This window comes from Rhinatrema bivittatum, chromosome 9, assembly GCF_901001135.1.
Source record: "Rhinatrema bivittatum chromosome 9, aRhiBiv1.1, whole genome shotgun sequence".
Taxonomy (NCBI): Eukaryota; Metazoa; Chordata; class Amphibia; order Gymnophiona; family Rhinatrematidae; genus Rhinatrema; species Rhinatrema bivittatum.
In genome coordinates, this window is record NC_042623.1 from 537,933 (window position 1) to 954,825 (window position 416,893).

A 416,893-nucleotide genomic window follows, 5' to 3' on the forward strand; every position below is an offset into this window, starting at 1 on the left:
ATCAGCAGAAAAAAGATACTGAGCCATCTTTCAAGTAGTGCGATGTAGGGATTATTCTACTAATCTCTATGAGTTAATCAGGATTAATTCTCAGACCTTCTTAATGTATCAAGAGCTATAGTTTATTTCTCACCAGACTGGTCAGTGAGGATGAATAGCAGAGTTTTCTGACAAGAAATTAGCAACAGTGTGCTAGTTGCCCAGAGCAGCTTCACTATTTGGATACAAAATAGCAGGCAAGGATGACGATGTTGATCCTGATTGTCTTGGCTGCTAGTAGTGGCTGACTCATGAGTACTTTCTCTGACTTACTTATAATAGCCGGAGGGAGCACTGGATGGCCGGCGCCATCTTTAAAAATGGCGCGGGCCATCCAGTGCTCCTACCATGTGACAGGGGCCGGCCAATGGCACGGATACCCTGTCACATGGTAAGGGCAAAGGGCCATCAGCGCCATTTTTATTAGTGGCAGCCGACAGCCCGAGAGCGGGAGATCGCTCCCAGGACCCCACTGGACCACCAGGTACCTGTAAAAAGTTTTTTGGGGGGTGGGGGGGGGGGGGGAAGCTAAGGGATTAGTTTTAAAGAGTCGGGGTGGGTTTTTTGTTTATCGGCTCAGGCGCAGCCGATAAACAAAACTGCAATCAGGCCGGACGAAAAAAAACCCACGATGTGAATCAGAACCGGAATCAGAACCGATTCTGGTTCCGATTCACATCTCTAGAATATAGATGGATGGAACAGCATTTCCTATATATGGGTATGCTTCATAGGTAGGTTTCAAATGGGAAATGCATGCGTATTTTTACTTTGAAAATGAGTGTAAGTCCGAGGGTAAACATAGCCATGGACTTTAGAGAATATGAGCTAACTCTGAAAATTAGCCCTGCCCTTATTGCCACAATGCCCTCAAGGTCCTTTTCTGAGTGGTAGGTCCTGATATGAACCCCAGCATTGTGTACCTATAGAGGCCTATTTACTAAAGCATATGAATGCATTTTAAGGCCTCCAAACCTCAAACTTGTGTTAACAGTAATGCGGACACATAGGGCCGGATTTTAAAAGGGTTACGCGCATAAGTTATGTGCATAACCCTTAAAAAAAAAAGCCCTGCGTGTATTTTGCATAGGCTCGGCGGCGCACGCAAGCCCCGGGACGCGCGTAAGTCCTGGGACTTGCAAAAAGGGGCGGTCAGGGGCGTGGCCAGGGGGGCGTGGTGTCGGCTTGGGGGCGTGTTCGGGGGCATGGAGGCGGTCTGGGGGCGTGACCGAGTGCCGCGGCAGCAGACAGCCGGTGCGCTTAAGTTACAACTGCCCGGAGGCAGGCGTAACTTCATGGATAAAGGTTAGTAGGGGGATTTAGGTAGGGATGGGGGAAGGGAGGGGAAGGTGGGGGGAGGTGGAAGAAAAGTTCCCTCCAAGGCTGCTCTGATTTCGGAGCGGCCTCGGAGGGAACGGGCAGCGCACGCAGGGCTCGGCGCGCGCAAGTTGCACAAACGTGCACCCCCTTGCGCGTGCTGACCCCGGATTTTATAAGATACACGCGGCTACGCGCGTATCTTATAAAATCTGGCATACTTTTGTTTGCGCCTGGTGCGCGCTGTTTTTTAAAATGTACCCCTTAATGTTACGGTTAATGCCAAAAAAGCATAACACACAAAATATTTTTATCAGCTGTGCCACATGTAAATGTTGCAAAACGTTTCCTTAATCTTAAAATGGGTTACTGCCAGTCACATTGAGCCATATGATGACCCAACATTGTTGACGATACCTCATTTTGGGTCGGAGAGTTTTTCATGGTGTGTTATTTATTTTTATTTATTTAATGTTTTTTATATACCGGTATTCGTTTGGGACATCATATCGGTTTACAATTAACTCATTAACAAGAGAGAAATTACATTGAAGGAGGGGCAGGTAACAGGGGAGGAAGTGAGCAGAGATTATAATAATTTTATATAGATCAGTCAAACATTGATGACAGCGATTAATTGGTTAAGAATAGATACATTATTATATACAATATGGAATGTTATTTACATATAGACGGTTTTAGGAATGTTCTTTGCAATTATTATTTACATGAGAAGAATTGCAAGGGTGGGAGATGAACGAGGGTAAGGAGAGGGGGGGGATTCTAGGGGTGAGGCATGGGGGAGGGGGGGGGCAAGGATATTATTCAGGGAACGCTTGCTTGAACAGCCAGGTTTTTAGCTTTTTCTTGAATTTTTGGGTGGATGTTATTACAACAAAATTATGAGCAGCTTGCTAGAGTGGGCTGAAACCAGGGCTGCACATGCACCAGGGGGAGTGGAGGAATAGCCTAGTGATTAGAGCAGGGGGCTACAAACCAAGTCCTGCTGTCGCTCCTTGTGACCTTGGGCAAGTCACTTTACCCTCCAGGTACAGATTGTGAGCCCTCTGGGGATAGGGAAATACTTACAGTACCTGAATGTAAACCCATGTGATAACTCAGATTGAAATTTTTTTTATAAATAAAAAAGAAACTGATTCCAAAATCTCAATTGTATTTAACATGAAGGAATCATCACCATTGAAATTACATTGCTGAAACCAGGGCTGGACATATCATTTTACTTCATTTAGGAAAACTTTTCTTCTTTGAATTTGAGATGACTCTGCTTTTTCCTTATTATATTAGAAGTTGATCTTTAAGACATGGGCAGGCTAATGTGATCCCCTAAGATTGCCAGAAGACAAATGCGATCTGAGCTCAGATGTAATTAATCTGCTGGAACAGAACCTCTGATTATGCACAATTCAAAGCCCTCTCTGCAGTTTTATCTTTATATTCTATCTCTAATTTCTTTCGGCATTTGGAGTTTGGCATTATCTGTACCACAGGTTCTTTCTCATTCTGCGTCTCTGGAAAATAAAGCTTAGCACATCTTCCCTGAGCAGAAATCCTAAATTCCATTCATTCATTTCTTCTTTTTACAGTATAACGGCACTGCTGATGGCACTTACACTGTCTATACTGGGAAAGGTGACCTCTCTAAAACGGCAATAATTAAGTACTACCAGGGCTCAGCGTAAGTATCACCTGATGGTGCGGCACACAGAGATTAAAGGTTTCAGTGCATGAGTAGAAGTTACACATGTATTTTCTAAAAGCCTGAACTATGCTTATACTAGCAGTGTCACTCATAAATGCAAATAGAAAAAATGGGCCGGATTGGGGAATTCTGGGTGGGATTTGGTATCGCGCACACAAGATAGGCATATCAAACCGGATTTTAAAAGCTGCCCAAGTACGCGTGTATCTCCTGCATTCAATGCACAAATGAAAAGGGGCGGGGCATGGGTGTTCCTGGATTTTAACTTCAAATTAGCACGTAAATACTTAGGCACATAGGCGTGCGCTGGGGTCTGCTCCTGCGTAACGTTTCTTCTGCTATGGAGGACGTGCAAGTAATAAAATACATCGGCCAGGTTTTAAGGGTCATGGCTAACAGGGGAGAAGGGAGGCTATTAAACTAGAGGGGTTTGGAAGTCCTATCCCTTAACTGGGTCAACTGGGAAAAATGGTAATCCCCCACTTATGCGATAGAAGCAGCATTTGTGTGCATTGGCGTGCATCCACTTAAAATTGCACACTCGTGTGTGAATTCAGGCTATTTTATAACATGCAGGCATATACGTGCTTATGTTATAAAATGAGTGCAGGCCTACATGCCTGTTTAATACTTACCATATTAATATCATTCTAAGCTGGTCTTCGATACAGTAACATGCATTCACACGTAAAAACTTACCGTATTAATATCATTCTAAGATGGTCCTCGACACAGTAACATGCATTCACACGTAAAAACTTACCGTATTAATATCATTCTAAGATGGTCCTCGACACAGTAACATGCATTCCCACGTAAAAACTTACCGTATTAATATCATTCTAAGATGGTCCTCGACACAGTAACATGCATTCACACGTAAAAACTTACCGTATTAATATCATTCTAGGATGGTCCTCGATACAGTAACATGCATTCACACGTAAAAACTTACCGTATTAATATCATTCTAAGATGGTCCTCGATACAGTAACATGCATTCACACGTAAAAACTTACCGTATTAATATCATTCTAGGATGGTCCTCGACACAGTAACATGCATTCACACGTAAAAACTTACCGTATTAATATCATTCTAAGATGGTCCTCGACACAGTAACATGCATTCACACGTAAAAACTTACCGTATTAATATCATTCTAAGATGGTCCTCGACACAGTAACATGCATTCACACGTAAAAACTTACCGTATTAATATCATTCTAAGATGGTCCTCGACACAGTAACATGCATTCACACGTAAAAACTTACCGTATTAATATCATTCTAAGATGGTCCTCGATACAGTAACATGCATTCACACACAAAAACTTACCATATTAATATCATTCTAAGATGGTCCTCAGTATAATAACATGCATTCACACATAAAAACTTAGCATATTAATATCATTCTAAGATGGTCCTCGATACAGTAACATGCATTCACACATAAAAACTTACCGTATTAATATCATTCTAAGATGGTCCTCAGTATAATAACATGCATTCATACATAAAAATTTACCATATTAATATCATTCTAAGATGGTCCTCAGTATAATAACATGCATTCACATATAAAAACTTACCATATTAATATCATTCTAAGATGGTCCTCAGTATAATAACATGCATTCACACATAAAAACTTACCGTATTAATATCATTCCAAGATGGTCCTCAATACAGTAACATGCATTCACACATAAAAACTTACCGTATTAATATCATTCCAAGATGGTCCTCGATACAGTAACATGCATTCACACATAAAAACTTACCGTATTAATATCATTCCAAGATGGTCCTCAATACAGTAACATGCATTCACACATAAAAACTTACCGTATTAATATTATTCTAAGATGGTCCTCGATACAGTAACATGCATTCACACATAAAAGCTTACCATATTAATATCATTCTAAGATGGTCCTCGATACTAGAGATGTGCAGACAAAAAGTTTATGTTCATAAGTCGAAAAGGGGGGTCAATTTCGGTCAATATGGACATATGGAGAATTCCATAAGTTGAGTCTATGTCCATACGTGCACCGGTTCCCTAAATAAAAATTTAAACCCCTCACCCTCCTTAATCCCCCCCAAGACTTACCAAAACTCCCAGGTGGTCCAGCGGGGAGTCAGGAAGCCATTCCTCTATTCCTTTGTGAGGAGCACGTGACGTGTGAGGAGCACGTGACGTCCGCGTCACGTCGGAGTGACGCGGCCGTCACGTGGTCCACCGCGGTTCCGCTTCTGGACCCCTCGTTGGGCACAAACGGAAGTTTTGGCCAGCTTGGGGGGGCCTCCTGACCCCCCCCAAGCTGGCCAAAAGTTCCGTTTGTGCCCAACGAGGGGTCGGGGAGCGGAACCGCGGTGGACCTCCTGACCCCCCCAAGCTGGCCAAAAGTTCCGTTTGTGCCCAACGAGGGTCCGGGAGCGGAACCGCGGTGGACCTCCTGACCCCCCCAAGCTGGCCAAAAGTTCCGTTTGTGCCCAACGAGGGGTCCGGGAGCGGAACCGCGGTGGACCACATGACGGCCGCGTCACGTCGGAGTGACGCGGCCGTCACGTGGTCCTCGCAAAGGAATAGAGGAATGGCTTCCTGACTCCCCGCTGGACCACCTGGGAGTTTTGGTAAGTCTTGGGGGGGATTAAGGAGGGTGAGGGGTTTAAATTTTTATTTAGGATCAATGATCGCGATTTCCAACATATTCAACATAGCTATGTTGAATAAGTTGGAAATCCGATCGTTTTCGCCTCATCACTTTTTTAAGTTAAAAAAAAAAAAAGTAGCGTTTTACATATAAGTTCAAAACGAATGCACACCCCTATTCGATACAGTAACATGCATTCACACATAAAAACTTACCATATTAATATCATTCTAAGATGGTCCTCGATACAGTAAGATGCATTCACACATAAAAACTTACCGTATTAATATCATTCGAAGATGGTCCTCGATACAGTAACATGCATTCACACATAAAAACTTACCGAATTAATATCATTCTAAGATGGTCCTCGATACAGTAACATGCATTCACACATAAAAACTTACCGAATTAATATCATTCTAAGATGGTCCTCAGTATAATAACATGCATTCACACATAAAAACTTACCATATTAATATCATTCTAAGATGGTCCTCAGTATAATAACATGCATTCACACATAAAAACTTACCATATTAATATCATTCTAAGATGGTCCTCGATACAGTAACATGCATTCACACATAAAAACTTACCGAATTAATATCATTCTAAGATGGTCCTCAGTATAATAACATGCATTCACACATAAAAACTTACCATATTAATATCATTCTAAGATGGTCCTCAGTATAATAACATGCATTCACACATAAAAACTTACCATATTAATATCATTCTAAGATGGTCCTCGATACAGTAACATGCATTCACACACAAAAACTTACCATGCATTCACACATAAAAACTTACCATATTAATATCATTCTAAGATGGTCCTCAGTATAATAACATGCATTCACACATAAAAACTTACCATATTAATATCATTCTAAGATGGTCCTCGATACAGTAACATGCATTCACACATAAAAACTTACCATATTAATATCATTCTAAGATGGTCCTCGATACAGTAACATGCATTCACACATAAAAACTTACCGTATTAATATCATTCTAAGACGGTCCTCGATACAGTAACATGCATTCACACATAAAAACTTACCGTATTAATATCATTCTAAGATGGTCCTCGATACAGTAACATGCATTCACACATAAAAACTTACCATGCATTCACACATAAAAACTTACCATATTAATATCATTCTAAGATGGTCCTCAGTATAATAACATGCATTCACATATAAAAACTTACCATATTAATATCATTCCAAGATGGTCCTTGATACAATAACATGCATTCACGCATAATAGCAGGTGGAATTGTGAGCAGGCAAATTTGGTGAGATAATATTCTGCATGTAAGTCCACTTTGAAAATTGGTGGAACTTATATGTAAATTTGCCAACTAATTTAGTCACACTTATAAAATTACCCCATATGTGCTTTATTTTATGTGTTAATTGATTTGTATGCACTGATTGCAACACACTTTGAGTGCTAATTTTGGTAAGGCATGAAACAAAAATAAGAAATTGAAGACACAGCTTGTCCATGATTGGGTTATTCATGATATCCCAAACAGATTCTCATTCCCTCCTCAGGAAATTCCTTGTGATGACCAGTCTGATCTGAAAGGACTGGTTAACAGGAGTATTATCTCTCTCCACTTGAGTGACAATACATCCTCCTGATTGCCAGAGCATAAGATCATAAGAATTGCCATACTTGGTCAGACTAAGGGTTTATTGAGCCCAGTATCCTGTATCCAACAGTGGTCAATCCAGATCATAAGTACCTGGTAAGATCCCAAACAGTAAATAGATCCCATGCTGCTGTTGTGCAGTGATAAGTAGTGACTAGTCCAGTGATGGCCAACCTTTTGAGCTCAGTGTGTCAAAATTCATTAAAAAAACGAGCATAACTCGGGTGGTGTGTCACTTCTACAAAAATCCATAATTTTGTGATATTTGTAGCTCTAATTAATAACAAAAAGTTATAATTTTAATATATATACTGCCGATAAAAAAAAAAAAAAGCTCGGCACAGCCGATAAAAAAAAAAAAAATTCCCGATAGTCCACGAAACGCTGCGCGTGTCAGCAAAAACGTCTCGGCGTGTAACCTCTGATACACGTGTCATAGGGACTAGCCCAGTGATGGCTAACCTACGTTGGTAACTTTTAAACAAACACACATATGCACTTTCGTCGGCCTATGCCCAGGGACGCAGCCATTTTATAAAATACTAGCGGTACCCGGTAGAGATGTGAATCGTGTCCTCGATCGTCTTAACGATCGATTTCGGCTGGGAAGGGGAGGGAATCGTATTGTTGCCGTTTGGGTGTGTAAACTATCGTGAAAAATCATTAAAATCGTGAGCCGGCACACTAAACCCCCCTAAAACCCACCCCGACCCTTTAAATTAAATCCCCCACCCTCCCGAACCCCCCCCCCCAAATGCTTTAAATTACCTGGGGATCCGGCGGTGGTCCAGAACGGCGGCGGTCCGGAACGGCCCCCTCAATAGAATCGTGTTGTCTTCAGCCGGCGCCATTTTTCAAAATGGCCGCCGCAAAATGGCGGCGGCCATAGACAAAAACAATTCGACGGAGGAGGTCGTTCCGGACCCCCGCTGGACTTTTGGCAAGTCTTGTGGGGGTCAAGAGGCCCCCCCAAGCTGGCCAAAAGTTTCCTGGGAGTCCAGCGGGGTTCCGGGAGCGATTTCTCGCCGCGAATCGTTTTCGTACGGAAAATGGCGCCGGCAGGAGATCGAGTGCAGGAGGTCGTTCAGCAGCGGTCCGGAACCCCCGCTGAACAACCTCCTGCAGTCGATCTCCTGCCGGCGCCATTTTCCGTACGAAAACGATTCGCGGCGAGAAATCGCTCCCGGAACCCCGCTGGACTCCCAGGAAACTTTTGGCCAGCTTGGGGGGGCCTCCTGACCCCCACAAGACTTGCCAAAAGTCCAGCGGGGGTCCGGAACGACCTCCTCCGTCGAATCGTTTTTGTCTATGGCCGCCGCCATTTTGCGGCGGCCATTTTGAAAAATGGCGCCGGCTGAAGACAACACGATTCTATTGAGGGGGCCGTTCCGGACCGCCGCCGTTCTGGACCACCGCCGGATCCCCAGGTAATTTAAAGCATTGGGGGGGGGGGGTTCGGGAGGGTGGGGGATTTAATTTAAAGGGTCGGGGGTGGGTTTTAGGGGGTTTTAGTGTGCCGGTTTTCCTGCCCTCCCCCTTCCCCCTTCCCCCGATTTACGATTTTTTAACGATAAATCGGGGGAATTGGTATTGTATCGTGGCCCTAACGATTTTTTCACGATTTAAAATATATCGGACGATATTTTAAATCGTCAAAAAACGATTCACATCCCTAGTACCCGGCCATGCGTTGCAGTGGCAGAGTCAGGTTCTTTTCCCTCCCTTCCCCTTGCTCATTTACCTCAGTCACTCATCCTCCTCCCCCTTGGTCACTAACCCCCCCCCCTTCCCTCCCCTGTCCCCACTCCAACTCTTTCCCCTCACACTCACCCCTCCCCTCATTCTCCCTCCCCTGCCACTCACCTCCCCCCTCATTCTCCCTCCCCTGACACTCACCTCCCCCCTCATTCTCCCTCCCCTCACTGTCACCTCCCCCCTCATTCTCCCTCCCCTGACACTCACCTCTCCCCTCATTCTCCCTCCCCTGACACTCATCTCCCCCCTCATTCTCCCTCCCCTGACACTCACCTCCTCCCTCATTCTCCCTCCCCTCACTGTCACTTCCCCCCGCCTACTGCCCACCCTTCAGATCAGAAAACCTTTGTCTTTCTATTTCTGTGGGAACCCCCCCCCCCAATCACAACCCTTTAAATCAAATAATAACCCCCCACCCTCCTGCCCCCTCCCAAGACCTGGGAAATTAAAATTGTTGGTGCTACATGTGGTCTGTCCCTGGGCATCTGTGCAAATTATGTAGCCAAATAGGGGAGTGCCTAACCAAATTTGCACTTCCAAATTTGTTTTGTGGTCTGGGGAGGGCTATTTTGGTGCGTTCCCGAGATCGTGCAAGTTTAGTGTATGTATTTGTGTGTGAACCTCCCCCTTCCCCCAAAAAACAACCCTATGAGAAAAGTTCTCTTAAACTAACCACCCCACACTCTCCTGCCCCCCCTCCCCCAGCCCCGCGAAAAACAGTAGCCCACCCCCTGCCCCCCCAAAGAGTTGCCGAATGAATGAAACCTGCCCCCCCTCGTGACCCCTCCCCAAGATGTTCGTAATAAATTCATTACCACCCCCCACCCTCCAGACCCCCGAGATCTGATAAAAATGTCAGTCGGTGTAGCGGGCGTTCAGGAGCGGTCCGGGAGCGATGTATTGGCGTTGGTCCGTCGGCTGCGAGCACTGAAACGGGTTCCGATGACCCTTTGCCCTTACTATGTCAGTGGGGTGGAGCAATGGCAGCGGTAGGTCCTCTGACATACAGACCGATACAGTAAGGAGCGGTAGGAAGAGCTGCGTTAGTGCCGGGCGCACCCGCATTTGCCGCACGCACAGTCCGGCTCACCTACCGCTCGATACTGTATTTAAATAGCTTGCAAATGCAAGCCACGTCCAAGAAGCATCCGTGAAGCGCAATCCATTTTACTGTATAGGCGCTTTATACAGCGCATATACAGTATCCTGGGTGCGCTGGTACCTGTCATTTCAAATGACATTTGAAATGACAGGTACCAGGAAGTGGATCCCAACTTTAACCAACTTTAACCTAAAAACCTAAAATCCCCTCCTCCCGAAGCGACTCGACATGTAAAATATGTAAAACCTAAAAACCTAAAACCCCCTCCTCCCGAAGCATGAAAAATAGGCTGGCCAAGGAAGCCAATGTTTCTTTTCTTAGAATTTGTTTCACCTTTTTTGTAAATAAATTCATATTCATCTTCTGAAATGTCTTATAGAAACATAGAAATGATATGGAAACATAGAAATGACGGCAGAAGAAGACCAAACGGTCCATTCAGTCTGCCCAGCAAGTTTTCACACTTTTTTTTCATACTTTTCTGTTACTCTTGTCCCTTTAAATAACTTTTTTGGTCCTGTTTCTCTTCCACCCCCACCATCGTAGATAGCAGTGCTGGAGCTGCATCTGAGTGAAATATCCAGCTAATTGGTTTGGGGTAGTAACCGCTGAAATAAGCAAGCTACTCCCATGCTTGTTTATCCAGCCTGGCAATTCAGTCTTTGTTGGTTGTTTGAATATAAATCCTCCTTTCTTCATTCCCCCTGCCTTTGAAGCAGTGAGCTGCGCTGGATATGTATTCTAAGTGAAGTATCAGGCTTGATTTGGGGTAGTAACCACCATAACAAGCAAGCTACACCCATGCTTATTTGTTTTACCCAGACTATATACTTCAATCCTTGTTGGTAGATGTCTGAATATAAATCATCTTTTCTTCATTCCCCCTGCTGCTGAAGCAGAGAGCTATGCTTGATATGCATTGAAAGTGAAGTATCAGGCATGTTTGGTTTGGGGTAGTAACCGCCGTAACAAGCAAGCTACTCCCCTGCTTTTATGTGGATGCAAATCCTTTTTTCCACATTTCCTCTTTATATCAGAGTGTTTCTTTTTTTTACAGCCTGCCTTTAACTCATGTGATGTAGCTTCTGCAATTGTGCCCGAGTCAGCTCCTCTTCCTCCTCCTCCTCCTCCTCTTCCTCCTCCTGAATCTCTTGCTGTCCCTCTGGAGAAGGCATGCATCTGGTTTTGGCAAGGTTATATAGCATTCAGCAGGCTAGAAAAATCTCACAGGCTTTAGGTGCACTGTAAGGAGGCACCCTCCTGATTTGTCCAGACAGTGGAAATGGTTTTTAAGTAAGCCAAACGTTCTCTCAATGTCAGCCTTGTCTTCCGATGTGCCCTGTTGTACTGACACTCAGCTGCAGTCCCTGGGGCAGCTATGGGGATCATGGGCCAGGTTTTGAGTGGATAGCCTCTATCACCTATAGGGGAGAAGCCACAGAAAAGCTGGGTTAGACATACATTTTGGGTGCGTCAGTTCACAGGACCAGTTTTTAGCAGGCCTGCAGTGCCAACACTCGGGCAACCTAAATATGAGTGAGACAATAGGAAGCAATGAACTTAGTATATAGTGGAAGTGATAGTTTAATTCCTACCTAGAAGTCATCCCAGAGTGATGTGTCCTTCCTGGAAGCCATCATGAATTCTGGATTGCGAGAGAATGTAGGCATCTTGAGTAGATCCTGGAAACCTGGGCACGATGTTCATGATGATGACGTTGCAGACCACTTGCATATTGAGGGCGTGGAAGTCTTGTGGTTGCGGTAGGCAGCCTTGTCTCTCCCTGGTGTCCTTATGGGGATATGAGTGCAATCAAAGCTCCTAAGACAGAGGGGAAATGCGCTATTTGATAAAACAGTCATTATTTTATGCTGTTGCTGTATTCTGCTCAGGAAGGCTGTAAAGTGTTGCGTCTTCCTGAGCAACACAGCCAGGACCTGCACTACACACATAGGGGCGGATTTTCAGAGCCCTGCTCGCCGGGAAGCCTATTTTACATAGGCCTCCCGGCGCGCGCAGAGCCCCGGGACTCGCGTAAGTCCCGGGGTTCTCGGAGGGGGGCGTGTCGGGGGGCGGGCCTGGTCGTCGCGGCGTTCCGGGGGCGTGTCGGCAGCGTTTTGGGGGCGGGTACGCCCCCGGGCTACGGCCCGGGGGCGTACCCGGAGGCGGGTACGGAGGGCGTGGCCGCGCCCTCCGTACCCGCCTCCAGGTCGCGGCCCGGCGCGCAGCAGGCCCGCTGGCGCGCGGGGATTTACGTCTCCCTCCGGGAGGCGTAAATCCCCCGACAAAGGTAAGGGGGGGGTGTAGACAGGGCCGGGTGGGTGGGTTAGGTAGGGGAAGGGAGGGTAAGGTGAGGGGAGGGCAAAGGAAAGTTCCCTCCGAGGCCGCTCCGATTTCGGAGCGGCCTTGGAGGGAACGGGGGGAGGCAGCGCGGCTCGGCGCGCGCAGGCTATACAAAATCGATAGCCTTGCGCGCGCCGATCCAGGATTTTAGTGGATACGCGCGGCTCCGCGCGTATCTACTAAAATCCAGCGTACTTTTGCTTGAGTCTGATGCGCAAGCAAAAGTAGGCTGATCGCGCTTCTTTTAAAATCTACCCCATAGAGGTGGCAGACTGAGTGATTCCCGATGTGACCCCTAGAGGTGTATTGGTAATGCATAGCCCCTTTGGGTGGTAGGTTGCAGGTCCAGATCTAACAGCTGGCTTAGGTACTGTATGGTTTTCTCTTTGAACCTGAACCTGCTCATGACTGTTCTTCTGACAGATCCAGAAACTGTGTCCTAATCCTGTAAACTATGTGTAAGGCTTACCTCCTCCTCCTCTCTCTTTCTCTTCTCAGCCATATTGATCTGACTACCCATGCAGCTATTTTAATCATAATCTTGAAAAGGGGCTCCTAAGAATGAGAAACACTCTCAATGCTTGGTACAACATACTCTCCTGGTCTCCCCACTCTCCCAGACTCCCCCAATAGGTCCCAGTCTGTCCCTGACACACTGCTTCCCACCCCTTGACCTGCTTCTCTGTCCAATCACCTAGAGAGACCATCCCAGCAAAGGAAAATACACGATTGAAAATGAAAGTTTGCACTGCCTCACGTAATTAGGCTGTAGCAAATGTGCACACTTATATGCACCTAAATGCATCATGTCGTAAGTGTGCATCCCTTATAAAATACGTCATACACATGTACGTGTGAAGCCTGCCCATGACACGCCCTTTTTTGTGCACACTTATATGCACCTAAATGCATCATGTCGTAAGTGTGCATCCCTTATAAAATACGTCATACACATGTACGTGTAAAGCCCGCCCATGACACGCCCTTTATTGTGCGCACTTATATGCACCTAAATGCATCATTCATAAGTGTGCATCCCTTATAAAATACGTCATACGCATGTACGTGTGAAGCCCGCCCATGACACGCCCTTTATTCTGCGCACTTATATGCACCTAAATGCATCATTCATAAGTGTGCATCCCTTATAAAATACGTCATACGCATGTACGTGTGAAGCCCGCCCATGACACGCCCTTTATTCTGCGCACTTTTCCTCCCTCCTTCATTCTCTCCAGGTCCCTGCAGGCCAAGGTTCCATCACTTCCCTTTCTTCACCCATTTAAATATGAAAACACTTCCTTCCAGACAGTGGGGACCCTTTTCTCTCCCTCCTGCCCTCCGTTACTAATATCATAACTTAAGCACTGACATCGGGGGGTTCCCTACCCTTTTTCCAAATAAGGAGAAGTCCTTTTTAGTACCTGCAGCCTCATTCCAGCAAAGATACATTTACAATTTTGCTGATTTGCATTTTCTGCTGGTTGAAGTTAATATTTTTGTTAAATAAAAATTAGTGTTTTTCAAACTGGCATAGTAGTATAAAATAAAAACTGACTATATCTTTTCAGAAATCTCTCTTACTGGAACGGATACTGTAGCATCATAAATGGAACAGGTACATTTAAACATTATTTCAATCTGAAGAATTATTGTTTTATTCTAAAATCCTGCATAGGAGGAAGTAAAAAAATATAGATTAGTTACAAATTATCCATGGATCCTTCCTTAGATTTCTAGCTGCTCAGAGGGTAATTTTCAAAGTCATTTTTTTGCATTGAATCTGGTTTTCTGTGTGTGAACAGCTCAGAGCTCACTCATGTGATGGTACATGCAGAGCCCGCTTACCTGTGTACTTTTACATGAACTCGCACAGGCATTTGGGAGTGAAGTTGGCATTGCACACATTTTTTTTAAATTAAAATGCATGTACATAATTGCATGCAGGAAATTTATGCCTCTGAAGAAGAGGTGCAATTTTACACTAGTGCATGGTTCCAAATACTAGACTAATTATCTGAGTATTTCCAAAGCTTGCTTTGAAAATAAAGTTTGCAAGTATTCAGGCTTTAATGCTGTGTGAGCTGTTTGGAAATTACCCTCCCCAGGGGCAATTATTAAAACTATTCAGATCGTTGCAAAGTCTGTGCACACTTTCCCTTTAAAGATTGCCCTAGGGAAAATGTACCCACAAAGAGTTGCACTTGTGTTTCCCATGGATATTCTTTCCCTAAAAACAACATGCTTAAAGGTGAATTTTAAAAGCCCAACATGCACATCAATCAGGGAATGCAGGAATATGTCGAGCTGGTGTGCGCGAGCGGATTTTAAAGGCCACCCGGATACCTGTGTAAATGCTACTGCGTGCACAAAAGAAAAGTATTTTAAAAGGGACGTGAGCGAGATTTGGGTGGGGCATGGGTGTTCCAATATTTTAACCAGAAATTTGTGTGTAAATACTTAAGCGCACTGGTGCATGCTGTGTCCACTGCCGCATAATTTTACTTCTGTTATGGATGACGTGTATGTGATAAAACAAAACAAAATAACCAGGCAGATCAGCAGGGTTTTAAAGGTTGGGGCTAACAGGAGGGAAGAAAGGCTATTAAAGTAGGGTGGCTTGGAAGACCAATTTAATGGGCAAACTGGAAAGGAACTCATGCCAACGGTGTTGGCATGAGTTCCTTTCCAGTTGCCCATTAAATTGGCATGCCTTTTAAAATACCCCCCTTACACGGTAGAAACGAGAATTGTACACACAGGTGCATGTCCACTTAAAATGAGCATACTTGTGTGCACAGCCAGGCTATTTTACAACAGACAAGGATATACCCGCGTATGTTATAAAATAGCCCTGTCCCTGGATACGGCCAATGAATGCATTCATATGTGCGCCAGTGTTTGGCTTGAAAGTTAGTTACTATCCCTGTTTTGAAAATACAAAATTTACCATGTTGTTGTCTTCCCTTCCTAAGCACATTTGGGAATATCTCAACAAAAATAAGAGAAAAAAAATAAGTGTTTTGATGGTAACTTTCAGTGTGTTATGAGGATGCACATGTGCGCACGTTCATCAGCCCACGCCTGGGGAGGGAAAACACTATTGTCAGGAGTGCACATGGCGAAAATAGGGGTTATTTCTTGGTCAGACCATCCCCTGTCTTTATCACTTGTTCTTTGCAACAGAACTGTTTGTTACATTGGAAATGGTTAATAGAGGATGCTCTTCTGAAGGATGACGAGAATGTTGAATCTATTGAGGGCTGACTCGGAATACTGTTCTTTAAATGAAACAGAGGATGTGTATAGAAATTTAGTTTGGGATGCATGCAAAGCAAGGTTCGGGGTCATATTGTTGCGTTAAAGAGCGCCATAAACAAGAGGAGGAAAATAGGTTGAGAAGGGAGGTTAGGGTATTAGGAGGAATGTGCAGTCCTCTTTGGATGAGTTGAGAATAACTTTGGTCCATAAGCCTGGTGCTTTGAATGCTCTCATTGATCGTAAAGTGGTTGCTCATATGAGGAGGGTTGGTCACAAATATTATGATCAGGGAAACAAACCTGGCTGGCTCCTTGCTCGTAAGCTCAACTCCATTTTAACAAATAGATTTGTCTCTGAAAGAGAGTTGGATGGCAGGGGATTGGTGAATGACCCAGCTGAAATTAGTGAATGCTTTGCCTCTTTTTTACCAAATTATGGGGCGGATTTTCTAAGTTCGCAGAACTTAGAAAATTAGGTGGTAACAGGGGGCGGTCCTGCGCTAGCTGACAGTGATTGCACAGCCGCGGTGCGATCGCTGCTGGCGACGCGCCGAATAACTACTCCATAAAAGGTGTAGTTATTCCCGCGAAATAGGCAGCCAATAGGCTGTGTTTGCACAGCCGCGGTGCGATTGCTGCCGGTGACGCGCCGAATAACTACTCCATAAAAGGTGTAGTTATTCCCGCGAAATAGGCAGCCAAAAGGCTCCTTACCTTTTCGCTGTCTGCGCTGTCTTCGCAGAGTCGGCCCCGGTGATGCCCAGACTCCTCCTCTTCCGGGGCCAACTCCACCCCGATGTCCCCTTCGTAGGTATGCGCTACAATTTCTAGCTATTGCATGCTTGTGCTGGTAGCGCAAACGTGCGATAACCTTAGAAAATAAGACCCTATATTCGCAAGAGGCCATTGATATAGATATAGAGGTGGAAGCATTTCTTGATAAAATTTCTTTACCTATTTGACTCCTGCAGAAACCTGAATTCTTGATAAAGAAGTCTCACACTTTGAAATAGAGGAGGTGATTAAATCATTGTGGGGGGGAGGGTGCTTAGGAGAAGATGTTTTTTCTTTAAATTATTATAAAACTTCTATGCACATTTTGGTACCAAAATTGGCAAACATATTTATTTATTTATTGGTTTTTTATACCGTTATTCGAATAAACATCACAACGGTTTACATAGAACTGAGGAGAAATACAATGAACAGGGGGAGGGATAAAGGGGAAAAGTGAGGAAGAGAAGAACAATGAGAGATAGGGGAGGAAAAGAAGGACAGTGCAGGACAAAGGAGACAATTGTCGAAGGGTTAGGGTTAGAATTACAATAAGCATAAAACAGTAAAAACATCGAGCGGTAAATAGATAGAAGAGCCTATATTACATTAAGCTTCAACAGTAGGTGTCAAGCAGTATAAACTATGATACAGTAAGCCTCAAACAGTAGGGATGTGAATCGTTTTTTGACGATTTAAAATATCGTCCGATATATTTTAAATCATCAAAAATCGTTAGAGCCACGATACAATAACAATTCCCCCGATTTATCATCAAAAAATCGTAAATCGGGGGAATGGGGAGGGGAAGGGGGAGGGCGGGGAAACCGGCACACTAAAACAACCCTAAAACCCACCCCGACCCTTTAAAATAAACCCCCCACCCTCCCGAACCCCCCCCCCCAAAATGCCTTAAATTACCTGGGGTCCAGCGGGGGTCCGGAACGACCTCCTGCGGTCGAATCGTGTTGTCTACGGCCGGCGCCATTTTGCAAAATGGCGGTGCAAAATGGCGCCGGCCGTAGACAACACGATTCGACCGCAGGAGGTCGTTCTGGACCCCTGCTGGACCCCAGGTAATTTAAGGCATTTGGGGGGGGGTTTCGGGAGGGTGGGGATTTATTTTAAAGGGTTGGGGTGGGTTTTAGGGATGTTTTAGTGTGCCGGTTTTCGATTTACACGATTTTCACGATTTTCACGATATTTTAAAACCCCAAACGGCAATGATCCGATTCCCTCCCCCTCCCAGCCGAAATCGATCGTTAAGACGATATATGACACGATTCACATCTCTATCAAACAGTGAGCAATAAGGAGTAGGAGTAAACAGCTGAATATGTGATCAACGAGGAGCATGGGCAACCGGGTGCAACTAAGCTTTCTGAAAAACGCCCCTTTCTATAATAAGTGCAATGTTAAAATCTTGTTACTGGGTTATTAAGAGTGCCCTGCCCTTTTGTGTGTGGAAGTATCTGCACTGCTTCACAGCTGTAAGTGGCTGGGAAACGGCAGTGCTAGCCAGCATTATACATTATACATCTCCGTGTGCGCTCCTTATGGCACTGACTTTGCACCTGTGCAGGCTTTTCATTTGTAAATCTCTGTGTGTGCTGTAAAGTAGAGGCAAAGCCCGTGGATACTTTTGCACTCATGGCTCTGGTCAGCTGCTAATCTTTCAATAGGGAACTGTGGAGTTTCCTTTAAAAGTTTAATATGTTTAATATGCACATTGTTATACTTTTGCACAATTGTTAAAAGAGTTACAATTTAAATTTTGTAAACCGTTATGATGGCTTTACTGAATGACGGTATATAAAACTCAAACAAACAAACAAATAAATAAACAAATAAATAAAAGTTTGCTTGTAATTCCATAGGTTCTTTCACATTCCCAGGGTTGCTTTGCAAATGAGACGGGGATTTAAAAATTGTCCTTCAAATTGGGAAAACGTTTAGTACATCTGACCCAGGAAGTACTTCAATGCGGAAGGAAGATGGAAATGTGACTTATTGTTCCAGTACTGGGCAGCCGTGCATGAGAAAAGCTAAAGGAAATTATGCAGTTTCTTTTCCTAGTAGCATGGTTTTCATATCATTACACTCAACATCCATCCACCACAAAGTCCTGTACTGCAGGTGCGTCATTGCTTTAAGTTGTTTGTAAGCAGTTTATCAGAAAAGGTTAAAATGTTTCTCTACATTTGGTAAATCAGTGGCTTTTCTATTCTGCCTAGGTTAGGGACCTGGGACTGCAGATCACTGCTTCTAGTTCCAGCCATTTTTAGTCCTCACTCAGCAGTGGGGGTATCTTCATTTATGCAGATCTAGGTGTCTGGGATGGGGGGGACGGCCCTCGCCCAGGGACTCAGCTATTTTATAACATGCGCATGTATTGGAGTGCACGTTATAAAATAGCCCTGCTGTGCTCACATGTGCACACGCTCATCAGCCCTCGCCCAGGGACTCGGCTATTTTATAACGTGCGCATGTATTGGAGTGCACGTTATAAAATAGCCCTGCTGTGCTCACATGTGCACACGCTCGTCGGCCCTCGCCCAGGGACTCAGCTATTTTATAACATGCGTATGTATTGGAGTGCACGTTATAAAATAGCCCTGCTGTGCTCACATGTGCACACGCTCATCGGCCCTCGCCCAGGGACTCGGCTATTTTATAACATGCGTATGTATTGGAGTGCACGTTATAAAATAGCCCTGCTGTGCTCACATGTGCACACGCTCGTCGGCCCTCGCCCAGGGACTCAGCTATTTTATAACATGTGTATGTATTGGAGTGCACGTTATAAAATAGCCCGGCTGTGCTCACACGTGCACTGAATTTTAAGTGCGCACAAGTTCCACATCCTGAGGTAGATCTTAAATAAGTACGCACAACCGGCGGGAACAAAAGTACGCCGGATTTGATAAGATACGTGCATAGCCGCACGTATCTTATAAAATCCGGGGTTGGCGCATGCAAGGCTGCCTCCATTCCCTCCGAGGCTGCTCTGAAATCGGAGCAGCCTCGGAGGGAACTTTCCTTCCGCGTCCACCCACCTTCCCCTTCCTTCCCCTCCCTTCCCCTATCTATCCCACTCCCCCCCCCCCCACCTTTTGTTGTGGAAGTTACGCCTGCTTGAAGCAGGCGTAACTTGCTCGCGCCGCCTCGGCATCCCCCGGCACAGGCCGCAGTGCCGGGGGACTCGGGACCACCCTCCTGGCCCGCCCCCGGGCCCGCCCCAGACCGCCCCCTGACCCCGGGCACGCCCCCAGGACACGCCCCCAGACTGCCGCTATGCCCTGGACATGCTCCCTTCCGCCCCTTTTACGAAGCCTCGGGACTTACATGCATCCTGGGGCTTTGCGCGTGCTGGCGGCCTATGGAAAATAGGTGCGCCAGCGCACATAAATCTGACAGGACTTACGTGCCCAGGACTTTTAAAATCTAGCCCATACTGTGTAAGGGGGGGGGGGGGTTTTAAAAGGGACGCACACCAACGCATTGCCTGTTTTACCAGTTCCTTTCCAGGTCACCCAGTTACCAGCTAGGTCCTCCAGTCCCCCTCCTGGTTTGATAGCCTGTACACCCCCAGTTACCCCAGACCCTTTAAACCCCTCTGAAATGGTTCATTACTTTTTTGTTTGGACTTACGTGCCATCCATTGTAGAAGTGAATGCACACGGCAGGGGGTCTCAGTGCACCCTACATCGTGTGAGAGTCCCAAAACTCCCAAATACTGCCTATGCCCAGACCATGCCCCGCCCCTTTTGAGAAATTCTCAGATGTGTGTGCAGCAGCATTTTTGGGAATGCTTTTTTTAAAAAATCCACTCAGCTTGCACAAGCCCAACATATTCGCACAGGCCCTAATCATTGTGAATGTCAGGCTTTTAAAAATCACCTTTAGGGTGGCCCGGTGCATTCCGAGTGGATTTTAAAAGCATAAATGCCGCTGCGTGCACAAAAGGAGCAGGGCATGGGTGTGGTCATTCCTGGATTTTAACCTAAAATTTGCACAAGAAATACTTTTGCACACTGGCACGTGTCGAGATCCCTGCCATGTAACTTTACTTGTGTTATGGATGACGTGTAACTTATAAAACAAAAAAATCTAGGCAGATCAATGGGGTTTTAAAGGTGCACAGGTGCGCACCATGCACGTGGCCATATGCACATATGTTATAAAATGACCGTGTCCCTGGGCACGGGCTGATGAACGCGCGCACATGTGCACCCACGCGCCCCTTTGAAAGTTACCGTCTTAGAGTTTGACTATGAATATAATCTGACATCATTCTACCACAGGAGAAAATTCAGAATAATAATACAGAGTGGCAATCTTCAGAGGGATTTACATGAGTAAATGAGTGTCTACTTGTACAAAGGGATGGTAACTTTCAAACAGGCGCGAGGGCACACACACGTGTGCATGCTGGCCCCGGCCCAGTTACACAAACATTTTATAAATATTTGCATCTTATAAAAGGGCCTTGCTGCGCACATGTGCACCAGATTTTAAGTGGATGCATGCATGGCCATGTAAATGGCGATTCTATAGCGTAAGCTGGGGAATTTTATAAGGGAAGCATGACTACACCATTACCAGTTTCCACTTCATACATCAACTCACCCAGGTATGAGCCGGGTCCTTTCAACTTCCCTTGTTTGATAGCCCGGACTCCCCCAAGTTACCCAAGACCTTGTAAACCTGGAAGAAATGGCTTGTTGTTATTATTTTTTAACTTAAACATCCTGCATAGCAGAAGTAAACTTAGGTGGCTCTGGATCTGGGTGTAAGCAGATACGTGCACGTCTCTTGGCCATGTCCCAAAATGCCATGCTCCACCAACACCATGCACATGCCCTGCACCTTTTAGAAAACCTTTGAGATGTGCGCTCTGCGGGAGATACCCGCCTGTCTGGGCGGCTTCTGCCCACATTCTCTAATTGATTCGCACACCGAGCTTTTGAAATTCACCTTTATGTGCATTTGAAAATGTTTTCCCTTCCTCCCTTATTTGTGACTACAGGTGTGCACTTTCCACAACACAGACACGTACTTTTACCTGTGCTGGGGGTGGGATGCAGATTCTAAAATATATTCATTTTGAAATACCTGTGAGTCGAGTATTTTACCCCAGGAACTTTCACCTTCAAAGTGCGCAGAAGGAAGGCTCCCAGGGGAATCCTAAATTGTTAAATGAAATGGATTACCTCTTTGTGCATTGTCTGAGAAAGTATTCAGTGTATTCCACATTGACACCATCTCCTTTTCTTATCTGCCAGATGCTGCATCGTTTCCTCCCTTTGTTGACAAGAATAAAGTTCTTCGCTTCTTCACCTCTGACATCTGCAGGTAAGAAAGATGTTCTCGCATCACTTCTCATTCTCTTCATCACCTGCAGGTAGGAGAGATGTTCTCGCATCACTTCACATTCTCTTCATCACCTGCAGGTAGGAGAGATGTTCTCGCATCACTTCACATTCTCTTCATCACCTGCAGGTAGGAGAGATGTTCTCGCATCACTTCACATTCTCTTCATCACCTGCAGGTAGAAGAGATGTTCTCGCATCACTTCACATTCTCTTCATCACCTGCAGGTAGAAGAGATGTTCTCACATCACTTCTCATTCTCTTCATCACCTGCAGGTAGAAGAGATGTTCTCGCATCACTTCACATTCTCTTCATCACCTGCAGGTAGAAGAGATGTTCTCGCATCACTTCACATTCTCTTCATCACCTGCAGGTAGAAGAGATGTTCTCGCATCACTTCACATTCTCTTCATCACCTGCAGGTAGAAGAGATGTTCTCGCATCACTTCACATTCTCTTCATCACCTGCAGGTAGGAGAGATGTTCTCGCATCACTTCACATTCTCTTCATCACCTGCAGGTAGAAGAGATGTTCTCGCATCACTTCACATTCTCTTCATCACCCGCAGGTAGAAGAGATGTTCTCGCATCACTTCACATTCTCTTCATCACCCGCAGGTAGGAGAGATGTTCTCGCATCACTTCTCATTCTCTTCATCACCCGCAGGTAGGAGAGATGTTCTCGCATCACTTCACATTCTCTTCATCACCTGCAGGTAGGAGAGATGTTCTCGCATCACTTCTCATTCTCTTCATCACCTGCAGGTAGGAGAGATGTTCTCGCATCACTTCTCATTCTCTTCATCACCTGCAGGTAGGAGAGATGTTCTCGCATCACTTCTCATGAAAGATGTGAATCGTGTCCTCGATCGTCTTAACGATCGATTTCGGCTGGGAGGGGGAGGGAATCGTATTGTTGCCGTTTGGGTGTTTGAAGTATCGTGAAAATCGTGAGCCGGCACACTAAAACCCCCTAAAACCCACCCCCGACCCTTTAAATTAAATCCCCCACCCTCCTGAACCCCCCCCAAATGCCTTAAATTACCTGGGGGTCCAGCGGCGGTCCAGAACGGCAGCGGTCCGGAACGGCCTCCTGCAATTGAATTGTGTTGTCTTCAGCCGGCGCCATTTTTCAAAATGGCGGCGCAAAATGGCGGCGGCCATAGACCAACACGATTCGACTGCAGGAGGTTGTTCCGGACCCCCGCTGGACTTTTGGCAAGTCTTGTGGGGGTCAGGAGGCCCCCCCAAGCTGGCCAAAAGTCCCTGGGGGTCCAGCGGGGGTCCGGAAAACGATCTCCTGCCACGAATCGTTTTCCGTACGGAAAATGGCGCCGGCAGGAGATCGACTGCAGGAGGTCGTTCAGCGGCTGTCCGGAACCCCCGCTGAATGACCTCCTGCAGTCGATCTCCTGCCGGCACCATTTTCCGTACGGAAAACGATTCGCGGCAGGAGATCGTTTTCCGGACCCCCGCTGGACCCCCAGGGACTTTTGGCCAGCTTGGGGGGGCCTCCTGACCCCCACAAGACTTGCCAAAAGTCCAGCGGGGGTCCGGAACGACCTCCTGCAGTGGAATCGTGTTGGTCTATGGCCGCCGCCATTTTGAAAAATGGCGCCGGCTGAAGACAACACAATTCAATTGCAGGAGGCTGTTCCAGACCGCTGCCGTTCCGGACCGCCGCTGGACCCCCAGGTAATTTAAGTCATTTGGGGGGGGGGTTCGGGAGGGTGGGGGATTTAATTTAAAGGGTCGGGGTGGGTTTTAGGGGGTTTTAGTGTGCCGGTTTTCCTGCCCTCCCCCTTCCCCTGATTTACGATTTTTTGACGATAAATCGGGGGAATTGGTATTGTATCGTGGCCCTAAAGATTTTTGACGATTTAAAATATATCGGACGATATTTTAAATCGTCAAAAAACGATTCACATCCCTACTTCTCATTCTCTTCATCACCTGCAGGTAGGAGAGATGTTCTCGCATCACTTCACATTCTCTCCATCATGCGCACAGCAGAATGAGACTTCGTTTTTCTCGTGAAATCCATGCAGTAAGTTACAAACTACTTTGGGTGCAATTTTCAAAACAGCCCGCCCAGGTGCAAAGTCCACAGCTACTTTCCACCCCAGAAACTTTCTATAAACTTTCAGAGGGAAATTCTGCAAGCACTCTTCCTTTGGAGTTTAGGTTAAATCTAATTACTTGCCCTTCCAAATCCAAGCTCATGGCAAGTTACTAATTTAGATATACCGCTATTTAGTAAGTCCTTGCCCCAAAGGGCTTACAGTCTAAGGGGCCGATGCAGTAATCATGCACAGAAAGCGAGCGCTGAACAGTCAGTGCCTATTTTCTTAACGCGCTCCCAGATATCCCTGCTGGGGGCGCAGTGCAATATTTAAATTAGGGGTCTCGTTATCGAGGAGGCGCTAGGGTCACTTGCACACCCCCAGTGCCTCCTTGCTAATGAGAACCTGATCGGTGTTGGCCGTCCACCGGTTAGGAAAACGGACGTTGAGTTTATCACCGAGTTTATCAGCATCGGTTTTTCTAAACGCCACACAGCCGGGGGGTTCAGGAAATGGACGCTGAGTTTATCACCGAGTTTATCAGCATCGGTTTTTCTAAACGCCGCACAGCCAGGGGGGTTCAGGAAACGAACGCTGAGTTTATCACCGAGTTTATCAGCATCGGTTTTTCTAAACGCCGCACAGCCAGGGGGTTTCAGGAAACGGACGCCGAGTTTATCACCGAGTTTATCAGCATTGGTTTTTCTAAACGCCGCACAGCCAGGGGGGTTCAGGAAACGGACGCCGAGTTTATCACCGAGTTTATCAGCATGGGTTTTTCTAAACGCCGCACAGCCAGGGGGTTTCAGGAAACGGACGCCGAGTTTATCACCGAGTTTATCAGCATGGGTTTTTCTAAACGCCGCACAGCCAGGGGGTTTCAGGAAACGGACGCTGAGTTTATCACCGAGTTTATCAGCATCGGTTTTTCTAAATGCTGCACAGCCAGGGGGGTTCAGGAAACGGACGCCGAGTTTATCACCGAGTTTATCAGCATCGGTTTTTCTAAACGCCGCACAGCCAGGGGGTTTCAGGAAACGGACGCTGAGTTTATCACCGAGTTTATCAGCATCGGTTTTTCTAAATGCTGCACAGCCAGGGGGGGTTCAGGAAACGGACACCGAGTTTATCATCGAGTTTATCAGCATCGGTTTTTCTAAACGCCGCATAGCCAGGGGGTTTCAGGAAACGGATGCCGAGTTTATTACCGAGTTTATCAGCATGTTATAAAATTCAGGGTCGGTGCGCACAAGGGGAGCCCGATGGCTTTCCATGTTCTCTTCAAGGCCGCTCCTAAATCAGAGCGGCCTTGGAGGGAACTTTTTTTTGGATCCTCCCCTTCCCCCCCTTCCCCTATCTAACCACCTCCCGGCCCTACGTAAATCCCCCCTTACCTTATTTGATGAAGTTACGCCTACAGGCATAACTCTGGCAGGCATAACTTGCGCGTGAACCTCCTAGAAGCATTATGACATTTTCCATTTTATTAACCATTCCCTTCCTAATAATTCCTAACATTCTGTTTGCTTTTTTGACTGCTGCAGCACACTGAGCAGACAGTTTCAATATATTATCCATTATGAGGCCTAGTAGGGATGTGAATCGGGTGCCTGATCGTTCCCGGTTTCGGGTTTGTCTGGATGTGGGAAAATCTCGTTTTCCCGCAGATTTCCGTTTTTTTTCATGAAAAACTGGATTTCGGGTTAGTGCGCGCTAACAAAAAATAGCAAAAAGTAACAAAAAATAACAAAAATAAACATTTTTTTGTTAGCGCGCACTAACCCGAAAAATAATTTTTACGAAAATTCGGGGGGGAAAGTGATTGTTTCTTTTTTTACCCAATATATAACGAATTTAGAAATATTGTACGATATTTCAATTCGTTATAAAAATGATTCACATTCCTAATGCCTAGATGTCTTTCCTAGGTGGTAACTCCTAAGACAGAACCTAACATTGTATAACTACAGCAAGGGATATTTTTTCCTTTATGCATTATTTTGCACTTGTCCACGTTAAATTTCATCTGCCATTTAGAAGCCCAATCTTCCAGTCTCACAAGATCCTCCTGCAATTCATCACAATCCGCTTGAAATTTAGCTACTCTGCATAATTTTGTGTCATCTGCAAATTTGATCACCTTACTCATTGTACTCCTTTCCAGATCATTTATAAATATATTAAAAAGCATTGGTCCAAGTACATATCCCTGAGGCACTCCGCTCTTTACCTTTTTCCACTGAGAAAACTGACTGTTTAATCCTACTCTCTGTTTCCTGTCTTTTAATCAACTTGCAATCCACAAAAAGACATCACCTCCTATCCCATGACTTTTTAGTTTTCTTAGAAGCTTCTCAGGTGGGACTTTGTCGAACACCTTTGTCGAACACCTTCTAAAAATATAGTATACTTGGATTTTCAGAAGGCGTTTGACAAAGTTCCTCATGAGAGGCTTCTAGGAAAAGTAAAAAGTCATGGGATAGGTGGCGATGTCCTTTCGTGGATTGCAAACTGGCTAAAAGACAGGAAACAGAGAGTAGGATTAAATGGGCAATTTTCTCAGTGGAAGGGAGTGGACAGTGGAGTGCCTCAGGGATCTGTATTGGGACCCTTACTTTTCAATATATTTATAAATGATCTGGAAAGAAATACGACGAGTGAGATAATCAAATTTGCAGATGACACAAAATTGTTCAGAGTAGTTAAATCACAAGCGGATTGTGATAAATTGCAGGAAGACCTTGTGAGACTGGAAAATTGGGCATCCAAATGGCAGATGAAATTTAATGTGGATAAGTGCAAGGTGATGCATATAGGGAAAAATAACCCATGCTATAATTAAACAATGTTGGGTTCCATATTAGGTGCTACAACCCAAGAAAGCGACCTAGGTGTCATAGTGGATAACACATTGAAATCGTCAGTACAGTGTGCTGCGGCAGTCAAAAAAGCAAACAGAATGTTGGGAATTATTAGAAAGGGAATGGTGAGAGACCCAAGATGGCCGCCACACGGTGAACATCGAGGCAATCTAGCTCCGCATTTTTTCCTCTATATCTTGCTAAGCTTGTTCCTTTACAGTTTCTACAACGTTTTTCAATGCCTCATACGAAGCGAAAAGCAAGAATTAGAGAGGTTACGGCCTCAACTCCATTACCTCTTCGTCAGATGCGGATTGAAGATGTGCTTCCTGGTTTGCAGCTAGAGCCGGTGAGGGGGGCCGCTGGCGTGGAAGGCGGTGAGCGGACGCCGCACGCCCTGGCCGAGGAGATCTCGCTTAGTCCCGGCGAGCCTACAACCCCCTCCCTTTCCTGCAATCCCTCGCTCTATGATGGGCGAGGAGAACAACAGCAGAGAATCTCAACGAACCAGCCTGTGGGAACATCGGAGGAGCCCCAGAGAAGCGGCATGGATGGAGTGCTGGCTTCGGTGAGCCCAGAAGGTCTGGGCTCTGGGGGAATAGAGTCTGGCTCGGGACGAGATGAACAAAGAGAGGTGGATTCCCAGGACAAAGGAGGTGAGGGAAACGAAATACATGTGGTATTGAAACACCCTTTGATTTCCCCTGAAAAAATAACTTCAGAAGAAATATGGAAGGCATTAACTGTGATGAATAAAGCTATTTTGGACTTAACAAATGCTGTGAAACAGAATTTAGAGAAGTCTAATATTTTGGAATTAAGAGTCCAGAAATGTGATTCATCTATGTTAAAAATGGAGAAAGATATTCAAGATATAAAAGCAGTTCAATGCAATTTGATAAAGTCGGATTCATATGTGAATGGAAAGATAGACTTTCTAGAAAATCAGTTACGAAGAAGTAACTTGAGAATTCTAAACTTCCCTAAAACAAAATGGTTGCCGCTAAAAGATTTAATTAAAAGTTACTATTAAAAGTAATATCCTGATGTACACAGAAGAGACTATTCCAACAGTAACTAGAGCTTATTACGTTCCAGGAGGGAAACTTAAAGAGAGAGACTCTCAGGAAGAACAAATGGAAAAAGAAGCTTCTCTCGATAATTTAACTGATTTTATTGAGAAATCTTACGAAGCAAAGATTCAAGAGCGAGCAACTGTTTCCCTCTCTTTCCTCCAGATCTCTGACAGAGATGAGGTATTAAGAAGATTTTTCAAAAAACAGGCTGAATTATTTTTTGGATATCAAGTCAGAATATTCCCAGATATCACCAAGAGAACCCAAGAGAAAAGGAAAGCCTTCCTTGCTTTGAAGAATGAAATTGTGACCCACGGGGCAAAATTTCATTTAAAATATCCATGTCGTTGTATTTTGGTTTACAATAATAATAAGTATATATTTACTGAATTGGAACAATTACGTGTATATCTGGACTCTCACTCTGATTAGTCCTGGGAAGTTAGGCAAAGAATGATAAATCTGCAAATAACCGTGTGATAGTAATTATGTTGAATACTTATAATTCCGCTTATTTTCATGTCAAGGGCCTCTCCCTTTGCTTATAATATGGAAAAAATATAATTTATTTTCTTCTTTCTTTTCCTTTCAAGTTGCAAGACTGAAAAGGAATGTACATCTTGTGATATTTCCAGTTTTTCTTATAAGTTTCAATATGTAATAATATTGTTGAAAAGTTATGAAAATAAAAAAAATTAAAAAGAAAAAAAAAGAAAGGGAATGGTGAATAAAACGGAAAATGTCATAATGCCTCTGTATCGCTCCATGGTGAGACCGCACCTTGAATACTGTGTACAATTCTGGTCGCCGCATCTAAAAAAAGATTTAATTGCGATGGAGAAGGTACAGAGAAAGGCTACCAAAATGATAAGGGGAATGGAACAACTCCCCTATGAGGAAAGACTAAAGAGGTTAGGACTTTTCAGCTTGGAGAAGAGACGGCTGAGGGGGGATATGATAGAGATGTTTAAGATCATGAGAGGTCTAGAACGGGTAGATGTGAATCGGTTATTTACTCTTTTGGATAGTAGAAAGACTAGGGGGCATTCCATGAAGTTAGCATGGGGCACATTTAAAACTAATCAGAGAAAGTTCTTTTTTACTCAACGCACATTTAAACTCTGGAATTTGTTGCCAGAGGATGTGGTTAGTGCAGTTAATATAGCTGTGTTTAAAAAAGGATTGGATAAGTTCTTGGAGGAGAAGTCCATTACCTGCTATTAAGTTCACTTACGGGTCTATCCAGTACCGAGCGGTAGGAAGAGCTGCGTTAGTGCCTACGGCACCCGCGGTTACCACACGCACAGTGCAGCTCACCTACCGCTCGATCCTGAACTCTAATTTCATGCAAATGTAAACCGCGGCTAAGAAGTGCCCGTGAAGCGTTAGGCCCGCGCAACCCATTTTACTGAATAGAGCGCCTATACAGTATCCTGGGTGCGCGGGCCTAAGGCTTCACGCCACGCTGGTATCTGTCATTTCAAATGTCATTTGAAATGACAGATACCAGGAAGTTGCTTCGCCGCTGTCAGTGTCTGTTCTCCCCTCCTCCCGGAGCAGGGCGCGAAAAGCAGCCTTGCTCCGGGAGGAGGGTAGAATAGACACTGACATCGGCGAAGCAAAAAAAAAATAAAACGAAAAAAGCCCCGGCCGTGATCATGGGTGCCGGTCTCCGTGGCAGCCCCAGTCCTCTCCCCTGCTCCCAAAGCCAAAAAAAAAAAAAAAGCGAAAAAACGTTGCAGCCCCCCTCCGATGTCCGGACTGGGGCTGCCACGGAGACTGCAATGGCGAAGAAAAAAAAAACCAAAAGCAATTTTGGTTTTTTTTTTTCAAAAGCGACAAGATCCCAAAAGTAAGTCGCTTTTGGACGCCTGCAAAACTTACTATTCTGAAGCCATCAGCAGGAAGACATTGCGATCGTAGCTCCTCCCGAGGAAGACAAAGATGGCCGCCTGCAAGGGGGGAAGCTACAATTGGCCGCTCAAGACGTGGCGTCACATCCCGTGACGCCAAACGTCGTGACGTCATGTCTTCAGCGGCCAATTGCACGCTTTCCCCGTGCAGGCGGCCATCTTCGTCGGGAGGAGCTACGATTGCAATGTCTTCCTGCTGATGGCTTCAGAATAGTAAGTTTTGCAGGCGTCCAAAAGCGACTTACTTTTGGGATCTTGACAGATCCCAAAAGTAAGTCGCTTTTGGAAAAAAAACAAAATTGTCGCTTTTGAAAAAAAAAACCCCAAAATTGCTTTTGGTTTTTTTTTTGCTTCGCCGCTGTGTCCCTCCTTCTCCCGGAGCAAGGCTGCTTTTCGCGCCCTGCTCCGAGAGGAGGGGGGACACAGCGGAGAAGCGAAAAAAAACCAAAATTGCTTTTGGTTTTTTTTTGCTTCGCCGTTTTTTTTGCTTTGCCGTTGCAGTCTCCGTGGCAGCCCCAGTCCGGACATCGGAGGGGGGCTGCAACGTTTTTTTCGCTTTTTTTTGGCTTCGGGAGCAGGGGAGAGGACTGGGGCTGCCACGGAGACCGGCACCCATGATCGCGGCGGGGGCAGGTGAGCGGGGGCTGGGGGAAAGCTTTCCACCTACCCTTACCCATGCCTCTACCGCCTGGGTCAGGGTAGGCGGTAAGTTTGCAGGTTAAACGCGCGACAAAACGGCAGGGAAAGATAGCGATAGTCGGGGCGCGGGTTACGGGATGCTAGGGAATAGCTAATTCGCTCGTTTGCATGCAATATCGAGCTAATTCGCTCGTTTGCATGCAATATACATGCCGCGGGCGGAAGGGGTTGCCCGGGGAATTTAGGACGCGGTAGGAGTAGGTTAAAGGGGATTCGGGATCGCAGGAAGGGCTAACGCGGCCGGAAACGAAGTAAAAAGCGGCTTAGGAGCAGGGTAAACACGGCCGCACTTTACAGGATAGATCTGTTAGAGAATAGCCACTGCCATTAGCAATGGTTACATGGAATAGACTTAGTTTTTGGGTACTTGCCAGGTTCTTATGGCCTGGATTGGCCACTGTTGGAAACAGGATGCTGGGCTTGATGGACCCTTGGTCTGACCCAGTATGGCATGTTCTTATGTTCTTATCCAAATACACCACATATACCTGTTCACCTTTGTCCACATCTTTATTCACCCCTTCAAAAAAATGTTGGAGATTTGTGATGCAAAACTTCCCTTGGGTAAATCTATGCTGGCTGTGTCACATCAAACCATGTCTATCTAAATATTTTGTGATTTTTTTCTTTATTATAGTTTCTATGATTTTTCCCAGCACAGAAGTCATGCTCACCAGTCTATAGTTTCCCAGATCACCCTTCGATCCCTTTTTAAATATAGGGGTTACATTTTAGCCATCTTCCGATCTTCAGGTACATTGGATGATTTTAATGATAGGATGCAAATTTTTACTAATAGGTCTGAAATTTCATTTTTCAGTTCTTTCAGATTGCTGGAGTCTATACCATCTGGTCCAGGTAATTTACTACTCTTCAGTTTGTCAATCAGGCATATCACATCTTCCAGGTTTACTGTGATTTGGTTCAGTTGATCTGAATCATCACCCATGAAAACCTTCTCCAGAATCAGTATCTCTCCAATATTCTCTTTAGTAAATACTGAAGCAAAGAAATTGTTTAATCTTTCCATGATGGCCTTATCTTCTCTAAGTGTCCCTTTAACCCCTTGATCATCCAACGGTCCAACTGACTCCCTTTCAGGCTTTCTGCTTCGGATATATTTTTAAAGTTTTTATTGGGAGTTTTTGCCTCTACAGCCAACTACTTTTCAAATTTTCTCTTAGCCTGTCTTATCAATGTCTTACATTTAACTTGCCAATGCTTAATCCTATTTTCTTCTGATGGATCCTTCTTCCAATTTTTGAATGAAGATCTTTTGGCCAAAATAGCCTCTTTCACCTCCCCTTGTAACCATGCCAGTAATCGTTTTCCCTTCTTTCCACCTTTCTTAATGCATGGAATACATCTGGTCTGTGCTTCTAGGATGGTATTTTTTTTTAACAATGTCCATGCCTGTTGCACACTTTTTACCTTTATAGCTGTACCTTTTCATTTTTTTCTATTTCTCTCATTTTGTCAAAGTTTCCCATTTGAAAGTTTAGCACTAGTGTTGTGGATTTACATACTGTCCCCCTTCAAATTTGATCATATTATGATCACTATTATCAAGCAACTCCACCACCATTACCTCTCTCACCAAATCCTGCGCTCCACTGAGAATTAGATGTAAAATTGCTCCCTCTCTCGTCGGCTCCTGAACCAATTGCTCCATAAAACTGTCTTTTAGTCCATCCAGGAACTTTGTCTCTCTAGGATGCCCTGATGTTTTACTTACCCAGTCAATATTGGGGTAATTGAAATCTCAAAATTATAATCAGAGAGAGTCAATACAGTAACCCATTTGGTAAACTGTAAACAATGAGGGAAACAAATTGAATTTTAAATATAGCCTAAGTGACGGTGTCAGCAAGCCTGACGTTGTGATTTCTCAACAAGAACCCAACCGGTCTTTTAATCATTCACCATCACCATCAAAAATCTTTTTATTAGTAAATCAAAAATGTTTTTTTGTCTTAATTTTTATCATTTTCATTAAAAGTCTCAATGGACCTTAAATTCCAATACAAATCCATGATGAAGGCAGCAATCTCTTTGTTGTAAATAATAAACACAGCCCTACACGGCCGGTGTTTCGTGGTAATGCTTCCTCAGGGGCATCTGAGAAGTATTGATGCAAGAGTATTTGCCATTTCAAGATGGACAGTAGAGGCGCCGAATCCATCTTGAAATGGCAAATACTCTTGCATCACGCGTATGGCCGGCGCCATTTTCCGTACAGAAAAACGATTCGCGGCAGGAGATCGCTCCCGGACCGCCGCTGGACCCCCAGGGACTTTTGGCCAGCTTGGGGGGGCCTCCTGACCCCCACAAGACTTGCCAAAAGTCCAGCGGGGGTCCGGAACGACCTCCTGCGGTCGAATCGTGTTGTCTACGGCCGGCGCCATTTTGCGCCGCCATTTTGCAAAATGGCGCCGGCTGTAGACAACACGATTCGACTGCAGGAGGTCGTTCCGGACCCCCGCTGGACCCCAGGTAATTTAAGGCATTTTGGGGGGGGGGGGGTTCGGGAGGGTGGGGGATTTATTTTAAAGGGTCGGGGTGGGTTTTAGGGTTGTTTTAGTGTGCCGGTTTTCCCGCCCTCCCCCTTCCCCTCCCCATTCCCCCGATTTACAATTTTTTGACGATAAATCGGGGGAATTGTTATTGTATCGTGGCTCTAACGATTTTTGACGATTTAAAATATATCGGACGATATTTTAAATCGTCAAAAAACGATTCACATCCCTATGCAACCCAGGCAGGCTCCCATTCACATACAAATACTCATCCCAGGCAGGCTCCCATTCACTCACTCACACATGCAGACCAGACAGTCAGGGTCCTTGGGTCATTCCTCCTCCATTGCTGTTGCCAGCCTGTTCTGACTTTGTGGAGAAAAGCCATTCTGAAGCTCCTCTTCATGTGGTGGCCCCAAGGAAATTCAACAAGTGCGGTGCTAGCATTTTCTTTATTCTCATCTCGCAAGAATGCAGGAAGTTCTAGCACCACAAGTTTTGAATACTGTGGGGCCAGCACTGAAGGAGGAGCTGTCAGATGGGCTTTGTCTGCTGTGGCCTCCTAGTTCTGCCGCTGGTAGGATCGGGTCCACCGGCTGCACCACGGACCTCCTCTTCTTCTGCCACGGGTAGAATTGGGTCCACTGACAGCATCACGGACCTCATTCATCCACCGCTGGTGGAATTGGGTCCTTCCTGTGCCGGTGGGATCGGGTCCACCAGCAGCAGCAGCACGGGCATCTCCCTGCTCTTGATGCCGCCCCACCAGGTGTGCCGCCCTGTTCAATTGCACAGTTTGAACACCCAGTAGTGCCAGACCTGGCCCTGCTAGCCTTCTTCCTAACCGTCCTAGCCAGGAAAGCACCAGGTTTGTCTCCATACTCATAGGATTTTCTTTGGTATATTTCTGAGTCTTCCCAATGGTAACTATTTGAAAGGATTTGAAACCTCTCCTGCACTTCCCTAGTTTCTGTGGGAGCTCCAAGTCCCGAATCTGTGATACGAGCTCATTGACTTTTTGTCTGCACAGCTTCTGCCGGTGACTAACATATGAGATTATTCTGCCATGAAGGAATACCTTAAAGGACTCCCAACATAGTATCAGTCGATTATCAGCTTCTGGATTAAAAGTATTAAACTCCTTCACCCATGCCTTCAGTGAACTGGAAAAGTATTAAGTCTCCATGTAGCTCTCCTGTGCTAAGTGTTAGTGACGTCTGTGGCTGAAATGGAATAAACAGGATTTCACTATTAGAGATCTTTGGAATTAAACCGGAAGTGAACAGAAAGTAATCTAGCCTGCTATACATGGAGGGATAGATATTCAAAAGCCATTTAGATGGATAACTTAGCCACAATATTTGGCAACTTATCCTGCTGAAACTTAGCCAGATAACGCTTTATCAGCTAGAATTTAGCTGGATATGCCAGGAGTATTCCTGGGGCGGACAGAAGGTGTTCCAGGTAGGGTTCCAGATTTTCAGGACAGGTTGATCCAGACCTGGTTTTACTCCCCTGCATGCAGGTACTTATAGTCTTGATTTTTTAGGGAATGCATTAGGAAAGTCAGAATAAGTCCCAGCATGCAATGGGTAAAACCAGGACTGGATCATCCTCCCCTTTAAATCTGGAGCCAATTGGCAACCATAGTTCCAGGGAAGAAAGCAAACCTGAAAATATGTTAAAGGTGTTACATTTGGAGACTTGCGGGATGTCCCTGCAAGCCACTGCACTTACCCCCAATGCCACCAGCAGCTGGGCCTCACCCCCACAGTGGGATGCCACTGAGCTTCACACTCATGGCAGGATGTCACCAAGACCACCGTCTCCAGCTCACACCCATAGGCATGCGCATGCCCGACGTCATCTCTTTTAAAGGGCCTGTAGTGGGAAAAGGATGTGGCATCCTTTGATGACATCAGTGGCCTTAGCCCTCTAGAAGGGCTCACCAGACTCCTTCTCCTCACCTCAGCAATGGGTCTCCTGACTTCCTGGTGCAGTGCGAGTTGCTTCTCCTCCCTTCATGGTTCCTGTGTCCTGCTTCCTGCTTTGCCATGACTGTCCAGCCCATCTTAAGAACATAAGAAATTGCCATGCTGAGTCAGACCAAGGGTCCATCAAGCCCAGCATCCTGTTTCCAACAGAGGCCAAAACCAGGCGACAAGAACCTGGCAATTACCCAAATACTAAGAAGATCCCATGCTACTGATGCAATTAATAGCAGTGGCTATTCCCTAAGTAAACTTGATTAATAGCCATTAATGGACTTCTCCTCCAAGAACTTATCCAAACCTTTTTTGAACCCAGCTACACTAACTGCACTAACCACATCCTCTGGCAACAAATTCCAGAGCTTTATTGTGCATTGAGTGAAAAAGAATTTTCTCCGATTAGTCTTAAATGTGCTACTTGCTAACTTCATGGAATGCCCCCTAGTCCTTCTATTATTCAAAAGTGTAAATAACCGATTCACATCCACTCGTTCAAGACCTCTCATGATCTTAAAGACCTCTAAGTTGAACAGCCCTAACCTCCTCAGCCTTTCCTCATAGGGGAGATGTTCCATCCCCTTTATCATTTTGGTTGCCCTTCTCTGTACCTTCTCCATCACAATTATATCTTTTTTGAGATGCGGCGACCAGAATTGTACACAGTATTCAAGGTGCGGTCTCACCATGGAGCGATATAGAGGCATTATGACATTTTCCATTTTATTAACCATTCCCTTCCTAATAATTCCTGACATTGTTTGCTTTTTTGACTGCTGCAGCACACTGAGCCAACAATTTTAAAGTATTATCCACTATGATGCCTTGATCTTTTTCCTGGGTGGTAGCTCCTAATATGGAACCTAACATCGTGTAACTACAGCAAGGGTTATTTTTCCCTATATGCAACACTTTGTACTTGTCCACATTAAATTTTATCTGGCATTTGAATGCCCAATCTTCCAGTCTTGCAAGGTCCTCCTGTAATGTATCACAATCCGCTTGTGATTTAACTACTCTGAATAATTTTGTATTATCCGCAAATTTGATAACCTCACTCGTCGTATTCCTTTCCAGATCATTTATAAGAACATAAGAACTTGCCATGTTGGGTCAGACCAAGGGTCCATCAAGCCCAGCATCCTGTTTCCAACAGAGGCCAAAACCAGGCGACAAGAACCTGGCAATTACCCAAATCAGCAAAACCAGGGGTCACGATTTGAAGCTCCAGGTGGGAAGACTCAAAACCAATGTCAGGAAGTATTTCTTCATGGAGAGGGTGGTGGATGCCTGGAATGCCCTTCCGGAGAAAATGGTGAAGACCAGAAGTGTGAAAGACTTCAAAGGGGCGTGGGATAAACACTGTGGATCCATAAAGTCTAGAGGATGTGAATGAATGTGGAAAAAAAGATTTGCATTCACAAAAAAGCGGGGAGTAGCTTGCTTTTTACGGCAGTTACTACCCCAAACCAAATAAGCCTGATACTTCACTTTCAATGCATATCCAGCATAGCTCTGTGCTTCAATGGCAGGGGAGAAAGACTGATACTTCTCACATATCCAGCATAGCTCTCTGCTTCAACGGCAGGGGAGAAAGTCTGATACTTCACGCATATCCAGGATAGCTCCCTGCTTCAACGGCAGGGGAGAAAGACTGATACTTCAATTTCAATGCATATCCAGCATAACTCTCTGCTTCAACAGCAGGGGGAATGAAGAAAAGGGGATCTATATACAGACAACCAACAAGGACTGAATTACATAGTCTGGGTAAACAAATAAGCATGGGTGTAGCTTGCTTATTGCGACGGTTACTACCCCTAACTAATTAAGCTAGATATTTCACATAGATGCAGCTCCAACACTGCTCTCTACATTAATGGTGGGGGTGGAAGGGAAATAGAACCAAAAGGTTACTAAGAGCCAAGAGTAACAGATAAGTATGATAAAAAAAAAAAGTGTGAAACTTGCTGGGCAGACTGGATGGGCCGTTTGGTCTTCTTCTGCCGTCATTTCAATGTTTCTATGTTAAGAACCCATGCTACTGATGCAATTAATAGCAGTGGCTATTCCCTAAGTAAAATTGATTAATAGCCATTAATGGACTTCTCCTCCAAGAACTTATCCAAACCTTTTTTGAACCCAGCTACACTAACTGCACTAACCACATCCTCTGGCAACAAATTCTAGAGCTCTACTGTGCGTTGAGTGAAAAAGAATTTTCTCCGATTAGTCTTAAATGTGCTACTTGCTAACTTCATGGAAGGCCCCCTAGTCCTTCTATTATTCGAAAGTATAAATAACCGAGTCACATCTACTCGTTCCAGACCTCTCATGATCTTAAAGACCTCTATCATATCCCCCCTCAGCTGTCTCTTCTCCATATATTGAAAAGCACTGGTCCAACTACAGATCCCTGAGGCACTCCACTGTTTACCCTTTTCAACTGAGAAAATTGACCATTTAATCCTACTCTCTGTTTCCTGCCTTTTAACCAGTTTGTAATCCATGAAAGGACATCGCCTCCTATCCACTCATGAGGGACTTTGTCAAATGCCTTCTGAAAATCCAAATACACTACATCTTGCCTCAGTTCTCCAGCCTGCCCTGACGTATCATATTCAGCTCCACTTGCCTCCCTGTCCAGCCTGCTATGTCATTCCTTCCTCATCCGTGTCTTTCCTGCAGACTGACTTTTGGATTTGACCTTTGCCTGGACACATCTCCACCTATTCTATTCTCATACAGATTATCACCTAAGTCTTGTTGGCCTCCAGAACCCAAGCGCTCAACCTGTAAGGAAAGCGGCTGATATAAGTGAAGCTATATTCCAGTCTCTCTCTACAGTAGTTTTGCCAGCTGATGGTGAGGGACTTTGGAGTTTGCCCTATAGGCTGTGTTAAACTTATCAGAGCAGCAAGGGTCCACACACATTATAAAAGGACATTTGGAGGATACTAAATAGAAATGAAAATTCTTTAGTGAATACTGTTAATGAATTGTTCTTCTTTTATGAGGGAACAGCTACTAAATTGTTAGCTTTTGATTCCAGAATGGAGCTTTAGAGTCTCAATTGTCCTCAGCTAAGGGGATTATAACATCATGTCAAACATTATTCACATCCTTGCAAAGTGCATTATCAGTTATGGTTAAGGATAATTGGAATATACATTACTAATCTAAATTATTGGAAATTGATTTAGACTTAAGAACTTAAGAATTTTGAATTTTGGTAGATTTAGACTACTTTCTGGAGCTGAATTTTTTTAAATGTTATGTCACAGAGGTACTTCAGTTTTTGTCTGATAGGGTTGGGGTAGGTTTGGGGGGGGGGGGCGCAGTTTTACATATACAGTATGAGGTATGAACAGCAAAGTTGACATCACTGAAGATTTTCTATCATTTGGGGCGATGAAAGCTAAAAGAGGAGTTGATTTGTGCAATGTACTCTCTACCTAGCTTGATGTACTCTCTACCTAGCTTCAATCATGCTAGGTAGAGAGTACATTGTACAAATCAACTCCTCTTTTAGCTTTCATCGCTCCAAATGATAGAAAATCTTCAGTGATGTCAACTTTGCTGTTCATACCTCATACTGTATATGTAAAACTGAGCCCCCCCAAACCTACCCCATCCCCCAAAGTCCACCCTCTTACAGTGGTATAAATAGTAAAGTTACATAGCTCTCTCTCTCTCTCATGATAAAATCCTTTTCAGTTGCAAACACAGGCACAACGCACAGAAAAAAGGTGTAGTTACATTAAGGCCCTAATGCAAAATGATGAGGGAGCTTTGGATGTGTTTGCCCCTGAGTTCTCTCACTTTCTTCAGGATGCTATCACCTCTAAGGCTAATCTGGTGGTATCTTTTTCCTCTGAGATTGATATTTTAAATTCAAAAAATTGTTATTTTGTGGTCAAAAAGTGCAGATCTTCCCAGGTGTCTCTAAGGAGACACAAGCAAAACGGAACTCTTTTTTTGCAATTAAAACAGCTCGTGATCTCCCTTTGAGCAACATTTTTCCCAAACTTCCCCTACAAATGTATTGTTTGGTTAAATTTCAGGGAAATACATTTATCTTTTTGGATCATATACATTTGCAAACATCTATTGCTGCTAAGTCCTATTGATCTATTACATGGGGAGGATTATTTGTTCTGTTTTTACATTATTTGTGTATTTTTGTTAGCTCCTCAATGTACTATGGACTTATTAAGTTTTACCTGATTGTTTTTTCATTCTGAAAATTTATGTTTTGTATTAAGTATTTGATGTAAAATTGAATAAAGTATAAATTATATATAAAAAAAGTGAGAAAACCTTTGGTAAATAACTCATAAAGTTAGATGAAGGCTGTGAAGAGTATCCTCTAAATGATCTCTTTAGTGTTAAACATGGAAACAGAAGGGAAGACTAGAAGGATGAATAGGAGAAATTTAAACACTAAAACAAGGAGACACTCTATGATGCTGTTTTTAGATAAAACATCTTAAAATTGCAATGTAAAATGTGATTGCTGCTAATTAAATTGATTCACACGCACCATTGTAAAGCTGCAAATGACTTTTGCTCATGGGCTGCTAATCAAACCTTCCACTGGTGGATTATTGTAACTTTGCACTATTAGGTTTACCTGCTGTCTCTATAAAACCATTGCAGTTATTGATTAATGCCTTGGCGTGATTGATTATTGGTACAAAGAAAGACTTTTCAGCTTGGAGAAGAGACGACTGAGGGGGGATATGATAGAGGTGTTTAAAATCATGAGAGGTCTAGAACGGGTAGATGTGAATTGGTTATTTACTCTTTCGGATAATAGAAAGACTAGGGGGCACTCCATGAAGTTAGCATGGGGCACACTTAAAACTAATTGGAGAAAGTTCTTTTTTACTCAACGCACAATTAAACTCTGGAATTTGTTGCCAGAGGATGTGGTTAGTGCAGTTAGTATATCTGTGTTTAAAAAAGGATTGGATAAGTTCTTGGAGGAGAAGTCCATTACCTGCTATTAATTAAGTTGACTTAGAAAATAGCCACTGCCATTAGCAACGGTAACATGGAATAGACTTAGTTTTTGGGTACTTGCCAGGTTCTTATGGCCTGGATTGGCCACTGTTGGAAACAGGATGCTGAGCTTGATGGACCCTTGGTCTGACCCAGTATGGCATGTTCTTATTTCCCCGGTTTTGTTTGAACTGCACTGGCTTCCAATCTCTGAGCGCATAAAGTATAAGGTTGTGCTGATTACTTATAAGTTAATTTCATCAACTACTTCCCTATGGGCTAATGCCCTCCTTTGCCTTTACTGTCCTAGTAGACTGTCCTAGTAGACAGCTGAGATCCTCTCAGTGTGCAACTTTAGATGTTCTATCACTTCAACAAGCTTGTCTTAGCACCACCAGAGACTCTGCCTTTTTTGTGGCTGCACTGATTCTCTGGAACTCACTTCCTATCGAACTAAGACAGGCAGATGGCTTAAAGTCAATTAAAAGATTTTTTAAAACATGGCTTTTTAGACAGGTGTTTTATTAGCATCCTTTCATGATTCATGGCTCGGTTATTCACCAAAATGTTTTACCATTGATTTTATGTTTGTTGTCTTTGCAAATGGTATTTTATTGTTTTAATCTGTTTTATGTACATGTGGTTTTACTGTTGTTATATTAAGTGATTTATACTTTATTTAGTTGTCTTGTTTCATTATTGTTGTTTTTGTATTTGATTTTATGTTTTATTATGCATATTTTAGACCTTTTATGGACCTTTTGTACATCGCCTAGGATGTAGGCAATTTATAAATTATAAATAAAGATAAAGATAAAAAGATCAAATGTAAACCACTTTGAATGAATCATTCATTCAAAAAAGCAGGTAACAAATCTAAAGAAATAAAGAAATTCAAAGCACTTTTTCACTCACCACACAAACAAATTGTGGAAAATGTTGCTAGAGGATGCTGAAAATCACCTTGATCTCCAGAATGGCAGTGAATGCATTCTCAATAAATACATAAATAACTAGAATAGTAGAATTTGGACAAGTTCCTGGAGGAAAAGTCCATTAAACCTTATTAGTTGGGTACACAAAAGAAAACTAACAGGAGATAGATCTACTTTATAGGACCTGTTGATTAATAATTTATTTATTTATTTATTTAAAGTTTTTTATATACCGACAATCGTTAAGAAAACATCACATCGGTTTCCATAGAACAACAAAACTGGCCAACAGGGCTTCACAGTGTAACTGATAAAAGAACTAGAACTAGGGGGGAGGTTTTACATAGAAACTGGGGAGATATTAAGGGAGGGGATGTGGAGGGGGGTGGAGGGGTAAGGGAAACTAATTTTTAAACTGTACAAATATTTACATACAAAATATCATGCTTAAATACAAGAAAAAGTATAATAGTACGGTATACTGGGAGGAGAGAATTGAGGGGGGAAATTCAGTAGGTGTGGCGAAAGAATAGGCATGGGAGAATAGCAGGGAAGGGAAGTGTGGCTCATGCATAGGCTCGTGTGAACAGCCAGGTCTTGAGATTCTGTCTGAATGTTTTAGGGCACTTCTCAAGGCATAGGTGGGTGGGCAGAGCGTTCCATAAAGAGGGACCAGCTAGGGATATTGCACGTTGTTTAGTGGCTGTAAGATGGAAGAGTTTGGGAGAAGGAGTGTGAATGTTTGCGGTGTAGGGCGTTCTGGTGGGTCTGGAAGAGGCACAGAGGTGTAAGCTGTCAGGGAACTAATGCATGTCAGGATTGTGTATGTATAGCTTTGTGGATAAGGGTAAGGGTTTTAAATTGGATTCTAGCAGTGATGGGGAGCCAGTGAAGTTGCTTCAGAATGGGTGTAATATGTTCTTTTCTACGGGTGCCTGTCAATACGCGTGCAGCTGCGTTTTGCAGCAACTGCAGGGGGGCAAGGCTGTTTTTCGGGAGACCTAGGAGTAGGGCATTAGAGTAGTCAATTTTAGATAATATAAGGGCTTGTAAGGCTGTTCTAAAGTCGTTGAAGTGCAGGATGGGTTTAAGTTTTTTGAGGGTGTGTAATTTATAGTAACAGTCTTTGAGGGTGGAGGAGATTAATTTCTGTAAGCTGAATTGAGGGTCAAGAATAACTCCTAGGTCTCTTACGGCTTGCGAGAGGACTGGGGGAGCAAGGGGGGAGTTGGCTGAGGAGGTGGGTAGAGGATTGATGTGTTGGGGTGAAATGATCATAAGTTCTGTTTTATTAGGATTTAGGGCTAGGTTGAGTTGTGTGAGTAGACAGTTGATGGATGAGAGGGCATTATCCCATCTTTTTAGTGCGTTGGCGATGGAGTCGGTGATGGGTATAAGAACTTGGACGTCATCTGCGTCCAATAATGAACTGGGATGGCCACTGTCAAGGACAGGGTGTTGAGCTCACTAGACATTTCTTATGTTCTTATATTCTTAAATGTTTTGTGAACTTGATTTGTGAAAAATAGGGTAAAAAACACTAGAGACTGCAGTTGAACATGGGTGCTGCTAGGAAGGGAACATAGCAGAAGAATTTGGCCAGCAGTATACATTCTATTCTTTTTTATCATCTGTGTTTTCTCTTATTTACTGGCGGCACTGCGTTACACTTAGGCCTGCTTTTAAAAAGTGTTTACATGCATAAAACTGGGTTTAACTCGAGTAAATGGCTTTTGAAAATTGCTACGATAGTATGGCACATTTACGCACGTAACTCCTTTGAAAATTCACCTGATAATCTCTTTCTTTTATGTATAGATCAATCTATGCAGAATTTGAGGGAGAGCAGAATCTGAAGGGAATTCCGGTTTATCGGTTTGTACTCCCTGCAAAAGCTTTTGCATCTCCTCAAGTGAATCCTGACAACCAATGCTTTTGCACAGAACCGGTTATATCAAGAAACTGCACTGAAGCTGGCATTCTAGACATCAGTGCCTGCAAAGAAGGTGAGAGGCATTTCAGCAAGCTTGAAAATAAAGAAAAAAAAGGCTGATATGAAAACTGGAAATGATAGGATTATTTGTAAAGGCTTAGTTGGCTCTTTGTATGTAATATAAGCACTTACAAGGTCAATATTCAAAGACTGATTGAGAGGGTAAGATAGTAATTGTAGCAATTAGGATCTGTAGAACAAAACATGGCAATGGAAGTCTCATTTTGCAAGGTTCATCAGTGCTGATAAGATAAAGAGATTTTCACTAGGGTTCTAAATGAATTACAGTAAATACAAATTGAAAGTCATCAGCCAGAGAAGTGACCTTTAGACTCAGGTCATTGCTGGTACTGTTCTGCCCCATTACGGTGCCAGTTTTGGTGTCACGTTGACTCTTTCCCCTTCTGATGATGTCTACCCACACGTTTCATTACCACTGATTAGAAAACCCCAATTATGGAGCCCAAAATAGGCTGCATTGCTTCCCCTATTGACTTTAATGGAAAATGGATGAATGAATAAAATGGATGAATGAAAACATTTTTTTGTCTAAACTAAACCAAAAGAATATTAGTGACCTACAAAATGAATAAACAGACTTAAATGGCAGTTTTGCCTCTGTACATCCCTACTGATTTTTCTTCAAAGCTGCAGAGATACTGCCTTAAGGACTATAAAGAGTGCTTATTTACTCCTATCCTTCCCATCTCTGCTAGTTTCTTTATTTTAGAACGAGCCTTACCATTACCAACTGATGTTTTATTTCAGAAAAGACTGATCAAGCTCTGCTTTTGAGCCTCTGTATGAATGAACTTGTTCTGTTGCTTGTAGTGAAATCAAATCACAACTCTCTGCATGAGAAGTTGCTAAAACAAGAAATCGTTTGATCCGTGCTGAATAAAATGGAGCCACTTGATAACCCTGTTTAAAATAATATATACTTTAGTCATCTTTATCTAATTTTCCCAGCTTACATAAACAATCCTTGGAAAACACAGTCCTTTGAGTCAGATGCTTGATGAAATCACACAAAGCTTTTTCTGCTCTATTGGGTCATTCTTTTATAATATTAAAAGGTGAGTTTCACGAATGACAATCAGGGCTAGAAAGTGAGATCTATAAATAGCAGCCTGAAGAGCGACATAAAATTCCCAGGTATATCATTGTGTCCCAAACACGTGAAAAATCTTCATGGACTCAGGTAATGGAAGATTCTGACCTTCCTTCGCTCTTTCTTAATGAGACTGAAAAATAAAGTCACTTAAAGGTGTAAAGTGACGTATGATTTCTTCTTGTATGAAATGAATCATTAGACACATTGAAGTTGATATTCAAAAACATTTGCTCAGCCCATTTTAAGGTTAGTTGTACAAACCCTGAGTTTTGAATTTCCATCCCTCTTAGCAGTTGAATTTTAACTGGGTTTGTCATTACTCGGGTAAGACTTAACGGACTCAAAGGAAGTAGCATTGGGGCATTCCAGGCACCAATATCAAATGCTATCCAGATAAGCATGGTTGAGGTCAAGGGTTGTCCTAAAGTGAGCGAAGCAAAATTACAAAGACAGTATCTGAATTCAGGCACAGGGGATCTCTGCCCGCGTGGTAGGGAAGGTAGAGCTGAGCAGTTGGGCCATATGGTCCTTTTCTGCTGTTTTGTAACTATGTTACGTGACTAACTTTAACCAGGTATATTCAGCAGCAGATACTGAATATCCCACTCACTGCGCCACCGAATATCCTACTCACTGCGCCACTGAATATCCCTCACTGCGCCACTGAATATCCCACTCACTGCGCCACTGAATATCCCTCACTGCGCCACTGAATATCCCACTCACTGCACCACTGAATATGAAACTCACTCTTATTACTGTAGAAACAGGAAAATATATGTAACAGCTAATCTAGCTGCTTTCTTTCAGGGAAGCCAATCTATATATCACTCCCTCACTTTCTTCATGCAAGTGAAAATAAGAAAAACCATGTGCATGGCCTGAAGCCCAATGAAGAGGAACACCAGACCTATTTAGATGTAGAACCTGTAAGCTAACTCACCCTTTGTATAAGTATCATATTTGTGACTATTTCATTGTATCATGACCATGGCAATACTTTCTTCCTTGATTTTTAAATGACTCATTGTTAGCCATTTGACTTGTCATTATTATGGTTAAATTTTCTGCTTCTGCTCTTCTGAAAAGCATCACCCTAAATCCTTTTTGGTTGGTTCTCATCAGGAAGCTATCTAGCTCATTTTGTAGTATTTTTCTTGTTTTCTGCTCATATAAATTTATATCAAGTAGTACCGTGAGCTGAAGAAGGGGATGCAATACAATCCTGTTTTATTTGAGTCATTGTGACAAATGTATGGAAACATTCAGGATGTAGGGAAATCACTGAAGCTGTACAGAAGATTTACTAGATTAAATAACAGCGGCTGCAATAGGAAATACCTAGAGACACCAATGACGTTTTGAAGGGGATACTGGATGATGCAGTGGCCGATGGGCAAAGCTGTCTAAAGCAGCATGGATGACGAGAAGGCAGTGCTATACTGAGTGGAACAGTATGAGAGCTGATTTGCTGCTCAGTTCTGTTTGAAGAAATCCAAATTAAAAGTGCTCTGCAATATATTACTAGGAAGGGAGATGGTTAGAACAAGGCCAGAGCTAAGCTTTTCAGCACCTGGGGCAGATGTTCAGAATTATGCCCCCCCGGTACAACGTACATAACCTTTCCTCCCTGAATCAATCTCTCATTCCCCCAAACCTTGCCCTTTCTCTCTCACACCCCTCTTTGCTTTCCCTATAGCAAATATTTTTCTCACTGTCTCCCTCGTAGCCCTCCACCCAGAAGCAGCTCCCTCTATTTCTCCCTTACCACTTACCCCTTCCCAGCAGCTGTCACCCTCATTTCCTCCACTCCCTGCCTATCAATAGCCCCCTCTTCCTCTCTCTCCTAGACATAGCCCCCTAATCTCTCCCCTGTGCCACCCTCTCACTCTTCCCACTCCTTACTCAACAACAGAGTCCTCTATCCCCCACCCCTACCATAGCAACATTTCCCTTCCTACCTCTCTCACAATCCAACTCTCTCTCAAGTCACCCCAGCCAACAAGAGCCTCTCTCTCTCTCTGCCCAGAAACAACTTCCCTGTCTCTTCTCTACCCAATATCCTCCCTGTGCACTCTCTTTCTCTTTTCACCTAAGCCCCCAGCCCTTGGATAATATCGAGTAGGGATGTGAATCATTTTTTGACGATTTAAAATATCATCCGATATATTTTAAATCGTCAAAAATCATTAGAGGCGATATTTAATAGGAATTCCCCCGATTTATCGTAAAAAATCGTAAATCGGGGGAAGGGGGAGGGGGGAGGGGAAGGGGGAGGGCGGGAAAACCGGCACACTAAAACATCCCTAAAACCCACCCGACCCTTTAAAATAAATCCCCCACCCTCCCGAACCCCCCCAAAATGTCTTAAATTACCTTAAATTACCTGGGGTCCAGTGGGGGGGGGGGGGGGGGTCCTTGGTGAGGCCTCACCTGGAGTACTGTGTTCAGTTCTGGAGACCGTATCTACAAAAAGACAAAGACAAGATGGAAGCGGTACAGAGAAGGGCGACCAAGAAGGTGGAGGATCTTCATCGCATGACGTACGAGGAGAGATTGAAGAATCTAAATATGTACACCCTGGAGGAAAGGAGGAGCAGATGTGATATGATACAGACTTTCAGATACTTGAAAGGTTTTAATGATCCAAAGACAACGACAAACCTGTTCCATAGGAAAAAAATCAGCAGAACCAGGGGTCACGATTTGAAGCTCCAGGGAGGAAGATTCAGAACCAATGTCAGGAAGTATTTCTTCACGGAGAGGGTGGTGGACGCCTGGAATGCCCTTCCGGAGGATGTGGTGAAGACCAGAACTGTGAAGGACTTCAAAGGGGCGTGGGATAAACACTGTGGATCCATAAAGTCAAGAGGCCGCCAATGAAGAGTGGGTGACTCGCCAGAATGACGGCTACTGCCTGGAGACAATACCCTTATTCAATAAACATACACATGCTTACTGTGACTCCAACATCGCTCTAAGCTTCAACAGCAAGAGGAAATGTGGAAAAATGGATTTACACTCACAAAGAGGGGAGTAGCTGGCTTGTTACGGCGGTTACTACCCCAAACCAATTGTGTCCGATACTTCACTTTCGATGCATATGCATATCCAGCATGGCTCTCTGCTTCAGCAGCATGGGAGAAGACTGATACATCATGCATTTCCAGCATAGCTCCCTGCTTCAACAGCAGGGGAGAAGAAAAACAACCAATAAGGACTGTATAACATAGTCTGGGTAAAACAAATAAGCATGGGTGTAGCTTGCTTATTGCGGCGGTTACTACCCCTACTACCCCTAACTAATCAAGCTAGATATTTCAATGGTGGGGGTGGAAGGGAAATAGAACCAAGAGCTAAGAGAAACAGATAAGTATGAGAGAAAAAAACGTGTGAAGCTTGCTGGGCAGACTGGATGGGCCGTTTGGTCTTCTTCTGCCGTCATTTCTATGTTTCTATGTTTCTATGTTTCTATGATCTTCCACTCTCGGGCGTCGGGCGCATTGATAGAAAATGGCGCCGGCGCCAGCTTTGCCCTGTCATATGACAGGGCAAAGGTAGTGCCGGCGCCATTTTGGTTCCTGTTCCCCGACGTCACGAGCGTAGGAGATCGCTCCCGGACCCCTGCTGGACCCCCAGGGACTTTTGGCCAGCTTGGGGGGCCTCCTGACCCCCACAAGACTTGCCAAAAGTCCAGCGGGGGTCCGGGAACGACCTCCTGCACTCGAATCGTGTTGCCGTACGGCCGGCGCCATTTTGCTGTACGGCAATATGGCCGGCGCCATTTTAAGCAAAATGGCGCCGGCCATATTGCCGTACAGGAAAATGGCGCCGGCCGTACGGCAACACGATTCGAGTGCAGGAGGTCGTTCCCGGACCCCCGCTGGACATTTTGGTTCCTGTTCCCCGACGTCACGAACATAGGAGATCGCTCCCGGACCCCCACTGGACCCCCAGGGACTTTTGGCCAGCTTGGGGGGGCCTCCTGACCCCCACAAGACTTGCCAAAAGTCCAGCGGGGGTCCGGGATCGTGTTGCCGTACGGCAACACGATTCGAGTGCAGGAGGTCGTTCCCGGACCCCTGCTGGACTTTTGGCAAGTCTTGTGGGGGTCAGGAGCCCCCCCCAAGATGGCCAAAAGTCCCTGGGGGTCCAGCGGGGGTCCAGGAGCGATCTTCTATGCTCGTGACGTCGGGGAACAGGAACCAAAATGGCGCCGGCGCCATTTTCTATCAACGCGCCCAACGCCCGAGAGTGGAAGATCACAACGGGACACCCCCCACTGGACCCCAGGTAATTTAAGACATTTTGGGGGGGGGTTCGGGAGGGTGGGAGATTTATTTTAAAGGGTCGGGGTGGGTTTTAGGGATGTTTTAGTGTGCCGATTTTCCCGCCCTCCCCCGATTTACGATTTACACGATATTTAAAAACACAAAACCGCGACGATCCGATTCCCTACCACCGCAGCCGAAATCGATCGTTAAGATGATCGATCACACGATACACATCTCTAATATTGAGTACTTTGTAGCCTGTGCAGCAGCAAAGCAGGAAAATGAGCACAGGCTTATTAGCAGTCGGGAGCTCACAGGCCCCATCTCGTCCATGCAAGGGCTGGAGATACAGCAGGGCTCTGTGAGGCAGGCTCACAGGCCCCACACTGCGCTGGCTCACGCTTTAAACCTAATTTGCCCATTAGAAAGCAATGCCCAGGACAGGCTATGCTGCTTGCCCCTCCTCCACAATCCTAGAACTGGGTTACAGAGGTACAAACCTCACTTTGTCAATGTCTTTACTTAAAAAATAAGATGATAAATGGGGAAAGAATTAACAGCAAAGAGTATCTTTTTGAGTACTGTTGCACTTTTCAGATAATAAAGGAAATGACCAGAGGTAAAGGAGTAATTAAGAATAACAATAATACAAATGGCGCCACTTTTACAAAAGTTTAAGACTTTCTGCCTTGAGTTTTAATTTCAGGTTATTTAATTTAAGAATGGAAAAGCATTTGGAACAGAAGCAATCTAGGAACAATTGAAAAAAATACAAAACAAAGATGCAATAACTATTTTTTTTTTAGACCACAGGTATTACATTGAGGTTTGCCAAAAGGCTGCAAATCAATTTAATGTTTCAACCAACAAATAAAATTGAGTAAGTTATCTCTGAATTTTTTTTAAACTTTACATAATCGCAAATTCTTCATGTCCGAATAAGAACTGTATTTTCCCTATTCAGCCACAAGGAGATAGCTAACAGGGGTCATTATTGTGCGATGTCCCTATTCAGCCACAAGGAGATAGCTAACAGGGGTCATTATTGTGCGATGTCCCTATTCAACCACAAGGAGATAGCTAACAGGGGTCATTATTGTGCGATGTCCCTATTCAGCCACAAGGAGATAGCTAACAGGGGTCGCTATTGTGCAATGTCCCTATTCAGCCACAAGGAGATAGCTAACAGGGGTCGTTATTGTGCGATGTCCCTATTCAGCCACAAGGAGATAGCTAACAGGGGTCGTTATTGTGCGATGTCCCTATTCAGCCACAAGGAGATTGCTAACAGGGGTCGTTATTGTGCGATGTCCCTATTCAGCCACAAGGAGATAGCTAACAGGGGTCGTTATTGTGCGATGTCCCTATTCAGCCACAAGAAGATAGCTAACATGGCTCATTATTGTGCGATGTCCCTATTCAGCCACAAGGAGATAGCTAACAGGGGTCATTATTGTGCGATGTCCCTATTCAGCCCCAAGGAGATAGCTAACAGGGGCCATTATTGTGCGATGTCCCTATTCAGCCACAAGGAGATAGCTAACAGGGCTCATTTATTTATTTATTTATTTATTTATTTAAAAGTCTTATATACCGCAACAATGGGTAGGTAAACTATCCGTCTAGGCGGTTCACATATTTGAACATGCATAATTTAGTCACATTTTAAACATAATTACATAATTACAATACTTGGTCCCTATTCAGCCACAAGGAGATAGCTAACAGGGCTCATTATTGTGCGATGTCCCTATTCAGCCACAAGGAGATAGCTAACAGGGGCCATTATTGTGCAATGTCCCTATTCAGCCACAAGGAGATAGCTAACAGGGGGTCATTATTGTGCGATGTCCCTATTCAGCCACAAGGAGATAGCTAACAGGGGTCATTATTGTGCGATGTCCCTATTCAGCCACAAGGAGATAGCTAACAGGGGTCATTATTGTGCGATGCCCTATTCAGCCACAAGGAGATAGCTAACAGGGGTCATTATTGTGCGATGTCCCTATTCAGTCACAAGGAGATAGCTAACAGGGGTCATTATTGTGCTATGTCCCTATTCAGCCACAAGGAGATAGCTAACAGGGGTCATTATTGTGCGATGTCCCTATTCAGCCACAAGGAGATAGCTAACAGGGGTCATTATTGTGCGATGTCCCTATTCAGCCACAAGGAGATAGCTAACAGGGGTCATTATTGTGCGATGTCCCTATTCAGCCACAAGGAGATAGCTAACAGGGGTCATTATTGTGCGATGTCCCTATTCAGCCACATGGAGATAGCTAACAGGGGTCATTATTGTGCGATGTCCCTATTCAGCCACAAGGAGATAGCTAACAGGGGTCATTATTGTGCGGTGTCCCTATTCAGCCACAAGGAGATAGCTAACAGGGGCCATTATTGTGCGATGTCCCTATTCAGCCACAAGGAGATAGCTAACAGGGCTCATTATTGTGCGATGTCCCTATTCAGCCACAAGGAGATAGCTAACAGGGCTCATTATTGTGCGATGTCCCTATTCAGCCACAAGGAGATAGCTAACAGGGGTCATTATTGTGCGATGTCCCTATTCAGCCACAAGGAGATAGCTAACAGGGGCCATTATTGTGCGATGTCCCTATTCAGCCACAAGGAGATAGCTAACAGGGGTCATTATTGTGCGGTGTCCCTATTCAGCCACAAGGAGATAGCTAACAGGGGCCATTATTGTGCGATGTCCCTATTCAGCCACAAGGAGATAGCTAACAGGGCTCATTATTGTGCGATGTCCCTATTCAGCCACAAGGAGATAGCTAACAGGGGTCATTATTGTGCGATGTCCCTATTCAGCCACATGGAGATAGCTAACAGGGCTCATTATTGTGCGATGTCCCTATTCAGCCACAAGGAGATAGCTAACAGGGGTCATTATTGTGAGATGTCCCTATTCAGCCACAAGGAGATAGCTAACAGGGGTCATTATTGTGCGATGTCCCTATTCAGCCACAAGGAGATAGCTAACAGGGGTCATTATTGTGAGATGTCCCTATTCAGCCACAAGGAGATAGCTAACAGGGCTCATTATTGTGCGATGTCCCTATTCAGCCACAAGGAGATAGCTAACAGGGGCCGTGTGTACTGAAACTTAACGTCCATATTTTTGGGGTGCTGATTCACGGTATTATATAAACTGTGCGGCTCCTGCTGTAGTTTATAAAATTAAGGCATAACTTCAGATGTCCATACTAAGCTTAACAAAAGGCATGAGGGTAACCTGCAGAGGGTGACAGTTACTACCCCTAACAAAACAAGGGGGTAACCTACAAAGAGCTGCAAATACTACCATAAGCAGCTTACTGGGAAAACTGGATGGACCATTTGGTCTTTATCTGCCATCATTACAATGTTACTTTTGCATGTATATGCTGAGTTATGCACACTATTGAAAATCACCCTTTTATTATATAAAAGCTACATGTATACTTGTAGATGCATTGTGTGGAGGCATTCCTGAGGGCACAGTTAGAGTTGGGGAAGTAAGCAACACGGGTAGTTTATAGTTTAAAAATTATGTGCATTATTTTACATGGAAAAAGCAGCAGCATGCTGTACATTCCCTTTCAAAACTGGTGCAACATCTATGGGCGAAAGTACCTGCACGCTTTGCACTTATGTGGGTGGTTCAAATATTCAAAGCCATTCCAATGGGTAAAATGGTACTTTATCTGAGTAAATTGGCCTTTATAAAATTATCCTCTGTATATTTGGGTAATAGTAGACACACAGAACCTCTGTGCTGCTCATTATACCTGCAATAGGGGAAGGCATTCCTGGAGATGGGTAGTTTTAGCTATGAAAGGTAACCACATCCATCAGCAGCTGCCAATGTGTGCAAGTATTAGGGATGTGAATCGTTTTTCAACGATTAAAATTATCGTCCGATAATGTTTATATCGTCTTAAATCGTTATAGAACACGATACAATAGAAATTCTAACGATTTATCGTTAAAAATCGTTAAATCGTGTTAGTGCGCACTAACTCGAGTTAGTGCGCACTAACTCCCCGTTAGTGCGCACTAACTCGATTTAGTGCGCACTAACTGAAAATGATACAAATAAACACTTTCCAGGTCACTGAAGGTCAGTTAGGAATGAATATGTGTTCCTATTGGCTGGCTGCCCTCTTATCTATTGATATTACCAAGGTTACCACTGAGGTGATGGTTGGGGGGGATGGGAAATGGAACTGGAAACTAACGAACACCAACAGAAAATGAAACAAAGTGTTCACACTTCCCAGGTCAGTAAAGGTCACTTAGGAATGAATATGTATGTATGTATTCCTATTGGCTGGCTGTGCTCTTATCTATTGATGTTACCAATATGGTTGGGGGGATGTGAAATGGAAACAGTTGGAAGCTTGACAAAAAAAGTAATGTAATGATCAGCACTCACCTGACTAGAACTTGTTTGTTTATTATTTTTGTTAGCAGGCACCTGAAATGCTAGTGCATGTTGAATTTGCCAATCACTGTGCATTTTAGAAAGGTGGTCCTGGCTGGAACTGTACACAGTTCAAATATATGTAATTGATTGTTGGTAAGTGTATTTTTTAAGTAGCCACACTGGCACCAGTATGTTTACTTTTCCTCCTACTTAACTCACTAGCTCAGCTTTGTAAGAAGGGCTTCTCTGCTTGTGTGTTGTTTTTGTTTGGTGTGAGGAGAGCAGAAACATCAGATCTTTATTCAATCTACTACAGTCATCTCTTACAGTGCCCTATCCCTATTAATACCAGGAGTGTTGTGATCTTCCTGCACACAGTGCCCTAACCCTGATACCAGTCTGAGACAGCTCCCTCCCTGCATTACTAGTGAGAGGCTGGCTTCACAGACAGGGGGGAGCTGCCTGACCCTCACTCCTGACTTCCCCCATGTCCCAGCTAGTGAATGGTGTGTGGGTGAGGGGGGGGGGGGAGGATGGTGAAGTCTGAGACAGCTCCCTCCCTGCATTACTAGTGAGAGGCTGGCTTCACAGACAGGGGGGAGCTGCCTGACCCTCACTCCTGACTTCCCCCATGTCCCAGCTAGTGAATGGTGTGTGGGTGAGGGGGGGGGGGGGAGGATGGTGAAGTCTGAGACAGCTCCCTCCCTGCATTACTAGTGAGAGGCTGGCTTCACAGACAGGGGGGAGCTGCCTGACCCTCACTCCTGACTTCCCCCATGTCCCAGCTAGTGAATGGTGTGTGGGTGAGGGGGGGGGGGGGGAGGATGGTGAAGTCTGAGACAGCTCCCTCCCTGCATTACTAGTGAGAGGCTGGCTTCACAGACAGGGGGGAGCTGTCTGACCCTCACTCCTGACTTCCCCCATGTCCCAGCTAGTGAATGGTGTGTGGGTGAGGGGGGGGGGGGGGGAGGATGGTGAAGTCTGAGACAGCTCCCTCCCTGCATTACTAGTGAGAGGCTGGCTTCACAGACAGGGGGGAGCTGCCTGACCCTCACTCCTGACTTCCCCCATGTCCCAGCTAGTGAATGGTGTGTGGGTGAGGGGGGGGGGGGAGGATGGTGAAGTCTGAGACAGCTCCCTCCCTGCATTACTAGTGAGAGGCTGGCTTCACAGACAGGGGGGAGCTGCCTGACCCTCACTCCTGACTTCCCCCATGTCCCAGCTAGTGAATGGTGTGTGGGTGAGGGGGGGGGGGGTGGATGGTGAAGTCTGAGACAGCTCCCTCCCTGCATTACTAGTGAGAGGCTGGCTTCACAGACAGGGGGGAGCTGCCTGACCCTCACTCCTGACTTCCCCCATGTCCCAGCTAGTGAATGGTGTGTGGGTGAGGGGGGGGGGGTGGATGGTGAAGTCTGAGACAGCTCCCTCCCTGCATTACTAGTGAGAGGCTGGCTTCACAGACAGGGGGGAGCTGCCTGTCCCTCACTCCTGACTTCCCCCATGTCCCAGCTAGTGAATGGTGGGGGGGGGAGGGGGGGGGGGGGTGGATGGTGAAGTCTGAGACAGCTCCCTCCCTGCATTACTAGTGAGAGGCTGGCTTCACAGACAGGGGGGAGCTGCCTGACCCTCACTCCTGACTTCCCCCATGTCCCAGCTAGTGAATGGTGTGTGGGTGAGGGGGGGGGGGAGGATGGTGAAGTCTGAGACAGCTCCCTCCCTGCATTACTAGTGAGAGGCTGGCTTCACAGACAGGGGGGAGCTGCCTGTCCCTCACTCCTGACTTCCCCCATGTCCCAGCTAGTGAATGGTGTGTGGGTGAGGGGGGGGGGGGTGGGAGGATGGTGAAGTCTGAGACAGCTCCCTCCCTGCATTACTAGTGAGAGGCTGGCTTCACAGACAGGGGGGAGCTGCCTGTCCCTCACTCCTGACTTCCCCCATGTCCCAGCTAGTGAATGGTGTGTGGGTGAGGGGGGGGGAGGATGGTGAAGTCTGAGACAGCTCCCTCCCTGCATTACTAGTGAGAGGCTGGCTTCACAGACAGGGGGGAGCTGCCTGACCCTCACTCCTGACTTCCCCCATGTCCCAGCTAGTGAATGGTGTGTGGGTGAGGGGGGGGGGGGAGGATGGTGAAGTCTGAGACAGCTCCCTCCCTGCATTACTAGTGAGAGGCTGGCTTCGCAGACAGGGGGGAGCTGCCTGACCCTCACTCCTGACTTCCCCCATGTCCCAGCTAGTGAATGGTGTGTGGGTGAGGGGGGGGGGGGGGGAGGATGGTGAAGTCTGAGACAGCTCCCTCCCTGCATTACTAGTGAGAGGCTGGCTTCACAGACAGGGGGGAGCTGCCTGTCCCTCACTCCTGACTTCCCCCATGTCCCAGCTAGTGAATGGTGTGTGGGTGAGGGGGGGGGGGGGTGGATGGTGAAGTCTGAGACAGCTCCCTCCCTGCATTACTAGTGAGAGGCTGGCTTCACAGACAGGGGGGAGCTGCCTGACCCTCACTCCTGACTTCCCCCATGTCCCAGCTAGTGAATGGTGTGTGGGTAAGGGGGGGGGGGGAGGATGGTGAAGTCTGAGACAGCTCCCTCCCTGCATTACTAGTGAGAGGCTGGCTTCACAGACAGGGGGGAGCTGCCTGACCCTCACTCCTCCGGGGTATTGTGATCTTCCTGCACACAGTGCCCTATCCCTGATACCAGGGGTGTTGTGATCTTCCTGCATGCAGTGCCCTATCCCTATTAATACCAGGAGTGTTGTGATCTTCCTGCATGCAGTGCCCTATCCCTGATATCGGGATGTGTGCAAGAAGATCACAACACCCCCGGTATCAGGAATAGGGCACTGTGTGCAGGAAGATCACAACACCCCCAGTATCAGGAATAGGGCACTGTGTGCAGGAAGATCACAACACCCCTGGTATTAGGGATAGGGCACTGTGTGCAGGAAGATCACAACACTCCTGGTATTAATAGGGATAGGGCACTGTGTGCAGGAAGATCACAATACCCCTGGTATCAGGGTTAGGGCACAAGTTCTAGTCACATTGACTGATCACATTACTTGTTTTGTCAAGCTACCAACTGTTTCCATTTCCCATCCCCCATATACTGTCAGTAGGAAACTTGGTAACATGAATAAATAAGAGGGCAGCCAATAGGAATACATATTCATTCCTAAACTGACCTTAACTGACCTGAAAAGTGTCAAATTGTATCATTTTCAGTTAGTGCGCACTAACTCCCAGTTAGTGCGCACTAATCGGAAAAAACGATTTTTAACGATTTTTTAACTAAAAAATCGTGCCTAAGACGATTTTCTTGCCCTGCCACACGATTTCTATCGTTAAGACGATATGGAAAACGATTCACATCCCTAGCAAGTATTTATCCTGGAGTAATATTCAAAGTAAAAGTATGCACATACTTCACCTTGAAAATAAGTGCAAAGCCCATGGGTAAAAAGTACCTGCAAATTTTGCACTTGTGTAAAGATTCTTAGATTTACCTTCCTGGGATAATTCTATAATAGCTCACGTAAGAAATTTGGCAAATATGGACATTTTGCACACATTTTCAAAGCAAACTTGTGCATCTGTGTTCACTTTGAATATTATCTCATTAAAACTACCTGCACACAATTAACCTGCTAATTTGTTAGCAGACATTTACACGCATACTTTTGAACACCTAAATGTATGCACATCTGTGCAAACCCCTCCCCAGCTCCACCCCAGGAATGCCTCTGCTCACATACAGGACATAGACATGAAGGTTTACCTGCATAGCAGTGGGCAATCTTATATATGACGTTTGCCCTAGTAAAGCATTGTTTTACCTGTGGAAATGTCTTTGAAAATTACTCTCTAAGAATGCAAAGGCCATAGGTAGTTTTTATCCCCAGATTTTACACACAAATTTTCAAAGTGAAAGTAATCATGTACTTTAGCTTTGAAAATTAAGGCAATAAAACTTCCTACATACATTTTCACCAGGTAATATATGTGGGTAGCTTCCCTGATGTAATTTATGTGCATACTTTTTAAAATGTTTAAAATATGTATGAGTTACAGGTTCCCTGTAGGGATGTGCAACAGGGATGGATTCGTCCCATTCGGTATTCGTATTCGTGGTGTGCCAAATCCCTTGCATCCGTTCTCGGGGGACGCCGATTCATTCATTAGTTACTTATGTATTCATTTCCCCAAAAAACCCCATCCCAACCCTTTAAATTTAATTAACTACAACCCTCCACCTTCTTGAACCCCCCAAGACTTACCAAAAGTCCCTGGTGGTCCAGCGGGGGTCCTGACGCGATCTCCTGCACTCGGGCTGTCGGCTGCCGGTATTCAAAATGGCACCAATAGCCTTTGCTCTCACTATGTCACAGGGGCTACTGGTGCCGTTGGTCGGCCCCTGTCACTTGGTAGGAGCACAAGATGGTGCCGGCCATCCATTGCTCCTACCATGTGACAGGGGCTGACCAACGGCACCGGTAGCCCCTGTGACATAGTGAGAGCAAAGGCTATTGGCGTCATTTTGAATACCGGCAGCCGACAGCCCGAGTGCAGGAGATCGCGCCAGGACCCCCCGCTGGACCACCAGGGACTTTTGGTAAGTCTTGGGGGGATCAGGAGGATGGGGGGTTTATTCGTTAGATACGTTGTATTCATGGGGGTTCACCATACGTTTCGTGACCCCACGAATACAACGAATAGGGACATATAAGTTGTGGATTGCCAATACATCGAAAACAAATGCACACCCCTAGTTCCCTGTGTAGCTGTGGCAAAGCACAAAGGTCCAAGAGATTCCCTACTCTTAACCTCAAACAGGTCCGGCATGCCCCAAGCTCATTTCCCCTTGGTGAGACCTGCCCTGAACAGAAATGAAGCCAGTATCCTACAGGTTCTGTTCCTGATAGGATCTGCTATTCAAGAAAACACAAAACCACATTTGCACAAAGAAAAGGGCAACTTGTGTTGACTAGTGTACCCTAATAATAAAAAAAGAAAAACAAGGCTTCCTGAACAGACTGGGTGGACCAGTTGAGTCATTTTCTGTCGACATTTACTATTTTACAATGTTACACTCTAAGTCAACACACACACTTAAGAACATAAGAAATTTCCATGCTGGGTCAGACCAAGGGTCCATCAAGCCCAGCATCCTGTTTCCAACAGAGGCCAAAACCAGGCCACAAGAACCTGGCAATTATCCAAACACTTGATTTTAGGATACCAGTATTTTATTATTAATGCTAAGCTGCACTCCAAACACCACTGCAGAATACACAGATATAGCAAAGATAATAGCGAAGTACAAACACTTTTCTTACAATTAGGGGAGCTGCGTTGCTTCTGTGAGTGAGGATTCTCTTTCTCTGACTGTCCCTCTGGCATAGACCTCCCCTGCTTCTCAGTTATACCCTTTTCATCTGTGTTTTATCTCAAAACATGGCCCAGAGAGGGAACTGCCTTCCTACAGTTTCTGCACATCTTGTATTTACTCCTTCTCTTCTCAGGGTTGTTGTATAGTCACGAGATGTAGGTTGGTATGAGAACGCTGAGTCTAAGGAAGCCTATCTTCTAAATAGCCAAACTTGTCACACTTAGGCCAATCAATTCCATTACAGCATAAAATCTCTTCCTAAGCCTTTCCCCAGGAATGCCTGTCTGATATACTGCAAAAAATACACACATTTAAGATGTACATGCATATTTGTACCTACCTATCGGGTGGGAAATTTTATAAATGCTCATTTCCACAAGTAAAACAGCTTTATCTGCAGAAATGGCTTTTAAGATTGCCCTTCCTATGTATGAAAATGTATCTATTATTTATTGTATTTATTTATTTAAAATATTTCTAAACTGCCTAGCAACATTCAGACACTTTACAAAATTAACATCCATAATTAAATTAATGAAAACTTCACTAACAATAATAGCATTAAACAGGCAAATAAAATCTAAAAACTTAAATAAATATACACTAAAAAGACCATAGACATACAAGCACACATCACAGTATATTAAAGCGTTCATTCTTTCTTTTTACATATTTTCTGCAGTTTCAGTGTTGTTTGGAAGTGAGTTCTTGATACTATTTCCATGAACACCCACATCTGCTCCCTCTAATTTCTGATTTTCTTGTTTTTATTGAACTTCTTGTCGTCTTTACCAATTTTTATACTGCGTGCTGTGGAAATAGGCCTTTTTCCTCTTAATTTGATTTGAACCGATTGCAATAAAAACATTTTCCTTACTTCATTTTCTAGTCTTAATCATTTGTAAGGAAGCGACATGAACAAGGAGCAGAGAATAAGTAAAACTCTGTGCTTCACACAAGGAGTCATTGCTTTTCAGTTATCTGAGAGGTTATGATGATACTAGACTAGGCACAGGAGAGGGTAGGAAACTGCTAATACTAGTTATTGAAGAATATAAAACTAACCTTATTATAATTATTTTAATTTTCTTCTGCAGTGTTTTATCCAAACTAAATAACACCTTCGTGTTCCCTGTCCTTTGGCTTAATGAGGTTAGTAGGCTTTGATTTTAATACTCAATATATTGCATACATACTAATATTCAGAGAAAGAAGGAGGATCAACAACAGAACCTTCATCTGCTGGTGGTAAGTTTGGATTTGCTGGGAAGAAGTGGTTAAATCTTTAAACTCACAAGCTATCCGACTAAATGGCATATCTAGCTACTTATCCAGCTAAATTATAGCTGGATAAGCAGTTAATTTAGGGAGATTAAAAGAGGGAGTTTCAGGGACATTCTGGGGAGGGGCCAAGATATCTGGCTAACCTATCCGAATATTTGGTATAATAAGCTAGGTTAGCCGGATAAATTTATACTGCTTTAGAGAAGGTATAAAGTTAACCAGTCCTGTGTGGCCAGATCACTATCTATTTACCCGGATATCATCTCACTCCCATACAAAAAAATCCCTCTGCCAGAAGCAAGGTCTCAACTGACCCACTCCCGGCAATTCAGAGCTGCGTTTGGAAGCATAAATTACCCATAGTGTACAATTTCAGTGCTAAGAGTCAGCTTAATTTTCTAGTGCTGGAAGCGTACACTATGGGTAGAGGCCACTTCCAGTTCTAGAAGACAGAAGCAGAGCTGGATTCCCCGGAGCAGGTGAGTTTAGACCTTACTCCCGGCAGCATTTTTTCTTTTTGTATAGGGGTGAGATGGAAGGGTCTAGAGGGATGAGGAGGTTGTGGACAGGACTACTCATACTGCAGGTGGGTGGGAGGGATTGGGGAAGAGAAGGACACCGCTATCTGATGAATGCTACAGGAAATGTGGAGGGGGGGGTGCCCAGCGACCTCTATAGGAGAGGTTTGGAATTAGGGATACACAGCCCAAGAGGTTCATATCTAAAATTTTGGGATTGGAAGGGACAGAGTATGCTGCATTTGGTGGTCTGTGGGATAACCCCTTGAACCACTGCCCTCACCTCCTGCCCAGAACCTCACCTCCGTCTTTCGCTGGTGATGATTCCATGCAGTGGAAGGCCGCAGGCCCGAAACTCACAGGCCTTCATCTGACTCTGCCACTGTCTTCTTTGTGACTGATGCTGCTGCCGACTCCTGCGTGGCACAGGCCCCCTTAGGCACACACGTGCACCTCAGCTCCAAATTTAAAGGGACCCGCAGCAGGACCTCCCCGTGGCCCCTGTCGATGACATTAGCCAGCAAGGCCCATGAAATGCCTCTAAACCTGGACTTCCTGGCCTCGGCAATAGGTCAACTACAAAGCGTAGTGCTAGTTGCCACTTCACATTCCTGGTCTTCATTCCTGTGTTCCCGATCTTTATTTTGGCAGTCCCGTGTCATCTTCTCTGAGTTCCATATCTTTAAAATCTATCTTGCTATATTCAAACATAGCTGGTTAGGTTTTAAAGTTAGCCGGATACATTTGGCTGAATAATTTAAACAAATATATTCAGTGAGACATTTATCCCTCTGAATATACAGGACAAGCTATCTAACTAACATTAGCTGGATAACTTTGTCTACTAAAGGTTAATATTTGCCAGTGTTAGAATTGTTTGTGCAGTGGGAAAAAGGTTTTGATTCTCTGAGCTAGTAAAAGACAGGGATGGTAACTTTCAAAGGGGCAAGCAGACGCACATTGACACATGTGCACTGGTGCATTCCCAGGGACGCGGTGATTATATAACATATGTGCACATTTGAGCATGTATGTGTGCACATCCATGCATGAACCTTGCAAGGAAGTTAATTTCAAAAGTGGCGTGACCAGTTTCATCAATGTGTCCACAAGTTCACCATTGTAGAGGTAGGTCCTCCAAGCTCCCCTGGTTTAATAGCCTGCATTGCCCCCTTTAAACCCCTCAGAAATGGCAGGTTTTTAAAAAAACTTACATCTCCTCCATAGCAGAAATAAAGTTACGTGGCACATGCCCAGGTGTATAAGTATTTGTATGCACATCTCTCCTATGCACTGGAGAAGGTACAGAGAAGGGCGACCAAAATGATAAAGGGGATGTAACAGCTCCCCTATGAGGAAAGACTAAAGAGGTTAGGACTGTTCAGCTTGGAGAAGAGACGGCTGAGGGGGGATATGATAGAGGTCTTTAAGATTATGAGAGGTCTACAATGGATAAGTGTGAATTGGTTATTTACTCCTTCGGATAATAGAAGAACTAGAGGGCACTCTATGAAGTTAGGAAGTAGCACACGTAAAACAAATTGGAGACAATTTTTCTTCCACCCAATGCACAATTAAACTCTGGAATTTGTTGCCGGAGGATGTGGTTAGTGCAGTTAGTATAGCTGGGTTTAAAAAAGGTTTAGATAAGTTCTTGGAGAAGTCCATTTGCTATTGAGATTGACTTAGAGAAAAGCCACTGCTATTAATTGCATCAGTAGCATGGGATCTTCTTGGTGTTTGGGTACTTGCCAGGTTCTTATGGCCTGGATTGGCCTCTGTTGGAAACAGGATGCTGGGCTTGATGGACCCTTGTCTGACCCAGTATGGCAATTTCTTATGCCTTAAGACTTATACCTCTTGCATAAAGTTACGCGGCACTAGACCTGGGTGCAGGCCAGGCACATAGGTACTTGCGTGCACTTCTCTTGGCCCCATCCTAGAGCACTTATTCCTCATCCCTTTTTTGTACGATGTGAGATATTTGTGCATTGGGATTTCTGCTCGCTTGTGGGCAGTTTTTAAAATCGGGTGGACACACGCATGTCCTACATATGAGCACATCTTCCAATTTTGGCACACACCCGGCTTTTAAAATTCACCTTTAAGTGATATCTCACTAATGTCCTGTACAGAGGCATAATCACCTCCTTTTTTCCAGAGGTGCAGAAAGAGGTTTACATCATTAAAATTCTTGTTCTACCATTTTTCTGCCTTGATAACATCACAAATTATCAAATTATCAGAAATGACTGTAGCATTGGTATTATCCTTCCAATTAGATATAACTTAATTTGATGCAGGCAACAGCTAGGTTTTCTGTAGACACAAGTACACGCCTGACATCTGTTGCAATAAATTCCTATTTGCAGTTCAAGGTGTTAATGTGTTGATATGCTACCTGCTTATCCTTCCAATTGACTGGACTCATTCTGTGAATGTATTTTCTTTCCTTTTTTCTGTTTGTCACTTAATGTATGTCTCTTATGTTCCAGTGCTTATAGCATCCATGATAGCTAGTGATAGGCAATGTTCCTGGAAACCTTTCGTCACCTACTGCTACTTATGGGTAGTTTCCAGGCTGGTGTCATCTCCAAGGTTTGCTAAATTTATGTAGTTTTGTCTGAAGGAGAACATTTAACAAAGTTTTTCACAATGTAGCAGTATACTGTAAGATGCATGTCCTACACTAAAGTTAAAAAGAATTCTGCTAATAATGTGGATTTCACAGGACATGGTCTGGATTAGGAATTGATTGAGGAGTAGAGCTCTCTGAACAGAGATGTACAATTAGTGGACTGCTTCAGGGTTTGACCCTTGGCCTGGTTCTATTCAATATTTTCATGAACGATATTGCAAAGGGATTAGAAGGAAATGTTTGTCTTTTTGACAGCAAGATCTGCAACACAGAGGACCTGTCTGAGGGAGTAGACATAAGGAGGAAAGCTAAAAAAAAAAAAAAAATCAAGGAATGTTTGAGTGGCTGACAGCTAAGCTTCAATGCAAAAAGTGCAGTCAATGCATTTGAGTGCAAAATTCCAAGGGAGCAATCTATGCTGAGGAATGAGGAACTGGTAATCACTAAGCAGGAGAAATACTTTCAGTTTGATAATTTGTGATGTTATCGAGGCAGAACAATGGTAGAACAAGGCAGCGGCCAGAGCCGTAACAATTCTAAGGGACATAGGGAAAGGCATAACCAGAATTTTAATGCGGTAAACCTCTTTCTGCACCTCTGGAAAAAAGGAGGTGATTATGCCTCTGTACAGGGCATTAGCGAGACCTCGCTTTAAGTGCCAACATTGGGAGACATGCACACATCTAGGACATGCAAGCACGAGTCCTGATGCACAAATATCTCACATCGAACAGAAGAGAACTGGGGCCAGGAGATGAGTGCTCAAGTACCTATGCCCAGGCCTTAATTAGGATGGGCGATTCATAAATGTTAATAAATGTAAAAGTAAATGCGCCTGGGTGTGCTCCCAGGCCAGTGCTACAAAACTTTATTTCTGCTATGGACAAGGTGTAAGTCCTCTTAAAACTATTTCTAGGCATTTGTGAGGGGTTTATGGGGCCTGGAGTAACTGCCGGGAGGTGCAGGCTAAAGAACCAAGGGGAATTGGAGTATCAACTCTAGACTGGGTGAACTGGTGGACAAACTGGTGAAACTAGTCATGGTTTGGACATGCACCTGTTATAAAATTCATTCACTCAAACCTGACTTATGCTGCTGGGCAGGCACAAATATGCACCTCGAGGCTACTTTATAATATGCATGTGCACATGTTATAGAATGGCCGCTCTCTGGGCGCGTGCTGATGCACAAGCATATATGTACATATATGTACATCCACATGCCCATGTGAATGATGCAGACCCTCAGTCTAGAGTTCAGTTTGGGATATGCATAGATAGGACATGCACCTTGCCAGAGCTGAGCTCCATATGGATATAGACAGTAAGAATGTTCATGGAAATGTTTTCATTTAATTTAATTTTTATTCATGATTGAATCATTTTTTATTCATGTTTTCATTTTCTGGGCTAAGTTTTGTTTTTTTTCATTTTGTTTCAGAAAATAGTGTGCACTATTTGCAAATAACATGCACTGTTCACAAACAGTGTGCACTATTTTCCCGAGATGAAAGAAGCTGAAAATTTTGGGGATTTTCAGGGGGATTTTGCATACATTTTGGGATAAAATCAACTGGAATAAAAATTCCTGATTTGGTTTGGAATACCATTTATGTTAAAATGAATTCACATCCCTAATATAAAGAGTAGATGCACTCAAGAGATGGGGCAAAGTGGTGTAGGATCTACACCAAAAGTCTTAAAAGGAGCGACCTAAATATATAACCCTAGAGGAGAGGAAAGATAGAGGAGGATATGATAAACACATTTAAATATCTGAAAGGTATAAATAATACTCAAGAAGCAAACCTTTTTCAGTGGAATGTTATTTATTTGATTTGATTTATATTCCCCTTTTCATGCACTTTCAAAGCCGATTACATTCAGGTAACTCTAAAACAAGAAGTCATGCATTATACGATGTTAAAAAGGGTTAGACTCAAGGAGGGTCCATATTCAGCAGGAATAACCAACTAACTTTAGGACAGCCCTAAGGCACAACCAGAGTTAGTCGGATAAGTTAACCGGCTAACTCCAAATATCAGAGTTAGCCACTTTACTTATCTGCCTAACTCTGCTCCTCCCTGGAACATCTCCCACCAATCCCCGGATTGACCCCAACTTATCCAGCTAAAATGTAGCCGAGTAAATAGTTATCCGGCTAGAATTTAGCTAGGTATAAGATGAATATGGATAACTATTACATTATCCATCTAAATGGCATTTGAATATGGACTTCAATATTTTCTCACCGAAAAGATGGTTGATGCATGAAATAGGCTCTTAATGGTGATGGTATAAAAAATACAGTAAGAGAATTCAAGAAGGCATGGGATGAGCATAGAGGAGCTTTAGTTACCAATGACTGAAGAGAAAGATAGAGATCAATTGGGTCCAAAAGCAATGCATTAAATCACCGACTTGATGGCTTTTAGGGTTCTTATCTGTCATTATATTTTATGATTCTATATCACTTGACCATACCTGTTTCCACTGGGTGGATGGTCTTGCAGCATACATTATGAACTTTGCATTGCATGAGAGTTTGCAAATGGAAAATTTGAAGCACTAAAGTTATTATCATTATCTGGTTACAGATGATGGAAGTGAGATACAGAGAGATACTTTAAAATAAATTACTCAGATTGGCACAAAGCGTTACTGGCACAGCAGATGTTGCAGTCAGGATCTGACTCATAATTCAGTGGTCTTCCTCCTTTCGACTTTATTGTATATGGAGTGATGCAGCTGTTGACTTTTATTACAGACTGCCACAATCGATGATGCCAATGCAGAGCTTTTCAAAGCCACAGTAACTACACCAATGAACATACTGATGATAGTACAGGTGGTCCTGCTCTGCCTGGGGCTTGTGGCCTTCCTAGCCTGCTCTATCACTCTTTGTATACGCGGCTCACGGAAATCAAAATAGGTAAGTATCCTGGTACAGTAGTACCACATGTTTCATGCATGCGTGTGGGGGAGTGAACAGTCATTTGGGGTGGGGGGATGTTGAGTGGGACCTGCACTCTAGGCATGGAGATCCTTTACTTGGTTCATGAAGGGGGCCTCCTGAAAGACCATTATTGCATATTAAAGAACCTCAAAATACCGCTACTGGAGCAGGGGCTACACTCAGCAATATTGATATACGCACGACAAGTGCAGAAAGTCTCTTGTTGGTCAAGTAATATATTTATTGTATTATTCCAATCTGGCAACTCCACTTGTATATAGACTGTCTTTTTTTAATATATTTATTTATTTATTATATATTTATGCATTTTGCATATTTTAGACAGTAATTTACATGTCAATGACAGGGCTTCCATAACAAACAAAACAACATTTTACCACGCAAATTTTTAGTACTTCCTATATTACCCTTTATAAAGAAACTAGAGAACCTACATATATTCAATTCTGGAGCTACTATAAGGAAACATTTTTCATTCAATTAGGTGGTTTAAATGCCATATACTAATATACCTATGACCAACCTGGAGTTTTTATTTTGGCAGTCTAGCATCTATACATTTCCTAAGTTCTGTGGGCTCAAAAAATACAAAGCGTTCATTTATATGTTTAACAACACATTTACAAGGGAAGTAAACTATCATCTGGGCTCCCAGATGTTTTACTTCAGGGCACATCTGAAGGAAACTTTTTCTTCTTATCTGGGTATTCCTAGTGATGTCTGGGTACATCCAAATTTTCTCAGAAAGATATAATTTTTCTCGATTTCTCAAAAATTGTTTCAAAATGTTATCCCTATCTTCAGTTTTTTGAAACCTTACACATAGGGTACCTCTTGACTCTATTTGTTCCTCCATCGTCTGTTGTAAGAAATTTATGAGATTATCTAATTGCTGCGATTGGTTCAAAGCATTTTCATTCTCTTTCTTTGTGACAATGTAAAAGATTTTTTCTATTAAAGGAATTTTTTCCGGGGTAATCAATAAATTTTCACCTAAAAATCTTCTAAATTGTTCCAAAGGAGAAATACATTTCACAGAAGGAAAATTTAAAATCCTAAGATTATTATTAGGGATGTGAATCGTTTTTTGACGATTTAAAACAATCGTCAGATATATTTTAATTCGTCAAAAATTGTTAGAGCCGCGATACATTAGCAATTGCCCCGATTTATCATCAAAAAATCATAAATCGGGGGAGGGGGGAGGGCGGGAAAACCGGCATACCAAAACAACCCTAAAACTCACCCCAACCCTTTAAAACAAATCCCCCACCCTCCCGAACCCCCCCAAAATGTTTTAAATTACCTGGGGTCCAGTGGGGGGGGGGGGGGTCCCGGCGCGATCTCCCGCTCTCGGGCCACGGCTGCATTAATAGAAATGGCGCCGGTGGCCCTTTGCCCTTACCATATGACAGGGCAAAGGTAGCGCCGGCGCCATTTTGGTTCCTGACACCCCGACGTCACGAGTGCAGGAGATCGCTGCTGGACCCCCAGGGACTTTTGGCCAGCTTGGCGGGGCCTCCTGACCCCCACAAGACTTGCCAAAAGTCCAGCGGGGATCCGGGAGCGACCTCCTGCACTCGCGCCGTATTGCCAATATTCAAAATGGTGCCGGCGCTACTTTTGCCTTCACTATGTCATACGGTCGTATGATGGCGCGAGTGCAGGAGGTCGCTCCCGGACCCCCGCTGGAATTTTGGCAAGTCTTGTGGGGGTCAGGAGGCCCCCCCAAGCTGGCCAAAAGTCCCTGGGGGTCCAGCGGGGGTCCGGGAGCTCTCTCCTGCACTCGTGACGTCGGGTGTCAGGAACCAAAATGGCGCCGGCGCTACCTTTGCCCTGTCATATGGTAAGGGCAAAGGGCCACCGGCGCCATTTCTATTAACGCAGCCGTGGCCCAAGAGTGGGAGATCACGGGAGATCGCGCCGGGACCCCCCCCCCCCCCCCCTGGACCCCAGGGAATTTTAAAACATTTTGGGGGGGTTTGGGAGGGTGGGGGATTTGTTTTAAAGGGTCGGGGTGGGTTTTAGGGTTGTTTTGGTGTCCCGGTTTTCCCGCCCTCCACCGATTTATGATTTTTAAACGATTTTAAAAAAAACAAACATGACGATCAGATTTCCCTCCCCCCCAGTCAAAATCGATTGTTAAGACGATCGATCACCCGATTCACATCCCTAATTATTATATAGTGAATTATTTTCAATTATCTCTATTCTTCTAGAGTTTGCTGTTTCTCCTTTTATTAATCCTACTTGAACCTCCTGTACCTGATTTAACTGTTTTTCTAACTCTCGCATTTCTCTGAATACTTCTTAACTTTTTCATCTGTTACTTTACCCTGTGTTTGCACATCAGACATTTCGTTTCAAGATTATTCATAGAAAACTTTTAATTCCATTAATACCCCCCATATCGTTTCCAGAGTGACCCCTTGAGTATTTTCCCGCTACAGAGCTCCCAAGTTTAACTACTCTATCACCAGGTTGCAGGTAGTTTCTGTCCTCAAAATTGGGGATACTACCCCTCCGTTAGCGCCATTTGGAGTTGATGTTAAAGGGTCCAAAGATGAATGACTTTCTCCGCTGTTCTTTTCTACAGATTCCAGCGGGGGTTTGTCTCGGTACTTTCTTTTCTACCCACATCAAGCCCGATTTCACCCCTGTGTTTAGCGGCAAAATCACATCTTTGGTAGAAATTGTCGCCTCTGAGCCCAGGCTATGTGTGGGGTTTGGCGGTTCTGGAGTCTTAGGTGCACCGGGACTTAACGAGGTCTGATATTGTTCCTGGGATGACAGAATTTGCTCCTGTTCTGCATCCAAGACGGAACCTCCCTATGCTGTCGCATTTAAGGTTTTGAGAAAGTTTTCAATCAATGGTTGAGATTGGGACAGGCCTGGAATGGTCGGACACTGTTCGGTTGCGCTCACACTTTTTCCTTGTCATCGTTTGTTCACCTGACTACAAAGAAAACATATTAATTAGTTGGGGAGTCTGATTGTACTTCAACGGGAGTGATATATATCATCAGCTGTCTCTGCCAGAAGTTGTATGTGGGGAAAACTTCCCGAATGATAAAGACTCGCATCATTGAGCACCGGTCTAAAATTAAAAATTGCCGGGAGAATGCACCATTGGTTGATCACTGGATACAATGTTCTCATCCTGTGTCTGATTTGAAATTTTTCATTCTCGATATAGTTATGCCCCCTGTGAGGGGTGGGAATTATTCGGAAATGTTGATTAAAAAAGAACAGAGATGGATCTATACTTTAGTTACTATAGCCCCTAAAGGCCTGAATTTGGAACTTGAGTGGAGTCACTTTATCTGAATGTAAAAGCTTAGTTTCCCGCATGTGTCACACTCTTATTGGCTGTTTGATCCGCTCTTCTGATTGGTGCAATTTGTTCACGCCAAAAAATGTGAGTGTTTAAATTCCTTCTGCATAGTTCTGCACTATTCACAAGCGAGCTCTTTCAACAGCAGGTCCACTTACATTGGAATTCACTTCCACAAGACTTACGCCAAGAACAATGCCATTCAACTTTCAGAAAGAAATTGAAACCTGGCTTTTCGCAGAAGCCTACCGCTGAAGGATCTCCTCAACCATCACTGACTCTCACTCCCCCACCCCTCCCCTATCCCTTCCCCCCACCCAACCTCACCCTTTCCTTCTCCCTCTGGACATACCAGGCTAATAACTGCCTAGGACAAACCTATGTTTTGTATCTTACAGTTTTTGTTGATTTATATATTTATCTCTCTCTAATTGTTTCTTAGTTTTAAACTCTGCACTGTCTTCCATTGCCAGGTTTTATGCTCCCTGTTTAATGTAACTTTACTTTCTACCTTGATGTTAATTGGTTCCCCTCAGTTACATTGTATAGTAAGTCCTGTGCGCTCCCCTATGAATGAACATAGTCTGGAACACCAGTAGGTTGATAATGATATTGCTCTGTTTAATTTAATGGCTGCCCTTTTGTGCTTTTGGTCGATATATGTATATTCTGTTGTTACAGGTTGGTGGCATTAAATTCTGTCCCTCCTGACGCAGCTGGACTGGCGAAACACGGGGTCCGTGTTGGGGGACTCTTTCTTTAAAGGACAGCCTATATAAAAGTGGGAGTTGCCGGATTTGAATATACAATAAATATATTACTTGACCAACAAGAGACTTTCTGCATTTGTCATGTGTATATCAATATTAAAGCAACCTCACCATACTTTAAAAGCATAACTATGCCACTGAAAATCTGCATTAATGTTGTTAAAAAGAATGTACTTTTCTTGATATGGGTAATTTTTTTCATGTTACACTCACAGAAAAGCATACTTAATGCTGAAACTGCAGTACTTTAAGAAAGCTTGAAAGAATGGTAGCTTATAGTGGATCTTTGTAACGATAAAACCTTTTGCAACTTATGTTACTAATTAATTTAAATTGAATGGACTCATTTCATAGTAGAAGGTCTGAAATGAAATAAAATGCATTTCTACAGGTTACATCTTGGCCTCTGAAGGCCAACATCGGATGCCATCATTATCCATCTTTCATCAGCTGTGATCAAATAGTGCAATTCAATGGTTCATTAGATTTCCAATAACATTCCAAATTATTAGTAAGTGACAAGTATGAGAAATCACAAGATTTTGAACTAGATTCCTTTCTTTCTGGTTTTCCAAACATGGGTCTGTTTTCTCTGTTTATTTAGTTTACATTCCACCTTACAATCAGGGAGGATAACTTTCAAACATCTGTGCGCAGCGGCATATACGGCTCTGCGTAGTTTTACCATAGTATTTTATAACCTGTGTGTATGATATAAATGCATTTTATAAAATAGGTGACGCTCTACTCTGCAACATATGGAAGCTTATGTGCGAATACATGCAATGCATTGATTCACGTACATCAATGCATTGAACGAGTGCCCTTTTCCTACCTATTTTAAATATCTGTGTGAAAGTAAAGTAAGGTTTACTTGTGTAAGTCGGCCAATTTTAAATCATTTGCGCATCAAGGAAATAATCAGTTTTACCAATTAGCCCACCAGTTCTCTCAGTCTTCTTCCTGGTTCTTCAGCTTGAATTGCTCCAGTTCACCCAGACCTCCACCCAGCCAGCGCTACACAAGAAACACGTTAATGTCACTTACAACCAGATAATTAACAGGTGTAAAATAAGCAAATTGGAAAATGTATGAACCTGTCTTAAAATAGCAACTTAGATGCGTAAGTATTGGCTCCGCCCTGGAATCCCCAGACCTGCCCCTTATTTACATGCATATCTGAGCACGTGAAAAGTGAAAATATGCACGTATTTTCACTTTTATAAAACACGAGTACGTGAGTAGAGGCTACTGATGCAGGTTCATGCAAGTAACATTTTCAAAATTCTCCTTTAAGGGTCTGATTTACTAAGCATTTTTCCCTTAGACACAGAGGGGTGGATTTTCAGAGCCCTGCTCGCGTAAATCCGCCCAAAACCGGGCGGATTTACGCGAGCAGGGCCCTGCGCGCCGGGAAGCCTATTTTACATAGGCCTCCCGGCGCGCGCAGAGCCCCGGGACTCGCGTAAGTCCCGGGGTTCTCGGAGGGGGGGCGTGTCGGGGGGCGGGCCCGGTCGTCGCGGCGTTTCGGGGGCGTGTCGGCAGCGTTTTGGGGGCGGGTATGGGGGCGTGGCTACGGCCCGGGGGCGTGGCCGGCGCCCTCCGTACCCGCCCCCAGGTCGCGGCCCGGCGCGCAAGGAGTCCCGCTGGCGCACGGGGATTTACGCCTCCCTTCGGGAGGCGTAAATCCCCCGACAAAGTAAGGGGGGGGGTTTAGACAGGGCCGGGCGGGTGGTTAGATAGGGGAAGGGAGGGGAAGGTGAGGGGAGGGCAAAGGAAAGTTTCCCTCCGAGGCCGCTCCGATTTCGGAGCGGCCTTGGAAGGGAACGGGGTAGGCTGCGCGCTCGGCGCGCGCCGGCTATACAAAATTCATAGCCTTGCGCGCGCCGATCCAGGATTTTAGTGGATACGCGCGGCTCCGCGTGTATCTACTAAAATCCAGCGTACTTTTGTTTGCGCCTGGAGCGCAAACAAAAGTAGGCTGTTCGCGCTCGTTTTAAAATCCGCCCCAGAATGTGAAAAAAGTCTTAATAAATCAGGCTCTAAGTTTGTATCTGAGGCAATGGAGGATGAGGTGGTTTACCCAAGGTCACAAGGAGCAGCAGGTCATAGCCTGCTGCTCCAATCACTAGGCAACTCCCCACTCATTTACAGTTGATGTCACTCATAGGCATTTTGAATATTTGGTGCTAGACCTTTCACACATATCATTCTGTGCTCTCCTGGATTTTATGTGGCTTACCTTAGCAATCTGCAGTTGATTTTCAAATCCTTGCATTTATTTTCAAGCTCACAGCCAACCGGCAAATATTACAGTTGTAAGGTGTGCATGCTCTTTTGTAGCCATGTACCTTGTAGCTAATTTCCAAAGTGAAATTATCTGCATTATTAAAATTAGCTACATGGCACCCGGGTAGAAAAGATTCCCCACAGCTTGTGCCTGCGATGGTTATTCACAAGGTATGTCTCCCTGAATAGCCAGCCCAGATACGGTAATTAGACTTACTCTAGATGAGTGCAGAGACAGTCTTTCAAATTCCCAGAGGTGTGTCTGCAAGAGGGAATCTGTTTTATATAAGTTCAGGTACAATATATAACCTCTATCTTCACCTATATTAGAAACAAGCATAGGATGTTCTGATGTACATTGGTAATGACATTTCTTTTGGTTTTGCTCTGGTATTTTTTAGATTCATACTGTGGAGGTAGGAGATGGTTGGCTTATGGGACATAGTGATAGTAATATGAGTTACCTGTATTTTATGCAGATCATTACTTGACAGTCACATCATTTTAAGTCCCATATTTTATACATAGCAAACTTACCTTTATTTTTAAATCTTTTTTCCTTTAACAGATAAACGAGGATGAACATAAATTGTACTCAAGCATATTTGGAAATAGTCAATTGAACTTTTGAAAAATGAATGTGTCCATATAACAACAATGAGCTTTCATGAAGAAAATATAGATTTCTATTGCATTATTATAATATCAACAGACACAATTTTAGATGACTATTTAAGAGGTAATTTTCAAAGGAGTTATGGATGTAAATATGATATACTATCATAATAGCTTTCAAAAGCCCATATATGCATTTAAAAGTAAATTTTCAAAGCTGGACGCACACCAGAATTGGAAAGTGGGAGCGCATCTGGCATTTGTACATGTCCACCGATTTTATAAGGCAGCTATAATCATGCACAATCCCAATGCATGAATGTCTCTCATTGGATAAGAAAGGGGTCGTGGTGTGGGCAGGGCATTGTCATTCAAACACCTAAGCACCTGGGCGCTTGTTCAGGTCCAGTGTCACGTAACTTAATTTCTGCTATGGAGGAGATGTAAACTAAAAAAAAAAAAAGTATAGGCATTGGAAGGTCTGGGGTAACTGGGGGGAGTGCAGGCTACAGACACATAGGGGTTAGGAGGACCTAGCAGAACACTGGGCAACCTGGTGCATGAACTGGTGAAACTGGTCCTTGACTGGATGTGCATCTGTGATAAAATACAGGCAGCCAACTTATGATGCAGGGCACGCTCAAGCTTAAAATTCGGTGCACAGATACACACGCAGAGGCTATTTTATAACATGCATGTATATGTGTGTGCATGTTATAAAATTGCCGCGTCTTTGGGTGCGCACCGATGTACACATGTGTATGGGTGCCCGCATGCCTGTTTGATAGATACCATGCGTAGCCAGATGCTCTTCAATTTTACACTGATTTACAAAATAAAACATACATAATAACTGCAGCTGCATACGGCAGTGATCCACAGCCCTGTCCTGGGGGCCCACCAGCCAGTCGGGTTTTCAGGATATCCACAATGAATATGCATGAGAGAAAATTTGGGAGGCAGTGCATGCAAATTTTCTCTCATGCATATTCATTGTGGATATCCTGAAAACCCGACTGGCTGGTGGGCCCCCAGGACAGGGTTGGGGACTACTTTGGATATGGCACAAAGGATGACTACGCAAATGCTAGACCCATCAGAAATGATTTTAGTGCTGTTTTAAATGTTTTAGTACACTCCATTAGTCTCAGCCCTGCAGGCATAGTGTTCCACATAGTAGGCGCAGCCACCGAAAAAGCATTTTCTCTTGTTGCCGATAGTCTCGCTGCTCGTACTGTAGGCTCCTCGAGGAGTCCCCTTTCTTGAGTTCTTAACTTTTTAGTAGCTTGCTAAAACTGTAAGAGGAAGTTTATTCAGGGCAGAGAGGAAATGCTGAGAAGATTGTGAGTTAGGAACAACATCTTAGACTGTATTCTAAAGCAGACAGGTAAACAATGAATGCTTTTTATCACTAATCAGCCGAGCTATTGAATTGAGAAGTAATTGAAGGGACTTTAGGGCAGAGTTCGGGAGCCCAAGATAGAAGGCATTGCAGGACTCCATGCTAGGCAACACTAGAACATAAGAACATGCCATACTGGGTCAGACCAAGGGTCCATCAAGCCCAGCATCCTGTTTCCAACAGAGGTCAATCCAAGTCACAAGTACCTGACAATTACCCAAACATTAGACAGATCACAAGCTACTATTGCTTATTAATTACCGTCATAGCAGTTTATGGATTTCTTCTCTAGGAACTTATCCAAACCTTTTTTAAACCCAGTTACACTAACTGCTGTAACCACTTTCTCTGGCAATGAATTCCAGACCTTAACTATGTGCTGAGTGAAAAAGAATTTTCTTCAATTTGTTTTAAATGAGCTACTTGCTAACTTCATGGATTGACCTCTGGTCCTTCTATTATCTGAGAGAGTAAATAACCGATTTACATTAACTTGTTCAAGTCCTTTCCTGATTTTGTAGACTTCTATCATATCCCCCCTCAGTCGTCTCTTCTCCAATCTGAACAGCCCTAACTTCTTTAGCCTTTCCTCATAGGGCAGCCATTTCATGCCCCTTATCATTTTGGTTGCCCTTCTCTGTACCTTCTCCATCACAATTATATCTTTTTGAGATACGGCGACCAGAATTGTACACAGTATTCAAGGTGCGGTCTCACCATGGAGTGATACAGAGGCATTATGACATCCTCCGTTTTATTTTCCATTCCCTTCCTAATAATTCCTAACATTCTGTTTGCTGTTTTGATTTTCACAGCACACTGAGCCGACGATTTCAATGTATTATCCACTATGACGCTTAGATCTCTTTTCCTGGATGGTAGCTCCTACGATAGAACCCAACATTGTGTAACTACAGCAAGGCTTATTTTTCCCAATATGCATCACTTTGGAAGCCCAATCTTGAACCACTAATCTGAAATCACCTGGTTCTAGTAAATTCTTTACACCATAAAGAACTGTGTGTTATGACTGGGGTAGTGGACCCTTGGGCCGGCCGTGCGGAGCGGTGGCAGAACGTGAAGGAGACTCCGCAGAGATGGAACGGCCGGGAGGCGGCACGGATATACACCCTGGAAGCCCAAGGTCCCCCCAGGAGGAGCCCATGAGGACCTGGACCGCTGGGACTTAGGAGAGGTCTCCCGGGACGACAGGTCAGCAGCGTGTAGGACGGTCCAAGTTCAGGACTGGCGGCAGACAAGGGAAACCAATAGACGAACCAGAAAGCCAGTCTGAGGGCAAGGCAAGGCTGGAACTGGAACAGAGGACTGGAGCAGGAGCAGAGACTGGATCAGGAGTGGAGGCTGGATCAGGAACAGAAGCTGGATCAAGGCTGGATCAGGAACAGAAGCTGGATCAAGGCTGGATCAGGAACAGAAGCTGGATCAAGGCTGGAGCAGGAACGGAAGCTGGATCAAGGCTGGATCAGGAACAGAAGCTGGATCAAGGCTGGATCAGGAACGGAAGCTGGATCAAGGCTGGATCAGGAACAGAAGCTGGATCAAGGCTGGATCAGGAACAGAAGCTGGATCAAGGCTGGATCAGGAACGGAAGCTGGATCAAGGCTGGAGCAGGAACGGATATCAACTAGATACTCACACTGAGTGAACCTCATTGCAAGGCAGTTTCCTGGTGCAGGGCCTGGGTATATACCCGGCTGGCGTCTGACGTCACTCTGGGGGCCGGCCGAGGTTTCCCGCGCCTGCAGTTTTAAAAGCTGCCTCTTCGCGCACGCGTGTATGCGTAGGCGGGGCCAGGTCTGGGAACTCGGTGGCGTCTCCCTCATGGAGGACGCCGCAGCGGTGAGAGGCCTGTGCCAGCCTAGACTCACGTCGGGGGACTGGCCAATCATCGGGACTGATGGAGCAGGTAAGGGCCCGGTCGTGGGAGTCGAGACCAGGATCGCAACACTGTGAGCTTGAATAAAAACATATTTGACCATGATCTTTATATGATAATTAAAAGACAACTTGTAATCAATCCATACACCAAGACTTTTAGCATGTGGCAAAATTGGAAACTGAAGGTTATCCAGCACGATGAAGGAAGGGACATTAAAGCTATTAGAGCGTTGAATAACAATGAACTCAGTTTTAACTACATTAAGTGATAGCTTGTTTTGCTGCAGCCTCTAATTAATAAACAAATACCGATTGAATTGTATCAGACCAAGTGGAACTCATTTTGAGGAAGAATTATAAAATAGGCCGGGCACATATGTGTCCCCCTAATTTTAAGTATGTATACACCCAACAGGGAAATGTCAGCTTTGAGACATGTAAATGAGGGAATTTTATAACATGTGACCAGTTTCAGCAGTTCATCCACCAGTTTTCCCATTGTACAGCTCTGGGTCTTTAGGCTGCATGCCCCCCAGTTAACCCAGACCCCTCAAGCATTTCATAGATGCCTGGAAATAGTTTTATGCAAACTTACACCTCCTCTACAGCAGAAGTCACTTAGCATATGTCTTGGCCCTGCTCTATAACGCTCATGCTCCACTCATACTCCACCCCTTTTATTCCCAATGCAAGATATTCACACAGCAATACTTGAGCGCGTATGAGGGTAGTTTATAAAATCAGGTGACACGCGCATGTGCTAGATATGTGCCCATCTCCTGGTTTTGACATGCTTATGGCTTTTAAAGTTCACCCTTAAAAGTGCACTTACAAATGTAAAATCTATTGATAATTCAATGGCATGTATTGTAGGGTTGTGCATTTGTTTTGAACGAATGCGCATTCTGCAACATATAGATCCCTATTCGTTGCATTTTGTGGGTCCGCAAACGCATGGCAAACCCCTACGAATGCAACGTATCATTACCAAATTTTTTCCTGTTTTAAGGAGTGAACTTAAATAAAACTAACTAAAACCCCCACCCTCCTGACCCCCCAAGACTTGCCAAAAGTCCCTGGTGGTCCAGCGGGGGTCCTGGAGCGATCTCCTGCACTCGCACCGCCGGCTGCTGGTATTCAAAATGATGCTAATAGCCTTTGCCCTTACTTTGTCACAGGGGCTACGGAGCTATTGGTTGGCCCCTGTCACATGGTAGGAGCAATGGACGGCTGGCACCATCTTGTGCTCCTACCATGTGACAGGGGCCGACCAATGGCACCGGTAGCCCCAGTGACATAGTAAGGGCAAAGGCTATCGGTGCCATTTTGAATACCGGCAGCCGATGGCCCTGAGTGCAGGAGATCGCTCCAGGACCCCTGCTGGCCACCCGGAACTTTTGGCAAGTCTTGGGGGGGTCAGGAGGATGGGGGGTTGTAGTTAATTAAATTTAAAGGGTTGGGTGGGGGTTTTTTTTTTGTTTGTTTTTACAACTTTAATGGGAAAGGAATACCGAATTCAACTAATGGACGGATCGGGTTTCCCCACCATTGACTGAATGTAAAGTATTTGGGTCCCAACGAATACGAATACCTGAATCCAACGAATACTTTCCATCTGCACATCCCTAATGTATTGTAGCAATTTTCAAAGACCCACTTTCATGTGTAAAGTGCATTTAAATGTGTAAAATTCAATTTTAAGCATATAAATACTTTTGAAAATTACCTTCTTATAGTGGAAGGTTTTTTATTAACCAAATAATATAAAACATGGTTTGGTTCATTTGAACAACATGCACTTTTTCACTCCTGATTGCTTGAAATTTTGAGATTGTATAATGCAGAAAATACAGCTCTGTTATTGCTGCAGGAAGGATGTACATATGAAACACTTTGTAAAATTATATGAATGTGCTTTTTACCTATCAATTTTTGTGTCTAGTCTAGAAAATAAAGCTAATTTTTAAGAAATAATTTGTAAAGATTCTTTGCATTTATAATAATGAAATGCAAAAACATATTCATATTAACATCTTTTCAGAAATCATCCTGTCTAATTGGTGTAACAAGTAGCATGCAAGTGGGAATATTAATCCTCATCAGTAAGCATGTCTCTGAGAGATGATATTTTGACTAAATGTCACATCTGTGTAGTAATGATTATGCTGACTGGATTTGACTACAAGAGTGATTCTCTTCTGACCCTCCCCATCCCCATATATTTTACCCTCCTATGTACTACACGTCATGCGTCTGATGAAGTGGTCTCTATCCTTGACAGCTCATGCCTCAATAACTTGCTTAGTCTATAAGGTGCCACCTGCCTCTGTCATTTTTACTACAAGATGCATCTGATGAAGTGGTCTCTGTCCTTGACAGCTCATGCCTCAATAACTTGCTTAGTCTATAAGGTGCCACCTGCCTCTGTCATTTTTACTACAAGATGCATCTGATGAAGTGGTCTCTGTCCTTGACAGCTCATGCCTCAAAAACTTGCTTAGTCTATAAGGTGCCACCTGCCTCTGTCATTTTTACTACAAGATGCATCTGATGAAGTGGACTCTGTCCTTGACAACTGATGCCTCAATAACTTGCTTAGTCTATAAGGTGCCACCCTCCTCTGTCATTTTTACTAAAAGATGTATCTGATGAAGTGGTCTCTGTCCTTGACAGCTCATGACTTAGAGAATAGCCACTGCCATTAGCAATGGTTACATGGAATAGACTTAGTTTTTGGGTACTTGCCAGGTTCTTATGGCCTGGATTGGCATCTGTTGGAAACAGGATGCTGGGCTTGATGGACCCTTGGTCTGACCCAGTATGGCATTTTCTTATGTTCTTATGACTCAATAACTTGATTAGTCTATAAGGTGCCACCTGCCTCTGTCATTTTTACTACAAGATGCATCTGATGAAGTGGACTCTGTCCTTGACAACTGATGCCTCAATAACTTGCTTAGTCTATAAGGTGCCACCCTCCTTTGTCATTTTACTACAAGATGCATCTGATGAAGTGGTCTCTGTCCTTGACAACTCATGCCTCAATAACTTGCTTAGTCTATAAGGTGCAACCTGCCTCTGTCATTTTTACTACAAGATGCATCTGATGAAGTGGACTCTGTCCTTGACAGCTCATGCCTCAATAACTTGCTTAGTCTAGAAGGTGCCACCTGCCTCTGTCATTTTTACTACAAGATGCATCTGATGAAGTGGTCTCTGTCCTTGACAACTCATGACTCAATAACTTGCTTAGTCTATAAGGTGCCACCTGCCTCTGTCATTTTTACTACAAGATGCTTCTGATGAAGTGGTCTCCGTCCTTGACAACTCATGACTCAATAACTTGCTTAGTCTATAAGGTGCTACCTGCCTCTGTCATTTTTACTACAGATGCATCTGATGAAGTGGTCCTCTGTCCTTGACAGCTCATGTTCAATAACTTGCTTAGTCTATAAGGTGCCACCCTCCTCTGTCATTTTTACTACAAGATGCATCTGATGAAGTGGACTCTGTCCTTGACAGCTCATGTTCAATAACTTGCTTAGTCTATAAGGTGCCACCCTCCTCTTTCATTTTTACTACAAGATGCATCTGATGAAGTGGACTCTGTCCTTGACAGCTCATGTTCAATAACTTGCTTAGTCTATAAGGTGCCACCCTCCTCTGTCATTTTTAATACAAGATGCATCTGTAGGATGTACGGCCGGCGCCATTTTGCGCAAAATGGCGCCGAAAATGGCGCCGGCCGTACTGCAACATGATTCGACTGCAGGAGGTCATTCCGGACCCCCGCTGGACTTTTGGCAAGTCTTGTGGGGGTCAGGAGGCCCCCCCAAGTTGGCCAAAAGTCCCTGGGGGTCCAGCGGGGGTCCGGGAGTGATCTCCTACTGCGAATCGTTTTTCCGTACGGAAAAATGATTTGATTGCAGGAAGTCGTTCCCGGACCCCTGCTGGACTTTTGGCAAGTCTTGTGGGGGTCAGGAGGCCCCCCCAAGCTGGCCAAAAGTCCCTGGGGGTCCAGCGGGGGTCCGGGAGCGATCTCCTACGCTCCTGATATCGGGGGACAAAAAACAAAATGGCGCCGGCGCTACCTTTGACCTGTCATATGAAAAGGCAAAGGTAGCGCCGGCGCCATTTCTACAACGCACTGGAGGTCCGAGAGTAAAAGATCACACCGGGACCCTTCCTCTGGACCCCAGGTAATTTAAGGCATTTTGGGGAGGTTCGGGAGGGTGGGAGATTTATTTTAAAGGGTCGGGGTGGGTTTTAGGGTTGTTTTAGTGTGCCGGTTTTCCTGCCCTCCCCCTTCCCCTCCCCCCCCACTGGACCCCAGGTAATTTAAGGCATTTTGGGGGGGTTCGGGAGGGTGGGGGATTTATTTTAAAGGGTCAGGGTGGGTTTTAGGGATGTTTTAGTGTGCCGGTTTTCAATTTACACGATTTACACGATATTTAAAAAACCCAAACTGCGACGATCCGATTCCCTCCCCCTCCCAGCCGAAATCGATCGTTAAGACGATCGATCACACGATTCACATCTCTACCAGAGACCCTTCTCAGGCAGCAACCAGCAGAGACCCTTCTCAGGCAGCACCCAGCAGCAGAGACCCTTCTCAGGCAGCACCCAGCAGCAGAGACTCTTCTCACCCTGCACCCAGCACCAGAGACCCTTCGCAGCCAGCACCAGAGACTCTTCTCACCCTGCACCCAGCACCCGAGACCCTTCGCAGCCAGCACCCGAGACCCTTCGCAGCCAGCACCCGAGACCCTTCTCACCCAGCACCAGAGACTCTTCTCACCCTGCACACAGCACCAGCTCCCAGCACCAGAGACCATTCTCAGCCTGCACCCAGCTCCAGAGACCCTTCTCAGCCAGCACCCAGCTCCAGAGACCCTTCTCAGCCAGCACCCGAGACCCTTCTCAGCCTGCAGCCAGCACCAGAGACCCTTCTCAGCCTGCAGCCAGCACCCGAGACCCTTCTCAGCCTGCACCCGAGACCCTTCTCAGCCTGCTCCCAGCACCAGAGACCCTTCTCAGCCTGCTCCCAGCTCCAGATACCCTTCTTAGCCAGCACCCGAGACCCTTCTCAGCCTGCACCCAGCACCAGAGACCCTTCTCAGCCAGCTCCCAGCACCCGAGACCCTTCTCAGGCTGCAGCCAGCACCAGAGACCCTTCTCAGGCTGCACCCAGCTCCAGAGACCCTTCTTAGCCAGCACCCAGCTCCAGAGACCCTTCTCAGCCAGCACCCAGCTCCAGAGACCCTTCTTAGCCAGCACCCAGCTCCAGAGACCCTTCTCAGCCAGCACCCAGCTCCAGAGACCCTTCTTAGCCAGCACCCAGCTCCAGAGACCCTTCTCAGGCTGCACCCAGCACCAGAGACCCTTCTCAGCCAGCACCCAGCTCCAGAGACCCTTCTTAGCCAGCACCCAGCACCAGAGACCCTTCTCAGCCTGCAGCCAGCACCAGAGACCCTTCTCAGCCAGCACCCAGCACCAGAGACCCTTCTCAGCCAGCACCCAGCACCAGAGACCCTTCTCAGCCAGCACCCAGCTCCAGAGACCCTTCTCAGGCTGCACCCAGCACCAGAGACCCTTCTCAGCCTGCACCCAGCACCCGAGACCCTTCTCAGCCAGCACCAGAGACTCTTCTCAGCCAGCACCCAGCACCAGAGACCCTTGTCAGCCAGCACCCAGCACCAGAGACCCTTCTCAGCCAGCACCAGAGATTCTGCTGTGACTCCTATTCTCCCTGTCCTGAGTCACCCCTGCAGATGGTGTTCACCACACCTGGCTATTGCCCAATTGTAACAGCATGCTGAAGCCATCGACCTCCAGAGGGAGGGCGGACTCTGTACCCATTCGGTGAGTCAACCTTTTTTTCCCACTGCCCAGAACATTTCTCAGTCTCAACGGTTTTTTACTTGTGCTTGTTGCCAAACCCTGAACTATCCAAGTTATCAAAACTGTCCAGCCCGTCAGCCCCCAGATCAGGAATCCTGGGCATGCAGTAACTGTCAAAGAAAGAATGTTTCAGTTTTCCAAGAATGGTTGAATTGCAACACCCCTAGACCGGGATGGTGGAAATGCTCCTGTATCCACAGGCAAAACTCGCCCCTTTTGCATAGCTATCGGTCCAGCTGCTTCACAAAAACATCAGCTTGTTCAATTAGCCTGTGTTCTGCTCCTGGCCAGACAAACAATGTTATTACCATTGGCAGTTTGTGGATAAATAATCCTAGCACATCTTCTCATGAAACCTTGGAGAAAATCTTTCATAAAAAAATCAAAATATCTCCCAGAAAGTCCTAGCACTCACCTGGTCAGGAATGCTCCAGTGACTTCCATGCTAGGGCCGCAGAAACAAGTTTCTCTAGAGCAGAGAAAACTAATCAAGCCTAGCAGAGCTCTGCCTCCCACAGCTGCAGGTCAGTCACGACTAACAAGCTGCTTCCCAAGACGTTCCAGAGCTGCCTGTGCTTTCACTAATCTGAAAACCCACACATCAGAACCAGGGAACCGTGATAAGAGGACCGGCAGTCTGTCTCTATCCACCAAGTCCTCTGTAGTCCGGTCTTTATCCTCCTTCCACTCCATCATAACCACTCCTACAACTTATGACCACTCAACAACAGACTTCTACATCCAGCCAATTGAATCTGCCTCGTCACCCTAGGAGGGGTTTGAGACTGCTTCGCCACCCCAACAAGAGGTTGAATTTGCCAACCCCTCCATTCCTTAGCAAATTTGGACAACTTTACCCTGCAAGAGGCACCCATTTCCAACAGGCCTATTTTATGAAAGAAAGCTGTCCACACCAACCCATAGCATCCTCCATCATTCAGTACCCCCTACTAAGCTGGGATCCAGGAGGAAGAGGGAGGCCTTAAAGAGGGGGGGGGGGGGGGGTAGTGTTACGACTATGGCCGCTGTGCAGCCTCCTTACCACCAGAGGCCCTTCATGAGCACGCTCTCTTGGCTGGCTCAGTCTGTCCTACCTGTCTGCTGCATGACCCGAACGCTCTATTTAAAATGCCTAGCCTATGCCTCAGTGCTTCGGCATCGAGTTCCCGTGGGCTCCCTGCTCTAGTCTCCTGTTACTTTCTGTGCTTCCTTCCAGCCAACAACCAGCACCAGAGACCCTTCTCAGCCAACACCCAGCATCCTAGACCCTTCCCAGCCAGCACCCAACGCCAGAGACCCTTCTCAGCCAACACCCAGCACCAGAGACCCTTCTCAGCCAATACCCAGCACCAGAGACTCCTTACAGCCAACACCCAGCATCCTTGACCCTTCCCAGCCAGCACCCAACGCCAGAGACCCTTCCTAGCCACCTCCCAGCACCAGAGTCTCCTTACAGCCAGCACCCAGCACCAGGGACCTCTTACAGCCAGCACCAGAGACCCTTCTCACCCTGCACCCAGCACCAGAGACCCTTCTCAGCCTGCACCCAGCACCAGAGACTCTTCTCAGCCTGCACCCAGCTCCAGAGACCCTTCTCACCCTGCACCCAGCACCAGAGACCCTTCTCAGCCTGCACCCAGCACCAGAGACTCTTCTCAGCCTGCACCCAGCTCCAGAGACCCTTCTCACCCTGCACCCAGCACCAGAGACCCTTCTCAGCCTGCACCCAGCACCAGAGACTCTTCTCAGCCTGCACCCAGCTCCAGAGACCCTTCTCACCCTGCACCCAGCACCAGAGACCCTTCTCACCCAGCACCAGAGACTCTTCTCAGCCTGCACCCAGCTCCAGAGACCCTTCTCACCCTGCACCCAGCACCAGAGACCCTTCTCAGCCTGCCACCCAGCACCAGAGACCCTTCTCAGCCTGCACCCAGCTCCAGAGACCCTTCTCACCCTGCACCCAGCACCAGAGACTCTTCTCAGCCTGCACCCAGCTCCAGAGACCCTTCTCACCCTGCACCAGCACCAGAGACCCTTCTCAGGCTGCACCCAGCACCAGAGACTCCTTCTCAGCCTGCACCCAGCACCAGAGACCCTTCTCAGCCTGCACCCAACACCAGAGACCCTTCTCAGGCTGCACCCAGCTCCAGAGACCCTTCTCAGCCAGCACCCAGCACCAGAGACCCTTCTCAGCCAGCACCAGAGATTCTGCTGTGACTCCTATTCTACCTGTCCTGAGTCACCCCTGCAGATGGTGTTCACCACACCAGGCTAACGCCCAATTGTAACATTTCTATCTTAGGAGTTACCACCCAGGAAAGAGATCTTGGTGTCATAGTGAACAATACATTGAAATTGTTGGCTCAGTGTGCTGTGATGATCAAAATAGGTAACAGAATGTTAGGAATTATTAGGAAGGGAATGGTTAATAAAACGGAAAATGTCATAATGCCTCTGTATCGCTCCATGGGGAGACTGCATCTTGAATACTGTGTACAATTCTGGTCACAGCATCTCAAAAAAGATATAGTTGCGATGGAGAAGGTACAGAGAAGGGCTACCAAAATGATAAAGGAGATGGAACAGCTCCCCTATGAGGAAAGACTAAAGAGGTTAGGACCTTTCAGCTTGGAGAAGAGACGACTGAGGGGGGGATATGATAGAAGTCTGCAAACATACAAAATTCTGTTGTTGCCTGCCTTTCTGACTACCTATTTAAAACAAAACACATGAAGCCTAAATAATATGCCCTAATATTTACTCTCCTTGTTTACTCTCCTTTGTTTACTCCAAGTTTACTCTCCTTGTTGAATTTAAGTTTGATTCTTCTGTGTTTATAAAAAGTTGTTTTTTTTACAGTTTTTTTCCGTTCGATGTAAACCGATCTGATATGGTAATTTAACCATGAAGGTCGGTATAGAAAAATGCTAATTAAATAAGTAAATAAATAAATAAATAATAGTTTACTTCTTCCCAATTCTTTTAAGTTTTAAAACTTTCTCCAAAGAATACTTACTGATTCTTTCCATTCACAAGCAAAGTGATCCTTTCCTCTTAGTGCTCCCACTGTATTCACCTTTATCCACATGTTTATTAACTCCTTCAAAAAAGTGAAGCAGATTTGTGAGGCAAGGACTTGCCCTGGGTAAAAGCCATGCTGACTTTGTTCCATTAAACCATGTCTTTCTATATGTTCTGTGATTTTGATGTTTCGAACACTTTCCACTATTTTTCCTGGCACTGAAGTCAGGCTAACCGGTCTGTAGTTTCCCGGATCGCCCCTGGAGCCCTTTTTAAATATTGGGGTTACATTGGCCATCTTCCAGTCTTCAGGTACAATGGATGATTTTAATGATAGGTTACACATTTTTACTAATAGGTCTGAAATTTCATTGTTGATTTCTTTCAGCACAATGAGGTGTATATCAAAAGAATTCAAGAAATCATTAAAAACCTATCTTTTCTCAAATGCATTTGCCATCCCAGATACAGATCTATTGTAACCTTAACACATCCATCACTTATCATTTTGTACTCCAAAGTCATGCGGAACTGATCTTCTTTTTTATCTCTTGTTTGTAATGTTTAAAGTTAGTTATTATTTTAAAATTTTGTTTTATAACTTTTAATCTTTATTATAAATCATGATTGTATTTTTTCTATTTTTTTCATTTGTTTTCTTATGAACATTGTACACCATTTTGATCAATATTTTATTGTTAGATGGTATATAAATAATTTAAAATAAATCATCCAGTCTAGGTGATTTGCTACTCTTCAGTTTGTCAATCTGGCCTATTACATCTTACAGGTTCACCGTGATTTGGTTCAGTTCATTTCAAGTTATCACTCCTGAAAATCATCTCTGGAACCGGTATCCTCATTAGAAAACATGGAAGCAAATAATTCATTTAGAGTTGGATTTTAAAAGCCTTGCACACCCAAAACAGTCACATAAGTGTGTAAATGGGCTGTGTGGAAGCTCAGCCTGACATTCAACATATGGACCATTGTAAGGGGGCACTTTGATTCAGGGTGAGATTTCGGGAGGTAGATTGGGGTTAGGAGGGATGGTGTCACAGTAATATTCAGAGGTATTGATTGTAAAATTGACATCTTAAAGAGTTTTAGACCTTAGAATTTTCATCTCTTATAAGGTCTAAATTGATTTAATGATGTCAATTTTACAATGAATAACTCTGAATGTTTCTGTGACACCATCCCTCCTAACCCCAATCCACCTCCTGAAAACTCACCCCCTAATCAAAGTGCCCCCTTACAATGGTCCATATGTTGAATGTCAGGCTGAGCCTTCTTTTTCTCTCTCTGCATGTAAAGCTGTATGCATGAAGAGTATTTATAACGTACACATATACTTTATAAAATAGTGCGTATCTTTCCGTAATGGTCTCTTTAACCCCTCGATGATGTAATGATCCAACCAACTCCCTCACAGGTTTCCTACTTCAGATGTATTTAAAAATCTCTCTCATGATCTGCTGCTGGACCTTGCAGGTCTGTCTCAGAATTTTCATCTGCTGCTGAAAGATTTGTTGCTGGACTTTAAAGACCTGTCCTATCAGTTGTAATAACTGCTGCAGTTGTCCCTCGACAAGGGTTTGGCACAGCTTCCATGTTAGTTTCTGGCCACTTTCAAAAGCATAATTGCTCTTAATTGATTCATCAAAATATAACCCTGGCCAGTGTGGTCTATTATAGACTTTAAGTCCCTCTCTCCAGACAGAGCTACTCTCCTTAGTTTACTAAAACTTAACTTCTGGGCTGTTGCAACTAGGCCCTAGGGAAACTATTTTCTCTATTTTTCTCACTGCACACATTTTGGTCTGTGCTGCTGCTTAGAACAAAATTCCTCAGCACAAATTCTTGCTCTTTTAATTGCTTTAAGCAGAATAAGTTTCCAAGAAAATGTATTTTCTTGCTTCTTTCTTTCAGTGTGAATCTCAGGGCAGTGCTGCTATTTAGACCACAACTCCTCAGCACAAGTGCCTGCTCTATGTAAGGTTTGAGAGCAAAACCGGGTATTTCCACCTCTCAAAAAGATTTCTCTCTCCCTTTTTATTCCTGACATGATTTCTGCTTGTGCAGACACTTTCAAACAAGACTACTTTCTCTTTATTTATTTTTTTTCTAGTGTGTGTCTTTGTGCATAGCTTAGTTGATAAATCCCACAGTTAACACCATACACAAACAGCAGAAGCAGTCTGTAGTAGGGATGTGAATCGTTTTTCAACGATTAAAATTATCGTCCAATACTTATAATATCGTCTTAAATCGTTAAGAAACAGAATTCAATAGAAATTCTAACTATTTATCGTTAAAAATCGTTAAATCGTGTTAGTGCGCACTAACATGGAGTTAGTGCGCACTAACCAATGTTAGTGCGCACTAACAGACAATGATACAAATTGACACTTTCCAGGTCAGTAAAGGTCAGTTAGGAATGAATATGTATTCCTATTGGCTGGCTGCCCTCTTATCTATTGATGTTACCAAGATTCCCACTGAGGTGATGCTTGGGGGGATGGGAAATGGAAATGCACTAAATGGAAATGGAAACTCACTAACAGTAACAGAAAATGATACAAATTGACACTTTTCAGGTCAGTTAGGAATGAATATGTATTCCTATTGGCTGGCTGCCCTCTTATCTATGTTACCAAGGTTCCCACTGAGGTGATGGTTGGGGGGATGGGAAATGGACACTGTTGGTAGCTTGACAAAAAAAGTAATGTGATCAGTCAATGTGACTAGAACTTGTGCCCTAACCCTGATACCAAGGGTGTTGTGATCTTCCTGCACACAGTGCCATATCCCTGATACCGGGATGTGTGCAAGAAGATCACAACACTCCTGGTATCAGGGATTGGGCACTGTGTGCAGGAAGATCACAACACTCCTGGTATTTAGGGCACTTCATGTAGGAAGATCACAACACTCCCGGTATCAGGGATATGGCTCTGAGTGCAGGAAGATCACAACACTCCTGGTATCAGGGATAGGGCACTGTGTGCAGGAAGATCACAACACCCTTGGTATCAGGGTTAGGGCACTGTGTGCAGGAAGATCACAACACTGCCATTATCAGGGATATGGCACTGAGTGCAGGAAGATCACAACACCCCTGGTATCAGGGATATGGCACTGAGTGCAGGAAGATCACAACACTCCCGGTATCAGGGCTAGGGCACTGTGTGCAGGAAGATCACAACACTCCCGGTATCAGGGATAGGGCACTGTGTGCAGGAAGATCACAACACCCCTGGTGTCAGGGTTAGGGCACTGTGTGCAGGAAGATCACAACACCCCTGGTATCAGGGTTAGGGCACTGTGTGCAGGAAGATCACAACACCCCTGGTATCAGGGATAGGGCACTATATGCAGGAAGATCACAACACTCCCAGTATCAGGGTTAGGGCACTGTGTGCAGGAAGATCACAACACCCCTGGTATCAGGGTTAGGGCACTGTGTGCAGGAAGATCACAACACCCCTGGTATCAGGGTTAGGGCACTGTGTGCAGAAAGATCACAACACCCCTGGTATCAGGGTTAGGGCACAGAGTGCAGGAAGATCACAACACCCCTGGTGTCAGGGTTAGGGCACTGCATGCAGGAAGATTACAACACCCCTGGTATCAGGGATATGGCACTGAGTGCAGGAAGATCACAACACCCCTGGTATCAGGGATAGGGCACTGTGTGCAGGAAGATCACAACACCCCTGGTATTAGGGATAGGGCACTGTGTGCAGGAAGATCACAACACTCCTGGTATCAGGGATAGGGCACTGCATGCAGGAAGATCACAACACCCCTGGTATCAGGGATATGGCACTGAGTGCAGGAAGATCACAACACCCCTGGTATCAGGGATAGGGCACTGTGTGCAGGAAGATCACAACACCCCTGGTATTAGGGATAGGGCACTGTGTGCAGGAAGATCACAACACTCCTGGTATCAGGGATAGGGCACTGTGTGCAGGAAGATCACAACACCCCTGGTATCAGGGATATGGCACTGAGTGCAGGAAGATCACAACACCCCTGGTATCAGGGTTAGGGCACTGTGTGCAGGAAGATCACAACACCCCTGGTATCAGGGATAGGGCACTGTGTGCAGGAAGATCACAACACCCCTGGTATCAGGGATATGGCACTGAGTGCAGGAAGATCACAACACCCCTGGTATCAGGGATAGGGCACTGTGTGCAGGAAGATCACAACACCCCTGGTATTAGGGATAGGGCACTGTGTGCAGGAAGATCACAACACTCCTGGTATCAGGCATAGGGCACTGCGTGCAGGAAGGTCAGAACACCCCTGGTATCAGGGATAGGGCACTGTGTGCAGGAAGGTCACAACACCCCTGGTATTAGGGATAGGGCACTGTGTGCAGGAAGATCACAACACCCCTGGTATTAGGGATAGGGCACTGTGTGCAGGAAGATCACAACACCCCTGGTATCAGGGATAGGGCACTGTGTACATGAAGATCACAACACCCCTGGTATCAGGGATAGGGCACTGCGTGCAGGAAGATCACAACACCCCTGGTATCAGGGATAGGGCACTGTGTACATGAAGATCACAACACCCCTGGTATCAGGGATAGGGCACTGCGTGCAGGAAGATCACAACACCCCTGGTATTAGGGATAGGGCACTGTGTGCAGGAAGATCACAACACTCCTGGTATCAGGGATAGGGCACTGCGTGCAGGAAGGTCAGAACACCCCTGGTATCAGGGATAGGGCACTGTGTGCAGGAAGGTCACAACACCCCTGGTATTAGGGATAGGGCACTGTGTGCAGGAAGATCACAACACCCCTGGTATCAGGGATAGGGCACTGTGTGCAGGAAGATCACAACACCCCTGGTATCAGGGATAGGGCACTGTGTACATGAAGATCACAACACCCCTGGTATCAGGGATAGGGCACTGCGTGCAGGAAGATCACAACACCCCTGGTATTAGGGATAGGGCACTGTGTACATGAAGATCACAACACCCCTGGTATCAGGGATAGGGCACTGCGTGCAGGAAGATCACAACACCCCTGGTGTCAGGGTTAGGGCACTGCATGCAGGAAGATCACAACACCCCTGGTATCAGGGTTAGGGCACTGTGTGCAGGAAGATCACAACACTCCTGGTAACAGGGATATGGCACTGAGTGCAGGAAGATCACAACACCCCTGGTATCAGGGATATGGGACTGAGTGCAGGAAGATCACAACACTTCCGGTATCAGGGTTGGGGCACTGTGTGCAGGAAGATCACAACACTCCTGGTATCAGGGATAGGGCACTGTGTGCAGGAAGATCACAACACCCCTGGTATCAGGGATATGGCACTGAGTGTAGGAAGATCACAACACCCCTGGTATCAGGGATATGGCACTGAGTGCAGGAAGATCACAACACTCCCGATATCAGGGATAGGGCACTGTGTGCAGGAAGATCACAACACTCCCGATATCAGGGATAGGGCACTGAGTGCAGGAAGATTACAACACTCCCGGTATCAGGGATATGCACTGTGTGCAGGAAGATCATAACACTCCCGGTATCAGGGATAGGGCACTGAGTGCAGGAAGATCACAACACTCCCAATATCAGGGATAGGGCACTGTGTGCAGGAAGATCACAACACCCTTGGTATCAGGGATAGGGCACTGTGTGCAGGAAGATGACAACACTCCTGGTATTTAGGGCACTGCATGCAGGAAGATCACAACACTCCCAGTATCAGGGATAGGGCACTGTGCAGGAAGATCACAACTCTCCTGGTATCAGGGATATGGCACTGAGTGCAGGAAGATCACAACACTCCCGGTATCAGGGATAGGGCACTGTGTGCAGGAAGATCACAACACTCCCGGTACCAGGGATAGGGCACTGTGTGCAGGAAGATCACAACACCCTTGGTATCAGGGTTAGGGCACTGTGTGCAGGAAGATCACAACACCCCTGGTATTAGGGATAGGGCACTGTGTGCAGGAAGATCACAACATCCCCGGTATCAGGAATAGGACACTGTGTGCAGGAAGATCACAACACTCCTGGTATTAATAGGGATAGGGCACTGTGTGCAGGAAGATCACAACACCCCTGGTATTAGGGATAGGGCACTGTGTGCAGGAAGATCACAACACCCCTGGTATCAGGGATAGGGCACTGTGTACATGAAGATCACAACACCCCTGGTATTAGGGATAGGGCACTGTGTGCAGGAAGATCACAACACCCCTGGTATTAGGGATAGGGCACCACGTGCAGGAAGATCACAACACCCCTGGTATCAGGGATAGGGCACTGTGTGCAGGAAGGTCACAACACCCCTGGTATTAGGGATAGGGCACTGTGTGCAGGAAGATCACAACACCCCTGGTATCAGCGATAGGGCACTGTGTGCAGGAAGATCACACCACCCCTGGTATCAGGGATAGGGCACTGTGTGCAGGAAGGTCACAACACCACTGGTATTAGGGATAGGGCACTGTGTGCAGGAAGATCACAACACCCCTGGTATTAGGGATAGGGCACTGTGTGCAGGAAGATCACAACACCCCTGGTATCAGGGATAGGGCACTGAGTGCAGGAAGATCACAACACTCCTGGTATCAGGGATATGGCACTGTGTGCAGGAAGATCACAACACCCCTGGTATCAGGGATATGGCTCGTGTGCAGGAAGATCACAACACTCCTGGTATCAGGGATAGGGCACTGAGTGCAGGAAGATCACAACACTCCTGGTATCAGGGATAGGGTACTGTGTGCAAGAAGATCACAACACTCCTGGTATCGGGAATAGGGCACTGTGTGCAGGAAGATCACAACACCCCTGGTATCAGGGATATGGACAGTGTGCAGGAAGATCACAACACTCCTGGTATCGGGAATAGGGCACTGTGTGCAGGAAGATCACAACACTCCTGGTATCAGGGTTAGGGCACTGTGTGCAGGAAGATCACAACTCTCCCAGTATTAGGGATAGGGCACTGTGTGCAGGAAGATCACAACACTCCCGGTATCAGGGATAGGGCACTGTGTGCAGGAAGATCACAACACTCATGGTATCAGGGATAGGGCACTGTGTGGAGGAAGATCACAACACTCCTGGTATTTAGGGCACTGTGTGCAGGAAGATCACAACACTCATGGTATCAGGGATAGGGCACTGTGTGGAGGAAGATCACAACACTCCTGGTATTTAGGGCACTGTGTGCAGGAAGATCACAACACTCCCGTTATCAGGGATAGGGCACTGTGTGCAGGAAGATCACAACACTCCTGGTATTTAGGGCACTGTGTGCAGGAAGATCACAACACTCCTGGTATCAGGGATAGGGCACTGTGTGCAGGAAGATCACAACACTCCTGGTATCAGGGATAGGGCACTGTGTGCAGGAAGATCACAACACTCCTGGTATTTAGGGCACTGTGTGCAGGAAGATCACAACACTCCCGGTATCAGGGATAGGGCACTGTGTGCAGGAAGATCACAACACTCCTGGTATTTAGGGCACTGTGTGCAGGAAGATCACAACACTCCCGGTATCAGGGATAGGGCACTGTGTGCAGGAAGATCACAACACTCCTGGTATCAGGGTTAGGGCACTGTGTGCAGGAAGATCACAACACCCCTGGTATCAGGGATATGGCACTGAGTGCAGGAAGATCACAACACCCCTGGATTCAGGGTTAGGGCACTGTGTGCAGGAAGATCACAACACTCCTGGTATCAGGGATAGGGCACTGAGTGCAGGAAGATCACAACACTCCCAGTATCAGGGATATGGCACTGTGTGCAGGAAGATCACTACACTCCTGGTATCAGGGATATGGCACTGTGTGCAGGAAGATCACAACACCCCTGGTATCAGGGATATGGCACTGAGTGCAGGAAGATCACAACACTCCTGGTATCAGGGATATAGCACTGTGTGCAGGAAGATCACAACACCCCTGGTATCAGGGATATGGCACGTGTGCAGGAAGATCACTACACTCCTGATATCAGGGATAGGGCACTGTGTGCAGGAAGATCACAACACTCCTGGTATCGGGAATAGGGCACTGTGTGCAGGAAGATCACAACACCCCTGGTATCAGGGATATGGCACTGAGTGCAGGAAGATCACAACACTCCTGGTATCGGGAATAGGGCACTGTGTGCAGGAAGATCACAACACTCCTGGTATCAGGGTTAGGGCACTGTGTGCAGGAAGATCACAACTCTCCCAGTATTAGGGATAGGGCACTGTGTGCAGGAAGATCACAACACTCCCGGTATCAGGGATAGGGCACTGTGTGCAGGAAGATCACAACACTCCTGGTATCAGGGATAGGGCACTGTGTGCAGGAAGATCACAACACTCCTGGTATTTAGGGCACTGTGTGCAGGAAGATCACAACACTCCCGGTATCAGGGATAGGGCACTGTGTGCAGGAAGATCACAACACTCCTGGTATTTAGGGCACTGTGTGCAGGAAGATCACAACACTTCCGGAATCAGGGATAGGGCACTGTGTGCAGGAAGATCACAACACTCCCGATATCAGGGATAGGGCACTGTGTGCAGGAAGATCACAACACCCTTGGTATCAGGGTTAGGGCACTGTGTGCAGGAAGATCACAACACTGCCATTATCAGGGATATGGCACTGAGTGCAGGAAGATCACAACACCCCTGGTATCAGGGATATGGCACTGAGTGCAGGAAGATCACAACACTCCCGGTATCAGGGCTAGGGCACTGTGTGCAGGAAGATCACAACACTCCTGGTATCAGGGATAGGGCACTGCGTGCAGGAAGGTCAGAACACCCTTGGTATCAGGGATAGGGCACTGTGTGCAGGAAGGTCACAACACCCCTGGTATTAGGGATAGGGCACTGTGTGCAGGAAGATCACAACACCCCTGGTATCAGGGATAGGGCACTGTGTGCAGGAAGGTCACAACACCCCTGGTATTAGGGATAGGGCACTGTGTGCAGGAAGATCACAACACCCCTGGTATCAGGGATAGGGCACTGTGTGCAGGAAGGTCACAACACCCCTGGTATTAGGGATAGTGCACTGTGTGCAGGAAGATCACAACACCCCTGGTATCAGGGATAGGGCACTGTGTACATGAAGATCACAACACCCCTGGTATCAGGGATAGGGCACTGCGTGCAGGAAGATCACAACACCCCTGGTATTAGGGATAGGGCACTGTGTACATGAAGATCACAACACCCCTGGTATCAGGGATAGGGCACTGCGTGCAGGAAGATCACAACACCCCTGGTGTCAGGGTTAGGGCACTGCATGCAGGAAGATCACAACACCCCTGGTGTCAGGGTTAGGGCTCTGTGTGCAGGAAGATCACAACACTCCTGGTATCAGGGATAGGGCACTGTGTGCAGGAAGATCACAACACCCCTGGTATTAGGGATAGGGCACTGTGTGCAGGAAGATCACAACACCCCTGGTATTAGGGATAGGGCACTGTGTGCAGGAAGATCACAACACTCCTGGTATCAGGGATAGGGCACTGCGTGCAGGAAGGTCAGAACACCCTTGGTATCAGGGATAGGGCACTCTGTGCAGGAAGGTCACAACACCCCTGGTATTAGGGATAGGGCACTGTGTGCAGGAAGATCACAACACCCCTGGTATCAGGGATAGGGCACTGTGTGCAGGAAGGTCACAACACCCCTGGTATTAGGGATAGGGCACTGTGTACATGAAGATCACAACACCCCTGGTATCAGGGTAGGGCACTGCGTGCAGGAAGATCACAACACCCCTGGTGTCAGGGTTAGGGCACTGCATGCAGGAAGATCACAACACCCCTGGTGTCAGGGTTAGGGCACTGTGTGCAGGAAGATCACAACACTCCTGGTATCAGGGATAGGGCACTGTGTGCAGGAAGATCACAACACCCCTGGTATCAGGGTTAGGGCACTGTGTGCAGGAAGATCACAACACCCCTGGTATCAGGGTTAGGGCACTGAGTGCAGGAAGATCACAGCACCCCTGGTATCAGGGTTAGGGCACTGAGTGCAGGAAGATCACAACACCCCTGGTGTCAGGGTTAGGGCACTGAGTGCAGGAAGATCACAACACCCCTGGTGTCAGGGTTAGGGCACTGTGTGCAGGAAGATTACAACACTCCTGGTATCAGGGATAGGGCACTGTGTGCAGGAAGATCACAACACGCCTGTTATCAGGGATAGGGCACTGTGTGCAGGAAGATCACAACACCCCTGGTATCAGGGATAGGGCACTGTGTGCAGGAAGATCACAACACTCCTGGTATCCGGGTTAGGGCACTATGTGCAGGAAGATCACAACACTCCTGGTATCAGGGATATGGCACTGAGTGCAGGAAGATCACAACACCCCTGGTATCAGGGTTAGGGCACTGTGTGCAGGAAGATCACAACACCCCTGGTATCAGGGATAGGGCACTGTGTGCAGGAAGATCACAACACCCCTGGTATCAGGGTTAGGGCACTGTGTGCAGGAAGATCACAACACTCCTGGTATCAGGGATATGGCACTGAGTGCAGGAAGATCACAACACCCCTGGTATCAGGGATATGGGACTGAGTGCAGGAAGATCACAACACTTCCGGTATCAGTGTTGGGGCACTGTGTGCAGGAAGATCACAACACTCCTGGTATCAGGGATAGGGCACTGTGTGCAGGAAGATCACAACACCCCTGGTATCAGGGATATGGCACTGAGTGTAGGAAGATCACAACACCCCTGGTATCAGGGATATGGCACTGAGTGCAGGAAGATCACAACACTCCCGATATCAGGGATAGGGCACTGTGTGCAGGAAGATCACAACACTCCCGGTATCAGGGATAGGGCACTGTGTGCAGGAAGATCATAACACTCTCGGTATCAGGGATAGGGCACTGAGTGCAGGAAGATCACAACACTCCCGATATCAGGGATAGGGCACTGTGTGCAGGAAGATCACAACACCCTTGGTATCAGGGATAGGGCACTGTGTGCAGGAAGATGACAACACTCGTGGTATTTAGGGCACTGCATGCAGGAAGATCACAACACTCCCAGTATCAGGATAGGGCACTGTGCAGGAAGATCACAACTCTCCTGGTATCAGGGATATGGCACTGAGTGCAGGAAGATCACAACACTCCCGGTATCAGGGATAGGGCACTGTGTGCAGGAAGATCACAACACCCTTGGTATCAGGGTTAGGGCACTGTGTGCAGGAAGATCACAACACCCCTGGTATCAGGGTTAGGGCACTGTGTGCAGGAAGATCACAACACCCCTGGTATTAGGGATAGGGCACTGTGTGCAGGAAGATCACAACATCCCCGGTATCAGGAATAGGGTACTGTGTGCAGGAAGATCACAACACTCCTGGTATTAATAGGGATAGGGCACTGTGTGCAGGAAGATCACAACACCCCTGGTATTAGGGATAGGGCACTGTGTGCAGGAAGATCACAACACCCCTGGTATCAGGGATAGGGCACTGTGTACATGAAGATCACAACACCCCTGGTATTAGGGATAGGGCACTGTGTGCAGGAAGATCACAACACCCCTGGTATTAGGGATAGGGCACTGCGTGCAGGAAGATCACAACACCCCTGGTATCAGGGATAGGGCACTGTGTGCAGGAATGTCACAACACCCCTGGTATTAGGGATAGGGCACTGTGTGCAGGAAGATCACAACACCCCTGGTATCAGGGATAGGGCACTGTGTGCAGGAAGGTCACAACACCCCTGGTATCAGGGTTAGGGCACTGCGTGCAGGAAGGTCACAACACCCCTGGTATCAGGGATAGGGCACTGTGTGCAGGAAGGTCACAACACCCCTGGTATTAGGGATAGGGCACTGCGTGCAGGAAGATCACAACACCCCTGGTATCAGGGATAGGGCACTGTGTGCAGGAATGTCACAACACCCCTGGTATCAGGGTTAGGGCACTGTGTGCAGGAAGATCACAACACCCCTGGTATCAGGGATAGGGCACTGTGTGCAGGAAGGTCACAACACCCCTGGTATTAGGGATAGGGCACTGTGTGCAGGAAGATCACAACACCCCTGGTATTAGGGATAGGGCACTGTGTGCAGGAAGATCAAAACACCCCTGGTATCAGGGATAGGGCACTGTGTGCAGGAAGATCACAACACCCCTGGTATTAGGGATAGGGCACTGTGTGCAGGAAGATCACAACACCCCTGGTATCAGGGATAGGGCACTGTGTGCAGGAAGATCACAACACCCCTGGTATCAGGGATAGGGCACTGTGAGCAGGAAGATCACAACACTCCTGGTATTTAGGGCACTGCATGCAGGAAGATCACAACACTCCCAGTATCAGGGATATGGCACTGAGTGCAGGAAGATCACAACACTCCCGGTATCAGGGATATGGCACTGTGTGCAGGAAGATCACAACACTCCCAGTATCAGGGATATGGCACTGAGTGCAGGAAGATCACAACACTCCCAGTATCAGGGATATGGCACTGAGTGCAGGAAGATCACAACACTCCCGGTATCAGGGATATGGCACTGTGTGCAGGAAGATCACAACACCCCTGGTATCAGGGATAGGGCACTGTGTGCAGGAAGATCACAACACCCCTGGTATCAGGGTTAGGGCACTGTGTGCAGGAAGATCACAACACTCCTGGTATCAGGGATAGGGCACTGTGTGCAGGAAGATCACAACACTGCCATTATCAGGGATAGGGCACTGTGCAGGAAGATCACAACACCCCTGGTATCAGGGTTAGGGCACTGTGTGCAGGAAGATCACAACACTCCTGGTATCAGGGATAGGGCACTGTGTGCAGGAAGATCACAACACTCCTGGTATTTAGGGCACTGCATGTAGGAAAATCACAACCCTCCCGGTATCAGGGATAGGGCACTGTCTGCAGGAAGATCACAACACTCCTGGTATTTAGGGCACTGCATGCAGGAAGATCACAACACTCCCGGTATCAGGGATAGGGCACTGTCTGCAGGAAGATCACAACACTCCTGGTATTTTAGGGCACTGCATGCAGGAAGATCACAACACTCCCAGTATCAGGGATATGGCACTGAGTGCAGGAAGATCACAACACTCCCGGTATCAGTGATAGGGCACTGTGTGCAGGAAGATCACAACACCCCTGGTATCAGGGATAGGGCACTGTGTGCAGGAAGATCACAACACCCCTGGTGTCAGGGTTAGGGCACTGTGTGCAGGAAGATCACCACATTCCTGTTATCAGAGATATGGCACTGTGTGCAGGAAGATCACTACACTCCTGGTATCAGGGATAGGGCACTGTGTGCAGGAAGATCACAACACTCCTGGTATCGGGAATAGGGCACTGAGTGCAGGAAGATCACAACACCCCTGGTGTCAGGGATAGGGCACTGTGTGCAGGAAGATCACAACACTCCTGGTATCAGGGTTAGGGCACTGTGTGCAGGAAGATCACAACACTCCTGGTATCAGGGATAGGGCACTGAGTGCAGGAAGATCACAACACTCCCAGTATCAGGGATATGGCACTGTGTGCAGGAAGATCACAACACTCCTGGTATCAGGGATATGGCACTGTGTGCAGGAAGATCACAACACCCCTGGTATCAGGGATATGACACGTGTGCAGGAAGATCACTACACTCCTGGTATCAGGGATATGGCACTGTGTGCAGGAAGATCACAACACTCCTGGTATCGGGAATAGGGCACGGTGTGCAGGAAGATCACAACACTCCTGGTATCAGGGTTAGGGCACTGTGTGCAGGAAGATCACAACTCTCCCAGTATTAGGGATAGGGCACTGTGTGCAGGAAGATCACAACACTCCCGGTATCAGGGATAGGGCACTGTGTGCAGGAAGATCACAACACTCCTGGTATCAGGGATAGGGCACTGTGTGCAGGAAGATCACAACACTCCTGGTATTTAGGGCACTGTGTGCAGGAAGATCACAACACTCCTGGTATTTAGGGCCCTGTGTGCAGGAAGATCACAACACTCCCGGTATCAGGGATAGGGCACTGTGTGCAGGAAGATCACAACACTCCTGGTATTTAGGGCACTGTGTGCAGGAAGATCACAACACTCCCGGTATCAGGGATAGGGCACTGTGTGCAGGAAGATCACAACACCCCTGGTATCTGGGTTAGGGCACTGTGTGCAGGAAGATCACAACACCCCTGGTGTCAGGGATAGGGCACTGTGTGCAGGAAGATCACAACACTCCTGGTATCAGGGTTAGGGCACTGTGTGCAGGAAGATCACAACACCCCTGGTATCAGGGATATGGCACTGAGTGCAGGAAGATCACAACACCCCTGGTATCAGGGTTAGGGCACTGTGTGCAGGAAGATCACAACACTCCTGGTATCAGGGATAGGGCACTGAGTGCAGGAAGATCACAACACTCCCAGTATCAGGGATATGGCACTGTGTGCAGGAAGATCACAACACTCCTGGTATCAGGGATATGGCACTGTGTGCAGGAAGATCACAACACCCCTGGTATCAGGGATATGGCACTGAGTGCAGGAAGATCACAACACTCCTGGTATCAGGGATATGGCACTGTGTGCAGGAAGATCACAACACCCCTGGTATCAGGGATATGGCACGTGTGCAGGAAGATCACTACACTCCTGGTATCGGGAATAGGGCACTGTGTGCAGGAAGATCACAACACTCCTGGTATCAGGGATATGGCACGTGTGCAGGAAGATCACTACACTCCTGGTATCAGGGATAGGGCACTGTGTGCAGGAAGATCACAACACTCCTGGTATCGGGAATAGGGCACTGTGTGCAGGAAGATCACAACACCCCTGGTATCAGGGATATGGCACTGTGTGCAGGAAGATCACAACACTCCTGGTATCGGGAATAGGGCACTGTGTGCAGGAAGATCACAACACTCCTGGTATCAGGGTTAGGGCACTGTGTGCAGGAAGATCACAACTCTCCCAGTATTAGGGATAGGGCACTGTGTGCAGGAAGATCACAACACTCCCGGTATCAGGGATAGGGCACTGTGTGCAGGAAGATCACAACACTCCTGGTATTTAGGGCACTGTGTGCAGGAAGATCACAACACTCCCGGTATCAGGGATAGGGCCCTGTGTGCAGGAAGATCACAACACTCCTGGTATTTAGGGCACTGTGTGCAGGAAGATCACAACACTCCTGGTATTTAGGGCACTGTGTGCAGGAAGATCACAACACTCCCGGTATCAGGGATAGGGCACTGTGTGCAGGAAGATCACAACACTCCTGGTATTTAGGGCACTGTGTGCAGGAAGATCACAACACTCCCGGTATCAGGGATAGGGCCCTGTGTGGAGGAAGATCACAACACTCCTGGTATTTAGGGCACTGTGTGCAGGAAGATCACAACACTCCTGGTATTTAGGGCACTGAGTGCAGGAAGATCACAACACTCCTGGTATTTAGGGCACTGTGTGCAGGAAGATCACAACACTCCCAGTATCAGGGATATGGATCTGGTCTTTTAAGATATTCCTCGGGTTTCTTCTGTACACTTTGTAACAGGGGTATAAAAGTATAACTTACCATTACTAAAGTACCTAAGTTAGATGACTGAGCGGCAGCAGCAGTCCTAAAACTTAAGCACATCAGTGTTATGAATCTAATTTAGATGAATTTTCTTCCTAAAACTAAGGCACCTAGGTCAGGTGCTGAGCTTCCTTTGAAAATTAGCCTGCATATGATCGTTTTTAGGCTTGATACAATATAATATACTTTTTTCCATAATTTAATGACATGGCCAGACCTTTGTATGATTTGTTAATAAAGGTTTTGCCAGAAGGAGGAGGACACAAGTGCAATGTTATTTCTTATCCCATGACAATGTATGAACTTGAGGGAAGGTTGGTGGAAGCATACTATAACTTTGACTCAGCTAGACTCTGTTACGTAAGTATGGGATTTTATTCCTTGGGAGGGTACATTTCAAAGCATACATTGCTAACATAGCCATTAAAAATTGCCCTCCCTATCTGTGTGCAGTTTTACCCGAAGAGACAAGAAGCATAACCGGGGTGGATTTGGAGAGACAATTTGGAACTTCGTGTATACTTTTGAATTTTCAAAAGGATGCCTGTATTTTTCCTTGGAAAATCTACCCACACAAAATAGCAGGAGCAAATGAATTGCTCTGATGCAGTCAGTGTAAAAATTACCCCTTGAATCTTGATTGAAATCCAAGAAAAATATTGAAAATTTTAACACACTTTATTTTTTCAAGTAAATAATAATTTAGATCTCCAGTTAAATAGCTAGTACCATTAAATACATGTATGTATTTTAATATAGTTTAACAGATATTCACTGTAAAAAGAGTTTCATCATGCTAGGGGCTTTCAAGCATACTTACAGTATTTTTCTATTAAATTATATACAAATTGTACTAAAGACCACAGCATTAAAACAGTAGTCTTTACAAATTACTTGAAATATTAAAATAAAAGACACAATTTTAGGCGAACATTTATCAAAGTTACAAGACAACCTACTTTTACAGTTGGTAGGTTTAGGTCTAGCAGACATTTTCTTAAAAAAGTTATAATCATATATATTATTTGATAATCCTCAAAAGAGGAAAATATTAAATAGTATAGACAATATTATAGTCTTAACATTTATATTACATAACAGTTTAAGGCTATTTCAAGCCAGGACCGACTTCAAGGGAGTATTCTGAACTCTTGTTGCAAACCAATCCTCCTTCAGCTCTGTGTAGACAGAAAGTCAGTTTAAGCAGGCCTAGTTTCATTCACTACATATCAGCTTAAGCTTTCTATAGCTCATCTCCTAACATTTTCAGGCATAACAATGACACATCCCTCTCTGTGATTATTCTTAGAGAACTCTCTTCTTCCATGATGCCCTCCAAGCTTGCTAACCAATCCTACCTTCAGCTCTGTATAGACAGTCAGTTTAAGCAGGTTCATTGACTACATAGCTTAAACTTCCTATGGCCCATCTCCTCAGTTTTCATGTATAACAATGGCACATCCCTCTCTGTGATTATTCTTAGAGAACTCTCTTCTTCCATGATGCCTTCCAAGCTTGCTAACCAATCCTACCTTCAGCTCTGTACAGACAGAAAGTCAGTTTAAGCAGGCCTAGTTTCATTCACTACATATCAGCTTAAGCTTTCTATAGCTCATCTCCTAACATTTTCAGGCATAGCAATGACTCATTCCTATCTGTGATTATTCTTAGAGAACTCTCTTCTTCCATGATGCCCTCCAAGCTTGCTAACCAATCCTACCTTCAGCTCTGTACAGACAGAAAGTCAGTTTAAGCAGGCCTAGTTTCATTCACTACATATCAGCTTAAGCTTTCTATAGCTCATCTCCTAACATTTTCAGGCATAGCAATGACTCATTCCTATCTGTGATTATTCTTAGAGAACTCTCTTCTTCCATGATGCCCTCCAAGCTTGCTAACCAATCCTACCTTCAGCTCTGTACAGACAGAAAGTCAGTTTAAGCAGGCCTAGTTTCATTCACTACATATCAGCTTAAGCTTTCTATAGCTCATCTCCTAACATTTTCAGGCATAGCAATGACTCATTCCTATCTGTGATTATTCTTAGAGAACTCTCTTCTTCCATGATGCCCTCCAAGCTTGCTAACCAATCCTACCTTCAGCTCTGTACAGACAGAAAGTCAGTTTAAGCAGGCCTAGTTTCATTCACTACATATCAGCTTAAGCTTTCTATAGCTCATCTCCTAACATTTTCAGGCATAACAATGACTCATTCCTATCTGTGATTATTCTTAGAGAACTCTCTTCTTCCATGATGCCCTCCAAGCTTGCTAACCAATCCTACCTTCAGCTCTGTACAGACAGAAAGTCAGTTTAAGCAGGCCTAGTTTCATTCACTACATATCAGCTTAAGCTTTCTATAGCTCATCTCCTAACATTTTCAGGCATAGCAATGACTCATTCCTATCTGTGATTATTCTTAGAGAACTCTCTTCTTCCATGATGCCCTCCAAGCTCTCTTATTGCTAACCAATCCTACCTTCAGCTCTGTACAGACAGAAAGTCAGTTTAAGCAGGCCTAGTTTCATTCACTACATATCAGCTTAAGCTTTCTATAGCTCATCTCCTAACATTTTCAGGCATAGCAATGACTCATTCCTATCTGTGATTATTCTTAGAGAACTCTCTTCTTCCATGATGCCCTCCAAGCTTGCTAACCAATCCTACCTTCAGCTCTGTACAGACAGAAAGTCAGTTTAAGCAGGCCTAGTTTCATTCACTACATATCAGCTTAAGCTTTCTATAGCTCATCTCCTAACATTTTCAGGCATAGCAATGACTCATTCCTATCTGTGATTATTCTTAGAGAACTCTCTTCTTCCATGATGCCCTCCAAGCTTGCTAACCAATCCTACCTTCAGCTCTGTACAGACAGAAAGTCAGTTTAAGCAGGCCTAGTTTCATTCACTACATATCAGCTTAAGCTTTCTATAGCTCATCTCCTAACATTTTCAGGCATAGCAATGACTCATTCCTATCTGTGATTATTCTTAGAGAACTCTCTTCTTCCATGATGCCCTCCAAGCTTGCTAACCAATCCTACCTTCAGCTCTGTACAGACAGAAAGTCAGTTTAAGCAGGCCTAGTTTCATTCACTACATATCAGCTTAAGCTTTCTATAGCTCATCTCCTAACATTTTCAGGCATAGCAATGACTCATTCCTATCTGTGATTATTCTTAGAGAACTCTCTTCTTCCATGATGCCCTCCAAGCTTGCTAACCAATCCTACCTTCAGCTCTGTACAGACAGAAAGTCAGTTTAAGCAGGCCTAGTTTCATTCACTACATATCAGCTTAAGCTTTCTATAGTTCATCTCCTAACATTTTCAGGCATAGCAATGACTCATTCCTATCTGTGATTATTCTTAGAGAACTCTCTTCTTCCATGATGCCCTCCAAGCTTGCTAACCAATCCTACCTTCAGCTCTGTACAGACAGAAAGTCAGTTTAAGCAGGCCTAGTTTCATTCACTACATATCAGCTTAAGCTTTCTATAGCTCATCTCCTAACATTTTCAGGCATAGCAATGACTCATTCCTATCTGTGATTATTCTTAGAGAACTCTCTTCTTCCATGATGCCCTCCAAGCTTGCTAACCAATCCTACCTTCAGCTCTGTATAGACAGAAAGTCAGTTTAAGCAGGCCTAGTTTCATTGACTATATATCAGCTTAAGCTTTCTATGGCCCATCTCCTAACGTTTTCATGCATAACAATGACAAATCCTTTCTGAGATTATTCTAAGTGAAATCTCCTCTTCCATGATGCCCTCCAAGCTCTCTTATTGCTAACCAATCTTACCTTCAGCTCTGTATAGACAGAAAGTCAGTTTAAGCAGGCCTAGTTTCATTCACTATATATCAGCTTAAGCTTTCTATGGCCCATCTCCTAACGTTTTCATGCATAATAATGACATATCCTTCTCTGTGATTACTCTTAGAGAACTCTCTGCTTCCATGATGCCCTCCAAGCTCTCTTATTGCTAACCAATCTTATCTTCAGCTCTGTATATTCAGAAAGTCAGTTTAAGCAGGCCTAGTTTCATTGACTATATATATCAGGTTAAACTTTCTATGGCCCATCTCCTGAAGTTTTCATGCATAACAATGACATATCCTTTCTGAGATTATTCTAAGTGAAATCTCCTCTTCCATGATGCCCTCCAAATTCTCTTTCCCCCCACTTTTCTAACCCCTCATGTGTTAAGCTTTCCCCCTCCTTTTCTTAGTTTTTCTTGCCCTCCATCTTGTTCTCTCACCTTCACACTTCTTTTGGCACCTATCATTTTTATTTATTTATAACCAGAAATCCAGCAGAGATCTTGGCAGGTTGCTCTTCCTACCCTTCTGTCCACATGACTCAGGTTCCTAAATTCAAACAGCATTGTGCTGGCCCCTTGGAAATTGTGTGAGAGCTGCTAGCACTGCATGGGCAAGCAGTGGAGATACGGTGCTTTTATGGAAAAACTGTTTAATATTAATTGGGTGAGGAAGCAGTGGCCGAGGGCCAATATTTGATGATAAGAAATGCTGGTATGGAGTAGTGGACTTTTAAGTTGACTAATTTGGAACCATGGGAATATTAGAAAGCTATTAACTGATTTAAATGAATTGAGTATTGCTACTATTTTGTTATAAAAATAGATTTATTAAAATGCTTTGATACCTTACCATCTAAAAGATAAAGACACATAAGCCAATCTTGTTGTCCTATATTGAATTGATTATTATACCCCTCAGACCTATACTCGTTTGTGTTCAGAGAAATCTTAATGCTGTGAGACCATCCATTTTGTGCAAGATTTGATAAACATAGATTTAGAAAAAGTTTCAGCTGCAAGCCTCAGAGCGGTCCTAAAGTTAGTCTGGTGCATGTACCCAGATAACTTTAACCTTAACCAGCTATATTCAAAATAAAACCAAACAAAAAAACCCTTCCAGGCCAGCAAGCCCAATCCCCACTCTACCCCCTCCAAAATCAGTAAAATTGATGGTAGGCATAGCGCCGGACATCTCTCCACAAAAGAAGTAAAATGAGTTTGAGGTAATAGTGGACCAGTTTACCCCAATTTTTAAAATAACACCTGGGACTCCAGCCCCCTCCTAACCCATATCCGTCCCACTCCACCCAGAACCCCCAATGTTGCCCGCAGCATGGTACATTTGCACTACTCGTAGAAGGGTCTAGTGTTGCTTTAACACTGGATGCTGCTGGGAGTGCTATGAATAATCCCTGCTCTCAGAGGCCTTGTAGATTTTTTATGGGGGGTACCAGTTGGAGTAGCAGTTAGGAGGGGGCCTCTAGCCCATGTGTTACTTTAAAAATCAAGTGTGGGGGCAGAGTAGGTTCTTGAACTGCTATGGCCTGCACATTATTTTACTTCTTTTGGGGGCACAGTGCCAGATATAATTTTTACTGACTTTGGGGAGCATGGGATGATTGGACAACTCAGTCTGTTGACTGGAGGGTGGCCAATGTCACCTCGATATTTAAAAAGGGCTCCATGGGTGATCCAGGAAACTACAGATTGGTGAGCCTGACTTCAGTGCCAGGGAAAACTGTGGAAACTGTTATAAAGAATAAAATCACAAAACATTTAGATAGACAAGGTTTGAGGGGACACAGCCAGCATGGATTTACCCAAGGGACGTCTTGCCTCACAAATCTGCTAAGTGATATTAAACGTGTTCATTGTGTGGTGCTGACCTGATAGGAGGTCAGGATGAACTGGGGAACACTCAGGCTAAAGAATCAGGTGGGGTCACGATGGCCTCGAGGAGGACTGGGCAAACTGGTGGACTATTTGGTTAAACTGGTAATTTCACTCACATGTTTATGTTTTAAATAACACCGATTTATGCATGTAAATCCCGATCTACATGAATAAGTCCTACTTTATTTTCACTGCTGACTTTCCTCAACTTTACATTTGTACACTCCCTCTCGAACCTTAATATCTTAGAACCAAATGTTTCTACAAGTACCATCTCCCAAGTTTACCAGGCTTGCCGTTACACGTGAAAGATCTTTCTCTGTTGCTGGCCTTATTATTTGGAACACTCTTCCTACATTTATTTGACTTATAACTGATACAAAGGAATTCAAATAAGCACTAAGACCTCACCTTTTCAAATCTGCCTTTCCAGACCAGTGAACATTCTAACCTCTTCTTTTTCATCTGTCCCATCATCTCTTCCTTTCTCATTGTCCCATCATCTCTTCCTTTCTCATGTCTTTTGGTCCTTTCTCATTTTTCTCTCCTTTCTTTATTTTGTGTTCCTTATTTTATCTGAGACTACCTGATTAAGTAGTTAGTGTTTTTAAATGTTTATTATGTTGATGTCTATTTTATTTTGTATTTAATTATTTAATATTATTAAACACTGTGGATCCATAAAGTCTAGAGGACGTGAATGAAGAGTGGGTGGCTCGCGGGAATGACGGCTACTACCTGGAGATAATGCCCTTATTCAATAAACATACACACGGTTAATGCGACTCCAACATTGCTCTAAACTTCAATGGCAAGAGGAAATGTGGAAAAAAAGGATTTGCATTCACAAAAAAGCAGGGAGTAGCTTGCTTGTTACGATGGTTACTACCCCAAACCAAATAAGCCTGATACTTCACTTTCAATGCATAACCAGCATAGCTCTCTCCTTCAACGGCAGGGGAGAAAGAATGATACTTCACGCATATCCAGTAGAGGTGTGAATCGTGTAATCGATCGTCTTAACGATCAATTTTGGCTGGGGGGGAGGAAAATCTGATCGTCGAGTTTTTTTTTCCCTAAAAATCGTTAAAAATCGTAAATCAGGGGAGGGCGGGAAAACCGGCACACCAAAAAAACCCTAAAACCCACCCGAACCTTTAAAACAAATCCCCCACCCTCCCGAACTCCCCCAAAATGTTTTAAATTACCTGGTGTCCAGTGGGGGGGTTCCGACGCGATCTCCTCCCGCTCTCTGGCCACCGCTGCGTTGAGAAATGGCGCCGGTGGCCCTTTGCCCTTATCATGTGACAGGGCAAAGGTAGCGCCTGCGCCATTTTGTTTCCTGGCTCCCGACGTCGCGCGTGCGGGAGATCGCCCCCGGACCCCTGCTGGACCCCTGCTGGACTTTTGGCCAGCTTGGGGGGCCTCCTGACCCCCACAAGACTTGCCAAAAGTCCAGCGGGGGTCCGGGAGTGACCTCCTGCATGCGGGCCATATTGCCAATCTTCAAAATGGCGCCGGCGCTACCTTTGCCCTGTCACATGATAAGGGCAAAGGCCACCGGCGCCATTTCTCAACGCAGCGGTGGCCAGAGAGCGGGAGGAGATCGCATCGGGACCCCCCCACTGGACCCCAGGTAATTTAAAACATTTTGGGGGGGTTCGGGAGGGTGGGGGATTTGTTTTAAAGGTTCGGGCGGGTTTTAGGGTTTTTTTGGTGTGCCGGTTTTCCCGCGCCCTATTTAACGATACAATACTAATGCCCCTGACGATAAATCGGGGGCATTTGTATTGTATCGCGTATCTAACGATTTTGGACGATTTTAAAATTATCTGACGATAATTTTAATCGTTCAAAAACGATTCACATCCCTAATATCCAGCATAGCTCTCTGCTTCAATGGCAGCGGAGGAAGTCTGATACTTCGTGCATATCCAGCATAGTTCTCTGCTTCAATGGCAGGGGAGAAAGTCTGATACTTCACTTTCAATGCATATCCAGCATAACTCTCTGCTTCATCGGCAGGGGGAATGAAGAAAAGTGGATCAATATAGAGACAACAACCAACAAGGACTGAATTACATAGTCTGGATAAACAAATAAGCATGGGTGTAGCTTGCTTATTGCAACGGCTACTACCCCTAACTAATTAAGCTAGATATTTCACTTAGATGCAGTTCCAACACTGCTCTCTACATTAATGGTGGGGGTGGAAGGGAAATAGAACCAAAAGTTTACTAAGAGCCAAGAGTAACAGATAAGTATGAGAAAAAAAAGTGCAAAATTTGCTGGGTAGACTGGATGGGCCGTTTAGTCTTCTTCTGCCGTCATTTCTATGTTTCTATTTATTATGCGTGTCTTATTGTAAACCGCCCTGAACTATGGAGGGTGCGGTATATAAGAACGTATGTATGTATGTATGTATGTATGTATGTATAAATAAATAAATAAATAAACAAACAAACAAGCACATAAAATAGGTTAGGTTTCAATGCATTGCATGTATTTATGCGTTGGCCAGCATATGCGCAACTGTTGTGGGGTAAACATATGCATATTTTATAATATGCGCAAATGTGATATGCATGTTATAAAGTACTACGGTAAAACTGCTTGCGGCCACATACAGGCATAAACTGTCGTGTGCAGTTATTTGAAAGTTGAGCTCCATGTGCATGAATGAAATTACCAGTTTAACCAATTAGTCTACCAGTTTGCCCAGTCCTTCTCCAGGTCATCGATCTTCTCCTGGTTCTTTAGCCTGAAAGAACTACTCAGTTTACCCAGACTTTCCACCCAGTCAGTACCACACAAATACGTTTAATATCACTTATGCCAGATGTAAAAATACCTAAGTACATGGGCAGATTTATTTATAAAATCTTGTATTTTGCAACTTCCACAGAAAAATGTCCAGTGCAGATAGCAATGTGATTCAGTATTGCCCACATTTTCAATTGCCTGCATGCATTAAAACTGGGGGCTACGCGCAGAAGTGCTGGGCCAGGGCATCGTGGTATGGGTGGGAGCAGCCATTAGGCCCTGTCCCAGGAGTTAGCCGGCGCACGTAATTTACTTCTGCTCTGAAGGAGCAGGTAAAATAAGGTAGTTAGGTAAGGGCTAGGGGTTGGGGAGGAGAGGGGAGAAGGTAAGAAGCTAAGGTAGGGGGATAGGAAAGTTCCTTCCCAGTCCACTCCTTAATTGGAAAGGATTGGGAGGGAACTGGGGGAGGTCGTATTGAGTCGCTGCACGTTTCTTTACAAAATCTCCCCATTGCACGCGCGAGTATGAACCTGCCCGCGAGTGCACTCACCGATTATAAAATCGGGTGCACATATGCACATAGATATTGTATTTTATAACATAAATGCGGTGACGCGAGCATGTTATAAAACCGGCGTGTCCACATGCACGTGCCGGGAACCGCTCACATTGATGCGCACGTCTTAAAATCGACTCTTATATGTCTTGTAAAATGGTAACTTGCATGCATAACTGTTGACCCCTCCCAGAAATACCCCTAGGCCTCACCTTTTTTATGTGCATATATGTGTGCGTGAAAGTGAAAATATGCACGTATTTTGGACTTTTAGAAAATACACACTACAAGATTAGAGTTACTTACACATGTCTATGCTAATTTTTGCATGTATAATAATTTTCAAAATTCATCTTTTAGGTTTTATTTGCTACTGAACATTTAAAGGTGAATTTTAAAAACCTGAAACACATATTAAATAGAGGATAGTGAATAAATTGGTCTTGCATCACCAAACGAATTAGAAAAGCCGACAAGATACACGCGTATCTCCCGAGCACACATTTCAGAAGTTTTGAAAGAGGGGCGGGCTGTGGGCATGCTCTGGGCAGGGCATGGGTTTTTGGGGCGAGAACCAGAGATGTGCATGGAAATACTTACGCAATCCGGTGAGCACTGAGGCTCCCTGCCATGTAACTTTACTTCTCCTACGGATGACGTGTAAGTTAAAAAATAAATAAAAATAGGTGGATTTGCAGGATTTTAAGGGTCGGGGCTATCTGGGGAGTGTGAAGGCTATCAGACCGGGAGGGTTGGAGAACTTCTTTTAAGTGTGCAATGTGGGCATGAACTGGTAAAACTGGGAATGGCATCAGCACCTCCCTTTTAAAATTCCCTGATTTGCAGGTAGAAACGGCATCTGTGCATACATGCATGTGCCCATTTAAAATTTGGCACACATGCGGTGGCCAAGTTATTTTATAATATGCACACATATACTCAAGCAAGTTATAACATAGCCGTGTCCCTGGGCGTGGGCTGATGCACGCGTGTGCACCTGTGCCTGAGCATTTTTGTGGCCAGCATGACAGAAATGAATCGACCCCTCTCTCATTATAGCATCTCATTTTTCTGGAGAAGTTAGTACTAATCCGCCTTGATGTTAAGATATTCACATTGGGGTAGATTTTAAAAGGTGCGTGTGCTACCCGGCGCACACACATGTACGCCCAGTTTTATAACATACGCGCTCAAGGGGGTGTACAATTGTGCACCTTGCGCGCGCCGAGCCGTGCTGCCGTCCCCTGTTCCCTTCCCCCTAGCCTGACCTTATTTATTTTTATTTTTATTTAAGTTTTTTTATATACCAACATTCAAGACAGTAGTCCCATCATGCTGGTTCACAAGAAACAGGGGTGCAATAAACTTTACAATTTGAACAATGGTGCAGAAAAGCAGTTACATGTAACAGGGAATCAATAACTAGGAGTAAGAAGGAAAATGAAGATCAAATAATTATATATATATATATATATATAATAACATTATAAGAGGTGGCTATTAATGCTATTACTAGCGAAGAATGTTGATTGGCTATTAATGCTATTGATTTGCTATTAATGCTTCCCACCCCTTCCCCTAAACTCCCCCCCCAGCCCTACTCTAACCCCCCAACCTTTGTCTTACCTTTTGCACCTGCCGGCATGCGATCCTCTGACACAGCGGCAATGGCGGCCTCTGGCCCTGCCCCCACACCCGGACTGCCCCTTTTTGCAAGCCCCGGGACTTACACTCGTCCCGGGGCTTTACGCGCGTCACTGGGCCTTTTTAAAATAGGTCCAGCGCACATAGGGCTTTTAAAATCCGGCCCATTTTGCTCTAAAAACTAGGCAAGATCACAACATATTAGGATGCACAGCACTCTTTGATATCTCTCTTATTTTATTTCTTCTTATTTAATCTTAGAATATGATTATTAATTTATCATTGCCCACAAACATAAGTAACTGCACCATCAGTTCTCATTAATATATGTGCGTTTGTTCTCTGGCCTGCTATTAATCATGTTGCCATAGATGCTTGACCCTACTGATCTTTCTTCAAATTATACCATTTACAGCTTCCTAGTGACACCTATTTACATATTTTTGGTAACATGTATTGATCATTGAAAGCGACAAATTCAATCAGTCTTACCATGGATTGAAATCAAGTGGTTAATGAAAACATTCAAAGGAACACAGATGAGATCATAAATTCAATCCAAGGGAAAGTATTTGATAACATTTGCTGACAAAAAAAAGAAATTAAGTTACAAGCCAGCTCAACCAACTCAAACTGGAAGAGTTCATTTTATAATACAATATTCTGAGGGTTTAAAATCTTGGTTTTGGACAAAATATTAAAACACCCAAGTAACAATTTACATTCACTCAAAGACAATGAATTGTGTGGTCTTATATTGTATAGAGTGGAGCTGTTTCTAGCTTCACGTCCATAGTTTATTTCATGGTAGCGGCTTCAGTTTTATAAATATTATCTTGTATCTGATTTATTAGATTTTTATCAGTGTTTGTTTATATTACGCTCACAGAAGACAGACAAATGATGAAAAAACAAATGTAAGATGCTGGTTATTGATTCCTTCTGTTTCTACTTTTCCTGCTGTTCATGAGGGCCTTCAGCTTGCCATAGTCCCCTCTCATTTTGTGGTTGTCTGACTCCTGTCGAGTTCGTTGCCTACTCTCTTTGCAGTACTGATTAATCATTTGCATTTCCGCATGACTGAAAGCTCCCATAACATCCTTGGGATGGAAGTGGAATCCACTCAGAGAACTGGCCCAAGACCAATGGGATTTGTCAGTCATAAAAGTCACTAATTCTGTATCTAAAACTTTCAAGTTGATCTTTGCTATTGTTTGCTTGAAGCTGTTCTCCGTTGCAATACAGTGATAGAGTCCTTGGTCTGAGTCCTGCATTGAACGAATCACGAGTCCTTGCTCTGTTGCGATGATTCTTTCATTCAGTTTTACCTGGAAAAAGAAAGGAAAGATGATCTTTTTACAACTGACAGGAAGCAATGAAGTTAGGCCTAACTAAAAAACTCTAACAGACCTTGGGGCCAGTTTAGAAAAGGATTTTCCGATAATCTCACCCTTTATGAATTATGCCCTTGAATTTTCTCAAAGAAATACACAGAAAGGATCAGAAGGTTTTCAGCAGCCTGGTGGCATCTGGGCAATACGACATAGCAAACCTGAAGTTGCTTTCACTGATCACATTTCATGAAGACATTTGCCAACTCTTGAATGTTTTCAGAACAGTAATATCTTAGTCTGCACTGAAATAGATTTGGGAGATAATATTTTAGAATGGAAAGGTGCAAATGCTTCCATTATAGGGGATTCTCTGCAGTTTATCCAAAGAGAAAGCCACTTTGAAAATCAGGCCCCTGCTCGCTAGAGGGAAAGGGGCCAGGGTGACTGAAGCTGCAGGCAAGCTTAGCGAGACAATACTTTCAGAAATCGACCACTTTATTTTCATTTTCTCTTTATTTCATTTTGTCCTTTTAGCAAACACTAACTGGATTCTGTGTTTGCTAAACCATTCTGGCACATGCTAAAGGGTGGAAAAGGAAACAAAAGGAATCAGCAAGCCCTGAGGTCTGCACTGATTAAAGTGATTCATTTAGAAGCAATTTCAGAGGCAATAATTACTTTGATCAAATAGAGGTGAGGTTTCAAAAAGTTATGGGCCTGATTCTAAGAAGCATTTACACACTTAAAATTGGGTTTTATACACTTTACTGGAGTAACACTGGGCTTTTGGAATGTGCTATAACATTTGCCATTGAATTGTCCATAGGATTTACCCATGTAAGTGCACTTTATTTATTTATTTAGTACTTTTTTATACCGACATTCATGATACAGATCATATCATATCGGTTTACAAGGAACATAGGGTTTTAACATTAACCATAACATAGAGGAAGAGGCAAAAGATACAATAAAACAAGGGTGATGGAACTTGGGAGATGAAGAAGCTGTAGTAGAGAGGTAACTCGGTAGCTATGACAAATCAATTACAATGTCTGAGAGGGCGCGCATTAAATAGAAGGCCTTAGTACATTCTGGGGCGGATTTTAAAACGAGCGCGAATAGCCTACTTTTGTTTGCGCTCCAGGCGCTTATAATCTGGGATAAGTGATATGAGATGTGTTTATTGTGTACTACTGGGCGAGTGAGAGGTCTGGGTGAAATGGAGGGGGGGAATTCAGGCTGAAGAACCAGGAGGGTCTCGGTGACCTGGAGAAGGACTGAGCAAACTGTTGGACTATTTAATAAAATGGGATTTACGTCTCCCTCCGGGAGGCGTAAATCCCCCGACAAAGGTAAGGGGATGGTTTAGACAGGGCCGGGCGGGTGGGTTAGGTAGGGGAAGGGAGGGGAAGGTGAGGGGAGGGCAAAGGAAAGTTCCCTCCGAGGCCGCTCCGATTTCGGAACGGCCTCGGAGGGAACGGGTTAGGCAGCGCGGCTCGGCGCGCGCCGGCTATACAAAATCAATAGCCTTGTGCGCGCCGATCCAGGGATTTTAGTGGATACGCGCGGCTCCGCGCGTATCTACTAAAATCCAGCGTACTTTTGCTTGAGTCTGATGCGCAAGCAAAAGTAGGCTGATCGCGCTTCTTTTAAAATCTACCCCCTAATGCGGTATTCAGTTTTCAGTATTTGGGGGTTATGTGTTCTGAGATGTGGATATTTAATGGATGTTTTACATCATTTTAGGTATGTACAACAGTGGATAAATTGATAGGAAAAGTAATGGTGAAACTGTTTGGTTTGGAAGTGGTGTGTTTAGTGGCTGGTGCCACAGCTCGAGGTGCATAATGGATCTTCTAATAATACCTGTATGCCATAAAAATATATATTGGAATGAGTTACTTAATTGATTGATTATTTAAAGATTTTCATGTGTTTTATGGCTATTAAAAGGATGTATATATTTTTGTAGTGGACATTGAGGATTACACTAGGGCAAGATTGTGGACATGATCTGATTGACTTCATATTAGTAAGTGATTATATTGGAGGAAGGCATTTGGAAGTACATGTTGACTGGTAGACTAATTAATATATATATTTTAGGAGTCCTTATGTGGAATTAGGGGCTGTCCCCATGAAGAATAAGAGTGATTTAAGGAATACCCCTAAGGAAGCCCATCTGGGTGAAACAAGGCACCTTGTTGGGGACGCATATGAAGATTGAAGAGGGGACCATTTAATAAAGAAGGAAAGGACAAAATAGAGTTACAACAACTTAAAATAAAGGGTAAACTATAAGTTTGAAAAATAAGGGATTGTAAAAATAAATGAAGGGATACAATTAGAAAAAGTAAATTGATCATAACATCTTAAAAGGGTGCTATATATGGGTTTATTTTATGTGGTGAATTTTATATGAATGAGTATGCAGTGAATGTGATATGGTTGGCGAGAGTATGTGTATGATTGTGGGGGTTGGATTTTGGGACTAATATGTTTTAGTATGAAATATATGTTCACAGTTGGATATGCAGTGAATGTGATATGGTTGGCGAGAGTATGTGTATGATTGTGGGGGTTGGATTTTGGGACTGTTCACAGTTGGATATGCAGTGAATGTGATATGGTTGGCGAGAGTATGTGTATGATTGTGGGGGTTGGATTTTGGGACTGTTCACAGTTGGATATGCAGTGAATGTGATATGGTTGGCGAGAGTATGTGTATGATTGTGGGGGTTGGATTTTGGGACTGTTCACAGTTGGATATGCAGTGAATGTGATATGGTTGGCGAGAGTATGTGTATGATTGTGGGGGTTGGATTTTGGGACTGTTCACAGTTGGATATGCAGTGAATGTGATATGGTTGGCGAGAGTATGTGTATGATTGTGGGGGTTGGATTTTGGGACTAATATGTTTTAGTATGAAATATATGTTCACAGTTGGATATGCAGTGAATGTGATATGGTTGGCAAGAGTATGTGTATGATTGTGGGGGTTGGATTTTGGGACTGTTCACAGTTGGATATGCAGTGAATGTGATATGGTTGGCGAGAGTATGTGTATGATTGTTAGGGATGTGAATCGTGTCCTCGATCGTCTTAACGATCGATTTCGGCTGGGAGGGGGAGGGAATCGTATTGTTGCCGTTTGGGGGGGTAAAATATCGTGAAAAATCGTGAAAAATCGTTAAAAAATCGAAAAATCGAAAAATCGAAAAACCGGCACATTAAAACCCCCTAAAACCCACCCCCGACCCTTTAAATTAAATCCCCCACCCCCAAATAACTTAAATAACCTGCGGGTCCAGCGGCGGTCCGGAACGGGCTCCTGCTCCTGCATCTTGTCGTCTTCGGCCGGCGCCGGTCGTTCAGCGAGGCGCCGGAACCCTCGCTGAACGACCTCCTGCAGTCGATCTCCTGCCGGCGCCATTTTCCGTACGAAAACGATTCGCGGCGGGAAATCGCTCCCTGACCCCCGCTGGACCTCCAGGAACTTTTGGCCAGCTTGTGGGGGGCCTCCTGACCCCCACGAGACTTGCCAAAAGTCCAGCGGGGGTCCGGAAGGACCTCCTGCCGTCCAATCTTTTTCGTCTATGGCCGCCGCCATTTTTCGGCGCCATTTTGGAAAATGGCGCCGGCCGAAGACGACAAGATGCAGGAGCAGGAGCCCGTTCCGGACCGCTGCCGTTCCGGACCGCCGCTGGACCCGCAGGTTATTTAAGTTATTTGGGGGGGGTTCGGGAGGGTGGGGGATTTAATTTAAAGGGTCGGGGGTGGGTTTTAGGGGGTTTTAGTGTGCCGGCTCACAATTCTAACGATTTATAACGATAAATCGTTAGAATCTGTATTGTATTGTGTTCCATAACGGTTTAAGACGATATTAAAATTATCGGATGATAATTTTAATCGTCCTAAAACGATTCACATCCCTAATGATTGTGGGGGTTGGATTTTGGGACTGTTCACAGTTGGATATGCAGTGAATGTGATATGGTTGGCGAGAGTATGTGTATGATTGTGAGGGTTGGATTTTGGGACTAATATGTTTTAGTATGAAATATATGTTCACAGTTGGATATGTCCAGGAGTGAGAGATATGGTTACAGTGTTTGTATAATGTTTGAGCAACTATTTATTGTGATATGTATAAATGTTGAAATACAGTGTGAGCATTATGTTAAATGTATAACAATATTAAACATTTTTTGTACACTGAAATTTAATAAATATTTCATATATACTCTGGTATCATGAGTTGATGCATTTGAGAGAATTGGTAGAAAATGTTTAGAAATATGTGAAACAATATTTGATTCCTATAACTGTGATGTTGTCTAAGTATTAGGGGAATCTTGATTTTCCCTCTAGTATTGGAGACAGGAGGTGAGTGACCTTCACCACTGCCTCTTAGACAAGGTAGGAGGGGGCCTGGATCATTCCCAGCTGTGGGGTGGGATACAGGGGGTCCTGGGACTCCCAAGTAGTTTTCTTTTTCATATTTGGGGTTTTAAATGAAAGGTACTAAAATGAAATAAACATTTACGGCCTGATTTTTAGTTCCCCCACGCGCGTATATAAACGGGGGTTACGTGCGTGGCCAGGCCTTGCGCAAGCCGCACGCATCTTCAAAGGGAACTGGCCACATGCGTGACCCCTGTTACTCGCCGAAGTGCGGGGGCAGGCAGTGGTGGGGCTGAGGTGGCCGCTGTACTGGGGAAGGGACTGCCGGTGCGTGCAAGTTGCTACTGCTCCAATAATAAAATAAAAAAAATAAAAGGTAGGAGAAAGGGTTTAGGGGTGGGGAGGAGAGGAGAGGAGAGGGGAAGGGAGGTTAGAATAGGGGCTCAGGAAGTTCCCTCCCAGTCCGCGTGTAAGCTATAAAATCAGCGCATCCTTCTTTAAAAATCTACCCCTAAATGTAATGATAGATGGATTAAGAAGTCCTCCAAAACAAACCAAAAACAAAATAATGTTTATGGCCTACATAACACTAGAAATCAGTCTAACTGGCAAATAATTATTTATTGACCTGTTCTTTAGAAACTTATCCAAATCATTTTTACTTAACTCAGTTATACTAATTTTAATCACAGTTTCAGGCAACAAGTTCCAAAGCTTAAAAATACTTTCTGAAATTTGGTTTAAAACAAAGCCATGGAAAATCTCATCAGGGGAATCAGTGGTCTGAGGATAGTTTAGATTTAACCTGTTTTTGGATTAGTCTACACAGGAGGTCAGAGCAACGTCGCTTGTGAATTTTGTCTTTGAACAAGATTTAAACATGGTGATATGTTTATTTTTTCGGAATGAACAATCACCCATTATGGGTCAGATTCTAGATTTATGTGCAGAAAGGCAAGAGGAGAGGAAGAATTTTCTTTCAATGTGCCAGAAGTTATGTATCTTCCATACCCTTGCAAATGCATAGTTAAACTGGGGAAGGTTAAACATGTTTTCTTTAATCTTAGTTAAGACTTTTCTTGGAATCTAAAAAGATGAAGGAAGTTTAATCAGTATTACCTGGGAGAGTGAGTTAAGGAAATCGGCTCTCGATGTTACATTGTAATTAGCCAATTGACAATATTATTATGTTAATTTTCCTATTCTTATTAAGGGTAATTTTAAAAGGAGTTACATGTGTAGATGTTACATACTACCATAGCAATTTTAAAAAACCATTTACGCGTGTAAAGTGCACTTGCATGTGAATATCCTATGAACAATTCAATGGCAGATATGGTAGCAGTGCTTACATGGGTAAAGAGCATTTATAGGTGAAAACCCAATTTAATCATGTAAATGATTTTTAAAATTACCCTTTCTGTTTCTTCATTTTTCTCGTTTTCTTTCTTTTCTTCTGGTTTGTGGCCTATCACAGAGGTAATATTATATTAATTCCTATCAGGCTAATTTTAAAATGAGCGTGCAGACGCCCATACACGCCCATATTTATTTATTTATTTATTTTTAGATTTTTATATTTATTTTATTTATTTATTTATTTTAAATTTTTATATACCGGAATTCCTGTATGCAATACAAATCAGTCCGGTTTACAAGTAACGAAAGAGGTTGCCCTGGTCTGGGAAGTTAGACCTGGGTTTTTTTTACATAGAACATGGAACAATAACAATAAACCATTGAACATTATTACAAATAACATAGAGTGTAACAATAGCGTTTAACAGATTTAACCTTTTTTACAAGGAACTTTAGTAGCGAATATGGTCTGCAGTAGACGGTTATATAAAGGTGAATAATGACTGTTAGAATTGTGAATAAGCAATTACGGTATGAAAATTAAGTGGCAAGGTGTTGGTGATACCCTGCAATGGTTGGATCTGAAAGTCAGGAGGAGGTGCCTATTGGAAAGCTTGCCTGAAGAGCCAGGTTTTTAACCTTTTTTTGAACTCTAGTAGATTGGATTCGAGTCGAAGGTCTGGTGGGAGCGCATTCCATTGGTGTGGTCCCGCAGTGGAGAGTGCTCTTTTTCTTAGTGTTGATTTGGCAGGAGCTGCAGCTAATGTGCCTTTGTAGGCGCTTCTGATGGGTCTGGAAGATAAGTGTGGACGAAGTTGGGTTTGTAGAGATATAGGTGCGACGTTATGAATTGCTTTATGAATGATGGTTAATGTTTTATATAGGATTCTCTGTTTGATGGGTAGCCAGTGGAGGTTGCTCAAGATGGGGGTAATATGGTCTCTTCTCTTCGTGTTAGTTAGGATTCTGGCTGCGGCATTTTGTACTATCTGTAGGGGTTTGATGCTGTTGGAGGGGAGGCCAAGTAAGATTGAGTTGCAGTAATCAAGTTTCGAAAAAATAATGGATTGAAGTACGAGGCGAAAGTCATTGAAGTGAAGGAGTGGCTTTAGTTTCTTTAGGACCTGTAGTTTAAAGAAGCAGTCCCTGGTGGTTGTGTTTATGAATTTTTTTAGGTTAAGTTGATTGTCCAGCCATGCTCCTAGATTCCTGACGTCAGCAGAGAGCTCAATGTTTAAAGATGTGGTTTGTGTCAGGTTAGGTGTGTGGGTGTTCGGGTTGTGTGAAATCAGTAGCAACTCTGTTTTGCTGGAGTTTAGAATCAGGTTCAGGCTGGAGAGTACTTGTTTAATTGGTTGAAGACAATTCTTCCAGTAGGCGAAGGTTTTTTGAATAGATTCTGTGATAGGGATGAGGATCTGGATGTCGTCTGCATAGAGGTAATGAGTAAGTTTAAGCTGTGATAGCAGATGGCAGAGGGGGAGGAGGTAGACGTTGAACAGGGTGGGAGAGAGGGAAGAACCTTGAGGTACACCTTGGTCTGATAGGATGGGGTTAGAATCCTTGTTATTAATTCTGACCTGGTAAAACCTGTTTGATAGGAATGATTTGAACCAACTGAGAGCTGTGCCTTTAATTCCTATGTTTGATAGTTGTTCCAAGAGTTGTGAGTGATTTACCGTGTCGAACGCTGAGGATAGGTCTAGTAGGACCAGTAAGAATGATTGTTTTTTCTCAAGGTGTTCCTATATGAAATAAAGATCACATCTTGTGTGTTCCTATATGAAATAAAGATCACATCGGTTTACATTGAAACAGAACATGAAAATTGCCAAAAGGCATTACATAGAACAAGGTTATGAAACTTGGAACAGTGTACATATGAGATCATGAGTAGAGATACGTTGGAATTTTAAATCACGCATGAGTTTATGTGTGTAAGATTTAAAATACGCCTACTGGGTCTGATTTAAAAAGCATTTACACACTTAAAATTGGGTTTTACATGTATAAATTATACTACATGTATAAATTGCCTACTAACTTTTAGAAAAAGGCTTAAGACCTGGCTCTTTAAGCAAGCCTTCCCAGATCCTAACTAAAGTATAGTTTAAACTCAATAAGTCACTTCAATATAATGTAAATAATTAATCTTAAAACCGCTCAGTTCATCTAACTCTCTTTCCTCCCCAAGTTAGATATACCTTGTTGTAATGTAACTTTTACGGTTCTATGCACATGTTCAATGTTCTGTTTCTTTTTTCACACCCCCTGTTATCTGTAAACTGGCATGATGTGATTGTATCATGAATGCCGGTATAGAAAAACTTAAAATACATAAATAAATATAAATGCACTTTATACAAGTAAATGGCTTTTGAAAATTTCTATGATACCATGTTACATTTACGTGTGTAACTCCTTTGAAAATTCATCTGATTGCATTCAAGTATGCTCCTAATTTTAAGAGGTTACTCTAACAAATCTACTTCATATATCTTGCATAGGACTTTGCCGTCTTTAATGCGTGTATGTAAACGGATTTTAAAACATGCCAGGAACCACAAGCACACGGAGGTCGAGCACAAAGTGTACAGTTTCATCTGATGTGCTGAAACAATATCAATTCAGAAACTGCTGGCACCTGGGTCGAGAGGTTACTGAAGGCAATTTTCAAAACTCTGCGTTAAATTTAATGCAAAGTCCATGGATAGGCCTCAAAGACAGCATGGAATAAACAGAGAAGATGTTTAGCTGTGAAAAAGTGAAGGAAAAATAAGATCTAATGTGGGGTCTATAGTATTCTAAAAAGAAGTGAAGTAGCCGTGTTGTTCCATCCCCTGCCCTGGGAACATCTCTTAACAATGCAGGCAAAAGACTTATAGCACGTGGGTAAGTTTTTGCCACCCTGAGGGTGGACAATAATGAAAGCACCCCCTTCCACAGTGGCCGAAAAGTGGAATATTAATCAAATAAATAAATAAATAAATAGATGCCTTGCATTATTGCTGTACTAAGAGCAATTTTTAAAGCCGATTTGCCTGGGTAAAATGACAATTTTGAAAATTGTATTCCACCCAAAGCAGTTAAAAATATTCCCAGTCATACTGTGTGCTTTTAGTTGTATTTAAGGAAGGTGTTTCTGAGTATATAATTCGGGAAAGATTGTAAAAGAATGCTTATAGGGTTTTGTTTTCAAAGGAAATACGCAAGCAATATCAGCAGGTAACACAACACCAGCATGTAACACAGCATGTAACATAACACATGCATGTAACACAGCAGGTAACACAACACATGCATGTAACACAGCAGGTAACTCAACACATGCATGTAACACAGCATGTAACACAACACGTAAGTAGCCTGTACTCGAGTAAGTGCTATTTGCATGCATCTTCACTTTCACACCCACATTTACTTCTCCAAAAAATGGAGTGGAGAGGGTGTTGTGGGGCAGGCCTCTCTTAGGTGCTTAAAGGGGAATTTTCAAAGAGTTTCGCTCATACAAATCAGCAGATGCATATGCAAATAGCGCATATTTGCATAAATGATATGTTATAACCCTCTAACATACACTCACAAGTAATGGTGCGCATATATATTTGCTCATATAAAAAAGGGGTGGGCCACAATTTACTCATATAAATTGCTATTTTCTAACCGATGAAAGCAGCTTATGATGTTACCTGCATATTTTCACCTGCTAATTAACTGGAATAAGGCAGAATTAAAATCTTTATAGCAAATACTAACTCGTTGAGGGGTCTGGGTAAACTGGGGGGAGTTCAGGCTGAAGAACCAGGAGGGTCTTGAGAACCTAGAGATAGATTGGGCGAACTGGTGGACTAATCGATAAAACTAGAAATATTTCCCATGCACGCAAGTTTCAAAATTTGATGGCTTACACACATAAAAGCCAACAAGTGCTAAGGAAAATGCGTGAACTAAATCTCCACACATAAATGTTTAAAATAGGGAGAAGAAATTTTGACTACTCCAGGTAAGTGGCAGCTTTGTTGCAACCTAGTTGGATATCTCTCAAAAACCGCTACCTATCCGGCTAATTTTAAAATACCTGCCACATATCTTTTAGACATGCAAACACATTCTGGGTAGATTTTAAGCATATTTTAAATAGTGTGTGCATATCTTCATGCAAGATTCGAAATATATCCAAATGAAATGTGCACACTCACGTGTTCAACAGAGCACTCGTGCATGCATTAACATTATTCTGCTGTTTCACAAAAGACATGCGTGAATACATTAGGAAACTTATTTGTGCAATTATTCACTTGCTAATTATCTCACAAAATTATTCTTAGTCGTCTGTGTATTATTTGTTGGGTGGGAGGTCTGGGTGGAATGGATGGAATTCAGGGTGAAGAGTTAGGAGAGCCTTGATGACCTGGAGAAGCAATGGGTGAACTAGGGGAGGAATCGGCAAACCGGTGATTTCAATTACACACGCATGTTTTCAAATATACCGACTTCCATGTAGAAATCAGGGTTTTACATGAGAGAATTATAATTGCTTCATGCATAAAACATATGGACACGTTTATAAAATAGATAGCTGAGGAACGCTCTTGGTCCGATTTTAAAAGGGCCGCGTGCGTAAAAACCAGGGGTTACACGCGTGGCCGGGCCTTGCGTGTGCTGCACATATTTTAGAACGGGATCAGCCATGCGCATAACCCCCGTTACGTATAGAAGTGCTGGGCCCTGCCAAAGGGGTGGTCCAGGGGGAATGGCCTGGGATGTGAGGGGCGGGGTGGGCCAGAGGGCATGGCCTGGGATGTGAGGGGCGGGGTGGGCCAGGGGGCATGGCCTGGGATGTGAGGGGCGGGGTGGGCCAGGGGGCATGGCCTGGGATGTGAGGGGAGGGGTGGGCCAGGGGGCATGGCCTGGGATGTGAGGGGCGGGGTGGGCCAGGGGGCATGGCCTGGGATGTGAGGGGAGGGGTGGGCCAGGGGGCATGGCCTGGGATGTGAGGGGCGGAGTGGGCCAGGGGGCATGGCCTGGGATGTGAGGGGCGGGGTGGGCCAGGGGGCATGGCCTGGGATGTGAGGGGCGGGGTGGGCCAGGGGGCATGGCCTGGGATGTGAGGGGCGGAGTGGGCCAGGGGGCATGGCCTGGGATGTGAGGGGCGGAGTGGGCCAGGGGGCATGACCTGGGATGTGAGGGGCGGAGTGGGCCAGGGGGCATGGCCTGGGATGCGAGGGGCGGGGTGGTCCAGGGGGCATGGCCTGGGATGTGAGGGGTGGGGTGGGCCAGGGGGCATGGCCTGGGATGTGAGGGGCGGGCTGGGCCGGGTCAGCACCATTCGCCACTGTCCCGGCCCAGCATGCTGAGTTTACTTCTGCTCCTGAGGAGCAATAAGTATGCAAATGAAAAATCGGGGATAACTAGGCTAGATTTAGGGGTCAGGGTGAAGAGGGGAAAAGGGAGGAAGGTTAGGTAGATGGGTAGGTAAGTTCCCTCCCAGTCCGCTCCTTAATTGGAGTGGACTGGGAGGAACTGGGAAGAAGCCCGATCCCGTCGTCACGTGTAATTTTAAAAATCTCCCCCCCTCATGCGTGGAGGAGGCCACCCGCCCAGTACATGTGCGTGGACATTAAAATCCAGCGCGCATGTACGTGCAGGAAACATATTTTATAACATGTGAATGTCGATGCACGCGTGTTATAAAATTTGACGCATCCATGTGTGTACACTGGGAAATGCACACACATGGACGTGCGCCTCTTAAAACAGACCCTTCCGTGCATTGCAATTATTTGCGCATAAGCAAAAATATGCATATTTTATAATCAGCATTTACCTGACACCAGCAGGTTATAAAATATTGTAGTAGATCTCTGTGTGACTAATGACACATGTATACAGGGCCACGTGCAGTTGTTTGAAAGTTATCCTCATAGTTTGTATTTTCAAATCTATATGCATTATTTTCTAAATAAATTTTACCTGCAAAACAAGCAGGTTTAAAACTCTATGCCTAAGACATAGGAATAGGTTATATCCTTGCGCCCTGTAAAAACAATGCATTATGGGTGAATTGTAACCACTGCAAAGTACTTGGAATTAGCTAAACAGATAGTTATCCAATATGGCTGACTTAGACTGCTTTCGTTTATTTTTGCCCATGTTAAAGAGGTTTGAGGCTCTGAAAATGTATCTCATCTCTCCAGTTGCTTGATTGATGATACTGAGCTGTACCACGTACCTCTTTCCTCCGATCATTGTCTTTCTGTATCAGCCACTTGATAGTTGCCTGAGGAGATTTCACAGTGCATGGCAAGAATGTTGTATTATTTTTTACTCCATATTGTATTATCTCTGCTGTATTTCTATATTCTGTGAAGCAGAATAATGCAATCAGTATCTTGCCAAAATGTCTCCATTATACGTGATATGAAGCAAAGTTTTGTAAAGTACAGTCATAATTGATATTATATGGGGTCAATATTTAGCCACTAGCCATCCAGCTGTTAGGCAAATAAACTTATCTAGCTAACTTCTGCTGGATATTCAGCGGTGTGAGTGTACCACTGAGAATACCCACCTATCTCAAAGTTAGCCAGAAAGGTTTATCCAGCTAACTTTAGGACTGCTCTCAGTGTTATCTTGCTAAGTTATCTGCAAATGTTTACTCCACTCAGGAATGCCTCTAAATCTCCACTGACTTAACCAGCTAAGTATTTAGCTGGATTAAAAACTGTGGGGTAGATTTTCAGACGAGCGCGAACAGCCTACTTTTGTTTGCGCTCCAGGCGCAAACAAAAGTACCCTGGATTTTAGTAGATACGCGCGTAGTCGCGCGTATCGGCTAAAATCCTGGATCGGCGCGCGCAAGGCTATCGATTTCGTATAGCCTGCGCGCGCCGAGCCGCGCAGCCTACCCCCGTTCCCTCCTAGGCCGCTCCGAAATCGGAGCGGCCTAGAAGGGAACTTTCCTTTGCCCTCCCCTCACCTTCCCCTCCCTTCCCCTACCTAACCCACCCGCCCGGCCCTGTCTAAACCCCCATCCTACCTTTGTCGGGGGATTTACGCCTCCCGGAGGGAGGCGTAAATCCCCGCGCGCCAGCGGGCCTCCTGCGCGCCGGGCCGCGACCTGGGGGCGGGTACGGAGGGCGCGGCCACGCCCCCGGGCCGTAGTCACGCCCCCGTACCCGCCCCCAAAACGCTGCCGACACGCCCCCGCAACGCCGCGCGCTCCGGCCCCGCCCCCGACACGCCTCCCGACACGCCCACTCCGAAAACCCCGGGACTTACGCGAGTCCCGGGGCTCTGCGCGCGCCGGGAGGCCTATGTAAAATAGGCTTCCCGGCGCGCAGGGCCCTGCTCGCGTAAATCCGCCCGGTTTTGGGCGGATTTACGCGAGCAGGGCTCTGAAAATCCACCCCTAAGTGAGCTAAGTTAGGGGCATTGAAACTGGCAGGATTTTAAAATCTTGCAAATTGTTGGGCTAAACCTGGGACTTAGCTGGAAAAAGCATTTAAATATTAAGAACATAAGAAAATGCCATACTGGGTCAGACCAAGGGTCCATCAAGCCCAGCATCCTGTTTCCAACAGTGGCCAATCCAGGCCATAAGAACCTGGCAAGTACCCAAAAACTAAGTCTATTCCATGTTACCATTGCTAATGGCAGTGGCTATTCTCTAAGTGAACTTAATAGCAGGTAATGGACTTCTCCTCCAAGAACTTATCCAATCCTTTTTTAAACACAGTTATACTAACTGCACTAACCACATCCTCTGGCAACAAATTCCAGAGTTTAATTGTGCGTTGAGTAAAAAAGAACTTTCTCCGATTAGTTTTAAATGTGCCCCATGCTAATTTCATGGAGTGCCCCCTAGTCTTTCTACTATCCGAAAGAGTAAATAACTGATTCACATCTACACGTTCTAGACCTCTCATGATTTTAAACACCTCTATCATATCCCCCCTCAGTCGTCTCTTCTCCAAGCTGAAAAGTCCTAACCTCTTTAGTCTTTCCTCATAGGGGAGCTGTTCCATTCCCCTTATCATTTTGGTAGCCCTTCTCTGTACCTTCTCCATCGCAATTATAACTTTTTTGAGATGCGGCGACCAGAATTGTACACAGTATTCAAGGTACGGTCTAACCACGGAGCAATACAGAGGCATTATGACATTTTCCATTTTATTCACCATTCCCTTTCTAATAATTCCCAACATTCTGTTTGCTTTTTTGACTGCCGCAGCACACTGAACTGACGATATCAATGTGATATCCACTATGACACCTAGATTTCTTTCTTGGATTGTAGCACCTAATACGGACCCCAACATTGTGTAATTATAACATGGGTTATTTTTCCCTATATGCATCACCTTGTACTTATCCACATTAAATTTCATCTGCCATTTGGATGCCCAATTTTCCAGTCTCACAAGGTCTTCCTGCAATTTATCACTATCTGCTTGTGATTTAACTACTCTGAATAATTTTGTGTCATCTGCAAATTTGATTATCTCACTCGTCGTATTTCTTTCCAGATCATTTATAAATATATTGAAAAGTAAGGGTCCCAATACAGATCCCTGAGGCACTCCACTGTCCACTCCCTTCCACTGAGAAAATTGCCCATTTAATCCTACTCTCTGTTTCCTGTCTTTTAGCCAGTTTGCAATCCACGAAAGGACATCGCCACCTATCCCATGACTTTTTACTTTTCCTAGAAGCCTCTCATGAGGAACTTTGTCAAACGCCTTCTGAAAATCCAAGTATACTATATCTACCGGTTCACCTTTATCCACAGGTTTATTAACTCCTTCAAAAAAGTGAAGCAGATTTGTGAGGCAAGACTTGCCCTGGGTAAAGCCATGCTGACTTTGTTCCATTAAACCATGTCGTTCTATGTGTTCTGTGATTTTGACCTCTATGTATCTGCTATAATAGGGAACAGGTTTACAACATAGTTTACACAAGTCATGAATTTCAAGAATATACAGTTTATCATAAATGAAACATACGTGAAATAATTTTAAAGCAAAGTCAAGCTGCAAGAAATTTATTGGATGATATTTGTACAGGAGACTTCTCCCTCAGTGAAAGGAGAAAGTGCCTGTCACTAGCCTGCTTTCTGATCTCCTGGAGAAGAAGATTGGTACTTTCCTGTTCATGACTGCTGGAAACGGATCCACTTCAGGTGTGCTCACACCCTGATCCAGAGACTACTCATAGAGATCCAGGTGATAACCAAGTGGTCTGCAAGAGGGTTGTCTTTTTCTTATAGGCACATGGTTCTTAGGGTCATCCTGTAATTGTTGACCCACTTTCACATCTTAATAGTTTTCCAACATAGGAGAATGGAGCCTCTTCCTCCCTTATAACATAAGAACATGCCATACTGGGTCACAACAAGGGTCCATCAAGCCCAGCATCCTGTGTCCAACAATGGCCAATCCAGGCTATAAGTAGCTGGCATGTATCCAAAAACTAAGCCTATCCCATGCTAGTGATGCTAGTAATAGCAGTGGCTATTTTCTAAGTCAACTTGATTAATAGCAGGTAATGGACTTCTCCAAGAACTTCTCCAATCCTTTTTTTAAACCCAGCTATACTAACTGCACTAACCACATCCTCTGGCAACAAATTCCAGAGTTTAATTGTGTGTTGAGTAAAAAAGAACTTTTTCCGATTAGTTTTAAATGTGCCCCATGCTAACTTCATGGAGTGCCCCCTAGTCTTTCTACTATCCGAAAGAGTAAATAACCGATTCACATCTACCCGTTCTAGACCTCTCATGATTTTAAACACCTCTATCATATCCCCCCTCAGTCGTCTCTTCTCCAAGCTGAACAGTCCCAACCTCTTTAATCTTTCCTCATAGGGGAGCTGTTCCAACCCCTTCATCCCCGGACCGAACATGGAGCGCGGCAGCCGGCCCAGCGGACGCAAAGTTACGCCTGCTTTGAGCAGGCGTAACTTTCGTGATAGAGGTAGGGGGGGTTTAGATAGGGCTGGGGGGGGGGGGGTTTAGGGAGGGGGAAGGGAGGGGAAGGTGGAGGAGTGTGAGGGAACGGAAGCAGGCTGTGCCGACCCCGGATTTTAATGGATACGCAAGGCTACGCACATATCTATTGAAATCCCGAGTACTCTTGATCGGATTTTCGTTAGCAAGGAGGCGCTGCCTCCTTGCTAACGCAACCCCCTAATTTAAATATTGCATGACGCCCCCCGTAGGGTACCTGGGGCACATTAAGAAAGCGGGCGCTGACTGTTCAGTGCCCGCTTTCTACACACATTTATTACATTGGCCCCTATATGTGTTTATTAAAATAGCAACTTATGCATATATATGTGCATGCAAAAGCAAAAATACGTGTGTATTTCTAGGATTTATAAAATAGCATGTACACAAGTAGACACCTTCATACATGCGTATATGCTAATTTTTCCATTCTCAAGTCTGAAAATTCAGCTTTTAGAGGGTAATTTTATAACTGCTTGCCTACAGCTAAAGTAAATGCATGCAAATCTGCTTGAAAATTAGGATTGTGAAAATTAGGGCAGGCTTACTCTGGTAATGTTGATTTTCAGAAGTATGCACCTATATTTACACCTGCTATAAAGCAGTATAGCCATGCTGCTGAATACCCTTTGTAAGTTAGCCAGATAAGTCTTATCTCTCAATATCTACTTCTCTGTTCTTAACAACTGCTTCCACCATTTTATATGGTACTGATGTCAGACTCACTGCTTTATAGTTTCTTGAATCATCCCTGAATCCTTTCTTAAAAATGTATTACATGAGTACCCTCCAGTCTCCAGGTATTGTATCAAACTTTAATGATAGTTACAGTTTACTGGGTCAGTAATTTAATGTTTGAAATATGAGTTGAAATGAAAGCATGATTAAACAGTACTCTGAATCCTGCTGTCACACGGAGAGTAGCCTATAAATAAAAAACATAATAAAACATAATAATGTTTCTTGAAAAGCATTCTATATTGTTATCTGGCATTTTACCAATGTAGCAGATAAAGAATCTGCTGGAAGAACATGAACGATTGTCTGCTGTACCTTTCAGGTTAAATCCTCGGCATTGAGTCATGGGGTTTCCATGTCGTATATCTTGTCTACGACTTCTCCTTAAGAGTTCAGGAAAGAAAGGCAAATGTCAGGGTACCGCAACTGAAAAGAAAATAATCTAAGACACAAAGCCAGATTATGAACTCTAGGAATGCCTTAATTTATCTTCTGTTGATTGGTGAAAGTCACATTTTATTCCCCATTGGTGAAAGATAAAACCATCCTTTTGCAGAGGATAAATTTCAGGTCCTCAGAATTTGAACATTGATACATTTTTGGTCTTTTTTTAACCTTGCCTATGTCATTATGGGACTTGCTAAACAGTGGCCAATGTACTAAGCCTCTAACGCGAAGGAAAACCAGTGCTGTTTAGTACCCATGCAGATGTATTAATTCATTTTCAAACGAATGCGCGGGTGTCCATGTGCACGCAGTTCCCGACCTATGCATGTCCAATAAAGGAGCGGACTGGGAGGGAACTTCCTAACCCTAACCTGCCTCCCTTTTCCCTCATCCTGCATTAATAAATAGATAAATCCTCCCCAACCCCTAAAACCTACTTAACTACCCTTCTTTTTTGGGGTTGTTTTTTTTTTTTTTTTTAACTTACCTGCTCTCCCAAGTGCCCACCCATGCCCTGCTCTGGCATCCTTTGGCGTTCTCCCCTGCCTTTGTAGAGTGGACACCCTGCAGCAGTCCCCATGAGGTGAGATGCCCGAGGGGGAAGGCCACCCAAATCCCTGCCCCCCCCCCAATGTAGCAAGGGTTCATGATCATCTGAACCACCTGGCCTACAAGCCCAAGATAAAAATTTGAGGGAGAAGCTGGGCAAACTATGCAGACTCTGTATATGCAAATTTTTCTCATGCATATTCATTGTGGATATCCTGAAAACCCGGCTGGCTGTGGGGTCCCCCATGACAGGTTTGGGAAGCCCTGGTCCAGATGGGAGAAGTCAGCTGGGCCCATCCTCACTACAGAGTAGCTGTGCCATAGAATGGATAGTGTACTCTCAACCATGTTAATTCACACACTAAGTAAGAAGGCCTCCTCGATGCTCTGCATGTATTCCAGCCTCATTGAAGTCCCCACTACTCAGTGTCCAGCTGCTGCCTCTTGTCATTATGTCTCATGTCTTCTCAGTGCTGCTGGTGTCTCCTCTCAGATCCTGCAACTGCTGCCTCCATGCTGCTGGTGTCTCCTCCTGGGCCTCCTGCCTCCATGCTGCTGGTGTCTCTTCCTGGGCCTCCTGCCTCCATGCTGCTGGTGTCTCCTCCTGGGCCTCCTGCCTCCATGCTGCTGGTGTCTCCTCCTGGGCCTCCTGCCTCCATGCTGCTGGTGTCTCCTCCTGGGCTTCCTGCCTCCATGCTGCTGGTGTCTCCTCCTGGGCCTCCTGCCTCCATGCTGCTGGTGTCTCCTCCTGGGCCTCCTGCCTCCATGCTGCTGGTGTCTCCTCCTGGGCCTCCTGCCTCCATGCTGCTGGTGTCTCCTCCTGGGCTTCCTGCCTCCATGCTGCTGGTGTCTCCTCCTGGGCTTCCTGCCTCCATGCTGCTGGTGTCTCCTCCTGGGCCTCCTGCCTCCATGCTGCTGGTGTCTCCTCCTGGGCCTCCTGCCTCCATGCTGCTGGTGTCCTCCTCCTGGGCTTCCTGCCTCCATGCTGCTGGTGTCTCCTCCTGGGCCTCCTGCCTCCATGCTGCTGGTGTCTCCTCCTGGGCCTCCTGCCTCCATGCTGCTGGTGTCTCCTCCTGGGCCTCCTGCCTCCATGCTGCTGGTGTCTCTTCCTGGGCCTCCTGCCTCCATGCTGCTGGTGTCTCTTCCTGGGCCTCCTGCCTCCATGCTGCTGGTGTCTCCTGGGCCTCCTGCCTCCATGCTGCTGGTGTCTCTTCCTGGGCCTCCTGCCTCCATGCTGCTGGTGTCTCTTCCTGGGCCTCCTGCCTCCATGCTGCTGGTGTCTCCTCCTGGGCCTCCTGCCTCCATCCTGCTGTGTCTCTTCCTGGGCCTCCTGCCTCCATGCTGCTGGTGTCTCTTCCTGGGCCTCCTGCCTCCATGCTGCTGGTGTCTCCTCCTGGGCCTCCTGCCTCCATGCTGCTGGTCTCCTCCTGGGCCTCCTGCCTCCATGCTGCTGGTGTCTCCTCCTGGGCCTCCTGCCTCCATGCTGCTGGTGTCTCCTCCTGGGCCTCCTGCCTCCATGCTGCTGGTGTCTCTTCCTGGGCCTCCTGCCTCCATGCTGCTGGTGTCTCCTCCTGGGCCTCCTGCCTCCATGCTGCTGGTGTCTCCTCCTGGGCCTCCTGCCTCCATGCTGCTGGTTTCTCCTCCTGGGCCTCCTGCCTCCATGCTGCTGGTGTCTCCTCCTGGGCCTCCTGCCTCCATGCTGCTGGTGTCTCCTCCTGGGCCTCCTGCCTCCATGCTGCTGGTTTCTCCTCCTGGGCCTCCTGCCTCCATGCTGCTGGTGTCTCCTCCTGGGCCTCCTGCCTCCATGCTGCTGGTGTCTCCTCCTGGGCCTCCTGCCTCCATGCTGCTGGTGTCTCCTCCTGGGCCTCCTGCCTCCATGCTGCTGGGTTTTCTGCTGATCCTGCTCCATCCATGCTGCACTCTCCAGTCCTGGTCCTGCTGCCTTCATGCTGAACTTTGCTGCCGTGGCCCTTAGGCTGTCCCTTTCAGTGCACTCTTTCAACATGGACTGTCTGGGGCCTTTGGGTTTACAGCACATAGTAGTGCTGCTTTTACCTGTAGTGTTACAGCACATAGTAGTGCTGCTTTTACCTGCAGTGTTACAGCACATAGTAGTGCTGCTTTTACCTGCAGTGTTACAGCACATAGTAGTGCTGCTTTTACCTGCAGTGTTACAGCACATAGTAGTGCTGCTTTTACCTGTAGTGTTACAGCGCATAGTAGTGCTGCTTTTACCTGCAGCGTTACAGCACATAGTAGTGCTGCTTTTACCTGCAGTGTTACAGCACATAGTAGTGCTGCTTTTACCTGTAGTGTTACAGCGCATAGTAGTGCTGCTTTTACCTGCAGCATTACAGCACATAGTAGTGCTGCTTTTACCTGTAGTGTTAGAGCACATAGTAGTGCTGCTTTTACCTGTAGTGTTACAGCAGTACTGTAGCTAATGGGGGGCCACTTCCGCTTTCTATGTTCTTAGTTGTAATCATGATTGTACATTAAGGATAAAATACTAAGCCTGTATATGTAATGATTCCATTTCAATCTAGTTATATACAGGTGTACACAGAATGTGTAACTCATGAAATGTACAATGCTTTGTGTTATTTCCTATTTTGTCCTTGCATAATATGATTACCTAGGACATTGATGTTATTTCAAACAGTGCACTACATGGGCACAAACAAGCTTCCTTGTTATTTATTTTAAATCTTTTCTATACCGTCGTTAAGATGGGAACCGTCACAACGGTTTACAATGAGGCACATAAAGTAATGATAGTTAAATCTGTCAGTTTACATAGCTGCCATAAGGTCCGGTAATATAGTTTGTGATCAATGTTAATTGATAAATGTGATAATTCCTGATCGGGTCTCTGTCTATCATTTTCGAGTATAACACTAGTTTTATAATTGTAACTTATCTTTTAGTGATGGTCTATCTATTAAAAACTACACACTTAGTGAATACTGTAGTGTGTGTGGGTGTTCAATTGTACCTTGCACTTCCCTGGCTTCTATTCTCCCTTGTCTTTTTCGAAAAGCTTGTTTAAAGAGCCAGGTTTTTAAATTTTTTCTAAAGGCTTTGTTGTCTCTTTGTAATCTTAACTCCAAGGGCATGGTCTTCCACAGTATGGGTCCTGCCAAGGATAACACCCTCTCTCTTACTTGTGTTAGTCTTGCTGTTTTGACTGATGGAATAGTTAGGAGTGCTTTGTTGGCTGACCTTAGGTTTCTGTTAGGGATGTGTACGCGAAGGGCTGTGTTAAGCCAGTCTGCGTTTTCATTGTGTATTAACTTATGTATGGTGCACAGTGTTTTGTATTGTATTCTTTGTTCAATGGGAAGCCAGTGTAACTCAGCCAGTGTTTCAGTGATGTGTTCTCTTTTACTTATACCAGTTAAAACTCTTGCAGCCGTGTTTTGCAAAATTTGTAGTGTAGTGTCCTTTCATTGTTTGTTTTTTGTGTTAAAGGATGAGAAGGTTAAAGGTTTGTCCTCCACATGACCTTGTATGCTAGAATGCACTGGCACATTCCAACTTGGCACTTATCTAGCAGGCAAGACCATCTGACCTAGGCCATGCCACTGAAAGCTCAGTGTATGCTGGTAAGGAAAACAGCCAGAGGCAAAGAAGAAGCTCATTACTAGGGACCTTCACTATTGTCTCTTGTTGCCTTCTTCACACACCATACTGTTAGGTAACTCCGGCTTACATGGGCATATATGTGACATGCAGAGTAGCTTCATGGCCAACATTGAATTTTGTGTACATGTATACACCATGTGTAGCGTTAATTGGAAGTTAGTCATCATCACACAAGACTAGATATTCTGCCCCCTTACACGTAGCATCCAGATCCCAAATGCAGCCCACAACAGGGATGGCAGTCAGTCTGTGGAAGTGTGCCTGCTCCCCTGCAGCAGCCCTCTACACCCTGTGCTATTCGCCTCATGAGTGTAGCCCCTGCACCGAGCAAGGAGGTGGCACGGAAGAAGCTCAGGTGAGACCCAGCGCTAGTCGGACAGTCCCTCCTTCCCTCCCTCTGCCCGTCCACAGTCCACCTATCACCACCACCACTGGTGTCCAGATCTTGGCGGCTTTAACGTCGCAGGAGAGGAGATCGGCCTGCCAGCTACAGCCACTGGCACTGGGGAGTAGCACGGTCCTGAGCACACCCCACACGGAGCGAGGAGGAAGCCCAGGTGAGACAAGACGCCAGTCCCATGGACCGCCCCTCCCTCCCTCTGCCTGCCCACTGCTCAGAGCCCACCCACCACCACCACCACCACCACCACTGGTGTCCAGATCTTGGCGGCTTTAATGTCGCAGGAGAGGAGATCGGCCTGCCAGCTACAGCCACTGGCACTGGGGAGTAGCACGGTCCTGAGCACACACCACACGGAGCGAGGAGGAAGCTCAGGTGAGACAAGACGCCAGTCCCATGGGACCCCCTCCCTCCCTCTGCCCGCCCACTGCTCAGAGCCCACCCACCACCACCACCACTGGTGTCCAGATCTGTGCGGCTGTAACGCCGCAGGAGAGGAGATCGGCCCTCCAGCTACAGCCACTGGCACTGGGGAGTAGCACGGTCCTGAGCACACCCCACACGGAGCGAGGAGGAAGCCCAGGTGAGACAAGACGCCAGTCCCATGGACCGCCCCTCCCTCCCTCTGCCCGCCCACTGCTCAGAGCCCACCCACCACCACCACCACTGGTGTCCAGATCTTGGCGGCTTTAATGTCGCAGGAGAGGAGATCGGCCTGCCAGCTACAGCCACTGGCACTGGGGAGTAGCACGGTCCTGAGCACACACCACACGGAGCGAGGAGGAAGCTCAGGTGAGACAAGACGCCAGTCCCATGGGACCCCCTCCCTCCCTCTGCCAGCCCACTGCTCAGAGCCCACCCACCACCACCACCACTGGTGTCCAGATCTGTGCGGCTGTAACGCCGCAGGAGAGGAGGCCTGCCAGCTACAGCCACTGGCACTGGGGAGTAGCACGGTCCTGAGCACACCCCACACGGAGCGAGGAGGAAGCTCAGGTGAGACAAGACGCCAGTCCCATGGGACCCCCTCCCTCCCTCTGCCCACCCACTGCTCAGAGCCCACCCACCACCACCACCACTGGTGTCCAGATCTTGGCGGCTTTAATGTCGCAGGAGAGGAGATCGGCCTGCCAGCTACAGCCACTGGCACTGGGGAGTAGCACGGTCCTGAGCACACCCCACACGGAGCGAGGAGGAAGCCCAGGTGAGACAAGACGCCAGTCCCATGGGACCCCCTCCCTCCCTCTGCCCGCCCACCACTCAGAGCCCACCCACCACCACCACAGGTGCCTGCACCAACTGGCAGGTACCCTTGGCGCGCACACGAAGGAGCACAACAAAGGAGCCTGCCCCTTGCGAGCCCCTTCGTGTGCACCTGAAATGCCAACTGAAGTAAATAATAATTTCAACTTTAGCCTTAACCAAATGCATCATAAAATGGAACCGAGACACCTCACTGAAACCATCACAAGAAGAGGACGGAAATCACCAGAGTCTAAACACAAGGAAAGAAAGAATGAAAACCTGACTAATACCAAGGTAAGTAACAACTCTCCTGTAATTTCTCCCTGTCTAATGTTTACTTTACTATTACTGAATGTCCAATCGCTATAAAAAAAAATCCCACTGGTAAATTATCAACTAGAGGAACCAAATCCCACTGTCTTCTGCATTATTGAAACATGGCTGAAAGACAGTGACAATGTCCTCCTAAACCAAATTGATCACCCTAACTATGATATTTTTCACTTCTCCGGGCAAAAATTAAAAGGTGGGAGTCTATTAATAATCTGTAAAAAAGAACTTAAGTCCTACAAAATTAAAATGAACCCTTCCTAAGAGGTTGCAATAATAAAATCAACACTGCTAAATATTGGTTTGATCTATTGGCCTACAGGAACATCCAAAAAGACTGCTCGCCTCTAATCAAAATCTTCACCAAAGCGTTTCCAGCTCCTGAATCGATTATAATAGTAAGGGACTTTAACCTACATTTGACAGCATGTGAAATCTTTCTAGAGACTATGGAAGCGATGGGCTGGACTCAATTTATAGCCAACACCACCCATAAAGCAGGACACATCCTTGACCTAATTTTCACCAATCACAATAACTGTGTAATCAAATCCTCTCACAACCTATTAACATGGTCTGATCACCAGCTAATAAAAGCTGAATAAACTCTCCTTACCGCACAACAAACAAACTCACAAATTTATCAGTCTTTCACATACCGGAAACCGGAAATACTTGAAGAAACATTTAAAAATCAAATAACAGTCTTTGATCATGATAAGGCCTCCTCATCTTTTGAGTCCTGGGAAAAATATCATCAATGAAATATGCATGAAATATGCCTAATTCAGAAAAATCATTCAAAAATGAAGTAACACAAATAAACAAAAGAAACCTTGGTCCAGTGAAGAGCTTAGATATACTAAACTGTCTCTGAGAAAATCTGAAAAGCAATGGCAGAAATGCTAACTACGAAATCCCTAGAAAAATACAAATCCCAAATCCCTATTAACAAAATACTGCAAACAAATCAACAAAGCGAAAAAAGACTACTTACGCTAAACAGATTCATAGCGTAATATTTAATTTCAAATTATTCTTCGAAACAGTTAAAAACCTAATCAAGGACCCAACCTCCTCCACATCAAATAACCACAACTTTACAAAGAACTCATGCAACAAATGTGCTGCCTCATTGTTAAACAAAACCAATAATTTAAAAACACATTACTTCATTTGCTTACCAACAAAAGAGCCAAAGAAAATTCTGGTCAAGTGAAATGGAACTCATTCGACCCAGTATCCAAATTTGAAATAAACCAAATCACCATGAAAATCTAACTTGCTATCCAGCCACTGGACCCAATACCTGCTAGTGCCCTAAAAAAAGTACATAAGAACATAAGAACATAAGAAATTGCCATGCTGGGTCAGACCAAGGGTCCATCAAGCCCAGCATCCTGTTTCCAACAGTGGCCAAACCAGATCATAAGAACCTGCCAAGTACCCAAACACTAAGAAGATCCCATGCTACTGATGTAATTAATAGAAGACTTCAGTGGCTATTCCCTAAGTAAACTTGATTAATAGCAGTTAATGAACTTCTCCTCCAAGAACTTACCCATCTACACTAACTGCACTAACCACATCCTCTGGCAACAAATTCCAGAGCTTAATTGTGCGCTGAGTAAAAAAGAATTTTCTCTGATTAGTCTTAAATGTGCTATTTGCTAACTTCCTGGAATGCCCCCTAGTCCTTCTATTATTTGAAAGTGAAAATAACAAAGTCACATCTACTCGTTCAAGACCTCTCATGATCTTAAACACCTCTATCATATCCCCCCTCAGCCGTCTCTTCTCCAAGCTGAACAGCCCTAACCTCTTCAGCCTATTCTCATAGGGAAGCTGTTCCATCCCCTTTATCATTTTGGTTGCCCTTCTCTGTATCTTCTCCATCGCAATTATATCTTTTTTGAGATGCGGCGACCAGAATTGTACACAGTATTCAAGGTGCGGTCTCACCATGGAGTGATACAGAGGCATTATGACATTTTCTGTTTTATTAACCTTTCCCTTCCTAATAATTCCTAACATTCTGTTTGCTTTTTTGACTGCTGCAGCACACTGAGCCGACGATTTCAATGTGTTATCCACTATGATGCCTAGATCTCTTTCCTGGTTGGTAGCACCTAATATGGAACCCAACATCGTGTAACTACAGCAAGGGTTATTTTTCCCTATATGCATCACCTTGCACTTGTCCACATTAAATTTCATCTGCCATTTGGATGCCCAATCTTCCAGTCTTGCAAGGTCCTCCTGCAATGTATCAATATCCGCTTGTGATTTAACTACTCTGAATAATTTTGGATCATCCGCAAATTTGATAACCTCACTCGTCGTATTCCTTTCCAGATCATTTATATATATATAGAGGCAGATTTTAGAAACACCGCATGCAGGGTACATTTGTGTGCGCTGCCACGCGCATGTTATAAAATCCAGGGTCAGCGCACACAAGGGGGTGCACACTTGTGCACCTTGCGAGCGCCGAGCCCTAGGGGAGCCCCAATGGCTTTTCCCCGTTGCCTCCGAGGCGGCTCCAAAATCGGAGCAGCCTCGAAAGGAACTTTCCTTCCGCTCCCCCCACCCTCCCCTCCCTTCCCCGATATAACCCACCTCCCAGCCCTATCTAAATCCCCCCCTACCTTGTTTTCAATAGTTCGCCTGCCTCTGGCAGGCGTAACTTGCGCGCACCGGCCAGCTGCCGGCGTGCCATCCCCCAGCACAGCCGTTGTGCCATAGGCCTCGGTCCGGCACCCCGCCCCTGACCCCACCCCTTTTTCAAAGCCCAGGACATATGTGTGTGTCAGGGCTTGCGTGCATCGCCAAGCTTATGCAAAATAGGCTCGGCACGTGCAGGAGCAGGTTTTCGGGGTTATGCACGTAAGTTACGCACGTAACCCTTTGAAAATCTGCCCCATATTGAAAAGCACCGGTCCAAGTACAGATCCCTGAGGCACTCCACTGTTTACCCTTTTCCACTGAGAAAATTGACCATTTAATCCTACTCTCTGTTTCCTGTCTTTTAACCAGCTTGTAATCCACGAAAGTACATCGGCTACTACCCATGACTTTTTAGTTTTCTTAGAAGTTTTCTTAGAAGTAAAAAGCATCATAACTCATGAGAGGCTTCTAGGAAAAGTAAAAAGTCATGGGATAGGTGGCGATGTCGTTTCGTGGATTACAAACTGGTTAAAGACAGGAAACAAAGAGTAGGATTAAATGAACAATTTTTTCAGTGGAGGGGGATGGCAGTAGAGTGGCTCAGTGATCTGTATTGGGACCCATACTTTTCAATATATTTATAAATAGAACATAAGAACGTGCCATACTGTGTCAGACCAAGCGTCCATCAAGCCCAGCATCCTGTTTCCAACAGTGGCCAATCCAGGCCATAAGAACCTGGCAAGTACCCAAAGACTAAGTCTATTCCATGCTACTGTTGCTAGTAATAGCAGTGGCTATTTTCTAAGTCAACTTAATTAATAGCAGGTAATGGACTTCTCCTCCAAGAACTTATCCAATCCTTTTTTAAACACAGCTATATTAACTGCACTAACCACATCCTCTGGCAATAAATTCCAGAGTTTAATTGTGCGTTGAGAAAAAAAAGAACTGTCTCCCATTAGTTTTAACTGTGCCACATGCTAACTTCATGGAGTGCCCCCTAGTTTTTCTATTATCCGAAAGAGTAAATAACCGATTCACATCTACCCGTTCTAGACCTCTCATGATTTTAAACACCTCTATCATATCCCCCCTCAGTCGTCTCTTCTCCAAGCTGAAAAGTCCTAACCTTTTTAGTCTTTCCTCATAGGGGAGCTGTTCCATTCCCCTTACGACAAGTGAGATAATCAAGTTTGCAGATGATACAAAATTGTTCAGAGTAGTTAAATCACAAGTAGATTGTGATAAATTGCAGGAAAACCTTGTGAGACTGGAAGGTACAGAGAAGGCCTACCAAAATGATAAGGGGAATGGAACAGCTCCCCTATGAGGAAAAATTAAACAGGTTAGGACTTTTCAGCTTGGAGAAGAGACAGTTGAGGGGGGATATGATATTTATTTATTTATTTTTAGTTTTTATAAACCGACGTTCCTGTATAATATACATATCACACCGGTGTACAAGGAAGTAAAACTGTCGCCTCGGGGGCGGCTTACATTGAAACAATTAACAGAGAAACATAAAGGAGCTTAATGGAGCATAAATGAACTTAGAGGAGTTTACAGTAAAAACAATTATAACTAATTAAGTTTAAATACGAACTCTTCAGGAACTTATGAACAGGGGGGGGGGTCAAAAACTGTTAGATAGAGGTGTTTAAAATCATGAGAGGTCTAGAACGGGTAGATGTGAATCGGTTATTTACTCTTTCGAGATAATAGAAAGACTAGGGGGCACTCCATGAAGTTAGCATGTGGCACAATTAAAACTAATCGGAGAAAGTTCTTTTTTACTCAACGCACAATTAAACTCTGGAATTTGTTGTCAGAGGATGTGGTTAGTGCAGTTAGTATAGCTGTGTTTAAAAAAGGATTGGATAGGTTCTTGGAGGAGAAGTCCATTACCTGCTATTAATTAAGTTGACCTAGAAAATAGCCACTGCTATTCTAGCAACAGTAACATGGAATAGACTTAGTTTTTGGGTACTTGCCAGGTTCTTATGGCCTGGATTGGCCACTGTTGGAAATAGGATGCTGGGCTTAATGGACCCTTGATCTGACCCAGTATGGCATGTTCTTATCATTTGGTAGCTCTTCTCTGTTCCTTCTCCATCGCAATTATATCTTTTTTGAGATGCGGCAACCAGAATTGTACACAGTACTCAAGGTGTGGTCTCACCATGGAGCGATACAGAGGCATTATGACATTTTCCGTTTTATTCACCGTTCCCTTACTAATCATTCCCAACAATCTGTTTGCTTTTTTGACTGCCGCAGCACACTGAACTGGCGATTTCAATGTGTTATCCACTATGACGCCTAGATCTCTTCCTTGGTTTGTAGCACCTAATATGGAACCTAACATTGTGTAACTATAGCATGGGTTATTTTTCCCTATATGCATCACCTTGCACTTATCCTCATTAAATTTCATCTGCCATTTTGATGCCCAATTTTCCAATCTCACAATGTCTACCTGCAATTTATCACAATCTGCTTGTGATTTAACTACTTTGAACAATTTTGTATTATCTGCAAATTTGATTATCTCACTCGCCATATTTCTTTCCAGATCATTTACAAATATATTGAAAAGTAAGGGTCCCAATACAGATCCCTGAGGCACTCCACTGCCCACTCCCTTCCACTGAGAAAATTCTCCATTTAATCCTACTCTCTGTTTCCTGTCTTTTAGCCAGTTTGTAATCCATGAAAGGACTTCGCCACCTATCCCATGACTTTTTACTTTTCCCAGAAGCCTCTCATGAGGAACTTTGTCAAACACCTTCTGAAAATCCAAGTATACTACATCTACCAGTTCACCTTTATCCACGTGTTTATTAACTCCTTCAAAAAAGTGAAGCAGATTTGTGAGGCAAGACTTGACTTGGGTAAAGCCATGCTGACTTTGTTCCATTAAATCATGTCTTTCTATATCTTCTATGATTTTGATGTTTGGAACATTTTCCACTATTTTTCCTGGCACTGAAGTCAGGCTAACCGGTCTGTAGTTTCCTGGATATCCCCTGGAGCCCTTTTTAAATATTGGGGTTACATTAGCTATCCTCCAGTGTTCAGGGACAATGGATGATTTTAATGATAAGTTACAAATTTTTACTAATAGGTCTGAAATTTCATTTTTTAGTTCCTTCAGAACTCTGGGGTGTATACCATCCGGTCCAGGTGATTTACTACTCTTCAGTTTGTCAATCAGGTCTACCACATCTTCTAGGTTCACCGTGATTTCATTCAGTCCATCTGAATCATTACCCATGAAAACCTTCTCCAGTACGGGTACCTCTCCAACATCCTCTTCCGTAAACACCGAAGCAAGGAAATCATTTAATCTTTCCATGATGGCCTTATCTTCTCTAAGTGCCCCTTTAACCCCTCGATCATTTAACGGTCCAACTGACTCCCTCACAGGCTTTATGCTTCGGATATATTTAAAAACATTTTTACTGTGAGTTTTTGCCTCTACGGCCAACTTCTTTTCAAATTCTCTCTTAGACTGTCTTATCAATGTCTTACATTTAACTTGCCAACATTTATGCATTATCCTATTTTCTTCTGTTGGATCCTTCTTCCAATTTTTGAATGAAGATCTTTTGGCTAAAATAGCTTCTTTCACCTCCCCTTTTAACCATGCCGGTAATCGTTTTGCCTTCTTTTCAACTTTCTTAATGTGTGGAATACATCTAGACTGTGCTTCTAGAATGGTATTTTTTTTAAGAATGACCACGCCTCTTGCACACTTTTTTACTTTTGTAGCTGCTCCTTTCAGTTTTGTTTTTTTTTAACAATTTTTCTCATTTTATCAAAGTTTCCTTTTTGAAAGTTTAGCACGAGAGTCATGGATTTGCATACTGTTCCTCTTCCAGTCATTAATTCAAATTTGATCATATTATGATCACTATTGCCAAGCGGCCCCACCACCATTATCTCTCTCACCAAATCCTGTGGTCCACTGAGAATTAGATCTAAAATTGCTCCCTCTCTCATCGGTTCCTGAACTAATTGCTCCATAAAGCTATCATTTATTCCATCCAGGAATGTTATCTCTCTAGCGTGTCCCGATGATACATTTACCCAGTCAATATTGGGGTAATTGAAGTATCCCATTATTACCGCACTACCAATTTGGTTAGCTTCCCTAATTTCTCTTAGCAAATGTGGAAAGGAATACAACAAGTGAGGTAATCAAATTTGCAGATGATACAAAATTATTTAGAGTAGTTAAATGACAAGCAGATTGTGATAAATTGCAGGAGGACCTTGAGAGACTGGAAAATTAGGCATCCAAATGGCAGATGAAATTTAATGTGGATAAGTGCAAGGTGATGCATATAGGGAAAAATAACCCATGTTAACGTTGCACGTTGTTAGGAGCTTCCACTCAGGAAAAAGATCTAGGCGTCATAGTGAACAATACATTGAAATCATCGGCTCAGTGTGCTGTGGCAGTCAAAAAAGCAAACAGAATATTATGAATTATTAGGAAGGGAATGGTGAATAAAATGTAAAATGTCATAATGCCTCTGTATTGCTCCATGGTGAGACCACACCTTGAATACTGTGTACAATTTTGGTCGCCGCATCTCAAAAAAAGGTATAGTTGCGATGGAGAAGGTACAGAGAAGAGCAACTAAAATGATAAAGGGGATGGAACAGCTCCCCTATGAGGAAAGACTAAAGAGGTTAGGTCTTTTCAGCTTGAGAAGAGACAGCTGAGGGTGGATATGATAGAGGTGTTTAAAACCATGAGAATTCTAGAATGTGTAGATGCTAATCGGTTATTTACTCTTTCAGATAATACAAGGATTAGGGGGCACTCCATGAAATTAGCAAGTAGCACATTTAAAACTAATCGGAAAGTTCTTTTTCACTCAATGCATAATTAAACTCTGGAATTGGTTGCTAGGGGATGTGATTGGTGCAGTTAGTGTAGCTGGGTTTAAAAAAGGTTTGGATAAGTTCTTGGAGGAGAAGTCCATTATCTACTATTAATATAGTTGACTTAGAAAATAGCCACTGCTATTACTAGCATTGGTAACATGGGATAGACTTAGTTTTTAAGTACTTGCCAGGTACTTATAGCTTGGATTGTCCACTGTTGGAAACAAGATGCTGGGCTTGATGGACCCTTGGTCTGACCTAGTATAGCATGTTCTTATGTTCTAACTCCAATATTCACAACCATAATAAACCACTGGCTAGCAGAAGGACTGGTCTCTGCCAGGGCAAAACAAGCTGTGTTTAAACCAATCCTGAAAAATAAAACTTGCAGAATCGATGATTGGAACAATTATTGACCAATATCCAACCTACCTTTCATTGCTAAAGTCCTCAAAAAAGCAGTGTTATCACAACTAGAGAACCACCTAGAAGTCAATAATATACTATCCAGCATCCAGTCAGACTGTATAAAGAAGCCTGTACCATTGCTGAGCATTAAAGTGCGATTTGTGTGGCCTGTCTATCACATTGTTGTAGGGCAGTATATGTGCAGGTACCTGTAGCGTAAAGGAGCTCAGTTGTAGAGGAGTACTACATGAGATGTGGGTATTGCCACTATCGCATGCCAGGCCCTCGCAATCCAGCAAATGCTACTGTTGTGTAGCGGCTGGTCAACCTTCAAGAGACACATAAGAGATGCCATACTTATGTTACCTTCAAAAGCCATACCTGATGGTGTGAATGCGAATGTCCATGGCAGCTCTGTTGTCTGTGCTCCAAGCAAAACCATTTGTGAGCCCCCACACAGGGACTATGGAAGGCCACCAACATGCACAGGACACTGCTTGTAATAGAGCTATATGAAGCTCTACAGAAATAGTGTGGAACAATCTTCCTGATGCCTCAGTAATGGCCCAGATGCGATGGTGCTGTTCTGGAAGTGTGGAAAGTTGAAGTTTATGATTTACGAGATAGAAATAGGACCCAAGGGGAGGATAGGAACAGTGACATTTTGCTAATGAATACGTTCAAGGTGTATAGTGCGTGCTCACTGAGCAAGATTTAGGTCCCATGCTTTGTATGCTGTCACAAATGTTTCCAGGCTCAGAAGCATTGCGAGAAAAAGACATGACCTGGGCCAATGGCCTGCATACATTAATGTACAAGGTATTTGTCATGCCACCGATCTTTTCCTCCTCCACCGCCAACCACCATTTGGTTGCCATTAGCCACAAACAGATAGGGATAGATGGAATACACAAAGAAAAGTGTGTCTTACCTACGAGCTAAGCATCACTGTACAGGCTGGCCTCAAAATTATCAAATAGGCCCAATTGGCTAAGTATGAAGGAATCGTGCTTGGATCTTGGGAACCTGGCCACCACGTTCAGGATGCACATTTGAGCATCACACACCACTTGCAAATTGATGGAGTGGAAGAGTTTTCTGTTCCGGTACGCCTTCTCCCTCAGACATGGTGGAATAATGGCCCCATGAGTGCAGTTGATTGCTCCGACAACACTGGGAAAGTGTGCAAAGGCATAAACACCTCTCTTTAAGTCCATCAAGTTCTGCCTGTCATGAGGAAATGTTATGAGGTGAGGAATGCGGTCAGTTAGTGAATGCTTGGATGACCTGGTTGACACAACATGAGAAAGTGCTTTGGGACATTCCTCCCACCACCCCTACTGTGGTTTGAAAGGAGCTGCTTGCCATGGAATCCAGAGCGGCCAAGAGTTTGGTGAGGCCAGGGACGTCGTGGGAACTTTTGGCTTTCTTCATATAATTCCAGGATTGCTCGAGAGCTGAGCCGCTACCTGCTAACCACAAAGTCCTCTGGCATGTCCAGCAAGGCTGTTTGTGGAGGAAAGATAAGCTCCCTGTATCTCTGCACCATGGCTCGAGCCCTGAGCCTGCAGGACCCGTGGCTGTGCCTGCACTGCTGGTACTTCCCTGGGAGGCCTTAGATCAGGCCCTGGCTTGTTCTTGAGGTTCTTCTGGTTCCACATGTTTTCGTCTGCGGTGAGCCTAGTGAGGCACCCTGTATGCTGTGACAATTATGCTTGCCAGAAACAATATGGCTTTAGGAAGGTAGACCACGTAAATACTGGTGTTTTTATTGGGTCAGGAAGGCCTGGTAGGTGTGTCCATTAGCATTGCTGTTTTTATCGTGTGTGATATTTGCCGCAATAATAGCACAATCTGCGATAGCGCCCGAGATAATTACTTTTTCCCCATACCCCATAGTTTTTTACAGCGATATATCCCGCGATAATGTGTAATACTTTGTAGCAATCAATGCTAGCACCCCTAATTTATATTAACTCCACCCAAACTCCTCCTTCTTGACTACTAATTCCAATTTTGGATTACACATTTTGTGATGCACTATTTATCACATGCATTATGGCGTTATTGCGTGTGATAATGTCGTAACATATGCGATAAGGTCTTAATGCAATTTGAAAAATGACCCTGTTAGCTGGCTAAATTCTAGCAGATTAACTTATTAGCCAGTTAGAAATTAGCCAGATAAATGCCCAAATCTTCATTTGCTTGGATAACATCTGAGTTGTTTGGCTTTATGCTTTTGAATAGGAACCTCATAGTCCTTACAAAGAAAAAATGTGCAATTCAAGGAATAGAAAAATTACCCTATTTCTATGTTTGGGTTAGGAAGGAATTTTTCCAGTTGACGACACATGCATCATAGGTTTTATGCCTTTCTCTGGGTTACCAAGTATAGCTAATTGTTAGGAAATGAGAAGATGGATGGATTCAATGTACCGATCTCAATTCAGCCAAAACAATGTAATTTATCTAACCCTTGCTATCTTACTGCACTGATTTTCATCTCAAAAAATGCTGCCTTTATTTCTTGATATACCTTTCACTTCTCCACTTTCACCCCTTCTTCTCTGTGGCTTTCTTCAATTTACCTCCATACGGATGTCTACTCTTTCTCTTATACTAACTTACAAATATTCCGATCTGTCCATGTTTGGAGATATTTTATGACTGTGTGGTTGTGATTTGCATTGAACATTTGTTCTGACTTTGCAGAATATAGGAGTTTTAAAATAAATAAATCTTCTCCAGTACACATAAAGCTATTACTTTTCTATACTGTTCCTTTTTTCAATAATCTAAATACCTCTGTCGGATTGTCATGTCTGCTCTAACTTTATAATTATGGTTTTCTTCTCACACTTATGCTTTGTTTTACTTCCATATCCTTAACTGCAATACTTTTCCTTCTTTTGTGACTTTCCATTGCATTCATTATCTTATAAGCCCACTTTCATTTTCCATGGGTTATGTCATACTCTTCAATTTTAATTAATTTTCAAAAAATGTTGCATGTAAGATAAATATATTTTGCATTAGTTTAAATGATCTTTCGGAAAAAACTGCTAATAAAACAATGAAATACTGATTGTGTTGACGCTAAAGTCACACAGAAATAAACAAGCCTTCTACTACAATGCACAGACAACTCTTAGGTTGATTAAATAATCCATTTTATAGTGTTATCCATCACCATTATGAATCTATAGATAGATGCTACGGTCACTGGAAGTGGCAGGATGTATCACTTCTTTGATAATTAGATTTTGAGACATTAATAATGGTTAGATTATTTTGGCCCCTGACTGCAGAAGCAATAGTCGTTAATGAGAAACCTTTAAGCAGCTCTGGGCTTCCTCACCTTTTCCCAGTTGGATAGAATCTTGAGCAGGACCTGCCATCCCAAGCACAGTAAGGGTCTCTGGCCAAGCAGCAGTCAGCACAGGCTGTACCATAGACATGGCAGCGATGCAAAGATACCTGGGTAACACCTTCCTCAGAGCTGACATACAATTGTTGCTGTAAATAATATGGAATTTATTTTTGGGAATTTTAAAACAACTTTATTGCTTAATAATTACAAATACAACAAAATAATTATATCAAATAAGACAAAATATAAAATGAATTGAAACCATATACACATATTACTTGGGTCACAGAAATTTGACAGCAAAAAAGACCATATAGCCCTTCTAGTCTTCCCATCCATTCGATTTATCTAATCCTTACAATATCCATCACTCCTTCAGAGATTCCTGTATTTTTCCCTGCTTTCTTTAATTAGGATACCATTTTGTCTCCACTAGGAGGCCATTCTATGCATTCCCTATGCTATCTGTAAAGAAATATTTCCTAAGATTACTCCTGAATCTACCCCCTTTCACCCTCATCCCATGACCCCTAGTTCTAGAGCCTCCTTTCCGTTCAAAAAGGCTCCCCTCCTGTGCATGGAAACTTTTGAGATATTTGAATGTCTCTATCATATCTCCCCTTTCCTCTAGGGTACACGTGCTTAGATCTTTAAGTCTCTCTCCCCATATGCTTTAGAACGAAGACCACTGAAAAATGTATTAAAGATAATAGCCAGCTTTGCTCCTACTTAAAATGAAAATAACAGATCTCCACTCAGCATAACTTAGGCCTTAGGCTTGTATTATGTACTTCCAATCCATTTTAAAAAATGTGTCCCAAATCCAAATATTTCTAGCATCCAAAGCCAAAAGCATGTCCTATGGGCCATCTTTAGCCGTGTGACTTAAGTTTATAGTTCACCTAACGTTATCAGAGCTCTTCCTTTCTGCAAAAGAGCCTGTTTGATCTTTGTGGATCAGCTGTGGTAGGAAATCCTTAAGCCAATTCAATAAGGGGTAGATTTTATAAATTTGCGCATACGCGTACTTTTGTTCGCGCACCAGGCACGAACAAGAGTACGCGGGATTTCAATAGATACGCGCATAGCCGCTGAAATCCAGGGTCGGCACGCTCAAGGCTGCCCAAAATCGGCAGCCTGTGCGCACCGAGCCACGCAGCCTGCCTCCATTCACTCTGAGGCCGCTCTGAAATCGGAGCGGCTCGGAAGGAACTTTCTTTCAGCCTCCCCCACCTTCCCCTACCTAACCCACCCCCCCAGCCCTATCTATACCCCCCCACCTTTGTTGAACAAGTTACGCCTGTTCGAGGCAGCCATAACTTTGCGCGCGGTCCAGGGGCTGGTCCGGAGGCTGCAGCCATTCCCCCGGAATGCCCCCGGATGACGCACCAGCCGTGTCACGCCCCCCAACATGCCCCCCCGATGACGCGCCGGTCGTGACCCCCCCGACACGCCCCCCCCCAGGAAAGCCCCGGGACTTACGCACGTCCCGGGGCTTTGCGCGCACCGGAAGCCTTTGCAAGATTGGCTCGGCGTGTGCAGGGGGGGTTTGGGGTAGGCTTTCGGGGGTTACGCGCATAACCCTCTGAAAATCTACCCCTAACAACTTCACTAATATCTTTAAATTATTATTCAATAACGAGAAATCTCTATAAGAAGAGCAATTTCTTAAATCCATACTTTCCCTAGGAATGTCGATCAACATAGCACTGGTTAAACAAGCTCCTAGCAGGACTTCATTAAATATTTGTCACCTTAGTTAACAAATACTTGACTATTTCCTACAAAAGCCATCAACTCCAGCTCTTTTCCCTAGGCTTAATGATTATTTGCTCCTTCTACGTACTTATTGGCTATTTTAGCATCTAGTGCGTTAACATCTGTGTTCAAAGCTTTCAGTAGAACTCTATCCAGAAAGACCTAAGTTATCTCTTTCTGGTACTGCATTTCAGAAGTATTTAGGTATTATAATAATTTGCAAAGGTTTCACATATTTTTATTATTTGTAACTAATATTTGACTCTGTGAAAAGTTGTGTGACAATGTGCTCAGCTGAAATCTTCTTAGTTTGATAAGCTAACAGGTTATCTGAGTATAGTACATTTATTTAGTTCTTCTATGAATAAAATGAGAAGGTTGGACTTGGGCATGATCTAGTTTTCCTGCCAGTGCATTTGAAGGGCACCTCTTATTTAGGATTTCCAGGTCCTTCAAGTCATCCCTGACTTGAGACTCTCTGTTCATATTGGGCCAGATTTTAAAACTTATGCGTGGGCGTAGACTTGTGTGTGCAACCTGGCGCGCACAAATCTACGCCCAATTCTATAACATGCGCGAGCAGCCGCATGCATGTTATAAAATCTGGGGTCGGCGTGCACAAGGGGCTACACACTTGTGCACCTTGCGCGCAACGAGCCCAAGGGGAGCCCCGATGGCTTTCCCCGTTCCCTCCAAGGCTGCGCCAAAATTGGAGTGGCCTTGGAGGGAACTTTTTTGGATCCCCCCCCACCTTTCCCTCCCTTCCCCTATCTAACCCACCCCCCGGCCCTACCTAAATCCCCCCTACCTTATTTGATGGAGTTACGCCTGCCTCTGCCTCTGGCAGGCGTAACTTGCACGCGCCGGCCAGCTGCCAGCAAGCGAACCTCCGGCACAGCCACTGTGCCAGAGGACTTGGAACTGCCCCCGTACTGCCGCCACGCCCATGGCCCCGCCCCCGGATTGCAGTCATGCCCCTGGCCCCGCCCTGCCCATTTTTGAAAGCCCCGGGACATACGCACATCCCAGGGCTTGCGCGCTATGCTATGGAACTCTCTACCCAAGTATCAGAGACTGACACCAGAAACAAAGAAATTCAAACGTCACCTAAAAACATGGTTATAACCTAACTTAAAATCACCTGCACACAGAACATGCACCCTCAAGGACAAAGTCATTAGGAACCTATCTTCCTACCTTATCCCAAGTATGTGTCAGTTTTAAAATGTATGTTGTTTGACCTCATTAAGTCAATGTGATTGTCGATGTATATTATGAACGTCATGTTGTAAACCAGTGTGATCTTTGTTTGGAATGATGCTTTACAAAATGGATAAATAAAAATAAATACATACATTTTGGAGCTTCAGTTTTCAAGTGACATCTTTATTAACCTTGTTCAATGTATGCAACTGGCATTTTAAAAATAAATAGGGGACAGAGCTGGTAAGAGCACATGTGTATTAAGAAAAGGTGTTCTGGGGGACAGAGTAAAAATTTATTTGCACACTTTGATTTTAAAAAATAAGCATATAAATTGCTCTATACAAGTTACCTCTTGCCTGGAGCAAAGTATTATGCGCTCATATTCACCAGTTATCTAATGATTTTCAAAGCAAACTTCTGAATGTAGTTTTGTTTTAAAAATAGTTGGTAATGCAACTTTTGTTGGTTGTTTTTCTGCAAGAAAGTATATGCATTCTGTCATAATAAGGGCGGATTTTAGAAGGCGCAGGGAACTTATAGATCCATGGGAATTTCTCTCTGAAAATCCAGGGCTGCTGGGGACCACAGTTATCCATAAACTTTGAACCTGCTTTTCAGCAGGTGTAAACTATACAGAGGGATTTCAAAATGAAATTCCTGCACATATTGTACATTCACTCCCAGTCTATTGTTACCACAGGTAAAAGTACGTTTACTGTGAAATACCCCTTTCTTCTATTCTATTACTGGATTATCTCTTTCATTCAAGCCTTCTCCCTTAATCTCTCCTAGATTAAATAACGTCTTTATGACAATTATTTCTATGAACTCTGGAGACAGAAAACGTATCAAGCCTCTCCCATCATCTGCCCTCCAGAATTGTCCATCAAAACATTTTTTCTTCAGTAGCAACTTGGAAAAGAATGACACTTTTCATTCTTCCTATTTTTATTTTTTATAAACCTGTAACTTGTTAAAAACAATTTGAATACAAAAAGGACTGGATAATTTTACAAATTCCTTAGATTATTGACTTTCTTTTTTAATGCTTACCTTTTTTCAATTTGTTCTTTTATTTTGTAAAGTCTGAGAGTTACATATACAACTTTATATGATAACAATATTATTAATAACCTGTAGCCAAATGTACCTTAAAATAGCTGTGCAAGTAAAGTACATTTCCACAATTACAGGCAGCAGAAGCAGAGTGTGTAACAGCATGTTTTACTAACTTGTTGGGACAACAATTGTGATTTTAAATTTCCAAGTATGCTTGACCAATATTTGAATAAACAATAAGAAGAGCTTTTTACCTTCTTCGATGAAATTTTCATTGTTGTTATAGGAGCATGATTCTAAAAAGAGAAAACATACACATTTTGTATTTACATGTGGAAAATATTACCTTATTTGCTTAAATATTTGCTTTCAAATTTACTTGACTTTTACCTGCACCTTTTCATTGGCAGTTACAGAAAGATATGCTATTCCTTGCCTAAGCTGCAACTATAACATTATGATGATCTTTTGAATAGACTGTGACATTCAGTGGTTTGTAGGGGTGTGCATTCATTTCTAATGTTTTGGCAATCCGCAGCGTATAGGGCCATATTCGTTGTATTCATGGGGAAGCGAAACGTACAATGATTCCCCACGAATACAACGCATCTTTGCCGAATAATTCAGCCGTCTAAAGGAGCGAATTTAAACAAACCCCCACCCTCCTGACCCCCCCCCCAAGACTTACCAAAACTCCTTGGTGGTCCAGCGGGGGTCCAGGAGCCATCTCCTGCACTTGGGCCATCGGCTGCCAGTATTCCAAATAGTGCCGATAGCCTTTGCCCTCACTATGTCACAGGGGCTATCGGTGCCATTGGTCAGCCTCTGTCACATGGTAGGAGCACAAGATGGCGCCGGCCATCCACTGTTGTCTACGGCCGGCGCCATTTTGCAACGCCATTTTGCGCAAAATGGCGCCGGCCGTAGACAACACGATTCGACTGCAGGAGGTCGTTCCAGACCCCCGCTGGACTTTTGGCAAGTCTTGTGGGGGTCAGGAGGCCCCCCCAAGCTGGCCAAAAGTCCCTGGGGGTCCAGCGGGGGTCCGGGAGCGATCTCCTACGCTCCTGACCTCAGGGGACAAAAACAAAATGGTGCCGGCGCTACCTTTGACCTGTCATATGACAAGGCAAAGGTAGCACTGGCGCCATTTCTACAAGCACCAGAGGTCCGAGAGTAAAAGATCACACCGGGACCCTTCCTTTGGACCCCAGGTAATTTAAAGCATTTTGGGGGGGGTTCGGGAGGGTGGGGGGATTTATTTTAAAGGGTCGGGGTGGGTTTTAGGGTTGTTTTAGTGTGCCGGTTTTCCCGCCCTACCCCCCACTGGACCCCAGGTAATTTAAGGCATTTTGGGAGGGTGCGGGAGGGTGGGAGATTTATTTTAAAGGGTCGGGGTGGGTTTTAGGGATGTTTTAGTGTGCCGGTTTTCGATTTACACGATTTTCACGATATTTAAAAAACCCAAACGGCGACGATCCGATTCCCTCCCCCTCCCAGCCGAAATCGATCGTTAAGATGATCGATCACACGATTCACATCTCTAGTGAGTACTAACCCTTTCAGTCTGTCTCACCTTCAGCTTCAGCGCTCTGTGTCTACATCTGGGACCTGTCCCTGCTATGCCGCACTGCCTATCACCTTCTCGAATGTGAGACTGGTCTCCTCTGCTGAGGACCCCTGGACTACTTCACTGGGTTACCTTCACTGCTGCCTGCTGCCCGGGCAGTACCATCGAGCTGTACAATAAATACAACTTCTCTGTGTCTGCATGTATAGAGTCTAGCCTAGTACTGCGGTTCCTCACAGGGCTCCTCCCCGTGGGAGTGGCCATCACCACAGTACCCAAGAATCCACTCCAACACCTCATAACCATAACACTGTGTTCCACTTTTTGGGATCCTTTATATTTCTTAAAAGCTGCTTCTTTTGCGTTTATTATATCAGCCACCTCCTTTGTGAACCAGATTGGTTTCTTATTTCTCCTACTGTCTAAGTGATGGCTTTGCTGCCACTTAGCCAGATAAATTAAAACTTTTCTGGCTATGTTGAACATATATGCCACTATATTGAAGTGTAGATTTATATTTATTTATTTAAAAACTTTTCTATACCATCGTTAAGTTATATACCATCAGAACGGTTTACAAAGAAGCACATATATACATATTTGGTAAATTGTATAACTTAATACTATCTATAGGAAGTGCCATTAAAGTCTGGTAACATAGGGCCTCATTTTCCAATATCACAGTGGTAACGCATGAGGGGGTGTGTCCCATGCAAATAAGGCATTTTTCGATGTTTTCGCCATTTGCAGAAATGGATTCGCAAATCGCGAAAACATTGTGCACCGCGATAAAACAACCAATGAATCTTCACAGTACATGAAAGTGTCCGAACAGCCTATTTCCACTCCTAGGTGCTGAGAGAGAGAGAGAGAGAGAGAGAGAGAGAGAGAGAGAGAGAGAGAGAGAGAGAGAGAGAGAGAGAGAGAGAGAGAGAGAGAGAGAGAGAGAGAGAGACTTGCTATAGTGCCTATGCCCTAGACAGGTATTTGTATCCCTATGGGAGGGCCACCTAGTAACTCGAGGTGGGGATTAGGTATGAGCATAGGGGGTTGGGGGCCACTTTCACATTCAACATGAGACGTACGGAAAGAACAGTGGTCTCTAGTGAAGATTTGCTGGCCGTCGGAGTGAGGAAACTCACTCCAAAAAGAGATTTGGGCAACGTTCTCTCCACCTAGCTTGTTGCCCAGGTAGAGTGTCCATCAAGCTAGGTGGAGAGAACATTGCCCAAATCTCATCTTGGAGTGAGTTTCCTCACTCCGTAAGTCATCAAATCTTCACTAGAGACCACTGTTCTTTCCGTACGTCTCATGTTGAATGTGAAAGTGGCCCTCAACCCCCTACGCTCATACCTAATCCCCACCTCGAGTTACTAGGTGGCCCTCCCATAGGGATACAAATACCTGTCTAGGGCATAGGCACTAGAGCAAGTCTCTCTCTCTCTCTCTCTCTCTCTCTCTCTCTCTCTCTCTCTCTCTCTCTCTCTCTCTCTCTCTCATTGTCATGGACCACAATAACCCTTTACTGGCCCGTAACGCAAATAAAAGTGTTGTAGATAGGAGCCGCGCTAACACTGCGGCTGTTTCCCATTTTACATATGCTCCGCCCCCTGAATATAAAATTATGAATTTGCATTCGCAAATCGCGTTAACGGCTGTTAGCGCGATTTGCGAATTTATCTCCCGCGATATCACTTGGAAAATGACCCCCATAGTTTCATATTAAAGACTGTTTGCTAAATGTTATACATCTTGTATGTATTTTACATCATACACATGCATTTGCACACACGATATAGTATAAGTGCGCATGAGCACATGTGCCTCTATATATTTTATTTATTTAGGAATTTTTATATACCGAGTTATTTTGGGAACATCACCTCGGTTTACAGGTAACTTAATGCAGCAAAAAGCTTTACAATAAAACAGGTAACCTAATGTAGCAACAGGATAAAATATAACAGTAAAATAAATAACTATGTAGAAAGGGTAAATATTACAGGCATGGGGGGATGGCGAATAGTATTCTACAAACATAAATGAGTTGCCATGTACAGGAAGATAAACATGTTCAGGAAACGTTCACTGTGACCTGAGGGGGGGATGTACATTCAGGGAGGAAGACATTATGGGGTATCGGGCTCAGAATTTACAAACTAACAAGACAATTAAGATCAATGGACAAATTCATCCTGGAAGTACCATCAGTAAAACTTGTCCATTTAGAATTTACCAGGAAACGAGCTTTTTCTGTCGCCGGACCAATCCTCTGGAATACCATCCCAGATGAAATTCGTTTAATAGCAAATGTAAAAAAATTTAAAAAGGCTTTAAAAACATATCTCTTTGCCGCTGCATACATTACTTAACAACCCTAACAGTTAAATGAACTCATTGTCAAGAACATTAATATTCTGCTTTGACTTTCTATAATGTCTTTTCAGAAGTAGTTTTTACTAATTTTAACATTTTGGATTTATTTATTTATTTAAGAGTTTTTATATACCGTCATTAAGTTATTCACCATCATAACGGTTTACAGATGGACACCTATATCAAAGGAAAATATAGTTCATAAATAACAAGGGTGGTGCCATTAGAATTCAGTAACATATAAGAGTTTATTTCAAAAGACATTACTTGTGGTTGGGTGCTTAATAGAAATTCATTCTGCTGGTTGACTACCGTTAAAAATAAGTTGAACTAATTCCATTAGGCGCTGGAATTAAGGCGGAGGTCATCACTTTCCCCAGTGATGTCAAGGTAGCAAAGAAAGAGGTGAGCATTGGTGGTTGCAGCCATCTGCAACTGACAGGCGTAACAATCACCTTGTGCAGCAGGAAGTGATCCTGTAGCAAGGACATGCCCTACAGGTGATGCATGAAATCTCATGAGTAAATGTTTAAAATTAGGAGCAGAAATACACGTGTATAGGAGATGGACTCCACTTGTCTGGATTAGTTTTGACTTATCTGGATAAGTCTTAAAAACACTTGTTATTCGAATAAGACAGCCAGATAAATCTTCAACTGCTAGTTATCTGGCAATCTTACTTATGTGACTAAGTAGCACTTTTAGTTATCTGACTGTCTTACTTATGTGACTAAGTAGCACTTTTAGTTATCTGGCAATCTTACTTATGTGACTAAGTAGCACTTTTAGTTATCTGACTCTCTTACTTATATGACTAAGTAGCACTTTTAGTTATCTGACTCTCTTACTTATGTGACTAAGTAGCACTTTTAGTTATTTGACTGTCTTACTTATGTGACTAAGTAGCACTTTTAGTTATTTGACTGTCTTACTTATGTGACTAAGTAGCACTTTTAGTTATCTGGCAATCTTACTTATGTGACTAAGTAGCACTTTTAGTTATCTGGCTGTCTTACTTATGTGACTAAGTAGCACTTTTAGTTATCTGGCAGTCTTACTTATGTGACTAAGTAGCACTTTTAGTTATCTGACTCTCTTACTTATGTGACTAAGTAGCACTTTTAGTTATCTGACTGTCTTACTTATGTGACTCAGTAGCACTTTTAGTTATCTGACTGTCTTACTTATGTGACTAAGTAGCACTTTTAGTTATCTGGCAATCTTACTTATGTGACTAAGTAGCACTTTTAGTTATCTGGCAATCTTACTTATGTGACTCAGTAGCACTTTTAGTTATCTGGCTGTCTTATTTAGCCAGATAAGTCATAAATAGTGCTACTTAGCCAGATAAGTAGCGTTTTTGAGATTTATCTGTCTAAGTGGCGGCTTTGCTGCCACTTAGCCCATATAAGTTAAAACTTGTCTGGCTATGTTGAACATACATGCCACTATATTGTAGTGTAAATGTACATGTATTTTACATCATACATGTGCATTTGCACACATGATATAGTATAAATGCGCTTGAGCACGTGTGCCTCTATGTGTTTGTTTGTGGGCATGCTCGCATGTTTTTTAATGTTATCCTCAACGCAGGTAAATGGTCTTTTGAAAATTGTTATGATAGTACCTTACATTTACATTTTCCTTTGAAAATTACCCTGTTGATCTGTTTAATTTGTTACCCACCAGGAGCAAGCTTCTTTGAACTGGTGGGACAGAAATTTGCAAAATAAAGAATTATAAAAGAAATGTGACAACAGGACTATTCAGATCAACAAAGTTCAATGTTGAAGTCTATTTTCAGGAATGAAAAAAATAAACTGAATACCCCAGACAGGAGCAGCTCATTTAGCACTGAAAAATCAACATTAGTTTAGCAAAGTAAAGTTGTTCTCCTGATTGGGGCTGAATGCTTACCAGACTGCCCCCCTCCCTAATTTCATTGCAAAGGAACAGTTTTCACATTGCAGGTACCTCTTTCAACTGATCCCAATACCCACATTTATGCAGATCAGGCATCATCAGCATGGAAAAGGCACAAAATCAGAGTGAAAGGTCCAAGGCAGCAAGGGGAGGGCTGAGAGAATATTAATGGTATTTTTTTTTTGGCATTGGGGATGTTTTACTGGTATTTTTCAGTTAAAACCTAACCTCAGAAGCCCTAAATATAATGAAAGGAGTTGAACTAGTTACAAATGTATTTGACTAATTCTATTTTCTTAAGTGGATCTTAAGCATCTATATTGCTTCATATAAAATTCATGCAAGCAAAACTGTGCAATTCTGATTCTGGGTGTGTGGGAGCATGGGGAGGAGTTTGCATGCAAGCAGAGAATGCATCCATGTCACAGAAATATATACATACAACTCAAGACACTTCTGAAAAGGCTGGAATATACTTGTTTCTGACCTATACTGGTAAATAAAAAGTGTGACTTGTAACGTATATATCTTAATGATATTTAAAATGAAGATCAATCTAAACCCACAAAAGGAAAATCAAATATTTTATTTAACAGTACAAACAAAAAAATAAAAATCTTAGGACTTTAGTTTGTGTCAGTGCTATAGTCCTGTTTAAATATTTCATGTTGGTCACAATTCTGTAAAGTTTCCCTCTCACAAAGTAGAGAGGCAAATCACCATAAAACAAGGAATGGAAGAGGGAGAAAAAGATGTGCCAGAAATATGGAGATATGAGGAAAGGGGTAGTATACAGGGGTCTGATTCTCATTCAGGCTGATGCAATATCCACGGGGGAAAGACGGGTGCTCATGATTGACCACCTGCTTTCCTAACGCGTGCCCACCCATCTCTTCCAGGTGCGTGATGCAGTAGGCAAATGAGCCGCTACGTTAAAAAGGAAGCATCTCCTCAGCATCGGTCACCCAGGAGAAGTGGCTGTTCCCCGGGGTAGAATAACGGACGCTCAACCTATGCACAGCCTGCCCATGAGAGAAGGTACTGCCTGCTGGTTAGCTGCCGAGACAAACGCCTCAAGGTGTGCTGTCATCGCAGAGCCCTCCGCGAGCTGCAAAGTCGCTGCAAACCTGGCCTCTATAATGCTGAGAACGGATGGTAATTTGCTAAAGCTAGCCAGTCACGTTTATTAATAACCCCTTTTGCAAGTCAAGGCATCTGACGTGCACAGATGTAGGCAGTGCAAGTGTTTGCTGTGTTCAGGAGATCCTCATGAATGTCTTTTTTCTAAGATCCATAAACGTTTTGTCTTTTTCTAACTGGTAAGCCTGAAAAGTCTGGTAAATAAAAGTCTGAATCTGAAGTAAACAGTGACCTTTACTGAGCAGCGGGGATTGCGTCCATATGAGGTAATAAGTGGTCAGTTCTGTAAAGCTGCCCCACCCCTGAACAGGGAGAGACAAGAGGAGGGAGGACACATCCTACCCTTTTCTCCTAATATATGTGTGCAGATCTTTAATACATAAAAACCACTGAATAATAAAAGAACAATAACAAACATAAAAACCTAATATAGCAATCAATAAAAGATAAAACAAACTGGTTCCAAGATCAGAAGTTAGGTGCCGAGTGACCCTATTTTGCTATGTATGCCTGCTTCAGGGGAAGTTTTTAAAGAATCTTTGATTTACTTTTTTTATTTTTAAATTCCCCTGTTTTCCTTAAAGAATAAGAAAATTGATTTGATTTATATTTTGCTTTCCGCAGCACTTCAGAGTGGATTACATTCAGGCACTGGAGGTATTTCCCTATCCCCAGAGAGCTCACAGTCTAAGGGGTAGATTTTAAAAAGGTTCATGTGGGCAGACATGAGCCCGCGCTACCTGGCACGCAAGTTATAAAATCAAGGGTTGGCGTGCACAATTGTGTACCTTGCGCGTGCGCCGAGCCGCGCTGCCTTCCCCTGTCCCTTCCCCCTAACCTGACCTTCCCCCAGCCCTACCTCCCCCCAAATCTTTGTCTTACCTTTTGCACCTGCCTCTGCCCCCAGACTGCCCCTTTAGTAAAGCCCCGGGACTTACCCGCATCCCGGGGCTTTATGTGCGCCACAGGGCCTTTTGAAAATAGGCCCAGCGCCCGCAACCTTTTGAAAATCCGGCCCTAAGTTTGTATCTGAGGCAATGGAGGGTAAAGTGGTTTGCCCAAGGTCACAAGGAGCGAGAGTGCTCACTGCTCTAACCCCTAGGCTACTCCTCCACGCCTGAAAAGATCTTAAAAAGGGAATGACCCTATTCTTCCATAACCCCAAGTCATTCTTGTCCAAAATCCCTCTCAGTTCGCCAAGCTTTTCAACTTTTCTTTGGAATTATATTTAAGTTTGAAATCATGCAAAGCTTCTTAGCAGTCCATAAATAAAGCCTGCCCATGTTAAACCACCAACAGGTCAGTCAATACCATCAGGAAGCACATGGACTCTAGAGGGGTTTTTTAGTGAGCTAAATCATGCATAAGTGCTGTTTCCTAATCTCATTCAAAACACCCCCAGGAATCTTCCTCTAATCAATGTGGCTTCATGATACACTATTCCACAATGTATTCGTTCATGGCAGGACCAGTTTATCTGATCTTTAAGCAAGTGGTTTTGTGTTTTCTGAAGTCTTTACATTAACATGCAAGTTTCAAGACCAAATAATAAAGTCAAACCTTAAAAACTTCCAGTTCTTCCAGGATAAGTTCTCCATTTGCAGAGCTGTTTATGGGGAGAACTACAACTTTTTGAACTGTACCTTGGTCTAGAATAAGGAAACAAACAACTTATTACAATATATAAATATGAATTCTGGAAAATAAGTAATAGAGATGGACAAATCCAGACGTGCCAAGTGACTTAGCTGAAGAAGGGAGACTATAGGCCAGGCCTGCATTTCTGCATCAATTTCAAATGTGTTTATTATAAATTCCAGGCGTTTATATACTCAGAGTTCACCATCTGAGACTCCCTCATAGGGGATCTGAAAGCCACAATCCTGCTTCTCTTCCCCCTGTAACTACTGAAACAAATGTCTCTATGTAGTTGAGTCCTCTTACCTCCACATGCCCCCTTGGACTGCCCCTTTTTAATCTGCTTACATGTGCATGCATGGTGAAGGTAGACACACTTTTATTTGCTCTACAGTTTTCACTTTGGGAGACTGAGCTGCCTAACCCTGTAGTTACTCAGCTAAGTCCCTCTGAAAACTGACTTATTAAAGTTCAGTCGAGATCAGGAAGCACATTTTATAACAGCAGATTGCAGCGGTGAGGGGTATAATTCTGTGTTATAAAAATTGGACAAATGTGAAAAATGTCAGGAGTTCCAAGTTTCTTTTAATTATCTGACAGTAATTTAGAAACCCAGAGGAAGGAAAATGAAATCTCTACTATACATCTTCAGCCAGTTCACAGAAACATTGAACATAAAAGCAGATAAAGGTTCTGGAAACCATCTCGTCTACCTTCTTCTCTTTCTTGTCACAATACACAGAGCCTTCTTAATCGCAAGCTTTGCTATCAAATCATGACATCCAAGGATTGCCCGCTTATCCCATGACCTCTTCAATTCTGTTCCTGTTTTTGCTATCACTGCTGTTCATTTATCATCCGTGCTGTCTCTGAAGAGTATTTCTTAATTCTTAATGCTTCACCTGAGACTATCCTCTTTAAAGTGAATTAATCGGCAGATGGGCGCATGTCCACCTGATGATGTATGGCATCCAGATGTGCGCACAAGTGCTCATGCACGAATGGGTGAGGGGAGTGATGTGGGCAAGGTGTGAGCAGGGCATGAGCGTTCTTGGGCAGGGTCAAGAGATGTGAGCGCATGTACCTATGCACCTGGGCACATGTCCAGCTCTGCTGCCATCCCATTTTACTCCTGCTATGTAGGAGATGAAAGTAAAAAGAAATTACAGTCATCTGTGAGGTGTTGGAGGGGTCCGGGGTAGCTGGGGGTGGGGTGCACACCTAAGAACCAGGATGGTTGGGAGGACCTAGCAAAATAGTGGGCAAACTGGTGGATGAAGTGGTGGAAACTGGTCCTCGGCTGAAAATGTGCCTTTATAAATTACAGGCAGTTGCACATCTGTATGCAGACTTACATCGCTGGGGGTGCAGAAGCTTACATTTAGGCTCACACATTTATGTGCGTAGTGTGCACGTATGTGCATGCATGTTATGAGGTTGCAGACGCACACTTGATATGTGCGCCTGTTTGAAAGCTATCGTCCCTGAGCTTACATCATGACCTCTTCTTCTAGAACTTTGCATGCAATTTTCATTCACTTACAAAGGTAAACTCTCCATGAAACAGTGCCCACAGGAAGGGCAGGGAAGAATTTACAAAAGTCTGTTCTTAGGACCTCTTTTTCCTTCCAGCTCAGTTGGAACCAGTGCTGGGATTTTGGTGCCATGAGCTTCCATTCACAGCCACCTGGGGATGTTTCTCCTATTTTAAAAGACCCAGTTCTCCCTTCTGGACTATAACTCTAGGCACCAGGTGTCACCCTTATTGGTGACCATGACACTGACGCCCTTCTCCCAGATGCTGTGATCACTGCCTCTGCAGTCTTCCCCGTCACAGCCAACCTGGGCTGCAGAAGACACAGTCTGAGAACTGAAGCAGGGGCCCTGTGCATGGCAGCCTAAAAAGTGATTTTCTGCAAGCAAATGGCCTTAATTGTTTAACTACCAAATGAATGAATTTAAAACAGTTTTGCTACTGGGAAAGCTCTGCAGGTCATCCTTTTATGTACAAAATACAGTGTTGTGTATTCTCCAGATTTACCGTGGAAAGCTGGTCAGACATTGCCTCTGGCAGTCCCACTAACACATTCTATTGGCATCCGCTCAGCAATGCCTCACCACAGACTTTTCCTGAGCAAACCCACCAATAATTTTCACCACATGCTTTCCGCATTTTTATTTCTAATGTTTATCTTTACATTCATAAATACAGTAGAGGTCACATCAACCATTTAATTTTCTTGCTTCTTATTACTAAGTTTGAGTTTGATCAGACAAACATTTATATTCCTTCAAGACAAAATAGAGAATTACATTTCTGGGTTAAAAGACAGATGAGAAATGAGATTTTTTAAACCAGTATTTGATGCAAGAAGTGGAAAATTCTACTTTATGCAAAGAAATGTAAAGTATTTCCAGATGCGTTTATAAATTAAGAATAAATCTCCAAAGTGGCTAGTACATTTTTTGAAATGATTGTTCTAATGGTGTTGCATTCAATCTTTTTATTGTTTTTCTATGAAGGAAAAGTACCTCTGACTTTATAAAACTTGCACAGTTTGCACATAGGTGCTTTAATGTAGTTGCTAAAAAATTAATTGAAAATCTGATATAGAACAAATTTCCAAAATTGAAAGTGACTATCTGGATGGCAAGAAACAAGTTCTTGAGTAAACATTGCTTGATTAGCAGGAATGAATATATAAAGGTGAATAGCAGGCATCAATTAGAAATGTGCAAGTCTGCCGGGCTGGAGTGTGTCAAGCGAGTTTTAAAAGCCGCCTGAGTGTGTGCAAACCTCCCACTGCATGTACATAATGAAAACTTCCAAAAAGGGGCCAGACATGGGCGTGGTCCGGCGAGGGGTGGGCGTGGCCAGGACGAGACATGGGCGTGGTCCGGGCATGGTCCGGGTGAGGGTGGGCGTGGTCCAGACGAGGGATGGGTGGGGTCCGGGCACGGTCCGGGCGAGGGTGGGCGTGGTCTGGGTGAGGGTGGGCGTGGTCCAGCGAGGGGCGGGCGTGGCCAGGACAGACATGGGTGTGGTCCGGGCATGGTCCGGGCGAGGGTGGGCGTGGTCCAGGTGAGGGATGGCGTGATCCAGGCGAGGCACGGGCGTGGTCCAGGCGAGGCATGGACGCTTCAAATTAGCACGTAAATACTTATAAGCACAGGGACGCTGCCACATAACTGTACTTCTGCTATGGAGGACATGTAAGGAATAAAAGAAGGGTCCGGGTAACAGAGGAGAAGGGAGGCAATTAAACTAGGGGGGTTTGGAAGTCGTATCCCTTAACTGGATGAACTGGGAAAACTGGTAATGGCTCTGGTATGTGTTTCTTTTGAAATCCCCCCACTTACATGGTAGAAACTAGGGATGTGAATCGTGTGATCGATCATCTTAACGATCGATTTTAGCTGGGGGGGGAGGGAAATCTGATCGTCATGGTTTTTTTTGTTAAAAAATCGTCAAATCGTAAATCGGCGGGAAAACCGGCACACCAAAACAACCCTAAAACCCACCCCGACCCTTTAAAACAACCCCCCCACCCTCCCGAACCCCCCCAAAATGTTTTAAATTACCTGGGGTCCAGTGGGGGGGGGGGGGATCCCGGTGCGATCTCCCGCTCTCTGGCCACGGCTGCGTTAATAGAAATGGCGCCGGTGGCCCTTTACCCTTACCATATGACAGGGCAAAGGTAGCGCCGGCGCCATTTTGGTTCCTGTCACCCGACGTCATGAGTGCAGGAGATCGCTCCCGTACCCCTGCTGGACCCCCAGGGACTTTTGGCCAGCTTTGGGGGGCCTCCTGACCCCACAAGTCTTGCCAAAAGTCCAGCAGGGGTCCGGGAGCGACCTCCTGCTTTCGGGCCATATTGCCAATATTCAAAATGGCACCGGTGCTACCTTTGCCCTCACTATGTCATACGACCCGGGTAATACAGGGGTAATATGTTTTAATTAATTATTAAAATCTGCATCTGCATTTATCTTACCTGTTCCCAAAAATAATACATGATAACTCCCATCTGCAGCATTCACCCGGTCTACAGCTATCTTGGTATATTTGTAGTCTGTGCCTGTCCTTATGATCAGCGGTCTCTTATGTATTGGGTAGATGGAATTGAACATGAGTGGATGGTTCCTGATGAAGGTAACAACGTCATCTGGGAACTCCTTGGTTGTTAGCACATTGGGTGTGAAAGCTCCTCCGGGGCACTGTGAAGGAATATTAAGGATATAAGTTACCCACAGACAACAGACATCACGTGAAGATTTTTAGCATTTAGAACAGCAGTAATATACTAGAAACTGCTTCTTCTCTATTAAGTAGATGGAAGCCGATATTTAATGTGGGCAAGAGTAAGATATGGTCCTGGAGCAGAAGACTAGATTGGTGGCGGTGCTACATTATTTATTAACCCTAACAAGAGAAAGACCTGAGTATATTAGTTAATAACTGGTATTGAATTAGTAAAGCAATGCGAAGGAGGTGTGACTTGGCATGTTTGCATGTACTAAGGATGGTGTTGCAAGCTATGTCTGCATGTACTAAGGATGGTGTTGCAAGCTATGTTTGCATGTACTAAGGATGGTGTTGCAAGCTATGCATCCACTTTAGTACATGTGGGAAACTACTGGGGTATTTCATGTATACAAACTGAATAAATTTGCACCTGCAGTTTCTGCAGGTAGCTGATTAAGGTCAAAGAGCAATTGCAATGTTAGAAATCAATTATACGCACACAGTTTTCCTCCCCCAGCCCAAATAATACCCTTATCATCCCTAGGAACAACTCTGTGCATTGTAAAAGCTCATGCATATCTTTAGAGAAGTCAAGGACATTTAACTCAAACAGCACAAAGCTGATATGCACCAACAAAAGCATGGACTTCAGAGAGATAATGTCTGATGATCTCTGGCAAAACAGTGTCATAATTCAGTGGCCAGAGCCAGAGGAACACTAGGATGCAGACGAAAAGAATGTGAGATCAGTGGTGAGACCTCATCTAAAATATACTGGTGAATTTTCAAAGGAGTTTCATATGTAAATGTAACATGGTATTGTAGCAATTTTCAAAAGCCATTTATCTGAGTAAAGTGCACTTACACAGGTAAATCATATGGACAATTCAATGGCAGTGTTAGGATCCTGCCTGCAGCTAGACCCGCAGGCAGTCCCTCACCTTCCGCCGATGCTGGAGGCTCTGATTTGGTCGGTGCCTCCGCGGTCCTGAAGCCGACGCCATCCCTCCTTCTTCCATGGTTTAGCGCCGCTGCCGGACTGCTGCCTCCTATCATTGTCGCGGCTGGAACCGCCACCGGGGTCCTTGTTCAAGCGGCAGGAAGCCACTGATGCCGCTGCCTGTTTCCACTTCACGGCAAGGGGTACCGCTGCCGCCGCTGTCTGCCTGGCCTCCCATGCGGCATGGATGCCGCCACAGGCTCCTGCTTCCTGGACTCCTCCATAGGCGCAGGTGCGCACCTCTACTCTTCTTTTAATGGTGGGAAAAGACCCACGGCCTAATGATGTCATCCATCCTCACCTGGGCCAGCCCTATAAAAGGACCCTGCTTCAGTCTCTCAGGGCCTTTGGATCCGGTCTCCACAGCGTCTGTGGTCTTCTTCCGGTCCACATCCTCCGTGGTCTTCCTATGCCTTGTTGGATCTTCGTTCTATGTTCTTCATGTTCCTGATCTTCTTCATCTTGATATTCCTGGTCTCATCCCTCATTGGAGCTCCTTCTTCGCTTGTTCCTGATGTCCAGTCGTCCTGATGTTCTATGTCCTGATGTTCCTGTTGTCCGATGTTCCAGCCCTGAATCCGTCTTCCTCATCTCATCTTCAGCTCTGCATCCATTTCCCAGGTTCCTTGTCTGTCCACCTTTGCTGGCGTGCTGGCGTGCTGCCGTTGTGGTCTGTGACCAGCCCATGGTGGGCTGTGTAGGGCACCTTGTGGCACAAGGCCTACCTTCTAGTCTGCAGTGCAAGCCTCTGGAAGACTCCTGTTTTTAATGCCTAACATCTGAATCCTGAGTCTTGAATCCTGAATCCTGAGTCTTTAATCTTGTCCCAGTCTTCGGAATTCCTTGTGCCTGCTTCCGCCCATGCCCAAGACTCTGCCAGAACCTGCTCTGCTTCAGCGTGGGCTGCGACCTGCCACAGGCGGCTGTGTAGCCTGTGCCCAGTGCAGGCCTCTCCTGAATCTTCGTCATGTCCTGGCTTCAGTTCCACTGCTTCTTCTGGAGTCTGCTTCGCCTTCGGTGTGGTCTGTGACCAACCATGGAGAGCTGTGTAGGGCGTGCTGCGATGCAGCACTCACCCAGTACTTTCTCCTGAATCCTGAACCCTTGCCTGAAACCTCCAAATATCCTGAATCCTTGTCTGAGTCTTCAAGCAAACTGAATCCTTGTCTGAGTCTTCTGAGTAACCTGAAACCTTGTCTGAGTCCTCCGAGTATCCTGAGTCTACGTCTGAGTCCTCCGAGTATCCTGAGTCATCGTCTGAGTCTTTTTGTTCCTGCCCTCAGCCTCCGTCTGGCCTCATGCACTCATCCTTGCCAAGCGGCTGGTCCGGAAGCACTATTGAGTGGCCGGAGGTCTACTCTCGAGACCAGCATTGCGTTGCTGGGTCTCATTGGTGCGTGTATGTCCAGTGGAGGGCTGAGACTGCCTTGTTCCTGCTCCAAGTATTCCTTGCCTTGTCTTCAGTCCAGCCTTGTTCCTGCTCTGCTCGTGCTTGTATTTGCTCACCTCTCATGGAGTGTCTTGGGGCTCCTCCCTGAGCCACGCCCTGATCCAAGGGCTCACAATCTCCTTCGAGAAGCGACTGCACCTCAGCGCTTGCAACACGATCTGAAGGCCATGAGCTTGGTAAGCTGTGCCTGTGACGGGCTCAAGTTCCTGGACATTTTTTGATAGCCTTGATTTTGCCCAAAGCCTTTGCTTCAAGTTCCCGGACACTCTTGAACCTTTTTCCTTGCCCAGAGAATTTTGCTCCCAGTTTCATGGACATTTGATACCTTGTTTCTAGCGGAATGTTTTTTTCTTTTGCTGCTTGTTTCACCTCTTCAGTTGTCTGGATCCCATGACCTGCAGGAAGTACCTACCACTGTACCAGGGACCATCTCCATTCTTTCCACTGCGATGTTGGTTCACCTTCCTGGGTTCCATACAACCTGCAGGAGGCGCCTGCGCCCAGATTTTCACATCCAGTTCCATGTCTGACTCCATTGCCAAGTATCTTCAAGCTTCAGGTAGTTGGACTGAACCAAATCACGGTGAACCTAGAAGATGTGGTAGACCTGATTGACAAACTTAAGAGTAGTAAATCACCTGGACCGGATGGTATATACCCCAGAGTTCTGAAGGAACTAAAAAATGAAATTTCAGACCTATTAGTAAAAATTTGTAACTTATCATTAAAATCATCTATTGTACTTGCAGACTGGAGGATAGCAAATGTAACCCCGATATTTAAAAAGGGCTCCAGGGGCGATCCGAGAAACTACAGACGGGTTAGCCTGACTTCAATGCCAGGAAAAATAGTGGAAAGTATTCTAAACATCAAAATCACAAAACAAATAGAAAGACATGGTTTAATGGAACAAAGTCAGCATGGCTTTACCCAAGGCAAGTCTTGCCTCAAAAATCTGCTTCACTTTTTTGAAGGAGTTAATAAACATGTGGATAAAGGTGAACCGGTAGATGTAGTATACTTGGATTTTCAGAAGGAGTTTGACAAAGTTCCTTATGAGAGGCTTCTGGGAAAAGTAAAAAGTCATGGGATAGGTGGCGATGTCCTTTTGTGGATTACAAACTGGCTAAAAGACAGGAAACAGAGAGTAGGATTAAATGGACAATTTTCTCAGTGGAAGGATGTGAGCAGTGGAGTGCCTCAGGGATCTGTATTGGGACCCTTACTTTTCAATGTATTTATAAATGATCTGGAAAGAAATACGACAAGTGAGGTAATCAAATTTGCAGATGATACAAAATTGTTTAGAGTACTTAAATCACAAGCAGATAGTGATAAATTGCAGGAAGACCTTGTGAGGATGGAAAATTGGGCATCAAAATGGCAGATGAAATTTAATGTGGACAAGTGCAAGGTGATGCATATAGGGAAAAATAACCCATGCTATAATTACACAATGTTAGGTTCCATATTAGGTGCTACTACCCAAGAAAGAGATCTAGGTGTCATAGTGGATAACACATTGAAATTGTTGGTTCAGTGTGCTGCGGCAGTCAAAAAAGCAAACAGAATGTTGGGAATTATTAGAAAGGGAATGGTGAATAAAATGGAAAATGTCATAATGCCTCTGTATCGCTCCATGGTGAGACCACACCTTGAATACTGTGTACAATTCTGTTTGACGCATCTCAAAAAAATATAATTGCGATGGAGAAGGTACAGAGAAGGGCGACCAAAATGATAAGGGGAATGGAACAACTCCCCTATGAGGAAAGACTAAAGAGGTTAGGACTTTTCAGCTTGGAGAAGAGACGGCTGAGGGGGGATATGATAGAGGTGTGAATTGGTTTTTTACTCTTTCGGATAATAGAAAGACTAGGGGGCATTCCATGAAGTTAGCATGTGGCACATTGAAAACTAATCAGAGAAAGTTCTTTTTCACTCAACGCACAATTAAACTCTGGAATTTTTTGCCAGAAGATGTGGTTAGTGCAGTTAGTATAGCTGTGTTTAAAAAAGGATTGGATAAGTTCTTGGAGGAGAAGCCCATTACCTGCTATTAATTAAGTTGACTTAGATAATAACCACCACTATTACTAGCAACGGTAACATGGAATAGACTTAGCTTTTGGGTACTTGCCAGGTTCTTATGGCCTGGATTGGCCACTGTTGGAAACAGGATGCTGCACTTGATAGACCCTTGGTCTGACCCAGTAAGGCATGTTCTTATGTTCTTAACCAATCGAGCGTATTCCACAGCAACTCCAGGTCTTTGGGTTTGAATGACCTGCAGGAGGTGCCTGCACCCTAGTCCTGGCCCCGTTTCACCATTTCCAACTCAGTCCCTGCTTGCTCTGTCCTGGTGCTTGCCCTGGGACTATCTACAGCCAAGACCTTATCTCTGCTTGTGCAAGTGGTGATTCCAGCCCTGGATTCCATTCCAGTTCTTCTGAAAGTAGACAAAGCCATGGGGCCTGATGAGGTTCATCCCAGGATACTGAGGGAGCTCAGAGACGTGCTGGTGGGTCCGCTGTGTGACCTGTTCAATAGATCCTTAGAAACGGGAGTGGTGCCGAGTGATTGGAGAAGAGCAGTGGTGGTCCCCCTTCACAAGAGTGGGAACAGAGAAGAGGCTGGTGACTACAGGCCAGTCAGCATCACCTCAGTGGTGGGAAAAGTAATGGAGTCATTGCTGAAAGAAAAAATGGTGAACTATCTACAGTCGGGAGAATTGCTGGACCAGAGGCAGCATGGATTCACCAGGGAAAGATCCTGTCAAACAAATCTCATTGACTTTTTTGACTGGGTAACCAAGAAATTGGATCAAGGAAGAGCGCTTGATGTCATCTACTTGGATTTCAGCAAGGCTTTTGATACGGTCCCGCACAGGAGACTGGTGAATAAAATGAGAAGCTTAGGAGTGAGTGCCGAGGTGGTGGCCTGGATTGCAAACTGGTTGATGGACAGAAGACAATATGTGATATTAAATGGAACTTACTCTGAAGAGAGAGCGGTGTTAAGCGGAGTGCCGTAGGGATTGGTGTTGGGACCAGTCCTGTTCAATATCTTTGTGAGCGACATTGCGGATGGGATAGAAGGAAAGGTTTGTCTTTTTGCGGATGACACTAAGATCTGCAACAGAGTGGACACGCCGGAAGGAGAGGAGAGAATGAGACGGGATTTAAGGAAGCTGGAAGAGTGGTCGAAGATATGGCAGCTGAGATTCAATGCCAAGAAGTGCAGAGTCATGCATATGGGGTGTGGAAATCCAGAAGAACTGTATTCGATGGGGGGAGAAGGGCTGATATGTACGGAGCAGGAGAGAGACCTTGGGGTGATAGTGTCTAATGATCTGAAGTTGGCGAAACAATGTGACAAGGCGATAGCTAAAGCCAGAAGAATGCTGGGCTGCGTAGAGAGAGGAATATCGAGTAAGAAAAGGGAAGAGATAATCCCCTTAACAGGTCCTTAGTGAGGCCTCACCTGGAGTACTGTGTTCAGTTCTGGAGACCGTATCTCCGAAGGGACAGAGACAGGATGGAGGCGGTCCAGAGAAGGGTGACCAAAAAGGTGGAGGGTCTTCATCAAATTACTTATGAGGAGAGATTGAAGAATCTAAATATGTATACCCTGGAGGAAAGGAGGAGCAGGGTTGATATGATTCAAACTTTTAGATACTTGAAAGGTTTTAATGATCCAAAGACAAGGACAAACCTTTTCCATTGCAAAAAATCAGCAGAACCAGGGGTCACGATTTAAAACTGCAGGGAGGAAGACTGAACCAATGTCAGGAAGTATTTCTTCGAGGAGAGGGTGGTGGATGCCTGGGACGCCCTTCCGGAGGAAGTGGTGAAGACCAAAACTGTGAAGGATTTCAAAGGGGCGTGGGATAAACACTGTGGATCCATAAAGTCTAGAGGATGTGAATGAAGAGAAGAGGCTCGGGAGTGGCTTGCTTGCGGGAATGATGGCTTTTACCTGGAGATTAATATCCTTATTCAATAAACATTCACACAGTTAATGCGACTCCAACATTGCTCTCTGCTTCAACGGCAATTTGTAACAAAGATAACAAAAATTCAGAAGGGATACGCTGAGGGCGGGATCGGGATTCAAAGTAAGTCATGCCAATCTCCAGCATTTCTTCTTGTGGGATGCACCTATATAAAGACGACATCAAGAGTCACTAAATACAATCTACTGGTGTCACAGTGGATATCTTCCAAAAAAGAAATTATCTGTTGTGAATCTTTTACATATGAAGGAAGTGCTGGCACAAAAGGAGCTAGAAAAAAATCAACAAATTTCGAGAGTGGTTCTAATAACGAACCTCTACTCGAGACAATGGGTCTGCCAGGTGGATTTGCAATATTTTTATGAATTTTGGGTAGAAGATAGAAAATTGGAATGACAGGATATTTTTTAATCAATAAATTAACCTCTTTTATTGTCAAAAAACCACATCTTTCTCCTTCTCGCACTAAACATTCGATTTCTTTAGATAAACACATTGTGGGATCTTCTTGCAAAGGACGATAAAATTCAATGTTCAGTAATTTACGATGTACTTCATTTGAATATTGAATTCTGTCTAGTAATACAATTTTCCCGCCTTTGTCCGTGGGCTTAATAATCAATTCATGATTTTCACGTAACTCTTGTATAGCTAAGAGTTCTTCTGATGTTAAATTACAAAACTTATTTACATCGGTAAAACGCTGTCAGGCTTGATGATGCGGCAAAAAATCAAACAAAAATTCACTATGTATATTTATAATTCACAAATATTCCTAGTGAGTGGCACCCTTGGTTGAATAATAGTCACGTTGGCATTTCCTTTTTGGATGACATTTTGTGTAAGTGGAAATCAGGATAAACTCTGTTTGTGTGTTTATAAAATTATACACATGTTGTTCAGCTCTTGAGGCAATACAGTGATAGGCAACCAAAATATGATATAGGGTCTGCAGCAAAAACCATATGAGACTTAAGAACATGCATATGTATACCGTAAATGAGAAGAAAACACAAATAGCAGGATATCTGCTCAAAACAGTATAATAATCTAAAAAAAAACAAATCAAAGTATTATCCCAATTCTTAAAAACAAAACCTAGATTAGTATCATGTTTCCCATGTTTTGTCTGAAAACTATGACTCGTTACCATGAACCTTCTTTTAGGGTGAAAACTACTTTTCCCTCCAACCCACCTAGAATCCATCCATGCAATCTTAAGAACATAAGAACATAAGAAATTGCCATACTGGGTCAGACCAAGGGTCCATCAAGCCCAGCATCCTGTTTCCAACAGAGGCCAAACCAGGCCACAAGAACCTGGCAATTACCCAAACACTAAGAAGATCCCATGCCACTGATGCAATTAATAGCAGTGGCTATTCCCTAAGTAAACTTGATTAATAGCAGTTAATGGACTTCTACTCCAAGAAGTCCATTAACACATCATATTAATAATGCACAAGAAGCAAATGTTTCTTAATGTAGACTTAGTGGCTATGATATGAAACCCCAAGGAGGTAGACTCAGCAATAATGTTAGGAAATGCTATTTCATAGAAAGGGTGATAAATTAAGATTAATAACACTGAATCCGATAGTTTTAATCTTCCTTATGGTGTCCCCCAAGGATCTTCACTCTCTGCAATGTTTTTAATATTTATATGTTCTCTCTCTGTAAACTTTTATCTGGTCTTAATATTACTTATTTTATTTATGCTGATGATGTGTAGATTTTAATTCCCATTGAAAATTCAACTAGTTCTAGTTTAAAAATATGGGATATTTATTTAGTCGCTATTAAAAAAGTTTTATCTGAAATGAATTTAGCTCTGAATGACAAAAAAATCAGAAATCTTGTACATCTGCCCAAAATTAAGTCCCTTGAAGGAACTCGAAATACTGGAAGCTGCAAAAGGTTATTATTAACCTGGATGTTCGAGATTTGGGAATAATATTAGATTGTGAAGTTAGCCTGAAAAAATGGTTAAATAAAACAGTTAAAGATGGATTTTTTAAGTTGAATATTTTAAAGAGAGTAAAACACCTTTTATACCCCAACAATTTTAGGGCAATTTTGCGAGCATTGTGTTATAATATCGAGGTGTTTGGTGGATTCTTAGGGCAAAAATGATGTAATCTCCTTTGGGGAGGAGCCCCGTAGGGAGACTGATGCACTGGGCTAGACTCAATAGCACAAACACAGAGAGAGTTTCTTTTATTGTACATCTAGGATGACCACCAGAGGTGGCAGTAGAGAGCAGGTTAGCTGGTAGCAGTCTGTAATCCTTGGCGAGGGAAACCCGTCCCACAGTGGTGGTGTAAGGCCCCGATGCAGACGTCCAATAAGGCACTATAGGAGAGACAGACTGGCAGATGTTAAACACACTCCCGTAGCTGAGTAGAGAGAATCCCAATGAGCAGTAGAAAGGATAGGTGTTAGCGGTCCGTGGTCCTCGGCAGAGGAGACCTGTTCCACAATGGTGGTGTAGGGCCTGATGCAGAGAGGTAGCGAGGAACTGATGAGAGACAGACTGGTAGAAGTTGTACTCACTCTCTGTGGCTGATAGATGGATTTCTAGTAGGTTGAAGAATGGAGCAGGCACCAGGAAAGACACACAGGCTCTTGAGGAGCGAGAACCTGTAAGAGGATAGGCACCTGTAAATAAGCAGAGGGCCCCCGAGGAGCACCTGTAAATAAGCAGAGGGCCCCCGAGGTCCCCAGGTTAGAGAACCCCGAAGGCTGAAAATAGCTTCCAGTGGATAGAAGCGGCAGAGCAGCTTCAGACCGGGGCATACTGATCCTTGCTAACTCTGCGAGAGTCAGCAAATGGGCAACCTTAAGTATGCGGAAGCAGTAACATCACTCGAGAGGGACGCCCCTGAGGTTCGCGCCAATACTGCAACAAAGGTAGGACACGCACGTGCGCACGCCCTAGGAGACCTTGGGTCAAGATGGCCGAACGCCGCACCAGAGCTGCTCCGGGGAAGCCAGAGGGTGCGGCAAGGAGATGCCACGGACGCCATTTTCCCGAGGCTGGTAGAGAAAGCTGAGAGAAAGTTGAAGCATGTCGGGCGAAGTCGTCTGAGTCTGACGGATGCAACACATTGATTTTTACTAAATTAGACTATTGCAACACCCTCTTACTGGGCCTTCCTGCTAGCATTATGCGACCGCTGCAACTCTTTCAGAATTCTGCTGCAAGGGTATTGACTAACACTAAGAAATTTGAGCACATCACCCCTGTTCTGAAAGAGCTTCATTGGCTCCCTATGGGATACAGGTCACAATACAAAACACTTACATTAATACATAAATCCCTGTACAATGAGAAGCTCGTTTGGTTAAATGCAGCGCTACACTTTCATGTACCAGCACGAATAACCAGATCTGCGAACACTGGGCTATTACCAATTCCGACAATGAAATCTGCTCATATGAACACTGTACGAGAAAGAGCTTTATCTATTGCTGGTCCCAACCTTTGGAACTCTTTACCACCACAGCTGAGGATGGAAACGGATATCAGACTTTTTAAACAAGCCTTTAACAACAAGGATTGATTTCTTTTACTTATAATTTTTAGTGATATACCTTATAATGTTACATTTTGTATTTTTAAGATGTGCTTGGATCCATAGTTTGTGTATTTTAGCTTATGTTGAGAGGTTTTATATTTTAGATGAATCGTTTTAAAAGTTATCCTCCTTTTATACGCAAATTTAGTAACCAACATTTGATTTATGTTGTAAACCGCCGTGATATGTATCAAAATGAACGCCGGTATACAAAAATCATTAAATAAATAAAAATAAATGCCTGGCATGTCCTTCCAGAATGCATGGTGGAAGTTAAAATGGTAATGGACTTCAAAGAGTTATGGGATAAACACAGAGGATCCTTAATTTCAAAAAGTGAAGGGATAGCAAAAGCATACATACATAGAAACATAGTAATGATGGTAGAAAAGGACCATCGGTCCATCCAGTCTGCCCAGCAAGCTTACGGAAGTTTCTGATGAGCCATACAAGTCACTCCCATACTCATCAGTTTCCCAGACTGTCAAAGTCAGGGCCCTTGTGCTTGCTGTTTGAGTCCAATTCTCTGTGCCTTCTGCCATAGAAGCAGAGAGCAATGTTAGAGTTGCATCAAGAGTTTCAGGCTTACTGGTTAAGGGTAATAACTGCTGCATCAGCAAGTTACCCCTATGTTTATTTGTTTTCCCAGACCGTAAAATTCAATATCCTTGTTGCTTGCTGTCTGAATCTAATTCCCCTTTTCCTCTTTTCTCCCTGCCGTTGAAGCAGAGAGCAATGATGGAGTTGCATCAACAGTATGAAGGCTTATTCGTTATGGGTGGTAACCGCCACACCAGCAAGTTACCCTGATGAACTCATTTCTTCATTTGTATCCTCTAGCCTTTAGGGATCCACAGTGATGGAGAAGGTACAGAGAAGGGCAACCAAAATGATAAAGGGGATGGAGCAGCTCCCCTATGAGGAAAGGCTGAAGAGGTTAGGGCTGTTCAGCTTGGAGAAGAGACGGCTGAGGGGGGATATGATAGAGGTGTTTAAGATCATGAGAGGTCTTGAACGAGTAGATGTGAATCGGTTATTTACTCTTTTGGATAATAGAAAGACTAGGGGGCATTCCATGAAGTTAGCAAGTAGCACATTTAAGACTAATCGGAGAAAATTTGTTTTCACTCAACGTACAATAAAGCTCTGGAATTTGTTGCCAGAGGATGTGGTTAGTGCAGTTAGTGTAGCTGGGTTCAAAAAAGGTTTGGATAAGTTCTTGGAGGAGAAGTCCATTAACAGCTATTATCAAGTTTACTTAGGGAATAGCCACTGCTATTACTGGCATCAGTAGCATGGGATCTTCTTAGTGTTTGGGTAATTGCCAGGTTCTTGTGGCCTGGTTTTGGCCTCTGTTGGAAACAGTATGCTGGACTTGATGGACCCTTGGTCTGACTCAGCATGGCAATTTCTTATGTTCTTATGCCCCATTGAAATCTTTCATAGTTTTTGTCTTCACCACCTCCTCAGGAAGGGCATTCCAGGCATCCATCTGTGAAGAAATATTTCCTGACACTGGTTCTGAGTCTTCCTCCCTGGAAGCATGAACTAATGGTGCCATAGCCAAGAGTGGAACCAAGAGCTACCCTGCACACTGTGGCAGTTACAACCCTAACAGCAATGGTATGTCTGTAAAAGGTTTCCAAGGTCACCCCTGGAGTAACCTGAACAGAGCAGTGGTTACAATCCTACGGCTAATGCTTCCAAGAAGGCGGTATGGTAACCTGCGTGGAATGGTGCAATAGAAAGACTGCAGTGGGATGCCAAGAACATCTTTAGGGTAACCTGCGTGGAATGGTGCAATAGAAAGACTGTAGTGGGATGCCAAGAACATCTTTAGGGTGACCTGCGTGGAGTGGTGCAATAGAAAGACTGCAGTGGATGCCAAGAACATCTTTAGGGTAACCTGCGTGGAGTGTTGCAATAGAAAGACTGCAGTGGATGCCAAGAACATCTTTAGGGTGACCTGCGTGGAATGGTGCAATAGAAAGACTGCAGTGGGATGCCAAGGACATCTTTAGGGTGACCTGCGTGGAATGGTGCAATAGAAAGACTGCAGTGGGATGCCAAGAACATCTTTAGGGTAACCTGCGTGGAATGGTGGTGCAATAGAAAGACTGCAGTGGGATGCCAAGAACATCTTTAGGGTGACCTGCGTGGAATGGTGCAATAGAAAGACTGCAGTGGGATGCCAAGAACATCTTTAGGGTGACCTGCGTGGAATGGTGCAATAGAAAGACTGCAGTGGGATGCCAAGAACATCTTTAGGGTAACCTGCGTGGAATGGTGCAATAGAAAGACTGCAGTGGGATGCCAAGAACATCTTTAGGGTGACCTGCGTGGAATGGTGCAATAGAAAGACTGCAGTGGGATGCCAAGAACATCTTTAGGGTGACCTGCGTGGAATGGTGCAATAGAAAGACTGCAGTGGGATGCCAAGAACATCTTTAGGGTAACCTGCGTGGAATGGTGCAATAGAAAGACTGCAGTGGGATGCCAAGAACATCTTTAGGGTGACCTGCGTGGAATGGTGCAATAGAAAGACTGCAGTGGGATGCCAAGAACATCTTTAGGGTGACCTGCGTGGAATGGTGCAATAGAAAGACTGCAGTGGGATGCCAAGAACATCTTTAGGGTGACCTGCGTGGAATGGTGCAATAGAAAGACTGCAGTGGGATGCCAAGAACATCTTTAGGGTGACCTGCGTGGAATGGTGCAATAGAAAGACTGCAGTGGGATGCCAAGAACATCTTTAGGGTGACCTGCGTGGAATGGTGCAATAGAAAGACTGCAGTGGGATGCCAAGAACATCTTTAGGGTGACCTGCGTGGAATGGTGCAATAGAAAGACTGCAGTGGGATGCCAAGAACATCTTTAGGGTGACCTGCGTGGAATGGTTGCAATAGAAAGACTGCAGTGGGATGCCAAGAACATCTTTAGGGTAACCTGCGTGGAATGGTGCAATAGAAAGACTGCAGTGGGATGCCAAGAACATCTTTAGGGTAACCTGCGTAGAGTGGTGCGATAGAAAGACTGCAGTGGGATGCCAAGAACATCTTTAGGGTAACCTGCGTAGAGTGGTGCAATAGAAAGACTGCAGTGGGATGCCAAGAACATCTTTAGGGTGACCTGCGTGGAATGGTGGTGCAATAGAAAGACTGCAGTGGGATGCCGAGAACATCTTTAGGGTAACCTGCGTGGAATGGTGGTGCAATAGAAAGACTGCAGTGGGATGCCAAAAACATCTTTAGGGTGACCTGCGTGGAATGGTGCAATAGAAAGACTGCAGTGGGATGCCAAGAACATCTTTAGGGTGACCTGCGTGGAATGGTGCAATAGAAAGACTGCAGTGGGATGCCAAGAACATCTTTAGGGTAACCTGCGTGGAATGGTGCAATAGAAAGACTGCAGTGGGATGCCAAGAACATCTTTAGGGTGACCTGCGTGGAATGGTGCAATAGAAAGACTGCAGTGGGATGCCAAGAACATCTTTAGGGTGACCTGCGTGGAATGGTTGCAATAGAAAGACTGCAGTGGGATGCCAAGAACATCTTTAGGGTAACCTGCGTGGAATGGTGCAATAGAAAGACTGCAGTGGGATGCCAAGAACATCTTTAGGGTGACCTGCGTGGAATGGTGCAATAGAAAGACTGCAGTGGGATGCCAAGAACATCTTTAGGGTAACCTGCGTGGAATGGTGCAATAGAAAGACTGCAGTGGGATGCCAAGAACATCTTTAGGGTGACCTGCGTGGAATGGTGCAATAGAAAGACTGCAGTGGGATGCCAAGAACATCTTTAGGGTGACCTGCGTGGAATGGTGCAATAGAAAGACTGCAGTGGGATGCCAAGAACATCTTTAGGGTGACCTGCGTGGAATGGTGCAATAGAAAGACTGCAGTGGGATGCCAAGAACATCTTTAGGGTAACCTGCGTGGAATGGTGCAATAGAAAGACTGCAGTGGGATGCCAAGAACATCTTTAGGGTAACCTGCGTAGAGTGGTGCGATAGAAAGACTGCAGTGGGATGCCAAGAACATCTTTAGGGTAACCTGCGTAGAGTGGTGCAATAGAAAGACTGCAGTGGGATGCCAAGAACATCTTTAGGGTGACCTGCGTGGAATGGTGGTGCAATAGAAAGACTGCAGTGGGATGCCGAGAACATCTTTAGGGTAACCTGCGTGGAATGGTGCAATAGAAAGGCTGCAGTGGGATGCCGAGAACATCTTTAGGGTGACCTGCGTGGAGTGGTGCAATAGAAAGACTGCAGTGGGATGCCAAGAACATCTTTAGGGTGACCTGCGTGGAATGGTGCAATAGAAAGACTGCAGTGGGATGCCAAGAACATCTTTAGGGTGACCTGCGTGGAATGGTGCAATAGAAAGACTGCAGTGGGATGCCAAGAACATCTTTAGGGTGACCTGCGTGGAATGGTGCAATAGAAAGACTGCAGTGGGATGCCAAGAACATCTTTAGGGTGACCTGCGTGGAATGGTGCAATAGAAAGACTGCAGTGGGATGCCAAGAACATCTTTAGGGTGACCTGCGTGGAATGGTGCAATAGAAAGACTGCAGTGGGATGCCAAGAACATCTTTAGGGTAACCTGTGTGGAATGGTGCAATAGAAAGACTGCAGTGGGATGCCAAGAACATCTTTAGGGTGACCTGCGTGGAATGGTGCAATAGAAAGACTGCAGTGGGATGCCAAGAACATCTTTAGGGTAACCTGCATGGAATGGTGCAATAGAAAGACTGCAGTGGGATGCCAAGAACATCTTTAGGGTAACCTGCGTGGAATGGTGCAATAGAAAGACTGCAGTGGGATGCCAAGAACATCTTTAGGGTAACCTGCGTGGAGCTGCCGTTATACTCCTAACAGCAGTGGGTTGGCTGCTTCAGGCTTCCAAGAGGGCATGGAGTCACCATGGTTAAAATCCAAATTTTAAGGACCAGAGGGAAAGCAGATGTTTTGGTAGATGTGGGGATTATTACAAAACTTGGTAAGAAGACATGGAAAGGGACCTGGAAGTTAGATTTAGAGTTGATGTTATAAGAATGATGAAGGAAACTGACATGAACTGAAATGGCCTTCCAGTGGAGGCCTGCCTGAGTATGCTTAGGACTGATATGAGGGGAGTGGTAGGAAAGGTCTTGTAAAAGACATGGGAGCTGGTTCTGGATTAAGTATGGCAATTTATAGCCAAAGTAGAAGAATCCCAACTGGACAGAGTGTCATCATTTACCTTGTGCTACTATGTACATTAACTGATAATTTATGCTCTGTCTCTGTGTCCTATTTAGAGGATAGCATCTTAAAATATTTGGAACATAATGGGTTAGGCTTATTGGTAATATAAAATAAAATTGTAGAAAGGCCTTTGAAACATTTTGGTCGATGATATTTTCCAGTAGAAGCAACTGGCATGAATATTTCAGATAATACAGTAATGTAGGAATTTCTAGGGGATTTACACTCTGTGCTCTAGCCAATCAAATGTCTCTGTGTTAAACTGAAACTGAACCATTTATTTATCTTATAATACAGAAAACCAAGCATTATAAAAGTTCAATATATTGTAGCTTAAAATGGAATAACCAAGCAAAACATTTACTTAATCACAGACAGAGTCTCAGTCTTTGGCTGCTTTTCAACAAATACCAATGGTTTTTGTTTCTTCCACCAACTAAAACTACTTATGGAAAAATATTCTAACATAACTGGCAACCCTATCTGTTTGCTAAAGAGGATTTCGGTGTAACCAGAGCACAATGAAAACAATCTTTCCTGAAGCACTTTTTCCTGCATTGCAAATAAGTAGATATTAATGGGATCCTGAGGATTATTTTTCATAAAGGACTTTGGTCCCTGTGATGCAGTGCATGCCCCATGTGATTCTTGCATTATACGTCCTGCTGCTACTCTGCCTCTGCTTCTGCCGACTCTCATTCCCTTTACTTTTAAAATATAAGCACAGGACTAACTTGACAAGGGATCAGAACACAGAACAAAATAAAAATTGCATTTGAAAAATAATAAAGAAATCATTAGTTAAAAGGCTTATTCAAGTGCTGAATGAAGGGGGATTGTGAGCAGGACATGAAACCAGAGCACATCAGTTAATGAGAATTCACACTGACTCAGCAGCACTGGTCACAACAGATTTTAAATCAATGCAGACTTTTAACTGACTAGATCCTAAAAGACACAGCTGCTATTCTGAAATTTAATTACACATTTGCTAGGATATCTTAGTAACATCTCAGACTAAGGGTCCTGCCATACAGAGAGAAATTCTTCTCTTCCCTCCTGCATAGTCAGGAAAGATGCACATCTTTCGGCCAAGAAATAGTCTGTCATTGGCAATAATATAAGCACATTATTAAATTCTGTCACCAGTGGGTCTCACTGCTACATCTCTCCAAATACCCAGTGAGGACTGACCACTATCTGCTTCCTGGGTCCGAGATGAACCTGCAATTTTCCCCTTGGGAAGCTAACGAATGTTACTGATGGGTGGCACGCTGTTATGTTATTTATTTATTTGGATGTTTTATATAAGATCACTACAGCATTGGCATTCAAATACATGGTCAATGATCATGTGCTTTGTGTTAGTGTTTACCTTTCTGATTCAACATCTCAGCATTTACACAATTTAGTTCATAGTTACTAATTTACTAATACCAAAACTTCCACAAGGTACTTCTTAAAGATGCCTCTAGTTGAAACTATAGAAGGAAAATTCAGAAGACATAGGTTGAGGTATTTGGACTAATTTTCAAAATGTTCCATTGTCTTATGTATCAGCCAGGCCCTTATCCTGAATAAGGGATAATTAAAATATAAAAAACCTCAAACTCTTGCTCTAAACTAATCAATTTGTCAGAGTATTCTTGCAGTGTTATCCTAAAATTGGTGCTCTGAATACACCAAGGAGATAAAACGTTGGAAACATATTGAGCACGGTTAAGTAATGACTTCTCCAATATGGTTAGGACAGACCAGATATAATCTAGAGCATTGGTGGCAGGGGGGCAGGGAGAGAAAGTGATTTTTTTGCTGAGAACGCTGATGAGGACAGACAAACAGAATTTAAGCTACAGAAGATTCTCAGGCTAACTTTAAAACAAGTGCGCCCATACATACACTGACATTGTAATTCATGTGCACTTGTGCGTGCATATTAAAATACGCCTACCACACAGAAGTATGCTCCTAATTTTAAGCAAATGTATTTCATGTATTTTCCTTAGGACTTTGTTGGCTTTAATGCATGTAGGTAAGCAGATTTTAAAACATGCTCGCATGAAGAACAGTCCCAGTTTTTCCAATTAGTCTACCAGCTTCCCAGTAAATCTTGAGGTCATCCAGATGCTTCTGGTTCTTCATCCTGCACTTCCCCCAGTTGAACAGAACCCCTTACTATGTCATGTTAGACCTAAAACGTGATTTCTGCAGACTTCCTCCTTATCAGAAGCAGAAGTAGATATACACGGCTAACAAGCCGACTCAGCCTGCAGCCTCCAGTTTAAAGATATGGAGCTATGCGCACTGCAACCTCTGGTTTAAAGATATGGAGTTATGTTCACTATGGCCTCCAGTTTAAAGATAAGGAGTTACGCACACCACAGTCTCCAGTTTAAAGATAAGGAGTTACGCACACTGCAGTCTCCAGTTTAAAGATAAGGAGTTACGCACACTGCGGTCTCCAGTTTAAAGATAAGGAGTTACGCACACTGCGGTCTCCAGTTTAAAGATAAGGAGTTACGCACACTGCGGTCTCCAGTTTAAAGATAAGGAGTTACGCACACTATGGTCTCCAGTTTAAAGATAAGGAGTTACGCACACCACAATCTCCAGTTTAAAGATAAGGAGTTACGCACACTATGGTCTCCAGTTTAAAGATAAGGAGTTACGCACACTGTGGTCTCCAGTTTAAAGATAAGGAGTTACGCACACCACAATCTCCAGTTTAAAGATAAGGAGTTACACACACTGCGGTCTCCAGTTTAAAGATAAGGAGTTACACACACTATGGTCTCCAGTTTAAAGATAAGGAGTTACGCACACCACAATCTCCAGTTTAAAGATAAGGAGTTACGCACACTGTGGTCTCCAGTTTAAAGATAAGGAGTTACGCACACTGTGGTCTCCAGTTTAAAGATAAGGAGTTACGCACACTATGGTCTCCAGTTTAAAGATAAGGAGTTACGCACACCACAATCTCCAGTTTAAAGAGAAGGAGTTACGCACACTATGGTCTCCAGTTTAAAGATAAGGAGTTACGCACACCACAATCTCCAGTTTAAAGAGAAGGAGTTACGCACACTATGGTCTCCAGTTTAAAGATAAGGAGTTACGCACACTATGGTCTCCAGTTTAAAGAGAAGGAGTTACGCACACTGTGGTCTCCAGTTTAAAGATAAGGAGTTACGCACACTGTGGTTTCCAGTTTAAAGATAAGGAGTTACGCACACTGTGGTCTCCAGTTTAAAGAGAAGGAGTTACACACACTATGGTCTCCAGTTTAAAGATAAGGAGTTACGCACACCACAATCTCCAGTTTAAAGATAAGGAGTTACGCACACTGTGGTCTCCAGTTTAAAGATAAGGAGTTACGCACACCACAATCTCCAGTTTAAAGATAAGGAGTTACGCACACTATGGTCTCCAGTTTAAAGATAAGGAGTTACGCACATTGCAGTCTCCAATTTAAAGATAAGGAGTTACGCACACTGTGGTCTCCAGTTTAAAGATAAGGAGTTACGCACATTGCAGTCTCCAATTTAAAGATAAGGAGTTACGCACACTATGGTCTCCAGTTTAAAGATAAGGAGTTACGCACACTATGGTCTCCAGTTTAAAGATAAGGAGTTACGCACACCACAATCTCCAGTTTAAAGAGAAGGAGTTACGCACACTATGGTCTCCAGTTTAAAGATAAGGAGTTACGCACACTATGGTCTCCAGTTTAAAGAGAAGGAGTTACGCACACTGTGGTCTCCAGTTTAAAGATAAGGAGTTACGCACACTGTGGTTTCCAGTTTAAAGATAAGGAGTTACGCACACTGTGGTCTCCAGTTTAAAGAGAAGGAGTTACGCACACTATGGTCTCCAGTTTAAAGATAAGGAGTTACGCTCACTACAGCCTCCAGTTTAAAGAGAAGGAGTTACGCTCACTACAGCCTCCAGTTTAAAGAGAAGGAGTTACGCTCACTACAGCCTCCAGTTTAAAGAGAAGGAGTTACATGCACTGCATCTCCAGTTTAAAGATAAGGAGTTACACACACTGCAGGCTACAATTTAAAGATATGGAGTGTTATGATCACTGCGGCCTCTGTTTTTTTTTATTTTTAATTTATTTATTGGCATTTATAAATCAAAGCATACATTACAATACTTTCTAATGAGTCTTAAATGGAAATAACAAAGAAATAACATGCAGAAACAATATATAATCAACAAATGTTTGTTAGCCATTATGAAATAAGAAAATAAGAAGGGAAGAAAAGGAAAAGAAGGAGATTATAAGGAAACTATAAAGTAAAGGCCATAGCATTAAGTAATCCTCCTGCTTGAACTACATACAAGCTATAAGGATCAGCTACTAGGGAACTGGAGAAGATGTTACAACCTTCCTAGCATCAAGAAAAGATCTAAGCTGTTCAGGAGAGAAGAAAATATAACTAACAGAATGATAAGTAAAACAACATTTACAGGGACAGCGAAGAATAAATCTAGTACCTATTCCCAATACCTCCTGTCTCAAAAGAAGAAAACCTCTTTTCTGCTCCTGAGTAATCCTAGAAAGGTCAGGAAAAATACGAATAGTCTGCCCATGAAAATTAGAATTAAGGTTATGAAAATATACGGGCATTATCTTCCTCAGATCCCCCTCAGAAACAAAGGAAACAAGTAGGGTGGCATGATCTATAATCTCAAAAGCTGATGATTCAGTAAGTTGAGTAGCATTTAAAGAGGGAAAAAGAATAGAACTAGAAGAAGAAGGCAAGAAAAAAATCTTTATTAATAGAAGGAAGAGAGTCCGATGGAATTTTTAAGATGTCCATAAAGTATCTCCATAAAATCATAATAGGAAGTTTCCCCATAACTTTAGGAAATTGCAAAAAATGGAGATTCAAACAATGTGAGGAATTTTCTAAGAACTCGACCCTTCTGGAAATAGTATTCCATTCTTAAACTAATTAAGCCTGAATAGTAGTCATCTTATACAAATCTTTCTGAATTAAAGAGAGTTTAGTCTCATGATCACCCAACTTAGTCTCATGAATGCTCACCATGGGATCTAATTTCTCCACAAAGGAGTCCAAGTTAGAAGTAGAAATAGCCAGAGCCTGGCCAACTTGAGACATCAGCGCCCATAGAGAATCTAAAGTTACTTCTGCAGGCTTCTTAGGGGAGAAAAACACTCCGTCGATGGTGAGAACAAGGAATTACCATAATCTGAAGGTACAGGCAGGGAAGTTGCCCCCAAATTTTCCAAGGAAATTATCGAGGAAGCCAGCACTGGAGTCATTTCCTGCCCTCCTGAAGATGAAGTGCTGGATGTGAGACCTTTGGCGTCCCCCTCCCATGCCAGCAACAGTCCGTCGTCAGAAAGGAATCACTTCCAGGAGCCAGAAGAGAAGCTTGCGGGCGGGGGCTGAGGGAAACCTCCTCCCTAGGAGAGATCAGTGCTCCTCTGTTGACTATCACGCTGGGACTTCCACCACCTGATCCAGGTGCAGGATACGTGAATGAGGTGATGAGTTGCTGTCCTTCAAGATAAGAGGTCTCCGAGGGGTAGACCCTTATCTTCCCTTTACATTTGGGAGCCATAAAAAGCGATAAAGGGGGAAGAAAAGCAACGGACAGGAACAGCAGAAGTCGGCGTCTCAATCAAGCAGCCATCTTGCCCCCTGTCCTCCAGTTTAAAAATAGGGAGTTATGTGCACTGCAGCCTCCAGTTTAAAGATATGGAGTTACACGCACTGCGACCTCCAGTTTAACAATATGGAGCTACAAGTGTAACTGTTGGCCCCACCCCGGAACACCCATGCCCCACCCTTTCTAAGCTCCCACACGTGATTTTTGTGTGAGCAATGCTTTAAAATTGACCCCTAAGTCTGATAATGGGTAAGGAGAACAATGTTCCTTTGTGTTTGTTTCAAAGTGTTTGTTCATTTTTATGTGGTGAAGTCCTAAATTCCTGACACTTTGCCATTAGTAAAATGTATTTAAACTTTCTCCCAGAATTCTCATTTAACCTCTTCTTTTGGTTATATTGGAATTATGATTGTATAGAACAGGATGGCATGGTTTTGCCTATTCCTATAATTAAGTGGGTGGAGAGATGATCTCTGGAGAGTTGTGTGCCCTGTGCAAATATAAGTCTGAGCTCCAAGTGGAAGAGGGCATTTTTCCTGGGGAGATTCTTGGTGATTCTGAGTGAAGAGTCTTAGAAATCCTTGAAGGACTGCTGGTTATTCCATTCCAGAAGGGACATCCTTTGCAATGGATGCAGTTGTGCCAAAAGGAACACTCCAGCCTAGTGGTACTTGGGAAGAGCTATGGACCTGAGCCACATATGGGAAATCCTTTGTCCTTCTATGGAAACTTTTTCCTCTGAAGAATTCAGTGAATTTGTGTAAGTACTGATGAGATTATGGTATCCACTATGGAACAGGATCAATTCAGGCTTCAGTTGAGATCTACGGAAGAATCCATTGAGGAAGTTCAAATTTGAAAAATTCTGTCACAATGAAGGTTTGTTTACCCTTGGATGTCTAAAAATAATACCACCAAAACGTCCAAACATGTCACATTTGACTCCAGTGGAAACGATTCATCCGGTGATGATGACACAGTACTCGTCAACAAAGAACCGATAATTCATCTATGGCCAAATCAACATCATCTTTTTTAGGACAAAACATACAGGGGTCTCGCCGCCCATACAACAATCGATACAACCGTTATCCGTCTTCACAAAACCAGGACCATTTCGACCCAGCAACTCGAGTGACTTGCTCACAGTTTGCAAAGAATCCCTATTTCTAAATCTTTCTTCATTTAATCTTACATGATTCCAGCTTACAGTATCTTTTGTCCCAACCCCTCGAGCTGATCCTTTTTCTTTACAAGTTGCCTTTTTTTGTTTTGTTCGCACATTGAAGTTAAGGCAATTTTTTGTTTCTCTTCCCTCTAGCTGTGATCTGTCAATTATATTGAATCCATTTACCTGGACTCCTCCAGGTCCTGAAGAACCAGCAGTTTTTATCAACTGGTTTCCATAAGCCTTTTTTAAAATTTATCACGCTCAGAAAAAATAGCCCTTCAAGAGCTACACTCCGTGAAAGATTTGATAATAAAACCTGCGGATAAAGGAGGCAAAATTATTCTACAAGAGATATCTCGTCAACTGGATGACACACATTTTTACAACCCACTTGCCCAAGATCCCACTAATGCTCTACAGAAGACCATCATTGAATTGGTTGACAGTGGAACCAAATCTGTTTTTCTGACCACAAAAGAGGCAAAGTTTTTGGTTAAAACTCATCCACAAGTTACTGTCTTCTATACATTGCCTAAAATACACAAAAATTTACAACACCCACCGGGTCGTCCAATAATTTCCAGCTGTGGATCTTTATTTGAACCCCTTTCGCGGTTTATTGATTGGTTTCTGGCACCCTTTGTTCCGCAAATATCTTCCTACATTAGAGACTCCTCTGACATGGTGACTTTTTTTAGAACAATTGAAGATTGATACCTCTGATGTAAAACTGGCTACCCTAGATGTTGAGGCACTTTACACCTCAATTCCTCAAGATGAAATGATTGAGATTACAAATATGTTTTTTGAAAGAAGATCACGACCACACCACATTCCCAGTCATTTTCTACTACAACTATTATAGATTGCCTTAAAGGAAAATGTTTTTTGCATTTGATCACAAATTCTTTCAATAAATTCGAGGGACTGCTATGGGGGCCACTATGGCCTCTGATTTAGCAAATCTATATATGAATATCTTTGAGGAACAATGGCGTACTCATCATCCTTTCCAAAATCAATTAATCACCTGGAAATGCTACATTGATGACATTTTCGTCTTATGGAGAGGCACTGCAGAAAGCTTTGGGGTAGATTTTCAAAAAACGCGAATAGGCGTACTTTTGCTGGCGCATCAGGCGCCAGCAAAAGTACGCTGGATTTTAGTAGATACGCGCGGAGCCGCGCGTATCCACTAAAATCCTGGATCGGCGCGCGCAAGGCTATGAATTCTGTATAGCTGGCGCGCGCCGAGCCGCGCAGCCTACCCCCGTTCCCTCCAAGGCCGCTCCGAAATCGGAGCGGCCTTGGAGGGAATCCTCTAACGCCCTCCCCTCCCCTCCCCCTCCCTTCCTCTACCTAACCCACCTGCCCGGCCCTGTCTCCACCCCCCCCCTTACCTTTCTCCGGGGATTTACGCCTCCCAGAGGGAGAAGTAAATCCCCGCACGCCAGCGGGCCTGTTGCGCGCCGGGACGCGACCTGGGGGCGGGTACGGAGGGCACGGCCACGCCCCCGGACCGCCCCGGGCCGTAGCCACGCCCCCGTACCCACCCCCAAAACGCTGCCGACACGTCCCCTAAACGCCGCGACGACCAGGCCCGCCCCCCAGACACGCCCCCGACACGCCCCCCTCGGAGAACCCCGGGACTTACGCGAGTCCTGGGGCTCTGCGCGCGCCGGTAGGCCTATGTAAAATAGGCTCACCGGCGCGCAGGGCCCTGCTCCCCTAAATCCGCCCGGTTTTGGGCGGATTTAGGCGAGCAGGGCTCTGAAAATCCGCCCCTCTGGGTTTTTTTTTTAACTGGCTGAACACTTGCAATTCCAATTTGAAATTCACAGCGGACATTCAATGCAAATCAATCTCTTTTTTGGATATCAAAAATTACAATGACTGATGTGGGGTTTATTACTTTCCATTTTTCATAAACCAGTAATGCTCAAATACATATCTGCATTTTGAAAGTGCCCACCCTCGGACTTTCAAGGCTAATCTTCCAGTTAGCCAATTTATTCGCCTAAGACGGTTATGCACCACAACTGCAGATTTTGAGATCCAATCAAAAATTTTATCAGAATGCTTTTCACATTGAGGATACCCACGTTCATATATTCACAAAGTTTATTTACGTGTGAAATTTGCACAATGCAAATGGCTTTTTCTCCCACGTTCCATTGAGGACTCATCAAAATACACATGCATTCTTCCTTACTCTTCAGAAGTTCATCTAATTCACAAATTTATTTTTAAAAATTGGCATATTTTACAGATGCAAGATGTTTTTCAGTCTCCCCCTTGGACTACATTTTCTCGAGCTACCAATTTAAGAAATGTTCTGGTTCATTCAGATTTCTCGAGTTCCTCATCCCGTGACACAGTGGTTATAGGATCACATCAGCCCTGCAATAACTGTTCAGTATGTGCAGCTTCTATGTCTGTAACAGGTATGGTTGTTTTAAAGATGGGCTATTCTATCCACCTGAAATATACAACTTCTTGCCTATCAACAATGGTAATCTACCTTATCAAATGCCCTTGTAATCTCCTGTACATTGGAAAGACTAAGCATCTTTTAAAGACTCGGATGATCGAACATTGATCCAACATCAAGCATGCTCGAGTAGATGAACCCCTAGTGTCACATTGCATACAACTGGGACATCATTTCAAAGATCTTTCTTTTTGTGCCATTGATCATATACCTGAACAGGCGAGGGGGTGATCGAGAATTATTGCTTTTGAAATCTGAACAACGGTGGATATACAGACTTGAAACTGTCACTCCGAATGGTCTTAATACTGAGCTGGACTTACATGTATTCTTGAGATAATAATTCTTTTCTTTCTGATGTTTTTCATTGTTGGTTCTCTTCATTTTTTCAGTATCATTACTGTCAATATTACTAGAACAATTGGTTGCTTATGTATGATTTGCATTTTAGTGACATCAAAGTCTTATATCACACGATATTTGGGTATTTAATGAGACGCTGACACTGGCTTCATTTCCTCTGTTCCTGTGAAGAGACTGCTGAGACGCCAAGTCCATTTTGAGATGGTAGCCTTGGTGTTAAGATAAGTACTTTTTGCCTCTATTATCAACATCATTACACTAAATGTATGTTCTAATATTACTCTTAGGCAAAGACTCTTCCTATAATGATTTTTGTATGCCCCTGATGAAGCATTGTTTATTTATTTGGCATTTTTATATACCGATATTCTTGTAACAAGTTACAAATCACCTCGGTTTACATTCAAACAATAAACTTTGCACAAGGATGCAATATATTGAACAGGGAGATCAAGACTTGGAGCTAAACAAACGGGGAAAAACAATTAGATAATTTGGTACGAGTATTACAGCTGAGGAACAAAAGATGGTATATCACTCCTCAGAGCGGCTTTCTTGTGATTTATTTCAACAGCGTTGCCTAATCTGAACCATAATGGTCATGTGATGTTTCCTTTCCACAGCTTTCAGCACAGGAATATTATTTTCAGGAAAAATCAGAGTAGATGTTTTAGGAGCAGAATGAAATTGCTTTTCCTTTTCTAAAGTTTGATACTGACAGTCACATGTTTATTAACTCCTTCAAAAAAGTGAAGCAGATTTGTGAGGCAAGACTTTGTTTGTGCATAAAAAGTTTGCCTGAAAAGGATATGGTATTCTGAACCCAGAGTTTAGGCAAAGACTCTTCCTATAATGATTTTTGTATGCCCCTGATGAAGCATTGTTGCGAAACACCGGCCGTGTAGGGCTGTTTTACAACAAACATTAAAGAGACTGCTGTTGATATACACTCTGTGGATCGAGCATATATCATAACTCCAAAAATTGAAAAATGATCACAGTTTTTATCAAAATAAAAATGAACTAAATGCCAACGACATTTTTTCTATACATATATATTTTTAAATTGGATTAATACAAATAAAAATGTTTTTGTGAAGGTGAATGATTAGAAGACCAGTTGGTTTCTTTTGAAACATACAATGTCAGGCTTGCTCACACCTTCACTTAGGCTTTAATTAATATATATATTTTGTGGGTCCCATTTTTGTTCTACAGGTAATTGAAATCTCCCATTATTACTGCACTACCAATTTGGTTAGCTTCCCCAATTTCTCTTAGCATTTCACTGTCTTTCTCATCATCTTGGCCAGGTGGATGGTAGTTTACTCCTATCACTATAGTCTTCCCCAACACACAAGGGATTTCTACCCATAAAGATTTGATTGTGCATTTAGTCTCATGCAGGATCTTTATCCTGTTGGATTCTATGCCATCCCAGACAGAGATTTCTTTTTTCCTTTTCTCCCTATGACTGGTACGGAGTTAAACCTAGGTTTGTTTGTGAGAGGGATTTTTTGTTAGTTAAAAAGAAATGTGTAAACAGGTGCAAGACTTTGAACAGAGCTACAGGCCTGTGGATGAGAGAGCATTTGCTGTGGGGTCGAGGAATCTGCAGACAAGGAGAAACATTGTTCCCTCAGTGGACGATTGCAAGAGGAATATGCACTAAACAAGTCTTTTGTGTTACTGTTGTTTTGGTGGCCTTTTTTTAAATTTCCCAGAGCAGATCCCCAGGAGGACTGCTACAGGTGGAGCTTTACCAAGGTGGACTATTTGCTAAGCCACACGGTTCTCTCCCCTGCCTGGACCCAAAAGACACTGTTGCTGGAATGTCCTGCAGATTGATACTGCTTATGGAAGTTTGGGGATGCCTACAGCCAAGGCTTGATCTACTCGGGTGACTACCTCGGGACACTACAAAATGAAAGGTTCCACAGTAGGAGTCACCAGTCAGGAAAAGGATCTGGGTGTCATTGTTAAAAATACATTGAAATCTTCTGCTCAGTGTGCAGCAGCAGCCAAGAAAGCAAATAGAATGCTAGGGATTATTAGGAAAGAAATGGAGAATAAAACAGAGAATATCATAATGCCTCTGTATCACTCCATGGTGCGACCTCATCTTGTGTTCATATATCACACACAAACAGAATGCTAGGGATTATTAGGAAAGGAATGGAGAATAAAACAGAGAATATCATAATGCCTCTGTATCACTCCATGGTGCATCCTCATCTTGTGTTCATATATCATACACAAACAGAATGCTGGGGATTATTAGGAAAGAAATGGAGAATAAAACAGAGAATATCATAATGCCTCTGTATCACTCCATGGTGCGACCTCATCTTGTGTTCATATATCACACACAAACAGAATGCTAGGGATTATTAGGAAAGGAATGGAGAATAAAACAGAGAATATCATAATGCCTGTGTATCACTCCATGGTGCATCCTCATCTTGTGTTCATATATCATACACAAACAGAATGCTGGGGATTATTAGGAAAGGAATGGAGAATAAAACAGAGAATATCATAATGTCTCTGTATCACTCCATGGTGCATCCTCATCTTGTGTTCATATATCATACACAAACAGAATGCTGGGGATTATTAGGAAAGGAATGGAGAATAAAACAGAGAATATCATAATGCCTCTGTATCACTCCATGGTGCATCCTCATCTTGTGTTCATATATCATACACACACAGAATGCTGGGGATTATTAGGAAAGAAATGGAGAATAAAACAGAGAATATCATAATGCCTCTGTATCACTCCATGGTGCATCCTCATCTTGTGTTCATATATCATACACACACAGAATGCTGGGGATTATTAGGAAAGAAATGGAGAATAAAACAGAGAATATCATAATGCCTCTGTATCACCCCATGGTGCGACCTCATTTTGAATATTGTGTGCAGTTCTGGTCACCAGATCTCAAGAAAGATTTAGCAGAATTAGAAAACGTACAGAGAAGGGCAACCAAAATGATAAAGGGGATGGAACAATTCCCCTATGAAGAAAGACTAAAGAGGTTAGGACTCTTTAGCTTGGAGAAGAGACAGCTGAGAAGAGATATGATAGAGGTCTATAAAATAATGAGTGGAGTAGAATGTGTAAACATTAATCAGTTATTTAATATTTTGAAAAGTACAAAGACAAGGGGACATACAATGAAGTTAATGGGTAATACATTTAAAACTAATAAGAAAAACTATTTTTCTACTCAATGCATAACTAAGCTCTGGAATTCATTGCCAGAGGATGTGGTGAAAGCTATCAGTGTATCTGTGTTTAAAAAGGTTTAGACAAGTTCCTGGAGGAAAAGTCCATTAACCATTATTAAGGTGGACTTGGTGAAATCCACTGCTTATTCTTGGGATAAGCAGCTTGGAATCTCTCTACCCCTTGGGATCCTGCCAGGTACTTGTGGCCTGGATTGGCCACTGTTGTAAACAGGATGCTGGGCTTGATGGACCTTTGGTCTGACGCAGTATGGCACATCTTATGTTCTTATGTAAGGATAGTCTAGTAAGAATACCAGATTGCTATGGTAAACACCCAAAAGTTATTATTTTCCACTGAAGCTCTGCTTTTAAACTCCGATTAATCTTGATTTCTTCCAGTGCTAAAAATTTACAATATTGGTCTGTATAGATAGATCTACACTTGTAGTTCTTGTGGAATAGAGATGTACATTTATTATTACTAACAAATACAAAACCTGAATGAAAAAAAAGGCCTTTTTTGTTTCAGTTTGTTTTAAACAAAATAAATTCCTTGTAGTGCCCAAAAGATTTTGTGTTATTCAGTTCAGGAAATAGCATGCACATTTCTGAATGTTCTGTGCTAATTGCAAACCATTTCCCAGAGCAAAAAAAAATGTTTCTGTGTATGCCCTTACTGTAGAGCTACAGTATTAATATACTTTATGAAGTGCATTGAGATGATGTACTTATGCTCTGAACTTAATAAAATTAGGAAAAAATAAGTAGAGCATTAGTCATCTGCATAATTTATAATGAATTACTACAACAGTACAAAATGATAATGAGCTCACCAGCATAAATATTACTCACAGTGCCTGGTCTTGGGAATGGAATTCTGCCCTGATATGGAATCAGCTGATGGTTGGGTCCATCCTTGTGTGCAAATGGTCCATTAAATACAGTCTGGATGTCAGACAGGTGATAAACACACACTGCTGAACCTTTAAATACTGAACTGTAAAAATAAGGAAACAGATTCAGTACAGTTACAAATTTTCATGTCATAAGAGTGTATAATCTTCACTGTACTGTTATAAACTGCAGACAGCTTTTGTCCCGTTCTCTGTCTATGAGAGAAAAGCAGGGACAGTAACTTTCTAATAGGCATGCATGCGCACATATACATATGTATATGGGCACGTGACAAGATATGTGACAATGTTCTATCCTGCATGTACATACATGCACATGTTATAACATAGCCCTTGTGCACATATGTGTGCTTCTAATTTTAAGCTTGTGCATGCACAGTGGCTTAAGTTGGTTTTGGGACCCACAAGTGAAGGAATTTCATAGCAGACATGCGTCCTGGTCATGACCAGTTTCACCAGTTTGCCCAGTATAGAGCTAGGTCCACCAAACCCTTCTGGCTGTTTAGCCTGCACACCCCTCAGTTAATGCAAACTCTTCAAATACTTCAGAGATGCCCAGCATAGTTTTGTTAAGACTTACACCTCCTCCATAGCAGAGATAAATTTGTACTCAAACATACCTGGGCATGCCCAGGTGCTTAGCTTCTTGTGTACTTATCTTTTGCCCCTGCCCCACAATGACCATGTCCCGCCCACATTCCACCCCTTTTTATCCCAATGCGAGATATTCGCACATTTGTACTTGAGCACGCATGTGGGTGGCTTATAAAATTTTACCAGGAGCCAATGTAATGCAGAGAGGGTTGGAGATATGATTGTATTTCTTTTGACCGGTTAAAACCCATGCTGAAGGGTTCTGTAAAAGCTGCAATAATCTCAGACGAGAAACAAAGAGCTACAGTAATGAATACTCAAGAATATGAATGTTTGTGGAACTGACCTAAAGTCTTTGGGTCCAGAAGAGGTTTCTACTATCTTAACATTCTTAGCTTACAGTATCCAGATTTCATCAAAGAGATGATAGAAAAATTCACCATAAGCCTATTATCCAGTAGAAATCTGAGATTACAGATATGTTTGGAAACTAGAATTTTATGGGCAGAAAAAATGAAAACAGGAATCTCATAGCTGTGTGCTTTCCCAAGTTAAACAGATGGACTTGGTTTTCTCCAGATTTAAAGATAGACTATTATGAACGAGCCACTTCTGTACTGCAGAGGCGGGGGAAGGGTTTGTACACACGCATGTAGTGCCACTACACATATAATTTTACCTCTGTGAGAAGAGGCATTCCAGGGGTCAAGAGTGGAGAGGAGTTTGCATGTAGGCATTCTGTGCCACTAAATATTTAACATTACCTCTGTGAGAAGAAGCATTCCTGGGGCAGGCTTGGGAGAGGTTTCTACGTATGCACGCAGAACTACTGCACATGTAACTTTCCCTCTGGAAGAAGAGGCATTCCTGAGAGCAGGACTGGAGAGGGTTTGCATGTAAGCAATTAGTGTCACTATAATGTGTAACTTTCCCCTTAGTGAGAAGAAGCATTTCTGGAAAAGGAAGTGGGAGGGGTTTGCACATGTGCATTTAGTGCCACTACAGGTGTAACTTTACTCTCAATGAGAAGAGCATTCATGACTGCAAGGCTGGGGAGGGTTGTGCATGTTTGCCTCTGGAACTACTACATGTGAATATGCCCTGAGTGAGAGGAATCATTCCTGGAAATAGGGCTGGGAAGGGTTTGCACGTATGCATGTAGTGCCACTACAGGTGTAACTTTACTCTCAATAAGAAGAGGCATTCCTGGAAATAGGACTGGGGAGGGGTTTGTATGTATGCATGTAGTGCCACTACAGGTGTAACGTTACTCTCAATGAGAAGAGGCATTCCTGGAAATAGGACTGGGGAGGGGTTTGTATGTATGCATGTAGTGCCACTACAGGTGTAACGTTACTCTCAATGAGAAGAGGTATTCCTGGAAATAGGGCTGGGGAGAGGTTTGTAGGTATGCATGTAGTGCCACTACAGGTGTAACTTTACTTTCAATGAGAAGAGGCATTCCTGGAAATAGGGCTGGGGAGGGGTTTGTATGTATGCATGTAGTGCCACTACAGGTGTAACGTTACTCTCAATGAGAAGAGGCATTCCTGGAAATAGGGCTGGGCAGGGGTTTGCACATATGCATGTAGTGCCACTACAGGTGTAACTTTACTCTCAATGAGAAGAGGCATTCCTGGAAATAAGGCTGGGGAGGGGTTTGTATGTATGCATGTAGTGCCACTACAGGTGTAACTTTACTCTCAATGAGAAGAGGCATTCCTGGAAATAGGGCTGGGCAGGGGTTTGCACATATGCATGTAGTGCCACTACAGGTGTAACTTTACTCTCAATGAGAAGAGGCATTCCTGGAAATAGGGCTGGGGAGGGGTTTGTATGTATGTATGTAGTGCCACTACAGCAGTAACTTTACTCTCAATGAGAAGAGGCATTCCTGGAAATAGGGCTGGGGAGGGGTTTGCATGTATGCATGTAGTGCCACTACAGGTGTAACTTTACTCTCAATGAGAAGAGGCATTCCTGGAAATAGGGCTGGGGAGGGTTTGCACATATGCATGTAGTGCCACTACAGGTGTAACTTTACTCTCAATGAGAAGAGGCATTCCTAGAAATAGGGCTGGGGAGGGGTTTGCACATATGCATGTATTGCCACTACAGGTGTAACTTTACTCTCAATGAGAAGAGGCATTCCTGGAAATAGGGCTGGGGAGGGGTTTGCACATATGTATGTAGTGCCACTACAGGTGTAACTTTACTCTCAATGAGAAGAGGCATTCCTGGAAATAGGGCAGGGGAGGGGTTTGCACGTATGCATGTAGTGCCACTACAGATGTAACTTTACTCTCAATGAGAAGAGGCATTCCTGGAAATAGGGCTGGGGAGGGGTTTGTATGTATGCATGTATTGCCACTACAGGTGTAACTTTACTCTCAATGAGAAGAGGCATTCCTGGAAATAGGGCTGGGCAGGGGTTTGCACATATGCATGTAGTGCCATTACAGGTGTAACGTTACTTTTAGTGAGAAGAAGCATTCCTGAAAATAGGGCAGGGGAGGGGTTTGCACGTATGCATGTATTGCCACTACAGGTGTAACTTTACTCTCAATGAGAAGAGGCATTCCTGGAAATAGGGTTAGGGGGGGTTTGCACGTATGCATGTAGTGTCACTACAGGTGTAACTTTACTCTCAATGAGAAGAGGTATTCCTGGAAATAGGGCTGGGGAGGGGTTTGCACATATGCATGTAGTGCCATTACAGGTGTAACGTTACTTTTAGTGAGAAGAAGCATTCCTGAAAATAGGGCAGGGGAGGGGTTTGCACGTATGCATGTATTGCCACTACAGGTGTAACTTTACTCTCAATGAGAAGAGGCTTTCCTGGAAATAGGGCAGGGGAGGGGTTTGCACGTATGCATGTAGTGCCCCTACAGGTGTAACTTTACTCTCAATGAGAAGAGGCATTCCTGGAAATAGGGTTAGGGGGGGTTTGCACGTATGCATGTAGTGTCACTAGAGGTGTAACTTTACTCTCAATGAGAAGAGGTATTCCTGGAAATAGGGCTGGGGAGGGGTTTGCACATATGCATGTAGTGCCATTACAGGTGTAACGTTACTTTTAGTGAGAAGAGGCATTCCTGAAAATACGGCAGGGGAGGGGTTTGCACGTATGCATGTATTGCCACTACAGGTGTAACTTTACTCTCAATGAGAAGAGGCATTCCTGGAAATAGGGCAGGGGAGGGGTTTGCATGTATGCATGTAGTGCCACTACAGGTGTAACTTTACTCTCAATGAGAAGAGGTATTCCTGGAAATAGGGCAGGGGAGGGGTTTGTATGTATGCATGTAGTGCCACTACAGGTGTAACTTTACTCTCAATGAGAAGAGGCATTCCTGGAAATAGGGCTGGGCAGGGGTTTGTATGTATGCATGTATTGCCACTACAGGTGTAACTTTACTCTCAATGAGAAGAGGCATTCCTGGAAATAGGGCTGGGGAGGGGTTTGTATGTATGCATGTAGTGTAATTACAGGTGTAACGTTACTCTCAATGAGAAGAGGCATTCCTGGAAATTGGGTTAGGGGGGTTTGCACGTATGCATGTAGTGCCACTACAGGTGAAACTTTACTCTCAATGAGAAGAGGTATTCCTGGAAATAGGGCAGGGGAGGGGTTTGCATGTATGCATGCATTTCCTCCACACATGTAACTTTACCCTTAGTGAGAAGAAGCATTCCTGGGCGCAGGGCTGGGGAGGATTTGCATTTATGCACTTTCTGGTTGATTTTAAAAGCCCCATGTGCACCAAAGCCAGTAGATACTCACGTGATTCGGACCAATGTGCACCGCTCAGATTTTGAAAACCACGCAAGTACAAGCGTATCTCCCGTATGCACCGGGGTCCCCTACTGTGTAACTTTACTTCTACTATGGACAGCATGTAAGTCATGTAACAAAAAAAAGTAGGCTGGTCAGTGGGGATAAAAAGGTTGGGGCTAAAAAGGAGGCAAGTTAGCTAGGGCTTTAGGGAGTCCTCTCCTTTACTGGGGTGAACAGAGAACAAACAGGGGAAACAGGTAATTGCGTCAGTGCATGTATCGACTAAAATTCCACCCACTTACCCACTTAGGTCACCATTTGTGCGTAGGTGCGCATGTCAATATACAATCGTGTGCACATATATGCGCATATAGCAGATTTGATAACACACTTGAATATTATAAAATCGCTGCACACATGTGCGTCCGCTTGGGTCTTAAAATTTACTTCATAGTTTTCAATTTTGAAAAGGAAGTGCATAATTTTCCTTAGAATATTTATGCAACTAATTAGCACGTGCAAATATATTCAGGTAATGTTCTTGGGATAATTTTCAAAGTGACAGTACACACACATGCACTTATTTTGTGAAAACTGATGAATTCCAAAGTTGCTTTAGGCATTGCACTAATGTGAGTTATAAAATGACCCCCAGAAAAACCCTCCTGGCATAGCTCTAGGAATAGATGAGGAATAATGATTAAGCTAGCACGTAGTCACAGGACATAGGTGAGTGACATGCTGAGCCATTCCTGGTATTCATCATTGCTTACTTCCTACGTACACAGGATCACGCCAACACTACTGACTTCACTTTCTTGGGACAAAGAATAAACTGGGAAATCTGATTGTGCCCAATTAAATCATTCCAAAAATGTATTTACTAAAGATGTGCGTTGTTTGAGGTTTTCGGGTCGGGCTGCGATTCGGGCGCCTCATGGAAAATGTCGTTTTCAAGCGGCTCATTTTTTTAAATTTTCGATGAAAACCCCCCCCACCACAACCCTTCAAATTTACTTAATTACAATCCCCCCTAAGACTTACTAAAAGCCCTGGTGGTCCAGCGGGATCCCGGGAGCGATCTCTCCCTCTCGGGCCGTCGGCTGCCACTAATCAAAATGGCGTCATGGCCCTTTGCCCTTACCATGTGACAGGGGCTACCGGTGCCACTGGTCGGCCCCTGTCACATGGAAGGAGCAATGGATGGCCCGTGCCATTTTCTAAGATGGCGTCGGCTGTCCATTGCTCCTACCATATGACAGGGGCCGACCAATGGCACCGGTAGCCCCTGTCACATGGTAAGGGCAGAGGGCCACTGGTGCCATTTTGATTCCTGCTAGGCCCCATGGCCCGAGAGCAGAAGATTGCTCCTGGGACCCCCGCTGGACCACCAGGGCTTTCAGTAAGACTTGGGGGGGGGGGAAATTGGGATGGTGGGGGGGTTGCAATTAAGTAAATTTGAAGGGTTGGGGTGGGTTTGGGGTTTTGTTTTTTTTTTTAATAAATGTGCCCCTCCTCCCTGTGCTAGCCTGAAAAATGAATTTTTCCTGAATTTCGGGGAAAATCCGTTTTGGGATTCGGGCCCCCCGAACCAGGATGAATTAAGCAATTTTGTTGAAATTGCCTAATTCGTAATAAATGAATGCACATCCCTAGTAATTACAGATGTGGAAATAGTACAACACTGGAATAGTCAGTCCTTAGTGGTCATGAAATGCACCTTGATGTTGTAAAAATGCCATATACCAGTGTAGTCCTGGGGCTGTCGGTTTCCATTAGGAACACATCCTCTGTAATAAAGGAAGAGAGAGAGAGAGTGAGAGATAGATAATTTTTTGCATGGGCTGGGAAATATTGACCTTATTTCCATGCTGGTGGAAGAACTTCACTGACTCCCAATTAGATACCAAGTACATTTTAAGATCCTCTGGAATTTAGGCCACCCGAAGGGGTCTGTCTCCTCTATTTTGCCAATTTTCTCTGACCATATACTCCAACTAGAGCTCTGCAATCATCTCCACATGCTTGCCCAGCCTCTTCTCAGGTGCAAGATTTGGGTTTTTTTCTTTGATTCTGGCATGACCTGTAAACCACAGATTGGAGGGGGTCTTACATCTTATGTGGCAGAATGAGTATGTTCTCTCTGCTACCCATTTCCATACCACAGCATAAACATGGATTAACAAAACAGACAGCTGCATGGCAACTTCTTTAAAATTCAGCTAAGAACAGGTTCTCGTGAGCATATCTCTTCACAGCTCAAAGAGCTGCACTGGCTCCCAGTAACATTTTCATCACAGTTTAAAGGTGATGCTTCCACTTATCTGATTTAACTTTTCCAGTTTTATACCCCATGCAAGTCACTGCTCGCCATCCCTTTTCTCCAAAGCATGCTAAAAGAGCATTTTCTGTAATCAGTCCAACACTGTGGAATGCACTGCCTCAGCTTTTAAGGATGAACAACAAGCAGAGAAGCACCTCCTGTTAAGCCACCCTGAATGCCACTTGTTGGCAGATTGGCTGCTGTGCCCCCTACCTCCTCAGGTAGACTATTCCACTTCTGTGGCTCGCCCAGGCCTCACTAACTCCATTGGAACAGGGAATCCAAACCCAGAGTCTCTGAGACACAAAATCAACACTATGGCTTGAAGCATAGGGCCAGCCCTCTGTTTTGATTTTGATTACGTAATGTTGGTATATATACCAGAGACCTGGTGGAAGGAGGATAACCAATGGGATAAAGCCATACCAGGGAACAAATTATATCAAAAAGAAAGGGAGGAGTAACTTGGGAAGGAATGGCATAGAGTCCAACAGGATAAGGATCCTGCAAGAGATAAAATGCACAATCAAATCTTTATGGGTAGACACCTGGCCAAAATTATGAGATGGACAATGAAATGCTAAGAGAAATTAGGGAACCTATCTAAATTGGTAGCACAGTAATAATGGGGAATTTCAATTACCAAAAGATAGACAGTTAATTCTTAACACAACGAGTACAAAATCTCACAAGAAAACGTTATGCAATTCAATTTGTCCTTTCAACGTGCAATATGATTTTTTCTTCTAAAGGACCATCATAACACCTGTGGGCATACGAGCTCATTTGCATTCATGTATTGCCTCCTCGGGTCATGCTTAATCATGGGTCCATGTCCTTTATTACTAAACACTTCTTTCTTATTTATTATCTTATTTTTTTATCTTTTTTCAAATGGAATTTTCATTAAAATGAAAGTGGAATGATACCTTCCTTTTGTGAAGCTTATTCAATTTTCGCTCGGTGCAACCGCACTCCCAAAAACAATTTTATACGGAAGACCATCCGGTAGCAATATTTCACTCGAAGGGCAGTTAGCCCTCGGCTCCAGTCCGACGTACGTTTCGCTAGTGCTGCTTCAGGGACTGTGATCAACATGAATTCTTCCGTGCTTTTCACTGAAAGGTTCTGCTCCTCAAATCCACTTACTCTGCTTTATTGCCAACCTTACCGCCTTTTCCTCACTTGTCGGCGTCTAGGCCTAGACACCTAGACAGCCTTGGAGGGAACTTTCCTTCCACCCCCCTGCACCTTCCCCTCCATTCCTCTACCTAACCCACCTCCCCGGCCCTATCTAGACCCCCCCCAACCTTTATCTGAAAAGTTACTACTGCCTCCGGGCAGTACTAACTTATGCGAGCTAGCGCGGCAGGCCCCGACACAGGCTGCTGTGTCGGGGCACTCAGCCACGCCCCTGGACCACCCACACGCCCCGGACACGCCCCCAATCCAAAACCGCGCCCCCTGGCCACGCCCCCGACCACCTCTTTTTGCAAGCCCGGGTCTTACATGCATCCCGGGGCTTGTGTGCGCCGCCGAGCCTATGCAAAATAGGCTCAGCGCATGCAGGGGGGGGGTTTAAAAGGGTTACGAGCGTACCTTATGCGCGTAACCCTTTTAAAATCCGGCCCTTAATTTATTTATTTATTTATTTATTTAAAGTCTCTTCTATACCGATATCCGTTCGCACATCGCATCGGTTCACAAAAAACAAGAACTTTTGGGCGGAGCCCTTACATATAACATATAATTTTTAACATAAGAACATAAGAAATTGCCATGCTGGGTCAGACCAAGGGTCCATCAAGCCCAGCATCCTGTTTCCAACAGTGGCCAATCCAGGCCACAAGAACCTGGCAATTACCCAAACACTAAGAAGATCCCATGCCACTGATGCAATTAATAGCAGTGGCTATTCCCTAAGTAAACTTGATTAATAGCCGTTAATGGACTTCTCCTCCAATAACTTATCCAAACCTTTTTTGAACCCAGCTACACTAACTGCACTAACCACATCCTCTGGCAACAAATTCCAGAGCTTTATTGTGCGTTGAGTGAAAACGAATTTTCTCCGATTAGTCTTAAATGTGCTACTTGCTAACTTCATGGAGTGCCCCCTAGTCCTTCTATTATTCGAAAGTGTAAATAACCGAGTCACATCTACTCGTTCAAGACCTCTCATGATCTTAAACACCTCTATCATATCCCCCCTCAGCCGTCTCTTCTCCAAGCTGAACAGCCCTAACCTCTTCAGCCTTTCCTCATAGGGGAGCTGTTCCATCCCCTTTATCATTTTGGTTGCCCTTCTCTGTACCTTCTCCATCACAATTATATCTTTTTTGAAATGCGGCGACCAGAATGGTACACAGTATTCAAGGTGCGGTCTCACCATGGAGCGATACAGAGGCATTATGACATTTTCCGTTTTATTAACCATTCCCTTCCTAATAATTCCTAACATTCTATTTGCTTTTTTGACTGCTGCAGCACACTGAGCCGACAATTTCATTTTGCCACTATTTCATGGCCTTGAATTTACAAACCTCTGAGGTTTTGCAAAAATTAGTGATCAATATGGCCAGAAATCTTCCCATTCATGTAGCTTGGGAACTTGGCAGAATTAAGGGCCTGTCAGTAATGAAGAGTGAACTAATCTTCAAGTACTTTTTAAACTATTTGCTTACTGCTTAGTGCATCTTATTTCTTGATATTACTAATAGTTTTCATATAATAATGCTAATATATTGTTTTCTTGTTCTGGAAGTTTCTTCCAGTTTATTTGAGCATCCGTCTCAATGGGATTGGTTCTGTTGGGCTGAAAGAACATGAACTCTCCTTTGCAGCTACCTGGAGTACTTCCCCTCTCACATAACCATCCTGGTGACAGTCATAGGCCTGAGGCCTCTAACTTAATTCTCTCTCCAGCCTGCACATCACCTGCCACTGAGACACTGGATCAGCCTTAATAAAATTATGTTTAAAGAGCAAAAGTATAAGTGGTACAGAGCAAAAGGGAAACTTTCTTCAAAAGATTTATATAAAAAGGTTATTTTATTTATTTAAAATTGCTTATGACTTCTTATCACAGCAAAAAAACATCCTAAGTGAGGAATATAATACATAAACAAATGAAACAGACAAAATGTAACATTTCTAAAACAAAAACACAAAATAATACAATTAAAACTAGGGATGTGCAGAGCAAAATTTTATGTTCATATTTTTTATGTCCGAAAGGGGGTCCCACTTGCGGCCAATATGGACATAAAAAAAATCCAATGAGTTGGGTATATGTACATATGTGCAAAAAAAAAAATTAAACCCCCTCACCCTCCTTAATCCCCCCCCCAGACTTACCACAACTCCCTGGTGATCGAGCGAGGAGTGAGGACGTCATTTCTGCAATCCTTGGCGAGAAGCATGTGACGTCGGTGGCACGTCGAGTGACGCGGTGTCACGTGATTCCCGGCTCGTTCGCGCCGGACGGCTCGTTCGGCCCAAAAAGAACTTTTGGCCAGCTTGGGGGGGCCTCCTGACCCCCCCAAGCTGGCCAAAAGTTCTTTTTGGGCCGAACGAGCCGTCCGGCGCGAACGAGCCGGGAATCACGTGGCGCCGCGTCACTCAGACGCGACGTCACGTGATTCCCGGCAAGTTCGCGCCGGACGGCTCGTTCGGCCCAAAAAGAACTTTTGGCCAGCTTGGGGGGGCCTCCTGACCCCCTCAAGCTGGCCAAAAGTTCTTTTTGGGCCGAACGAGCCGTCCGGCGCGAACTTGCCGGGAATCACGTGACGTCGGCGTCACGTGATTCCCGGCTTGTTCGCGCCGAACGAGCCGTCCGGCGCAAAAAGAACTTTTGGCCAGCTTGAGGGGGCCTCCTGACCCCCCCAAGCTGGCCAAAAGTTCTTTTTGGGCCGAACGAGCCGTCCGGCGCGAACGAGCCGGGAATCACGTGACGCCGGCGTCACTCGACGTGCCGCCGACGTCACATGCTTCTCGCCAAGGATTGCAGAAATGGCGTCCTCACTCCTCGCTCCATCACCAGGGAGTTGTGGTAAGTCGGGGGGGGGGGATTAAGGAGGGTGAGGGGGTTTATATTTTTATTTTGGCTCAACAATCGCGATTTCCCACATATCGAACATATCTATGTTCGATATGTGGGAAATCCGATCGTTTATGTCGAATCAATTTTTTAAGTAAAAAAAAAATATGAGTTGCGTTTTACTAATGCGGTCAATCCGAATGCACACCCCTAATTAAAACCACACAATCAAACTCAACTAACTACAAGTGCAATTTATGTATTTATGTATGTGCTATATCCTGTATGTTTCAGAGAACATTTTTGGCACCAGATTTTCAAAGACATATCCACTCTTAAAACATAGGTTTATGTGCGTAAATAGATTAGGGCTCTGTGTATGGAAAGCTATGTGCATAACCTGGTCACACATGTACATAATTCAATGCAATCAATTAATTCATTAATTTACATGCTTCTATACTGCCCACGGTGGTTATCAAGAAAACAATCAAAGCATAGGGACGGTAACTTTAAAACAAGCGTGCACACGCCCATATATGCACAAGGGTGTGAGCACATGTGACATGAATTTTATATCGTCCATGCAAATGAGCCTGTATTACATAACATACGCCTAGTGTGCATATGTGTGCTCATAATTGTAAGCCGTTACATGAGGAAACATTATTCACTTATTGGCTTTTGCACGCGCAAGTGAGCACATTTTATAATGTGCATGTGAAGGAAATTACCACTTTTACCAATTAGTACACCCGTTTGCCCAGTCATTAAGACCCCTCTCGTTATCCAGCTTGAACTCCCCCCAGTTTGCCCAGACTTGTCACCCAGTCAATTTTTGGCTATAAAGAGTTTTATTCTGACTTACACCTGATAAAGAGCAGAAGTAAATATGCACAGGTAACAGCCGCACATGCACGGCGTTCACGGGTTATACGATCACCATTTATGCATGTAAATGTCTCAGCAGGGTCCACCTACACCAACCTTTTTTTACATGAGCAAGGTTATTTGCATATTGGTACTTGTAAACCTATCTGCAGTGTTTATAAAATAGCTCAAGTGCGAATAAGTGCTACTTGCACATGCAGCTGCTATGTTGGGCTTGAGGATCTCTTAAAATTCACCTTAAATATTAGATCCAAAAAATAATAGTTATTGATCAATAAAAGCAATCATTAACACAACAATTGTTACAACAATGTAGGGCTCATGATAACCTCGTTAAGTAAACCTCAGATTTTAAAAGGTGCATGTCTGACTCTTAAGATTTTAAATATTTTCAGAAAAATCCATAGAGAAAGGGAAAAGCAGGACATGACACCGCTTTGTAGCTGCCCTAAAACCTTGTGCACTTTTTCACAACTAAGCAGAGGTGCTCCTTGGGGCAGAGCTGGAACTTACATGCACATTTTTTTATTTTAAAATGCATGCACGTAAATTACACACACAAGTTACGCCCTCCAATGAGCTGTAACTTCAAGAAAGTAATGGATAAAAGTGAAAAAGAAACACCCAACATACACTTGGCAAAAGCTGACTGGATATCTACATAAAAATAATGAAAAGAAAGTGGCAGTAACAACATTTATTAAAAGAAAGAACGATAAAATCTAAAATGTGAATACAAAGCCAAGCAGTTTTAACATCACCAACAGAAACAGATATCCAGTCAGCTTTTACCAAGTGTATGTTGGGTGTTTCTCTTTCACTTTTATCCATAGATAATTCAAACCCCTTGGCCTTTTTTTGATCTATGCATATACTGGACTAATTAGCCAAGCATTTTCAAAACACATATGTTCACTTTGAAAATGCTGTGTAAAGTCGACACATTACATGCAGACTTTAGTTTTACCCCCGTGCTTATAAAATTACCCTATTAGTCTTTCTCCTAGGTTACTATACCTAATTCATCAAAATAAGTTTCCGTCCCGTCTTCTTCCATCACTGAGCACAGCAGCCTGGCCTTCAGGAACGTGGACCACTTGTTTACCAGGCTGCGCTGCCCGCCTATGTCATTCTGCAAGCAAAACATGAAAGAAAAGCAGCTTGAAACTCTTCACAATCCGTTCATGAATGACATCTATGACTCTAACAGCAGATCATTCATCTATCACATACATATCCATTTATATTTTAATGGCCTCTTGGATGGAAATTTGAAAACGAGGGTGCGTGCAACCATACACACACATATTGCTGCACGAGGGAAGGTACACTGGAATGTTTAATGGTGCACACACTCGCGTGTATATTGTAAAATACACCAACCGCATGTAAATATGTTCCTCATTTTAAGAGGTTACAAGAGCACAGCTAGTATAGGTGTCTTCCATAGGACCTTGTCAGCTTTTACGTGCATATGTCAGCGGATTTTAAAACACGCTTGCACAAGGCACATTCTCAGTTTTCCAATTATTCCACCAGTTTGTCTCATTTAATATTGAGCTCTTTCAGACCCCTCTAGTTCTTCATCCTGCACGCTGCACAGTTGACATGGACCCCTCCCCTATTATATAAGCTCTGAAACTCGAGATCCTCATCAGGAGCAGCAGTAAAGTTACGCAGATATCTAGTGTACGCGCACTGCAGTTTTTGGTTTTTTAGAATAGGGAGTTATGCATGCAAGTCTCAGCCCTGACCCGAAGCATCCATGCCTCGCCCCTTATTCCTCATGCATGCATGGGTAGATATGCATGTGTTTTGGGGCTTTATAAAAGCTGCGTTACTCACGCACATCCTACATACACATGTATATGGGCATTTTTGCGCAAGCAATGCTTTAAAAACTGACCTGTTAGTTTTTATGTATCTTCAAATAGGAGTTATGTGCAAACATATTAAAAATGTTACTAGGCGATTATGCAAATAAAATAAGCAACAGCATTTGAAAACAAAATCCCTCATCCTGACTTTAATTGAGTTGCAGGGAATGGATGTGAAAGTTTGTACAAGTGATAAAAAGACTTTCAGGACTATGCTAGAAGGAATTGGAGCTTGTAAAACCATTGTTGCGCTATCAGTGAGCGTCCTTTGCAGCTCACGTTGTGCCACTGCAATGGTTGACATATATGCTTTCATATCATGAACAATTTTAACTAAATGAGTGGTCTGAAATCTTACAAAGACTTACAGATCAATAAATGGGTTACAAGCTGGCATTTCCTAAGGATACAGTATGGAATTCTACCAAGATAGAAAAAGGAAGATTATATAAATGGAGAATAATTGTTCTTTTTATTAAACATTTGTGGCAAAGTGTTGCAGACTGCAAAGTAAATAAATAAATAATGAATCTAAAAACGTTCCCATTGAATGAAGGAAGAGCTTGAAGGCACAGCAGCAGTTTTATGTGCCGTCAGGCAGGAAATCCACATTTCATTCCTGGGCTGCAGATGCTGTGGAGTGGAAAAAGGAGCAGGAAAATTTAAATTGAGAATCTACAGAGTAAATAGTTAATAGTAAGTTAATAATTCTGTAATAGAGTTGCACCAATAAAGTGTAAAGTCAAAAGATGAAAGCATAACCTTGTATCTTGGTTTTCAAATGAGTTAAGTGCAAAGAAACGGGTTTTACAAAAAACAGAATGTAAGTGGCAAAATGCATCAAGTGATGATAATTTGGACATACAATATATCATATTATTCGATTAGAACATATGAATTTGTTTTTAAAGACAAGGAAATTTATTTCTCATCATGTATAAAGGACTCGCTGAATCATCCCCAAGAACGGTTTACAGTTAGCAGAGTATTCCATCCTAGAAGTTGAAATAATGAACAGGTAAAGATTGCCCCACAAGGTTTTGCTGATCACTTCCAACAAAAGATCAGTATGTTAATAACAATCACATTCAACAAAATATCAGAATGTTAATAATCACTTCCAACAAAAGATTAGTATGTTAATAACAATCACTTTCTACAAAAGATCAGTATGCTAATAATAATCACATTCAACAAAAGATCAGTATGTTAATAACAATCACTTTGAACAAAAGATCAGTATGTTAATAACAATCACGTCCAGCGAAAGATCAGAATGTTAGTAACAATCACTTCCAGTGAAAGATCAGTATCTTAATAGCAATCACTTTTAACAAAAGATCAGTATGTTAATAACAATCGCGTCCAGCGAAAGATCAGTATGTTAATAACAATCCCTTGCAATGAAAGATCAGTATGTTAATAATAATCACATTCAACAAAAGATCAGTATGTTAATAACAATCACGTCTAGCGAAAGATCAGTATGTTAATAACAATCACGTCTAGCGAAAGATCAGTATGTTAATAACAATCTTTTTCAACGAAAGATCAGTATGTTAATAACGATCACTTCCAACAAAAGATCAGTATGTTAATAACAATCACTTGCAATGAAAGATCATTATGTTAATAACGATCACTTCCAATAAAAGATCAGTATGTTAGTAACCATCACTTGCAAGAAAAGATCAGTATGTTAATAATGATCACTTCTAACAAAAGATCAGTATGTTAATAATGATCACTTGCAATGAAAGATCAGTATGTTAATAACGATCACTTCTAACAAAAGATCAGTATGTTAATAGCAATCACTTTCAACGAAAGATCAGTATGTTAATAATAATCACATTCAACAAAAGATCAGTATGTTAATAACGATCACTTTCAACAAAAGATCAGTATGTTAATAACAATCACTTTCAACAAAAGATCAGTATGTTAATAACGATCACTTCTAACAAAAGATCAGTATGTTAATAATGATCACTTCCAACTAAAGATCAGTATGTTAATAACGATCACTTTCAACAAAAGATCAGTATGTTAATAATGATCACTTCCAACTAAAGATCAGTATGTTAATAAAAATTGGTCTTCTTTGGAACCAAGTTGAGCCTCAGGTTGGTTAGGAAATTGAACATTTCTTGGCGACGTCAAGAAAATCATGTTGCTTTTTTGACCCTTGTCCATTTTGGGTTTTCATTTTGTTAAAGGATGTTTTTGTTCCTGTTTTGTTAGATTTGGTTAATTTATCTCTTTCTCAGAGTAGAGTATCAAAATCCCTAAAGAGATCTCTGATTCTGCCTACAAAAAGGGCAGGAAACTTGCCTAAAAATGAGCCAACAAGTTACAGGCCTATTTCTACTATGCTATCTCTAGAGAAAGTGGTTGAGAAGGCAGTTAGTTTTCAGCTTAAGGAGTTTCTGCAGAACAATGTGGGTTTTGTTCAAACCACAGTACTGAGACACTGTTGGTTTCTATAAATAATTACTTATTGCAAATTTTAGACTCTGGGCAACAAGTTCTATCTTGATATACTATCTCATTTGACTTGTGTTAATCAGGAGATTTTATTGAGTAGACTGCATAAATTGGGAATACGGGAGTTGTATTTGATTGATTTAAGTCATATTTGGCATCCTGCCAGCAACAAGTGCGAGATGGAGATCATACCTCCAGCTATTTGGCATCCTGCCAGCAACAAGTGCGAGATGGAGATCATACCTCCAGCTATTTTTCTCTAAGTACACAAGCCCCCCAGGGCTCCAACATATATTTGCAACCCCTCTGTTTGCTTTTGGATTCTTTTAATATTTGATTTAAATGTTATGCAGATGATATACAGTTCTGTTTCCCATAAAAAAAACTGATGTTATTTCTGTTTAACAGCAAATCTCAGAATTCTTATATAGTATTTCTAAATGGATAGGGAAAAACCTTTTAGTTTTGAATTTAAATATGACTGAAATACTTTGGATTTCTAGAAAACCAAGACCCATTGACATAGTTAACCTATCTTCAATGGGATTACTATTCCTTCTGCTGTTAAGGTCCGGAATTTAAGGTTTCCAGATTGATCACTGTTCAAGTTATATTCCCCAATTGAATTCAATTGCATCTACAGATTATTTCAAGTAAAGACAACTGCACCACCTTAAACCATTTCTGGACCAATCAGATTTTCGCATAGTGGTACAAGCTTTTATATTAACGATAGTAGATTATTGCAGCTCTTTATATATGGGGCTCTCTAATTGTCATGCATGAGCCTTACGGTTATTACAGAATTTGGCTGCCTGTTCCGTCTCAGGTATAAAAAAGTACGAGCATGTAACCCAATATTAAAAGTTTTACATTGGTTGCCAGTAAAGCAAAGATTAAAATTTAAATGCATTCTTTTGGTTTATAATTCTCTGCAGGAGGATGCCCCAGAGTATTTAGCTACACCTTTTAAACTATATACTTCTCCTCGTTCTTTGAGATTCTCTGCTCAGTTGTTAGAAATTCCAAGTGTAAAGGTTGCAGACTTGATTGAAACACAAAATCGTGTACTATCAATAGTGGGTCCTGAATTGTGGAATAAATTGCCAGAAGATGTGAGAGCTTTATCTGATTTAAGATATTTAGAAAAAAATTTAAAAAATCTTTTTAAAGAAGCATTTTTAGATACTGGAAATATAGTGAATTTTTGGTCTTGATTTAAACATGTTTTTGCTTAATGAAATGAATGTTTTTATTCTATTTTATGATCTATTTATGTTGTATGCCGCTTAACGTGATTTTATGATTATAAGTGGATAATAAATGTTTTAATTAAAAAATTCCTAGCTGTCACTTCACAGAAATAAATACTGGCTAACAGAAAAGTGCACTTGTATGGGGCCCCATGGGGACCATACGCCAATGCTCATTCTCTACCAGTGGAGTCACTGTAGTGGCCAGGCAAGGAAAAATCCTTGGTGACCCGCGAACAAGAGGAAGCTGCTAGCCTTGGGGTGCAGGGTGGGTGGAGGAAGCTCCCAGGGAAATAACTGGAGGCAGGAATTAATATATTCATCTAAAAGGGCTCCTTAATTACGCATTCCTATCAGGCAGGGCTCTGGGTTCCTTTAAGGACATTATGACCTTTGCTGTTATGTTATCTAATTTTCTGATGTTCATTATTCAGTAAAAGTGGACACATTCTGGGTGAAGTGAATAATACATGTGATTTCTAAGAGCATTAGTCTGGTTGTTTCCTCAAGAGGGTAGAATGATTTATTTTTGTGATTATAAGACAATTACAGGCACATTAGTGGGACATTTTAATTTTGTCTAGGTAAGCAATATTGAGACTTATAAGTAAGGACTTATCCGGCTCAGTGGTAGCCACAGAATATCCAGCTACATTTAGTGGCCACCAGTGAGCCAGATAAGCCTCTTATTCAGATGAGATGAAAGCTGGACAAGTCAGGGCAGGCCATGGGCATAACCGGGCGCTGTTATGTATCTGAATAACTTAGGTGCGCACACGTGTCTATGTGCGTGTGCTTCCCGGCGCGCGGTTCTATGTGCGTGTGCTTCCCGGCACGCGGTTCTATGTGCGTGTGCTTCCCGGGGCGCGACTCTATGTGCGTGTGCTTCCCGGCGCGTGTGCTTCCCGGCGCGCGGTTCTATGTGCGTGTGCTTCCCGGCGCGCGGCTCTATGTGCGTGTGCTTCCCGGTGCGCAGTTCTATGTGCGTGTGCTTCCCGGCGCGCGGTTCTATGTGCGTGTGCTTCCCGGCGCGTGTGCTTCCCGGCGCGCGGTTCTATGTGCGTGTGCTTCCCGGCGCGTGTGCTTCCCGGCGCGCGGTTCTATGTGCGTGTGCTTCCCGGCGCGCGGTTCTATGTGCGTGTGCTTCCCGGCGCGCGGCTCTATGTGCGTGTGCTTCCCGGCGCGCGGTTCTATGTGCGTGTGCTTCCCGGCGCGCGGTTCTATGTTCGTGTGCTGTCCGGTGCGCGGTTCTATGTGCGTGTGCTTCCCGGCGCGCACACTTGGATGTGCTGATTTTATAATCTACGTGCGTGCGGTGCACGTTTGTAAAGTTCGTGCAGCGACACAATTGGAACTGGGAGGGAACTCCCCTAACCCCCTGCCTAACCTCCCTTCCCCTTCCCCTCTCCTCCCCACCCCCTAAAACTCACCTCCCTTCTTCTTTTTTTATCTTGTTACTTGCCGGCTGGATGTTGGCGTGCGCTTCCCCGAGAGAGTGGCTAATGGCCGCTGTCCTGGCAGGCCTCCGCCCCGCCCCTCCCTATCCAGAGTGTGCCCGCCCTTTGCCCACCCCCCTTTCAGGGCCCAGCGATTATGCATGCATTGTCACTTACACACGTGGCCGCGCCCTTCTGAAGATGCACGCGGCACACGCAAGGCCCAGCCATGCGCGTGAATCATAATATTTGCACCTGTGGCCGATTAGAAATTCGCCATTAATTTGCATTTATACAGTTAAGATAATTGGATAAGTTAGACCTGCAGATGCTAACATAGGAGCATAAGCTTGCTGGGCAGACTGGATGGGCCATTTGGTCTTCTTCTGCCGTCATTTCTATGTTTCTATGTTTCTATAAGAATGGCCAAGCTGGTTCAAGAAATGGTGCATAGAGCCCAGCAGCCTCCCTCCGAGAGTGGCACGGGAGTCACCTAACCCAGTGCCTCTTACCTTTTTTGCTTCACAGACCCGATGAAAGCTATGAAGCCCCTCTCCTGAAAATGCACATAACTCATATAAGCTTTCTTTTTTGTGTCCCGTTCACACCCTCATGAAGCCCATCTGAGGACCGCAGTTAAAGCGTGAAACGACTTGGATTCCTCGCAGTCGCTGATATCTATTCAGGTAATTCTTATCTCCAGGGAATGCATGCAGACCTCTCTTGAACCCGGCTATGCTGCTTGCTGCGAGTGCATTTTGCAGTTTGATTACTGAAGAAATCCTTCTGCTTGTTTTGAAACTGCTAGCATACGGTTTCATTGGATGTCCCCAGTCCTAGTACTTTTGGACGCTGTAAACAACCGTTTGTTTGTTGTTTTCCATTGATGATTTTGTAGATCACGATCCCCCTCTCCCTCCCCAGTCATAAGAACATAAGAACTAAAAAGCTCTAAATGTTTTAATCTCTCTTCATATGAGAGATGCCCCAAGCCTCTCACCATTCTGGTTGCTCTTCTCCGATATTGCATCCCCTTTTAAAATTTCCCCTAAAACTTCTAACACTGTTAACCTGTCCAAGCCAGGGTTAAATCTCATTAAACATCTGATCCAGCAAATTAATGTAATTGTGATTTCAAATTTTAAAATACTGTTAAAATCCTTAAAAAAGACAAAAATGTGTGAAAGCTAATTTGCTTCCACTGTATTTAAATAGTGAATGTTACGAACAGGGCTTCAATTTGCCCAAAGAAACAAAAATGTATGCGTTAAATCTTGTGTGGAAATCTGTTCAGGGCTATTTCCAAAGGCTTAAATGTGCCCCAATGAATCAGAGTCCATGAATATCCAGAAGGCTTCTGATACTGAACTTTCACAGCCTTTATTCAGCATCACAGACCTGTTTATTTCCTTCAGGTTATGCAGTAATGATGCACAATTTATAGATCGTTAATAGGCAATTTGTTCATAGGTTTGCAATAAAAAGAGCTGATTTATTATGCATTAATCTGCATCACGCGGAAGGATTTAACATACTAATTGAATGCAACTCAATTGAAATAAAGCAGCTGTTCTACAAGGCCTCAGGGTCTGTACAGGCAGCACTTCAGTGAGAAAACCCGAGTACCAGGCAAAAACCTTGTTCCTTACATCAGTGCTTATCTGCTTTTTTGCTCTGTCTATTGCTTTGCTTTCCCCTTCCCACTTCTTCCTCTGGCATCTTTCTCCCCATCCCTCCTCCTCTTCAGCCACTGCCTTTCCATCTTCCCGCCCTGCAAACTCTTACTCCTTAGGGCAGGGGTCAGGAACCTATGGCTCGGGAGCCAGATATGGCTCTTTTGATGGCTGCATCTGGCTCGCAGACAAATCTTTAATAAAAAAGTAAAAATCTAACAAAATCCCCCACCCTCCTGACGCCCCCCAAGACCTCCAAAATTAATTTACTACAACCCCCACCCTCCTGACCCCCCCAAGACCTGCCAAAAGTCCCTGGTGGTCCAGCGGGGGTCCAGGAGTGGTCCGGGAGTGATCTCCTGGACTTGGGCTGTCTGCTGCCAGTAGTCAAAATGGCGCCGATGGCCCTTTGCCCTCACTATGTCACTGGGGTCGACCAATGGCGGCGGTAGCCCCTGTGACATTGTAAGGGCAAAGGGCCGTCGGCTGCCAATAATCAAAATGGCGTCGATGGCTTTTTGCCCTTACTATGTCACAGGAGCTACCGTCACCATTGGTCGACCCCAGTAACATAGTGAGGGCAAAGGGCCATCGGCGCCATGTTGACTACTGGCAGCCGACAGCCCAAGTCCAGGAGATCGCTCCCGGACCCCCGCTGGACCACCAGGGACTTTTGGCAGGTCTTGGGGGGGGGGGGGTCAGGAGGGTGGGGGTTGTAGTAAATTAATTTTGGAGGTCTTGGGGGGCGTCAGTAGGGTGGGGGGTTGTAATAAATTAATTTTGGGGGTCTTAGGGGCATCAGGAGGGTGGCGGGTTTTGTTATATTTTTACTTTTTTATTAAAGATTTGTCTGCAAGCCCTGGACCCCTACTGGATCACCAGGGACTTTTGGCAGGTCTTGGGGGGGGGGGGTTAGGAGGATGGGGGGTTGTAGTAAATTAATTTGGCAGGTCTTGGGGGTGTCAGGAGAGTAGGGGGTTGTATTAAATTAATTTGGTAGGTCTTGGAGGAGTCAGGAGTGTGGGCGGTTGTAGTTAGTATGGCTCTCACGGAATTACATTTTAAAATATGTGGCGTTCATGGCTCTCTCAGCCAAAAAGGTTCCCGACCCCTGCCTTAGGGTGACTGAAGAGGCTGATCCAGTCCTGTTTTTGCTGCTTTGCATGTAGGGATTGCATTATTATTTTCCCATTAGTTTCCCCAAGAAAATCAGAACTACAAATCCATGCAGGCAGGTCGGCTAAACCACTAATGGACCTGAAGGGGAGTGGCAGCTGCACTACTTCCCGGTTGCCCAGCAGCACGGGGCAGCTCCAGGGGGTGGCCACAGCTGCACTACTCTCAGGCAGCCCTGCAGCAGGAGGTGGCCACAGCTGCACTACTCTCAGGTAGCCCTACAGCAGGGGGTGGCCACAGCTGCACTACTCTCAGGTAGCCCTACAGGAGGGGGTGGCCACAGCTGCACTACTCTCAGGTAGTCCTACAGCAGGAGGTGGCCACAGCTGCACTACTCTCAGGTAGCCCTACAGGAGGGGGTGGCCACAGCTGCACTACTCTCAGGTAGCCCTACAGGAGGGGGTGGCCACAGCTGCACTACTCTCAGGTAGCCCTACAGGAGGGGGTGGCCACAGCTGCACTACTCTCAGGTAGTCCTACAGGAGGGGGTGGCCACAGCTGCACTACTCTCAGGTAGCCCTACAGGAGGGGGTGGCCACAGCTGCACTACTCTCAGGTAGCCCTACAGGAGGGGGTGGCCACAGCTGCACTACTCTCAGGTAGCCCTGCAGCAGGGGGTGGCCACAGCTGCACTACTCTCAGGCAGCCCTACAGCAGGGGGTGGCCACAGCTGCACTACTCTCAGGTAGTCCTACAGGAGGGGGTGGCCACAGCTGCACTACTCTCAGGTAGCCCTACAGGAGGGGGTGGCCACAGCTGCACTACTCTCAGGCAGCCCTACAGCAGGGGGTGGCCACAGCTGCACTACTCTCAGGCAGCCCTACAGGAGGGGGTGGCCATAGCTGCACTACTCTCAGGCAGCCCTACAGGAGGGGGTGGCCATAGCTGCACTACTCTCAGGCAGCCCTACAGGAGGGGGTGGCCACAGCTGCACTACTCTCAGGTAGCCCTACAGCAGGGGGTGGCCACAGCTGCACTACTCTCAGGTAGCCCTACAGGAGGGGGTGGCCACAGCTGCACTACTCTCAGGCAGCCCTACAGGAGGGGGTGGCCACAGCTGCACTACTCTCAGGCAGCCCTACAGGAGGGGGTGGCCACAGCTGCACTACTCTCAGGTAGCCCTACAGCAGGGGGTGGCCACAGCTGCACTACTCTCAGGTAGCCCTACAGGAGGGGTGGCCACAGCTGCACTACTCTCAGGCAGCCCTACAGGAGGGGGTGGCCACAGCTGCACTACTCTCAGGCAGCCCTACAGCAGGGGGTGGCCACAGCTGCACTACTCTCAGGCAGCCCTACAGGAGGGGGTGGCCACAGCTGCACTACTCTCAGGCAGCCCTACAGCAGGGGGTGGCCACAGCTGCACTACTCTCAGGTAGCCCTACAGCAGGAGGTGGCCACAGCTGCACTACTCTCAGGTAGCCCTACAGGAGGGGGTGGCCACAGCTGCACTGCTCTCAGGTAGCCCTACAGGAGGGGGTGGCCACAGCTGCACTACTCTCAGGCAGCCCTACAGGAGGGGGTGGCCACAGCTGCACTACTCTCAGGCAGCCCTACAGGAGGGGGTGGCCACAGCTGCACTACTCTCAGGCAGCCCTACAGCAGGGGGTGGCCACAGCTGCACTACTCTCAGGCAGCCCTACAGGAGGGGGTGGCCACAGCTGCACTGCTCTCAGGTAGCCCTACAGGAGGGGGTGGCCACAGCTGCACTACTCTCAGGTAGCCCTACAGGAGGGGGTGGCCACAGCTGCACTACTCTCAGGCAGCCCTACAGGAGGGGGTGGCCACAGCTGCACTACTCTCAGGCAGCCCTACAGCAGGGGGTGGCCACAGCTGCACTACTCTCAGGTAGCCCTACAGCAGGAGGTGGCCACAGCTGCACTACTCTCAGGTAGCCCTACAGGAGGGGGTGGCCACAGCTGCACTCCTCTCAGGCAGCCCTACAGGAGGGGGTGGCCACAGCTGCACTGCTCTCAGGTAGCCCTACAGGAGGGGGTGGCCACAGCTGCACTACTCTCAGGTAGCCCTACAGGAGGGGGTGGCCACAGCTGCACTACTCTCAGGTAGCCCTACAGGAGGGGGTGGCCACAGCTGCACTACTCTCAGGTAGCCCTACAGCAGGGGGTGGCCACAGCTGCACTACTCTCAGGTAGCCCTACAGGAGGGGGTGGCCACAGCTGCACTACTCTCAGGTAGCCCTACAGGAGGGGGTGGCCACAGCTGCACTACTCTCAGGTAGCCCTACAGGAGGGGGTGGCCATAGCTGCACTACTCTCAGGCAGCCCTACAGGAGGGGGTGGCCACAGCTGCACTACTCTCAGGTAGCCCTACAGCAGGGGGTGGCCACAGCTGCACTACTCTCAGGTAGCCCTACAGGAGGGGGTGGCCACAGCTGCACTACTCTCAGGCAGCCCTACAGGAGGGGGTGGCCACAGCTGCACTACTCTCAGGCAGCCCTACAGGAGGGGGTGGCCACAGCTGCACTACTCTCAGGTAGCCCTACAGCAGGGGGTGGCCACAGCTGCACTACTCTCAGGTAGCCCTACAGGAGGGGGTGGCCACAGCTGCACTACTCTCAGGCAGCCCTACAGGAGGGGGTGGCCACAGCTGCACTACTCTCAGGTAGCCCTACAGCAGGAGGTGGCCACAGCTGCACTACTCTCAGGTAGCCCTACAGGAGGGGGTGGCCACAGCTGCACTGCTCTCAGGTAGCCCTACAGGAGGGGGTGGCCACAGCTGCACTACTCTCAGGTAGCCCTACAGGAGGGGGTGGCCACAGCTGCACTACTCTCAGGTAGCCCTACAGGAGGGGGTGGCCACAGCTGCACTACTCTCAGGCAGCCCTACAGGAGGGGGTGGCCACAGCTGCACTACTCTCAGGTAGCCCTACAGCAGGGGGTGGCCACAGCTGCACTACTCTCAGGTAGCCCTACAGGAGGGGGTGGCCACAGCTGCACTACTCTCAGGTAGCCCTACAGGAGGGGGTGGCCACAGCTGCACTACTCTCAGGTAGCCCTACAGGAGGGGGTGGCCACAGCTGCACTACTCTCAGGCAGCCCTACAGGAGGGGGTGGCCACAGCTGCACTACTCTCAGGCAGCCCTACAGGAGGGGGTGGCCACAGCTGCACTACTCTCAGGTAGCCCTACAGCAGGAGGTGGCCACAGCTGCACTACTCTCAGGTAGCCCTACAGGAGGGGGTGGCCACAGCTGCACTACTCTCAGGTAGCCCTACAGGAGGGGGTGGCCACAGCTGCACTACTCTCAGGCAGCCCTACAGGAGGGGGTGGCCACAGCTGCACTACTCTCAGGCAGCCCTACAGGAGGGGGTGGCCACAGCTGCACTACTCTCAGGCAGCCCTACAGGAGGGGGTGGCCACAGCTGCACTACTCTCAGGTAGCCTTACAGCAGGAGGTGGCCACAGCTGCACTACTCTCAGGCAGCCCTACAGGAGGGGGTGGCCACAGCTGCACTACTCTCAGGTAGCCCTACAGGAGGGGGTGGCCACAGATGCTCTACTCTCAGGCAGCCCTACAGGAGGGGGTGGCCACAGATGCTCTACTCTCAGGCAGCCCTACAGGAGGGGGTGGCCACAGCTGCACTACTCTCAGGCAGCCCTACAGGAGGGGGTGGCCACAGATGCTCTACTCTCAGGCAGCCCTACAGCAGGAGGTGGCCACAGATGCTCTACTCTCAGGTAGCCCTACAGCAGGAGGTGGCCACAGATGCTCTACTCTCAGGTAGCCCTACAGCAGGGGGTGGCCACAGCTGCACTACTCTCAGGTAGCCCTACAGGAGGGGGTGGCCACAGCTGCACTACTCTCAGGTAGCCCTACAGCAGGAGGTGGCCACAGATGCTCTACTCTCAGGTAGCCCTACAGCAGGGGGTGGCCACAGCTGCACTACTCTCAGGTAGCCCTACAGCAGGGGGTGGCCACAGCTGCACTACTCTCAGGTAGCCCTACAGCAGGAGGTGGCCACAGATGCTCTACTCTCAGGTAGCCCTACAGCAGGGGGTGGCCACAGCTGCACTACTCTCAGGTAGCCCTACAGGAGGGGGTGGCCACAGCTGCACTACTCTCAGGTAGCCCTACAGCAGGAGGTGGCCACAGATGCTCTACTCTCAGGTAGCCCTACAGCAGGGGGTGGCCACAGCTGCACTACTCTCAGGTAGCCCTACAGGAGGGGGTGGCCACAGCTGCACTACTCTCAGGCAGCCCTACAGCAGGAGGTGGCCACAGCTGCACTACTCTCAGGTAGCCCTACAGCAGGGGGTGGCCACAGCTGCACTACTCTCAGGTAGCCCTACAGGAGGGGTGGCCACAGCTGCACTACTCTCAGGTAGCCCTACAGCAGGAGGTGGCCACAGCTGCACTACTCTCAGGCAGCCCTACAGCAGGAGGTGGCCACAGCTGCACTACTCTCAGGTAGCCCTACAGCAGGGGGTGGCCACAGCTGCACTACTCTCAGGTAGCCCTACAGGAGGGGTGGCCACAGCTGCACTACTCTCAGGTAGCCCTGCAGCAGCCGCAGACCACAGCTTCAGTCTCACAATAATGATGGTGGTATCTCCGCTTGGACTCAGATGTGGACTGGACACAGTGCATCATTCCCTGAAGCTACCCAGGGATTTTCTCTTTACTTAGGGCCTCATTTTCTAAGTGGCTCGCACATGATAAGGGACCTTTCGCACGTGAAAAGTCCCTTATCACGTGCGATACCAAAATGGGGGCGGAGTCGCCCCGGAAGAGGAGGAGTCGGGGCATCACCGGGGCCGACTCCGCGACGATGGCGCGCACAGTGAAAAGGTAAGGGCCTTTTCCCTGCCTATTTCGCTCCCAATAGCTACACTTCCTATGGTGGCGCTATTGGGTGCGAAACCGGCAGAGATCGCACCGCGACGGTGCGATCGCTGCCGGCTAGCGCAGGCCCGCCCCCCGTTTCAGCCCCCCGCCCCTCATCTTCTAAAGTATCACAGGCCTGCGATACTTTAGAAAATGAGGCTCTTATTTTGCTATAATGCAGTATGAACCATCACTCATTCCTTACGAGGTTTAGAAGTAACCATGGCTTTACGCATCTCTCCTCCTCCCTTGTCGAAACAGTGCCAGTGTCGGGCAGATGGCCCCAGCTCTCGCTGGAATTCATCAGAAGTAATAAGTGACGGTTTCATACTGCATTATAAGAAAATAAGTGAAGAGAGTTTTGCAAATGCAAACGCAAGTGAGTTGGGTTGATCATTAAGGAAAGAGAGCATTGATATAATAATACTCAATCAACGTTTTAAGGCAATTAAAAAAAAAAAAAGCCAAAGATTAGTAAAATATACACATTTTTTTGAAAGTATTTACACTTTGCACTTTTTTGATTAAATGAAAAAGGTAAGCACTTGAACCTGAGTTATCACCAGTACATGGTCGTTACTCATATTAGTGCTACCGGACACAAGAGTACACTACATAGTTCCTAAATTTCTCTTTCTCAGTGTATTTAGGGGTGCTTGCGAGGTCACGTTTTTTGTAGTTTATGCTCTAGCTTTGAACTTGGCATATCTACACTGTACTCAATTTGTATGGAACGTGCACGGAAAAGATGCACTGATAAAATTGGAGACCTTGCTATTGTTATCCTGCTTCTTCTGATCATTTTCTTGCCATTTTGGCTCATGGTCAGTTAAACCCTGCCTCGCAGATAATGATGTTTGCTTGCGACACAGATGTGTAATTCGTTTTAGCTCATCTCCCCAAGATGCAGTTGGGCATATCTCCTGGATAAAAGCATATTACCGCCGTGTCTAATCCCTGAGTACTTACAATCATGCACAATGTATATCGATGGCAGTTGAAATATAAGAAAGACTTATCATAGTAATAAGCTCTGTCCAGTTTTACAGAGAGGGGAATCAATGGCCAATTTATATTTCAATCCAGGTCTTCTCAAGTCTTAGAATAACAGAGATGGTGTCAAAGTAATTCTATAAGTTACTGAAATGAAAGGAAATCTGTAAAGATAATAATTTAATCATAGCCATAATTTCATATTAGGGATGTGTATTTTTTCTGTTGCTTTGTTTTACTGCATGCAAATATATTTAGTGTGCATTAACATGAGACTGTGCGCACAAAACAGTATGCACACTAATGTGTTGTGCATGAAATTTTGTGTGTGTGTGTGTATGTGCACAAAAACATAATTCTGCGCACTAAAACAAGTAATGAAGTAAAAACAAAATACATTTATAAAAACAAAAATTGAAATGACTATTTTCTGCCTGCAGATTTCTATTTCACATTAGGCACACCAACATATTCCAGATAGAGGTGAACAGATGTACAGATCTAGGGTCTGTTTATTAGATCTGTATCATTTCTGTTCAGAGTTAAGAACAGGAAATTTACTTCAATTATTATGCAATTTGCTATTTTCTTCTGCCTTATTAAGCTGGTTAAAGCCTTTAAGTATAGGAAAGAATTCTTACTGGGCATATTCTAGAAATCATTGAATGAATGTGCCTGGTGGTACCACTGTTATCCGTCAGTCGCTCTTTGAAGAAAAAATACACTTTGGCATCATTTGGGTCAGTACCATCCGGGAGAAGCTGAGCATCCACGAAAATAGGTTCTGAAAAGACATCACATTACTAAACATTAGTATGCAGGATGAACTACAATGGTGTGAATAGAAACATCGTGACTTTTTAAAACCGAGTCTGCTGCGCTGTATACAGAAAAGGAACAGGCACTCACCTACCGCAGGCTCAGCAGCCCCATTTCCCCTCCTTCTGTGAGTTCAACCAGAGAGAAAGGTTTGTCAGTCCAGACTTGCAGGACTGTCAGAAAGCTTATCCTGGGGGCGAGGGCGTTTCCCGATAGCTCTTTTAGAGGCACACTGCTTTACAAGGATGGCATACATTCTTATTGCTGAGCTGTTTATGCAATCTAAATTGTTCAGATTAAATTTTGAGGTATTTTTGGTTTGTTTAAGAAGAATGACCTCTCCGGGCATCTGTCACCCCTTCCCAAGATCTTCCAGTGCCCCTCTGCCCCCTCCCAATAAGCCAGGACTCAGGCTTGTATGGCTGGACTTGGTTCAGCCCAGCTGGGGCTTCTCTGGGCCCCTCCAATCCCCACTCCTGCCCCCAGAAATTAGCCAGTGCCAGGGCTCCCCAGCCCCCACAAGTGCTTTCTGTTGGGGTTTTGCTAGAGAAAAGAGGCAAGAGAACTTCCTACTCACTCTTGCCCTGCCCAGAATGTTCCCAAAATGATGTAAAACTGCTGCCGGCTTGCACCATTTTCTTCTACCACTGCATGTTCAGCTGGATAGAGGCTGAATGTGTGGCAAAAGATCCCACGTAGACCCCAGTGTGGGTACAAAATGTGTGTTGAACTTTCTCAGATGCTAAAAAACGTTAATGCCCAATGCACTCAATAAATAGTATGCAAATACATTAGAAATTTTAAAAAAGTATATAAACCTAAATAAAATGAATAGATTTCATAAATTACATAAAATGTGCATAAATGCTGGTTTTTGCTCTTAAGATTTGTGAGTCCAAACCATGATTCAGGGGCACAAAATTTACAATGTATGCTTTGGATTCATAAGTCTTAGTTTTATGCACATAAAGGTGAATTTGCAAAACGTACTCATAAAATATTGCATACACGCATGTAAGCATCTTATACTTGCATATTCCATATTTTATAAAATATTGCATATACATATGTAACAATCCTATACTCACATATTCCATATTTTATAAAATATTGCATATAAGCAAATAAGCAACCTATACGCACATATTCTGTATTTTAGAAAATACTGCATATACGCATGTAAGGATCGTATACTCGCATATTCCGTATTTTATAAAATACTGCATATATGCACCTAAGCAGCCTATAATCGCATATTCCCTACTTTATAAAATAGTGCACAAACGCACCCTATACTCACATATTCCATATTTTATAAAATACTTTAAGGGGCAGATTTTATAAATCTGTGCACCAGGCGCGAACAAGAGTACGCGGGATTTCAATAGATACGCGCGTAGCCGCGCGTATCCATTAAAATCCGGGGTCGGCGCATGCAAGGCTGCCCAAAATCGGCAGCCTGCGCACGCCAATCCGCGCAGCCTGCCTCTGTTCCCTCTGAGGCCGCTCCGAAATCGGAGCGGCCTCAGAGGGAACTTTCCTTCGCCCTGCCCTCACCGTCCCCTCCCCTCCCTTCCTAACCCACACCCCCGGCCCTATCTAAACCTCCCCCCTACCTCTATCCCGAAAGTTACGCCTGCTGGAAGCAGGCGTAACTTTACGCGCGCCGGGCTGGCTGCCGCGCTCCATGTTCCGGTCCTGGGGCTGGTCCGGGGGCTGGTCCAGGGGCCACTGTCATGCCCCCGGAACGCCACCGGGCCGGAACCACGCCCCCGGACACCCCCCCGAAATGCCGCGTCGCCCCCGGCACGCCCCTCCATGCAAGCCCCAGGACTTACGCGTGTCCCAAGGCTTGCGCGCGCCGCCGAGCCTATGCAAAATAGGCTTGGCGCGCACAGGGGGGTAGGTTTTCGGGGGGTACGCGCATAAGATACGCGCGTACCCCTTTGAAAATCTACCCCTATATATGCACGTAAGCAGCCTATACTCACATATGCCCTACTTTATAAAATACTGTACAAACACACCCTATACTTGCATATTCTCTATTTTATAAAATATTTCACATATGCAAGTAAGCAGCTTATATTCGCTAGGGATGTGCATTCACATGTAAGCAGCTTATATTCACTAGGGATGTGCATTCACATGTAAGCAGCTTATATTCACTAGGGATGTGCATTCACATGTAAGCAGCTTATATTCGCTAGGGATGTGCATTCATTCAGAACGAAATTAATTGGAAGAAAATGAAAGCTCCATTGTTGGGAGACTGCATAACAGCATCACATAATTTTGAAGACCTTGGGTTTGCTGTTTTGGATAGACCTTATTATGCTATGAGCAAAAATGGATTTACACGCTTTGAACTTTATACCCTCTTGGACTTAATATAGTAACCAAGTAATGATGGCAGAAAAGGACCAAATAATCCATGCAATCTGCCCAACAAACTTCTTAAGGTAGTATTTGCCACTCCATGCAGGATAGCTTCATGTTTGACTAGAGCATTTATGCATGTATTCCTTGGGTTTGTGGTATACATCAATATTTTTTACATTTTACCTATTGTTATAATTGGTTGAACGGCATGGTATGTCGATGGAGTTTATGTTTTGCTATGCAGTTTGGGATTAATTATTATTTGTTACCATCGGCTTGTTCTTTGAAGAAGTATTTGTAATTATATGATGGAGATCCTATAGATTAATTACATCACACTTTTATACGTATGTATTTTCATCTTCTTGAGGTTAAGATTTTTGTATGAGGGTTTAATAATAATAGAAGAATATAAGAACATAAGAAATTGCCATGCTGGGTCAGACCAAGGGTCCATCAAGCCCAGCATCCTGTTTCCAACAGAGGCCAATCCAGGCCACAGGAACCTGGCAATTACCCAAACACTAAAAAGATCCCATGCTACTGATGCAATTAATAGCAGTGGCTATTCCCTAAGTCAACTTGATTAATAGCCATTAATGATATTACATGTTCTGATTGATTTATGTAGTGAGTATGTAGGTTATTTAGGGTGAGGCTTGGTCATGACAATGCTATTACTAGCAATGGTAACATGGAATAGACTTAGTTTTTGGGTACTTGCCAGGTTCTTATGGCCTGGATTGGCCTCTGTTGGAAACAGGATGCTGGGCTTGATGGACCCTTGGTCTGACCCAGTATGGCATTTTCTTATGTTCATTTTTACTAACCTTGAGACTCAGATTATATGTCCGACTGAGAAGAGTTTTTTAATTAAATTAGTGTCCCTTTTTGGAAGCAGATTTTTAGTATCAGTTTTTTATTTTTGTTTTTTATTGCTGCTACATATAGAAACACAGAAACACAGAAGCATAGAAATGTCAGCAGAAAAGGACCAAATGGTCCATCCATTCTGCCCAGTAAGCTTATGGTAATATCTGCTGCACCCTGTAGGTTACCCCACACTGTAAAAGACAGGGTCCTCGTTGGCTGCTGTTTGAATCCAATTCCCCGCTATGCCTTGCTGTTGAAGCGGAAAGTAAAGTTAGAGTTTGCATACAGTGGAGGCAGTGCAGGCAAATCTATCCCATGCATATTCATTATAGATCTGCTGAAAACCTGGCTGTTTGTGGCTCTCAAGGCCCAGACTCGGCCATCACTGCAACAGGGGATAAGGTAAGAATATAATTATAATGCTTGTTTCAGATAAAGTCCATTGCGGGCAAAAGGCTGCAGGTAGATTGTGAAGCCCTACTTTGATACCACTTAATTGGTAAATTTTAGGACCAATTAAATGTGTATTTATTCACCTCTGCTTGATTTATACACATAAATGGCGACAGCAAAAACTCCAGGTTTAGCCTCATAGACTAACACCAGCCCAGGTACCTTTACTCCACATCTTGCCAGGAGTTACATTTCCAGTGCTAATAAACAGATATAAAGCCTGCATACCTCTCTGCACTGCAGAGTAGTAAGTAACGCCTTGATTAATGTCATTTGCATGGAGAGCACTAATCTGTGTTTGCTTTTCTTACTCAGGGTTGTGCCCACATTTTATGTGTATAAAGCTCCTCAAAGCCCGATAAGACCACACCATCGGGGAAGCTGGAGTAAATATTCCAAGTGGATTATGGCTCCCTCATGTGGGCTGCTGTATTGGCAGCTTTTCACTACTATAAGAAAGGGAAACATCTAGAGAGGGTGGGGACGTTTACTTACACTTCTGAGCAGGCGGATTATTGCTGTTCCTCAGAGCCGTACCTACTTTATGGCTGATATGGCCTCTGCCATAGGTGCCATCAACTAGAGGTGTCATCGCAAGAAAACTATTGGCCTTCCACCTCTTCCTCCCTCCCTCCACCCTGGAGCATCAAAAACAAACAATCAATTTATTCCTCCCACCAGGGCAGCCCACACTCCTGACCCCTCTATCCCCCAATCCAGTAATGAAGAGTGACGCTGCCCATAGGGCAATGAAAACATCAGCCTCCTTCTCCCTCCTCCCACATCAGCCTCCTTCTCCCTCCTCCCACCCTAGTTGTGCAGAGCAGTGTGGCCCCAGGACCACAAAAAGCATTGCTCTTTTCCTCTTCCCTTTCCCTGCCTGACAGTGAAAAGTAGTGTGGCCAGCAAGGGCTCAAGGAGCAGCAGTGAGCAGCAGCAGTGTGGCCCACGTGATGCCAAGAAGCATTGCCCCCCCTCCTCATGCCTCAGCATATCTGGAGGCTAGATGAGACAAGGAGAGCCTATGAGAGTGCATGCGTGTGTGTGATTGAGTGTGAGAGAGAGATATGAGTATGTGTGAGAGAGCCTGTGTGTGTGAGAGAGAGATATGAGTATGTGTGAGAGAGCCTGTGTGTGATTGAGTGTGAGCGATATGAGTATGTGTGAGAGAGCCTGTGTGTGATTGAGTGTGAGAGAGAGATATGAGTATGTGTGAGAGAGCCTGTGTGTGATTGAGTGTGAGAGAGAGATATGAGTATGTGTGAGAGAGCCTGTGTGTGACTGAGTGCGAGAGAGAGAGGAGTATGTGTGAGAGAGCCTATGTGTGAGTGTGCATGACTGAGCATGAGGGAGAGAGAGAGAGCACAAATGAGCATGTGTGTGTATATATATGATTGAGTATATGTGAGAGAAAACACGGAGAAAGTTTGTATGCAGCAACCCCCTCCCCTTTCCCTGCTAATCCATGCAATCTCAGGTCATCTGGAAATCAAAATTTCCCAGTCATTGACAGCAGGGGATTTTTTTTTTTTAAATCCTTATTTAATTATTGGGTGATACCTGATGCATCAGCTGCTTTGAAATATTTTATTGACTTTTTGAAATGGTTAGAGATATGAGTTTTTAATTATTGGATGTTCTATTCATCAGCTATTTTGAAATATTTATAATTCTGATAGTATGATTTTAATATCATGATTTATGTGTTGCAGTCCTGCCCGTGAGGAGCGCGGGCAGGCTCCCTACCCCACGCAGCCGGTCAGGCCACTGACACTGCTTATCTCATGGCAGGCGTGCCGCTGTCGCTGGGCTCCTCCCTGGATGCCTCCGACCCTGTTCAGCAGGGTCGGGCCTATGAGGGCTCTCCCTTGGTGCCGGGACCTCTGCTGACGCTCCTGCTCTCCCCAACGCGCTGGTTTTGGAAAAGTAGAAAGGGTGCCTTTTCTCTCAATTTTAAGGAATATTATTTCCTGTTAGTCTTGTGTCTTATTTTCTAAGAAAAATAAAAAGTCATGGGATAGGTGGCAGGGTCCTTTCATGGATTACATAATTGGCATCACAGAGACCTGGTGGAAGGAGGATAACCAATGGGACAGTGCTATATCAGGGTACAAATTATATCGCAATGATAGGGAGGATCAACTTGGTGGGGGGGTGGCACTTTATGTCCGGGAGGGTATAGAGTCCAACAGGATATAGATCATACAAGAGACTAAATGCTCAGTAGAATCTATATGGGTAGAAATCCCATGTGTGTTAGGTAAGAGTATAGTGATAGGAGTATACTACCGTCCACCTGCACAAAATGGTCAGACAGATGATGAAATGCTAAGAGAGATCAGGGAAGCAAACCAATTTGGCAGTGCAATAATAATGGGAGACTTCAATTACCATTAACTGGGTAAATGTAACATCAGGACATGATAGAGCAGGGCTTCCCAAATCTGTCCTGGGGACCCCACAGCCAGTCAGGTTTTCAGTATATCCACAACAAATATGCATGTGATAAATGTGCATACCATGGAGACAGCATATGCAAATTTATCTCATGCATATTCATTGCTGATATCCTGAAAACCCGACTGGCTGTGGGGTCCCCAGGACAGGTTTGGGAAGCCCTGTGCTAGAGACATAAAATTCTTTGATGCAATAAATAACTGTTTCATGGAGCAATTGGTTCAGGAACCAACAAGAGAGGGAGCTATTTTAGATTTAATTCTTAGTGGAACGCAGGATTTGGTGAGAGAGGTAATGGTGGTGGGGCCACTTGGCAATAGTGATCATAACATGATCAGATTTAAACTAATAACTGGAAGGGGGAAATAAGTAAATCTACAGCTCTAACACTAAATTTTCAAAAGGGAAACTTTCATAAAATGAGGAAAATAGAAAAAACTGAAAGGTGCTGCTGCAAAGGTTAAAAGTGTAGAACAGGTGTGCACATTGTTTAAAAATACAATCCTAGAGGCGCAGTCCAGATGTATTCCACGCATTAAGAAAGGTGTGGGGAAGGCAAAACGATTACCGTCATGGTTAAAAGGTGAGGTGAAAGAGGCTATTTTAGCCAAAAAAAAATCCTTCAAAAATGGAAAGAAGGATCCATCTGAAGAAAACAGGAATAAGCATAAGAAATGTCAAGTTAAGTGTAAACCATTGATATGGCAGTCTAAGAGAGAATTTGAAATGAAGTTGGTCTTAGAGCAAAAACTCATAATAAAACCTTTTAAAAATATATCCAAAGCAAGAAACCTGTGAAGGAGTAGGTTGGACCATTAAATGACCGAGGGGTTAAAGGGGCTCTTAGGGAAGATAAGGATATTGCAGAAAGACTAAATGAATTCTTTGCTTCCGTGTTTACTAATGAGGATGTTGGGGAGATACCAGTTCCGGAGATGGTTTTCAAGGGTGATGATTCAGATGACCTGAACGAATCACTGTGAACCTGGAAGATGAGGTAGGCCAGATTGACAAACTAAAGAGTAGCAAATCACCTGGATGGGATTGTATGTACCCCTAGGTTCTGAAGGAACTCAAATCTATTCGTTAAAATTTATAACCTATCATTAATGTAACCCCAATATTTAAAAAGGTCTCCAGGGGCGATCCAGGAAATTATAGACCATTGAGCCTCACTTCAGTGCCAGTACAAATAGTGGAAACTATTCTAAAGATCAAAATCAAGGAACATATAGTAAGACATGGTTTAATGGAACAAAGTCAGCATGGATTTACCCAAAGCAAGGCTTGCCTCACAAATCTGCTTCATTTTTTTGAAGGGGTTAATAAACATGTGGATAAAGGTGAGCCAGTAGATGTGGTACATTTGGATTTCAAGAATGTTTTTGACAACGTTCCTCAAGAGAGGCTTCTAAGAAAACTAAAAGGTAATGGGATAAGAGGTGGTGTCTTTTCGTAGATTACAAACCGGTTGAAAAATAGGAAACAGAGAGTAGGATTAAATGGTCAATTTTCACAGTGGAAAAGGGTAAACAGTGGAGTGCCTCAGAGATCTGTACTTGGACCGGTGCTTTTCAATATATTTATAACTGATCTGGAAAGGAATATGACGAGTGAGGCAATCAAATTTGCAGATAATATAAAATTATTCAGAGTAGTTAAATCACAAGCAGACTGTGATACATTACAGGAGGACCTGCGAGTCTGGAAAATTGGGTATCGAAATGGCAGATGAGATTTAATGTGGATAAGTGCAAGGTGATGCATATAGGGAAAAATAACCCTTGCAGTAGTTACACAATGTTAGGTTCCATATTAGGAGCTACCACCCAAGAAAGAGATCTAGGCGTCATAGTGGATAACACATTGAAATAGTCGGCTCAGTGTGCTGAGGCAGTCAAAAAAGCAAACAGAATGTTGGGAATTATTAGAAGGGAATGGTGAATAAAACAGAAAATGTCATAATGCCTCTGTATCGCTCCATGGTGAGACCGCACCTTGAATACTGTGTACAATTCTCATCACCGCGTCTCAAAAAAGATATAATTGCGATGGAGAAGGTACAGAGAAGGGCAACCAAAATGATAAAGGGGATGGAACAGCTCCCCTATGAGGAAAGGCTAAAGAGGTTAGGGCTGTTCAGCTTGGAAAAGAGATGGCTGAGGGGGGATATGATAGAGGTCTTTAAGATCACGAGAGGTCTAGAACGGGTAGATGTGAATCGGTTATTTACTCTTTTGGATAACAGAAGGACTAGGGGGCATTCCATGAAGTTAGCAAGTAGCACATTTAAGACTAATCGGAGAAAGTTCTTTTTTACTCAACGCACAATAAAGCTCTGGAATTTGTTGCCAGAGGATGTGGTTAGTGCAGTTAGTATAGCTGGGTTCAAAAAAGGTTTGGATAAGTTCCTGGAGGAGAAGTCCATTAACTGCTATTAATCAAGTTTACTTAGGGAATAGCCGCTGCTATTAATTGCATCAGTAGCATGGGATCTTCTTAGTGTTTGGGTACCTGCCAGGTTCTTGTGGCCTGGTTTGGCCTCTGTTGGAAACAGGATGCTGGGCTTGATGGACCATTGTTCTGACCCAGCATGGCAATTTCTTATGTTTTTAGATTTTCTTCAGTGGAGTCTCTCACCCAGAGAGATCCACCCTTCAGAGGATCTTCATTCATTCCTGGGAGCAGGAGAAGATTGGAAATAAAGGAGAATCACACCCAGTACAATATCATCAGGATATTCTGGGAGGAGTTGGATGAGATGCAAGAAACCTATTCTTGACATCTGAATCAAGGCATGAGAAATGGGACTTTGAATGATGCCATCTGGACTAATTCAAGTATCTTGTCCACTGATTTGGGAGGAAGCTGCAGAACTGCCCCTGAAATGGGGATGGGATATGGAAAGAAAGATCAGATTAAACCATCAATACAATGGAAGGCTGCATAGAACAAGGACTTTTTAACTTCTCATTTAATTCACTTTAACTCACATATCAATACAGCTATCTTGTAACTATATTCATCATCCAGCATAATTATTACTGTGCACATTAAAGCAGCCCTCTGGGCCTGGGAGCGAAGTCTTGCCTCACCCTTTATCTCTCAACAGAGAATCCGGGAAAATATGAAGTTTTGGAAGTTAAAGGGAGCATGAACCTAATAATCTCGTGAAATTGGAGGCAGCCCTTGGATTTCTCAGCGAGAACCTCAATCCGGAGGCTACACATAGACATGTGACAGAATCACTCGCTGACGTGCGCACAGTCTAGCACAGCGTTTCTACATCCGGGCTATGCTTTGCAGCTACATGGGTCCTCAAATTTTCCTCCATGAGAGCAAACGTAACTAAATGTAAACATTATATTGTCTATGTGAGGCTTATAGTGCTTAATTCTGCCATTATAGTGCTGTGTGTGTCTTCACAAAACATTTGTTAGCAAGGGAATCAGTTGCATATTTTTAGAGTGTTGCTGATTAACAGAAACTCTGAGCTGCTGGAAAGTATTCAAGCTTAATTCATCCTTAGGGAATATGTGAAGTTAGTTTAAGTTTTGATTTGATGAAGGTACCAAGAACAAATTATGAAATAGCAGCTGTTTAGAACAGTGTGTCAGTGCAAAAGGTGTTGGGCTGACGTGACCCGGCGTCTGCTCAGTTTGGGGCTGGTGTGCTGTGCATGCATAGAAACCCAGGCTTAAACTCCAGAATGTTGTCGGGTGCATGGTCCCGTCCCGAAGATCCAGATCAGTCCTTGGGATGTTGGGACAGCAGAAGGTGTTCCCGGCATTTAGAACACTTCTCTAGTTTATAAATGTAAAGATTTATTTCATTTCTTTTTTAAATGTGTTTTATCTTTGTTTTCCTATGACAGTTGTGTAGAAGTGGCATCGGTGAAATGGTAAGCAAGAGCGATGTCCCGTGGCCTCGTTCCCATGTGGCATCGGTGAAATGGTAAGCAAGAGAGATGTCCCGTGGCCTCGTTCCCATGTGGGAGAATCCCTATAGTGAAGCAGCTCTGAAGTAAAGCGCACAGGACAGTCAGCAGCCAGCATTAATCGTTTTCTCGCTGGATACAATTGACTAGCTGCGCGGGGATCTCTCCACCCTCCCCGGCACATCATCTCTCCACCCTCCCCAGCACATCTTCTCTCCACCCTCCCCAGCACATCATCTCTGCTCCCACCCCAGCACAGCATCTCTCCACCCTCCCCAGCACATCATCTCTGCACCCTCCCCAGCACATCATCTCTCCACTCTCCCCAGCACATCATCTCTGCTCCCACCCCAGCACATCATTTATTTATTATTTATTTAAATTTCTTATATACCGGCATTCGCGATGGGAGTCGCATCATGCCGGTTTACAAATAACAAGGTGTGACAACAGAATAAATACTTAATAACTTAAAAACATTAACATGTGATAGAAGAATAAGGTCTTCTATCACATCACATCATCTCTGCACCCTCCCCGGCACATCATCTCTGCACCCTCCCCGGCACATCATCTCTGCTCCCACCCCGGCACATCATCTCTCCACCCTCCCCAGCACATCATCTCTCCACCCTCCCCAGCACATCATCTCTGCTCCCACCCCAGCACATCATCTCTCCACCCTCCCCGGCACATCATCTCTGCACCCTCCCCGGCACATCATCTCTGCTCCCACCCCGGCACATCATCTCTGCACCCTCCCCGGCACATCATCTCTGCTCCCTCCCCGGCACATCATCTCTCCACCCTCCCCGGCACATCATCTCTCCACCCTCCCCAGCACATCATCTCTGCTCCCACCCCAGCACATCATCTCTGCACCCTCCCCGGCACATCATCTCTCCACCCTCCCCGGCACATCATCTCTGCACCCTCCCCGGCACATCATCTCTGCTCCCACCCCGGCACATCATCTCTGCACCCTCCCCGGCACATCATCTCTGCTCCCTCCCCGGCACATCATCTCTCCACCCTCCCCGGCACATCATCTCTCCACCCTCCCCAGCACATCATCTCTGCTCCCACCCCAGCACATCATCTCTGCACCCTCCCCGGCACATCATCTCTCCACCCTCCCCGGCACATCATCTCTGCACCCTCCCCGGCACATCATCTCTGCTCCCACCCCGGCACATCATCTCTGCACCCTCCCCGGCACATCATCTCTGCTCCCTCCCCGGCACATCATCTCTCCACCCTCCCCGGCACATCATCTCTCCACCCACCCCGGCACATCATCTCTGCTCCCACCCCGGCACATCATCTCTGCTCCCACCCCGGCACATCATCTCTCCACCCTCCCCGGCACATCATCTCTGCTCCCACCCCAGCACATCATCTCTGCTCCCACACCAGCACATCATCTCTCCACCCTCCCCAGCACATCATCTCTGCTCCCACCCCAGCACATCATCTCTCCACCCTCCCCAGCACATCATCTCTCCACCCTCCCCGGCACATCATCTCTCCACCCTCCCCGGCACAGCATCTCTGCTCCCTCCCCGGCACATCATCTCTCCACCCTCCCCGGCACATCATCTCTCCACCCTCCCCAGCACATCATCTCTGCTCTCACCCCAGCACATCATCTCTCCACCCTCCCCAGCACATCATCTCTCCATCCTCCCCAGCACATCATCTCTCCATCCTCCCCAGCACATCATCTCTCCATCCTCCCCAGCACATCATCTCTGCACGTTGGTTTTTTTTTTGGCTCTCTTACCACTTAACCACTTGGAATTGTGCTGATCAGTTCTGACTGCATTTCTTTTAGTTAAACTGCGAAAAATGGCTGCATCAGTACCCATGAAATCAATGTACATCCCAGAAAACAGCTCTTCATCTATGGAAAGAAAGAGAAACAGGTTGGTTTATTCCAGAGCTTTTCCAGCACTTTTTTTCATTTTTACTACTGGAGCACCAGTAACATCAGCATCTTTGTTCCCTGAAGCTGTTGCTTCCTCTCTTACTTTTACACTCAGGTGTCGCTTTTTTTTTTTTTACTAGAATATCATGCTTTTCATATATTTCCAGGTTTCTCTTCAATAAATGGCTTGCAGATTTCATTATAACTATGACACATTTTTTAAATTCCTCCTTAATTCCACTCCTGGGTGGTTCACATTATATTTATATGCAACTTATATTACCATCAGTAGTTTCTAGACAGAGGGAATGGGGCGGAAAGCAAAAGTGACGTTTCCACACATTGCACACATTCCCACAGCATGATCCCCATGTTTAAACTCATTATAAAAGATTCTATAATTAAAGTCTCAAGGGCCCCTATAAGGGAGTGAATTCTGGACAGAACCCCGATATAAACATTCGAGTTCCTTAAGCACAGAAACTTCAACAGTGCGTGCAGAGCACAATGAGGACTTTTCCCCTTACAACTCACCATACCAAAAAAAGCAATCCACATTCTAATATCAGGACAATACAAACTCCCCCCACTATCAGGCACATCGAGCTACAACACAAAACCCTGCCGAAAAGACTTTGTAGCAAATCTGTCACATCAAAACAGCACTGACTCCAAGGACTGAAACAACAATCACCTTACCTATGAAAAGTAGTAGGAATGTGCATTCATTCAAAACAAAAGTGAAAACATGACAAATAAGGCTAATTCGTTTCATTCCAGGGCCTTGAACTGAATTGGGGGGGCCCCCGAATAAAACAAACCTTATTTGCTGGTTTCATTTTAAACAAATGCATCAGGCCTTGGTCTAGGCCCAAAGCCAGGGCCTCCCTTACAACATAAGCCAAGGCCCAAAGCAGGGGGCCGTGGTTTATGCCCTAGGCAAGGCCCTGGCTTTGGGCCTAGGACGAGGTGTCGGCATCATGCATGGGCATAGGCCATCATTGTGCTTCAGGAAGAAGAAAGAAGAGGATGTGTGAAGAGGAACATCCAGGCCTGGGTTCTGAGGCCTGGGCCTGACCTTGGGCCAAGGCCGGGCCTAGGTTCAGGCCCCAGCCTAGGCCAAGGCCCCAGCATCAGGACCTGGCTTCCAGGTCATGTCGTGGCATTAGGTCTGGGTCTGGGCCAAGGCCCCAGCATCGGGACCTGGCCTATAGGTCGGGTCGCAGCATCGGGCCTGGTTCAGGCCAAGTTCTGCCTGGGTTGCACCACAAAGGTCTATCATGGCTTTGGCCTTGTGTGAGCCAGAGGATCACTACCAGATGGGGGTAACTAAGAGCTGGGGGGGGGGGGGGGGGATCCTGGCCCCGGCATTTTTCCGGGAAGGTGGGAGGGAGGTCTGGTTTTCAGTTTTTGGACATTTTGCTTTTTTCTCTATTTCCCCTATTTCTTTTCATATTTACTTGCAAAAAAACTGATTTTATAAATACAGTTTTATGCTCTTAAAAATATACATGCACAAAGAAACACAATGAAATAAAATGAGTACTTATCCCCAATGAAAGGACAGCACTGCAAAGTTATATTTGGCCTGGAACAAAATTAGGAATATAAGAGTGAAGGGGAGACCAAAAACAAGACATAAAGAAACAGTCATACTGGTAAGGTTTGGTAAGGGCCCATCATCTTTGTTCAAGGGCCACAGGCCTCCTGGAACAGCCATAATGACAGGAGGTTCGGTGCCTGCCTGACGTCCAGTGGCAAGGAGTTCCAGGTGGAAGGGACAGAGCCGGAAAGTTTTTTTTTCCTTGTGTTAGCAAAACACATTGCTATGGGGGTAGGTACTACCAGGCAAGTGGGTAGTTTGTGAAGAGAGTGAGCTGGAGAGTAAACAGAGAGATAGCTATTTAAATAGGCACAAGCAGACCATTATGGGCCAGGAGTAGAAATTTGAAAGTGATGCGAGAGGCAATGAGGAGCCAATAAAGAGATTTTAGGAGAGGGGTTATTCAATCAAATTTGCTGGCATTGAACAATAATTGAAATGCAGCATTTTGTATAAGTTGCAGCCGTCAAGTCATTTTAAAAAACTCATATAAAGGGAATTACTGTAGTACAGGCTGGAGATAAAAAAAAAGGTCTGAACGGTTGTCACACAGGCTGAAGGACTAGGGGACACTCCATGAAGTTAGCATGGGGCACATTTAAAACTAATCGGAGAAAGTTCTTTTTTACTCAACGCACAATTAAACTCTGGAATTTGTTGCCAGAGAATGTGGTTCGTGCAGTTAGTATAGCTGTGTTTAAAAAAGGATTGGATAAGTTCTTGGAGGAGAAGTCCATTACCTGCTATTAAGTTCACTTAGAGAATAGCCACTGCCATTAGCAATGGTTACATGGAATAGACTTAGTTTTTGGGTACTTGCCAGGTTCTTATGGCCTGGATTGGCCACTGTTGGAAACAGGATGCTGGGCTTGATGGACCCTTGGTCTGACCCAGTATGGCATTTTCTTATGTTCTTATGTTCTTATGGCATAGGTGTGAGAATTGACCAAGAAATGGCATAGGTGTGAGAATTGACCAAGAAATGGAATAGGTGTTGAAGCTATCGAAGGTGGAAAAAGGCAAATATAGTGACGGATTGAATTTGGGCTTCAAAGCTAATATTTAACCCTAATATGATGCCAAGACTCCTGACGTCATGGCTGAGGGTTAGTGTAGATCCTTCTAGTACTACACTGGGGCACAGATGGGAGTGGTCTGGTTTTTCAATCCACAATACTTCTGTTTTTTAGGTCCCAAAACGTTCCCTCCCACTTCCCCAATGCTATGCCCCTCTCCCCAAGATGGATCCAAGCACTGTCTGCTTGAGGCCCGAGCCCAGCAACTTCTAAACTTCCACCTTAGATGATTAAGCTGATGGTACTTCCTTACCTTCCACTGATTTGGGGGCTAATTTTCTCCTTCATATATTTGAAGAGATAGAGAGTCGCCCTGAAGCACCACAGTGACTGCATGACCCTCAGACTGCCACACTTCCCAGAAGTTCTCCTACCCTTCCTGCCTCTTCTCCCTCCTTATCCTTCATATTCCTCTATGATTCCTTTCCAGCTCCTTTCCTTCTCACACAAAGATATGTTGGTAAAATGTTAGCAGATTCATTTCTACACAGACAGCAAAGGGATAACCATGATCTTTGCTCCTTGTTAAACCCTAAAAGTTAGCAAGTAGCACATTTAAGAATAATCAGAGAAAATTATTTTTCACTCAACGCACAATAAAGCTCTGGAATGTGCTGTCAGAGGATGTGGTTAGTGCAGTTAGTGTAGCTGGGTTCAAAAAAGGTTTGGATAAGTTCTTGGAGGAGAAGTCCATTAACGGCTATTAATCAATTTTACTTAGGGAATAGCCACTGCTATTAATTGCATCAGTAGCATGGGATCTTCTTAGTGTTTGGGTACTTGCCAGGTTCTTGTGGCCTGGTTTTGGCCTCTGTTGGAGACGGGATGCTGGGCTTGATGGACCCTTGGTCTGACCCAGCATGGCAATTTCTTATGTTCTTAAAGGAAAAGGGGGTCTTGCCTAGCAACCAAAGACATATTAATCATTTTTCTGTATGTTGCCTGTAACCTGAATAACTCCTGTTCAATCTATTCTTTGTTCTCTTCTGATTAAAATGCTCTTACTAGGGTTTCCTTGTTTTACTTTAAGCTTCCTATTAAAATTTGTTGATTACAGCTCAAGACTCCTAAAATGATAGCTCTATCAACAGGTTATGGGCCCAGAGAAAAATGCTCTGCTGTAATCTTACCCTATGAGTACTTTGGAGACACAGAGGGAACCTAATCACCCATTACAGACAACGACTAGCAGTTAGGTTTTTAAATCAGGGATAATCAAACTAGCTATGGAAGTTTAAGATGGAAAAGCTCCTGTTGCGTCCGTCGCTGCTCGATGCCCTCACTCCGCCCTCTTTACCTCTGTGGCGACTCCCTCTGGGTCTGATGGATGGTTAGCTGCCGTGGCATCTTCTTGCTGTCTCCCTCCGGCGTCCCCGGACCAGCACGACACTTCGGATCCGTCATATTGCCTGATGACGTAGGGTGCGCACTCCCATTGAAGTACCAGCAAGGGAGCGAACCTCGGGGGCGTCCCCCCGGGATGACATCATCCACTTCCAATATAAAAGGTCTCAGTATTCGCTAACGAATCGAGTTAGCAAGGGGATTGCTTCGGTTTCTCTCCCAAGCTACACTGCCTCCTCGGACTTACCAGGGGTACCCGCTCCTCGGAGGCCTCGCTCTTTTTTCTTTATTTCAGATTGCCAATAGGAACCGGTACTCACTCCTCAAGGGCCCATGTTCCTGAACACTCTGAAGAGTCTCTACTGCCTGGAAGCTATCACAGATACAGACATTTGTGAGTTACCATCGCTCTCTCAGAGCTTTCCCTGGAACCAGGTACTCGCTCCTCGAGGGCCTAACCCTTTCCAGCTACTGAGCTTCCTTAAGACATTATGTGAGTTTTGTCATCCAGTTCTGGCTATGAACACAGCATACCCTGTCTACTCACTATCTATAGTTTCTCTATAGCTCAGCAACCCTGTGATCGCTGTTCCAGTACCTGAGGGACGTCAGCCCTGCCGGGCACATCAGCTCACTACTGCCACCTCTGGTGGTTCTACTAACCTGTCTAATAAAAGAACTATCTGTGTCTGTCTCCATATCCAAGCCTAGCCGGTGGTCCCTCTCAGGATATCCTCCTGGGGGCGCAGTCATCTGCCATCAGCCCAAGGATTCACCTATCTACATTCCTCTACAGCCTAGTTATTTTATTTTATTTTACTTTAAAAAAAGAAGTACTGAAAAGCAATTTTTTCTGCTTTTCTGTACTTCTTTTCAATGCACTCAGCTATTAATTCCTGCTCCAGGCAGGCGTTAATATCTGAGCGATAAATGTGTGTCTGATATGCACATTTATCTTTTTGCATTTGGACTGAATGAGTAATAGGCTCATTCGCATACACTTGCATGTGATGAGCGCTATCTCATTCACTCCACGTCAGATGCGCGTTAAATAGCCGCTAATCCTCCTATTGCATTAGGGGGTGGATTAGCGCCTATGTATCCCACTTCCGACTGCGGGTTAAATACACTGTATTGCATCGGCCCGTCAGAGGATAACTTTCAAACCTATTCATGTTACTGGATTTGCGTGGAGTGGACATGTCCTAGTATTTTGTTAAAACTTTGCAGCGGGTTGCTGTACAGTTTTTTTTTAAAATATAAGTATTGAGCTCAGAAGGTACATGCATGTTTCAGTATGCACAAATATTTGCAATGGAATGAATGCACATAGTTTGCCTGATTTATAAACATATGTGCTTATATTTTACTTATGAACAAAATATAACATGTTCACTTAAAACCCTGATTTATATGTAGAGGTAGGTATATTTTAAAATATGCATGCATATTTGAAATCTTCAGATTGCCAATACCTCTGCCAGTTTGACCCGTCCATCTCCAGTTTCCTGAGATCCTCCTAGCACTTCACCCTGAACTCCCACCCAAAAATCAGGCAAGAGTTGTAAAATTGTGCAAATGAATTGTCCGATGTATTTGCATAAATCTCTTATAAAATAGTAACTTCCATGCATACCTCTTAGCACCATCCTAAAACGAGGTAGGCCACCCCTTTTCTGTGCAGGTAAATGTGTGCACAAAACCAAAAATACAAGCATACCTTGGATGTTTATAAAATAGCATGTAGACGAATACAGGCTGTTTATGTGTATATATGCTAATTTTCCATAAGTAACCCCTTTGAAAATGTATTCATTAGCATAAACAAAGAATTCTTAGTAGCAAGTTAATGGACATAGCAGAAGAATTAAGAACGGTGTCTGTCTGGCAGGCTTCACATTTTTCTATGCTGACATTTAAGGCATTAGTTTAAGGCATTCTGCTGACATTTAAATATGTGTCCATGGCTAATAGACCTCCCCTGGTCCTTCATGTCCTCCTCTCCAATATAAACTAAGAAAGCTTTCCTAGTGCACCAGCACGAAGAGGAGACTTAGAGAAAAGGGGACAATAACAGAGGAGACACATAGGGATGTGCACACAAATGTTTTTCAGTTCATTTTGTTCATTTGTTTTGGTACAGAAATATTTTTAGTATTGTTTTTTCATTTCTGCTTTTTTCCAGTGCATATTTTAAAATTATTTTTATTTATTTATTTGTAGATTCTTATAATCCACTAACCTTCCAATAAAATTGTCCAGAGTGGATTATCAAACAACATGCACAATTACATATTTCATTTAGTTTCATTCATTTTAGTAGTTTGTGTGCATAAAAGTATGAAGTCAAATTTTAAAAATTTACAGCCGTAAACTACTGGAACAAATGAAAATGAATGCATTTCAGTAATAAATCCACCTTTTTCATAAGATAAATACATTTCCAAGCGATAGGTTCTTGGACAAAGGTCTTCCCTGGATATCACTAGAGGCATTCACAGACTTGAGACTGAAGCATTTTGAAGCAGTTGGTTTTGTTTGAGTGAAAATTTCAAGTCTGTGAGCTTAAAAGGCAGCAGCAGGAGACTATGGTGCAGCTACTGCAGTGCCTACACTACTGAGCACTACTATAAAGGATCCACGCACAGATGAAAAACCAGGAGTATGTGTTGTTAGAAGATCATCTGGTATAAAAACCAGCAAAAGGAAACTTAGGTGAATGTATAGGATAGGAGTTCTATCCTATACATGTTCTAAGCTTCAGTAATATTTGCACTAATTAGCCAACAATATCATCATCCACTTAGAGATAGTAAGCAGAGACAAATAGGCGTCTTTGTCAGTAGCCATTTTTTGAGCTGTGATGCAGAAATAATAGCAAATTTTCCCCTGAAGAAGAAATGTTCACTTTCGAAACATGGCCCATTTTGGGTGCCTTGAGGAATAAGCAAACATCGCGTGTTTTCAGATGTCTCTTTTCATAAACTGATAAATTGATAAAGGTCAAATCATTTATTACATTCGATGGATAGGATTTTTAATCTGCACAATATGGCATTTGAAAAAACTCTTAAAATATTTAATTCTATTGGATGGAGGGGGCGATGATGATATTGTTGGCCAATCAGTGAAAATATTACTGATAGCGTAGAACGTTGAGCAATATTCCTCCTATTCTTTACATTTATTCACCGAAGTTTCCTTTTAATGGATTTTATACCAGATGATGTTCTATCACATACACTGCTGAGTGATGCGGGTGCCCTTCTGAGTCATGGCAGTCATATTCCTCCTCTTACATGCTCCCTTCTGTCCCCTACTACCTTCTCTGCCATTGCTCCTTGAAGATCCTTACTGCTAAACAAAGCACAGGGCTTTTTAACATGCAGTCAGTGCTAGTTTTCTGCTTTCCTAGAAACCCCTGCTGTGCTTTTTCCTCATTTTCTGTAGCGTATTAGATCTTCCACTTCTTACCTTTGCACTGAAAAGCAAGACCCATGAGCTAGGCTTACGTGATATTCCTTGGAAACAAGAAGAAAAGAGACTGAACATGCTCAGTTTGCCTGGATCACGCCTTTTACTTTGCCCTTGGTAAGTAACAAGCTCATGCTATTTAGATAATGCATTTTTAGGTTATCGCCCATGATTGTAGCATGGCCACGCTATTTCTGAATTGTTTTTTGTGTGAATATACAAAACGTTTTGGCATCGCTCATTAAAGGGTGAATGTGAAAAGCATTGCTTAGGCTAAAAGGCCCATACACGTGAGTATGTGAGCCACATGCGAGCAACACACATTTTAAAAGCCACTAATTACACGTGTATACGCGTGTGCACGAGCTAAAAAAAGGGGCATGGCCTGGCGTTCTGGGGCGGGGCCCACAGCTGCTGGTGTAAATTAGGACCAGAGGCCACGCTGCATGGGGACTTGTTAGCTGCACGTACTGACTATGCCTCCTGACGCAGAAGTCGCGTTTTAAGCCTAACATGACAGGGTGAGGGGTCCAGGTCAGCTGGGAGGAGTGCAGGATGAAGAACCAGAGGGGTCTGCAGGACCTCGAGATAGAATGGGCAAACTGCTGGACTATGGGAATAAGCTTTGTGCGAGCAAGTTCTAAAATCTGCTTACCAGTGTGCGTTAAACAAATATCCACTCGCACACCTATATGTGCATGCATGGGTGCCTGCCTGATTGTTTTAAACTTATTGTCCTTGTGGGGTTTTTATTTTACCAGGCTTGCTAGATCTTTTTTGCAAGCTTTTTGTCCTTTAAGATTTATTACCTGTGTTCATTTATCTGTTACATATTACCACAGGTTATTTAAATCAGAAAAAATCTCACTATCTAGAAAGTAGCATTAAGTGCAGACTGCAGCAGGGATAAATAGGGAAACCTGGGAGAAAGCGTTCTTTCCTTCATGTGGAATCTGAATCCAGGAGCAGAGGCAAAGGAGGAAGAGAGAGAGAGAGAAAGGCAGGGGAAGGACCCCAGAGCAGCAGGAGAGACGGGAGGAAAGCCCTCAGCACCTGTCTACAGGAGGCCACACGGGCAGGCAGCATCCTAGGCCTTTGAACTCTTCTGGACCTAGAAGAGCCAGATGTAGAGGGAGCATGGCCTCCCTTCCCACTCTTGGTATCTTAGATAGCGTGCACTTTTGTGAATGTTTTAACTGCATGGAATTATGGATATTTTGGAGTGTAAATGAATAAATAAATTGCATATAATCTTACAATCCCTGTACGTCTTCTGGCAGTGGTCTGGGTAGCCACTTCATCCCACATCACCTGAATAGGCTGGTCCAGTTTCGGTATTGCCCCATTGCATACATGGAGGCAGAATCAGGACTTGATGAAGCTGTTCAGCTGAGGTAATGTGGCAAACCCTGGTGTACAGCTTCTTAGGCTGCCCCTAAGCCCTTGCACAGCTTGTGCTCTGCCACCATGGACCTCTGGTTGGACTCTCGCTCAGTAGAGGAGAAGGTGCATGTTTTCTTTGCTGCTTCAAAAGATGTTGCAGCCACAATGAACGGGTGATGACGTCCCTGCTTTGCCTGCTACCTCTGCTTTTTCACATCTAGCAAAAAGATGAGAGGATTTCCTCTTTTCCTGCCATCTCTTCTCTCTCTCCCCCCTCCTATGTTATCACCTATCTTTTCTTCTCTCCCCCCCCCCCCCCCCATGTCCTTTCTCTCTGTGGCCTCCCACCAGTAGCTCTCCTATAAGTGCCTTTTACACTCCTGCTGAAGGGACAATGCATCCCTGCTTTGGTTGCTATTGCTGCAACCCTGGTTAGGTTTATTTGGTTGGTAAAACAGAGCGTGCACTTGGAGAGCAGGATATGGCACAGAGTTTCAGCGTAGCACTCCATATAATAAATAAATGCTATTTGTGCTAACTGAAGGAACTGATGCACGTTCTAGCATTTCCATATAATAAATAAATGCTATTTGTGCTAACTGAAGGAACTGATGCACGTTCTAGCATTTCCATATAATAAATAAATGCTATTTGTGCTAACTGAAGGAACTGATGCACGTTCTAGCATTTCCATATAATAAATAAATGCTATTTGTGCTAAATGAAGGAACTGATGCACGTTCTAGCATTTCCATATAATAAATAAATGCTATTTGTGCTAAATGAAGGAACTGATGCACGTTCTAGCATTTCCATATAATAAATAAATGCTATTTGTGCTAACTGAAGGAACTGATGCTCGTTCTAGCATTTCCACGTACAGCTGTGGAAATAACACTGCAGGTTCTTCATCCAACATGAAAGGCAGGAAAATGAAAAAGTTAGCAGGAGAGAGTATTTCTCAGCCTCTGATTTACACAGCTGCAAAGCTATTAGGGGCCAATTTCCAAAGCATTTAGGCTTCTAAATTGGCCCTTTTGAAAATTTATTAGAGCTGAATTTAGGACCCTAAAAGTGGGTGGTTAAGGGGGTGGAGTTAATGTTGGAAAACATAGTTAGGAGCTTAGCACTGATTTTCAGAACTAGGCACCTAATTTAGGATCCTAAATCTAAGCAAATTAGCACCTTAAATTTATGTGAATTGTCAGCTGAAAACTTAAATCCTGATTTTCCAAAGCACTGACATGTTTAAAACTGGGATTTACATGTGCAAATGTCGTTTACCGATGTAAGTGGGCTTTTGAAAATTACTGAGATAGTAAGCTGCATTTACTCCTTTGAAAATTCACGTATTAGGCTCCCAAATTCAGCTGAAACTAGACACCTAATTTAGGAGCCCAGCTTTATTTTGAATATCAGCCCCTTAAGTCTGTCCGCATGGACACCCGTACTGTGCTGTACTCGTCTGCAATGTGCACGCTGGCGCTGAGCAGTAACAATTAGGGATGTGAATCGTTTTAGGACGATTAAAATTATCGTCCGATAATTTTAATATCGTCTTAAACCGTTATGGAACACAATACAATAGAGATTCTAACGATTTATCGTTAAAAATCGTTAGAATCGTGAGCCGGCACACTAAAACCCCCTAAAACCCACCCCCGACCCTTTAAATTAAATCCCCCACCCTCCCGAACCCCCCCCCAAATGACTTAAATAACCTGCGGGTCCAGCGGCGGTCCGGAACGGCAGCGGTCCGGAACGGGCTCCTGCTACTGAATCTTGTTGTCTTCGGCCGGCGCCATTTTCCAAAATGGCGCCGAAAAATGGCGGCGGCCATAGACGAACACGATTGGACGGCAGGAGGTCCTTCCGGCCCCCCGCTGGACTTTTGGCAAGTCTTGTGGGGGTCAGGAGGCCCCCCCCAAGCTGGCCAAAAGTTCCTGGAGGTCCAGCGGGGGTCAGGGAGCGATTTCCCGCCGCGAATCGTTTTCGTACAGAAAATGGCGCCGGCCATACGCGTATGGCCGGCGCCATTTTCCGTACGGAAAATGGCGCCGGCAGGAGATCGACTGCAGGAGGTCGTTCAGCGAGGGTTCCGGCGCCTCGCTGAACGACCTCCTGCAGTCGATCTCCTGCCGGCGCCATTTTCCGTACGAAAACGATTCGCGGCGGGAAATCGCTCCCTGACCCCCGCTGGACCTCCAGGAACTTTTGGCCAGCTTGGGGGGGGCCTCCTGACCCCCACAAGACTTGCCAAAAGTCCAGCGGGGGTCCAGAAGGACCTCCTGCCGTCCAATCGTGTTCGTCTATGGCCGCCGCCATTTTTCGGCGCCATTTTGGAAAATGGCGCCGGCCGAAGACAACAAGATTCAGTAGCAGGAGCCCGTTCCGGACCGCTGCCGTTCCGGACCGCCGCTGGACCCGCAGGTTATTTAAGTCATTTGGGGGGGGGGGGGGTTCGGGAGGGTGGGGGATTTAATTTAAAGGGTCGGGGGTGGGTTTTAGGGGGGTTTAATGTGCCGGTTTTGCGATTTTACGTTTTTTTCGATTTTTTACGATTTTTCACGATTTTTCACGATATTTTACCCCCCCAAACGGCAACAATACGATTCCCTCCCCCTCCCAGCCGAAATCGATCGTTAAGACGATCGAGGACACGATTCACATCTCTAGTAACAATCGCCTTTTTGTACTTACTGATCATAACGGATACTGTGTTAACGCTGGGGCTGAAAGAGCAGCGTCCCTTCCCAGATTCATTCTTAAAGTCAATCAGGAATACATGATCCTGCAATAAAGAACAAAGGCATTGCCAGCTCTTGTAAAAGTCATTATCAGGAGGGAGGTTAACAGGTAGTACTTAAGTTTTGTCCCCAAGAAGAGGAAATAAGAACATAAGAAAATGCCATACTGGGTCAGACCAAGGGTCCATCAAGCCCAGCATCCTGTTTCCAACAGTGGCCAATCCAGGCCATAAGAACCTGGCAAATACCCCAAAACTAAGTCTATTCCATGTTACTGTTGCTAGTAATAGCAGTGGCTATTTTCTAAGTCAACTTAATTAATAGCAGGTAATGGACTTCTCCTCCAAAAACTTATCCAAGCCTTTTTTAAACACCGCTACACTAACTGCACTAACCACATCCTCTGGCAACAAACTCCAGAGTTTAATTGTGCGTTGAGTGAAAAAGAACTTTCTCCGATTAGTTTTAAATGTGCCCCATGCTAACTTCATGGAGTGTCCCCCTAGTCTTTCTACTATCCAAAAGAGTAAATAACCGATTCACATCCACCCATTCTAGACCTCTCATGATTTTAAACACCTCTATCATATCCCCCCCTCAGCCGTCTCTTCTCCAAGCTGAAAAGTCCTAACCTCTTTAGTCTTTCCTCATAGGGGAGCTGTTCCATCCCCTTTATCATTTTGGTCACCCTTCTCTGCACCTTCTCCATCGCAATTATATCTTTTTTTAGATGCAGCGACCAGAATTGTACACAGTATTCAAGGTGCGGTCTCAACATGGAGCGATACAGAGGCATTTTGACATTTTCCTTTTTATTCACCATTCCCTTTCTAATAATTCCCAACATTCTGTTTGCTTTTTTGACTGCCACAGCACACTGAGCCGACAATTTCAATGTGTTATTCACTATGACGCCTAGATCTCTTTCTTGGGTGGTAGCTCCTAATATGGAACCCAACATTGTGTAATTATAGCAGGGGTTATTTTTCCCTATATGCATCACCTTACACTTATCCACATTAATCTGCCATTTTGATGCCCAATTTTCCAGTCTCACAAGGTCTTCCTGCTTGTGATTTAACTACTCTGAACAATTTTGCATCATCTGCAAATTTGATTATCTCACTCATCGTATTCCTTTCCAGATCATTTATAAATGTATTGAAAAGGGTCCCAATACAGATCCCTGAGGCACTTCACTGCCCACTCCCTTCCACTGAGAAAATTGGTATGTTTGGTTTTTCTGATTTTTTTAAAACTAAGACTATATAAACTGTAGGACCTGCATGCTAAAGGGTGTTAGTGTCAACTCCCATAATTAACATGTGTGTCATCTAATGCCGGTAATTAACAAGTGTCACCTAATGACTGTAATTAACATGTCACCCAATGCCCCTAATAAACAGGTCACCTAACACCCATAATTAACATCACCTAACACCAGTAATTAACTCATCACCTAACACCCGTAATTAATAGCTGTCACCTAACACCCGTAATTAATGTGTCACCTAACACCCGTAATTAATGTGTCACCTAACGCCTGTAATTAACACATTTCACCTAACTCCCATAATTAACATCACCTAACATCCATAATTAATAGCTGTCACCTAACACCCATAATTAACATGTGTCACCTAACACCCATAATTAACTCATCACCTAACACCCATAATTAATAGCTGTCACCTAACACCCATAATTAACATGTGTCACCTAACACCCATAATTAACATGTGTCACCTAATGCCTGTAATTAACACGTGTCACCTAATGCCCATAATTAACACGTGTCACCTAATGCCCATTAATTAACACGTCACCTAATGCCCATTAACACGTCACCTAATGCCCATTAATTAATAGCTGTCACCTAACACCCATAATTAGCGTCACCTAACGCTCGTAATTAACGTGTCACCTAACACCCATTAACATGTCACCTAACACCCATAATTAATAGTTGTCACATAACACCCATAATTAACGTATCACCTAACGCCCATAATTAACGTGTCATCTAACGCCCATAATTAACGTGTCACCTAACACCCATAATTAACTCATCACCTAACACCCATAATTAATAGCTGTCACCTAATACCCATAATTCACGTCACCTAACACCTATAATTAACATCACCTAACACCCGTAATTAACTCATCACCTAACACCCATAATTAATAGCTGTCACCTAACACCCATAATTAACATGTGTCACCTAACTCCCATAATTAACGTCACCTAACACCCATAATTAACATGTGTCACCTAATGCCTGTAATTAACACACGTGTCACCTAACGCCCATAATTAATATGTCACCTAATACCCATAATTAACACACGTGTCACCTAACGCCCATAATTATCACCTAACACCCATAATTATCACACGTGTCACCTAACACCCATAATTAACACACGTGTCACCTAACGCCCATAATTAATACACATCACCTGCCCGTAATTAAGACGTGTCACCTAGTGTCCATAACTAACATGTCACCCAAAGCTCGTAATTAACCTGTTTATTTATTTATTATTTTTATATACCAACATTTGATCTGAGATATCACATCAGTTAACATTCAGGTACTGTAGGTATTTTAGGTACTTCCCTATCCCCAGAGGGCTCACAATCTAAGTTTGTACCTGAGGCAATGGAGGGTAAAGTGACTTGCCCAAGGTCACAAGGAGCGACAGCGGAACTCGAACTCTGGTCTCCTGGTTCGTAGCCACTGCTCTAACCACTAAGCTATTCCTCCTCCCTATTTATGACATGTGTCACCTAACCATCATAATTACGTGTCAGCTAATTAACGAGTGTGTCACCTAGCACTGATAAATAACACATCACCTAATGCCCATAATCAACGGGTCACCTAATGCCCGTAATTAACATGTTTCACCTAATGCATGCAATTACCATATTCACTTAGCACTCATAATTAACATGTTACCTAATGCTGGTAATTAACATGTGTCACCTGATGACCTAATTAACATGTGTGTCACCTAAGGCCCATAATTAACGTGTCACTTATTGCCCTTAAATAACACATGTCACCTAATGCCCGTAATTAACATGTATCACCTAACACCTGTAATTAAGATGCATTTCACCTAAAGCTTGTAATTAACATTCATCATCGAACACCTGTAATTAACAAGTGTTTCATCTAGCGACCATAATGAACACATGTCCATAATTAACGTCACCTAACCACCGTAATTAACACGTCACCTAACGCCCGTAATTAACACACGTGTCACCTAATGCCCATAATTAACATGTCACCTAATGCCCGTAATACATGTCACCTAACACCCATAATTAACACACGTCACCTAATGCCTGTAATTAACATGTATCACCTAACACCCATAATTAACACATGTCACCTAATGCCCGTAATTAACAGGTGTCACCTAACGCCCGTAATTAACACACGTCACCTAAAGCCCGTAATTAACATGTGTCACCCAACACCCATAATTAACACACGTGTCACCTAATGCCCGTAATTAACATGTGTCACCTAACACCCATAATTAACACGTGTCACCTAATGCTCGTAATTAACATGTGCTCGTAATTAACATGTCACCTAACACCCATAATTAACACACGTGTCACCTAACGCCCATAATTAACATGTGTCACCCAACACCCATAATTAACACACGTGTCACCAAATGCCCGTAATTAACATGTCACCTAACCACCATAATTAACACGTGTCACCTAACACCTGTAATTAACAAGTGTTTCATCTAGTGCTCATAATGAACATATCTCCTAATTCCCATGATTAACATGCCACCTAACCACCGTAATTAAAATGTGTCAGCTAATGCCCATAATTAACAGGTGTCACCTAACAGCAGTAATTAACATGTCACCTAATGCCCGTAATTAACCCGTGTCACCTAACGACCGTAACACGTGTCACTTACCCATAATTAACATCTGTGTTACCTAAGGCCTGTAATGAACATGTGTCACCTAACGCCCCTAAATAACAAGTGCCACCTAATGCCTGTAATTAGCATATCTGTCACCTAATGCCCATAAATAACTCATATATCACTTAATGCCCGTAATTAATTTGTGTGTCAACTAATGCTAATGTATGTTATCTGCATGCGGTGACATAATGGATGAGTCCATTAAAATAAAAATTAATGCTAATGGCCTGATTACGAATTAATGCTGGCTAGCACATTAGTTCCTAAAAAGATTATTGCAGGTCACTTAATGCGGGAACGTTAGCAGGAAGTGTAAATGAGCACTTCTGAACCCCTCTCCATACTCCTCCTGCTAGAAAAATTGTTCTCCCCATTTCCAGAACACAATCATGTTTTTAGGCCTGCCCCTTCATCGCCCCCCTCCCCCCTGCCCAGATTGTATTTGGGCACCCGAGAGTGTTACCATCTCATCCCCTTGAAGAAATATGAGATAGTGAACAGCACAAGCCAATGACCATCTACTCATGCAAGTACATAGGGATAGAACCGGGTACCTTCTACTCATGCAGGTACATAGGGATAGAACCGGGTACCTTCTACTCATGCAAGTACTTAGGGATAGAACCGGGTACCTTCTACTCATGCAGGTACATAGGGACAGAACCGGGTACCTTCTACTCATGCAGGTATATAGGGACAGAACCGGGTACCTTCTACTCATGCAAGTACATAGGGATAGAACCGGGTACCTTCTACTCATGCAAGTACTTAGGGATAGAACCGGGTACCTTCTACTCATGCAGGTACATAGGGATAGAACCGGGTACCTTCTACTCATGCAGGTATATAGGGATAGAACCGGGTACCTTCTACTCAGTCAGGTATATGGGGATAGAACCGGGTAGCTTCTATTCATGCAGGTATATAGGGATAGAACCGGGTACCTTTTACTCATGCAGGTATATAGGGATAGAAATGGGTACCTTCTACTCATGCAGGTATATGGGGATAGAACCGGATAGCTTCTACTCATGCAGGTATATGGGGATAGAACCGGGTAGCTTCTACTCAGGCAGGTATATGGGGATAGAACCGGGTAGCTTCTACTCATGCAGGTATATGGGGATAGAACCGGGTAGCTTCTACTCAGGCAGGTATATGGGGATAGAACCGGGTAGCTTCTACTCATGCAGGTATATGGGGATAGAACCGGGTAGCTTCTACTCATGCAGGTATATAGGGATAGAACCGGGTACCTTCTACTCAGGCAGTATATGGGGATAGAACCGGGTAGCTTCTACTCATGCAGGTATATGGGGATAGAACCGGGTACCTTCTACTCATGCAGGTATATGGGGATAGAACCTGGTACCTTCTACTCATGCAGGTATATGGGGATAGAACCGGGTACCTTCTACTCATGCAGGTATATGGGGATAGAACCGGGTAGCTTCTACTCATGCAGGTATATGGGGATAGAACCGGGTAGCTTCTACTCATGCAGGTATATAGGGATAGAACCGGGTACCTTCTACTCAGGCAGGTATATGAGGATAGAACTGGGTAGCTTCTACTCATGCAGGTATATGGGGATAGAACCGGGTACCTTCTACTCATGCAGGTATATGGGGATAGAACCGGGTACCTTCTACTCATGCAGGTGTATGGGGATAGAACCGGGTACCTTCTACTCAGGCAGGTATATGGGGATAGAACCGGGTAGCTTCTACTCATGCAGGTATATGGGGATAGAACCGGGTACCTTCTACTCATACAGGTATATAGGGATAGAACCGGGTATCTTCTACTCAGGCAGGTATATGGGGATAGAACCGGGTAGCTTCTACTCATGCAGGTATATGGGGATAGAACCGGGTAGCTTCTACTCATGCAGGTATATAGGGATAGAACCGGGTACCTTCTACTCAGGCAGGTATATGAGGATAGAACTGGGTAGCTTCTACTCATGCAGGTATATGGGGATAGAACCGGGTACCTTCTACTCATGCAGGTATATGGGGATAGAACCGGGTACCTTCTACTCATGCAGGTATATGGGGATAGAACCGGGTACCTTCTACTCAGGCAGGTATATGGGGATAGAACCGGGTAGCTTCTACTCATGCAGGTTTACAGGGATAGAAACGGGTACCTTCTACTCATGCAGGTATATGGGGATAGAACCGGGTAGCTTCTACTCATGTAGGCATACAGGGATAGAACTGGGTAGCTTCTACTCATGCAGGCATATAGGGATAGAAATGGGTACCGTCTACTCCTGCAGGTACATAGGGATAGAAATGGGTATCTTCTAAAGCATGCCAGTACATGGGGATAGAACCTGGCACCTTCTATTCATGCAGGTAGGTACATAGAGACAGAACCGGGTACCTTCTACTCATGCAGGTACATAGGGATAAAACTGGGTACCTTCTACTTCTACCCTACGTCACGTGATTCACCGCGCCTCCACTCCCGGACCTCTGCTGGACACAACCGGAACTTTTGGCCAGCTTGGGGGGGCCTCCTGACCCCCCCAAGCTGGCCAAAAGTTCCGGTTGGGTCGAACGGGGGTCCCGGAGCGGAGGCGTGGTGAATCACGTGACGTCGGCGTCACTCCGACGTGACGCCGACGTCACGTGCTCCTCGCAAAGGAATATAGGAATGGCTTCCTGACTCCCCGCTGGACCACCAGGGAGTTTTGGTAAGTCTTGGGGGGGGGGATTAAGGAGGGTGAGGGGTTTAAATTTTTATTTAGGATCAACGATCGCGATTTCCAACTTATTCAACATAGCTATGTTGAATAAGTTGGAAATTGCGATCGTTGCGCCTCATCACTTTTTTAAGTTAAAAAAAAAAAGTTGCGTTTTACATATGCGTTCAAAACGAATGCACACCCCTAGAACTGGATACCTTCTACAGCATGCCAGTACATAGGGATAGATCTGGATACCAGCTACAGCATGCCAGTACATAGGGATAGAACTGGATACCAGCTACAGCATGCCAGTACATAGGGATAGTACTGGATACCAGCTACAGCATGCCAGTACTTAGGATAGATCTGGATACCAGCTACAGCATGCCAGTACATAGGGATAGATCTGGATACCGGCTACGGCATGCCAGTACATAGGGATAGATCTGGATACCAGCTACAGCATGCCAGTACATAGGGATATATCTGGATACCAGGCAGCTACAGCATGCCAGTACATAGGGATAGATCTGGATACCAGCTACAGCATGCCAGTACATAGGGATATATCTGGATACCAGGCAGCTACAGCATGCCAGTACATAGGGATAGATGTGGATACCTTCTCCAGCATGCCAGTACATATGGATAGATCTGGATACCGGCTACAGCATGCCAGTACTTAGGGATAGATCTGGATACCTTCTCCAGCATGCCAGTACATAGGGATAGATCTGGATACCTTCTCCAGCATGCCCGTACATAGGGATAGATCTGGATACCTTCTCCAGCATGCCAGTACATAGGGATAGAACTGTATACCGGCTACAGCATGCCAGTACATAGGGATAGATCTGGATACTTTCTACAGCATGCCAGTACATAGGGATAGATCTGGATACCAGCTACAGCATGCCAGTACATAGGGATAGATCTGGATACCGGCTACAGCATGCCAGTACATAGGGATAGATCTGGATACTGGCTACAGCATGCCAGTACATAGGGATAGATCTGGATACTGGCTACAGCATGCCAGTACATAGGGATAGATCTGGATACTGGCTACAGCATGCCAGTACATAGGGATAGATCTGGATACTGGCTACAGCATGCCAGTACATAGGGATAGATCTGGTTACTGGCTACAGCATGCCAGTACTTAGGGATAGATCTGGATACGATCTATAGCATGCCAGTACATAGGGATAGATCTGGATACCTTCTCCAGCATGCCAGTACATAGGGATAGATCTGGATACCGGCTACAGCATGCCAGTACTTAGGGATAGATCTGGATATGATCTATAGCATGCCAGTATATACGGATAGATCTGGATACCTTCTCCAGCATGCCAGTACATAGGAATAGAGCCCGGTACCTTCTACTTTTTTACCCCCAGAGAGTCCTATAGTCAATAAGTGGACAAAGTGGAATTGAAGATTTCTATTTCAGTGTTCTGGGTGCCTGACCTTCAGTTTTCTTTTCAGTGTTTGAAGTTAATGTTTATATTGTTAACAATGAGATCTATATTCAGACAGTCTGGATAGAAAACTTGGCTGGCTAACTTTGGAGGCATTTTCAACAATGCAGCCACAGTATTGAATATAGCCAGCTATCAATTAGTTAACTATAGATGTTTAAGTTAAGGACAGCCTTTTGACTGAAACAGATTTAGCTGGCTAATTCAGCTCCTCCCAGTTATATCCCTGACTGCCCCTAACTTATCTGGCTAAATTCTAGCTGTCTATCTTATTAGTGGGTTAGAATTTAGCTGTAAAAAGGCTGAATGCAGCCAGATAAGCCACGAAACGGATAACAATTACGTTTTCCATCTAAATGGCTTTTGAATATGGACCTCAACATTAATTAAAATCCTAGGACTGATATTTGCAATACCTACGAGTGTACTCTAATCTCAAATATCAATACATTTCTGTGATATAAGAAAGAATTTGGTGCTCACAAGTTTAGAAAATCCCATCACTATTAACTTCCATTACTTGGTGCCCTGACACTCCGGATAGAAGTAATTTGTGAGGTATCTAAAGCTCCCGGCATATCTTCTGCTGAAGGCAGCATCTCCACTAATCAGTGAATGGCACCTCACGTTCAGAAAATAAATCATCCAAGCAAGGTTACACTCAGCCATGTTTTGCTAAAAGGGGATAAAAGCCTTTATTGTAATTCATAAAAATAGTAAACTATATTCTGAAAAGGTAAATCCATTAGGTAACACTTTCAGCTCTTGACTGTGATCCCCTTTCTTCATGTTGATATTTCACTTGCAAATGGCGCTTTCTGCAATGAAGCTATTTCAACAGGCAAACTTCAGTAGTAGCTGAGAATCTGGCCCCTGGCAGGGCTGCTGAGGCTGCACACGCCGCACTACAGAATGGCGAGGGTAATAGAACACTCATTTTTAGGTGACTCTAGGACTTCCCGTTTTCAGACATGGGGCTTCTTTCTTTCTCTAAAACCTCTTCTCAAAATAAGGCAGTGGTGTCTTAGAATCTGAGGCCTAGAGCCGGGTCTTGGCACTTCAGTGAAGCATGCAATGCTCAGCCCTCCAAATGACTGTAATAATATGTGCCCTTTAAGTCACGTTGCTATTCTTGGCTGATGCAGTAACGGCATTAGCACACACCATCAGTGAAATGTCTTTGCAGACTCCAGACTTCAGAGGCAGCAGCTTTTTTAATCAATAAATCATGGTCAAGCACTTATAAAGAACTGCAGTACTATGCAAATTCCCCCCTTCCAAGATGGTTGTCATTATTTTAACTGTTCAATGCTAACCTCAATTGTCTTGCTTCATGTTTTACTTTGAGTTAAATCATATGAAAAGAGAAACCAATGTCTGAGAGTTTCCAAGTATTGTAACTCCTTTTAGCATACCCACTGAGGGACTCTGCCCTTCCTACACCCCAAAAAAGCTAGAGATTCAAAGAGAAGACTTATCCAGCTAACTTGCAAGGGATATTGAGTGACTTGGCCCTGCTGCTGAATAGCCCAGTGGCAGGACCTGGACCGTCCCAAGGGCAGGGACTTACAGGAGATGCATCAGGGGGTATGGGGGTCACCCACAAAGACTAAGCAGGATGGATATGAAGGTGGAAAGAACTGCGAGGTGGCCACAGAACCAAAGTGCAGTACAAGAAAGACAAGGGCAAAACAAGCAAGCACAGGCAAAAGTAAAGGCCACGATGGTGGCACCAAACACAGCAAGAGGGACACGGGCAGGGAAACAGACAAGACAAACAGGTCACGAAGGAAGGCAAAGGCAGCAGAAACCCAAACAGGGGAAGATGAAGGAGAGCTACAAGCAGGGCTGGAAAGCACCCAGCTGAGGCAGGGAGCTGCATGTGAGGCAGCACCAGCAGCACTGGCCCCACCATCTCCCTATCCCATTCCATCCCCAGACCTATCTTATCCTGTCCGTGGGGTTTACGTGTCCATACCATATAGGGCCAGGACAATCCCAAGTTGTTCCATTTCTGTTGGCTCTGGAGGGCCATAAGGGCAGTGCCATGTTGTTATAGGGAGGTACAGATGCTGGGTCAGGCTTAGAGTAAGGCACCTTCAATATTTAAAATTTTGCTGGTGCTTAGTGGTTTTTGGGGTGGGTAGAGGGGATTATGCCCTTTATTTATTTTTTTCAAATAAATGAAACAAAGCAAACCACAACTGAAATGAAAACAATGAAAACGAAAGAAAATGAAAGGAATGTAATAACTGAATTGGAAATGAGCTACCTGTGATCGGCGACCTCGGTTAACGTAAGTGCAGACAGGGCTGAAAGCACCAGTTCCACAGATGTACAGGTGAGTTCGGTTGTAGGCCTGAATGACACGCACAAAGTTTCCACAGCCATGCTTGAAGGAAGACAAGAAAGAGAAAGAATTATTGTCCCTTCTGATGAGCTTTGTACACACAATTGTAGCTCTGTATTAAGGATCTCTTGTGCAAGCCAATAAGGTGCTGATGCAATAAGACCTTAATGCTCGCGCTCAAGAGATCCGGCAAGGGATTAGTGTGAGCAGGCTAAATCTGCACGTCCTGCTAGGAAAAGAAAGAATTCCTTATGCAAATGTGACCCTCCCCCGAGGGGCAGTTAATTTTATAAGGACCAACCAACTTTGTACATGAAGTATAAACTTTTGTAGGTTCACTGGCCTAGAGGGGGTAAAACAGGGTCCCAGACGCCCCCACAATACCAAACCCGGGTCTCTCTGTACAGCTTCTGTGTGCAGTAACATTTGCCCTCAGTTCAACAGATCTAAATACTCTGACCAGAGAAGTAAGAAACGTTTACTGGAAGCAAAGCAAATAATACTGTGAAATGGAAACCCACAAGCAGCAATAAGCAGAGACAGAGAAAGTCCAAGTCAATGAAACACTGCAAAAATCAGTCAATTATGCAGTAGTATCAGTCACCTCTGGCAAGTGAAGAAAATGTAAGAGTACCTAATAGCAGCTATAGAAATCCGAGTGTCTCTGAATGTGCACGTAGCATTTGCCGGTGTGACCCATGCTGGAGTGGCTTTGAGGCAAGCTAGGATTTTATCTTTCTTGTCTTTGATGCACACTCCTTACCCAGGCACTTGCAGCCTGGATTGGCCTCTGTTGGAAACAGGATGCTGGGCTTGAAGGACCCTCGGCCTGATTCAGTACGGCATGTTCTTATGTTCTTAGCTCCTCGGTGCAGTTCCTTGGACAGCACAAACCCAACCTACCTTAGAAGTGCAGTAGAAGCAGAATTTTCTGGGGCGCCCAGGTAGAGCCAGTAGGGTTAATTTTTCCCTCTCCAAGAGTTATCCCTCTACTCAAACAGACAGGGCAGATCACAAAACTAGCTGTGCCCCCTCAGCTCTCGTTATTCCCGCTAGGCAGGGTTCAGCAGTCAGATCCCCTTTCAGTCCAAATGTGAAACTAAGTGCAGAGACTCCCCTTCCTTCTTTGGATTTCTGGAAGAGAGGGTGAGGGCTCCCTCAGATGCTACCACGGCAGGAAATGGCTCTCCTGCTCTCTCACAGCAGGGCAAGTCCTCTCTCTGCTCTCAGCTGCCTGGGATATTCAAAACTTTCTTTTTTCGCTTTGCAGAGGTCCTACAGATCCCATTGGCTCCTAGAGTCAGCTGACGCCATCTTTCTCCTCACTTCCAGCTTATTTTTTTGCCTGTTAACTGTTTGGTGGTGGGTTCTGTACACAGCACCTCAAAGACATAAAACTACTGTTTTATTTCTAGTTTTTTCCCCTCAGCCACAACAAGAATCAGGTTCAATTCTACTCAGCCTTCAGTTTTTACCAAATTTCTTGATTCTTTTCTGGGATTAGGGGCACTTAGAGACCCCAGGCTACGCAAAACACGTCTGAAAAATCACTACTTGAACAGGGGAAAGCCTTCCTGGTATAGCATAAGCTCAGAGAGGAATCTTTTGAAAGCTGGGTCACACAAATAAGGTTCAGCATGTGCAAAATAAATGTTGTATTTTTATTTCTTTCAGTAATGTATAGTCTGTTCTTTCCAGAACTGCTGTTCAAGGCAGATTACAACATAATACAAACATTAAAATAATGCATACAATAATAAAACATACAGATCAGAATAGTTCTGTGTACTCATCCTTCACACTGTTCTGAGTGCTCCCTAATGACACACTATTTAATATCAGATCAGGTGATAACTTGCTAATGTGGATGAAACTGAAGGGGCTCACATAACTGTAAAGAGAGGACCTGACAAATGAAGCCCATAACACTCAAACTGTACCTATAGACCCTTATGGATGAAATTTCTCCTTGTTAAAGTAAAACACAGGCAACACTCTGCACACCACAAACACGACTTAAGAATATAAGAACATAAGAATTGTCCTGCTGGGTCAGACCAAGGTCCATCAAGCACAGCATCCTGTCTCCCACTGTGGCCAGTCTGGGTCACAAGTATCTGGCAGGATCCCAAATAGTAGATCTGTTTCCTTTTACTCACTCTCGGGGATAGCAATGGCTTTCTGTAGTCTAAGTGACTAATAATGTTTTATGGACTTTTCCTCCAGAACTTGTCCAAACCTCTTTTAAACCCTTCTATGCTATTGTAATAGCGTGTAGTAGTCTCTGGCTTGCTGAAGGATCAAAAACCAGCTGGACCCCAGCTTTCAACAGAAAAGCACTTTTATTCTTTCACATAAACAAAAAGACAGCAAAAAAGCTGCTTACCTCAGCAGTGTTGCATCAAAAGTCAAGCATTCAGACATACAGGGTTCTGGCATAATTTCTGGAGCTTTCTTCTCCCGTTCTGGGCCTCTCTGCTCTTTCCTGAGCTTGGGCTTTTATTCCTCTCCCCTGGGAAATGTCTTGTGGCCTGAATTCCCATTCTGGGTATTAAGGTGTATTGGGCCAGATAGCTGCTCCTTTAAGGTGTTCTGGAGGCTCTTCACATTCTCTCTCCCTCAACTCAATTTTCTTACCTTTAGTTCCTGCCCCTAGCAGGGATACCTCCTGGGAAAGGACACTGGCATTCCTATTTACCTTTCCCACCCTGTGATGGGCCTGTCCCTTTCTTCTTTGAAAGAAGGGTAGATTTGGAGTGTGGATCTCTGACTACCCCTCTATCACCTTTACCTGCCTCTGGGCAATTTAAGGGAACCATCTTCCGCTAGGGCCTATTTAACATTTCTAGGGATACCCTCCCGCATCCATTCTGAAGGAAGAATGAAGGGTTCCTGGGGTGCTTGCAGTCTCTCATTTTGTCTCCGTAAGTCTATCTACTTTGGCCTCTGGTACCTATAAAACTCAGCCTTCCCTTGGTGGCGTTGCCATCAGGGTTTAGGGTGTCTTGGTATCCCTCACATAAAATCTGGGTGCCTCCAAGCAAAGATTTCTGGAATCAACCCTTTTTCATGTATAAAGTTGATTGAGCCAGCCTTAAGCTGAACCCATATAGTCTCAAAGTCCCAAGATAACAGGATATGAGAGCCATGGATGTACTCCCACTTCAAGGCTGGCTTGTCCAGCTGGTGCCTTCATCGAGATCTGTATGATAGGGTAGAGCCATTGGCCATAAGAACATAAGGAATGGCAAGCCCTACGCCTGCCTCTGACAGTGGCCGATTCAGGTTGCAAGTGCCTGGCAGAGCCCAGAAAGTAGAAGTAATTCCTCTTACTCACTCCCAGAAACAGCAATATCTTTCCTTAGTCTTCCTGGCTAATAAAGTGTTATGGAGTTTTCCTCTAGAAACTTGTCCAAATCCCCCTATGCAGAGTTCTACGGGACTGCTCAGCTGATTCCAGCCTCGTCTGCTTGCTCTTCAAGATTGTTGCTGTATAATAAAGTTGTCTCTCTGTTGTATATCTACTGAGATCTTGCCTGTCGGGGTAAGGGCCCACAGGGCGGAGTCTTCACTCGCCTCGACCCAAGGGCCCACTATTCAGTTCAAGACACACCGAACATAACAAGGTCAGGGCAGGCAGCGGTCAGGCGGAGTCCTGGAACAAGCAAGGTCAAAATCAGGAGAGCAGGCCAAGGAAGCAGAGAAGCAGGGAAGGAAATGGAGAAGAGGATCAGGGGTACCAGGATCAGGAGTCAGGAACTGGAGCAGGAATCAGGAACGCAGGAGACAAGGCACGCAGACAACTTGCACTCAAGAAGTGCAGGACCTGTTGCTGAGGCGAGGAGGAAGTGGCAATGCAGGGTATTTATACCTGCCTTGCCTGACGCCATCTTCCCAAGCCGCGGGGAACTTTCCTGCTGCTGGTCCTCTAAATCCTGGTGAGCAGCGTGCGCCTAGAGGGCCTGCAGAGAGCATCGGTGTTGGTGGTGCCAGGGAATGCTGTGAAAGCAGGCCGCAGCGGCGGCAGCCGGGGCCAATGGCAGGAAGCAGTGAAGGGGGCAGCAGGAGGCCGCTAAGGTGAGGGGAACGTCACAAGCTCACGCAGCAGGGGCGCCTAGCATGGGGGAGAGGCTGGTTGAGAAGGGGGGTTTATGTTTGAGTTTATGGGGGAGGGGGAAGGAGGTACCTGTTTAAATTAAGATGGGAAATCCTATAAAAGTGCACCATTCGCTAAATTAGACAGTGTACGGATTGGTACGGATGTTATAACAATGCTATATGTTTGTATTCTGTGCTCAGCTTCCTATTTCCAGTTTATGTGCAATGGCTGAAACACAGGCTATATCTCTGAATGTTCGAGGGATAGCTACTCCAGTGAAAGTCCCTGGAGGTCCAGCGGGGGTCCGGGAGCGATCTCCTGGACTTGGGCTGTCGGCTGCCAGTAGTCAAAATGGTGCCGACGGCCCTTTGCCCTCACTATGTCATTGGGGTCGACCAATGGTGGTGGTAGTCCCTGTGACATAGTAAGGGCAAAGGGCCGTCGGCTGCCAGTAATCAAAATGGCGTCGACGGCCCTTTGCCCTCACTATGTCACAGGGGCTACTGCTACCATTGGTCGACCCCAGTGACATAGTAAGGGCAAAGGGCCGTCGGCGCCATTTTGACTACTGGCAGCCGACAGCCCAAGTTCAGGAGATCGCTCCAGGACCGCTCCTGGACCCCTGCTGGACCACCAGGGACTTTTGGCAGGTATTGGGTAGGGGGTTGTAGTAAATTAATTTTGGAGGTCTTGGGGGGTGTCAGGAAGGTGGGGGTTTTTGTTAGATTTTTACTTTTTTATTAAAGATTTGTCTGCGAGCCCTGGACCCCCGCTGGACCACCAGGGACTTTTGGCAGGTCTTTGGGGGGGGGGGTTATAGTAAATTAATTTGGCAGGTCTTGGGGGGGGGGGGTGTCAGGAGAGTAGGGGGTTGTAGTAAATTAATTTGGTAGGTCTTGTATGGCTCTCACGGAATTACATTTTAAAATATGTGGCGTTCATGGCTCTCTCAGCCATAAAGGTTCCCGACCCCTGCTCTAAAAGAAACTGCTTCAAAGTCACAAAAGGGATTTCACAGCTATTTTTGGGAAATTCAACATACGCAAATTCAAATATCTAGCGTTATTGTCAATAAATACCAAGCGCCTGGGAAAAGCCGACTGCTCTTTAATGATAGCAGCATTTAAGGCTTGAAATGCCTGGCTCTTTTTCTCATTATCCAAAATTTTATTTGAGGCAAAGCTATCCAGTTCTTGGACCTCTAGAATTTTTTGATGGGAATTAAATGAGAGAGAGTCCATTTTTTGCTCCAAACACTTTAAAGAAGACCCAAAGCTTGCGACCAGGCCCCAAGTTGCCTCTAAAGTGACCTCCTCCGGACGAGATAACAGAACCAGGGACTCACCCTCTACGCTGGCAGGATTTTCCCCATGTTGACCAAAGGGGAGATTTTTCGTCGGCATCCCTGATGGCAACACACCAGCCCGAGCCACTCTCAAGCTCGTCTCCATTTCAGGGCCAGATGGCGTTCCTGCACTCAGCGTCAGCGAGGAAACACCCTCTCCTCCTCGGGTGCTCCAGCCGCGTCATCGGTGAGCGCCTGAGAGAGAACCTTGCTGGGATCACGCTGCGTCGGAGGGAGGCGAAGCTCTGGGCTGAGGGACGCCTCACTTGCCGGAGAACACAGCTCTCCCCGGCTGCGTCTCACATACAATGTCCTTGGCTCCCTGCTCAGCTGGCTGGCTCATGAAGCGTACGATGTCTAGCTGCCCCGAAAGGTTCAGAAGGGAAAACGCTCAGTTTCCCCTTACACATGGAAGGTATGTTAAGATCCAGGAATCAAACAAAGAGAGAGAAACAGGGCTAGCAAACGCTCAGCGCCTGACTATGCCGCCATCTTGCTTTCCCCCTGCATCTGCTTTCTTAAAATTCATAAATATAAAAAATATTGAGACATACCTACTCCTTAATCAGCTTTCAAAATTTTAGCAACTGAACAAATTAAGTTGCAGACAGAAGCCCAGCAGCAAGATGGGCTCTCTCCAGTCTTTTGCATCAAATGCCACATGTCAGTGAGAGGTTGTATGTGGGCACCTGCTGCAAAGAGCTTCTGGCTCTCCGAGAATGAGTCCAAAAATCTTCCCCTTGTCTGTGGTAGACAGATGCCCCAAGAGTCACTTCTAAAATATCTCAGGAAAAGTGCTCTCTTTTTTTTCTAGAGACACTGCAAAGGATTGGAGAGCCAGAGCAGTAACCCTTCCTCCCTAGATAATTACTTCACACAGTTCAGATGTTTATATGCTGCAGCAACACTTTTACTGAATATCACCCCTCCAGTGATTATGCCAAATTTGATTACGTTATGAAGACTATTATTTAGCAGCCCCATCATTAGGGATGTGAATCGTGTCCTCGATCATCGTCTTAACGATCGATTTCGGCTGGGAGGGGGAGGGAATCGTATTGTTGCCGTTTGGGGGGGTAAAATATCGTGAAAAATCGTGAAAAATCTAAAAATCGCAAAACCGGCACATTAAAACCCCCTAAAACCCACCCCCGACCCTTTAAATTAAATCCCCCACCCTCCCGAACCCCCCCCAAATGAGTTAAATAACCTGCGGGTCCAGCGGCGGTCCGGAACGGCAGCGGTCCGGAACGGGCTCCTGCTCCTGAATCTTGTTGTCTTCAGCCGGCGCCATTTTCCAAAATGGCGCCGAAAAATGGCGGCGGCCATAGACGAACACGATTGGACGGCAGGAGGTCCTTCCGGACCCCCGCTGGACTTTTGGCAAGTCTCGTGGGGGTCAGGAGGCCCCCCACAAGCTAGCCAAAAGTTCCTGGAGGTTCCGGCGCCTCGCTGAACGACCTCCTGCAGTCGATCTCCTGCCGGCGCCATTTTCCGTACGAAAACGATTCGCAGCGGGAAATCGCTCCCTGACCCCCGCTGGACCTCCAGGAACTTTTGGCCAGCTTGTGGGGGGCCTCCTGACCCCCACGAGACTTGCCAAAAGTCCAGCGGGGGTCCGGAAGGACCTCCTGCCGTCCAATCGTGTTCGTCTATGGCCGCCGCTGAAGACAACAAGATTCAGGAGCAGGAGCCCGTTCCGGACCGCTGCCGTTCCGGACCGCCGCTGGACCCGCAGGTTATTTAACTCATTTGGGGGGGGTTCGGGAGGGTGGGGGATTTAATTTAAAGGGTCGGGGGTGGGTTTTAGGGGGTTTTAGTGTGCCGGCTCACGATTCTAACGATTTATAACGATAAATCGTTAGAATCTCTATTGTATTGTGTTCCATAACGGTTTAAGACGATATTAAAATTATCGGACGATAATTTTAATCGTCCTAAAACGATTCACATCCCTACCCTTCATAATGATTGTGCGTCCCACTGAAGACTAGATGTAAAGTAACGGCCCTGCTAGTCTCTCACAGAGACTCTTCATACCTCACGATGGGCAGGACACATGGTGCTGTGTAACGAGACAGGCTCCAGGATACTGGCATCTGAAGCCATCATTGCTGGAGCTAGCTTGGCCACTGAGCACTGCAGGCATTCAGAGACTTCATCTTGCTGAGCTCAGCCCAGCCCTTGAATATTTATTTAGATTTTTATATTCCATTTTTTGGCACTTCAAAGTGTACATCTAAGTGGATTATATTCAGGTACTACAGATATTTCGCTATCCCCACAGTTCTTACAATCTTACGTTGTACCTGAACCAATGGCACAAACGCAAAGGGCTTCCTTCTAGGGTAATTCTCTCCATGGGCAGGGACTAGCTATTAGGGATGTGAATTGGGCTTCGGACGATTGAAAATATCGTCGATATTTTCAAAATCGTCAGAAATCGGGGGCTCCCCCAAAACAATAGGAAAACCCCACGATATTGATCGTGGGGCTTCCCTTATCATTTTGGGGGAGGGCGGGAAAAACGGCACACAAAAATAACCATTAAACCCACCCCACTGGACCACCAGGTACCTGTAAAAAGGTTTTGGGGGGAGGGGGGGAAGCTAAGGGGTTACTTTTAAAGGGTCAGGGTGGGTTTTTTGTTTATCGGCTGGGCAGCCGATAAACAAAACGCAATCGGGCCCAATGGGAAAAAACCCACATGTGAATCTGAACCGGAATCCGAACCGATTCCGGTTCCGATTCACATCACTACTAGCTATACCCTCTTTGGACCCCCTCCCCCCCCATCAAAAAAATAGAAGATAATGACAAATCAGCAGCAGGGCAGGGGAAACAAGGAAGAGGACACAGAGGATGCACATAGATACATTCCATAAAATAAATCCATATCTCTTAAAAGAAGCAAATGTATTTCCATGCAAAAAGTTACAAAAAGATAAAGCTCTTTGCTGTCATTGCTGTTGTAACTGTGCCAAAGATCGATCGCTGCGGGCATCCAGAGAAAAGAGCAGTGTGCATCTCAAAAGCTTTTTCTAACAGTGGTCAGCCACAGGGGCACTGATCATCCTTCTGAGTGATTCAATGCAAACAGTCAGTCAGAGGCAATGCAAACAGTCAGTCAGAAGCAATGCAAACAGTCAGTCAGAAGCAAACAAGACTAGAACCAGAATCCTAGACTTTAGAAAGTGCCAACTTTAGGAAAATGAATGTTTATGTTAAGGAAACCTTGTCAGGAGGAGGGAATCTAAGAGGTACAGAGGAATTATGAAGAGCAATAAAAAGAAGTATTGAAATGGCAACAAATCTTTGTGTCAGCAGAAAGAAAAGATCAAAGACCAATACGGTTCACTAAAATATTAGTAGCAAATGTAGGAGCATTCAGAAAATAGAGACCGACAGAGAAACAGTCTGGTGTAGGAAAATTTCCAGGAGAAAGAGGGAGTTAGGAGGGGCAGCTGGAATGCAGAGGTTCAGCTGAAGAATTACAATACCTAATTGGTTAACATAGGGGGAAAACTTTCTGTAGATACTAGGGGTGTGCATTCATTTTTGACGTATTGGCAATCCACAACGCATATGTCCCTATTCATTGTATTCGTGGGGTCACGAATCGTGTGGCGAACCCCCACGAATATAACATATCTAACGAATAAACCTCCCACCCTCCTGACCAACCCCAAGACTTGCCAAAAGTCCCTGGTGATCCAGCAGGGGTCCTGGAGCGATCTCTTGCATTCGGGTCGTCGGCTGCCAGTATTCAAAATGGCGCCAATAGACATTACCCTCACTATGTCACAGGGGCTACCGGTGCCATTGGTCGGTCCCTGTCACATAGTAGGAGCAATGGACGGCCGGCGCCATCTTGTGCTCCTACCATGTGACAGTGGATGATCAATGGCACTGGTAGCCCCTGTGACATAGTTAGGGCAAAGGCTATCGGTGCCATTTTCAATACTAGCAGCCGACAGCCCAAGTGCAGGAGATCGTGCCAAGACCCCTGCAGGACCACCAGGGACTTTTGGTAAGTCTTGGGGGGGGGGGTCAGGAGGGTGGGGGGTTGTACTTAATGAAATTTAAAGGGTTGGGATGGGTTTTTTTGGGGGGAAACAAATACATATGTAACTAATGAACGAATCGGGGTCCCCTGAGAACGGATGCAACAGATTTGGCTCCCCACGAATACGAATGCCGAATGGGACAAATCCATTCCTGCTGCACATCCCTAGTAGATATGTAAATAAAAAGAAGAAGACTGAAAGGGGAACAGTAAGAATTAATGAGGACTACAGGTTTAGTGAAGAGGAGAGTCAGAAGAAAGCAGATATCTTCAATTATATAGATGGAGACCAATAACAATGTTTGGCCTGGCTGGTCTGGAGTGAGGGAACACCACCCGGGGAGTGCCATGAGATTGCAGATCAGGACTTGGGTCGGTCTTCTGCCTAGGGCTATGAAGCCTCTCCACCAGCAGTTCCGTTCCGTGCTATCGCATCAGCTTCCTCACAGCTCATGCAATTCAGCCTGTGGTGCAGCCTCTTATTAGGTGAATCCTTAGTGAACCTTGTATCCAGCCTTTCCAAGCTTCTCCTTGCCTACACCATATCCGAGCTTCAGCCTCACATAACCCTATCTCTTCCCTGCCTTGGCTCCTTGCCCTGAGTCTTTGTCTTGCCTTGTGGCTTCTGGTCCTTCTTGTTCCTTGCCTTGCAGGTTGAACCTTTGTGATCTGGAAACCAGTGGTGCATCTTGGTGAATGTTGGCAAGAGCAGGACCTGATATTAGTACAGAGTGCTGGAAAGGACTGGAACAGGATCTTGAGTGCAGGCAAGAATTGGAACTGGGGCTAGAGTGCAGGCAAGACAGAACAAGGACAGGACTGACAAAGACACACACAGAACAAGCAAAACTGAACATAAAAGCCCGAAGGCTAGCTAGACAAGAAGATATCAGGGGGCCCGAAGGTCATAAGCAAGACAGAAGATTTGAGAAGGCCACAGAGCTAGGCTAGGCAGAAGGCCTGAGAAGGCCACAGAGCTAGGCTAGGCAGAAGGCCTAAGAAGGTCATGGGGCTAAGGCAAGTCAGAAGGCCTAAGCAGGAAATGGGACTAAGGCAAGGCATAAGGTCTGAGAGGGCCACAGAGCTAGGCTAGGCAGAAGGCCTGAGAAGGCCACAAGGCTAGTCAAGGCAGAAGGCCTGAGAGGGCCACAGAGCTAGGCTAGGCAGAAGGCCTGAGAAGGCCACAGGGATAAGTCAAGGCAGAAGGCCTGAGAGGGCCACAGAGCCAGGCTAGGCAGAAGGCCTGAGAAGGCCACAGGGATAAGTCAAGGCAGAAGGCCTGAAACTGCAAGGCAAGGAACAAGAAGGACCAGAAGCCGCAAGGCAAGACAAAGACTCAGGGCAAGGAGCCAAGGCAGGGAAGAGATAGGGTTATGTAGGGCTGAAGCTTGGGTATGGTGTAGGCAAGGAGCAGCTTGGAAAGGCTGGATACAAGGTTCACTAAGGATTCACCTAGGAGGCTGCACCACAGGCTGAATTGCATGAGCTATGGGGAAGCTGATGCGATAGCACGGAACGGAACTACTGGTGGAGAGGCTTCTTAGTCAGGATACGATGAGGCTGCATAGCAGGTGAAATCATAACAAACAAAAGGCAAAGGCATAAGGGATTGTGGCCATTTCCTGAGGATGTATGCTAGTTACTAGCATAATTATAAAATTTCATAACATCATCAGTGAAAATAGCCAAACAGAGATCATTTAAACACAGCAGCACTACTATCAATTAGAAGCTAGAAAAAAAGCCATGCTTTACGCAATTTGCAGAAGCTCAAATAATCACCCAAAGCCAAGATCTTTTTGGGAATAGAATTCCATAGGTTGAGTCCCTAATAAGAGAGAGTTTTTTTCCGGGTCTCTATAAGTTTAATCTCTTTTGAGATTGGAGCCTCTAAAAACAAATATTGAGAGAAGTGAAGATGTTTTTTTTTTAAACATAAGCCATCAAATGGCTCCTCATATATCAATTTAAAACCAAGCAATAAAATGTTAAACTGGATTGTACTATGTAATTTCACTTGACCTGGCTTGGCCACTGTCTGAGGACAGGATGCTGGATTCAATGGACCACTGATCTAACCTAGCATTGCAAGTCTTATCTTCTTTCAGCTGACCATTTGTTTTAGTTTGAGTGCACATTTCATTTTTGGGAGCTTTGAAGCACTAGCAGACTAGGTTTTGTGATATCCTTGCCTTTCTTGGTATAGATAGGGAAATAAGTATTGTACATATCTTAGAAAGTGTGGAATGAGGGTCAGGAAAACCAAGATGTATCCAGTGAATCAGTGAACTCAGTGAGGTGGCAACATTATTTAGAGATAAACAGTTTTGAAAGCTACAACTTGGCAGTGAGACAAATAGAAAGTAATAATATGGGGGAAGCAGAAGGTAGGGAGAAGCAAAAGGACAGAACTAGAGAAGATGAATACAAGCAAAGCAAAGAAAAAAGGTCAAAGAATGAAACTTGAAAAGGTATTCCTAGGAAATCTGGAAAGATGAGTTTTTCAGGCCACTGATTTTCATACTTTACTTTCAAACAAAATATTGAAACTAATCTTCAGTATTGTAGTAGAATAAAATAGGGATGTGAATCGTTTATCTGACGATTGAAAATATCGTCAGATATCGGGGAGTCCCTGATAGCGATAGGAAACCCCACGATTAATTTAGTGGGTTTTCTTTTTTTTATAATTTAATCTTTATTAAATTTTCAATCACTCTTACATGATTAATAATTTTCCTTCATAATCAAAGTAAATAAATGTGTTAGTGGGTTTTCTTATCGTTATGGGGGGGGGGGGGGGAAGAAAGGACACAACCTAAAAACACAACATACTCATATGGATAGTTTAAAAAATTAAGGAACGCTATTAGAGAGAGGTTGGGGGGTAAAGCAGTGAGAGGGTGGTGGATGCCTGGAATGCTCTTCCGGAGGAAGTGGTAAAGACTAAAACTGTGAAGGATTTCAAAGGGGCATGGGATAAACCGTGTGGATCCCTAAAGGCTAGAGGATGGGCATAAATAAAAAAACTGCACAGAGTGGCAGTTACTACCTTGGGAAGCTTGCTGGGCAGACTAGATGGACCATTTTGGTCTTTTTCTGCCGTTATTTGTATGTTATTATGTTACACAGCTTTCAAAAATTGTCCAGTGTCACCAGTTTGTAAAGGGTGTACCCTGTCCCAAACACAAAATGGTGTGGCAAAAACAATCAAGAAAATGAAGAAGTCCCATCTGATGGAACACAGAGATGAGATTTCGACAATGTACTTTTGCCCTAGCTTGATAGTAGCAAGATAGAGAGTGAATCAAGCTAGGGTGAGAGTATATTGTAGAAATCTCATCTTTGTGTTCCTTTCCTCATTCCAAATCACATTTAATCTTCACTGACATGTACTGTGCTGTTTGTACATCTGACTGTGCATGTAAATCTGCCCCCCAAACCCTAGACCACAACCAAACCTCACCTCAAGTTACTAGATAGCTCTCTCTCTCTCTCTCTCTCCAGGAGCAGCTGAAAACATAATATGCGTTGCAGTAAAATACCTATGCAAAGCATTAAAATAGTGCACATTCCAGGCATTATTCATGTTAAATTTATAGCAAAATGATGAACCTAGTCCATAGATTGGTTACAGAGAAGGTATTCTCAGTTAGGCATTGATGTCTTAATCTAAAGAATATGATCAACACCATAACTAAAGATTGCTTCCACAGACTACAGGTGTTAAAAAGACTCAAACCTCTCCTATATTTCCATGACTTTAGGACAGTTCTTCAATCCTTGATATTTGCCAAAATAGACTACTGCAGCGCTCTACTCACCGGCCTTCCCAGCTCAACTACCAAGCCACTACAGATGATACAGAACGCCGTGGCCAGAATTTTAACCAGCACCAACCGGAGAGAACATATTACGCCCATCCTCCGAAACCTACACTGGTTACCAGTCAACCACAGAGTCCTACACAAATCACTAACTTTAATACACAAATCCATCCATAATCACCTTCATCTCGACCTTGAAATCCCTTTCAAACTCCATACTTCCAACAGACCAATGAGAGAAATCTACAAAGGAGTGCTACAAGCCCTTCCAACCAAAGCCACGCGCCTCATCTCGACCAGGGACCGAGCTTTTTCGATAGCAGGCCCAGCCATCTGGAACAACCTCCCCGCAGAACTCAGGCTGGAACCTTGCCTCCTAACATTTAAGAAAAAACTCAAAACTTGGCTGTTCCGCCAAGCCTTCCCGGATCCCTCGGACACACATTAAGATGATTAATCTGCTCACGAGCAATGGAACTCCGCTCCTCCTCTAAGTACTTCATTTACATTAGCACTCCCTCTAATAATTTATCTAACACTAGACCGGATTCCATTATGACTCGTTCTTAATTTAATGCCCTCTTCGGGCCTTTCCTTCAAGCTGTTTAAGCTTCCAAGTTTATGGTCCTTGTTAAATGTAACTTTTGTTTCTCTGATTATAAAAAAGTTTTTCTTTCCGTTACAGTTATATATCTCTGTTCAATGTAAACCGATCTGATATGGTATTCAACCATGAAGGTCGGTATAGAAAAATGCTAAATAAATAAATAAATATCTATCAAGAGAAATTTACTAGTACATATTAAAATTGATCTAGTATATGAGGCAAAGAGTAATGATAATTATAAACAAAATGGTAGTTTTCATGTTATAGTCAGTGAGCTGTTTAGAGAATTTTCCATTCTCTCATTTCATTGATTTATTCTTCATGATTCTATTATTATTTTTTGTCTTTATTTTTGTGGTTCTATATTTTCTGAACTCCGGCACACTGTTAAAAGTCAACAAATAGTAGTTATCCCTCCTTTATTATTTTTTCTCATACCTAAAGATTAATTTAAAAGTACAGTATTCTCATATGGATATCCTATTATTCATATAAATGGAACTTTCAATCCACAATCCAAATAGCGTATATTATATGAACCATGTAACCGAAACTTTATTGGCACCTACTTTATAATCCTAACCAGACTTATTTATGTGCCTATCTGTAAACCGTTGTGATGGTATACTACTAAACGACGGTATAGAAAAGTTTTAAAATAAATAAATAAATAAATAAAATTCAATAATGCCTCGTGCAGGGCATTCCAGAGCTTTGAACCTGCTATTGAAAACACTCAATCTCTTATTTGCGTCATGTGTGTGCACAGTATTGTGGGAATGGACAATAGTCCTTTATTTTGAGATCTTAGTTTTCATTGATGGCTGTAAGGTTGTCGTGTCATGTTACGATCATGGACCCTTGGGCCGGCTGAGACAGTAGATGGTATGCTGCGGAGGCCCACAGCGAGTGTCTCAGCCGGGAGGCAGCACTGAAGAAATTCGGAAGAAGCTTCACCACTGGAAGTCCGCGGTCCCCCCAGGAGGAGCTCGTAGGGACCCGGACCTCTTGGACTTAGGTGGGACCCTATGCAACCAAGGGTCCGGACTGTGGCCGAAGAGATGGATGAAGGACGGCTGGGCCCAGGTAGTTGAAGAGTCTTCACCCTCGGAAGCCTGCGGCTGCCCCGGGAGGAGCCCGTGAGAGCCCGAGCCGCTGGGACTTAGGAGAATCCTCTGAGCCAGCAAGTACCGGATACCTGAGATGATGGAGGAAGCCGAAGTTGGAGTCCAAGAGCAAAGCCAGGTCAGAAGCCAGAAGTCCGATGTCCAAACCAAAGCCAGGGCCATAAGCCAAAGACGGAGTCGTGGGACGGAGCCGGGTCAAAGCCAGAAGTCAGAGAACAAACCAAACCAAACCGGGAGCGGAAGCCGGAGACGTGGTCAAGGGACGAAGTAGGGTCAGAAGCCAGGAGTCAAGAGTCAGCGGAAGTGAACCGAAGTCCAAAGCAGCAACTAAGACACAGAAGACTGTGGAACCTCGTTGCAAGGCAAAGGCTTGATCGAGCTGCAGGGTTAAATACCCTGCAGCATGTGACGTCAACAGAAGGCCGTCCTTGGATTTCCCGCACTGGCCCCTTTAAGAGTCGAGCCCCCCGCGCGCATGCCTAGGGGGCGGGGCTCAGCGCGTTGGATTGGCGGCGTCTCCCTCGAGCAGGGAGAGCCACGGCAGGCTGAAGATCGGGCCTACACGGCCAAGGAGAGCTCTGTGCGGGCCGGGCCGGCCTCAAGGTTGGAGGAGGGACCGGGGCATGGCCCCGTCCCGTAACATGTCACTCCTAATAAGCTGGTGTTATTGAAGTGAATGATGTTGAATATTATTGTTAATACTTTATAGTAGATTCTGGATTGTACTTGTAACCAATGTAGTGATATCAGCGAGGGAGTAATGTGATCATATTTCTTAGATCCTAATAATAGTGTTGCTGCAGCATTTTGTAGTAGTTGTAGTGGTTTTAAGTGACTTGCTAGAAGCCCTAGTACTAAGAAGTTACAGTAGTCAAGATTTGAGAAGATTAAAGTTTGCAATACAGTACGGAAGTCTGCAAAAGTGAATAATGGTTTCAAACAATGTAGTATATGTAACTTTGTGTAAATTAATTTACTGATGTGCATTTTCAATGGAAGTTACCTATTCAGCTGTACACCTAAATCATAAGAAAGAAGAAGAAGATTTGATTTGAGGGATTCATTTGATTTGAGGGATTCATTTGAAAATTACCCAGGACAAGGGCAGGTAGTTTAACTGTTGATGAGTTTCTACTTAGCCAAATGATTTCAGTCTTTTTACGGTTTAATGTCAGTTTAATTTGCGATAGTTTCTGTTGTATTGCTTTCTTATAGGTAGAGAGAATCAAAGCTGTGTTTTCAAATGACCTGGAGAGTGGGCTGTAATACTGTAAGTCGTCAGTGTACAAAGAGAAAGTAATTTACACAGTGGGAGCATGTAAATATTGAATAGTGTGGCTGAGCCTTGAGGGACACCTGTATCACATTGGAAAGTGTCAGATATATGATTGCCCAGTTGGACTTGGAATGTACTGTTCGATAGAAGTGAAGTGAACCATCTGAGACTTATGCCATCGAAACCTACTGTTCTCATCTGATAGCATAATATGTTATGGTCCACAGTGTCAAAGGTGGCTGTTAGGCCAATTAGCACAATGCGATAAGATTCATCTGTGTCAAGCTGACATAAAACCAAGTCCGTTAGTGAAAGAAGTAAAGTCTCAGTTGAGTGATGTTTCCTAAATCCAAATTGATTTGGGTAGAGAATATTTTGATCTTCCTGGTGATTTACAAGTTGGGATAACACTACTTTCTTGAGAACCTATGCTTGAACAGCAAGTTGGATATTGGACAATAGTTATCCCAATCATCAGTTCTACCAGTCTTATTTTTTAGGATCGGCTTTATTACTGCTTATTTTAATTCATGTTATATAATTCCTTCTGATAGTGAATGATTAGTTAAGGTTGTGAATGCCAGAGTGATAACATGGTGTACTTGTTTCAAAGAACTGGTTGGTATTGGGTCACGTAGGTGAATAGCAGGTTTAATTTTAGCAATGATTTGACTGATTTCCAATTTTGATACTCTGTCGAATGATAGATGAACACTGCAGTATGTGGAAGGACTCTCTCTCCTGAGGAGCTTCCCCAAATGGTTTACTTGGCACTAAACAGAAAGCTAGCCTGGTTTCAGTCTCTTTCAGAAAGACCATGGATATCTCCGGAAAGGAAGTCTCTCAGTCTCTCAGCTCCTGGCTCCTCTGTCCCTTGTTGGGATTTTACATGTAGCTTGGCTATGAATCAAGAACAGCTGTCTCTCTCACCTCAGAGCACAGATGTCTGTCTCTCCCTCTTAATAATTAGCTCTTCAGGAGAAGAACTGATTGCAGGGCTGCCAGATGCACTCCTCTCTTCCTGGCTCCTGGCTATCCCTGTCCCTCACACACAGAGCCAGCCAAATTTCGCCTTTTCTATTTTAAATGGTCTCCCAGCATTCCTTTGGCTTCCTCCTCTGCTGATTATGTAGTGCTGTTCTCTGGGCAGGCTAAACAGTACAGCCCTTTCCCAACTTATTAACACTGTGAATGCTGGTTCTTGCAGAACATTTGTCATTCACAGAAGAGGACGCAGTTTTTTAAATGTATTTTTATATCCCTTCACCTTGGCTGCAGCGGCTTGCAGTTTCTGTAGGATTGAGAACCTCTTTTTGACAGATCCAAAACACATCTCTCAGATCCAGATGCAGCTCGGTCCACATTGTAAGGCTCTAACACATGATAAGCTCATGGGGGAAGGAACTTTGGCAGGGCTTAGAGGTCAATTTTGAAGAAACATTTAACTAAATTTAGTTAAAGTATTACCATCAACCTAGAGCAGGAGTGCTCAAGCCGGTCCTATGGAACTGCAAGCCAGTCAGGTTTCAGGATATCCCTAATCAATATGCATCAGATTTATTTGCATATGCTATTTCCCATGTATACAAATATTTCTCATGCATATTCATTAGGAATATCCTGAAAACCTGACTAGCTGGGGGCAGGGGGGCTATAGGATCATTTTGAGTACCTCTGACCGGGACAGCGAGATTTCAATTGAAAATTCACCTAAATCACCTGGTTATAACCTGATTGCTTTTAAGCCTGTTGCTCATGTGTGTGAATATAGCCAGCTAAGTACAGCCAATCATTCATGCTAGCTGTCTGAGATTTCACTCTGACCCATTCATGCCCATGCCTACATTCTGAGTAACTAAAGGAAGCCACCTAATAAAGAAAGGCGACTATGCTTAGCTGTTCTGCAGAGCTAAATGTTCAGGGGGTTTGATCTATCTGCCTGAGTTACCCTTTTGAAAATGTTCCCCTTCGACTAGAGCAGTGGTTCCCAATCCTGTCCTGGGGACCTCCAGCCAGTCAGGTATTCAGGATATCCACAATGAATATTCATGAGAGAAAATTTGCATGTTATGCAGGCAGTGCATGCAAATTTTCTCTCATGCAGATTCATTGTGGGTATCCTGAAAACCAGACTGGCTGAGGGGTCCCCAGGACAGGGTTGGGAACCACTGGACTAGAGGTTCTCATCCCATCCCTCAGAATTCACCCAGCCTGTCAGGTTTTCTGGATGTCTACTAGAGATGTGAATCGGAACCGGAATTGGTTCGGATTCCGGTTCCAATTCACATGTGGTTTTTTTTTCATCGGGCCCGATCGCGGTTTTGTTTATCAGCTGCGTCCGAGCCGATAAAGAAAACACCCACCCCGACCCTTTAAAACTAATACCTTAGCTTCCCCCACCCTCCTGACCCCCCAAAAAACATTTTACAGGTACCTGGTGGTCCAGTGGGGGTCCCTGGAGCGATCTCCCGCTCCCGGGCCGTCAGCTGCCACTAATCAAAATGGCACTGATGGCCCTTTGCCCTTACCATGTGACAGGGTATCCGTGCCATTGGCCGGACCCTGTCACATGGTAGGAGCACTGGATGGCCTGCGCCATCTTGTGCTCCTACCATGTGACAGGGGCTGACCAATGGCACCGGTAGCCCCTGTGACATAGTAAGGGCAAAGGCTATCGGTGCCATTTTGATTACTGGCAGCCAATGGCCCGAGTGCAGGAGATCACTCCCAGGAGGGTGGGGGAAGCTAAGGTATTAGTTTGAAAGGGTCGGGGTGGGTTTAGGGGTTTTTTTTGTTTGCCGTTTTTCCCACCCTCCCCCAAAACGATAAGAGAACCCCCACGAACAATATCGTGGGGTTTTCCTATCATTTTGGGGGAGCCCCCGATTTCTGACGATTTTGAAAATATCGTCCGATATTTTCAATCGTCCGAAGCCCGATTCACATCCCTAATCTCTACTGTGAATATGCGTGAGTTAGATCTGCCTACAATGGAAGCAGTGCATGCATATTTATCCCACACATATTCACGGTGAATATCCTGAAAACCAGACTGGCTAGGTATGCCCTGAGGACTAGGTAGAAAACCACTGCCATAGGCCACTAAATGTATAAACAATGAGTATCTGTGAGGTTTCCTACGAGGCTAAGAAATATTTTAAGATACAAGCTCCTTCCTCAGGCAATGTGGGCAGATAGGCATTGCCTGAGGAATGAACCTTAGAATTCTCTCCAAACTATCTTAAAACCTCTGTTAACCTTAAAAAAGTTGTCATCTCTACTTAGCTACTTTGCTGTGTTTCTTTTTATACTTGTCAATTTGGGTGGGTTACTACAATGCTCCCCTGTTAGGTTCCTGAGCCTGTATTAAGAATGAATATATTTGTTGATACCTAGGCCTATCACAACATTAGTCACCCACCTTTGAAGATTCTTGCAGTATTTTGGCAAAGGGTATTCTAGTGATGGCTTGACCCTACTGTGAGTGGATTGAGTGTAAGCATGAAAACTCCTAGTAGCTGCTAAAGAAGACCCATTGTAGCTGTGCCAGAATTTTATTTATTTATTTATTTATTTATTTATTTAAAGTTTCTTTTATACCGATGACCGTTTACACATCGCATCGGTTTACAGTTAAAAAGGAACAATTGGGCAGAACCCTTACATATAACATTGCTAGTTAGCTAGAAAAGAAATGCTCTGTAACACTGCACCAATTACCATGAGCATCTTGTGATATGTGACTGTCAACCCAGCGACTCTACTGAAAGGAACCATAGAGAATGACAGGACCGTCATTTAACATTGCTTTGCTAATCTGATGAAGCAGGCTAACCAGACCCCGATGACAAATGCTCGTTCCTGGAAAAACATCATCAACTGCTTGGGAGTAGATCCAGACGCGCATAATCTCATATGTTCTGCTTATTCTCCAGGAGGCATCTGGTACAAATCTTATTACTAAAATCCATCACTGAAAAGGACTTCATTTTCTTTACAAATATCACAGGTTCATAAAGCAGGTTGTGTAAGTGTTATTCTCTTTCTGAGATTTCATATCACCATTAGGTATTTAAACTAAACAACACCCTTCTGCTTTACATTTGGCTGCACTCAGAGTGCTCTGACTCATGGGCCAGATATTTCATTTTTTACTTACTGTGGGATCCTTCCCAGCCATTCTACATTCTTCAACTTTGTTAGCTGAGGCAGGCCAGAAAACCTGTTTGAAAAACAGAAAAGGTTACCTACTTTGAGCTTCACTTAATTATATATCATACATTGTTCTGCTGGGAAGACATGCACTATGACAAGTGAGAGCATCATAAAATGCGAAAAACATTTAATGCACTGATTCTAAGTAAACAGACAAGGAAGAAAATTATTCTATTTATGATCATTTTTTTCCAATCCAGAGGACCAAGCCAAAGATTCTGATGCAGAATTGCAGCAAGTGTAACTGTCTGTGTTCTCCGAGGAAGAGGACTACAGAAAACTACCAAACAAGGAATGAATGAGAGTTAGACCTCAAATAACTTTCAAAACTCTGTGCTCATGAGGAGCTAACAAAACTGAACTAGATAAAGCAAGGGTAGAAAGGGAACTAGAGAACTGCTGGCTTTTCCGTGCATCGGTGAGAAGTAAGCCTGAAAACTACAATCCTCAGTCAGACCTCGGAGTAAATGAATGGAATCGCCACTACAGCAGAGGACAGTGCACTTTCCAGATGCCAATGGATTACAAGAGCTAAGCCTTGTCAGATGTGTTGATCTGAGTGTTGTATCAGGGCAAAGTGCTGCATATAGTGCAAGACCTTTGACATAGTTCTGAATAGGTGACTTACAAACAAACTGAGCACCCTAGATATATGTCCTAAAGCAACGGGCTGGGTTAGAAACTGGTTGAGTGGGAGATGACCATGATTAGTGCTAGATCAGGGGTCAGGAACCTTTATGGCTGAGAGAGCCATGAACGCCACATATTTTAAAATGTAATTCCATGAGAGCCATAGGTTCCCTACCCCTGTGCTAGATGTTGATCCCTCTGAGTTAAGGTGAGCTGGATTGGCCTTGCTCTGGTTCTGGTTAACATTTTTGTAAATTATGTTGTGGAAGTGCTATTGGGAAAGCTTAAAACGATTGTATTGTTATAAGTGGCCAATAAATGTTTTAATGAATAAATATTTGCAAAACATGCCAAAATCTACAGCAGAGTAGATGCTCTGAAAGATATGTGAGAAGGACAGAGCTAGTGAAAGTTGAGGAACTGTCTGGAGTCTGCCAACCAATATTTAATACTAAAAAATTCAGGCTCACACATTTGGATTACAGAAACCCAAGGGGGCAGTACAGGATAGGAGGTGACGTTCTCATTTATATAAAACAAGAGCAGGATTTGGGGGTCTCATATTCAGAGTTTTTGCATGATTGCTTGTGCTTTGAAGAGCTTTCTTCTGCTTAGGTGTGTAACAGAGCTGTTTCCTCTGTGGTACTTGTGTAAAGGTTTATTTGGTTGAAGTGTCCTGTGAATCAGCAAAGGAAGTCCAGGATAGCACAAAAGTTAGTCCTCAGGCGGGGGCTGTTGATGCAAGAACTGCTGTTTAACTTTTTCTTAGTGGGGAGATTGATTGATTGTGTTTGAAGTTTATTTCTTTCTGTTTGGCAGTGTGATCCAGCTGTTTCCCACCCACATCTTTCTCCAATCTACACTTGGAGACTATTACCCAATTAGGGGGCGGGGAGAAAATGCATGTTTAAAAAAAATATATATATATAGGAACTTTGGACAAATAAATGCAAAATAAACCCAAACCCATCTTACCCAAAAAGATCATGGAAATCTAGGAAAAAGGGTAAGCAAAAAGGATGTTGTTCTATCTGTCTTTTACCTGTAAGCCAAAATTGTTTCAGCTTCAGCCAGATACTTTACTTAGAGATATAGAAGTCCATATTCATAGGCATTTAAATGGATAACCAAAAGTTATCCAGATAAATGAAGATTTGGGCACTTATTAGCTGGATATCTTATTATTTGGATAAATTTTAGCTGAATAATGGATGTTCTACAGGTGTTTTGGAGGAATTACATTAGTTGGATAAATTATCCAACTAACAGGGTCTTTTATCAAATCGCGTTATAGCGTTTTCGTATGCGTTAAGCACTATAACGCATGGTGTGATGCAAATTTTTAAAAGGGGAGGGATTGGGGAGGAGTCAGGGGTGGGATTTTGGAAAAAGTGAATTGGCTTCGCGAAGCCATAATGCACGATATTGCACAGTTTTAACATTGAAAATAACTACACTTTTTAAAATTGTGAGCAGAATTGCAGCCAGCATTGAAGGTGTGGTCTCACCATGGAGCGATACAGAGGCATTATGACATCCACCGTTTTACTTGCCATTCCCTTCCTAATAATTCCTAACATTCTGTTTGCTTTTTTGACCACCACAACACATTGAGCCAACGATTTCAGGGCCGGATTTTAAATGCCCTGCGCGCGTAAATCCGGCCGGATTTACGCGCGCAGGGCCCTCGCGTGCCGGCGCACCTATTTTGCATAGGCCACCGGCGTGCGCACAGCCCCGGGACGCGCGGAGGTCCGGAACCCTCGCTGAACGACCTCCTGCAGTCGATCTCCTGGCGGCGCCATTTTCCGTACGGAAAATGGCGCCGGCCATACGCGTATGGCCGGCGCCATTATCCGTACGGAAAACGATTCGCGGCAGGAGATCGCTCCCGGACGCCCGCTGGACCCCCAGAGACGTTTGGCCAGCTTGGGGGGGCCTCCTGACCCCCACAAGACTTGCCAAAAGTCCAGCGGGGGTCCGGAAGCGACCTCCTGTGGTCAAATCGTGTTGGTCTATGGCCGCCGCCATTTTGCGGCGGCCATTTTGCAAAATGGCGCCGGCTGAAGACAACACGCTTCAACAGCAGGAGCCCGTTTCGGACTGCTGCTGGACCCCAGGGTACTTTAAGGCATTTGGGGGGGTTTAATTTAAAGGGTCGGGGGTGGGTTTTAGGGGGATTTAGTGTGCCGGTTTTCGGCCCGTTTCGGACCGCCGCTGGACCCCAGGGTACTTTAAGGCATTTGGGGGGGGGATTTAATTTAAAGGGTCGGGGTGGGTTTTAGGGGGATTTAGTGTGCTGGTTTTCCTGCCCTCCCCCTTCCCCCGATTTAGCTATGGACCGCCGCTGGATCCCAGGGTAATTTAAGGCATTTGGGGGTGGGGGATTTAATTTAAAGGGTCGGGGGTGGGTTTTAGGGGGTTTTAGTGTGCCGGTTTTCCTGCCCTCCCCCTTCCCCCGATTTACGATTTTTTGACGATAAATCGGGGGAATTGGTATTGTATCGTGGCCCTAACGATTTTTGATGATTTAAAATATATCGGACGATATTTTAAATCGTCCAAAAACGATTCACATCCCTATTAAAAACTCACTTATTTCAAAAAGCATTTCAACAGTTGACAAAAGATTAAGCTCAGTATTGTCCTCATGTCCTGACACATATTCTCCGTTATGAATGACAGTTGTTCCTATCCTTTATTCCCTCCTTTTTATGTTCCCTTCCTTCCTCTCCCCCCTCCCTTCCTTCCCCGTTTTGTTTAAAATACATATTTTTATGAACTTGCGGTCGAAATATGGCACTTATGTCAAGTTTTTTGTTTGTATATGATACTTATTGTCTTTTTGTGGTTAATTATATTATTATTTTAATTGCTTATATTATTTATTTTACAAATTATGTTTGTTTTTGTTGTCAAATATCTCTAACAAAGAGCACAGTTAGGACCTATAAATCAACTTAATAAAAAAGACAAAAGGCTCCTAAGGATTGTTTATAGTGCAGCTCGAACCAAATATTTTGTAAAATTGTGTAATTTTGTGAATTTTGTAATTTTAAAGACGCCGCATCAGCAAGCCTGTCGACGTGTTCAATCTCTTGGACATGAACTGTCCGGTCTGCGTCTAGGTGGCTGGGTATGACTATGCCAAAACGATCTAATTTTCTCAAGTGTTATGTCATCCAACAAATATTGTATCATCCAACTCTCTCGGCGTGACCAGCCTGTTAGGTTGAAATTATATTTCTACGTCTGTCCCAGATATCCCGTCGAGGATCTAAAGTTGCAGTATAATTATACGGCTGAAAGCCTCAAACTGTTTACAAGAATCCTCTGACTTTATTAGCCTAATGTAATCGACCCGACAGCGGCCGGTGTTTCGCTGCAGAGCTGCAGCTTCATCAGGGGTAATTGTCTGCTTATGGTGAACCAATGGTCTCACGAAAACGTCTTGAAGAAGCGGGACAGAGCTTTTTTTTATTTTTTATATTTTGTTTTTGTTGTCAACCATTTTGATCAAATATTATTTTTGTAAAGGCTGTATACAAACAATTTTTTAATAAATACATTCAAGAAAGCATAGGATAAAAACAGGAGACCTCTAAGGAAGTGATGGGAATTATAACTCTAAATTAATTGTGCTGATTGGCAGACTGGATGGGCCTTATGGCCTTTATCTGCTGTCATGTTTCTTTCTAAATGGCCTCCAGGGAGCTTGAAACTGGCAATTTCTCTCTTCTATTTTTCCATCACTCTCCACACTTCCTCTCTCTCTTCCTATCCTATGAACTCCTTTAAGACACAAGCATCCATACAAACATTCTTGTTTGCACATCCTTGCCTACAAAGACTCTGAAAGGACTTTGTTTATAAAGCTAGCAAACCTGCTGTCACAGTTAATGCAGCCTTACCCCACAGGCTGGCAATAGCAGTAATGTGCTGGAAGCTTAAACTCATGCTAAAGGTGGTTACATATTTATTTTATTTATTTAACTCTTTTCTATACCGACATTCATGATACAAATCATATCATATCGGTTCACAAGGGGTTGTTTTATTTGGTGTAAACATTTTGAAAAAGCAATAAATAAAGAATTAAAAAAAAAAAAAAAAAAAAAAAGAAGTGTCCTTTGTCTAGGCCCATAATAAGGTAATCTGTGAGTGAGATAAGGAGGGATTCAGTATTTAGAGATTTGCGGAAACCGTATTGAGTTGGATAGAGAATTTTATGATTGTCTAGGTAGTCAGAGAGTTGGGTATTGACCAGCCTCTCCATGAAGTTTTCATATGCATATTAAACCTCATTTGGATAGACATCACCTTTTGCAGGTGCATTAATTGTAGTGCCCTTGGATGTGCAGAAGATAGGGGCCATTTTTAGTGCATTAATACATTTGTATTTTGGAAGTTAAGTAGTGCATGCTTTGAAGGTGTGCTAAAAGTTGCATGGACAATATACTTAACTTACTGCATAGGCCCCTTAGTTCAAGTCTGCATTTAGAGAACTATAAATATTATAACAAAATGTATTCTAGTTAGGCACAGGTCTACCATTCATGTTCTCATACTACAAAATATAGGAGAGGAGAGTCAGGAAAGAAAAGCAAGTTAGATAGGGAATGGGGAGTAATAAGGGGAGATGGGCTATGATGGAAGCAAATGATGGAAGAAAATAGAACATTCCAGGAAAGAGATCCTTTGAATTCCCACTGAAATTGTGACTAATTCTTTATTACATCACAACAAGTAAAGAGAAAGTTGCATAGTCCAGTTTCCAATTTTTGAAACTTAATCTTTTTATTATTCACATATGGCAACAGGGAGCGCTCCCTGTTGCACTGTTTCGAGATTCACTACGATGTGTTAACATAGGTCTGTCCCTCCCGACACAGCCTCGGTGAAACACGGGTCCGTGTCGGGGGACCCCTTGTTTGAGATTCACTTACGAAAAACAGTGGAGTTGCCATATGTGAATAATAAAAAGATTAAGTTTCAAAAATTGGAACGTGGACTATGCAACTTTCTCTGCACTTGTTGTGATGTACTACTGATTTTGGGTGCAGTGTTTGCTCGTCTACTTGCTGGACTAATTCTTTATGCCACCTGAGGGCCCTGCCTCTCCCTTGAAGCCTAACTTTGACCCTGGTTGCATGTCTTCTACAGTTTATATCTCACTTGGACGCATTAACTTTACAGAGAGAGATGCAGTTAGCTATCTAAAGAAACAGCTTGAATAACATGAAAGGTTTGCCCTGGGCTGATCTGAGGTTCTGGAAACACTTTCTGAACTTACACTTAGAGACTCCTGGCTGATGTTATTAATATTCAAAGAGAGAACGTGATCTTTGCAGCCCACATAGATCCGGTCCTGGTCTTCATCCATTAATAATATCCTGTAATCCAGGGGGTTGTGGGATATACTGTAGTGCTGCATGCTTCTGGTTTCCTGTAGTTCTGAAAGAGAGAATACCACAACTTAGAAAGAAAATAAGCACTTTTTGCACCTTTTTCTCACTTACATCTTCATTTCAAGTTGAAATGAAGAATAAGAATACATTTCTACCCTCATCCACTTAAAATACAGCAGAGTTCATTTAGTAGTTTTTCACGCCAAACTTAAATCTGACTTTAATCTATAACATTTAATAATTTAACTGTTTTTAAATTTAAGATACCTGACAGACAGTACCTTGTTCATAGAATCAAGAAGGTTTAGAGGTAGGTGAAGTTTCAAAAGTCGTGTGCGTGAGTATGTGGTATTTTCAAAACTGCAACATAGAAACATAGAAATGATTAGGGATGTGAATCGTGTCCTCGATCGTCTTAACGATCGATTTCGGCTGGGAGGGGGAGGGAATCGTATTGTTGCCGTTTGGGGGGGTAAAATATCGTGAAAAATCGCGAAAAATCGTGAAAAATCGAAAAATCGCAAAACCGGCACATTAAAACCCCCTAAAACCCACCCCCGACCCTTTAAATTAAATCCCCCACCCTCCCGAACCCCCCCCAAATGACTTAAATAACCTGCGGGTCCAGCGGCGGTCCGGAACGGCAGCGGTCCGGAACGGGCTCCTGCTCCTGAATCTTGTTGTCTTCAGCCGGCGCCATTTTCCAAAATGGCGCCGAAAAATGGCGGCGGCCATAGACGAACACGATTGGACGGCAGGAGGTCCTTCCGGACCCCCGCTGGACTTTTGGCAAGTCTCGTGGGGGTCAGAAGGCCCCCCACAAGCTGGCCAAAAGTTCCTGGAGGTCCAGCGGGGGTCAGGGAGCGATTTCCCGCCGCGAATCGTTTTCGTACGGAAAATGGCGCCGGCCATACGCGTATGGCCGGCGCCATTTTCCGTATGGAAAATGGCGCCGGCAGGAGATCGACTGCAGGAGGTCGTTCAGCGAGGGTTCCGGCGCCTCGCTGAACAACCTCCTGCAGTCGATCTCCTGCCAGCGCCATTTTCCGTACGAAAACGATTTGCGGTGGGAAATCGCTCCCTGACCCCCGCTGGACCTCCAGGAACTTTTGGCCAGCTTGTGGGGGGCCTCCTGACCCCCACGAGACTTGCCAAAAGTCCAGCGGTGGTCCGGAAGGACCTCCTGCCGTCCAATCGTGTTCGTCTATGGCCACCGCCATTTTTCGGCGCCATTTTGGAAAATGGCGCCGGCTGAAGACAACAAGATTCAGGAGCAGGAGCCCGTTCCGGACCGCTGCCGTTCCGGACCGCCGCTGGACCCGCAGGTTATTTAAGTCATTTGGGGGGGGGTTCGGGAGGGTGGGGGATTTAATTTAAAGGGTCGGGGGTGGGTTTTAGGGGGTTTTAGTGTGCCGGCTCACGATTCTAACGATTTATAACGATAAATCGTTAGAATCTCTATTGTATTGTGTTCCATAACGGTTTAAGACGATAATTTTAATCGTCCTAAAACGATTCACATCCCTAGAAATGATGGCAGAAGAAGACCAAACAGTTCATCCAGTCTGCCCAGCAAGTTTCACACTTTTTTTCTCATACTTATGTTACCCCTGGCTCTTAGTAACCTTTTGGTTCGATTTCCCTTCCACCCCCACCATTAATGAGAGAGCAGTGTTGGAACTGCATCTAAGTGAAATATCTAGCCCAATTAGTTAGGGGTAGTAACCGCCGCAATAAGCAAGCTACACCCATGCCCACCTGCCAATTCAGACTAAATAATTCAGTCCTTGCTTGTTAGTTGTTGTTTGTATATAGATCCACCTTTCTTCATTCCCCCTGCCATTGAAGCAGAGAGCTATGCTGGATATGCATTGAAAGTGAGGTATCAGACTTTCTCTCCTGCCGTTGAAGCAGAGAGCTATGCTGGATATGCGTGAAGTATCAGTATTTCTCCCCTGCCGTTGAAGCAGAGAGCTATGCTGGATATGCGTGAAGTATCAGTCTTTCTCCCCTGCCGTTGAAGCAGAGAGCTATGCTGGATGTGCATTGAACGTGAAGTATAAGGCTTATTTGGTTTGGGGTAGTAACCGCCGTAACAAGCAAGCTACTCCCTTCTTTTTTTGTGAATACAAATCCTTTTTTCCACATTTCCTCATTGCCGCTGAAGCTTAGAGCAATGCTGGAGTCGCATTAACCGTGTGTATGTTTGTTGAATAAGGGTATTATCTCCAGGTAGTAACCGTCTTTCCCGCGAGCCACCCACTCTTCATTCACGTCCTCTAGACTTTATGGATCCACAGTGTTTATCCCACGTCCCTTTTCAGTCCTTCACAGTTTTGGTCTTCACCACTTCCTCCGGAAGGGCATTCCAGACATCTACCACCCTCTCCTTGAAGAAATACTTCCTGACATGTGTAAATCGGGGTGCCCAAGTAACTTTGCACATATTGAAAAGGGGCATGGCCAACATTTATGTGTATAAGTAGCTATTTTATCAACATTTATGTGCATAAGTAGCTATTTTATCAACATTTATGTGCATAAGTAGCTATTTTGCCAAAATGATGTGCATGTTTTAAGAACATAGGAACATAAGAAAATGCCATACTGGGTCAGACCAAGGGTCCATGAAGCCCAGCATCCTGTTTCCAACAGTGGCCAATCCAGTCCATAAGAACCTGGCAAGTACCCAAAAACTAAGTCTATTCCATGTTACCATTGCTAATGGCAGTGGCTATTCTCTAAGTGAACTTAATAGCAGGTAATGGACTTCTCCTCCAAGAACTTATCCAATCCTTTTTTAAACACCGCTATACTAACCGCACTAACCACATCCTCTGGCAACAAATTCCAGAGTTTAATTGTGCGTTGAGTGAAAAAGAACTTTCTCCGATTAGTTTTAAATGTGCCCCATGCTAACTTCATGGAGTGCCCCCTAGTTTTTCTACTATCCGAAAGAGTAAATAACCGATTCACATCTACCCGTTCTAGACCTCTCATGATTTTAAACACCTCTATCATATCCCCCCTCAGCTGTCTCTTCTCCATCACCATATATTTACTGGTGTAAATGTTTGTAAACATCTCAGAAGTGGAAAAAATGACAGGGTGCGTGGCGGGGGGGGGGGGTGCTTGGGATTTCTGCTGCTCTCCCACCTACCGCTGGTTACTGCTGCCTCAAGCAACAACAGAGTCTTCACTTCCTGCCTGCCTTTGCTCCTCCCAGCCCCGGACTACCTGCCGCACCGCTTCCCCCCTCGGCTGCTGACTCCGCTCTCCTCCTGATGTCATCAAGGGTGCCGAGGGGGCCATAAGCGCGTGTGTTGGGCCGGAGATGCCGCGCGACAAACAGGCACACCCCTTTGTGCTGCCCCTTCGTTATTTGATGGAACTACCATTTACCTTTTATACTTGTTATTTTTAACTCATCTATAAAGTCTACTCTTTCAAATTTTCAAATTCCAGTCTGCCTAAAGCAGTGCAAATACCGGACAGCTGAAACCAAATACAAGACGAATTACCCAGCAAGATGTAAAGTAAGACACATTTTTAATTGTACAATTATTAATATTCCATGCAATAATGTTACTGTTTACAGCATTTGTCTTTTTCTGACTCTTTTATTGATTAATGCACAATCCTTAACCAAAAAGACTCCAATAATCACAGACCTTCTTGAGGACTTAAAACCAGACGTTATAGCCATAACTGAAACCTGGCTGAAGAAAAGTCACACAGTTCTGATCAATCAAATTGCCAATCCCAATTATGCAACATGTTCAATACCTAGACCCTACTGCAAAGGAGATGGTTTAATGCTCATCACAAAAAAAGAACTTCCCTTAAAGCTGATGCCTACTAACATTGCTCACCCTTACAAAATTGCTTTATTCGAGTCAGACAATCTCCAGATCTGTCTGCTGTATTGTCCACCAGGATTATTAGATCACAATAACTCCCCCATCATTGAATTTCTGGCTAGTAATGTGAATCCTGAGAAGCCTTCAGTCATTTTAGGAGACTTTAACTTACATATCGACTCTGTTCCACACTCCACCACCTGTGATACTCTTATTGACTCTTTTTCAGCTTTAGGTTTTGAACAAATTATCTCCGGTCCAACTCACAAAGCTGGACACACTTTGGGCTTGATTTTCATTAACTCCAAAATTGGTTCCTTTTACCCACAAATCACACTCCAGTCCCATAGTCGGATCACTTTTTGATTCAATCTTCAATCAACTAAATTTTTTAAACTAAATTCAAAACCTAAAAATACTCAATCTGTTACATTTTCATACCATCCACCATTTAAGTTTGATGAACTCCATGCTGAAATTCAGACAAATATTTGAAACATTGACTTTTCTGATAGCGAACACTCCATCAATTCCTGGCTCAATATGACAAATTCAACTTTGTCAGGTCAGAGATCGAGCCCTTTCACTGGCAGGCCCTAAAATATGGAATTCTCTCCCAGTAGAACTGTGGCTACAATCAGATTTAAAGTCCTTCAGAAAGCAAGTAAAGGCCTGGCTATTCAAAAAGGCTTATCAGGATCCAACATAACAGCTATAAGAATTTTAATACAGTATCCAGCCTTTCATCAAATGCCTTTCCTGATCTTATTGATTTATTGATGTTTTATTATACATGATTTTATTTATTTATTTATTTTATGTATCACTAACATTATCGTTTTAGCTTTGGATCTTATTATTGCCTATTCTAATTAATTAATTTATTTTACTAATATTCTATTCATTTATACATTTGTTATTTTAATTGCTGTTGCTATAATTATGTGAACCATTGTGATGGTTCCCCTGAACAACAGTATACAAAATCAATAAATACATAAATAAAATAAATGGGGAGGACTTCAAGATGAAGAGCCAAGAGGGGCGACCAAAATCATAAGGGGAATGGGTAGTACGCGCACATGTATGCCCGTGCATATGTTTTAAAATTTACCCCTATGAGTTCAGTGTACAATTCTGGTCGCTGCATTTCAAATAAGATATAATTGTATTGGAGAAGGTTCAGTGAAGGGTGACCAAAATGATAAAGGGAATGGAACAGCTCCCCTATGAGGAAAGGCTGAAGAGGTTAGGACTTTTCAGCTTGGAGAAGAGACGGCTGAGGGGGGATATGATAGAGGTGTTTAAAATCATGAGAGGTCTAGAATGGGTGGATGTGAATCGGTTATTTACTCTTTTGGATAGTAGAAAGACTAGGGGGCACTCCATGAAGTTAGTATGGGGCACATTTAAAACTAATCGGAGAAAGTTCTTTTTTACTCAATGCACAATTAAACTCTGGAATTTGTTGCCAGAGGATGTGGTTAGTGCAGTTAATATAGCTGTGTTTAAAAAAGAATTGGATAAGTTCTTGGAGGAGAAGTCCATTACCTGCTATTAATTAAGTTGACTTAGAAAATAGCCACTGCTATTTCTAGCAATTGTAACATGAAATAGACTTAGTTTTTGGGTACTTGCCAGGTTCTTATGGCCTGGATTGGCCACTGTTGGAGACAGGATGCTGGGCTTGATGGACCCTTGGTCTGACCCAGTATGGCATGTTCTTATGTTCTAAGTTCTTTATGAGCTGCAGTTGGATTGGGTAGACTAGTTGGTAAAACTGTTAATTTAATTGCTGAATGAATGTTATAAACTCCTCTGATCTACATTGTTTAAAAGCTGACTTACAGGGGTAAATGCACCTAAATAGCACGCGTAAAATCTGTTCACATATCTCTTTAAAATTTGAAATACAAATATACAGGAATATTACTTGCGCATACTTATCCAGCTAATTTATGACTTTTCTGGCTAAGCGGAACCTTTGCCGCTACTTAGATGGAGAAATTTGAACTTATCTGGATAAGTAGCAGCACTTAACCAGTTATATTTCGATTTATCCAGCTATGTAGTAGCAGGCTTATTGTCCATCTAAGTGGCGCTTAAGAACATAAGAAGTTTCCATACTGGGTCAGACCAAGAGGTCAAATCAGGCTACAAGTACCTGGCAAGTACCCAAAAACTATTTATTTATTTAAAAGTTTCTTATATACTGCTTATACATAGTATGGTCTAGGCGGTTTACAAATTGTATAACACATACATAATTCAGACGATAAAAACAGACAATCAATAATAAAATACATTTAAATAAAATTAATGTTTTAAAACAAGGCAAATAAAACACAACGTAATACAGAAGAAAATAGCATAGGTGGTATGGTGATATTAGTATGTATAAGTTAAACTGAAAGTGGTGCAGTAGAGATATGTTTTTAATTTTTTCTTAAATTCCTTTGGATTAGATATGGTTCTAAGAGAGGATGGGAGGGAATTCCAAAGTAGAGGACCTGCCACTGAAAAAGCACGTTTCCTGGTCATTTCTCGTCTCGCAATTTTAACTGTTGGAACCTCAAGGAGGTTTTTGTCTAATAACCATAAGCCGGGGTTGATATAGATGAAGGGTTGTACATAGCCAGATAGCTGATGGGTGATGGATTCAATTGAATATTAAAGTTAAGATTTTATAGTGCATTCTTTGTTTGATGGGTAACCGTGAAGATTTAGCAAAACAGGGGATATATGATCTTTAAGTTTGGAACCAATTAGGAGTCAAGCAGCAGAATTTTGGATAAGTTGAAACGGACGAAGTGTTGAATCTGGAAGGCCATTATATAGAGAATTACAATAATCTAATCCTGAAAGGATAAGTGCCTGGAGTACAAGTACATCCCATGTTACTGATGCTAGTAATAGCAGTGGCTATTCCATAAGTCAGCTTGATTAATAGCAGTTAATGGACTTCTCATCCAAGAACTTAACCAAACTTTTTTTATACCCAATTATACTAACTGCACTAACCACATCTTCTGACATCAAATTCCAGAGCTTAACTGTGCGTTGAGTGAAAAAGAATTTTCTCCAATTAGTTTTAAATGTGCTACTTCCTAACTTCATGGAGTGCCCCCTAGTCCTTCTATTATTAGAAAGAATAAATAAATGATTCGCATTTACCCGTTCTAGACCTCTCATGATCTTAAAGACCTCTATCATATCCCCCCTCAGCCGTCTCTTCTCTAAGCTGAACAGCCCTAACCTCTTCAGCCTTTCCTCATAGGGGAGCTGTTCCATTCCCTTTATCATTTTGGTCATCCTTCACTGAACCTTCTCCAATACAATTATATCTTTTTTGAAATGCAGCGACCAGAATTGTACACTGTACTCATAGGGGTAAATTTTAAAACATATGTGCGGGCATACATGTGCGCGTACTACCCAGCGCGCGCACATGTATAGCTGATTTTATAACATGTGCATGCATATTATGAAATTGGGTGGGTCGGTGCACGCAAAGGGGTGCACACTAGTGCATCTTGCATGCACCAACGCCCACAGCCTTACGCCATTCCCTCCCCTAAACTAACCTTCCCACAACCTATCCCCTCCTAGCTCAATCCTAAACCCCCCCAAAATTATATTTTACCTTCTGCGCCTGCCGGCAGCCTGCCTGCACGTGATCCCCCGGCACAGCGGCAAATGGCCCTGTGCCGGAGGCCTCTGACCCCACCCCCACACCGCCCCCGGACCGTCCCTTTTGAAAAGCCCTGGGACTTAGATGCGTCCCGGGGCTTTACGCGCGTCGCCGAGCCTTTATAAAATAGGCCTAGCGCGTTTAAATCCTCTGGATTTACACACATAGCAGTTTTAAAATCTGGCCCATTGTGCAGTCTTACCATGGCGTGATATAGAGGCATTATGTCATTTTTCATTTTATTCACCATTCCCTTCCTAATAATTCCTAACATTCTGTTTGCTTTTTTGACTTTCGCAGAACCTGAGCCGACAATTTCAAAGTATTATCCACTATGATGCCTAGATCTCTTTCCTGGGTGGTAGCTCCTAATATGGAACCTAACGTCGTGTAACTACAGTAAGGGTTATTTTTCCCTATATGCATCACCTTGCACTTGTCCACATTAAATTTCGTCTGCCATTTGGATGCCCAATCTCCAGTCTTGCAAGGTCCTCGCAATTTCTCACAATCTGCTTGTGATTTAACTAATCTGAATAATTTTTTATCATCTGCAAATTTGATTACCTCATTCGTCAAATTCCTTTCCAGATCATTTATAAATATATTGAAAAGCATTGGTCCAAGTACATATCCCTGAGGCAGTCCACTGAATACAGTTGTATACAGTAATATTATAATCAGATTAATAACAAATTGATGACAAATTAATATCAGAAAATATCAGAAACTTTAAATTATACTAAAACAATAAAGCCATAAAACCTTAAAAACATTATCACATCGTAAATATAATCTTCAAATAAAAACAGTGAGTTTTTAGTTTTCGTAGAAGCCTCTCATGAGGAACTTTGTCAAATCTTTCTGAAAATCCAAATACACTACATCTACCTGTTCACCTTTATCCACATGTTTATTAACCCCCTTCAAAAAAAATGAAGCAGACTTGTAGCAGATTTTTAAACTTATTCAGCTATGTGCCGCTATTTAGCCAGAGAAATAGGTATTTATCTGGATAAGTCCGAACGTATGCATACTTGAACATTTGTGCATGCACATGACTGATATTTTACAAAGTTCACCTATCACTGGCAGGCAGATTATAAAATACAATAGTAAATTATGTGCATGCATATACAGGGTTTTGATAAAATTTTATTTTAAAAAGCGGTATATAAATACCTTAACTAAAATAAAAAAAAAATAAAATAAAATGTGCATATGGGCACATGCGGCCAGTTCTGAAAGTTACTCTCCCTATGAGTAGATTCAGTTTCATAAATGATTCTGAATAAATATATTTAAAATCTTAACATATACAGAATGTTTTCAATATATTTATATTTATCATAATGTCTCCATTCATTGGTGAAAGTGCCTTTTTTTTTTTTTTAGCACAATGGGCCATTCAGACAAATGAAATGTTTCTCTTGGAATTTCATTTAAATACCCAGGATTACTGCACATTTGGTATTTATGTGTACGTTAAAGTAGAAAAGTCTTCAAGGTGACTGGGTGAGCAGAAACGTGAGGCGTGCACAGCCTGACATTCCCCCTGCACTGGACAATGTGTGAGCTCAATTTTCTGCTTCTTAAGGAGGAGCATCCCTGGGTCTGAGCAGGAGGGGAATGTGCTCTTACTGAGCAGGAAGAAATGCAAGCAGTTTCCTTACATTTTCTTGCTCTCCAGGCCCTGCCTTTGCTTTCTCACCTATTCTTGCATTGCTCTTCATATTTCACTTATTAGATTTACATTCAGGGAGTGCTTGTGTTTCCCTGATGCATGGATACAGAATGGGAGGAAAGCCTGCCAGGGGGACGACGTGACCTTACCAAGGTCACATGGAGCAGGGTGATGACGTGCCTTACCAAGGTCACATGGAGCAGGGTGAGGACATGACCTTACCAAGGTCACATGGAGCAGGGTGAGGACATGACCTTACCAAGGTCACATGGAGCGGGGTGAGGACGTGACCTTACCAAGGTCACATGGAGCGGGGTGAGGACGTGACCTTACCAAGGTCACATGGAGCGGGGTGAGGACGTGACCTTACCAAGGTCACATGGAGCGGGGTGAGGACGTGACCTTACCAAGGTCACATGGAGCGGGGTGAGGACGTGACCTTACCAAGGTCACATGGAGCGGGGTGAGGACGTGACCTTACCAAGGTCACATGGAGCGGGTGAGGACGTGACCTTACCAAGGTCACATGGAGCGGGGTGAGGACGTGACCTTACCAAGGTCACATGGAGCGGGGTGAGGACGTGACCTTACCAAGGTCACATGGAGCGGGGTGAGGACGTGACCTTACCAAGGTCACATGGAGCGGGGTGAGGACGTGACCTTACCAAGGTCACATGGAGCGGGGTGAGGACGTGACCTTACCAAGGTCACATGGAGCGGGGGGAGGCCGTGACCTTACCAAGGTCACATGGAGCGGGGTGAGGGCGTGACCTTACCATGGTCACATGGAGCGGGGTGAGGGCGTGACCTTACCAAGGTCACATGGAGCGGGGTGAGGACGTGACCTTACCAAGGTCACATGGAGCGGGGTGACGACGTGACCTTACCAAGGTCACATGGAGCGGGGGGAGGACGTGACCTTACCAAGGTCACATGGAGCGGGGTGAGGACGTGACCTTACCAAGGTCACATGGAGCGGGGTGAGGACGTGACCTTACCAAGGTCACATGGAGCGGGGGGGAGGACGTGACCTTACCAAGGTCACATGGAGCGGGGGGAGGACGTGACCTTACCAAGGTCACATGGAGCGGGGGGAGGCCGTGACCTTACCAAGGTCACATGGAGCGGGGTGAGGGCGTGACCTTACCATGGTCACATGGAGCGGGGTGAGGGCGTGACCTTACCAAGGTCACATGGAGCGGGGTGAGGACGTGACCTTACCAAGGTCACATGGAGCGGGGTGACGACGTGACCTTACCAAGGTCACATGGAGCGGGGTGACGACGTGACCTTACCAAGGTCACATGGAGCGGGGGGAGGACGTGACCTTACCAAGGTCACATGGAGCGGGGGGAGGACGTGACCTTACCAAGGTCACATGGAGCGGGGTGAGGACGTGACTTTACCAAGGTCACATGGAGCAGGGTGAGGATGTGACCTTACCAATGTCACATGGAGCAGGGGGAGGACGTGACCTTACCAAGGTCACATGGAGCGGGGTGAGGACGTGACCTTACCAAGGTCACATGGAGCAGGGGGAGGACGTGACCTTACCAAGGTCACATGGAGCAGGGGGAGGACGTGACCTTACCAAGGTCACATGGAGCAGGGGGAGGACGTGACCTTACCAAGGTCACATGGAGCGGGGGGAGGACGTGACCTTACCAAGGTCACATGGAGCAGGGGGAGGACGTGACCTTACCAAGGTCACATGGAGCAGGGGGAGGACGTGACCTTACCAAGGTCACATGGAGCAGGGGGAGGACGTGACCTTACCAAGATCACATGGAGCGGGGTGAGGACGTGACCTTACCAATGTCACATGGAGCAGGGGGAGGACGTGACCTTACCAAGGTCACATGGAGCGGGGTGAGGACGTGACCTTACCAAGGTCACATGGTGCGGCAGTGGGATTTGAATCCTGCTCTAAGCTCTGCTTTCTCTCTGCCCTTTCACCTCTGCCTCCTGCCTCTCCCATAGTAATGCAGAGTGCAATTAATATGTTTTCCTTTCCTTTTTCTCTTCCATTTCATTTATTACGTTAATTTCATTTATTTAAAATTCAGAAATAAACAAATTGAAAAATTCTCCCCAAATAAAGAAAAGGAAAAGGAAAGCAATCAGGGCTGGGTCCCAGCCTCCTACCCTGCCACCAAAAGAAAAAAGAAAAACAATGGGCAACGGGTGCCTCGTTGCCAAGCCCCTCCCAAGCCCCCCCTCCCCTCCCAAGCCCCTGCCAAGCCCCTCCCAAGCCACCCCTCCCAAGCCAGCATTTATCACCTCGGGGGGGCATTCCCTGGGCAGAGGGATCCCAAGCTGCTTCTGCTTTGGGTAAGGACTGCACAAATGGTTCCCGCTCACATTGTACCAAGTTATGCCCCATTCTTCCCCTCCCCTTCCCCAGATTTTGCATACGGCCATGCACCAGTTCCTCCAGTTAAGCCCCATTCTTCCCCTCCCCTTCCCCAGATTTTGCATACGGCCATGCACCAGTTCCTCCAGTTAAGCCCCATTCTTCCCCTCCCTTTCCCCAGATTTGGATACGGCCATGCACCAGTTCCTCAAGTTAAGCCCCATTCTTCCCCTCCCCTTCCCCAGATTTTGCATACGGCCATGCACCAGTTCCTCAAGTTAAGCCCCATTCTTCCCCTCCCCTTCCCCAGATTTGGATACGGCCATGCACCAGGTTCCTCAAGTTAAGCCCCATTCTTCCCCTCCCCTTCCCCAGATTTTGCATACGGCCATGCACCAGTTCCTCCAGTTAAGCCCCATTCTTCCCCTCCCCTTCCCCAGATTTGGATGTGGCCATGCACCGGTTCCTCCAGTTAAGACCCATTCTTCCCCTCCCCTTCCCCAGATTTTGCATACGGCCATGCACCAGTTCCTCCAGTTAAGCCCCATTCTTCCCCTCCCCTTCCCCAGATTTTGCATACGGCCATGCACCAGTTCCTCCAGTTAAGCCCCATTCTTCCCCTCCCCTTCCCCAGATTTTGCATACGGCCATGCACCAGTTCCTCCAGTTAAGCCCCATTCTTCCCCTCCCCTTCCCCAGATTTGGATACGGCCATGCACCAGTTCCTGAAATATTTGAAATTGCTACAGTCTGATCGCTGCCTGCATCCCCCGTCCCGACACATTCCCATTTCTAAACTGCTGCTACTTCAGCTTCCTTCCCCCCCCCCCGAGGACCCCCACCCCTTGCAGTGCATGGTTGCTGTGAGACAGTGCTGGATCGCCGGGAGCAGTGAGTGCAGTCCTGGCTCCCAGCAGGAGGGGTGGGGGTGAAACTGCGGGTAGGTGGGAGGGAGGGGGGATTGAAGCTGACATATTGCCAGTTTTGAAACGGGAATGTGTCGCGATGGGGGCAGTGATCTGCCGACTGTAGCAATTTCAAATATTTCAGGAGGGAGTGCATGGTTTGAAATGCCACATGAAAAATTTTTTGGACGGAGGGGGAAGAATTGTGCTATTTTTTTTTTTTCTTGGCTGTCAGTTCTACTTGCCCGGATGTCTTTTAAAGATATTATCCGTTTAAGTAGCAAGTTACCTGGCCTCACAAGGCCGGATATACCCAATATTCAGCTAGGTTAGCAGGGTAACTCAACTCCGCCGATTGAAGTGCCCCTTTTATATATATCTACCCCTATATTTATATTTAGATTATAAATGTAAATGCAAATAAAAAGGAAAAACAATACAATCTAAGCATGCTGAGGTCCATCTTCAGCCACTGTAAGGCTGTGCTAGTTACCTGGCTAGCTAGTGCTGTATATTGAGGGGTGTGGCAGCGAGCTGTATATCCCTGGCTATCTTAAACTTAGCCAGATACATTTATTACAGCCTTGTGCTCTGACAGAGATAGGAAGATAAATTATTTGGCTAACTCTGAATATCCAGGTTAGCTGGATAACTTATCCGGATAACAATTCTTCCGCAATCCCTGACCTGCCTGACTAAACACTTAACTGGATAACTTATCCGGATAACAATTCTTCCGCAATATGCCCATTTCCCACCCCTGACCTTATCAGGATAAGTGACTTATCTATGAACCTAGCTGGATGTTCAGCAGCAATGCTTATCCTGAATATCAGCCTGGCTATTTTCTGATCCCTCTCAGCACACACCTCTCCCTCCCCCAGGAGCACTTTCCCTAAATTTGGCTAGAAGTGGGCATGTTATAGAATAATACTTGTACAGTGTACTTTCAGTCACATTTGGAAAGGCGATTTCAGACACCTCTTCATGTGGATAAAATGATATCTATCTACATGTTCTCATTGGGTAATTATGTAACATCGCAGCTAAACTATGGCAAAAAATGTACTTAAACTACATCAATTTTAAACCAGAGTTACACACATAAGCCCACTTTAAAAATTATCCCACCATATATTCCTGCACATAATTATACCTGCATTTTGGTGCGTGTCAGTTTTCCCCACGAATGCCTTTGCACAGTCTGGGCAGACGTACATGCGTACATAACATACACGAATGAGTTTATCTGCATATCAGGCAAGCACTTTTGTAAAAGGCCATTGTCATATAAAACACTGTTTTAACCACACAGGTCCCTTTGAAAATTAACTTCTTAATGTATTCTGACTTACTGGCTATCATGATTTGTGAATGGACAAAATAACTCCCAAATAATAATTTAATTACACATTTTTTTTACCACCGGTTCCAGTCATGACTGCCCATGGTAGTCTCCAACATAAAAATGCAAGTCACTAGAATATTACATGAATCATAATGCATGTATAGGAGAATTACATCTTCATCACAGCCAATAAATGCATCAATAAATACACAATAATACTAAGTTCTTCTTTACAGACTCACTCATAAGTTTCCTTACAGCCATGTTATCCCACTAAATGTAAGAACATGGATCTACAAATAGTAGGCATGTGAACTATTCACCAATCTCTAGTTCTGTAAAAAATGTAATAAAGAAATTTATATAGAATACTACTTTTAAAGAGAAACACATGATATGACAACTAATTGCGTTAAGAGAACCAATGATAAAGTACCTGATTTATTAAGGCTTCTCCTCTAGCCCCATTCTGCATCTATGGGAAAAGTAAATCAAGCTGAAAGGTCCATAGATTAAGGGAACATTTTATCACTAAATTCAGATAAGGTTTGTTAATTATCAGAATGATGTAGCAAATACTTTATTGCTTTTAGTTACACAATTGAATGTTGGAAAAATAAATAAATGAAAACAACTAAAACTTGTTCTACTGTACAGCACCCTCTGGTCATGATTAGATCCTTGGGAGCTAAAACATTAAATTATATCTTATTATGGGAGTACAAGATGGAGACATTAATAATAGCTATCTTTTATTATTAAGCATACTGCACAGGGTTACAATGAAAAGCTGCACAGATAGCAAAATTTGGGAAACGTAAAGCCTAGCTGATGTTAAAGTGAGGTCATTGCGTATAACAAAGGGAAAACACCTTGTGGCCCATTGATTATGTCTGAATTAGAGTGTCCTGCTGCTTTAGAGACCATAATGGTAAAATGCAGAGTAACTCTGGGTGGGCCCTCCAGTTCTAAGCCAGAGAGTGTTGGAGAGGAGCAGAGAAAACAGAGGAGTATGCTCAAGAGAAGCAGTCAGCAAAGTAAACGACATTAGATCCCAAGCTGATCAAAAGCTCATAGAAACAACTCAAGTGGAATCTTCATCAAGGAAGGAACCCAAGACTCTGAAGTATGAGTATATACCATGACCTTTAGCCTTCCTGAACGCATGAGTGGAGTGAGATGCAATTACATCTGCAGCACCGACAGGGCCACCACATCCATTAGGCAAACTAGGCAGTCACCTAGGGTGTCAAAACTTTAGGAGAGGCAAAATCCCACCAGGCCCAGGAGGGGAAGAGCCAATACTTCCAAAGAAGGCAGTGCTGTATTGGAGCTGCCACAGATAGGCAAATTGTAGATGGGGTACATGACCAGTTTCACCTAGGGCACCAAATACTCTTGCACTGGCCCTGAAGAGAGGATATACCTCACTGTTACAGATAGCTAGAAAGAGAAATCTTTCTCCTTACTTCCAATAATATTGGAAGTAAACACTATTGGCCGTCCCTAACTCCATAGCCCGAGCCATAACAGACATCATTAACTGCTCACTCTCCCATGGGACTGTCCCTGACATACTCAAACATGCGGTAGTCAAACCTCTCCTCAAGAAGCCCTCCCTAGACCCGAAAGACCCTTCCAATTTCTGCCCTATCTCAAACCTCCCATTTATTGCCAAGCTTATTGAAAGAGTTGTTAATACACAACTTATGGACTATCTTGAAAACCACTCGATCCTCCACGTCTCGCAATTCGGCTTTTGGAAACATTTCAACACTGAATCGCTACTTCTCATCCTATCTGACCATCTCCTGAGAGGAATGGGCCAAGGTCACAGCTACCTCCTCATCCTGCTTGATATCTCTGCGGCTTTCAACACCATCTGCCATAATCACCTCCTTACCCGTCTAGAAAGCATTGGCATCTCAGGCGTAGCCCTTGCCTGGTTCAAATCCTACCTCTTGAACAAAAAGTTCTCTGTTAAAATTGGTAATGCCTTATCCGTCCCCCATCCTCTACAACAAGGAGTCCCACAAGATTCATCACTCTCATCCACCCTTTTCAACATCTACCTCACCCCACTCTGCCAGCTTCTCTATGAACTCAAACTAAAGTTCAATCTATATGCAGATGATGTGCAGATCATCATACCTATTCACAACTCTATCTCTGATGCCCTGAGGCACTGGGAAAACTGCCTCACGACCATCAGCTCTCTACTCACCAACCTCCACCTCGCACTCAACACCAACAAAACTGAACTTCTACTTATTTCCTCCCACTCTCCCCCTTCCCCCCCCGTCTAATGACCCCCAATCTCAACATCACCACAGCCCAACCCTTCGTAAGGGACCTTGGAGTTCTCCTTGATCAACAACTCAGCATGAAGAAATACGTCAGCTCCATACTTAAAGGTTTCTTCAAATTCAATGTCCTAAAAAAACTTAAACCACTACTGTACACCCAAGACTTCCGCACAGTGATCCAAGCCACTATCTCCTCTAAATTGGACTACTGTAACTCACTCTTCCTAGGGCTCCCCTACTCCACAATAAAACCCCTACAAATGTTACAAAATGCAACTGCTAGAATCATCTCAAATACCCGTAAATCTGAACACATCACCCCTATCCTTAAAGACTTACACTGGCTCCCTATCCCCTCCCGAATTCACTACAAAACCCTGACCATTGTACATAAATCCATTCACGCTCACAATTCCAACTGGCTAGACATTCCTTTTAAGATTCATCAGTCTACCCGGCCCACCAGAACTGCCAACAAAGGCACTCTACTAGTACCCTCCCTTAAAACAGCACACCTCTCCTCCACACGCAACCGTGCCCTCTCAATTGCTGGCCCTTCACTCTGGAACTCCCTCCCTCCAAACTTACGCCTTGAACCATGCACCATCAAATTTAAAAAGAAGTTAAAAACATGGTTATTTAAACAAGCCTATCCGGATCAGCCCTCCCCCTCCCTCCTACGATGCTATACTATCTCCCATATAGACAATCCTATATTCCTTATATTAAGGAGCTCTATGTTCGCCTGTTGTTAAGCTTTTATGTTCGCCTGTTGTTAAGCTATATTTCTACGCTGCTCTTGTGTTATCCCCCTACCAGTTCTTTCTCCCCATTAATATGTACTTTCAAACCTGCTGTTCAAATGTTAACCGGTATGATGTCCCTACTCATACCGGTATATAAAAGTCTCTAAATAAATAAATAAAATAATAGGTTTTTGAACATTCATAAAAGAGAAGACATTTTGGTTTATAGTTTGCTGCTCAGCTCAGAAACTGAGAATTAATTCAACTCATTTCTTTTGGAATGCAGCCCGTTTATCAAATGCATATCGCAAATAGATTAGTTTGGAACCAAAGTGAGTATTAAGTACTTATTGGGCAATAACCCCTAGATTCATCAAAATGCTATAATTTTTGCCTGCGATAAGAAAAAGGGGTGTGGGTATGATAAATACTGCATGCTTTGCATAGGTAGTTTATCACAATGTGTGTTAAAGCTTTACACCCCATGATACTTGTACTTTGCTACACATAAAGTGCCCACACAGGAGAGAGAGAGAGACTTAAGAACATAAGAACATAAGAAAATGCCATACTGGGTCAGACCAAGGGTCCATCAAGCCCAGCATCCTGTTTCCATCAGTGACTCTTTATAGGGCCTTCATAGTAGTCAACTATATCACATTAGGAGGGCCAGCTAGTAATACGAGGTGAGGTTTTGTGCTGGTGTAGGGCTTTGGGGCCAGTTATACATGCAGAGTGAGATGTACAAACAGCACAGTAGACTTCAGTGAAGATTTGACATCATTTGGAGTGAGGAAAGTCTCACAAAGATGAGATTTCTTCAATGTTCTCTCGCCCTAGTTTGATAGCACCCTGGTAGAGAGTCCATCAAGCTAGGGCTAGAGATCACTGTAGAAATCTCATCTTTGTGTGTCTTTCCTCACTCCAAAAGATGTCAAATCTTCACTGAGGTCTACTGTGTTGTTTGCACGTCTCACTCTGCATGCAAAACTGGCCCCAAAACCCTACACCAGCACCAAAACCTCACCTCGAGTTAGTAGCTGGTCCTCCTATAGCAGTATAAACAGTTGAGTACTATGAAAGCCTTATAAAGAATTTCTCCCTCTCCCAAAATGCCTGAAACAGAATTTGCAATATTTATCATTTTCATTAATCCCACCCCTTTGAATAAATTTGCATTCATGCTGTGATAACTATCATGGGCGTTAACACCATAATGCACTTTGATGAATCCTATTAATAATGTATTGTATTTTCATTTCTTTTATTGTATTGTAAACCGTTGTAAAGGTTTTACTGAGGCGATGGTATATAAAAAATGAATAAACTAGAAACTAGAATGACCCTGTAAGAGAAATACAGAGAAGATTAATGCCTTTAAAGTCAATTTGTTCCATCCAAGATCCACTGTACCATCTGATGGACCAAAGGTTTGCAACTCCAGTCCTCAAATGCCACAAACAGGTCTGGTTTTCAAGATATCCACAATGAATATGCATGAGATAGATGTGCATGCACTGTCTCTTGTATGCAAATGTATCCCATGTACATTCATTGGGAATGTCCTGAAAACAAGACCTGCTTGTGGCACCTGAGGACTGGCGTTACCCAGCCTATGATAAAGCAATTCATTTAAGAGCTCTACTGATCTCCTGGTACATCTCATACATTAACAAACATGTGAACATTTGTCAGCAGAGAACTGATAAAATTGTTCTTGTATGACCTTTTAATTCGACTTGAAATCAGATTGACTGAAAGGCCAGAGTAATACTAGAGACAGTTTTATAGTTTATGCAAGTTTAAAATTTGCTCTATTTAAAAAAAGGAGTTCCAATTCTGCCTCGATGTTGGGTCTATTGTGAGAAAAGGGCCCTGAAGCCAGATGTACTGAAAGTCACAAAACAAATCTTTTCGTGTGGCTGCAAACATTTTTTAAAAAGATGACACAAATTGCGTTAAGAGCAAGAGTTATAACTAGGATCTTCAGGCAAGAAACATTTCAGAGCTTTGATGTTGTTTGAGTGTCCTTTACCAAACTTTACTCAATACTGGGGGTCATCTTCAGTAGCCAGGTTAGTGGACAAGTTTTCTGGCTAACGTTAGTGGGAGAGCTTGTCCCGTATATTCAGCGGGATAAACATCCCACTGAATATACTTCCTGGCTTCATGTAATGTGCTTGATTCATGGGGGTGCTGCCCACTTATCTCTACTTTCCCACGTTGACTTGGATAAAAAAATGTTTTCCTGCCGCCCTCTTCCCAGCCTCCCCCCAGCCGCTGCCCCCTGATCCCCAGAGGTAACATCCTCCCTGCTCCAGCAGTGCACGCGCTGGCAGCACTGGAAGCACCAGGAGCAGGTTGGATGCTACCTTGCTCCCTGCTCCAGCAGTGCACGCGCTGGCAGCACTGGAAGCACCAGGAGCAGGTTGGATGCTACCTTGCTCCCTGCTCCAGCAGTGCACGCGCTGGCAGCACTGGAAGCACCAGGAGCAGGTTGGATGCTACCTTGCTCCCTGCTCCAGCAGTGCACGCGCTGGCAGCACTGGAAGCACCAGGAGCAGGTGGATGCTACCTTGCTCCCTGCTCCAGCAGTGCACGCGCTGGCAGCACTGGAAGCACCAGGAGCAGGTTGGATGCTACCTTGCTCCCTGCTCCAGCAGTGCACGCGCTGGCAGCACTGGAAGCACCAGGAGCAGGTTGGATGCTACCTTGCTCCCTGCTCCAGCAGTGCACGCGCTGGCAGCACTGGAAGCACCAGGAGCAGGTTGGATGCTACCTTGCTCCCTGCTCCAGCAGTGCACGCGCTGGCAGCACTGGAAGCACCAGGAGCAGGTTGGATGCTACCTTGCTCCCTGCTCCAGCAGTGCACGCGCTGGCAGCACTGGAAGCACCAGGAGCAGGTTGGATGCTACCTTGCTCCCTGCTCCAGCAGTGCACGCGCTGGCAGCACTGGAAGCACCAGGAGCAGGTTGGATGCTACCTTGCTCCCTGCTCCAGCAGTGCACGCGCTGGCAGCACTGGAAGCACCAGGAGCAGGTTGGATGCTACCTTGCTCCCTGCTCCAGCAGTGCACGCGCTGGCAGCACTGGAAGCACCAGGAGCAGGTTGGATGCTACCTTGCTCCCTGCTCCAGCAGTGCACGCGCTGGCAGCACTGGAAGCACCAGGAGCAGGTTGGATGCTACCTTGCTCCCTGCTCCAGCAGTGCACGCGCTGGCAGCACTGGAAGCACCAGGAGCAGGTTGGATGCTACCTTGCTCCCTGCTCCAGCAGTGCACGCGCTGGCAGCACTGGAAGCACCAGGAGCAGGTTGGATGCTACCTTGCTCCCTGCTCCAGCAGTGCACGCGCTGGCAGCACTGGAAGCACCAGGAGCAGGTTGGATGCTACCTTGCTCCCTGCTCCAGCAGTGCACGCGCTGGCAGCACTGGAAGCACCAGGAGCAGGTTGGATGCTACCTTGCTCCCTGCTCCAGCAGTGCACGCGCTGGCAGCACTGGAAGCACCAGGAGCAGGTTGGATGCTACCTTGCTCCCTGCTCCAGCAGTGCACGCGCTGGCAGCACTGGAAGCACCAGGAGCAGGTTGGATGCTACCTTGCTCCCTGCTCCAGCAGTGCACGCGCTGGCAGCACTGGAAGCACCAGGAGCAGGTTGGATGCTACCTTGCTCCCTGCTCCAGCAGTGCACGCGCTGGCAGCAGAACCTCCTATCAGATCAGCCCTGGAAGCACCAGGAGCAGGTTGGATGCTACCTTGCTCCCTGCTCCAGCAGTGCACGCGCTGGCAGCAGAACCTCCTATCAGATCAGCCCTGGAAGCACCAGGAGCAGGTTGGATGCTACCTTGCTCCCTGCGGGGTTTCTGGGGGTATGGGCAGGTGGAATATAATATTTTGGTTGTGGGTAGGGTCAGAGTAGGGAGGGGGTGCACCCCCCCCATAAAAAAGCACATTACATTTCTTCTTGGGGGCTTGGGGGAAGTTGCCGTAGCTCAGCCCAGCAGGGCCAATGTGATTTTATTGAGGAGATGGACTGGAATTGGCCACTGAGATCTAGTGTTTTCCATTTAAGAGCACTACTTACCAGGATAGCTTTTGAAAATACCCGGGTAAGTATAAACTTAGCCCCCTCACCCAAGGCTGGATAATTTTAGGCCTTCTCTTAAGCAGGCCTAAAGTTATCCAGCGAAGCCTGCAGGCTGAATGCAATATTCAGCTCAGTCAGCAGATAACTCACCCCTTTTCCCTGAATGCCCCCTTTTTATCCAGCTAAATTGTAACCAGACAACCACTTATGGCTGAATATGACACATTTACCATTTAGAATGATAATTTTTGAGTTATCTATCTAAATGGCTTCTGAATAGGGACTTGTTAGTAAATAGGCCCTAAGGGCCTGCGTCACTAAGGCTTTACTCCCATTCTGTATCTATAGGAAAAATGGGCCCTATGGTAGGCCCACCATAGGGTGGGCCTACCATAGGGATACAAATACCTACCTATGGGTCCTGATATTATGGCCAGTCTCTCTCTCTCCCTCTCTCCCCATCAATTCACCTGAAATAGGCCTTACAGGAGACATCGCAAAGGGCAATGAAACCTTACCGCATGGTCACAGCAGCTGTCACACAGCCTAACACAATTCAAAGAGGTGTAGTTAAAATCGGTGTTATGGCTGTGCAATAGCTCTTCACAGACAGGATAACTCCTTCTATTTTCTGAATTTGCATCGCACCATACGATATGGTGCTATCGCATGCGAAAAGACGTTTTTGCATGCGTTAAGGGCTTATCGCATGCGAAAACGTGTTTAAGGTCATCAAATCTTTACAAGAGACCACTGTTCTGTTCGTAGGTGTCACGTAGAATGTCAAAGTGGCCCCTAACCCCCTAAACTCTTACCTAAACCCCACCTGGAGTTACTAAGTGGGCCTACCATAGGGATACAAATACCTACCTATGGGCCATGATATGATGGCCAGTCAGTCTCAGTCTCAGTCTCTCTCTCTCTCTCCATCTCTCTCTCTCGCCATTAACAATGGTCCCCCAGTGGTTGAATGCAGGAAATACAACAGGTCTGGCACTTATTGCAGAATCTGAAAATGGTATCGCAATTTGCACTAACTTAGCTCTTCGCACAGGTAATTAGCGCAAATTGCTATATTAGCATAAAACACGCCCCTTTTGCTATCGCATGCCGTACTTACTGCATTTTGATAAATCCAGGCCTAAGTTTGCTCCTGAGGTAGTGCAGGCTAAATGATTTGCCCAAGGTCAGAAAGGCAATCAATGGGAGAAGCAGAATTTCAACTCTGATTTCCTGCTTCTCAGCTGCTGCTCTAACCACTAAGATTGTTTTAAAGTTCTTACTACTAAAAAGCTAACAATAATTTTTTTTTTGTTTGGAACAGTAAAAGAAAAAACTTAAAGGTACCCGAAATTTTCAAATAAATCAGAGGTGGCCAATAACGGTCCTCAAGAGCCACAAAAGGCCAGGATTTCAAGATATTCACAAAGGCATCTGCATAGAATTGAGGCAATGCATGCAAATCTCTCTCATGCATTTTCATGTTGGATATCCAGGCCTGTATGTGGCTTTTGAGAACAGGCGTTGGCCACCCCTAAACTAAATGATTATGATTTCTCCTTCTAGTTGTGATTTATATTTAATTTCTGAGGAGAAAAATGAGTTTAAAGATTTTGTAAGCTCCTCCCAGTTACCAATGTCTACCTCTCATCAGAAGCTGAAGCAAACATTACAATCTAGGAACAGAGACGTCAAGCAAAGTGCGGCTTTCTTCCAAAATGTCTATAAACATAACAAGTAGAGAGAGACATTTAGGAATGTGAGAGGGAACAGGCACAAAGACTATTTTAGTTTTGTTTTGGTAACCATTTGAATATGAATCAATTCCTTCCTCTTTCCTCCAGTGACTGCAGTAGAAGAAACCCACAATTTCCCCTGTGAGTTTCTGTGGGTGAAGTTCAAACAGCTTTGCTTATTATTCCTCCTGTGCTGTGGGGTTAGGAATTTGAAGTAGTTTGGAGCCACTCCCTTGTTGCTCCCATTAGCTTGTAACAGCTCCAAGAAACACTCCCTGACCTGCTGCTTGTTGACTTGGAAGGTGGAAACATGTGTTTGATATAATCCCAACAAGCAGGCTATGAAGAAAGCCAACCTCTCTGAAGAGCAACAAAAACCGCATCTCTGCTGCACAAGCAAACAATTTCTCATTGAAATGAGGGGAGCGGAATAAAATTGTGAAAAAATTAAAATGAAAAGTTTAGGATAGTACATTCCCCTCTATTTGCTAAACCAGTAATGACATCAGCTGAGATTTTTTATAGAACTTAATAGTTTAAATGGAATAAGTTAGAGAGGTAAAGACTGGGTAAATGTAACATCAGGACTTGCTAGAGACATAAAGTTCCTGGGTGTAATAAATGACTGCTTCATGGCGCAATTGGTTCAGGAAGTGATGAAAGACAGGTATTTTAGATCTAATTCTTAGAGGAATGCAGGATTTGGTGAGAGAGGTAACAGTGGTGGAGTCGCTTGGCAATAGTGATCATAACATGATCAAATTTGAATAAGTACAATAAGTACATCTACAGCTCCAGCACTGAACTTTCAAAACAGAGACTTTGATAAAATGAGCAAGATAGAAAAAAACTAATAGGTGCAGCTGCAAAGCCTATGAGTGTACAACAGACATGGACATTACTTTAAAATACCATCTTAGAAGCAGATTCCAGATGTATTCCACACATTAAGAGAGTTGGAAGGAAAGAGAAATGACTTACAGCCTGGTTAAAAGTCGATGTGAAAGAGGCTATTTTAGCCAAAATAAAATTCCTTCAAAAACCGGAACATAGATCCATCTGAAGAAAATAGGAAAAAATATAAGCATTGTCAAGTTTAATGTAAAACATTGATAAGACAGGCTAAGAGACGATTTGAAAAGAAATTGGCCAAGGAGGCAAAAATTCATAATAGAAATCTTCTGAAATATATCCGAAGCAGGAAACCTGCGAAGGAGTCAGTTTTACCATTAGATGATGGAAGGGTTAAAGGGGCTCTTAGGGAATATAAAGCCATCGTGGAAAGACTAAATTAATTATTTTCTTCCATGTCTACTACGGAGGATGTTGGGAAGATACTGGTTCTGGAGATGGTTTTCAAGGGTGATGATTCAGATGAACTGACCCAAATCACAGTGAACCTAGCAGAAAACTGTTGTGGAAGCAAAAACGCATAATAAAAACTTTTTCAAGTACATTTGAGGTGAAAAGCTTGCGAGGGAGTCAGTTGGACCATTAGATGGTCAAGGAGTAAAAGGAGCACTTAGAGATGATAAAGCCATAGCAGAGAGACTAAATTAATTCTTTGCTTCAGTATTTATTGAGGAAGATGTAAGAGATATACCCATGCCAGAAATGATATTCAAAGTGATGATTCAGATAAACTGAAACAAATCTCAGTGAATTTGAAAAATGTACAAGGGCAAATTAACAAAACAGAGTAGCAAATCACCTGAACCAGATGGTATACATCACAGAGTGCTGAAAGAACTGAGAAATGAAATTGTGGACCTGCTATTAGAAATTTGTTAACTATCAATAGTATCATTCACAATACCTGTAGACTGGAAGGTTGCCAATGTAACATCAGTTATTAAAAGAGATCAAGGGGTGATCCAGGAAATTACAGACCAATGAGTCTGACATTTGTGCCAAGCAAAATGGTAGAAACTAACATAAAGAACAAAATTGCTGAACATATAGATAAGCATAGTTTAATGGGAGAAAGCCAACATGGATTTAGCCAAGGGAATTTTGCCTCATAAATTTGCTACAGTTTTTTGAAGGCATAAATAAAAATGTGGATAAAGGTAAGCCAGTTGATATAATGTACCTGGATTTCCAGAAAACATTTGATAAAGTCTCTCATGAGAGACTTCTTAGGAAATTAGAAAGTCATGGGATAAGTGGCAGTGTTCTATCGTGGATTGCCAACTTGTTAAAGATAGAAAACAGAGAGTAGGGCTAAATGGTAAATTTTCCCAATGAAAAAGGTGAATAGTGGTGTGCCCAAGGGATCTGATCTGGGACAGATGCTTTTTAATATATTTATAAATGACCTGAAAAGGGGAACAACAAGTGAGGTGATCAAATTTGCCATGACATGAAATTATTCAAATTTATCAAATCGCAAGAGGATTATGAGAAATTGCAAGAGTACATTGCAAAAATGGGAAACTGGGCATGCAAATGGTACATGAAATATAATATAGATAAGTGCAAGGTGATGCACTTAAGAATATGAGAACATAAGACATTGCCAAACTAGGACAGACCAAGGGTCCATCAAGTCTAGCATCCTGTTTCCCACAGAGGCCAAACCAGGTTACACATATCTGACAAGTACCCAAAAACTAAGCAGATCCCATGTTACTGATGCCAGTAATAGCAGTGGCTATTCCCTAAGTAAACTTGATTAATAGACGTTAATGGACTTCTCCTCCAAGAACTTATCAAAACCTTTTCTAAACCCAGCTACACTAACTGCATTAACCACATCCTCTGGCAACAAATTCCAGAGCTTAATTGTGCGTTGAGTAAAAAGGAATTTTCTCCGATTAGTTTTAAATGTTCTACTTGCTAACTTCATGGAGTGCCTCCTAGTCCTTCTGTTCTCCAAAAGATAAAATGATTCACATTTACCCGTTCTAGACCTCTCGTGATTTTAAAGACCTCTATGATATCCCCCTCAGTCGTCTCTTCTCCCATCTGAACAGCCCTAACCTCTTTAGCCTTTCTTCATAGCGGGACTATTCCATCCCCTTTATCATTTTGGTCGCCCTTCTCTGTACCTGCTCCACAACAACTATATCTTTTTTCAGATGTGGTAACCAGGAATGTACACAGTACTCAAGGTGCGGTCTCACCATGGAGCGATACAGACGCATTATGAGATTTTCCATTTTATTCACCATTCCCTTCCTAATAATGCCTAACATTCTGTTTGCTTTTTTGACTGCCTCAGCACACTGTACCGACGATTTCAATGTGTTATCCACTATGACGCCTAGATCTTTTTCCTGGGTGGTAGCTCCTAATATGGAACCTAACATCGTGTAACTACAGCATGGGTTATTTTTCCCTATATGCAACACTTTGCACTTATCCACATTAAATTTCATCCTCCTGCAATTTATCACCATCTACTTGTGATTTAACTACTCTGAATAATTTTGTATCATCTGCAAATTTGATTACCTCTCTCATCGTATTCCTTTCCAGATCATTTATATATATATTGAAAAGCACCGGTCCAAGTACAGATCACTGAGGCACTCCACTGTATACTCTTTTCCACTGAGAAAATTGACCATTTAATCCTACTCTCTGTTTCCTGTCTTTTAACCGGTTTGTAATCCACAAAAGGACATCGTCTCCTATCCCATGACTTTTTAGTTTGATTCGAAGCCTCTCATGAGGGACTTTGTCAAACGCCTTCTGAAAATCCAAATACACTACATCTACCGGTTCACCTTTATCCACGTGTTTATTAACCCCTTCAAAAAAAATGAAGCAGATTTGTTAGGCAAGACTTCCCTTATGTAAATCCATTTTGACTGTGTTCCATTAAACCAGGTCTTTCTATATGCTCTGTGATTTTGATCTTTAGAATAGTTTCCACTAATTTTCCCAGCACTGAATTTAGGCTCACTGCTCTATAGGTTCCTGGATCAACCCTGGAGCCCTTTTGAAATATTGGGGTCAAATTGGCTACCGTCCAGTCATCAGGTACTGTGGATGATTTTAATGATAGGTTACAAATTTTAAATAATAGATCTGAAATTTCATTTTTGAGTCCCTTCAGAACCCTGGGTTACATACCATCTGGTACAGGTGATTTGCTACTCTTTAGTTTGTCAATCTGGCCTACTACATCTTCCAGGTTTATAGTGATTTAGTTCAGTTCATCTGACTCCTGACTCTTGAAAACCATCTCTAGAACCTGTATCTCCCCAACATCCTTATGAGTAAACATAGAAGCAAGGAATTCATTTAGTCTTTCTGCAATGGCCTTATCTTCCCTAAGAACCCCTTTAACCCCTCAGTCATCTAACGATCCAACTTGCTTCAGATAAATTTCAATAAGCTTTTATGAGTTTTTGCCTCTTCAGCCAACTTCATTTCAAATTCTCTCTTAGCCTTCCTTACCAATGTTTTAAACTTAATTTGACAATTATGCTTTTTCCTATTCTCTTCAGATGGATCCTTCTTCCAATTTTTGAAGGATTTTTTGGCTAAAATAGTCTCACCTCACCTTTTAACTATGCTGGTAGTCATTTTGCCTTCCTTCCACCTTTCTTAATGCATGGAATACATCTGGACTGCACTTCTAAGATTGTATTTTTAAACAATGTCCACGCCTATTGTACACTTTTAACCTTTGCAGCTGCACCTTTCAGTTTTTTCTAACTATTTTCCTCATTTTCTCAGTGTCTCCCATTTGAAAATTTAGTTAGAGCTGTAGATTTACTTATTGTCCCCCTTAGTTCAAATTTGATCATGTTAGGATCAAATCTTGTGTTCCACTAAGAATTAAATCTAAATAGCTCCCTCTCTCATTGATTCCTGAACCAATAGCTCCATGAAACAGTCATTTATTCCATCCAGGAGCTTTATGTCTCTAGCATGTCCTGATGTTACATTTAACCAGTCAATATTGGAGTAATTGAAATCTCCCATTACTGCACTACCAAATTAGTTAGATTCCCTTATTTCTCTTAGCATGTTATCATCTGTCTGATCTTTTTGGCCAGGTGGACAGTAGTATACTCCTATCATTATACTCTTACCCAGCATACATGGGATCTCCACCCATATAGATTCTACTGAGCATTTAGTCTCTTGTATGATCTTTATGCTGTTGGACTCTGTACCCTCCCGCCCATAGAGTGCCACACCAAGTTGATCCTCCCTATCATTGCAATATAATTTGTACCCTGTTATAGCACTGTCCTATTGGTTATTCTCTTTCCACCAGGTCTCTGAGATGCAAATTATGTCTATCTCATCATTTACTGCTATACACTCTAATTCTCCCATCTTCTTCTTAGACTTCTGGCATTGGCATGCAGACATTTCAAAGTGCATTTTTTGTTTGTATTAACAGCCTATTTTTCAGTTGATAGGGATAATTTGGAATTAGTTAGCTCAGGCGATTCTTTACTTATAGGCACATAGACTACTTTTCCTTTTATTGGAAACTCTCTGTTGGGATGCACTCTGTCTCCAATGTCATTAGTATCCTTCAAAGATACATTCCTCCAAACCATGCACTGCTGAGTGACTGTTGTCTTTCCCCCTATTCTAGTTTAAAAGCTGCTCTAGCTTCTTTTTGAAAGTTAGTGCCAGCAGCCTGGTTCCACTCTGGTTAAGGTGGAGCCTATCCTTTCAGAAAATTCTTCCCCTTCCCCAAAAATTTGTCCGGTTCCTTACAAATCTGAATCCCTCTTCCCTGCACCATTGTCTCATCCACGCATTGAGACTCCGGAGCTCTGCCTGCCTCTGGAGATCTGCACGTGGAACAGGGAGCATTTCAGAGAATGCCACCCTGGAGGTTTGGGATTTCAGCTTTATACCTAAAATCCTAAATTTGGCATCCAGAACCTCCCTCCCACATTTGCCAGAGTTTCAACGCATGGATGAGATGATGGTGCAAGGAAGAGGGATTCAGTTTTGTAAGGAACTGGGAAAACCTTCGGGGAAGGGGGAGACTTTTCCGAAATGCAAAAACGCAGCTCATGTAATTTATGCTTCATTCTCCTCCAATGCTGTACAAGCAGTGTGTTTTCCTTCTGTCTTCATATATTACTCAAATGCTCTCCGAATCTTATTTTGATAGAACGTTTAGTCTGCCCTATATAGAATAAACTACAAGGACAAATAATCAAATAAATGACTTGATCAGTATTGGAATCAAAATTACCAGGCAAAACATATTCCTTCTCTAAATCTGGGACAAATATCGATTTAACTGCATGTACATAAGGGCACACACTACACTTACCGCACCTGTACTGACCCCTATACACAATATCACCATATGACTCCCTTAATACTGTTGATGTAAGCATATCCCGTAATGAACGATTTCTTTTAAATGCAAATACTGGCAATTGCTCAAATGCCCCCCATTCTTCAATATCGACCAATGCTTGGAGGAGAATGAAGCATAAATTACATGAGCTGCATTTTTGCATTTTGAATAGGATTCAGTTACCATGCAGTGGAGATGTCTCTTTAAAGTTACTACAAAAGGAACAACGATACATTTTCAATTTGATACGGTTGAGCCACTCGGTCTCAATATGGACATTGAGTGGAGAGTATGCATATGAAATTTTGAGCATTAGGTGTTATTTCATTGCACTTGTGGATGTTTTTTAGGTTGGTTGGAATGTTTGAATGTGGTTGGTTTATTGTGTAGGGGGGAGGGGTTTTTTGACTCATGAAAAGGGTGTGGAAGAGGTGTGTGTTGGTGAATGAAATATGTAGTTTTAAAGGTTTTGACATTGTTTACGTTGTAGTGAGACAGATATAAATAGGGTGGGTCTGCTGTTAGTGCACAGCCGCGGCGTTCTTTGGGAAAGATGACTGTTTGGTAGCTAACGGTGTTGATGAAAATTGGGTAAGTATTTGAAAAGAGCTGGTGTATTTATTGAAGGTGGTTAGTAATATATAACTATTGAATAATTGCTCAGGTTGTATGATTTTTTTGATATTTTGATAGTGGCATGAGAAGGAAAATTATAGAGATTGTCTTGTTGAAGAAACATTGAAATAGCTTTTGACAATAAAAATTGGGTAAGTTTTTGGAAAAGATTTGTGAATCTATTGGTGGTGGTTCAGGAGTAAAGTTGTTGTATTTTTGCTCATGTTGTATGATATGTTTTTTTGATGTTTTGATAGTGGTATGAGAGAGATTATTATAAAGGTTGCCGTATTAAAGAAACATTGAAACACCGGCTGGAAATGCTTCGGGTAAGTGAAGATGTGGGCTATATACATTGGAATATATGGGTTGTGTGTGTTAGTTATTTTCATAGTTTTTTTTGTTTTTTATAGTTTTTGTATAGGGAAGATATATCGATCAGATAATTTTTGAATATGAGTAAGAAGGGTTAAAGTCGTTTGTTTAGTTAAGTATTTTTGTTTGTGTCTTTGCATGTTTGTTAATATGTGGCCAGGTGATTTATAATGATATAGTGGTTGAAATGAATATTTAGAGTCAAATTGAAATTTAGATTGGATTTATTTAATGGTTTATGAATTGTTAATTATTATTTGTTGATTGATATAGGATTTTTAGCAATGAGAAGATTTCAAATATATGGTTCCCTGATAAATTAGTGGTTATCCTGTGTGAAATAGCTGTTATATCCTCTAATGAAACCTTGGGTGAAACAGGAGTCTTGTCGGAAAGAGGAAAATTTTGTAGAGAAATTACATTTAAATAGAAAAAGAAGAAATAAAAAGAAATTGAAAGGAGGGTACCACTGTGGATGATGCATATATAAGAACAAAATATTGAAGGGGGCGTGTTTAATAAATTATTTTGATATTTTTGATATGTAATTTATATGTGATAAATTTGTATTGAGTATGAATGTGGAGAGTGTATGAGTTTATATGAATAATATATATTGTCTTGTATGTATTAAATATTTTAAATGAATTTTTGATACAATGTGTTTAAATACATCTTTATAGAAAAATACACACACAGGTTGTTGTTATATTGTTTATGATTGTAATTTCCTGTGGTGAAACCCTGTATGTCTTTTGTATATTGACCTTTGCGGGTTACCTGAGAAAAGCCAGAAAATCTGCTCTATCCAGAGAAAGTGACTCCAATAAGGAATTTATATCTATTAAGCTACCTTTCCTAAATCAATGGCCTATAGTGAGGATGCCAGATCGCTTCCAAGAATGGTACAGCACAGACTGAAAGCCAGCAGTGAAGGCTTGAGTTCTCTCAAGCCTTCCCCTGACAAATTCATTTCCCAACTATTATCAAACGGAACTGTTATGCTTGAACCACTCAGTTAATTGCCATGCTAATCAATGGTGTACTAGTTCGATTTACTCTTAGGAGAGCTTTGTTAAACTAATTCTTCCTCTTTCAATTGTCCTGTATTGTAATCCCTGGTTCATTGTAACTTTCTTTCTTCTGGTTATTGGTTTCTAGGGATGTGAATCGTTTTTTGACGATTTAAAATATCGTCCGATATATTTTAAATCGTCAAAAATCGTTAGAGCCGCGATACAACAACAATTCCCCCGATTTATCGTCAAAAAATCGTAAATCGGGGGAAGGGGGAGGGGAAGGGGGAGGGCGGGAAAACTGGCACACTAAAACAACCCTAAAACCCACCCCGACTCTTTAAAATAAATCCCCCACCCTCCCGAACCCCCCCAAAATGCCTTAAATTACCTGGGGTCCAGAGGAAGGGTCCCGGTGTGATCTTTTACTCTCGGACCTCTGTGCGTTGTAGAAATGGCGCCGGCGCTACCTTTGACCTGTCATATGACAGGTCAAAGGTAGCGCCGGCGCCATTTTGTTTTTTTGTCCCCCAACGTCTGGAGCGTAGGAGATCGCAAAATGGCGCCAGCCGTACGGCAACACGATTCGACTGCAGGAGGTCGTTCCGGACCCCCGCTGGACTTTTGGCAAGTCTTGTGGGGGTCAGGAGGCCCCCCCAAGCTGGCCAAAAGTCCCTGGGGGTCCAGCGGGGGTCCGGAACAACCTCCTGCAGTCGAATCATTTTTCCGTATGGAAAATGGTGCCGGCCATACAGCGTATGGCCGGCGCCATTTTCCGTACGGAAAAACGATTCGCGGTAGGAGATCGCTCCCGGACCCCCGCTGGACTTTTGGCAAGTCTTGTGGGGGTCAGGAGGCCCCCCCAAGCTGGCCAAAAGTCCCTGGGGGTCCAGCGGGGGTCCAGGAGCGATCTCCTACGCTCCTGACGTCGGGGGACAAAAAAACAAAATGGCGCTGGTGCTACCTTTGACCTGTCATATGACAGGTCAAAGGTAGCGCCGGCGCCATTTCTGCAACGCACGGAAGTCCAAGAGTAAAAGATCACACCGGGACCCTTCCTCTGGACCCCAGGTAATTTAAGGCATTTTGGGGGGGTTCGGGAGGGTGGGGGATTTATTTTAAAGGGTCGGGGTGGGTTTTAGGGTTGTTTTAGTGTGCCGGTTTTCCCGCCCTCCCCCCCCCCCCACTGGACCCCAGGTAATTTAAGGCATTTTGGGGGGGTTCGGGAGGGTGGGGGATTTATTTTAAAGGGTCGGGGTGGGTTTTAGGGATGTTTTAGTGTGCCGGTTTTCGATTTACACGATTTACACGATATTTAAAAAACCCAAACTGCGACGATCCGATTCCCTCCCCCTCCCAGCCGAAATCGATCGTTAAGACGATCGATCACACGATTCACATCTCTATTGGTTTCCCCTGGTTATACTGTAAACCGGTACGATAAGACTTTGTCTTGAGCATCGGTATATTAAAAGAATTTAAATAAATAAATAAAGGCAATTTATGAAAGAGAGAAGAAAGGAAAAAATAGAGGAAATCACTTTGAAGACAATTTTGAAGTTGCCCAGACAGCTTGCAGGGCTGCTGGTGTGCCATTGAAAATTCACGGCTGGCAAGCATACCCCATGGGCACAGATTTCAAATTAAAATCCCAGTATACACATTTCCACTCTCATTCCTTTTTCCTGTGCCCAAAAGTAAACATGCCATAATACAGTGCATTTACTGCATTACCAAGAGGAAGGCAAATCCCTTTAAAACTCACTCTGTTATAAAACCCAGAAAATACGAATGTAAAAATCAACTTGTTCTCCTTAAAAAATAAACTAATCACAGAGCTTTACACATACAGTTGTTTGTCAGAGCTTCTTAAGTACTGAGCAGCAGGTGAGGTATTAGCAAACATTTGTTGTTCCTTTTGTTTGGGAAGCAATTCTGCCAGCTGAATAATGGAATGCTTCTTCTCAAAGTGCTTACCAAAAGTAACCAGAATGTATAGAGCAACACCTTATCACGTGGCTTCAATGACCATGAGCTGTCACCATGCCATAAAGTGCTTACCAAAAGTAACCAGAATGTATAGAGCAACACCTTATCACGTGGCTCCAATGACCATGAGCTGTCACCATGCCATAAAAGTGCTTACCAAAAGTAACCAGAATGTATAGAGCAACACCTTATCACGTGGCTCCAATGACCATGAGCTGTCACCATGCCATAAAGTGCTTACCAAAAGTAGCCAGAATGTATAGAGCAACACCTTATCACGTGGCTCCAATGACCACGAGCTGTCACCATGCCATAAAGTCTTACTCTACTGGATTGCTCCTCTTCAGCAGGTGTAGTATGAATGTAAATATATTACTGAGACATTTGGAGTCAGTTGCTGCAAGCTGCTTCAGATGCATGAGGTCATCCAGCTTCATATGCCTCACAGTGAGCTCACTCCCAATATGTCTCTTTTCTATTGTTAAGTATATCAGAGGGGTCTAGCAGGTAATGGACAGAGGAATTCCTTCTGCGTGGCACCAAAATGTATATTTCTCCCGCCTCCATCAGTGTCATCTTGGTTCTTCCAACGTCAGTTTAAAAGGAAAATTCAGAGTCAATGGTCACAGTTTGGCTTCGTAAAAGAGGAGGAGGAGAAAATTGGAGAGGGTATCTAAGAACTAATACAAGAAAAATGAGGAGATAAAAGAAGCTGAATCTTTACAAGAATGAAATTTAGAAGGCGGTAAATCCTCCAAATAGAATATATGAGAAATTCAGAAGCAGAAAATGAAAGGAATATATCTAGATATCATGTCAATAGATAGATCCACATCATATTTAAAAAGATGTACTAATGAAAAAAGAAGGTGAATTGGGAAAATCCAAAGAAATAGAACACAAAGAAAATGAGAATCTTAGACTGAGTATTATAGGACCCAGAGTAATTGAGAGAAAATATAAGATATTGATAGATGAAAGAAATGATACTGTGTACAGAGATTGGTAGAGAAGTGTGCTTGGAAGGAGGGGCTGACAGTGTCAAAAACTATTGGCAGCAGAAGAAGAATGGAAAATGGAGCCACAGATGGATGTTTTACATGAAACCAGAACATTGTGTTTGTTCCAGTAGAATGATTAAGTGAAACATCAGATTAAAACTGTTTTAAAGGGAATGCATAAGAGGCCTCAAAACTGCTGGAACTTAGCCTTCTAAATGATTTCAGAAAATAAAACCAGTAAAAAGTGGAATGGTTATTCAGTGGAGAAGGTGAACCCAAAGAAGGTTTTCAGAAATTGAGAACAAGAGGTCTATTTCTAAAAATGAGGGAAAATACGGTCAAGCAATGAGGTGTTAATAATGCAAATAAGACAGGGTAGCATAACCCTCCCTATCACCTCTACCAAAAACAGGCATGGTCTATTGTCCTCCAGAAATACTACAAAAAGACTGCTCACCTATAATCAAGTTATTTGCTAAGGTGTTTCCATTACCAGATACTACCATCATTGTAGGAGACTTTAATCTACATGTAGATCCGCAGCCAATGAAATGTTTTTAGAGAGAAAGGAAGCATTGGGATGGTCACAATTTGTTTCCGAAGCTACTCATAAAGCAGGTCATATTATAGATCTATCTGCCAATAACTGTTTAATCAATACCTCCCACACTATTTTGCTGTGTCCATCATCAATTAATAAAAGCAGAAATAACCTTCCTCAACCTAACTAAAAAAAATTATAAATAATAATCAAACTTTTACCTTCAGAAAAAAGACAGAAACAGATGTATTTGCAGAATCAATAGAAAATAAGCTACTAAAATTAAATCAAACTAATGCCTCCTCAGCATTCCATTTCTGAGACCAGATTGTCAATGATATAGTCCAATCCAGATGAAAACTTTTAAAAAAAGAAAGAAATACCTCTAAACAAAAGAAGCCATGGTATAATGATGGTTTAAGATTCACCAAACAGACCCTTAGAAAATTTGAGAAACAATGGCGGATATGCCTGTCTTCTGAATTCCTAGGAAAATACAGATCTCTCCTAACAAAATACAGTGCACTAATTAAAGCAAAAAAATATTTCTATTACCAGAGTTATTTTTAACTCTAAATTGCTCTTTGTAGTTGTTAAACACTTAATCAAGGACCCGTCATCCTCCATCTCAAGAAACTTTAACTTGTCAAAGGACACGTGCAATGAATAGGCACTTATTTTTTAGATGACATCAATAGATTGAAAATGCAATTCCCCACCTATTCATCAACAAAAGCACCCGATGAAACACGCGGACTGGCTAAATGGAACAGATTCGAAAGAGTACTCAATCTCCAAACTAGTCAAATCTTTACTAAAATGAATCCTGTTATTCACCCAGCGAGTTCCTTGAAACAAGCACTCAGCGTTATCATTCTGACAATAGCAACCTTAATCAATCATTCTCTCTCAGAAGAATTTGTTCTCCATGGGGCAAAACAAGCTGTGATAAAACCAATCCTAAAAGATAATACTGTTAATTCTTACTAGTTTAGATTATTGTAACTCCTTGTTTTTAGGTCTTCCTCAATCCACAATTTGCCCTCTTCAGCTCATACAAAATTCGTCTGCCTGACTTCTCTCCAGCAGCAGCATCTTTGACCACATCTTCACAAACTACACTGGCTCCCAATCAAATGGCACATACAATACAAAATGTTATCAATCATTCACAACCTCATTTACAGTAACAACACCACTTGGCTATCGCATCCTTACATATTTACACACCTTGCAAAAACCTTAGGTCAAAAAACAAACTTCTCCTACATATTCCATCGCCAAAAACTACTAGACTGTTTTCAGCCAGGGAACGAGCGTTTTCTATAGCAGGTCCTATTTTGTGGAACACTATTCCTCCAGACTTACAACTGATTACAGACAATAAAGTCCTCAAGCACCACCTTTTCCTACTTGAATTCCCTGACCTGTAAATGTCTTAATTTAATCTATCCAGTATTTTTATTAAGTTTTAATTTCTTTTAATTTTCCACCACCTTATTTTAAATTATATGTTTAAGTTATGTTATAAATGTTATTTTTAGTTACTGTTTTTTATTTCTTTTTATGTATGTATTATTGTAACCCGCCCCTGCCTCGAGCTTTGGAGGGCACAGGATATAAATACAGTTAAATAAATAAATAAATAAACAAATAAATAAACAAATTACTGTCCAATATCCAATTTGTCTTTTTTCTCAAAAGTACTTGAAAACGCAGTATTATCTCAACTTGTAAACCATTTGGAAGATCAAGATATTCTCTACCCAAGCCAATTTGGATTTAGGAAACATCACTCAAATGAGACTTTATTCATCTCATTAATGGACTCTGTTCTATGTGGGTTTGATGCTGATGATTTTTATTTTCTTGAGCTAATTGTTTTAACAGCCTCCTTCGACACTGTGGACCATACCCTGTTATGCCATCAGTTGAGCAAAAACTGAGATTGATGGCAGCATTCTCAAATGGTTCTCTTCCTTTCTATCTAATATGGCATTCCAAGTCAAATTGGGAAATCACATATTTGATACCTTCCATATTGATAAACAGGAACTAACCAGGTGATTTACACGTTACTCTCAACTAAATAATATGTACTACTTGATGAGAGGGATTATTACAATATCAACACATATACCTAGTATTAATTATATAAAATTCATCAATAATCATAGAAGACATATGAAAAAAAATATTTTATTACAACACACAATATAATGCTACAATATATATATATATATATATATATATATATATATATATATATATATATATATATATATATATGTATCTTAATAACCTATATTTATCTATATCATACAAAACTCACAAAAAACATGAGTAAATAAAACGCTATCCACATTAACGTAACATATGAGAAATATTACCCCTTTGTGGACTTTTAAATTTAATGACAAAAAATTTGATAACAGCTACGTCATGAGAGGCAGTTAACCAATGGGATATGAGGGGAGCGTTCTCTTTTAATCTGCGAACACTACTTCTATGCTGTACAATTCGTTGCTTAATTTCTCGCTTAGTTTGTCCAATGTAAATATAAGAACATGGGCACACTATCACATAGACAACAGAACTAGAAGTAGATGTAAATGATCCCGGTAGCACATAAGGATAAGATAAACATTTATGAGAAAACTGCCAAATATATAATACATGATCACACACTGAACAACCATTACATCTGTTCTGTCCCTGAATTTCTTCTCAAACCATTTGAACGTCCTGTACTTTAACCAATCTACTTCTTAAATTCTTCCTCTTTTTTACACAATTCTTACACAATTTTTACACAATTCAGGCCAGTGACATAAAATGATACACTTACTTCTGTCATACAGGCAGAATATGGCAAAGTACACACGAGATATAGACTTCTTGTTATACTTTAGGGATGTGCAGAGGGACACCATACGTTGCATTTGGGATTCGTATTCATCGGGGGGCAAATACGTTGCATTTGGCAAGGGGGCCCCCCCGATATGTTTATACGTTAATTCCTATTCGTTTCCCTGCTAAAATTAAATTAACTACAACCCCCCACCCTCCTAACCCCCCCCCCCCAAGACTTACCAAAACTCCCTGGTGGTCCAGCGGGGGGTCCAGGAGCCATCCCCTGCACTCACACCCTCGGCTGCTGGTTTCAAAATGGCGCCGATAGCCTTTGAACTACAATGTCACAGGGGCTACTGGTGCCATTGGTCAGCCCCTGTCACATGGCCATCGGCACCATCTTGTGCTCCTTCCATGTGACAGGGGCTGACCAATGGCACCGGTAGCCCCTGTGACATAGTAAGGGCAAAGGCTATCGGTGCCATTTTGATTACTGGCAGCCGAAGGCCTGAGTGCAGGAGATCACTCCTGGACCCCCACTGGACCACCAGGGACTTTTGGAAAGTCTTGGGGGACCCTCCTGACCCCACAAGACTTGCCAAAAGTACAGCGGGGGTCCGAGAGCAACCTCTTGCACTCCGGCCGTCGGCTGCCAGTGTTCAGAATGGCGCCGATAGCCTTTGCCCTCACTATGTCACAGGGGCTGACCACCGGGAGTTTTGGTAAGTCTTGGGGATTTCAAGAGGGTGGGGGGGTTCTTTAAATTGGCTCCTTTAGGCGGCTGAATAATTCAGCGAAGATTTGTTGTATTCGTGGGGAATCGTGATATGTTTCGCTTCTCCACGAATACAATGAATAGGGCCCTATACGTTGCAGATTCCCAATTCATAGGGAACGAATGCACACCCCCATTATACTTAATTAACAAGTTTTGTCGTTTGGCATATAACCTCTTTTAAATGCTTGTTTGACACATTGACAGGGATACCCATGATTTACAAACCTTTGTATCAGTTCATTGGAGTACTGTTTATACATAGCAGTAGAGGAACATAATTGCCAACATCTCAAAAACTGACCACTAGGAATGTTTTCTTTAATATGGCGAAGATGGAAGCTATGAAAATGCAGCAACATGTTCCTATCGGCAGGCATATGATAAACTGAAGTACTGGCATTAAAATGATTGTTATATACCATTACATCTAAGAAAGGCAACTTAGTTCCATATTGATACAGGTGTTCCTCAAGGTTCAGCATTCTCTGCTACACTATTCACCATTTATATACTTCCTCCTTGTAAATTACTGGTGGAGTTAGGAATTACCATCTTCTTGTATGCTGATGACACACAGTTTTACATCCCATTCTCCAAATCTTTTGAAAATACAGTATCAATACTCTGAACCTATATGAAAGCAATATAGCAAGAACTATCTAAACTTAAACTAACATTGAACACTAAAAAAACTGTTTCTGACAGAGGAGCTCAATTTACAGCAAAGTTCTGGAAAGGCCTGTGTAAGAAATTCGACTCTAGTTAAACCTCCACCTCTAGACCTGGATAATTTTCACATTACCCCTTAGATCAAGTTCAGGACTTAGGGTTGCAGATAGATGAAATCTCACATAAATAAAATAACTAAAACTGGCTGAAACCATTAACTGTCGAGGACTCCTGCACTGTTTAACAAACTCTAATTTTCACAGACTACTGTAACTCCTTATTACTCGGCCTCCCAGCATGTCTCTTAAAATCATTACAGTTAGTACAAAATGCCTCAGCAAGACTTTTATTAGGAACAAGGAAATTTGATCACATCACTTCCTCGCTGATATTACTACACTAGCGGCCAGTACAATCCCAAACTATTATAAAGTATTAGCGTGAATTTTCAAAATCATGCACATCTGATAGGTGCGACTGTTAGGATTCGTGGGTTTCGTGGACCCTTGGCCCGAGGTGGAGGTTGATGCTACCTGAGGGGTGGAGCCCCACAGGTCCTCACCGTCAGGAAGCAAGGTCAGCTGCAGCAGGGACACGACTATAGTTCAGTAAAGAGAGGACGTCCTGCATCAATGCCACGTGATCGCAGTACTAGGCAGGACTGAAGATACGATGTACCAGACAAGAACCTCCAATGCAGAGGTGTGCTAGGCAGGCCCCAAGAAGCGGGGAGCGTGGCGACAGGATCTCTGAAGGAGTAATGCAGAGACTGTCCTGAGGGGAGGGACAGTGTAGCAACAGATTCTCTGGTGTGATGACGTAGGGGCTTCCCCGAGGAGAAGCGCAGAGTCAAAGTCTCTGATGAAGTGACGTAGAGGCTGCCCCGAGGAGCAGGGAAGCATAGAATCAAAGTCTCCGGTGTGGTAAGGTAGAAGCTGCCCCGAGGAGCGGGGAAGCATAGAGATGAGATCTCTGATAGGCAGTGCTGAGGCTTCCCCGAGGAGAAGCGCAGAGTCAAAGTCTCTGATGAAGTGACGTAGAAGCTGCCCCGAGGAGCAGGAAGCATAGAATCAAAGTCTCCGGTGTGGTAAGGTAGAAGCTGCCCCGAGGAGCGGGGAAAGCATAGAGATGAGATCTCTGATAGGCAGTGCTGAGGCTTCCCCGAGGAGAAGCGCAGAGTCAAAGTCTCTGATGAAGTGACGTAGAAGCTGCCCCGAGGAGCAGGGAAGCATAGAATCAAAGTCTCCGGTGTGGTAAGGTAGAAGCTGCCCCGAGGAGCGGGGAAGCATAGAGATGAGATCTCTGATAGGCAGTGCTGAGGCTTCCCCGAGGAGAAGCGCAGAGTCAAAGTCTCTGATGAAGTGACGTAGAAGCTGCCCCGAGGAGCAGGGAAGCATAGAATCAAAGTCTCCGGTGTGGTAAGGTAGAAGCTGCCCCGAGGAGCGGGGAAAGCATAGAGATGAGATCTCTGATAGGCAGTGCTGAGGCTACCCCGAGGAGCGGGGAAGTGTAGAGTCAAAGTCTCTGATGAAGTGACGTAGAGGCTGCCCCGAGGAGCAGGGAAGCATAGAATCAAAGTCTCCGGTGTGGTAAGGTAGAAGCTGCCCCGAGGAGCGGGGAAGCATAGAGATGAGATCTCTGATAGGCAGTGCTGAGGCTTCCCCGAGGAGAAGCGCAGAGTCAAAGTCTCTGATGAAGTGACGTAGAAGCTGCCCCGAGGAGCAGGGAAGCATAGAATCAAAGTCTCCGGTGTGGTAAGGTAGAAGCTGCCCCGAGGAGCGGGGAAAGCATAGAGATGAGATCTCTGATAGGCAGTGCTGAGGCTACCCCGAGGAGCGGGGAAGTGTAGAGTCAAAGTCTCTGATGAAGTGACGTAGAGGCTGCCCCGAGGAGCAGGGAAGCCTGGAGGCCAGGTCTCCCGAGAGGGTGCAAGCAGGCCCCTGAGGAACGGGTACCCGAGCCAGAGTCCAGATCAGCAGGTGGAGATCCAAGGCAGGAACCACAGGTTCCAGAGAGACAGGAACAAGCACCAGCGAGGTGAAGGAACGTTGCCAAGTCAGTTTGCATAGGCCAAAGGAGGTGCTTAAGTATTCCAAGGTAATTATGTTATCAGTCGGGGACGGCCCAGGGGTTCCCGCCATTGGCCCTTTAAATAGAGAACAGATGGCGCACGTGTGCCTAGGAAGGCCTGGAGTTGGAGCGTGGGCCGGCGGCATTCCAGCCACCATGTGGCGCAAGGAGGAGCAAGAACAGTGCGGCGACAATGGCTGGCCAGAGCCACGAGTTCACCTGGAGTGGAGGGCCAGGCATGGCAGGATGTGAGTTGGAACGGCCGCGGCCAACGGTTATAACAGTGACAATACACCCATACACACTCCATCGAACACTAAAACACTGTATCTCTTTACTTCTCCCGGAGGGAGAAGTAAATCCCCGCGCGCCAGCGGGCCTCCTGCGCGCCGGGCCGTGACCTGGGGGCGGGTACGGAGGGCGCGGCCATGCCCCCGGACCACCCTGGGCCGTAGCCACGCCCCCGTACCCGCCCCTAAAACGCTGCCGACACGCCCCCGCAACGCCGCGACGACCGGGCCCGCCCCCCGACATGCCCCCGACACGCCCCCCTCGGAGAACCCCGGGGCTTACGCGAGTCCCGGGGCTCTGCGCGCGCCGGTAGGCCTATGTAAAATAGGCTCACCGGCGCGCAGGGCCCTGCTCGCCTAAATCCGCCCGGTTTTGGGCGGATTTAGGCGAGCAGGGCTCTGAAAATCCGCCCCTTAGAGAATAGCCACTGCCATTAGCAATGGTTACATGGAATAGACTTAGTTTTTGGGTACTTGCCAGGTTCTTATGGCCTGGATTGGCCACTATTGGAAACAGGATGCTGGGCTTGATGGACCCTTGGTCTGACCCAGCATGGCAATTTCTTATGTTCTTAATAACTGTTCCAGATTATGGAAATTCTGAATATGTTTACAATTTCTAGGAAGTAATTTGTAAATATGTAAAAATCGGGTCTAGTACATGAAACATTAAATATTTTGCTGGAATTTTCTGTATAATGTGTAAAACAACCATCCTTGTTTTATTGTAACTGATTTTTCTGCGCACTTTTATAACTTGTTATAATGTTTAAATGTTTACTCTCATATTTATGCACGTTTATAATGTTTTGATCACCCCTTGTTTTATGTAAACCGACATGATATGAATTCCGTGAATGCCGGTATAGAAAAAACTCAAATAAATAAATAAAATAAATAGTTCTACAGTAATAAACAGAGAGAATAAATAATTTAAATGCAGAGTGGGTACACTTGAAAACCTGTCAAAACAATTTTTGTTTTCTCTGTTTAGTACAAATGACTGCATGAGTTACTATTCCCAAGACAATTTTGAGCATTTTACATTCATCAAACTGTTTCTAATGATAAATATTTCTATAGTGAGGTACGCAGCTCTGTATAAAAATCATATAAGAGACAGTCCCTGCTTGATAGAGATTACAATCTAACCTTCACATCACCAGATACTGGGGTGATAGTATCTGGCGACCTGAAGATGGAGAAGCAACTTGACAAGGTGATGGATAAAGCTGGGGGACTGATGGGCCACAAAGAGAGAGACATAACTACAAGAGAATGCCGGGCTACATGGAGAGAGGAATAACCAGTAAGAAAATGGAGGTGATGATGCCCTTGTACAGGTCCTTGGGGAGGCCTCACTTGGAGTTCTGACTTCAGTTCTGGAGCCTGAATCTCAAAAGGGACAGAGATAGGATGGAGGAGGTCCAGAGAAGATCGACCATGATGGTGTGGGGTCTCCATCAAATGATATGATATAGACCTTCAGATACCAGAAAGGTTTTAATGATGCATGAACTTCAAACCTTTCCATTGGAAAGAAATCGGTAGAACTAAGGGTCACAAAATGAAACTCCAGGGGAGATGACTCAGAACAAATGTCAGGAATGGACGCTCTACCTGGGTAACATCAAGCTAGGTTGAGAGAACATTGTACAAATCTCATCATTTTGTGAGTTTCCTCACTCCAAAGGACATAAAATCTTCACAAGAGTGCATTGTTCTGTTCGTACATCTCACTCTGCATGTAAAAGTGGCCCCTAATCCCTACACCACCACCTAAACCTCACCTCAAGTTACTAGGTGGGCCTCCTATAGTAGCATAAATAGCTTCTTAATATGGTGTCACCCCCAGAGGTTCTCTCTCTCTCTCTCCAGCCTAAAAATGCCCAAAACTGAATTTATGAAAAAATCACAAATTGCAATATGGGAACATCATGCAGCTTAACGCAGTTTAAAAAAGGCGTAGTTATTGCTTTGCACTTTGTGAAGCCAGCCCACTTTTACGGAATTCCTACCCCAATCCTTCCCCTTTTAAAAACTTGCATTGCACCATGCGTTATGGTGCTTAATGCGATTTGATAAATGACCCTGTAAGATTGTGAGCCCTTTGGGACAGATAAATACCTATAATACCTGAATGTAGTCTACTTTGAAGTACCTGAAAAAGCAGAATATTAATCAATTAGGTGTAAGTAACCCCTGGTTTCTTTACCAGAAGGAATATATTAAATATGAGGATAGGCTAAAGAGGTTAGGACTGAAGGGAGATAAGATAAGAGAACTTTAAAATAATGAGTGAAGAAGAACGAGTAAACGTTAATCAGTTGTTTCCTCTTTCAGAGTACAAAGACTCGGGGGCATCCCCCTCGAGTAAAGTCACGCATTCCAGGTATTTAGCCTGCGCTTGTTTGCTAGCTCATCTAAGCTACTCTGGTCTATGCTACTCTGCTGCTTCCGTGCTGCCGCTGGAAGCTCTCTCTGACCTTCGGGGTATTTCTCTAACCTGGGCACCCACTCCTCGGGGCCCTTTGCTTTCTTTCAGGTGCCTATCTGGGATACCAGGTACTTGCTCCTCGAGGACCTGCTCTCCCTGCCTTGGTGCCTGTATTCAACTACTTCTGCCTGCTGGGATCTACATCTATACAGCTACCAACTTAGTGAGTAATCTAACATTCTCAGTCTGTCTCATCTACAGCTCTGCTGCACTGGGAACCTGCATCCGGATCTCCCTATACTATCTCTGTGAGATGGGTCCCCTCTGCCGAGGGTCCCTGGATTGCTACCTCTGGATCACCTCACTACTGCCACCTCTGGTGGTATACATCAGCTGTATAATAAAAGACAAATCTCTGTGTTTGTGTATTCTGAGTCTAGCCTAGTACTGTGGTTCCTCACAGGGCTCCTCCCCGTGAGTGCGGTCATCTCCACAGTACCCAAGAATCCACTCAAACACCTCAAAACCATAACACTAGATAGCCAGATAAGTCACTTATCCAGTTACCTCTTCTTACCCATAGCAATAAAGGGCAGGCAGTGGGAGGACCAGGCAGTGCTACTTAGCAGTATAACTTATCTGGCTAGGTAGTGATATTTAGCCTTAGCCAGATATGCTATGCAGGGCTCCACCTTAAACAGAGTGGTACCAAGCTGCTCGCACTAACTTTTAAAATGGAGATAGAACAGCTTTTAAACTAGAAAAAGGGGGAAAGTTGACAATCACTCAGCAGTGAATGGTTCAGAGGAATGTATCCTTGAAGGATACTAATGAAACAGGAGAGTTAGGGCATCCCGACAGAGAGGTTCCAATAAAGCAAACGTAGTCTATGTGCCTATATGTAAAAAATCACCTGAACTAAAAATTTACAAATTATCCCTAAGAACTGAAAAGCAGGTTGCTAAAGCAAGTATGCCAATGCCACAAGTCTAGGAAGTAAGATGGGAGAGTTAGAGTAAATAGCAGTAAATGATGAGATTGACATAATTGGCATCACAGAGACCTGGTGGAAGGAGGATAACCAATGGGACAGTGCTATATCAGGGTACAAATTATACCGCAATGATAGGGAGGATCAACTTGGTGGGGGTGTGGCACTTTATGTCCGGGAGAGTATAGAGTCCAATAGGATAAAGATCATACAAGAGACTAAATGCTCAGTAGAATCTATATGGGTAGAAATCCCATGTGTGTTGGGTAAGAGTATAGTGATAGGAGTATACTACCGTCCACCTGGACAAAATGGTCAGACAGATGATGAAATGCTAAGAGAAATCAGAGAAGCAAACCAATTTGGCAGTGCAATAATAATGGGAGATTTCAATTACCAACAAACCAATAGAGCAAGTTACTGCACTTCACAAATATTCCAGCAATAAGTGCAGAAAAGGAATTTAGTCCAAACCATGAGGATTCATCAAAGCTCTACAGAGCAAGTAGATTTTTATTCATTTTAGGCGGCAACTCCACAATTTTAGAATAGCAACAGATTAGAATGCGTCCCCCGACACGGTCCCGTGTTTCGCCGAGGGCTGCATCGGGAGGGAGCAAGAATTTTCACAAAACACTGTAAATAAAACATACACTGGTAAGGACATAGAATGGCAAATAGTCGACATAGATTACAAATGATTATACACATACCTGAATGCTGAAGGAATTCAAAATTGGCAGGGAGCGCGTCCATCTTAGATGCAGACAGGCATTTAAACCACACGGAGTTGGCGCGAACTCAGGTTGACAGGTCACATGGTCAGATTGTACCTCGAAAGGAGTAATATATGTAATTGTTTGCCCCTGTCCCTTGGTGTACGTGGGTAAGACCTCTAGAATGGCTAAAACTCGCATAATTGAGCATTGCTCCAACATCCGCAACACTCGTGAGAATGAGCCTTTAGTTACACATTGGGTCCAACAGGCACACTCCATCTCTAACCTGTCCTTTTGTGTCATTGAGGTTGTCCCCCGTTCTCCTCGGGGAGGCAACTACAATGAACAACTTGGACGCATTGAACAGAGATGGATCTTCCAACTTGATTCAGTTGCTCCTAATAGTCTAAATCGGGAATTAGAGTGGCATCTCTTTACTTAAAAACCTGTCAGGGCCACCTAGGTTAATTGCTGTTTGCACTGCTAGTTGCGCCTCAGGAACGGGGGCAACTGTGATTGGCCCCGTCTGACCATGTGACCTGTCAACCTGAGTTCGCGCCAACTCCGTGTGGTTTAAATGCCTGTCTGCATCTAAGATGGACGCGCTCCCTGCCAATTTTGAATTCCTTCAGCATTCAGGTATGTGTATAATCATTTGTAATCTATGTCGACTATTTGCCATTCTATGTCCTTACCAGTGTATGTTTTATTTACAGTGTTTTGTGAAAATTCTTGCTCCCTCCCGATGCAGCCCTCGGCGAAACACGGGACCGTGTCGGGGGACGCATTCTAATCTGTTGCTATTCTAAAATTGTGGAGTTGCCGCCTAAAATGAATAAAAATCTACTTGCTCTGTAGAGCTTTGATGAATCCTCATGGTTTGGACTAAATTCCTTTTCTGCACTTATTGCTGGAAGATTTCAATTACCCCAATATTGACTGGGTAAATGTAACATCAGGACATGCTAGGAACATAAAGTTCCTGGATGTAACAAATGATTGCTTCATGGAGCAATTGGTTCAGGAACCAACAAGAGAGGGAGCTATTTTAGATTTAATTCTTAGTGGAGCGCAGGATTTGGTGAGAGAGGTAATGATGGTGGGGCCACTTGGCATTAGTGATCATAGCCTGATCAATTTTAAATTAATAACTGGAAGGGGGACAATAAGTAAATCTGCAGCTCTAACACTAAATTTTCAAAAGAGAAACTTTGATAAAATGAGGAAAATAGTTAGAAAAAAACTGAAAGGTACAGCTGAAAAGGTTAAAAGTGTTCAACAGGCATGGACATTGTTTAAAAATAAAATCCTAGACGTGCAGTCCAGATGTATTCCACGCATTAAGAAAGGTGGAAGGAAGGCAAAACAATTACTGACAAGATGAAAGAGGCTATTTTAACAAAATAAAAATCCTTCAAAAATTGGAAGAAGGATCCATCTGAAGAAAATAGGATAAAACATAAGCATTGTCAAGTTAAGTGTTAAACATTGATAAGACAGGCGAAGAGAGAATTTGAAATGAAGTTGGCTGTAGAGGTAAAAACTCAAAATAAAAACTTTAAAAAATATATCCGAAGCAAGAAACCTGTGAAGGAGTCGGTTGGACCCTTAGATGACCGAGCGGTTAAAGGGGCTCTTAGGGAAGATAAAATCATTGCAGAAAGACTAAATGAATTCTTTGCTTCTGTGGTTACTAATGAGGATGTTGGGGAGATACCAGTTCCAGAGATAGTTTTCAAGGGTGATGAGTCAGATGAACTGAACCAAATCACCGTGAACCTTGAAGATGTAGTAGGCCAGATTGACAAAGTAAAGAATAGCAAATCACCTGGACCAGATGGTATGCATCCTAGGGTACTGCAAAAACTAAAAAATGAAATTTCTGATCTATTAGTTAAAATTTGTAACCTCTCATTAAAATCATCCATTGTACCTGAAGACTGGAGGGTGGCCAATGTAACCCCAATATTCAAAAAGGGCTCCAGGGGCGATCTGGGAAACTATAGATCAGTGAGCCTGACTTCAGTGCCGGGAAAAATAGTGGAAACTATTCTCAAGATCAAAATCGTAGATGATTATAGAAAGATATGATTTAATGGAACATAGTCAACATGGATTTACCCAAGGGAAGTCTTGCCTCACAAATCTGCTTCTTTTTTTTGAAGGGGTTAATAAACATGTGGATAAAGGTGAACCGGTAGATGTAGGGTATTTGGATTTTCAGAAGGTGTTTGACAAAGTCCCTTATGAGAGGCTTCTAAGAAAACAAAAAGTCATGGGATAGGAGGCGATGTCCTTTCGTGAATTACAAACTGGTTAAAAGATAGGAAACACAGAGTAGGATTAAATGGGCAACTTTCTCAGTGGAAAAGGGTAAACAGTGGAGTGCCTCAGTGATCTGTACATGGACTGGTGCTTTTCAATATATTTATAAATAATCTGGAAAGGAATAGGATGAGTGAGGTTATCAAATTTGCAGATGATACAAAATTATTCAGAGTAGTTAAATCACAAGAGGAATGTGATACATTACAGGAGGACTTTGCAAGACTGGAAGATTGGGCATCCAAATGGCAGATGAAATTTAATGTGGACAAGTGCAAGGTGATGCATATAGGGAAAAATAACCCTTGCTGTAGTTACACGATGTTAGGTTCCATATTAGGAGCTACCACGCAGAAAAAAGATCTAGGCATCATAGTGGATAACACATTGAAATCGTCAGCTCAGTGTGCTGCAGCAGTCAAAAAGCAAACAGAATGTTAGGAATTATTAGGAAGGGAATGGTTAATAAAACGGAAAATGTCATAATGCCTCTATATCGCTTCATGGTGAGACTGCACCTTGAATACTGTGTACAATTCTGGTCGCCACATCTCAAAAAAGATATAGCTGTGATGGAGAAGGTACAGAGAAGGGCAGCCAAAATGGTAAGGGGAATGGACCAGCTCCCCTATGAGGAAAGGCTGAAGAGGTTCATATACAAGCTCAGTGCAGTGACAGAATTTGATGCTCATCTAACTTTTCTGGCCTCTGCTTTCAATGTTCTCCTTAGCAGGCAATGAAACAGGAGTAAACAGCTGTAAAAGAACACTGCTGGCGGTTTGACATTTCAGACCTGCATATGCTGCTCTTATCTGCCAAACAAGATTTTTCATTTACAGTAACAAGTACAAGGAACCAGATCCAATCCACAGGAAACAATTCCAGCAGCCCGCAGTATAGACTTACATATACTGTAATTTAATACCTAGGAAAAGACGGTGGCTATGATTCAGATGCCCAGAATAAAGGAAAGGAAGTGTGACACTGGAGGGGGAATGATGACTGGGGAATGCAGAAGGATTTAACAGATGACCAGGACAGGTGGCTTACTGCTATGTAAAACAGACAGTGACAGATGAGACGTGAGGGCTACATTTTAATGCAGACACTTTGTGAAACTAAAATATTAGAAGAAAAAAAAAGATACATCCTGAAAAAGGTGGGTTTAAAAAAATAAAAATATTAATTTAATTCCCATCAAATGAGATATAATTAGAATGAAGAGAATTATTAAAAATTTACAACTGGAATGATCAGGGAAACTTGTTTTCAGTTTTATTGTATCCTTTCTCCTGAAAAGGAAGTTCTTTCGTCTTGCAGGTACTTAGCTGGAAATCTTTTCAAAATATCCAGTTAAGTAACTTTAGACCTGCTCTGAAGAAGAGCTAAAGTTATCCAGCTGACCTAGCCTGATATACCTGATATTCGCCAGATATCTCAGCCCCTCCCTGGAACACCCTCAAAACACCCCCTTTTTATCCGGCTATATTCTAGATGGGTAACTAGTTATCTGACTAGAATTTAGCTGGATAAGGACTGAATATAACCGGATAAGGCATTTAAATGAATCCCTATTAGAGATGTGAATCGTGTCCTCGATCGTCTTAACGATCGATTTCGGCTGGGAGGGGGAGGGAATCGTATTGTTGCCGTTTGGGGGGGTAAAATATCGTGAAAAATCGTGAAAAATCGTAAAAAATTGAAAAAACGTAAAATCGCAAAACCGGCACATTAAAACCCCCTAAAACCCACCCCCGACCCTTTAAATTAAATCCCCCACCCTCCCGAACCCCCCCCCCCAAATGACTTAAATAACCTGCGGGTCCAGTGGCGGTCCAGAACGGGCTCCTGCTACTGAATCTTGTTGTCTTCGGCCGGCGCCATTTTCCAAAATGGCGCCGAAAAATGGCGGCGGCCATAGACGAACACGATTGGACGGCAGGAGCTCCTTCCGGACCCCCGCTGGACTTTTGGCAAGTCTTGTGGGGGTCAGGAGGCCCCCCCCAAGCTGGCCAAAAGTTCCTGGAGGTCCAGCGGGGGTCAGGGAGCGATTTCCCGCCGCGAATCGTTTTCGTACGGAAAATGGCGCCGGCAGGAGATCGACTGCAGGAGGTCGTTCAGCGAGGGTTCCGGCGCCTCGCTGAACGACCTCCTGCAGTCGATCTCCTGCCGGCGCCATTTTCCGTATGAAAACGATTCGCGGCGGGAAATCGCTCCCTGACCCCCGCTGGACCTCCAGGAACTTTTGGCCAGCTTGGGGGGGGCCTCCTGACCCCCACAAGACTTGCCAAAAGTCCAGCGGGGGTCCGGAAGGAGCTCCTGCCGTCCAATCGTGTTCGTCTATGGCCGCCGCCATTTTTCGGCGCCATTTTGGAAAATGGCGCCGGCCGAAGACAACAAGATTCAGTAGCAGGAGCCCGTTCCGGACCGCTGCCGTTCCGGACCGCCGCTGGACCCACAGGTTATTTAAGTCATTTGGGGGGGGGGGTTCGGGAGGGTGGGGGATTTAATTTAAAGGGTCGGGGGGGGGTTTTAGGGGGTTTTAGTGTGCCGGCTCACGATTCTAACGATTTATAACGATAAATCGTTAGAATCTCTATTGTATTGTGTTCCATAATGGTTTAAGACGATATTAAAATTATCGGACGATAATTTTAATCGTCCTAAAACGATTCACATCCCTAATCCCTATTAGGTTTTCCATCTAAATGGCTTTTGCAAATCTACCCCCATAGTTTTAAATCCATCTTGCCTTTTCCTGTTCCTCTTTCTCTCTCTTTCAGTCCTGCATTTCTCTCTTTCCAAAATCTTTTTTCTGTCCTGAAGGAGTAATGCATTTGCTGATATTAGAGAATACCAAAGTTATGAAATCCATTTGAAATTTGGAAATTCCATGCCAGTCCTTAAGAAATGAAACCACTGTTATATTCCAGCACAGCTCTGCTCTGTTCTTCTAAGAGTTGACCTTGATATTTTCATCATGCAGTGAACATCCCACCCTGGTGGAAAAATGAAAGGTCATGGAATGGAGACAAGCAAGAATGGCCAAGAAAACAGCAAACTATTTGCGATTGTTTAGCATTATAAAAGAGTAAAGAATTTAAAATTTATCTTTCATAATAAAAACTGTTAAGCTGTATGACTTTTTTCAGCTGTCTATCAAGTATGCAACATTTATTTCAAAATATTGCTTGCATTTTCATTTTATTTCATTCTTATTAATCACCTAAACAAAATAACTTAGGGGGCCAATTTTCAAAATGCGGTAAGGCGGTAACATCAAGCTAGGTTGAGAGAACCTTGCCCAAATCTCATCTTGGAGTGAGTTTCCTCACTCCGAAGGCCAGCAAATCTTCACAAGAGACCACTGTTCTGTTTGTAGGAGTCACGTAGAATGTCAAAGTGGCCCCTACACTCTTACTAAACCCCACCTCGAGTTACTAGGTGGGCCTACCATAGGGATACAAATACCTACCTATGAGCCATGACATTATGGCCAGTCTCTCTCTCTCTCTCTCTCTCATCAATTGTGATAAATACCATATTAGCATAAAACACACCCCTTTTGCTATCGCATGCGGTACTTACTGCATTTTGATAAATCCAGGCCTTAAATTGATGTACAATAAAATTGAAATAAGAATAATTAAATGCAATAAACATCAAAACATATCTACAGAAGATATTAAAGTACTTTGGAGTAATACTTATCCATACCAAATCATACAGTAAACCTTTGAAAATGTGTTGTAAGGTCCACAGTTACAGAATTTTTTAACCCACAGACCATGCACCAGGCTGTATCTTGGAGTTAAACCAATCTGTTATCTTCTGTTACAGGCAGGTCTGCCACCATGTTTTACAAATAACAAGAACTCCTTACAGTTTAAACTAATTATAAAAGCAAGGAAATATGTCTCTGGTCTCCCTCCTGAAAAGTTGATGTGAAGGGGTACACGGGAGAAAAGCCCGGATCCAGAGAACCTAACAGAGCAAGGAATCCTGGTCCTGGACAGAGGTTGCTGGGAAAGGAGAATAACTAGTCAGACCCAGGAGGCAGCAGGAGGCCCAGGGGAGAGAAGGAAGCCCAGAGAAAGAGAACACTGCTGAACTTTAATTTGTAATACTACATTTGTTTTGTTGAACTGCAAAGAATAGCAGAGCTGCTTTTGTTTGTTTCTTGTGACTAATAAAGAAGTTAATGAAAGATTTGTGCCAGAGTCCTGCCTGAATTTATTCCCTGGCAACCCCAAGACTGCTTGTTGTGCCACAGATGTGAAAACTGTTTAAATAAAGGTGCATTTTAAAAGCCTGGCACATGCCGAAATGGGGGATGCGTGCACAAGTCGGGCTTACACGCACCCACTGAATTTTAAAAACCACCCAGATGTGCGCGCATATCACTAGATTTCATAAAAGGGCGTGGTCTGGGCAGGGTGTGGTTATTTTGGCACATGGCCAAGAAATGTGCATGTAAATACTTAAACATCCCAATGCACGTCCAGGTCCTCTGCCGAGTAACTTTACTTCTGCTATTGAGGAGGTGTAACATAAAAACGAATAGGAATTAGGTATTTCTGTTAGGTTTAAAGGGTCTGGAGGAACTCAGGGGAGTGTAGGCCATTAAACCAGGGGAATTTGGAGGATCTAATTCTTAAAAGGGTGAACTGGTGGAGGAACTGGTGAGAACACGCACCCATTATAAAATACCCTGACATGTGTTAGAATCGGAATTTACATGCCCACAAAAAATTGTGCACACATGTGTGCATGGCCAGCTATTTTATATCATGCGTGCATACATGTGCCCAAGTTATAAAATGGCTGCATATCTGCACATGCTCCGACATATTTATTTATTTTTATTTATTTAAAAAGCTTTTATATACCGCTATTTCAGGCGGATTTTCAAAGCCCTGCTCGCGTAAATCCGGGCGGATTTACGCGAGCAGGGCCTTGCGCGCCGGCGGCCTATTTTCCATAGGCCGCCGGCGCGCCCAGAACTCCGGGACGCGCGTAGGTCCCGGGGTTTTCGGAAGGGAGCGTGTCGGGGACGTGTCGGGGGGCGGGGCCGAACAACGCGGTGTTTTGGGAGCGGGACGCGGCGTTTCAGGGGCGGGCCAGGGGGCGTGATTTCGGGCCGGGGCATTCCGGGGGCATGGCCGCGCCCTCCGGAACTGCCCCCGGGTCAAGTCTCGGCGCGCCAGCAGCCCGCTGGCGCGCGTCGATTAACGTCTCCCTCCGGGAGGCGTAAATCCGTGGATAAAAGTAGGGGGGGTTTTAGATAGGGCCGGGGGGGTGGGTTAGGTAGGGGAAGGGAGGGGAAGGTGAGGGGAGGGCGAAAGTTAGTTCCCTCCGAGGCCGCTCCGATTTCGGAGCGGCCTCGGAGGGAACGGTGACAGGCTGCGCGGCTCGGCGCGCGCCGGCTGCCCAAAATCAGCAGCCTTGCGCGCGCCGATCCAGGATTTTAGAAGATACGCGCGGCTAAGCGCGTATCTTATAAAATCCAGCGTACTTTTGTTTGCGCCTGCTGCGCAAACAAAAGTACACGATCGCGCAGTTTTGTTTGCGCCTGCTGCGCAAACAAAAGTACGCGATCGCGCAGTTTTTAAAAATCTACCCCTTTGGATATAACCATGCGCTGGTTTGAAAGTTACTTTTTAAGGTTTTACAAACAGAAGATAGAGGAACAAATGTTCCTTTCCACCTACAGATAGGCCAAATGTTTACAATCAGTAATCACAGCCTATACCCAGTACATAATCTGGAAAACCAGAATGAAATGTACCCCTTGCTGCTATCCATTCTTTGTGGTGACTTCCTATGGATTATTCCTTGCCGCAGGCCTGTAAAGGCATGTGTAAGAGGGAGTCCGTGAACACCTTAAGGGATTAACTCCAAGTATCTGCCCAGTCCACCTTAATGCACTTCCCAGAAGGGAATCTTGGTCCCTAAGTAGGGGGATAAGAAGGCAGGCCCAGGATTGAGCAGAAAGGCCTCAGGGAGGAGAAGGAAGCTGAGCATAAGCCAAAATTGTTTATGTTTAATTTCTGCAACTTTATTTTGAAGACTGCTGAGGTAAGCAACCATTTTTCTGCTTATTTTGGGTAAATAATAAAAACTTTTGTGAAGAAACAGCCAATGACCAGACTCCTCTGTCTTCCAGAACATTTCCCAAGCCAAGGGCTGCTCCCACAGCTTTACAAGGCCTTTAAGTGAAATAGTGTATAATCACATTTAGAAAGTAAGGCAAGAGTATAGCGCATGCATATTCTGAAATTAGATTATAGAATGGGTAGAGTAATGGGATGGGAATGAGGCAATCAGAGATCAAATGCTGCCTCTGCCACTGGATCTTCTAGCGATCCTGGGCAAAACCACACTGAGGCTGATATTTAAAAAATCTAAACCCCTAACATATTGACTTAGACACCTAGATTTGGCAAATGCAACATTTTCAGTGTGCCTACATTTTCATACCTATTTTTAGTAGGTGGTCATTTTTCAGTGCCATTTAGCTGAAAAACTTCCAGGGCAGAGCTACGTAGCCAGATAACGGCCAATATTTATCCATATCCAGCTTAGGGCTGGATTTTCAATCTTCGCACACCTCTCTGAATCGCGCGGTAACGGGAGGCGGGCCTGCGAAAGCTGGCAGCGATCACGCCACCACGGTGCGATCACTGCCGGATTTCGCACCCAATAGCGTCACCGTGAAACTATTGACGGCGATAACGTGGCTTACCTTATCGCCGCCAGCGAAGTTTCCGCAGCATCCGCCCAGACGCCGCCCCAACTCCTCCTCTTCCGGTGCCGATGCCACCCCGACTCCGCCCCTATTTAGCTATCGCACGCGAAAAGGGACTTTTGAGGTGCGATACACTTACAAAATGACCCCCTTAGTCAGCCAGATAATTTAGTCATATATTGAAGAGGTCTAAAGTGAGCCCGATACATTTATCCAGCTATTAGAGAGCCGTACTAAGGTAGCTGGATATGTTTTTCTAGCTAACTTACTCAGCCAGATAGCGACTGAATATGGACTCCTAGGAATCTAAAGTTTGTCATCTATAAAAATGGCCAGAGACAAATCAAAGGAACAAAGTTAAGCATTCAGCATAGATTTCCAGCCCTAAATTTAGATGCCTGAGTTTTAGGTGCTTAAAGATATGTGATTCTTTTCAGCCTAACATAAATACCTAAATGTACATAAGAACATAAGAACATAAGAACATGCCATGCTGGGACAGACCAAGGGTCCATCAAGCCCAGCATCCTGTTTCCAACAGAGGCCAAACCAGGCCACAAGAACCTGGCAATTACCCAAACACTAAGAAGATCCCATGCTAATGATGCAATTAATAGCAGTGGCTATTCCCTAAGTAAAATTGATTAATAGCAGTTAATGGACTTCTCCTCCAAGAACTTATCCTAACCTTTTTTGAACCCAGCTACACTAACTACCTTCTCTGGCAACCAATTCCAGAGCTTTATTGTGCGTTGAGTGAAAAATAATTTTCTCCGATTAGTCTTAAATGTGCTACTTGCTAACTTCATGGAATGCCCCCTAGTCCTTCTATTATTCGAAAGTGTAAATAACCGAGTCACATCTACTCGTTCAAGACCTCTCATGATCTTAAAGACCTCTATCATATCCCCCCTCAGCCGTCTCTTCTCCAAGCTGAACAGCCCTAACCTCTTCAGCCTTATTTATAAATATTCAGCCTCATTAGAAGCCTGATGTAATAAGATGCACTTGGCAGAGTGTACACTTTTATCCACAGTCATGTGTACGTTTTGTGAGTGCATACTTATCTCTCTAAGCAGCAAGAAATGTTTGTGTAAAACTGTGTGCATTGTTAGCATGCTCACATGGAAATCTGATGATAATTAAGGTATTAGTTATTACAGCCCAATGCAAAGAGGTGCTTAACTCATTCTTTAATACTCAAAATTTAACTCCTGGCTAGAGATGGAGTAAAGTTCCTGTGATCAATATTAGTCTATGGAGCTGAACCTGGAGTTTGTGGTGCAGACTCCTGCAGTGAGATTTATACTCAGTAAACATGGTTTGCATACAAATCATGTTTTCTGCACATACAGTATGGTGTGTGTTCATTGTTAGGTGTAGAACATGATTGGTGAATATCAAAGTTGTGATCTCACAGCATGAGTTTGGGGCACAACGTTATGATCCTAACTTGCTACTTGGGATTTATAATCAGAAAACAATGTTTATGCATTTTAATTAAATTGTATTCACAGAAAACACGCTTGATAAACTTTTTTAATACACATTTTTGGGTTATTGTGCTTTTCTTTAAACTCCTGTTGCATTAGGATACATTAGCTCACTGCATTGAGAGACATATTTTTTGCCGCCTGTGCATTAAAACTCTGTACTGAATTTTACAGCACGATTTTAACTCAAAGCTAATTATATTGGCCCCTGTCTCAGCTAACCACAGTCATTAAAAGGTGTTTTTTTCAAAGAGTTGCACACATACAAGTTAGCAGATATGCACACAAACAGAGCATTTCCGTGTAAAGACTATTTTACAAATCTCTGACATACACGTGAAAGTGATGGTGTACAAATAAATGTACTCGTATAGACGAGGGGTGGGCCAGAGGCGTAGTTTCTGTATTATAACCTGACACGCATATGTATGTTACCTGCAGATATTTACACCGGCTAATTATTTGCTGTAAGTCAGAATACAATTCTTATAGCCAAATACTGACTGCATGAGGGGGGTGGTAAAATGGGGGAGTCCAGGCTGAAGAACCAGGGGGGTCGTGATGTCCTAGAGAAAGTCAGGGTAAACTGGTGGACGAATCGGGAAAACTGGTCACTTCCTCATGCACGCATGTTACAAAATTTGATGAATTACACGTGAAAAAGCCAAGTGCTAAGAAAAATACACAAGTGCAGATGATAAAACTAGGAGCGCAAATGCTCGTGCATAGGAGATTTGTGCCACCTCTCTAGCTACATTTTACTTCTCTGGGTAAGTGGACGCTTAGCTTCCACTCTTATAAACTGCTCCTTCTCCAGCTGCCAGGGTCATTCTTTATTCTGCGATGGGCCCTTACTGCACACGTTAGAGCCTTATCGTACCACGGTGGTATTTTCTAATTAGGGGAAGGGGAGGAGTGATAATGTGGGCGATAAGGTTTCTCACATTATCGCCGGCAGCACCGCGGGAAATGACTGCACCTTTTCCCGTGGCGCTATGGGGGCGATAGTGCTCAGTGCGCCTGCACTGCCAGGATGCGGCCGCCTGCCCACTATTACCCCTGCCTCTTTTTTTGTTTGCGACACATCATTCTGCTACAAATGATGAATCTAGGGGTAAGTAATATAGCCAGATATGTATTAAAAATGTTACTTATTTAGCTATGTGGAAAATTCATGCTGCACATCTTTTACATAAGCAAGCACGTTGATGGGTAGATTAAGCATATTTAATATAGTGTACGCACATTTGCACGCATGATACAAATACATGCAGTTAAGCATGTGCACCCATCTATGTGTGCTCATCAGCAAGCTTGCACACGTATTAAAGTTATCTTCTAAGAGCTTTGGGAAGGGACTTCTTAAATCCATATATAATTTATTCTCAAGTACCCTAGTTTAGGAAACTGTATATAAATGTTAAATAAATACATCAGTAAAAATAAACTTGAAAAGCCTGATGCGTGCATCAATTAGGGGGTTTTGGAAGTCCTATCTCTTAACTGGGCGAACTGGGAACAAACTGGGAAAAGTAGCAATGGCGTTGGCGTGCATCCCATGTAAAATGTCCCCGCTCTCGCAGTACATGCAGGATTTACACGCACATGTGCACATGCATCCAGGTTATTTTATGTGTACATATACACGTGTAAGTTATAAAATGACCGTATCCCTGGGTGCGCCCACGCACCGCTCTGAAATTTACCATCATAGGGGATAACAAACTAAACTAAAATAAACTTTGCTACTATTTGTTATAGCAACCAGAATTCACTACAGTATAAGAGTTGTGTTGTCTCTGTTTTTATAATGGGGCTCTACATTGCAGGTCTGTGCCACACACATCCTTTATTTATTTTCTGGATGGATAAGCGAGGCCTGAATGTGCTTCAGAAGAGGAACATGTTGCGCCAATCTTCAGTTTTTTATAATGGGGTTTAGATTATTTGAAAAAATTAATGGACTGTAACATTTCTGAGCAGTGACGTTATACTCAATGAGTCACATTCAAACAGGGCACAGTCACCCAGCAGATTACAGTTACCATTGTTAGGCTCCTTGTGATTTCATTGCATAAGTTTACTTTAGTTTATTGTCATAATACCATGTTTCATGTAAAAAATCAAAGGTTCAATGCAGGAAAGAAAGTGTAACGGGTGAAAGCAGATCCTATGAATAATAAATCAAGCAGAGATGCTGGGACATTTGTAGGAAAATTTCATCCGACATGAAGTGGATGGCTCAGTGCTGAAAGAAGCAGAAGAGCTATAGGAAATGTGCAGCATTTCATACAACAGGGCATGTACCCCTGGGAAACTGCATGCAATTTTCAAAGACATACCTGGCTAAATTGGCCTGTCTGAAAATGCCACCTCTGTCTTGCTATGCACAGTTTCCGTGCAATGTGCAGTTTCACTTAGATTAGAAAGGGGCATTCCTGGGCATATATTTATGTCATGGGAAGAAAGCAGCAAACATTCTTGGCCTTTTCAAAAGCATTCCCACTATTTTGCCTGCCTTTGGCCACTCACATATGCAAAGAACGCAGGTGCCTATAGCGCACACACCTTATGCTGCAAGCTCGTGCGAGGGAGCCATCATTGACAAGGCACCTCCACTCCACTCCGGCCTCTTTCTTAACCTGGGCTCTGCATGCTGAAGGCATGCTGGGAGGCAGATGTGGGGGTGTTGTTATAAAAGAGGCAAGTGCCCCTGGCTTTCTATTCAAGATTAAGCTTCAGCCTTCTTCTTTTGGTTATGCTGCAATGGCTCTGGGTCTTCTTGCAAGATGATTACCCATTGTTAGTGGGGTAGGTTGATTTGACTTTTCTTGCTGACACACTCCAATAGGAGAATCCTGAGGCTGACTGCACGAGTGCCTCTCTACGGGTGCTGGTAGTACCTGTTCAGTCAGCATTTCAGCTTCTTCATGCAGGCAGCAGCTTTCGCTGTCTGTGTGTTATACTTGGTGGGGTTGTGCATCTTGCCAGGCTTGGCTAGATCCATATGGTGGTCTGCTATTAAGGAAGGGAGTGAAGAAAGTTTATACACTACAGTATCTTATTGTCAGACTAAGTCTTGAGGATGACACTAGCAGACTTACAGGTGAATTTTCAAAGGAGTTATGTGTGTAAATGTAGAATACTATCGTAGTAATTTTCAAAAGCCATTTACACATGTAAAGTGTGCTTATGCAAGCAAATCCTATGGACAATTCAATGGTATCGATTGTAACAATTTTCAAAAGCCCACTTACATGAATAAAGTGCATTTACATGTGTTCATCCCAGTTTTACACGTGTAAATGCTTTTGAAAATCAGGCCCTTAGGCAAGAGCTGTGAAAGAGCTTGGGATCAAGAGTGACTTGTGGGAAGCTGGAGATTATTTTTTTCCCTCCCTCCCAAGCTTGATCTCATTTTAAAAAATTAAGAAGCCTCTTTCTTAGATGTGATTAGCATTTTGCAGTCAGTTGGTGGCATGGAATGCCCTCTAGTCTTGGTGTAATTTGAGGGGGTGGCTAACCATTGCCGGTTTTCTTCTTTCACATTTCTCATGGTTTTGAGGGCCTCTGACCTGTCCTCCCTCAGGCATTTTTTCATGGGGAGCTGAAAGGTACCCTTCTTGGGTCATGTGGTGGCTCTCCTATGTACCTTTCTCTAGTTTGGACACACTATAGGTTGGAGAAGGAGTCACCAGAGCTCAGCACAGCATTGCATAGCTACATCTTGGACTTATTCAGAGTCAACTTTTCTCCATTTGGACTGAATTCATTACACTCAGCAATGTTAACGAGGAATTAGGGATGTGAATTATTTTTCTGACGATTGAAAATATCGTACAATATTTTCAAACTCGTCAGAAATCGGGGGCTCCCCGAAACAGATAGGAAAACCCCATGAAAATGTTCGTGGGGTTCTCTTATCATTTTGGGGGAGGGCGGGAAAAATGGCACACAAAAACAACCCCTAAACCCACCCCGACCCTTTAAAACACATCATTTAGCTTCCCCCCCCAAAACTTTTTAAAAGTACCTGGTGGTCCAGTGAGGGTCCTGGGAGCGATCTCCCATTCTCGGGCCGTCGGCTGCCATTAATCAAAATGGCGCCGATGGCCCTTTGCCCTTACCATGTGACAGGGTATCCGTGCCATTGGCCGGCCCCTGTCACATGGTAGGAGTAATGGACGGCTGGCACCATCTTTAAAAATGGCGTGGGCCATCCAGTGCTCCCACCATGGCCCCACCTTCAGAGCTTCCTGGTTGCTTTATACTGGTTAAGGAGGGTTTTTAGGGACTCTCCTTCACACAGGACAAAAGAGAGTTTTATTTTTATTTTATTTGTTAGTATTTATATACCAACAATACTGAAGCCCAAGGCATGAACAGTACATACATAGGGGCAGATTTTCAAAGGCTACACAGGTAACAAATGCGCGTAACCTGAGAAAATCTGCCCCTGTGTGTGCCAAACCTATTTTGTATAGGCTCGGTGGCGCACACAAGCCCCGGGACGCGCGTATGTCCCGGAGCTTGCAAAAAGGGGCATTCCGGGGGCGGGACCGAGGCCTCCAGAGGCAGGAGTAACTTTCGAGATAAAGGTCAGGAGGGGGTTTTAGTTAGGGCTGGAGGGTGGGTTAGATAGGGGAAGGGAGGGGAAGGTGGGGGGGATGGAAGAAAAGTTCCCTCTGAGGCCGCTCCGATTTCGGAGCAGCCTCGGAGGGAACGGGGAAAGCCATCGGGGGTCTCCTAGGGCTCGGCGCACGCAAGGTGCACAAGTGTGCACCTCCTTGCGCACGCTGACCCCAAGACTTGCCAAAAGTTCCTGGTGGTCGAGCAGGGGTCCTGGAGCGATTTCTTGTACTCGGGCCATCAGCTGCCAGTATTCAAAATGGCACCGATAGCCCCTGTCACATGGTAGGAATAATGGATGGCTGGCGCCATCCATTACTCCTACCATGTGACAGGGGCCGACCAATGACACCGGTAGCCCCTGTTACATAGTAAGGGCAAAGGCTATCGGTGCCATTTTGAATACCGGCAGCCAACGGCCCGAGTGCAGGAGATCGCTCCAGGGCCCCCGTTGGACCACCAGGGACTTTTGGCAAGTCCTGGGGGGGGGGGGTCATTAGGGTGGGGGTTTTATTCGTTAGTGATACGTTGCATTCGTGGGTGTTCGCCATATGTTTTTGAACCCCACAAATGCAACGAATAGGGACCTATACATTGCAGATTGCGCATTCGTTCAAAAGGAATGCACATCCCTATGCTCCATGGACTATAATTCACACTGGGCTTTACCCAGCACTATGCAAGATATTTTGCCACCTTCCACCTTAAAATGTAGGTCCCCTCCCAAAGTTTGCTGCAAACATGGCCACTGATGTAAGGAGAGTTGCTGGATGCTGAACCAGTACACCCTAGGGATGTGCAGAGGGACCGCATACGTTATATTTGGTATTCGTATTCATGGGGGGGCAGATACGTTACATTCGGCAAGGGGGAGCCCTGATCCATTCATGTATTCCATTCTTATTCATTTCCCTGCTAAAACTTAATTAACTACAACCCCACACCCTCCTGACCCCCCCAAGACTTACCAAAACTCCCTGGTGGTCCAGCGGAGGTCCAGGAGCCTCTACTGCACTCACGCCGTTGGCTGCCGGTATTCAAAATGGCACCGATAGCCTTTGACCTTACTATGTCACAGGGGCTACCGGTGCCATTGGTCGGCCACTGTCACATGGTAGGATCAATGAACGGCCGGCACCATCTTGTGCTCCTACCATGTGACAGGGGCCGACTAATGGCATTGGTAGCCCCTATGACATAGTAAGGGTAAAGGCTATTGGCGCCATTTTGAATACCAGCAGCCAACGGCCCGAGTGCAGGAGATCGCTCCCGGACCCCCGCTGGACCACCAGGGACTTTTGGCAAGTCTTGTGGGGGTCAGGAGGGTGGGGGTTTTGTTTAAATTCGCTCCTTTAGACGGCCAAATAATTTGGTGAAGATTCTTTGTATTCGTGGGAATCGTGATACGTTTCGCTTCCCCACGAATACAACGAATATGGCCCTATATGTTGCGGATTGCCAATACGTTGCAAACGAATGCACACCCCTAGTACACCCACATCAGTTTGTCTTCTTCCACAGAGGTAGTGGCTTCATCACCGATGTTCCAGGCAGTTTTACAGCAATGCTGCATGAGCTCAGCTCTTGCAAATTCAGAAGAGTTTTCCCCTGTGAATCCCTTCTCCCCTCATTACAGCTGAGGACAAGAATCTTCACTATTAAGAGCCAGCTTTGGGAGTGCATGCCAGTACCTGTTTTGCAGGCCAGGGCTACTGTTTGCCATGTTGCCTCCCCATTCAGTTTTATTTAACTTATTAATGGAGGTATTTATATAGTGCTCTTCACCAGGGTGCACTGTTTCCTTCCTGCCAAGAATGTAGACATGAAAAGCTAAAATTTAAATTTTCAAAAGCTTAGTCAGGTCTTAGACGTGCACCAGAAGGGGATGCATACATAAGTCAGCTGTGCACTTACAATAACGGTAACTTTCCAAGGGTGGTTAAAACAGTGCTTTACCTGCACAAATATCCTTTTACAAAATTGCTTGCCCTGACAATATGATATGTATTAAATCTTTTTATGTTTTTATCATGTTCTAATTTTTGTTTGTTCAAGGAATTAACAAATGTCAGTTTGAAAATTATAAATAAAAAGTTAAATCAAAAGTTGCTCATCCGATATGGAGGTAAACGTGTGCATCTGTCATGTATACAACTAAGTTTACTTGCATTTGTCATGTATGTCATGTATACAACTAAGTTTACTTGCATTTGTCATGTATGTCATGTATGCACCTAAGTTTACTTGAGAAGAATTGGGGAAGGGTTTGGACTTATATGTGTATGGAGGAACCCCTCACTAGAGCCATTGTTCGAAACAGACCCGGCCCCTGAGTGATGTCAGAGTAGAGAAAGAGTATTTAGAGAGGTTTATCTCTCCCCATTAGGAGCATCACAGGTTTAATAAGATCAAATTTGATTTAATGACTGGAAAAGGAACAGTGTGCAAATCCAAGGCTCTTGTGCTAAACTTTCAAAAGGGAAACTTTGATAAAATGAGAAAAATTGTTAGAAAAAAACTGAAAGGAGCAGCTACAAAAGTAAAAAATGTCCAAGAGGCGTGGTCATTGTTAAAAAATACCATTCTAGAAGCACAGTCCAGATGTATTCCACACATTAAGAAAGGTGGAAAGAAGGCAAAACGATTACCGGCATGGTTAAAAGGGGAGGTGAAAGAAGCTATTTTAGCCAAAAGATCTTCATTCAAAAATTGGAAGAAGGATCCAACAGAAGAAAATAGGATAAAGCATAAACATTGGCAAGTTAAATGTAAGACATTGATAAGACAGGCTAAGAGAGAATTTGAAAAGAAGTTGGCTGTAGAGGCAAAAACTCACAGTAAAAACTTTTTTAAATATATCCGAAGCAGAAAGCCTGTGAGGGAGTCAGTTGGACCGTTAGATGATCGAGGGGTTAAAGGGGCACTTAGAGAAGATAAGGCCATCGCGGAAAGATTAAATGATTTCTTTGCTTCAGTGTTTACTGAAGAGGATGTTGGGGAGGTACCCGTAATGGAGAAGGTTTTCATGGGTAATGATTCAGATGGACTGAATCAAATCACGGTGAACCTAGAAGATGTGGTAGGCCTGATTGACAAACTGAAGAGTAGTAAATCACCTGGACCGGATGGTATACACCCCAGAGTTCTGAAGGAACTAAAAAATGAAATTTCAGACCTATTAGTAAAAATTTGTAACTTATCATTAAAATCATCCATTGTACCTGAAGACTGGAGGATAGCAAATGTAACCCCAATATTTAAAAAGGGCTCCAGGGGCAATCCAGGAAACCACAGACCGGTTAGCCTGACTTCAGTGCCAGGAAAAATAGTGGAAAGTGTTCTAAACATCAAAATCACAGAACATATAGAAAGACATGGTTTAATGGAACAAAGTCAGCATGGCTTTACCCAGGGCAAGTCTTGCCTCACAAATCTACTTCACTTTTTTGAAGGAGTAAATAAACATGTGGATAAAGGTGAACCGGTAGATATAGTATACTTGGATTTTCAGAAGACGTTTGACAAAGTTCCTCATGAGAGGCTTCTAGGAAAAGTAAAAAGTCATGGGATAGGTGGCGATGTCCTTTCGTGGATTGCAAACTGGCTAAAAGACAGGAAACAGAGAGTAGGATTAAATGGGCAATTTTCTCAGTGGAAGGGAGTGGACAGTGGAGTGCCTCAGGGATCTGTATTGGGACCCTTACTGTTCAATATATTTATAAATGATCTGGAAAGAAATACGACGAGTGAGATAATCAAATTTGCAGATGACACAAATTATTCAGAGTAGTTAAATCACAAGCAGATTGTGATAAATTGCAGGAAGACCTTGTGAGACTGGAAAATTGGGCATCCAAATGGCAGATGAAATTTAATGTGGATAAGTGCAAGGTGATGCATATAGGGAAAAATAACCCATGCTATAATTACACAATGTTGGGTTCCATATTAGGTGCTACAACCCAAGAAAGAGATCTAGGTGTCATAGTGGATAACACATTGAAATCCTCGGTGCAGTGTGCTGCGGCAGTCAAAAAAGCAAACAGAATGTTGGGAATTATTAGAAAAGGAATGATGAATAAAATGGAAAATGTCATAATGCCTCTGTATCGCTCCATGGTGAGACCGCACCTTGAATACTGTGTACAATTCTGGTCGCCACATCTCAAAAAAGATAAAATTGCGATGGAGAAGGTACAGAGAAGGGCTACCAAAATGATAAGGGGAATGGAACAACTCCCCTATGAGGAAAGACTAAAGAGGTTAGGACTTTTCAGCTTGGAGAAGAGACGACTGAGGGGGGATATGATAGAGGTTTTTAAAATCATGAGAGGTCTAGAACGGGTAGATGTGAATCGGTTATTTACTCTTTCGGATAGTAGAAAGACTAGGGGGCACTCCATGAAGTTAGCATGGGGCACATTTAAAACTAATCGGAGAAAGTTCTTTTTTACTCAACGCACAATTAAACTCTGGAATTTGTTGCCAGAGAATGTGGTTCGTGCAGTTAGTGTAGCTGTGTTTAAAAAAGGATTGGATAAGTTCTTGGAGGAGAAGTCCATTACCTGCTATTAAGTTCACCTAGAGAATAGCCACTGCCATTAGCAATGGTTACATGGAATGGACTTGGTTTTTGGGTGCTTGCCAGGTTCTTGTGGCCTGGATTGGTCACTGTTGGAAACAGGATGCTGGGCTTGATGGACCCTTGGTCTGACCCAGTATGACATTTTCTTATGTTCTTATGTTCTCCTTTGCCCATGTGAATGAAGGGGAAGTCTGGAGGGCCTTACTAACAGGAAAGTGGTGGTGTGGGGTCTTTATCTCCATAGGGTAGGGACCTGGAGTCGGCACCTGGAGCAGAGTAGTCATGGGAGAGTGGCTGGGTTGCGCAGGTCTCCAGGAGTGGGAAGAAGAAGTGTCTTGGGCTCTTGGAGTGATTGCAGAGAGTTTGGGTGAAAAGAGGTTTAAGTCCATATTCCTCATCTGTCTGGGGGGGATGTTTGGAGAAAAGAGAGGGCGCTCAGAGAGAAAGCTGCCTGAAGACTAAAAAGGAATCAGTCAGGGATCTGGAAGAGAAGAGTGGGAGAGGAAGGATAGCTGAATCCAGAAACCAGTCGAGGAGGGTTCTTTCCCCAGAGAGCTTACCTACCAGGGTGTGCAGTACCTTGCTGTATTTCTAATTATGTGTTGTGTGTTATGTGTTACGTCACTTAGAGCTTAGGCATAAGCAATAAAGAAATAATAAATAAATAAGAGATGAGTTTATTTTTCTTGCTTTTCTGAACTGTTTGGTGCATCAAACCCCTGTGGATTTTGCTTCCCTGCCGTCAGAGACCAGTAAAGACTTATTCTGAAGAGCCAGGCTGGTGTGCAGTGTGACGTGTTGGCTGATTGTGATGGACCTGGGTGCAGAAAAGACAGAAAACCCTAAAGGCTGATTCCCCCTCCCCCCATGTAAGGAAGGACCAGGAATATGTCAAAAAGGGAATCACAATACAGCAACCTGACCAATAGTAGGACGGGTTTACCCTCATAAATGAGTGACTATACACATACACCCGAAACGCTGTTTCAGATCTCTTAAGCACTTTGTTGTACATGTGCAAGCACTCATGAAATAATCATAGGGTATCCCAATTTGTCTTTTTTTATAATTTTTTTGAAAGTCCTTTTGTTTTAAAGCACCTTGGCATATGCCGTTCTTATACACACATGAGAAATACTGAACTTTTTGAAAAAAAGGTAAATTGCCCCTTCTTCTTGTTTTTGGAAAAGATAAGTGCACTTTTCCATGATTAAGTGGCGTTAGAAATTGAATAGACATCTTTGCAAAAAAAACAAGAAGAAATATACATTGTTGATTATAGCTACAGTAATTATATATTGAACTATGGAAACGCTATTTACGTATAGCCTTAAGCTATTATTTGTTTAATTACTATTGAAACTGTTATATGTAAAGCCCGTTGCTAATTCCTTATTGTTAACGTATTGTTCACTTACTGTTTAACCCGTTTTATGTAAAGCCTGTTGCTAATATTAATGTTTACTGTAAACCGAGGTGATGTATATCTATACGTACCACGGTATATAAGAATCTCTAAATAAATAAATAAATAAAATAAATAGTCACTCATTTATTTATTTATTTAAAGTTTTTCTATACCGGCATTCGTGATTAAAAATCACATCATGCTGGTTTACATATAACAGGGGGAGTGAGTCAAATAACAGAACATTTATGAGGGTAAACCCGTCTTACTATTGGTCACGTTGCTGTATTGTTTGTATTTCCATCACATACTTTACCAGTTTTTTCTGGATTTAGGAAGGACCAGGAGGCGTGGGACCTGCTCTAGTCTGTGACCAGATCGGGGCAGGGGCTACATGTTATCCACAAGCCAGAATAATAATAAAAATGAAATTCAATGTAAACGCAGGAGCAGAACTGACGAGCAATACAAATAAGTATGGGGATGGAGGGCTGCCTTATGAAGGAAGACTGAACAGCTTGCAGGGATTTGAAAAAGCTTTATAAAATCATGAGGTATGGAATAGGTTAATAGGATGCAGGGCGTCATGGACCCTTGCTCTGACCCAGTATGGCACGTTATGTTCTTATGAACTAGGGGACACTCCATGAAACAGAAGATTTAAAATGAATTTTAAAAGTATTTTTTCCGTTACACAAGTAAGCTATGGAACTTGTTGCCAGAAAATGTGACATAATTCAGTTTAAGAAAGGTTTGGACGAGTTTCTGGAGGACAGATCTCTTAGTAATTATTACCCAGACAGACTTTAGTTGCTTCTCCTATTAATTCTTGGTAAGAGCAATATGAAACAGGCTTGGCACTGCCACTGTACGAGACAGCTTGCTGAGTTTGATGAACCATTGGTCTGTTCTTCTGTTCTCTCCTTCCCCGTTACGACTCCGAGCTTCTCTCCTTGGGCAGATGTGCTTAATAGCCCCAACACTTTGCTTGTGCAATAACACGTGCTCAGCAGTGCCATGATTTTATCCCTGTAATTTTATAGATGTAGCTATTTTTATGATTGCACCAAAAGATTTCCAAAATTTCATATATCTTAACATTTGCATTATAAAAAAAAAGTCTCCTGCATGGAGAAAATGAAAAACCTCTTTATTCTGGCTTCTGTCTCTCTATTTAAGATTTTAAGCATCCAACATTAGAACAGAAAGGTAATTTCGGTCAGGTGTACTGTACACTAATTCAAGAAAATTCGATAATTATTGATTTTAGTCTTCTATGACAATTGTCCTCAGAAAATGCAAACTGCATCAAAACCAGTTCTGCTACTTGTAGTCATATCTTTACCAAACATTTACTTATTTCACCCTGTCCTGCTCCTAAAGACCTTTGATATACACAAAACTGTGAGAACAGATCAGGAAACCTGGGCCTTGAATTAGAACAAAGCCTGCTTTTCTCTTCATGAGAAATAATCTTTCACATAACCACTTTTTCACAATATACAAAACTGAATAAAAAGGAATATTTGCTAGGATATTGTATCTCTCTGTACAAAATCCCATTCTGCTACTTACATTTTGGTATCTCGGATTTTTGCAATACAGCAGTGCCTCTGTTTATGACCTTTTTTTCAGAGTTTTTATTTAATTAGTTTTTGTTTCAGGGCTAAAATAGATGGGCACAAGGAAAGGAAATTGACGTCCCTGTTGAACTACCCTGCTAACATGTAACTTACGGCCATCTAGTTATAACTTAGTCCTTTTTTTTTTTTTAGAAAGCACCTGTTATTACTTTTGAACAGCCGGTTTGGATTCCAGATTTACTGTCTTATTATGGAGCACAGAAAGACAATTGTTCCTGGGAATTTACTGCTGAACATTGAGGGCTTCACTCCAGCAAAGGACAAACTTTGACACATCGTGAAAACCAACAATATATTCATGCTTTTGTTGCAGGAGATGCATTTGCTCAATGTCAGTAAAGCTAACATCTCAGGCTTTTAAACATCAGCCTTTACAGGAAGTCTTCAACATATATCTCCACCTATGGGAAGTCCACCACATAAAGATCTATCATGGCAAATCATTATATGGAAGACCCTTCCGGTCTGGCCACCAGATTTCACGCTCCTTGTATGGAAGACCTTAATATTATGACCCATCCATTCCCCTGTTAAGATCAGGCTTGTGAACCCTTGGGCCGACGGGAGGATGGTATACCTTAGGAGGAAGATCCGTAGGTTCTCCTGTCGGGTGGCGAGGCAGGAACAGAAAACGTGACCAGCTGACCCTCGGCACTGGAGACAGAGGTGACTGTGGAGGCAGAGGAAGAGTCGTGACGTCAAGGAAAGGAAGTGTGTCTTCACCACTGGAAGTCCGCGGTCCCCCCAGGAGGAGCCCGTAGGGACCCGGACCGCTGGGACTTAGGTGGACCTTTGAAAGGTCAAGAAGTCGCGCGTTCGGTGCAAGGGCTGACTGGAGCTTCACCCCTGGAAGCCCGCGGTCCCTCCCGGAAGAGCCTGTAAGGACCCAGGCCACTGGGACTTAGGTGGACCATTGGAGATGATGGTCAAGAAGAAGTCCAAGGTCAAGTGCCAGAGGGTCGTCGCTTACCAGTCCGAGGTCACACACCAAGGGATCACCACTAGCCAGTCCGAAGTCACACACCAGAGAATCATCACTTGCCAATCCGAAGTCACCCACCAGAGAATCACCACTTGTCAATCCGAAGTTGGGAACCAGGAACACCAAGATGAGGCAGGAAAAAGGATCCAAAGCACAAGAACTCACCAAAGCAAGTAGACCTGACCAACCACAGAAGTTGCCAAGTCAAGGAATGAGCAGAGAAAGCCTCCTTTTATACTTCCTCTGCTCTGGATCATTAGAAGCAGCTGTAGGTAATTAAAGGGCTTAGGTCCCTTTAATTCTAGTGAGGAGGCGCGGCCTCGCGCCTAAGATGGTGGTGGCCATCTTGGATTCCGGCCGCGGGGGAGAAGCTGTAGCTGCCATGCAGGAGGAGCAGGAACGGCTCCCAGCCGTGTGGATACCCCGGGGGCCCGCGCCAACGCGCGGGAAACAGCAGCACGGGACCAGCGCTCCTCACCCGGTGTTTGCCGTGGCGGGTCGCCGTCACGATCAGGTAGGGGGCGCGCCCACGGACAGTCGTTGGCGCGGAACTCAACAGTACCCCCCTCTTTAGGGTGTCTCCCTGGAGGCCTGGGTTTAGCCAGATGGTCTCTGTGGAATTGCTCAAGCAAGCCTCAGTCTAGTATGTTAGCCAACGGCTCCCAGGTGTTTTCTTCGGGGCCAAACCCCTCCCACGCTATCAGGTACTCCCAATTCTTCCTATGCTTCCTCACGTCCAAGACCTCTCGGACTTGATAGGTGAGGTAGTCTTCGGAAGCAATAGGTAGGGGAGTCGGAGGTGTGCTGGAGGGCCATGATAACACCAGAGGCTTCAAGAGGAAAACATGGAACGTGTTGTGTATCTTGAGAGAAGGTGGAAGATGAAGCTGATATGAAACGGCACCAACCTGTCAGGTGATAGGAAATGGCCCAATAAAATGCGGGGCAAGTCGTGCTGATGGCAGCTTCAGACGGATGAACTGTGTGCTCAGCCATGCCTTTTGGCCCGGCCAGAGAGGCGGGTATGCTCTTCTCTGCTGATCGGCATACCTCTTGGCCGCCTGACTGGCTTTGATCAGTGCACGTTGTGTGGAGGTCCACAGGCGGTGTAGCTCATCTGCCGAGAGTTGCACTACCGGGGACGTAACTGAAATGGGAACTGGCAGCGGCGGGGGTGGCTGCTTCCCATACACTATCTGGAACGGCGAAGATCCGGTAGCCATGGAGAGATGAGAATTAAGTGCAAATTCTGCCCAGGGTAGCAGGCTAGCCCAGTCATCTTGTTTCTCATTGACATAAATACGGAGGAACTGCTTTAAGGTATGGTTCGTTCTCTCCGCAAGACCATTAGATTGTGGGTGGTAAGCAGACGTATAGTCTAAGGTAACGTCAAACTTCTGGCAGAGGGTCCTCCAAAACCTGGCAATAAATTGAGGCCCTCTATCTGAAAGGATGCTTCTTGGTAGGCCATGAAGACTGAAGATGTGCTGGATGAACAGCTGGGCCAGCTGTGGTGCAGACGGCAATCCTGGGAGTGACACAAAGTGAGCCATTTTACTAAACCGGTTGACGACCAACCATATAACCATGTTGCCACTGGATAGTGGCAGGTCGACCACAAATCGATTGCCACATGGGTCCATGGTTCTGAAGGTGCTGGTAAGGGCTGAAGTAAGCCTGGGGTCAAACCAGGGATCCTCTTGTGGCGAGCACATGACTGGCAGGACTCTATGTACGCCCGGACATCTTTGTTGACTTTAAGCCACCAATAGTATCGGCGCAGAGTCTGTAAGATCCGGGATTGTCCAGGGTGACTGGAATAGTGGGAATCGTGAGCCCATGCCAGGACTTGTCTCCGCAAATGCGGCGGAACCAGAGTTTTCCTGGGAGGGATGGTCGTGGTAGCAGACAGGAGGATGCAGGATGGCTCTATGATGAACTGCGGTTCCTTAGAATCTTCTGTAGACTCAAAGACATGTGATAGGGGATTGGCCTTGATATTCTTCCCGGCAGGTCTGTAACGAAGAACAAAGTTGAATCTGATGAAGAATAGAGCCCAACGTGCCTGCCGTTGATTGCATCATTATGCCCGATGCAGGTACTCTATGTTTTTATGGTCTTTGTAGACCGTAAACTGGTGTTGTGCCCCCTCTAGCCAAGGGCGCCACTCTTTTAAGGCTACCTTTCTAGCTAAGAGCTCCTTGTCGCCTATGGCATAATTACGTTCTGCCAGGGAGAACTGGCGTGAGAGGAAGGCGCACAGGCATAGCTTATGACTTTCGTAAGTCTGGCTCAGAACGGCGCATACGCCTTCTGAGGACGTGTCCACTTCGATGACAAACGGCCACTGCAGATCCGGATGCTGAAGGCACGGTTGTTGCAGGAACACCTCCTTGAGGCGACGAAAGGCGGCCTCTGCTCCAGGAGGCCAATTCTTGAGGACCGTGCCTGTCCGGGTCAGGGCTGTCAACGGGGCAACGATGGACACAAAATGCGGTATAAAGGATCGATAGTAGTTTGTGAAACCCAAAAATCTTTGGAGTGCCTTTAGTCCTGACGGCTGCGGCCATTCCCGAATGGCTTTCAGCTTCTGGGGGTCCATACGGAATCCCTCACTGGACACTATGTATCCCAGGAAGTGAAGGGACTCCTGCTCAAAAAGGCACTTTTCAAGCTTTACATACAATTTATGTTCTCTGAGGCACTGCAAAACTTGGACAACGTGCTGGCGGTGAGCGGTCAGAGTATCTGAGAATATCAAAATGTCGTCCAAGTATACGACCACGCACTGATACAGGAGGTCGCGGAGTATCTCATTCATGGTGTTCTGGAACACTGCTGGAGCATTACAGAGCCCGAACGGCATCACTAAATACTCATAGTGGCCGTCTTGGGTATTGAAGGTCATCTTCCATTCATCACCCTCCTTGATACGGATCAAGTTGTAACCCTTTGAAAATCTATCCCATAATTTGCATCTCAGAGACCTGGTGGAAGGAGGATAACCAATGGGGCACTGTGATACCATGGTACAAAGTTTATCATAATGATAGGATGGATCAAATTGGTGGAGGGGTGGCACTAAATGTTAAAGTGAACACTGAGTCAAACAGGATACAAGTTCTGCAGGAAATAAATTGCAATTTTGAATGTTTATGGATAGAAATTCCATGTGAGATGGAGAATAGAATGGCAGTGGGGGGTGTGCTAGAATGAACAGACAGTTGATGAAATGGTAAAAGAAATTGGGGCAGCTAATAAAATTAGCAACACAGTAATAATGGGTGATTTCAATTACTCCAGCATTAACGTATTAACTGGATGAATGTCACATCAGGACACGATAAGGAGGTAAAGTTTCTAGATGAAATAAATGACTGCATCATGGAGCAGCTGGTACAGGAACTGACAAGAGATGGAGCTATTTTAAATCTAATGTTTCATGGAACACAGGATTTGGTGCAAGAGTCATTGTTGGGGCCACTTGGCAATAGTGAACATAACATTACCAAATTTCTTGTAATAATTGGACAATATGGAAGTCTACTGGGATAGCATTTAACTTTTATAAGGGAGACTATGATAAATGAGGAAAATGTTTAGATAAAATCTGAAAGAGCAACTGCAAAGGTTAACTGTTTACATCAGGCATTGACATTTTTTTAAAATACCCCCTTGGAAGCCCAGCTCAGATGTATTCCACACATTTAAAAAGGTGGAAGGAAGGCGAAATGACTGCCAGCATGGCTAAAATTTGATCTGAGAGAGGCTGTTATAGTCAATAGAACATCTTTCAAAACAATGAAAAAGGAAACAGAAGAGCATAAGCACAGGCAAGTTAGAGAGAATTTGGAAAGATCCTTGCTGTGGAAGCAAAAGCTCATAATAAAAACTTTTTCACATACATTAAAAAACAAAAGCCTGTGATGGAGTCAGTTGGACCATTAGATGATCGAGGGGTAAAAGGGAAGGCAAAGCAATAGAGGACAGATTAAAATAATTCTTTGCTTCAGTCTTTACTGAGGAATATGTAAGGGAGATTCCCATACCAGAAAAAGATATGTAAAGGTGACAATTCAGAGGAACTGAAAAAAATCTCAATGAACCTGGGAGATGTAATCTAAAGAGTAGCAGATGGTAAACAGCTGAGAGCTCTGAAAGAACTGAAAATTAAATTTCAGACCTACTGTTAGTAATTTGTAAACTATCATTACAATCAGCTGCAATACCTGAAGACTGGAGGATGGCTGACATGCAACACACATTTTATAAAGGATTCTGGGGTGATCCAGTAAACTATAGACTAGTGAGCCTGATATCAGTGCTTGGAAAAATGTATGAAACCATTATAAAGAACAAAATGACTGAACATATAAATGGTCATAGTTAATGGGACAAAGCCAACGTGTATTTAGGACAGGGAAGTCTTGCCTCATGTTGTGTTTGGCCGGTTGCGGGTCTGTCCCACAACTCTTATCTCCAGCCCACCAATGCTGTGCCTGGGCCTTGGGAGAAGATGTAGCCAGCCACTGCACAGGCCCAACGTGCCACACTAGGGACGCTGCTCAGCTGAGTGGGGTATCCCGAGGCACATGCGTGCACAGCTCAGGCACATTTACAGGCTCACAGTGGGAAACCCTCTGCAGCGCCTGTGAATGACATCAGAGGCCTTCTCCTATTTAAGGCCTGCTCTGTCCTGTCTCAGATGCCTCAGCAATAGGTTGAATTTCTCGGAGTAGCTGTTTGCCATTGCATTCCTGGTTCCTGTTCCTGCTTCATTCCAGTGCCTTGTCTTCATATTCCTGGTTCCTTCCTGTTCCTGCATTCCTGGCTTGTGGATTCTCATCCATCTTTACTGTCTTCCTGCTGTTCTGCCTTGCCTCCTTCCTCCTGGATTGACTTCTCGGCTTGACCTTGGTTTGGATCCCTGGCTCATCTTCATTTGGATTCCTGGCTTGACTTCAGACTCCTTCTCAACCTCGTTGAACGTCTGACTGCCTTGTCACCACTGCTTGCTCCTCATCTTGCTGTCTGCTGCCTGCCCTTGACCTTGGCCTGCTCTCATCTCTGATATCTGCTGCCTTCCCTGACCTCAGCTTGGACTGACTTTGTTTTCTTCCTGCTGACCAACAACTTCTTCTGCGTCAGATTCATCTCTTCTCAGAGGCCCTGGCACCCACAAGTTCAACCTAAGAGGAACAAGGGCTGGTATTGGTGAAGTTCCTGTTGGGACTCTGCTCCAGCCAGTTCCACCTGCCAACAGTGAGGACCTGCAGGGTTCCTCCTTATGGGCAGCATCAACCTCACCTCAGTCCAAGGGTCCACTTTTCCAACACAACATGAATCTACTTTATTTATTGAAGGCGTGAATAAATATGTAGAGAAAGTGAGCCAGTTGATATAGTGTATCTGGATTGTGAGGAAGCATTTGACAAAATACTTCATGAAAGATTCCGGAGAAAATTAAAAAGACATGGGATAGGAGACAATATTATCTTGTGAATTAGGGATGGATTAAAGGAGATAAAACAGAGAATAGGGCTACATGGTCAATTTTCTTATTGGGAAAAGTTGCATAGTGGAGAACGCCAGAGATATGTACTGGACCACTGCTTTTTCACTTATTTAGACCTGGAAAAGCGAACAATGAATGATGTGATCAAATTTGTAGATGACACGAAATTATTCAAAATTGTTAAATCACAAGAGGAAGGTGAAAAATTACAATAGGAATTTGCAAGACAGGGCATTCAAGTGGCAGATGAAATTTAATGTGGACAAGTGCAAAGTGATGCATGTAGGGAAAGACAACCCAAATTATAGCTACAAAATGCAAGGTTCCACATTAGGAGTCGCCATTCAGGAAAAGAATCTACGCTTCATCGTTGAAAATACATTGAAATCTTCTACTCAGTGTACAGCAGTACCAAAAAAGCAAATAGAGTGCTAGGAATTATTAGGAAAAGAATGGAGAATAAAACAGAGAATATCATAATGCCTCTGTATCACTCCATGGTGCATCCTCATCTTGTGTTCATATATCATACACAAACAGAATGCTGGGGATTATTAGGAAAGGAATGGAGAATAAAACAGAGAATATCATAATGCCTCTGTATCACTCCATGGTGCATCCTCATCTTGTGTTCATATATCATACACAAACAGAATGCTGGGGATTATTAGGAAAGGAATGGAGAATAAAACAGAGAATATCATAATGCCTCTGTATCACTCCATGGTGCATCCTCATCTTGTGTTCATATATCATACACAAACAGAATGCTGGGGATTATTAGGAAAGGAATGGAGAATAAAACAGAGAATATCATAATGCCTCTGTATCACTCCATGGTGCATCCTCATCTTGTGTTCATATATCATACACAAACAGAATGCTGGGGATTATTAGGAAAGGAATGGAGAATAAAACAGAGAATATCATTCTGCCTCTGTATCACTCCATGGTGCATCCTCATCTTGTGTTCATATATCATACACAAACAGAATGCTGGGGATAATTAGGAAAGGACTGGAGAATAAAACAGAGAATATCATAATGCCTCTGTATCACTCCATGGTGCATCCTCATCTTGTGTTCATATATCATACACAAACAGAATGCTGGGGATTATTAGGAAAGGAATGGAGAATAAAACAGAGAATATCATAATGCCTCTGTATCACTCCATGGTGAGACCTCATCTTGTGTTCATATATCATACACAAACAGAATGCTGGGGATTATTAGGAAAGGAATGGAGAATAAAACAGAGAATATCATAATGCCTCTGTATCACTCCATGGTGCATCCTCATCTTGTGTTCATATATCATAAACAAACAGAATGCTGGGGATTATTAGGAAAGGAATGGAGAATAAAACAGAGAATATTAGGGATGTGAATCGTGTCCTCGATCGTCTTAACGATCGATTTCGGCTGGGAGGGGGAGGGAATCGTATTGTTGCCGTTTGGGGGGGTAAAATATCGTGAAAAATCGTGAAAAATCGAAAAATCGAAAAATCGCAAAACCGGCACATTAAAACCCCCTAAAACCCACCCCCGACTCTTTAAATTAAATCCCCCACCCTCCCGAACCCCCCCCAAATGACTTAAATAACCTGCGGGTCCAGCGGCGGTCCGGAACGGCAGCGGTCCGGAACGGGCTCCTGCTCCTCAATCTTGTTGTCTTCAGCCGGCGCCATTTTCCAAAATGGCGGCGAAAAATGGCGGCGGCCATAGACGAACACGATTGGACGGCAGGAGGTCCTTCCGGACCCCCGCTGGACTTTTGGCAAGTCTCGTGGGGGTCAGGAGGCCCCCCACAAGCTGGCCAAAAGTTCCTGGAGGTCCAGCGGGGGTCAGGGAGCGATTTCCCGCCGAGAATCGTTTTCGTACGGAAAATGGCGCCGGCAGGAGATCGACTGCAGGAGGTCATTCAGCGAGGCGCCGGAACCCTCGCTGAACGACCTCCTGCAGTCGATCTCCTGCCGGCGCCATTTTCCGTACGAAAACGATTCGCGGCGGGAAATCGCTCCCTGACCCCCGCTGGACCTCCAGGAACTTTTGGCCAGCTTATGGGGGGCCTCCTGACCCCCACGAGACTTGCCAAAAGTCCAGCGGGGGTCCGGAAGGACCTCCAGCCGTCCAATCGTGTTCGTCTATGGCCGCCGCCATTTTTCGCCGCCATTTTGGAAAATGGCGCCGGCTGAAGACAACAAGATTGAGGAGCAGGAGCCCGTTCCGGACCGCTGCCGTTCCGGACCGCCGCTGGACCCGCAGGTTATTTAACTCATTTGGGGGGGGTTCGGGAGGGTGGGGGATTTAATTTAAAGGGTCGGGGGTGGGTTTTAGGGGGTTTTAGTGTGCCGGCTCACGATTCTAACGATTTATAACGATAAATCGTTAGAATCTCTATTGTATTGTGTTCCATAACGGTTTAAGACGATATTAAAATTATCGGACGATAATTTTAATCGTCCTAAAATGATTCACATCCCTAGAGAATATCATAACGCCTCTGTATCACTCCATGGTGCGACCTCATCTTGAGTACTGTGTGCAGTTCTGGTCATATCTCAAAAAAGATATAGCAGAATTGAAAGAGGTACAGAGAAGGGCAACCAAAATGATAGTAGGGGATGAGGAAAGGCTAAAAAGGTTACGGTCTTCAGCTTGGCTGAGGGGAGATATGATAAAGGTTTATAAAATAATGAGTGGGGTGGAACAGATAAATATGAATTGCAATAAAATTACTGGGTAGCACGTTTAAAACAAATAGGAGAATTTTTTATTTTTTTTTTACTCAACACATAATTAATCTCTGGAATTTGTTGCCAGAGGATTGGATGAGGTATGGAAAGCAAGGTGAAAAGAGACTGATTAATCTTGCTGGAAAATCAACACAATGGATATTCTGTGCCATCTCAGTGGATGGCATCATTCATACACTCATCTAAATGGATAAAATCAACTTACACGTGGTTAATGCCAAGATTAAGAAGACAAGGCATTCATCATCTGCTGACTCTGGCTTGCCCCCAGCATTTTCTTCATTTGAATTTAAAATAGCATTGGATACACAGAGCCTGGAAAGGCACCAGGTCTGACAATACACACTCCGAGCACCTCACTCGTGCTAGTTTTGTAATCCTAGACTGGCTGAGGGCTTTTATTTCCTACTGTTATACCTTGGTCAAGGAAGAGGGCTAATGTTGTTACTATTTTGATATCCCATAAACCAAATAATGATCCAAACTGCTTTCATCCCATTTCTTGCTTGTTGCTTTTAAATTATTAGGGTGATTAATGTTAGACAGAGTCACAGACTGAGTAGGTACTTCCTAGCAAGCATGCTGGTTTCAAAAGGCAGATTAGCAAATCCGGGCTGAAATAGATTATAGCATAGTAGTCCTTGAGACCAATCAAAAGTGTTGTGATGTGTTTATTGACCCTTCCTCACTTGACAAAAGTATCTGGTACCCATGAGATTTTCCTAAAATTGCATAATTGGCTCCACAATTGCCATATTATATGAATAATTTAAGAGATCAGCACTAATCACTGCTTCTGTGTTTTAATTAATGAATAGACCAGCCAGACCAAGACCCTTATAAATGAGTGTCTTGCAAGATCAGTGTCAGTTCCTGTAGTTTTTCAACCTTTAAACTGTTGGTAATTCACAAGCCTTGAGTGTGAAACGTGTATATGCCAATGGTATGGATACCATCAATTCTTCAGAGTATTTCAGCAGTCTGTAGAAGGTAATTCACAACCCTTGAGTATGAAACGTGTATATGCCAATGGTATGGATACCATAAATTCTTCAGAGTATTTCAGCAGTCTGTAGAAGGTAATTCACAACCCTTGAGTGTGAAACGTGTATATGCCAATGGTATGGATACCAGCAATTCTTCAGAGTATTTCAGCAGTCTATAAAAGGTAATTCACAACCCTTGAGTGTGAAACGTGTATATGCCAATGGTATGGATACAAGCAATTCTTCAGAGTATTTCAGCAGTCTGTAAAAGGTAATTCACCCTTGAGCGTGAAACGTGTATATGCCAATGGTATGGATGCCAGCAATTCTTCAGAGTATTTCAGCAGTCTGTAGAAGGTAATTCACAACCCTTGAGCGTGAAACGTGTATATGCCAATGGTATGGATGCCAGCAATTCTTCAGAGTATTTCAGCAGTCTGTAGAAGGTAATTCACAACCCTTGAGCGTGAAACGTGTACATGCCAATGGTATGGATGCCAGCAATTCTTCAGAGTATTTCAGCAGTCTGTAGAAGGTAATTCACAACCCTTGAGCGTGAAACGTGTATATGCCAATGGTATGGATGCCAGCAATTTTTCAGAGTATTTCAGCAGTCTGTAGAAGGTAATTCACAACCCTTGAGCGTGAAACGTGTATATGCCAATGGTATGGATGCCAGCAATTTTTCAGAGTATTTCAGCAGTCTGTAGAAGGTAATTCACAACCCTTGAGCGTGAAACGTGTATATGCCAATGGTATGGATGCCAGCAATTCTTCAGAGTATTTCAGCAGTCTGTAGAAGGTAATTCACAACCCTTGAGCGTGAAATGTGTATATGCCAATGGTATGGATACCAGCAATTCTTCAGAGTATTTCAGCAGTCTGTAGAAGAAGATATTAAGGCAGCCATTTTCCAGTACCCCAAACTATTTAGGGGTAAAATTAGAGAAAACTCTCACCTTTCATCATCACGTTGATAGTGGCTAGTAGGGATGTGCAGAGCAAAATTTTATGTTCATATTTTTTATGTCCGAAAGGGGGTCCCACTTGCGGCCAATATGGACATAAAAAAAATCCAATGAGTTGGGTATATGTACATATGTGCAAAAAAAAAAATTTAAACCCCCTCACCCTTCTTAATCCCCCCCCCAGACTTACCACAACTCCCTGGTGATCGAGCGAGGAGTGAGGACGTCATTTCTGCAATCCTTGGCGAGAAGCATGTGACGTCGGTGGCACGTCGAGTGACGCGGCGTCACGTGATTCCCGGCGAGTTTGCGCCGGACGGCTCGTTCGGCCCAAAAAGAACTTTTGGCCAGCTTGGGGGGGCCTCCTGACCCCCCCAAGCTGGCCAAAAGTTCTTTTTGGGCCGAACGAGCCGTCCGGCGCGAACTCGCCGGGAATCACGTGACGCCGGCGTCACTCGACGTGCCGCCGACGTCACATGCTTCTCGCCAAGGATTGCAGAAATGGCGTCCTCACTCCTCGCTCGATCACCAGGGAGTTGTGGTAAGTCTGGGGGGGGGGATTAAGGAGGGTGAGGGGGTTTAAATTTTTATTTTGGCTCAACAATCGCGATTTCCCACATATCGAACATATCTATGTTCGATATGTGGGAAATCCGATCGTTTATGTCGAATCAATTTTTTAAGTAAAAAAAAAATATGAGTTGCGTTTTACTAATGCGGTCAATCCGAATGCACACCCCTAGTGGCTAGAACAGCAGGAATCTGGAACAGTTTGTTGTGGGGGAGGGTAGGGTTTACTCTTTTATGTTTGCTGCACATATTTCCATGGGCCCTCACTAACCTCACCTCTAGCACTGTCCCTTATCTCCATATATTAGGGGGGACAGCAATTTTCAAAGGGATCTTTACCGTGGGTAAACACTTGTTTACTTATGGAACTCCTTTGAAAATTGCACCCTTAAGGGTGCATTTCCCATAAGTCACCAAACAGAAGCACACGTATTTTTTAGCCTGTAGAAACCAATCTGATAATGATACACAAGCACAAAATATCCAGTTTATGTCTGAAGATGGGTTGTTAAGCCAGGTTCTTATGGCCTGGATTAGCCAATGTTGGAAACAGGATGCTGGGCTTGATGGACCCTTGGTCTGACCCCGTATGGCAAGTTCTTATATAAAATATTTGCATATTTTACGTCATCTCAAATCATGCAAATTCCATGCGGTAGATACACAGATACATTAGTAAAACTTTAATGTGCACGCCAAGTTTTCCACCACAACCCTGGGAACACCTCTTCACTATGGCTAAAAGTAGAAACATACTTTTATTCTGCTGAAAATCCATTTAGGTAGATCAGCCAGTCTAGCCTGCTTTAATCTAGGTAAATCCCAACTAATCCTTTCAGAATTTATCCTTGGAGGGGCTTTCCTCACAGATTATAAGCCGCTGTTTATTCACTAGAAAACAATGAATTGCCAGTACAATTATCTGATTCAGTCTTTCCCAGGTTGTAAAATGATTTGAATTTGTCTCTATTTGAAGAATAAGATCCAGAAGGAACATTAGTGGTTTCTTAAATTCATAACATACAGTAATTTCATAACATTTTACAGTGGTGGATAAGGAAAGTACCTCTCTCAGACAAGTGCAAAAAGAGTGTATAAGAAGTAAATGCTAAGAATAAAACTCAATAAAAATAACCTTTCTTCAATGCATAAAACAGCTGAATAAACCACAACCTGTATTTCATTAATACATTCTTCATTAAAAGAGCATTGTAAAATATTAGAAAACTCTATGGTGCAGTCTGGTTTTAATTTACTATTTAATATTCATGCCATGAGCTGCCAGGAAGGAATGACAGCTCTGATAGACACAAGGAATACGAGACAGGCTGACTTTCCTCTCTTGGCAATCATACCATACACATACACAAAAGAAAGAACTGATGAGGAGGAATTGGCATCATTTTGTGCTTGTCAGTTTACCATTGATTATGGGGCTATGCAGTAAAACTTAAGCCAGAGCCAGGGAATTTGGCCTCTGTAGGCTGCCCAAGTGATAGAGTGCATGCTCACCATAGGCATCAGTGTTTCTCAAGCCTGTTCTGGTCTACCTCCTAGCCTGACTGCTCTACAGGATATCCACAATGAATATGCATGAGATATTTACATATAATGGAGGTAATACATGCAAATATATCCCTTGCATATTCATTGTGGATATTCTGAGGCATGAACCTCAGGGGCGTCCCCCTGATATGACGTCACGCTGCCCGGATATTTAAGCCTACAGTATTTGCTAGCTCATCAAATTAGCAACAGTATCTCTACGGATGGGATTCGCTCTCCGTACCGAAGCTGCTCTGCCACTCCAGCGCTATCTGGAACTCTTACACCCTTCGGGATATCCAATCCTTGGGGGTCTCTTCTGCTTCTTTCATGTGCTATCAGGAAACCGGTACTCACTCCTCGAGGACCCATGTTCCCTTAGTCGCTGTCTGCATCTTCAAACCTTTCTACTTGGAAGACTTCACTAACAGTTTCCATCTGTGAGTACAACTACCATCTATTCCACCGTACTGCTTCCCTGGAACCAGGTACTCGCTCCTCAAGGGCCTGCCCTCTGTTCCAGTGCCAGACTCTCGTCTAGTGGAATCTCTGTCACTGCTACGTGAGTACAATACAACTGAGTCTCTCTGCTCCAAGGGATCAGGTACTCGCTCCTCGAGGGCCTGCCCTCTGTTCCAGTGCCAGACTCTCGTCTAGTGAAATCTCTGTCACTGCTACATGAGTACAATACAACTGAGTCTCTCTGTTCTAAGGGATCAGGTACTCGCTCCTCGAGGGCCTGCCCTCTGTTACAGTGCCAGACTCTCGTCTAGTGGAATCTCTGTCACTGCTACGTGAGTACAATACAACTGAGTCTCCCTGCTCTAAGGGATCAGGTACTCGCTCCTCGAGGGCCTGCCCTCTGTTCCAGTGCCAGACCTCTCGTCTAGTGAAATCTCTGTCACTGCTACATGAGTACAATACAACTGAGTCTCTCTGTTCTAAGGGATCAGGTACTCGCTCCTCGAGGGCCTGCCCTCTGTTCCAGTGCCAGACTCTCGTCTAGTGGAATCTCTGTCACTGCTACGTGAGTACAATACAACTGAGTCTCTCTGCTCTAAGGGATCAGGTACTCGCTCCTCGAGGGCCTGCCCTCTGTTCCAGTGCCAGACTCTCGTCTAGTGGAATCTCTGTCACTGCTACGTGAGTACAATACAACTGAGTCTCCCTGCTCTAAGGGATCAGGTACTCGCTCCTCGAGGGCCTGCCCTCTGTTACAGTGCCAGACTCTCGTCTAGTGGAATCTCTGTCACTGCTACGTGAGTACAATACAACTGAGTCTCTCTGTTCTAATGGATCAGGTACTCGCTCCTCGAGGGCCTGCCCTCTGTTCCAGTACCAGACCTCTCTCTAGTGGAATCTCTGTCACTGCTACGTGAGTACAATACAACTGAGTCTCTCTGCTCTAAGGGATCAGGTACTCGCTCCTCGAGGGCCTGCCCTCTGTTCCAGTGCCAGACTCTCGTCTAGTGGAATCTCTGTCACTGCTACGTGAGTACAATACAACTGAGTCTCCCTGCTCTAAGGGATCAGGTACTCGCTCCTCGAGGGCCTGCCCTCTGTTCCAGTGCCAGACTCTCGTCTAGTGGAATCTCTGTCACTGCTACGTGAGTACAATACAACTGAGTCTCCCTGCTCTAAGGGATCAGGTACTCGCTCCTCGAGGGCCTGCCCTCTGTTACAGTGCCAGACTCTCGTCTAGTGGAATCTCTGTCACTGCTACGTGAGTACAATACAACTGAGTCTCTCTGTTCTAATGGATCAGGTACTCGCTCCTCGAGGGCCTGCCCTCTGTTCCAGTACCAGACCTCTCTCTAGTGGAATCTCTGTCACTGCTACGTGAGTACAATACAACTGAGTCTCTCTGCTCTAAGGGATCAGGTACTCGCTCCTCGAGGGCCTGCCCTCTGTTCCAGTACCAGACCTCTCTCTAGTGGAATCTCTGTTACTGCTACGTGAGTACAATACAACTGAGTCTCCCTGCTCTAAGGGATCAGGTACTCGCTCCTCGAGGGCCTGCTCTCTGTTCCAGTGCCAGACTCTCGTCTAGTGGAATCTCTGTCACTGCTACGTGAGTACAATACAACTGAGTCTCTCTACTCTAAGGGATCAGGTACTCGCTCCTCGAGGGCCTGCCCTCTGTTCCAGTACCAGACCTCTCTCTAGTGGAATCTCTGTTACTGCTACGTGAGTACAATACAACTGAGTCTCTCTGCTCTAAGGGATCAGGTACTCGCTCCTCGAGGGCCTGCCCTCTGTTACAGTGCCAGACTCTCGTCTAGTGGAATCTCTGTCACTGCTACGTGAGTACAATACAACTGAGTCTCCCTGCTCTAAGGGATCAGGTACTCGCTCCTCGAGGGCCTGCCCTCTGTTCCAGTGCCAGACCTCTCTCTAGTGGAATCTCTGTCACTGCTACGTGAGTACAATACAACTGAGTCTCTCTGTTCTAATGGATCAGGTACTCGCTCCTCGAGGGCCTGCCCTCTGTTCCAGTACCAGACCTCTCTCTAGTGGAATCTCTGTCACTGCTACGTGAGTACAATACAACTGAGTCTCTCTGCTCTAAGGGATCAGGTACTCGCTCCTCGAGGGCCTGCCCTCTGTTCCAGTACCAGACTCTCGTCTAGTGGAATCTCTGTCACTGCTACGTGAGTACAATACAACTGAGTCTATCTGCTCTAAGGGATCAGGTACTCGCTCCTCGAGGGCCTGCCCTCTGTTCCAGTGCCAGACTCTCGTCTAGTGGAATCTCTGTCACTGCTACGTGAGTACAATACAACTGAGTCTCTCTGCTCTAAGGGATCAGGTACTCGCTCCTCGAGGGCCTGCCCTCTGTTACAGTGCCAGACTCTCGTCTAGTGGAATCTCTGTTACTGCTACGTGAGTACAATACAACTGAGTCTCTCTGCTCTAAGGGATCAGGTACTCGCTCCTCGAGGGCCTGCCCTCTGTTACAGTGCCAGACTCTCGTCTAGTGGAATCTCTGTCACTGCTACGTGAGTACAATACAACTGAGTCTATCTGCTCTAAGGGATCAGGTACTCGCTCCTCGAGGGCCTGCCCTCTGTTCCAGTGCCAGACTCTCGTCTAGTGGAATCTCTGTCACTGCTACGTGAGTACAATACAACTGAGTCTCTCTGCTCTAAGGGATCAGGTACTCGCTCCTCGAGGGCCTGCCCTCTGTTCCAGTACCAGACCTCTCTCTAGTGGAATCTCTGTCACTGCTACGTGAGTACAATACAACTGAGTCTCTCTGCTCTAAGGGATCAGGTACTCGCTCCTCGAGGGCCTGCCCTCTGTTCCAGTACCAGACCTCTCTCTAGTGGAATCTCTGTTACTGCTACGTGAGTACAATACAACTGAGTCTCTCTGCTCTAAGGGATCAGGGTACTCGCTCCTCGAGGGCCTGCCCTCTGTTCCAGTACCAGACCTCTCTCTAGTGGAATCTCTGTTACTGCTACGTGAGTACAATACAACTGAGTCTCTCTGCTCTAAGGGATCAGGTACTCGCTCCTCGAGGGCCTGCCCTCTGTTCCAGTACCAGACCTCTCTCTAGTGGAATCTCTGTTACTGCTACGTGAGTACAATACAACTGAGTCTCTCTGCTCTAAGGGATCAGGTACTCGCTCCTCGAGGGCCTGCCCTCTGTTCCAGTGCCAGACCTCTCGTCTAGTGAAATCTCTGTTACTGCTACGTGAGTGCAATACAACTGAGTCTCTCTGTTCTAAGGGATCAGGTACTCGCTCCTCGAGGGCCTGCCCTCTGTTCCAGTGCCAGACCTCTCGTCTAGTGAAATCTCTGTTACTGCTACATGAGTACAATACAACTGAGTCTCTCTGTTCTAAGGGATCAGGTACTCGCTCCTCGAGGGCCTGCCCTCTGTTCCAGTACCAGACCTCTCTCTAGTGGAATCTCTGTTACTGCTACGTGAGTACAATACAACTGAGTCTCTCTGCTCTAAGGGATCAGGTACTCGCTCCTCGAGGGCCTGCCCTCTGTTACAGTGCCAGACTCTCGTCTAGTGGAATCTCTGTCACTGCTACGTGAGTACAATACAACTGAGTCTCTCTGCTCTAAGGGATCAGGTACTCGCTCCTCGAGGGCCTGCCCTCTGTTCCAGTACCAGACCTCTCTCTAGTGGAATCTCTGTTACTGCTACGTGAGTACAATACAACTGAGTCTCTCTGTTCTAAGGGATCAGGTACTCGCTCCTCGAGGGCCTGCCCTCTGTTCCAGTACCAGACCTCTCTCTAGTGGAATCTCTGTCACTGCTACGTGAGTACAATACAACTGAGTCTCTCTGCTCTAAGGGATCAGGTACTCGCTCCTCGAGGGCCTGCCCTCTGTTCCAGTGCCAGACCTCTCGTCTAGTGAAATCTCTGTTACTGCTACGTGAGTGCAATACAACTGAGTCTCTCTGTTCTAAGGGATCAGGTACTCGCTCCTCGAGGGCCTGCCCTCTGTTCCAGTGCCAGACCTCTCGTCTAGTGAAATCTCTGTTACTGCTACGTGAGTACAATACAACTGAGTCTCTCTGTTCTAAGGGATCAGGTACTCGCTCCTCGAGGGCCTGCTCTCCCTGTCTCGGAGCTTCTCCTAATTCTACCTGGGACTCTGTATGTTTCTCACTGTGTACCCTTAACTCTCAGTCTCTTTCCACTACAGCACAGCCTACCAGAGGATCCGCTGTTCCAGCGTTCTGTGGGATACTCGCCCAGCCGGGCTCAATATCCACTACTCACTACTGCCACCTCTGGTGGCTTCCAAAACTGTTTTATGAAAGATTCAAATCTGTGTTTGTGTGTCCAGAGTCTGGCCTGACACTATGGTCCCTCACGGGACTGCCCCCCCGTGGGCGTGGTCAGCTGCCACAGTGTCCAAGGATCCACCCAAACATCAATAACCATAACACAAACCTTCACTAAGGATGCACTTTTTTAATGACATAGGAAATGTCAACAGGGCAGGAACAATCCAGAGTTATTCCTGCCCCGCTGGAGCTGTACTCCAAAACAGCACTAACCAACAGTTATGTTCTGAAAGAAATATGTGTGTGTATATGTTTAACTTTTGATTTAAATTTTAATTTTAAAAGAATTTCTAACCTGCTTAATGCAATGTTCCTGGTAGTTTACAAAGAGTACATACATAATAAAAACATAGAACCATTATAGCAAAAATTAAAATAACAATTGCAAAAATGTAAAACAATGGTTTTTACATTCAAAGCCTCTACTATAAAATCTAAGTAATGGACTTCATTTAACTCTTTCCAAAGTGTGGTTGGATTTATAACTGATTGATGACCAACTCCTAGCTCTGTGCTATACCCAGGGACCTTCTTTTCATTTTCATTTTTTATTTTCATTTTGCCAGGAAATAAAATGTTATAAGAAAAAAAGTCAGTGGAAATATGATTTTGATATAAACATCAGAGAAAAATCATTTTTCCACAGATTTCTTTTTTATTCAAACATTGAAATTCGCAAGAAAAAATATAAAAACTGAAATAAAGGTTCCTCGTTATTAGGAATGTTTTCTCATTTTAACTTAATAGGCAGTGTCGATGACATTTCATATCAATTCTAAACTGAAACAAAAATAAATTCACAACTTTTTCCTTTTCATTTAGTGGGTAAATTTTAAAAGGGATGTGCGGGCACCCATAACCCTTTGAATAGGGGTGGGTGGTGTTACAGACACATTCAGAGGCAGTCATAGTAAAATTGACATCAGTGTAGTCTTTACAAGCGATGGAAAGTCTAACAAGAGGAGTTGATTTATACACGGCAGTACAAATCTACTTCCACCTCCTGATAACCCACCCCAATTCAAAGAACCCCCTCTCTCTTTCCGTTGCCTGTGCAAAATGTTATGGTTACGCATGCCAGTCTTGAATGCATGTACGCATGCCCGTCCCAATCAAAATAGTACGCTCTAAATAAAAAAGGGAGGAAACTGAACCAAAACGTTTATTGTTGCCTACCCATAGCCAATCAGGCTTTCAGGATATCCACATTGAGTATGCATGAGATAGATTTGCATACAGTAGAGGCAGTTCATGCATATTCATTCTGGATATCCTGAAAACCTGATTGCCTAGGTAAGCCCTGACAACTGGGTTGAGAAGCACAACATTTCCAGCCTTATGTAAGGACTTTCAGTTTACTTACTAGGACTGAACCCAAATTCTGGAAAGGTACAGAAAGCAGTGAAGCAGAGTCTGGATGTTGCTCCCCCATGTGGAAAAAGCAGATGGTGTGTTCTTAGCATTTATAAACCCAGGCCTCCACCTTAGAGTGTGGATTTCAGTTTCGATATTTAGTTGAAAACTTAAGTTAACCTTTAAAGGGGCAGCATATCCCATGGTCAAACACTTTGATTATTTTTTGCATCAGGCCTCTGGGGGCTTCTTTAGTTTTGTCCATTGTATTTAGTAACTATTTTAGACCTAGATTTATCATTTTAATATAAATTTTGCAAGAATAGCACCCGCGATAAAAAAGGGTCACAAGGTCCTCCTGCAATTTATCCCAATCCGCTTGTGATTTAACTACTGTGAATAATTTTGTCTCATCTGCAAATTTGACTTCCTCACTTGTCACTTTCCTTTAGAATAGTTTCCACTATTTTTCCTGGCACTGAATTCAGGCTCACTGGTCTATAATTTCCTGGTTCGCCCCTAGAGCCCTTTTTAAATATTGGGGTTACATTGGCCACATCTACTTCTTTTCTACATTTACTCCTGCTCTTCCTCCTACTCTCAGCTGGGGACATCAATTCCAATCCTGGCCCTCCAAGGCAATTTGCATCCCTTCAGTAGGGATGTGCATTCGTTTGCGATGAAATAGGAAATATAGACGATATTTCCTATTTCATCGCGGTTCAGGGGGTCCCCGAGACGATAGGAAAACCCAAGAAATTTCATGTGGTTTTCTTATCATTTTTTTTTTGAGGGGGGGGGGGGAGAAAGGGCACATAAAAAAAACTCCAAACCCACCCCAACCCTTCAGATTTAATTAATTACAATCCCCCACTCTCCCGACCCCCCAAAAATTGCCTAAAGTCCCTGGTGGTCCAGTGAGGGTCCCGGGAGCGATCTCCCCCTCTTGAGCCCTCGGCTGCCACTAATCGAAATGGCGCCGATGGCCCTTTGCCCTTACCATGTAACAAGGGCTATCGGTGCCATTGACCGGCCCCTCTCACATGGTAGGAGCAATAGATGGCCCACGCCATTTTTTAAGATCACCATTTTTTAAGTTTGCTCCCCGGATCCCCGCTAGACCATCAGGGAGTCCCCAAAAATTAAAAAAACAAAAAACTTATTTTAAAAATAAAAAATCTGCCCACGGTCCACAGGTTGGAAAATGGATGCTCAACTTTGCCGGTGTCCATTTTACGAACCAATGGCTGTCAGCGGGTTTGGCAACCAATGCTGGTAAAATTAAGCATCGGCTGTCAGACCTGCTGACAGCCGCAGCTTCCGCCAATAAGGAGGCACTAGGGATGTGCTAGTATCCCTAGCGCCTCCTTATTAGCGCGGGCCCTAATTTATCGATAAAGAACTTTCATTTAAGAACCACATATCAAATAAAACTAAAGAAGGATATCACAGACTTCTAATGCTAAGACACTTAAAACCATTTCTTAACCCTTATGATTTCAGAATGGTCTTACAACTACTCATTTTCTCCACCTTCGACTACTGCAACTCCTTACTAATTGGAATACCTTATTCAAACCTCAAACCGCTCCAGATTCTGCAGAACTCAGCAGCCAGAGTTCTGACAGGAACAAAAGAAATGAACACATAACGCCCATATTGATCTCACTTCACTGGCTCCCAATTAAAGCACACATCAAACACAAATCAATGACCATCATTCATAAAATTCTAAACAATGATCATCAAGGACTAAATGGCTTAAACATAACCCCCCAGAATCCTCAAAGAAACCTGCGTTCAAACAACTCAGGATGCTTAAACATCCCCCCCCATCAGGGATGTGCATCTAACAACAACAAGAGAAAGAGCCTTTTCCATTGCCTCCCCTAAATTTTGGAACTCCCTACCTAAAGATCTGAGAACCCAACCCAACCTCAAAACGTTCAAAAAAGACCTAAAAACATTGCTGTTTCGCAAATTCTACACTAACTTTCATACTTCGGAACATCCTAACTCCAAATCGAACTTTCATCCAAAAACCTCAAAATAACTTCTCTCCAACCAGAGCAAACAATCCCTCCTCCTCCCACATAATGATACTTTCTGGACTTGAAATGTTTAACCTCTGTTTAATATGCACATTGTTATACTTTTTCCACAATTGTTAAGAGAGTTACAATTAAAATTTTGTAAACCGTTATGATGGCTTTACTGAATGATGGTATATAAAACTCAACAAATAAATAAAAAAATAACTACTAAGTAAATAAATAAATAATCACACTCCCAGGAGAGGTGCCTGGGTGCGCATCGGGAGAGCGGGTGCTCGCCTCGGAGTGCCGGCTCGCCCGCAGACTTTATTGAATAGGTCTGTTAGAGAGTGAGGGAGGTGATCTGTCGCTTGAGGTTGTCTGCAAGCAGGGTTTTTTTTTTATTTGTTTGTCCTTCCTCTGCAAGAAAGGGAAAGGATGGCTGTTGTATAAAGAACAAACGTTGGGAGATGGGGTGAGTTATGCTCCAGTCCCAAGAGCCCGCAGAGGTTGTTATGTTAAACACAAACAGCCCATGTAGAACGGAACCTTTCGTTATTTATTTATTTACTGCAAAAGCTGACCAAGGTAATAGGCTCAAAACTTTAAGTGAGGCTGCCAGCCTGTGACCAGGAGTGTCCCAGCAGAAGGGCTACTCTACCAGCAATAGGGGAGGGCCCCCCTTTTCCCCAGCAGACATTTGATGAAAGGGCAGGGGAAGAATATACACTGAAGAGTTTCTCTGTTGCTTGACCCATGGCGGCTGGGCTGTCCTGAAGACTAATGGGGACTTCTCCCTAGCTGGAGTGCTTTTGGGACAGTTCAATTCCTGCCACTGAAGAAACATACATAGAAACGACAGCAGAAAAGGACCAATAGTTCATCCAGTCTGCCCAGCAAGCCTCCCATGCTAGTATCTTCCGTGCAGGTTACCCCCATGCATCAGTCAGTGCTGCTTGATGTGCTTTGCTTATGGACTTGGCTGTAGAAGCAGTCTTGTGTTTTTTCCATAATGTCTGCGCATCAGTACCCCAGGCTGTAAAAAAGTCATGGCTTGTGTTGGTTGTCTCTGAATCCAATTCCTCTTCACTCCACCCTCAAACCCCCCCTTCTTTGATGCATAGAGCAATGTTGCAGTTGAATAAAAAACTGGCATCAAGGCTTATTGGTTAAGAGTAGTAATCCCATGCCTTCTGTTAAGAGTTGTAATTGCTGCTCTGTGCAAGCTACCCCCATGTTTATCAGTTCCCCAGACTGTAAAAGTCGGGTCCCTCGATTGCTGTCTGAATCCAAAACCCTTTCCCCTGCCATTGAAGCAGAGAGCAACATTGGAGTTGCACCAAAAGTATGAAGGCTTGTTGCTTAAGGCTGGTAATCACTACACCAGCAAGCTACCCCATGCATGCTTTGATTCCTTTAGGATTTGGCCATAGAAGCAGTCCTTGAGTCCTGTGATTTTTCTCTTATGTCTTTGTATCAGTATCCCAGACTATGGAAACTGGAGCCTTCTGTTGTCTGAATCTTTTCATTCTCTCTATTCCTTCAGGCATGTCCACTCTGTTGCATATCTTAGTATCATCCAAAAACAGACATACCTTACCTTCTATCCCTTCTGCAGTGTTGTTGCTCACAAAGATATTGATCAGAACTGGTCCCAACACCAATCCCTGTGGCACTCTGCTTAACATGGCTCTCTCTTCAGAGAGAGGTCCCATTTATCATTACAGGTTGTCCTCTATCCATCAACCAGTTTGTAATGCAGGCCACCACCTTGGCGCTCACTCCCAAGCTATTCATTTTATTTACATTTATTTATGTACATTTATTTACATTTATTTATATTTATTCATTTATTTATTTATGCGGGACTGAATCAAAGGTTTTCTGAATTCCAAGTAGATCACATTGAGCCTGTGTTGCGTCCGTCAGTGCTAGATGGCTTTGCCTCGTTTACCTCAACTTATTCACGGCTCCTCCCGCTTACCTAAGAAAGATGGCTACTGCCGCATCTACAAGCCGACCTTTCTGGCATCCCCGGAATGGCTATGGTGCTGCCTCCCACCATGCTCCTCCCAGGTACGTACTAGGGTGCACGCACGTCACCCACATCTTTATGCAATCCTTGGCGCGAACCTCGGGGGCGTTCCCCCTTACTGACGTCACACCATCCGGGTATATAACATCTACGATTTTGCTAGCTCATTGACAGGTCGATCCTGTAAGGCCGCGGTAATAACAGTGCGGCAGTGTCAGGCGCACCCTTCCTCCCCACACGCACAGTTCTCTTCACTAACTCCCCGATACTCTCCTCTAATCGCATGCAAATGCATGCCGCGGCTTTAAAGCGGTAGGGAAGGGTTATGACCGCGTAACCCATTTTACTGTATAGGCGCTTAATACAGCGCCTATACAGTAACCAGGGTGCGACGGTACCTGTCATTTCAAATGACATTTGAAATGACATTTGAAATGACAGGCACCATGAAGTGAAAAAAGAAATACCAAAATATGTAAAACCTGAGTGTTCAAAAAAAAAAAAAAAATTTTAAATACCTGTCGGAGGGCCGCGTGGGTCCAGGCGGCGGCGGCGGGAGCCGGGTGGTCGCGTGTTAAATCTAGGCCGCGGGCGGGTGGGCGCCTGTTCCAGGCGGCAGCGGCGACGGGGGGACACGCGTTAGTTCGAGACGGTCGGTGGGCGGCGGGTGGTCGAGTGTTAAATCTAGGCCGGGTCCGCACAGGCGCGCATTTATTCATCCAGGCGGAGGAGCCGGCGGCGAAAGCCGCCGGCTCCGCCTGAATGAATGCGCGCCTGTCCGACCCCTGCGATTCGGCGCTCAAGGCAGTCACAGCATTCATTCACCTCCGGTGGGGGCTGCCGGGGCAGCCCCCACCGGCAGTGAATGAATGCGACCCCTGCGATTCAGCGCTCAAGGCAGTCACATGCCGTGACGTCACGGCATGTGACTGCCTTGAGCGCCGAATCGCAGGGGTCGCACAGGCGCGCATTCATTCACTGCCGGTGGGGGCTGAATGCTGTGACTGCCTTGAGCGCCGAATCGCAGGGGTCGCACAGGCGCGCATTCATTCAGGCGGAGCCGACGGCTTTCGCCGCCGGCTCCTCCGCCTGGATGAATGAATGCGCGCCTGTGCGGACCCGGCCTAGATTTAACACGCGACCACCCGCCGCCCACCGACCGTCTTGAACTAACGCGTGTCCCCCCGCCGCCGCTGCCGCCTGGAACAGGCGCCCACCCGCCCGCGGCCTAGATTTAACACGCGACCACCCGGCTCCTGCCGCCGCCGCCTGGACCCACGCGGCCCTCCGACAGGTATTTAAATTTTTTTATTTTTTTTTCTGACAGGTTTTATGTGTCCCACATCATTACATTTTCTCGATCATCTCTGTATCGCTTTTTTTTTTTATTGTGTTTTATTGTTTTTGAGTGTCTTAAGCGGTGTCGATGGATTTGTTACTAGACTCACAGTCCTAACTCCTACTAAGGGGAGGCGGTAAACTAACACGTTACGGCCGCGGCAAAACAGTGCGTTACTAATGAGATAACCTGAGTGCGCGTTACGGTATCGGAGGGGAATAGCTAATTCCTTCATTATACAGCTAATTCATTCATTTACATGCCGGGTGGGGAAGGGTTACGCGTCTGTTTTAAGAAGCGCTACGGACGCGCGAAACTGGAGACTGTATCGCTGGTTTGCCTTACGCGTCCGAATTGTGCGCAGCGAGCTCGTTACAGACGAGAAATCTTCAAATGAATGTTACTGTATCGAGCTGTGAGTTAGCAAGGACTTGTCTCCGGATACGTTCCGTTCCTGTCTACGCTACTCTGCCACTTCCGTGGTGCCGCTGGAAACTCTCTCTCTGCCCTTCGGGGTAACTGATAACCTGGGTACCCGCTCCTCGGGGGCCCTCTGCTTTATTTCATGTGCCTTACAGGGAACAGGTACTCACTCCTCGAGGGCCTGCTCTCCCTGCCTCGGTGCCTGCACTTACTTCTACAACCTGGTGGAATCACCTATCTACAGCAAACACATAGTGAGTACACTAACTCTCAGCCTATCTCATCCACAGTACTTCCTTGCTGGGAAACCTGCTTCGGAACCTCCCATTACCAACGGGGTGAAAAGGGCTCCCTCTGTCGAGGTCCCTGAGACTGCAACTACCAGACTGCCTCACTACTGTCACCTCTGGTGGCACTCTTCAAAGCTGTTCAATAAAGAACTAATTGTGTGTTTGTGCGTTCTGAGTCTAGCCTGTTTGTGCGTTCTGAGTCTAGCCTAGTACTATGGCTCCTCACGGGGCTCCTCTCCTTGGGCGTGGTCATCTGCCACAGTACCCAAGGATCCACCCAAACACCACTCATTCATAACAGCCTGCGAGGGAGTGAGTTGGACCGTTAGATGATCGAGGGTTTAAAGGGGCACTTAGGAAAGATAAGACCATTGTGGAAAAAACTAACAAATTATTTGCTTTCATGTTTACTGAAGAGGATTTGGGGGAGATATCCATTCTGGAGACAGTTTAAGGGTGAAGATTCAGATGAATTGAACCAAATCATGGTGAACCTGGAAGATGTGGTAGGCCAGATTGACAAACTGAAGAGTAGTAAATCACCTGGACCAGATGGTATACACGCCAGGGTTCTAAAAGAACCAAAAAATGAAATTTCAGATGTATTTCACTTAATTTGTAACCTATCATTAAAATCATTCATTGTACCTAAAGATTGGAAGGTGGCCAATGTAACCCCGACATTTATAAAGGGCTCCAGGGGTGATCTGGGAAACTATAGACCAGTGAGCCTGACATTTAGATAGACACGGTTTAATGGGACACAGCCAGCATGGGTTTACCCAAGGGAAATCTTGCCTCACAAATCTACATTTTTTTGGTGGGATGAATAAACATGTGGACAAAGGTGAACCGATAGATGTAGTATATTTGGATTTTCAGAAGGTGTTCAACAAAGTTCTCATTAGAGGCTTCTAAGAAAACTAAAAAGTCATAGGATAGGAGGTGATGACCTTTCATGGATTACAAACTGGTTAAAAGACAGGAAACAGAGAGTAGGATTAAATGGTCAATTTTCTCAGTGGAAAAAGGTAAACTGTGGAGTGCCTCAGGGAAGTGAAATTGGACTGGTGCTTTTTAGTATATTTATAAATGATCTGGAAAGGAGTACAATGAGTGAGGTGATCAAATTTGCAGATGACACAAAATTATTCAGAGTAGTTAAATCTTAAACGGATTGTGATAAATTGCAGGAGGACCTTGTGAAACCGGAAGATTGGGCCAAATGGCAGATGAAATTTACTGTGGACAAGTGCAAGGTGATGCATATAGGGAAAAATAACCCATGTTATAATTACACAATGTTAGGTTCCACATTAGGAGCTACCACCCAGGAAAAAGATCTAGGCATCATAGTGGATAACACATTGAAATCAGCTCAGTGTGCTGTGGCAGTCAAAAAAGCAAACAGAATATTAGGATTTATTAGAAAGGGAATGGCAAATAAAATTGTGGATGTCATAATGCCTCTGTATCGCTCCATGGAGAGACCACAGTGACCTTGAATACTGCGTGTAATTCTGTTCGCCACATCTCAAAAAAGATATAATTGCGATGGAGAAAGTCATGAAAGGACTTGAACAGGTTAATGCTAGGGATGTGCATTCGTTTTGAACGAATGCGCAATCCACAATTTATAGGTCCCTATTTGTTGCATTTGTGGGTCCATGAAACACATGGCAAATCCCCACGAATGCAACAAATCATTAGTTTCATTCTTTTTGTTCGCGCCGCAGTGTTTTAGTAGCCGTTTGAAATAGAAGGCCATTTGAGAGTAGGGGCGGATTGGGCTTCCCCTGGTGGGTGAACTAGCTGATCACGTGGCCTCCTCTGCTCCGGGTCATTGAGGGCGCCAGGCTGAAGAAATGAAGAGACCAGGCTGGCGGGGCCGAAGAAAAGAAGATGGCCGCTGACAGCTGCCGCCGGTGGAAAAATGAAGACCGGCGCAGTCAGCCACCAACGGAGAGCAGGCCAGCGGGGCCAAAAAAACCAAGATCGGCGCAGCCAGCCGCTGCCCAAGACCTGGCTGAAGAAAAGAAGATGGCCGCTGCCACCCGCCACCGGCGAAATGAAGACCGGCGCAGCCAGCTGCTGATGGAGATGAGCTGTTCAGCTGGGGGCCTTTGTGTGTATGTGTATGTGAGAAAGGAATGGTGCTTCTGTGTGTGTCTATGTGGTGTATATGTGAGAAAGGAATGGAGTTTCTGTGTGTATGTGAGAAAGGAATGGTGCTTCTGTGTGTGTTTATGTGAGAAAGGAATGGTGCTTCTGTGGGAGTGACAGGGAAGGTGCTTCATGTATGTGAGATAGGGAGGGTGCTTCTGTATGTGCATAGTGCATATGTGAGTGAGGGAGGGTGCTTGTGTGTGTGTGCGAGAGAGAGATGGAGCATGTTTTTGGCTGGCTTGTGGCTGTGAGAGAGCATGTGTGTGATTGAGCCTGTTTGTAAGTGAGATAGAACATTTGTGTGATTGAGAGCTTGTGTGTAAGTGAAATAGAGAGAGCATGTGTGTGATTGAAAGCCTGTGTTTAAGTAAGAGAGAGCGAGAGCATTGTGTGATTGAGAGAGACTGGCCAGAGAGGTGATGTGTGTATGTGTGAGAAAGACTGATCAGGGAAATGAGTGGTGTGTGTGTGTGAGTGAGAGAGTGAGAGAGTGAGAGAGACTGGTTGGGGAGATGATTGGTGTGCGAGAGAGAGAAACTGGTCCTGAGGGTGTGACTGGTGTGTGTGTGTGAGAGATAGAAGAGACTGGTTGTGGTCCCTAAGGAAGAGGACAGTGAGGACAGCTTCAGCAGCTACTGCTGCTTCTGGTGTGGCCTGCAAGGGAAAGGAGTAGGAGAACTGCTGGAGAGGGTAAGTAAAGGTGGCTTTTTAAGTTCATTTTTCTTGATTGACTATCATTTTAATTATTGGGTAGTATGTGATGTGTCTGCTGTTTGAAATATTTTATTGGTGTTTGGTAAAGCTTTCAAAATTTGAATGAGTTTTTAATTATTGGATATTCTATTCATCAACTGTTTTTAAATTATTTTATTAGTATGATTTTACTATTATGATTAATGATTTATATATCTTGATTTTATTGATTGTTTCATGAGAAATGGTGACATTTTTGTTTTTCCATTGTTGCACTGTATAGAGTCTGGTGTGATGCGTTTTACAGTTCAGTTGTTGTCTGCACATTTCTATTTATACTTTATGTGGCTTTATTCTGTATTTGGTGAGAGTTTGTGTTCTGCATGCAAAGACTGAGATGAAGCATTCTTTTAGCATGTGGTTTCTCTGTAGGGATCTGTAGTAGCTTGGCCTGTTCTGTTTTCCTGATAGGAGGTGTATTGATATTTTAGATTCTGGTGTAATATTTGTGGTATTCTTTTTCATAGATATGGTTGTTATTCTTTGAGTGTTGGCAGATAGTACTGTGTTGATATGGGAGGACCATGCCGAAATATATCACAATAGGTATGAGGCCATATGAATTCCAAGATGCAAAGTTTTCTTGTTGGCATCACAGCAGTGCATGAAATTATCACAATAACATATATATTAATTTTACCTTAGAATGTCACTTTTCATGTAAAATATGTGTTAAATGCATAATTTAAAATTGTGTATGGGGAGGTGGGGGTAGGGTTCCAGGCTGTAAGGTTTGCCTAGGGTGCCTAATACCCTTGCGACAGCCCTGTGCACAGCAGCAATGCTCCACCCCACCCAGGCATAGTTCATCATGTTTCAGGTCATAGTACACATGTTAGACTCCTTGGTCCGTGTTTCAAGATGGGTTGGGTGGACAGTACGCCCCGGTTGACAGTCACGCTGCATGCTGAGCCTCGTCTTGCCTCCTTGTCTTGCCCCTATCAACACCACAGCGACCTGACTACCTCCGCTCTGCCAGCCGGTCTTGCCCCTATCAGCTTTCTGCCACTCTGCCTTGCTGCCATACACCAGACGACTCACTCTACTCCTTGTGGTGCTCTTGCCACTATCATGGTTCCTCAGTGTGTTGGTGCGAGTCTTTCTGCTTGCTATGTTCCCCCTTCATTGTGCTGTAGGATGTTGATGCCACTTCTCTTGCCGCTTTGCCTGTCGTGCTGCCTTCAAGGGTTCATGCATCTGTTATTGGTGCTCTCTATTGAAGCTGTGGTGTGTTTTAGACACTCTCGCTGCTGCTTTGCGCCTCTGTTAAAGCCCTCTTGCCACTCCTGGTACCCCTTGCCCCTTTACAGTGCCTTGGGCTATTCATGCCACTTTGGTGCCACTTTGCCACAGTCTAAGTACCTTGGAGCTCTTTTCTTGTTCTGATGATTGCTCCCCAGAAGTTTCATCTGAATTGATAAGAAAATCCCAATTCTGCAGCCAAAAATAGGCTGGAAATCCTTCCCCCATTGACGGAAAATGAATAAAACAATTCAAACAAATTGGGGTTTTCCCCATGAAACGAATGCAACGTATTTGGGTCCTGGCGAAATGAATAAGAATCGAAACAAATGTTTTCCTTCTGCACATCCATAGTTAATGTAACTCGGTTATTTACTCTCTCAGATAATAGAAAGATTAGGGGGCCTCCATGAAGTTAGCAAGAGCTCATTTAGAACAAATAGAAGAAAATTCTTTTTCACTCTAGGCCCCATTTTAAAAGGGCTGTGCCCAAAAAAATGGGGGTTACGCGCACAGCCGAGCCTTGCACATGCCGTGCACATTTTAAAACGGACCCAGCCACACGTGTAACCCCCATTAAGCACAGAGGTGCAGGGCCCTGCAAAAGGGGTTGGTTGGGGATGTGGGGCAAAGTGCAGACGGGGACAGCACTATTAGCTCCCATCCCGAAGAAGCAGTGCTGGCTGCCAGCCGGTGCACGGAGGTTACTTCTGCTCCACAGGAGCATTAAGTAACAAAAGAAAATAAACGTAAGTAGCTAGGAAGGGGTTAGGGGGAGGAGAGGAGAGGAGAGGGGAAAAGAAAGGAAGGTGAGGCAGAGATATAGGGAAGTTCCCTCCCAGCCCACTCCCTAATTGGAGCAGACTGACAGTGAACTTGGGAAGCCCTACTCACATTGCCGCGCGCTGCCTTTTAAACTTTCCCCCACCTGTAGAGCAGCTGACGGGTTCTTGTGAGAGACAGAGCGCTGGGCTCAGAGGAGCTTGGTCTGATCCTGCATGACACTTCTTATGCTCTTAGTCTTTAATATTCAAATCTAAACATTTAGGTAGGTTAGTCAGTAACTTACATGGGATACAGGGCTCAGTCTGAGGCTCTAGTCACGCTGGTGGAAGATGCCACAGTGAAGTCACTACAGTGCTGTCCCCAGGCATTCAGCAATCAGCACCATTTTTAAAGTAGCAGGATGCAGGCAGGAGTGACGGGGGCATTGCTCCTACTCATTTCAATCCAGGATCCAAGAAGGAGATAAAAGGGATCTTGGGTAGGAGCTGCCCAGCCCCGGCCTGGGCTCCCTCGAGGGCTAGACCTTGACACCAGGCCTGGCTCTGGGCTACTCTAGGCTCATTGTTTTCTAAATGAAATGCATATGAAAATAAACCCAAATGAACCAAAATGGCCTCATTAGTTGCGGTATTTTTGCATTTGTTAAAAACAAATGCAGATCTCTATTACAGTAAAGAGCGGAGCTAAGGGGAACATTTCCCTTACAAACATTCCTGTGACTGAGGAAGACGCTTTATCTCTTGTAATCTCTTTGGGGAAGAATTCTAATCATCCCGTAAGCCTCCTTGACCATTATTGGAAAGGCAGGCTAAAAATGAAATGTATTATTCACAATACACCTTCATTGAGAAAATGGAACAAGCTGTAGTACTCAGAAACTACACATTAGCAGAATACCTCATGCTGGTTACATATGCAATACACAAAAACACCATCACCAAATGACCATAAATTATAAATAGCAATATACAGACAAAACGGATCCCATCTCCATTGCAGACACACAACGCTCCCCTCCGGAATAATAGAGTGACTCTTCTTAGCTTTGCTCTCTCCATTCTAGCTTCACCCCTCCCCTCCTATTTCTTGCAGCACAGAAAGGATGGGAAAACAACAGGAGTGGAAGGACTGGAATAATAGAGTGACTCTTCTTAGCTTTGCTCTCTCCATTCTAGCTTCACCCCCTCCCCTCCTATTTCTTGCAGCACAGAAAGGATGGGAAAACAACAGGAGTGGAAGGACGGGAATAATAGAGTGACTCTTCTTAGCTTTGTTCTCTCCATTCTAGCTTCACCCCCTCCCATCTGGTTTCTTGCAGAGGTGAAGGCAACAGGAGGGGCTGGGTAAGGGAAGCGAGTGGCTTTTCCTTGCTCTGCTCTGTGCTCCAGGGTCACCGTCTTTCTTTCTTTCCCTTGCACACTAACTGAGGGGTGGGGCTGGAGTTGGAAGCAGAGAGCAGTTCTCTGTTGGAGATTTGGAGCACTGACCAACAGAGTCACCAGGGCAGAGCTTAACAATGCCCCTGATGCCACCCTCACAACTGTTGCACCCCAGGTAATCACCTAAGTCTGTCTAATGGAAGAACGGGCTCTGTTAATTAGAATCCTGGGCCTGACAGGGTTACTTCAGCCCTCATTCATCCCAAAAATACTGTATATGGATATTAAAGGTTACTTGGACTATCTTCTTTTTGAACATTGCCTCGCTTTCTATTTTTTATTTCAATAGAAATATTTTGAAAGTATGCTAAGGTGACATACAGTGTAATTGCAATTATATTTAAATGCTTTCATCACAACATAAAGAAAACAATGCATAGCTGTAGGGGATATCCAAATACTTGTCTGTGAACTAAATTTCACAATGTTTGTCAAATGTTTGACCATCAATAGTTTGCAGATACTTGCATAGGTGAATATCAGTATCTGCAATCAAAGATTCTAGAAGTAAATGTATGTATCGTGCTTGGCATTCTTGTGTGGTCTGACTGCTTTGAAACAGGGCACAAACATTGGAGGCATAGGGAAATTGTAGTACCTATAGGCAAATTTCCACACATATCTGAAAATTTGTGTTTGTGAGCTATTTTCAAAGGTGACCAGTTCCCTATTATTTTAGGAATATTAATATGAGCTGGACTTTCATTTACTATGTGAAAACATTTTTTTTCACCCGAAAGCTAGTTGAAGATGCTGTTTTCAATTTCTCTAATATTTTAAAATAAAAGAGTTTACTTGATACATGAATAAAACATGAAAGAAACTCCCTGGATGGTTTAAATCAACTAAAAATAGTGTCAGGCTGCTGCCAACGTTAATAGAATTTCCATGGAAAGCATCAGGGCATAGAGATTTGCACCAGATATGGTGGAAAAACCATTACAGCACATTGATACCTTTAACAAGACATGCGGAGCAGTACTGGGAACAGAATTACAACAGGAGCAAGCTGAGCAGGCAATGGCAGTCTTTTTCCTTACAAAAGTGAGCATGTGCTGCTGGACATACCAAGATCTTCCAGGTCCCGTGTACTCCTCAAGGGAAGTCCAAGTTGGCAGCTGTTGTTGTCTAGCAAATATTGTGGCATGCAGCTGCATAAAGCTTCTTATAATATGGGGCCTGTTCGGCAAGCATGTGTGCCTGCCATAGTCTTATTTAAGGTGCTCTCTGACTGTCATTGTCATTGACAGGGACCTCTAGAAATGTGTATGTTTTAAATGCACCAAGGTTTGCTTCTTGTTGTGTGCAGTCTGTAAGTATTTAGGTAGGATGTTATTCTGCTTAAAAACCTCCTGATATTAAGCAGCTCTCTTGTTCACTATCTGCGAAATTCAGAGTCCAGAAAATGGACAGGTTGATGGTCATCGTGATTCAATTGTGTTATGTTTTCTTTAGTACCTAAATGATTTTCTGATTACAATAAGTGGCTAAAGGTATAGTCCCCATTTCATTCTTCCTTCAAATGAGGATGGAATATTTCCAACCGAGGTGAGCTATTCAGTGAGGCAGAAGCTTTTTCTAACGTGCATTAATGCTCAGTTTCCTTTCCCCTTACAACTTAATTACTTATTGTGCTGGTTTTGTACTCCAAACCTCTGTGAAAGTGTGAGAAATGAATAAGATTAGAGGTAAGCAAAGTCACTACAAATTGTTAACACAGTACTAATTACTGTGGATTCTATGGTAAAGCTCTTTGCTGAAGAAGCCCTAAAACTGCATTGAAAAGGAAATTCTCAAATTAATAATGTTAAGTGGAAAACAGAAGAGAAATGTGATTAGATAAGAACTGAGCTCAGGTGTCAGAGGGCAACTTTGATCTGAAATGGCTGGGACCTCCTGCCATGCAATGAATATTAAAGGCCTCCAACAATCTCTCTGGCAACATTGAGATCATTCAAGCAATGAATAGAAGGGAAGGGCATAAACATTGGAAATGAGGAATGCTCAGTGAGAAACTGCATGGCCTTCTGTTTTGGCTTTTTATTATGGACTGAGTGAGTCACGCTGGTAACCCTTTGCATGAGTTCTGGAGAGCTAGAAACAGGAGACACTGCATGACAATGACAGACCTTCTCCACCTGGTAGACGTAGTCACCAGAATCCATCTGATTTTGCTGGTTTATAAAAAGGATTGATGATTAGAAGACGTTCAGATTTTCTGCAAGTTTATAAGTGCATAACTTTCCCTATAAGTAGAGAATATTTCTCTTTAACACTTCTGTGCTCTCTCTACTTGCATTCACATGACCTCTCACCATCCTCATGCAAAATGAAAATTAAATCCTATAAAAATGTACAACTTAGATACACTTGCCCTTGCTGGCAATTATACTGAATACAAATGTCATACTTATTTCCAATCATAAATCAAACCTAGGGAGAGAAATGTGTTAGGAACTAGTTAACCAGTGCTCTCTGAGAAGAGTTTTAAGAGTAGAAATCTATTTGGGGATTATGGACCTGTCCCATGAATGCTTGCACTCACCCATGGGAGCTGCCAGCACCTTCGACACAGCTTCTTCTGGGCCTGCTACATCCGTGTGCAGCAAGTACCAAGACTTAGAGGCTCCTGAGCAAGAAACCGCTAGAGATACTGGGAGATGATGTCAGAATCAATTGGGGATTTAAACCCCAGCCGTGCTCCTGGCTGGCACCTCAGCAACATGTCCTCCTCCCTCAGTAGTGCGTGTTGCTCTTATTCCTGCTTGTTTCATCCAGTCTTGCTGTCCATCCCAGCCTTGCCTCATGTCCCCAGCTCATCCTGCTGTGTCACTCCCTCTGGCCTCATCCGTGTCTTCTTCTTGGACTGACCTTCGCCAGGACACTGACTACTCTCGCTTGCTGCTTGCCTCTGGCCTTCCTTCATGCCATTCCTACCGGCCCCCAGAACCCAAGGGCTGAACCTGCGGGGAAAGCGTCTCCTCACAGGACATCTCCGCCAGCTGCCAGTGTAGGCCTGTGGGGTTCACCTCCAGGCTGCGTCAATCACACCACAGCAGCAAGGCTGCACTCCTGTTACACTGGGCTGTAATGTTTAGTTCAGGATATGCAACAATGTGCAATTAAAGGCTCAGCACATTTCCATTAACAAATACAAGACATAGCGATTGCTCTGAATTTTAAAACTTCATACTTTCTGCTAACTATAATCCAAAGAAGAAAATTTTTTTCCAAATAAGCATTATTCAGAAATTTAAGAAGCATTTGGGCTTAAGGAGAATGATTTAGTCTCCGGCATTATTTATTCTCCATTAAAGCTGGGTAACAATATATATACAAAGCAAAATTAAATCAGGAAGGCTTAAGATTTCTTACCATTGAATGTTAAATAAACTCTTGCCTGTGGAGCTGAAAATCCTTGTACACAACTAGAGTGAATAAGCAGCCCGATCACTACCTGGATCGCCAGAGACCTCATCTCTTCCATTTTACAAGCTAGAATCCAGGTAAGAGATCCCACCTACAGGGAAAGAAATGCACAATATCAAGTGATCAGAAAGAGGCAACAGTAAATGCCAAAGATGTCATTCTACCCGATCCTTTTTATAAATAATGTCTAAAGAAACTCTGAAGTGACTCTGTGCTGACTGTCTAAAGAAATTAACTTACTTAGAACAGACTCATCACCCGAATAACTACTCCACCTGCTGGAAAGCAACGATGCTGGTGCACAGGCTAACATTTTATGAATGAAAAACCAGATCATTTTAGATCTTTTTCCTTATTGTAGGTAATTTAAAAGGAACTGTCAGCTAGAATCTAGGATCCCCATGAAGGAAAGCTTGTGCATAATTATTGCCAATATTCATTGCCTACTGTGCTCACAGGAATTATTAGCAGATGTTAATGATTCATTGCTTATTGATTTGAACACAACACATAGTAATTTGCAAAAGAGAGTCAACATTACAAAGTTTAATTTTTCTGTGATTTTGGTAATTTATAGAATTCTGTACATTTTTAACAAAAAATATTTTGAAACTAAGTAGAGAAATCTTGATCCACACCACTGAAGAGCAGCTGGCTGACCATGGGAAATCATTCAAGCTAAGGGAACAGAGGTAACCCTGATAGGATTGCTTTATTAACCCAGAAGGCGATTTTTCTAGATACAATAAGATTAGTATTCCGCCGTGGTAGAGATCTGTCTGCTTTCTCACTTCACCTACCCTGCACAAGGAGAAAGCAGCAGTCCCTTCTCTTACAAGTCTTGGCCATATGTGGTAAGCTAAGCTCATCAGGAAACACATTTAATGTGCTAATTAATATTTATAAGGACGCCCATACATGTACTAATTTACACTTTTACCACAAGCTGACAGGAAACAGAAGATGCACATTGTGGTGCCGTCTGTCTGCCATTCACCTCCGGTAGCTGGGTAAATTATTCATTCCTTAAGTACATCTTTAATTTATTATGTGGCTAGCAAAGCCCCATCTAACATTAGAAAAAAACGTAATTGTTTTCTGTTTTTAGTGCGATTTCTATAGCAGTGTCAATAAATTAAATGTTACATGCTAAGGATAGCTACAAACCTCAGCTTAATTAATATAAACTAATTGTAATTGGACTCACAATTCAAATGCCTTAGAAAGTGGTAATAAAGCAGGGTCCTTGAATATGATCTCTCCGTACCTGCTGTTTGGTAGAGGAAAACACTGGCATTTGCATACCTCTATGTCCAGCTTAGAAAACGTGATGATTATTGTAACATTTCCGAGAAAAAAAAACTTCCTTTTTGCCCTTTCCGGAAATATTCTGCCTTGCAATCTCCTCTCCCTTCTGCTGCTCTGCAGGTGTCATAATACAGCCAGGGGCTTTCAGCATTATCTGCAATAATCTGATCCTTCTGCTTACCGCACGCCTTACTTGTATTCACTATAAATAGTAACAAACATTAAGTACCGTTTAATGTTATTTTGCTGTTGTTAGGAAAATAAGTGTAAATGCTGCTTACCCAACTCATGAGCACCTCAGTAAAACAAAGCCATGCCTATGACTCCCAGTCCTTTAATTCCCAGGCTGGTTCATTCTGCTACCTAACAATTTACTTCCAGTTTCTTTTTAAATAAAAACAAATCCTGGTTTCTTGCCTTGGATTCCAAAAGCGAAAGGATCTCTTCGCCCTCGTCCTCACTCGGGCATCTGAGAGTGAAAGGAAAGTAGCTGAACCTTGACAGTGAAGGAGGCTCAGGTTTCCGATTACAATCCCTGCTCGCTCGGGTCCTACCGCCCACCCTCTCAAACCGCTGCCTTTCAGAAACCGCGAACCACATGCATGCAGACGAAATGAGCCAAACTAAATAAGATCCGGAGTATCTCATAATAATGTCTGGTCCACACCCATGTGCCAGAGCGAAACAGTGCGAGAGAGAGCATCACAAACACGGGATATGAGGTTTTATTTAAGGCTGGAATCTAGGACTTCCTGATACATAATCCAAAATGTTATGATCTCCAACAATTCTCTGTTCTAGATAATAACTTCCTTGCAGACTGAAGTAATATCCTTATACCGTATCTAGAAATATCCAACTGCAAAACAATTTAACATGGAGAAAATGAGTGATGCCTTATAATAAGGTTCTAGCAGGTGTATTAGATCTGGAGAAAATGATAGTAGGGATGTGAATCGTGTCCTCGATCGTCTTAACGATCGATTTCAGCTGGGTGGGGGAGGGAATCGTATTGTTGCCGTTTGGGGGGGGTAAAATATCGTGAAAAATCGTGAAAAATCGAAAAATCGAAAAATCGCAAAACCGGCACATTAAAACCCCCTAAAACCCACCCCGACCCTTTAAATTAAATCCCCCACCCTCCCGAACCCCCCCCAAATGACTTAAATAACCTGCGGGTCCAGCGGCGGTCCGGAACGGCAGCGGTCCGGAACGGGCTCCTGCTCCTGAATCTTGTTGTCTTCAGCCGGCGCCATTTTCCAAAATGGCGCCGAAAAATGGCGGCGGCCATAGACGAACACGATTGGACGGCAGGAGGTCCTTCCGGACCCCCGCTGGACTTTTGGCAAGTCTCGTGGGGGTCAGGAGGCCCCCCACAAGCTGGCCAAAAGTTCCTGGAGGTCCAGCGGGGGTCAGGGAGCGATTTCCCGCCGCGAATCGTTTTCGTACGGAAAATGGCGCCGGCAGGAGATCGACTGCAGGAGGTCGTTCAGCGAGGGTTCGGCGCCATTTTCCGTACGAAAACGATTCGCGGCGGGAAATCGCTCCCTGACCCCCGCTGGACCTCCAGGAACTTTTGGCCAGCTTGTGGGGGGCCTCCTGACCCCCACGAGACTTGCCAAAAGTCCAGCGGGGGTCCAGAAGGACCTCCTGCCGTCCAATCGTGTTCGTCTATGGCCGCCGCCATTTTTCGGCGCCATTTTGGAAAATGGCGCCGGCTGAAGACAACAAGATTCAGGAGCAGGAGCCCGTTCCGGACCGCTGCCGTTCTGGACCGCCGCTGGACCCGCAGGTTATTTAAGTCATTTGGGGGGGGTTCGGGAGGGTGGGGGATTTAATTTAAAGGGTCGGGGGTGGGTTTTAGGGGGTTTTAGTGTGCCGGCTCACGATTCTAACGATTTATAACGATAAATCGTTAGAATCTCTATTGTATTGTGTTCCATAACGGTTTAAGACGATATTAAAATTATCGGACGATAATTTTAATCGTCCTAAAACGATTCACATCCCTAAATGATAGTCTTTCTAGGTTATGATATTTTTAGCTAGAGTAATCTTAAACAGTGATAAGGTCTGAACACAAGTCTCATGCTGGATCAGACCAAGGTCACTCGACCCCAACATCCTGCCTCTGATAGTGGTCAATCCAGATTGCAAAAGCCTGGCAGATCTATTTCCTGTTACTCACTCCTAGGGATAGCAATGGCTTTTTCTAGTCTAACTGGCTAATAATGTTGTACCGGCGTTTCCTCCAGGAACGTGTCCAAACCTCTTTTAAACCCTGCTATGCTCGTCGCCTTGACCACGTCCTCTAGCAACAGATTCCACAGCTTGATTGTATGTTCAGTAAAAAAGTATTTTCTATGATTTGATTTAAATCTGCTGAAGTTTCATGGACTGTCCCCTTGTTCCTTCAAAAATATCTAAAAGACTTCCTTTAGCTAAAATCATGTTGATTCTTCTTCATTAAGCCATGTCTATTTAGATGGCCAGTGATTTTATTTTTAAGACTGGCTTCTACCATTTTGTCAGCATCGATGTCAAACTCAACAATCTATAGCTTCCTGGATTATCCCTGGAGCACTTTTATTATTATTTCTTTATTAACAATGTCAAAACAGAATCTCCATTTACAATTACCTCTAACAATATGATCAGCTTACAAGCTAATATAGAAGATTACTATGGAAAATGGAATACACAAATAAAATAAGAATTCTATTCCTTAACTCCCATCGCCTACCCAACCCCCTTCCCTCAATTATCATCTCCATACCACACAGCATAATACAGCAATATCAATTAAATCATGAAAATTATAAGAGAACAATCTGGTATGAGTCATTTAAGATAGCAATATAAAAAATACAGCTAGTCTTCATAACAAACTGAAAAATTGTCTTAACTATAATACTACGTAGTGAGGAACGTGGAAGGCTTTTAACAGTATTGCATCTTTTTCTGTATATCAACAGGTAATGAGGCAAAAAAGGCTGTCAAACATCTCAAAACATCTGCTGCTGACTTGAAGAAGCTTGTATCAACAGTCTGTGCTCTAATAATAATAGTTTCTGCATATTGGCTTTCCATATTTTTAGCTAAGTGGACTCCTGTCCTGGGGCATGGTTGGTGTAATCTAAAGGATGAACCCCTAGGCCCAAACTGGCAGATGCATCCTGGGCTGGGAGTGGTCTGGAGCTTCACCCATACCAGCCCCATTCCCCTTAGGTTGAGCCTTTGGGTTCCAGAGGCCAGCAGAGTTTAAGAGATAGTCACACAGGGCTAAGACAAAGATAACGTCCAGGGCCAAGCTGAAGTCAGGGCAGTCAGCAATCAGAAAGTCACCGGGTAAGGCCAAGGATTGGGCAGACAGCAAGCAGATCAAAGTCCAAGTCCAAGGCAAGGGTCAGTGGCAGGCAGTAAGCAAGAGTGGTCAATGTCCATAACAAAGGAACAAGGTAGGTGGCAGGAAAAAGAGTGATCATTGTCCATAACAACTACCCAATAAAGAGATCTAGGCATTATAGTGGATAATAGGGATGTGAATCATTTTAGGACGATTAAAATTATCGTCCGATAATTTTAATATCGTCTTAAACCGTTATGGAACACAATACAATAGAGATTCTAACGATTTATCGTTATAAATCGTTAGAATCGTGAGCCGGCACACTAAAACCCCCTAAAACCCACCCCCGACCCTTTAAATTAAATCCCCCACCCTCCCGAACCCCCCCCAAATGACTAAATAACCTGCGGGTCCAGCGGCGGTCCGGAACGGCAGCGGTCCGGAACGGGCTCCTGCTCCTGAATCTTGTTGTCTTCAGCCGGCGCCATTTTCCAAAATGGCGCCGAAAAATGGCGGCGGCCATAGACGAACACGATTGGACGGCAGGAGGTCCTTCCGGACCCCCGCTGGACTTTTGGCAAGTCTCGTGGGGGTCAGGAGGCCCCCCACAAGCTGGCCAAAAGTTCCTGGAGGTCCAGTGGGGGTCAGGGAGCGATTTCCCGCCGCGAATCGTTTTCGTACGGAAAATGGCGCCGGCAGGAGATCGACTGCAGGAGGTCGTTCAGCGAGGGTTCCGGCGCCTCGCTGAACAACCTCCTGCAGTCGATCTCCTGCCGGCGCCATTTTCCGTACGAAAACGATTCGCGGCGGGAAATCGCTCCCTGACCCCCGCTGGACCTCCAGGAACTTTTGGCCAGCTTGTGGGGGGCCTCCTGACCCCCACGAGACTTGCCAAAAGTCCAGCGGGGGTCCGGAAGGACCTCCTGCCGTCCAATCGTGTTCGTCTATGGCCGCCGCCATTTTTCGGCGCCATTTTGGAAAATGGCGCCGGCTGAAGACAACAAGATGCAGGAGCCCGTTCCGGACCGCTGCCGTTCCGGACCGCCGCTGGACCCACAGGTTATTTAAGTCATTTGGGGGGGGTTCGGGAGGGTGGGGGATTTAATTTAAAGGGTCGGGGGTGGGTTTTAGGGGGTTTTTAATGTGCCGGTTTTGCGATTTTTCGATTTTTCACGATTTTTTCACGATTTTTCACGATATTTTACCCCCCCAAACGGCAACAATACGATTCCCTCCCCCTCCCAGCCGAAATCGATCGTTAAGACGATCGAGGACACGATTCACATCCCTAGTGGATAATACATTGAAATCGTCGGTTCAGTGTGCTGCGGCAGTCAAAAAAGCAAACAGAATGTTGGGAATTATTAGAAAGGGAATGGTGAATAAAAAGGAAAATGTCAAAATGCCTCTGTATCGCTCCATGTTGAGACCGCACCTTGAATACTGTGTACAATTCTGGTCGCTGCATCTAAAAAAAGATATAATTGCGATGGAGAAGGTGCAGAGAAGGGTGACCAAAATGATAAAGGGGATGGAACAGCTCCCCTATGAGGAAAGACTAAAGAGGTTAGGACTTTTCAGCTTGGAGAAGAGACGGCTGAGGGGGGATATGATAGAGGTGTTTAAAATCATGAGAGGTCTAGAATGGGTAGATGTGAATTGGTTATTTACTCTTTCGGATAATAGAAAGACTAGGGGGCACTCCATGAAGTTAGCGTGTGGCACATTTAAAATTAATCGGAGAAAGTTCTTTTTTACTCAACGCACAATTAACCTCTGGAATTTGTTGCCAGAAGATGTGGTTAGTGCAGTTAGTATAGCTGTGTTTAAAAAAGGATTGGATAAGTTCTTGGAGGAGAAGTCCATTACCTGCTATTAATTAAGTTGACTAATAGATAATAACCACCGCTATTACTAGCAACGGTAACATGGAATAGACTTAGTTTTTGGGTACTTGCCAGGTTCTTATGGCCTGGATTGGCCACTGTTGGAAACAGGATGCTGGGCTTGATGGACCCTTGGTCTGACCCAGTATGGCATGTTCTTATGTTCTTATCCAAGGTAGGCAGCAGGCAAGGAGAGAAATCCAAGTCCAAGGCAGAGGTCAATACTGGGAGCAGGCTAAGACTGGAAGGCCTGGGAGAACGATTCTATAATTCATCCTTTGCAAATCGTTCAAAACAGCGCTGCTCGTATTCTGTCAGGTACTCCCATTCGAAAACATATTACACCCATCCTTCAATCCTTACATTGGTTACCAATAAAATATAGAATAAAATACAAAGTTCTTACCATTATTCATAGCTTACTACATAACTCATCTTCCACATGGCTTTGCTCATTACTCCGCATTTATAAACCCACCCGTCATTTAAGATCACTAACTCAAAACTTATTAGACATTCCCTCTCCACGACAGGCCAGACTTGATATTACCAGAAGAAGAGCATTTTCTGTAGCAGGACCCACCATTTGGAACTCTATACCCAATTTACTTCGTTCAATATCCAATACCCAACAATTTAAGAAGACACTAAAAACATATTTATTTCAATTAGCATTTAATATCCATCCACAACACACTACTTCAAATAATCAACACTCAGTAACCTAACAATCTCTTCCACATCCTCAACATCACTCATGTTTCCACCTTACGCCTTCCCTCCTCCCCATTCATTTTTTCCTACCTTTTTCCCTTCCATAAAACATCTTTTACGGCCCAGCTCCACTTTTACTTTTATTTAATTACATTTTTTGTTACCATGAGGTATATACCAGTTATTGTATTTTAATTTTATTTTATTTTCATCTTTAATTTTTAACTCTATTTATTTTATTTTCATTTTACAATGTAAACCGTTTTGACAAAAAAACCTTGTTTTGAAAAACGGTATATAAATACTTTTAAATAAATAAATAAATAAAACAAGACCCAGAGGACCATAGAAAGGCAAATGGATTAGGCAGGGCACGGAAACAGGGAACAGAGGAGGAATAGCAAGCCAGGACAACAAGACTAGGAGCAAGGCAGACAACGAGAAAGACACAGGGAACTGCAAAGCAGAGGGACCGGAAGCTGAGGAAGCATTTAGGAGAGAGAGCTGGTTTTACAAGCAGGATGGCACTAACATCATTGGGAAGTGGCTCTCAGAATTCCCACACATGGCCTTTAACCTGTGTCCAGCGGCGCACGTACCTAGTGAGGCTCGCAACAGGGGCAGCATGGCAGTTGTGTGTCAGCTGCGAAGACAAGCTCACTTATGACAGCAGCTGTCTGGGGTAGGTGCAGCTGGTCATAGGACCCTCCTCAAGCTGGCCATATGTAACACATATATAAAAAGTATGGCAATCAGAGTCCAGCCTCTTTACCAAAATGCATCATTTGGCAATAAGACATCTCTTAGTTAGCAAAAACTTGTACATTTTATGAATGAAAGTCAAGTCAGGAATATGGTTCAAGGCACAGAAAGATAACTCTCCAAGGAACTTCCTTTTTGGTTTTTATCATAAGAAAATATAAGACACACTGCCAAAATGATTGTGTTATAGAGCATTCCCATAGGCATTGAAGCAGTTATGCTTTTTCCTGAGAACATTTCAACCATTTAGCCGATGTAGTAATGTGTGCTTTAAACACTTTAGTGGGCCAAAAAATGATTGTGTAAAATTTTAAAGTATCGTTCCTGTAAAGTACATTCTCCACTACATTTACAGATAGCATATTACATGCCACTATACCTCAAGTAAAGCCACCTGCAGATCTTTACTCCGAATATTGTCAAGCACCACTAAAGTGTGATATTTCGTGTTGTCATGTAAACATTTGTACATTTGAGATATTGAAGCACCACCCCTTTTATAAATGTGGAGTAATCTTTGAAAGGAACCTGAAGTATAATTATGCTCATTAATTGATAATAAGCACATTTATCCTCTACTTGCATTTGTAAACATATAACACAATGATCAAAATCATGTACAAGATTTGTTCTAAGATCAATAAAATGTTGTATTGTTTGAAAACCTCCTCCTCTAATTGAGTGCTGGATATAAATTGCCTGGCATAAATCTTGGATTATCCGACAATATGAAAGCTCCCAGGGAAGCTACAAACATGACCTTATAAATTTACAACAAACACACAGGAGGCACTAGCAAGACTACAAAAATTATCCACACAAACGAGAAGGGAGGTGCAAATAATATGTACACAGTCCACACATTTTGTAGAAAATGAAGAATAACTTCTTTTAATTTTTCATCAATTCAATACGGCTCAACCAAAGCTCATTGTAGTATGACACAGTTCTCAACAAGGTCCCCCAAGCTGCGTCGGGAGGGACTAATACAGGGGCGGATTTTAAGAGCCCTGCTCGCGTAAATCCGCCTGGATTTACGCGAGCAGGGCCTTGCGCGCCGGTGCGCCTATGTTCCATAGGCCTACCGGCACGCACAGAGCCCCGGGACTCGCGTAAGTCCAGGGGTTTTTCGAGGGGGGCGTGTCGGGGGCGTGTCGGATCGGCGCGGCGTTTTGGGGGCGGGGCGCGGCGTTTCGGGGGCGGGCCCAGGGGCATGGTTTCGGCCCGGGGTGGTCCGGGGGCGTGGCCACACCCTCCGGAACCACCCCCAGGTCCCGTCTCGGCGTGCTAGAGGCCCGCTGGCACGCGGGGATTTACTTCTCCCTCCGGGAGGCATAAATCCCCCGACAAAGGTAGGGGGGGAGTCTAGATAGGGCCGGGGGGGGGGGGGGTGGGATAGATAGAGGAAGGGAGGGGAAGGTGAGGGGAGGGCGAAAGCGAGTTCCCTCCGAGGCCGCTCCGATTTCGGAGCGGCCTCGGAGGGAACGGTGGCAGGCTGCGCGGCTCGGCGCGCGCCGGCTACACGAAATCGGCAGCCTTGCGCGCGCCGATCCAGGATTTTAGCGGCTACGCGTGTATCTACTAAAATCCAGCGTACTTTTGTTGGCGCCTGATGCGCCAACAAAAGTACGCGAAGGTGCGCTTTTTGAAAATCTACCCCAAGGTGTATAATTTCAACCACTTTGTGAATAGTCCAAAAGCTAGAACCAGGGAGAGCTTGGGGGACCTTGTTCAGAACTGTCTCATACTACAATGAGCTTTGGTTGAGCCGTATTGAATTGATGAAAAATTAAAAGAAGTTATCCTTCATTTTCTACAAAATTTGTGGACTGTGTACTGCAACTCCATGCTGCTAGGCTTACCTAAAAGCACCATACAGCCATTGCAACTCCTCCAAAATGCAGCTGCCCGGATTCTCACCAACACCCACAAAAATGAGCACATAACCCCGGTACTCAAACATCTGCATTGGTTACCTGTAGCATCCAGAATTACCTTCAAAGCCCTCACTCTCATTCACAAATCCCTTCACAACCAGAACATGCACTGGTTTAAAGAACATTTCACCTTTCACAACAACAATAGACCCACTAGAAAACAATACCTGGCCACACTACATACCCCCTCACCCAAGCTTACTAAACTTCGCACCACAAATGAAAGGGCCCTCTCACTAGCAGGCCCTTTCCTCTGGAACAAACTACCAACCTCTCTCCACCAGGAAACCTGCCCAAAAATATTCAGGCAAAACCTCAAGACCTGGTTCTTCAAGCACTCCTACACCTAACCTACACCCAACCACCCGCACTCCATCTCCTCTTCCACATTTCTCTCCACGACTACCCCCATCCCTTACACTCTTACTCCTTACATCACTTATATATAACTTTATCCCTATTTCCAACATGCAATCCTGTGTATATATGCCCCCCTCAGCATTTAAAACTCATTGCTCCCCTAAGTTTATTCAAGTTTTCCCTATAAAGTGTATGTAAATACATACCTCTGTAAATAAGTTCTATCAACGTTAACGGTTGCCCTTTTCTTTCTCATGCTACCTATCTCTTCCCTCTCTTCTCCTGTCTCCCCTTCCCTTCTCCTCTTTCTGGCCTGCTCCAATCCCTTGTTCCCTGTTCATTGTAATTTCCTCCTATATTTGAGTTACCTGTAAACCGGCGTGATGTGCCATACGAATGTCGGTATATTAAAAGTTGTTAAATAAATAAAATAAATAAATATTTCTCCCCTCTAAGTGTGTATAGGGACATTATAGTGTATATAAGGTCATTATAATCTCAAACACCCGTATATTTCCCTCCCCTAAGTGTATATATCCCTCCTCAACTTTTAAGAATTTACTGCTCCACTAAGCTTAGCTAACTATAATTTTGTATCCTCCTTAGTTATGTGTTACCTGTAAAGTTTAATTGTTCCTCATTTAATCATGCATTACCTGTAAAGCCTGTTGCTAAAATTTTGTGTTATCTGTAAACCGATGAGATGTTCCCAACGTTTGTCGGTATATAAAAGCCGTTAAATAAATAAATAAAATAATAAATATTATTTGCACCTCCCTTCTCATTTGTGCTTATAAATTTCCAAACATATCTTGTAGATTTATTTGTAAGGGATTGAGTCAGATAAGGTGGCGAGGTCTCTTTTGTCATGTGTAAGTCTGCCTTAAGACTAATAGGCACAGTAAACTAGAGATGTGAATCGGAACCGGAATCGGTTCTGATTCCGGTTCCGATTCACATCGTGTTTTTTTTTTGTCCGGCCCGATCGTGGTTTTGTTTATCAGCTGCGCCCGAGCCGATAAACAAAAAACCCACCCCGACCCTTTAAAACTATTCCCTTAGCTTCCTCCACCCTCCCGACCCCCCAAAAAACTTTTTACAGGTACCTGGTGGTCCAGTGGGGGTCCCGGGAGTGATCTCCCGCTCTCGGGCTGTCGGCTGCCACTAATAAAAATGGCGCCAATGGCCTTTGCCCTTACCATGTGACAGGGTATCTGTGCCATTGGCCAGCCCCTGTCACATGGTAGGAGCACTGGATGGCCCGCACCATTTTTAAAGATGGCACCGGCCATCCAGTGCTCCACGTTGGTGGAACCAATTGACACCTCCACCAGACCCAGCCTTTAGGAATGACTCCCAGTCAGCCACAGCCAGTGAATAAAAGAGGTCGCTTGGCTCTGCATGTGCGGCCCTCGATGCACTCCAAGCATAAGGGAGAGTCAACTGTGTCGCATCAACCCGCACAAAAGAAACACGATGCATCTCCTTCTGAGTGACCCATCATGCAAGCATTGAAGGAGATGATGCAGGTGATGCCTGCCTCGCAGCATCAGAGGCAGATGATGCAATCAATGGACACGAAGCAAACAGTGAATCTGACGCACGCGCCGAAGCTGACATACGAGTCAAAGCAGTTGTCAAAGCTGGCGCAGCCCTCCAGTCGTGCAATGCTTTCATCAATGCATACAACACATAGCACGAAGATGATGACCAACAAGTCTCCACCACTGGTGCCGAAGAAAACTCAGTAGTCCATAAAGCAGCGGAGTGACACCTATCATTCCAAACTATATAGGAATCCTCAGATAGTGTTTACACCCGAAGATCTCATGGGGGTTGACCAGTCAGATGTCAAAGATATCTTGTCTTCTCCATTGAAGGTACTCTTGGAAAGGTCATCCACATCTTCCCTCAGTTTATTCTGATCTGTCATCGGTATCTCATCGGAAGAGGCAATCGAGGAACCAGTTGCTCAGAGGTATAAATCAGCATGTCAAAGCATACCATCATTTGAATATCATAGAGGACCAGACTCCTTCATACTGCAGGTAGCTCTGCCAACACCTCATATGGAGCACAGGAGATCTGCCTCCAAGTCACAATCGAATGCTGAACTGACTTCCACTTCGCACAGGGAAGGGCGGCCTCACAGACTATGACCCAGATATCGCTCATCCTTAAGACATTCTTCTCCTCGCTCAACACTGAGCAGCACCAGCCTCAGCAGTCTAGTACACCAGCAGAGGAGGGACTTTCTCCCCTGGATCCTCTTTCATGCCTGGAGCGAGAACCTAGTAGCCCACTTGACCAGAGAAGGGGGCTGAGAACCAAGTATGTTTGCAGAACCAGAGATTGATGTTTTTTTCTCTACCGACCTATTTATTTATCTATTTATTTATTTAAAACTTTTATATACCGACATTCATGAAAAAAGATCATATCGTATCGGTTTACAGGGAACAAAGTTTTATAACATAACCTTAACTAGTGGAAGCTTAAAAGTTACAATAAAACAGGGTTATGGAACTGGGGAGGAGGAGTGTAGAGGAGACAGATAACTCATAAATTAATTACAACGAAGAGGAAGTAAGTGCTAGAGGGTCATGATCTGATCTAGATGTGGCTGTTGCTATGTGGCTGTTGTTAGCCCTGGTTAGGGAAGGCTTGTTTGAACAGCCACGTCTTAAAATTTTTTTTGAAAGTCTGTAGGCAGGGTTCCTGTCTAAGATCTGGAGGTATAGCATTCCAGATGGTAGGACCAGCTAACGAGAAGGCCCGGTCACTGGTAGTTGACAAATGGGGGCTTTGAAATAGGGGGCATGTAGAAATCCCATATAGGCCCCCCTGATGGGTCTGGAAGAGCGGTGCAGTTTAAGTGGGATTTGTAGGTCAAGTGGGACCTGGTGATGAATAGTTTTATGGATGATAGTGAGAGATTTGTGAAGAATTCTGTAGCTTATAGGGAGCCAATTCAAATCTCTGAGGATAGGCGTAATATGATCTCTCCTATTGGTGTTTGTCAGGATTCTCGCAGCTGCATTTTGGAGCATCTGGAGAGGTTTGGTGGTAGAAGTTGGGAGACCTAGAAGAATAGCGTTACAGTAGTCAATCTTAGAGAACAGAACAGTCTGGAGGACAGTTCTGAAGTCTTGGAAGTGCAGTAGTGGCTTAAGTCTTTTCAGTACTTGTAACTTATTGAAGCATTCATAGAAACATAGAAACATAGAAATGACGGCAGAAGAAGACCAAACGGCCCATCCAGTCTGCCCAGCAAGTTTCACACATTTTTTTCTCATACTTATCTGTTTCTCTTAGCTCTTTGGTTCTATTTCCCTTCCACCCCCACCATTAATGTAGAGAGCAGTGATGGAGCTGCATCCAAGTGAAATATCATTCTTTTGTCGTGTGATTGATGAACTTTTTTAAGCTCAGCTGGCTGTCTATTATAACTCCCAGATCTCTTGCATGTGTGATTACAGTGTTAGTGAAGGATTGTTGTTGGGGGTCACAGTCATCTGGAGAAATAAGAAGGAGTTCCGTCTTGGCAGGGTTCAGAATCAGGTTGAGGTCGGTGAAGAGGAGATTTATTGCTTGTAGACAGTTGTCCCAACACTTAAGTGATTTTGTAATGGATTCGGATATAGGGATCAGGATTTGAACATCGTCTGCAAATATGTAGAATTTGAGCTTTAAACTCGTGAGCAAATGGCAGAGGGGAAGGAGGTAGATATTGAAGAGAGTGGGTGATAGGGAGGAGCCCTGGGGAACTCCAAGAGTAGAATTGATATGTGGAGACTCTTTATTATTCACTTTGACTTTGTAGCCTCTGTTGCTGAGAAAGGAGTTGAACCATCTGAGGGCCATTCCTGTTATCCCTATGTCCGATAGACGATTTAGTAGGATTGTGTGGTTTACTGTGTCGAACGCTGCAGAGATATCGAGAAGCACTAGCAGGAAGGAATGCCCTTTATCTAAGCCCATGCTGAGGTGGTCAGTGAGGGAAACTAGAAGGGTTTCTGTGCTTCGTGATTTGCGGAAGCCGTATTGTGAAGCGTGGAGAATGTTATGTTCTTCCAGATACTCTGATAGTTGTCTGTTGACTATTTTCTCCATAATCTTGGCGGTGATAGGCAGGTTGGATAAAGGACGGAAATTGTTGGGGTCACCAGTGTCCAAGTTTGGTTTCTTGAGTATGGGCTTGAGCGTAGCCAATTTTAGAGTGTCCAGGTAGATACCTTGTGAGAGTGAACAGTTGAAATCTCAGCCAGATAACTGGCAATAGATTCTGGAAACCAGAAGAAGTAATTTAGTTGGGATCTGGTCAAACGGATGTGTGGAGGGCTTCATTCTCTTTAGAGTAGTTTCAATTTCCAAAATGGAAGTGGGTTCAAAAAATTCCAATGAAGTTTCGGTGATTGGGAGTGGGGATGAGAGTTTGGATGCCGGACTAGAGTTAGGTGGAAGACGTGTTAGTAGGTTAGAGATTTTATTCTGGAAGAAGGATGCGAGTTCATTTGCTTTCGATTGTGCTTGGTTATCTGCGATGGATGGGGTGGTGGTTTTAGTGAGTTCTGATACATAGGAGAATAGTGCCTTTGTATCAAATACGAGATCATGGATTCTGAGGGCGTAGAAATCTCTTTTTGCACGTAAGGTTGCACTTCTGTAGAAATGTAGCGCAGTTTTATATGTAGCTAGAGTGTAGGGGCTAGGGGTCTTCCGCCATTTGTTTTCTTTCTGTCTTAGGCTTTGTTTTAATGCTCTGAGCTCATTGGAGAACCACGGTTGTTGATTTTTTTTGTTACGAGGGGGCATAATCTATTAGCTACTGCTTCCGTGATGTCGTACCATGAACGTATGGCTGAGTTAGGGTTTGTTACGTCCAAGTTAGGTAGTTCTTTGGACAGGGATTTGCTGAGGGCCTCCGAAGTGCAGGATTTCCTATAGTGCAGTGTAGATATGGCGGGGTGAGGTAAGGAGCTTCCTGCCATCTTGAGGGTGGTGGTGATCTGAAAGTGGTCAGACCATGGTACTGGGAGGCATATGGGAGGTGTAGACTGTATGAAGCTGGAGTTAATGAAAATGAGGTCGAGAGTGTGCCCGGCTTTATGCGTAGGTTTGTTAATAATTTGAGTGAGACCCATAGCCGACAAGGAGGTTAGGAGTGCTTCACAATTGGTTGAGAGTGGGGTAGAGTCAATATGTAGATTGAAATCCCCTAAGATTATTGCAGGGGAATCCAGATTTAAGTATTTGGCTATGATTTCTATCATAGGGGAGGCGTCTGAGTCAAGAATTCCTGAAGGGGCGTATATGAGGAGGATTTGGAGCGAAGAGGATTTGAACAGTCCCACCTCTATATTGGAAGCCATCTTGGTAGGTTGCAGGGTTAGCCTCAGTTTTTTATTGGAGGCTAAAAGGAGGCCTCCGCCTCTTTTTCTTGGTCTGGGAAGTGAGTGGAAATCATATAAGTGCGTACGGAGCTGATTTATCAAGGCTGTATCCATTGGTTTAAGCCAGGTTTCTGTTATAGCACAGATGTCTGGTTTGGAGTCGAGGAGATAGTCACTGAGGATATGAGTCTTCTTGGTGAGCGATTGAGAGTTGAAGAGCATCAGCGTGAATAGAGTAAGACCAAGGATTTGAGTGATGGGGGAGATCATGATAGGAATAAGATTTCTATTAGGGCGAGCTCTGTGCTGCGAGGGTGAGTTCTCCATGGAATGGATGTTGTGGCATAAGATGGGAATTGCATAGCCTTGTGTCATGATTGTCTTCAGCGGACAAGTAGTGGTGGCAAATTGTAGGGTAGGGTGGTAGCGTTAGTATTTCTACAGGTAAGTGGTAGCGAGAGGGAAGGTGAATAATGATCCTTCAGTTCTAGATCTTGGTGTGAATGGTTTAGGAAGGCAGTCCAAAACAGAGAGTGGTTGGTTAGTTAGGAGGGATAGTGGTGAGAGATAGTAACTGCTATTTTCTGCTACTTAAAGGGCTGAGTATTGGGACACACGAAGGGGCGCACAAAGGGGCCGGCCCCTTTGTCGTGCTCCTTCGGCGCGTGAAGCCTGGCGTGCGGCGCCGAGGTGCAAGCCACGATTTAAAGGACTGCCGCTCCCTGTTTCTTCACGGCCTCTGATAGGCCGGCTGGTTTTCACGGCCTCTGATAGGCCGGCTGGGTCGGGGAGGGCGTGCTCTCAGCGTCGCCGAGGTGAGTGCTGGCTTGGGCAGGAAGCTGGACGGCGGATCGCGTGGCCGGTCGGGGAAGGAAAGGGCCTCTTACCCCAGGTGAGCTCGGCGCGACGAGGGTCTCCTGACCCTGTCTTCAGTCTTCTTCGGGCCGGCGGGGAAAAGGATGGCGCTGAGGTGCAAGCCTCGATTTAAAGGGCTGCCGCTCCCTGTTTCTTCACAGCGTCTGATAGGCCGTGAAGAAACAGGGAGTAACTTCTCTGGAAAGCTCTACTGGTACCCCTTCTGATCCCCCTGAAGTTCCTCTGGAGCAGTTATCGCCCCCAGAAGTTTTGACCTTTTCAAAATTTTTTGACAAGTGCGGGGTCAGCCTTGAAAATAGAGACCAAGAAACTTCCTTATCCGAGGTTGGAATCATTGGGAATTCTGAAAATCTTTGATATACTTTCAAAGCCGATGGTATTGCCATCCCACTTGGTGTTAGATACAGTCTAGTATAAGACCTGGGAGTCCCTGTACACAGGGCAAGCAGTTTACAGGAAAACAGATCTAAAGTTCTGAATGTGCAAGTCTCATCACTATGTGGTAGTACAACTCCCCCATACATCAGTAGTGGTGGAATCAGTGATGTGTAAGGCTAAAAAGTCTTGTCTCCATTTCAATACACCTCCTGGAAGAGACAAGATCCTTGATGAGCTCGGTTGGAAATTTTTCCAAAGGACGATGTTGAATGCCAGGATTCAGGAACATCAATTTTATATTACGCAGTATTTATATGAATGGGTAAAAGCCTTAAAACCATCTGTTCCAAGGGGCAAGGGTGAATATTCTTGCCTATAACCCTTGGTAGATCTGGAGAAAGGTCTAAAACCCTTGTTAAGAAACATATGAAACCTTTGAAACATCAGCACACATGTCTGCAGCTTTGATAGCAGCTAAAAGAATAGCCTGGCTCCATGCGAGTGTCATCAGGGAAGATGTCCATGGTAAGCTAGCGGTCTTACTATGCAAAAGAGACAACTTGTTTGGAGTCAAACTTAGGGAGACTGTCTCCCAAATCAAAGATCAAACTTGGCAGTTTTTTCCCTCACTTATTCAGCAGAGAAACCAGGGCCATCCAGGCTCCATTATGGTCAATATAAGAAACTCTACTAACAGAGGCACCATTACCGGAAATATCCCTCTTTTAGATTACAGCCTTACCAGCCACCCAGGCAGCAGGGGCCACACAATCAGACCAGAGGTTTCCCGAGGGGCCAATGGCCTCAGAAACAACAGGGCCCAGCCCAAAAACCAAAGCTGAATTTTTGAAAGGGCCTGGGCCACAGCTACCACTCAAAGTGGGAGGCAAGATAGCTCAGTTCTACCACTCCTGGGAGTCTATCACATTGGATCGTTGGGTTTTGAGCATCATTCAAAATGGCTACAAATTGAATTTCAAGCAAATTCCACTATCCCTCATGCTATAACTCCAGTCCAGGACCAATCACAAACTGCGTTGTTACAACAGGAAGTATGGTCATTGCTCCAGCATTCTACCCCGTTTGCAACACAGCAGGGGATTCTACTTCCAATATTTCCTCATTCTGAACAAATCAGGTGGCCTGCATCTGATCCTGGACCTTTATCACTCAACAAGTTTCTTTGGAAATTGAAGTTCAAGAAGACTCTCTCAAATCAATTCTGCCATTCCTCCAACCCAACGATTGGATGTAGTCACTCGATCTCAAGGATGCATATTCCCACATCCCAATACACCAATCCTATTAACCTTACCTCTGCTTCCAGATCAATTCCCAGCATTACCAGTACAAGGTTATCCCATTTGACCTATCGTCTGCCCCACGAGTTTTCATGAAACGCTTTGCCATAGCTGTGGCTCATCTCCAGAAAAGGGGAATAAAGATAACTGGCTAATACTGTCCCTGCATTCATAAACACTGCAAGTACATCTAGTGCACAAAATTCCCTGTCTAGAAAACCTTGGATTTATCATAAATTACAAAAAAAGTGAACTTCCAACCTACGCAGATCATACAGTTCATAGGAGCAATGATAAAAACTGTAGTGTGCAAAGCCTTTCTTCCAGAAGACCGAGTTGGTTCCCTACATTCAGTAGCACTTCACCTATACCAGCAATCCTGCACGGAAAGTTCTAACATGGCTGCAGAAATTTACATTATCCCTCATACTCACCTTATGTGTGTTATCTACATTGGGGTCTCAATTCCCAATGGTCCCAGTTGCAACAACCAATCTCCATGAAGGTAGCATTAACAAAGGCCAGGAAACTGGACATAGCTTGGTGGCTAAATCTATCATCCCTAACAGTGGGGGCACCATTTCCCCCCCCCCTATCCAGTTCATCAACTTATACTAACAACAGATGCATCAAAGAAAGGGTAGGGAGCACATATGGATGGAATGAAAACCCAAGGCTTATGGTCTCAGTTGGAGAGCAAATGTCAAATCAACCTTCTAAAATTAAGAGTGATAAGACATGCTGTTTGCATATTTACCCCTCAGCTCCAGGGACAGTACGCAATGATACTCACAGACAACCAGGTAGCAATGTTCTACATAAACAAGGAAGGAGGGTCAGGTTCCAGAATCCTCTGCAAGGAGGCGGTCCAGAGTCTGGAATGGGCAGAAGCTCACCTCATCACATTGAGAGCAACCTGCCTGCTGAGAATTGCGAGCACAGAAGCCGACAGACTCAGCAGGATATTCCATCCCCATGAGTGGGCCCTGCACCAGTCTGTAGCAGACAATCTGCCATGTGGGGGAGACCATGGATAGATCTGTTCATAACAGAACACAATGCAAAAATATGCCATTTTTGCTCAGTCTACTTGAGCCCCAGAAGGTATTTACAAGATACGTTCCTCATTCCCTGGATGGAGGGCCATTTTTATGCATACTAGGGATGTGCAGAGGGATGTCATATGTTGCATTTGGGATTCGTATTCATCAGGGGGCAGATACGTTGCATTTATGCATACCCTCCGATACCTCTAATATCTTAGACAATATAGAAGTGTAAAGCTGATGACACAGATCTCATACTAATCGCTCCAGCTTGACTAAGACAACCATGGTATGCTTATTTCATTCAACTTTCCATTCTTCCTCCAATTCCCTTGGGGAACGGAGCAGACCTCCTCACACAGAAAGATGGTACCCTGTTACATCTGATGCAATCCTCCGTCCATCTGACCGCTTGGAAGCTAAAAGGAGGGTATTAGATAACTTCCACTTACCACTAGACATTCAAGACATCCTGGTCTCGGCTAGGAAACCGTCGATGAGAAAGAACTACTGCAGCCCTGAACTCGTTATGCTATTTGCATCCATTATTTATATCAGGACTGGCAACTTCCTCCATCAGAGTTCATTTGAGTACAGTAGCGGCATACCATGCTCCTGAGGATGGGTTCGCCATTTCAACTCATCCATTCATCTCTAAGCTGATGAGTGGCTCATTCACATCCTTCCTCCAATCTCCAAGCCACCTATTCTGTGAGATTTGAATGTCATTCTTAAAAAGCTCATGTTCCCCCATTTGAACCCATGGAGACAGTGGTTATGAAGTACCTTACATGGAAAGTGGAGTTCCTGGTTGCAGTAACTTCAGTGAGATGAATCAGTGAACTGCAAGCATTAGTTCATTACCCATCTTACTTGCAGTTTGTAAGGTGACAAAGTCACCTTACAAACACACCCATCCTTCTTAATGAAGGATGTATCACCTTTTCATCTGAATTAAAGAATTACTCTGCCTACATTTTTTCCCAAACCTCATACTAACAAAAGGGAAAAGTTACTGGCTTACTACAAAAGGAGAATGCATGAAACTAAATGAACTTCTCAGCTATTTGTGTCATTTAACCCAAATGGACCGGGTCTCCTGGTGACAAAGAGAACTATAGCAAATTGGATAACTCAATGCATTCAATTTTGCTACTCTTCCCATTCTTCACTACTTATAGACTCAGTCAAGGGACATGAAGTGAAAGCATCAGCAATGTCCTTGGCACACCACTTCAATGTCCCGCTTCTAAATATCTGCAAAGCTGCGACTTGGTCGTTCATATATACCTTTACATCTCATTGCTGCCTCGACCAGCAAGCAACTTCAGACAGCATGCTGACTATAGCAGTGTTGTGTAATACAGTTGGAGGTCAAAGCAGTCCATGCACTGGTGGGTTGCACGCAGATCAACTGCAGACTGACATCCTATCACATTCACATCTCTGTAGCATACAGGTGAACTGTGTTTTTTCTGAGTACATTAGCTAGCCGGAGCTGGGGACACCCAGAAAGCATGGCTAATTCAGCCTGCTTATTGACAGAAGAAAGCAAGTTTGCATACCGAAAACAGTATTTTCCATAGATAGCAGGGTGAATTAGCCATGCAGGCCCACCCTCCTCCCTGGAGTGCCTCTTTACTAAAATCCTTTGTTGTAATAGCTTTAATATCAGCTGAAGAGAAGAAGTAATCACACAGGAAACCACTGTGAATGAGCGTAGAACAAAGCTCTGCACACTAAGATAAAGCTCTGGCCCATGCCCCCAGAGGACATCACCCAGAAACATGGCTAATTCATCCTGCTATCTACGGAAAACAACATTTATAGTAAGCAAATTGCTTTTATCCATTGGTCATCAAGTGGCCCAATGGACTCCCTCACATATTTCTTTGCTTTGAATGCCCTTGAAAACATTTTTAGTATTAGTTTTTGCCACTCCAGCAAGCTTGTCCTTAAATTCTCTCTTGACCTGTCTCACTACTGTTTTACATTTAATTTACCACTACTTACATTCTTGCAAGCTTTCCTCATTTTGGTCTGCATTCCATTTTTTGGCTTTAACTGCCTCATTCACCTCACCATTAAACTATGCTGTCAATAATTTGCTCTTCCTTTAACCTTTCTTAATGCATGGGATACATTTTATTTGGGTTTCAAAGATGGTATTTTTAAGCAATGTCAATCTCATGCAAACTTTTAACCTTTGCAACTGGTCCATTTAGATTTTTTATAATTAATTTCCTCATTCTATTATAGACTCCCTTTCTAAATTATCCTCTATTGTGGAAGTTTTATTTAAATACCCTTCCTCTAATGATAACTTCAAATTTGAATGCAGACTTTGAGAATTTTCAAAGTGAATTTATATGCATAAACTTGCTTAAAAAATTAATGAGTGATTAGACAGGAATGCACAGAGTCACTCACGTAAAGTTATATCTCTTCAGAGGGAGTAACTTGTCATGTACACTAAAATGCACACTTTAATATCTAAAGGTATGTGCATAGGTGCCGACTCTACCCCAACTCTACCCCCTGAACTTTTCAGCTCAGTTTGCATTGAAGTATGTGTAAAACTGGGTTATGCATGGACTTTACATGAACAGAGCCCCAGTGGATTTTATCACGGCAATTTATATGCATAAAACATTTTTGTATGCAAATGGCTTTGAATATTATTCCCTAAATGATCAACAAAATAGATATTAAGCAGAAGGCTGTGTCGTCTCGTTGCTACAAATTCTTTGTTGGTCCTTTCATAAACTGAGCCTCAAAATGGCAAAGAAAATTTAATGTGGTCAAATGCAAAGTAAAACATTTAGGGAAGAATAATCCTAACTACAGGGGCACGATGCTGGGTGCTTTATTAGGCATCACCAACCAGGAAAAGGATTGTGGAATGATTGTGGATAATGCTTTGAAATCCTCTGCTTACTGTGCAGCAGTGGTCAAAATAAGTAACTAGAATCCTAGGGATTATTAGGAAAGGAATGGAGAATAAAACAGAGAATATCATAATGCCTCTGTATCACTCCATGGTGCATCCTCATCTTGTGTTCATATATCATACACAAACAGAATGCTGGGGATTATTAGGAAAGGAATGGAGAATAAAACAGAGAATATCATAATGCCTCTGTATCACTCCATGGTGCATCCTCATCTTGTGTTCATATATCATACACAAACAGAATGCTGGGGATTATTAGGAAAGGAATGGAGAATAAAACAGAGAATATCATAATGTCTCCGTATCACTCCATGGTGCATCCTCATCTTGTGTTCATATATCATACACAAACAGAATGCTGGGGATTATTAGGAAAGGAATGGAGAATAAAACAGAGAATATCCTAATGCCTCTGTATCACTCCATGGTGCATCCTCATCTTGTGTTCATATATCATACACAAACAGAATGCTGGGGATTATTAGGAAAGGAATGGAGAATAAAACAGAGAATATCATAATGTCTCTGTATCACTCCATGGTGCATCCTCATCTTGTGTTCATATATCATACACAAACAGAATGCTGGGGATTATTAGGAAAGGAATGGAGAATGAAACAGAGAATATCATAATGTCTCTGTATCACTCCATGGTGCATCCTCATCTTGTGTTCATATATCATACACAAACAGAATGCTGGGGATTATTAGGAAAGGAATGGAGAATAAAACAGAGAATATCATAATGCCTCTGTATCACTCCATGGTGCGACCTCATCTTGTGTTCATATATCATACACAAACAGAATGCTGGGGATTATTAGGAAAGGAATGGAGAATAAAACAGAGAATATCATAATGCCTCTGTATCACTCCATGGTGCATCCTCATCTTGTGTTCATATATCATACACAAACAGAATGCTGGGGATTATTAGGAAAGGAATGGAGAATAAAACAGAGAATATCATAATGCCTCTGATTCACTCCATGGTGCGACCTCATCTTGAGTATTGTGTGCAGTTCTGGTCACCACATCTTGAGAAAGATATAGCAGAATTAGAAAAGGTACAGAGAAGGGTGACCAAGATGATAAAGAGGATGTAACAACTCCCCTATGAGGAAAGGCTGAAGAGGTTAGGACTCTTCAGCTTGGAGGAGAGACGGCTGAGGGGGGATATGATAGAGGTCTATAAAATCATCAGTGAGGTGGAGTGGGTAAACAGGGAATTGTTATTTCCCCATTCCATTCCTATTTATTTATTTATATCCCGGTATGCGTCGAAACATCATCTCGGTTTACATGTAACTTGTAACAGAAAGGGAAATTACATTAAACAGGGCGAAGGCGGAACTTGGAGGGGTATACAGAGGTTATATACAGAGGATTAGGGGACACTCCATGAAACTTAAAACAAATTGGAGACGGAGAGTACTTTTTCACTCAGTGCACAATTAAACTGTGGAATTTGTTACTAGAGGGTGTGGTGAAAGCAGTTAGTTAGCATAGCTTCTGCTTTTCCCTGGCTATGACTGAATCTATTCTGTAGGATCCTTGCCAGGAACTTGTGACCTAATTTGGCCACAGTCAGAGACAGGTGCTGGGCTGGATGGACCTTTGATCTGACCCAGTATGGCAAATCTTATGTTCTAAAGGTTCCTCTATCCTTTTAAGGGAAAGAAATATTTATTTTTCTAGAAATTAATATGTTGGCTCATCTGTTTGTAGTTATAGCTGTTGGTATTTTTTAATGCACAGTAACTCTACCTACCGCTTGATAATGAATCCAGATCTTATGAGTTATGACACATTTTCCTGTTATTCCCAAAAAGTCACTGTCAATAATATACCGTATTTTCTTTTCCCTTTGAAGTTAATATTCTTTCTAATCTTGTGTTTAGCATAATTAACTTTTTTTTCCATTTGATTCTCTGTTTATTAAATGTGCACTTAGATAAAGGAACTTTTCCAGTAACTGAACTGAGAGATTATTCTGTGGGTTCAAATAAATGCATCAAAATATTTCCATCTCTGGTTCCAGGCTTTCACTGACTGGAGGTTTCCAGCAGTGTAACAGTCATTCATGCTTGAATTCTGAATTACAGGACAGATTGTTGATGCTGGAATTAAGAAATTCTGCACCCTTTCATCAGGATCCAGATGTTTTCAGTGCTAGTCAGCCAGTTTTTACCACTGAATCCCAAGAAGGTCTAGCCACAGAAAGCCACAAGATATAGTAGCCCAGTAGATGTAGTTACATAGTGACTTGAATGCAAAACAATTACCAATTTCCAGAAAAAAGGACAACAGATAAAATCATCTCTTGACTTTCAGAATATTTCTCTTTGCTTTGTCCTGTTAACTCTCCAGAATATGAGCTTTTGGCAGCTCAGAAACAAATTCAAATATACATTTTAGGGTCATTTCATCCTCTCAAGGATAGCAAAGGGAATAGCTATTTGCTTTGGTCAGTTGAATATGTTATATGCTATCCTGGGAGTTTGAAAATACATCCTGTCCTGAAATATAACTTGCCTTGAGCTAACAGAGAAAAGGCATGGACTAAATATGCAATAACATTTTAAAAAGTGTAAAAAAATAAAGTGACATCCCGGGAATCATAATAGTAGCAAATAGGTTAATAATGAAGGATTTGGGGTTGGTTCCTCTCTGTGATATCTGGCCTTGTCCCCAGTTTTGTTCAATATATATTTCTCTCCCTTGGGTTCCATTCTTAAATCTCTGGGGATTATTTATTTCATCTGTGCAGATGGTATACAGCTGTTTAGCCCTTGTGGCTCAAATAATTTAACTCCATTTTTTGTGAAATGTTTGATGGCAGTTAAGGAATGGCCTATCCTTGAATGTTTCTATAAGAAAGTTGCTTTGGGTAAGAACCCTGAGCGAGAGGATTGTCAGTAACTTCTGAAGGGTGCTCTTTACCTATACTCTATGAAGCAAAGAATCTGCAGGTAAATCTGGATTCTAAGTTAACTTTGAAATCTCGTGTGCAACAAGTGGTGAAAATCACCGTTTATAAGCTGAAATTGCTGTAGCCTTTAAAAGCATTGATATCAGTTGCTATGTTTAGAACAATGTTACGATCTTTGGTGATAGATCAACTTGATTATTGCAGCAGTCTGTGGGTTTGCCTTCCCAATAAGCTTTTGAATGTTTTGCAATTAGTACATCTTGCCGCAGTGAGGTTAGTGAGTGGCTGCGAGAGGGGTAAGCATATCATCTCTATCATACGGGACTTCATAGGAAAGGGGGAGGAGTGGCTCTTTATATCAGAAACAATACCCAAGCATCTGAGCTGCAAGGAAGATGGGGCAATGAAGAAGCACTATGGGCCGTCCTAAAAAATGATGGGACATCCATTTTTATTGGAGTGGTTTAAGGCCTTCAAACCAAAAGGAAGAGCTTGACAGAAATCTGGTTGAAGACATCCATAAGATGGGAAAGAAGGGAGAAGTGGTGATAGTTGGAGATTTTAATTTACCGGATGTAGACTGGAAAATCCCATCTGCAGAATCTAATAATAGTAGAGAAATAGTGGATGCTCTGCAAGGAGCTTGTTCAAACAAATGGTAATGGAACCACGAGAGAGGGAGCTATACTGACTTAGAGCTCCCTAATGCAGATAATGTCTCTGATGTGCAGGGGCGCCCACCTCAGCACCAGTGATCATCAAACGGTATGGTTTCATATCACATAAAAGATATGGAAAAGAAGTACGAAGACCTGAGTTATGCAGTTTAAAACACGGACTTTGATGAAATGGGGAAGTACCTAGAGGAAGAACTAGAAGGCTGGGAGAACAAGAGAGATGTGGAACAACAATGGACCAAACTAAAAGGAGCAATTACCAAGCAACTAATCTATATGTTAGAAAAGTAAAGAAAAGCAAAAGAAAAATGAAACCTATCTGGATCTCAAAGGAGGTGGCTGACAAAATAAAAGCTAAATGAACAGCGTTTAAGAATATAAAGATCCCAAAGGGAGGATCACAGGAAGGAAGAATATCTGGTAGAACTGAGGGAGACGAAGAAACTAATCAAGAAAGCAAAAAGTCAAGCGGAAGAAAGGATTGCCAAAGAGGTAAAGAGAGGAGACAAAACATTTTTCAGATACATCAGTGAAAGGAGAAAAGTCCAAAGTGGTATAGTGAAATTGAAAGATGGAAAGGATCAATGTGAGGAAAGAGATGAAGAAATGTCAGAAATATTAAACAAATACTTCAGTTCGGTGTTCACTAAAGAGGACCCTGGAGAAGGACCGTCGCTAGTTAACAAGAAACTGGAGGGGAGTGGAGTAGATGTAACTCCATTTACAGTAGAGAATATATGGGAAGAGCAGTGGAAACTGAAAGTGGACAATGACATGGGGCCTGATGAGGTTCATCCCAGGATACTGGGAGCTCAGAGATGTGCTGGTGGGTCGTGTGGACCTGTTCAATAGATCCCTAGAAACGGGAGTGGTGCCGAGTGATTGGAGAAGAGCGGTGGTGATCCCTATTCACAAGAGTGGAAACAGAGAAGAGGCTGGTAATTACAGACCAATTAGCCTCACCTCAGTGGTGGAAAAAGTAATGGAGTCGCTGTTGAAAGAAAGAATAGTGAACTATCTACAGTCGGAAGAATTGCTGGACCAGAGGCAGCATGGATTCACCAAGGGAAGATCCTGTCAAAGAAATCTGATTGACTTTTTTGACTGGGTAACCAAGAAATTGGATCGAGGAAGAGCGCTCGATGTCATCTACTTGGACTTTAGCAAAGCTTTTGATACAGTTCTGCACAGGAGACTGGTGAATAAAATGAGAAGCTTAGGAGTGAGTGCCGAGGTGGTGGCCTGGATTGCAAACTGATTGACGGACAGAAGACAATGTGTGATGATAAATGGAACTTACTCTGAAGAGAGAGCAGTGTTGAGCGGAGTGCTACAAGGATCGGTGTTGGGACCGGTCCTGTTCAATATCTTGTGAGCGACATTGTGGATGGGATAGAAGGTAAGGTTTGTCTTTTTGCGGATGACACTAAGATCTGCAACAGAGTGGACATGCCGGAAGGAGTGGAGAGAATGAGATGGGATTTAAGGAAACTGGAAGAGTGGTCAAAGATATGGCAGCTGAGATTCAATGCCAAGAAGTGCAGAGTCATGCATATGGGGTGTGGAAATCCAAAAGAACTGTATTCGATGGGGGGAGAAGGGCTGATGTGCACGGAGCAGGAGAGAGACCATGGGGTGATAGTGTCTAATGATCTGAAATTGGTGAAACAATGTGACAAGGTGATAGCTAAAGCCAGAAGAATGCTGGGCTGCATAGAGAGAGGAATATCGAGTAAGAAAAGGGAAGTGATTATCCCTTGTAAGGTCCTTGGTGAGGCCTCACCTGGAGTACTGCGTTCAGTTCTGGAGACCGTATCTCCAAATGGACAGGGACAGGATGGAGGCGGTTCAGAGAATGTCGACCAAAATGGTGGATGGTCTTCATCGAATGACTTATGAGGAGAGATTGAAAAATCTAAATATGTACACCCTGGAGGAAAGGAGGAGCAGAGGTGATATGATTCAGACTTTCAGATACTTGAAAGGTTTTAATGATCCAAAGACAACGACAAACCTTTTCCGTTGCAAAAAAATCAGCAAAGCCAGGGGTCATGATTTAAAACTCCAGGGAGGAAGACTCAGAACCAATGTCAGGAAGTATTTCTTCATGGAGAGGGTGATGGATGCCTGGAACGCCCTTCCGGAGGAACTGGTGAAGACCAAAACTGTGAAGGATTTCAAAGGGGCGTGGGATAAATACTGTGCATCCATAAAGTCTAGAGGATGTGAATGAAGAGAAGAGGCATGGGGGTGGAGATTAATATCCTTATTCAATAAACATACACACGGTTAATGCGACTCTAACATTGCTCTATGCTTCAACGGCAAGAGGAAATGTGGAAAAAAGGATTTGCATCCACATAAAAGCAAGGGAGTAGCTTGCTTGTTACAGCAGTTACTACCCCAAACCAAATAAGTCTGATACTTCACTTTCAATGCATATCCAGTGTAACTCTCTGCTTCAAGGGCAGGGGTGAATGAAGAAAAGATGATTTTATATTCAGACAACAACCAACAAGGACTGAATTACATAATCTGGGTAAACAAATAAGCATGGGTATAGCTTGCTTGTTACGGCGGTTACTACCCCAAATCAATTAAGCCTGATAACTTCACTTTCAATACATATCCAGAGTAGCTGTCTGCTTCAATGGCAGGGGGGAATGAAGAAAGGTGGATTTATATCCAGATAACAACCAAAGGACTAAATTGCACAGGCTGGGTAAACAAATAAGCATAGGAATAGCTTGCTTATTGCGGCGGTTACTACCCCTAACCAATTAAGTTAGATATTTCACTTAGAAGCAGTTCCTGCACTGCTCTCTACATTAATGGTGGGGTTGGAAGGGAAACAAAACCAAAAGGTTACATTAATGGCGGGGGTTGGATGGAAAATAGAACCAAAAGGTTACTAAATGCCAAGAGTAACAGATAAGTATGAGAGAGGAGAAAAAAAAAGTGCAAAACTTGCTGGGCAGACTGAATGGGCCATTTGGTCTTCTTCTGCCGTCATTTCTATGTTTCTATAAAACAGTTCTCAAGCCAGAAAATGAAAAAAGAGAATTTTTTCTGTGCTAAGCAAGGCAGAGGCCCAAAGAGACAATGAAGTAAAAAACAAGACACAGAGCTTGACTTGTGCATGGGAAGCACCCGGATAGAGAAAGAAGCAAAACAAAGTTTCCCAGGCCTGACTGCAGAGGCAGATTAAAATTGAATGGCTACAGGAAAATTCTAAAAGTTTAAAGTTATAAGAGCTTAATGGGCAGATTTTCAAAGGCTACGTGCGTAACATACATGCATAACCTGAGAAAATCTGCCCCAGCACGCGCCGGCGGCAGACCGGGGTCCGGGTCCGGGGGTCTGGGGGCGGGTCTGGGGGCATGGTGGCAGTCCGGGGGCAGTCCGGGGGCAGTTCCAAGGCCTCCTTTGTTGTGGCCGTGCCAGAGGTTCGTGCGCTGGCAGCCGGCCGGCGCGCGCAAGATACGCCTGCCTCAGGCAGGCATAAGAAATAAAATAAGGTGGGGGGGGGGACTTAGGTAGGGCTGGGGGGTGGGTTAGATAGGGGAAGGGAGGGGAAGGTGGGGGGGACTGAAAAAAAGTTCCCTCCAAGGCTGCTCTGAGGCCGCTCTGCAGACTGGATGTGTCATTTGGTCTGGAGCGGCCTCGGAGGGAACGGGGAAAGCCATCGGGGCTCCCCTAGGGCTCAGCGCGTGCAAGGGGGTGTACAGTTGTGCACCCCCTTGCGCGCGCCAACCCCGGCTTTTATAACATGCGTGTGGCATACATTTGTGCGCGCTGGGTTGAATCTACGCCTGTGCATAAGTTTTAAAATCTGGCCCACAGTGAATAGGTCTGCCTGGGGAGAGAGGAATTTAAAAGTCAGTAAGTGCTGGACAAGCAAGGATTTCTGTTTTGGCTTTCTCCTGTCTGAATTAAAAAAGTCATAAGTGACCATTCCTGAACAGGGCGAGACAGCAGTGACAGCTGGAGCAGGTCTTTAAGACCCAGCAGCAGAGATAAAGGCGGAGCCAGACCCTGAGAGAAAGGCAACATCAGTTCCAACTACTGAGGCAGATCCCGAGGCTGCTGAGCCGGTGCTGCTGAACATCGAGTATCGCAGTTACAGGACAGCACTGAGAAATTGCAAAGGCAGGAGGAGCCAGTGGTGACGCAGGCTAACCTGGGCCATGTCAGTGAGGGGCCTGAGGATGCTGCTACAAGGAGCCCTAGTGAAGCACCAGTGACTGTATCGACTGCACTGTTGGAGCAGATGATAAAGGTACATCCAGAAGTGCAGAAGCAGGCCCAGTCGAGAGCAAGAGCGGGAAAACCCAGCAACTGCACCCCACAGCAACTGAGGTTTATGGGCCAAGAACCTGACAATGCTGCCTTGCAGGTTGGGACTCTTTGAAAAGAAAAGAAGAGTATTTTAAATTGTACAGAAAGACTTGGTAGAGCACCAAAGGATCCAGGTCAATGCACCACTGGAACAGAGAGGAAAAGTAAAATCAGAACTGCAAGAACAGCCACAACTGGTTGGAGGGAAAGAGTGTGGACGTTATGGGAATGAATCTAAGGCTAATCCTGAAAAGGCAAGGAGGTAAAACCAACAAACTTGGGTTGAGCCCTACAGAGCTAGATCAAGATTTGAAATCGACACTGGGCTTCCAGGAAAATGAGCTGCTTCAGGGTGACAATAAAACAGAAGCAAAACATTGGCAGTGGCAGTGAAGTCTGATGGTGGCCCTGCAAAGAGGCTTTAAGAGGAGATGATAAAATTGAGACATAGATGGAGAAAATTATCGGTAAATTAGCAGATGGAAAGGAGAAAAATTCTCAGGGCAGTGCAGTACTATACCCCACTACAAAGCATAATAAGATAGAAAGAGCCAGAAGGTGAACACAATGCTGAGGCAGAGATGGCCTCCTTGAACCTAGATGTACAGCAGGCGGGTGAGGAGCCAGACCGGGTTTGGGAGAATTGGGTCAGTACCCATCAGCAAGTTGAGGAAGGAAGGATCAAGATAAAATGGAGGTCCCAGAGATCCAGTTAGGCGTGGACAAGCTGCAAGCTGGGGCTTATGATCTGGACTGTTCAGTGAATGAGACACTGGGATAAACAGGGTGTATGGAGCAGAGAAACAAGGGAACCTGGAGTTATATAGATAACCCTTAGCTAAAGATCCAAAGGAGAGGGGGCAGATACCTCAATAAAAGGTGAAGGTACCCCAGTTAAAGTGGATCCCAGGAGTTAAAGGACAATGTATTGCCTATGATAGGACCTTGAAACCCAAGACTACTAGGAGTCAGAAGTTTGGAAAAGGAAGTCCCAAGTTAGAGCAGACCCAAGAGCAAGTTTAGCAGGTTCCTTCTGCAGGACAGAGCACCTAGTAGGGGCACATGTAACTTAAGAAGATTTGATCTTATTGGGGGGGGGGGGGA

General features: G+C 44.2%; 1 protein-coding gene and 1 long non-coding RNA gene across 3 annotated transcripts; both read right to left on the reverse strand.

The window, feature by feature from the left end:
• Nucleotides 1-101,180: 101,180 nt before the first annotated feature.
• Nucleotides 101,181-106,911, reverse strand: LOC115099214. The gene is made up of 2 exons (XR_003858711.1): nt 103,001-106,911; nt 101,181-102,805 (listed from the first exon to the last, which is right to left on the reverse strand). It is a non-coding gene; the product is annotated as an uncharacterized LOC115099214 (long non-coding RNA).
• A 4,427-nt stretch (nt 106,912-111,338) lies between these two features.
• SEMA3C (semaphorin 3C) lies at nt 111,339-387,432 on the reverse strand. 2 transcript variants are annotated; one of them, XM_029616209.1, is made up of 19 exons: nt 386,787-386,803; nt 385,526-385,670; nt 296,251-296,289; nt 281,859-282,019; nt 275,880-275,942; nt 255,296-255,415; nt 244,820-244,910; nt 233,096-233,215; nt 221,033-221,175; nt 205,673-205,787; nt 199,123-199,192; nt 192,969-193,113; nt 163,674-163,896; nt 159,601-159,689; nt 151,283-151,324; nt 146,994-147,151; nt 129,358-129,425; nt 124,531-124,661; nt 111,339-112,525 (listed from the first exon to the last, which is right to left on the reverse strand). In XM_029616209.1, exons 4-19 carry the CDS (start codon nt 281,997-281,999, stop codon nt 112,127-112,129), a joined length of 2,118 nt encoding a protein of 705 aa, XP_029472069.1. In that variant the 5' UTR covers nt 282,000-282,019; nt 296,251-296,289; nt 385,526-385,670; nt 386,787-386,803; the 3' UTR covers nt 111,339-112,126. The 2 variants fall into 2 exon arrangements, with proteins under 2 accessions (XP_029472069.1, XP_029472068.1); XM_029616208.1 differs by lacking the exons at nt 296,251-296,289; nt 386,787-386,803 and adding an exon at nt 387,169-387,432 and having other exon boundaries at nt 111,340-112,525.
• Nucleotides 387,433-416,893: the final 29,461 nt, after the last annotated feature.

What these genes read in the sequence shown, in the direction of transcription:
- SEMA3C (XM_029616208.1), bottom strand. An exon ending in CCGAGGATTTAACCTGAAAG is followed by an intron (nt 124,662 to 129,357) that starts GTACAGCAGACA and finishes TCTGCTTCACAG; the next exon opens with AATATAGAAATACAGCAGAG. An exon ending in ACAATGATCGGAGGAAAGAG is followed by an intron (nt 112,526 to 124,530) that starts GTACGTGGTACA and finishes TTCTTTTTCCAG; the next exon opens with GTAAAACTGAATGAAAGAAT.